General features: G+C 47.1%; 9 protein-coding genes, 1 non-coding gene and 2 pseudogenes across 21 annotated transcripts; 4 read left to right on the forward strand and 8 right to left on the reverse strand.

Annotated features, from left to right (window-relative positions):
• Positions 1–5,485: 5,485 nt before the first annotated feature.
• LOC133078969 (uncharacterized) lies at positions 5,486–8,295 on the reverse strand. Its single transcript, XM_061174201.1, has 2 exons — positions 8,211–8,295; positions 5,486–6,384 (listed from the first exon to the last, which is right to left on the reverse strand). The coding sequence occupies exon 2, from the start codon at positions 6,200–6,202 to the stop codon at positions 5,546–5,548; it is 657 nt and encodes a 218-aa protein (XP_061030184.1). The 5' UTR covers positions 6,203–6,384; positions 8,211–8,295; the 3' UTR covers positions 5,486–5,545.
• Positions 8,296–38,274: 29,979 nt separating this feature from the next.
• LOC133078937 (beta-1,4-galactosyltransferase 4-like) lies at positions 38,275–39,413 on the forward strand. Its single transcript, XM_061174160.1, is given in 2 exon segments — positions 38,275–39,136; positions 39,138–39,413. Coding segments are annotated over 2 exon segments (942 nt in total). The 5' UTR covers positions 38,275–38,435; the 3' UTR covers positions 39,379–39,413.
• A 23,088-nt stretch (positions 39,414–62,501) lies between these two features.
• LOC133078981 (ATP synthase subunit f, mitochondrial-like) lies at positions 62,502–64,095 on the forward strand. Of its 2 annotated transcripts, XM_061174214.1 has the most exons (3): positions 62,502–62,614; positions 63,233–63,351; positions 64,067–64,095. In XM_061174214.1, exons 1-3 carry the CDS (start codon positions 62,502–62,504, stop codon positions 64,093–64,095), a joined length of 261 nt encoding a protein of 86 aa, XP_061030197.1. The 2 variants fall into 2 exon arrangements, with proteins under 2 accessions (XP_061030197.1, XP_061030198.1); XM_061174215.1 differs by lacking the exon at positions 63,233–63,351 and having other exon boundaries at positions 64,065–64,095.
• A 13,606-nt stretch (positions 64,096–77,701) lies between these two features.
• On the reverse strand, positions 77,702–78,059 carry LOC133078963 (small ribosomal subunit protein uS10-like; annotated as a pseudogene).
• A 799-nt stretch (positions 78,060–78,858) lies between these two features.
• Positions 78,859–122,744, forward strand: LOC133077676 (zinc finger protein 420-like). Its single transcript, XM_061172458.1, is given in 7 exon segments — positions 78,859–78,867; positions 79,091–79,217; positions 89,528–90,572; positions 103,189–103,306; positions 110,569–110,695; positions 111,979–112,074; positions 121,258–122,744. Coding segments are annotated over 7 exon segments (3,009 nt in total).
• Positions 122,745–132,196: 9,452 nt separating this feature from the next.
• Positions 132,197–137,009, reverse strand: LOC133077677 (WD repeat-containing protein 87-like). The gene is given in 3 exon segments (XM_061172459.1): positions 132,197–132,928; positions 133,187–133,896; positions 136,877–137,009. Coding segments are annotated over 3 exon segments (1,575 nt in total).
• Positions 137,010–155,159: 18,150 nt separating this feature from the next.
• Positions 155,160–166,426, reverse strand: LOC133077678 (WD repeat-containing protein 87-like). Its single transcript, XM_061172460.1, has 7 exons — positions 166,352–166,426; positions 165,092–165,262; positions 161,843–164,721; positions 161,101–161,372; positions 158,793–160,708; positions 158,443–158,702; positions 155,160–158,319 (listed from the first exon to the last, which is right to left on the reverse strand). Exons 1-7 carry the CDS (start codon positions 166,424–166,426, stop codon positions 155,160–155,162), a joined length of 8,733 nt encoding a protein of 2,910 aa, XP_061028443.1.
• Positions 166,427–171,445: 5,019 nt separating this feature from the next.
• On the forward strand, positions 171,446–408,248 carry SIPA1L3 (signal induced proliferation associated 1 like 3). 8 transcript variants are annotated; one of them, XM_061174283.1, is made up of 22 exons: positions 171,447–171,953; positions 268,755–268,821; positions 311,930–313,758; positions 317,631–317,761; positions 325,928–326,116; positions 327,398–327,572; positions 329,430–329,533; positions 332,336–332,493; positions 338,305–338,881; positions 345,266–345,540; positions 352,908–353,159; positions 353,998–354,135; positions 362,703–362,830; positions 368,075–368,193; positions 370,768–371,195; positions 383,511–383,732; positions 393,643–393,808; positions 394,669–394,912; positions 399,646–399,789; positions 402,759–402,894; positions 404,616–404,697; positions 405,812–405,965. In XM_061174283.1, exons 3-22 carry the CDS (start codon positions 312,237–312,239, stop codon positions 405,878–405,880), a joined length of 5,259 nt encoding a protein of 1,752 aa, XP_061030266.1. In that variant the 5' UTR covers positions 171,447–171,953; positions 268,755–268,821; positions 311,930–312,236; the 3' UTR covers positions 405,881–405,965. The 8 variants fall into 8 exon arrangements, with proteins under 8 accessions (XP_061030267.1, XP_061030266.1, XP_061030259.1 ...); XM_061174276.1 differs by lacking the exon at positions 405,812–405,965 and adding an exon at positions 405,972–408,248 and having other exon boundaries at positions 171,448–171,953; XM_061174282.1 differs by lacking the exon at positions 405,812–405,965 and adding an exon at positions 405,972–408,248 and having other exon boundaries at positions 171,448–171,953; positions 394,672–394,912.
• Positions 284,768–284,840, reverse strand: TRNAR-UCU (transfer RNA arginine (anticodon UCU)). The gene has a single exon. It is a non-coding gene; the product is annotated as a tRNA-Arg (tRNA).
• A 3,535-nt stretch (positions 408,249–411,783) lies between the features above and the next one.
• On the reverse strand, positions 411,784–423,627 carry DPF1 (double PHD fingers 1). 4 transcript variants are annotated; one of them, XM_061172813.1, is made up of 12 exons: positions 423,596–423,627; positions 417,885–418,045; positions 417,703–417,810; positions 416,164–416,291; positions 415,799–415,888; positions 415,326–415,404; positions 414,999–415,130; positions 414,049–414,099; positions 413,837–413,956; positions 412,623–412,735; positions 411,990–412,071; positions 411,784–411,854 (listed from the first exon to the last, which is right to left on the reverse strand). In XM_061172813.1, the coding sequence occupies exons 1-12, from the start codon at positions 423,625–423,627 to the stop codon at positions 411,784–411,786; spliced, it is 1,167 nt and encodes a 388-aa protein (XP_061028796.1). The 4 variants fall into 4 exon arrangements, with proteins under 4 accessions (XP_061028796.1, XP_061028794.1, XP_061028795.1 ...); XM_061172811.1 differs by lacking the exon at positions 423,596–423,627 and adding an exon at positions 419,456–419,502 and having other exon boundaries at positions 411,990–412,101; XM_061172812.1 differs by lacking the exon at positions 423,596–423,627 and adding an exon at positions 419,456–419,484.
• Positions 423,628–429,315: 5,688 nt separating this feature from the next.
• On the reverse strand, positions 429,316–435,218 carry LOC133077679 (atypical kinase COQ8A, mitochondrial-like; annotated as a pseudogene).
• Positions 435,219–446,546: 11,328 nt separating this feature from the next.
• Positions 446,547–451,041, reverse strand: PPP1R14A (protein phosphatase 1 regulatory inhibitor subunit 14A). Its single transcript, XM_061173411.1, has 4 exons — positions 450,598–451,041; positions 448,322–448,402; positions 447,673–447,705; positions 446,547–446,764 (listed from the first exon to the last, which is right to left on the reverse strand). The coding sequence occupies exons 1-4, from the start codon at positions 450,796–450,798 to the stop codon at positions 446,636–446,638; spliced, it is 444 nt and encodes a 147-aa protein (XP_061029394.1). The 5' UTR covers positions 450,799–451,041; the 3' UTR covers positions 446,547–446,635.
• Positions 451,042–453,909: the final 2,868 nt, after the last annotated feature.

Here is a 453,909-nt window from a genome sequence, read left to right on the forward strand (position 1 = left end):
ACGAGAAAGCCTTTGAAAAAACGGAGAATGAAAATCACTGGGGCCTGGAAAAAATGGCTGTCGTTCCACTGTGGTTCTTTTGAGAAGAGCTAGAGCCCTGTCGTGATGATCACCACGATGGGGGTGGCAATGGACTGACACGGAGATTTGCAGTGAGTGCCCGCCTCCCTCCCTCACCCCACCCATGCCCACCGGGGTATGTGCCTGGGTTGGGACTCAAACACAGCTGCCGTCAAGGTCCAGACCCCAGGTACCCCACCCCCAAGTTCTCCTGGCCCTTTGCCCTAAGACACACACCGACACACAGACACAGAGACAGACAGACAGACAGACAGACACACACACACACACACACACACACACACACACACACACAGGGCGCCTTGCCCAGAATCAAACTCGGACAGGCATACCTGCCAACACACCTGGCTCTTACTACACTGTTAGAAGCCTGTCTCTTCTAGCTTCTCTAACATCTGCTAGCTGCCACAAGTGTGGTCTCAAAAGTTCCCCTCTTGCACCTCTGTAGTCATTTTGGACCCCAACCAAGCCTTGCTTCACAAGCACCCTTACTTTGGAGCAGTTCCAATCCGAATTCTTGACGCACAACTCATGGAACTAACTATGGCCTGGGAGGTTTTGCCTTCAGAACCTTCCTCCGTTTTGTAGTGCAGCAGAACATCATTCAAGTGCCTCCTGAATCTGCGTCTCCCAGGCTAGGCTGCGGTCCTAAGAAGCCCCAGTGGAATGCCTCTGCCTCAATCGGGTCTTCTTCTCTGTACCTCTGTTTCACCGTAGGCTTTGCCTGGTTTCTTCAAGAGAGGCACACAGGGGACAGAAATCTGTCAGCGGAGCCCCTACTGAGGAAAGGGCACTGGGTCCTGGGACGCCTCTGAGATGCATTCCTGATCGCCCCTGTTGCAGGAGGAAGGTGTCAGGCAACCGGTGTGCCTGAAAGAGAGCTAGGGTCCTTGGGGAGGGAGCACCCTCCTCAGCCTAGCCCAGGTACTTGAGGGAGGGTGGTGGTTTGGGGGGGGGTGGTGGTGGTGGTGGTCGTGGTGGTGGGGTGTGTGTGTGGAAGAGATGGGTTAGGGGTGCTGGGGAGCGGAAACGGCAGGGAGAAGGGGCTTCCGACACATTCCTGGAGAGCCCTGGAAGAGGCAGGGGCCCCGCCTAGTGCAGGCCCAGGGCATGGGCCTCCTCTGCCCAAGTCTAAGGGAGGGACCACCCTCAGGGGCCAGTGGATTTTTGGCAACAGACCATCCCTTGGAGCGGGACTCGGGGATCTTCATCGCGCCCCACCTCGCCGCATTTCACTCTGCACCCCTCTCTCACTGGCTGCAATTTCCACTCACCCCGAACCAGATCTGGGTCCACAGACGTCCCCGCTGTATCTATCTGCGCCTCACCACCAGGTCCAGCTGCTGCTGCCGAGAACGCGACATAGGCCCAGATATCTGGGCTGTGGGTAACCTAAGGAAAGAGGGTGCTGGCGCACCCTCCCTACTGTCCCCCAGGTGGTTGCCCCAGAACAATACCCCGGCCCGTCCCTCCAAGGGAAACCACCTGCCCCAGCCTTCAGTTGCAGAACCAAACCTCAGAAGGAGAGAACCCAAGAGAAATATCAACATGTGACTGGAATTGATGAAATCACCCTCTTGACCTCTCCTGAACCCGAGCCTCATTATACGCTCACTGGACTCCAGTTAGCCTGATGGGAAACACCTGACCACAGGGAAGGAAGGAAAAGAAGAAGATGGGACCACGGTTCCAGGGAGAAGAACCCCGCCTCTTCCCAGAAAACCAATACCCATGCCTCCGCCTCACGAACGAACCCTACCTTTAAACTTCCTGCCTTGTGAGCCCCCAGAGGAGAAGTTGATTGGTGAGCCAAGCCCTCGACTCGGGCGTGTGCTGTTAGTATCTCAGCCTGCGTTTCCTTGATGGCAGTGGGAATCCAACAGGGAAAGAAACTTCCCCGCTGAGGCAGGGAGCTTCGGTTGGGCTGGGACCTAAGGGGAGGCGTCCATACGACCAACTCGGGAAGGCCGCCTCTCACCGTGGCCGCTCGGCCCTCCTGTCGTCCTTCTGGCTGGTGGAGCTGAAGCCGGTCCTCCAGGCGCGCATGCGCAGGCGACCAGGCCGCGAGGCCTGGCTGCGCCTCGGGCACGGTTGCTAAGCGACTTGTCTCTGAGGGGTGGGCGACACGTTGGCTGGCTGGCTGGCTGGCGGGCTGGCGGGCGGGCGCAGGCGCGGGCCGTGTCCGGTGCTCTAGGAAGGGCCTGGGGCCTAGGTCTTCCAGTGGTCCGGCAGACCGACAGACGGAAGGAAGGGTGGGCGGATCCACGGCTCGATGGAAGGTTGGAGGAATATACGGACGGACTGTTGGGGCCCCGCAGAGTGGAGGAAAGCCCTGCCGAGGGGCGGCAAGCGGAGGGGAGGGGAGGGTAGGGGCGGTGAAGGGCGGGGAGGGGAGGGGAGAAGGAGGTGGGGAGAGGTTGCGAGCCTAGCGTGGAAGAATGGCGGAAAGAAGGGGTTTTCCACAGTTTCCTGCAAAGCAATGGAAGCGGCAGAGAACCCGCCCAGTGTGACGCCAGGGCACGGGCGGCCTCTGCCCATGTCTAGGGGAGGTACCGCTCTCTCTCCGGGTCAGTGGGTTTCTCGGCGACGTGACCGTCATTTTGAGCGGGGACATGGGGACCTTCATGCCGCTCGCCGCCTCACCAGGCACCAGATTCCAAACCACGCCCCCTTTCTCCATACAGTGGACTCCATCACCTCCCACCTAGATCCGGATTTGGGTCCACTTGGCGTCTCGCCACCAGTTCCAGCCATCAGTGTGGGGGCAGTGGTTCGAAGATGTCGACAGACACAGACTCTGAGATCCGGGACGTCAGTAACGTGAGGAGAGGAAGGCTGGCGCACCCTCCGTACTTCCCGCCATCTCCCTCTGTTCTCTCTCTCCTTCCCCGTCCCTACCCAGCTCACTCACCGGAGTTGAAGCCAGCCCTCCAACTGCGTGAGCGTGAGCGCGCGGGGCACGGGCTGGGGGTGGGGTTGGGGGGGTGGAGTGGGAGGCTGACCTCACAATGACTAGCAGGTTTGCTAAGGGTTGGGTCTGTTAGGCTCTAGGGATCCGGAGCGCCCTTTGTCGCTTGGCAGGTACAGGTGAAAGCTGTGTCCGGTGCTCTCTGAAGGGCCTGGGGCCTGTGACTTCCAGTGGTCCAGTGGATGGATGGATGGATGGATGGATGCATGCACGGAAGGATGGATGGATGGGATGAAAGCAGTGTTCCCATGTTGGGGTACAGGGAAGTCATGCTGGCTCTCACATGATTTCTATGCTAACTACAACAGCCTGTTTTGTGGCCTCTTAAACATACATTGTACATGTGCTTTCATCGTTACAGAAAAGCGTGCACTGTCCAGAAATAAAGACGTCCTTTTTCAAGATACACATAAAATGCCTCCCTTACCTGGACGCCAGTGCTACTAGTCGTCCGATGAGAAGGCTCCTTTGGCAGGCGCCAAGGCCATGCTGATTCGCGGTCTATGTGCTCATCTGTCTCTTTTGGAAACAAGAAGACAAGGAATGGACCCCTGACGCGATAGAGGTTCTCTGCCCTCACATATAAAACTAGGCTGAAAGTCATGCTTCTCCAGAGCAGTTCCTCCGAGCCCTGTGAGAGGCTGTCTCCCGCGCTCGAGTCCTCCGTTTGGCTCCAATAACTCTTTTCTTTTCCTATTATGGATTCTTTGTTGATGACTATCCTCATCAGATGGATGTATGGTTCAAAAAGCAAGAAGGACTGACGGATGAGTAGATGGACGGATTGTTGGGGCTCCCAAGAGTGGAGGAAAGGCCGGCCCGGGCCAGCCCAGGCTTACCAAGCAGGATGGAGTGGGAGGGGGGGCGGGTGAGGGGTGGGGGGAGAAGTTGGGGGCTAGTTGGGAAGAACTGCGCGGAGTAGGGCCTTGCAATCACATCCCTGCGAGGCACTGGGAGAGGCAGAGGCAGGGACCCCCGTCTCACCCGCCACCCGAAACCAGTGTGGCACCAGGGCATGGGCCTCCTCTGCCCACGTCTAGGGGAGCTACCACTTTCGGGGTCAGTGGATTTTCTGGTGACACGACCACAGTTCACAGTTCGAGCCGGGACTCTGCGATGTTCCTCGCCCCCGCCTCACCAGATGGCATCCCACACCCTCCTCCCATTTGACACCATTCCCACCCATGCCGATCCAGATTTGGATCCACAGAGGTACCCGGCGTGCCTTGGTCTGGCCACCAGCTTCGGCAGCCACTGGCGGAGACGGTGGCACAGACCCAGAGATCTAGGATGTCCAGAACCTGGGGACCGGAGGGCTGGCGCACCCTCCCTACATCCCTCGCTGCCCTCCGTCCTCCTCTCTCCCCTCCCTGGGCTCTGACAGCCAGCCTTCTACTGGTGGAAGCCTGCCCTCCGACCAGGCGGGCGCGGACAATCGCCTTGGTTGCCCCGGGTTTCCCGTTTGTTGCCCTGGCGGGTTACTCAGCAAACGGGGGCGGGGCTCTCCGTGACGCGGGCGCGCCCTCTGGCGGCTGGCCGGGCTAGGGGCAGGCGCCGCCGGCGGCCCCCGTGCCTTTGGAAGAAGCCCGGGCCCCCATCCTCCAGTGCGTCCAGCACATGGATGGAAGCAAGGATAAATGAGCGGATGGAAGGACGCAAGGAAGGGAGGGAGGAAGAAAGGGAGGGAAGAAGGAAGAAGGAAGGCTACATAAATGGATAGTTGCGGAGTGCAGAGTGGAATAAGGCCAGGCCGGGCCAGGCTGACCAAGCAGGATCAGGAGCCTAGTGGTGGTATCCCTTGCTCAGGTCAATCCTCAGTGTGTGCCTGGGACTGTCCCGGAAGGGGGACTGCCCTGTGAGCTGGACAGGGGACTGACTGTGGGCTTCTGGGGGGCTTTGCTCCCTCGTGGGCTTCAGCGCCTGCAGCCAGAGCCAGAGCCAGAGCCAGAGCCAGAGCCAGAGCCAGAGCCAGAGCCAGAGCCCGAGCCCGAGCCAGAGCCCGAGCCTTAGCCCAGGCCCAAGGAACTGCCGTGCCCGTGGAGGGATGGGGCTTGTCTGAGGAGCCCGGGACTCCCTGCAGTCCCCATTTCCCCCCCACTCACCACCACCCCACCCCACCCCACCCCCTCCGTGACAAGGTGGCTCCGTGGCTCTGTCTGGCTGTGTGGCTCAGTGGGATTCTTGTTTCCTTCCTTATCGCTTTTCCTGGCTTTTCTTCAAATGTGCCTGACTTGCCATGTCCTGGGAACAGCACGTGGAAGGAAGCCCCTCTGCATCCTGAGAGGCACCCTTCCACACCCAAAAACACAAGGAATCTCTATGAGGAACTCATGATACACTTGCAGGAAAGATGCCGAAAGTCATGCTCATGATGCGAATGCCCCAAATCCCACCCCCACCCGAGCCCCTTTCCCCCAGCGCTCAACTCACCTAACCCGACCACAGCGCCATGATCTGGAAGAGGAAAGTCCCTTGGGCAAGGCATGATCCACTCGACTACAACCTTCTGGAAAATTCACCACCACCGATCCACTTCCAGTTGAGCTGTGTGTTTTGGCCTACCAGCACTTCATTTGCTAGCTTCCAGTCTTCTTGCTGGGATGTAGGGACCCCGGGATGGGATGGGGGCGGTGGGGCTATCCTCTGCTGTTGGAAAGTGCTCTCTCTGGGTGTTTGGGGTCGGCTCACCCTGACTGCAAGCTTCTGAGAGCATGGGTTGGGGCTCAGCACATCTCCTCCTGTGGTCCTGGATAGGAACTTCTTCATCGTGACCCCCCCTGGGGGTTCTCCCTGTGGTCCAAAGCACGGCTTGGGGTCATTATCAGCCCTGAAATCTCCAAACACCGCCTCAGAGGTGCACCCTCTGCCTCCCTCCTTCCTGGCCGCATCCCGATTCCACACCTGTCTGACTCGCTCTCTCTCTTCTCTGTGCTTGTGTGTGCTCTTCCGTCTTCTCCATGATTCTCTCCTCCTCCTCCTCTGCAGTACACGCGTTCCATGGCACTGGGTTCGCTTTTCCTTCTTAAACCCCTTTTGGCTCCGGTCAGTGCTTCTGTTCTTGGGAAGTCTTGGCCATCCCCTATTTCCATTGCTTTGCTTTGTTCTGTTTTTCACCTCATCAAGGACCTTCCATTCCCGGTCCGGACTGGGCATTTCCCTTCTGTGTCTTTCACCTAGGATGGAACGTCTGTTCCTATTTCTTTCAGCATGATCTGCATCCCAGGAAATGCACCACACTCCCCTTTGTTTTCTGATGAGTTTTGGCAGACTCGCCTGGAACTGGGTTGCTGCCACCACCAGAACCTTGAGCGCTGGAGGGCGCGGAACGAGAAAGCCTTTGAAAAAACGGAGAATGAAAATCACTGGGGCCTGGAAAAAATGGCTGTCGTTCCACTGTGGTTCTTTTGAGAAGAGCTAGAGCCCTGTCGTGATGATCACCACGATGGGGGTGGCAATGGACTGACACGGAGATTTGCAGTGAGTGCCCGCCTCCCTCCCTCACCCCACCCATGCCCACCGGGGTATGTGCCTGGGTTGGGACTCAAACACAGCTGCCGTCAAGGTCCAGACCCCAGGTACCCCACCCCCAAGTTCTCCTGGCCCTTTGCCCTAAGACACACACCGACACACAGACACAGAGACAGACAGACAGACAGACACACACACACACACACACACACACACACACACACACACAGGGCGCCTTGCCCAGAATCAAACTCGGACAGGCATACCTGCCAACACACCTGGCTCTTACTACACTGTTAGAAGCCTGTCTCTTCTAGCTTCTCTAACATCTGCTAGCTGCCACAAGTGTGGTCTCAAAAGTTCCCCTCTTGCACCTCTGTAGTCATTTTGGACCCCAACCAAGCCTTGCTTCACAAGCACCCTTACTTTGGAGCAGTTCCAATCCGAATTCTTGACGCACAACTCATGGAACTAACTATGGCCTGGGAGGTTTTGCCTTCAGAACCTTCCTCCGTTTTGTAGTGCAGCAGAACATCATTCAAGTGCCTCCTGAATCTGCGTCTCCCAGGCTAGGCTGCGGTCCTAAGAAGCCCCAGTGGAATGCCTCTGCCTCAATCGGGTCTTCTTCTCTGTACCTCTGTTTCACCGTAGGCTTTGCCTGGTTTCTTCAAGAGAGGCACACAGGGGACAGAAATCTGTCAGCGGAGCCCCTACTGAGGAAAGGGCACTGGGTCCTGGGACGCCTCTGAGATGCATTCCTGATCGCCCCTGTTGCAGGAGGAAGGTGTCAGGCAACCGGTGTGCCTGAAAGAGAGCTAGGGTCCTTGGGGAGGGAGCACCCTCCTCAGCCTAGCCCAGGTACTTGAGGGAGGGTGGTGGTTTGGGGGGGGGTGGTGGTGGTGGTGGTCGTGGTGGTGGGGTGTGTGTGTGGAAGAGATGGGTTAGGGGTGCTGGGGAGCGGAAACGGCAGGGAGAAGGGGCTTCCGACACATTCCTGGAGAGCCCTGGAAGAGGCAGGGGCCCCGCCTAGTGCAGGCCCAGGGCATGGGCCTCCTCTGCCCAAGTCTAAGGGAGGGACCACCCTCAGGGGCCAGTGGATTTTTGGCAACAGACCATCCCTTGGAGCGGGACTCGGGGATCTTCATCGCGCCCCACCTCGCCGCATTTCACTCTGCACCCCTCTCTCACTGGCTGCAATTTCCACTCACCCCGAACCAGATCTGGGTCCACAGACGTCCCCGCTGTATCTATCTGCGCCTCACCACCAGGTCCAGCTGCTGCTGCCGAGAACGCGACATAGGCCCAGATATCTGGGCTGTGGGTAACCTAAGGAAAGAGGGTGCTGGCGCACCCTCCCTACTGTCCCCCAGGTGGTTGCCCCAGAACAATACCCCGGCCCGTCCCTCCAAGGGAAACCACCTGCCCCAGCCTTCAGTTGCAGAACCAAACCTCAGAAGGAGAGAACCCAAGAGAAATATCAACATGTGACTGGAATTGATGAAATCACCCTCTTGACCTCTCCTGAACCCGAGCCTCATTATACGCTCACTGGACTCCAGTTAGCCTGATGGGAAACACCTGACCACAGGGAAGGAAGGAAAAGAAGAAGATGGGACCACGGTTCCAGGGAGAAGAACCCCGCCTCTTCCCAGAAAACCAATACCCATGCCTCCGCCTCACGAACGAACCCTACCTTTAAACTTCCTGCCTTGTGAGCCCCCAGAGGAGAAGTTGATTGGTGAGCCAAGCCCTCGACTCGGGCGTGTGCTGTTAGTATCTCAGCCTGCGTTTCCTTGATGGCAGTGGGAATCCAACAGGGAAAGAAACTTCCCCGCTGAGGCCGGGAGCTTCGGTTGGGCTGGGACCTAAGGGGAGGCGTCCATACGACCAACTCGGGAAGGCCGCCTCTCACCGTGGCCGCTCGGCCCTCCTGTCGTCCTTCTGGCTGGTGGAGCTGAAGCCGGTCCTCCAGGCGCGCATGCGCAGGCGACCAGGCCGCGAGGCCTGGCTGCGCCTCGGGCACGGTTGCTAAGCGACTTGTCTCTGAGGGGTGGGCGACACGTTGGCTGGCTGGCGGGCTGGCGGGCGGGCGGGCGGGCGGGCGCAGGCGCGGGCCGTGTCTGGTGCTCTAGGAAGGGCCTGGGGCCTAGGTCTTCCAGTGGTCCGGCAGACCGACAGACGGAAGGAAGGGTGGGCGGATCCACGGCTCGATGGAAGGTTGGAGGAATATACGGACGGACTGTTGGGGCCCCGCAGAGTGGAGGAAAGCCCTGCCGAGGGGCGGCAAGCGGAGGGGAGGGGAGGGTAGGGGCGGTGAAGGGCGGGGAGGGGAGGGGAGAAGGAGGTGGGGAGAGGTTGCGAGCCTAGCGTGGAAGAATGGCGGAAAGAAGGGGTTTTCCACAGTTTCCTGCAAAGCAATGGAAGCGGCAGAGAACCCGCCCAGTGTGACGCCAGGGCACGGGCGGCCTCTGCCCATGTCTAGGGGAGGTACCGCTCTCTCTCCGGGTCAGTGGGTTTCTCGGCGACGTGACCGTCATTTTGAGCGGAGACATGGGGACCTTCATGCCGCTCGCCGCCTCACCAGGCACCAGATTCCAAACCACGCCCCCTTTCTCCATACAGTGGACTCCATCACCTCCCACCTAGATCCGGATTTGGGTCCACTTGGCGTCTCGCCACCAGTTCCAGCCATCAGTGTGGGGGCAGTGGTTCGAAGATGTCGACAGACACAGACTCTGAGATCCGGGACGTCAGTAACGTGAGGAGAGGAAGGCTGGCGCACCCTCCGTACTTCCCGCCATCTCCCTCTGTTCTCTCTCTCCTTCCCCGTCCCTACCCAGCTCACTCACCGGAGTTGAAGCCAGCCCTCCAACTGCGTGAGCGTGAGCGCGCGGGGCACGGGCTGGGGGTGGGGTTGGGGGGGTGGAGTGGGAGGCTGACCTCACAATGACTAGCAGGTTTGCTAAGGGTTGGGTCTGTTAGGCTCTAGGGATCCGGAGCGCCCTTTGTCGCTTGGCAGGTACAGGTGAAAGCTGTGTCCGGTGCTCTCTGAAGGGCCTGGGGCCTGTGACTTCCAGTGGTCCAGTGGATGGATGGATGGATGGATGGATGCATGCACGGAAGGACGGATGGATGGGATGAAAGCAGTGTTCCCATGTTGGGGTACAGGGAAGTCATGCTGGCTCTCACATGATTTCTATGCTAACTACAACAGCCTGTTTTGTGGCCTCTTAAACATACATTGTACATGTGCTTTCATCGTTACAGAAAAGCGTGCACTGTCCAGAAATAAAGACGTCCTTTTTCAAGATACACATAAAATGCCTCCCTTACCTGGACGCCAGTGCTACTAGTCGTCCGATGAGAAGGCTCCTTTGGCAGGCGCCAAGGCCATGCTGATTCGCGGTCTATGTGCTCATCTGTCTCTTTTGGAAACAAGAAGACAAGGAATGGACCCCTGACGCGATAGAGGTTCTCTGCCCTCACATATAAAACTAGGCTGAAAGTCATGCTTCTCCAGAGCAGTTCCTCCGAGCCCTGTGAGAGGCTGTCTCCCGCGCTCGAGTCCTCCGTTTGGCTCCAATAACTCTTTTCTTTTCCTATTATGGATTCTTTGTTGATGACTATCCTCATCAGATGGATGTATGGTTCAAAAAGCAAGAAGGACTGACGGATGAGTAGATGGACGGATTGTTGGGGCTCCCAAGAGTGGAGGAAAGGCCGGCCCGGGCCAGCCCAGGCTTACCAAGCAGGATGGAGTGGGAGGGGGGGCGGGTGAGGGGTGGGGGGAGAAGTTGGGGGCTAGTTGGGAAGAACTGCGCGGAGTAGGGCCTTGCAATCACATCCCTGCGAGGCACTGGGAGAGGCAGAGGCAGGGACCCCCGTCTCACCCGCCACCCGAAACCAGTGTGGCACCAGGGCATGGGCCTCCTCTGCCCACGTCTAGGGGAGCTACCACTTTCGGGGTCAGTGGATTTTCTGGTGACACGACCACAGTTCACAGTTCGAGCCGGGACTCTGCGATGTTCCTCGCCCCCGCCTCACCAGATGGCATCCCACACCCTCCTCCCATTTGACACCATTCCCACCCATGCCGATCCAGATTTGGATCCACAGAGGTACCCGGCGTGCCTTGGTCTGGCCACCAGCTTCGGCAGCCACTGGCGGAGACGGTGGCACAGACCCAGAGATCTAGGATGTCCAGAACCTGGGGACCGGAGGGCTGGCGCACCCTCCCTACATCCCTCGCTGCCCTCCGTCCTCCTCTCTCCCCTCCCTGGGCTCTGACAGCCAGCCTTCTACTGGTGGAAGCCTGCCCTCCGACCAGGCGGGCGCGGACAATCGCCTTGGTTGCCCCGGGTTTCCCGTTTGTTGCCCTGGCGGGTTACTCAGCAAACGGGGGCGGGGCTCTCCGTGACGCGGGCGCGCCCTCTGGCGGCTGGCCGGGCTAGGGGCAGGCGCCGCCGGCGGCCCCCGTGCCTTTGGAAGAAGCCCGGGCCCCCATCCTCCAGTGCGTCCAGCACATGGATGGAAGCAAGGATAAATGAGCGGATGGAAGGACGCAAGGAAGGGAGGGAGGAAGAAAGGGAGGGAGGAAGGAAGAAGGAAGGCTACATAAATGGATAGTTGCGGAGTGCAGAGTGGAATAAGGCCAGGCCGGGCCAGGCTGACCAAGCAGGATCAGGAGCCTAGTGGTGGTATCCCTTGCTCAGGTCAATCCTCAGTGTGTGCCTGGGACTGTCCCGGAAGGGGGACTGCCCTGTGAGCTGGACAGGGGACTGACTGTGGGCTTCTGGGGGGCTTTGCTCCCTCGTGGGCTTCAGCGCCTGCAGCCAGAGCCAGAGCCAGAGCCAGAGCCAGAGCCAGAGCCCGAGCCAGAGCCCGAGCCTTAGCCCAGGCCCAAGGAACTGCCGTGCCCGTGGAGGGATGGGGCTTGTCTGAGGAGCCCGGGACTCCCTGCAGTCCCCATTTCCCCCCCACTCACCACCACCCCACCCCACCCCACCCCCTCCGTGACAAGGTGGCTCCGTGGCTCTGTCTGGCTGTGTGGCTCAGTGGGATTCTTGTTTCCTTCCTTATCGCTTTTCCTGGCTTTTCTTCAAATGTGCCTGACTTGCCATGTCCTGGGAACAGCACGTGGAAGGAAGCCCCTCTGCATCCTGAGAGGCACCCTTCCACACCCAAAAACACAAGGAATCTCTATGAGGAACTCATGATACACTTGCAGGAAAGATGCCGAAAGTCATGCTCATGATGCGAATGCCCCAAATCCCACCCCCACCCGAGCCCCTTTCCCCCAGCGCTCAACTCACCTAACCCGACCACAGCGCCATGATCTGGAAGAGGAAAGTCCCTTGGGCAAGGCATGATCCACTCGACTACAACCTTCTGGAAAATTCACCACCACCGATCCACTTCCAGTTGAGCTGTGTGTTTTGGCCTACCAGCACTTCATTTGCTAGCTTCCAGTCTTCTTGCTGGGATGTAGGGACCCCGGGATGGGATGGGGGCGGTGGGGCTATCCTCTGCTGTTGGAAAGTGCTCTCTCTGGGTGTTTGGGGTCGGCTCACCCTGACTGCAAGCTTCTGAGAGCATGGGTTGGGGCTCAGCACATCTCCTCCTGTGGTCCTGGATAGGAACTTCTTCATCGTGACCCCCCCTGGGGGTTCTCCCTGTGGTCCAAAGCACGGCTTGGGGTCATTATCAGCCCTGAAATCTCCAAACACCGCCTCAGAGGTGCACCCTCTGCCTCCCTCCTTCCTGGCCGCATCCCGATTCCACACCTGTCTGACTCGCTCTCTCTCTTCTCTGTGCTTGTGTGTGCTCTTCCGTCTTCTCCATGATTCTCTCCTCCTCCTCCTCTGCAGTACACGCGTTCCATGGCACTGGGTTCGCTTTTCCTTCTTAAACCCCTTTTGGCTCCGGTCAGTGCTTCTGTTCTTGGGAAGTCTTGGCCATCCCCTATTTCCATTGCTTTGCTTTGTTCTGTTTTTCACCTCATCAAGGACCTTCCATTCCCGGTCCGGACTGGGCATTTCCCTTCTGTGTCTTTCACCTAGGATGGAACGTCTGTTCCTATTTCTTTCAGCATGATCTGCATCCCAGGAAATGCACCACACTCCCCTTTGTTTTCTGATGAGTTTTGGCAGACTCGCCTGGAACTGGGTTGCTGCCACCACCAGAACCTTGAGCGCTGGAGGGCGCGGAACGAGAAAGCCTTTGAAAAAACGGAGAATGAAAATCACTGGGGCCTGGAAAAAATGGCTGTCGTTCCACTGTGGTTCTTTTGAGAAGAGCTAGAGCCCTGTCGTGATGATCACCACGATGGGGGTGGCAATGGACTGACACGGAGATTTGCAGTGAGTGCCCGCCTCCCTCCCTCACCCCACCCATGCCCACCGGGGTATGTGCCTGGGTTGGGACTCAAACACAGCTGCCGTCAAGGTCCAGACCCCAGGTACCCCACCCCCAAGTTCTCCTGGCCCTTTGCCCTAAGACACACACCGACACACAGACACAGAGACAGACAGACAGACAGACACACACACACACACACACACACACACACACACACAGGGCGCCTTGCCCAGAATCAAACTCGGACAGGCATACCTGCCAACACACCTGGCTCTTACTACACTGTTAGAAGCCTGTCTCTTCTAGCTTCTCTAACATCTGCTAGCTGCCACAAGTGTGGTCTCAAAAGTTCCCCTCTTGCACCTCTGTAGTCATTTTGGACCCCAACCAAGCCTTGCTTCACAAGCACCCTTACTTTGGAGCAGTTCCAATCCGAATTCTTGACGCACAACTCATGGAACTAACTATGGCCTGGGAGGTTTTGCCTTCAGAACCTTCCTCCGTTTTGTAGTGCAGCAGAACATCATTCAAGTGCCTCCTGAATCTGCGTCTCCCAGGCTAGGCTGCGGTCCTAAGAAGCCCCAGTGGAATGCCTCTGCCTCAATCGGGTCTTCTTCTCTGTACCTCTGTTTCACCGTAGGCTTTGCCTGGTTTCTTCAAGAGAGGCACACAGGGGACAGAAATCTGTCAGCGGAGCCCCTACTGAGGAAAGGGCACTGGGTCCTGGGACGCCTCTGAGATGCATTCCTGATCGCCCCTGTTGCAGGAGGAAGGTGTCAGGCAACCGGTGTGCCTGAAAGAGAGCTAGGGTCCTTGGGGAGGGAGCACCCTCCTCAGCCTAGCCCAGGTACTTGAGGGAGGGTGGTGGTTTGGGGGGGGGTGGTGGTGGTGGTGGTCGTGGTGGTGGGGTGTGTGTGTGGAAGAGATGGGTTAGGGGTGCTGGGGAGCGGAAACGGCAGGGAGAAGGGGCTTCCGACACATTCCTGGAGAGCCCTGGAAGAGGCAGGGGCCCCGCCTAGTGCAGGCCCAGGGCATGGGCCTCCTCTGCCCAAGTCTAAGGGAGGGACCACCCTCAGGGGCCAGTGGATTTTTGGCAACAGACCATCCCTTGGAGCGGGACTCGGGGATCTTCATCGCGCCCCACCTCGCCGCATTTCACTCTGCACCCCTCTCTCACTGGCTGCAATTTCCACTCACCCCGAACCAGATCTGGGTCCACAGACGTCCCCGCTGTATCTATCTGCGCCTCACCACCAGGTCCAGCTGCTGCTGCCGAGAACGCGACATAGGCCCAGATATCTGGGCTGTGGGTAACCTAAGGAAAGAGGGTGCTGGCGCACCCTCCCTACTGTCCCCCAGGTGGTTGCCCCAGAACAATACCCCGGCCCGTCCCTCCAAGGGAAACCACCTGCCCCAGCCTTCAGTTGCAGAACCAAACCTCAGAAGGAGAGAACCCAAGAGAAATATCAACATGTGACTGGAATTGATGAAATCACCCTCTTGACCTCTCCTGAACCCGAGCCTCATTATACGCTCACTGGACTCCAGTTAGCCTGATGGGAAACACCTGACCACAGGGAAGGAAGGAAAAGAAGAAGATGGGACCACGGTTCCAGGGAGAAGAACCCCGCCTCTTCCCAGAAAACCAATACCCATGCCTCCGCCTCACGAACGAACCCTACCTTTAAACTTCCTGCCTTGTGAGCCCCCAGAGGAGAAGTTGATTGGTGAGCCAAGCCCTCGACTCGGGCGTGTGCTGTTAGTATCTCAGCCTGCGTTTCCTTGATGGCAGTGGGAATCCAACAGGGAAAGAAACTTCCCCGCTGAGGCCGGGAGCTTCGGTTGGGCTGGGACCTAAGGGGAGGCGTCCATACGACCAGCTCGGGAAGGCCGCCTCTCACCGTGGCCGCTCGGCCCTCCTGTCGTCCTTCTGGCTGGTGGAGCTGTAGCCGGTCCTCCAGGCGCGCATGCGCAGGCGACCAGGCCGCGAGGCCTGGCTGCGCCTCGGGCACGGTTGCTAAGCGACTTGTCTCTGAGGGGTGGGCGACACGTTGGCTGGCTGGCTGGCTGGCGGGCTGGCGGGCTGGCGGGCGGGCGGGCGCAGGCGCGGGCCGTGTCCGGTGCTCTAGGAAGGGCCTGGGGCCTAGGTCTCCCAGTGGTCCGGCAGACCGACAGACGGAAGGAAGGGTGGGCGGATCCACGGCTCGATGGAAGGTTGGAGGAATATACGGACGGACTGTTGGGGCCCCGCAGAGTGGAGGAAAGCCCTGCCGAGGGGCGGCAAGCGGAGGGGAGGGGAGGGGCGGTGAAGGGCGGGGAGGGGAGGGGAGAAGGAGGCGGGGAGAGGTTGCGAGCCTAGCGTGGAAGAATGGCGGAAAGAAGGGGTTTTCCACAGTTTCCTGCAAAGCAATGGAAGCGGCAGAGAACCCGCCCAGTGTGACGCCAGGGCACGGGCGGCCTCTGCCCATGTCTAGGGGAGGTACCGCTCTCTCTCCGGGTCAGTGGGTTTCTCGGCGACGTGACCGTCATTTTGAGCGGGGACATGGGGACCTTCATGCCGCTCGCCGCCTCACCAGGCACCAGATTCCAAACCACGCCCCCTTTCTCCATACAGTGGACTCCATCACCTCCCACCTAGATCCGGATTTGGGTCCACTTGGCGTCTCGCCACCAGTTCCAGCCATCAGTGTGGGGGCAGTGGTTCGAAGATGTCGACAGACACAGACTCTGAGATCCGGGACGTCAGTAACGTGAGAAGAGGAAGGCTGGCGCACCCTCCGTACTTCCCGCCATCTCCCTCTGTTCTCTCTGTCCTTCCCCGTCCCTACCCAGCTCACTCACCGGAGTTGAAGCCAGCCCTCCAACTGCGTGAGCGTGAGCGCGCGGGGCACGGGCTGGGGGTGGGGTTGGGGGGGTGGAGTGGGAGGCTGACCTCACAATGACTAGCAGGTTTGCTAAGGGTTGGGTCTGTTAGGCTCTAGGGATCCGGAGCGCCCTTTGTCGCTTGGCAGGTACAGGTGAAAGCTGTGTCCGGTGCTCTCTGAAGGGCCTGGGGCCTGTGACTTCCAGTGGTCCAGTGGATGGATGGATGGATGGATGGATGCATGCACGGAAGGACGGATGGATGGGATGAAAGCAGTGTTCCCATGTTGGGGTACAGGGAAGTCATGCTGGCTCTCACATGATTTCTATGCTAACTACAACAGCCTGTTTTGTGGCCTCTTAAACATACATTGTACATGTGCTTTCATCGTTACAGAAAAGCGTGCACTGTCCAGAAATAAAGACGTCCTTTTTCAAGATACACATAAAATGCCTCCCTTACCTGGACGCCAGTGCTACTAGTCGTCCGATGAGAAGGCTCCTTTGGCAGGCGCCAAGGCCATGCTGATTCGCGGTCTATGTGCTCATCTGTCTCTTTTGGAAACAAGAAGACAAGGAATGGACCCCTGACGCGATAGAGGTTCTCTGCCCTCACATATAAAACTAGGCTGAAAGTCATGCTTCTCCAGAGCAGTTCCTCCGAGCCCTGTGAGAGGCTGTCTCCCGCGCTCGAGTCCTCCGTTTGGCTCCAATAACTCTTTTCTTTTCCTATTATGGATTCTTTGTTGATGACTATCCTCATCAGATGGATGTATGGTTCAAAAAGCAAGAAGGACTGACGGATGAGTAGATGGACGGATTGTTGGGGCTCCCAAGAGTGGAGGAAAGGCCGGCCCGGGCCAGCCCAGGCTTACCAAGCAGGATGGAGTGGGAGGGGGGGCGGGTGAGGGGTGGGGGGAGAAGTTGGGGGCTAGTTGGGAAGAACTGCGCGGAGTAGGGCCTTGCAATCACATCCCTGCGAGGCACTGGGAGAGGCAGAGGCAGGGACCCCCGTCTCACCCGCCACCCGAAACCAGTGTGGCACCAGGGCATGGGCCTCCTCTGCCCACGTCTAGGGGAGCTACCACTTTCGGGGTCAGTGGATTTTCTGGTGACACGACCACAGTTCACAGTTCGAGCCGGGACTCTGCGATGTTCCTCGCCCCCGCCTCACCAGATGGCATCCCACACCCTCCTCCCATTTGACACCATTCCCACCCATGCCGATCCAGATTTGGATCCACAGAGGTACCCGGCGTGCCTTGGTCTGGCCACCAGCTTCGGCAGCCACTGGCGGAGACGGTGGCACAGACCCAGAGATCTAGGATGTCCAGAACCTGGGGACCGGAGGGCTGGCGCACCCTCCCTACATCCCTCGCTGCCCTCCGTCCTCCTCTCTCCCCTCCCTGGGCTCTGACAGCCAGCCTTCTACTGGTGGAAGCCTGCCCTCCGACCAGGCGGGCGCGGACAATCGCCTTGGTTGCCCCGGGTTTCCCGTTTGTTGCCCTGGCGGGTTACTCAGCAAACGGGGGCGGGGCTCTCCGTGACGCGGGCGCGCCCTCTGGCGGCTGGCCGGGCTAGGGGCAGGCGCCGCCGGCGGCCCCCGTGCCTTTGGAAGAAGCCCGGGCCCCCATCCTCCAGTGCGTCCAGCACATGGATGGAAGCAAGGATAAATGAGCGGATGGAAGGACGCAAGGAAGGGAGGGAGGAAGGAAGAAGGAAGGCTACATAAATGGATAGTTGCGGAGTGCAGAGTGGAATAAGGCCAGGCCGGGCCAGGCTGACCAAGCAGGATCAGGAGCCTAGTGGTGGTATCCCTTGCTCAGGTCAATCCTCAGTGTGTGCCTGGGACTGTCCCGGAAGGGGGACTGCCCTGTGAGCTGGACAGGGGACTGACTGTGGGCTTCTGGGGGGCTTTGCTCCCTCGTGGGCTTCAGCGCCTGCAGCCAGAGCCAGAGCCAGAGCCAGAGCCAGAGCCAGAGCCCGAGCCAGAGCCCGAGCCTGAGCCCAGGCCCAAGGAACTGCCGTGCCCGTGAAGGGATGGGGCTTGTCTGAGGAGCCCGGGACTCCCTGCAGTCCCCATTTCCCCCCCACTCACCACCACCCCACCCCACCCCACCCCCTCCGTGACAAGGTGGCTCCGTGGCTCTGTCTGGCTGTGTGGCTCAGTGGGATTCTTGTTTCCTTCCTTATCGCTTTTCCTGGCTTTTCTTCAAATGTGCCTGACTTGCCATGTCCTGGGAACAGCACGTGGAAGGAAGCCCCTCTGCATCCTGAGAGGCACCCTTCCACACCCAAAAACACAAGGAATCTCTATGAGGAACTCATGATACACTTGCAGGAAAGATGCCGAAAGTCATGCTCATGATGCGAATGCCCCAAATCCCACCCCCACCCGAGCCCCTTTCCCCCAGCGCTCAACTCACCTAACCCGACCACAGCGCCATGATCTGGAAGAGGAAAGTCCCTTGGGCAAGGCATGATCCACTCGACTACAACCTTCTGGAAAATTCACCACCACCGATCCACTTCCAGTTGAGCTGTGTGTTTTGGCCTACCAGCACTTCATTTGCTAGCTTCCAGTCTTCTTGCTGGGATGTAGGGACCCCGGGATGGGATGGGGGCGGTGGGGCTATCCTCTGCTGTTGGAAAGTGCTCTCTCTGGGTGTTTGGGGTCGGCTCACCCTGACTGCAAGCTTCTGAGAGCATGGGTTGGGGCTCAGCACATCTCCTCCTGTGGTCCTGGATAGGAACTTCTTCATCGTGACCCCCCCTGGGGGTTCTCCCTGTGGTCCAAAGCACGGCTTGGGGTCATTATCAGCCCTGAAATCTCCAAACACCGCCTCAGAGGTGCACCCTCTGCCTCCCTCCTTCCTGGCCGCATCCCGATTCCACACCTGTCTGACTCGCTCTCTCTCTTCTCTGTGCTTGTGTGTGCTCTTCCGTCTTCTCCATGATTCTCTCCTCCTCCTCCTCTGCAGTACACGCGTTCCATGGCACTGGGTTCGCTTTTCCTTCTTAAACCCCTTTTGGCTCCGGTCAGTGCTTCTGTTCTTGGGAAGTCTTGGCCATCCCCTATTTCCATTGCTTTGCTTTGTTCTGTTTTTCACCTCATCAAGGACCTTCCATTCCCGGTCCGGACTGGGCATTTCCCTTCTGTGTCTTTCACCTAGGATGGAACGTCTGTTCCTATTTCTTTCAGCATGATCTGCATCCCAGGAAATGCACCACACTCCCCTTTGTTTTCTGATGAGTTTTGGCAGACTCGCCTGGAACTGGGTTGCTGCCACCACCAGAACCTTGAGCGCTGGAGGGCGCGGAACGAGAAAGCCTTTGAAAAAACGGAGAATGAAAATCACTGGGGCCTGGAAAAAATGGCTGTCGTTCCACTGTGGTTCTTTTGAGAAGAGCTAGAGCCCTGTCGTGATGATCACCACGATGGGGGTGGCAATGGACTGACACGGAGATTTGCAGTGAGTGCCCGCCTCCCTCCCTCACCCCACCCATGCCCACCGGGGTATGTGCCTGGGTTGGGACTCAAACACAGCTGCCGTCAAGGTCCAGACCCCAGGTACCCCACCCCCAAGTTCTCCTGGCCCTTTGCCCTAAGACACACACCGACACACAGACACAGAGACAGACAGACAGACAGACACACACACACACACACACACACACACACACACACACACACACAGGGCGCCTTGCCCAGAATCAAACTCGGACAGGCATACCTGCCAACACACCTGGCTCTTACTACACTGTTAGAAGCCTGTCTCTTCTAGCTTCTCTAACATCTGCTAGCTGCCACAAGTGTGGTCTCAAAAGTTCCCCTCTTGCACCTCTGTAGTCATTTTGGACCCCAACCAAGCCTTGCTTCACAAGCACCCTTACTTTGGAGCAGTTCCAATCCGAATTCTTGACGCACAACTCATGGAACTAACTATGGCCTGGGAGGTTTTGCCTTCAGAACCTTCCTCCGTTTTGTAGTGCAGCAGAACATCATTCAAGTGCCTCCTGAATCTGCGTCTCCCAGGCTAGGCTGCGGTCCTAAGAAGCCCCAGTGGAATGCCTCTGCCTCAATCGGGTCTTCTTCTCTGTACCTCTGTTTCACCGTAGGCTTTGCCTGGTTTCTTCAAGAGAGGCACACAGGGGACAGAAATCTGTCAGCGGAGCCCCTACTGAGGAAAGGGCACTGGGTCCTGGGACGCCTCTGAGATGCATTCCTGATCGCCCCTGTTGCAGGAGGAAGGTGTCAGGCAACCGGTGTGCCTGAAAGAGAGCTAGGGTCCTTGGGGAGGGAGCACCCTCCTCAGCCTAGCCCAGGTACTTGAGGGAGGGTGGTGGTTTGGGGGGGGGTGGTGGTGGTGGTGGTCGTGGTGGTGGGGTGTGTGTGTGGAAGAGATGGGTTAGGGGTGCTGGGGAGCGGAAACGGCAGGGAGAAGGGGCTTCCGACACATTCCTGGAGAGCCCTGGAAGAGGCAGGGGCCCCGCCTAGTGCAGGCCCAGGGCATGGGCCTCCTCTGCCCAAGTCTAAGGGAGGGACCACCCTCAGGGGCCAGTGGATTTTTGGCAACAGACCATCCCTTGGAGCGGGACTCGGGGATCTTCATCGCGCCCCACCTCGCCGCATTTCACTCTGCACCCCTCTCTCACTGGCTGCAATTTCCACTCACCCCGAACCAGATCTGGGTCCACAGACGTCCCCGCTGTATCTATCTGCGCCTCACCACCAGGTCCAGCTGCTGCTGCCGAGAACGCGACATAGGCCCAGATATCTGGGCTGTGGGTAACCTAAGGAAAGAGGGTGCTGGCGCACCCTCCCTACTGTCCCCCAGGTGGTTGCCCCAGAACAATACCCCGGCCCGTCCCTCCAAGGGAAACCACCTGCCCCAGCCTTCAGTTGCAGAACCAAACCTCAGAAGGAGAGAACCCAAGAGAAATATCAACATGTGACTGGAATTGATGAAATCACCCTCTTGACCTCTCCTGAACCCGAGCCTCATTATACGCTCACTGGACTCCAGTTAGCCTGATGGGAAACACCTGACCACAGGGAAGGAAGGAAAAGAAGAAGATGGGACCACGGTTCCAGGGAGAAGAACCCCGCCTCTTCCCAGAAAACCAATACCCATGCCTCCGCCTCACGAACGAACCCTACCTTTAAACTTCCTGCCTTGTGAGCCCCCAGAGGAGAAGTTGATTGGTGAGCCAAGCCCTCGACTCGGGCGTGTGCTGTTAGTATCTCAGCCTGCGTTTCCTTGATGGCAGTGGGAATCCAACAGGGAAAGAAACTTCCCCGCTGAGGCCGGGAGCTTCGGTTGGGCTGGGACCTAAGGGGAGGCGTCCATACGACCAGCTCGGGAAGGCCGCCTCTCACCGTGGCCGCTCGGCCCTCCTGTCGTCCTTCTGGCTGGTGGAGCTGTAGCCGGTCCTCCAGGCGCGCATGCGCAGGCGACCAGGCCGCGAGGCCTGGCTGCGCCTCGGGCACGGTTGCTAAGCGACTTGTCTCTGAGGGGTGGGCGACACGTTGGCTGGCTGGCTGGCTGGCGGGCTGGCGGGCTGGCGGGCGGGCGGGCGCAGGCGCGGGCCGTGTCCGGTGCTCTAGGAAGGGCCTGGGGCCTAGGTCTCCCAGTGGTCCGGCAGACCGACAGACGGAAGGAAGGGTGGGCGGATCCACGGCTCGATGGAAGGTTGGAGGAATATACGGACGGACTGTTAGGGCCCCGCAGAGTGGAGGAAAGCCCTGCCGAGGGGCGGCAAGCGGAGGGGAGGGGAGGGGCGGTGAAGGGCGGGGAGGGGAGGGGAGAAGGAGGCGGGGAGAGGTTGCGAGCCTAGCGTGGAAGAATGGCGGAAAGAAGGGGTTTTCCACAGTTTCCTGCAAAGCAATGGAAGCGGCAGAGAACCCGCCCAGTGTGACGCCAGGGCACGGGCGGCCTCTGCCCATGTCTAGGGGAGGTACCGCTCTCTCTCCGGGTCAGTGGGTTTCTCGGCGACGTGACCGTCATTTTGAGCGGGGACATGGGGACCTTCATGCCGCTCGCCGCCTCACCAGGCACCAGATTCCAAACCACGCCCCCTTTCTCCATACAGTGGACTCCATCACCTCCCACCTAGATCCGGATTTGGGTCCACTTGGCGTCTCGCCACCAGTTCCAGCCATCAGTGTGGGGGCAGTGGTTCGAAGATGTCGACAGACACAGACTCTGAGATCCGGGACGTCAGTAACGTGAGAAGAGGAAGGCTGGCGCACCCTCCGTACTTCCCGCCATCTCCCTCTGTTCTCTCTGTCCTTCCCCGTCCCTACCCAGCTCACTCACCGGAGTTGAAGCCAGCCCTCCAACTGCGTGAGCGTGAGCGCGCGGGGCACGGGCTGGGGGTGGGGTTGGGGGGGTGGAGTGGGAGGCTGACCTCACAATGACTAGCAGGTTTGCTAAGGGTTGGGTCTGTTAGGCTCTAGGGATCCGGAGCGCCCTTTGTCGCTTGGCAGGTACAGGTGAAAGCTGTGTCCGGTGCTCTCTGAAGGGCCTGGGGCCTGTGACTTCCAGTGGTCCAGTGGATGGATGGATGGATGGATGGATGCATGCACGGAAGGACGGATGGATGGGATGAAAGCAGTGTTCCCATGTTGGGGTACAGGGAAGTCATGCTGGCTCTCACATGATTTCTATGCTAACTACAACAGCCTGTTTTGTGGCCTCTTAAACATACATTGTACATGTGCTTTCATCGTTACAGAAAAGCGTGCACTGTCCAGAAATAAAGACGTCCTTTTTCAAGATACACATAAAATGCCTCCCTTACCTGGACGCCAGTGCTACTAGTCGTCCGATGAGAAGGCTCCTTTGGCAGGCGCCAAGGCCATGCTGATTCGCGGTCTATGTGCTCATCTGTCTCTTTTGGAAACAAGAAGACAAGGAATGGACCCCTGACGCGATAGAGGTTCTCTGCCCTCACATATAAAACTAGGCTGAAAGTCATGCTTCTCCAGAGCAGTTCCTCCGAGCCCTGTGAGAGGCTGTCTCCCGCGCTCGAGTCCTCCGTTTGGCTCCAATAACTCTTTTCTTTTCCTATTATGGATTCTTTGTTGATGACTATCCTCATCAGATGGATGTATGGTTCAAAAAGCAAGAAGGACTGACGGATGAGTAGATGGACGGATTGTTGGGGCTCCCAAGAGTGGAGGAAAGGCCGGCCCGGGCCAGCCCAGGCTTACCAAGCAGGATGGAGTGGGAGGGGGGGCGGGTGAGGGGTGGGGGGAGAAGTTGGGGGCTAGTTGGGAAGAACTGCGCGGAGTAGGGCCTTGCAATCACATCCCTGCGAGGCACTGGGAGAGGCAGAGGCAGGGACCCCCGTCTCACCCGCCACCCGAAACCAGTGTGGCACCAGGGCATGGGCCTCCTCTGCCCACGTCTAGGGGAGCTACCACTTTCGGGGTCAGTGGATTTTCTGGTGACACGACCACAGTTCACAGTTCGAGCCGGGACTCTGCGATGTTCCTCGCCCCCGCCTCACCAGATGGCATCCCACACCCTCCTCCCATTTGACACCATTCCCACCCATGCCGATCCAGATTTGGATCCACAGAGGTACCCGGCGTGCCTTGGTCTGGCCACCAGCTTCGGCAGCCACTGGCGGAGACGGTGGCACAGACCCAGAGATCTAGGATGTCCAGAACCTGGGGACCGGAGGGCTGGCGCACCCTCCCTACATCCCTCGCTGCCCTCCGTCCTCCTCTCTCCCCTCCCTGGGCTCTGACAGCCAGCCTTCTACTGGTGGAAGCCTGCCCTCCGACCAGGCGGGCGCGGACAATCGCCTTGGTTGCCCCGGGTTTCCCGTTTGTTGCCCTGGCGGGTTACTCAGCAAACGGGGGCGGGGCTCTCCGTGACGCGGGCGCGCCCTCTGGCGGCTGGCCGGGCTAGGGGCAGGCGCCGCCGGCGGCCCCCGTGCCTTTGGAAGAAGCCCGGGCCCCCATCCTCCAGTGCGTCCAGCACATGGATGGAAGCAAGGATAAATGAGCGGATGGAAGGACGCAAGGAAGGGAGGGAGGAAGAAAGGGAGGGAGGAAGGAAGAAGGAAGGCTACATAAATGGATAGTTGCGGAGTGCAGAGTGGAATAAGGCCAGGCCGGGCCAGGCTGACCAAGCAGGATCAGGAGCCTAGTGGTGGTATCCCTTGCTCAGGTCAATCCTCAGTGTGTGCCTGGGACTGTCCCGGAAGGGGGACTGCCCTGTGAGCTGGACAGGGGACTGACTGTGGGCTTCTGGGGGGCTTTGCTCCCTCGTGGGCTTCAGCGCCTGCAGCCAGAGCCAGAGCCAGAGCCAGAGCCAGAGCCAGAGCCAGAGCCAGAGCCCGAGCCAGAGCCCGAGCCTGAGCCCAGGCCCAAGGAACTGCCGTGCCCGTGAAGGGATGGGGCTTGTCTGAGGAGCCCGGGACTCCCTGCAGTCCCCATTTCCCCCCCACTCACCACCACCCCACCCCACCCCACCCCCTCCGTGACAAGGTGGCTCCGTGGCTCTGTCTGGCTGTGTGGCTCAGTGGGATTCTTGTTTCCTTCCTTATCGCTTTTCCTGGCTTTTCTTCAAATGTGCCTGACTTGCCATGTCCTGGGAACAGCACGTGGAAGGAAGCCCCTCTGCATCCTGAGAGGCACCCTTCCACACCCAAAAACACAAGGAATCTCTATGAGGAACTCATGATACACTTGCAGGAAAGATGCCGAAAGTCATGCTCATGATGCGAATGCCCCAAATCCCACCCCCACCCGAGCCCCTTTCCCCCAGCGCTCAACTCACCTAACCCGACCACAGCGCCATGATCTGGAAGAGGAAAGTCCCTTGGGCAAGGCATGATCCACTCGACTACAACCTTCTGGAAAATTCACCACCACCGATCCACTTCCAGTTGAGCTGTGTGTTTTGGCCTACCAGCACTTCATTTGCTAGCTTCCAGTCTTCTTGCTGGGATGTAGGGACCCCGGGATGGGATGGGGGCGGTGGGGCTATCCTCTGCTGTTGGAAAGTGCTCTCTCTGGGTGTTTGGGGTCGGCTCACCCTGACTGCAAGCTTCTGAGAGCATGGGTTGGGGCTCAGCACATCTCCTCCTGTGGTCCTGGATAGGAACTTCTTCATCGTGACCCCCCCTGGGGGTTCTCCCTGTGGTCCAAAGCACGGCTTGGGGTCATTATCAGCCCTGAAATCTCCAAACACCGCCTCAGAGGTGCACCCTCTGCCTCCCTCCTTCCTGGCCGCATCCCGATTCCACACCTGTCTGACTCGCTCTCTCTCTTCTCTGTGCTTGTGTGTGCTCTTCCGTCTTCTCCATGATTCTCTCCTCCTCCTCCTCTGCAGTACACGCGTTCCATGGCACTGGGTTCGCTTTTCCTTCTTAAACCCCTTTTGGCTCCGGTCAGTGCTTCTGTTCTTGGGAAGTCTTGGCCATCCCCTATTTCCATTGCTTTGCTTTGTTCTGTTTTTCACCTCATCAAGGACCTTCCATTCCCGGTCCGGACTGGGCATTTCCCTTCTGTGTCTTTCACCTAGGATGGAACGTCTGTTCCTATTTCTTTCAGCATGATCTGCATCCCAGGAAATGCACCACACTCCCCTTTGTTTTCTGATGAGTTTTGGCAGACTCGCCTGGAACTGGGTTGCTGCCACCACCAGAACCTTGAGCGCTGGAGGGCGCGGAACGAGAAAGCCTTTGAAAAAACGGAGAATGAAAATCACTGGGGCCTGGAAAAAATGGCTGTCGTTCCACTGTGGTTCTTTTGAGAAGAGCTAGAGCCCTGTCGTGATGATCACCACGATGGGGGTGGCAATGGACTGACACGGAGATTTGCAGTGAGTGCCCGCCTCCCTCCCTCACCCCACCCATGCCCACCGGGGTATGTGCCTGGGTTGGGACTCAAACACAGCTGCCGTCAAGGTCCAGACCCCAGGTACCCCACCCCCAAGTTCTCCTGGCCCTTTGCCCTAAGACACACACCGACACACAGACACAGAGACAGACAGACAGACAGACACACACACACACACACACACACACACACACACACACACACAGGGCGCCTTGCCCAGAATCAAACTCGGACAGGCATACCTGCCAACACACCTGGCTCTTACTACACTGTTAGAAGCCTGTCTCTTCTAGCTTCTCTAACATCTGCTAGCTGCCACAAGTGTGGTCTCAAAAGTTCCCCTCTTGCACCTCTGTAGTCATTTTGGACCCCAACCAAGCCTTGCTTCACAAGCACCCTTACTTTGGAGCAGTTCCAATCCGAATTCTTGACGCACAACTCATGGAACTAACTATGGCCTGGGAGGTTTTGCCTTCAGAACCTTCCTCCGTTTTGTAGTGCAGCAGAACATCATTCAAGTGCCTCCTGAATCTGCGTCTCCCAGGCTAGGCTGCGGTCCTAAGAAGCCCCAGTGGAATGCCTCTGCCTCAATCGGGTCTTCTTCTCTGTACCTCTGTTTCACCGTAGGCTTTGCCTGGTTTCTTCAAGAGAGGCACACAGGGGACAGAAATCTGTCAGCGGAGCCCCTACTGAGGAAAGGGCACTGGGTCCTGGGACGCCTCTGAGATGCATTCCTGATCGCCCCTGTTGCAGGAGGAAGGTGTCAGGCAACCGGTGTGCCTGAAAGAGAGCTAGGGTCCTTGGGGAGGGAGCACCCTCCTCAGCCTAGCCCAGGTACTTGAGGGAGGGTGGTGGTTTGGGGGGGGGTGGTGGTGGTGGTGGTCGTGGTGGTGGGGTGTGTGTGTGGAAGAGATGGGTTAGGGGTGCTGGGGAGCGGAAACGGCAGGGAGAAGGGGCTTCCGACACATTCCTGGAGAGCCCTGGAAGAGGCAGGGGCCCCGCCTAGTGCAGGCCCAGGGCATGGGCCTCCTCTGCCCAAGTCTAAGGGAGGGACCACCCTCAGGGGCCAGTGGATTTTTGGCAACAGACCATCCCTTGGAGCGGGACTCGGGGATCTTCATCGCGCCCCACCTCGCCGCATTTCACTCTGCACCCCTCTCTCACTGGCTGCAATTTCCACTCACCCCGAACCAGATCTGGGTCCACAGACGTCCCCGCTGTATCTATCTGCGCCTCACCACCAGGTCCAGCTGCTGCTGCCGAGAACGCGACATAGGCCCAGATATCTGGGCTGTGGGTAACCTAAGGAAAGAGGGTGCTGGCGCACCCTCCCTACTGTCCCCCAGGTGGTTGCCCCAGAACAATACCCCGGCCCGTCCCTCCAAGGGAAACCACCTGCCCCAGCCTTCAGTTGCAGAACCAAACCTCAGAAGGAGAGAACCCAAGAGAAATATCAACATGTGACTGGAATTGATGAAATCACCCTCTTGACCTCTCCTGAACCCGAGCCTCATTATACGCTCACTGGACTCCAGTTAGCCTGATGGGAAACACCTGACCACAGGGAAGGAAGGAAAAGAAGAAGATGGGACCACGGTTCCAGGGAGAAGAACCCCGCCTCTTCCCAGAAAACCAATACCCATGCCTCCGCCTCACGAACGAACCCTACCTTTAAACTTCCTGCCTTGTGAGCCCCCAGAGGAGAAGTTGATTGGTGAGCCAAGCCCTCGACTCGGGCGTGTGCTGTTAGTATCTCAGCCTGCGTTTCCTTGATGGCAGTGGGAATCCAACAGGGAAAGAAACTTCCCCGCTGAGGCCGGGAGCTTCGGTTGGGCTGGGACCTAAGGGGAGGCGTCCATACGACCAGCTCGGGAAGGCCGCCTCTCACCGTGGCCGCTCGGCCCTCCTGTCGTCCTTCTGGCTGGTGGAGCTGTAGCCGGTCCTCCAGGCGCGCATGCGCAGGCGACCAGGCCGCGAGGCCTGGCTGCGCCTCGGGCACGGTTGCTAAGCGACTTGTCTCTGAGGGGTGGGCGACACGTTGGCTGGCTGGCGGGCTGGCGGGCTGGCGGGCGGGCGGGCGCAGGCGCGGGCCGTGTCCGGTGCTCTAGGAAGGGCCTGGGGCCTAGGTCTTCCAGTGGTCCGGCAGACCGACAGACGGAAGGAAGGGTGGGCGGATCCACGGCTCGATGGAAGGTTGGAGGAATATACGGACGGACTGTTAGGGCCCCGCAGAGTGGAGGAAAGCCCTGCCGAGGGGCGGCAAGCGGAGGGGAGGGGAGGGGCGGTGAAGGGCGGGGAGGGGAGGGGAGAAGGAGGCGGGGAGAGGTTGCGAGCCTAGCGTGGAAGAATGGCGGAAAGAAGGGGTTTTCCACAGTTTCCTGCAAAGCAATGGAAGCGGCAGAGAACCCGCCCAGTGTGACGCCAGGGCACGGGCGGCCTCTGCCCATGTCTAGGGGAGGTACCGCTCTCTCTCCGGGTCAGTGGGTTTCTCGGCGACGTGACCGTCATTTTGAGCGGGGACATGGGGACCTTCATGCCGCTCGCCGCCTCACCAGGCACCAGATTCCAAACCACGCCCCCTTTCTCCATACAGTGGACTCCATCACCTCCCACCTAGATCCGGATTTGGGTCCACTTGGCGTCTCGCCACCAGTTCCAGCCATCAGTGTGGGGGCAGTGGTTCGAAGATGTCGACAGACACAGACTCTGAGATCCGGGACGTCAGTAACGTGAGAAGAGGAAGGCTGGCGCACCCTCCGTACTTCCCGCCATCTCCCTCTGTTCTCTCTCTCCTTCCCCGTCCCTACCCAGCTCACTCACCGGAGTTGAAGCCAGCCCTCCAACTGCGTGAGCGTGAGCGCGCGGGGCACGGGCTGGGGGTGGGGTTGGGGGGGTGGAGTGGGAGGCTGACCTCACAATGACTAGCAGGTTTGCTAAGGGTTGGGTCTGTTAGGCTCTAGGGATCCGGAGCGCCCTTTGTCGCTTGGCAGGTACAGGTGAAAGCTGTGTCCGGTGCTCTCTGAAGGGCCTGGGGCCTGTGACTTCCAGTGGTCCAGTGGATGGATGGATGGATGGATGGATGCATGCATGCACGGAAGGACGGATGGATGGGATGAAAGCAGTGTTCCCATGTTGGGGTACAGGGAAGTCATGCTGGCTCTCACATGATTTCTATGCTAACTACAACAGCCTGTTTTGTGGCCTCTTAAACATACATTGTACATGTGCTTTCATCGTTACAGAAAAGCGTGCACTGTCCAGAAATAAAGACGTCCTTTTTCAAGATACACATAAAATGCCTCCCTTACCTGGACGCCAGTGCTACTAGTCGTCCGATGAGAAGGCTCCTTTGGCAGGCGCCAAGGCCATGCTGATTCGCGGTCTATGTGCTCATCTGTCTCTTTTGGAAACAAGAAGACAAGGAATGGACCCCTGACGCGATAGAGGTTCTCTGCCCTCACATATAAAACTAGGCTGAAAGTCATGCTTCTCCAGAGCAGTTCCTCCGAGCCCTGTGAGAGGCTGTCTCCCGCGCTCGAGTCCTCCGTTTGGCTCCAATAACTCTTTTCTTTTCCTATTATGGATTCTTTGTTGATGACTATCCTCATCAGATGGATGTATGGTTCAAAAAGCAAGAAGGACTGACGGATGAGTAGATGGACGGATTGTTGGGGCTCCCAAGAGTGGAGGAAAGGCCGGCCCGGGCCAGCCCAGGCTTACCAAGCAGGATGGAGTGGGAGGGGGGGCGGGTGAGGGGTGGGGGGAGAAGTTGGGGGCTAGTTGGGAAGAACTGCGCGGAGTAGGGCCTTGCAATCACATCCCTGCGAGGCACTGGGAGAGGCAGAGGCAGGGACCCCCGTCTCACCCGCCACCCGAAACCAGTGTGGCACCAGGGCATGGGCCTCCTCTGCCCACGTCTAGGGGAGCTACCACTTTCGGGGTCAGTGGATTTTCTGGTGACACGACCACAGTTCACAGTTCGAGCCGGGACTCTGCGATGTTCCTCGCCCCCGCCTCACCAGATGGCATCCCACACCCTCCTCCCATTTGACACCATTCCCACCCATGCCGATCCAGATTTGGATCCACAGAGGTACCCGGCGTGCCTTGGTCTGGCCACCAGCTTCGGCAGCCACTGGCGGAGACGGTGGCACAGACCCAGAGATCTAGGATGTCCAGAACCTGGGGACCGGAGGGCTGGCGCACCCTCCCTACATCCCTCGCTGCCCTCCGTCCTCCTCTCTCCCCTCCCTGGGCTCTGACAGCCAGCCTTCTACTGGTGGAAGCCTGCCCTCCGACCAGGCGGGCGCGGACAATCGCCTTGGTTGCCCCGGGTTTCCCGTTTGTTGCCCTGGCGGGTTACTCAGCAAACGGGGGCGGGGCTCTCCGTGACGCGGGCGCGCCCTCTGGCGGCTGGCCGGGCTAGGGGCAGGCGCCGCCGGCGGCCCCCGTGCCTTTGGAAGAAGCCCGGGCCCCCATCCTCCAGTGCGTCCAGCACATGGATGGAAGCAAGGATAAATGAGCGGATGGAAGGACGCAAGGAAGGGAGGGAGGAAGAAAGGGAGGGAGGAAGGAAGAAGGAAGGCTACATAAATGGATAGTTGCGGAGTGCAGAGTGGAATAAGGCCAGGCCGGGCCAGGCTGACCAAGCAGGATCAGGAGCCTAGTGGTGGTATCCCTTGCTCAGGTCAATCCTCAGTGTGTGCCTGGGACTGTCCCGGAAGGGGGACTGCCCTGTGAGCTGGACAGGGGACTGACTGTGGGCTTCTGGGGGGCTTTGCTCCCTCGTGGGCTTCAGCGCCTGCAGCCAGAGCCAGAGCCAGAGCCCGAGCCCGAGCCCAGGCCCAAGGAACTGCCGTGCCCGTGGAGGGATGGGGCTTGTCTGAGGAGCCCAGGACTCCCTGCAGTCCCCATTTCCCCCCCACTCACCACCACCCCACCCCACCCCACCCCCTCCGTGACAAGGTGGCTCCGTGGCTCTGTCTGGCTGTGTGGCTCAGTGGGATTCTTGTTTCCTTCCTTATCGCTTTTCCTGGCTTTTCTTCAAATGTGCCTGACTTGCCATGTCCTGGGAACAGCACGTGGAAGGAAGCCCCTCTGCATCCTGAGAGGCACCCTTCCACACACAAAAACACAAGGAATCTCTATGAGGAACTCATGATACACTTGCAGGAAAGATGCCAGAAGTCGTGCTCATGATGCGAATGCCCCAAATCCCACCCCCACCCGAGCCCCTTTCCCCCAGCGCTCAACTCACCTAACCCGACCACAGCGCCATGATCTGGAAGAGGAAAGTCCCTTGGGCAAGGCATGATCCACTCGACTACAACCTTCTGGAAAATTCACCACCACCGATCCACTTCCAGTTGAGCTGTGTGTTTTGGCCTACCAGCACTTCATTTGCTAGCTTCCAGTCTTCTTGCTGGGATGTAGGGACCCCGGGATGGGATGGGGGCGGTGGGGCTATCCTCTGCTGTTGGAAGGTGCTCTCTCTGGGTGTTTGGGGTCTGCTCACCCTGTCTGCAAGCTTCTGAGAGCATGGGTTGGGGCTCAGCACATCTCCTCCTGTGGTCCTGGATAGGAACTTCTTCATCGTGACCCCCCCTGGGGGTTCTCCCTGTGGTCCAAAGCACGGCTTGGGGTCATTATCAGCCCTGAAATCTCCAAACACCGCCTCAGAGGTGCACCCTCTGCCTCCCTCCTTCCTGGCCGCATCCCGATTCCACACCTGTCTGACTCGCTCTCTCTCTTCTCTGTGCTTGTGTGTGCTCTTCGTCTTCTCCATGATTCTCTCCTCCTCCTCCTCTGCAGTACACGCGTTCCATGGCACTGGGTTCGCTTTTCCTTCTTAAACCCCTTTTGGCTCCGGTCAGTGCTTCTGTTCTTGGGAAGTCTTGGCCATCCCCTATTTCCATTGCTTCGCTTTGTTTTGTTTTTCACCTCATGAAGGACATTCCATTTCCAGTCCAGACTGGGCATTTCCCTTCTGTGTCTTTCACCTGAGCCTACGCTCAGTAGTTGTGTCTTAGTTGCTCCGCAGCATGTTGGATCTTCCCAACCAGGGCCGAACCCATGTGCGCTGCATTGGCAGGCGGATTCTTTACCACTGTGCCACGAGGGAAGTCCTCTATTTATATTTTTAATGGAATGTAGGATTTCTAAGTATTCAGTCATATCTGTAGATAAAAATTAATTTTTCTTTTCACATACGTATTCTTTACTTAAAATAAATATGGTAATACTGAATATTTGTAACATTATTACTATTTACTAGTAAGCGCCAGAAGCTCATCCGTTACCCAGTTTAATGGAAATTTGTACAATATTTTGCCATTAAATTGATATTTGCTTTGTTATATTCCAAGTAGTTAGGACTAAATTTTAATTTTCTTCAAATGCCATTGTGCATATTTTGCTGTGTTCATGTATTATTCTCCTTTAATATATTAATATAATTTACACTGATTTCTGACTTTTAACCATTTTTGTAATATAACGTGCTTGGTCTTGGCATATTATTCTTTTGATAAGCCACTCCGTTTTTTTTGAACATTTTCTTCAGAAAATTGATATTGATATTATATATTAATAATCAAAATTAAGAATATGATATTTGAAATTTTTTGTTATTGACATTATATGTTCATTAAAAGTTAGAACTTGGCTTTATGCCCATATGGTGGGACTTTCTTGTCGGTCCAGTGGTTAAGACTTTGCCTTTCAATGCAGGTGGTGCGGGTTCGATCCCTGGTCGGGGAGCTAAGATCACACATGCCTCGCGGCCAAAAAACCAAAACATAAAGCAGAAGAAATATTGCAACAAATCAATAAAGACTTTAAAAATGGTCCACATCAAAAAAATTGTTTAAAAAAAAAGCTCATATGGCCATGTTTTTTATTTTTATTCTTCTGTTTTTAATATTAGATTTTTCACCCCTTTTCTAAGTTCATCTGGTACTCTTCATTTCAATTTCTATGCTGTTTGAACCAAACAGATTATCTGACTACCTGCCCCGGCACAATTCCTTTGAGCACTTCACATTTTGGTAGTACCACTGGGTCCCATATAAAATGAGCATCCCTAAATGGGTCCCTCAATGAAAATCAAGTAAAATGTGTTCTTGACCATACTCTGCTGGAGCTCAGGCCTTTTCTACAAGAGTATAAAATGCCATTTGGCTGCTTAGACACATTTGGATACTTACCAGCAATCTTAACAACAGTGTAGGTTTTTAAATGGGTGAAAGGTTTTAATGCAGGGTGAGAGATATCCACCAGTAGTTTCACTTTGTTTAATGTATCATGCTTAACATTATAATTTGTCAAATAACTATCATTTCATTAAACAGTGAACATTCCTCTATCTCTGCACTGTACGGTACAATAGCCACTAGCTACTTGTGGCTATTTAAATTTTAAATTAATTTAAATTGAATACAATTAAAAATTGAATTCATCACTGGTACTAGCCATAATCAAGTGTTCTATAGCCATGTGTACTGGGCTTTACAGATAAAGAAGTTTTCCATTATCAAAAAGCTTTCAATTAGATAGGAATGTTTTGAATATCTACATTCTATTCACATAAATAAAGAGGACCTTATGGCTTTAACAAATTAAATATTGCCAAGTACTTAATCATCACTTGCAAAATTAATCAAGCCCTATAAAGCATATATTAAAAATCATATTTATCAGATATTTGATGCATCTTAAACCTTTTTTTAAAAAATATTTATTTGGCTGGGCCAGTTCTTAGTTGCAGCATGCGGGATCTTCATTGCCACGTGCGGGATCTTCATTGCGGCGTGTGGGATCTTTAGTTGTGGCCTGCATGCGCGATCTAGTTCCCTGACCAGGGATTGAACCCGGGCCCCCTGCGTTGGGAGCAAGGAGTTTTTTTGGTTTCTTTTTGTTTTTGTTTTGGCTGCGTTGGGTCTTCGTTGCTGTGTGCAGGCTTTCTCCAGTTGCAGTGAGCAGGGGCTACTCTTCGTTGTGGTGTGAGGGCTTCTCATTGCAGTGGCTTCTCTTGCTGCAGAGCACGGGCTCTAGGCACGCGGGCTTCAGTAGTTGCGGCGCATGGGCTCAGTAGTTGTGGCTCGCAGGTTCTAGAGTGCAGGCTCGGTAGTTGTGGCACATGGGCTTAGTTGCTCCACGGCATGTGTGATCTTCCTGGACCAGGGATTAAAACCGTGTCCCCTGAATCGGCAGGTGGATTCTTAACCACTGCGCCACCAAAGTCTTAACCACAGAGCACAGAGTCTTAACTGCTGGACCATCAGGGGAGTCCCTTAAATCTTTTAAAGTGAAGCAATATGCAAAAAATATTCTAATATTTTTTTAAATAGTAAATCGGAAAAATGTATCCATTTATACTTTGTTTCTTACTACTGTTTCTCTATTTATACTTAATCATATTCTTATTTCTTACCATTTCCCCTTATAATTATTGTAATTGGACAATTTTAGAAAATTCCTGCAGTTTTCATGTTTTTACCTGAGACACACACATGCAAATACAGTAATCACAAAAACTGAATGCTTTAGGACCAGATTATCAACCAGATACATTAAGATACAGTTTTATATTTTTGTTTCTTCCTAAGATAGAATAACAGGGATAGGATGTATCCTTTCAACTTAAACACTTTAAAAATAGGGAAAAAATGCATGAAATGACAGTTTTCAAACATTGGACAACTGTTCAAGACCATGTTCCTTATCACATAAACAACCAAGGTGAGCCCTATTATGTCTGCCAACTTAATATATGGAGAGTTTCCAGGCCAAAGCACAGGCAGGGTTAACAGAGGCAGAGCCCAGTGTTCTTTATGAATTGAGACACAAGGTTGGTGGTTTGGGGAAGCCAAGGTATGTGAAACAGTACTAGGCAGGAAATAACTGGAGAGCTCGAGAGCTCAGGAGCTCTGTACAACTGGGAGGGAGTGCCTAGAATCTTCAGCTGAGTACTGATCAGTTCACATGTGTGAAGAAAACACCATGAAGCTGTGGAAAGAACCACTTGAAATGAGTAAAGAGAATAATCCTTACAGCTCAAGTAGGTCCAGGAATAGCTGATGTTACCAATAGTCAAAGTGGAAAAACCTTGTAATACAGGACATTGGGTAGAATACTCAAAAGGGGACTGCGTTAAGAAAGAGGAAAAATTAGCCCTGGACATTAAAAAAACAAACAAAAACACTAGACTTTTTAAAAGCTGTTCTGGTTCTGCCTAACAAAGCTTTAAAATGAGTAAAATGAGGGAATTCCCTGGTGACCATCAGTGGCTAGGACTCCATGCTTTCCCTGTGGAGGGAGCAGATTCAATCCCTGGTTGGGGAACTAAGACCCTGCAAGCTGTGCAACCAAAAAAATTAAAAATGAGTAAAATGAGCCTTGAAAGGATCAAACTATTTCCAAGTTACAAGAGATGCAAAGAAGCAGGAAAATGAGAAACACACAATGAGAAAAATCAATATTCAAAACTGACTCAGACATTTGAATTAGTAGGCAGGTTATCAAAACAGTCATAACTATATTTTACGTGTTGACAAAAGTAGAGCAAAATATGAGCAGAGAGAGAGTCATGGGAGATGTTTTTAAAAACTGAATTCAAAATACATAAATGAAAACTACAATGTCTGAGATATAAGATACACTGGGACAGAAGGAGCTGATTAGACAACTGATTAGACATTACAGAAGAAAGGATTAATGAACTTGAAGGTACAGTCATCCAAAAAGAAACAATTAACATAGTGAACATTTATCAGTGAGCTGTGGGACAACTTTAAGTTGCCTAATATTGTTATTAAAGTTCCCAAATGAATGTAGAAAGAGGAAGGGACAGAAAAATTATTTGAAGAATGAATGATAAATAATATTCCAAATTTGATGAAAATTATAGACCTGCAAATTCAAACTCAGTGAACTCTAATCATAAAAAATGTAGACCAAGAGTGGTCATAATCCAATTATTTTATTTTTTTAAACTTTCATGTTATTTCAATTTTTATTTTTATTTTTTAAATTTTTATTGGAGTATAGCTGATTTACAATGTTGTGTTAGTTTCTGCTGTACAGCAAAGTGAATCAGTTATACATATACATATAGCCACCCCTTTTTAGATTCTTTTCCCATATAGGTCATGAATAAAATCAGACTTCTTGTTGGAAACAGGAAACCAGAAGGCATTTGAGCAAAATCCTTATACAGTGCTGAAAAGAAAAAAATTTCCAGGACTTCCCTAGTGGTCCAGGGAAGGTGGTTAAAAATCCGCCTTCCAATGCAGGGGACGCGGGTTCGATCCCTGGTCAGGGAGCTAAGATCCCACATGCCGCGGGGCAACTAAGACCCCGCGGGGCAACTAAGACCGCACGCAGCAACTACTGAGCAGGCATGCCACAACCAGAGAGCCCGCGTGCTGCAACTACTGAGCCCATGTGCCGCAACTACTGAGCCTGCACACCACAACTAGAGAGAAGCCTGCACGCCCCAATGAAAGATCCTGCATGCTGCAACTAAGAACCAACACAGCCAAATAAATAAATAAATAAATAATTTTTTTTTAAAAAAGAAAAATATTTCCTTGCATTCTATGCAAAGTAAACAATCTTTGTAAAAAAGTGAAAATTTGTGTATAGTTGATTTTCTCAGACATATAAAACATGAAAGAATTGATTAACAGTATTCCGGCATTATAAGAAATGATAAAGTCCTCCAGACAGCTAGAAAAGGATATCAGATGGAAGTTTGGATCTACACAGGACATGGTAAACATGTGTGTAAGCATAATTTTTTCTTAGTTTTGAAATTAATAAAATGATACATGAGTGGGACTTCCAGAATGGTGTAGTGAGGAGCTTGGCAAATATCCCCAAAAAACAATCATAGAATGATAAAATTATCAAAACAACCATTTTTGCACTATGGAAATTGAGCAGACACATACAGCGAATCAAGAAGCATTCATTCAAGCAAAACTACTGAACCCCAGGAAAGAGCAATGGAGTCTGTGGGGTTTTAGCCTTGGGATACCCCTAGTTCCCTCTAGCCCTGTTTTACCAGGGCAGCACGAGTTATGAAAACCACCAGCTTTGCTGCTCTAGGAGTCCCATTTGAGTTGGAGTGGAGTGTGGAAAAGTCCCATGCCTAGGGGTGTTGTGCAAAAACAATGTCAACCTCAGTGCAGACAACTGGGGAAGGAGAGCAACACAGATAGTCTGAAGTACCAATACCATCAGACTAACCAAAAGTTAATCAAAGAGAGTGAGATAGCTGGAGAAGCTCTTAATATGATCTCATATATTCCTGGTGGTCTGGAAGGCTGGATTATGCACAGTCGTGAGAACCCTAGCCAACTATTCATCTCTGACCACAGAGGTGACATGAGAAGAGTGGTTAGGACTTTGCATGTTCTCTGCTATGGGCCCGGGTTCAATCCCTGGTCAGGGAACTAAGATCCCATAAGCTGCATGACGGGGCAAAAACAAACAAACAAACAAACAAACCCCGCAGAAAGTAAAAGCCAGGGCTTTTAATGAAACAATGCACAGATCAACTGGCAAGTGTTGGAAGGCTCACCTACTCAAGGTACTTAAGCACATCTGACCATTCATTGGCTGACCACTAAGCTATGCTAACTCAGAAGTGACTCTAGGAAGTCAGACTTAAATTCTTTAAACAATAATTTAAAATATAACAATAAACTGAGCAGAGACAGCAGCATCTCCATACTGAAAAGGAGACATATTACAGAATAATTAAGTCAGTAAACAAAAGCAAGAACATCAATTCCTGGGGGAACAGGACATCAGAATTCAGACTTGCTACAATATATTATTTTAAATGTCCAGGTGTCAACAACAACAACAACAACAACAACAAAAGAGAACTACAAAGAAATGGAAAATGTGACCCATAAATAGCAAAAAAACTCAATAAAACTCTGTGAGGGGGCCAAGATGTTGGACTCAGCAGAAAAAGACTGAAAAGCAGCTATTATAAATATGTTCAAATGACAATTACTCATCAAGTAGAGACTGTCAATACAGAGATAAAAATTATTTTTAAAAAAGAACTTAGTAGAATTTCTAGCTTTGAAATGTTTAATATCTGAAATGAAAATTTTCCAAGAGAAGCTCAACAGCCGACTGAGCTGGCAGAATGAAGGATCTGTGAACCTGATGATAAATCATTAGAGATTATCTGTCTGAGAAAAAGAATCATAGGGGACTTCCCTGGTGGTCCAGCAGTTAAGACTCCACACTGCCAATGCAGGGGGCCTGGGTTCGATCCCTGGTCAGGGAACTAGATCCTGCATGCTGCAATGAAGATCCCACATGCTGCAACTAAGACCTGGCACAGCTGAATAAATAAATAAATAAAATATTTTAAAAAAAGAATCATAAAATGAAAAAAAAATAAAAGGAGCAATGTCAGAGACTTGGACAACAATCAAGCATACCAAGCATACACATAAAAGGATTTCCAGGAGTATAACAGCTACTTTGAAGGAGAGTGGAGAAAGGGGCAGAAAAATTCTTTGAAGAAATAATGGCCCAAGATTTTCCAACTATGATGAAAAAAAAAATCTACAAATCAAGGAAGCTCAACAAACTTCAAGTAAGATAAGCAAAAAGAAATTCACATCTAAATACAGTCAGGGCGGGACTCGTTGAGGCTGCGTCTGGGGGATTGCTGGAGCGGAACTACCAAGCAGAAGCAGGCGTTGCACTGTCAGTTGTCATCAGGTTTGCAATCAGATTGGAAAAGCTGAACTTGAAGCTTCCTGCCTGCAGTGAGGCCGAGAGATACCTATTGCTCACATAATAAAAGACATGAGCTTCAACGTGACTTTCCACCTTTCCTACAAATTCCGATTACTGTTGCTTTTTACTTTATGCCTGACGGTGGTTGGGTGGGCCACCAGTAACTACTCTGTGGGTGCTATTCAAGAGATTCCTAAAGCAAAGGATCTCATGGCTAGTTTGAACAAGGGTGTAGTTTTGGGGAAGAAAGGAACTGTGATAGAGGAAGCCTCTGTGAAAAAAGCAAACCTTGACAAATGCCCTTCTGTGTCTCCACACCTCAATCTCACTCTGGAAGAAGTACAGGCAGAAAACCCCAAGGTGCACAGAGGCCGGTATCATCCTGAGGAATGCAGGGCTTTGCAGCGGGTCGCCAGCCTCATCCTTCACTGGCACAGAGAGAAGCACCTGCTGTACCTGCTAGAACACCTTCACCCCTTCATGCAGAGGCAGCAGCTGGCGTATGGCATCTACGTCATCCACCAGGCCGGAAGTAAAAAGTTTAATCACGCCAAACTCCTGAATGTAGGCTATCTAGAAGCTCTCAAGGATGAAAGTTGGGACTGCTTCATATTCCATGATGTGGACCTGGTGCCTGAGAACGATTTGAACCTTTACAAGTGTGAGGATCAGCCCAGGCATCTGGTGGTTGGCAGGAACAGCACTGGGTGCAGGTTACGTTACAATGGATATTTTGTGGGTGTTACTGCCTTAAGCCAAGAGCAATTTTTCAAGGGTTGAGCTTCCTAGAATGAAAATAACCCAGCCACTGCCTGAAGTGGGTAAATATACTGTGATCTTCCACAAGAGAGACCAAGGCAATGAGGTGAATATAGAACGGATGAAACTCTTACATCAGGTGTCATGTGTCTGGAGAACAGATGGGTTGAGCAGTTGTGATTATAAATTACTCTCCGTGGATTATAATCCTTTATATGTCAACATCACAGTGGATTTCTGGTCTGGCCCATAACCCTGGCTCTTCTGGTGACATTTGGAGGAACTGAATATTTGATCGCAATAATTTTGGCCTAGAGACTTCCCCTAGTAGCACACATTAAGAACTTGTTGCAGGCAATTATTGAGCAGATTCTCCCTCTTTCATATTTTCTTAGCAGAACTCCTGGTGATATGGAATGTAAAACAATTGTAACAAGACAGCTTTCTTAGTTGTTTTGATCATGAGGGTTAAATATTGTAATGTAGATACTTGAAGGACTAAGTATAAAAGGACCACTCAAGAGACACCATGAAGGCTATTTGAGAACTCTGATTGAAGGAGATTTATTAAAGTTTGAAGTGACACATATTTTCTGGGATAAAAAAGGCCACAGGAGATAAGATTGCTGAATGTCCCAGGAACCAGAATTCTTCTTGTCCAAGTAGGAAAGGGTTGAAGATATATTTCTGTTACTCATTTATCCTGCATGGTCATCTGTGAAGAGGCGGGTCCCAGGTGAGAAGAAGGCCGAAGAAGAGGGGAGAAAGGTGAAGAATCAAGATGCCTCAAACTTGGGACCAAAGAGGTGGCAGAAGGACCACATCAGGCGGAGAGCAGCTGCGGTGGTTGTACTGTTGCTATGGCTGTTGCCTGCGGCAGGTGTCACCTGCCCAGATACACCTTCCCGTAACAGCCCAGCAGAGAACACATTTTATCTACTAGTTTTTAGAACATTTTTGTAAAATGATTTTGTACATGTAGGATATGAAGTAGCAGTTTACAAATTACATATTAACTATCAATATATCAGAAGTACCTCTGTAGTAAAATATGAAAAAGCTTTGGGGGGGGGTTCAAAAAATAAATAAATAAATAAATAAATACACACAGTCAAGCTACCAAAAGCCAAAGATATGTAGAAAATCTTGAAAGAAGAAGGAGAACAATTCATTATGTACAAGGGAACCACAATTAGATTAACAGCTGACTTCTCTTCAGAAACAATGGAGGACAGATTGTAGTCAGGTGACTTTCAAAATGTGTTTTATTCTTTCTCTTAACTGACTCAAAAGATAATTACACAAGACAATTATAAAACTGCATTGTTGAACTTATAAAAAGATGTGATATATATGATAACTGCAAAAGAGGAAGGGGACAGAATGGAGCTATATTGAAGCAACTTCTATATTTTGTATGTAAATTATATTAATCTGAATAATTTTATATTTAGATGCATATTGTCTTCTCTAGAGCAACCACTGAGAAAATAATTCAATATATTAAGAAAACCAATAAAACTAAAATGTTACACTAGAAAAAATATATGTAACATTTAAAAAAGCAGTAAAGGGACTTTCCTGGTGGTACAGCAGTTAAGACTCCATGCTCCCAATGCAGGGGGTCCAGGAGCAATCCCTGGTCAGGGCTGCAACTAAAATATCCCATATGCCGCAACGAAGATCCCTCATGTCTCAATTAAGACCCGGCACAGCCAAATAAATAAATAAATAAATATTTAAAAAAATAAAAAAGCAGTAAAGGGGAAGATACAAAAACACACAAGACACATGAAACAAATGGCCAAATGGGAAATGTAAATTCAACAATATCAATAGTTACATTAATTTGAAATGTATTAAAAACTCCAATCAAAAGCAGATATTTTCAGTCTCTAAATAAAACAATATTCAGCTATATGCTATTTACAAGAGAAACACTTTAGATTCAGATACACGAATAGGTTCGAAGTAAAATGATAGGAAAGTATACCATGCAAATAATAGCATGATAGCTGGAGTGGCTATACCATATTAGGCAGAGTAGTCTTTGATACAACAAAAAAGTCACTAGAGACAAAAGGGAACATTTTATAATGATGAAAGTGTCAATGTATATAAATATGTAACAATTGTAAACATTGACAGTGAGCAACAAAATAAATGAAGCAAGACTAGTAGAATTGAAGGAAGAAGTAGACAAATCAACAATAGCTGGAGTCTTCAATACGCCATTATCAGTTTGAGTCCAATCAGGAGGGAGACACCACACAGTAATTTGAACAGGGAATGTTTAATATAAATAAGTATTAACTATTACAGGGAATTAGAATAATGAGCAAGTAAGTAAAGCAAACTTTATGAGATATAAGAGCATTAAATCTCACAAACCTAGAGTTGAGATTGAGAACCCAAGGAAGATCCACCTTACAGGACAGAGATCCAGACATTGTCAGAGAGGACATGGCCATTAACTCACTGAAAAGACATTGCTACTATGCTGTGCTGATGAAATTTGCTGGAAATCTGCTCTCTAGGGTGCTTGGGACCCTTGCTGGAAATCTGCTGTCTAGGGTGCTTGGGTGCTGTTCATGGGAAATTATCTCACCGGAGATATTAACTACAAAACTGCTCAAGGAAGGATACTAGGGGAGACTGTTATTACTGGGTGCTGCTAGAGCCAGGCACTGGAGAAGCTGTGAGTGATTCAGGAGCTGAGGTACTCTGCCACAAAAGTATCTGAGGATGGGCATAAGATTTAATGGGCAAAGATGTATTTTCATAGAGTAGTCAGAACAAATGAATTTATAGCCAAGAGTCAATAAATCTGTGTGTCAAACACCACTCATAATAACAGAGAGAACAGCTAGGTGAAAAATCAACAAGAATACGAACAATGCTGCCAATTTGACCTAAGTGACGTGCATAGAATAGATACATAGACCAGATGCATATCTTTCATGTCTCTTTCTCTCGCTCTCTCATGTGGAGTATTTATTTTGGGACAAAACCAGCTGCCATACTGAGGACACACAAGCAGCAAACAGAGAGGCCAATGTGGAGAAAAATGAACAGTATCAACTTAGTAGGCACATAAAGAGGACCATCCAGCTCCAGTCGAGCCTTGAGAAAACTGCAGCCTCATGGGAAACCCCAAGCCAGAATTGCGCAGCCACCTATTCCCAAAATTCTGACCTATAAAAATGATGAGAGATAATAAATGTTACCGGTGTTGCTCAGGAGTAGATATTACAGAAGGTGTTAATTAAATGAAAATATCCAACAGATCTCATGGTGTGAATGTTGCAGGCATAAACAAGCAAGAATCCCTATCTTTTGTGAATTTATCTCTATTTCAAATTGTCTGATATTCGATTAATACATGAGTGACAACTGGAAGCTCTTTTATGTTGAGTAGATTATATTATCAATTCTTTGATATGAGAAAATTTGGAGTATTTGCTAAGAGAAGAGTTGGAATATTTGCTGAAGGCCTATCAATATAATTCATAATCAGAAATTTCTCAGTAGTAGGAATTATCTGATGCTGAGCAGAGATTGGCCATGCCTAAAGGAATTCCTATATTCCTTATATTCTAATCGTTTCAGACCAATATGAGTAACGTGATGTGCTTTAAGGGCTGAACCATCTCTAATGGCCAACCCACATTTCTTTCACGTATAGGGTTTTTCACTGATATGAATTTCTCATGTTGAACGAGATATGAAACATGATGAAAGGGCTTCATTCCTTACATTCATAGGGTTTCCCACCAGTATGACTTTTTTTTTTTTAATTAATTTATTAATTTATTCATGGCTGTGTTGGGTCTTCGTTTCTGTGTGAGGGCTTTCTCTAGTTGCGGCAAGTGGGGGCCACTCTTCATCGCGGTGCACGGGCCTCTCACTATCGCGGCCTCTCTTGTTGCGGAGCACAGGCTCCAGACACGCAGGCTCAGCAATTGTGGCTCACGGGCCTAGTCGCTCCGTGGCATGTGGGATCTTCCCAGACCAGGGCTCGAACCCGTGTCCCCTGCATTGGCAGGCAGATTCTCAACCACAGCGCCACCAGGGAAGCCCCAGTATGACTTTTTGATGTTAAGTAAGGCTCCCCTCTAAGCACCTTTCCACATTCCTTACATTCCTGGAATTTTACATAATTTTAATTCTCTTTTGTATAATAAGGGTTGAACTAAATGCAAAAATCTTCCCACATTCCTTGCATTCGAAGTATTTCAGACCAGTATGAATATTCTCATATTCAGGAACTTGACAGTCACTTATAAAAGCCTTTCTACATTTCTTAAATTTATAGGGTTTTCCACCAATATGAATTCACCTATGTCAAACAGGTTGAGAGGCGTATCTAATGCTTTCCTACATTCCTCATGTTTAGATTTTCACACCACTATGAATTTTTGTGTTGGGTAAGTTTTTCATGCATTCTGTATTTCTTTTCAAATTTCCTATATTCACAGGGTTTTATATCATCATGAATTATTTTATGTGCATTAAGGTTTGAACTAAGTTTAAAGGCCTTCTTGTGACTGGGCGCGCTCAGGGCGGCCGCCGCGAGCGTGGGGCGAACATGGACCACGGCGCGGCGGTGCGACTCCTTCCCCGGCCCTCCTCCCCGCCCCAGGCGAGGGCACCGTGTGGCGGCGGCGGCGGGGCCAGCGAGGCTGGAGGAGGCGGCCGTGCCCGGGCATGGTGGTCTGGGGCAACGCGGAAGCCGTGTAGATGAAAGGCTCTTGGTGCTCCAGCCAGGCATCAGGGCTGTGCCTCTGAGGTGGGAGAGCCAACTTCAGGACACTGGTCCACAAGAGACCTCCCAGCTCCACGTACTACCAAACGGCAAAAATCTTTCAGAGATCTCCATCTCAACATCAAGACCCAGCTTCACTCAACGACCAGCAAGCTACAGTGCTGGACACCCTATGCCAAACAACTAGCAAGACAGGAACACAGCCCCATCCATTAGCAGAGAGGCTGCCTAAAATCATAAGGCCACAGACACCCCAAAACACACCAGCAGACGTGGACGTGCCCACCAGAAAGACAAGATCCAGCCTCATCCACCAGAACACAGGAACTAGTTCCCTCCACCAGGAAGCCTACACAACCCACTGAACCAACCTTAGCCACTGGGGACAGATACCAAAAACAACGGGAACTACGAACCTGCAGCCTGTGAAAAGGAGACCCCAAACACAGTAAGATAAGCAAAATGAGAAGACAGAAAAACACACAGCAGATGAAGGAGCAGGGTCAAAACACACCAGACCTAACAAATGAAAAGGAAATAGGTAGTCTACCTGAAAAAGAATTCAGAATAATGATAGTAAGGATGATCCAAAATCTTGGAAATAGAATAGACAAAATGCAAGAAACATTTAACAAGGACGTAGAAGAACTAAAGAGGAACCAAGCAATGATGAAAAACACAATAAATGAAATTAAAAATACTCTAGATGGGATCAATAGCAGAATAACTGAGGCAGAAGAACGGATAAGTGACCTGGAAGATAAAATGGTGGAATAACTACTGCAGAGCAGAATAAAGAAAAGAGAATGAAAAGAACTGAGGACAGTCTCAGAGACCTCTGGGACAACATTAAACGCACCAACATTCGAATTATAGGGGTCCCAGAAGAAGAAGAGAAAAAGAAAGGGACTGAGAAAATATTTGAAGAGATTATAGTTGAAAACTTCCCTAATATGGGAAAGGAAATAGTTAATCAAGTCCTGGAAGCACAGAGAGTCCCATACAGGATAAATCCAAGGAGAAACACGCCAGGACACATATTAATCAAACTATCCAAAATTAAATATAAAGAAAACATATTGAAAGCAGCAAGGGAAAAACAACAAATAACACACAAGGGAATCCCCATAAGGTTAACAGCTGATCTTTCAGCAGAAACTCTGCAAGCCAGAAGGGAGTGGCAGGATATACTTAAAGTGATGAAGGAGAAAAACCTACAACCAAGATTACTCTACCCAGCAAGGATCTCATTCAGATTTGATGGAGAAATTAAAACCTTTACAGACAAGCAAAAGCTGAGAGAGTTCAGCACCACCAAACCAGCTTTACAACAAATGCTAAAGAAACTTCTCTAGGCAAGAAACACAAGAGAAGGAAAACACCTACAATAACAAACCCAAAACATTTAAGAAAATGGGAATAGGAACATACATATCGATAATTACCTTAAATGTAAATGGATTAAATGCTCCCACCAAAAGACACAGACTGGCTGAATGGATACAAAAACAAGACCCATATATATGCTGTCTACAAGAGACCCACTTCAGACCTAGAGACACATACAGACTGAAAGTGAGGGGATGGAAAAAGATATTCCATGCAAATGGAAATCAAAAGAAAGCTGGAGTAGCAATTCTCATATCAGACAAAATAGACTTTAAAATAAAGACTATTACAAGAGACAAAGAAGGACACTATATAATGATCAAGGGATCGATCCAAGAGGAAGGTATAACAATTGTAAATATTTATGCACCCAACATAGGAGCACCTCAATACATAAGGCAAATATTAACAGCCATAACAGGGGAAATCGACAGCAACACAATCATAGTAGGGGACTTTAACACCCCACTTTCACCAATGGACAGATCATCCAAAATGAAAATAAATAAGGAAACACGAGCTTTAAATGATACATTAAACAAGATGGACTTAATTGATATTTATAGGACATTCCACCCAAAAACAACAGAATACACATTTTTCTCAAGTGCTCATGGAACATTCTCCAGGATAGATCATATCTTGGGTCACAAATCAAGCCTTGGTAAATTTAAGAAAATTGAAATCGTATCAAGTATCTTTTCCGACCACAAGGCTATGAGACTAGATATCAATTACAGGAAAAGATCTGTAAAAAATACAAACACATGGAGGCTACACAATACACTACTTAATAACGAAGTGATCACTGAAGAAATCAAAGGGGAAATCAAAAAATACCTAGAAACAAATGACAATGGAGACACGACGACCCAAAACCTATGGGATGCAGCAAAAGCAGTGCTAAGAGGGAAGTTTATAGCAATACAAGCCTACCTCAAGAAACAGGAAACATCTCGAATAAACAACCTAACCTTGCACCTAAAGCAATTAGAGAAAGAAGAACAAAAAAACCCCAAAGTTAGCAGAAGGAAAGAAATCATAAAGATCAGATCAGAAATAAATGAAAAAGAAATGAAGGAAACAATAGCAAAAATCAATGAAACTAAAAGCTGGTTCTTTGAGAAGATAAACTAAATTGATAAACCATTAGCCAGACTCATCAAGAGAAAAAGGGAGAAGACTCAAATCAATAGAATTAGAAATGAAAAAGGAGAAGTAACCACTGACACTGCAGAAATACAAACGATCATGAGAGATTACTACAAGCAACTCTATGCCAATAAAATGGACAACCTGGAAGAAATAGACAGATTCTTAGAAATGCACAACCTGCCGAGACTGAACCAGGAAGAAATAGAAAATATGAACAGACCAATCACAAGCACTGAAATTGAGACTGTGATTAAAAATCTTCCAACAAACAAAAGCCCAGGACCAGATGGCTTCACAGGCGAATTCTATCAAACATTTAGAGAAGAGCTAACACCTATCCTTCTCAAACTCTTCCAAAATATTGCAGAGGGAGGAACACTCCCAAACTCATTCTACGAGGCCACCATCACCCTGATACCAAAACCAGACAAAGATGTCACAAAGAAAGAAAACTACAGGCCAATATCACTGATGAACATAGATGCAAAAATCCTCAACAAAATACTAGCAAACAGAATCCAACAGCACATTAAAAGGATCATACACCATGACCAAGTGGGGTTTATTCCAGGAATGCAAGGATTCTTCAATATACCAAATCAATCAACGTGATACATCATATTAACAAACTGAAGGATAAAAACCATATGATCATCTCAATAGATGCAGAGAAAGCTTTTGACAAAATTCAACACTCATTTATGATAAAAGCCCTGCAGAAAGTAGGCATAGAGGGAACTTTCCTCAACATAATAAAGGCCATATATGACAAACCCACAGCCAACATTGTCCTCAATGGTGAAAAACTGAAACCATTTCCACTAAGATCAGGAACAAGACAAGGTTGCCCACTCTCACCACTATTATTCAACATAGTTTTGGAAGTGTTAGCCACAGCAATCAGAGAAGAAAAAGAAATAAAAGGAATCCAAATCGGAAAAGAAGAAGTAAAGCTGTCACTGTTTGCAGATGACATGATACTATACATAGAGAATCCTAAAGATGCTACCAGAAAACTACTAGAGCTAATCAATGAATTTGGTAAAGTAGCAGGATACAAAATTAATGCACAGAAATCTCTTGCATTCCTATATACTAATGATGAAAAATCTGAAAGTGAAATTAAGAAAACACTCCCATTTACCACTGCAACAAAAAGAATAAAATATCTAGGAATAAACCTACCTAAGGAGACAAAAGACCTGTACGCAGAAAATTATAGGACACTGATGAAAGAAATTAAAGATGATACAAATAGATGGAGAGATATACCATGTTCTTGGATTGGAAGAATCAACATTGTGAAAATGACTCTACTACCCAAAGCAATCTACAGATTCAGTGCAATCCCTATCAAACTACCACTGGCATTTTTCACAGAACTAGAACAAAAAATTTCACAATTTGTATGGAAACACAAAAGACCCCGAATAGCCAAAGCAATCTTGAGAACGAAAAATGGAGCTGGAGGAATCAGGCTCCCTGACTTCAGACTATATTACAAAGCTACAGTAATCAAGACAGTTTGGTACTGGCACAAAAACAGAAATATAGATCAATGGAACAGGATAGAAAGCCCAGAGATAAACCCACGCACATATGGTCACCTTATCTTTGATAAAGGAGGCAAGCATATACAGTGGAGAAAAGACAGCCTCTTCAATAAGTGGTGCTGGGAAAATTGGACAGGTACGTGTAAAAGTATGAAATTAGAACACTCCCTGACACCATACACAAAAATAAACTCAAAATGGATTAAAGACCTAAGTGTAAGGCCAGACACTATCAAACTCTTAGAGGAAAACATAGGCAGAACACTCTATGACATAAATCACAGCAAGATCCTTTTTGACCCAGCTCCTAGAGAAATGGAAATAAAAACACAAATAAACAAATGGGACCTAATGAAACTTAAAAGCTTTTGCACAGCAAAGGAAACCATAAACAAGACCAAAAGACAACCCTCGGAATGGGAGAAAATATTTGCAAATGAAGCAACGGACAAAGGATTAATCTCCAAGATTTACAAGCAGCTCATGCAGCTCAATAACAAAAAAACAAACAACCCAATCCAAAAATGGGCAGAAGACCTAAATAGACATTTCTCCAAAGAAGATATACAGATTGCCAACAGACACGTGAAAGAATGCTCAACATCATTAATCATTAGAGAAATGCAAATCAAAACTACAATGAGGTATCATCTCACACCGGTCAGAATGGCCATCATCAAAAAATCTAGAAACAATAAATGCTGGAGAGGGTGTGGAGAAAAGGGAACCCTCTTGCACTGTTGGTGGGAATGTAAATTGATACAGCCACTATGGAGAACAGTATGGAGGTTCCTTAAAAAACTAAAAATAGAACTACCATACGACCCAGCAATCCCACTACTGGGCATATACCCTGAGAAAACTATAATTCAAAAAGAGTCATGTACCAAAATGTTCATTGCAGCTCTATTTACAATAGCCAGGACATGGAAGCAACCTAAGTGTCCATCATCAGATGAATGGATAAAGAAGATGTGGCACATATATACAATGGAATATTACTCAGCCATAAAAAGAAATGAAATGGAGGTATTTGTAATGAGGTGGATGGAGTTAGAGTCTGTCATACAGAGTGAAGTAAGTCAGAAAGAGAAAAACAAATACAGTATGCTAACACATATATATGGAATCTAAGGGAAAAAAAAAAGGTCATGAAGAACCTAGTGGCAAGACGGGAATAAAGACACAGACCTACTAGAGAATGGACTTGAGGATAGGGGGAGGGGTGAGATGTGACAGGGTGAGAGAGTGTCATGGACATATATACACTACCAAATGTAAAATAGATAGCTAGTGGGAAGCAGCCGCATAGCACAGGGAGATCAGCTCGGTGCTTTGTGACCACCTAGAGGGGTGGGATAGGGAGGGTGGGAGGGAGGGAGATGCAAGAGGGAAGAGATATGGGAACATATGTATATGTATAACTGATTCACTTTGTTATAAAGCAGAAACTAACACACCATTGTAAAGCAATTATACTTCAATAAAGATGTTTAAAAAAAAAAAAAGGCCTTCTTGTGCTCCTAAGGATCATTTCTCACCAGGAAATATTTTTCCATGCTTCAATAAGAAATTAACCCTTACAAAGGCCTTCCCACAGAGTGTTTCTTTTTTGTTTAATAGCTTCTTTTTGTTCCTTTAATTTTATTATTTTTTAAATTTTTGGCTGTGTTGGGTCTTTGTTGCTGTGCGTGAGCTTTCTCTAGTTGTGGCAAGGTGGGGCTACTCTTCGTTGCAGTGTGCAGGCTTCTCACTGCGGTGGCTTCTCTTGTTGCAGAGCACAGGCTCTAGGCGCATGGGCTTCAGTAGTTGTGGCTGGCGGGCTCTAGAGCGCAGGCTCAGTAGTTGTGGCACACAGGCTTAGTTGCTCCACGGCATGTGGGATCTTCCCAGACCAGGGCTTGAACCCGTGTCCCCTGCATTGGCAGGTGGATTCTTAACTACTGCACCACCAGGGTAGACCATCATTAACTTTGAAAAAAGATTTCAACATTTGTATTTGATGTGAAATCTCAAGGGGAGTTAAGTAAATAAAAACTCAGTATCTCATTTGAAAAGAACACATGGCTGTGCATAAGAGGGAGTGAACCACAGTGGGGGAGACATTTGTAATTTTTAGTGGCATTGTAATTACAGAATCACCAGGCATAGATAGTCACCTTTTATTATTTATACATTTGTATACACCTACATTTTATATGGGAGTGGTGTGTTAGAGCTGGGCAGTAATGTCATGCCAGGGCCAACCATGCACATCTCTCCCTAACTCTATGTTCAATGAATTATATCAATACATTGCTATTGGCCATGGTAGGAGTATTTACACTGTGAACACTGGTAAACACTACAAAACAGGGGTGTCTCTCTGTGTGTGTGTAGAGTTGGTTGTTAAATACTTAACAGCACTTCACTTCATAAAATCATGGTTTTTTGAGCTCTCCTTTCAGTATTTCAAATTTTATAACTGTTCTCTGACCCATCTCTACTGGGGAAGATTTTGAAATTTCTATTAATTGTACTATAGAACATTTCCTTTTTCTTGCCATGGAATGGTAATATTTTTTTCTCATTTAGTTTAGATTTGGATTCAAGTTATATAATAATCAGCCATAGAAAAACGTTTATATATGGAAAACATTCATCTCTTTTTCTGTATCAGATAATTCATAGTGGTGAGAAGCCCTATGAAGATGAAGAATGTGGGAAGGCCTTTAGTTGTGCCTCAAACCTTACTCAACACGGAAGAGTTCATATTGGTGAGAAATCCTGTGTATGTAAGGAATGTGATAAGGCCTTTAGTGATGCTCCAATTCTTAGATTACACCATAGAATTCATAGTGGTGCGAAACCTTTTGAATGTGACAAATGTGGGAAGTCTTAAGTACTTCAAACCTTAAAGCACACCTGAGAATTCATACTGGTGAGACAACCCTATGAATGTAAGGAATGTGGGAAGGCCTTTAGTGTATATGGACTTACTCGGCATCATGGTATTTGTACTGATGAGAAACCCTATGAATGTAACACGTGTGGGAAGTTCTTTAGTGCAAGTTCAACCCTTAAAATATATCAGAGGATTCATACTGGTGAGAAACCCTATGACCATAAGAAATGTGGGAAGGTCTTTAGAAGGTGTGAAGGACTTATTCGACATTAGTGTTCATACTGGTGAGAAACCCTATAAATGTAACAAGTGTGGGAAGTCCTTTAGTGCCAGTTCAACCCTTAAAGTACCTCAGAGGATTCATACTTGTGAGAAACCTTATGAATGTAAGGAATGTGGGAAGGCCTTTCACACTGCCTCATACCTTGTTATATATGAGAGAATTCATACTGGTGAAAAAACTTTTGTGTGTCAGGAGTGTTGGAAAGCTTTTAGTTACAGCTATCAACTTACTATACATTATGGAGTTCATAGTGGTGAGAAATCTTATGAATGTAAGGAATGTGGGAAGACCTTTGGTCTGTGTGGAAGACTCACCAGGCATCAAACTACTCATAGTTGTAAGAAACGTTTTGAATGTAACAAATGCGGGAAGGCTTTTACATGCATTGCAAGCCTTAAAAAACATCAGAGTATTCACACTGGTGAGAAACACTATGAATGTAAGGAATGTGGAAAAAGCTTTCATCTAGCCTCAACCCTTGTAACACATGACAGAATTCATACTGGTAAAAAGTCTTATCAGCGTACAGAATGTGGAGAGGCTTTTGGTGAGACATCTTGTGAATCATGAGAGAATTCATACTGGTGATAAACCCTACGAATGTAAAGAAATGTTGGAAAGCCTTTCATTGTGTTTCATATCTTCTTACACATGAGAAGATTCATACTGGTGAGAAACCCTATGTATGTCAAGAGTGTGGGCAAGTTTTTAGTAATAGCCATCAACTTACTGTACATAATAGACTTCATACTGGTGTGAAACCCTTTCAATGTAACATATGCAAAATGTCCTTCAGGCTTAGTTCAATTCTTGAAGTACATCAGAGAATTCATAGTGGATAGAGACTTTATGGTATATATATGCACACTAGATGATGTACTGTACATGGATAGATTTATATAACTGAGAAACAGTTTGAATGAAGACAATAGAAGGCTTTTAGATAGGGTTCCATTCCTATAAGGTACCAATTTATACTTGTATGAACAGCTTGGAATGTAAATAATGCTTGATTTTTAAATTTTTTATTTTATTTTATTTTATTTTAAATTTATTTATTTTATTTATTTAGTTTTGGCTGCATTGGGTCTTCATTGCTGCACGTGGGCTTCCTCTAGTTGCAGTGAGCAGGGGCTGCTCTTTGTTGCGGTGTGCAGGCTTCTCATTGCGGTGGCTTCTCGTTGCAGAGCACGGGCTATAGGCGCGCGGGCTTCAGTAGTTGTGGCATGTGGGCTCAGTAGTTGTGGCTCGTGGGCTCTAGAGCTCAGGCTCAGTAGTTGTGGCACATGGGCTTAGTTGCTCCACGGCATGTGGGATCTTCCCAGACCAGGGCTCAAACCCATTTCCCCTGCATTGGCAGGCGGATTCTTAACCACTGCACCACCAGGGAAGTCCATGCTTGATTTTTTTGTTTGTTTGTTTTGACCCATATGTTGCTCAATTCAGAGTACTTATAGTGTATATATCATAAGAAAGTCTTTTTTGACATTCCCCTATTTATGAGTTATCGGACTATTCATACTGAGGAAAATTTAGTGTCTGTAGGAAACCCTTTTTCTTTACTCTTTACGTACAAAACTTTTCTAGCACCAAGAATTAAATTTGGGAAAAGTTGTAATACACAAAACATCTATTAATGTAAGAGATGTGGGAAAGTCTTTAGCCATTGTACCTATCTTAATGATCACAATTGCTTTTGTGCTTCTTACAAACTGTGTGACATTCAGTAAGGTGTACTTCTCCGTTTTGGGCTTTTTTTTTTTTTGTCTGCAGCAAGGCTTGTGGGATCTTAGTTCCCCAACCAGGGATTGAACCCAGGCCCTCAGCAGTGAAAGCGTGGAGCTCTAACCACTGGACCACCAGGGAATTTTCCCTTTGGCCTCATTTTTAAATGATGATGGTAGTACCTCCAGTATACTGCTGTTCTTAGAATTACATGAAGAAGTACATGTAAAAAACTTGGGAAAATATTTGGTATATACTTTATATTAAAAAAAATAAGGCACTATTTCTAATGTAATCATTATATTATTCTTAGTGACTTCTTTGAGATAAAGACCCAGAGGTTTAATGAATTAAGAAAAGCTCTATGTAACTACTTATCCCTTATTGAATTTTAATTCATTCTGGATAAAGTTAAAGTGTGATTAAAAAAACACTAGAGGATCTTCATTCAGGTCTCTTAACGTGCATCAAACATTTAATCTTGGAATGAAATTCAGATATATAGGTTTAGAAAATGTGGAATATTGAAAATAGACAGGAATTTACATTCCTTTTACACAAATCAAAATTGATTAGAAATTAACAAAAGGATATCCATTTTGTAATCATCTCTATCTTTTAATTATGGATAATTTTAAACATATAAACATTTTTATAAGAACACTGCAGCAAATGTATTTTAATGCATTGCTTCATTTTCTTTCCTATATGTTGGCTGAATAATTTCAGTGTTATGAACGTTATGATGTTTCATCACTAAATATATCAGTGCATCCCGTAAAAATCCAATTTCCTTACTCAAATCCCCATATAATCAATCACACATAAGAAAATAATAATTTTCTCTTCCAGTATTTAATCCATATTCAAATTTTAAAAATTTTACCAGGTATGTCTTTTATAAGTAATTTCCAAAATTATATTCAGTCTAGGTTTATTAGATTATTGTGACTATTTGCTTTTATTTTAGAACAGTGGATGACAAACCACATCCCACAGAGCAGATGAAACCTCACACTCTTTTTTGTAATGTTTTATTGCAACACTGCTACCCTCATTTGTTTATGTTTTCTTTTTTAATTAATTAATTAATTTTTGACTGCATTGGGTCTTTGTGGCTGCGCACAGGCTTTCTCTAGTTGCAGCGAGTGGGGGCTACTCTTCATTGCAGTGCACGGGCTTCTCCTTGCAGTGGCTTCTCTTGTGGAGCACGGGCTCTAGGCACACGGGCTTCAGTAGTTGTGGCACATGGGCTCAGTAGTTGTAGCTCACGGGATCTAGAGTGCAGGCTCAGTAGTTGTGGCGCACGGGCTTAGTTACTCTGCGGCACGTGGGATCTTCCCAGACCAGGGCTCAAACCTGTGTCCCCTGCATTGGCAGGCGGATTCTTAACCACTGCTCCACCAGGGAAGTCCCTGTTTATGTTTTCTACAGCTGCTTTCTTGCTCCTATAACAAAGTTGAGGAGCTGGGACACATAAGTATGGCCAAAAAAACCTACAGTATTTACTATGACATGTCATGAAAGAGTTTGCCAACTCGCCATTTACCACGTGTCTACTGTTTTTCATGACTGGCTTCTTTTAAGTTGTCTCCTTCCTTTTCTTCAATTTTGAAAAAATTTGGTAAAATACCAAATAGAATACAATTTACTGTCTTCACTAGTTTTAAGTGGTTCAGTTCAGTGGCATTAAGTACATTAATATTATGTGTAGCCATCACCACTATCTGTGCCCAGAACTTTTTTCATCTTATAAAACTGAAACTCAGTACACATTACACAATAAATCACCATTCATTCCCCTTTCCCCCTGGTTCCTGGCAACAATCATTCTACTTTCCATCTTGATGATTTTGACATCTCTGAAGTACATCATATAAATGGAATCCTACAGTATTTGTCCTTTTGTGACTGGCTTATTTCCCTTAGCATAATTTCCTCAAGGTTCATCCATGTAGTGTATGTCAGAGTTTCCCTCTTTTGAAGGGTGAATAATAATAGACCATTCTATGTGTATACCACATTTTGCTTATCCATTCATTCATCTATTGACACTTGTGTTGCTTCCATATTTTAGCTACTGTGAAAAAAGCTGCTGTGTACATGGACATACAAATATCTCTTCAAGAGCCTTCTTTCAAGTATTTTGCGTATATAACGAGAAGTAGAATTGCTGGATCATATGTTAGTCTATCTTTAATATTTTTGAGGAACCACATTTCCTCTTTTGAAGAAAACCATGCTGTTTTCCATAGGAGCTGTACCTTCTTTCACTCCCGCCAACAGTGCAGATGGGTTATGGTTTCTCCACATCTTCCTCAATACTTGTTATTCTGTTTTTGTTTTGTTTTAATAGTAGCCATCCTAGTGGGTATGAGATGATACCTCATAGTTTTGATTTACACTTTTCTAATGATTTTTGATGTTAAACAGCTTTTTATGTACTTACTGGCCATATCTATCCAAAGTCCTTTGTCCATTTATTCATTAAATAGATTTTTAAATTTTAATTGTTGCCTTTTTTGGATTTCTATATATATCCTTGATAGTAATCCCTTTGATAAACATTTATAAATGTAAATACTTGCAATTATTTCTACCATTTTGTAGATTGCCATTTTAGTGTGTTGATATTGTTTTTATGTACAAAATTTCTTAATGTTCATGAAGTCCCATTTGTCTGTTTTCTTTTGTTTCGTTTTTGTGTCTTTTATGTCATCGCCAAGAAATCATTGCCAAATTCAATGTGGTGAATCTTCTGCCCCATGTTCTCTCCTAAGATGTTTTTAGCTTTACATCTTCCATGAAGGTCATGGATCCATTTGATTTAATTTTTTTCTTATTTTCCCGCTTTGTAGAGACATAAACTGACATGACATTGTGTAAGCTTAAGGAGTATACTCTTACATTTTGCAAAATGATTACCACAGTAGGGTTAGTTAACACCTTCATCACCTGTCATAATTACTGTTTCTTTTCTGTGGTGAGAACATTTTAGACCTACTCTCTTTGCAACTTTCATGTGTATAAGTCCATTGTACATTACATCCCCAAAACTCATTCAACTTAAAACTGGAGCTTTGTACCCTTTGATTGACATCTGTTTCCCCATTCCCCATCCAATGGCAACCACTCTTCTCTCTGTTTCTATGAGTTTGGCTTTTTTGGATCATGCAGCATTTGTCTTTCTGTCCGACCTAATTCACTTAGCATAATGCCCTCAAGGTACATCTCTGTTGTCATAATGCTTTGGGTATAACATCTTCTTCCTCTTCCTCAACTTTTTAATTTTTTCTTTCTCCACTTTGATGAGTTCCTCATTGGAAAGCTCTTCAGCCTCAATGAGAACCATCTCAGGAATATCCTCTTCATCAATCTCATTCCACTTTCTTCCCAAGCACTAATATCTTGTTACTTAACTGTTTCATCGACAGCAGAATCTTTGTTAGAGCCTTTGAATGTGTTCACATGTATTCTAAGCTTTCTTCCAAATGCTGTTCATGCACGCATTGCTGTGTGACTTATTCCCATGTTAAAACCTTTCCAAAACTCTTGGAGCTTTCAGCCACATTTCTAGTCACTTCAATAGCATGGGCAATGTTTGATGTACAGTATGGTTTGAACATAGCTACTGCAACTTAGTCCATTGGTTGAATGAGTGCAGTTGTGTTTGGCAGCAAATACACAACCTTTACATCAGGATACATGTCGCAGAAGATGCTTTGGATGCCCTGGCAAACTGTCTAAGATCAGAAGACTCTTCAATAGGATCTTGTTTTGCCTGCAGTATTCTCTTGCCTGTGGAATAAAACAGTTAAAAAGCCAGTCTTCAGACAATGCCAATGTCATCCAGCCTTTCTTGTTATGGCAATAATAAATGGGAAGCTTACACTTGCTCATATTCTTGAATGCTCTGGTGTTCTCCAAGAGGTAGGTTAGGAAAGGCTTTAATTGGAACCCTGCAACATTTCCACCCCAAAGCATCATTACACAGTCTTCGATTGCCTTTGGTTTTGGCATTGTTTTGGAGTCTTGATGAATTTGTTTACACTCCAGCATCCACTTCCAGGACAAGCTTGTTTCATTGACATTAAGTATTTGTTCTGGTATAAAATAGATAACTAATGAGAACCTGCTGTATAGCACAGGGAACTCTACTTCACTTCGCTGTACAGTAGAAACTAACACAACATTGTAATACAACTATACCCCAATTTTAAAAAAAAGTATTTGTTCTGGCGAATATTTTCATCCACAGTTATCCTAAGCAGCACTTCCTGTAAAACTTTAGCACCTTCAGTATTGGCCCTTTCTGCCTCATCACTGACTTTCACATTATGAAAATTATGATGCTTTTTGAAGAGTTGGAAGAACCCATGACTTGCTATAAACATTTTTTTTCTTATATCTTTATTGGAGTATAGTTGGTTTACAATGCTGTGTTAGTTTCTGTTATATAACAAAGTGAATCAGCTATACATATACATATATCTCCATATCCCCTCCCTCTTATGTCTCCCTCCCACCCCTATCCCACCCCTCTAGGTGGTCACAAAGCACGGAGCTGATCTCCCTGTGCTATGCAGCTGCTTCCCACTAGCTATCTATTTTACATTTGGTAGTACCTTCCCCCTCCCTGTGTCCTCAAGTCCATTCTCTACATCTGCGTCTTTATTCCTGTCCTGCCCCTAGGTTCGTGAGAACCTTTTTTTTTTTTTTTTAGATTCCATATATATGTGTTAGCATATGGTATTTGTTTTTCTCTTTCTGACTTACTTCACTCTGTATGACAGACTCCAGGTCCATCCACCTCACTACAAATAACTCAATTTCATTTCTTTTTATGGCTGAGTAATATTCCATTGTATATATGTGCCACATCTTCTTTATGCAAATGTTTATAGCATCTTCTTTGTCCATCGACAGATGAATGGATAAAGAAGATGCTATAAACATTTGCATACATGTAGGTAGGATCATTGGCACTATCTTTTAGCATATGGAAAAGACTGCTTGCCTTAGCCTGGATCATCAGTAGGCTACCTGGTATGCACTTCTGTTTCCTGGTCCTCCATCCATATGAGAAGTAATTTTTCCATACCATGAATCAGCCCGCTCTTTTCTTCGTGATGTTGGTGAATTCAACCAAAGCTGACAATTTCACTGCATCACTTAGCGCTTCTTATTTTTTAAGGTGGTCAAGATTGTTGATTGTGAAAGTTTCAACTCATGGGCATTTGCCGTTACTGGCTTTCCCCCTTCATGGTGGGTTTCATCTCAAGAGTAATTGCCTCCTCCTCCTCAACAGGAGCAAGAGACACAGATGGGAATTCGAAAACCCAAAACACAACAACCAAACAAAGCTGGTAACACTGTACACTGACTGTAGAGTATGAATTGTTTACCTTTGTGATCTCCTGGCTGGCTGAGAGCTGCAACTTCTGATTGCATATCACTTTTGCACCACCTGAAAGTCAAAAAAAAAAATAGTCCCACTTGTTCATTTTTGCCTTTGTTGCTTTTGCTTTTGGTGTCACAGTCAAAAAATCATTGCCAACATGTATGTCAATGGGCTTAATGCCTATGCTTTCTTCCCGGGATGGTTATCTCTAGTGATGCTGGTGTCCTCCACGTCCAGAGGAGGTCACTGTGCCAAGAAGACTGAGAAGGGCAATCCAGAAGTCGGGGCTTCACCAAGCCTCAAGCATGTGCATGGGGAGATTCACAGTAGGGTCACTGGGGTAGCTGAGGGGGCAAGACTGGGTGTGATCTCCTGACAGCGGGGACTCCAGGCTAGTGTCCCCTAAGGTAGCTGTGACCTAGTGGTAATATATGGGAAAAGTAACTTTTACCACTGGGAATGGGCTGGTTTATTCAGTAAATTGTATTGGCTACATTTAATAACTGTAGTAGTGAAGTAATATTAATACTTCACATTAAGATATGTTCGACACACAGTGAATAAATGTAAAAATGGTCTGGTGAAAATTTTGTATATATTTTGTAATACCGATTTAGGGATTGATTTCCCAAGCATAACCAGAGAGAGAAATGCCTTTAAAAATTGTGATTTGATATAGTATATTAACATATATATGTGGAATCTGAAAAAATTGGTATAGACGATCTTATTTACAAAGCAGAAATAGAGACACAGATGTAGAGAACAAATGTATGGATACCAATGGGGAAACGGGCGGGTGGGGGTGGGATGAACTGGGAGATTGATATCAACATATATACACTATTGATACCATGTATAAAATAGATACCTAATGAGAACCTACTGTATAGCACAGGGAACTCTACTCAATGCTCTGTGGTGACCTAAATGAGAAGGAAATCCAAAAAAGAGGGGATATATGTATACATATAGCTGATTTACTTTGCTGTACAGTATAAGCTAACACAATAATGTAAAGCAACTTTACTCCAATAAAAAATAAATAAAATAAAAATTGTGATTTGACCTAAAGTAAATGTTAGACAAAATTTGATACTTATTTTTAACAATTAAAATGAACACACAGATAATTTTAATTTTTTTTCATTCAATAAGATAATGGTGAATAGTCTAAGGATAGGGAATGAGGATAAGTTCACTATTTAAAACACTAGAAATACAAATTATCAAGGTATATATCAGTGTCAAAACTAACCATTTAGGTTCATTCTGCTCTCCATAATGAGTAACTTGTAAAATGTTGATGACTTCTTTTTCCTCAACTCACTTCATGCTCCTGAATCAATAGATGAATTTTCATGTTCCATTTTTTTTAGCATTTTATAAATTTATTTATTTATTCTTGGCTGCATTGGGTCTTCGTTGCTGTGCGTGGGCTTTCTCTAGTTGCAGTGAGTGGGGGCTACTCTTCATTGCAATGCGTGGGCTTCTCACTGTGGTGGCTTCTCTTGTTGCGGAGCACGGGCTCTAGGCATGTGGGCTTCAGTAATTGTGGCACGCAAGCTCCGTAGTTGTGGCTCACAGGCTCTAGAGCTCAGGCTCAGTAGTTGTGGCGCAGGGGCTTAGTTGCTCCACGGCATGTGGGATCTTCCCGGACCAGGGCTCGAACCCATGTCCCCTGCATTGGCAGGTGGATTCTTAACCACTGCGCCACCAGGGAAGTCCCCCATTGTTTTTCATAATTACTTTCTGTAGCTTCTTTCTCCTCAGCTGAGACATTGCCTACATTCTCTATACTTTTTAATAAGTCACGCAGTCTCCTCATTAGCATCTTAAGTGAATTCCATATGTGTGATGACAGTAAAAGGATAAATTATCAATGAAGTTTCCCTTCAGTTCTTCCCATTAATGAAGAAACTCCTGCACTTAGCAACAGTCCAGGAGGTATCCATTACACTTTAGTCAGGTTAAACAAAAAAGAAAACAAAATCTGAACTCTTCCTTTCAGTTTTCAAATGTAATGCGCATGGAGTCACAACGATAAGTTGGAAATACCTGACGTATGGTTAGGCAGAGTGAGGACTTTGTGCTCTCTCACAAGAAGATGAGGTTGTTCAGTCATATTGAGGAAAGAGCATATCTCAAATGGAAGTAAGAGGGTTAGGTTGTGAGGTCTTGAGAAGTGGATCCGAGCCCTGACCATACCAGTGGCCTCAAGTACTATGAGTAGAGTAAGTTGTTGGAATTGAGAGGCAGCATCCTACCCTTCCACATTCACAAATCCTGACATGGGGCATTCTTAGGGAATTAAAACAAAAGGAGAACCTGGGCAAATTAATACCTCAATCATCACCACACACACCAGAGGCTAATTTTAAAATTTGACAGTATTAACTGTTAAAAGAAAGTGATGTTTTGTGAATTATGATACATTTTGGGACTGTGAATAGTTCATTTACTTTGGGGGAAATAGAGCAACATCTAGTGAAGCTGAAGATAGTAACCAGGATACATACACGAGAATGTTCACAGCACTGTTTTTTTGGTAAGTTCCAAAAATGGGAACCACATTCATTATTAATCTTTTTTTATTTTGCATAATTTTATTTTTTAAAAGCAGTTTAAGTTTTAGAACAAATTTGAGAGGGAGGTACAGAGATTTCCCATATAGTCACTGCCCCCACACATGCATGGCTTCCCACATTATCAATATCATTCACCAGAGCGGTACATTTTTTACCAAGGATGAACACATCATAATCACCTAAAGTCCATAGCTTATCTTAGGGATCACTCTTGGTGTTTCACATTCTATGGATTTGAATAAATGCATAACGATATACATACATTATACATACATACATTATAATACCAAAGTTTAACGTGTGTGTGTGTGTGTACATACACACACAAATACAATATACAGAGAATAGTCACTGCCTTCTAAATCCTTTGTGATGGGACTTCCCTGGTGGTGCAGTGGTTAAGAATCTGCCTGCCAATGCAGGGGACATGGGTTCAATCCCTGGTCCAGGAAGATCCCACATGCTGCGGAGCAACTAAGCCTGTGTGCCACAACTACTGAGCCTGCGCTCTAGAGTCTGCGAGCTACAACTACTGAGCCCGCGAGCCACAACTACTGAAGCCCACATGCCTAGAGCCTGCGCACTGCAACAAGAGAAGCCACCACAATGAGAAGCTCGTGCACCACAACGAAGAGTAGCCCCTGCTCGCCGCAACTAGAGAAAGCCCGTGCATAGCAACGAAGACCCAACGCAGCCAAAAATAAATAAATAAATAAATTTATTAAGAAACAAAATCCTTTGTGCTTTCCCTATTCATCTGTCTCCTCTTTTGGCAACCACTAATCTTTTTATTGTGCCCTCTTCCAGAATATCTCATAGTTGGAATCATAGCAGTATATGGCTTTTAAAACTTGGATTCTTTGACTTAGCAATATGCCTTTAAGGTTCCTCCATGTCTTTTTATGGTGTGATAGATAATTTCTACTTAGTGCTGAATAATATTCCATTATCTGGATGTTTCACAATGTATTTATCCATTCACTTACTGAAGGACATCTTGGTTTCTTCCAAGTTTGAGCAATTATGATTAAAGCTGGTATAATCATTCGTGTGCAGGTTTTTGTGTTGACATAGTTTTCAGCTACTTTGGGTAAGTACCAAGGAGTGCAATTGCTGGACTGTGTGCGAAGAGTATGTTTAGTTTTGTAAGAAACTTCAAACTGTCTTCCAAAGTGGTTGTAGCATTTTCCATTCCCATTAGCAGTGGATGAGAGTTCCTGGTAATCCACCTCCTCACCAGTTTTTGGTGTTGTCAGTATTTTGGAATTTGACCGTTCTAATAAGTATGTGGTGGTATTTCCATGTTTTAATTTGTAATTCCCTAATGACATATGATGGTGAATATCTTAACATATGCTTATTTGGCATCTGTATATCTTTGGTAAGGTTTCCAGGTGTTTTGCCCATTTTTAAATCCATTTGTTTTCTTTTTCTTTTTTTATAACTGAGATAGAATTAACATGTAACACTATATTGGTTTCAAGTGTACAGCATAATGATTCTTGTATACATTGTGAAACAATCAACACCATAAGTCTAGTTAACGTGGGTCTTCGTTCATAGTTACAATTTTTTTTTCTTGTGATGAGAACTTTTAAGATCTCTCTTAGGAGCAGACAGCCATGACTCCAAGATGGCATCAGTTGTGCCACTGAAGAAGCTCCTGGATATCAAATTAAGGGAGCTGCCAAGCTGGATACTAATGTGGGATTTCATCCCTAAAGGCATTGCTGGAGCATTCAAAGAGGCCAGAGCCTTATGGGCATGTGTAAATAAAAGCAAATCTCTGGGTCTTTCATGTCTCTTTTTGCCCTGAATTAATTTGGCCAGTAAAGGCCTTCTCAGACCATTAAGTTATGTAGAGAAGGACAGGGCGAGATTGTTAGCTCTTGAATTTCCATGTGTGATGGGTCCTATCAAAGGCTGGCTCTGAGGTATTTCAGACAAGGAAATGTTTTCTATTGCTTGGAATCGGTACCACTGCCTCCGTCCATCTTAAAGAAATGTCATAAGACTTGAGGAAAATGAGTTTGAAACATAAGGGGACATCATTCTATCTCCCGGCCAGACAAAACTGAGACGAATATTTGAAATGGTCTATCCTTCAGCTCTGTGCATTTTAAAGTGCAAGACTAGTCAGATCAGTCCTGTGGAACCCATGTCATCATCTTTTAGGGGCCTGCGTGGTCGCCAGCCTCCTCAGGGGCCCCCCTCCTTCTGTGTTTTTCTTTATAATTTTGGTCACCCTGTGGCTCTCTTTTGCGTACTGTTTCCTCCTTCCCTGAGGCCTTTCCTCAGCTTTGCCCTCTCATATTAGAATGTGTAGAGTGTGCCCTCAGAGAAGTGACTTCCTCTCCTGTTTGCAGGTTATTACTGGTATTACAACAAGTATTTCAACATGAAGAAAGGGAGCGTTGCTGGGCTTTCTATGGTGCTGGCAGCTTATGTGCTTTTCAACTACTGCCGTTCTTACAAGGAACTTAGTGAGTCTCTTGGGTTGCTTTGCCTTTGGTGGGGTTTCCCTTGACAAGGTGGTATTGGTTCCCTGTCAAATTTAGAAGTCCTTCATTCTACTGACAACTGAAGAATTGGAAGGACTTATCAGAATACAGCATATTTTAAGTGAGAAAATTGTGGCAAAGACAAAGATAGGAAAAATAAGATGAAGCTGGGATAAAGGTAATACTTAGGAAGCATTCTATAAGATACTGTAGGCTCTACCAAAGGTTGGTGGAAAACTTGGCTTTATCTCCCTAGCAGCCAGTGTGAAGAGGGAAATAGTTGAGTGCTATAGTCCGGTGTCTGTGTAGTGCTCTGGAAAAGCGTGGCTATTCCTGGTTCTGAGACCTGAGGGGAGTTTGTCCGGTGGGAGATGCTGGGAACAGTTTCAGTGGTGGCCACTGGCTGGGTTTTATGGGCCCTTTCTGACAGCATTCAGCCCCTTGTTAGTCTGTCGCATCCAGAGCAATGAAAGATGGGCTCTTGGGTGCTGTTTTTCTGAGTTGGGTGTTCCTTCAGGGAAGGAAGAAGCTGGCCAGGTGGCAGATCAGCTCCTAATTCCTCAAGCGGGTTCTGGGTCATCTCCTGAAAGGAATTCTCAGGATGGCTTCATAAGATCTTAGCCTGTTGCCCTCCCCGTCATCCTGTGCTTTCACCATACCTTTGAAGAAACTTACCGTTTTGCCTTTCTAACTTCAGAACATGAGCAGCCAAGGGAGTACCACTGAAGAGGGCGCACTCTGCATTCCTGACCATGACCTTTGCCGGGCACCCCTGAATCCTTTCATATCCTAATGGATAACTAACACCCAATAAAAGATGACTGGTGAAAAAAAAAAAAAAGATCTCTCTTAGCAACTTTCAAGTATGTAATACAGTATTATTAACTATAATCACCATTCTGTATATTACATCCCCATGACTTATTTTATAATTGGAAGTCTGTAGCTTTTGACCACCTTCACCCATTTCCCCCCCTGCCTCTGGCAACCATCAATCTGTTCTCTGTATCTATGGCTTTGGTTTCATTTTTTTGTTTTTGATTTTTTTTTTAGATTTCACATATAAATGAGGTCATACAGGATTGGTATTTGTCTTTGTCTGACTTCACTTAGTACAATGCCCTCAAGATCCATCCATGTTGTCACAAATTGCAGGATTTCCTTCTTTTTATGATTGAATAATACTCGATTGTATCTATGCCACATTTTTTAAAAATCCATTCATCCCTTGATGAACTCTTGTTGTTTCCATATCTTGGCTATTGTAAATAATGCTGCATTGAACATCGGAGTGCAGATATATTTTCAAGATAGTGATTTTGTTTCCTTTGGTTAAATACCAAGAAGTGGAACTGCTGGGTTATATGGTAGTTCTAATTTTTTTGAGGAATCTCCATACTGTTTTCCATAGTAGCTGCACTAATTTACATTCCCTCCAGCAGTACATAAGGGTTCCCTTTTCTCCACATTCTTGCCAACACTTATTTCTTGTCTTTTTGGTAATAGACATTCTTACAGGTGTGAGGTGATATTTTTATTGTAGTTTTGATTTGCATTTCCCTGATGATTAGTGATGTTGAGCACCTTTTCCTGTACCTGTTGGCCATTTGTATGTCTTCTTTAGAAAAATGTCTATTCAGAATCTCTCCCCATTTTTTAATTGGGTTGTTTGTTTGCCTTTCTATTAAGTTGTATAAGTTTTTTAAAAATATATTGTGGATTGTAAATCAACTATACTCCAATATAAAATAAAAATTAAAAAAATATATTGTAGAAATTGTTTTATTATGATACTTAGTGCCAAAAGCAGGAGATATTATATACTAAGTAGCAGTGCATTAAAATGTACATCAAAAAAATCCTTGTAACAAACATTTTGAAATGTTCACACTGGTTTTTATACAAGAACTGTATTATGCATGATTTGATTCTCCTTTATGTTTTTTTCCAAAATTTCTTAGATAATTTTATTAATTTTTGTAATGAAATCACAGGAGAGCAAACATTCCACGTGCTTCCCTCCTTCTCTTATATTGCAAGGCCTAAAATTTCATGTGCTGTCTTAATAGCTTTGAACCTCACAGGGCCCATAAGCCTAACCATGAGTTCCCCTCTTCTCACCAGACATGCCCACCAAGCAGTGGGAAAAAAGCTAACCACACTGTTAGTTCCCGTATCAGCCAAACCATCTCCCTGTCAGCCACAAATTAATCAAAGAAGCCAATCACATCCTTCCACAGCAACCAGGGGGCACCTCATCCTCTTGTTAGTAGAAATCCTGCTCCCAAGTGACACCACCCTGTGACATGTTGTGTCCTTCTCCTGTAGGATTTGAGGATACTCGACTCAGACTGCTGTCAATCTCATCTGTCTAGTATCTAGGTGTGTGTTAGGATATCTTCAGAACCCTAGGGCAGGACTCTCTCCATCACCGCTAGCTGAAAAAACACCTGCCTACTCATTTTTACTGCTATTCCATGAGTTTTCAGTATCTACACTGAGAAAGATTTTTATAAAGCCCAATTAACCTTCAAATAGGAACGCTAGATCATGTTGTCAACCTATATGTTTGTGATTGAAATTTTATTTTGCTGAGCCTACAAACTAATATTACACTTTTGCCCTATTTGTAAGACAGATAAGGCTAAAATTATAGGTATTATAGGTAAGGATCCCTCATTAAGCTTGGACTCAAATGGAAAAGGAGTCTTTTAGATTATTTCTTCAGGTTGTGTGAAAGTGGAGCTTTAGAATAAGAAGTGAGAGTTAAAGGGGGAGAGGGGGAAAAAAAGAACTGAGCGTTAAAATGGGAAAATGTTGGTAGCAGAAACAGATATTCTTACACTGCTGTGAATATGTAAAATGGTATAATCACAGTGAGAAATTTGTCAGTATCACAAGTTAATGTGCAAAAAGCAAGACCACTTTCAAGAAGTTAACTTACATATAAGCCTACATAGGTGCAAACTGAAGTTTATGGAGGGATATTAATTGAGCATTGTTTGTGAGAAAAAAATAGGAAAATCCATAATATTTATTTGTAGAGTTTTGTTTCTTAGAGAAAGGTTTCAGCTACACATACTGTGGCCTATTTTGCAGTTGTTGAAAATGATGACACTCCTTAAGTACTGATATGGAAATACCTTTGTGTGAAGAAAAAGAAATACATACTTTCATATGCATATAGCATACATAGTATTTGAAATTACATATACATTTTGTATTCATATGTGTGTGTGTAACACTGTATATTTTATTTTAAAATAACTTATCTGGGAGCTTCCCTGGTGGCGCAGTGGTTAAGAATCCGACTGCCAATGCAGGGGACACGGGTTCGAGCCCTAGTCCGGGAAGATCCCCCATGCCGTGGAGCAACTAACCCTGTCAGCCACAACTACTGAGCCTGCGCTCTAGAGCCTATGCTCCGCAACAAGAGAAGCCCGCGCACCGCAACGAAGAGTAGCCCCCGCTCGCCGCAACTAGAGAAAGTCCGCCCACAGCAACGAAGACCCAATGCAGCCAAAAATAAATAAATAAAATAAATAAATTAAAAAAAAAACTAAACTAAAATAAAATAACTTATCTGAAATAACAAGGTCCTACTATATAGCACAGGGAACTATATTCAATATCCTGTGATTAAACCATAACGGAAAATAATATGAAAAAGTATATATATATGTATAACTGAGTCACTTTGCTGTACAGAAATTAACACAACATTGTAAATCAATTGTACTTCAATAATATTTTTTAAAATGTCTAATTATTTTTATGAGAAAAAGTAAAATAACGTCTGGAAGGCTATATACACTAAAATCAAAATGCTGTGCATGCTAAGGTTAGCTACTGTATGCCTGAAATATATGGCAGAAGAGGTTGATCGCATTTTTAGTTAAACTTTATATCCTTTTTAAATGTTAATCTATGCATGGATTGCATATTTTAAATATGTTGTAATGCTGATAACTGAAATATGGGCATCCTTTGATGAGAACTTTACATTTCCCATTTGCTGAACTTACTCATGAATCTAAATATATATATGTGTAATGCAACCTTAATTCTTCTGATAGCCCAGAAGAATCTTCCTCCTTTCAGATTTTGAGCCTGATTTATCTTCACTGCCCAAACAACTGAGAAGCGAAGTATTTTTCAATGAGATGTCATGACCAGGCATTACGAATTTAAAGATGTTTCTCAACCTGTGGGCTTTTAAATGCAGTCAAGCTCGCCACTTCACAATAGAGCAGAGAGGGATGAAAAGAATCGCTTAACAACAGTCAATTTCTGGTGGACATAATATTGTAAAATGTAAATAAGGTATTGCTTTTTGTTCTAGTTTTCAGAGAACTGCAATCAGTATTCTTGAAAAAGGGACCAAAACTCATTCTCCCTTTTTCTACAATGAGAATATATTATAAAGTCTCACTTTATCCAGGTTTTCTCACCTGGAAACACGTCTTTGCTAATCAACAGTATAATGTTATACACCTTATGTAAACTCAGAGGCTTCAGCTCTAAAACCGGAGTAGTCAGCACCTGTGGCACTGCGAGTGGAATGAGCGTTTCAGGGAAGGGATACATTCACCTGCACACTCATAACACACGACACAAACACGCACAGAGTTTGGTTGGATCATGAACCCACCTCAAGAGCTCGCACTGGATGGCCCTCGGGGTCATATTACTGATTCAACTGGGCAGACCCTTCACACGCAGGCCTGAAGCCTCGGAAAGGAAGAGCTCCGCAGGCGCCTCCTCACAATTCTCTGGTCCGGCCCCACCCTCACTCGCCGCCTCCAGGCCCTGGGAACCACTGAACCCACCTTCCGCCTCAGGTTGGGCCTCCGGGCGTTGGGAGACCAGCGCTGCGCAGGCGCAGTCTGGCGGTCACTCCCAGAAGTCTCCGGGCCCGGCCCGGCGGTTGCTTTGATTCAGGACTTTAACGACCTAGAATCTCACGTCCCACAGACGGCGAGGTGACTTTGACCTCCGGTTCTTTTTCCGTGTCCCGTGTTGCGAACTGCGCGTGAGTGGCACCCGTCCGAGGAAGAATCCGGCTTGGGTCGCCGCGAAGACGACAGCGCAGACGTAGCTGGAGCCCACGAGGGACAGCCAGTGGCGGTGAGACTGGGATTGCGGGAGGCGCTCAAAGCGTGGACGGTCGGAGCGCAGCCACGCGAGTCCGCCCGCCCCCTCGGGGCTGTGGGCGCTTGAGCAGCGGGGAGGGTAATTTTATCTCTTAGAGTGAGTGCGATTGTGAGACTGAGAGAGGTGTGTGTTCGTCCTTGTGTGACGGAGACAGAACGTGCATGTCCTTTTTGTGAATGTGGATTGCAGTGGCTCTGTGGTGTCATGTGACACATAGCTCTTTTTCCCCTTCGCTGCTTCTAGGCTTCTCTCAAACATGTACTTCTCCCAAAGAATGTGGGCGCAGTTGGGAAATCTGGTTTTGAGTCCTGCAGACACCTTCCAGCAAGAAAGTACATACCAGCTGCTGAGATCGGAATTTTAAATCAAGAATTGCCCCTGAGACAGGCTCCTAGGAACGTATGGATAAAAAGACTCCCAAGATTAGGATTCCTTCCTCGGATTACCCTCCCTGGCAGTTCTCTGGGGCTCATTTATGTATTTGAGTATGAAAGCATTTGAGTATGAAACTATGAGCTCTGACGGGAGAAACCTGTGAGCCCTGATACAGATCGCACAATCCTACTTAATTCTGGTTATAGGTATGAGGTTTAGTAGGTTTAGTAGTCATGAAGGGTGGCACACAATAAATGCTCAACATTGTCTTTATTCTGTGTCATTTACCCTTCAGATTCTATAAATCAGTGATGAAAATATGATGTTAATGTGTTGAGTGCTTGCATGTCAAAGGGCTACGTGGACGCTAGTTTTCCAGAACAAGTGTTCTGATCCAGGGGTCCTTTGTATTTTGGGGCCTACAGGGGACCACAAATGCCTTGTGCTTGTATAGCATTACTGCATATATTTGGAAAAATGCATTTTTCAAAGGTGTGATAACCCAAAAGATCAGACCTGGGTAATTGATATACAATCAAAGACTGTTATACCTTGGGATGATTTTGCACAAAATTAATGATTATACTAATGGAATGGTTAAGAAAATCACACGATATCCATGAGATAGAATATTATGTAGATAATAAAGTTCCTGTTTATAAGAATTAGCCGTTACAAGAAAAAAAATGGCTATGATCTAATGTTAAGCAATCTTAATTTGTAGATAATAGTAGTCAAGAAAATTTGAAATTATATATGCAGCTCATTTTAAAAAGAGAATTTTGTAAAAACTTTTGCAAGGATTATATCCAAAATGATAGTTTAATTGGTTTTTCAGAGAAGAATGAAAATGTTTAGCCACATTTATTGAGCATTTTCTGTGTACCCAGAACTTTTCTACCTATTTGGTACACATATTCACATTAATTTGCAAAGGCAATTTCCTTTTCCATTGATGTTAGAGTGTTTATAGGGAAATGTCTCTAATTATATCAGTACAGTACAGCTAAAGGATATTCAAGAAGTGAATATACTTAAGTGGTATTTATTTTATTTATTTATTTTTATTGGAGTATAGTTGCTTTACACTGCTGTGTCAGTTTCTGCTGTACAGCAAAGTGAATCAGCCATACGTATACATACATCCCCTCTTTTTTGGATTTCCTTCCCATTTAGGTCACCACAGAGCACGGAGTAGAGTTCCCTGTGCTATGTGGTTGGTTCTCATTAGTTATCTATTTTATACATAGTAGTGTATATATGTCAATTCCAATCTCCCAGTTCATCTCACTCTCCCTCCCCCTTGGTATCCATACGTTTGTTCTCTATGTCTGAGCCTCTATTTCTGCTTTGCAAATAAGATCCTCTTTACCATTTTTCTAGATTCCACATATATGCGTTAATACACGATATTTGTTTTTCTGACCTACTTCACTCTGTATGACAGTCTCTAGGTCCATCCATGTCTCTGCAAATGACACAATTTCATTCCTTTCTATGGCTGAGTAATATTCCATTGTATATGTACCACATCTTCTTTGTCCATTCCTCTGTTGATGGACGTTTAGGTTGCTTCCATGTCCTGGCTATTGTAAATAGTGCTGCAATGAACATTGGAGTGCATGTATCTTTTTGATTATGGTTTTCTCCTGGTATATGCCCAGTAGTGGGATTGCTGGGTCATATGGTAGTTCTATTTTTAGTTTTTTTAAAATAAACTTTATTTATTTATTTATTTTATTTGTTTATTTATTTTGGGCTGTGTTGGGTCTTTGTTGCTGTGCGTGCGCTTTCTCTAGTTGCGGCGTGAGGGGGCTACTCTTCTTTGTGGTGCACGGGCTTCTCATCGCAGTGGCTTCTCTTGTTGCGGAGCACGGGCTCTAGGCACGTGGGCTTCAGTAGTTGTGGCACGCAGGCTCAGTAGTTGTGGCTCATGGGCTCTAGAGCACAGGCTAAGTAGTTGTGGTGCACGGGCTTAGTTGCTCCGCGGCAGGTGGGATCTTCCTGGACCAGGGATTGAACCCGTGTCCCCTGCATTGGCAGTCGGATTCTTAACCACTGCGCCACCAGGGAAGTCCCCTATTTTTAGTTTTTTAAGGAACCTCCATACTGTTCTCCATAGTGGCTGTATCAATTTACATTCCCACCAACAGTGTAAGAAGGTTCCCTTTTCTCCACACCCTCTCCGGCATTTATTGTTTGTAGATTTTTTGATGATGGCCATTCTGACCGGTGTGAGGTGATACCTCACTGTAGTTTTGATTTACATTTCTCTAATAATTAGTGATGTTAAGCATCTTTTCCTGTGTCTGTTGGCCATCTGTATGTCTTCTTTGGAGAAATGTCTATTTAGGTCTTCTGCCCATTTTTTGATTGGGTTGTTTGTGTTTTTGGTATTGAGCTGCATGAGCTGTTTGTATATATTGGAGATTAATCCTTTGTCAGTTGCTTCACTTGCAAATATTTTCTCCCATTGTCGTTTCATCTTGTTTATGGTTTGCTGTGCAAAAGCTTTTAAGTTTAATTGGGTCCCATTTGTTTATTTTTGTTTTTATTTTCATTACTCTAGGAGGTGGGTCAAAAAAGATCTTTCTGCAATTTATGTCAAAGAGTGTTCTGCCTATGTTTTCCTCTAAGAGTTTTATAGTGTCTGGCCTTACATTTAGGTCTTTAATCCATTTTGAGTTTATTTTTGTGTATGGTGTTAGGGACTGTTCTAATTTCATTCTTTTACATGTAGCTGTCCAGTTTTCCCAGCACCACTTATTGAAGAGGCTGTCTTTTCTCCATTGTGTAGTCTTGTCTCCTTTGTCATAGATTAGATGACCATAGGTGCATGGGTTTATCTCTGGGCTTTCCATCGTGTTCCATTGATCTATATTTCTGTTTTTGTGCTAGTACACTACTATGCGGGATTTTAGTTCCCTGACTAGGGATCAAACCCGGGCCCTCTGCAGTGGAAGCATGGGGTCCTAACCACTGGACCACCAGGGAATTCCCTTAAGTGGTATTTATTTTAATCACATTGATTTTTTTTTCATTGTCATATTAACAGATTTTTTAAATGAGGAATATATGGCCTCTTCCCAAAGTGATGTCTATAAATATTTTAATACTTTGAAATATCTTTATATTTTATTTAGGATGATGGAATTAATACAGGCTTATTGCAAAAAATTTTCATTTCTTTAGGGAATTTACTGAGAAGAAAGCAAGGATAACCCATGATCTCCCTACTTAGAGATAATCACTTTAACATTTTGGTGTATATTTTTCCAATTTTGTGTGGTTTTGTTTTGGCAGAATAAAATTGATCAAATAAAGAAGACAAAGTCCAACTCATAGTTCAAAAAAGAAATCTAATCCAATGATAGTTTTCTTTATACCCCTGTACATGTAGGGAGAAGAGGGAAGGGCAGAGAATCTTGTGTGAAAAGCATTACAAGTAGTTTAACCTTTTAGTTATTACAAATGTTATTTAAAACTTAATTACCAGGGCACCATATTACTAAGTAAGATATGCTTTCAGAGTTAATAATTTAGAGATTTAAGCTTATTTTTAGAAAAAATAACACTAATCTCTGATTTCCAGGTGTCTTACAAGTACAAACAATATTTCCATAGTTGTTATACCAGAAAATAAAGATTATATTTATAAATATTTACATAAATCTCTATATTGTGCGAAGAATAAGATTCATTCTCCAGTTAGTTTTCCCAGTTTTATCATGATGTTCTTTGAACAAGTTTATGATTCTGAACAGTTTTTCTTGCTCTCTATAGCTGCTGGGGACTGAGGAAGGGGACATTTTCTCTTTTCTTGTCTGATAATCTCTCTCTCTCTCTTTTTAATTAATGATTTTATTAAGCAGAAATCTGTTTTCTCAAACGTACCTCCTAAAATTTTAAATACCAGAACTAGAAGAAAGAGGACACCCAAGAAGCACAAGTTTTAATATAATAAAACCAGGAAGCACCAGAATTAGCTTCCTTTTATAATAAAAGATTAAGGAACATGGAATGATTTTCTTCTTCAATAATGATAGATAATTTACGTTAGTCATCATGATATACAATTTAGTGTGTATTTGAATTATTTTGCCTAGTCTTCAAACTAGTCATATATCATATGTGATATTTTTATCCCTACTTTGCTGATGAGGAAATCGGCATTGAAATATTTTTCTTAATTTCAACGGGATGCCACCTCTTAAATTATGCATAATTTTTTAGACCTGCCTTTTTCACCGAGCAATTCTTTTAATATTGTTTTCCATCAATTATATGGTTTAATATCATTCTTATTAAGAATGGCATAGGGGGACTTCCCTGGTGGCGCAGTGGTTAAGAATCCACCTGCCAATGCAGGGGAAACGGGTTCAAGCCCTGGTCCGGGAAGATCCCACCTGCTGCAGAAGAACTAAGTCCACAAGCCACAACTACTGAGCCTGCGTTCTAGAGCCCACGAGCCACAACTAGTTAGACCTTTTGCCACAACTACTGAAGCCCGCGCGCCTAGAGCCCGTGCTCAGCAACAAGAGAAGCCACCGCAGTGAGAAGCACGCGTACTGCAACGAAGAGCAGCCCCCGCTCGCGGCAACTAGAGAAAGCCCACGTGCAGCAACAAAGACCCAATGCAGCCAAAAATAAATTTAAAAAAAAAAGAATGGCATAGTATGTCAAAATATAGCAGACTATAATATAGTTAACCTGTTTGCCTGCTGTGAGATTTTTATGTTTTTAATTTTGGACTATCAAAAATTATTCTCTGATGAACATTCTTGTGCATATACCTTGTGAACTTCTATAAGTTATTTCCTTTAAAATTTTTCTAAAAGTGGTATTTTGTAGTCAAAAATCATACTTCTTTTGTTTAAAATATGCCAGACCTGGAAAGTATAATATTTGAAGTAATACAGTCACTAAAAAGACATAATTACTTCCTTCAGAGTACTTATAATCTGTGAAGGAAGTTAAAATCTGAATAGGAATAACTGAAAGGTAGTGTATGATAAAGGCCACTGGTGAGAGTTAGGTGACCTGCCTAAAGGAGACATCAGTGTGACTATAGTGACAGTAAGCATATAAACAAATAATACTGAACACATGGGATCTGTATGGCAATAAGTGGATTTTTTTACTATAACCTTTATATTTTGTAGATTTCATTCTAATGATACTAGATGTATAGCAAAATTAATAGGTAAGATAATTCAGCAGCTATCTGGAGGATATCATGACAAAACTGACAGGTTCAGAAACAAGATAAATTCTTCTGTTGAAAAGATCTGAAATAAAGCTGTATTGAGACTGTCATCACTTCGCAAAAGAGATTACTCAGGGACTGTTCCCAAGTTTTTTGTGGCCAGAATTCCAACATAACTGAGAAGAAATTATAAAATGAGATATTGGGATCCAAAGGAAACAAAATATAAGCCATATAGTAAAATGATCTGAATTTATTTATTTAAAAAAATTTTTTTAAAGTTTTTTGATGTGGACCATTTTTAAAGTCTTTATTGAGTTTGTTACAATATTGCTTCTTGGTTTTTTGGCCCCAAGGCATGTGGGATCTTAGCTCCCCAACCAGGGATCGAACCCGCACCCCCTGCATTGGAAGGCGAAGTCTGTTTGTTTATTTTTTTAATATTTATTTATTTATTTGGTTACACTGGTCTTACTTGTGGCAGGAGGGCTCCTTAGTTGTGGCTTGCCAGCTCCTTAGTTGCGGCTTGCAGGCTCCTTAATTGTGGCATGTGAACTCTTAGTTGCGGCATGCATGTGGGATCTAGTTCCCTGACCAGGGATAGAACGTGGGCCCCCTGCTTTGGGAGCATGGAGTCTTATCCAATGTGCCACCAGGGAAGTCCCTGGAAGGTGAAGTCTTAACCACTGGACTGCCAGAGACGTCCCAAAGATCTGAATTTAAAGAACAAAGAACTTTGTGGACGTCTTCACCTTAACAAATTAAAAAAAACATATTTTGGACTTCCCTGGTGGCACAGTGGTTAAGAATCCACCTGCCAATGCAGGGGACACGGGTTCGAGCCCTGGTTGGGGAAGATCCCACATGCTGCGGAGCAACTAAGCCCATGCATCACAGATACTGAGCCTGCCCTCTAGAGCCTGTGCACTGCAACAAGAGAAGCCACTGCAATGAGAAGCCTGTGCACTGCAACGAAAAGTAGCCCCCGCTCGCCGCAACTAGAGAAAGCCCGTGTGCAGCAACAAATAAATTAAAAAAAAAAAAATTTCAAGTTCCTATGTCAATTGTTATAATGATTATGAAGTAACCTTAAAAAAAAAAAAAAAAACTCAAGATCTAAGCAAAAAGATAGGGATTGCCGATGTCAAATTCTGATCATGGCAAAGGTATAATTTATGCCTTCACTAGTTTTATTTGATTGTTTCATGTATGAACTAAAAACAACTGAATACCCAGTGATTCATTTCTAAAAACACCCCCTAAAAAACAAAACAATAAAAACATAACCAAAAATATAATAGCTGTTAATATATGGCCATATAAATTTCCAGACTTTTCTATTTTCTGTTTTATGATTGTCATTCTTTTCTCTGTATTGATTAATATGCTCTTATATTTTATAAATAGAAATATATTAGTCAACCTTACTTTTCTATTGACATTATATATGGAACATTTTCCATGTCCTTAAATATTCTTCCCAATTTAACTTTTAATGACTATTTGTATATTCTAGTATAATATTGGTCTGTCATGTATTTAACTAATAAGCTTTGCTGGACTCAGGATGCTGAACATTCCTTGTCCATCTCTAATATTTTGATCAGCTGCACCCACTTTCAAGGCCACGAAAGAGGTTCTGATTTGGATTATGTGGCCTCTTTTCTCTCTTGAAGTTGGGAATGGAAAGAGGAATATCTGCTCAGAGCAAGACAGAGCTGCCCAATCTTAGGTTCACGTCAACCTGATAACAATGGTACATTGGCCAGAAAATTTTCTACTGAAGTATCTGGGTCTGGTTTCAATGCAGAAATGACTCTGCAGCTGAGACCCCTAGGAATTGAGTGAGGAAATGGATTTGTCCAGAATCCTAACTTACCCAAGTTGTGTGTGATATGAAGTAATTTGGAATCTGGAATGGAAGAGCATAAATGGTAACATTAACTTAAGCCCAGTGAGGAAACACTAAAGTACAACTGGTCTCAAGGTCTTTCTCTTCTCCCAGGTCTGGGTTTTCTGGACTCTGCTTTTCTGGTAGAGGAGCCCAGAGGACTGATCAGCTCTTGCAGGTCTAAAACCATGGCCCATGTAAGTTGATGTTTCTCTCCTTGTTGAAATATGTGTATATTTTTTTTTTGGTCATGTAAGTATTTTCATTAATTTTCCTGATGTTTCCTAATAGAAAGTTCCCTCAAATAACCTGTTTCCTAGCTATTGTTCCAGAGAAATATGTGGCCACATTACCTGGCACTGTCTCTGTTTGGCCCATTCAAAACTAACTAGTGTTCATGTAATTATTGTCCAAAATTTTCAATATGTTTTTAGTGCCCATTCTTCAATTAAGGGCAGTGATGGAATAGTGGGGTTAAGTTCTTTGAAGTAGAAATTTATGCTATGCAGGTCAGATCTGTAGTTTGGAGATGGAGACAATGGTTCTGTTTAACTATCCATGGTAAGACTTTGAAGTTTTCCACAGATCCGAGATTTCCAGGTAGATGAGGTGGAATTTATCATTGAATGACCTGAGTCTTAATATGGTATGAAATTCCTGCTTTGTATGGATGAGTATATGATTGGGGCTTTGAACATGGAGGTCATGGATTTGGTAGGAAAGCCATGAGACATAAATACTAAGGCTATTTTGTTGTTGAATGAGACATGCTAAGTTTGTGTAACATCTGTATAATTGACCAGCCTTCTTCAGTATCATTTAAATCAATGAATTATCTTTTAGTGCATAATTAGTTAGTCTGAAACATAGCATCTTAAAGCAGCAAACATTTATCTCACAGTTTCAGTGAGTTAGGTATCTGGATGTTGCTTAGCTTGGCTCTCCTGCTCTGGGTCCCTTACAGGGTTATAATGTGTTGGTCAGGGTTGCAGTCATTTTAAAGCTCAACTTTGAGTGGATCTGCATCCGAACTCATTGAAGTGGTTCTTGACTTGATCCAGTTCTTCATGGCTGTTGGATTGAGGGCCTCACTTCCTCAGTAGCTGTTGGCTGGCGACTGCTCTTGGTTTATTGTTTTTTTTGTTTGTTTTGTTTTGTTTTTTTGTCTATAAAATTTATTAACAAAGTTTCAAAAACATTTTGAAATTTGCCAAGTTTAAAAGGAGTTATGACAAACTGGCAGAGCCAGGGCTGGAATTTAAGATCTATTTTCCCTGAGTTACTTGCCCTCTAGTACATTAGGTTCTTAACCATGGCTGTACACATTAGAATCACCCCAGAAACTTTTGATAGTACCCCATATCAATTAAATCGGATTTTCCAGAGTAGAACCCAGACACATGTTCTCTGGAAAAGCTCCAATAGGCAGCCAGAACTGTATATATTCATCATCAACACAAGGTCTCACATGTTATTTAGCTAATACAATTCAGTTTTCAAATAATATCAAGTGTAAACTAATTTAGTGGCCCCTGGAACATATAATGAAAAAGAGTAAAACATAGGCTACCCATCTAATTTTAATTATTCTACTTAAAAGGTGGAATGAATTCCATAGCACAACTCTATTCCTAAGACCTGTCAGTATTATGAATAAAAGTCAACAATATTTAACAACTGATTATCAATTTATTAAAAACGTTGATTTAAGCATCTGCAGTGGTGACTTCAGCCTCGACTCCTGGCTCAATACTGATGGAAGTGATCTGCTTGACAATCTCAGAAGGACTGTGCAGGTCAGTGAGTCGCTTGTGGATCCTCATCTGGAAACGATCCCAAGTCTTAGAACCTTCACCACAAGGAGTTTTCCTTGTAGTTATTCTCAGTCTTGGTAGGCATCCGAACCGGTCCTTTCACTTTGAGATTCTTTTCCTTCGCGCCTCTGATCAGATCAGCACATACCTTCTTCAAAGATTTCACGTTGCGGCTGGTGAGGGTGATTCTAATCTGGTGAATCGCCACCTCGGGCTCCACGGGAGTCTTTCCGGTATCTTTAAAAACCATAGCTGCGGCGCGGCTTCCTAAACAACTTGTTCCTCTGCGAGAGCGAACTGCAGTGAGTCAGGAGCAGGAGCGGGCGGCCCGAGGCTCCGCTGCAGCGGCGACCGCGTCTTCCTCCAAAAGGGCTTTATTATGTGGGGCTCTCCTTAGGGCAGCTCACACGTGGTAGCTGGCTTCATCAGAGTGACCAAGTTAGATAGCAAGAGAGAATAAGCAATGTGGGAATCATAGTTTTTTATAAGCTAATGTTGGACGTGACATTCCATCACTTTTCTATATTCTATTTGTTAGAAATAATTCTCTCTCACTGGGTTCAGACCACATTCAAAGGGAGAGGATTACATGAGGACATAAATACCAGGAAATGGAGATCATTGGTAATCAATGAGGTTACCTACTACACTCAGAATAAGGAAAGTGTTCAGTGAGAAATGGTAGATGGCAACAAAAATGCATATCATTATATGTAGTTGGTGAAAATAGAACCTTACAGTTGTGGAAAACCTTCCAAATGTTGTGCATCTAATTGTATAAATTATTAAATCTGATTTATTTATAAAATACAATGTCATATGCCAAAATAATAAATGGATTTATTGAATCAAGCAAAAATGCTTATGGCAAGATCTAACTTAATAGTACTTGATACTTGAAGAAAATCATATTAATTTTATGCAACCCAGTTTTTAAAATTTGGAGAAATATTTATTTATTGAGAATTTTTGAGGCAGATACCATTTGGACATTATTCTTGTATACGCTTTTTAATTTAGGAGGGAAACATTATTTCGTCCATTTCCAAATGGTTCAGGTATTTAGAAGTATCCCAGAATACGGAAGACATTTGACCTGTGTTGGCAGGCTTCTTAAAAAATATGTATACCTTGTGCTTAAGTCTCCTTCTACATCATAGATTGCCAGCCTACATGCTTTCATTTTCTCTTTTCCTACGGAGAAGTCCATCAACTCCTCTGCTTCTGCTTTCAAAGTATTTTCTTTAATTTGCCCAGTGATACATGTGTTTACTGTTTCAGGGATCACTGACATTCAGTGATGTGGCCATAGGCTTCTCTCAGCAGGAGTGGGAATGTCTTGACCTCATTCAGAAGACTTTGTACCGGGATGTGATGATGGAGAACTATGGTAACTTGGTCTCACTGGGTATGTTCATCTGCTTCAAATAATTTAGATTAATTTAGAATCTGCTCTATAGGCTGTGTATTTTTTCTACTGTAATTTTCAGGGCTGCCTTTCAAGAAACTAGTTAAATTTGTTTTTCCTCTTCCCAAAAAAGTGGTCTGAGCTTTGTCAGGTTAGAAATGGCAGCTCCATTAAACACCTTCATCTTCCCTATCCTTCAATCATATTCATATCTCCATGTGTTCTTTTTTTATATTTGCATCTCTTCCGTAATGACCAAGCAGCTAAATTAGATATTTGTGGCATATACTGTATAACCATGGTCAGAGGATCCAAGTTTTTTATTCATTTGTGCTCCAGATTGCTCTAATACTCCATTTTAAGATCTGAAACAGTTTCAGGGATATCAGCTTGACAGAGGGTCCTGAATTGCTCTCAGTATCAAAAGAGCCTCTACAATTTATATGGTGATGGATTGCATAATTGGAATTTATTTAAAACTGTACCAAAAGCAGTTCATTTCTTAAAACAAAGTTCATCTGATTTGTGGTTGAAAGTTGTAATCCATGAAAATTACATTCAAAATGGAATGAATATCTTATAGCTCTCTTTTCTTGTATCCTCTAGTGACATTAGAGCATAAGAATAATGTTAATAGCTAACATTTTGATTACTGTGTAGTAGTCATTATTCTAAGCGCATTATGTGATTTAGCTGATTAAAATAATTGAGAGTATTAACTGATTTAATTCCCCCAACAGTACTATTATTATCCCCATTTTATAAATGAGAATACTGAGGTATAGTGGGTTTAAGTGAATTCGAGGTTATACCCAGCTGGAAGGTAGCAAAGGCAGGAATTGATCCCAGGCTTCAGAATATGTTTTTAACCACATTATGTTTGCTCTCTAGAGTTAGAGGACATATGAGTTTGAATTTTAAATACAGCAAAACAAAAACTTTACCTTACCTAACTGACCTCTTATTCTTTAATTTTCTCATTCTTCTCTAAAATAGTCAATATCATTATGATCTTTTATTATCATAATTATAATTTTACCTTGACTAGTTACAATTTATTTCTCCAACCTGTGGCATTCTTTTTTCTTTAAAGCAGGCCATTCCATTTCTAAGCCAAATTTAATTACCTTACTGGAGCAAGGAAAAGAACCCTGGATGGTTATGAGAGAAGAAACAAGAAGTTGGTGTACAGGTAAGTAAGAGCAGGTCAGGCAGAAGTCACTTGTGTAAGTGATAGCCCAGGTGGTAAATACACTTGGTAAACACATCCTTGAAACATTAGTTGGAAAGCTCCCTTCTCAGTGAAGGAAAGTCTTGTAATGTGAAGAGGAAGTATCTCAACTTCATCTTAACCGCATTAGTCATTCACCATGTTATTTTTCTCATATTCCCCTCCCAATTTCATGCTAGTCACTTTCCTTCCACGGTGTAGCCATTTACCTGTATTTTGGACCAGATTCTTTCCAGATCCTCTTTTTCAATGTGACTCTTGTCTAAAAATACATTCATTCCTGTATCTGGAAAATATTTGAATAGTCTGAGCTGGCACTGTGCTTGGCACAATCAACCCAGTAATACTGAATAGGGCAGATAATGTTCTTGCAGTAATGGAGATTATACCATGTTAAGGGAGAAATTAACATGAAATAAATAGATAAATAATATAAGGTAGTGAAATATGTTATGAAGGGCACTAACAAAGAACACAGCAAATTTAGGTAAGGTAGCATCATCAAGAACCCTTTTCTAACATTTGTGCAGAGACATGAAGTAAGGTCACAGGCTTTTTGACTGTACGAGAGCGCATCCAAGGAGAGTGAACGACACATGCAAAGGCCCTCAAGGGGGATGAGGTTTGCGTATTTGAGGAGTAGCATCTAGATCAGTTAGTGAATGGTGACTAACAGGACATGAAGCTAGTATGTTAGGAAGGAAAAGATCCTATTAGATTTTGTGGATCCTTATGAAGAATTAGTAGAATTGTTTTCTAAGAGTAGTTAGGATCCCTAATCTGATTCAGGTTTTTTGTCTTTGTTTTTTAAATATGATTTTCACCTTTTCTTTAATCATAAGACTTACACAGAAGCCTAGATAAAACAACTATAGGTTAAATTGTAATTCATTTTCATATCCTTTTCAAATATTTCTTTATTCTTATTTGTGTTAACATTGATCTGTTGGATTTATTCTCATATTCTTTCTAGGTTGGTATTCTTTCATTATTTTTCATTTATTTGAAATTTACTTGTGAGCTCTATCACCCAATTCTGAGTTTTTCTAATTCTCATTTATGATTTTTCATATCTAAAAGTTTTTTCTTGTCTTTTAGCATGTTATTGAATAGTATGGTATAGTTTTTTCCCTGTTTTCAGGGCATTTGCTTTAGATGTATATATATTGTCTCTATAACTGTCATTAACTTTAGTCATATAATTTCTTGTATAGAAGTTGACCTTGGGCCTTTTTGCGGGGGCGGGGGGTCATTTATATATGAGATTAGTTTTCCTCAATTTTGAGAAAGGAGTCAAGATTCTGGATGCCTTTTCTAAATTTGTGATTTTAAGAGCTCCCTCTTCTGTTTATTTTTTTTAAGCATTTAAATTATCATGGCTTGGGGAATGAATGGAACTATTCAGGAGCATAGTTTTTTATAATATTATAATTAAGATGGTATTGATCAGATTTAAATTGTTACAGATTAAGATGTTAATTGTAATTCCCAGGAAAACCATTAAGAAAATAACTAAAAAATATATAGCAAAAGAAACAATAAAGGAAATCAAATGGCATCCTAGAACATACGTATTTAACGCAAAAGAAGGTAATAATTAAGAGACAGAAGGGGAAGAAAGGCCTAAGACACATAGAAAATATGTAACAAATTTTAACCATAAATTCTATCAGTAATTATATTAAAGGTAAATTGAGTGTACACTCCGTTTAAATGACCAACGTAGGCAGAATGGATTAAAAATAAAAAACATGATCCAACTGTAAGAAATACATTTTAGAGTCAGAAACACAAATAGGTTAAAATAAAGGTCCAGCCACATGGGGAAGCAGCTGGTCACTTTCTTAAAATGTTAAACTTGGAGTTACCATCCGGTCAATAGGGTGCACTCCCTTATAGTCTTTAGATCTTTGCCCAAATATCATGCTTTTAGTGGGGTTTTGCAGTGAGCCTTTCCCCTGATCCTAGCCATCCTGAGTCTTCTTTCCAATTTCATTTTCTTCTTTAGCAATTTCCATCTTCTGGCATGCCATGTGACTTACTTGTTTTGCAAGCTAATGAAGGCCATGCTTTTCTTCTCATCTCTTTCCTTCATAGCTAGCTACATACTCTAGAAAATTGGAAATGTACATCTCACAAAAGCCTGTACATGGTTGCTCATAGCAGCATTGTGTATTAATGGTCAGAAAGTGTAAACAACCCAGATTTCCCACTATAATCAAGATACACAACATTTACAGTACATGAAAGGTTTCCATTGTTTCCCTTCCCAATTAATTTCCACGCCCAATGCCCACTCCCATTCAAACTACCACTGATCAACTTTCTGTCAGTGTACATTAGATTAGCCTTTTAAAATAATTTTATAAATATGGAATCATACATTATATATTCTGTTATGTTTTGCTTCCATTGGTCAGTATAATGACTTTGAGGTATGTCTATATTGTTGCGTGTATCACTACTTTGTTCATTTTTTTGTTAAGTAGTATTCTGTTGTATGGATAGACCACAATTTATGTTTCTGTTCACCTACTGATGGACTTTTGTGTTGTTTCCGGTTTGGGACTAGTTATGAGTAGAACTGTTATGAATATTTGTGTACATGTATTTTTATAGGGTGAATACCTAAGAGTGGAATTGTTGAGTAGTAACTGCATGTTTAACAATTTTAGAAATTTTGCACTGCTCCATTCCACTTACTCCATTTCCTTTCCAACACTTGTTATTGTCAGTCCTTTAAATTCTAGACATTATAGTTGGTATGTAGTGGTATCTTTTTGCATTTCCATGATGACTAATGATCTTGAGTTTCTTTTATTTACTGATCATTCATATTTTTTGGAGTGTTTATCCAAATCTTTAGCCATTTGAAATCATTATTTTCTTATATTTGAGGGGTAACTGTTCTTTATTTTGGAACAAAAGGAAGTCCTTTTGGAACATTAAAAACTTTTCCCCACAATGTGACTTACCTATTAATTTTATTAACAATATCTTACAAGGAGTTTTTAAATTGTTATGAATTCCAATTTATCAAATTTCTCTTTAATGATTTTTTTTGGGGTATACTATCCAAGAAATCTTTGCCTACCCCAAGGTGGCAAAGTTTTTTCCCTGCTTTTTCTTGACCTTTTATAATTTTTGCTTTTTAGTTCTATTATATATCCATTTTGAGTTAATTTTTTATTACGGTGTGAGTAGGGTTCAGGACTCATGTTTTCCATATGGATACCCAGTTATTCCAGCACCATTTAAAAAAAAAAGAATCTCCTTTCCCTGTTGGATTGCTTTGGCACCTTTGTCAGAAGTGAAATCACTGTATGTATCTGTGTCTGTTTCTGGTCTCTACTGTGTTTTTCATGTTGGCATAGAAAGTGAAAGTCTTAAGAAAAAAAGAAAGTCTTGTGAAAAGATCATTTGTGACCTTTGTTGAATTGAGGTAGTTTTCTTTTGTTCCTAGTTTGCTGATTTTTTTTTTAACTATGAATGGGTGTTCAATTTTGTCAAATGCTTTATCTGAATCTATTAAAATGATTTTTTTTCAAAACTTTGCATTTCTTGTCCCTTCATAATCTTCCTCCTCTGTCTTCCTCCAACTTCCTTAGGTATGCAATGATCTACTTTCTACTTTCTGTCACAATAGAGTTGATTGCATTTTCTGTAGTTTTATACAAACAGAATGATAGTGTGAAGTTTTTCATCTTCCTTCAGTCAGCATAATTAGGTTGAAGTTCATCCATGTTGTTATGTGTATTTTACTCAGTACTATACCAGTATTTGGTTATAACACAATTTGTTTACTCATTATCTGCTGATGGACATTTTTGGTTTTTAGCAATAACAAATTAAGATGCTGTAGACATTTGTTTATAAGTCTTTGAATGAATATATGCTTTCATTTCTTTTGGCCAAATACTGAGCAGTTGAATGCCTGGATTGTATGGTTAAATTTGTAAGATTTTAAATTTAGATTTAGATAAATAAGATTATAAATTTAAATTTGTAAGAAACTATTTTACAGTGTTTCTATACCATTTCACATTTCCACCAGCTGTAAGAGAGGTCTGGATCCTCCATATCTTATGAACAATTGGTATGGCCAATCTTTTTAATTCTGGCCTTTCAAGTAAGTATATAGTGGCATTTTGTTGTGGTTTTAATCTGTTTCTCCATAATAACTAATGACGTTGAGTATCTTATTTGCTGTCTTCTTTAGTGCAGTATCTTTTAAAATCTTTTGTCTGTTTTATTAGGTTGTTTGTTTTCTTATTGAACTTGTAAGTTATTTTTCATATTCTACATTAAAAGATATCCTTTTTGAATATTCTCTTGTTTACTGTGATTTTTCCTTTCATTCTTGTAGCAGTGTGCTTGGGAGAACAGAAGTTTTGAACTTTGACAAAATCAAGTTTATCCATTTATTCTTTATGAATCTTGGTTTTTGGTGTTATATCTAAGAATTCTTTGTCTAGCCCAAGGTCACACATTTTTTCCGGTTTTCTTCCAAAAGTTTTACAGTTTTATGTTTTACATTCAGGTCTGTGATCCATTTTTTAGTTCATTTTTGTTTATCAAAGTATGGATTCTTTTTTGGCATATGGATATCCCAATTGTTCCTGCATCATTTCTTGAAAAGACTATTCTTTCTTCACTCTATTGCCTTTGAAATGATGAAAGTAAGTTTTTCATATATGTATAGATCTATTTCTGATCATCTGTTCCATTAATTGACGTGTCTTGACACATCAACTTGCTGATTAGTGTATCTTCATAAATCTTATAATTAAGTAGTGTTATTTAGTCCTCGTACTGTGGTCTTTTCAAAGTTGTTTTGATTATTCTAGGTCCTTTGCATTTCCCTATAAATTTTAGGATCAGCTTGTCAATTTCATCATAGACCACAAAAAAGTCTGCTGGGATTTTTACTGGAATTACATTGAATCTATAAATCAATTCAGCAATAATTATTGACATCTTAACAGTATCAAGTTTTACATTCCATAAACATGATATGTCTCTCCGTTTATTTATATCTTTAACTTTTCTCAGCAGTGTTTTATAGTTTATAGTGTACAGGTCTTACATATCTTTTGTGAGATATATCCCTCACTATGTCCTATTTTTGATACTACTTTAAATTGTATTTTTAAAAACTGAATCCCTGAGTGTTCGCTCATATTTACATATTGGTTGTATATACTTCAGCCTTGCTAAACTCAATTATTATTTTCTAGTAGCTGTTTTATAGCTTACATTTGACTTTCTACACATATGATTAAGTAATCTATGATTAAGGACATTTTTGTATCTTAATTTTTCTCCTGCATGCCTTTACTTATTTTTTGATTTATTGCACTGCCTGGAACCTCTAGTCCAATGTTGAGTAGAAGTGGTGAGGGCATAACTTTTTATTGTTCTGATCGTATGTGGTAGGCATAATTCTCTCACCATTGGATATGGTGTTAGCTGTGGGTTTTTTGCAGATGATCTTTATTAGGATAAGTTCTTTTTATGAGGGATGGATGTGGCTTTTATTAAATGCTTTTTTAAAAAAAATTTTTAGACATCCATATGGGTTTTTTAAATTTTATTTTGTTAATATAGTGAATTATATTGATGAAATTTTCAAATATTAAACCAATCTTGTATTCCTGGGATTGATCATCGCTACCGTCTGAATGTTTCTACCCCCCAGTATTATACTGAAATCCGAACCCCCAAAGATGATGGCATTAGGAGGGAAAGCCTTTGGGAGATGCTTAGGTCATGAAGGTGGAGCACTCATGAGTGGAATTAGTGTTCTTATTAAGAGTTACCACAGAGATTCCTCACCCCTTACACCATATGAGGATGCATTGAGAAGGCACTGGCTATGAACCAGGAAGAAGGCCTTCACCAGAATATGACCATACTGGTCCCTTGATCTTGGACTTCTCAGCCTCTGGAACTGTGAGAAATAAATTTCTGTTGTTTATAAGCTACCCAGTCTTTATTTTTTGTTATAGTAGCCCAAAAGGACTAAGACAGGCATTACGTATTACCTTTTTTATGTATTGATGGATTCTGTTAGTTAAGATAGTGTTTAGTATTTTGCATATATGTTTACAAGGTTTTATAGTGTGTAATTTTCACTTCTTATACTGTTTTTCTCCTGTTTGGTATCAGAGTAACTAGCTGCATAGACTGATTCACTCCTCAATCTTCTGGAATTGTTTGTTTAGAACTGGTAGTACTTCTTCACTAAGTATTTGAAATAATTCACCAGTGAAACTGCCTGTGCTTGGAATTTTCTTTGTGGGAAGGTTTGCAGATTGTTTACTATGTATAGTGTTGCCGCACTGATTTATATCCTTCTCATGCATGTGCTGTTGTTGGTAAGAGTGAATGTTGTACTGATCTATACCCAAATACCAAATTAGGAAATCTTCTCTGGCTGTTTTTGTCCCAGCATTCCCCGCTTGCTTTCCAGTTTGGCAGTGCTCCCTCTCATTGTTCTTATAGCCAGAAACATTGTGGAGTTTCTGTTGGAATTTTTGTAGCCCACGCTTACCCCACAATAACTGGGACCTGCCCTTGAAGCAAGGACATGAGAGTGAGTTAAGCAAGAAACTCAGCTCAGTCTGGGTTGCTTTGTAAAGTCTGACTCCTTTCCAAAGCCCTCCTGCTTTTATTTACAGCCCTTAGGTAGTTAATTTTTGTATTTTGTCAAGTGTTAATAGTTGAAATCAGAGAGGGGGCAGGCTGTAGGAACTTCATGCTACCATACTGGAACTAGAACTTCTTCAATTAAGGAGTTATTTAATGATGAGAAATAATTTTTTTCTCTTGTATCATTGCTGATTCATTGCTTTTTATTGCATGGATTATTATCTGTCACAATCATTTTTATGCTACTGTCTTTTTAGTTTTGGCCAATCAAAACTCTCCAAGCCTTTCAATTCTTCCTCTCTTTTTGGCATAAGATTTCTAGGGTTATGCCTGCTGGCTTCCTAAATTTTCCCTTTGTCCAATTATGCTGTATCCATATTTTAGATCTAGATATTGAGAAATTACAATATAGGTGTTGAAATATGCTTATGACACGTCTTAATTTTTTCCTGGCAGCTTTTTTTCTGTTTATTCTGTAGCATCTGGTTGGTTTAGGCTTTCTTTTCTGTGTTCAATTTTAATAAATTTTCCTAGAAAGTTATCCATACTTTCAAAAGTATTCACATAGTACCCTTGTAATTTAAATAAATTCCTCTGTGGTTTTTTTTTTTTTTTTTTTAGATTAATTATTTATTTATTTTTGGCTGTGTTGGGTCTTAGTTGTGGCATGTAGGATCTTCCGTTGCAGCGCACAGGTTCTTTGTTGAGGCATGCAGGGTTCTCTCTAGTTGTGGTGTGCAGGCTCCAGAGCGCATGGGCTCAGTAGTTGTGGCACATGGACTCAAGAGTGTGTGGGCTCTGTAGCTGTGGTGCACAGGCTCCACAGCGCATGGGCTCTGTAGTTGCAGCACACGGTCTCTCTAGTTGTGGCACGTGGGCTCAGTAGTTGCAGCGCGTGGGCTTAGTTGCCCCGCAGCACGTGGGATCTCAGTTCCCCGACAAGGGATCGAACCCTCATCCCCTGCATTGGAAGGCAGATTCTTAACCACTGGACCACCAGGGAAGTCCCCCTCTGTGGTTCTTGTTTTCCTCTTTTCTTATTTTTATTTAGCTGTCTTTAATTGGTTTATCTAATATTTCTTATAATGATTTTTTTAAAGTACCAGCTCTTTATTTGTTAATGTTACTGTTTTCTAACTCATTAGGTTCTGCTTTTATCTTTATCTTTATGCCTCCATTTTGTTGTTTATTTTCTACATGTTAGGCTTTGATTCTCAACTCACCTTTTTTTATAGAGATAATTATTTTAAGTTTTGAGTTCTCTGCGTGGTGAAATTGAATGCCCAAGATTCAGATTTGTGCTTATTTTCTGTGTAGTCCATTTACTAGAACTCTTATTTCAGTTTGTTCTTTCCATAGTGATCTAGCATTTTTGGAGAGGGCATTTCCATTTCCAGATGAAAGGGCTTTTGGTTTTCTAATATTTATTAATTTCTATTGTTACTCAATTTTGAAGAGTGTTGTTAATATTATTTCAACTTTTTGTACACATACCATACTCTAGGTACAAGAAGATGTTTTTTGCCCTCAACTTATAGCTCCCTCATTAAACGCTTTGGATTTCGCTCAAGATACTTCATACAGATTTTTATCATTCAGCCCACAACTGCCAATTCTTTTTAATATAATTCTTGGCATTCTTCTAGACTCTTCTATATAATTCAAGTTCCCTCTTTTGCCCAAAGTACCTAAATGTTCAAAATACCATACAACTGGTATACCTGGTATATGTCAGAGAATTGATGGACATACTTTTCTGGGGATGACCAGAATGGTTGGCCTTGGTTAAAAGGGAAAGCTAGAGAGGACCTGAGAAAAGATATGAAGGAATGAAACAGGTTGAACATATGTAAGGATAAATAATAAAGTGTCAGGGGAGGAATAACTAAGTAAAGACTCTCAATATCTTAATGTGTTATGAAGAACAAATAAAAGCACACGTGGCTATGCACAGGAGGGAAAGAGTCACAGTGGCAGAAATGTATATTTTTAGGGGAATTGTAATTGAAGAATGATCAGGTATAATTGCTTTTTTAAATTTTATTTATGTATATATATTTTAGATGGAAGTGGTATTTAGAGCTGGCTGATACTGGCTCTCTAGGGACAAGATTTTACTTATCATCCTAAGTCCAGGTTCAATTACATTACACTGATAGCTTGGAATTGCCTGTGGTGGGAGTATTTACACCATAGACATTGGCAAACACTACAAATCAGGGCTGGATGTGTTCTGTGCGTGTCTTTGTTTACCAGTGCTCTACTGCATAAACTTACTTTTTCTGAGCCCTCCTTTTAAGTTTTCAAGTTTTATAACTGTATTTTAGAGTTCTTTAAACCATCTCTAAGGGGTGAAATTTTCAATTTTCTCTTAATTCTATAAAATGTTTTGTGGTCAAAGAAACTTCTTTTTTCTTATTTGTTTTAGATTTGGACTCAAGATATGAAATAATCAGCAATGGAAAAACATACATTTATACAAAACGTTCATCTCTTACTCTACATCACAGAATTGATAATGGAGAGAAACCATATGAATGTAAGGAATGTGGGAAGGCCTTTAGTCGTCATACAGACCTAAGAGTACATCACATAATTCATACTGGTGAGAAACCATATGAATGTAAGGAATGTGGCAAGGCCTTTAGTCGTCATACAGACCTAAGAGTACATCAAATAATTCATACTGGTGAGAAACCGTATGAATGTAGGGAATGTGGCAAGGCCTTTAGTCGTCTTACAGACTTTAAAGTACATAAGAGAATTCATACTGGTGAGAAACCCTATGAATGTGAAGAATGTGGGAAGGCCTTTAGTCGTGCCTCAAACCTTGCTCAACATGGAAGAGTTCATACTGGTGAGAAATCCTATGGATGTAAGGAATGTGGGAAGGCCTTTAGTGACGTTGGAACACTTAGAATACATCAGAGAATTCATACTGGTGAGAAACCCTATGAATGTAAGGAATGTGGGAAGGCCTTTAGTCAAGCCTCAAACCTTATACAACATGACAGGATTCATACTGGTGAAAAACCCTATGAATGTAAAGATTGTGGGAAGGCTTTTAGTCATGCTTCACATCTTGTTAGACATGAGAGAATTCATACTGGTGAGAAACCCTATGAATGTAAGGAGTGTGGAAAGACTTTTAGGAGTAGCCATCAACTTACTATACACCACAGATTTCATACTGGTGAGAAACCCTATGAATGTAAGGCATGTGGGAAGGCGTTTAGTGTGTATGGACGCCTTACTCGACATCAGAGTATTCACAGTGGTGAGAAACCTTTTGAGTGTAACAAATGCGGGAAGTCCTTTAGGCTCAGTTCAAGCCTTAAAGTACATCAGAGTATTCATACTGGTGAAAAACCCTTTGAATGCCACAAATGCGGGAAGTCCTTTAGACTTAGTTCAATGCTTAAGGTACATCACAGAATTCATACTGGAGAGAGACTTTATGGGATATATGTATAGTAGACAATGGAATTATACCACTTGAGAAACAATTTAAATGAAGAGAATATGAGAAGGATTTTACATGGTTCAGTTCTTATAAAGCATCAGATAATTTAGGCTGGCAGGAACTCCTTGAAATTTAAACAGTGTTTTAAGTTTTTCAGTTATGATCCAAATACTGTTCACCTTCAGAGAATTTATACTGTACTTTATATTAGAAAGTCTTTTATGTCATTCCCCCTTTTTCAGTATTCACTGAGTGCCCAGGCTCTTTGGCCAAGGTTGCAAGGCAGATAAGTGCCACCAAGAAAAAGACCAGTGCATGATTTGAGGTCATGGAGAATAGTAAAAATACACCCCAGGATCAAGTAGAACAGTGTTTACTTATGGCAAAAGAGGAGATAGAATGCACAAGATCTAGTTCCTTGCAATGTGTCAGTAACCCATAGCCAGTCGATCAACTCCACATCTGACAACAGCAATATAGCTGCACACAGCCCACTTTGTTCTGCAGTGGCAGGACACAAACTCCTTCTCTGTGGGGTGTGACATCCAGAAAACTGGGGGCGTGCCTGAGTGCCGCTAATACCCATGATTAAGCAGAACAAAGGAGTATGCATTGAGTCTGACACAGAGATAGCTATTCATGGCAGTAAGCCCAGCAGAGGCTGTGAGGGTTCTGTATTTTTTGGTAAAGAAGTATGCAGCCCCAACAAGGCCCATCTTTTTTTCCCACCAGCTTTACTGAAGTATGATTGACAAAGAAAAGTAAATTTAAGGCATACAAGTGGTGCTAAAGGGGAATGTTTGGCTATAAATGCTTATATTAAAAAACAAGAGAGGTCTCAAATTAACAACCTAACTTTACAGCTTAAGGAACTAGAAAAAGAACAAACAACACAAAGCTAGCAGAAGGAGAAATAAAGAATAGAGCAGTGATATATGAAATAAGAGAACAGAATAACAACAGAGAAAATCTTGAAACCAGAAGTTCTTCAAAAAGATCAACAAAATTGGCAAACCTTTAGCTAAATGAGCTAAGAAAAAAGGGAGGAGACTCAAATTACTACAATCAAAAGTGAAAGTGGGTAAATTAACTATACTTGAATTAAAAAAAAGTTGTGATACAAAATTAAAAAATAAATTCACACACAAAAAAGTGTAAGTGGGGAGACATTACTACCAATTATACAGAAATAAAGGGATTATGAGAGTACTATGAACAATTGTATGCCAGAAGTTGGATAGCCTAGGTGAAATGGACAAATTCCTAGAAACGTAAAACCATGGAGTTAAACATGAATAAATAGAAAACCTGAATAGACTGGTAACTACTCTATAAGTAGTAAGGAAATTGACTTGGTCACACACAAAATCTCCCAACAGGGAGTTCACTGGTGGCCTAGTGGTTAGGATTCCGGGCTTTCACTGCCGTGGCCTGGGTTCAATCCCTGGTTGGAGAACTAAGATCCTGCAAGCCATGCAGCATGGCCAAAATAAAAAACCTCCCAACAAAGAAAAGTCCTGGATCTGGTGGCTTCACTGGTGAATTTAAACAAGAACTAATACTAATCTTTCTCAAACTTTTCAAAAAAGTTGAAGAGGAGGGAATACTTCCTAACTGATTCTGTGAGACCAGCACAACCCTGTTGCCAAAGCTACTCAAAAACACTGCAAGAAAGAAAACTACAGAACATTGTCTCTTATGATCATTGATTCAAAAATCCTCAACAGAGTACTAGCAAACGATTCAGCAGCATATTAAAAGAATTATACAAAATGACCAAATGGGATTTATTCCTGAAATGCAAGGATGGTTCATCATATGAAAGTTCACCAATGTAATATGTCACATCAACAAAACGAAGGAAGAAAACATGATCATCTCAATTAATGCAGAAAAAGCATTTGACAGAATTCAACACCCTTTTATGATAAAAACACTCAACAAAATAGGAACAGAAGGAAATCATCTCAATCATAACAAAAGCTATATATGAAACTATCTCTGCAAAATAAAAGCTATATGAAAGACCCACAGCAAACATAATACTTGATAAACATCAAGATTTTATCTAATATCAGGAAACAAGACAAGCATGCTTGCTTTCACCACTTCTATTCAACATAGTACTGGAAGTTCTCAGCAGATCAATTATGCAAGAAAAATAAAGGCATCCAAATTCAAAAGGAAAAAGTAAAATCATCTCTGTTTATAGGTGACACGATGTTATATGTAGAAAACCCTCAGGACTCCATAAGAAAGCTGTTAGATCTAATAAATGAATTCAGCAAAGTTTCAGGATGCAAAGTCAACATGTAAAAATCAATTGCATTTCTATACACTAACAATGAACAATATGAAAAGGAAATTTCAAAAACAAGTCCATTTACAATAGCATCAAAAAGAATGAAATAGTGGAATTAACCAAGGAAGTAAGATTTGTACAATGAAAGCTACAAAACATTGCTGAAAGAAACTATAAAAGACATAAATAAATGGAAACACATCCCGTGTTCATGGATTAGAAGACTTAATATTATTAAAATGCCAGTACTAACGAAAGCAATCTACAGATTCAATGCAATTCCTATCAAAATCCCAATGATGTTTTTGGCAGAAATACAAAAACCCACCCTAAAATTCATATGGAATCTCAAAGGACTGCCAATAGCCATAACAATCTTGAACAAATCTGGAGGACTCACACTTCCTGATTACAAAGCACCAGTAATCAAAACAGTGTGGTACTTGCATAAAGACAGACATATCAACAAATGGAATAGAACAGAGAGCGCACAAGTAATCCCTTACGTATATGGTCAAGTGATTTTTGACAAGGCTGCCAAGACCATTCAATGAGGAAAGCACTATTTTTCCACAAATGGAACTGGGAAAACTGGATATCTACATGCAAAAGAATGAAGCTGGACCCTTGCCTAACACCATGTACAAAAACTCTCAAAACAGATTGAGGACCTAAACATAAGACCTAAAACAGTAGAACTTTTAGAATAAAACAGGACAAAAGCTTCATGACATTGGATTTGCTGGCGTTTTCTTGGATATGACACCAAAGACACAGGTAGCAAAAGAAAATAAGACAAATTGGACTTGATGAAAATTTAAAATACTTTTGTATCAAAGGACATTATCCACTTCAAATAATATCATTAAAACTAATGGAATATCATTTTCAATAGATTAGTTTTGGAAATTACTTTTCTATAACTACACATCTTCATTAGATGAGAATGTGTAGGTCATTGTCACCTGAAGAAAAAAAAAAAAAAGACACTATCCACAGAGTAAAAAGGCAGTCTACAGAATGGGGGAAAATAGGGCTTCCCTGGTGGCACAGTGGTTAAGAATCCGCCTGCCAGTGCAGGGGACACAGGTTCGAGCCCTTGTCCAGGAAGATCCCACATGCTGCAGAGCAACTAAGCCCGTGTGCCACAACTACTGAGCCTGTGCTCTAGAGCCCGCGAGCCACAACTACTGAGCCTGCATGCTACAACTACTGAAGCCTGTGCGCCTAGAGCCCATGCTCTGCAGCAAGAGAAGCCACTGCAATGAGAAGCCCGTGCACCGCAACAAAGAGTAGCTCCCTCTTGCCGCAACTAGAGAAAGCTTGCGTGCAGCAACAAAGACTCAAAAAAAAATAAAATAAACTAAATAAATAAATTTATTTAAAAAAAATAGAATGGGGGAAAATATTTGCAAATCATATGTCTGTTAAGCAATTATATCTAAAACTGAACAACAACAACATAAAAACAAAAATGGGGGCTTCCCTGGTGGTGCAGTGGTTGAGAATCTGCCTGCCAATTCAGGGGACATGGGTTCGAGCCCTGGTCTGGGAAGATTCCACATGCTGTGGAGCAACTAGGCCCGTGAGCCACAATTACTGAGCCTGCGTGTCTGGAGCGTGTGCTTCACAACAAGAGAGGCCACGATAGTGAGAGGCCCGCGCACCGCAATGAAGAGTGGCCCCCGCTTGCTGCAACTAGAGAAAGCCCTCACACAGAAACGAAGACCCAACACAGCCAAAAATAAATTAATTAATTAATTTAAAAAAAAATGGGCAAAGGACTTGAACAGACATTTCTCCAAAGAAGATATATGAATGGGGAATAAACACATGAAAATATACTTAATATCAATAATCATTAAGGAAATGCAAATGAAAACTACAATGAGATACCACCTCACATCTATTAAGATGGCTACTATTGAAAAAAAAAAACCCACAGAAAAGAACAGTGTTGGAAAGGATGTAGAGAAATTGGAACCCTTCTCCACTATTGGTGGGAATGTAAAGTGGTATAACCGTTGTGGGAAACAGTATGTAGGTTTCTCAAAAGATTAAAAATAGAATTGTATATGATCCAGCAATTCCACTTGTGCATATACTTGAGGTCAGGGTCTTTAAGAGCTAGTTATACACTCATGTTCATAGCAGCATTGTTCACCTTAGCTGAAATGTGGAAGAAACCCAGGTGTCCATAAGACAAATGTGGTATATACATACAATGGAACGTTATTCAGCCTTTAAAAAGGAGGAAATTCAGTAATATGCTAAACAAAGATGAACCTTGAGGACATTCTGGTAAATGAAATAAATTGTCACAAAAGGCAAATATTGAATGATTCCACTTATGTGAGGTACTTAGTCAAAAATTATAGAACTTGTAATGATGGTTGCCAGTGACTGGGGGGAGGGGAGAGTGGGGAATTATTGATTAATAAGTATAGACTTTTAGTGTTACAAAATGAAGAGTTATGGGGTTCAGTGGTGGTGATAACTACACACAATGTCAATATATATAATACCACTGAAATGTATACTTAAAAATTAAGATGGGAAATTTTATGTTATGTGTATTTTAAAACAACACAACAACAAAAATTTACAGACTGGGTAGCTTATTTTTTCATAGTTCTGGAAACTGGAAAATCAAGATGTCATCAGGTTTGGTTTCTCCCAAGGCTTCTCTTCTTGGCTTGCAGATGGCTGCCTTCTCACTGTGTACTCACATGGCCTTTTCTCTGTGTGTGTGCATCTCTGGTATCTCTCTGTATGTCGTAATCTTGTTATAGGGACATTAGTAAGATTGGATTAGGGTCCACCCACATGGCCTCATTTTAATTTAATTACCTCTTTTCAGCTCTGTATCCAAACACAGTCGCATTCGGGTTAGGATTTCGATATGTGAATTTTGCGGGAGGCATATTTAAGTTCATAATGCTAGTCAAACTGATAAAGCAAGGCCTCAGGCATACAAAAAACTATTTGTAGGCAAGATATGCCAAGGGATCAGAGGTTATTTCCCAGAAGCTGTCAAGGTCAGTCCTTTCTTAGAATGTACAGGATTTGGGCAAACCAAGGCTGTGGTGTTAACCCTTTACTACAAGCCATGCAAGCACTAATCCAAAGAAAGCTGATTAAGAAAATAAGGATAACTCGAGATAAAGAGGGATAAAAAGGTGAGCTCATCAGAAATGTGCAACAATTTAAAATTTTGTGTAAACCTAATAACGTAACTTTAAAATATATGAAGTTAAAAATGACGACACAAAGGAGAAATAGAAAAATTGGCAATTATAGTGGAGGACGTTAATCCACCTCTCTTAATACAGAGAGAACACGTAAACAAAAAAGTCAGTAAAAAGAATATCTGAGTAACGTGATGAATGAACTTGACATATATAGAATACCACACCCAATAATGACTGAATACACAATATTTTCCTGTGCATATGAAACAATATAAAAATTGATCATGTGGTCGAGCCATAAGTTTCAAGGCATTTTAAAAGATTAGAATTGTTCAGATCATGTCCTCGGAGTAGAAAGGATCTTATATCTTAAAGGGTTTTATCTACAAAAAATTTTTCTTAATGTTGAAGTATTGAAAACTTTCCCCGAGATTTGACGTGAGACAGGCTATCCATAGTCACCATTACTACTCAACATTGTATTGGCGAGCTTAGCCAGTGCGAAGGGCAAGTAGAAAAGACTTAAAGGTTGGAAAGGAAAAAATAAAATTGTCATTACGTGTACATAGAGTATCTAAAAGAATTTCAGGCAGCTTAGAATGAATGTATGAAATTAGTAAGATTGCTGGCTATAATGTCAGTATTTTAAAAATTGTATATATGTACCAGCAACAAACACTTTTAAATGTTATTTTTAACTATAGTTTACAATAGTATTAAAAAAAATCAAATACCTAGCAATAAATCTAGCAAAAGACATGCAAAACTTCTACACAGAAAATTATGAACTGTATTGAGATGCAGCAATACCTAAATAAAGAATATATACTGTGTTTGTGGATTGGGAGACTCTTGAAATAATTTCAGTTCTCTGCAATCTGAGTTGTATATTTATTGTACACTATCCTCCCAAAATACCATCAGGCTCTGTGTGTTTTTTTGTGTGTAACTGACAAACTGATTCTAAAATATACTTGAAATTGCAAAGGACCAAGAACAGGTAAGACAAATTTCAAGAAGCAGGAGGAGGAAGAGGGGAGGAACAAGAGCAACAACAACAAAACTAAAGGACTTGTACTAGCAGGCATCAACTCCCACTATCCATTATAGCCTTGGAATTATCCATGTGGCCTTGGTTAAGGGTAGACAAATAGGTCAACAGATGTAGAGTCCAGAAACAGGCTCACACGTGTAAGACAAAGTTAACACTTTGTTATAAATTGGGAAAAGAATGTTTTTCATAAGTATTGCTGGGTGAATTGAATATATGTATGGAAAAAAATCATGATGCCTACTTTACACCTTCCCCACCCCTCATTCATATGAATTGAAGAGCTAAATCTGAGAGATTTAGGGGAAAAAACAATATGGAGTATTGGGAGTAGGTAGTAATTTCTTTTTTTTTTTTGTCAAGTAGTGATAGTTTTTATTTTTTTAATATTTATATAATTTTAGCAAAATATATATATATTGTTGGGAGGTTATCTTACTACATTATAAGGCAGTTTAAGGTAAAAACTATGTCATTTTAGTCTTTGTATCACCTCAAATACTATGATTGCAGGATCTGGCATGCTGTAGGTAATTAGTAAAGGTCTGATTATTTTATCCCAAATTCTACTTCTAGCAATCAAGTTAAGGAAATATCTACAGAGATTCATAACATGCAAGAGCATTCAACATATATTTTTGATAACCAAAAATTAAAAACAAAATTCTAACAGTAGGCAACAGGTTAATTAATTTGGCTCTGCAATATAAAGACAAATATACCATTGCGAATCATAATGATTTTGGCCTGGATTAGTTACTGAAGAATTAGTGAGTGAAGAAAGCAGGCTTAAAGTAAGTATACATAAGTTGGAGATGGTATCTTGTTGAAATTTAGAACATAGGGTCTGTTGTCAGATTTTTAAAATATGAAACTGTGTTCATAGTGTTCATGACATCTTAGTGCCTTGTTTTTTCATTGATAAATGTAGAATATCACCTACTAAATATGAACATCACCTACTAAATACGAGTATCATGGAGAAAGATACTCTATAAAACACTTAATAGTATTTTATCCTAGTATATTAATGTAACTTGGCTGGTTTTACTGATGTAAAGAATGTTACATGTCCCCAAATTAATTATAAAAAATCTTAATAGTGCTATTCCTGTTACTAAAATTTGTGTTTCTCATGCCTGCTATTTCTTATAGTGCTAACACCCCCCAGTCAAATTTAGTAGCGGAGTTTGAGAGTGCATTTATTTCTTATTATTAAAAAAAATTCTTGTTAATCAGCAAAAGAGTTTTGAAATACAAACCCAACCCACATTGCCTGAGACTATGGCCTTGGCTCAATTAGTAGAATCCGAAACTGTAAGAAGAAAAAGGGAAAAGAGGACTTTTAAAACTCAAATGGGTAAACTTAACTTATTCCAACTGTTATTTATAAACTAATAAGTTTTATATTGAAATACTTGATTCATGACTAGGTTTTAAAATGAAGCTATGAGATCTCTGATTCTATCTTTATGTAAAAATTAATTTGTAAATGAGCTCTATTTAATTGGCTTAAAGGAAAGTAAGTGCTTACAAATCAAACATTTCTAAATACAACAGAAATTAACCTAAAGTTTGAAAGGATCACATGATCCAGGACTGATTTTTAATGAGTGAAAACACGTTTAAGTTTGTTGGTTTAATTAATACAGACATGTTTTTAGAGTCATCAATATTAAGTATAATATGTTGAATGTACTAGGTTTACTGAAAGTTTGTAAATTCATAATATTTCTGTCACAAAATTTATCAGTAAGAAGCGTTAACTTGTTATGATAATATTTACATAAATAATAATAGAGATAAATGGAATAGAAGATTTTAGGTGAACTCTTAGAAATAAGTATGTTTTAGCTTTTCCAGATTTTTGGTAACAAAACTCTAGAAGATGTAATAGGTGTACAGAAAGGGATGCTTTGTGAGGCTTCAGTGTGAGCTCTGCACTTCAGATAACAGCAGGGAACTCAGCACACCAGGGGAAATGGCACCTGTGTAACTAGTATATTTTTTGTTTTGTTTTTCTTTGCTTTTATTGACATGAATCATTGTTTACTACTCATTTAAAAATTTCTAGAAGATCCAACTTTTTTTTTTTTTTTTGGCCGCGCCGTGCTGGCATGCTGGATCCTAGTTCCCCAACCAGGAATTGAATCTGCGTGCCCCCCTTACCCCCCATCTCCATCCCCACAGTGGAAGCTCGGAGACTTAACCACTGGATCGCCAGGGAAGTGCCCAATACAACTTTTTTTGATCAAAGAAAACTCCTGTATTTCTAGTAGATGTGGACACATTCACAAGTATCCCTGAAGCTTTGAACCTTGTTGAATTCTTTAAGGAGGTCTGGAGAAACAGTTTTCCTCAGCAAACTGCCTAAAATCTCCATTGTTAACTGCTTCTGCTTCCAGTCTACAGCTCCACATATCTGATTCTGGCTCCTCAAAAATAAGTAATAGGTTTTCAAAATGATTTAGGAGTATTAGGAATTTCTATGCTTAAGACATTATCCCTATGGTAGAAGCCTGTGTTGGGAAAAGATCTTGAAATCAACTTAATGCGTGTGTCTGTTGTCTTGTTCATTCCACTGCAGTTGAGATAGAAAATGTTATGAAACTTACCCAATATCCCCTTTTAGTCCCAGGTGGTTTTTTCCAATTCCAGAAATTACTGGGGCCCCTGAGTCTCAGATTATCTGGCTCTCAAGGAAGAAATAAATAAATCAACTAGCTGAATGTGATTTTGATGAGATCTAGTTCTCCTGATGTTTAACATGACCTGATGATGTATGCCCGTTCCAGAAAAGAGAATCACCATAGATGCAGCAGTTCTGTGAATATCTTGTGGGAGAAGAATATTATTTATTGTTGTTTTCTTTTCTTTTATATTTAAACTAGTAAAAAGGTAAAAGAAAAAGAATTGGCATAAAATAAGAAAGGAGTGGGCTTCTCTTTAGCTTTGAGTAGAGTTCTTGAAATCTATATACCCCAGGTGTTCTCTTCTGCAATGATTCCCATTGTGATTGCATTTCAAGACTAGAGCTCCAAAATTATTCTTAAAAAACAATAGTAATTAGTTATGGTAGCACAGCTGAACTCAGAATTTTTATAGTTCTGGTGGAAATTTTAATTAGGAGTCATTAAAAAATTATTATTTCTCTGGTCATTTTATCTTACCAATCTATCGTAAGAAAGTAGTCCAAAATATGCAGAAAAGTCTTCTGTATAAATATATATTAATATCAGCATTGTTTATAACCACATAATATTGCAAACAACTAAATGCCCCAAAGATTGGGATTGTTAAATAAATAATGAAACACCCCTAATATAATTATTCAGCCATTAAATGTTTGTTAATGTGCTTTTTTTAATGAGAAAGTTTTGTTTGTTTGTTTTTGTTTGCTTGGGTTTTTTTTGCTATGATACTAAGGGCCAAAGCAGGGGATATTACATACTAAGTACTAGTGCTTTAAAATGCACACCAAAAAATCCGTAGAACACACATACTAGAAAATTCTGGGAAGATGATACAGTAGAAACATCAGGAATCTGTCTCTCCACGTAGACAGCAATTGCACTGCAGAATCTGTCTGGATGTAATGATTTTGGAACTGGAGTCTATTAAAGGCATGCAACTTACAACTGAAGGCTTGGTTAATTTCAGGGATCTGTGCTCTAAAAATGGTTAAGATGGTAAATTTTATATGTGTATTTTATCACAATAAAAAATATTGGAAAACACATTAAAATATTTATTTTGGTCTTTATTGTACAGGTGTATTATGAATGATTAGTCTCTCCCTATGTTTTTTATGTCCACATTTTGAGATACAGTATTCCCCCCTTAAGAGTGGTGGCGCTTTCCATGGTCACATGCATTGTGAAATAATAAATGGAAATCTTCAGAAATAGACAATTCATGTCTTAAATTGTGTGCCATTCTGAGTAGCGTGATGAAATTTCACACCACCTGCTCTGACCTAGTCTGGATATGAATCATCCCTTTGTCCAGCGTACTTGGCCTGTTAGACACTTAGTAGCCATCTCAGATGGAATCATCCCTTTGTCCAGCATACCCTGCCTGTTAGACACTTAGTAGCCAACTCAGATGGAGAGTCACGTATCACAGTGCTTGTGTTCAAGTATTAAGTAACCTTTATTTTACTTAATAATGGCCCCAAAATGCAAGAGTAATAATGCTGGCAATTCAGATATACCACAAAGTGCTTCTTTTAAGTGAAAAGATGAAAATTCTCCACATAATGAGAGAAATAAAATCATATTCAGAGGTTGCTAAGATCTATAATAAGGACAAATTTTCCACGCATGAAACTGTGAAGAAGGAAAAAGAAATTCATGCTAGTTTTGTTGTTGCACCTCAAAGACAGAGACTGAACCAAAAGGAAAATGGAGACACCGACGCTGCAGACAGACAAACGTTACAGCAACAGTGCATGATAAGCACTTAGTTGAGATGGAAAAGGCATTAAACTTCTACAATAAGATATTTTGAGAGAGAGAGAAAGACCACATTTATATAACTTTTATTACAGTATATTCTTATAATTGCTCTATTTTATTGAGTTATTGCTGTTAATCTCTTACTGAGCTTAATTTATAAACTTTATCATAGATATTTATAGAAAAAAACATAGTATATATAGGGTTCAGTAGTGTTCATGGTTTCAGGCATCTACTGGGGGTCTTGGAACATCTCCCTGGAGGATAAGGGGGGACTACTGTAATATTAATTTTTATAATGAAATCACTAAAGAGCAAATATTTCATGTTACTTCCTTCTTTCTCCTGTATTGTAAGGCCTAAATTTTCATGTGTTGTCTTAATATATTTGAGCCTCACAGGGTCTCAAACCCCTAATCATTACATACATATATATAGAAAGTACATATTTGTATATGATAATAACTTCTCCAGAAGGATACACACCAAAATCAAATTTTTGTTGACTTTAAGGTGAGCTGATGTATGACTGGGATACATGTAAGGAAATGTTGCTTACCTTTTTATTTAAACATTTTTGTGCCTTTTGAATTGTTATGCATTACATATTTCAAATATATAATAGTGGTGACAACTAAAATATGGACATTCTTTGATGACTGACTTTATATTTCTCATTTGCTCAACTTCCTCATGAATCTAAATACATATGGATGTAACCTTGATTCTACTGATAACACCTTCTTCCCAAATTTTAAGTCTGTGTCCACAATTTATATTACTGTCACATGCCTAAGAAGCGAGATATTTTTCAATGGGATCTCATGACCAGGAATACAAATTAAAGACGTTTCTCCATCTATGGGCTTTTATGTAGTCAAGCCCACCCATGCATAAAACAACAGAGGGATGAAATTTTTTACTGTAACAAAAAGTTTCTGGTGGGCATAATATTGTGAAATGTGAAAAAGTATTTATTTTCCTAAATTTCTAAGATTTCCTACAGTCGGTGACCTTAAAAAGGACCCAAACTCACTCTCTCCTTTTCTACAATGAGAATACATTACACGGTAGAGTCTCACTTTATCCAGCTTATCCCAACCTGGAAACATGGCTTTGCCACTAAACAGTATAACTTTGTACCTGTTTTGATCTCAGAAGCGTCGACTCTGAAATGGAAATATAGTAAGCACCTGTGACATTTCAGGTGTAATGGGAATTTTAGGAAAGATACATACACCCCAACATGAATACACACACAAATACATACAGCATGGTTAGATTATAAACCTAAGTTCAGGCGCTCACCTGTCAAGCGCTCCATAACCCTGGGGGTCACATCACTGACTCAACAGGGTGAACACTCACACACAGGCCTGAGCCCTCGGAAAATAAGAGCTCCGCCGTCCCCTCCTCACAATTCGCTGGTGCGGTGCCACCAGGACTAGCCTCCCGCTGGCCGAGGGAACCAGTGAGCTCGCCCTCAGCCTGGGGTCGGGCCTCCAGTGGCCCGAGATGTGTGCTGCGCACGCGCAGTCCGGAAATCACTCCCAGAAGTCTCTCGGCCGGGCCGGGGCGGCAGCTTTGCTTTAGGAATTTTGCGACCCTGTACTGTACCTTCACAGTCGACGAGGTGTCTTCGACTTCGGGCCTCTTTTCCGTGTCCCTTGTTGCGCGCTGCGCGAGTGGCACCCGTCCGAGGAAGGAACCGGCGTGGGTCGCCGCGGAAACGACTGTGCAGACGTAGCCCGAGCCCGTGGGGGACGGTGAGTGGCGGTGAGGGTGGGATTGCGGGAGGCGCTCAAAGCGTGGACTTTGGGAGCGCAGCCGCGCGAGTTCGCCCGCCCCCTCGGGGCTGTGGGCGCTTGAGCAGCGGGGACGGTGGTTGCAGCCCTGGGAGAAAATCGGGAAGCGTGCGTGTTTGTGAGAGGCCGTGTTCCGTGCGAAGGGCCGCGGGGGTGGTGCCGGGTGGTGAGTGCCCGTAGTGAGACTGAGAGGTGCGTGGTTATCCTTGCGTGACGGGGACGTAAGATGCGTGTCCTTTATGTGAGCGTGGGTTGCGGTGGACTTGTGGGGAATGTCTCAGGGACCCATGGCCCTAGGTTCTCTGCTGCTTCCTCCACCCTTCTGTCAGGCACATACGACTGGCACAGAGAAATGACTCCAAGGGGGAAACCGCATGCTAAGCCCTCGATGAAGGTTTTTGGTAACAAGGTACAGACTGGCTTTTAGGATGGGAATTTTAGATTAGGGATTGCCCCTGAGTCAGGATTCTAGAAACGAATGTATAGAGAGACTCCAAGAATGGGATTCCTTCCTGGGATTGTTGTTCCTAGGAGTCCTCTGAAGTTCATCTGTATATTTGAGGATGACAGCGTTTCTTGAGCTCTGACGGCAGGAACCTACTGTGAACGACCTCTTCTTACTTCATTTTGGTTTTATGTATGAGGTCACAGCGGATGTAGCCATGGAGGGTGTATTTTAATACACGCTCAGCGTTGTGGTGACTCTGATTATTCCCCTGCAGGTTTCAGTAGTTAAGAAGCAACGAAAATGTGAGGTTAATTGTGACTTGTGCTTGCAAGTGAAGCGACTGAGCCAGAATTCGTGTCCAGAACAGGAGTTCTTAACCAGGGTTCCTTTGTCTGTATTTATGGGTGTAGAGGGGACCACAACCCCCGAAATTTTATAGATAATCGCTGTATATTTGTACATTTCCATTCTTCAAAGGTGTACACAATTCAAAAGATTTAGACCTGGGTTTTTATCTAGAATCAAAAATTGTTATACCTTGGGACAGTTTTGTACAAAATTAGTGGCCGAACAGCAGAAACTAACACAACATTGTAAAGCAATTATATGCCAATAAAAAAAAAGAAAAACAAAATTAGTGGCCAAGATAATGAGAATGATTAAGAAACCCACATGACATCCATGAGACAATATTATGTAGGTAATAAAATTTCTGTTTATAAAAATTAGTCATGATAAGGAAAAATGGCCATGATCTAATGTTAAATCATCTTCATAGTTGTAGATAATAGTACCCAAGAAAATTTAAAATTATATATGGCGTTCATTTTTGAAACAGAATTTTGTAAAACCATTTTGCAAGGATTGTATCTAAAATGATATTTTAATAGGTTATTCAGAAGAGAATAGAAAGTGCATAGTCATTTATTGAACACCTTCTGTGTATTCAAAACTTTTCTGCCCATTTTGCATACAACCCTAATCTGCAAAGGCCATTTCCCTTTCTAGTAGTGGAAAAATCTTTATAGTGACATGTGTCTGGTTATATCAGTGTGATACAGCTAAAGGATATTCAAGAATAGGTAAGTGGTAGTTGTTTCAGTCATAGCAATACTTCATGGCAGGCCTGCTATTTATAGACTTTTTAAAATGACAAAAATATAGCCTCTGCCATAATAATGACTTAAAATATGTTGAATACTTTGAAATATATTTATGTTTTATTTATGATGATGGAATTAATGCAGACTTATTACCAAAAATTTGATTTCCTAAGAAATTAGGAAGAAGAAATTAAGAATACCTCTTATTCCCACTGCCTGGAAATAATCACTTTTAATATTTTGGTGTATATGCTTTTTTGTTTGTTTGTTTGTTTGTTTTTTTGGCTGTGTTGGGTCTTCATTGCCGTGCGCGGGCTTTCTCGAGTTGTGGCGAGCGGGGGCTACTCTTTGTTGCGGTGCGTGGCGCGAGACTCGGAGCACTGGCTCTAGGCGCAGGGGCTTCAGTAGTTGCGGCACGTGGGCTAAGTAGTTGTGGCACACGGGCCCTAGAGTGCAGGCTCAGTAGTTGTGGCGCACGGACTTTGTTGCTCCGCAGCATGTGGGGTCTTCCCGGACCAGGGATGGAACCCGCATCCCCTGCATTGGCAGGTGGATTCTTAACCACTGTGCCACCAGAGAAGTCCCTGTTTCTAGCTTTTTATGTGTGAACATTTCCATGTGGTTTTGTTTTGGCAAAATAATTGATCAAATAAAGGAGACAGAGTCCTATTCTTAGTATGAAAAAAAAATCTAACCCAATCATGGATTTCCTTATACCTCTGCATTAGGGAAAAGGAAGTGCTGAGGATCTCCTTGTTTGAAAAACATTCTGTTTTCACATTTTAGAGATTAGGAATTTTATTTAAAATTTGATTATTCGTGGCACCAAATTACTAAATAAGACATCCTTTCAGAATTAATAATTTAGAGATTTAAAGTTACTTTCAGAGAAAATGGCACTAATTTCTTTCTTTCTTTTTTTTTAAATTTACTTATTTATTTATTTGGCTGCGCCAGGTCTTAGTTGCGGCACATGGGATCTTCATTGCGGCGTGTGGGATCTTTTAGTTGCGGCATGCAGGCTCTTAGTTGTTGCATGCAGGATCTAGTTCCCTGACCAGGGATCGAACCCAGGCGCCCTGCATTGGGAATGTGGAGCCTTAACCTCTGGACCACCAGGGAAGTCCCAGTGGCACTAATTTCTAATTCCAGGTATGATGCAAATACAAACAATATTTCCAAAGATAGTTATTATAACAGAAAATAAAGATTTTTAATATAAATCCCCATGTTATGCTGAAGAATAAGATTCATTCGTTAGATTCTGCATTTTTTCACATCCTAATTATATATATCTCTATCCCTCCTTCCTCAGCCCCAGCAACTACAGAGAATGAGAAAAACCCTGTTCAGCATTATAAACATATATTTAAACATCTATCTGCTGAGAACTGAGGAAGGGCACGTATTTTCTTTTCCTGTCTGATAATATCTGTCTCTCTCTCTCCCTCTCTCTCATTAATAATGATTTTATTAAGAAAAATTTTATTTTCCCAAAGAAAAAATTTTAAATTAAAGAGAAAGCTCAAGAAGCACAAATTTTCTGTCAGAAAAATATGATGCAGGGCTTCCCTGGTGGCGCAGTTGTTGAGAATCCGCCTGCCAATGCAGGGGACACGGGCTCGAGCCCTGGTCCGGGAAGATCCCACATGCCTCAGAGCAACTAAGCCCATGCGCCACAGCTGCTGATCCTGAGCTCTGGAGCCCGCGAGCCACAACTGCTGAGCCCGCGAGCCACAACTACTGAAGCCTGCGTGTCTAGAGCCCGTGCTCCTCAACGAGAGAAGCCACCGCAATGAGAGGCCCGCGCACCGCAACGGAGAGTAGCCCCTGCTCGCCGCAACTAGAGAAAGCCCGCACGCAGCAGCAAAGACCCAACGCAGCCAAAAATAAATAAATAAATAAATAAATAAATAATAAATGTAAAGTAATTACTAATTAGGAGGAATTTATTAGTTCCAAAATGGCCATTTTACCATTTGTTTTCTGTATGTCTTGTCTTTTTTGTTCCTTGATTCTTCCATTCCTGCCTTCTTTTTGATTGTAGTGTCCTGTTCGATTCCTTTCTCATTTCTTTTTCTCTGTATATTTTTTAGTTTTTTCTTAGTGGTTATCTTGAGGATTACAGTGAACATCTTAAACTTATAATAGCCTAGTTTGAATTAATATTAGCCTAGCTTTAATAGTATACAACAAATGTTTTCTTTCTTTTTTCTTTTTTTTTTTTAAGTACACTGTGGGTGTAGCTCAGTGGTAGAGCATTTGACTGCATACCTTTAAAACCTGCCTTGGTCTTCACTGAGTTAATATTGTTTTCCATCATTTCATATGGATTAATTATTAAGGAAGCCTTAGTATGTCACCATATTGCAGACTGTAATATGGTTAACCTGTTGCCTACTGGGAGATAGTTATTTTTAATTTTTGGCTATCAAAAATTATTCTCTGGTCAACATCCTCGTGCACATGCCTTGTGTACTTCTATAGTTATTTCCTTTTAAAAATTTCTAGAAATGGAATTTTGTGGTAAAAAAATCAGACTTTTATTAAATGCCTACAATAGGCTAGACCTAGAAATTATAGGACTTGGGGTAATACAATCACTAAAAAGGCGTAGTTGCTTCCTTTAAAATGCTTATTATCTAAAATGAGGTAAAATCTATTCAAGAGTAAGTGTAAGGTGGTGTGTGATGAGAGATTTAGGTGACCTACCTTGTGAATTCACAGGAAAGACACATCAGTCTGTCTGTAGCAATAGTCAGGATCTGAGCAAAATAGATGGATTCTGTGAAATGTCAGTGGTAATAAATGGATTTTGTGCTGTGACTTTTGTACTTTACAGTTTCCTTCTAATTTTGTTGGATGCAAAGTGAAGCTAGTAGGATATTATAATGCAGCAGCTATCTGGGAGACATCATGGCTTAGTTGACAGGTTTATAAACCACATAAACCTCTCTGTCAACAATTTTTTTAAAAATACACATTTATTTCAAGTTAACCTATGGTAATTGTTAAAATAATTATTAAATAAACTTTAAAAAGAAAAATCAAGATCAAAATTAGAAAGTAAGCACTATTATTCGATGGTCACATAACCTTCCAGACTTTCTTTTATCTACTGATTTCAGTGGTCTGTTTCTCTGGCACTGTTTCTCTATATTGACTGACGTATTCATATATTATTCAAAAGTATGTATATTGGTCAATCTAATTGTTCTCTTGACAGTGTATCTGGATTATTTCCCATATCCTTAAATATTTTCCCAACTTCACATTTGATATCTACTTTGATTTTTAGTACAGTGATGGTTTGTCATATATTTAACTAGTAAGCTTTGCTGAACTCAAAGTATTAAACACCGACTTTCTATCTTCAGTGTCTTAACCAACTTCATATAATTACAAAGCCACAAAAGAGGTTCTTATTAGGATAATGTGGGCTCTTTTCAGTCTTAGAAGGTGGGAGTAGAAGGAAGAGGATGTGCTCTGAGCAAGATTGCATTGCCCACTCTTAGGTCTACATCTCCCTCACCAAAATGACGTAGTGTCAGAAAACTTCCTGCTGACATATCTGGGTCTGGCTTCAATGCAGAAATGCCTCTGTTCTATGACTTCGTTCATCCTAGACACCTGGGTTGGCAAAAGAAATGGATTTATCTAGAATCCTAATCTACCCAAATTGTGTGTGATGGGAAATAGTTTGGAACCTGGAATGGAAGATCATAACGTTATTAACTTATGTTCTGTTGGGAACATTAAACTAGTCTCAAGGTCTTTCTCTTCTCCCAGCTCTAGCTTTCTGGATTTGTGCTTTTCTGTTAGAGGAACCTTGAGGACTGATCCAGTCTTGCAGGTCTAAAAGCATGGCTCATGTAAGTTGATGTTTCTCCCATCTTGGAATATGTGTATTTTTGTAGGTCATGTGAGTATTTTCATTAATTTTTCTAAAGTTTACTACCAAAAGAGGTTCCTCAAATAACCTGCTTCCCAGCTTTTGTTCTAGTGAAATGTGATGCAGAATTACCCAGCATCTTCTCTGTGTGTCCCGATCTAAACTAACTAGTGTTCATGTTATAACTGATAAATTATCCAACACGTCTTAAGTGCCCATTCTTCTATCACGGGCAGTGATGGAGCAGTGAAAGAGATAAATCCATTAAAGATTTATGTTATGTGAGTCAGGTCTGTATTTTGGTGAAATGGAGACAATGGTTGTATTTGACTGTCCAGGAGAAGACTTTGAAATTTTCCAGACTTAAGATTCCAGGTAGATAAGATAGAAATTTGGTATTGAATGACTTAAATCTCAGTGTATAGTAATATCTCATAGTTTATGTGAATTAGTGTATACATGATTGAGATTTGCAAACTTGGCAGGAAATCCCCGAGAGATAAATATCAAGACTATTCTGTTGTCGAATGGGACATACTAAATTTGGGTGACATAATTCAACATCCTTCCTCAGTATTCTTTAACTCTGCCTATTAGTTATCTATTGCTGCATAATGTATTACCCTGACACTTAGTAGCTTAAAGTAGTAAATGTTTGTCCCACGGCTTCACTGGTTCAGAAATCTGGACATGGCTTAGCTTGGCTCTCTTGCTCTCGGTCTCTTGCAAGGCTATTAAATTGTTGGTCAGAGCTGCAGTCATCTTAAGGCCAACTTTGCATGTATCTGCTTCCAAGCTCACCCAAATGGTTTTTGACAGGATCCAGTTACTCATGGGAGGATTGGAGGGCACTCTTGGTTGAGCAAGTGAGACATCTAAATAGGGCAAGCAACATGGAAATCATAGTCTGTAATCTACCATCACAAGTAACATTTCATCACTTTAGCCATATTCTATTTATTAAAAGGAAGTCACTCAGTTCAACTCATACACATGTGAAGGAGAGTACACAAGGGCATAAATACCAGAAGATGATCATTGGTAACCTAAGTAATCATTGCCTGTCACACTCAGCACAAGCCAGGTGTTCAATGACAGATAGTAGATGGCAGCAAAAAAAGTGTATCATCATAAATAGTAGGCGAATACAGAATCATAGGATTGGAGAAGACCTTACACATGTTGTGCATCCTAAATGTTGTGCATTTAAATCTGATATATCCATAAAATATAATGTCATGTGCCAAAAATTATGTGGATTTGTAAAAAAAAAAATACTATGATAAGATCTGACATAATGAAGCATTTAATACTTGAGGGAATTCTCAATTTTATATAAACCCTATTTTCTAAAATTGAGACTTTATACTACATTTTAAAAAAATAGCTGATTAAATTTTCTTTTCTCTAAAAAGCAGAAATTTTCCTTGACAGCTCACGCTTACTGAGAATTTATGTGACAGATACCAATCAGGCATTATGCTTGTGTTTACTATTTAATTTAATAACCAAATGTTATTATTTTATCTATTGTCAAATGGCTCAGATACTTAACAAGCCAGGAAATTTTGTTTATTCTAGCAGACTTCTTCAAAAATATGTATATGTTCTACTTCAGTTCCCTCCTGTATTATAGATTTTTAGCCTACGTACTTGCTATATTGCTCTCTTCCTACAGTATGATCCTTATCTTCTCTCCTTCTGTCTTCAAAATATTCCTTTAATTTCCCCATTAATACATAGGTTTGCCATTTCAGAGATCTGTGACATTCAGGGATGTGGCCATAGACTTCTCTCAGCAGGAGTGGGAATATCTTGACTCTGTTCAGAAGAACTTGTACCGATATGTGATGATGGAGAACTATGGTAACTTGGTCTCACTGGGTATGTTTATAAGCCTCAGGTGATTTAGAATAATTGAGAATCTGCTCTTTAAAATATGTATTTTTTTTCCACTCTGATTTTCAAGGCTGCTTTTAGGAAACTAGTTACACTTCCATGTTCTTTTTTCCCAAAGAAGTGGTTTGAGCTTTGTCAGGTTGGAAATCACATCTCCATTTAATATCTTTATCTTCCCTGTCCTTCAGTGACATTCATACCTCCTCTATTCTTACTTACAGTTGCCTCTCTTCCTTTATGAATAGGATCTAGTTTAGAATTCTCTGGCATTTATTACATAACCATTGTCAAAGAATCCAGGTTTCCTATTTATTTATGCTCAGAACTTTTATAGACACTCCATTTTGTTATCTGATCCACTTGCAGAGAGATCAGCCTGACACAGGGTCCTGAATTGCTCGAATTGCTCTAAAAGAGCCCCTACAATTTATATAACAATGGATTAGATAAATGGAATTCATTGAAAACTGAAGAATACACAGTCTATTTAAGAGAAAATTTTTCTGTTTTGTGGTTGAAAGTTATAATCAATGAACATTACATTTTAATTGCAATTAATATCCTACAGATAGCTCCTCTTGTATATTCGTAAAACAATATCGATAATAATGTTAATAGCTAACATTTTGCTTAGTATTTAATAGGCAATGCTCTAAGCACTTTATATACATAAATTATGTACATATACATACATAAATGTGTGTACATATACGTACATAAATGTATGTACATATACATATACATGCATAAATGCGTGTACATATACGTACATAAATGTATGTACATATACATATACATGCATAAATGTATGTACATATACATACATATATATGTCAACTTGTTTACTCCTTCTAACAGCCTTATTATTCCCATTTTATAAGTGAGAATACTGAGGCACAGTGGGTTTAAGTGACTTTCCCAAAGGTCAGACACAGCTGGAAGGTGGCAAACGCAGGAACTGAACTAAGGTTCCAGGATCTGTATTTTCAACTATGGCATTATACATGCTTTCAAGAAAAAAGAGGATATATGTGTATATATATATGTGTGTGTGTGTGTGTATTTTTTTTTTCTTTAAACTTACCCTACCTAACTGATTTCTTGTTCTTTCATTCCCTTACCCTCTCTTCTGGAAAATCTTATTCAATATTATTTTGACACCTTTAATTTATTATTATTATTATTATTATTATTATTATTATTATTATTTAAACTGAGCAATGTTTTCTTCTACATCGTGTGCTATTTTTTTTTTTCTTTGTAAACAGGACATTCCATTTCTAAGCCAGATGTGATTACATTATTGGAGCAAGGGAAAGAGCCGTGGATGGTTGTGAGAGAAGAAACAAGAAGATGATGTACAGGTAAGTATGAGCAAGTCAAATTATGGGAATACATCTGTGTAGGTGAAAGCCCAGTGGTCAAGGAGACATACACTTGAAATGTTGGCTGGAAAGGTTCATTCACATTGGATAAAATGTGCTCTAAAGTAGAAATAAATACTCTGGATGAGCTACCCAGTGACTTTTATCTTTACTTCATTAACCACTCCCTGTGTCATTCTTCTTATATTTTTCTCCCAGTTCAATGATGGGCACTGTCCTTCTTCCTTATGCACCTTTTAATTTGTATTTTGGACTCAAATGTTTTCCAGATCCTCTTGTGCACTTAGATTTATATATGTGGCTTCATTACCTAAAAATATATTCATTACTATATCTGGCTAATAAATGGAGTTTGTATTATATTAGGGAAGACATAAAATAAACATTTAAACAAATAAGTAGATAAATAACATCACATAGTGAATATAGTGTGAAGGAAACTACCAAGGATAAGGCAAATTTAGGTAATGAGGTAAGATGGTCAGGAACCCTTTTCTGAGGAAGTGATATTTGAGCTGAGACATGGAGGGTAAGGACTCAGGCCATTTGAGTATATGAGGAAGTGCATTCCAAGAAGAGTAAACAACAAATGGAAAGGCCTGAAAGTGAACATGAGTGTTGTGTGCTAAGGGATCAGAGCAGAGTTATTGAGGGGTAACTAACAAAACATGAATTCAGTATATTATGGGGGTTCAGGTCACATAAGATGTTACCAAGAATTAAAATTGTTTTCTAAGATTACTTATGAGCCATGATCTGATTAAATTTTTAATATATTTATATATTTTTTTATAAATATTTTCAAAAATTAAACATTATTATTTATGAGACTTAGAAGTCTAGATAAAATAAATATAAATTAATTAGTTATTCACTTTCTCTCATATACTTTTTACATATTTAAAATTTTTTATTAAAAAATTTTTGTCCTGGGACCTCCCTGGCAGTCCAGTAGTTAGAACTTTGCCTTCCAATGCAGGGGGTACAAGTCCGATCCCTGGTCGGAGAGCTAAGATCCCACATGCCTCGTGACCAAAAAACCAAAAACATAAAACAGAAGTAATATTGTAACAGATTCAATAAAGACTTTAAAAATGGGCCACATCAAAAAAAAATCTTCTAAAAATTTTTTGTCTTAATATTAATATATTGGAGTTTTTCTTATTTCTTTCTAGATTAATATTCTGAAATTATTTTTTCTTTTATCTCTACTATGTTCCTGAGGTCTGTGACTTCATTTCGGAGTTTTTCTAATTCTGATTTATGTTGTTCTTTCACTTCTTACGGCAAATTTAAAAGATTCAGAACACTTAATATTGTTAAGATGGCAATACTACCCCAGATCCCATTGGCTTATTGACATCTTGATCATGAATTTATGTGGATATGCAAGGGATCCAGACTAGCCAAAAAATCTTTTTTTTTTAATTAAATAAATTTATTTATTTATTTATTTTTATTTTTGGCTGCGTTGGGTCTTTGTTGCTGCACGTGGGCTTTCTCTAGTCATGGCAAGTGGGGGCTATTCTTCGTTGCGGTGCACGGGCTTCTCATTGTGGTGGCTTCTCTTGTGGAGCACAGGCTCTGGGCACGCAGGCTTCAGTAGTTGTGGCACGCGGGCTTAGTAGTTGTGGCTCGTGGGCTGTAGAGCACAGGCTCAGTAGTTGTGGCACACGGGCTTAGTTGCTCTGCGGCATGTAGGATCTTCCTGGACCAGGGCTCGAACCCGTGTCTCCTGCATTGGCAGGCAGATCCTTAACCACTGTGCCACCAGGGAAGTCCATCCCAAAAAATCTTGAAAGAGAAGAAAGTAGGATTTACACTTTCCAATTTCAAAACTTACTACATACCAAAACTCATAGGGTGCATGGAAAGCAGTGCTAAGAAGGAAGTTTATAGCTGTAAACACTTACATTAGAAAGAAAGATCTCAAATCAGCCTAACTTCATACTTCGAGGAACTGAAATAAGAATAATTAAGTCCAAAGAGAGGAAAAGGAAGAAAATAATAGAATAGAGCAGAAATAAACAAGTTAGAGAACAGAAAAACAATAGAGAAAAATCATTGAAACCAAGAGTGAGTTCTTCAAAAAGATTAACCAAAGTGAGAAAACTTCAGCTAGATGAAGAAAAAGTAGAGAAGACTCAACTAAAATCAGAAATGAAAGAGGGGTCTGTGAACAATTGTACACCAACAAATTGAGTAACCTAGGTGAAATCCTGAAAGCACACAATCTACAAATACTGAATCATAAAGAAATAGAAAATCTAAAGAGACATACTAGTAAAGAGATTGAATCAGTAATCATAAACCTACTGACAAAGAATAGCCTTGGATCCAGTTGCTTCACTGGTGAATTCTACTAAACATTTAAAGAAGAATTAACACCAATTCCCCTCAAACTCTTACCAAAAAATTGAAGAGGAAGGAACACTCCCAAACCTTTTCTATGAGGGCAGCATTACCCTGATACCAAAGCCAGACAAACAGTGCAAGAAGAGAAAACTAGATCAATATTTCTGATGCCTGTTGAGGCAAAAATCTTTAACAAAATAGTAGCAAACTGAATTCAACAGCTCATGCAAAGGATTATACACCATTACCAAATGGGATTTATTTCTGGAACGTAAGGATGGTACAACATGTAAAAATCAAGCAATGTAATGTGCCACATTAACAAAATAAAGAAAAAAAAAAACATGGCTGTCTCAATTGCTGCAGAAAAAACACATGACAATATTTATTACCCCTTCATGACAAAAACACTCAAGAAACTAGGAATAGAAGGAAACTACCTCAGCATAATAAAGGCCATATGAAAAGTCCACAGCTTCCATACTAAATTGTGAAAGACTGAAAGCACTAATTTTGCTACATTCCATAAGTCTTGGTATGTTCTTTTACTTCATTTGTCTTAAGATATTTTCTAATTTCCCTGTAATTTCTTCTTTGACTCATTGATTATTTAAGTGTATGTTGTTTAATTTGCATATGTTTGTGTATTTTCTAGTTTTCCTTCTGCTAATGATTTCTAATTTCATTCCTTTGTGATTGGAAAAGACACTCTCTATGATGTCAGTCATTTAAAATTTATTAATACTTGTCTTGTGATCTAATGTGGTCTGTCTTAGAGAATGTTCCGTGTGCACTTGAGAAGAATGTATATTCTGCTGTTGTTCTGTGAAGTGTTCTCTGTATGTCAGAGGGGTCTAATTTGTCTAGAGTGTCGTTCAAATCTTCTATTTCCTTATTGGTCTTCTGTCTGGTTGTTCTATCCATTATTGAAGGAAGGGTATTGAAGCCTCCCACTAAAATTATATTGCTGTCTATTTCTCCCTTCTGTCAATGTTTCCCTCATATATTTTGGAGGTCTGATGTTTGGTGTATAAATATGTATAATTGTTTATCTCCTGGTGAATTGACCATTTTATTATTATATAATGTCCTTTTTGTCTCGTGACAGTTTTTCACTTAAAGTCACCCCTACTTTCTTTTGGTTACTATTTGCATGGAATATCTTTTTCCATCCTTTCACTTTCAGTCTGTCTGTGTCCTTAGACCTAAAGTGAATCTCTTGTAAGCAGCAAGTCAGTGGATCATAATTTTTTATCCATTCAACCTATCTATGTCTATGTTATTGGAGAGTTTAATCTGTTTACATTTAAATTACTGATAGGAAAGTATTTATTATTGCCATTTTGTTACTGATATTCTGTATACTTTGTGGGGTTTTTGACCCTTGTTTCCTCTCTCTTACTGCCTTCCTTTGTGTTTCATTGATTTTTTTGTAGTGACATGCTTTGATTCCCTTCTAATTTCTTTTTGTGTATATTCTATAGATATTTTCTTTGTGGTTACCATTTTGATTACATAAAATATCTTAAAGTTATAACAGTCTTTTTAAAAATTTGTTTTATTTTTGGCTGCGTTGCGTCTTCATTGCTGCACGCGGGCTTTCTCTAGTTGTGGTGCGCGGGGCTACTCTTCGTTGCAGTGTGCAGGCTTCTCATTGCGGTGGCTTCTCTTGTTGCGGAGCACAGGCTCTAGGTGCGCAGGCTTCAGTAGTTGTGGCTCGTGGCTCTAGAGTGCAGGCTCAGTAGTTGTGGTGCACGGGGTTAGTTGCTCCGCAGCATGTGGGATCTTCCTGGACCAGGGCTCGAACCCGTGTCCCCTGCATTGGCAGGCGGATTCTTAACCACTGCGCCACCAGGGAAGCCCAACAATCTGTTTTAAACTGATAAAAACTTAACTTTAATCACATACAAAAACTCTACTTCTTTACAACTCTACCCTCACCCTTTACATTAGTTATGTCATAAATTACATCTTTCTATATTTTATACCTAGTAACATAGATTAGTGGGTTTTTTTAAATGATTTTGTCTTTTAGATTCTATACTAGAATTTAAAGTGGATTTATGTATCAAAATTACAGTAATATAGGATTCTATGTTTTGTTCATATATTTACCTTTATTGAAGAATATTATACTTTTATATGGGTTTGCGTGGCTTTTTGATGTTCTTTCGTTTTGACTTTAAGGACTCCCTTTAGCATTTCCTGTGGGACAAGTCTAGTGGTAATGAATTCCTTCAGCTTTTGTTTATCTGGGAAGGTATGGATTTCTCCTTCATTTTTTGTTTTTATTACGTACAAACATATATTTTTTTTAATTTTTAATTTATTTTTGGCTGCGTTGGGTATTCGTTGCTGTGTGTGGGCTTTCTCTAGTTGCAGTGAGCAGGGGCTACTCTTTTTTTTTTTTTTTTTTTTTTGGGGGGGCTACTCTTCGTTGCAGTGCGCAGGCTTCTCATTATGGTGGCTTCTCGTTGCAGAGCATAGGCTCTAGACGCGCAGCTTCAGTAGCTCTGCAGCATGTGGGATCTACCCGGACCAGGCTCGAACCCGTGTCCCCTGCATTGGCAGATGGATTCTTAACCACTGCTCCACCAGTGAAGTCCACTCCTTCATTTGTTTTTTTAAAAGTAATTAATTTATTTGCCTGCTTTGTGTCTTTGTTGCTGTGCACGGGCTTTCTCTAGTTGCGGTGAGCGGGGGCTACTCTTCGTTGTGCGTGGGCTTCTCAGGGCTTCTCATTGCAGTGGCTTCTCTTGTTGCAGAACATGGGCTCTAGGCACGTGGGCTTCAGTAGTTGTGGCACACAGGCTCAGTAGTTGTGGCGCACAGGCTTAGTTGCCCCGCGGCATGTGGGATCTTCCCGGACCAGGGCTCAAACCCGTGTCCCCTGCATTGGCAGGTGGATTCTTAACCACTGTGCCACCAGGGAAGTCTCACTTCTTCATTTTTGAAGGACAGGTTTTCCAGATACAGTATTCTTGGTTGATAGTTTTTTTTTTCTTTTCTTTCAGCACTTTGAATATATCATCCCATTTTCTTCTGATCTGCAAAGTTTCTGCTGAAGAATACAGTGATATTAAGGAAGCCCGCTTGCTTTTGATAAGTTTGTTTTCTCTTGCTTATTCATTTTCTTTCTTTGAATTTCAGCCGTTTTATATAATACACACTATAAATGTGTCTTGATGTGGGTCTCTTGAATTTTCCTAGTTGGAGTTCATTGAGCTTCTTAAATTTGTGTATCCATTTCTTTCCTTATATTTTGAAAATTTTCAGCCATTATTTCTCTAATAATCTCGCTGCCCCTTTGCTCTTCTCCTTCTGGGCCTCCTACAATGTGTATATTGGTCCTCTTGATATTCTCCTATAGTGCCCTAGGCACTCTTCATTCATTTTTCTTTTTTACTTGATGATTTCAAGTGACCTCTCTTCAAGTTTGCTGACTCTTTGTTTTGCCTGATGAAATCTGCTATTGAACCCCTCTAGTGAATTTCTCCATTTAGTTATTGTATTTCTCAGCTCCGGAATTTGTTTGGTTCTTTCTTACAATTTCTATCTCTTTGTTGATATTCTCATTGTCTTCATGCATTGTTTTGCTGAATTCATTTATTTGTCTATCTGTGATCTCTTTTAGTTTGTTAACATCTTCAAAACATCATTTTAAATTCTTTTTCAGGAACTTCACAGGTCTGCTTTTCTTTAGAGTTGGTTTCTGGAGCTTTGTTTTGATCCTTTGATTGGACTGTATTTCCCTGTTTCTCTGTATCCCTTGTGATTTTTCATTGAGATTTTGGCTTTGTAGAAACAGCCGCCTCTCCCACTCTTTACAGACTGGCTTACTACCTTCACCAGTAAGCCCAGCCAGGGGTTCTGGAACCTTTCAAACCTTTTCTTGGGATGCATCTTCTTTGGGGTTGTGTGTATGCTTTTATTTTAGTATAAATGGCTGCTTTTAACTATCTTAATTTCCTGTTTCTTCTGAGGACCTTTCAGTTTCTGTTGTATTCCTCTACCCTTAATATTTTGCTTCTCCTGGTGCCTGCCTCTGGAAATGTATATTCTCTGCTGCTTTAATACACTGCAGCACTCACCTGTGTTTTCAGTTGCCTCCAATCTGATATACAAACTATGCCACCATTCTCATCAGCAGTCCAAGCCAGATGAGACAGAAACCAGTCCCTTGGGCAGCCCCTAGAGAAGTCAGAATGTTGGACACAACTTTCACTTTTTTCCTATCCTGAGGAAGGATCCAGAAATTAGGAGTAGCTATTCTCCCTATCACACCTCATTACACTGGGTAGCAAGAGGGGCTAGGGCAAGCAAACTGTCACCAACTTGTAACCTTCTTGGCTGTCTCTTCTCTTGTTTATGTGCTTATCTGGGTGCTGGAGCCCCTTAACTAGTTTTTAGAGTTTTCACAAAAGTATTTTGGTACATATAATGCTGTTAATTCAGGGTCTCTTGGGGAGAACGAGGGGCTATATCTTCCTAGTGCACTATCTTCCTAATGTCCTACCTTCCTTTGTTTTAGGTTTTCTGTTTCCCATTTCCTGCCTTGTACTGGAGTATTTAAATACTTCTTTAGTATTCATTTTAGTTTTTCTGTTGGTATTTTGGCTATTTCTCTTTGAATATTTGTTTTAGTGTATGTTATAAGGGTTACAGTATACAATATACCTAAGCTTTCACAATCTTTTTACAAATATTGTAGCACTTCTTGTAAAATGAACAAACCTTGTATCTTCAATATGTTTATATTTACCTTTCCCTTTATAATTGCCATGTTTATCATATCTACACATACTGAAAACACCACCAGACTGTTATAAACTTTGCTTTCAAGAGTCAAATATATCTGAAATAACTTAATAGGGAAATAAATGATCTTATGTATTTACCTAGATATTTACCTTTCATGATGCCATCTTTCATTCCTGAAGATTCAGGGTTCTCTTTTGTATCATTTTCCATAAGCCTAAATAAATTCCTTTAGTAGTGTTGTTTTCTTCAATCAGACAATTTTTTGCCTCAGTCTGTCCCTTTCCTTTTCAGATTCTAATCACATTTTTAGATATATTACCACAAGTCCCTGAAGCTCTATTATAAAACTTTTAACCTGTACTGTTGATGAGTTTCAACTTGAATAACTTCTATACATCTATCATGTTTACCTTTTCCTCTGTCATTTCCATTCTGCTGTAAGCTCATCCAGCAATTTTAGAAATTATATATTTCAGTTCTACAATTTTAATTTTTTCGTTTTTGTGGTTTCTTTTTCTCTGGCTATATTTCTTATCAATAATTTCAATTGTGTGGTTTTTAAAAAATTTTTTAATCTCTTAGAGTATAGCTAAAATAACTGCTTTTATATCTTTGTCTGATAATTACAACATCTGGGTTGTCTCAGCATCTGCGGTTTATCTTTTACCTTCAGAGGGGATCACGTTTTTTTGTTCTTTTTACAATTAATAATTTTAAATTGTTTCATGGACATTGTGAGTGTGATGTGTTGATATGTTGATATTTTTACTTTAGCAAGGAATTGAAGCAATAAAATTTAGACTACACATTCTGTCCTGCTGTTCATGGGAAGTAGTGTAATCCTCTGGTTCTCTAACGCTTTGCTGTACTCGTTTGTGTCCTTCTCATGCATATGTGATTCATGTTTAGGCTAAGATTTGTACTTGTTTCCACCCAAAATTAGGGAATCTCCTTCTCTGAATGTTTCCTTTCTAGGGTTCCTCTCTCACTCTCCAGTTTGGTAGTGTTCCTTGCCATGATTCTTGTATCAGGAAATATGTTGGGGCTTTGACAGCTCATTTTTGCCCCAATATACCCATCTGGCAAGGCTATGAGTGGTAGAGAAGGTGGCAAGAAACTCAGCCTAGTGTAGGTCGTTTTTTAAGGTTTTCACTCCCCTCCACAAGCCCTTTTTTGTTTAATTTACGGACCTGAGGTGTTTGATTTTTTTTATTTTGTCAAGCATTTTTAATTGATATCAGAGAGGGAGATCGACTATAACAAGTTTACATCACCATGATGCTACTAGAACTTCTTCAGTTAAGGAGTTATTTGATGGTGAAGATGATTTTTTTCATTTATTTTCTCTTGTATCATTTTGGACTCATTGCTTTCCATTGTATTGTTACCATTTATCACAATCGTTTTTTTTTGCTGCTGTTTTCACAGTTTTGGCCAGTCACACCTCTGTAAGTCTTTGATGGAAACTGATGCAGGAAAGAGTATATTAAATCACTCTAGTAAAGTGTGATAAATGAGTTATGGAGAAAGTGTCAGTAACTGTTACAAACTGTATAGCTGATTTTAGAGTTGTCTAAAGTATTCATCTCTAATGAGTGATTTAAAAACATTTTTTAAACATTTTTTTATTTTGGCTGCTTTGGGTCTTTGTTCCTACGTGTGGGCTTTCTCTAGTTATGGCAAGTGGGGGCTACTCTTTGTTGCAGAGCGTGGGCTTCTCATTATGGTGGCTTTTCTTGTTGTGGAGCACAGGCCCTAGGGCACGTGGGCTTCAGTAGTTGCAGCGCATGGGCTCAGTAGTTGTGGTGCACAGGCTCTAGAGTGCAGGCTCAGTAGTTGTGGCGCATGGGCTTAGTTGCTCTGCAGCATGTGAGATCTTCCCGGACCAGGGCTCGAACCCATGTCCCCTGCATTGGCAGGCAGATTCTTAACCACTGCACCACCAGGGAAGTCCTAATGAGGATATTTTTAATTTAAAAGAATGTACTATAGAATATACACTGTTCTTTGTCAAGGAAAACAAAATGTTTTTTTCATTTCTTTTAGATTTGAAGTCAAGGTATGAAATAATCAGCTATAAAAATGTCCACATTTATAAAAAATATTCATCTCTTACTCTACATCAGAAAATTCATACTGGTGAGAAACCGTATGAATGTGACAAATGTGGGAAGGCCTTTAGTCAACACACAGACCTTACAGTACATCAGAGAATTCATACTGGTGAGAAGCCTTATGAATGTAAGCAGTGTGGAAAGGCCTTTAATCATGCATCCAACTTGCTGCGACATCAGAGAATTCATACTGGTGAAAAACCCTGTAAATGTGAGGAATGTGGAATGACTTTTAGTCATAGGATAGAACTTAGAGTTCATCAGAGAATTCATACTGGGGAGAAACCCTATGAATGTGAAGAATGTGGGAAGGCCTTTAGTTGTGCCTCACATCTTACTCAACATGGCAGAGTTCATACTGGTGAGAAATCCTATGTATGTAATGAATGTGGAAAGACCTTTAGTCAAGGTAGAAGAATTAGAATACATCAGAGAATTCATACTGGTGAGAAACCCTATGAATGTAAGGAATGTGGGAAGGCCTTTAGTCAAGCCTCTCATGTTGTGCAACATGGTAGAGTTCATACTGGTGAAAAACCTTATGAATGCCGTGAATGTGGGATGATCTTTAGTCGTGGTATAGATCTTAGAGTATATCATAGAATGCATACTGGCAAGAAACCCTTGTAACAAACAAGGGTTTGTTACAAGGGTTTCAAATGTAAGGAATGTGGGAAGGCCTTTAGTCATGCCTCAAATCTTGTTCAACATGAGAGAATTCATTCTGGGGAGAAGCCCTATAAATGTAAGGAATGTGGGATGACATTTAGTTCTGGCTATCAACTCATTCCACATCAGCGAATACATATTGTCATGAAACCCTATGAATGTAATGAATGTGGGAAGGCCTTTAGTCATGCTTCAGCACTTATTCAACATGAGAGAATTCATACTGGTGAGAAACCCTATAAGTGTAAAGAATGTGGGAAGGCCTTTATTCATGGTGGAAGCCTAAGAATGCATCAGAGAATTCATACTGGTGAGAAAACTTATGAATGTAAAGACTGTGGGAAGGCCTTTAGTCACACCTCAAACCTTGACAGGCATGAGAGAATTCACACTGGTGAGAAACCATGTGAGTGTAAAGAATGTTGGAAGGCCTTTAGTCATGTTGAAAGCCTTAAAATACATCATAGAATTCACACTGGTGAGAAACCGTATGAATGTAAGGCATGTGGGAAGGCCTTTAGTGTGTATGGATGACTTACTGGACATCAGAGTATTCACAGTGGTGAGAGACCTTTTGAATGTAACAAATGCGGTAAGTCTTTTAGGCTTAGTTCAAGCCTTAAAGTACATCAGAAAATTCATACTGGAGAGAAAACTTATGAATTTAAGGACTGTAGAAAAGCATATATATGCAGTAGAGAATGTATAGTACATCCATACATTTATAACGCTGGGAAAAATTTTGAATGAAAAGAACGTGGGAAAGCTTTTAGATATGGTTCGATTCTTATAAGGCATTAAATAATTTATACTGGTGAGAACCCCTCAGAATGTAAATAATGTTTCAGAGTTTTTAGTTATGACCCAAATGTTGTTCAGATTCAGAAATTTATGGTGTATTTTTATGTAACATAGGAAGGCCTTTACTAGCATTTCTCTATTTATGGATTATCAGAATATTCATAATGGAGGAAAATTCACAGAATGTGGAAATGCCCTTGTTTTTTTTTTTTTAATGATTTATTTATTTATTTATTTATTTATGGCTGTGTTGGGTCTTCGTTTCTGTGCGAGGGCTTTCTCTAGTTGCGTCAAGTGGGGGCCACTCTTCATCGCGGTGCGCGGGCCTCTCACTATCGCGGCCTCTCTTGTTGCGGAGCACAGGCTCCAGACGCGCAGGCTCAGTAATTGTGGCTCACGGGCCTAGTTGCTCCACGGCATGTGGGATCCTTCCAGACCAGGGCTCGAACCCGCATCCCCTGCATTGGCAGGCAGATTCTCAACCACTGCGCCACCAGGGAAGCCCTGCCCTTGTTTTTTATGCTCTATTTATAAAAGCTCTATAACCCTCGTCAGTTATTATTACATTTGAAAAAACTAATACCACAGAAAACCCCTGTTGACCTAACAAATGTGAAAAAACCATCATGATTGCCATTTGATTCTTTACAGCCTGCATTCAAGATATCTATCCCTGTGGGAGTCATTTGTAAATGATGATAATAATACCTACATTATAGTGCTGTTATTGGAATACAAAAAACTTGGAAAGCTATCTTAAACATAGTGTTTACTCAGTAAGTATTAGATACTATTTTTAGTATTATCATTGGTATTATTATTAGTGTATTATTATTGGTATTATTATTTGTATCATTATGAGATCAAGTCCATATGGATGTAATGAATTTAGCTTTGTGTAATTCCTTATGCCTTGTTGAGTTTTAAATAATTTTTTCTGGACAAACTCTAGTAAAATGTAAAAATCATGAGAGGATTTAAAACAGGAGTTTTATGAGAGCACTGACATGTTCATTCGTTTAAATACTGTCTGTGGTTGCTTTGGTATTTCTTTGGCAGAGCTGAATAGTTGCCATAGGCTGTATGACCCACAAAGCCTAAAATATTTATTGTCTGGTTCATTACAAAAAATTTGCCAATTCCTGTTTTAGAACAGCATCACCACCATGTTTTCCTTACTTTGGATTTTTGAAAAGTACAGGAAAGTTATCTTACAGAATGTCTCATGTTCTGGATTTTTAAAATTGCTTCATTGTAGGTCCATTTGTCCTGTTCTTCTATCTCTAATAGTTCCAGTAAATTTGAAGTTAAATGAAGAGGTTTAATTGAGTTTATGTTGTGTACATTAAGAAGCATTTTCCTACTATTAATGGTGCTAGATTGGTTATAGTGGAGACTGCTAGATCTCTCCATTGTAGAGATTCATTTTACAGTTATTAATCTACATATTTTATCACCTCCTTTTGCAAATTGATTATCTCATGTATAAGTCCTGAATCAATTAGAAAATTAAAATTGAAATTAGGGCTATTCAGAAAGGAACAATAATAAAATGCCTATATACCAGCTTTGGGATGTTGCCAAACCTCTACTCTTTGGAAATGTAATACTCTTCAATGCATGCATGAAATAAAAAATGAAGACCAGAACTTTCTGTTCACTGCTTTATCCCCAGAACTATTCAGTCCCTCACTTAGTAGGAGTTGATAAAACTGATAAAACAATGAATAAGAATTTGACCTACAAAGTTAGAAATATAACAACATAAATCCTAAGCCAATATAGGAAGCAATTAATACAAATAAAATTATTAGAGCTTATTGATTATTAACCAAAATGATACTCAGAGTTTTGGGTTTTTTCCCATGAAAAGCAATGAATTCATCTAGAATTACAGTTTTATAATTTAGAAATGAAATAGTAATCTTGAAACAGTGTTTTTTAACTTAAAAATTTTTCTATTATAAGTATATTAGCATCAAATAAAGGGGATTTAGCCGTAAATATGGAAGAAAAAAATATTTTAATTATAAGGCAATGCTTCAGTTTATTCCAGTATATTTAGAAATTGAAAGAATGTATTAGATTCCTGGGAAAAAATGTAATTTATCAAAATTAACCTAAGATGATATTGATTTTATTTTATAAAATTTAATTTAAATTTTATAAAATAAAATCAAAGGAAAACAACTTTTTTATTAAAAGCAGCACTATGACACATACTTGGGTAGACTTAAAGAAGGAAATTATTTCTAACAGTATTTCTAGCTCATTGATATATGGATTACATAATTATAACAAATCTCTATTAGAATAATAGGTCCTAAAAATCAAAAGCTAAATGAGGTTTCCTTATGAAACTAAGTATAGAAAATCTAAATGTATTACCCGCCAACTGAAACTGAGAATCTACCAAAAGAACTATGAAATTAGAAAGCAATTATCTAGCAGACCTACTAGAGAATGGACTTGAGGACACGGGGAGAGGGAAGGGTAAGCTGGGACAAAGTTAGAAAGTGGCATGGACATATATACACTACCAAATGTAAAACCGATAGCTAGTGGGAAGCAGCCGCATAGCACAGGGAGATCAGCTCGGTGCTTTGTGACCGCCTAGAGGAGTGGGATAGGGAGGGTGGGAGGGAGGGAGACGCAAGAGGGAAGAGATATGGGGATATATGTATATGTATAGCTGATTCACTTTGTTACAAAGCAGAAACTAACACACCATTGTAAAGCAATTATACTCCAATAAAGGTGTTAAAAAAAAAAAGCATTTATCTAGAATGTTCAAGACTTAACTATTCTTGTTTAATTATAAATCTTGAATGACAAAGCTGTTGATCCAAGTTTAGTACTTTCAATATTACAGGTTAGCAAACGATTGCCCTGTGGGCCAACCACCTGTTTTTCTAGGGTTTTATTGGAACACAGCTGTATTCATTCACCTACATATTACCTAAGGCTGCTTTCTGTCTTCAACAGCAGAGTTAGTTGTAACAGACACTGTATGCCTCGTAAACCTAAAAATATTTACTATCGGACCTTTAAGAACAAGTTTGCGAATCTGTGATCTAGATTCATTAGTTTTTCTAATCTTTATTTAAATTTATGAATGAGCTGAATTATAGATAACTGATTTCTTTAATACTAAAAGGAACCTCCCTCCCACCCCCCAACACATACTTGACCATTTTTGATACCTGTTGACATACTTGATACCTATTTTCAAACACTTCCATCCAGATAAATGTCAGAAATTAGTCATTTGAATTGCCTTCCCCTGTATTTTCTGTAAATGTCAAGAAAGTGCCAGCAGCAAATCATATTAGTTTTGATGAAATACTGTGTGTTTTTGCACAATTGGTATTTAGCCCTATAAAAGAATTCTTATCTTTCAAATAAGAATGATTCATGGAAATTACAAATTATGCATTGTCAACCAACCATCTATGATGTCAATGTGATTGTCCCTTATAACCTACACTTCTATGACCATTTGTCCCATATGTTTAAGTTTTAGAATAAAATATAACACAAGACAGAATAATTTGAGTTCCGTAATAAAATAAGCCTACAGTAGGTCAGCATGGTACTTCTCCAAGTTACTATATATATATGTTGAATGTACAGACATACCTTTATCCAACGTTTTTGAAATTATGCCCCAGGAATACTGTTGGTACTTGACAGTACTTTTTAAAATGTTTTTGGGCTTAAACAAGTTTACGAAGTACTGAATACTAAATCTCTACGTTTGAATGATGAAAAGCTCATATTGACCAAACAAATGGAGACCTGTGGTAAAGAACACTTTAAAATGTTACCAGGGAACCTCCATTTCTAATACCTATTAATCTCTCTGGGAAATGTTGCCAAATCCAAAGGGAGTGACTCTCAGATTGGAATTATGGGTCATTAATTCATGTTACTAGCGATAATTGGATGGCTAACAGCTCACATCCTGACCTGCAATTAGTGTCCTTTTTCTGAATGTAGGGTTGCTATTTTTCTACAAAATGAAATATCTTTTAGCCCAATCTTGATATAAATATACCTCAATAGATTTAAATCTTATCTATTGGCCATTATACAGTTGTTGACAGTTTTTCACTATTACAAAACCAGTGACTAGCTTTGCTCCTGTATACTAGTACACAGAGCAGTGGTGTCCAATTACTCAGGCATAGGTTGTATACATTTTCACCTTTGGTACATGTTGGTAACTTGTTTATTTTTGTGGACATCTGGCAACTCAGTCAAAAGGCGAAATAAATGTCCTGTATTTCTTCTTCTAGTGTGTGGTTTAGTTTTTAGTTTTTTAATTACTGGTGAGTTGAATATTTTCCATATATTTTTATTAGCCAATCATGTTACTTATTGTGATTTTCCTAGTCTCGTTTTTTGCCCATTTATTCATTTTTTTCCTTCTGATTTATAGGCGTTTTAAAAAATATTCAGTATCCAAATCCTTTGCTTGTTTCATATGTCCTTATTTTTTCCAAACTTATACTGATTTATGCTGTTTTTTACTATGTTCAGTACCCCTCATACAAATATTTTAAATTTCAGTATAGTAAGTTTTCAGTCGTACCAAATATTCTTATTATTTCTATTCACAATTTTATTAGACTATTTAGTTTTCTAAATAATCAAATTATCTGCAAGTCAAAAAGAAAATTCCTTTTAACGTATTTATATGGATTATTTCTTTTATTGAAATAACTTTGGCTGTATTGTACATTGGTGGTGATGATGTCAGTGGTATTATGTATTGGTAGCTATGATATCAGTGTGATTGTCCCTTACAACTTACACTTCTATGTCCATTTGTTTCAGGTGGAGAATCCAATATTTTATTCAGTCATTCACCATCTGATAGTTAACACCATTGTCCCATACAAGTTTAAGTTTTAGAATTAAATATAATGCAGGACGAAATAATTTGAGTCTCAGGCTTTCAGGTTTTCAGGCTTCTCCTCCAATTTAATGGAAATTATGTCAACATTTCATGGTTAATCTATTATTTCCTTTTGGTTATGTGCCCCAAATAATCTGTATTGTATTTAAGTAGTTTCCTACATTAGAAATGCCTCATTTTTTCCAAACTCCATTTCATTGTTTGTTGCTTTAGTCATTTACTATTCTTCTTTATTGATATATTGATTAATACTGATAGATTTGTTAGTTTTTAATCATCCCTGGAATAAACCCTAGTCAGCCATGGTATATTATTTTTTATACCTGCTCAGTTCCATTTGTTAACTTGATTTAGAATGTTTGCATCTGTATTTATATGTGAGATTGTATTCTGATTTCCTTTTGTATTGTATTTTTAATGTTTGATGTTGCACTCACCAGATTTTTTAAAGTTTAAAGAGCTTAAAAAGTTTAAAGGAAGATAGAACTTGTCTTTAAAAAGTTATGGAGCTTTTTATATCTGTTGATTTGATTTTTTTTTGTTTTTTTAAATTAATTATTTACTTATTTTTATTTTTGGCTGTGTTGGGTCTTTGCTGCTGCGCACAGGCTTTCTCTAGTTGTGGCGAGCGGGGGCTACTCTTCTCATTGTGGTGCGCAGGCTTCTCATTGCGGTGGCTTCTCTTGTTGCGGAGCACAGGCTCTAGGCACACGGGCTTCAGTAGTTGTGGCACACAGGCTCAGTAGTTGTGGCTTGCAGGCTCTAGAGCTCAGGCTCAGTAATTGCGGCACACAGGCTTAGGTGCTCCACAGCATGTGGGATCTTCCCGGACCAGGGCTCGAACCCGTGTCCCCTGCATTAGCAGGCGGATTCTTAACCACTGCACCACCAGGGAAGTCCCTATATATATCTTTTTGAATTAGTATTTTTATTTCCTTAGGATAAATACCCAGAAGTGAAATTGCTGGATCATATGGCAGTCCTATTTTTGATATTTTGAGGAACCTCTATACTGTTCTCCACAGGGGCTGTGCCAATTTACAGTCCCACCAACAATGCAGAAAGGCTCCCTTTTCTCCACGTCCCCACCAACACTTGTTATTTGTTGTCTTTTTGAGGATAGGGGTGTCTCTTCTTTTATGGGCACTATTCCCGCTATGAGGGCCCACCCTCATAACCTCATCTAACCCTAATTACCTCTCATAGGCTCCATCTCTAGATACTATCACATTGAGAGTAAGAGCTTTAGCATATGAGTTTGGGGGTGAGTGGCATAAACATTCTGTCCATAACACTAATACTTGAAAAATATAAGTATAGCATATTTGCAAAAGTAAAATCACTAATTCACCTGGCATGTCGCTTTTAAAATCCTGATAACTGATCATCCCTTAAGGTTCCTTTCTTGTGAGGTAAGAAATAGGGCAGAGCTTTGAGGCAGGTAGACATGAGATGCAGAAGTCCTTGGGAGCATACATATGTTCATCAAAAGTATTGAACTAAAGTGCCCATCAGCAGTAGAATGGGGATATTTTGGTATCTTTATACAGTAGAATAATATACAGCAATGAGAATGAATCATCTGAAACAACAGTCAGCAATATGTATGAATCCTCCAAGGAATGCTAAGCAAAAGAACCCAGGTACAGGGCTTCCCTGGTGGCACAGTGGTTAAGAATCCACCTGCCAATGCAGGGGACATGGGTTCGAGCCCTGGTCCGGGAAGATCTCACATGCCACGGAGCAACTAAGCCCGTGCGCCACAACTGCTGAGGCCTGCGCACCTAAAGCCCGTGCTCTGCAACAAGAGAAGCCACCACAATGAGAAGCCTGCGCACTGCAATGAAGAGTAGCCCCTGCTCGCCACAATTGGAGAAAGCCTGTGGGCAGCAACAAAGACCCAACTCAGCCAAAAATAAATAAATAAAATAAATAAAATAAAATTTGTAAAAAAAAGAAAAAAAAAAGAACTTGCTGTATAGCACAAGGAACTCTACTCCACTTCACTGTGCAATAGAAACTAACACAGCATTGTAAAACAACTATACCCCCCCAAAAAAAGAAAAGAAATTTTAAAAAATTCATGCATTAAAAAAAAAAGACAACCTACGGACTGGGAGAAAATATTTGCAAACAATGTGACCAACAAGGGCTTAATTTCCAGTATATACAGATAGCTCATACAACTCAATATCAAAAACAAACAAACAAACAAAAAACCCAGTCAAAAAATGGGCAGAAGACCTAAATAAACATTTCTCCAAAAATGACATACAGATAGATGGCCAACAGGCACATGAAAAGATGCTCAACATTGCTAATTATTAGAGAAATACAAATTAAAACTACAATGAGGTACTACCTCACACCAGTCAGAATGGCCATCATTAAAAAGTCTACAAATAATAAATGCTGGAGAGAGTGTGGAGAAAAGGGAACCCTCCTACACTGTTGGTGGGAATGTAGATTGGTGCAGCTACTATGGAAAACAGTATGGCCGTTCCTTAAAAAACTAAAAATAGAGTTACTATATGGTCCAGCCATCCCACTCCTGGACATATATCTGGAAAAGATGAAAACTCTTAATTCGAAAAGATACATGCACTCCAATGTTCATAGCAGCACTGTTCACAGTAGCCAAGACATGGGAGCAACCTCAGTGTCCATTAACAGATAAATGGATTAAGAAGATGTTCTGTATACACACGCACACACACACACAGACACACACAATGGAATATTGTTCAGCCATAAAAAAGAATGAAATATTGCCATTTGCAGCAACATGGATGGGACCTAGAGATTACCATATTAAGTGAAGTAAATCAGACAGAGAAAGACAAATATATTACTTATATGTGGAATCTAAAATACAAATGAACTTATTTACAAAACAGAAACAGACTCACAGACAGATAAGAAACTTATGGTTACCAAAGGGGAAAGGGGCAGGGATAAATTAGGAGTATGGGATTAACAGATACACACCACTGTACATAAAATAGATAAACAACAAGGATTTACTGTATAGCACAGGGAACTATATTCAATATAATAACCTATAATGGAAAAAAATCTGAAGCTGTACACGTGAAACAAACACAATGTTGTAAGTCAAGTATAGTTAAATAAAAGAGAGAGAGAGAAAAGTCTTGCTCACGGACTGCTGTGAAGTAGTAAGCTACCCAGGGTTAGCGTTCCCTTCCTGTAACACAACCCACTGTATGTGCCAGCATCCATCTAGGCTTACCTGCTCCATGCCTGTGGGACGTGGGGGCATAGAGAACCAACACAGACACGAGGCTTGTTTGGTGTGCCATGGGTAAAGTCCTTTGCTTTTGACCAGAAATCTCATGTCCTCTGCCAGCTTCCATGAAACAGTAATAGGCTAGCTTACTAGCTTGTACATAGGGTAAAATCTCAGCCTTTTCAGAAACCCTGACAGTGCCTACTGTAAAAGGTGTTTGTTTTTTTTTTTTTGAGGTCCCTGAGAGAATGGTCTTCACTTTTATCTCCCAAACTGACTTATTTGAAAAAGCTCCTCTATAATCCAAATATGTTGATCAGATCTGAACAACAGCGCTCCTTCCTTTAGCACCAGGGGTTCCAGGCTCCTTCTAGAGTGGAGACAAATTAGCCATCTTCTTTCCCTCATGCATGTGCCATATTCGCTCTCCCTCAAAATTTTCACAGAGAGGCTCACAGCTTTCCTTACCACAAGGAAAGATTCTGGGATTCCAACTCAGGACCGGGAATTTCTTGAACTTCCCTGAGCGGAGCTTAGTCTGACAGAACAAGAGACTGGATTTAATCCCTTGGTATTCCAAGTACAGTTGACCCTTGAACAACTCGGGGGTTAGGGGAGCTCAGCTGCTGCAGTCAAAAATCTGTGTATAGGGACTTCCCTGGTGGCGCAGTGGTTACGAATAAGTGGTTTATAAAGGGGCAAAATTATGGGTCTTCTTTGCTTCCTCTCATATTAATGCTAAAGAAACAGAAGTCCACCCGTGCCAGACACTGTCCCTCCAGGATCTTTTGAGGAAAAGAAATAGTAGCCAAAGAATTTGAGTGCCAGACAGGCTTTTCTATCAAAAGGTGATCAAACACTAGCCCTTACCCTCCAAAGGATGTAGCCTACTCAATGAAAGACAAGTTTATTTGTCTTATTGAAAGACAATAAGACAAAGTTTATTTGTTTTTTTTCTGGCTACTTTCTAGGGGATTCTAGGCTAGGGGGGCGGGGGAAGAGAAATAAGTCAGAATATTTGTTACGATTGAGAGATGTCATTTTATTCAGTACACAATAATAGGTTTCTGGAGCTGAATGAAAAGGAGTCCTTGTCTAGTCCCACCTTGAAGTGGGGAACAGGTAAGGAGGCTTAAAATCTGTGGCCCAGGCTTATTTTCCAGTAAGACCCCAGAGTCTTAATATTAGGCCAAATCAGAGAGTGGGAGTAGGGATGTTGGGCAGCCTCTCAATTCAATAAGGATTGACTTGTGGTAGCCTTTTCCAGGCAAGTTCTAAGAACCCATACTGGGCGATGCCCACAGGTTGGATAGTATGCACCCTATTCTGCCCAGGCAAGGGTACAACATTCTGGAACTCAAGGGGACCTGCAGGGGCATGAGAACTACCACAAAACAGGCCATAGAATAACCATTCACCAAGTACCAACTCCTTGGTTTTCAGGGCCTTTTTGTAGATGGTCTCTTGTGGTTGGAGTTTCTTTCTCTGCAGCAACTCTAGTAGCAGCCTCTGGATTCTGGGGGACTTAAGTTGGTACAGGTCCATGAGATGGTAGAACTGATCCATCCAAGCAGCACTGTCTTTAGCATATCGCTCCTGCAACATCCGCAAAACATGGTACAATGCCACAAATGTCTCCCACTGAGGCAGCTCTTCCTTTTCTTTAGAGATGGGCTGTGCCTTCTTCTCCAATTGGGGCAACTTGAGGGGCCTGCCTTTACCCTTAAAAGCCCTGAGATCCTTCTGAAACCTCAGTGCTAGAGTTTGTTTTTCCACAGAGGTATGGGCACCTGTGAAAATGTCTCTTGTGGCAGGATAAAAAGGTCTCACTTCCATCTCTTCAAGAACGTTGGATAACTGCTGTGCCCATGCACTCCTGTAAGGCTCTCCTAAAAGATGCCAAGTTATAGCCTTTGGGTCTTGAATTCTCTTGGTAGTTGATGGTAACACTGGTGCAGGGCTGGGCTGGGCTTTCTTCTTCGCCTTGTGAAATTTGGGGAGCTCACCCCTTCCCCTCAAGGCTCGGAAGTCCAAGGACAGGGATTCTTTATCCACAGAGGGGTAGACAGCTGTAGGAACATCCTTTCTGATTGGATAAAGGTGCTTTAACTCCTTGACAGCAGTAGATGACTGTTGTATCTGCTTCTTCCTATAGAACTCAGCTAAGAGATGCCAACTGAGAGCTTGTGGGGTTTGAGTCCTCTTAGTAGATGATGGTAACACGGGTTCAGGGATAGGGAATGGCTCTAGCCAGCTCTCCATTTCTTTTCTTCTAATTGGAGGGATCACTTTTAAGTCTACTGGACTCAAAACACCTTTATAGGGTTGTGATATATCTATGTGACCTATCTGTAGGTTCTGCTGGAGGTGTTTAGCAATGGCTTTAAGATTGTACAGATGCATCCATTTCAAATATCCCTTTGAAGTGAAGTGTCTGAGGAGTTGGCTCGGTCTATGGAAACTGTCCCTTGAAAGTTGTTCTCCTGCTTCCAGTCTTATTAAAGCATTACTAATCCAGTCCTCAACTGAGAATCTTACTTCTGAGTGGCAAGGCCTTTTAGCTGGCATAGAGGTAAGTGCTGGGGCTGGGGCTGGGGCTGGGGCAGGGGCCTGACCCTCAGTTTTGCCCATCAGAGAATCCTGATACTTCAAGAACCACTTCTACTTGCTGCCTTTGGGCCTACGTTCAGGTTTCTGTGGTTCCATGGTAATATCAGGTAAGTGGGACTTTGGCTTGTGGAGGCCTTCTGGGGTCTGGGTCTCTGTTTCCATGACTTGTAAAAACATGCCCCTGGCTTTCTCCAAGAGTACATCCTCTTGTGTTCCCCATGACATTGTCATGTGGTGTGCTCCAAGAAGTTGACTTTCCTGTCCTTCCAAATCCAAGTGATACCCTAACACTTTCAGGGGCATTCCCTTTTCTTTTTCCAGGGCTACAGGGAGTGGCCTTTTGAAGGGGCTCTTCATAATTGTTGGCCACATAGCCTTGTCCATAACTGTGGGACCTCCCTTTCCATAAAGCAATCTCTCTTTCTTAGGAGCCATTTCCCTTCCTGCTGTACCCTCCCTTTTCTCAGCACGAACCTCACCTTCTGTTGCTAGCTTCGATAAGTTCACTTCTTCCTTTGGGAGCTCTGTTTTCAGTACTCTCTCCTCTTCTGAGAGCATCGCCTCCATAAGTCCGCTCTCTTGTTCCTTCTCTCTACTCATGCTCTCCTCATCCTTCTGCCTTGCCTCCCTTTCCTCCTCCTCCTCTTTTTCCTCTGTCTTCTCCATTTCTTCCTCTTCCTCCTCTTCCTCACTCAGGCTCTCCTCCTCCTCCTCCATGCTCAGGTGCCCCCCCTCCTCATTGCTGAGGGGCTCCTTCTCTTCCTTATGTGGGCCCTCTTTTTTCTTCTTACTCAGCTTCTCTTTCTCCTGAGTCAGTTTCTTTTCCTTTTTCCTTATTTGGGTTGAACTCTTTTTCTTATGCTTCTTAGCCAACCTCTCCTCCAGTTCCTCTTCAGTCGTGCTTACTTTCTTTTTCTTCTTCTTAATCAGGTATTTCCTTTTCTCTTTCCTGGGCAGAATCTCCTCCTCCTCTCCTTCCTCAGTGAGGCTCTCCTCCTCCATCCTCTTCTTAGTTGAAGCTTCCATTTCCTTCTCAATCAAACTCTCAGATAAGCCTTCAAACAGTATGTCTCTGATACTCTCTAATAACCACTTTACCTGGGTCTTTTCTGGTTTATTTTCCTCAGTTATCTTCAGAAGCTTCTTCAGCTGCTTTTTTCCTAACAGATTTTGCTGCTGGACCTCCTTTAACATACTCTCTACCTGGGTTTTATCTAATAGTATCTTTTCCTGGACCTTCTCTAATAACCTTTGGTCCTCCTTCAAGCTCTCTTCATCAGTCAGTGTTCTCTCTTTGGTAGCCAGTCTGTCATCTTCTAGTTTTCTTTCTTTCTGAACCAGCTCCTTCTCTTCTTTGGTTATTTCCTTCTGTTCCTTAAAAAACTCCCACCTCTGGCCATCAATTTCACTCCTTCCCATAATGAATGATCGTTCTTCTTCAGGTATTCCTAGTTCTTTCAATGGCGCTGTACTCATTTCTCTAATTGTTTTAGCCAGGATCCTCACCAGGTGACTCTCTTTCTTCCTTGTATCTTTTTTTCTGGAACTAGCCTCTTTTTCTTCAGAACTAATCCCCGTTCCCATATCCAGTTTCCTCATTTCCTGTATACTCTCCTCTTGATTCTTTTCTTCCTTGGCAACACCCATCTCCTTGGTCCTTATGTCATAGGCCAATTTCCTGTCTTTATCAGACAAGGTACCTTCTTCTTCTTCCATAATTTCTTTCTCTTCTTGGGTTATTTTTTCCTTTCCCTTAGTTATGCCAGTTCCTTCCCTGGCTATTGCCTATTCCTTCTGGCAATATGCCTCTCTTCCTTGGCCAGTATACTGTCTTCCTGAGTCAGTCTTTTCTCCGATGCTCTTTCTTTTTTTTTTTTTTTTTAATGGGAATTAAAGGTGGCAGGGAAGAATCTTTTTTTTAAAAATTATTTAATTATTTATGGCTGTGTTGGGTCTTCGTCTCTGTGCGAGGGCTTTCTCCAGCCGCGGCAAGTGGGGGCCACTCTTCATCGCAGTGCACGGGCCTCTCATTATCGCGTCCTCTCCTGTTGCGGAGCACAGGCTCCAGACGCGCAGGCTCAGTAATTGTGGCTCACGGGCCTAGTCGCTCCGCGGCATGTGGGAACTTCCCAGACCAGGGCTCGAACCCGTGTCCCCTGCATTGGCAGGCAGATTCTCAACCACTGCGCCACTAGGGAAGCCTGCCCTTTCTTTTTGCTGGGATTTTTTCTTCATTTCACCAGCTTGTTTCTTCTAGGAACAATTTCTCTTTTTCCCAGGCCCATTGTTTTTTTCGATCACTCTCTTTCTCCTCTTTCTGACTCCATATTCTCTCTTTCTGGGCCTGTTTCTCCTCTTGTAGGGCTAGTTGTTCTTTTTCACGGGTCCATTGTTTTTTTTCCTCAATGGCTTTCCTATCTTTTCCAACACATTTCTCTTCTTTTATAGCTTTCTTCTTTTTTTCCATGACCTGTTTCTCTTCTTTTGGGGATACTTTCTCAATTTTCTCTATCTTTTTCTCCTCTTTTGAGGCCAGTTTCATTTTTTCTCTGGCTGTTTTTTTCCCTCAGCTTTTTCTACTTTTGGAGGCAATTTCTCCTTTTTCTGATCCCATCTCTTTCCTTCCCAGGCCTGTTTCTTTTCTTTCAGTGACTGTCTCTCCATTTCCCCAGCCTTTTCATTCTCTTCTAGGTCCACTTTTTTTCCTGAGGCCTGCTGTCTCTTTTTCTTGGTTATTTTCTCCTCTTTCTGGTCCCTTCTCTCCTTTCTCCAAGCTTTGCTTGCCTTTTTTTGTGGTCTGTCTAACTTCTTGTTGTGACAGTTTCTCCATTTCTCCAAACTTTTCCTTCTCATTTTGGCCCAGTTTCTTTCTTTTCTTGGCTAATTGTTTGTCCTTGACCTCTTTCTCCTCTTTCTTAGCCTGCCTTACCTTCTGATCCACTTTCTCTGTTTCTCAACTTGCTTTTTCTTTTCTTGGATTTATTTCTTTTTATGGGCCTCTTTTTTTCTCCATTACTAATGACTTCTTCTTTTCTCAGGTCAATTTGATCTCTTGCTCTGCTGAGCTGCCTCTTTGTAATGCCTATTTTCCCTCTTTCCTAGACAGTCCTTCCTCTTCTTTAGACAAATGTTCCTCTTCCTGAGCCAATTTCCCCCTTTCCCAGGCCTCTTCCTCAACATGTTCCTCTATACCCCAGATGTGTTTCTTCTTTTCATGATACTTCTTCATTATTTTTTCAATTTGTTTCTCTAGGTCCTGGATTAGTTCCTCCTTGTCCCAGGCCAGCTCCTCTTCTTCCTCACCCAGCTTCTCCTCTTCCTCACCCAGCTCGTCCTCTTCCTCACTCAGCTCTTCCTCTTCCTTGCCCAGCTCCTCCTCTTCATGGGACAACTTACTCTCTTCCCAGACAGGCAACCCCTCTTCCTGGGCCAGCATAGCCTTCTCCCAGTACCACTTCCTTCCCTCCGGGGTTACCTTCCCCTCTTTCCAGTTCACCCTCTTTCTTTTCCCCAGTAGTTTCTTTTCTCTTCCAGTCACCTTCTTTTCTCCTAGGACTAACTTCCACTCTTCCTTGGTTAATTTCTTTTGTGAGGAAGGCAGTATTTCTTCCTCCCAAGCTCCTTTTTCTTTTTGATGGGTCAGTTTCTCCTTTCCCTGAATTAATTTCTTCTCTTGCTTACTCAGTTTCCTTTCTTCCCTAGTTATTTTCCCTTTTTGTGTGGCTAGTTTCGTTACTTTTTAAATTTTCCTTTTCTCTAATACTAGGTCATCTTCTAAGAAACTAACTTTCTTTTTCTTGACTTTAGAAAACACCTTGCCTTTCTTTAACACTGTTTTACTTCCTTGTTCTCTCGATCCTACTGTCCCTTCTTCCTTGACAACCTCTTTAACCACTTCTTCTGTTAGTGGCACATAGCATCCGAGTCCAATTACGGCCGCAGCAGACCCGCCGCACCTGCTGGGGAGCAGAACCACAGACACTGAAGAGGCTATAAAAGTAGGGCAGGTGGTACAATGAGAAAGCGTAGTCAGTCTGGCAGAAAAAAGTGGTGTTATCAATAAACTGCGGTTTCTGCAGATCCATATCAATATCCAGCTGCCGCAGCAAGTTCCCAAAGGCAAGGTTCCACTCCTTCACTACACCTTCACTGCCTGCTGTTAGTAAGGTATGGGTCTCTGGCCGGCTTTGGACACATATCACTGGTGAGGAATGAGCCTGGAAGCTGTGGAGGAAGTTACCTCGGTCTAGACCCCAAGCATGGATTTCTCTGTCCTTGTTTCCAGCACAGAAATAGCTCTGAGAGACACAAGTGAAGGAGCAGGTGATGGTGGAGCCACTGGTGATGGGAGTGAACTTCTTTACCTCTTCCAGCTGGCCCTGACCCTGGTGGGTGAAGACTCTCACCTTATTCTCACAAAGAGCCAGGAGGGAGCCCTGGGGGCCATTCAGGGAAAAGCCCTGTACAAGCTCACCACCAGGCATAGGCACAGTTTGTGCCATTTGGAGACCCCTGCCGTTTGGCAAGATAAACCAGGCATTTGTTTTGAATATGGTTCCACCCAGCTTAAGGAGACAAAATAGTTGTCATCAATGGAGTAGAAGCAGATGAAAGGCTTGCTCTCAGGATAGTGAGGCTCTTGGTATAGAATCTCAGGCCAGTCCCTCAGTACAATCACATCATTCTCTGTTTTTTCATCAACCTGAGAGAGAAGAGTAGCCTGAGCTAAGAGGGCTGAGTCCCCACACACTCATTCATTCAGTGAATACTTATTGAGGGATTACTGGAAATTTGTTGTTCTTTAGCTAACCAACATTTATTCACCCTACTACTAGAAAGCACTGTTGGGGTGAGCACTCCCTCACCCTCAGAATACATCCTAATTCATCAAAGTACCTTCCAGCCTTTCTCAACCAAAGTTCCGTAAAGAGAAGTAAGCCCTAATATCCCAAAGTATCCATTCTACATAATAAATTAATTCTTCCCTGTGCATCTGGAATTCTTCCCTGTGCATCTTCCCTGCTACTAGTTATGTACCATCCTTAAGAGAACTGAGAAAATAGCCCCTCAAATCATTTTCTGTGTTCTATGGGTCAGATGAGGAACCACATTTGAGAAAGGCTGGTATGTTCTATGACAGACACTGGGGATACAATGCTGAGCAAAAGAGATATGGCCTAAGCTCTTAAAAGATAAAGAGTCCATGGGACTTCCCTGGTGGCGCGGTGGTTAAGACTCCGCCTGCCAATACAGGGGACACGGGTTCGAGCCCTGGGCCGGGAAGATCTCACATGCCGTGGAGCAACTAAGCCCATGCACCACAACTACTGAGCCCGCACTCTAGAACCCGCGAGCCACAACTACTGAGCCCGCGTGCCACAACTACTGAAGCCCGCGCGCCTAGAGCCCGTGTTCTGCAACAAGAGAAGCTACCGCACTGAGAAGCCCGCGCACCACAATGAAGAGTAGCCCCTGCTCGACGCAACTAGAGAAAGCCTGCGCGGAGCAACAAAGACCCAACGCAGCCAAAAATAAATTAAAAAAAAAAAAGAGTCCAGTGGAACAGACATTAGCCAACAATTAACAAATGACTATACAAAACAAAGTCTTCAAAAGAAAGAAATACAATCCTATGTGAGTGTGACAAAGGAACCCAACCTTGGCAAATATCTCTACCTGTCACAGTTGGACCAACACTTCAAAGTTCTTGCCTACACCAAAAGGACCACTCCTGTTATAACCACAGTCATGACATATAGCCTATGGGAAACTCATACTTCACAGACATGGAATGCCCACCATGTGTGACAACTAGACCCTGTAGCATGCACCCCCTTCATTATTCTCATGTGCATCCAAGGGAAACGTGTGCTATTCACAACACGGAGTTAGCTTTGCTTCAGCTCTAATATTCTGAATTCTGACCCAGTGGAGTTTGTGTGTGTGTGTGTGTGTGTGTGTGTGTGTGTGTGTGTATGTGTATCTGCATCTATGTTTCCTTTTAACATATTACACAGTAGAATGTGTACAATATACACTACCTTCTTGTGACTGTAGCATATCCCTAGGATATAAGTACATGAACTCTTCATTCTGACCAGCCAAAACTGAGGCTCGTGAACTCACGAGTCTAACTCTCCAAGTTTGTCTGCATTAGAATTTGTACTATGACCACCTAAGCTGGAAAGTGAAATACTCAATTAAACTGAAGTATTAATACTTCTTTGCACAAAATGTCCATTATGCCTGCTTCCTGCATCCACAAAGGGTTTGAGACTGTACTGAGGCCATTATCACAACTCAGAAGCTCTCTTCTCCCTATAGCTCTCATTTTCAGACCTTTGTGTGTTCTGAGAGAATACAAAATACAGAGAGTTGGAGAACTTCTAGCACCTGCTGTCATTGCTGATTCAGTGACAGCAGCAGAGTTGAGAGGATCCTGGTGTCTGAGCTCCTAATCGCCCTTCCCTCTTCACTGAACCAGAAAGTTTATTTACATACCCCTTATTCCATTAGTTAATCACCATTCCTCTCCTCCTTTCTAGACTTCGTGTACAAACAATTTATTCACTCATTCAGCATTATCAATGCTCGTCTACAGAGGACTCTAAAAGATAAGGATATCTTAAACCCAAGCAATGCATCTGTGCCTGGCACTACTGTTACCTACTCTATATCGATCCCCATTCCTTCCTCTTCCTCCTCCTTCCATCCCAATAAAACTTGGATCTTGTTTAGGGTGGTCATGGACCCTGAAATTCTGGCAATATAGAGTAGCACTGTGGTACTCCAAGGTTGGCACAGCTCTGTGCTCTCTGACCTTTGCTCTTCTGCCTACTTGCAATTTAAAGCTGACACCTGGAAGTGTAGCAACCATCTTGTAACTGTTGATAGTAAGCTAAATACCAAAGAGGCGGAAAAAGAGAGAAAAGGAACATGGTTCCTTGACACCATGTAAGATAAAGATGCCTCCAGCTTGTTTAATCCATTTAAGGCCATTTTATGTTGTTTGTTTGTTTTGTTTTTGTTTTTGTTTTTTGCAGAACATGTTCTAATTATAACTAATGTTATCTTAATCTAGAAGTGGGAGTTGTTTAGGGGTATGGGAGGACCCTTCCAAAATGGCTCACATGTTGCTCATGCCACAGGCTGCCTTGGCAGGGATAGATAATTAGTCCAAGCCCACCATGTGCATATCGCTCATACACATACCTTTATATCCTTCAGGGTATTATTTATGAGAAGTTTCAAGTCCTTCCACTCAGGAATAAGTCTGGGTGACGATGACATCCTTGTGATATTCCAGCACTTAAAAGACATCTTGGATTACAGAACCTGTGGAAGGCAAATATGCCTTAATCACAACATCTGATGTTAGATGGGAAATTAAGGGAATTGAGAGAGGGAAGAGCAACAGGGAAAGTTAGAAAAGGGGAGAAGCAAAAGTATTCCTTTAGAAATAGGAGAAATATTTCAAAAAGATAGGGGTTGGAATGAACTACTGATATTTGCAACAACATGGATGAATCTCAGAAACATTATAGTGAGTAGAAGCCAAACACCAAAGAGGATATGCTATTGATATTTGATTCCATTTTCTATATGAAATTCTAGAAAAGAGTAATCAAACCTATAGGGACACAGAGCAGATCAGTGGTTACCTGAGGCTAAGAGTTTGGGGGATTGCCTAGGCAGGGGTAAAAGGAAACATCTTGTAGTGGTGGGAATGTTCTATATCTTGACTTTGGTAGTTGTTACATGGGTATATAAATTTGTCAAAACTTATCGAAACATACACTTAAAATGGGTACACTTTAGTACATGTAAATTATACCTAAATAAATATGATTTTTAAAAAGAGGGTAGGAGGGACTTCCCTGGTGGTGCAGTGGTTAAGAATCCGCCTGCCAATGCAGGGGACACAGGTTCGAGCCCTGGGCCAGGAAGATCCCACATGCCGTGGAGCAACTAAGCCCGTGCATCACAACTACTGAGCCTGCGCTCTAGAGCCCGCGAGCCACAACTACTGAGCCCGCGTGCTGCAACTACTGAAGCCCACACGCCTAGAGCCTGTGCTCCACAACAAGAGAAGCCACCACAACGAGAAGCCTGTGCATCGCAACCAAGAGTAGCCCCTGCTCACCGCAACTAGAGAAAGCCCGTGTGCAGCAAGGAAGACCCAACACAGCCAAAAATAAATAAATAAATAAATACTAAAGAGGATAGGAGTGAAGTGGGAGTTTTATGAAGTCTAAAATAGGAAAAAGTGTAGAAAAAGTAAGCTGTTAGGTGAGCTTAGGTGAGTCAGTTGTAGCATAGCAAAAATAATACAGGAGCCTGGCTTTTCAGCCCTCCTATAACTCTCTTCACTGGAATGCTCATTTTTGAAGACATAATTTTGTAGACACAATTATGTCTATCCTCTTCACTACTGTATGCAAAAGTCACTCACCTGTTCAACACAGATTTACTCACTGTTCATTACATGCCAGGCTCTGTGCTGAGCGCTGTAGATAAAGCAGTGAACAAGAATGATTATCTGCCTGCATGGAGTTTACTATCTAATATGGAAGGCAGACACTGAACAAGTTAAAGTAGATGTCTAGTTCTGGCAAGATGCCAGACTAAAATAACCTAAAAGCCTCCCACTACAAACTCCTAGAAATTCTGGGTAAAATAACAAGTAGCTAAATTCCAGGAGCCAGAAATGAAGAAAGGTTGGGGGGAAAGACACAGCAATAAATGCAAACTGCTTCTGTGATCGTCCTGAAAAGGTGTAGTTATCAGAGCCTCAGACTGACCATAATGGCTAGGAGGTAGGGTAGTACTGCCTTGTCTAAGAAAGGAGAAAGGATTTGGACCATAAGAGATAGGGAGCTGGAACTGAGACTCCTCCATTACCTTGGAGAGACATACTTCCATAGACAAAGCTGGCTCATGACCAGCTTCCTGAAAGCTTATACATCTTTAAACATTTGTCCAGGCGTGAGTCGGGAACCTATACACCTCCAAATTCAGGGGATACCTGAATGGGTATCATCAAGCTCTCCAAATGATACTCTGACACATACCTCATAAGGAAGAGAGGCAAGATGGAAGGAGAAATAACCACAGAGCATACCAACAATTCTTCCTGAAGAAATCATTTAAAATCTACACCTGAGAGGGTAGTGAGCTGGGGCGGGGTGGTGGTGGGGTCACAAAAATCTCCTTCATAATCTCTTAGCATGCTCTGTGTGGGTTATCTGACATCTACTGTTCTCAAATTAAATTCCCAGAATATAGAAAGCCACATTTAATATTCTGTTATATGTGTATATTAAAAATTCTAAGGAAACCACCAAAAAGAAAGAAACAAATAGAATGTATGATTTAATCAGGGGAAAGGGGATAGGAAATAAAGGTAATACAAGTCAATCCAATAGAAGAAATATAAGACAAAACATAAGAAGGAAAAAAGAGGTAATGTAAATAGAAAGAAGTAAGGTGATAGAAACAAGTCTAAATATGTCATGATCGTGATAAGTACAGACTGAACTCATTAGATAACAGATTTTCAGATTAGATTTTTTAAAAATGAATAAAGTATAGTTGTATGCTGTTAGTAAGAGACAAATCTAAAATTCAAAAACATAGAAGCTTTAAAGTATCATTATTACCATGTTCTTCTGTTCTGAAAATCATCTAAAAGCAATAAAGAGAATGAAAAGATCTTTGCAAACTCCACATTCAGCAAAACCAGGAGATAAGTATATTTGGTAGATAATAACTTACATGTAAGGGCTGACAAAAGCAGCTGAAATCAGGGGCAATTATGAAATAGAAACTGGAAACAAGAAACTATAGAGAGAAATTTGAGTGTAAAGAGGGACAAATAGAGGCAGATCTAAAAAAAAAATGAGGAAAATTACATGTCCTAAAGGAGAGGTTTCCACCATCAGGAACCTCCTACTTGTAACTACAACTGCAAGAAACTGGGAAGCAGAAGCAGAGGAAGGAGGGCTATTCAATCCCTTATAAAAGCCTTATATGTGATGGAAGACAAGAAGTAAGCTTTAATGTTGTGAAAACCAGATGGCCGGGAACTTTACCCTGACCCCTTCAACACACCCAGGAACTTCTTACAAAGAACTAGTCCAAGAAAACCCAACTCAGACAATGATGTGTAAGAAGAAAGGAACAAGTACAACATTAATCCAAAGCTACAAAAAGAACTATGAAGGAACAAAGAAAGAAAGAAAGAAACAAACGAACAAACAAAACCATTCACTATAAAACTGCTACAATGGATCAGATAAAAATTTAACTAAATATTTTTCATGAATTTTTAAAAAATAATAATTCAATTGACTCTATGATGGAAGACCAAAAAGCAAAAATGTAAGAACTTAGGAAAGAGATGGTGAAACAAGAGAGTAAGATAAAAGGTGAGCAGGCAGAAATGGAAGAATAATCAAATATCACAAATGGACAAACCTTGAAGAAACACAAAGGAGAAAAACTCAGAAACAGAGAGAATAAAAATGGGAAAAACAAAAAGAAACAAAAATAGAATTACTTAGAAAATAATATATATTTTCAACAAATGGTACTGGGACAATTGACTACCCACATGCAAACGAATGAATTTGTACCCCTATCTCACACCATACACAAACATTAGCTCAACATGGATCGAATACCTAAATGTAAGAGCTAAAACTCTAAAACCTTTTAGAAGAAAACATAGGTATAAATCTTTCTGACCTTGGAGTAGACGATGGTTTCGTAGATATGATATCTAAACCACAAGCAACCAAAGGGGGAAAGAAAAGATAAACTGAACTTCATCAAAACCTGCTGTACATCAAAGGACACTATCAAAAAAGTAAAAAGACAACCCACAGAATGGGAGAAAATATTTGCAAATCATCTATCTGATGAGGGTATAATATCTAGAATATATAAAGGACTGTTACAACTGAATAAAAAGGCAAATAACCCAAATTAAAAATAGGCTAAGGATTTGAAAAGACATTTCTCAGAAGAAGAAATACAAATGGCCAATACCCACATGAAAAGATGCTCAACATCATTAGTCTTTAGGGAAATGTAAATCAAAACAATGAGATATCACCTAACATCCACTAGAATGGCTATAATTTTTTTTTAATGGAAAATAAGTGTTGACAAGGATGTGGAGAAATTGGAACCAAATTGTCAAAACTTGGAAGACATCCTTTGATAGATAAATGAATAAATAAACTGCAGTACCTCCAGACAATGGAATATTATTCCATTATACTTTGCCCAAACCTGTAGGATGCACACCAAGAGTGAACTCTAAGGCATGGACTTTGGATGATTATGATGTATCAATCTGTAGGTTCCTCCTTGATTAAAAATGTACCATTCTGGTGAGTGATGATACTGAGAGAGAGGTGGGGACAGGGAATATATGGGAAATCTCTGTACCTTCCTCTCAATTTTGTTATAAAACTGAAAGTGCTCTAAAAATTAGTTTTTAAAATATCTTCACTCAAAAACTTTTATATAAGTGTTCACAGTAGCATTATTCATAATGGCCCAAAAGTATAAACAATCTAAATGTCCATCAACTGATGAATGAATAAAAAAATTTTTTTATTCAGCCATAAAAAGGAGGGAGTACTGGTACATGCTACAACATGGATGAACCTTGAAAATATATTATGCTAAAATATTATGTCTGGATGAAAGCATCCAGACACTGAATAATTACACAAAAACTAATTACAATGAATTTCAAATGTGAAATTCGGAGCTGTGGGGTCATGAGTATTTGCTCTATTATTTATACTTTTCTGCAACTTCTCTAAATTGTAAACAGGGAATTCCCTGGTGGTCCAGTGGTTAGGACTTGGCATTTTCACTGCCGGGGCCCGGGTTCAATCCTTGGTCAGGGAACTAAGATCCCGCAAGCCGTGCAGTGCACGGCCAAGGACAACGAAAAAAGCTAATTCCAAAATAGTCAACAAATATTTGTTGAGATTCTACTTTATAAGATGTATTTCGCTATCCACTGGATATCCTAAGATCAAAAGCAGTCACTGTCCTCAAGGAACTTCAATTGTTAAAATTTGGTAATTGCTGTAATGGAGCACCTGAAGCTGCATGGGACAGACTCTAGGGAGGAAATGCAGGTACTCAGCATGGGAGAAGCATGAGGGGGCTGCCAGGCAGATAAGGCTTACTAAAGCATTCCAGCAGGAGAGAATGGCACAGACACTTAAAGTGTGATTTATGCCAAAAACTACAGAGGAGTTAAATATTCTTACAGCACAAAGTTCAAGAAGGTAGAGGAAGAAAAATGTCTAGATAGGTGGGAGTCAATATTAAGTGCCATACTAAGGAGTTCAATTTTTATCCTGAGTAGGTGTTAGAGAAACACCAAAAACAACTTTATATAATCTAATTTAGAGCAGTGGGAAAGGAAAAGCAAATTATGAGAGCAATATAAAATACTTAGGGGTTAGACTCTATGGGTCTTGAAGATTAGTTGGGGTGGAGAGTCAGGAAAAGAGAAGTCTGTAATGGTTCGTGGGTTTCTGAGCTAGGCTCTGAATGAAACTGGTGCATTCAGATGGGCTAAAGAGTAAGAGTAGGTATGGAGGAGAGAAGGTCAGTTTGATTTTGGATTTGTTGAGGTGGTTATGGAATATCTAAATGAAGACAACTGGATATGTGGGTCTGGAGATCAGGAAAAGGTCTGGGTTGGAAACAAATATGAAAATGATCAACCTATAGGGACAGCTGAAGCCAGGCACCTGGAGGAGTATGCCCACAGGGGAATACGCAGCATGAGAAGGAGACTTGATAACAAGATAATTATGGGGAAGCACTCTGAGAAAGAACAACTATAGAAAGATAGGATGTTCTCTCAGAAACCAGAGGAGAGTTTCATGAAGGTAAATCAACTGTAACAGAGAGGTCAAGTAAGATGAACCAAAGAGTGGATTTGGTAAATGGTACTGGTGTCTTTAATGAGAACAGGATCACAGAAGAGTGATTCTTGAAGTCAGATTGGAGGGAGCTGAGGACTAAATGAAAAGTAAGAAACTTAAGTCCAGCTCTTCAAAAGCTTGGGGATGATGGGGAGAGAGGGAGGAGGGGAGAAAATGAGAGAGAGGGAGAGAGGTAGAAGAGAATATAGGGTCAAGGAAAGTTTTTTTTAACTCCGGATTTTTCATTATTAAGTTCAATAGACATAAGATTACTCTGTCAAATTGTTATAAAAGTTACTAAATACTTTCTCTGAATTTCTGTACTTATCTTGTTGAGGACAGAGCAAACAGCTCTTGGATGGCACTAGAGTGCTAAGGAGGACTGCCTTAGGGATTCCTATTCCTAGCTGAACAATTCCAAGCATTTCTCTTCCACCTAGCAACAGTTACTACCTCACTTCAATTTCTACCACGAGTAAACTTTAAACTTTCCAAAATCTTGCATATGACTCTCAAGGACATGCATGGGAAGACCAAATGATTGGCCCCTGGAGAGAAGGATTGTTTTAAATGAGATAATTAAACATGTTTAAATGTCAGGAGGGAGAGTGCAAATACAGAAAAGAGAGGATGGGCTGCTACATCAAGCTGATGTGAAGAGAAATGAGGGTCTGATCCCACAATCTCAGAGACTCCCTAAAGTTTCCTCTGGTTATTTAAGACTTGGAGCTCTGGCTAGGGAAATGGAGTATGCCCGACACTTCTGTCTAAATCCTGGGCTGGGGAATTCCCTGGCAATCCAGTGGTTAGGACTCAGCTCTTTCACTGCCAGGGCTGGGTTCAATCCCTGGTGGGGGAACTAAGATCCCGCAAGCCTCGTGGCAAAAAAAAAAAAAAAAAAAATCCTGGGCTAACAGTACATTTCACCAGGTTTGCCGTGAGAGTCAGGCATTTCCCTTTAACCCCTCTTGGCCTCAGAGAGGAATGCCCCTCTCTTTTTCCCTATGAAAGCCTTTAAAAAGTAAAATGAGATAATGAAATTCAAGAGGTTTTATAATGAAAAAGTACAATATAAATTCAGGGTGCTATTATTGTGAGAGAAATGAAGGGGCATGCTGCAATTGATGGAGAATAGGAGAGATGAAAAACGACACTTGAGAATCAAATAGACTTACGTTTATAATCCTAGGTTCTGCCACTTGAATGTCTTCTTTTTTCCTTTAGACTTCTCAGACTGAACAAAGTCTTCTCTCACATATATGAGACATCTTAATGAGCTCAGTGGGAAGAATGCCACTCAGTATACATTCTCCAAGTTGGGAACCTGTTACTAACATCCCATAACATCAACGGCTTCCCATTCCCTCTATATTCTCTCCTAGCTCACACACCTTTATCTTCCTCAGAAGATAACATGCCCCCAGTTCTACAAGAGACGGACTCTAGTCACAACTTCCTGTGGAAAGAGTGTCACTAGCTCCAACATCATAATGGTTCAGGCCCCGCCCCCCCCACCCACTTGTGTCCAGTGATGCAGCACCAACATTACTAAGAACCTCAAAATCCTCCCATGAATGTGAGGAGCACTGGGAAGCAGGGAGAATCTGGCCCTTTGTGATGGTGGAGTGGGGTCACTATCATGCAGTCGGGTGGAGGGGGCATGTAAGCTGACCTTGCGTGACAGAGTGGCTTTCTGAGGGCTGGCCATTTCAGATAGTACAGCCAGATGACTAAAGACACTAATGTGTTGGGACGTGATGTGGAGTTTGGCCGTTTTATATAACCTTTATTGCATGTTTACACATGCCAGGCACTATTCTAAAGTCTGTTCATGCACTGCTCCAATAATGCCTTAAATCAGGGTTGCCAGATAAAATACAATTATATTTGAATTTGATTCCCAGTTAAAATTTGAACTTCAGATAAACAATATTTGGGACTTATGCTAAAAAATTTATCCGTCTTTTAACTGAAATTCAAACTTAACTGGAGGTCCCGCATTTCCCTACTTTAAGGTACTGTGATGCCTTCCTCCAGCCACACAGCTAGAACGTGGCAGGGCCACAGAGTCCGAGTCCAGGCATGTTCTTAGCTATTATGCCACTGTCACCGGATCTGCGGAGATGCGCGTGGGAGGCTCTGGCCTTTATGACAGAGGCCGTGCATCAGCGGCCTGCGTGCGCAGCTGCCCCTTTGTGGTTATAAAGGGGCTCCTCGAGCCTTGTACGACGCCAGTGCCCGAGCCCCACCAGGCCTGATGAAGCCACAAAGCAAAACCTTTTATAAAAACACCGGTGGGGGCTTCCCTCGTGGCACAGTGGTTGAGAATCTGCCTGCCAATGCAGGGGACACGGGTTCGAGCCCTGGTCTGGGAAGATCCCACATGCCACATAGCAACTGGGCCCGTGAGCCACAACTGCTGAGCCTGCGCGTCTGGAGCCTGTGCTCCGCAACAAGAGAGGCCGCGACAGTGAGAGGCCCGCGCACCGCGATGAAGAGTGGCCCCCGCTCGCCACAACTAGAGAAAGCCCTCGCACAGAAACGAAGACCCAGCACAGCCATAAATAAATAAATTAAAAAAAAAAAAAAAAAAACACCGGTGGTAGGAAACAGAGCAGACAGTACCCAAACATTTCTCTGGCTTCTTTCTGCACCACCCCTCACAGAGGCAAACAGGCAGGGCGGCCACTGGAAGGCGCTGAGACAGTGCGCCCCGGCCCCCTCCCTCTCGTCTCTGCCTTCGGTGTAGAGGACCTGAGGAAACCGATATCTGGGGCGGGTTGGTCTGGACGTACGTCTGAGTCGCAGCAATCGCTCCCTTCCGAGCCGCCCAGCCCTCTACGAGGGCCTCACTCCCACCCTACTTGGGCTCGGAAGCGCCACGACCGCATTTTGGCAGGAAAGCACGCGAGACCCACCGACTACGCGTGCGTGCGGGCACGGGGGCGGACTAGGAGTAGCGCGGAGACCAGGAGTGAGGAACGCGCGTGCCCGCGCCGGCGACAGCCGTCGCCGACCCAAGGGCCCTGCTCCACCCCACACTCCACTTCCCACACCCGAAGCCCCGCGAGGCTCGCTTCACCTCCTCCCGCTCGACGGCTTCCTTCCTTGGGCTTTCCTGATCTCTCAGGCACTCTTCTGCCTTCTTTCTCCACGAGTCTCGAGGATTTCCCCCTCTTCAGTTCGGAGACACAAGAAGCGAGGGACAGGGAGAACGGTGTGAAAGGGTGGCTAGTAATGCGCGATCTCCCTCAGGGCGGGAGACTTCGTCCCTCCGGGCAGGGGGCTCAGAACAACACCCACGACGGCAAATGGACTCCTAGTTTGGGCCGGAGAGGCGGGACTGCATTTCCCAGCGTCCGTGCAGCGCTTCCTAGGCTAGGCCTTTCTCCGTCTCCTGGGGACCAGGCGGCTAGAGGATTGGATTTTCCAGTGTGCAGCTCTGTCCGGCGCTGGGGAAACTGCAGTTTCCAATACCATCCGTCCCAGGTTCCGTAAGTTCCGCCTTTCCCTTCAGTCTAGCCTGTTCCCCAGCGTCCCCAGGCCATAGTAGAGGAGGGAGAGGCCGGGGGACTGAAGCTCCCAGTATGCCTCTCCTTGGAGACTACAATTCCCAGTATGCTCGCGGGGAAGCTCCTTGGACTTTACCTCCCCATCAGGCCAATGCACTTGCCCAGTGTTGGCCTGCAACAAGTATCAATAGATAGCGGTGGAGGCTGTGTTGGGAGTGGACGGGAACTATAGCCCCTAACATACGCGATGTTGGGAAACCAGTTCCCAGCGTGCTGTCTTCCGTAGTTCCTTGTGTTTTGTGGAAGTGGCGGGTGGATGTCAGCTCTCAGGAAATCCTGGGAGAGAGGGAGCTTTCCCAGCAGGCCCCACGTGGTCACTTCTCTCCCTAAGTAGCCCAACTGGACCCTGGCCCGAACCTCAAATCATTCTTAACGCTTCCCAGCAAACACTCTGTTTTTTATTTTTCTAAGTCCATTCACTTCCATACACAACTTTTCAAACACATACTCCCATTCCCTTTCCCTCTACTAACAAACCCTGCTTCTCACTTCACTGAGAAAATGGAAGTTGTCAGAAGAGAATCTACACAGACTCACCAACCTACCTACCAATCTACATCTTTGCCCATGTATGTACGCTCCTTTCACTCTCATCCCACAGCTGAACTAACTATATTTTTATCTAACTCTAGTCCCTCCACTTGGGCACTAGATCTCACCGTCTTTTGTTTATCAAGTTCTTTTTTTTTTTTTTTTTTTGGCTGTGTGGCTTGCGGGATCTTAGTTCCTCCACCAAGGATTGAACTGCGGCCAGCAATGCAAGTGCGGAGTCCTAACCACTGGACAGCCAGGGAATTCCCTATTTATCAAGTTCTTGACTCCAGCAATCCCCTCACCTTGAAAACAAACAACACTCACACAGCTTTTATTTATTTCCCTTCTCTCATCAACTACTGTCCCATTTCTAACAAAACTCCTAGAAAATATTATCTATATTTCCTGCTTCCAATTTCTTTTCTTGCGTTCTCTTCTGAAAGCAGTCTAATCAGACTTTTGCACCCATCACTTTACCAAAACTGCTCTGGTCAGGGTTACTAATAATCTTCATCTTGCTGCATCTAATGGTTGACTTTCAATTATTTTCTGCTTGACCTGTTAGCAGCACTTGACACAATTGATCATTCCCTCCTCCTTGGCATGCTTTCTTCACTTAGTTTCTGTGACACCATAGGTTTCTTGATTTTCCTTCTACCCATTAGTGCTCCTCAGTTTCCTATGCTGACCTCTCCCTGACCTCTTAATGTTAGAGCTTCTCATGCTACAATCCTTGTTCCTCTTTCTTATCCACATCCACTCCCTTGGTCATCTCATCCAGTCTCTTGGCTTTAAGTATCATGTATATACCAGTGATTGCCAAATTTATGACTCCAGTATGAACCTGTCTCCTGAACTCCAGACTTACATATCCAATTGCCTACTAGACATCTTCTCTTAAATGTTTAATAGGCACCTCAATCTCAATTTGTCCAAAACTGATCTCATGAACGCCTAATCTTCCTCCTAGTACCAACTCCCTTGTTAATCTTCCCCAACTAACTTGATGGTGCCTCCAGCTTTCCACCTGGTCAAGCCAAAAACCTTGGAGTTATCTTTGACTCCTTTCTGTCACATTCACATCCAATCTATCAGCAAACCCCGATGGCTTTACCTCCAAATAGGTCCAGAACTGCCCAATACTCCTCACTTCTACTGCCTCTGTTCTCCTCTCCTCTGTTCAAGTCCACTACCTTCTTTCCTCTGAATTATTGTAGTAACCTCCTCATTCATCTCCCTGCTTGCATTCCTGCCCCCAATCTCTGACTCCCTTACCACAGTCTATTCTCCACACAGCCATCAGGGTGCTTTTTGAATATGTAAATTAGGTTTTTTTTGGCCGAGCTGCACCAGGCTTGTGGGGTGTTAGTTTCCCGACCAGGGATCAAACCCACGCCCTCGGCAGTGAAAGTGCAGAGTCCTAACCACTGGACCGCCAGGGAATTCCCTGTAAATTAGATTTTTATCACTCATCTGCTCAGAACCCTCCTATGGTTTCCATCAAATGCAGAGTAAAAGTCAAAGGCTTTAAAATGGCCCCAAAGCCATTATAAGATATAAGAAAAATCTATATGGTACCCTAGAACTGAGAGAGAGTACCCAAAGAAGAACAAACTTGGAAGCATGCTTCCTCTCCAAGGCAGTGGGTGGGGGAATACCTAGCACATACGAACAATTCTTTTTATCTAATTTCAGGAGTTTCATACCCTTGAAGCACATCCAGATCTCATTTAGCAAAACTCTGCTCAATCAGAAAACTACATGGGAGAAATCTACAGGATAATTGATTCAGTGTCTTCAACAAAGAAACTGAATGAAAAAACTGTGAAAAACTGGAGAGAGGGGAGTATAAATATTTAAGATTAAAATAGTCTTAGGGGGACTTCCCTAGCGGTCCAGTGGTTAAGACTCCAAACTTCCACTGCAGGGGGTGTGGGTTCGATCCCTGGTCAGGGAATTAAGATCCCACGTGCCGCACGGTGCATCCAAAAAGAAAAAAAAAGAAAAAGAGTCTTAGGAAGCATAACAATAAAATCCAGTGTGTAGACCTTGTTTAAATTCTGTCAAACAAATTAAGCATAAAAGGACATTTTTGGGGACAACCAGGAAAATCTGCATAGAGCATTGGATAATATTAAGGAATTATTATTAATTTTGTTAGATGTGAAAATTATTATATAAGAAAATTTTATTTTTTAGAGATGAGTATCAAAGTATTTAGGGTTGGAATATCATGATGTCTGGGATTTATTTTAAAATACTTCAACAAAGGAAAAATTAGATGAAGCAATTTTTTAAAATTAAATTTATTTATTTATTTTTGGCTGCATTGGGTCTTTGTTGCTGCGCGCGGGCTCTCCCTAGTTGCGGCGAGCAGGGTCTGCTCTTCGTTGCGGTGCGCAGGCTTCTCGTTGCGGTGGCTTCTCTTGTTGCGGAGCATGAGCTCTAGGCGCATGGGCTTCAGTAGTTGTAGCATGTGGGCTCAGTAGTTGTGGCACGCGGGCTCTAGAGAGCAGGCTCAGTAGTTGTGGTGCACGGGCTTAGTTGCCCTGCAGCATGTGGGATCTTCCCAGACCAGGGATGGAACCTGTGTCCCCTGCATTGGCAGATGGATTCTTAACCACTGCACCACCAGGGAAGTCCCAGATGAAGCAATTTTTGCAAGATGTTTACAATTAAATGAAGGGGATCTGGGGATCTGGGGGTTCATTATAATACTCTCTTCTACTTTAGTGATTGAAATTTTTCATAATAAAGAGAAAATACAAACAAGCCCTAGTCTCTGCAATTCTGGCAAAGGCAAAAGAATATCTAGGTTGTTGTAGCTGGTACCTAGGTTTTGAGGCTCCCTGAAGAGCCATCCATAGACTTCCTGACCCTGGGACAACAGTTAAGACTATTTTTCGTCACTGTGTTTTGTTTGTTTGTTTGTTGACCAGAGGACCCACTGATATCCTGCAAAATGAATTTGTTGGTATTACTATTCCCTTTCTGGATCTTTCAAGGAATTTGTCCTTTTCATTTGTGTTGTCAAATTTATGGCCCTAGATTTGTTCATATTAGTCTTCATCCTTTTAATGTGTGTAGGGTCTGTAGTGATGTCCCCTCTGCCGTGCCTTATATTTGTAATATGTTCATTATCCTCTTTTTGACACAGACAAGTAAACAGAGGCCAAAAAGGAGAAATGATTCAGGTCAAGACTGCAGAGCCAGCTGGACCATCCTTACTTCTGCTGCCTTGCCTGGCTGCTGGGTCAATCATCCTTTTTGAGGCTCCCTGTCCCCAGCCCACAGCTTTCATATACTCCATGTGGCCTGATATGTAGTCTGACATGGAAGAGCCCAACTACACACTCAGGGCTATCATTACCCTTGGCCTTCAAGGTGAATCCAACTTCTCAAAATGTTCTCTTGCTCTCTATTCCTGGCTTCCCCACAAAAGCAAACTCAGGTGGAGGGAGTAGAATAATAAAGGAGAGGTTGGGATGGAGGGTGGCAAATGGCATAGATGGGCTACTTGCTAAAATCTGTTGGCTCAGCTTACCTGGAAAGAGGCAGTTTTGAAGTCTCTATAGTGGGGAGGGGAGATCGGGGAGGAACAGCATTACTGGCAGTGACAACTTCCTCCACTTTACTACCTCTTTCCCTTTAACTGTTGTCTCCTATATTGCTAGAGGGAACGATCATAAGTCCCTAGATAGTTGGGGGCCTATTTGAGCTTACACCTAATCTTTCAAATTCTCATTCTATCATCCTACCCAAAACCCATGTCCAGGTTGGCAAAGGAAGTGGAAGATATAGGCTTCCCTCCTTTTCTTCCTGCTTTAACCTCAAATGGCCTCATCTCTTAATGCCATCCAGTAATGAGGTCACCAGGTGGTACTGGCTAGAACTTGTTGAAGTTTTTCCTGTTCTCTGAGGATCTCCTCAACACCCACCATACCTGCTGTTTGGTACTCAAGTCATCAGCATGCAGAGCTATGGTCAGGGAAAGAGTCTGCCTCCACTGTGTACCCCCAAAAACCAAGGGGCAAAATACTGGGTCTTCTGATTCTAAAATCCATTTTATTTCCATTATATCAAGGCCTCTTATATTAATGCCAAAAGTACATTTTTGTGCCAGGTGCTTTCCTTCCTATGGTCTTTAGGGGAGAATGGTGAGGGGCAAGGAAGGAAGAGGACAAGGACAGACTCTTCTGCCTGAATGCCTCCAGAGGGTGAGTGAGCACCACTGGCTTTGGGGAAGTCTTCCCACTCTCAAGAGTATGTGAGTATCTGGTCTCCCTGGCTACCTTTCTGGAGAAGCAACATTTGAGGAAAAGGGAAACATCACAGTGCTTGTTATAAATGAGAATCTCCTCTTTATTCCACATATAAAAGCTGGTTTCTGGAACTGGATAGGGAAAGAACTTTGGCATGGCTGTACCTCTGTGTGGGCCCTAGGGATAAAGGTCTAGATTCTGGTGACAAGGCCTTTCTCCAGGTGGGAATGAAAAGTCCTGCCCCTTCAGTCCCAAATTAGGGGGTAGGAGCAACGATGTAGGGCAATTCCTTGGTGAGGTGTAAATCAGCTTGCGGCAGGCTCTTCCAGGCAAGTTCTAGGATCCCATACTGGGCAATGCCCATAGGGAGCATGGTACGTACATTGTTCTTCCCTGGGAGGGGAACCACCTCCTGGAACTCCAGAGGACCTTTAGGGGTGTGAGAGCCACCACAGAACAGGTGGTAGAACAACCGCTCCCCAGGAACTAGCTCCATGGCCTTTAGGGCCTCTTTGTAAATGATCTCTTGGGATTGAGGTTCCCCTCTCAGTAACAGTTCCTGTAGTAGCCTCTGGATTCGGGGGGACTTAAGTTGGTACAGGTCCATGAGACGGTAGAACTGTTCCATCCAAGCAGCACTGTCTTTCGCGTATCGCTCCTGCAACATCCGCAAAACATGGTACAATGCCACAAATGTCTCCCATAGAGGCACCTTGTCCTTTTTTTTAGAGATGGGCTGTGCCTTCTTTTCCAACTTGGGCAATTTGGCAAACCTGCCCTTATCCTTAAAAGCCCAGAAGTCCTTTTGAAACATCAGTGCTAGGGTTTGTTTTTCCACAGGGTCAAGGGCACCTGTGAAAATGTCTCTTGGTGGAGGATAATGGTGTTGCATCTCCATCTCCTTGCGAGCAGTGGATATCTGCTCTGCCCGCGCACTCTTGTAAGGCTCTCCTAGAAGATGCCAATTTATAGCCTTCAGGTCTGGAATCATTTTGGTAGCTAATGGGGACTTTGGTGTGGATACAGCCAAAGGTTTTAGCCAGCTTTCCTTTTCCTTTCCGTTTATAGGAGGGATCACTTTCAAGTATTTTGGACCCATGGGCTCCTTACTGGGTTTTGAGATACTTGTGCTTCGTGATTCCAGGTTCTGCTTGTGACGGTACACAATGGCTTCAAGTTTGGCCAGATGCATCCACTCTAAGTTTTCCTTTGCAGTGAGGTCTTTGAGAAGCTGGCACAATCTGTGGAAACTAGCCCTGGAAAGCTGTTCTCCTGCCTCCATCTGTTCTAGGACATGGTGGATCCACTCTACATCTGAGAGGCTGACGTCTGCATATATTTCCTCAGCCAGGATTTTGGACACAGGTAATTGTACCTCAGTCTGTCCCTTCAGAGATGGATGACGCTGCAGAAGCCACTGCCACTTGGCCCCTAGTTGTTTGCCTTGGAGTTTATGAGCTTCCATGGTCTTCTTCAATATGTGGGATAAATATGGGGTCTTTAAGTCAGGCTCTTGGGACTCCAAAACTGTATCCAAAACTTGTAGAGGTATGGGCTTATATTTCTTCAACAGTTCTTCTTGTTTATCCATAAACCCTATCCCTGGGAATACCCTGGACGTCTCAAGTACTGTGGCCTTATCTTCCCAGGATATTTGTTTAGTTGACGCTGGCACTGGTACCTTCTCTTCCCTCCCCAGAACTACTGAGATCAGTTGCTTGGAAGGGCTTTTCAGAACTTCAAGTTTTATAGCACTGCCTTTGACCTTGGGGATTCTTTTCTCAATAGAAGGGACTGCTTCTCTTCCTTTTAAGTCCTTTTTTCTTTCTCCTGGTAACTTAAATAGTTTTTCTTTTTTAAAGATCTCTTTCTTCTTGTCTACCTCTTCTTCCAATGAGCTTCTCTCCTCTTCCTCCCCCTCTTTCTCACTCAAATGTTCCATCTCTTCCTCACTCATGCTTTCCTCCTTCTCAAACACTTCCTCCTCCTCCTCTTCCTCCTCCTGCACCTTCTTCTCCTTTTTCTTTTTCTTCTTCTTCTCCTTCCCTTCCTCTTCCTCCTCCTCCTCCTCTTCCATTTCCTCCTCTTCCTCCTCCTCCTCCTCTTCTTCCTCCTCCTCAGACAAACTCTCTCGCTCTATTTCATCTAACAAGCTTTCCACTTCTTCAGAAAAGCTCTCTTCACTTTTCACACTTTTCACCTCATCCTCTTGACTGAGAAACTCTTCCTGTTGCAAATCAACTCTCTTTAGCTTTTTTCTCTTTCTTGACCTTTGTTTAAGGAATGGCTTTGCCTCTTCTTCTTCCGTTATTTCATCCTCCTCTTCTTCCTGTATGACTTCTCTCTGTTGCCTGGCCAATCTGCTTTCTTCCTCAGTCATCTTTTTCTCTTTCTTTATCAGTCTTCTCATTTCCTTGGCCAGTTTTCTCTGCCTCTTAGCCAGTTTCTTCTCACCTGTGGCAATTTCTGGTTGTTCCTCAGAAAAATCCCACTCCTTGGCATCAAGTTCGTTCTGTACCTTGTTCAATTCCTTTTCCTTAGTAAGGAATGACCTCTTTAACTTTGTCATCTCTATTTCTTGCTGGGTTAGTTTCCTTTCTTTTTTGATAAGGCCTTGAAGTCTCTTTAAGATTTTGCTGCTTACTTTTAATGGTTCCTTGGAAATGCCCTTGCTTTCTTTAGCCAACTTCCTTATTAATTTGGCTAGCTTCCTTTCTTCCTGGGCACATACTCTCCCTCCTCTAGTAAACTCCAGTTTTCCTTTGGTAATGTCTGTTTGCTCTGTGGCCAGTATCCTATCTTCATAGACCAGTATCTTTTCCTCTAGTGACAATTTCCTCTTAATTAGTTCTAGTTCATCCTTAGTTGGTCTTCCCTGTCTTGAAGTTTCTTGAGTCTCTTTTTTAAAGACAGTTTCCTTTCCCTCAGCCAGTCTCACCTTCTCCCAGGCCACTTTCTTTATTTCCATGCCCAATGCCTTTTCTTCCTTAGTAATAGACCAGTCACCTCTGAGCTGTTTCAGTCCTTGGAATATCATCCTCTTTTCCATAGCTAATTTCATTTTGTCCTGGGCTACTTGGTGCTGTTTCTCAGCCAGGCTTTCCTCTAATTGGGTCAGTTTTTCCTCTATAGCAGCCAATTTCTCCTTTCTCTGGAAAAGTTTCTCCTTTTCCTCCATCAGCTTCTTCTCTATCTGAACCAGTCTCTTCTTGTACATGTCCAGGTTCTCCTTTCCTTGGTCTGATTTCTTTCTCTTCTGGGTGAGGCTTTCTTTGAGCTGGATTAAGTTTTCTTTCCTCTGAGCCAGTTTCACCTTCTCCTGAGCTAGATTCTCCTCCTGAGCCAGAGTCTTCTGCCTCCAGGCTACTATCTCCTTGGTTTTGGGGAGTTCTTCCTTATTCTGGACCAATTTATTCCTTTCCTGGGCCAGTTTTTGCTTATTCTTTATCAGTTGCTCCCTTTTCTGGACAAGTCTTGCCTCCTCCCCAGGCAGTGTTTCCATGTCCTGGGTCAGTTTCTTCTCATCCTGGATCAGTAGCTCTTCTTCTTGGGCCAATTTCTGCTTATTCTCCATCAGTTGCTCCCTTTTCTGGCCAAGTCTTTCCTCTTCTTCAGGAAATTTTACATTGTCCTGGGCCAGTTTCTTCTCTTCCTGGATCAGCAGCTCTTCTTCCTGGGCCAACTTTTGCTTATTCTCCATCAATTGCTCCCTTTTCTGGACAAGTCTTTCCTTTTCCTCAGGCAGTTTTCCCTTGTCCTGGACCAGTTTCTCCTCTTCCTGGATCAGCAGTTCTTCTTCCTGGACCACTTCTTTCTCTTCCACATTCAGTTTCTCCTCTTGAGAGGCCAGTGTCGTCTCCTCCTGATCCAGTCTCTCCTCTTCATTGACCAGTTCCTCCTCTTCCTGATTCAGTTCCTCCTCTTCCCATGCCAGCTCCTCCGATTCCTGGGCTAGTTCCTTTTCTTGCCATGCTAGATCTTGCTCCTTCTGGGCCAGTTTTTCCAGTTTCTGGACCAATATCTTTTTTACCTCAGCTAGCTTCCCTCCTTTCTTTGCTATTTTCTCGTCTTCTTGAGCCAGTTTCTCCAATCTCATGGCCAGTTTCTTCCTTCGCTGGGCCAATTTCTCTGCTTCCTGGGTTAGCATCTCCTCTCTTTGGGCTAGTTTTTCCTCATTCTGGATAAACTTCCTCTCTGCCTGCACCATTTTCCTGTCCTTCTGGGCCAGTTTCTCATAGTCTCTGGCCATTTTTCTCTCTTCCTGAGCCAGTTTTCTCTCTTCCTGTGCTAGCTTCTCTACTTCTTGTGCCAGCTTCCTCTTTTCTTGGGCTCGTTTTATTTCAACTTGGGCCCGTTTCCTCTCAACCTGTGCCTGTTCATATTCTTGGTGGATCTGTCTCTGCTCTTCTGTCATCAGCTCTTCTCCTTCTTCTGCTGCTGCTGCTTCTTCTTCTCCTTCCCACTCCTGAGACAATTCTTCCTCCAGGGTCACTTCCTCCTCATCCTCCAACAATTGCTCCCTGGCCCTGGCTGCCATCTTTTCCCAGATCTGTGACCATTCATCCCACGTCTGCTTCCTCTTGTCCCTCTCCAGCTCTTCCTCATCTGGGAACAGCTTTTCTTCCTCCTCATGGAGCTTCTCCTCTTCCTGAAGATGCCTGCTTTCCCAGGCTTTCTTCCATTCATCCCAGGATATCCTCGTCTCACTGTAGGCCTGTTTCCACTGATCCCGGGACTTCTTCCACTCCTGCCAAGACAGCTTTGTCTCTTCCTTAACTGGTCTTCCTTCTTGCTCAACCACTTTCTCCTCTAATTTGGCCTTTTCCCCCACTTCCTGACTCACGTCCCTCTCCTCTTCTTTGGTTTTTTTCCTCTCTTTTTTATCCACTTTTATTTCCTGCTGGACTGCTTTCCCCTCCTGCTTAGAGGGCTTCTTAGAGGGTTTCTTCTCTTCTTTCTTTGATATTCGTTTTCCCTTGGTTACGTCTGGTTCTAAAAAAGCAACTTTCTCTTTCTTGCCTTTTTTGGGAATCACCTGGGTTTCCCGCAAGTCCTGCACATCCCTTTCTTTCTTTCGCTCTTGCTCCTCTTTTGTCTCCTCTTCCTTGTCTCTGATCACCATGTCCTCTCTAATTGCTCCTCCCTGAGGAAAAACTGGTTTCTCCTCTGGCCAGGCTACATCCCAGTCAAGGTCCTCAAGCAGTTCCTTACTTTCTTTCTTCAACAGGGGACAGATCTCCTGAAAGAGCTCCCAGCTGGGCTGTCGATCTGCCAGCACCTCCTGAGCCATGGTCACTAGCTCAGTGTTTAGAGCTTCTGACATTTTTGTCTGGGAACCAGATATCCTCAGGGTCATAAGACGACATAGATCGTCCCGCCATGATGAGCCATCTCCAGGGGTAGTACTGTGGCCAGGAGCTCCAGAGGCACCCCGCCCTCTGACTTTCACCAGCTTCACAACTGATTCTTTCCTTATAGGATATGGAGGGTCCTCAACTGTAACTTCAGCGTCTATTGTCTTCCTCTTGCGCCTCTTTTTGGGTTTCTGAAGTGTTGCTTTCCTGCCTCTTTTGTCACGTATCTTCCTCAGCATCTTCAGGGTCAATGCAACATGATCCTTTGAGGCATCTACCCCTGGAGGCTCTTGTTCATCATCTTTTGAAATCTTTAGTATACTGGAGGTTGAAGACCTACACTCCTCCCCCTCAGTTGGTGCAGCTTCACTCTGATCATCTTCACCCTCTAAGGGACCTGGCTCTGTGCCAGTCTCTTTCATCTTCTTGAGGCTCCGCAAAAATTTTCGGGCTATAGGGAGAATCAGGAGATGTAGATAAGGGAAGCATGGGAGGCTTAAATGAAGCCCTTCCCAAAATCTGGTATGAGCTAAGAGGAACTGCCATAACAGATGTAGCAACAGAGGGGGCTGAGGCCTTTTTTTAAAAAAAGGCATTCTCCTTGCTTTATTCCCAGTGCCTTCCCTCCTCCCTCCCCCCCACCCCCCACCTCTGTCAAGTCTTACAGAGATAGGTTTTGGAGTCTCTCTGAATTTGGGTGGATTCTTCCTAGGAAGGTTCTTTTCTGTGAAAGGATCTTTCCACTTACCTCTGTTCCTATCTGATACTTCTTGACCCACGTTATCCTTAACTACCCTGCCTCTTGGGGACCCTGAGGCATTAACCAGATCACCCCATACATACTATGCTTTCTGCCTCCTACTCGGCCCCGTCTTTGGCCTTTGCTGGGCTTGTAGGCAACTTCAGGTTCTTCAGGAGCTGTATCAAGTTGGTTGGAAAGGGCGGTAAGTTCAGAAGCCCCTGAGACATCTAAAGAAAAAGTAGGCTTTTCATCACCCAGTGATAGGATCAGGTTTTCATTCAATCGCTGCTCCACTTGGGAATGAAGGATTTGGAGATCTGTGGCCCGCATTCCCAGCAGCTGGTCCAGGGTTTCTTCCCCAATCATTTCCTGCCTATGAAAGTCAAAGGAGAGGAAGGACCATGCTGAATCAGGGACAAGAGGGAGAATGAGAAGGAAAGAACTGCTATGTAACAGGCAAGGGACTTGACAACATGACCAACAGAGACAGCGTACGTAGAGGTAAAGAATGGCGAAGAAGAAAGAAAAAGTCTAGGAAGCCAAGATGGTAATGCATGGCGTGACCTGTATGGGGCCTTCAAGGGTAGGAGAAGAGGGTGAAAAGGGGCACTTGAAGAGGTAGGGGACAAACAGGAATAGGAGAAGAAATGGAGAAAGGAGTGAGCAGTTAGGGGACCATCAGGATAGTCTAGGAATGGAAAAAGACTATGAACAAGGATAAAGGACAGGAAGAGCTAATGAACAGAGATGAAGAGACAGTGAAGACAGAGAAGGGAAAAATGGGAAAGGGGAAGAAGAAAATCAGAAGCTAGTAAAGAACTGAGGAAGGCACAAAGAACTTACTGCATCTCCCGGAAAGTATCTTGGTTGTGGATCAAGTTTAAGAGTGAGGTCTTAGAGTGGATTCCAGTCTCAGCCATGAGGCTCAGGGCCTTATTCCTCACTCTTTCATCTTTGTCCATTAGTCTTTGGGCCAGAGGCACGGCAAAGAGATGCGTAATCATTCCTAGACGCTTCAGCCCTTCCCAGGCTAGCTCTCGGATCAGTGGATTGTAATGTGTTGTATCATCCAACAGACGATGGGCTGTTTCAGTGCGCAGGAGTGGAGACACCTGGTAAGAGGCAAAGATTTGCCCTAGTGCACCAATACAGCACTGGTACTTCAGTGGAGAAGCATAGATCATAATACTGAGAATTGTCTCTATCAGGCTATTGATAGCTATTTCACTCATCTTTCTTCCCAGCCAACTGCAGTTTGCTGAGTCTGTAAGGACACTGTAAGTTATATCCTTTGACGCTCTTATTTCAAGGAAGTCTTCATCCTCCTTTTCACGTGCATATTCTCCTACATCACTTATAGCTCTTACCCTACCGTGCCAGAAGAAGAATTGTTGAGACTTGTCCCATTCCAGTTCCCGCATGGGTGAGTGCAGGTTGCACTGTAGGTATATCGGGCTGCCCTGTGGCCAAAGACGGGCACGAATCACTGAGTTAGGGATGTAGCAATCAGGAGCCAAGAGCCATTTCTGCCCATGACCAAAGTAGTATCGCAGTATCTGGTAAGGGTTGAGCCCATCCCAGGTAGTCAGCTGTAGCTGGGGAGGAAGCACATAATGGGAATGAGGAGGTTTTTTCACCTGCGTCCAATCAGCTTCCTTATACAAGGACTCGTGTCTGAAGGAAGACAGTAACACAGGGCTCCCTTGCTCATCTTCTTCTATGACGTGTGGCACATTATGATCAAAGGCGATGGCCCGATTATTGACAAGGTTCTCCAGACCCACTAATTGCTGTTGCCCTTGTCCAAAGTAGATATACTTGGGCACAAACATGGTCTCAAAGGAGAAGAAGAAGCTTGGTATGAAAGGCTTAGGAACTTCTAGCACTTCATCTGTCATACCCATAAGGGAAAGGTGAGCCAGCAGGGCTGAGGGAAGCAGTTTTAAACAGGACACCAGATAAAGACTCTGGTTGAAAGTGACAAGCAGGTCACCCCGGTCATTTGCAAAGCAGAGTGGGCCAAAGTGCAATGATGAGTCCAGCATGGCTATGAGTCTACCATGGAAGTTCCAGATCCGGACAGAGCCATCACTGCCACCCGTGACAAAAAGACTCAAGGATAGGCAGACATCAAAAGATGTGATGGTACACTGGTGCAGAGGCAACGTCTCTATGAACGTTGAGCCTTCCTGTGACCCAGAGGACAGAAAGTCATGGAACTTCCAGAGACGCAGGCAGTTAGTCTCCGTGATGGCACCCACAGACTTGGGCAAGAGTATCAAGTGTGTTAGCTGACAGCTGCTGAGAATGCTGGCGAGGGGCTGCAGCTGCACTCTCACCCCTTCAAGCACAGCTTCTGATAGGTGTACATAGTCATCCATTCCATAGGAACAGAGCAAAGAGTTTTCTCGGCAACCAGGAAGCCCTCCAGGCAGTGTAGAGAGTGCTAATACAGCCCCAAAGTGCATGAATTTCTCTATTTGGGCACAGCTGTGCTGGGAAAGCACTCTGATCACACCACTCTGGTGTCCAGAGAACATTAGTCCTTCTAGACCCCGACCCAGGTGGAAATGCCCATAAGCCAGGCATTGTACCATGTCCTGAGAATCTGGTGAGGTGCATATAAGATACTTGGCTGGGCAAGGGCAGCGGGTTGTGTCAAATACCAGCACATCTGAGCTGCCTGTTGCTACAAAGAGCTCCTCTTTATCTGGGTCATAGGCCCAATCCACAGCCTTGTCCAGGATTGAGAAGGGCCAGGTGATAACCAGAAGATTCCCTGTTAGTGGGGACACAAAGCGCAACAAGCCATCCTCAGTAGTGCACAGGATCCGGAACCAGTTATTGCCACAGCGGACCCGACGTATCTGCTGGGGAGCAGAGCCACAGACATTGAAGAGGTTATAGAAGCAGGGCAGACTGCGCAAGGAGAAAGAATGGGTAGTCTGGCAGAAGAAAGTAGTGCTATCAATAAACTGGAGTTGATACAGTTCCTCGCCAAGTTCTAGCTGCCGCAGTAGACTCCCTGAAGTCAGGTTCCACTCCTTGATTAAGCCTTCTTGGCCGGCTGTTAGCAGGGTGTGGGCTTCTGGCCGGCTGCGGATACATATCACCGATGAGAAATGGGCCTTGAAACTGTGGAGTGCGTGGCCCTGATTGAGGCTCCACACGTGGATTTCCCCAGTCTTGTTTCCAGCATAGAGAAAGCGCTGCTCAGAACAGGTGAAGCAGCAGGTGATTGAGGAGCCACTGGTGGTGGAAGGGAACCTCTTCACCTCTGCCAGCCGGCCGTGGCCCTGGCGCTCAAGGACCCTCACCACAGTCTCACACAGGGCTACAAGGGAGCCATTGGGGCCGTTCAACATGATGTTGTGGACTAGCTCATCACCAGGCATGGAAACCATGTGGGCTATTTGGAGACCCTTGCCACTCCGCTCCATGATCCAGGTGACCACTGCCCCCAGGATTCCCGACAGAAGCATCTTCATTTCTGGGTCATAGCAGAGGCAGTTGATGTTGAAGCGGCAGGGCACTATACCCAGGGGTTTGAATGACTGAAAGTGGTCCCCAAAGAGCCGCAGGAGCAGGTCACCACAGTAGACCACGAGGATATGAAAGGAACCTGTGTGAACCATGGACTGGATGGGCGGCAGTCGTTCGGTCATGGAGAATGTTCTCTTCTCCACCATGTCCTCAGTTTTGCTCTTCATCCATACCACAGCCTAGAAGGGAAAAAGATGGGAACTGCCTAGAAAAGATAGTAGAAGAAGAAAGGGCAGAATATTCAGCTATTTTTCTCTTGCTAAGGAGAAACTGGAAGACTCTAGAGTGATTTTACCCCCTGGTTTTGGGAGTTGGAAATATTGTAGAAGCAGGAAACCTAGGACTCTTTCCCTAACCTTGGCCTACTTTAGGAGAACCATAAAATCTGTCCAACACAGAGACTGTAATTGGAGAAAGGATGAACGGGGAATCCTGGATCCAGGTCACTTTCATTCAACGGGTATATCTTCCTGGGTTAATCTAGGGTCAGAACTTACGTGGGCATGGCCCCTGTAGAATGGGCTAAGAAGAAAGGCTGGGTAGTTTTACCTGTATTTCTTTTGTGCTTGTTGTCACCCACGAGAGGGAAGCAAAGAAGTGGGCATCACTGAAGTAATAGCATATAAGTGGCATATTTTGAGGATGGCGAGACTCTTTGAACAGGATCTGGGACCGGTCACTCAACACAACTACATCAGTCTTTGGGTCATCTAGAGTTTGCTGGGGAGAGGCATGGCATAAACTAAGAGACCAGGAACACATATGCACTAAATACATTCTCATGCAAGTCACAATTGAAGCAGTTCTCAAAGTTACGCCTCAGCCCCAAGGATCACTCCTGTGACTCCCACACATGAACAATTTATCACCTGTGGGACACTATACTTCACAAGCATGTAACAAAACCCCCAACACAAAAGCGAACCAAACCGCTATAGGGCCTATATGGGCAAATTTTATGGTGTGAGCACAGGGGAAAACTGATGTTCTTCCCAACATGTCCTCTAACATTCTCCCTCCTGTCTAAAAGGTACATATGTCATAAAAGACACATTTACCAGATTACAAAGGCAAGTGCACTGCCGTATGCCCACATGTAAAGTAACACAGTATCCCAAAAGTCAGTGCAGCTTTATTAAAGCCTAAAACTGCACTAAGTAAGACTTTTAGGACACCTTTCTGGCCTTTAAGTTTGACAGAGGAAGACTTTTTATGTGTGTGTACATATATATATACACACACACACACACACATATATATATATATATATATATGTGTGTGTGTGTGTGTGTATATATACACATACACACACACATATATATACACACATTTTATATATATACATTATATATATATATACACACATTTTATATATATATATATAGACACACACACACTATAAATATGTGTTTGTGTGTGTGTGTGTGTGTATTATCCCACTGTGATAGAGCATGTGCTATGAAACATGCACCTGGGATCCTTTTACACAGAGCCAGCCATAGCAAAACTGAGGTTGGCAGCTATTCTCTCTGGTGCCTTCTCCATTCTCTTTTAGAAAAATCTCTCTTCCCAGAGGGTTGGTTCTTCTGAAATGCTTCAAAGTGTTAACCTCTCACCATCAAAATGTCCTTGCAAGAGGTCTCTAGACTCATTTGGAAGTTGATGGCCCACTTTCTACTAAGGGGACAGTTGTCTTTATCATCTACCTTGCCTACTTCCTGCATAGAGGATCTATGCTCCTCTGAAGTGCTCATAACTCTTAAGATAGATAGAGGCCAATAATATGTTTATGTTCTACATATACATTACCTTGCTTTTATGTATCATGTCATTTATAAGGTATTTAAAATCCTTCCACAGGGGAATGAGTCTGGGGGAAGTCATCACCTTGATTATCCCCTGGTCCTCCTCAGGACCGTCGTTTAAAAACCTGTAGGAATACAAAAGAGGCCAGATTAGCCACTGATAGTTTTTGAGGAGCTAGAAATCGGAAGGCAAGATCCATGAACTCATGTTTATTGGACACTTTTTGAATGTCAGGAACTATGCATAAGATACCTTCTCATTTAATCCTCACTGCAGCCCAGTGAGGTAGGTATTACCTCATTTGAGAAAACTGAGGCTTGGAGAGGGTAAATAAAGGAGTTGGAGGTTGAATCTTAGCACTGGCTATCATCCAATAGGATATTATGGGGGAGGAAAGCAGAGAAACCTAAGAGGGGCTGGAAAGGAATACTGTCACAGGCAAATAATTGTTCTTTGCTGGTGATGGGCTGTCAAGAGATCTTTTTGCAAGAACTAGTAGTTCCCAAAGTGTGGACCCTGCACCTCCTGCACCGGGATTCCTGGGGGAGAGGTACATCTTAAAATGCAGATCCTTAGGTACTGAAGCAGAACCATGGTGGTGGGCCCCTGAGTCCTTCACTTGTAACAAGCTCCCTAGGTGATTCTGTGGACATTGAAGTCTGACTGCTGAAACAGGAAATCGAGATAAAGGGTGCCCAGGACAAAGAGTCAGCTCCATGTAGCCCAGCTGGAGAAAGGATCCAGCCATTCGGCCTTGCAGGCTTTCCCAGGCTTGTGGAATCAAGTAGCTCTCTTGCATGTGATACATCTGCTATTCATCCTCCTCCTCCCCATTCCCTTCTCTTTGGCCTTCATGAGGACAAACCTCTACTTTTCTTAGTTGGATGGTGAATAAATCCTACTTTTAACAAGTTCCCTCTGTCAGGGGGTCTGTCATTACTGATCTGACGATGGGCTTGTTTTCCTCATTTGTAAAATGAAAATGCCAGATCCTTGCAACTTCACAGGATTGTTGCAAGGATCAACTAAGATAATTCCTGTGAATACTTTTTAAAGTATACTCTGAAGCAACAAACAATTATGATTGCTGTTTTTAGGCTGGTTTGGTTCTCAGAGAAGTACTAGATATTTCCTTCCAACCTATACTTTGTACTTTTCAGTTGCTCTGGAAACATTACAGCTAAATTTAATAGTCTGGCCAGCAGAGGGCAGTGGAAGCCATCCTTGTGCCTGCCAGATGAAGGAAAACTGATGGACTTTCAGTTTAAAGAAGTGGTCCCCAAAGCGCGATCCTCAGGACAGCAGCATCAGCATCACCCGGGAACTTGTTAGAAATGCAAATTATCAGGCCCCACCCTAGACCTACTAAATCGGAAACTCCGCGCGTAGGGCCCCAAAATCCGAGTTTTAACAAGCTCTCCAGCTGGTCTTAAAGTCTGAGAAACACTGGTTTGGAGAGCTGTTGGAGTTCCAGATCATTTGGCCTGGGCCTCCTGAGGCAAGGTCAGCAGAACCCACCCTCTGGCATGGCTAAGCCTAGGCCCTGTGTTGCCACAGAGACTTGATGGCTGGATCTGCGGGGGGAAGCAACAGGCAAAACTTATCATCATCTCATGTGTGGGGTGGTTTAGTGCCCACAAAAAAAAAGCTTTCACAGGAACTTCCCTGGCGGTCCAGTGGTTAGGACTATGCGCTTCCACTCTATGGGGCGTGGGTTGGATCTGTGGTCAGGGAACTAAGATTCCGCATGCCTCACAGTGCAGCCAAAAAAAAAAAAAGCTTTCACATCAATCACTTCATTAGTTCTTGAAAGAATTCTGAGAGGCAGATACCATCGTCTCCATTGTACATATAAGGAATGTGAGTTCAGAGAGGAAAAGGGATGTGTTCAAAGCTACACAGGGCAGATTCAAGACTAAGATCTAACTCACAGTTCAAGATTCTTCTATCATTTGAGAGAAGTAAAAGGTTCTCCCAGCTAACGCTAAGTGAGCTCTCTTCCCCACAAACCCACTAATGGGAACTGGGGACTGGCTTTCAGACATTAGCATCCCCTATGTCTTTCCACTCTCCCCAAGGCTGCATGCTGCCCTCCTGCCATATCTTTTTCCATTCTATTCCCCTGTAACCCTGCACTTGCTGTTCTTTTGGACCACCTTTCAGGAGCCACTGTGATCTGCTGAAATGGATCGGTGGATGGCCCTACGGGCCAGGGCCCCACAGCTCAGATTTACCCAACCAGCTCCTTCTTGGGGCCCCAGAGCTGCTGAGAGAGTAGTCATTTGTAGTCAACAAATTTGCAGTCATTGCCATCAGTTTCCATTTTTCCTAATTATATCCTCTGGGTCCAACTTCTCTTGACCAGCCTATAAAAAGCAAGCGGTTGGGACCCTTTGGGGGCATATTCTTTGGAGGTTAAGTGAGAAGGAAGGCCTTCAACCCCATACCTATGTTTGTTGTTGTTGTTGCCACTCTCTTCCATCCCATATAGCAGTTTCCTTAGAGGAAACCTCTCCTAAAATGCCCCACATTTGATTCCCTAATCCCATTACCTGTCCTTACAAGCAAGTCCAGAGAGAGCACCAAATGCCTTAATCCCAATGGTCTTGACTTTTTAATATCTTGATAACCCAAAGATGATCTAAAGGGCGAATTCAAGTCCTGCAGCCAACTTAGAGGAGTCAGAATTTGGGAGCTGAGATATGGTATCTGACTGTAGCTGACTATAGAGACAAACCAGGTCTATGATTGGGCATTGATGCTGGCACCACATCCTTTTTCTTAGCTGCAGTCCATTCCAAGGTACTGTGTCGGTGGTGGTGGGATGGAAAGCCAGCATCCCATGAGCCCTGCCTTTGTAATACAGAGAATTGGCTCTAGGGGGTACTGCACTCCATGACACTATTGGGCCCCTGTTAAAGAAGGAAAAGAACGAAGTATTGTGAGTACATATAACAAGGAGACCTGACCACCCAAAAGAAGAGTGATGTGTGCTTCACACTTTGAGGTAAAGCCCTGCGTGGATCCTACAGCCTCGCAGGTGGCTCTCAGGTTTGGGGACAACGATGCAGAAAGCCCAGCTGGCATCAGTTGACTGTAAAGTCAGAGGGACTGTAAAGCCCGAGGGCAATCTTGGCTTACTCTGTTTTTTTGAATTACTGATAAGGAGCCCAAGTCTGTCCCCAGGCCTGGGACTGCTACTCTGGCCTTATAAGTGACTTCACAGCTAGGCTGGGACTGGAACGCACTTAACTTTACAGAAAGAAACAATTTTCCAGGCTGACAAACATATATTACTAGGGTGGGATAGTTTCTATTGAGTGAAGAATTATCCAGCATGGGAGTAGTGATAGCATCCAGAACTGATTAAGGTTGTAAAGTGGTAGCCAGGCATTTTACACACATTGTTTCGTTTAATTCTTATACAATGATTCTATGACTTAGCTATCATCCTCCATTAATTAAACAACTTTTAAAAATGGACATGGTAAAAATATTCAAAACATACCAAGGAACATATACTGAAAAGAAAGTCACCTGTTCTGTTTCCCCTTCAGAAAGGTAACCCTGGTTGTGTCTTTCTACAGGTGTTCTGTACACACACAAGCATGCATGTAAAAAATATTATTATTCTTATACAAATGGTAGTATGCTATATACACTTTTCTCACTTAATAATCTTAAAGATTAACTCATATTAAAACATACAGCTCTGTCTCATTTTTCAACAGTTGTCAGCTGCAGTGTATTCCACTGCGTGGCTGAACTACCATTTATTTATTTAAACTTCTATTAATGGAAATTGGGCAGTTTCCAACCTTTTGCTATAACCCATGCCACAAATGAATATCTTTGTTAATGCCTCAGAGTTTTAATTAACTTAAATTTTAAAATTGAAGCAATGTAAATCTTTTATTCATTAAGCATAACTTATTTTAGATATACCGGCTTAAATAAATTATTAAAATTAATTTCACCTGTTTCTTTTTAATGTAAATTTTAAAATTGCATATTTGGCTTGCATTATATTTGTATTAGATAGTACTGCTTTAAATTATCACCGTCTGGTGGTGGTGTGGACTTCGCTCCTTGAGAGTAGGAACCCAATCTATCTTGATTTCTCCCGTGTCCTCATAATCACCCAACCTGGTATGAAGTAGGTGTTTAATACATTTTTGTTGAATGAATGAGCAAATGAATGACCCTCTGCCCTCTCTCAGGAAGAAGAAATATATGCTTCCCAGCTCAAGTCTTACTGAGCATCTTCTTGGAAGGAAGATGAGGTGCGAAGGGTATTGACTGGGTTTTCTTGACCAGAGAACATTGCAATTCTAGCCAGTTCCCTCGGTAACCCCTAGTGGAGTAGGAGTGGCAACATCCATTTTTTGAAAAAAAGGGGTCGGATCCTTGATTATGCCAGCAGGTGGACTAAATTTGAACAAAATTTTCCAGGCCATAAGTACTCAACAAACACTGGTTACCCTAAGAATGTGCGATAAACGAATGAATGGTAGGTAACCGGGCCTCCAGGGCAACCCCCTGGGTGATGGTCATGAGACTCCCGTCGAAGGCAGAGCTCCGGAGCCGCCTAGTACGGGGAGAGGCGACCAGACCCGAATCCCAACACATTCGGTCGTCCCGGCTCTCCGGCCGGAGGGAAGAAGGGCGTGTCCGCCTCTTCAAAACCGGGGCCGCGCCTGTTACCTGCGACGACTGCACTCCCGACTGGGGACGGGCACGGCGTGTGTGGCGGCACTCAGAAGCTATGTGAAGGATCAGACCTAGAATAGGAGGGCCTAAGGAGCGACCTTGGGGATGCTGCGAGAGGACTCTACCAACAGGACGGTTAGCTCCCCAGCCCCGTGCCCGGCAGGCTGACCGAGGCGAGGGGAGTGAGCGCGCGTGCGCACTGGCACGCGCCCGGCAGGAAAAAGCCCAGCGCGAGACCCCGCGCGCGCGCGCGCGTTCGAAAGGAAAAAAAAAGTCCTCCCCGCGGGAGCCCGCGGCAATTTAGGCCGGAGTTGGCCGGCGAGCGCGCGTGCGCGAGCGCGCATAGACGCCCTTCTCCACGGCTCCCCTCGGTTGGGGGTCTAGCGCGCTGCTCCGCTATTCCCGCCTCTCCCGAGGCTCGCGCCCTCGGGGTAAGTATCTCGCGCTTTGCGGAGAGGGAGGAAGAGCGTCCACTGAAGGAAGGGAGGAGGCGGACAGGGCTTGGAAAAAGGGAAAAACCGCCCTCGCCGAGCGAGGAGCGCGGTCAACGGGCTGGAGTCTGCAGAAGGCACGCCTCCGTCCCTCACGCCCCTCGGGGCTGCGGAAGTACTCTGGAGACTCCAGAGGCACGGAGGCGACAGGTGGACTACCATTCCCAGAAGGCGGCGCGGCCCCGCGCCTACAGCTCCCGGCAGCACCTGCGCACCAGGCCTTTTTCAGCTTGCTGCCGCCTAGGACGAAACTACAGTTCCCAGGAGGCGTCGCGCGAAGCGGCTTGGAAGTGGGCAGCCTGGAAGTCACTCGGGCCACAGGAGCTGGCGGCGTCTCCAGCAAGCGGCGCGGATCTGGATACCGTGGTCGTGGGGCCCGCTGGGCGGGCAGCCGGGACGCCCAGGTATGTGGCTTCGGGTGCAGGGTCGGCCTCGCGCAAGGCTGGTGGGGAATCGGTGTCCCCTCGGACCCCGAGGGTCAGCGCGGGCGGGCGACTGGGCGGACGGCCGGGTGTGGGCACCGGTTGTTGGGGGCGGCGGCGGCGGCGGCGGGACTCTAGCCCTCCGGACCTGGCCGGTCTCTTGCCCGCATGCTTCAACTTTCCAGACGAGCTACCTGGCGCTGTTGCCGAAGAGCGTGGCATGGGAGTCGGGTAGCAGTGAGTTCGGGTCCTGGCTCTGCCACTCTGGAGGTGCGATATAGGGAAACCGCGCCGAACCTCAGTTTCCCCTTTCAGTCTAACCGGGGAAGAATAGTGTTTGTCTTTTGTTGGGAATTCTGTTGAAATGTTGAGATCTGGTGAATAAAGCATTTGGCACATAGAAGGCACTTATTACGTGTTTGCGTATTGTTAGCTCCCGAGAAATGGGGTGAAGGTATTATCGACCGAATGTGGTAAGTTGAGGGTGAGCCGAGTCCATAGTTAGCCCTCAATGCAGGGTGGCTGCTGTTAACTGAAATTATTTTGTTTAAGAGCTTTGGTTTGGGAGGCAGAGCCAAGTTCAACCATTAGGTTCTACCATTTACTAGCTGTGTGACCTTGAGCGACAGACTTCACTGCTCTGTGCCTTAGTTTCTCTGTCTATAAAATGGGATTTTAATAGCAGCCACCTCGTAGAGTCGTTTTGAGGATGCAATGAGAATACCATTTGTGAAGTGCTTAGAGCAGCAGCTGGCACATAGTCAGCATTTAATAAATGGTACCATTTATTCAGCATTTTTCCAGTTTCTCAGAGACCCCCTGAGGGTGGGGCTCTGGCTGTAGTGTTGTTCTTCCAGTGGGCCGAACTCAAAACTGGTCTGGTTGACTTCCTCTCCTGCAGCGTCAGGTTCCATCTATGTAAAATGGGGTAACAATATCAGCCTCAGAGGGTTGTAAGGATTTGCTGAGATTGTATTCCTAGTCCAGAGCCATCTCTCACTAAGTAGCAGCTCTTATATATTATAATTGTTCTTCTTCAGTGTTCTCCATCTGGCCCAGAGACTGCCTAACTGTGGTGGGATGTGACATGACAGCCCTGAGCTACCCCACATGTTCACTCCCAGCCTCAGTGCCCCATCTGTGAAATGGTAGTCATAGGACATTTGTGCTAGGGTTGCTTTGATGATCCCAGGAGATAATTCATATTTAGTGTTCAGCACAGGGCCAGGTGCATAGTAAGCACTTAATAAACATGTCTTGTTTTTCTTGATAGGCCTTTGCTGCTTATGTTTGTATTTACAGGGCAGAGCAGGGACAAGGTTAATGTCTCCCCCCCACACTGCCCTAATTTTTATTCACCAGAGGTTAAATTGTGGAACATACTGCAGTATAAGGGCCTGAGAAGAAATGGTAGTGACTTGCTATCAGCAGCCGCCTGCTCAGCTCTCACACACTCCTCCCCGCAAGCCAACACATTCACTCTAGTGCTTTATGTACTGTACCACTGCTGTCAGCACTTGACTCTGTCTCAAAGCCCTATTAGCACCCTGAGCTCCAGCTCCAGATGTGGAGCCCGTGTTCCGTGATGTCCTCTGGTGACTGTTCCCTTGGGTACCATGAACTCAAAATGTTCAACCTAAACTCCTTTTCCTCTCAGACCCAGTAGTCACCATCTTGGCAAATGGGCCAAGGCAGAAACTTCGGAGTTGCTCTTCTCCCCCAGGCTTCCCAGGTCTAATTGATTGGCAAGAAGGATGGAGCTGTCTTATTTCATAGCAACCATTTCATTGGCCCTTCTTGATCTCCCATCTTGTGGGCACTGAAATTCTCCCTTGGCCACTGAATATGGCCTTTTCCAACAAGGTTGAGTTGTTTCTTTCAAGTCACCGAGGATTGATGTATGTGAAACATTGTATTCGTAGGGTGTCGAGAAGGCACTATGGACTTGGCCAGATTGCAATGGCCACAAGTCGGGAGTAAAGCCCTGGCTTTCAGGGGGCCCATTTCTACAGTTTTAGCCTGGCAGAGCTCGGCTGAGTCGCTAAATTTCTTTCTGAAAAGTTACACCGTGTCAGCGGCTTAGAATATCCTATGTGGGAAGGGCCATCCTGAGCATTTTGGGAGGTAGCATACATACCAGGGAAGAGGCTGGGCAGGGAATTCATTAGCTCTCCGTTTAGGGTGAGTCTGTTGTCAGATCTTTCATTGTAATTGCACTTGGAGATGGGAACCGGTGGTCTCAAATTTGTGCTGACCACTAAATTTGCCTAAGTGCTTTTTAATTATTTATTTATTTATTGAGTTAATTAATTAATTAATCATTTATGGCCGCGCCGCAGGGCTTGCCAGGATCTTAGTTCCCCGACCAGGGATCGAACCAGGGCCTGGGCAGTGAAAGTGCCGAGTCCTAACCACTGGACTGCCAGGGAATTCCCCCTAAGTGCTTTTTTAAATCTGAGGAAATAAAGCAATGACTTAAAAAAATCTTGGTCTTAATTGTTAGTGACAACAGCATGTGGGTTTTTTAGCAGTCTGTGTGGAATGGTCAGAGTTAAACATGAGCCTGTTTTTCAGACATTGCAGTTGTTAGGTGGTAAATCAAAAATGGAATTTAGGATGTGCAGTGATTGGCGCCTTTTTTTCCCTGTAAAAGGTATTTTGCGGTTATATTTCAAACTTCCGTGTAAAAACATGACACAGGTTATGATAACAGATTAACCTTGTTATGTGTTTAATTCCCCAAATCTAAATTAAATGTCTGTATGTTTTAATAAAAGAATTGAACAGTCATTTCCTCTAAAGTAAAGGGTTTGTTTTTAGCCGTTAGAATGAGATGCTATTGGACCAGTTTGTGCATTTGTGCTTTCTTCAAGACTGACACTGCTGTTTCTTAGAACTGCTCTGGTCATGGCTTTAATTTGTGTGTGTGTGTGAATTGGTTGAACTTGGCTTTTAAAAAGTTATGCGGAGATATACATGCTCATAGTAACATGTCAATACAGAGATACATAAGGAAAACAATAGGTGCCACCCTCCACTCCAAAATCCCATCCCCCGAAGACAACCATTTATTCAGACAATGAGTATTTACTGAGTATCCAGTGTCAGGTTTTGGAGATGTCTGAGAGAACAAAGTAGATTCTCTGCCCTTGGAAATTCGGGTAGATGCTCTCACTTACCTCTTTCTATACTTATATGGATGTATGTATGCAAATATTGACTGTTTTCTTCCTTGTCCCTCACCACTCCCCAAAAAAGGAGGGATCAAGACACACATATTTGTAACTTGATTTTTTAAATATTTGATAGGGTATATCTCTTCAAGTCATTTACATACAGATCTGAATCATTCTTTTTAAAAAAAAAAAAAAATTTATTTATTTATTTATTTGGCTGCGCCGGGTCTTAGTTGCAGCATGCGGGATCTTTAGTTGCGGCGTGCGGGATCTTTTAGTTGCGGCATGAGAACTCTTAGTTGCAGCATGTGGGATCTAGTTCCCCAACCAGGGATCGAACCCAGGCCCCCTGCATTGGGAGTGCGGCGTCTAAGCCACTGGACTGCCAGGGAAGTCCCTGACTCACTCTTTTTAACGGCTAGACACGTATTCTTCAGTGTGGACAGACCATGCTCCACACCACCATCTCCCTATTGCTGGACATTTAAGTTGTTTCTGGGATTTCTTTTATATTCACAAACGCACATCCAGTAAGCATTCTGGTACATAGTCAGTATAGCATAGTGGCTAAAAGCATAAACTCTGGACAGTGAACAAGACAGACAAGATCCTTGCTCTCCTAGGGTTTACATTCTAGCTGAGGGGACACACAATAAACAAGGTAACTTCAGGTGGTTTTAATTTCAGATGGAGGAAATAACAGGGTGGGGGTGATGGAGAGAGGCGTTGGGGCAGACTGGCGGTGGGGAAGGGATTTTTTTTTTTTAATAAAGTATGCTTTCCTCTTCAAATTTTTTTTAATGTTTATATTTTATTTTATTTACTTATTTTTATGGCTGCATCTGGTCTTTGTTGCAGCACGCGGGCTCTTCATTGCGGCACATGGGCTTCTCTCTAGTTGCGGCACACGGACTCCCTAGTTGAGGCACGTGAGCTCAGTAGTTGCAGTGCGCAGGCTTAGTTGCCCCGCGGCATGTGGGATCTTAGTTCCCCGACCAGGGATCGAACCCGAGTCCCCTGCATTGGAAGGCAGATTCTTTACCACTGGACCACCAGGGAAGTCCCAGGGATGGTTACTTTAGCTTGTGTGGCCCGGAAAGGCCTTCCAGGCCTCTCTGAAGGGGAGTCACGTGAGCTGAGACCTGAATGAGCAAGAGACATCAGCTGTGCCAGGAGCTGGGCGGGAAGACTATTTCCAGGCAGAGGGAACAGCAAGTGCAAAGGCTCAGATGTGAGAATGAGTTTGCTACAAAAACAGTATCGTTGTGGCTGGAGAAGAGTGAATTCCCATTGTTCAAGTTCACACTACTTTAATTTTTGTAAAATAATAATAATGATGATAATAGCAGCTAACATTTCCTAGTACTTTACTCTGTACTTGGTACTCTTCTAAGCATTTCACATTTTTCCTCAGTTAATCCTCACAAGAGTCCGGGGAAGATAACTCACTTTACAGACGAGGAAGCCGACTCCAGGGTCCAGGCTCTTCACCCATATGCCAAACTCCTCTTCCCAGGTCCTCTTTAGTAGGCTGAGGCAAGTTTAAGAAGTGGATGCAGCATTTCCTTTCCATGTCGTTTGACATGCAAAGCACTGCGGACTATATTTAGTACCTCATTCATGTGGCAGCAGGAGTGGTCTGGGGATGTGGCATCGTTTCCACTGACCGTGAGACACGATGGGGTCAGTTTCTGTTGGGATGTTTAATTGGTTGTTTCAAAACTGAAGGCCTTTCAGCAGAACCTGTCCTCAAATAAAACAAGGTTGACTGTGTGGCTCCCACACCAGACGCAAGTTAGCAAGAACTGAGGTGTGGTGTCGAAGGAGCGTGAATAAGGCGGTGTCCCATTTGGGTGAGCTTTGCAAGAGGACTTGGGCCAGCCAGGGAAAGAGTGTTTCTAAGCACCAGACCAGCTTTATGGACTGTTAAAGTATTAAAATACAGTCCAGTAATTAAGGTGGTGATGCCTGGCCCTGCAGGGGCTCTGGGACCTGTTCCAGCCACCGTGACTGTGTCCATTTTGATCTGGTGTAGCTTTGACCTTAAGGGTTGTGCACTATTTTGAATGAAGGGCAGGCCTGGTTAGATGTGAGGATGGTAGTGATTGCTTTTAAGACCAGGAAAAGTATGGAGAGCATCTTTCATCCAGCCATCTATGAAACATTTTTTTCTACCCAGCCTATGTGCCAGGCACCATGCTAGACACTGACAGTATGAAGTCAAATAAGAAGACTCTGGTTCTCAAGGGTCTGCACCAGTACTGTCCATTAGAAATATAATGCGAGCCACCAATGTGAGCCATATACATAATTTAAGATTTTATGGGGAATCACATTTAAAAGAGTAAAAAGAAACAGGAAATTGATTTTAATAATATATTTTATTTAGTCCAAAATAGTATCATTTCGGACGTCCCTGGTGGTCCAGTGGTTAAGACTGTGCTTCCAGTGCAGAGGTCACGGGTTCGATACCTGGTCAGGGAACTAAGATCCGTGTGGCATGGCCAAAAAAAAAAAAAGAAATACACTGATGTGTATAAAATTGATGACTGATTAAAAAAAAGCATCATTTCAACATGTAGTCAGTATAAAAATTATTGAGATATTTTACATTCTTTTTTTTTCACATTAAGTCTTCAAAATACAATGTGTATTTTACAACTTCAGCATCTCCATTTGCACCGGCCGCATTTCAAGTGCTCAGTAGCCACGTGTATTGGACAGTGTGGACCTAGGGTATGAGACTCATATCCTAGGTGATAGGTCAAAGATGCCATCCCTGTTTTATCTTGGTGAATAAGGGCAGATGAGTGGTGAAAAGCATATTTATCACAGGCAGGGGTAGCTAAACTCACAGCTGTCATTCATCAAAGGCACCTTCTGGGCGTGGCAGTGTGCTTGGCGTGTGTGACCTGTGTACTGAGGTGGCAGGGACTCGGATCATCCCCGCTCTACAGGTGAAGAAGCTGAGATCTGGCAACGAGAGGCCACTTGCTCACGGTTAGGAAGTGATGGAGGCAGAATTTGAACTCAGGTGCATACTCTTAAATCTCTTCAATCTCTGTTGTATATGCTGTGTTCATGTTTGTTTGAGGGTTTGAGGGATGGGGTCTGAGCTTTGAGCCACAGAAACCATAGGAAGGACTCATCACACAAAATGCATTCCCGGAGTTTGTCAGCATCGATCCTCGAGTTTTATATTGGTGCTGGAGTGCTGGTTTAGACCTGCGTGACTGGCTGATCTCCTCCTTACGATGAGCTCGAGGTTTCCTGGGAACAGGTCTTTACTTCCCAGGAAGGAGAAGGGTCTTTGGGCCCTGAGGACGGTGGGCAGGGTGAGTGAAGGAAACGAGAAAAGGACGCAGCCTACTGAAAGCCCACTCTAAGCAAGCAGCTTATTTGGGTGTGAAGTCTCTCTTCTCTTTTGTCTGCCTCCTGTGGGAGCTGTGTGGCCTTTTCCTGTGAGCTCAGCGACGGCAGAGTTTACCCAGTGTGTGAATCTTGCCCTTGCTCTGATCCAGAGGCATTGCTGGGCTGGGGGATAGCGGGAAGGGGACTCTTTCATCTATGAGGGTCATTGTTCTAGACCTTTAATTACTCTCTTGGTTCAGGGTTCCCCATCTCAGGAGCAAGGAGTGCTTGTTTCTCCTACCCAGACAAGGCAGGTGCTGGAGATTCTGAGTCTGTTCATGTCCTCAGGTGGTTGACCTGGTGCCAGCCCCTGTTTCCAGGTGGTAATTCATGAGAGCTTTAACCTCGTAACCACTCTTACCTCCTACTGCTGGACAGTGCCTGGCATGTAAAAGATGCTCACTAAGTGTCTGTTGGCTGAATTATTGATACGATCCAGCGTTCATTGAGCTCTTACTGTGTGCAAGGCACTGCTCTGAGTGCTTTTCATGTAATAGCTCACTTAATCCTCATAACTACTCCATGGCGTAGGTACTGTTATTATTCACATTGCCTATGTAAAGAAACTCAGATCTTGAGAACTGCAAATCACAAAGTTGGTGAGTGTCAAAGTCAGGATTCAAATCCAAGCCAAGTCCAGGCTCTTAAACGCTCATTCTGCGGTCTCTCCGTGGACGACAGACAGCCGAATGGGGTGGTCAAGCAAGACCACACTGACTAGTTGTAGCCTCTCTATTCCACGTGTGGTCTCTGATCTCCTGGTCCAGGGTAGCCCTGCAGCAAGTCTCAGGCCCCTTTGGGCCTGGAGGCTTGACCATCACTCTGGGTGTGGGGTTTTTCTGTGATTTTGGAACCTGCACTTCCCCTTTCTTTATTTTTTTTATTTTTTTTATTAATTAATTAATTAATTAATTTATTTATTTATGGCTGTGTTGGGTCTTCGTCTCTGTGCGAGGGCCTTCTCCAGTTGCGGCAAGTGGGGGCCACTCTTCATCGCGGTGCGCGGGCCTCTCACTATCGCGGCCTCTCGTTGCGGAGCACAGGCTCCAGACGCGCAGGCTCAGCAGTTGTGGCTCACGGGCCCAGTTGCTCTGCGGCATGTGGGATCCTCCCAGACCAGGGCTCGAACCCGTGTCCCCTGCATTGGCAGGCAGACTCTCAACCACTGCGCCACCAGGGAAGCCCTCTTTATTTTTTTATTTTAAAATTTTTTTTGGCTGCGTTGCGTGACATGTGGGGTCTTAGTTCCCTGACCAGGGATTGAACCTGCACCCCCTGACTTGGAAGCGCAGAATCTTAACCCCTGGACTACAAGGGAAGTCACCCTTTTAAATAACAAAAACGCACTGGATATTTGACATTATTAAGAAATTCTTGTTAATTTTTTAGGTGTGATAATGATACTGTGGTTCTGCTTAAGAAAAAGTCCTTATCTTTAAGACTTATATTCTTTTTTTTATAAATTTATTTTATTTATTTTATTTTTGGCTGCTTTGGGTCTTCGTTGCTGCGTGCGGGCTTTCTCTAGTTGTGGCGAGCGGGGGCTACTCTTCGTTGCAGTGCACGGGCTTCTCACTGCGGTGGCTTCTCTTGTTGCGGAGCACGGGTTCTAGGTGCGAGGACTTCAGTAGTTGTGGTTCGCGGGCTCTAGAGTGCAGGCTCAGTAGTTGTGGTGCACGGGCTTAGTTGCTCTGCAGCATGTGGGATCTTCCCAGACCAGGGCTCAAACCCATGTCCCCTGCATTGGCAGGCGGATTCTTAACCACTGCGCCACCAGGGAAGCCAAGACTTATATTCTGAAATACCTATGAACTGTTAAGACATCTGAGATTTGCTTCAAGATAATATGGATGGGCAGGGAGTGGAGGGGGCCAAGTGTATGGACGAGTAAAGAGATAAAGGAAGATTGGACATGAGGTGATTCTGTTGAAGCTGGCTGGAGGAGGTTTATTACTCTTCTTTTTTTTTTTTTTAAATTAATTAATTAATTAATTAATTTATATTTTTTGGCTGTGTTGGGTCTTCGTTTCTGTGCGAGGGCTCTCTCTAGTTGTGGTGAGCGGGGGCCACTCTTCATCGCGGTGCACGGGCCTCTCACTATCGCGGCCTCTCTTGTTGCGGAGCACAGGCTCCAGACGCGCAGGCTCAGTAGTTGTGGCTCACAGACCCAGTTGCTCCGTGGCATGTGGGATCTTCCCAGACCAGGGCTCGAACCCGTGTCCCCTGCATTGGCAGGCAGATTCTCAACCAGTGCGCCACCAGGGAAGCCCTATACTCTTCTTTTCACCTTTGTGTGCTTGAAACATCTCACCATGAAAAGTTAGAAGCAAGTATAACAAATTTCACTCAGCGTTTGTGTGTTTCAAGCTCGAGTGTAGTATGGAGGAATTCCCTGCCTCTGCCCAGTTCACTTATATAGTAAAAAGGGTTTTTGTTTTTTCTTTTCATCAAACGAGTCAATACTTGGCTCAAAGCTCTGGAAACCCCTTTGGTAAAGCAGCATCCGGCCACAGCGAGGGCATCAGCGAGCCTGCAGAGGCCACACGCTTCCCCAGCTGCTCTGAGCACTGACCACGAGGGCGCTGGTTCTCTGAGTCAGTTTGCAGAAGTCCCTCTTCCCTGAGATCTGGTTCCCTCCAGCACCTGACCGTGGGGCGCCTCCCACATTTTTTCCAAAGACGTGTTCCAGCAGGAGGCCTCAGATCCTCCCCCCATCCTCCCCTCAGGACAGCCGTGCGCAGATCCTTCCTCTGATGTGTCTTTGTCAGGGCCCCACATGGAACCAGAATCCAGCATTTGGTTTGCCTGCAGCCCTGCAGCGGGAGGCAGGGAAAGTGCCCCCTTTCAGTTCTGACTTTTGACTTTTGACAACGCTGCAAGATGCAGCATGTGCCGGTGCCGCGGACCTGATGATATTTCTTGTCAAGCCAGCAGATAAAACTCCTTGACAACAAACGTTCACTCCGCCCCCCTTCACATCAAGCAGAGATTCCTGTTGCATTTGTTCTTTTGGGGTCTCTAACTGAACAGCAAGTCAGTGCGGGGCAGAAATCCTTGTGTGAAAGTGGCAGGAAAAGAGGGCACCCTCATTTGGGGGTTTCTGCTTGGGGTTTGCTTGCTAGATGGGTAGCAGTGGTTGATGTGAACAGGAGCTCGGCACTGATCCTGCCCGAGGCTGGCGGCATTTGTTCTGATGCTTAGCTCTTTATACCACGCTCTTGGTTTGCGGGAGGAAGGCGGGCGAAGTCCTGCAGCCCCTCTGGCTCCCTCAAGTATCTGCCTCCAGCACCCTCATCAGTTCTGCCTTTCCTTTTCCTTCACAGGCTCTGAGGTGCGTCCAGCATGGAGAGAACATTAGGATCACTGTCACCAGTTTAGGCGGCTTGGTTTTTCCAGGTTTCCCAGTATAGACCTGGCACATGTTGGATCTGAGGGTGGCAAACCCCAAACACTGACACTGATTCTGAGTTTTTATTTATTTATTTATTTATATTTTATTTTGGCTGTGCTGGGTCTTTGTCGCGGTGTGCAGGCTCTTCGTTGCGGTGCGTGGGCTCTAGAGCGCCGGGCTCAGTAGTTGCAGCGTGTGGGCTTAGTTGCCCCGCGGCATGTGGGATCTTAGTTCCCCGACCAGGGATCGAACCCATGTCCCCTGCATTGGAAAGCGGATTCTTAACCACTGGACCACCAGGGAAGTCCCTGACTTTTAAACTTACTCATTCAACAGGTATTCACCCAGCTGAATGCTCTTCTAGGTACCAGGTTTACAGCAGTGAGCAAGGCAGACAAGGCTTCTCCCCTTCCGGGGCTCTCATTCAAGTGGGGAATTCAGACAGTAAACAGATAAATAAGATGTATACTGTGTTAGATGGTAATAAATGCTAAGCAGAAGAAATTAAGAAAGGGGATGTGAGGTATCAGGGTGGAGGGTGTTGAAATTTTAGACAGGGTGGCCAGGGATGGCCTCCCTGGGAGGTGGGTTGAGTTCACACCTAAAGGAGGTGAGGCAATGTGAGCAGTGGAGGTTTCTGGGCAGAGGGAGCAGCCAGTGCAAAGGCCCTGAGACAGTGGCTAAGAGCAGAGTGGAGGAGGATAGAGTGGGAAGGCATGAGGGCAGAGAGGTGTCGGGTTTGCAGCTAGTGCAGCCTTGTCTTTTCTCTGAGATGGGCCATATTGCAGGGTTGATTGAGCTATTAAATTTCATTAAGCTTTTTTTTAAACTTTTTATTTTATATTGGAGTATAGTTGATTAACAATGTCGTGTTAGTTTCAGGTATACAGCACAGTGATTCAGTTATACATATACGTGTATCTATTCTTTTTCTAATTATTTTCCCATTTAGGTTGTAAAAGGATAAATTTCACTAAGTTTTGAATAGTGGACACACACACGGAACCAAAGGGACAAAAATAAAGCACTGAATTCCCTTCCCCAGAGGCCACCACCATCCCAAATTCTTGTTGACCTGTTCCTTGGCACTGCACTGAGTCAGTTTCCTGGCTTATATTAGGTTGAATCGAATGAAATTGCTTTTTTGTGGGTCAAGAATGGTTGAATATTGGCAGTTTTATGACGTTCAGCCTAATAGCTTCCTTTCCAGTGTCCAGGAACTTGACCCATCCTTTCTTGCCCCAGGGGTTGGTGGTCAGAGGTTGGGACCCCCTTTCTGCACCCACACATTTCTTTCATCGACTGGCCCAACAGTGTCAGCGACACCAGTGTGTGAAAAACCCCTGCCCCACCCATAGCCCCTGGCTGCTGTTAAGCCTGACAAGAAGCTGCCTCTTCCTACTGGAGCCTTATCTAGGGGTGGTATTAGTCATTCTTTGGCTTTCTGCATCTTGGTGCCACCAGTTTTGAAATCACAGATAGCTCCCAGAGGGAAGGGCACCCCTGGACTCTTGCCAGATGTTTGGCATGACTTACATGGCAGGGGTGCTCTCTGGGGCTGGGCAGAACTTGTGGCCATTCTGGATCAGTAACTGGGCAGAGTAGCTGGCAGAATACCCAACCTGGAGTGTCCAGGAGAAGCTGCTGGGACCGTGGAGGCTCAGGCTTTGGGAGGAGGTCTGAAGAGCGATGGTTTGGACTCGGGAGAAAGGCCTTCCGCCCCTCCTGTGTGTCACAACCCTGTGCTGACCAGAGAGTCACACAAACGGAGCCCCAGGGCGCTGGGCTGGGTCCTGGAGGTGAAAAGATTTATGGATCCAGCTTTGGGGGAGTTCAGTCAGAAAGTTGTGTCAGTTGGTATGCCTTTGGCTGCAAACAATAGTTAATAGCAACAACAGCAGCAGCAAATAGGTCATTTATACAATGTCTGCTGTATGCTAAGCACTGTGCTAGGCGCTTCCCACAAAGTGACTCATTTAAGCCTCCCAACAACGCTGTAAGTATGCTTATTATTCCCCTTTTGCAGATGAGGCAACTAAATTTAAATAACTTGCCCAACAGCTAGACAGTGGTGGTGACAGGATTTGGATTCTGGGAACCTGACTCCAGAGGCCACACTCTGAACATTTTATCACTTTGTGCTACTGCAGTGGTGCTCAAACCTGAGCAGGCTCCGGAGTCCCCTGGAGGGCTTGTTAAAACACATATTGCCGGGCCCCACCCAGCGCCTCTGATTCAGTAGGTCTGGCTTGAGAATTTGCATTTCTAACAAGTCCATAGATAGGCAGCACCAGGGTAGAATAATTAAGCAGTTCCACAATGCCTGTAAGAAGCCCAGCCCTCTCCACCATCCTTGGTGTGTCTTCTGTGTCCTCAGGATGTCCTTGTGGCCACAGGATGACTGTCACAGCTACGGTCATCACACCCTGACAAGGTTATATCCAGCAGCAGAAAGAGGGCATCTCTCACTGTGTCTCTCTTAGGAGCGTGGAAACCTTTCAAAGACGCCCCGCCTTCCAGATTCCCCTCATATCTCATTGGCCAGCATTGTGACACATGACCATGCTTGGGCAAATCACAGGCAAGGGCCAATCAGGATTTACTGTCGGCACTGGGGCTAAAAGCATCCTCACCTGAAGGACAGGACCGCCGGGAGGAGTGCCACTACAGGAATAAAATTGGAGTACTATTTAGGAAAAGACTAGGAGAGGGGGATGGATATTGGGTAGGCAAACAATTGGATCTGCTACAGAAGTTAGGGAAACAAAGTGGAAGCATAGTACCTATATGTTCTTGTGTCATTGTCCTTGCCAACTTCATTTTGTAATTACCTGATTCAGGACATAGCTTTTTGTTCTCTAATCATTTCCACCTTCAAGAATGTGTATATAGAGTCCCGGTATCATAGGAGTTCTCGGTCTTGTCAAGAAACAAAACATTTTATCTGGACATTCAGAGAAACCCAAGCTGGATGACGAGGCAGCAGTCTGAGGGGCAGTGTGCATGGTCCATGAGTGCACTCAGTCTGCTCAGAAACACTTGGATCTCCTCTCTCTGCTTCTGACCAGTTCCTATTCAAGGTACTCCTCAAAGAGGCTCAGTTTCCCCCTTTGAGGACTGCCTTGTACGATGGTTGTGAGGATGAAAGAATAGGATGCAGGAAGTTCCCTGGCAGTCCAGTGGTTAGGACTCAGCACTTTCACTGCTGGGGCCCGGGTTCAATCCCTGGTTGGGGTACTAAGATTCCACAAGCTGGCGCGGTGCCAAAAACAAAAAAAAAAGGATGCGGGTCAGGTGCTTACCCCCAGTAACTGGCTCACGGTGGTAAGTGCTCAAGAATGTGGCCCCTCTGGGCATATACCCAGAGAAAACCATAATTCAAAAAGACACATCTACCCCAATGTTCACTGCAGCACTATTTACAATAACCAGGTCATGGAAGCAACCTAAATGCCCATCAACAGACAAATGGATAAAGAAGATGTGGTACATATATACAATGGAATATTAGTCAGCCATAAAAAGGAACGAAATTGGGTCATTTGTAGAGACATGGATGGGCCTAGAGACTGTCATACAGAGTGAAGTAAGTCAGAAAGAGAAAAACAAATATCGTATATTAACGCATATATGTGGAATCTAGAAAAATGGTACAGATGAACCAGTTTGCAAGGCAGAAATAGAGACACAGATGTAGAGAACAAACGTATGGACACTAAGGGGGGAAAGTGGCAGTGGTGGTGGTGGTGGTGGGATGAATTGGGAGATTGGGATTGACATATATACACTAATATGTATAAAATAGATAACTAATAAGAACCTGCTGTATAAAAAAATAATAAAATAAAATTTTTAAAAATGGCAAAAAAAATTTTTTTTCTTGGAATTAAAAAAAAAAAAGAATGTGGCCCCTGCTATTAACATATTAAATGTGACATTAATTGAACAGTTATAATTTAATTATCCCACCCTCTCCTCCCAACAACACATGAAAGTGACCAGTCATTTTGCAGACTGACATTTCCTATGGGTGCCTGTTGCTACTGCTTATGGACCCAGTATAAAGCCGTTGCCCTGCAGGACTGCCGAGGGACTGAGGAATGAAGCGCAGGCTGTGGAGCCAGACTACTTGGGCATAAGTCCTGGTTCCATCTCAGGCTCCCGTGTGACCTTGGGCAAGCCACTAGCCTTGCAGTGCCTCAGTTTCCATATCTTTAAGGTGGTAATGGTACTGTCCTCCTAGGTTGTTGAGAGAGTTCAGTGCATTCAGGCACGTAAAGCATTTAGAGCACTGCAGCGCCTGGCCCACAGTGACCGCTCAGTACACATGCTGTGTCTTGTTCTTTCAATATTTTGTGCCAGTTTATTCACAGGGAACTGTAAGCTCCCTGAGGGCAGGGTTTATGTGGTTTTTGTTTATCACTGAGTCCTAGTGCAGGACTCAGAGTAGATGTTTTGTATATTTTTTCTGTGGATGAAAAGAAGGGCAGTAAGGGTCGTTCTTTTTTTTTTTTTTTCCTTCCCTTCAGCTGCCCAGAATTTAAACTCCGTGACTATAATTACCCCCTGTTTTGAAGATAAAAGCTGAACGTGATTGAATCTGAGGGCAGCGTGTGATAACTGCAACTGGTGTTTATTGAGCATTTTTGTGCGTTAGGGCTAAGCGCTCACTCTAAGCTCTCACTGACACCCCACACTCATCCCATTTTACGGATGAGGAAACTGAGGCCCAGTTGGGCGGACCTGTCTTTCCTCTTGAGAGGAGATGTAGTGCAGTGGTTAACAACTGGAAACCCAGAGTTGCTCTGCTTGGCTTAACCCTCTGCCCCACCACTTTCTTGCTGGGTGACCTTTAGCCTGTGACTTCTCTGTTCTTGAACTTTCTCTTATGTAAAATAGGAATGCTAATAGTGCTGACTTAGAGGGTGGCTGTGAGGGTTGGGGGAGGTAATTCACGTGAGGTGCTCAGAACAGTGTTTGTGCAGAGTGAGCGTGGTGGCAGGGTGCGGGGAGGGGGTTAGGGTTCTGGGGGCTGTTATTGTTAGGCAGAACCATTCCGTTGTGCTTCCCAAGCTGGCCGGAGGAGTCCAGCAGCAGTGCTTAATCATTAAGCGACGCTGCGCCTGCGAGCTAGCTCCCCCATCTGCATGGGGAAAGGAGCCCACCTTTGGTTTGTGCAGCTGTGAATGAAGCGGGCAAGCCCAGGGCAGGGGATGCTGTGGGCGCCGATCCAACCCCCGCTCTGTCAGCGAACAGGTGGCCTGTTCCTGGATCCAAGGTAACCGACCAGCTGCCTTTGTTACCTTGAGCTTTCACTTAAGCCCATTCAGGCTCCTCAGACCACGTGTCTGATGAGTAAGGAGTCCTTTTATTTCCCTCCCCCACAGGGACCCTTGGCAAAACAGCCCTCTTTGGGAACTCGCCTGTTCGCAGAGACCAGCCATCTCTCGGGGAACCCCGGTGGCTGGTGTGTTGTTCTTGCGGCTGTTGAGTAAGTCGCTGTTAGAAGCTGGCACGGCAGGTTCCTGCTTCCGCATTCCAGACACCCACAGCGGGCTGCGGGGGGGAGGCACCACCCACCCGACGGGGAGGGTGAGGGCGGGGCGGCCTGCTGAGCGCAGGCAGGTGGCCTTGGCCTGGAAGGGACTGGAGCCGAGAGCCTGGAGCTCCCCTCATAGTCACCTGCCTACTTTGTGGTCCAGGCTGTGCTCGGGACATCTTTCAGGTGAGTGGTGATTGTTAAGTTTGGTAGTGACTTGTAGAGGAAAGGAAGTTAATAGCGTGTTTTCTCTTTTCGGGAATTAGACCCGTGTTTTTTTTTGTTTTCTTTTTCCCTCCTCTCCCATGAAATGTTTACCTGTCTGCTGCTAACTGTGAAGAAAGGGTGGGCGGAGCGTTGAGGGAGTGAGAAGGAAATGGAGGATATTTCTCCCCGGAGAAGGCATTGTGAATGTTGAGCTCCCAGGGGATGCAAACTTCTGTACCAGTGGGGCATCCCAGCCTGGTACAGATGAGCTGTGTGGTCTCAGGCGAGTTCCTTTCCCTCTCTGGGCCTCAGTTTCCTCATCCGATGAAGTGAGAAATAGCAGTACCCACTCACCTTTCCAATGAATCACCTTTGTAAAGTGCTCACAGCCTGGGCACAGAGTGGTGCTCAGTGTCAGCTGTTCCCGCCCCCACCCCAACCCCCAGCCCCCCAAATTCCCTGTCTGACCTTGTCTCTGACTTCTCAGCTGCTGCTGGCTGTACTCCAGCTACACTGGCCTCCTGCTGTTCCTCCCTCAGGGCCTTTGCCCTGGCTGTTCCCTCTGCCTGGAACACTTCCCTGGTATCCCCAAAGCTCCCACCCGCTTCGGGTCTCTGCTCAAATGTCACCTTCTCAGTGAGGCCTCTCATTAAACAGCACCTTCTCCATCACACTCTGGCCCTTTACTCTGCTTTAGTTTTCTTCATGGCATGACCACTTGACATGTTTCTTATCCCCTCCTCCCCCACTGTAGGCTCCAGGAAAGCACAGGTACTTCTGTTTCTCCTTGTAGAACAGTTCCTGGCATGTGGTAGGTGTGGGATAAACTGTTTTATGAGTGAATTTATGATGGTGTCCGAGGAAGGGTGGCTGTTCCTATCTGGGTTTTGAGGAGAATGTCAACATATCCTCAGATCTGCAACTGAGGGTGGGGCGGTGGCGTGCACACACCCCACCTTGGTCACCCAGTGGTCCTCGGGCCTCCCTGCGGTGTCCGGCCCTCTGACTTCCCATCCCTCAGCCCCTCCCGTCTGTGCAGCCTGGGCCCTGGCAGTGGCGTGGGTGCATGTGGCATGGAACAGACGGCCTTGGCCCTAGTGAGTGCAGAGGATGTGTGCAGGTTAGTTCAGGTGAGGAAGGCTTTGTCAAAGACAACACACACACACACACACACACACACACACACACACACACACACACACACACACACACACACACACACACCCCGAATGTATATGGAAGGCCGACTTTATTATCAGGCCCTCTTGAGTGTTCCTGCAGTAGTGGGGGTCAGGGAATGCCTTGGAAATAAGAATTAACTGTCCAGGCAGAGTTTTTCGGTCTCCCCTGCTTTAATAGGCAATAATTCTTGTTCTGGGGCTGAACAGGTTTTAATTAAATGGTGAACCTCCAAGAGTCTGTGTAATAGCTGACACCTCCTCATCTGTTTCCTCCCAGTGTCAGCAATCGATTCTGTAAAAATATCTTGGGCAGGGCTTCCCAAAGCTCCACAGAGCGAGCTCAGCAGCCCTCTCTGGTTTCTCCCAACAGCATGAGGCACTGAGGGACTGAGGTGTGTACTGCCTTCACACACATCATCACACCTCAGTGCCTGCTGCTACTAGAAGAATGTGCAAAGTGTCAGAGGAGCAGCTCCTACGACATCTGACTGTGTCTTTTGAGCTCCAAGTGCAGTGGTTTTGGAGTTGTGTCGGGGACACTGTTGCACATAATGTTCAAGTCCCAGCACTGCCCGAGCTCTAGGCATAGCACTTATCTTCACTAAACCTCGGTTTCCTTATTTGGAAAATGGGAATAATTAATAGTACCTGCCTTAAATGAGAAGTTAAAAGTGAGATGGGGTGACCTAGTTAGCAGTGCGTCTAGTGCATTGAGCACTCACTAAATGGGGATAATAATTATTTTTATGAATTGGTTTCAAGCCCTTTAAAATTTTTTCCAGTCCCTTTTTTGTGGGCTCCTCTCTACCCCACCCCCATGTCAAGCATCCTCCCACAATCCTTCACCCATGGGAACAATCAAGTACTGTATGTATCTTTCCACATAATTTTCCATGGTTATATAATCCTATGGGGGAAATATTATCCTATAAGGGATAACATTGCTGTCAGATTCCCACATTTTGCTTTTCTTACATGGCAATACTGTGTGGAAATGCCTCCAGTTTCTCAGGGTAATGCTCGAATTTGCTCTTTTAAGGGCTGTGTAACACATGGAGGTGTGGGTGTACCATAATTTATTTGACCTGGCTGTTACTGATGTGCATTCCCTTTGTTTCTAGTTGATTTTTCCCTCCAAATTATTATTTTTATTGATAGCTTTTAAAAATTAGATTGCAGACATCCAGGCTGCTTAGCCACTTTGTTAAGCTCTAAGCCTTTGAGAATGAATAGGAAGTAACATTAGTATAATGAGGCCTCTTGCCCAGATAGGAGATGTATTTTCTGAGGGTTCTCACCAGGTCCAGCACAATGTTGAACCACGTACTTTATTTTTTTATTATTTATTTATTTAGTTGCATGGAGTCTTATTTGTGGCAGGCGGGCTCCTTAGTTGCGGCTCACCAGCTCCTTAGTTGTAGCATGTGGTCTACTTAGTTGCAGCCCCAGGGCTCCTTAGTTGTGGCTCGCTAGCTCCTTATTTGCAGCACATGGGCTCCTTTGTTGCAGCACATGGGCTCCTTAGTTGTGGCATGCGGGCTCCTTAGTTGTGGCATGTGAACTCTTAGTCACGGCATGCATGTGGGATCTAGTTCCCTGACCAGGGATCGAACCCGGACCCCCTGCGTTGGGAGTGCGGAGTCTTATCCACTGCGCCACCAGGGAAGTCCCTGAACCATCTACTTTAAATGCTTTTTAATTACAAAAGTGATTAATAGATTCCTCACGCTTAATACAGATTAGTTGTGCTTAATGAGTACTTATTGCCAAATAAGAGAGAGAAAACTTCAAGTTTTTTCCTATTAACAATCTTTGTTGGAAATAAGAACACGCGAGAGGAGTTTGTGATCTATTGGCAAGTTTCTTTTTTCGGTGGTACTTCAGTTAAGGAATATATTTGGCTTCCTGGAACTTGTGCAGTGGCGTACGCACTTAGAGGTCTGTTTCAGTTCTCTGCTGCTATATAACAAGCGACCCCAAACTTAATGCCTTAAAATGACAGCAGTTTATTATTTCTCATGAATCTCTGATTGACTGAGGCTCGATGGCTCTTCTGCTGGGTTTTTTTTTTTTTTCAGTATTTATTTATTTATTTGGCTGCCCCGGGTCTTAGTTGCGGCATGTGGGATCTTTAGTTGAGGCGTGCAGGCTTTTCACTTCCGGCATGCGGACTCTCTTAGTTGCGGCATGCATGCGGGATCTAGTTCCCCGACCAGGGATCGAACCTGGGCCCCCTGCATTGGGAGTGCGGAGTCTTAGCCACTGGACCACTGGGGAAGTCCCTCTTCTGCTGGTTTGGATTGGGGTCTCTCGTGTGGCTGGAGTCAGAAGATGGATGGGCTGGAATATGCTCAAGATGGTTTTACTCACATGGCACCTTGGAGATGGCTGGACCCCTCTCTCTAGTCTCAGAACCTCTCCTTCCACATGGTCTCGCCAGCCAGTAGCTGGATTTAGAACATGGCAGCCCAGGGCTTCCTATACCTTCTTATGGTGTAGGTCCAGAACTGACCCAGCATCAGCCCAGATTCAGTGTGGGAAGGAAGACGGAAGACTTGAATTCTGGAAGGTGGAGCCTATTGGGGCCCATCTTTGGAAACCACCACAGCCTTTGTTTTCTCACATAAGAAGTGCAGAGGTCATCAGGACCAGGTGGTGCTGCAGCTTAGCATCTCTAGTGCCCCAGGCTCCTGTTTATCTGCGTTGCTACCCTTAGCCTAGTAGCGAAAAGAAGGCCGCCCCGTCTCCAGCCCCACATCCTATTACAGGCAGAAAGAAGCAAAGTTCTGAGGAAGAGAAATAGCACCTCTGTCAGGAAACCAAAGCCCTCCCTGAAATCCTTAGCAGACTTTTGCTTCCGTCTCTTTGGCTAGAACTTTGTGACAAAACCACCCCTTGCCAAAAGGAAGTCTCGGAAATGCAATTTTTAAGCTGTGCTTATTACCACCCCTGACAGAGGGTCAGTTAAGGAAGCAGCGGGGAGAAAGGACATGCTGGGTAGGCATCTAGGAGTGGTGTGTTCAGACAGCCAAAGACACGATGGGTAAACTGAGGCAGCGTGCATTCATTTATCAACCGTTTAGTAAGTACCTGGAATGGGCGAGGCACTGTGCTTCTTACAGAGGCTACAAGGATCAGAGAAGTGGACACATTTGGGCCTAAAACTGACCAGGATCATTTGCTGGTCTGGACCAGATAATTGCTCAGCTCTTGTCTCCCATGTAGATGTTTGGAGTTAGACTAAAGATCATAATAATAGCCAATCTCATTAAGGGTTTAATTTGTGAAGAAGAACTATGAACCAACTCATTTAATCTAATGGCCCAGTGAAGTAGGCACTGTTATCATCACCCCCTTTTCAGAAGCAGAAACAGAGGTACAGAGAAATTAAATAACCTGCCATACGGCTAAGGAGTAGTAGAGTCGACATGCAGTCTCTGGTGATCAGGCTCAAGAGTCTGTGTACTGAACCACTGGGCTCTACTGCTTTAGTTTGTTTATTACAAGAAAGGATTCTTCTTGAAATGAATATGTAAGTGACAGCAGAACAAAACATGAGATAGAAACCATTTACTACTCCATCCCTCACTCCTGCTTCCTGCCTCATTGGTCTTATCTGTCAGTAAGCTGGTGTATGTTCTTTCTCACCTCTTTGTAAACGCATTCCGTTTTTTTTTTTTTTTTTTTTTTTTTATTAATTAATTTATTTATGGCTGTGTTGGGTCTTCGTTTCTGTGCGAGGGCTTTCTCCAGTTGCGGCGAGTGGGGGCCACTCTTCATCGCGGTGCGCAGGCCTCTCACTGTCGCGGCCTCTCTTGTTGCGGAGCACAGGCTCCAGATGCGCAGGCTCAGTAGTTGTGGCTCACGGGCTTAGTTGCTCCGCGGCATGTGGGATCTTCCCAGACCAGGGCTCGAACCCGTGTCCCCTGCATTGGCAGGCAGATTCTTAACCACTGCGCCACCAGGGAAGCCCCCGCATTCCGTTTTTTAAAGGCCTTTGGACGCACAGGATCAGATTAATCATAATCCTTGGTGCATGATACAATGGTGTTTTTAGTCTGTACAAAAATGTCTATTACAATGAATAGCCTTTAACCTGCTACCTGCCCAAGAACTAGAACATTACCTACCAATAACTTATATGAAACTGTGGTATTTCCCATTCAATCCCCAGTCTGCTCTCCCAGGGGTGACCACTATCTTGAATTTTTTGTTTATCATTCTTTGTCTTAAAATAATTATTTTTGAACTTTTACAAATGATATCATAGTCTTCTGGGACTTGCATTTTTCAGTTAATACTGTGATTGATCCAGACCATTTGGTATAGTGGTATTTCATTTTTTACTGCTATGTAATATCCCACGGCTGAATATACCACATTTTTGTTTAAGTCATTTCCATGACTGCATATTTCAATAGTTTCCAGATTTTTTTGCTATTCATGGGCTACTGTGAATGTCGTTACACACATTTCCTGATGTGCATGGACAAGAATTTCTTTGAGGTATGTACTAGGCACAAGATTGGTGGGTGTAGGATATGAGCATCTTTAACTTTGCCAAATATCATCAAACTGTTCTCTAAACATTCCCACCAAGGATGTATAAGAGTTCCTGTTGTTCTGTATCCTGTTACACTCGATTTTGTAAAAGCTTTTTTATTTTTGTCGGTCTGATGGATAAGAAATGAAATCTCATTGTGGTTTTAATTTGTATTCTTCTGAAGACTAGTAAGGCAGTCTTTTCATTTATGTTTCTTCTTTTGGATATAGCCTGTTCATGCTTTTTGCTTCTTTTTCTTTTTCTTATTGGTTTGTAGGTGTTCTTTATATAGCCTGGTTACTCATCCTGGGGCTGCAGCCTATTTAACCTAATGAAAGTTTTATGATTCTCATGTCCCCGTTTCCTTGGTTGTCTCCGCTTGTTCTCTCTCCCCAACTCCATGATACCTCTTTGTGTACCCCAGCTCACAGTGATTCTCTCTGGAACAGTTCTCAAATTATGGGCATTTTTATACATTTGTATGGATATATGACTATACTTGTTCCACCCACTGTAACATAGCTTTGTAATCCCAGGTGTATCAGGATTAGGTTCAACTGTATATAATAGAATTATTTATTTATTTCTCTCTCACATAAAGGAGCCCAGTGATAAGGAGGCCAGGGCTGCACTCTAATCAGGGACTCAGGTTCCTTCTCCCTTTTTGCTCTACCATCCTTGTGCTGTCACCTCATGGTTCAAGATGGCTGCTCAAGCTCCAGCCATTATATCTCAGCAAGCAAGAAAGAAAGGATGAAGATGGGCACCCCTACTTAATGGAAGTTGCACACAATAATTCTGCTTACAGACTCTTGCCCAGAACTTAGTCACAGTACCATATATAGTTATAAGGAAATCTGGGAAATGTATTTCACATGGCCTTGTTCTTAGTTAAAAATCAGACAATATTAATAAGTTAAAAGGGGAGACTAAATACTGGATTAGGCAACCAACAACTTTACTAGTTCTGAAATGTTCCCTAAAAATGGCTCTTAAAGGAGTTGCCAGACACCAGGATGGTACCTCTAGATGATGCACCCCCCTTTTTTTTTAAATTTATTATTTTTGGCTGCGTTGGGTCTTCGTTGCTGTGTGCAGGCTTTTTCTAGTTGTGGCGAGCAGGGCTACTGTTTGTTGTGGTGTGCGGGATTCTTATCGTGGTGGCTTCTCTTGTTGCGGAGCATGGGCTCTAGGTGTGCGGGCTTCAGTAGTTGCAGCACGTGGCTTCAGTAGTTGTGGTGCGTGAGCTCAGTAGTTGTGGTGTGTGGGCTCAGTAGTTGTGGCTCGTGGGCTCTGGAGCGCAGGCTCAGTAGTTGTGGCGCATGGGCTTAGTTGCTCCGCGGCATGTGGGATCTTCCCGGGCCAGGGATAGAACCCGTGTCCCCTGCATTGGCAGGTAGATTCTTAACCACTGCACCACCAGGGAAGTCCCATAAATATCTTTTTAGAATTGATTTGTTCCAATCAAGACCCAACAAGTTTCACTGTTGGATTTGGTTCACATGCCTATTAGGTGTTGTTTAATCTACAGGTTCCCCCTCCCTCCCTTTTTTTTTTTTTCTTTTATAATTTACTTGTTGAGAGAAGCCATGTCATTTGTCTTGTAGATTTTGTACAGTCTGTGTCTGGCTGATTGTATACCTGTGGTGATATTTAACGAGTTCTTCTGTCCCTGTGTTTCCTATGAATGGGTAGTTGGATTCCGAGACTGGATCAGATTCATATTTGAGATGTACACACACACACACGTGTGTGTGTTGCTGGTGTGTGTATATCCATTAGGGTATGTAAAGCTTGTTGTCTCTTTCTGTGATGTTCTGTAGAGTTAACGACTGTAAATGACCGTTTCCTAGACCCATGCTTTCACTTGGGGGTTGCAAAAGTTGCAAACCTCCTCTTCATTTATTAGCTGGAATATTCCTCTAGAGAGAAACCTCCCTCATCTATTATTCAGTTTTCCTGAGGGTACTGACTCTTTTGAACTTTTGTTTACATTAGAAATGAGTAGTGAACAATTGGGCTGGTGGTTTCTAATCGGCTGATTTTTCCTTCAGTGATTCCAATCTTCTGTCTTTGTTTTTGTGTTCATTCATTTGTGATATTTACTGGTTTCTGCTACTGCCCAGGTCCGTCATGGATTTGGGAACAAACAGATGAGCCACGGTCACAGTCATCTCATTGTGTAGGCATGGCTGCCTCAGGCCTTACCTTTGACCAGGTGGAGCCCTATGTGCTTGTCAGTGTAACCAGGGAGAGTTGACTCTAGACTGTTGACATTTTCATTTTTTTCCCCTCTCTTTCCTGGCCATGTATTTTCAAACCTACAGCCTCTGGAGAGTTCCTGCTCTGTGCCAGGGGATTAAACCGTTATGCTTAGCGCAAGAGGTTTTCGAGCATTTGAATTTATTCTGATCTGAAACTCCATTCCTAGACAAAAGAACAATAAAGGGCTGTGCTCCATTGGAAAGGCCAGTCCTTCTAGTAGCCTGGCCAGGGCGAGCTCTGACCCCAGCCACTGTTGTCTGGGTCATAAATTCTTAAGAGCGCAACACACTTGAAATCATTTGGATGCCTTGGGATCAGTTACACACTATATACCTGAGGATTTTCTTTCCTTCTGGAGATTACAACACATTTATTCCCTCTGGGTGGGGAGAGAAGATTTGATGTGGAATGATGCAGAATTCCTTCATTCATTCAGTCAGTGACTTGTTCATTTGGCAAATATTTATTGAGCTTCACGTGTTCCAAGTGCTGGGGTCAGAGCCTGCGAAGGCCCGTACTCTTGGAGTTTATGTTCACGTTGAAGGACACAGATGATAAAGTAGTAAACAAATTGATCAGATATTGTACTTTCAGATGGGGACGAATAATGCTCTGAAGTCACTGAAGTAGAATGTGAGAGGACACACCTGGTGGAAGGTGGAGGGGGGCTGTGGGAGGCTGGATAGCTGGGGTGCTTGGGGGAGAGCTTTGCCGGGGTAGTGGTACGTCAGCTGAGCCTGGGATGGTACAAAGGTGGCAGCCTTGTGAACGACCTGGGGGAAGAGGCTTCCTGACAGAAGGAGCAGCGAGTGAAGAGGTGGGAGAGAGCTTGGTGCGGCAGGGAACAGCGGAGGACACAGCATGGCTGGGGCGCAGGAGGATGGGGTTGGAGGATGGACAGGGATGAGAGCCTGGTGGAGAGTTTGGGTTTGATTCTGAGCGTCATGTCTCTCATTCCCTCTGGCTGCTGTGGGGAGCATAGATGGCAGAGGTGGGGGTGGAAGTGAGGTGATGAGGGTGGTGGAGTGAGCAGAGGGGTGTGGTGCCAGACCTGAATGGTCTCATTGGTGCTGGAGAGAAGCGCACAGCTGGACAGAACTTGCCAGGGGATTGGTCAGAGTGGGCGGTGAGTGGGGTGAAAGCTTTTGCAGGGGCTTTGGGCTTTGGTCTGCAGGTTTGGGTGGCAGTCATAACAGTCCCAGGCCCCCTTTAACGTGGGCTGAGGGTCCTACTCACACATGTCTCGTTTAACCATCATTGCAGTAGACTCTTATTCCCCATTTCACAGATGAGGACACTGAGGCCCAGGGAAGGGGAGCCCTTGATCCTTGTCACCCAGCTACTTGGGGCTGGGGTTGGGACCTGGCTAGCCAGACCCGCAGTCTGACCTTGCTCCCCTTTTCTCTCACTGCATCCATAGCTGTTAATTCATTATGTTGACATAGTCTGTGCCCAGGAGGAGCTGAATGTCAGTGTCCTACATTTATGAAATCGGGGTGGAAGAGATCAAGTCCACACTGGTGGCCCTTCCACCATCTTGCTAACCTGGATCCTGACACACCTTTTATTACAGTATTTATTACAGGGCAGAAAACAGGGACTTTCTGGTTGCTGACACAGATGTAACTTGACGTTTGTAACTTGACACTTGGGCCAGATAAGGTGTGTATAGGCCCCGGACTTTGAGCTCCCGAGCCTGCTTCACTGATGGGGCAGAAAGTCTCCCCAACCATCAGATCCTTTTTATCTCCTCCTCCAGCGCTCCACGTGTCGAGGGAGCTCACTCCCCACGAGGTGTGTCCTGTGTGATGCCTCAGCCAGACACATGGCTTTACTTGGTGTCTTCTAGGAGAGAGGTGTGACCCGCACCTCCCTCTGTGTCGTGGCTCCTGGGAAAGGTGGTGTGGAGTCTGGTCCTGCTCACCACCTACCCTTTAACGGCACGGATAGATGCTGATCAGCTGCTCCCACCTGCATTTAGGGCAGGTGGCAAAATTTTATATTGATCGGTTTTTAAAAATTCTATTTAAAAAAATCTTTGTTGATTTAAAACTTACAGAAGCCACACACTGGTTGTAAAACAGTTCACAGAGTAGAGCAGCATGTAAAGCGTGGAAGTTCCGCATTCCCATTGTGGCCCCGGCACCTGGCCTTCTCCTCGCCTCCCTCACCTGCCCAGAGGGACATGAAGTGCACCCTTCCTTGCTGTGTGTACTGTGGATTGTGTGTGGTAAGAGCCCGGGCTCTGGAGCCACAGTGCTTGGGTTCAAATCCCAGTTTTGCTGTGTGCTGACTTGGGCCTTGACTTAATCGCTCTGTGCCTCAGTTTCCCCATCTGTAAAATGGTGGTGATGGTTCTTGGCTAGTAAGGATTCATTGCATTGAGCATGTAACAGAGTGGCACCTTGCAAGTGACATGCACTTACACATTAGCTATTTTTATTACACACATATATGCATATATTGTTTTACACACATATTTTTTCTGGGTATATTGTTCTGCAGGTTGCACTTTCCTTTAATAGTCTATCTTGGAGAGCCTCCCGTGGCACTGGGTCAAGGTCAGCCACATTCTTTTTTCCCCCCCTTTTAAAAATTTATTTATTTATTTTAAAGAATTTATTTATTTATTATTTATTTTTGGCTGCGTTGGGTCTTTGTTGCTACGCATGGGTTTTCTCTAGTTGTGGCGAGCGGGGGCTACTCTTCGTTGTGGTGCGTGGGCTTCTCATTGTGGTGGCTTCTCTTGTTGCGGAGCACAGGCTCTAGGTGCGCAGGCTTCAGTAGTTACAGCCCGTGGGCTCAGTAGTTGTGGCTTGCGGGCCCTAGAGCTCAGGCTCAGTAGTTGTGGCTCACGGGCTTAGTTGCTCCGCGGTGTGTGGGGTCTTCACGGACCAGGGCTCGAACCTGTGTCCCCTGCATTGGCAGGTGGATTCTTAAGCACTACGCCACCAGGGAAGCCCTGCCACATTCTTTTTAAAGACTTCACAGTGTTCCATCCTGTCAATGCCCTGTTATCAAACACACTGTTTGTTTCCAACCTTTATTGTTATAACTCTGAACATCTCACACACAAAAACCTTTGTTTGCTTCTTAGATTTTTCTTAGAACAAAGTCCTGGGGTTGCAATTACTGCAACAAAGTGAATAAATATATTTAAAGACTTGTGATATCTATTGCGAACTTGTTTTCTGGGATCTGTTTATTAACCATATGTATTCCTTGTTCCTATTTTTCTAGGGTTTTTTTTTTCTTACAGATTTGTACGGGATCTTTACATTGTTGAAGGTAGAATCTTTTGTTATATGTTGCAAATTTAATTTTTTTTAATCAAAAAAAAATTTTTTTTTTAATTTTTTGGCCATGCCACGCGGCTTACGGGGTCTTAGCTCCCCAACCAGGGATTGAACCCAGGCCCGGCAGTGAAAGTGCTGAATCCTAACCACTGGACCACCAGAGGATTCCCTATGCTGCAAGTTTATATTCCTACTTAGTTTACTTTTTAATTTTTTTATGTTATTAAACATACTGAGACTTTTTTTTTTAAAGCTTTGGCCTTTAATTTTTTTTTTTTTTTAATTATTTATTTATTTTATTTATGGCTGTGTTGGGTCTTCGCCTCTGTGCCAGGGCCCTCTCCAGTTGTGGCAAGTGGGGGCCACTCTTCATCGCAGTGCGCGGGCCTCTCACCATCGCGGCCTCTCTCGTTGCGGAGCACAGACTCCAGACGCGCAGGCTCAGCAATTGTGGCTCACGGGCCCAGCCACTCCGCGGCACGTGGGATCTTCCGGGACCAGGGCTCGAACCCGTGTCCCCTGCATTGGCAGGCGGACTCTTAACCACTGCGCCACCAGGGAAGCCCCTGGCCTTTAATTTAAGATAAATATATTCCTAGTTATTTTATGGCTTCATTTTTTACATCCAATATCTGTAAAATTTTTTTTGGTGTTAGGTGTGGGATAAAGATCTTAAACCCCCCTTTCACCCACCCCCGACCAATAGTTAAGCAGTTATCCCCATCATATGGTCTGAATAATCCATCCTTTCCCACTAACTTGAAAATCTTATTAGCTAGGCCCCAGTCTAAGTGTTTGAACATTTACCTTTCAGTCCCCTGTCGTAACTCAGTGAAGCAGGTTGGTAATATCTCCATTCTCAGGGAGGAAACTGAAGCACAAAGAGGTGACCTTGCTTGCTTCATGTCTCACAACATGGATGAGGCAGAGTCTGGCTTGCAATATTGTGGATTTATTCAGTAATGAGCTTCCTTGTTTCTAATATATTTTCAGCAGCTTTTCCTGCAGTTTCTTGGCAAACCTTCCTTTCGTCCACTAGTAATAGGCATTTCAATTGCTCCTGTGCTCTTCTCTGCCTCGTTGCCCTGGCAAGGACTTCCGTGACAGTGTTAAATACCAGTGGGGGTTGCAGACAGGCATGGGTACCTCAAGATGTTTTATCCTGCAGGTCCCCCCTCCATGGGGGCCTAGTTAGGCAGGGACCAGAAAAGTGGCAATGTCAGTGCAATGAAGGACTCATCTGTCCCCATGGCTGGGCCAAACCAGGGAAGAAGCTGGCATCAAGGGTTATAACTTGAGTGCAAGCAGCAGTGGACAACATTCTGGGGCCTTGATTAATAGGAAGGGGGAAAAAAAAAAAGGTCCAGCAGCGAGGATGTGTGGAGCCCAGTGAGGAGCTAGCACAGTGAACCCAAACATGGAGAGGGCAGCCTCAGAGTTGGTTGCTGGCTCTGTGGAACTGGTTGCCCACCTGGATCTCATGAGGCCTGACATCAGACTGCCAGCTTCACACTGCACCCTTGCCTCTTCCAAGCGAGTGGCCTTGGACAAGCATCTTACCGTCTCTGTGCCTCAGCGTCACCTTCTGTAAAATGGAATAATTGGAGCTTTTACCTTAGGTTTTTGTGAGGATTAAATGGTCCATGTAAAGTGCTTAGAATTGTGGTTGGCACATAGTAAACACTCAAATAAATGTTAGTCATTATTTCTTCTCTGCTAAGAAGAAAATAGATCAGGGCAAAGGCTAGAGAGTGTCTGAGGCTACTATTTCAGCAGAGGTGATCAAGGCAGACCTCTGAATGTTTGGTCAAGACCTCAAAGATAAGGAGCCAGCTATGGAGACATTTGGGAAAGAGCATTCCAGACAGCGCAGCAAATGCAAAGGTCCTGAGGCAGGAGCTTGCAGAGCATGTTCTTAGAAGTACAGAGAGGCCACTGTGGCCAGAGGGCAGTGAGGGAAGGGAAGATAAAGGAGATGAGGTCAGAGAGGATGCCAGCTGGGAAGTTCTTAGCCTAGGTTCTTTTGGTTGAAAATAACAGAAACCCAGGTCAGATCCACTGAAGCCTAAAAGAATTCTGAAATGCCTCTTAAACCTAGACTGGTATCATCGGCTGGTGTCATGATCAGTAAATAGGCCCAGGACCCAGACAGTTTTCTCTCTTCCCTTCCCACCTTGCCTCTTCTTTCTCTCTGCTTCCTTCCCTCTCTGGGTTTCTCCAAGCATTTGGCTGTTCCATAGCTCCTTCCTTCTGTGGTCTCCAGTTCCCAGCCACCAGCAAAGACTCGATTGGCTATCTCCATCCCAGGAAGGGGGCCTGATTGGCCCAGCTTTGGTCAGATGGCTCCCTCTCATCCAGCGAGCTATGATGAGGCAATAAGCATGGCACACACACTTCTCATAAAATGAGGGCTTTCGGAAGCCCAGCAGACCCACTCCTTTGCTCTCTTGGCCTAGGGCATCATTGCTCTTCTTACATATGAAACATCATCATGCTGTTGAATATGGACCACATGGCCTGGACTCAAAGCTCAACCAGTTGCTAGTTCTGTGACCTTGTGTTTATCACTTCACCTCTCAGGGCCTCAGACTCCTTACCTGTAAAATATGGATGATAAAGACTTGTGCCTCAAGGGACGACTAAGAGTATTAAATAAACTTACGGAAAGTATTTATCAGTAGTTTGAGCCTGATGCACTGTAATCACTCAGGAAGTGCTCAGGAAGTATTAGTTGTCATCACCATCATTATCCTTATTTTTTCTTCCCAAGACTGGATAGCGTTCTCTTGTTCAGGCTGGGACTTGGGAATAAAGAATCAGGAATTGATGTCAGCTCCACCACCAACTAGCTCTGTGACCTTGGCCAAGTGAGTAACTTCTGAAGGAGCTTTGGGTTCTTCATCTGCAGAGTAGGGAGAATAACAAGCGGACAGGGCTCACTCCCTGGATGTACGTGTGTTGTCTGAGGTTTGGGGTGACGGTGGAAATGCAGGAGATCCCAGGTGTTTGGGCTCGGTGCAGCCCGGGCCGCTGATCATACACCCCGCGAATGTGAGCTGATGGCGAGGGTGGTGTTAGGACCTGCCTCGCCTCCTTCACGGAGGTTTGCGCAGGGCTCTTCTGCACATGGCGTGGCACCGTACCTGTTCCCTGGAAGCCCATCTGCTGCCCCCGGACTGTGAAAGGAGCACCCAGGTCTGACCCGTCCGTTCCCAGCTCCCTGGCATCAGTGCTGAGCGCGAATGCAGGACGCTCACCCTCTTCAGGCTTCTTCTCTGGTGAAAGACAGACCTGGAAAACAGAGTCTCAGGAAATGCTGTGTTTGTGTCTGTTCATACCCATTCCCCAGACGGTGGTGCTTCTGAAACCTGGCTGGGAATTCGCCTCACCTGGGGAATCTTATTAACAGTTGGGCTTATCTGGCTTCACTCCTGGAGCTCCTGTTTGGGCAGGTGTAGAAGATGACCGTCTGTTGGTTTGGCCGCCTGGCAACCATTCACCGTTCTTTTGAGGTTTTCCTCTGGGGAACTGCTTCTTCCATGATCCGGTCCATTCATTTACTGAGCCCTACTGTATGTACGACGCCACGTTACTCTAGCACCGGGGCTGGGGCAGTGAATCAGACACTGAAAGCCCTGCCCTTGAAAATGGAATGAGATGACAGTATCTTGTAAGTTATAAATTATCTTATAAGTTAAATATTAGGTAATTATACGTTAGATAACACTTTCTGATTTCAGTAATTGTACCATGATTGGGCGTTTTCTTTGGAAACAGCCACTGACTTCTGTAGGGGTTAAAGAGAACAAATTCTTAGAAAAAGGAAGGCAAACCAGTATTGGCTGAACAATCATAAAATTGACTAAAAATATTTATCTTTTTTCAGTTTGGGGGTATTGTCATGAACACTCAGCCATAGCAAAATGCTTTGTTGTACAGAATACGTTTCTATTGAAGAAATTAGTGCTCATATGCACAGTTTTGAGTTTAAAGGTTCTAAAAACATTAGTTGGTAGGAAGTTTATAGATTCTTTTCTTTCTTTATACGTCTATGTATTTTTCACATTTTCTAGAAGGAACTTCCGGAAATAGGAGTAAAAAACAGCTTTAAAAAAAAAAACCCCTCCTGCCTCGTGGACCGTTCTGGTCCTTGTGGTTTGGCTGTGGAACCACCTCAGGAGCAGGTGTGGGCCCTTCCCATCGGTCCGCCCCTCCCTGCCACAGTGATTGGCTCAGGAAAGGGCTCCCATTAGACCACTCAGAATTAACACGTGTCTTTTGCTGGAAAGCACCAGGAAAGAGGTGCTTTCTTTCTGCTCGGGTCCTAAGTTGTGGGGCAGAAAACTAATGCCGTTGGGGACCATTTTTCCCAAAGGGTCAGATAGAAGGGGCACGGAAATGATTGGTTTCTGATAAGCTCTCTGGGTAACTGGGGACTTCCATGATGGCGCAGTGGTTAAGAATCCTGCCTGCCAATGCAGGGGACGTGGGTGCGAGCCCTGGTCCAGGAAGATCCCACATACCACAGAGCAACTAAGCCCATGCGCCACAACTACTGAGCCTGCGCTCTAGAGCCCACGAGCCCCTACTGCTGAGCCCACGTGCCGCAACTACTGAAGCCCACGTGCTCTAGAGCCCGTGCTCCGCAACAAAGGAAGCCACCACAATGAGAAGCCTGCGCACCGCAACGAAGAGTAGCCCCCGCTCGCGGCAACTAGAGAAAGCCCACATGCAGCAACAAAGACCCAAAGCAGCCAAAAAATAAAAATAAATAAATTTTAAAAAACCCAAAAAACTCTGGGTAACTGGAAGTTGGAATAACCTCTGCACTTGTCAGTATGGTGAGCCAAAAAGTTGCTTTTTTTTTTTTTCCTCAAGCCAGTTTGAGTTGGGTCTTGGCCACTTGCAACCAAAAGAGCCCTGTAAGTAACACAGTAATCTTAGTGGGCCCTAGAATCTGTAGCTTAAAAATTTTCCACAAATGATTTGTATGAAGTTTGAGAACCACTTTGCTAGAGTTTTCTGAGTGGTAGTTCTCAGACTTAAGTGAGCAGCAGACTTGCCTGAGGGGTGGTCTCGTTAAAAATACGGAGTCTCAGCTCCAAACTGCTGGAGATTCTGATCTGGAGGCTGGGGCCAAGGGATCTGAGTTTCGAGCAACATCCTGGGTGATGGGATGCACATCAGAGTTTGAGAACCACTCTGATAAAGGGCAGGGATCATGCCCAGTCTAAGGCTTTACCCGTAGAGGGGGCCCAGGGTCTTTCTCAAATGAATGAAAGTAGAATTTGAGTTTAGATCTTCTTTGGAAAATCATTCCTTTCCTGCCTGTTACCCAGCCTTGCATGCTACGTCATGTTTTAAAAAATCTAACCAAAGGAACTGTGGTTAGATATGTGAGCTTTATTAATATAATGGTTTAACCAGCGTGGAACCCCTCAAGTAACTTAGAAACAGGTGGATATTGTGCCTGCTGAAATTGTTGCTGCAGATTCAGAACAAAGTCTGCTCTTGAAGAAAGATTTTGGTAGTAGCGGAAAATGTTCAAGAGGGTAATTACTTACTGACTTAGTCTGAGGTAATTTACGGTGAATGCTTCCCTCACGTGTGTGTGTGTGTGTGTGTGTGTGTGTGTGTGTGTGCGCGCGCGCGCATGCGTGCGTGTGTGTACATGTGTACCCATACTTACTTGGAGGTGAAGGAAGGGCCACAGCCCTTTTACTTGGGTGAAAGGGAATCTTTTGAGTTGACCCATTAGGCCAGAAAATCCCTTTTCAAATACTGTCTTGTAGCAGCTTTGCTTTTGAGACCCCAGAGAGCTGGGGGAAAGGGAGTGTGGAGCCTGAATGACATGCCCTGTTGGCCCTAACCCCAAGCACGTGTGACTTTGCCATTGTCTGAAGTCTTTTTTCCCCCAGGCCTTGTACCGCATGCTGAGTTCCTGTAGCTCAGCCATCAGGAATTAGGGTGTGGGTTGGCCAGGATTATGCAAATTTAAACTGATCATCTTCAAATATTTTTGCGTGTGTCCCCTCAAGAGAATTTTATAGTGTACCCCTCCGTGTACATTATAAAGCTAACATCTAAAATAATTTTATGGTAACTTAAGATTTTGATTATTTGTGGGAGAAAGAAAAGAGCGCATATTTTGTAAGGTGAGGTAAGATGAAGATTGACTGTAATTGAAATAAATATTCTAGGATATGATTAGATAAAGTAGGTTTTCACTACCTTATTAAATAAAGCACACAGAATCTGAAAGAAATCAATTTTTTCCCTGGGAATTTTTTCTGGTGGATTTCAAAAAGTTTGGTGGTCCTGCAGAACATTCCATTTAAATGAATTCCAAGGCCACTAACCTATACCGCTTTGACTGTTCTGAATTTAGGAGATCCCAGCATGGGCCAAAATATTATGTTTTTAAAGCCAAGTTTCATATTTAACAGAAATATGTATAAGTCGGGAAAAGACAGGCAAGTCTAGGAGCTTAAGGAGCTTTATTATTCATTAAAGACTACTTCCCTGAAACCAGTATTTTGATGCTTTCTGTTGTTTGGAGTCCTAGAGATTTTATACACCCCTGTGGGCAGTGCTTTTTGGGAAGAGGTGGGCGGTTGTGCAGTGGGGGATGGACAGCTGAGAAGGCTGGTTGGTTCACAGATCAGTTTCAGGAAAGGAAACTTGTGACAATGGAGGATCTCTTCCCTGAGAGACATTTGTCCTCTCGGATCCATTGAAAGTCTCTGTAAACCCCTGGGGATAAGCACTTACAAGCCTGAAGACTCAGCTGAAAGAATCTCACTGTTTCTTATCTCATAGAACAGGAAGTCCAGAGGTGGCTAGGTTACAGAGATGGTTGACTGGTTCACCACCACCACTACCATCATCATTGCAGATCCAGTTGATCTCATCTTCTGGCCCTACAGACTTCCTCCTCCTGTGTGCCGCCCCAGCGTGGTCCAGGGAGTACTTGCGGCCCAGCGTGGTCCAGGGAGTACTTGCGCAACCTTGGACATCCTGGCCAGATAGGATAGTGTGTAAAGGAGAAGGAAGCCGGCATCTGTCCCCAGAAACCCCAGCTGGTCTCTTCTTGCTTCTTGTTGGCCCAACTGGATTAGGCCAGCCCATCTCCTACAGATAAGTAACAGACTATCATGTTAGTATGTAAAAGTTCAGAACATCACTTCCTGATCACTAATCAATATGGTGGCTAAAAAACAGCTGTCACATGCCTTCACACCATTATTCCCCTCCAGTCAACAACGTCTAAATTTGCATCACCTATGTTTGTCTTGATCACCTGTTTCGTGTCCACACATGGTTCTGACCTTCTGATTGTATTTAAAATGTAACCCCTTGCGACTTTTCCTGCTCATCATTTTGTTAAAAATGTTGTAATGAGGGACTTCCCTGGTGGCGCAGTGGTTAAGAATCCGCCTGCCAATGCAGGGGACACGGGTTCCATCCCTGGTCTGGGACGGTCCCACACGCCGTGGAGCAGCTAAGCCCGTGAGCCACAACTACTGAGCCTGCACTCTAGAACCCGCGAGCCCCAACTACTGAGCCTGCGTGCCACAACTACTGAAGCCCCTGCGCACCTAGAGCCTGTGCTCCTCAACAAGAGAAGCCACCGCAATGAGAAGCCCGCGCACTGCAACGATGTGTAGCCCCCGCTCACCACAACTAGAGAAAGCCCGTGCATAGCAATGAAGACCCAATGCAGCCAAAAATAAATAATTAATTTAATTTTTAAAAAAAGTTGTAATGAGTTTTGAGAGCATAAATTTTTCCCACATAAAAATTAGGTGAGAACACATCAAGAACTATTTACACTCCATGAAGTTCAAGTATTAAAAACCAAAGAGGCATTTTACTGGGAAAAAAACGTTAACCTGGAAGACATTCTTTGCAGTGGTACCTGGCTCGTAATAAGCCCTCAATAAATGTTAGTTGTTAATTTTACTGGTAGGGTATTTGTTAAAATCTGTAATACCCTTCTTCCCCTAAACTAACAGTGTCTAATAAAGTAGCCATTCAGAAAATGTTTGTTGAGTGAATTAGGAGGAAGCACAGGGTAGTGATTGAATTGACAGCACTGGAATTAGACCTAAATTCGAATCCCACCTCTGCCATCTTTTAACTGTGTTTTTGAACAAATCATTTAACTTATCTGAGCCTTGGTTAATTTTCTAGTAAAAACAGGATTAACTCAAAGGGTACTGAATCAATAAAGATAGGCTAGTTTATGCTGCTAACAAATAACCCTAGTATCTCAGTGACTTAAAAGACAGGGATCGGGTTCTCATTACTACCACATGTTCCTCATGGATTGGTAGCATTTCCCCGTTCTACATCATCCTCATTCAGGCCCCCAGGTTTCACCATCTGGAACAGGTTCACTCATGGAAGAAGGGGAGGATAGGGGATTGTACATCAGCTCTCAGAGGATCCCACACGGAACCGACCCACATTGTTTCTACTCATATTTCACTGGCCAGTGCAAGTCTTCAGGGTGGTGGGGAATTGTAGTCCTACTCTGTGCCTGAAAGGTGAATCAGAACTAATACAATTGCTAATGATGTTTAAATAAGGTAAAATTGTGAAGCATCATATTTTAAGTAGGAAATGTAAGTGCTATTTTGTTATGGTTGACAATGATGATAGGAGAGTAAGTGGTTTTTACATTAATCCTGCAAATTGCAGTGAGGTCTGGTGGGTGAGCTTGGTGACTAAGGTGTTGGCTTGGGTTCCAAAGTCAATTCCCCTACTTGCTAATAACCCTGTCATTGAAGAGAGGTTATAGTAGTGAACTCCTGGGGACGTGGGGATTTGATGTTCATGCATGGAAGGGATCAGTCCAGAGCCTGCGTTAGACACAACCAAAAGTAGATTGTTACTGTTGTTGTCACCTCTTAGCTGGCCCTGAATTATCCTACATAGAGTAAATTTAAAATTATTTACCTTTTCTCTTCTGCTTCTTTCCCCCTATACCCCATTCGCTCCACCCATATCCTACAGGTTTTGATATGTCATTTCTCATGAATCATTCATTTCTAAATGATTAGCAATTTTTAATTACCTTTATTGAGGTACAACTTTTTATACCTGGCTTCTGTCACTTAGCAATATGTTTTTTAGGCTCTCCATGTTATAACATGTATCAGTTCACTCCTTTTTTTTTAAAAATTATTATTTATTTATTTATTTTTTGGCTGTGTTGGGTCTTCGTTTCTGTGCGAGGGCTTCCTCTAGTTGCGGCAAGCGGGGACCACTCTTCATCGCGGTGCGCGGGCCTCTCACCATCGCGGCCTCTCTTGTTGCGGAGCACAGGCTCCAGACGCGCAGGCTCAGTAGTTGTGGCTCACGGGCCCCGCCGCTCCGCGGCACGTGGGATCTTCCCAGACCAGGGCTCGAACCCGTGTCCCCTGCATTAGCAGGCAGACTCTCAACCACTGCGCCACCAGGGAAGCCCCAGTTCACTCCTTTTGTTGCTGAATAGTATCCTATTGTATGGGTGTACCACAGTTTGTTTATCCATTCACCAGTTGATAGATATTTGGATTGTTTCCAGTGTCGGGCTAGTATGAGTAATGCTGTTATGAACATTCATGTAGGAGTATCTGTGTGGACATATGTTTTCACTTCCACCTAGGAGTGGAATTGCTGGGTCATTTGGTAACTCTGTGTTTAACTTCTTAAGAAACTGCCAAATTGTTTTTCCAAAGTGACCACACCATTTTATAGTCCCACCAGCAATGTATTGAGGATTCCAGTTTTTCCATCTTCTCACCAGTACTTGTTATTATAGCCATCCTAGTGGATGTGCAGTGGTATCTCATTGTGGTTTTGATTCACATTTCCCTAATGTCTGAGGATGTTGATCATCTTTTTATGTGCTTGTTGGCCATGTTTATATCTTCTTCAGTGAAATGTCTCTTCGAATCTTTTACTCAGTCTTAATCTTGTCTTCTTATTGGGTTGTAAGACTTCTTTTACGTTGTGGATAACAGTCACTCATCAGATATATAATTTGCGAATAATTTCCCCCAGACTGGGATTTGTCTTTTCATTTTCTTAATGATGTCTTTTGAAGTGCAGAAGTTTTAAATTTTGGTAAATCAAGTTTATCAACTTGTTCTTTTATGGAACCTGCCTTTGTGTCATGTCTAAGAACTCTGCCTGATCCAGTGTCACAAAGATTTTTTTCTTATGTTTTCTCCTTGAAGTTTCAGACTTTTAGTGTAATCTTACCTAAAGCTCTGTAATCCATTTTGACATCGTTTTTGTGCATTATTTGAGGTAAGAGTCTAAATTTATCTTTTTGCATGTGACTATCCAGTTGTCCCAGCACCATTTGTTGAAAAAAGACCATATTACTCCCACTGAATTGTGCTGTTGGCACTTTTGTTGAAAATAAGTTGACTATTCATATAAAGGTATGTTTCTGGACTCTCAGTTTTTTTGTTGTTGTTGCTTTTTTTTTTTTTTGGTTGTGCCTCGTGGCTTGTGGGATCTTAATTCCCTGACCAGGGATTGAACCTGGGCCACCACCACAGTGAAAGTGCCGAGTCCTAACCACTGGACTGCCAGGGAATTCCCTGGACTCTCAGTTCTGATCCATTGATCTAAATTTGTGTTTACAGATGTTAAATCAACTTTGCATTCCTGGGATAAATCCCTCTTGGTCATGTTGCTGGATTCAGTTGCTAATATTTGTTGAGGATTTTGGTGTGTATATTCATGAATCATATTGGTATGTAGTTGGTTTGTTTGGTTTTTTATGATTTTATCTGACTTTGGTAGCAGGGTAACACTGGTTCCACAGCACGAATTGGAAGTATCCCCTCCTCCTATATATTTTTTAGAAATTTGTGAAGGATTGGTATTATATCTTCTGTACTCCTTTCATAGAGTTAACCAGTGAAGGCATCTGGGCTGAGCTTTTCTTTGTGGGAAGATTTTAAGTTACTAACTCATTTTCTTGTTAGGTCTACTCAGATTCTTTTCTTTCTTTTTCTTTTTTTTTTTTTTTAATGTAAGTTTTGGTAATTTGCGTCCTTCTAGGAATTTGTCCACTTCATCTAAGTTGACTAATTTCTTGGCATAAAAGTTGTTCATAGTATTCCCTTATATTCCTTTTAATTTCTGTAAGGTTGGGATATTTTTTCATTCCTCATATTTTCTATCTTTTCTCTCTCTTTTTTCTTTTTGGTTAGTCTAGCTAAAGATTTGTTCATTTTGTTGATCTTTTCAGCAAGAACCAACTTTTAGTTTAATTGACTTTTCTGTTTTGTCAGTCTTTAATTTTATTGATTTATTTTTTTATTGAAGTATATTGACATATAACATTATATTAGTTTCAGGTTTCAAATCATTACAATATAATGTTTTGATATTTGTATGTATTGTGAAGTGATGACCACAGTAAGTCTAGTTACATCCGTTATCATACATAGTTACAAAAATTTTTTCTTTTGATAAGAACTTTTAAGATTTACTCTTAGCAACTTTCAAATATACAATATAGTATTATTAACTATATTCACCATACTGTATGTTACATCCCCATGACTTATTTATTTTATAAGTGGAAGTTTGTACCTTTTGACCAACTTCATCCATTCTGCCATCCCCACTCCCCACCTCTGGCAACTCCCAGTTTGTTTTCTGTATCTGTGAAATTGTTTTCTGTTTGTTTAGGTTCCACGTGTAAGTGAGATCATACGGTATTTGTCTTTTTCTGACTTATTTCACTTAGCATAATGCCTTCAGGGACCATCTGTGTTGTCACCAATGGCAAGATTTTATTCTTTTTACGGCTGAGAAGTATTCCATTGTATATATACCACATTTTCTTTATGCATTCATCCATTGAAGGAAACTTATGTTTCCATATCTTGGCTATTGTAAATAATGTCTGCAGTGAACACGGGGGTGCATATATCTTTTTGAATTAGTATTTTTGGTTTTTTTGGATAAACACTCAGAAGTGGAATTGCTTCCAGTTCTGAGTGGAACTCAGAAGTTCCATTTTTAATTTTTTGAGGAACTGCCATACTGTCAATTTCATTGATCTCTATCCTTTAATATTTTCTTGTTTCTGCTTGCTTTGAGTTTAGTTTATCTATTTCTAGTTTCTCCAGGTGAAAGCTTAAATTATCATTTTTTAAAAATTTATTTATTTATTTATTTTTGCCTGCATTGGGTCTTCGTTGCTGCGCGCAGGCTTTCTCTAGTTGTGGCGAGCGGGGGCTACTCTTTGTTGCGGTGCTCAGGCTTCTCATTGAGGTGGCTTCTCTTGTTGCGGAGCACGGGCTCTAGGCACGCAGGCTTCAGTAGTTGGGGCACGTGGGCTCAGTAGTTGTGGCTCTCAGGCTCTAGAGCGCAGGCTCAGTAGTTGCGGCACACAGGCTTAGTTGCTCCACGGCATGTGGGATCTTCCCGGAGCACGGATCAAAGCCGTGTCCGCTGCATTGGCGGGAGGATTCTTAACCACTGCGCCACCAGGGAAGTCCGAAAGCTTAAATTATTGATTTGAACTCTTTCTTCTTTTCTAATGTAGGTATTTAAAGCTATAAATTTCCTTCTAAATACTGCTTTAACTTATATTCCATAAATGTTGATGTGTTGTGTTTTTATTTTATTCAGTTTAAAATATTTTCTAATTTCCCTTGTGATTTCTTCTTTGACTCCTGAGTTATTTAAAAGCATCTTGTTTAATCCAAATATTTGGAGGTTTATCAAATTTCTTTCTGTTGCTGATTTTCAATTTAATTCCATTGTGATGGAATACCATTCTTTGTATCATTTCAATCCTTTCAAAAAATTATTTTACTTAAAAAAATTTTTAAGTCTCACAAGAAAATATAAAAATACCACAGGTGGAACAAATGGTTATCTACATGCCAAAGAATGAAGTTAGATCCTTACCTCACTCCATATACAGAATTACCTCAAAATAGATCATAGACCTAAATGTAAGAACTAAAACTATAAAACTCCTAGAAGAGAACATAGGAGTATGTCTTCATGACCTTGGGATAGGTAGTGGTTTCTTGGTTTTTATTTATTTATTTATTTTTAAAAAAATATTTATTTATGTATGTATTTATTTTGGCTGCTCCAGGTCTTAGTTGCGGCACGTGAGGTCTTTGTTGTGACATGCGAACTCCTTAGTTGTGGCATATGAACTCTTAGTTGTGGCATGCATGCAGGATCTAGTTCCCTGACCAAGGATCAAACCCGGGCCCCCTGCATTGGGAGCTCAGAGTCTTACCCACTGGCCCACCAGGGAAGTCCCAGGTAGTGGTTTCTTAGATATGACACTAAAAGTACAAGCAACAAAAGAAAAAAAATAGATATATTGGACTTCAACAAAATAAAAATTTTTTATGTGATTCAAAGGACACATCAGGAATGTAAAAACACAAACCATAGAATGGGAGAAGATATTTGCAAATCATATGTCTCATAAGGGATTTGTGTCCAGAATTTACAAAGAACTCTTGCAGCTTGACAATATAAAAACAAATAACCCAATTTAAAAATGGACAAAGGATTTGAATGGATATTTCTCCCCTAAAGACATATAAATGGCCTATAAGCACATGAAAAGATGCTCAATACCATTAGTCATTAGGGTAATTCTAATCAAAACCACAATGAGATTCCACTTCACTAGAATGGCTGTAACAAAAAAGATGGACAATAATAAGTGTTGCCAAGGAGGTGGGGAAACTGGAATCCTTATATATGGCCAGTGGGATTGTAAAATGGTGTAGTCACTTTGGAAAATAGTTTGACAGTTCCTTAAAAAGTTACACCAAATTACCATATGACCCAACAATTCCACTCCTAGGTATATACCCAAGAGAAATACAAACATATGTCCACACAAAAACCTTTACACAAATGTTCATAGCAGCATTATTCATAATAGCCCAGAAGTAGAAACAACCCAAATGTTCATTAACTGGTGACAGGATAAACAAAATGTGGCATGTACACACAACAGTATATTATTCTACCATTGAAAGGAATGAAGTACTGATATATACCACAACATGGATGAACCTTGAAAACATTATGGCAGATGAAGGAAACCAGACACAAAAGACCACATATTATATGATTCCATTTATATGAAATGTTCAGAGTAAGCAAATCCATAGACAGAAAGTAGATTAGTGTTTGACTAAGCTGGGAATGAATGGTGTGAGGGGGGAATGAGAAGTGATTGCTTTTATCAGTTTATTTTTGGGGTGATGAAAATGTTCTAAGCTTAGGTTATGGTGATGGTTGCACAACTTTGAATATACTAAAAAGCAGTGAATGAGTGAATTTCATTCATTCACATTTGATGTAATTATGGATATGTTTGGATTAACATGTCTTTTTGCTTTTTGTTTTCTGTATGTCTCATGTCTTTCTTTTTCCCTCTGTTCCTCCTTTACTGCCTTCTTTCCAATAAGTACATATTTCCTAGTGTTTTAGTTTAATTCCTTTGGGTTTTTAAAAACTCTTGTTATTTCCTTAGTGGGTCTCTAGGGATTACAATATGCATCTTAATTTATCACAGTCTACTTCAGATTAATATTAAAGCTTAGAGTTAGGGCTTCCCTGGTGGCACAGTGGTTGAGAATCCACCTGCCAATGCAGGGGACACGGGTTCAAGCCCTGGTCCGGGAAGATCCCACAGGCTGCGGAGCAGCTAAGCCCGTGCACCACAACTACTGAGCGTGCGCTCTAGAGCCCACAAGCCACAACTACTGAAGCCCGTGTGCCTAGAGCCCATGCTCCGCAACAAGAGAAGCCACCGCAATGAGAAGCCCATGCACCGCAACAAAGAGTAGCTTCCACTCGCCACAACTAGAGATAGCCCACGTGCAGCAATGAAGACCCAAAGCAGCCAAAAATAAATAAATAAATTTATAAGGAAAAAAAAAACTTAGAGTCAAATATAGAAACTTTGCTCTGATATAGCACCATTTCCTCTTCCCTCTTTTGTGTTATTATTGTCATGTATATTTTTATATGTTATAAGCTTCACGGTAGAGTTTTATAATTGTTTTATGAAATATTACATCTTTTAAATCAGTCAAGAAAAGAAAAGAAAAAATAGTCATGCAGTCCTTTCTATTTACTACCTATTTACCCTTTCTGGTATTCTTTATTTCTTCTTGTCAGTTTGGAGTTACCATATGGTGTCTTTTTCTTTCACCCTAAAGAACTTCCAGTAGTATTTCTTGCAAATCAAATCTGGTAGCAGTGAATTCTCCGTCTTTGTTTGTTTGGGAGTGCGTTTATTGTGCCTTGATTTTTTGAAGGATAGTTTTGCTGGATATAGAATTTTTGTTTGATAGGATTTTCTTTTTTTCAGCATTTTGAATATGTTATCCTGATGCCTTTTGGCCTTTATTATTTTTGGTGGGAAACGAGCTATTGATTGATTGCACTGATGCTCCCTGTGCATGATAACCTGTTTCTCTCTTCCTACTTTAAAGATTTTCTCCTTCTTTGTCTTTCAACAACTTATGTGTGTCTAGATGTGGCTGTCTTTTTAGTTATCCTATGTGGAGTTTGTTGGACTTCTTGGACATGTAGACTAATGTTTTTCATTAAATCTGAGACGTTTTGGCCATTACTTATTCAGATTTTTTTCCTGCCCTTTTCTCTTTCCTCCTCTTCTGGGGCTTCCGTTATTCCTATGTTAATGTCCTTGATAGTATCCCACATGTCTCTGAGATTCTGTTTATTTTGATTCATTTTCCCCCCTTTTTTGTTGCTGTTTCAGATTGGATAAGTTTTGTTGATCCATCTTTCAGCTCACTGGTTATTTCTTCTGCCATTTGAAATCTCCTGTTGAGCCCCTCAAGTGAATTTTTCATTGCAGTTATTATAATATTCAACTTTAGAAGTTCCTTTTTTTTAAAAAAAACAATATGAACAATGGTTTCTTATTATTTTTATTATTTCACTTAATGTTGTACAGCGCTGCCATTTTTTTTTAAAACTCATTTGCGTTTTTTTTTAAATTAATTAATTAATTTATTTATTTTTGGCTGTGTTGGGTCTTCGTTTCTGTGCGAGGGTGTTGCGGCAAGCGGGGGCCACTCTTCATCGCGGTGCACAGGCCTCTCACTATCGTGGCCTCTCTTGTTGTGGAGCACAGGCTCCAGATGCGCAGGCTCAGTAGTTGTGGCTCACGGGCCTAGTTGCTCCGCGGCATGTGGGATCTTCCCAGACCAGGGCTCGAACCCGTGTCGCCTGCATTAGCAGGCAGATTCTCAACTACTGCGCCACCAGGGAAGCCCTAGAAGTTCCTTTTTTTAAAAATTTATATTTCTTCATTTCTCTACTTTTAATTCTTTTTTTTTTTTAATATTTAGTTAGTTAGTTAGTTAGTTATTGGCTGTGTTGGGTCTTCGTTGCTGCACACGGGCTTTCTCTAGTTACGGCGAGCGGGGGCTACTCTTAATTGCAGTGCGTGGGCTTCTCATTGCTGTGGCTTCTCTTGTTGTGGAGCACGGACTCTAGGTGCACGGACTTCAGTAGTTGTGGCACGTGGGCCCTAGAGTGCATGGGCTTCAGTAGTTGTGGTGCATGGGCTCAGTAGTTGTGGCACGCAGGCTCTAGGGCACGTGGGCTTCAGTAGTGGTGCACAGGCTCAGTAGTTGTGGCTCATGGGCTCTAGAGCACAGGCTCAGTAGTTGTGGTGCACGGGCTTAGTTGCTCTGCGGCATGTGGGATCTTCCCAGACCAGGGATCGAACCTGTGTCCCCTGCATGGGCAGTTGGATTCTTAACCACTGTGCCACCAGGGAAGTCTTCTACTTTTAATTCTTTAAACATGATTTCCTTTAGTTTGTTAACATATTTGTAGTAGATATTTGAACTCTGTTTGCTAAGTCTAACTTCTGAACCTTCTCAAAGACAGTTTGTATTACCTGCTGCTTTTCCTGAGTATGGGTCACACCTTACTATTTCTGTGTGTCTGTCACAATTTTATTTTTGTTGAGAACTGCACATTTCAGATCATATATTGTAGCAATTCTGGATTCTGATCCCTCCTTCCACAGGCCATTGTTGTTGTTATTTTTTTAAGTTGTTTTGTTCTTTTTGTTCATTTAATGACTTTCATGGGCTAATTCTTGGTGTCTCTTTCTCTCTTCCATGGTACCGAGACTGATGCCTATGCTCTTAAAAAAAAAAAAAAAGTCTTACCTTAATTTTAATCTGTAGTTACTAGGGGTTGCCCTTGGTTCAGTATGATTTAGTGGTCAGCTAATGCTTGATCATAGGTTGTGCTGAAAAACCTTGAGCCAGTGGATCTCTGTGTGGGTTGGGGAATATTTTCAAAGTTCAAGCAGTCTATGAATTTGCCCCAGTTACTGCTTTATGCCTGACCATCTGGTGTCTTCTTTGCATACTCTGAAGGGCTCATGTTCAGCCACGCATATATGGATAGCTAAGGCCCTCTCTAGTCTCTTTGGAGATTGCATACAGCCTTGTATATATGTACATTCTTCCAGACCAGTAGGGATACACAGGAGCTTACCAAGGCCCAGTATGACTGTCTCATTCTCTGGATCTTCCTGTGAAATTTCTGGTTAGTCTGCAGGTCTGTTGCTTGCTCCAACCAGATTGTAACCACAGTCCAGCTGTGATGGTAGTGTTTCCCATCTGTTTGGCACTGAGACTGCTGCTGTTTCAACAATGCCCAGGGGTGTGGGGTTTTGCCTTGCCCCGCTCCAATTCAGTCAGCCTCTCCAGCAGTGAAGTTTTCATAGCTTGCTCCGCTTTGGTTAAACTATAGCACAGATGGAGCATGTGATGGAAGTAACCTAAGTTAAATATCACATACTCCCACTGTTCTTACTCAGAGTTCAGCAGTTTTTCTTGAATAAATGCTGCTCAGGTTGTTGTATGCCTATGGGTGATTTCTAGTTTCCTCAAATATTGTATTTAATAGTTTTATCCATTTTTTTCACTGGTTTTTGGAAAAAAAGAATTTTCTGAGCTCCTCATTTCACCACTCCAGAAGTTTGGTTGGCTCTTTTGACTTTTGATTTCCTCTTTAACTTAAGACATACCCACAAGTATTTACAAATTTACAGATTTCAATTACGTAACCCTGGCTATACATTTTGATCCATTGGAGAACTTTTAAAATTGTTTTTGGTTTTTTACATTTTACTTTCTATTATGAACAATTGCAAACATGTAGAAGTACAGCACATGTAATCTAATCATGACCGATCTTATTAATATTCTGATTTTGCCTGCTCCCCCGCCCATTATTTTGAAACAAGTGTTATACATCATATCCAAACCACAAATATTTCAGTATGTAGTTCTACAAAGAGAAGGGTCACTTTTTAAAAACATAACCACAGGGCTTCCCCAGTGGCGCAGTGGTTAAGACTCCTCCTGCCAATGCAGGAGACACGGGTTCGAGCCCTGGTCCGGGAAGATCCCACATGCCACGGAGCAACTAAGCCCGTGTGCCACAACTACTGAGCCTGTGCTCTAGAGCCCGCGAGCCACAACTACTGAGCCCATGTGCCACAGCTACTGAAGGCCGCGCGCCTAGAGCCCGTGCTCCGCAACAAGAGAAGCCACCGCAGTGAGAAGCCCGCGCACCACAAGGAAGAGTGGCCCCCGCTCACCACAACTAGAGAAAGCCCGCGCACAGCAACGAAGACCCAATACAGACAAAAATAAATAAATTAAAAAAAAAAAAAACCATAACCACAATACCATTATTACAACTAAAACAATTAATAGCAATTGCTTAATATCATCAAATAGATTTGGGGAACTTTGAAAAATAAGGTGCCCAGTCCAATGAAATCAGACTCTCTGTGGATGAGCATCAGGATATAGTATTAAGCTCCCCAGATAATTGTGACATGCCACTGAGGTTGAGAACCATTAAGTTAGATTTCTCTTTATCCTTTTCCAAAATTGTGTTCATTTCTAGTTTAAATGCATTAGGGTCAGTGTATTGTGATAGGAAAAATTCTCTTTGGGGGGAATTTGAGAATTTTCTTAACATAGGATCAGTTTTTATGAATATTCAGTGGGTATTTTATAAAGAATGAATCTCATCTGCTTTCTGGTAAAGAGTTTTATATCAGCCTTTGAAACCAAGGTGCTACCAACAAGGACCTACTGTACAGCACAGGGAACTCCGCGCAATATTCTGCAGTAACCTAAATGGGAAAAGAATTTAAAAAGAATAGATACATGTGTATGTATAACTGAATCACTTTGCTGTACACCTGAAACTAACACAGCATTGTTAATCAACTATAATCCAATAGAAAAAAAAAAAAAAACCATGTTGCTGATTTGTGTTATTCATATTCTCTCCAGCCTTATTTTTGGTCGATTTATCTATTGTCACTCTCCTGAAGCATGTGTGTATTTCCCACAGTGGTCATGATTCTGTCAGTTCTTATATTTCTAATGGCTTCTGTTTTGAACAGTTAGATTCACATTTCCCTCATAACTTTTTGCCACAAAAAGTTGAGGCAAACAACAGCAGACTGTCTCCTACCCAGCCCCCAGTTCCTTCATTTCCAAATCCTTAATTGTAGTTGGAATGTCCTCTGATGTCGGTGTCATCAAATGTGTTGGGTGACATCAAATGCCATTTCAGTCCTTTTGTAATAGGCCCTGTCAATCCAAGGTTCATCTTAGGGTCCCGGCCTTTGACTGTGCCTCAGTATGTCTGGACGTTGCCACCTCCTGCCCACCTCAAAAGCACCTGCCGCATTTCTGATCTTTGTGCATGGTGGGCTCTTTGGGGAAATGTGCACATTAGAAGCAGCAAGCTGTGATTTAACACCTGATTTTGCGTGGCTCGGGTGTGTGCTGGGCTAGCTCCCCACCCGCTCTGTTGTTACCATTTGGTCCAGACACAGAGTCGTCGTCCCCCCACCCCACTCCCCTGCTGTGTGATCCACGCTCACTGTTTTTCCCGAAATAAGTGCTAAATTCCACTTGGAGTTTAAAAACTGCCCACTTCAGCCTTGTCCAGAAACACTGATCTGTTTGAAGAAATGCTCTTCAGGAGGAGGAATCAGCATTGCGGGGAGCTGGCAGCCTCTGCCCTTCCCAGCTTGCCACGGTGGCCATGGGCCTCTGCCCGCCACATGTGCCACCTGCTTAGGCTCAGCAAGGGATGTTTTGCAGAGACTTGCTCACAATGGCGAGGACAGGTTTGGACAGAGCTCCTTTTCCTCCATGTGTGGAGAGTGACCGGGCCTTGGTTGGTAGGCGCTGGAGGAATGTCATTCGACCAGCTTGGGGTGGTGGGTCGTGGACTCCTGATCTGGGATCCAGGAGCGTTCCTGTGTCTTCTGGAAAGCTCCTGCAAGAGGCTCACCTCCCTCCACGTCCCCCATCTGGGGCCGGCTCTGTTCTCCGGTCTGCCGCGGAAGAGCCTGGATCGTGCCGTGCCAGCCATCTGCGGTGGGGAGGTGATTTTGATCCGCCTCCACCCTCCTCTCTAGTGTTTACTTCTGTGCAGAATACTGTCCAGGATTGCCCCGCTTCTGTGCTGTCTCCAGAGGCCTGCACCTCTGCAGCTGTTCTTTCATTCTTCTCATTCATCCAGGCTTTGGGGGGGCGGGGAGGCAGATGTCAGTCGTGCAGATGGAGAACAGGGGCACGTGGAGGGCCCGGGGCTTTTCTAGACACCAGGGTGGGGGATGGAGCAGTTCCCACAGGCGGGAGGATCAGTGCAGTGGTTGGAAACATGGCCTCCCAAGGTAGAAGACCCAGCACCTCCACCGCTGGCTGGGGAGTTTGGTGCAGGTGACCATACCCCTCTGGGCCTCAGGTTCCTCTTCACAGTATTAGTTTGCTCGAGCTGCCATGACCAAGTACCATGAACTGGGTGACTTAAACAACTAAAATGTATCATCTCACAGTTCTAGAGGCTAGAAGTCCAGGATTGAGGTGTTGGCAGGGTTAATTCTTTCTGAGGACCATGGGGAAGAGTGTTCCATGCCTCACTGCTAGCTCCTGGGGCTTTGCTGGCAGTATTTGGTGCTCCCTGGCTTCTGGTGCATCGCTTTGATCTGTCTTCATCTTCACGTGGTGTTCTCCCTGAATGTATGTGTGTGTCCAAATTTCTCCTTCTTCTAAGGACACCAGTCATACTGGATTAGGGGCCCACCCTATTCCAGTATAACTTTATTCTAACTTAACCAGTTACATCTACAACAACTCTATCTCCAAATAAGGTCACATTCTGAGGTACTGAAGATTAGGACTTCAGCACATGAATTTTGGAGGGACACAGTTCAACCCATACCAGAAAAAAGCAGCATTAATAATACTACTCATGCACTAGGGTTGTTAGGTTATAAATTAAAGCACTGACTTCCTGTTACATAGTAAGTGCTCAGTAAGTGTTAGTCTTATTAATGGGCTCTGGTGACCTCATCTCTCAGACTATTAAAGTAGCCTCCTAATTGGCTCACTGCTTCTATTCTTGCTTTCTTGATTCATTCTCCAAATATAGAAATAAAGTCACGTTATACCCCATATGTAAACCCTTCAGTGGTTTCCCATTTCTAGTAGTCAGGAAATCAGGGTCGCAAGTAACAGAAAACCCAATCCAAACTGGCTTAGGGAAATTTAGAAATCATTGGCATGACATAATTGAAGTCCAAGGGTAATCTGCTTTAGGTGCAACTTGATGCAGAGCTCAAATAATGCTATTACCAATACTGAGTTTTTCTCCTTGATCTCTCAGTTGGTTCCTCTGGGCTGTTTTTACTCATAACAATTCTGACACCAAACATGTGGGTGTTTCCCTCAAACCAACCAATTCTCCAGCTCTCTGGACACTAACTGGGTGTCCAACAATTCAATCCAGTTCTGAAAATAGCTTCCCCGGGGTTGGTGCAGACCCCACAGGTGAAGGGCTCAGTTCCACATGGCTGCCCTCACTTCAGATGCCAGGTGCAAGTCCCAGGTTGCCACCCGTCCTGCTGACCAACCGGCTATAAATTGGGGCTTCCAGTGACCCTTTCCTCAGGTTTGATAATTTGCTAGAACAGCTCACAGAAGTCAGGAAAACACTGTGCTTATATTTTACCCATTTATTATAAAGAATACAACACAGGAAGAGCCAAATGGAAGGGATGCACAGGCCAGCACGTGGGAGGAGGAGCACAGAGCTTCCATGACTTCTTGGCACCACACTCCCAGCGCCTCCACCTGTTCACCAGCCTGGAAGCTCTCCAGACCCGTTGTTTAGGGTTTTATGGTGCGCTTAGCATGTAGGTGCGGTTGATTAAATCATTGGCCTTTGGTGATTATCTCAACCTCCAGCCCCTCTCCCTTCCTGTAGGTCAAGGGGTGAGGCTGACAGTTCCAACCCTTTGATCGGTGCCTTGGTCTTTCTAATGACTGACCCCCCTCCTGAAGCTCTCCAGGGGCCTCTCTCTCATTCAAGAGTCACTTTATTAGCGTCAACTCACATATAGTTACACATAGCACAAGATGTGTTCCTATCACCCCTGTCATTCAGGAAATTCCAAGGGTTTTAGAAGCTCTGTGTCAGCAACTGGGGACAAAGACCAAATATATATTTATCACAGTTCCAGTCTTAAATTGGTTGTTCTCTGATAGTTATGACTGCAAGAACTCTAGCCTCAAATTATGAGGCTCAAGTCCAGCAGTAAAAGAGCTTTCTTGAGCCTTTTTTTTTTTTTTGGTGTGTGGGAATTTCTACAAAAGTTCTGAAGTTCACTATGAGCCAGCGTAGGTCATGTGAGCAAGTATTACCAGTGCTATAACCAGGGGAAGTTGGGGCACCTTGATGGGCTTAGTCCTGGGTCAGGGCTAGAGCCCCACTGACATCTCCTGGCCTGAAAGTGGGGGCCATCTGGGCTCCAAGTGCAAATAAGGTGCTTTGTGGGAAAAGCGACAGTGGCTTCCAGTGGGGAACAAAGAACAGTTACCTACTAATTTACTCCTGTACTTAAAATAATTTTCAGAAATCCTTATCATGGCCGGGACTTACCTGGCGGTCCAATGGTTAAGACTCCGTGCTTCCACTGCAGGGGCACGGGTTCAGTCCCTGGTCGGGGAACTAATATCCTGCATGCCACGTGGTGTGGCAAAAAAAAAAAAAAAAATCCTTATCATGGCCTACAAGGTGCCCCACGATGTAGCCCCTGCTGGCCTCACTGCATACCAGCCAGTTTTTCATTTAGTTTCTCAAACAAGCCAAGCTTTTCTGACCTCAGAGCCTTTGTATGTGCTCTTCCTTGTCCTTGAAATGCTTTTCCTGATGGCTTTTCTCCTACCCTTCTTTTTCATCCCTTAGATTGCAGCCTAAATGGCAAGGCTTCTAAGAGGCCCTCCCTAGACCATCCTGAATCTAAACCAGGTCCCCTGTTATCCTCGCCTGGCAAACCTTCAGAGCAGTTATCATAATATTTAATTATACGTTATGTTTGCCTTCACATGTTTAATGTCTGTCTTCTCCACTGGGCTGTAAGTCCCAGCAGGTCAAGCCCAGGCCCGTTTTTATTTCCGCCCATTGCATCCCCAGTACGTACTAGGTGCTTCAAAAAAACTCTTTATTAAATGAGTATGGTTGAAGTGGAAAGGTTTACTCATTTAAAATTATGATTAACCTGTTATTGAACTGAGTTCAATAACAATGAACTGACAGGAACAGGAAACAATGACTGACCGGAAGTTTTTAAAAGCCTGGCAGTGAAATTTCAAAGTGAAAGTTTTACTAGTAGATTAAATGAAATGCCTGCTTCAGCCATATTTTTTATAGGCCTCTTGGTATTAATGATGCCCAAAGTGACCTTCCTTTTGGGGTCTTGGGGCCAGTTGAGGTGATATATCTCCTAACAATAAAAGCTTCACCACATTAACTAGAGAAGGATGATTAACACACATTTTTAATTAGCCTGTTAGTCATCTTGTATCTAAGGAGGCCAGGGAGTGGGAAGCTAAGGTCAGGCGTCTTAACACTTGGTTATTCAAATACCTTCAAGGAACTATCCCATGCTGCTGACACTGACACCATCCTGAATCTCTGCAGGCCATCAGGGCTCCTGCAGTCAGAAGCCTTTTTCCAGGTGGCTCTGTTCTCTCCTAAAGCCACAGTCAGCCTCTCAGTGCAGAGTGGAGAGGTCACCAAACTGGCATGACAGCCAAGGTGGCTGAACCCTCCTTTCCTGTAGGAGGCAGGGGTGGGGACACTTGAGGTTGGGGGGGGGTGCATCTCATGGAAGAGTTAGCTTTGGCTAAGAGAGTTAGTCATCGGGTAAAAGCAAAAGTGCTGTAGAGTCAGATCACCTTGGACTTTCTCTTAAGATATTGGGTATTACTGGACAAAACTATAATTCAAAAAGATACATGCACTCCTATGTTCATAGCAGCACTGTTCACAATAGCCAAAACATGGAAACAATCTAAATGTCCCTCACAGATGAATGGATAAAGAAGATGTGGTACATACATACAATGGAATTCTACTCAGCCATAAAAGAGAACAAAATAATGCCATTTGCAGCAACATGGATGCAACTAGAGATTATCATACTAAGTGAAATAAGTCAGAAAGAGAATGACAAATACCATATGATATCACTTATGTATGGGATCTAAAATATGGCGCAAATGAACCTGTCTACAAAACAGAAACAGACTCACAGACATAGAGAACAGACTTGTGGTTGCCGAGGGGGGAGAGGGATGCACTGGGAGTTTGGGGTTGGTAGATGCAAACTATTACATTTAGAATGGATAAACAACAAGGACCTAATGTATAGCACAGGGAACTATATTCAATATCCTGTGATAAACCATAATGGAAAAGAAAATTTAAAAAAGAATGTATGTATGTGTATCACTGAGTCACTTTGCTGTACAGCAGAGATTGGTACAACATGGTAAATCAACCCTACTTCAATTAAAAACAAAAAAAAAAGGTGTCGGGTATTAGTTGAATATAGGTTTGGCTGCTGTAACAGACCCAGAATAGCAGTGGCATCAATGAGAGAGCAATTGATTTCTCTCTCCTGAAACGTTTGACAGTGAGCAGCCCAGGGCCAACAAGGCAGCTCCATAGTCTTGGGGATCCAGGCTCCTGCCATCTTCTTGCTCCCCATTCCTGGGATTTTGCCCTCATCTTCATGGTCCAGAATGACTCTCCACCATCACCATGTGTGCCTTCCAGCCCATGAGAAGGGAGGATGTAAGAGAAGAGGGTGCCTCCCCTTCTTTTTAAAGCAGGAGTTACTTCTGTTTTGAGAGAGAATTCACGTACCATAAAAGTTACCCTTTTAAAATGTACAGTTCAGTGGTTTTTAGTGTATTCACAAGGTTGTGCAGTTATCTAATCTGGTTGCACAACATTTTCATCACCCCAAAGAAGAAACTCTGAACCCGTTTACTCCCCATTTCCCCCTCCTCTCAGCCCCTGGCAACCACTAATCTACTTTGTGTGTCTGTGGATTTACCTTTTCTGAACATTTCATGTAAACTTAATAATGCAATATATGGCCTTCTGTGTCTGGCTTCTCACTTAGCATAATGTTTTCAAGTTTCATCCATGTTGTAGCATGTATCAATACTTCATTCCTTTCTATGCCTGAATAGTATTCCATTGTACAGCTACACCATGTTCTGTTTATCCATTCACCAGTTGATGGATATTTGGGTTGTTTTCACTTTTTGGTTTTTATGAATAAGTAATGCTGCTGTGAATGTTTGTGTGCAAGTTTTTGCATGAGCATATTTTTCAGTTTTCTTGGATATGTACCTAAGAGTGGAATTGCTGGGTCATGTAGTAACTATGTTTAACTTTTTGAAGAACAGGGCAGAGATTCTTAACATTTGTGTGCCATGGACTCTGGGACATCTACTTCTCACAGTCATGTTTTTAAATTCATAAAATATGTGGGATTACAAAGTAAACCAATTGTGTTGAAATATAATTTTCAAAATAGGAAGATAACAAATTTGTGTTACAGTATGGCAAAACCCAGTGACAGGCCTAATAACTACATGATTTCAAAGTACTAAAGGGCACCGATACTATTTTGAGATGTTTGTAAGTACTGTAGTGTGATTTAAAAGAAAACCCTGTGATTTCTATTGTTGGTGACAAATTCACAGGTGTGAAAACTACTATGGTTTGCCTATGTTAATAATGGAAGGAAATGATGAATTTCAGTTAGAAGCTAGTGAAAATAAAGAGGTAATTTCACCCCTCTAAATTAATGGAGCTCCTGAATTCTATCACACTTCCAAGGGTTGATCCAGAAGTCGAATACACCTCTTCCACTCTGTCCTGTTGGGCTGAACTTAGTCACATGACCACACCTAGCTGCAAGGGAGGCAGGGAAATGCAGTCTTCATTCACATCAGCCACGTGTCTGGCTAAAGTGTAGGAGTTCAGTTATTAAATTAAAAAAGGAGAACGTGTATTGAGGGACAACAAAAAATATTACACTACACTCCCTACAGCCAGTTTCTTGCCCCGGTTCGGAACATGCATTCTTCTTTCTGACGAGCACCTGCCAGAGGAGTTGGTTTGCCTTTAGAGGCCATGTTGTATGAAAAGTGTGCATCTGGAATGCTGCTCAGAGTGGTGAGCTGCTCCATAAGGAAGAGCTGAGCCTGCCTGAGGGGATAGCATATGCTTGACTCCCATCTCACATTCACACCAGAGCAAATGCTCGTGAAGTGGAAGGCTGGACATCTGTTCCATCTTAATGATTTGTCCTTTGAAGGGGAGGAGGGGTCACTTGCATCATTAAGTATGTGTGAGGTAAACATTTGATGCAACCTCTTGGTACCTCTTGACTGTGCCATAAGATGTGCAGTTGGCTTCTCAAATGGCTGGAAGTTGATGTTATATTGGAACGCTTGATTTTAGGTGTCAGAACTCGTCTTGGATCACCCAGGGCAGAAGAGGGACTAATTTGTTGGCTCTGAATCCAAGAAGGTCAGCAACAGAGAGTGTGGACAGTTTAGGCATCAAAGGTAGGAAATCACAGGACACGTATGGCCCATTGGCAAGGTGACCTCCCCATTATCTCGGTCGTAGGGGTGAAGAGCAGTGATGCTGATCATGATAATGGTAACAGGTAGTCTTTACTGAGCGCTTACTGTGTGCCTAGCAGTGTTCATGGGTGAACTAATTTTACAACAACCTTATGAGCTGGATCCTGCTGTATCCCCATTTTCCTGATGCACAGGGGTTAATTGGCCCGCGCAAGATCATATAGTTATTTATTCATGGCAGAGATGGGATTTGAACATAGAAGGTGTGGTTCTGGCCTGTGCTCTTAATTAACCCTATCGTCATGAGGACAGAAGGTGAAATGCAGGAGTAGAAAGCTTGAAATTCTGGATGGAGGAGCGTGTTTACTTTCATGCCTTTGTTTCCCCAGTATTTATTTACTTTTATGCTGACTTTTGAGTTTCCTTGATGGTGCCATCACAGACTCCCTTCCCTCTGTTCCAGCACCCAGTGGTGCATCCCCACTTCCTCAGCTCCACCACTGAAATGTTCAAGTGACTCTGTTGATCTCTTTGTCTCCCTCAATTCTAGGCCAGCCCTTCACCCTGGTTTCAGTTTTAAGAGCCAGTGTTTTGCTGTCCTAGTTTTAAATGTGAATTTTTAAAAAGTGGTTGATTTGTTACTCAGCTAGTATTTCCAGGGGCCAGATCTGGGCCACCAGACACAGGTGCATCATTAAGCAAGTCCCTGCCTTCATGGAATTGACAGTCTAGAGGGGAGGCAAAAGACTCAGGCCCTCAACAGATAACTTCACTAGCACTGATTGCTGCTGTGACAAATGCCATTAAGGAAAAATACACGGAGCTCGGAGGGCATATGAACGTGTGGAACGCAGGTCCTGGGTCGGGGGAGGGCAATAGGAGGGCTTCCTGAGGAGGCGCACGTCTGTCTTTGCCGAGGCCTAAAGCTGATTGGTGGTGAGTGGGCAGCATCCAGGCAGAGGAGAAGCAGACCACCTGCTGGGCGAACTGGAAAGCCCTGGACACTGGTCATAACCCTGGTCCCACTGGACTCTGAGGAGACTGCCTCCAAGCAAGGCCCCCCCACCTACGAGCAAGTCCTGCAGCCTATCCAGGCTCGGTTTCCTCATCTGTAAGATGGCAGTGACCTTGGTCATGGTGCCCACTTCATTGGTGGCTGTGAGGGTTAAATGAGTTGCTAGATGTAAGACGTTTAGAACAGCTCCTGGCATGTAGCAGGGGCTCTCTCCTTGTTAACAAGTAATGAAAACTTGTGTGTTGTGGGACTTAAAGCAGCTAATAGAAAATCAGAGAACCCAGCCTAAGGCCAGAATCCAAGTTAGGAAAGAGCTGGACAGGGGCTACCAGACCGGGGACTTGGTGTGGGGCTCAGGGCTGCAGCCATTGGAAACCATTCCCAGGAGGCATTCAGAAGTGTGTGGGGTGGTTTTGTTCTCACAGTGAAGTGGCAGCGACACCACAGGAGTTTAGGACCTGGGGACCAAGGATGCTAAATGTCCTACAATGCAGAGGATTGGTCTAGTAACAAAGGATTGTTCCACCCCAAATGCCAGCAGCAGTCCCTTGGGGAGAGCTCTCCCCTAATGTATCTCCTTGATTCTCCCCTTGCTCTCTGTTTCCTGTTGGGTTCTCCCCCTCCCTTCCCCCCCTTTCTCCCCACTGTGGAAAGAGGCTGCTCTTGCAGCTGCAGGCTGCCCCCAAATGCCCTGACCACCAGCCTCACCTCCTAAAATGTTTATAAGCTGCCCCTGCCCTGTAGCACTTGGAAGCATTTTCTGCCCGTCTGGCAGAAAGTGTGAAACCAATTCCTGGTTTATCAATCAGGGTCCTTGGGTTGCAAGCAACAGAAACCAGCTTGGGCCACCTGCAGTAAAAGAGAAACCGGGGTCAAGCAGCTCTGGGGCACCTCGAGGTGGGTGTTCAGGGCCAGCCCAGGGGTAGAGGAGCCAGTGGAGGGTAGCAGTGAAAAGCTCTGACTCTGTAGCTGGCCTCCTGGGCATGAATCCCAACCTCACTACTAATTCATAAGTTACCCAACCTTTCTGTGCCTCAGTTTGTCAGTTGTAAGATGGGGATAAGAATAGAAGGGGCGGGCTTCCCTGGTGGCGCAGTGGTTAAGAATCCGCCTGCCAATGCAGGGGACACGGGTTTGATCCCTGGTCTGGGAAGATCCCACATGCCGCGGAGCAGCTAAGCCCGTGCAGCACAACTACTGAAGCCCGCGTGCCTAGAGCCTGTGCTCTGCAACAAGCGAAGCCACCGCAATGAGAAGCCCGCGCACCGCAACGAAGAGTAGCCCCTGCTCACTGCAACTAGAGAAAGCTGCACGCAGCAACGAAGACCTAATGCAGCCAAAAAAAAAAAAAAAAGAATAGGGTCGCTGAGAGGATATAAGTTGAAACTTGAGGCAGGTTTAGAGTAGTGCATAGTATAGACTATGTGGCTAGAGAAATACTAGCTGCTATTTTTATTTTATTGCCGTTATTACTGTTATCACTGTTTTTATTGAAATCCAAATTCTTGAGCAAGAGCAGCTGACTGGGGGCTTCCCTGACGGTCCAGTGGTTAAGACTTCGCCTTCCAGCGCAGGGGGTGCGGGATCGATCCCTGGTCGGGGAGCTACAATCCCACGTCTTGCGGCCAAAAAACCAAAACGTAAAGCAGAAGCAATATTGTAACAAATTCAATAAAGACTTTAAAAAATCCACATCAGGACTTCCCTGGTGGCGCAGTGGTTAAGAATCTGCCTGCCCATGCAAGGGACAAGGGTTCTATCCTTGGTCCGGGAAGATCCCACATGCCACGGAGCAACTAAGCCCGTGTGCCACAACTACTGAGCCTGCGTTCTAGAGCCCGTGAGCCACAACTACTGAGCCCTCGTGCCACAACTACAGAAGCCCACGCACCTAGAGCCCATGCTCCGCAACAAGAGAAGCCACCACAATGAGAAGCCCATGCACCACATCGAAGAGTAGCCCCAGTCGCTGCAACTAGAGAAAGCCCACACGCAGCAACAAAGACCCAGCACAACCAAAAATAAATTAAAAAAATAAAATAAAATTTCCATCCTGTTGGGAAGAAGTCTCTTGATTTTCCCCTTAGCTTTAAAAAAAAAAAAAAAAAAAAAAAACAGCTGATTGGCCTAAGCTTGTATTGTGTGGGTGGGTGGAGTCCCATGATTGGCAGCCCTCTCCTCCCCAAGCTAGGAGGAATTGGGGAGGAACTGTTGTCCTAGGAAAAGTGGGCTGCTGTCACCCGAAGTTGGGGCACAGATACCAAGTAGGCCCAGACCCCAGACGTCCTCCATGCTCAGTAATTTGACCCAGCAAATGTTATTTGCCTGCTTTGTACCATGGCCTGTGCTAAGCACAGAGGACAGAGAAGGGACAATGATGTGCCAGATGTTTTCCTGACAGGTCTCAAAGTTCAGAGGGAAACAGCTGAAAAATGAGGGTCCTGGTTAAGACCGAGTGCTTAGAACAATGCCTGGGTCTTAGGAGGTCAGTATATATTTGTTGAATGAATAAACATACAGGGAAATGCAAGAGGTTTGCAGGAGCGCACAACCAATGAGTCTACCCTCCCTCTGGTCTCATCAGTTGTTTTAAAAGAAGCCCATGTTTGCACCTGCAGCCTCCAGGGCAGGGTGCAGAGGGGTGTCTACCTGCATATCCTGGCACACTGTAGGCGTTTAATAAATGGGCACTGAGTGATCTCATGGGTGCACGGCCCTGCAGTCCACCCAGTGTGATAGTCAGGGACAGACCCTGGGTTGGGAAGCTGTCTGCTTTCTCTGCTGAACAGGATGTGCAGACGTGGCTCCAGGATGCATCTTTGTGGAATGTGGTTGCTAATACAAATGAGCTTCCTCACGTCACAAGGCATCCATTATGTGGACAGTTGGATGACTCGCTGTGGGACTGGGCGGCTCTTGAGGGGAATTTTATAGCCGCAGTCGTGTTTCAGGCTTCCCTTTGGAGAAGGGCTTTTCCCCATGAATGACTGTTAATGAGAAAGATAATAATAGCCAGCACTTTCCAGGTGCCTGAAACTGTGCAGAAGGCTTAACCCATGGAATCTCCCAACAGCCCATGAAGCCAATGCTAATATTATCCCCGTGTGCTGAGGCTCAGAGAGGGAAAATAACTTGCCTGTTGGGTTCACAGCAAGTGAGGAAAAGTTTGGGATTCTTATTGCAGAGCGTGGGCTCTTAACCCCATACACAGCCTCCTTTCTCGTTTAAGTACTAACTTTATTTTATTTATTTATTTATTTTTGGCTGCATCGGGTCTTAGTTGCAGCATGCAGGATCTTTGGTTGCAGCAGGCGGGCTCTTCGTTGCAGCGTGCAGGCTTCTCTCTAGCTGTGGCGTGTGGGCTCAATAGTTGTGGCATGTGGGCTTAGTTGCCCCGCGGCATGTGGGATCTTAGTTCCCCGACCAGGGATTGAACCCCCGTCCTCTGCATTGGAAGGCAGATTCTTAACCACTGGACCACCAGCAAGTCCCAGTACTAACTTTAAAGCAATATTTCGTTAACTTGTACGTGGTACATTATTTAAGAATAAAAAAGTGAGCTTCCTTCCCATCTCTGAAGCCTCCATAAAATTAGCCATTGTGACCTATCTCCTTCCAGAAATTCTCTGTGTATATACAACAAACATAAACATGGTAGCTGTTCTCTACACCAAGGGCAGCAGACTGCAGTCTATCGGCCATTCGGCCCACCTCCTGTTTTGTTTTGTTTTTATTTTTTTATTTTATATTGGAGCATAGTTGATTAACAGTGTTGTGTTAGTTTCAGGTATAGCAAAGTGATTCAGTTATGCATATACATATATCCTTTTTCAAATTCTTTTCCCATTTAGGTTATTACAGAACATTGAGCAGAGTTCCCTGTGCTACACAATAGGTCCTTGTTGGTTATCTATTTCAAATACAGCAGTGTGTACATGTCAGTCCCAAACTCCCAATCTATCCCCCCCACCCGCCCTCCACTGCCTGTTTTTGTACGACCCAGGAGCTAAGAATGGTTTTTACATTTTTTAATGGTTAAAAAAAAAAAAATCAAAAGAATATTTTGTGACATGTAAAATTAGATGAACTTGGGGTTTCAGTGCCCATGAATAAAGTCGTGTTGGAACACAGCCGTGCTCATATTGCCAGGGCTGCTGTCACACTGCAGGGTAGAGTTGCGTACTTGAAACAGAACCATGTGGTCCCCCAAAACTTAAAATATTTACTCTCTGGCCATTTACAGGAAAAGGTTTCTGATCCCGGCACGAGGCAGTGTGTCTTCGAGCTCTTTTCTTGTGCAGTAACTGTGTTCCCGTCCCCCTCACCCATTAATGTATTTCACGGAAACGGGCAAGCAGTGGGCTAAGCCCAGGTGTGTGGCTAGAGGTGGGTTGGATGGTGTGTCCACTCCCACTCACTCTGAGCATTTCTCGGGCACCAGCTGCATGGGAGGCCCCTGACTGGCAGCCGGAGCATGTCCAGGCTTGACCTCAGGAATCCGCAGGCCACTGGGGGAGTCAGTCATTATCAAGCAGTCCCACAGATGGATGTATTCAGGTCTGCGGTCACAGACCACCTCTGACCCTCTGCCCATCACTCCTGCCTTGTTTTTATTTGTGACACTTTTAAAAAAGTAGGTCATACGTCTGTATGCTTCAAAAGTTAATTCTGTGTGCATGCCTGTGTGTGTGAGTGCGCATGTGTAGATGTACACACTGAGCGCTCTCTCCTACCCCTTTCCCTGCCCACCTTGTTCTCCACCGCTTAAGTAATCATTTGTATTAGTCTCTTGCATATCCTTTTAAGGTTTCCTTATGCAAATACGAATGTCTATTTTTATCTTCCCCTCCTTTCTTATACAAAATGCACCCTACTCCACACCCTGTCCTGCACTTTGCTTTTTTTTTTTTAACTTACCAGCACATCCTGAGATCTCTCGTTATCCAGCCCAGTGGCTAAACACTGAAGGATGGGTAGGAGTTAATTAAGGGAGAGAGGAAGATGTGTACCGGGGCAAGAGGGTCATGAGGAAGAGCATTCTAGGCCAGGAGAACAGTGTGTGTCGAGGTCCTGGGGAGTGTGGCTTCCTCCAGAGCAGAGACGAGGCCTGTGAGGCTACAGCAAGAGGGGAGGGGCCTACTCTAGCTGCAAGGGCCTGATGGTCAAGGGAGGGACTGTGGCCTTGATTCGAGGAGCACCTGGGTGTGGGGTTCTGCTCTGCTTCCTTCCATGCCTTGCTTTTCTCTGGGGCCAAGTACACGTGGCCTTTATCACACATGGCCAAGGAGAGGCCAAGAATGTCCTTGAGAACAGGTTACGAGTGTGGTTAATAATGAAAGAAAATGTCTCCTGCTAGCTATTTCCAAGAGGCGTGATCTGGTGTCTAGGGGTTTACAGGCCTGTACCTCCGACCTCCATGGTCCTTACCAATTATGTGACAGAGGTCAAGTCCAATCACCTCTCAGCTTTTCAGTGGACACGGTCACGGTGCCGAGCACAGGGGGTGTTTGGAGGGTAACACACACTGGGCTTGGTTCTAAGGTTGCCACATAGTAGTAAGTGCTCAGTATGTGGTAGCGATAGCTTCGATTATTTTTACAGGGCTGCCTCAGGCTCAAACTTTGTTAGTGTAGCTCACAGTGAAGACTTTTGATTAGGAAGCCTGGTCACCTGGGTTCTCATAGCCCCTCTACACTTACTATCTATGTTGGGCAGGTTACTTAAACTCTTTGTACTTGATTTTGGTCATCTGTAAATGAAGATGGTAATACCTGCTTTTTGGTCCTGTGCTAAGGATGAAATGAGGTAACATTTGTATTGCACTTAAAATAGTGCACAGCAAGTAGTGACATCAGGGGATGCCAGCTATTATTATCACATTACTGTACACCCTCTGCTTTCCATCCGGAGGTCTGTACACTGTATACTCAGGGGAACTTGATGTCAGTGATGGCAGTACCACCACCATTTCAGGAGAGCAGTTCCCTTCATTTGCAGTAACATCTTTTCCAAAGAACATCTGCAAATACCTGGAGAAAAGGATTGTCTGTTTAGTCAGGAATGATAATTCCACCAGACTTCCCTTTATGTTATTGGCCATATAAAGTCATGTGACCACTCTTAACTGCAAGGAGGGCTGGGAAATAGTTTCCTAATTGTCTTTCCCAGTAGAATACAAATAACATGATCACAGACATGCTCAGTAAATATTTGCAAGCATATAAACTCATTTACCAATCTAGCCATCATGAGGCATCCCAGCATTTTACACATGTCCGTGTTGTGGTCATTTTGCAGAAAGTGACCCGTGGAATGTGGCAAAACAGCTGGCCCCCAACCTAAAGTGCTGGAAGGAAGCTTGTGAGGGACACAGTTTTAAAGCCTCTTGAGTTGTATCTATCTAATCAGGGAAATAATTATACCTCCTAGACCAAAGTCGAGGGGCAGGCTCTGGGAACTGGGCCCAGAGCAGCCAGAGAAAGGCTGCAGAACCGGTTTCTTAAATTTATGGTTGCCAAGGGGGGAAAGGGGGGGAGGGACAAATTGGGAGATTGGGATTGACATATACACGCTACTGTATATAAAATAGATAACTAATAAGGACCTACTGTATAGCACAGGGAACCCTAGATACTCTGAATTTAAAAGAATCTAAAAAAGACTGATATATGTATAACTGATTCACTTTGCTGTACAGCAGAAACTAACACAACATTGTAAATCAACTATACTCCAATTAAAAAAAAAAAAAAGAACTGGTTTCTTGGGGCAGGTCTGTTTACCTGCTTGTCTGATTGCTAGTGAACAATCCCATTGGCTCCCAGAGGCCTCCCAGATAGTCTCTTCCCTTGGGCTGGGCCTCTCTTTGCAGATGGCTAAGCCCCCTGGGGCCACGGAGTGCCTACTGTGTGTCTGGTGCTGTCCTGTCCGAAGTGCTGGAGATAAAATAATAGGTAACATTTATTGGGTGCTCACCATATGCCAGGCATTGCAGGTGCTTGGGTTAGCTCATTTAATCTTATCAGTAGCCCCATGAGGTGGGTCTTGTGTTAGGCCCATTACAGATGTGTAAAAAATAAAGTTTTTTTTGTTTGTTTTTTCCTTTATTAAAGTATAGTTGATTTATGGTATTGTGTTAGTTTCAGGTGTACAACAAAGTGATTCAGTTATTTCAGATTCTTTTCCCTTATAGATTATTACAAGATATTGAGTATAGTTTTCTGTGCTATACAGTGGGTCCTTGTTGGTTATCTATTTTACCTATAGTAGTATGTATATGTTAATCCCAAACTTCTAATTTATCTCTGTACCCCCTTTCCCCCTTAGGTAACCATAAATTTGTTTTTTATGTCTGTGAGTCTACTTGTGTTTTATAAATAAGTTCATTCCTATCATTTTTTTAGATTAAGTTTGGGGTTTTTAAATTGAGGTATAGTTGATATAACATTATATTAGTTTCAGGTGTACAATGTAGTGATTTGATATTTGTGTATATTGCAAAATGATCCTAAAGTCTTTATTAAAAAACCCTTATTTTACATAATGCTCAATATTTTAAAATTATATTTGTTATCTCACAATAACATAAGCCTTTCATTGATGGCTTATTTTGTTAGATTGATTTTTTTTTAAATAAACTTTTAATTTTTAAAATTAATTAATTAATTTTTGGCTGCTGGGTCTTTGTTGCTTCACGCGGGCTTTCTCTAGTTGCGGCGAGCAGGGGCTACTCTTCATTGCGGTGCGCGGGCTTCTCATTGCGGTGGCTTCTCATTGCAGAGCACGGGCTCTAGGCACGCGGGCTTCAGTAGTTGTGGCATGTGGGCTCAGTATTTGTGGCTCGCAGGCTCTAGAGCACAGGCTCAGTAGTTGTGGTGCACAGGCTTAGTTGCTCCACAGCATGTGGGATCTTCCCGGGCCAGGGTTCGTACCCATGTCCCCTGCATGGGCAGGTAGATTCTTAACCGCTGTGCCTCCAGGGAAGGCCCTCTCCTATGTTATCTTCTAAGAGTTTCATAGTTTTTCATTTTACATTTAGGTCTGTGATCCATTTTGAGTTTACTTTTGTGAAAGGTGTAAGCTCTGTGCCTAGATTTTTTTTTTTTTTTTGCATGTGGATGTCCAGCTATTCTAACACCATTTGTTGAAAAGATTATCTTTGCTCCATTGTATTGCCTTTGGTCCTTTATCAAAGATCAGTTGACTGTATTTATGTGGGTCTATTTCTGGGCTTTCCATTCTGTTCTGTTAATCTATTTATCTATTCTTCAGCCAATACCACACTGTCTTGACTATTGTAGCTTTGTAGGGAGTCTTGAAGTCAGTTAGTGTCAGTCTTCACACTTTGTTCTTCTCCTTCAATATTGTGTTGGCTCTCCTGGGTCTTTTGCCTCTCCATATAAACTTTAGAATCAGTTTGTCAATATCCACAAAATAATTTGCTGAGGTTATGTAGAATCTATAAATCAAGCTAGGAAGGACTGATATCTTGACTATATTGAAGCTTACTGTTTATGAACATGGAATATCTCTCTCTTTATTTAGTTCTTTGATATCTTTCATCAGAATTTTGTAGTTTTCCTCATATAGCACTCTTTTTTTTTTAAAATAAATTTATTTATTTATTTTTGACTGCGTTGGGTCTTCGTTGCTTCACGTGGGCTTTCTCTAGTTGAGGCGAGCAGGGGCTAATCTTGGTTGTGGTGTGTGGGCTTCTCATTGCGGTGGCTTATCTTGTTGCAGAGCACGGGCTCTAGGCACGTGGACTTCAGTAGTTGTGATGCGTGGGCTCAGTAGTTGTGGCTCACAGGCTCTAGAGTGCAGGCTCAGTAGTTGTGGCGCACGGGCTTAGTTGCTCCACGGCATGTGGGATCTTCCCGGACTGGGTATCGAACCAGTGTCCCCTGCATTGGCAGGCAGACCACTGCACCACCAGGGAAGTCCCGATAATTGTGTTTTTAATTTCAGATTCCACTTGTCCGTTGCTGGTATATAGGAAAGCAATTGACCTTTTTTTTTTTTCTTTTAAAGGATACATTGGAAAGACAGAAATTGCTACCTTACAAAGTTCTTTTTTTTTTTTTTTTAATTATTATTTATTTATTTATTTATTTATTTTTGGCTGTGTTGGGTCTTCGTTTCTGTGCGAGGGCTTCCTCTAGCTGCGGCAAGTGGGGGCCACTCTTCATCGCGGTGTGCGGGCCTCACTATCGTGGCCTCTCGTTGCGGAGCACAGGCTCCAGACGCGCAGGCTCAGTAGTTGTGACTCACGGGCCTAGTTGCTCTGCGGCATGTGGGATCTTCCCAGACCAGGGCTCGAACCCGTGTCCCCAGCATTAGCAGGCAGACTCTCAACCACTGCGCCACCAGGGAAGCCTGCAATTGACTTTTTTATATTAACCTTATATCCTACAACTTTACTATAATTCCTTCCAGGAGGTCTTTTTTCCCCCCTCAATTCTTTAGGATTTTTGACATATGATCATGTCATCTGCAAACAAAGGCAGTTTTGCTTCTTCCTTCCTAATCTGTATTTTTAAAATTTCCTTTTCTTGTCTTATTACACTAGCTAGGACTGCCAATACAATGTTGAAAAGCAGTGGTGAGAAGGGACATCCTTGTCTTGTTCCTGATCTTAGTGGCAAAGCTTTGAGTTTCTCATTATTAAGTATGATGTTAAGAAATTGACTTTTCTCTCATTTGTCCCCCTAAGCCAAACATTTGGAGGGTGGGGGCATTGCATCTACTTCCCTTAGCCCAATCCTGACCATGTAATCGGTTTTAAAAACATGTCAATGAATGAGTGAATAAATGACTCTAGTGGTACAACAAACAGCTAAACAGAACTTACTTGCAGTATTTTCTGGGCAGATGTCAAATCAGGGTTAGATAGGCAGTGGAGGATAGTGATTGTCAATAGAGTTTGGAGCCATGGGCTGGTGTTCAAATCTGTAGTTGTGAGGTTTAAATAAATTGGAATTTTAAAGTGTCTGGAAAACAGGCACATGTGTGAGAGTTATCTACTGCTATTAGGTGTTATGTGGTAGTTTTGACTGTGAAGAGTAGTTGAGTCTTAGCTTCAAGTGTGTAGAGAGACAAGCTCAATTCCAGGGGAAATGAAGTTCAACCCATGAGCCTGAGAACAAGTGATTTCAGCCAAAAATGGCTGCTTGGCACTGATGTGGAATTGTAAATCCAGCCCTGATCAATATGCTTGCTTAGTACAGGTATGATTAGAGTTGGAACTTTTGGAGTTGTGTTCTTTGTGGGAGAAGTTGGGAGAAAGACACAGCCTGGCTCAATCTCCTGAGAACAGTGAGTCAGTTTCCCAGATGCCCTGTCGTTCCAGTCTTAGGGAGCACTGCCATACACCCTGTGCGGCATGGGGCAGGGCAGTGGTTAAGGGCTCTGCACTGTATTCAGTCCTTGCTAATGTGTGACCTTGGGCAAGTGACATAGCCTTTCCAAGCTTCGATGTCTGTCTCTGCAAAACAACGAGAAAAACAAGATACTACATCTCAAGCCTATTAATGAACTTTGAACTAGTAAAGCACCTTGCACAGTTTCTGACACATAGTAAGTGCACATTAAATGTTAGCCGCAATACTGTTATTATAATTGTAATTGTTACTATCGTGCTTTAAATTGCTGTGGAATATGGCTGGTCTGCTATTCCACAAATATCTCCTATGCAGGCCACTCTGTAGCAAACCAGAGCATCGTGGTCTTGGTGAACCCTCAAGAAGATAATAGTTATTTATTTCATTAACCTGAATAGAAATAAAGATTCATGTATTCATTCAACAAATATATATATATACACACACACACACACACACATACATATGCCTTCTACTCTGCGCCAAGCACTGTTGTAAGGTTGTAAGCCCCAAGTACACAGTGGACAAGACAGACCCAATCCCTGCTCTCCTGGAGTGCAAGTTCCAGTGGGGGAGACAGACTAGAAATAAACAGTGTATATCAGAGGTGATTGGTAGTGCTAAACTAAACTAAAGCAGGATACTGAGATGTGAGTGGTGGTAGGAGGGCTACCTTGGTGAGTGGGGTCAGGAAGATGTCATTTGATCTGAGACTTGAAGATTAAAAAGGTGCCAGCCATGCAAAGAGGTGAAGAAAGAAGGTGCCTGCAGAAAGAACAGCAAATGCAAAGGCCCTGAGGTGGGAATGAGCTTGGCAAGTTGCAGGAAAAGAAAGGAGGCTGTTCTGGCTTCAGTTAGGTGAACAAGGGTGAGAATGTGTGGGAGGGATTTGTAGGCCCTGAGTTTGCTCCCTGAAGCCTGCGCTTTCTTCCATCCCTGGGAGTGTTTAAAGAGAAGGGCTGTGGAGGGCTGACTTCAGCACCTAGAAGGAGGCATGGGGGGACCAGAGGCCTGGCCCCTGCCTCACTCTTACAGACGTTCTCAAAGCCCTAACCCAGGGATTTCAGGCCACGAGGAAGAGACCCTTCGCCCCACAACTGAGTTCTCTGACTTCCCAGCCAAGAATGTGGTTTGCATTTTTTTTTTGTCTCAAAGGTGGCCTAGCCGTGCTGTTATGTACAGCAAAGCCTCAGTGCTCTGTGCCGGAAGCCCACTTTCTTCCGCAAAGGAGGACAGCTGAAAGCTAGCTGCCCTGGAGAAGTGCCAGGAAGCAACCTGGCCAAACCGAGCCTGCTTCTTGGGGATGTGGGAGATTCTTTGTACTGAAGGTGAGGAAGGTATTAAAGCCCCAGGTCTTGGTGAGAGAGACCAGAGCAGCAGTGAGGAGCCTAGACTCTGGGTTTCGGCTCTGGCTTCACCACCTACCAGCTGTGTGACCTTGGGCAAGTAACTTACCTGTACCTTGCCTTAGCTTTCTCATCTGTAGAACAGGGAAAATAGCTCCGATGCTTAGAAACGTGCACACGGGAAGTGCTCGCTATTATTATCATTACCTTCCGATTTGAAGTCACAGTGACATAAGTTCCTCTTTCTTCTAGTTTCTTGTGAACAGTTAAGACGCTTGGATTTACTCCTGTTTCTCCACATAGACCTAGTTCTTGCCCAGGAGTTTGGTGTCTGGCAGACAGCCAGGGTCTGGGTGCCAAAAGCACCGCTGCTTCTGGGGGACAGGTTATTCAATGCCAGGAAGCTGAGAGTTGATAGGGTATTTGTCACCAGAGGTCAGGGATTGTGTGGAGCCTCTACATGGTGACTGCTCCTACCTGCCAGGGAGAAAAGACTGCTTCCTCCAGGGCAGTGCTTCTGTGCTTCTCAGCCCTGAGATTGAATTGTTATTGAATTGGGAGGGTGGAGCTGGACTATTAAAACCTTACCCCCGCCCCCCCCAAAAAAAACAACAAAACTTCCCCAGGCCTTCCCCCGCCCTCCCCCCCCATGTAAATGGCCTGAGGCCCAAGCAGGGAGAATTTTTTCAGTGCTCCCTAATGCGCCGCCAGGATTTCCAATCACTGAATGTACCTGGGAATCTTGTTAAAATGCAGATTCTGATTCAGCAGGTCTGGGGAGGGGCGAGCGTCTGCAGTTCTGAGGCGCTCCCAGGTGTTATCGATGCCGCTGCTCCCTGGACCACAGCTTTGAGGTTCAAGGGTCTAGAAGTTGGCGTCACAGACTGCAGAATCGCAGACCCCCACACTGAATCCCAGTCTGCATTTTCACCGACTCCCTTGGTGATTCAACCTCCTTTACAGTTTGAGAGCCTAGACCCAGGGTTGCTCAGCTTCGACACTGTCGACCGTTGGGGGCAGATCGTTCTCTGTTGTGGGGCTGTCCTGTGCAGCGTGGGACAGTTAGCAGCGTCCCTGGCCACTACCCATGAGACGCCAGTAGCAGCCCCCCACTGCCAGCCATGATATTCAAAAATGCGACTGTCCCTGGGGTAGGGGTGGCGAAATTGCCCTCAGAAGCGAACCAGTGGCCTAAAGCCCTCAAGCTTAGCCATGCCTGGGAATCTCTGGGCCAGGTGGGCACACAGGTGTCCAGGCCCCGCAGCAGAGGTCATGGCTGCTTTAGTTCTGGGTGGGGTCGGAATTCATACGAAGAATAAACACACAAACCTCCTAACAAGCCAAATAATTATAAGTGGACCATAATTACTGCTGTCTCATAGCTGGTCAGCAGGAACCAAGAACCCTACCCCAACTCTAGGCTACTGTGCCCTTTGCCACCAGCAGGCCAGTGGACTCCTTTGAGAGAGTCTGCTTTTTTAAAAAATACGTAGCTGGTGGGTAATCACAGGGTCTTAGAGGCCGGGTGGAAATCTCTGCCCTCCCAGTGGGTGTGAATGTGCTTAACTGGGCCACTCTTAACTACAGTAGCAAACACTTATGTAGCTCTTAGCACCAGGCCCTATTCTAAGTGTTTTTAAATCCCCACCACAACCCATGACGTTGGTACCATCATTATCCCCTTTTTCCAGGTGAGGAACTAAGACACAGAGAGGGGAGATAACTTGTCTGAGGTCCCACAGCTAGTAAGTGGCAAAGTTGGGATTTGAACCCAGGCCATCTGGTTTCAGAGTCCTCGCTCTTAAGCACCCTGTGGACATATCGGGAGGTTGGACAGGACTAAGGTTGCTCACTGCTTGATCTCTCTGGGGATGTGAGGAAGGCCCTGCCAGTGCAGAAAGGAGCAGTCCCAATTCCAGACCCCACGTCCCCAGAACAAAGGCCATGGAGTATACCTGAAACTAGCACAACATTGTTAATCAACTATACTCCAATATAAAATAAAAATTAAAAAAAAAAGAAAATTAATAGGAAAAAGTCAGGCAAGATTATTCATTAAAAAAGAGAGAAGGCTTAAAGAAAATTAAAAAGCAAAAAATAACACAATTATAGATGCTGCAGAGATTAAACATATATTGTGAATAACTTTATGCCAATCAAGCTCAGAATTCACAGGAAACAGATCCACTCCTAGAGATAGAAAACTTACCAAAAATTACTCTGTAGAAATAACAAACTGAATAGTACTAAAAGAATTACCAAAAATTAATTAGACGTTGATGGTTGTACAACATTGTGAATGTGGTTAATGCCACTGAATTGTATGTTTAAAAATCGTTACATTGCAAATTATATGTTATATATATTTTACTACAATTTAAAAAAATGTAAAAAAATAAAACCCTCAATCTAGAAGACAAAAAAAAAAAAAAAAAAGGCCATGGAGAAAACTTAAGGGCAGGGCTGGGGAGAGAGCATTGTCACTGGCCAGTCATCATCATCCTGGAAAGCCCTAGCCTGGCTCCTGGACCCCACCTGCACCTGAGTTCAGGGGGCTCATTACTGAGAAGGGGGAACAGTGCAGAGCAGCAGTTACCGGGCGGTGTGCAGCTGCCGAGCTGTATCCTGCCTTTGGAATTGACCAGGGCTCCCTGACACTGTGATGCCCTGTAGCAGAGATGACAGTCCACCATGATTTCTTGGAATTAGAGACCGATTTCTCTCAGGGGGCTTGTTGGAAACAGGGTGGAGATTTGGGACATTTGGAATTTGGGTGTGAGGCTGCAGAGGCTTTCAGCTAATGGCTTTGGAGTCACACTGTAGGCACCTGTGTCCTGGTCTATCCTGTAGACCTGTATCCTGGTCTAGCTGTGTGACCTTGGACAGGTGACTTCACTTCTCTGAACTTCAGGCTCTTTGTTTTTATTTATTTTTATTTTATTATTATTATTTTTAAAATTTTATTTATTTATTTATTTATTTATTTATTTATTTATTTATTTATTTAGCTAGCTGTGCCAGGTCTTAGTTGCAGCTTCAGCCTCTATGGAGCCGCATTTGTTCATCCTAAAACAAGGATAATGCTAGTCCCTACCTCATAATGATGCTGTGAGCATTCGGTGAGCCAGAACCTGTGAGGCGGTTAGCACAGGGCCTGGTGCTCATAGCCCCACAAGCATTAGCTATCATGATTTAATTATCAATTAAGAATGAGCCTGAGTCCTAGCAACCAGGTGAGGAGAAAACCTTGCACAGAATAATGTTATGAATGTGCCGGTTTTAGAAAACTCCACTTTGGTCAGCCAGCTTCCCTTTAGGCACAAGAGACAGTGACATGAGGCTCTGTCTGGTTGTGTCAGGGACTCTTTTCCTCCTTTGAGAGGAGAGTTGGCCTCTTGGGGCTGAATAACGTGAGCTAAAAGGGGACTTGAGGAAGCCAGGGAGTGGAGGTGCACCAGGGCCTCAGGCCCGAGTTCCACTCCGGTTCCCTTATGTGCTGGCTGCGTGGGCAGTTATGCAGGGCGAGAGTGAGCGTGGGGATTGGCCAGCCTGGATTCCAGCTCCCAGCTGCATGACTTTAGGCAAATTCCTCAATGTCAGTGTTCAGTCGGCACAGAGCTTGGTCAGCGCTGGCTGTTCTGGGGGCAGCAGGGTAGTGAGGAGGTTAGGAGGGTGGGCCCCTGGGTTAGTCACCTGGATTCAACCCTGGCTGTGTCACATCCACGCTGTGGGACCTTGAGCAAGTGACTTAATCCCTTCTGAGCCTCAGTTTCCTCATCTGTGAAATGAGGGTGATACTGCTTTACATGGGGCCATGTGAGGATCATGAGTTTTTCTATATAAAGTCCTTAAAGCAGTACCTAGTGCAGGGAAAGTCTTTAGTGCACATTGGCTATTATTATTATTATTATAAAACCATCCTGGAAGACAATGTAAGTGAAAAGTATGAACCATGGATCTATTCCAGGGGGACAGAGCCCTAATGAGGGAGTTTGGGAGAGATCTCAGCCTCCAGAGGGGTTGTTTAGAGCTAGCATTCGAGCTTTTGTGTTTCTAGAATGTAAGTGAAAGAATGTGTAAAGGAAAGGGGAGCGGGGTAGGAGCGTGCTGACTAGCAATGATGTCTTATTGCCATAGGGACAGGTTTCCCAAAGTCAGATCATTCCACTAGATAACTTGAGGTGGTGGTATGAATAAACACCTTACACATTTTAATAGTTGTACTTTTATTTTCATGTGTAACAGGAAAAGAATTTCAATAGCTCGTCAAACCCAGTATCCCATGGCTGTTTCTGCTTTGGGTGAGGCTAATGATGGTATGCAAGTGAGTGCAGTTAAAGAAAAATGCAAAGTAAGTCATATTACAGGTGGTCTGAGGATATGGCAGAAATGGTGCCAGTGCATACAGATTCTGGCAGTCGGGACACACGCATTAGGAGAAACGGGTCTGAGCTGGGTTTTAACCTTGTTTTTCAGCCTTGGAAAGCCTGAGCCTCCCTCGGGAGGCTGCTGAGCTTTTAGGCCCCCTTTGCCTCTCTTCTCCTTGGCTCTTTCATGCCACTGAAGGAGGGGTTGTAGCTGCCTCAGAGTAGGGCAGCAGCCCTGGTAACTGTAGTTCCCTCTGTCAGAGGCAGCAGGGCGGGTGCTGAAATGTACCAGGTGTCTGCAGCTGGCACCTGCTGTCTCTGCCATGGGATGTGGAAGCTGTGGTATGGCCTCGAGCAGCTCATTGTGATAATGGTAATGATCTTTAACCAACATTGACTGAGCGCCAACAACATACTAAGCACTTTACATGCATGATGGCATTGAAACCCCGCTCTGTGAGGTGATATGTCAGTGAGGACACATGGGGCTGCAAGAAACAAGGTGCCTGGTGAATCTTGGCTGAGCGGTAGAGCCAAGTGATTCTCTCATTGCAAAGTGTGGTTGGCTCCACAGTGGGTACAGAGGTTCAGTGACACCTCCGAGAACTGGGTGCTTTCTCTCCTTCTGTTTCACAGCCCTCTGTGTACATGTGTTTCATCCTGATGTTGCATGGTCATGGGATGGCCACCCCAGCCCTATGATCACATCCTTACACACAGTATCCCAAGCGGGGAGAAGAGGCAGGGGGAAAGGCTTTCTCTTCCTGTGCCTTTCCTTTCTAAAGGGAATATGTGCCCATAGACACCCCTACCCCCGGCAGACGTCTGTGACTCTCATTGGTTGTAAAGGAGTCACTGGCTGCCCCTAGCTGCAAGGGAGGCTGGGAGAGTGGATGCCCATACAGTGGGAGGCAGCAGGAGAAGTGGGAGTTGGGAATGGCCATAAGCTATACCACCAAGTGTCTGCTGCAGGTGCGTTCTCTTACTACCCCTTCGGGAGATGAGAAAAATCAAGGATCAGAGAGGTGAGAAGATGACTTGCTTGCCCAGGATCTCATAGCGCTTGTGGTGGCAGAGCAGGATTTGAACCCACGTCTTTCCTTCTCCGGAGCCTGCGGTCTTAACCTCTGTATGGTACTGCCTTGCCAGCAGGGGACACCCAGATGGTCGTAATGCAGGGTGTTGAGTGGTGAACCCCAGGTGCTGGGAGAACTCAGAGGAAAGAGAAATTCTGCTTGGGTATGGTCAGGGAGAGCGAGCTGTAGAGAAGAGAGAAGAGTGTGTAGAGAATCATGGCCAGTGATTGGGCTGGCCTTTGAAAGGTGTGTTGGGATTCTGCCAGGTGCACAGGGATAATGGCATGAGGAGGGTGGGCCCCAGGCAGAGGGTACAGCATAAATAAAAGTGAGGGGATGGGACAGTGCATGCTGGGTGGGTTAATCAAGGCTCTTTTGATTGTAAGATGAATTTGTCTTATGTCACTGGGAAGTCTGGAGGGCGGAGCTTCACACCTAGCCGGATAAGGGGGCTCTGTCGCTTTTCCTTGCTCTGCTTGGCTTCACTGTACAGACTGGCTGGGTTCAGGTACAAATTCTCCTGCTTTATCAACCCAGTGAAAAGAGGCTTTCTTGTCCTCAGGTTCTTTAAATCGGCTCTAACAAAAATACCATAGACTAGGTAACTTACAAACAACAGAAATTTCTTTTTTCACAATTCTAGAACCTGCGAAGTCCAAGGTCAAGGTGCCGCAGATTCGGTGTCTGGTGAGGATCCACCTCCTGGTTCACAGATGACCATCTTTTTGCCATGTCCTCACATGGAAGAAGGGGCAAGCGAACTCCCTGGTTCCTCCTTTATAAGGATGCTAATCCCATTCATGAGGGCTGTGCCCTCAAGGCCTAATTACTTCCCAACGGCCCCACCTCTTAATACCATCACATTGGAGATTAGGTTTCAACGTATGAAGTTGGAGGGGGACACAAAACATGCAGTTTATAGCAGTAGTTCATGTGCCCGTCTCTGAAGGTGGTGTCTAAAGCAGGGTTGAAGGATGAGCACAGTGAGCCACAGCCTTGCCAGGATAGAGGAGTGTGACCTTCAGCCTCTGTACTCAGTTTCCTCATCTGAAAAATGGGACTAATATAATTATCCCTACCTCATACGTAGGGTCTGGGGTAGATTCCACATAGAGAGTGTTCACCAGTGCAGGTAGGAAGTGCTCTGTGGAACCTAGAGCAATGGCCTCCCAAGTGGAAGGCCCTGAATGCTACCTTGCCAGGACCCGGTGTTGTCATTTAAACCTTGATTGCTCGCATACGACTATCAGCTCTGGCACGTAAGAACTGTGTAACCCTGAGCAAATGACTTTGCCTCTCTGTGCCTCAGTTTCCACATCTGTACCAGGGAGAAAAATGCTTAGGACACTGCCAGGCACATGGTAGACATCAGTAATTTTTTTTTTTTTTTTTTGGTCTTTTGGTTTGGCCGCACTGCGCGGCATGTGGGATCTTAGTTCCCCAACCAGGGATCGAACCTGTGCCCCCTGCAGTGGCAGCACAGAGTCTTAACCACTGGACTGCCAGGGAAGTCCCAGTAAATATTTTTTTTGATGAGTACATGAATAGAAGAGCTGAGTCAGAAGATACATGCAGGTTGTTAAACCTTTTTGGATCCCTATTGCCAAGAGGCCCTGCAGAAAGGCATTACTCCATCATAGAAGCTGAGATGACCCATTTCCCTACTCCTTAGTCAACACTAGGTCTTACCTTCTAGGAAAAAATTCATTGTTATTTTGGTCAGTAAAGAAACCAGCTTAATATTGTGGACACATAAGAACGTGTCTGTATATTTCAGACCTGCAAACTGAAACATGTAAAGGTGAGATGACCTAATGTCTAGGATTTACTTTTTTTAAAAAATATTTATTTATTTGTTTGTTTATTTGTTTAGCTGCGACACACAGAATCTTCGTTGTCGCGTGCGAGATCTTTGTTGCAGCATGTGGGATATTTTAGTTGCGGCATGTGGGCTTTTGGTTGTGGCATGCATGCAGGGTCTAGTTCCCCGACTGGGGATGGAACCCAGGCCCCCTGCATTGGCAGTGAGGAGTCTTAACCACTGGACCACAAGGGAAGTTCCTAGGGTTTACTTTAAAGTACTTCAGGCAGAAGAAAAAGGGAGGAAAAGGAATGGATAGGGAATAGATGAAGCTAATAGGGCAGACTTTTTGGTAACTACTGAATCTTCGTTTGAGTACATTGGGAGTTCATTGTACCTTTCTCTCTCTACTTTTTTAGAATGTTGACAAAATTGAAAAAACCAGCACCCCCAACACACACATACACACACACACACACACATATACACACACACAGAGGGAAAGCCTAAAGATTGAACAGTTGTGAAACATTACTGAGCCCCCGCTGTACGCAGGCACTAAGAAGTACCCCGGGGCCCAGGTGGTGTTGGAAAAATGACAGCCTTATAGCCCTCTGTTCCCCCAGCCTTTCTCTGCATGGATCCCCTTTGTGGGGAGACCCTTTTGGCTCAGCACCTGGAAGGATAGTAGCTCTCAGACCCCAAGGTGCAACTTCTCATCTCCTTCCCTGAACCAGGCATTCAAGGACCTTTTCCTGAAATGGAGGTTTTCCCTTCCTAGCCTGAAGGGAAGACAGACTCCCTAGCGATTACCTCCTGGGAAAACCCTTCTTGGTTGTGGGTCTGGTTTTGCCGTGGGGTAGAGGGAGTCAGGAGCTGCTTTTCTCCAAAGATCTATGTGATGATGGCAAAATCATAACTGGCTGATCCTCCACAGTGACTAAATATTGACTCTAGCCCTACTAAGCCTCTGAACATGCAAGAGCAGTCCTTGCCCATCCCTGTCAAATAGCTGTGGTCCCCAGCCCTTTCTCCAGATTCACATGTAAACAGGTGGTAGTCGGTGAGTTTTCCGGGCTGTTCTCTATCCCACTGCGAGGTGAAGTTAGGGTGGGGCTTTCACAACCCATCTGGCACTGGGTGGGGTCTCAGTCAGTGGAGGGTGATCCACCCAGTAACTGACCCCTGGTCCCCTCCAGAAAGGTCATCATTTAAGAATGTTTCTTAGGCAGCTCAGCGGAGACCCACGTGTACATGTGGTCAGCTGCAGCTTCCGGCTGTCTCACTTCTGCTGAATTTCAGCAATTTCTCATTTCCTTTAGGAAACAAAATGAGTCTGGAGAGAAGTATGAATAATCATGATGACAAACTTGGCAATAGGGACGTTGGGAACCTTGCCCTGAAGCTCATAGTCGGTGTCATTGTTGCCAGGTTCTTGAGCAGTTGGACCAGGGGAAAGAGGGCACCTGGGGCCAGATGGCCTGGGTTCAAATCCCAGCACCACCACTTAACGGCCATGTGACCTTGGGAAAGTCACTTAACCTCTCTGCCTCAGTTTCCTCATCTATAAAATGATAATAGTACCTGCCTTATAGGATTGTAAAGATTAAATTAAATACTCTGTAAAATGTTTAAAATGGCGTCTTCTAAAGTAGTTGCTCAGTTAATGGTGGTGGCGATTATTGTATCCTACTGTTATGGTCATGCAGAGTTAGGATTGAGAACCACTGGTCTGTAATAGTGGTTCAGATGGAAACAGAAGTTGGAGGATCAGAAGAGGGGAGCGTTCTTCCTTCCCAAGTCTGTAGTTTGGGGACATAGACTTAATTTCGCCATTTAAAAATATTTTTCATTTGATGTTTAAAATCTAGAAAAGAACAGGTGAAAGACTTAAAGGGGAAAAATCTCTTCACTTCTCTATACACGTACCACACACACCAGAAAAAAAAGACCAGAAGGAAATGAGCTAACGTCTTTACAGTGGTCGTTCTTTGGTGGGGAGATTATGCGTAACTTTATAGTCTTCTTTGCATATTTATTTTCCAGGTTTTTTATATGTATATATAAGCATATACCACTTTCATAAGCAAGAAGAATATTTAAAAAGGTAAGGAATCATGTGAGCTGTGGCTTTTGGGAAGTTGGGTGGAATTCTCCCACAGTGGAGCTGCCTGTTTAATGTTTGAGAAGCTTGTGTTCCAGCCTTCCTTGACGAGATGTTCTCCGGCCCTAGAAAATTTCTACTCAGGAAATTCTTGATATCAAAGCCAGTTCCTCAACATCCATCCCTCCACCTGCCCAGCCTTGCTGTAGGTATTCACGCTCTCTCCCATTCTTCTCTTGAGATTAAAGAACTCCAGTTTTTTTGTGGCTCTGACCTTGAGGAGGAGGCTCATCTTTTAAACAGGCCTGACAGTAGTTAAGTACCTCATGCATGAGGTGTCGTGCATCTCAGCTCACTGCCCTGTGGATACAGGTGCTTGCATGTTAGCTGAAGTTATGAATAGCTATAAAATTGGGAACAAAGCAGTTGATTTATTTATTCAGTGAACGTTAGTTGAAGACTAGGTACCAGTGAGCAAGGCAGACACAGTCTCCCCCATCACAGAGGGGGAGGACGCAAGAAACACTTGGCCACACTGCTAAGCCCCAGGTTCTGAACATTCAGAAGAAGGATAAGACTTTTTGAGCCATAGTACAGCGGTTTCCCAGAGGCTCTCCAAGGAAGTAAAGTTTAAGTAACATAATCCGGGTGCAAATGGAAAAAATGAACTTGGTGTACATCTCTAGATAAGCTCGCTTCCGAATGTTTCCAGCTGTGGGCAGGGATCTCCAGATGGGCGTTGCTTTGGAAGCATCTTCCAGTTCTCACTTCCTGACTGAGTTTATTTCCGACTTTCCTGTGCCCATGCCAGTTCCCAGCTGTAGATACAGACGTGGCAGGGTCCAGTCTTCCCGCTGCCTCATAGCTGTGCGGACAACGGATGTGGCTGGAAGCCAGCCAGGAGCCTCCTCCCGACCGAGTTAGTTGTGGAACCTGCCATGTCGTGGTTTCACTTGCATCCGGGCTCTTTCCTTTGTCCTCTCGTGGGACTGTGCCAGCATGTTCCAGCCTGTGTTTTGAAACTTTAGACCCCAGCTTGTATTTGATGGAGAAATGAGCTCACGAGGGCTTCCTCCGCCACCAGCTACAGGAGAAGTTGAGTCAAATCTCTTTCATTCAGATCCCCCACTGAGGCTAGATTTGCCACCCTCCTGACAGAAACTGGGCTGGCTGTTTGTTCTTTGGGACTGTTTGTGAATAAATGACTTGATGACCTAAACAAAGGAATAGCAAACAAGATGGGGGAGGGCTGTAGCTAATTGCTTTCTGGGCTTGAGACCTTTCAGCTACCCTTCAATGCTTTAGAGTCATCATTGCTAACTTGTTGAGAATTTACAATGTGCTAGGTATTCTTTAAATCATTTGTAATCCTCTTAACCCAATGAAGTGTTTATTATTATTATCCCCATTTTACAGCTGGGTAAACTGTGGCAGGAAACAAGTTATGTTGTTGGCCAAATTGCTATATTGCTCTCTTAGAGCTCCTTAAGGCCTGCCATTTTAGCAGCTTAGGCAAAACAGGAGGATTTAACTAGAGGGTGCTGGGATGGCCCAGAGAACCAAAGCAAGACCTCAGGAAGGACTGCGTACCAGTTACTTGGTTACAAGTAACAGAAACACCATCTCAAATGGGCATAAACCCTAGGGGAAAGGATTGACTCGCAACCAGAACGCCCAGAGGTGGGGCAAGCTTTGGCAAGGGCATCACTAGCGACCCACTTTCTTTCTGTCCTTCCATTCTTCCCTCTGCTGTCCACGTCATCCTCAAACCTGGCTCCCTTGGAAGTAGCAGACTGGCTGCCAGCACTGGTCCAGGCTTTTGTCTTCTCATCCTTGGCCTGAGAGATAGAGAGGGTGTCTTGTCCTGCAGCCATAGTGCAAAGCTTCAGAGCTCCTATCTAGTTGGAATAGCACAGGTCGTGTGACCCTCCCTGAACCAATCCCTGTGGCAAAGGGGTGGGGAATAGTACCAGGCTGGTTGCTCCCACCCAAAACCACTCATGGGGAAGGGTGGAATGGGTGCTGGGAAGCAAACAACCTGTGGATTGGAACCAGAACACAAATGCCACTAGCAGGATTCTCTTCCTTGTTACTGCCCCGACTCCTTGTCTGCTTTATTCATTCTTTCATATCCATAGTCTCTCTTTCTGCCTTTCCCTCTGCTGGGTGACGACCATCCACAGACTAAGCTGTACACCTTGCAGTACAGGCTCAAAGAGCCCAAAACAACCCAAGGAAAGGAAACTGTCTCCCTTTGGACTCATTAACCAGGGCCAGGGAAGGGGTTCTTGAGACAGGCCAGTTGAGGTCAGGTGCTCTTTCTGGGCCAATCAGCTGTAGGCAGGGTTGGGGGTCATTGTTCCCTCTGTCCAACCCCGCCCCCCCTCCCCCCTTCCCCCTACCTACTGTATCCTTTTCCCAGGACCTCTGAGCTGGGAGTCATTTAAGCAGGACCCCTGAGGATACCAGTTGGGCTGCACTTCCTGACTGTAGTGACACTAAAACCTCATTTTATTCCCAAGCTGTTGGAGGATGAGGGGTGTCCCTTGTGTTTTCCACATTCCCAGAGCAGTTCCCTGCGGAAAGGCCAACTCTTCAACATAGCCCAGCAGGCCGAGCATGCTATGGCCCCTGCCGGCTGCCGGCCCCCAGCCTCATCCTGCAGCTCACTCCACACTCTGCCCTCCAGCCACCTGGCCATGCTTTGGGTTCCTTCAACGCATGGCATTTGTTCCCTATCTCTGGAGTGCTTCCTCTTCTCCCCTGTCTTGCTCCCCACACCCCACCCCCATTCTGGCCTACCCGTGCCACTCCTCTTTCAGGTCTCCCCTGAGACATCTCTGCAGGGGGCCTGCCCGGACCGCACACCCCACTCTTCTGCCCTGAACTACTCAGCTTGCATACTCAGGGCCTTTCATCCTCTCAGTGATATCATCTCCATAAAGGCAGGGATCAAATCTGTTTGGTTAAAGGTGTAACCCTTTCCATCAAGGATATGCCTTACTAAGTTTTGCTGAGGGACTGAATGAGGCGATAATAGTAACATAATTAACAGTAGCTGGCTTTTGAGTGGCTGCTTCCTAATAGGCACTGTACTAAGCTCTTTTACCTACAAAACCTTTAAATGGTTACTCCCATTTAACAGAACATAATGATGATGATAGTCATTGATTGAGCCATGTCAACCATTGTCCCGAGTCCCTTACCTGTGTCATCTCACTGAATCCTGACAACAGCGCCCTGAGGCCAGTATTGCCATCATCCCGACTTCACAGTTGAGGAAATGGTGCACAGTGACCTTGCCCGGATCACTCAGCTAGGAAGCGGCAAAGCTGGGATGCCAGCCCAGACCGTGTAACCGCTATCCTGTCTCCCTGCACTGATGGTGACAGAGTCCTAGAGAGCTCTAGTCATTTGACCAAGGCCACACAGGTAGGAGGTGGTAAGAGCCCATCATTTACCCATCAGCCATTTTTGGTGAGATCGAGTCACACACCAGCTTGCTGTGTATATGTGTAAGGGAAAGACACACTTCTGTGTGTCCTTGACTCACACACTATTGCAGCACTACTTCATTTCTGACACCAAAGGGGTGGGGTTTCCACATCAAGCAACTAACTCGATTCTGACACTCTCTATAACATCGGACCCCACAGGCTAAGGGCTCAGCCCTACAAGGTGTCCCCCCACCCCCAATCTCCCCACCTGTGCTTCTGACCCACCACCTGTACATCGGAGGTTCCCACAACCCCCTCCTTTGGGTTCAGTTAATTTGCTTCAGCGGCTAGCCACAGAACTCAGGAGAACATTCACTTACTAGATGGCGGGTTTGTTAAAAAGGACGTAATTCAGGAACAGCCAGGAGAAGATGCACAGGGCGAGTTATGGGAAGGGGTGTGGAGCTTCGGGACCCTCTCGAGGGTGCCACTCTCCCTGCACCTCCATGGGTCTGCCAGCCTGGAAGCTCTCCCAACTACATCCTTTCGGTTTTTTTCTCCAGGCTTCATTACAGAGACATGATTGATTATGGCAGTTGAACTCAATCTCCAGTCCGTGTCCCGTCCTCACAGGTCGAGGGATGGGGCTGAAAGTTCCAACCCACTAACCCAGGTTGGTCCTCCTGGCAGCCAGGCGCCACCCCACACGCCCCCATCCTTAGGTTACCCTAGGGACCTTTCCATTAATCAACCCCTTAACAAACTCTGGTGTGGTTGGAAGGGGCTTGTTCTGAATTAACTGGACACTCCTTTCACCTTTATCACTCTGAAGCTACTTTAGGAATTAAGGACAAAAGACCAAATAATGCAGGACAAAAGACCAAATAATGCAAAACAAAAGATTCCCTTTGCTCTTATCACTTAGGAAATTACCAGGGTTTTAGGAACTCTGTGCCAGAAACAAAGACCAACTCTGTTTCTTACTATAAATCACAATACCACAATATGTATTTCTATACATTCTATGTGTGTAGTCTATATATATTCAACATGGTATATAATAAGAGAAATGCCAATTAAAGTCATGCTGAGATAATAGTTTTCACTTCTCCGAAGGGCAGGAGCAGCAGGTGAGCCTCTGGCAGTGGTGTGGGGAAGCAGGCAGGCTTGTCCAGTGCCGGGGGGTGGAAGCAGGACCCTCACTTTGGAGGGACTTGGGCAATGTCAGCATGACCTTTGCACACCCCTCCCTTTGCCCCAGCGCTCCCACTTTGAGGAATTCTTGCCTCCAGATATTCCTGAGTGTGAGACGTGATGTGTGTCCAGGGTAGTTCACTGCAGCACCGTTTGGCAGAGCAGAAGCTGGGAACTGTCCTACGTGTCCAGCACTACGAGGGGACTGGATGCATCGGTGAGGTCCATCTGTACAGTGGAGCACTGTGCAGCTTTGCAGGGGGGTGGGGTCCTGACCGGGAGCGCCTTCTGTGTCTGTGGTTCACCGCCAAGTATGAAAAAGGGAAGGAAAAGGAACAGCTTTTACAAGTAATCCTCAGTTGGGAAAGGCATATTGGAACCTGGGGGAAGAGTGTAGGTTTTATGAAGATTCCAATCCCAGACAGCCTAGAGCATGCATCATTATCAAACTAGATACCTTAGGTTTCCATAGCAGGGGCTGTGTTCTTGGCTCTATGCATGTGTGTATATTATACATACAGACAGACAGCCATATCCAAGATTATGTATATGTATGGGTATGTGTGTACATATAATTTTACTATTTTATTCAGGTCTCAGCTTGAATGGCTGAGACCCTACCTCAGAGAGGCCTTCCTGAGCACCCCGTCTAAAACGGTCCCTGCTTTATTTTCTTTCATAGCACTTGTCACCTTCTGCTGTTATATGTTTGTTTGCTTTCTGCACCATCCTCCTCAGCTCTGAGGGCAGCGATCACGGTTTCATTCCTTGCTGTATCTCAGCATTTAGAGCGGTGTCTGGCCCATAGTAGTTGCTTAATAAGTATGTGCTGAATGAATGTGAACGAGCGTATAGTGAAAATTATCCCCATGTTAGATGTAGACCTGAGGCCCCAGAGGCCTTGCCCTCCTTGCATGGAACAAGCTGAGGGCCCACTGCTCTTCTGACTGGGGGAAGAGGCAAGAAGTTGCCCTAGACTGCCTTTTATGTGGCTAAAATTCTCCCTTTACTTACATTTCCTTTTCAGAGTCACCTTGAGAGACACGGATGCAGGCCAGGGTCTCTTCAGGGGGGCAGGGGGACACTGCCTGTGAAGCACTGAAAAACGTGCCTATACTGTTCTCATTTGATGCCCGCTTCCCCGACTCTTTGGGGCCCGTCTCTCCTCTCTGGCTTGCATGATGCTTGTTCCGGGCAGTGATGCCATGGAGAGTAGGTAGAGGGAGAGAGAAACTTCCGACCTGATGGCCTCTCTCCTCTGGAGGACCCTTCACTTCAGCCCTATGCTCGATATTATCAGAGTCCAGTTTGGCCAAGGGATGTCATCAGACTTATTATTTCTTCAGTGTTTCAGTTATAACAGCTTTGCTGACATCTTTTAGGACTCCCTCTGTGCCAGGCATTTTTCCAGTCCCTTGATCCCTGTTACCTCATTTAACCCTCCCAACAGGCCTGTTCAGGGGTGGAAATTACCCTCCCCCCCCCTTTACTGATAAGCAAGCTTGGACTCAGAAAGGTCTAGTAATGAGTAATGGGTCACCCAGCTGCTAAGAGCCAGAGCTGGGATTTGATTCTGTCTCTAGCTGACCACCATGAAGGCATTCTCACAGCCATGTGGCCTACTGCTTCCCCATGTGCTTTTGGGATTCTCCCAGTGGCCAGTGGAAGAGGGTCTGATTTCCTACAATGTGATATGGATTGTTAATCATGTTGCAAAGCCCTGCTGGCCAGCATGAGGCCTTGATGGGCTGGAGGAAGTGGGTGGAGAGCCTTCTGCTTGTTTATTTCTCACAGACATTTGCCACACAAATGACCAAACTTCTGTTTCTCTTCGAGATTGGTTTCCATGTTGGGCAGGGGAGAGGGTTAGATAGCATCCAGAGGAACCCTGTTACCACCCAATCAGATCTGTCCCTCCTCTCCTGGGAACCCTCCATGGCTCCCTGTTACCCAGAGTAAAAGCCAAAGTCCTCACCGTCCCCAACCAGACCCCACGCGATCTGCCCCCATTACCTCCCACTCCTCTCCTCACTAGCTCTGCTCCTTACATGGCACCAGGGTATGTGCCTGCCCCAGGACCCTTGCACTGGCTCTTCCTGCTACTAGGAAGGCTCTTCTCTCATACCCACGTGGTTCACTCCCTTACATCCTTCACACCTTTGTTCATACATTGTCTTCTCAGGGAAGTCCCTATCTCCCTTCTCTGTTTTTCTCTATAGCACTTACCTAACATGTTATATCTTTTAGTTATTTTGTTTATTGTTCAGCTTCCCTACTAGAATTATCAGCTCCAGTGTCCTGTTCACCTGAAACCCTGGTGCCTAGCACAGTGCCTGGCACCAAATAGACACTCAGTAAACATTTCTTGAAAGAGTGAATGGTTGGATCCTGTCATTATGGTGCTGGGCAGGGGGGGGTGGGGAGGGGATGGGAAGGGGGGTTGGTTTTGCTCATCAAGCCTCAGTGAGACCCTCCCATGTGCCAGGCTGCAGCTCTGGGTTCCAGACACCAAGGTGAATAAGCCCTGGTTCTGCAGGCAAATTTAAGCCGTGGAGGAAGGGTGCATCTGCTGAGGAGAGCCCAGATCCTGCGCCCATGGCCCGGCTGCAAGGAAAGCAGTAAGAGTCAGTTCCCAGCCTTCATAATATTTTACCTTGAGAGGCAGGCCCGGCCTCCTACAAAGGATCATAGGTGGGAAATTCCCAAATCATAGGAAAGATTATGGGCTGCCAAAATGCTTTAATTCTTTAAACTTTTTATTAAACTCTAATATAGATCCAGAAAAAGACAAGGGCACGTATTAAAAGTGTATGTAGCTAGAAGAACTTTAACAAACAACACACTCATGTAACCAGCTCTAAAAGCAATATTTCCAGACCCCAGAAGTCCCTTTCCTACTCTCTCCGGGTCACTCCTACCTTCCAAGCAAAACCAATTTGAACTTTGTGTAAATGCAATCATACTTTATGTAGATGCTCCTTTGTGTCTGGCCTTTCTGTTCAGCATTACATCTGTGAGATGTCCATGTCGTTGCATGTAGTTATCTTTCATGTCTACTCATTACTGTCTACAGTCACAGGGAGACCTGACTGGCAGATCTGGAGAATAGCTAGGGCAAAATGTGCAAAGCCCCTGGGGTAGGAATAAGCTTAGAAGGCAAAAAAGGCCAGTGTGATGGGGAGCATTTGGGTGAGGGATAAAGTAGAAGGGGACGAGCTCCTAGAGGTGTTGAAGAATTTTAAGTAGGAAGGCGATCTGATGTGATCCCTGTTTTATTTGATCCCTCTGTCTGTGTGTGGAGAGTAGAACCTAGGAAGGCAAGAGTGGACTCAGGGAGACCAGTGGGGGATGTCATGGAGTTGTGCAGGTGAAAGATGGTGCTGGCAGCTTGGCCTACGAAGAAGGAGAAAGGGAATGGATTCAGGATCTGTTTTGGAGGTAGTGGCAGCAGAACTTGCTCATAGACTTGTCACAGAGGATGAGGGAAGGAGAGACGTAAAGGATTCCATTGTGTGTTTGCATCACACTTTGTTGGCCCTTCCCTGCTGATGGTCACTCAGGTCATCTCTCATTCTCCCTGCTCACAGAGGCCTCTCCAGCCAGCACTCATATGCACACATCCTTGATGAGCTGAGTCTCGAAGGATCAAGGGCAAGAGCATTCCAGGTAGTGGGAACCATTAGAGCTAAGGCTGGGGCCTCCCCAACACCTGGCTCAGCTTGTGCCAGAGTGTAGGCTGCAGAATGGTAGCACACGGCCTCAATCCACCACCTGAATCGTGTGGACCCGCTGCCGATTTTGAGATGTTTTTTCATGCTCTCCCATCCCGCACCTTCCCCGAGTTGCTTTCTCCTCTGGCCACGTCCAGTCCCCTCCCCCCAGAAGGTTAGTCCAGAGCTCCAGCCAGCATTGCCGCAGCAGGTGTGTTCAGTTGGCGTTGCTGCCATGCTCGGGGGCCCTGCCTGTCTGCACTGGCTCAGCTTTGTCGTCCTGTTGCGTGAGCCACAGTGGGGCTTAAAAACAGTGGCCAGTGAGGCCTTTGGCTCTGGGCCAGCCCTGGAGGCTGACAGGCCTGTAGGAAGTGAACAAGAAGACCTCTTGTTTGTCTGAGCTGGATTTTTCCATGTTCTTCATCCCCCGTTCCCTCCTGTTTCTCATCTCTGGCCTTGTTCTTGAGAATGCAGGGCCTACGGGCAGCAGCTGCTCCTGCCGGCCTCCTTTGCCCTTTCTCAGAGGCTTTGGGCGTTTGGGGGCTCTAGGCCCACTCAGCTCATGAGGCGGCTCAGCCAGCAGGAGTTTAAAACAGCGTGACCTGCAAGCACTTGAGGAGAGAGCGCCCTGCTTCTGTTTCTGCCATTGGTTCCCTTGGGTCCCTGAAGACCGGCTCCCACCCTGGCTTGGGTTTCTCTCTTGTGCTGTTGGGAGGTGCCAGCCAGGCTGACTTGTCAAAATTAATATCTCTGGCAGTTTGCTTTCTGCCTGCCCAAGGGTTGTAGAATTGGAGGCATTGTGGCTATCATGAGCAGGTGAAATTTGATGTTTGAGCTTGCAGTAGGTCAAAAAAACAGGGGGTGGGGGGACAACCTTGAAGGAGAAAATATAGGGCATTAATGAGCTCAACTGAGTATTCTCCCAAGTTGCTGGAGGACATGTGACTCATCGCAACCTTTTTAGAAGACAGCCTAAAAAAGCTTATTTATTTTTGAATGAGCAGTCCATGCACGTGATAAAGCAGTCAAATGACACAAAAAACCATGTACAGTGAAAATTAAGTCTCCCTCCCCTGTCCATTGTCACCCAGTTCCCCTCCCGTGAGGACACCCATTTCCGGTGTATTCTTCCAGAGATACTCAATACCGAAGCAAGCACATATTATACATACGCTTCTACCCTTTGATCTTGGAAACCATTCTCTAACATAACTATGTAATACTCCATAAGTAGCCTTTGATGCAGAACCACCACGCCTGAGAACCTACCCTACAGAAAAAATGGCCCCAGTACAAAAGGTTATTTACCACAGCATTATTTGCAGTGGCCAAACAAAAAACAAAGCGAAACCCTGGAAGTAAAATGAATGCCCATTTTTCAGGGAATGATTGGTAAAATATGGCACCTCCACACTATGGAATATCAGCTGCTGAAAAGAGTGGGTAAGAGCACTAGTTGATTTGGAGGCATTTCTGTGATGCAGCTGAGGGAAAGCAAGATTCCAAGAAGTCAATATGATGTGACCCTGATTATGTAAAATGCATGGGCAAGAGTCTGTGAATCGTGTTGGAGTGGTGGGCATAGTACTCATGCTGTTCCGCATCACACGGCCCAGCACTCTGTCTGGGAGACTTTGCAGTGTCCTCAGTTGTGGTCAAAACAAACTTCACATGTTGGACCACACTAGAGGCCCCCTTGGGAGGGTATCTGGCCCACGGGTGGAGAGCCCGTGACGTCGGTGTTGGGAAAGGCTCCCCTGGACCTCTGTCAGCCTAGGAGGGGCTAATGTGGTGCGTAGTGAGAAGTCGCTTCTCACTGACTAGGACAGGCTATTTTGACCTACTTCCCAGGCATTTGGTAGAATGAAATAAGGACAGAGTTTGGTCAGCTGTGTGAAGCATGCAGCGCCACCAAGTCTGCCCCTTGTGAGAATAAGGCAGAGGAATTATAGAAACGCTGAAGTCAAGGCATCAGATCAGGTCCCTGGCTGTGATCCCGATGAAGCTGCACAGGGCAGGCGGCACAGGTGACAACTTACCTCATGTCCACCCGCAGCCCACCACACAGAGCCACCCAGTGGGATGCTTCTCACGCCCCGCTCCTAAAACGGACGAGCCCTATTGCTGGGGAGAGTGGACCTGGAAGGAAGGTGTTGGGTGGACACTCACCCACAGGACCACTGCGTCTCGCCACTCCTGGGGCTCTGTTTGCGCTGTGGTCTGTCATCGTGGTGGCCCTGGAGTTGTTCTCTGTGAAGCTCGGCTTCCCTTCCCCTTTCCTGCTCCTAGACCCCGGATAAGGATGCATTCCTCCAGGGTTCTGGCGTTCCCCTCAGTATGGATGTGGCTGTCAGTGGGGTAGGGGCTCATGACCCCTTTGAGTCATAACTTGTCTCCTGCTGGGCTTCATTTGCAGTGGCTGTTCTCAAACTGAGGCTTCCCCCCTTGACTAGACCACGTTTATTCACAGTGCTCTCTCCCCACTCTTGACCATGTTCCTTACCCTTTCACCACCACCGAAAAGAAAGAACACTTCCTATCTCTGGAGCAGCATCTCTTCCTCTGTTTCCTCTCCTACTGGTCGTTCATCAGAAGTGAGAGCTCAGTTCTCACTGGCTAATCTATTCCTCTGACCCCCTCAGAGAAGGAAGGACCTGGTTGTTACTGACTCCAAGGCTTTATCTTGCTTGGTGTGTGTGTGTGTGTGTGTGTGTGTGTATATATGTATGAATATTCTCAGGTTTCTGGTTTGGGTAGTTGATGGTGTCTAGTGGACCACTATCTACCTGTGGATGGGAGAGAAACAGGTACAATTAAGGATATTACATGGAGAGAGAGAGGGAGAATATATATGTGTGTGTGTGTGTGTATATGCACACATACACACATGGAGAGAGAGAATTCGTATCTTTATTGAAAATACAAAAATATGCCCTACAAAAAATTAGGCAGTGACTGGTCATTTATTGAAATTCATTTAACAGGCATTTGCTGATCTGCTCTTATTGTGCTGTGTACAGTTTGAATCTGGCAGAAAACCACTTTGGGAAAACTCATAAGACCGTGTGAAGATCACTCTCAGATCTCCCTTTTCTGCCTCACTCCCGACGGCCAATCCATCAGCAAGGCTTGTTTGTCCTTGACCTGAAACAGATCTTCACCAGCCTCCTCCTTTCCATTCCGCTGCCCTCCCCCCGCTCCCAGCCACCACCATCTCTCCTTGGGTGTCACAGCAGCCACTTCACTGTTCTCCCTGCTGCTTTTCAACCCCGACAGTCTCTGTGCAACAGCCAGAGGGGTCTTTCAGAAATGTCAGCCGGAACACATCATTCTCCTCCTCCCCGTCATACTTAGAATAAAGAGCATATGGCCGACTGTGGCTCACACGGCCCGCAAGCTTCTGCCACATCTCCTAGCACCCCTCCCTCCCTCTCCACAGCCATCTAGGCAGGAGGGCCTCCTATGAGCTTCTTTAACAGATTCCTCCATCCTCCTCCATCTCCTGGAATATTCTTTTTTTTTTTTTTAACTTTCATTAGAGACTTTATTACCAATCCAGTAATTCAGTCTGGGTAGCCCTTTGAGTGTCTTTTAATTGAGAAATAATTCACATACCATAAAATTCACCCTTTTAAAGTCTACATTTCACTGGTTTTTAGTGTTTTCATAAGATTGTGCAGCCATCACCAGTATCTAATTCCAGTACATTTTCATCAACCCAGAAAGACACCGTGTACCCACTAGCAGTTACTCTCCTTCTGTGTCCCCCTCCTCCCAGCCCCTGGCAACCACTACTCTACTTTCTGTCTCTCTGGATTTGCCTATTCTAGACATTTCATATAAATGGAATCCTATAATATGTGGTCTTTTGTGACTGGCCTCTTTCACTCAGCATGATGTTTTCAGTGTTCATCCATGTTGTACACAAATCAGTACTTCATTCTTTTTATAGTTGAATAATATTCCACTGTATGGATGGGCTGTGTGTTGTTTATCCATTCTTCATTTGGTGGACATTCTGGGATATTCTTACTTCCGTTCTCCACATGGCTTCCTTCTCCTTCCTCTTCAGTTCTGTGCTGAAACTCACTCTGGTTTCCTGCATACTATTTCTTACCATTTGTACTTATGAATATATTTGTTTCCCTGTTTGTTTATCTTCTGTCCCCTGTTCTGGACTGTGCATTTTGTAAGGGCGTGGACTCTGTCTGCTTTTGTTCACTGTGTCTACCGCCCTGCCTTGCACAGTGCCGGCTACTGCTTAATAGTTGCTGGAGGAATGACTCAGTGTATCTCATCTTGTTCTCATTTTACCTCCTCCTAAGGCAAAATGATTGTAACCCTGTTCTGTGGGAAATTCTGTATCTAGCTTTCTACTTGCTGTATCTAGCTCTCTACTTTAAATAGTGGCAGGTTGCTGGAAGGATTTCTGTGGTGTAAAACACTGCTCCGTTGGTCATCTGCTGTGTAAGTCCACGGTATCATTTGAAAGTGCATGTGGCTGCCAGTAGGAGAGGTCAGAAGTAACAATGGTGTAAACTCAATGGAAGGTGGTTTCTCTTGTGAGTAAAATGTCCTGAGATCTGCAGTCTGTGGCTGGGCTGGCAGCTCCACAGTCCTCAGGTAAAGCAAGATCCTTCTATCTTTCTGCTTAACCATGGCTAGCACAAAGCTTTCATCCTTAAGGTGGCTTCATGGTCCACTGTGACTGCCGGAGTCCAGCCAGTGAGTCTGTAGTCCAGGTGGGAATCGGGGTAGGGAATGGGCACAAAAGTGTAGTCCAGCTCTTTGTTCTTGGTGAAGGAATTTTCCTTGAAGTCCCACAACAATGTCTGCCTACCTCTTGTTGACCATCCCTAGCTGCAGGGGAGTTTGGGAGATGTAGTCTTAGCTGAGCATCCCGAGAAGAAGGGGGAGAATGGCTACTGGCTGGGCAGCTAGCACCAGCAGGTCTGTTTCCTGCCCCTGGTACCCTGGGCCATGGCAGCCAGCTTCTGCCCATTGGCCTGGGCCTTCAAGCCTCCTCCTTCCCTAAGTGGCCAGAATCAGAGCAGTGCCTTTTTCTGTCAGGTTGACCAGAGGGTGAGATTTTGAAGCCCCTCAAGGGCCTTCAGTCGAAAAAACTGACCATGTCACCAGCAATAAGAATGATGAACCCTTACTACATGATAAGTCCTGCTCTAAACATTTTTCATGGAGTCATTTACTTCATCCTCATCTCCATTTTACAGATGAGGAAACTGAGGCACAGAGGGGTTAAGTAACCCTAGACATTCTCGCTGTTAATAATGTTGTTTTTGTTCATTCTTCCCTTTCAATATATATAATGAATAAGAGGATTAAAAATAAAGCCTGACCTATTTTGGTAGATTGACCAGCGTTCTGTCTCCCATCTGATGAGCTGAGGTCTAGAGAGTGCTTTGTGGAAAGGCACTCGGCAGTTGAAGCCACATTGACAGACTGGTTTTATAGGAGTGCAGGAAGGGGCTTAACTCTTGGCACATCCAGCAAATGCCTGGTGACAGGAGGAAAAAGGATCCACAAGCTATGCAGGATTTCCACGGCCCCTGAGCCTGCGGCTAGCAGACCACAAAGCAGTTGTGCCAGTGGGCTGGGCTTGGCCTTTAAAATCATGGTCTACCTGACTGCTCTTAGAGGTCTGTGGGGAGAAAGAAAGCTGTCTCCAATTCAGGTCCTCTGAGAATTAATTCAGGCACCAAGTCATCTTTCTGGATGCCTCTGATCAGCCATGCTTGGTGGAAATTTTTGATTCCCAAAATTGACCTCTGAGTTGAGTCTTTTTGAGACACCTTCAGGTCCCTGTTAATGGCTGTTTGCAGACTCTCCGGGGTGATGGCACAGCATGTGGCTGCTGGAGTCTGGATGTAGCAGGTGTTTCGGTTAGGAGTGCATTTGGCTGCAAGTATCAGACTACACAGGTGGCATTGTCACTTTAACACATTGGAGGTTGTTTGTGTCTTATAACATCTGGAGGGAGATAATATGGCTCAGTGGCTTGGCAGAGTGAATGCCAGCGCTGCTCTGACTCTCTTGCCCCCTCATGGCCACAAGACGGCTGCTGCACCCCCCTTCCCCAGTGGGCCGGGGGACCCTGAGAGTTCAGCCCTTCTATTCTGAGTAGTGTTCTGGGGACAAGAGGGACCCTCTCAAATCCAGGTGTCATGTCCACACTCCAAGCTGGAAAAAGGCAGACTGGCGAAGAGGCAGAGGACTGTGTGGATGAGTCTGACCCTCTTTGTGAAGAGAACAAACACTTTCCCAGATTTCCTGAATGAGAAACCTTCGCTTACCCCAATGTGAAGATATGCTTCTGCATTATCTAGATACACTCGTATTTTCCTTTTGCATTTAGGTCTTGGATCCATCTGAAAACAACGTCTGAATGTAGAATGAGATTGGGTTCAAGGCTGAGCCTTTCCTCTTAACTCTGTGTTTGGAAAGTGGCATTGTTGGTAGTTCTGGAGCCAGACGCACTGAGTTCGAATCCTTCCTGGCTGTGCCACCTACTTGGCTGTGTGATCTTGGGTAGGCTGCCCCACTCTGTGCAACAGTTTTCTGGTCTGTTAAAAGTGGGGAATGCTGGTAGACCCGACTACACAGGGTTGTTACGATGGTTAAATGAGTTGATAGTTAACTTGAAAACAGTGCCTGGAATGTAGCAAAATCAAAGCAAAATCTCATGCTTCAAGCCAGAATGAGAATTTGCAAGGCCACGTGGGTCTGGGAACTTGGCAGGGAATCCCAGACCCCAGTCATTTGGGAAGGCGAAGCATGTCACTGAGGTCACCATCTCTTTCTCTTTACGAGAAATTGCCAAACTGTTATGAAAATGTCTGTTCCAATGTACACTCCCACCTGCAGTGACTTCTCCTTATTCCACAACTTCAGTACGTTTGGCAGTGTCACACTCTGATGTTTTGACCAATCTGCTGTGCATGAGATGGTCATGCATTGATGCTTTTCCTGAGCAGTTCCTCTGCAGGGGTCTGTCGTGTGCCACTGTACCGCAGAGTTACTTGGGCTAGGCTGGAGGCAGGGCAGCCATTAGACCCTCCGGCACAGTGAAGTCCTCAGAGCCCCATGTTCAGAGCCCAATACCATGGCGCTTCCCTTGTGGGAGGGGAGGGGCTGGGGAGAGGACAGAAGATGAGGATGTAAGACCCTCGTAGTCAGCAACACAGCCTTAGTCCCATTTGTGGACTGAATCAATCAGTGAAAGAACCAGTGCTGAATCGTTAGTGTATTTTAGTAATAGAATATAGGTCATAAGAGAAAACATGATTAATTACAAGATGATCCCAGCGGCTGTCATACAGGATAGTGATTGAGGGCTTAGATTTTCCCAAGGCAAAGTCCTTTCTTCGCAAAGCAACTTTTCTTTGTTGGCAGGTGGGTAGAGGCAGTTAAATGAATGGAGATTTTCCTAAGTCACTGTTTCAAAGACAGGATGGGGATGGGTATAATGGGAATCTTCTCTAAATGAAGGACGACTGAACCACTTTATTAGTAGGTGAGTAGGTCCCTGATGCCCCAATGTGAAGCTCTGGTAAAGTCTAAAAAGGAGAATGCAACTTGTAGCAGAAGGCCCCTGTGGGCTTGGTTCTCCTTCAGCTCAAATCTAAATGCCTAGATCAGCCACTTATACACCTGGCCGCCCCCATCACCGCTTGGTCAGGAGGAGTGCATGTGGCCAGGCACTCTTAGAGGTTGGGTGCCCAGGGTGTGTGTCCTGTTCCGAGACAGAAAGCAGAAGAGAAAGCTGCCGTCTCTGGGCGCAGGGAGAGAAAAGAGCTAGTAGCCCTGGTCCCAGTCTTTGGGGCTGTTAATTCTGTGCACTGGAAAAGCGGGTGCCAGCAACAGTCACAGGCTCTGACCAGTCAGATTAGCCACCCCTTCTTCCTTCCTTGGTCTTCGTGGAGAGGTGCGAATGGATGATCTTTTCCACATGAGTTGAGATGAAATATGAGGGAAGAAGTGCAGGAACAGGAAGGCCCAGGTGCACAGGCTGAGGCTGCCTTGGGGTCAGGAGAGCAGCGCCCTGGCTGGCTGGCCCTGCAGAGGCACCTCGCCCGGAGCCATGGCATGCAATAATGCCGGCTTCACAGGATTTCAGCGAGGCTGGAAACCAAGGTCATTAACATGTAAGTACTTTGAAATGTGATATAAGTGATTGGTTTTCAGGATGTTGATTGTGGAGTAATGGAACTTTTGTCAGACACTTCCCTGAAAGCCCATTTTTAAAAACAGAAAAAAGTGGAGCTGCTGTAGGTGAATGGGGGTGCAGAGGCCTGGAGCCTCGCCCGGTGCCCCCCTTACCCTCTGCTGTCTCCCCAAGGACCATACTCAGGGGAGTTCAAGGTGAAACCTCCTGGAGGCCTGGCTCTGCCTCCAGCTGGCCCTGGGCCCCAAGCAAGTCATCTCAGCATTCTGAACCTCAGTCTTCTTATCTATCAAGTGGGCAGATCAGACTAGATTGAAGAGTTCTTCACCCAGTTCCTATGAACAGAGGCTTGAGATCTTTGACATCCTTGAAATAGTTGTGTGTGTGTGTGTGTGTGTGTGTGTGTGTGTGTGTGTTTCCTGGAGAGACATGACATAGTTTTGTTTTGTCAGCTCCTCAGAAGGATTGCATGCACTGGAACATGAAGGAACACTGTATTGATTTCTGAGGTCCCTTCCAGTTCTATCAGTCAGTTATTTCTGTTGTAAATGACAGAATCTCCCCAACTCAAACTGTCTTAAACTGCAAAGGGAAGTTAATGGCTCTGGGACCTGAAAATCTCAGAGCTAGCCTGACTGGAGTCTGCACTCAGGTATTCTTGTCAGGAATACACCCTTCGCCACTTCTGGATTCTGCCTCTTTCACCTTTGACTTTATTTTTAGGTGTCCATCCCCTCCCTCAGCTGGCAAAGAAGCCTTCAACAGCCCCTGCCTTACACCCATTTCTTTCCCCCAGTAATCCAGCAAAATTTCCAGGGCCAACTCTGATTGGCCTTGCTTGGATCATGTGTCTCTCCCAGAGCCAATCACTGTGGCTGAGGGGAGGAACCATCAGGCTAGGAGTCAGGCCTGGACACCCTCTCACTCCCAGGTCCTCTCATCTTGGCTTCTATTTCTTGGTATACACCGTGGGAAGCGAGGTGTGCAGCCCTGTGACTGTGACTTATGTGACAGATGAGCCGGGGCTGTTGCTCTGGTGGGTGCCGGAGTTGCTGAGGAAATTCCAAGGGCATCTTCCCTTCCCAGGTGGTGTAAGAGGGGCTCTGGGATGTCTGGGGTCCTGGCTGAATTCCTGGCGCTGTAGCCTGCCTTTGCTGCCATTTCCACAACCCTTCAGCATCTGCTGCGGCCCCTCCTGTGTATCAGGGACCTCAAACTGATGGACATCACAGCTTCCTCCACTTGACAGGGAGTAGATTCTCAGCTCAGAGGGACGTGGCAGCACTGCACGTCACTGCTAATGTGCCTTTAAAGAGCCATGAACATCACTCTAGAGAAAGAAAGGGGGGAAAATGAGTGGCAGAAAAGCAATTTCTGATGCAATTTAAAAGGCAGCGATTACAATTTTACAGGAGCTTTATTGCAGGGGCTTCCTGATCATCCCAGGAATATTTTTAATGGGAAGTCTGGTGATAAAGGAAAATGTTCTGGGTGCTTCTGGTTCCCTCCTGGCCTGCCAAGCATCTTGAAAATCAAAATTGTTAGTGTTTCATAGACCAGCTTTAGGGATAGCAACTACCCAAGAGGCTATTTCAGATCTTTCAAAGAGTGTGTGTTTTTCTGTATTTGCTGATTCTATGTACAGTAACTGTTTCTAATTTTATTTTATGCTTTCCTAAGTGGCTTGGTAGTAAGCTGTGCGAATTGTCAAGAACCGTACTCACTTCTTCCCTTCTATGTTAGTTGAGAGTCATTCAGTTGTGTCAACAAATAGAAATTCAGGTCAGCCTGCGTAAGTATAAAAGGAAATGTTTGAACTCACAGCCTGGAACATTCTATGTGTAATGGCTTCAGGGTTGCCAGGACCCTGTTTCCTTCCATCTCCTGGCTGCAGTCCTCTGTTGGTTTTATGGTCAGACAGGCTCTGAGGCAGCTCCACATATATATCCAACCAACTTAGCAGCCCCAGAGATTTCCCCGTAATCCCAGCACATGTCCTGAGACTGTTTAGTGGACCTGATCAGCCTGGCTTTGGTTCCAGGGCCACCCTGGGCCATCTCTGAGGCCAGGGGCGGGGAAGAGGGGATGCAGTGGCTTTATTGGCCAGGCCTGGGTTTTGTGACACCACTCCCTTCCCTACCAACACATGGATTGGGTCATTCCCACAGGAATTCCATGGGCTGAGTGAGAAAGATGAGGTCTGGAGGGCCGACCTGGAAAGGGAAATGGATGCAGGATGAACCAAAACCACCAATGCTCAGGACCCCTTCCCATACAAAACTCACGAGGATCTGAATCTGCCGCATACCCCCTAGTTGTCACCTTCCCTGGGCACACACTCCACCTTTACCCTATCTCAGGGCTAGCGTAGAGGTTCTTAATCGCAGGTCCATGGACCCTTGAAGGGTCCTTGGATGGAATTTAGAGGATTGTGAAGTTGGCTGGGAAAAAAATTACATCTTTATTTTCTCTACCATCTAACTGAAATTTAGCATTTCCATTCCTTCTGAACAAGGGCCACAAACCACATTGTATCAGCAACGCCTGTGACTTTGTCGCTGCTAGAGATCAAAACGTTTTCCATGTCACATTACAGTTGTTGTAGATATTACAAGGTACTGTTTACACTCATCTCTTTCTAAATTACTATAGTTATTGGACCCACCACTAAGATCTCATAATTTAAAGCATTCACAAAGAAACACAAATATTACTGTATCTCAGGTTAGGTTTTGTTTTACAGATATTTTGATATCTGAATATAATCGATTTCCCTTGTAATCTTGTGTATTGTATTTTGTACATTTGAACACATGATTCTGAGAAGGAGCCCAAACCCTTCTTCACCAGGCTGCCAACAGGGGTCCCTGGCCTGAGAAAGGTAAAGAACTAAGAACCCCTTCTGGCTTCTCCAGAGCCCCTAAGGGCAAGATTATTGAAGCTATCCTGATTCCTGGACTCTGGAAAGTAGGCCAGCTGCTTGCTAGGTTTCCTTCCTCTGAGGCCCTCTGGAGGAGCTGGCTGGCATTTGAGGTCGGCCTTGGCATGTGGATGGCATGTGGACATGGCAGCATTGGGGAAGGATGGGGAGAGGCCTTGCCAGCCTGCAGTTAGCCCTGTCTTCATTGACCGCCATGACCGTGTGGCCTGGCCAAGTGGTCGGGAGCAGGCTCTGGTGCCAGGTTGCCTGGGTTCGTCCCACCTATGGTGTACTTTCGACTGGCTGGGCAGCCTCTAGGGTTACTGGGGGAGTGAAATGAGTCGGCACATCCTGCTAGGATGGAGCCTGGCACATAGGGAGTGAGAGTCATCGTTTAGCATATAGGAAGGTTCTAGGTTGTCCTCTCAGATCTCATCTCCCTGGCTTAGTAAGTGCCTGGCCTAAACCAAAATGTGATGGTGAGCAATGCAGACAGTGGCTTCTTGGCCTGGAGACATTCATTCATCCATGAAATACCCACTCAAATATGCACAACCATACTAAATATTCAAAAACATAAATTAATAATACAGAGTTACAAGCCAGTGCTTTTTCTCTGCCACTCCTCTGCTCACAGTTGTCTGAAGGACATGTCTTTATAATGGCCTTCCAGCTGCCCCGTCACCTCCCTGCCCTCGTGTCCCGCACTCACCCTGCGCCAGGCACACGGGCCTCCTGCTGCTCCTGAACACCCCCCCCCCGCCCCTCTCCCTCTCCCTCCTGCCTCAGGTCCTGTGCAGTGGCCGTTCCTGTGCCTGGAAGGCTCTCTCCCAGATAGTCACCCAGTTCGTGGTCTCCTGTATTCAGGTCTCTGTCCTCAGGCCTCCTCTGACGTCTCTGTGAAGCGGCAGCCCGTTGCTCTCCTCAGCCTACTTAGTCTCCATCAAGGCGCCGCCGCTCCCTGGCTGAGGACTGTGTTTGTTCAGTGTCTCCCTCCCCTGCTGGAGTGTCTCCTCCCTGAGGACAGCGACTTTGTCTTGGTCACTGGTGTACCCTCGGTGCCTGGCACGCAGCAGGCGTTCAATAAATACTTGTTGAGGGAGTGACTTCGTGAATGACAGGTGGGTACTACAGCAGGAAGGCTCATGCTGGCCAAAGATGTAACCTCATTTTTTTTCTCTCCGTAGATGCACAGTCTTTGACCTCGGCTCTCCTGGGACCCTCAAGGAGCACTAGTGTCCAGAACATACTAAGGTTGAGTACTGAGATTTGTGTGACTTTCGTTTGCTTAAGTTTTACGGCTCATACATATAAGCCTCTTTATTGTTTAAAAAAAAATTTTATTTGAAAGAGTACCAAGGAAAAGATGTATGACTCCTTCCCCGTCCCTCCCAACACCCACAGTCTGACATCTTCCCTCCGAGGTCATTGCAGTCAGTAGTTGGGTGGGTGTCTGGCTGGACCTCTCTTCCTGCTCATGAACATTCCTCCTTATCCAAATACACCCTCATTATTTTAATTTCTTACATGGAGAAAAAAGAAGCCGTGCTAGATGACACTTCTGCAGCATGTTTCCCACTGTCCCCAGTGGTAGTGTGTCTTGAAGATCTTTGTTCATAGCATCCATCAGTGTATCACAGTCTTTTTTTTTTTTAACTTTTCAATTTCCATTTTAAAATTTACACAGAGTGAAATTCACTTTTTGGTGTGTGGTTCTTTGAGTTTAGGCAAATGCATGCCGTTGTGTGACTGCCACCACAGTTAAGGTACAGAATGGCCCCATCACCCCATGTGTGGATGTGCTGTTTATCTATAGGCTAAAAGTATAGTGCAGGTAGTTACACGAAATTAAAATATGTACACATGGTAAGTACTTACCTGTAATATAAAGATTTTGAATGTGTTATAATTAGGTTTCTGGGTTTTTTGCTAGTGAGCACCCTCTTTGGTTTCTTTGGCCCAGACCAAGTAAAGGAGGGGGCCTCAGGGTGTGGGGCAGTCCAGGTGGTAGTGGGGCATTCCTAAACGAGGATGTCAACCTTTGTTGGCAGGATGCCACTAGGGGCTTGGGAGAGGGGGTGCTGTCTGATCTTTGAATCACCAAGAGACCCCAATAGCGTGGAAAGTGGGAGAACAGAAGATTCTGGCATCCAGACTCTGGACGCAGATAGTGGTGTTGGCTGAGTTGCAGGGACCAGTCAGTCGAGTTTGGGAACTGAGGGCATCTAGACAGGGGGACTTCCCCGGCGGTCCAGTGGTTAGGACTCCGCACGCTCACTGCTGAGGGCCCGGGTTCGATCCCTGGTTGGGGAACTAAGATCCCGTAAGCCGTGTGGCGTGGCCAAAAAAAAAAAGTTTTAAAAAAAAAATCTAGACAGTATCTTCTCCCTTGGCTGTTTCTTGGGTCTCTTCATATTCCTTCATCCTGGCCTAAGGCTCTGCCCGGGTACCTGGAGCTTGTTTGTGGGACAGTCTCTTGGGGCCAGATTTCCATTAAGGGATGTTTCTTGGCACAATTCTGTTTTTTTTTAACATCTTTATTGGAGTATAATTGCTTTACAATGGTGTGTTAGTTTCTGCTTTATAACAAAGTGAGTCATCTATACATATACATATATCCCCATATCTCCTCCCTCTTGGGTCTCCCTCCCACCCTCCCTATCCCACCCCTCTAGGTGGTCATAAATCACTGAGCTGATCTCCCTGTGCTATGCGGCTGCTTCCCACTAGCTATCTATTTTACATTTGGTAGTGTATATATGTCCATGCCACTCTCTCACTTCGTCCCAGCTTACCCTTCCCCCTTCCCGTATCCTCAAGTCCATTCTCTACATCTGCATCTTTATTACTGTCCTGCCCCTAGGTTCATCAGAACCTTTTTTTTTTTTTTTAAGATTCCATATATATGTGTTAGCATACGGTATTTATTTTTCTCTTTCTGACTTACTTCACTCTGTATGACAGTCTCTAGGTCCATCCACCTCACTACAAATAACTCAATTTCATTTCTTTTTATGGCTGAGTAATATTCCATTGTATATATGTGCCACATCTTCTTTATCCATTCATCTGTCGATGGACACTTAGGTTGCTTCCATGTCCTGGCTATTGTAAATAGAGCTGCAGTGAACATTGTGGTACATGACTCTTTTTGAATTACGGTTTTCTCAGGGTATATGCCCAGTAGTGGGATTGCTGGGTCATACGGCAGCTCTATTTTTAGTTTCTTAAGGAACCTCCATACTGTTCTCCATAGTGGCTGTATCAATTTACATTCCCACCAACAGTGCAAGAGGGTTCCCTTTTCTCCACACCCTCTCCAGCATTTATTGTTTGGAGACTTTTTGATGATGGCCATACAATTTTGTATTAACTTTTTTATTTTAAAGGAATTTTAGACTTACAAAAAAGTGACAAAAATAGTACAGAGAGTTCACATTATCTACCCTTCACCCAGCATCCCCAAATGCTACCATCTTATACAACTGTAGCACAACTATTAAAACTAGGAAATGAACACTGGTCTAGTACTATGAACTAAGTTACAGACTTCAGTCATATTTCACTAGTTTTTCTACTGATGTCCTTTCTCTCTTCCAAGACCCTATCCAGGATCCTTACTGCATTTAGTTGTCATGTCTCTTTAATCCTCCTCCAATCCGCATCGGTTCCTCAGTATTTCCTTGTCTTTTATGACCATGACACTCTGGAAGAGAGCTGTCCTGTTATTTTGTAGATTGTCTCAGTTTGGCTTTGTCTGATGTTTCCTCATGACAGGGTTGAGCTTATGCATTATTTGGCAGAGGTGAGGTGCCCGCCTCGGTGCATGGCACCAGCGGGTCCACGTGTCTCGTCGCTGGTGATGTTAACCTGGATCACTTCATCATGGTGCTGTCTGCTGGGTTTCTCCACTGTCCGGTAACTGTTTTTTCCCTTTGCAATTGATAGTTATCTTGGGGGAGGTGCTTTGAGACTACACTTGTTTCTCCTTGAACTTGCACCTGCTCATTTTGGCATGCGTTGGTAGGGTGAATCTTGCCTGCAACAGTTATCACTGTGGTATTTCCCTAATGGTGATTTTTGTACGTCCCTCATTTCTTCTACATTTATGAATTGTCCACATAATTTGTTCTGTTAAGGGAGACCTGTCCCTTCTCCCTCATTTATTTCAGTTATTCGGTTATTAACATATATCTGTATGGCGTCATAGATACTCACTGTAATCTAGCTCATCCCTTTTGAATGTGGTAAAAGGTTCCAGTTTCTGAGTGAATTCCTAGTATTGCCTCTTAAACCGCAGGAGGACCGGCATCATTCCTACATGGTAACGAGCGCCTTAGGGACTGGAAAGCAGGAGACAGGGTTTCATTTGTTCCTTCATTCGTTTCTTTCCTTCACTCAACAAATAGGCCTTTGAGCACCTGCTGTTATGGTCCAGGTACTGGGGATTCAGGAATGAACAAAACAAACAAAATCCTTTCCCTACAGGAACTGACATCCTACTGGAGGATAAAACAATAAGCAGACAAACGAGTAAATGTGGGGATAAGTGCTACAGGGATCAGTAAAGCAGGAAAGAGGACTGACTGGGAGCAACAGTGATTTTATTTTATTTTATTTTTATTTTTTTATTTTTTGGCCGCACCGTGCGGCATGTGGGATCTTAGTTCCCAGACCAGGGATCGAACCTATGCCCCCTGCATTGGGAGCATGGAGTCTTAACCACTGGACCGCCAGGGAAGTCCAAGGGGGTGATTTTAGACCAGATGATCCAGGAAGGCCTCTCTGAGGAGGCCCTGAAGGGAAGGAACAAGGCAGGTCCCCGACCTAATTCTTCCGTCTGCCAGCCAGGAGAGCTAAACGAATTCTCTCACTTCTGAACAGGGTTTCAGGAATTGTGGCCAACAGGAAAACGTGTTACCTCTCTGAGGGGCAGCCCCTACTGAGCTCTAGCCCATTTGTTGCCCTGGGGAAATGCCAAGTCTTGCCAGATCTGCTGATATTTTTTCCCCAATAGAAGACAGAAATGAGGAATTCTTGCTTGTCCATCAAACCCAAATTATGCTACATCAGCTAACTTTCAGGGATATGTGGATGAATATCTTTTGTTCATTTTCATTGTATTTATTTATTTACTTATTTATCTATTTATTTATTTAAAATATTTATTTATTGGGCTGTGCCAGATCTTAGTTGCGGCATGCATGACCTAATTCCCCGACCAGGGATCGAACCCAGGCCCCCTGCATTGGAAGCGCGGAGTCTTAGCCACTGGACCACCAGGGAATTCCCTCATTGTATTTATTCATTGTTACCTTTGGAACAAAAGATACCAGTTTTTCATTTTGGTAGGAATGTAGATTTTGTTTTAAATATATGTATATATATTCAAGTTTAAAAGTGAGTTGATTTAAAGGAACTATTAAGTAAGTAATTGTACAGCTGGGACATAGATGCAGTTGAAAAGGAAGGGTGAAACACAGCTAGTGAGGTTTGGTAAACGCTGTCCTGTCTTGACGTTCCACTCTTTCTCCTCTGGATCAGGGGTTCTCAGCCGGGGACCTGAACTGAGGCTGGCAAACGATGACCATGGACATGTGCCCTGAGCCCTTTGTGTCATGGTGGGTGTATCAGCCAGGAATGCTTTCAGCGGCAAGAACAGAAAACCCAGCTCACAGCAGCTTAAACAAATGAGGCTCAATTTCTCTCCCATAACAACAAACCCAGAGGTACTTGGCTGCCGATGTCAGTTCAGAGGCTGAGGGATGTCTGGGCTGGGGCCTCCTTGATTCCCTTGGCTTTTCCCTCATGGTTGCAAGGTTGCTGCTTGCAGCTCCAACCGGAACAAGGAAGGGGGAGAGTCAACTCCAAGCAGTGTGGTTTTTTTTCAGTTCTGAACCACTTCAGCAATCCCAGAATCCCCCTCCCCAGAAGATTCCACTTACATCTCATTGGCCAGAAATGGGTCACATAGCCTCCCCCTATTTCAAGGAAGGTGAGAAATGTTGTTTGGCTTTTCAGCCTCTCCTGAGGAGGAAGCCAGAGAAAAAGGGAACTGAGAGTGTCAGTTGGGTTATCCAGCCAACAGTGTCTGGCTCCACGGGAGAACAAAAACAATAATAATGAACATTAATGGGTGCAGAGTCTACGCCGCGCCCTGCTGTAAGCACTTTACGTGCATGATCTCATTCAGTCCTTCCACCCACCCTATGATGTCGCTGCTGTGGTCTCCCCATATAGTAATGACTTGGAAACTGAGGCAGAGAGTGGTGACGCCCTTTATCAAGCAGAGGAGCCAGGGTGGGAACCTTTGCAATGTCTCCAGAGCCCTCGCTCTTGGCCACTACACTTTGTCGCTTCATAAGAGGTCCTGGGGTCCCAGACTGCTAGCTATCTGACCTCAGTTTAAATTCTTCTAGGAAGGGAGGAACAGGGCAGCATATTTTGCTTTAGGGAAGTTTTGGTCATTAAAAAGCTTCCTCGTGAATCACATCCGTTCTGTGTAACTGCCTCTCACTGGTCCTGGTCCAGTCCTGATGAAGGGCACCAGCCACACATCTTCCTCCTGGCAGCCCTTTGTGGCTTGCAGATGGCAGAGTCTTCTCCTGGCCTCCTTTCCCAAACACGCTGTACCTGTGCTTTTAACTCTTCTTCCCAGAATGATGCTTCCAGCCTTCTTTCCTTTCTTGGGGTTCTGCTGGTTGATTCAACACACATTTAATATGCGCCTCCTCGGTGCCCATCCCTGTAGTGTAGTGGTGTGGGTGAGACGGCCTCATGGCTGAGTGGGCCCTGTACTCAGGGGGCTCCTCGTCCAGGGAGGGAGGCAGGCCCTCAGACAGTGACAGCCCAGGGTGGTCAGGGCTGTATGGGGGAACCCCAGGGGCTGATGAGAGCCCACAGGAGGTGCCCAGGCAAGCCTGGGGGTCAGGGAGGTCTCCTGGAAGCAGCTTTGGGCTTTGAAGGAAGAATAGAGATTTGTCAATGAGCAATTTCCCCCCTCTTCTCCACCTCCCCTTTCTTCAGTGAAACTCTTTCACTGCAGCTCTCCTTGCTGAATCTCCACCCCCTTCCTCTGTAAGATGTAGGGTTTGGACTTGGGCTTCCATCCTTCCATCCAGCAGACATATCCCACGTGAGCACTAGGCTTACAGGGATACCCTCTTGGGTAGAGAGTATTTGGGGAAAGCTCTGTAGGTAAACAGCCCGGAGTCATGAGAGCCCTCAGGGGGAAAGCCACAGGGCATGGGAACTCTGAGGAGACACCTGACACTGACTTGGGGCTTCAGGGCCAGCTTCTTGAAGGCTGCGAAATCAATCACAATGGGCTGACACAGTGGCCGAGAGCACAGGCTCCAAAGTCCAGCTAACCTGGGGTCTAGTCTTAGCTTGATCACTGACGAGCCCCAAGTAGGGAGCCTAACTCTGGGAGCTTCTGTTTTCTCCTAAGGTTGTTTTGGGAATCACAACGTGACTGTGAATCTCAAGTACTTAGTGCCTGGCTGAAGTAGTCACATAATAGATGAGATGGCGATGGTGGCCACTTAGATTCATTAGCCTTTACTGCATGGCAGAAGTTAGGCAGCCTAGTCACCAGCCTGGAAGAGAATAATAAGCATTCACTGCTGCTGTTAGGATTATTTATTCAGCAACTATGAGTGTTTACCTTGTGCCCAGCCCTGAGCTAGCATGGTGCCTGGATATAGCTGGACTGTGCGCTGCAAACAGGGCTTGTACAGCTGAGGCCTGGGCCAGACATTTTACGGGAGAAGAGACGAGTTTCCTTGGTGGGTATTGGAAACCCATAGCTTTCGGTCTCCCAGTCCCCTTTCCAATTAGTCCCCAGGCCTTTCAGCATTGGCCTCTAGCGTGTGGGCTGCCCTTGACCTCTGTGGCCAGAACGCATGGATGCTCTCTCTGCTCAACCCGTCAGCCGAGTCCCAAATTAGACCTGACAGTGTGATTTATTCTCTGGGATGGAGCTGGGAGGGCAGAGCCCCAGTGGGTGATTCTGAGGGAAGGTTGTCAGCCTGAATTAGCCCAGGCCCTTCATGTGGCCTTGCTGTTTCAGCTTCCCCTAACTAATAGGGTTTTCCCAGGGTGTTGCTGGCTTCTGAGCAGCCTCTTCCCAATTCCCAGGGGCTGAGACTTGGCTGTGATCCCTAAGGAGCTGTGTTTGATGAGGGCCCCGAGGCCTCAGGCTCTGTCTGATGGGAGTGCGGGCTCTGGGTCCTTTCATCTGCCTCATCAGGCATTGAAAGTGGCGATTCCCCAGGGAGTAGTTATGCAGTCTGCCCCTCTCATCCTGAGTTCAGTACTGGCAGCTGAAGGCCACTGCCTTGCTCCTCACCTCCCGGTCTGTAATCACAGCTGTCTCTGCCTTTAGCTGCCTTCATTCATTCACACAGAGTGCCAGTGAGAGGCAAGATTCTGCTGCAGAAGCAAATTAACCCTGAAATCCTAGAGGTTGAACACAGCAAATGTCTACTTCTTACTCATGACCCAAGTCAGGTCAGCTGGGGGCTTTGCCTTGAACCTCAGGGACCCAGGATGGGGCTCCCCTGTCTTGTAGCATCACAACTGGAACACACAGTCTCCAGGGTCACCACGGCAGGACAAGGGAACTAGAGGGTCACACCACAGCACTTAGATGCCAAGGCCAGAGTGACGCAGTCCACCTCTGCTCACACCCAGAACTAGCCACGTGGCCTTGCCTAACTAACTGCAAGGGGCCGGGATGTGGGAGCATGTGGGTGTTCAGTGAGCAGTAAATATCCTGGCCACAAGAAGCAAGCGTGGTATTTATTAAGCACGTACTGTGTGCCGGGTTTTCTAAGAGGGCTCTGGAAGTACAAAGGGGCCTCTGTCTTCCTGGAGCTCATGGTTCGGTGGAGGAAACAGAACCTCAGTAAGAATTCATAGAAGCAGCTGTGTCATTACATCTGCACTAAGTGCCCTGATGGAGGAGCCATGACAGCCTATCCGGGGGGACCTGACATGTTTCGAGAGGTCAGGAGATGTCTCTAATAAGGACTGCCATTTGAGGGGAGGCCTGAAGGATGTGTAGACCTTAATGGATGGGGGGAGCATTCCCAATAGAGGGAACAGCATCAGCGGAGTTCTGGAGGTGGGAAGGAGCTTGATTCTGGGAAGGAACTGGAAGGTGGCCAGCAAAACTGTAGGATACTGAGTCGGGGAGAGGAAGCTGGGGGCAGACCATGCAGGGTCTGTGTGGCTGTGAGGAGGAGTTTGGTATTTGTTAACACCTACCTTTTGGAGCTGTTGAAAGAATCAAATGAGCTCAATCATTTTTTCAGCAAATGCTGAGTTTCAACTCTTTGGCAGACAGTGTTTCAGGTCCGAGGGACGTAACTATGAACAAGATGGACAAATGTCCCTGCTCTCATGGAGCTGGCATTCTTGAAGGGGAGACAGATAAGAAACCAGAAAAGAAACAAATAATATAATTTTACTTCGTGAAAAAACTTCTGACCAATGAAATAGGGTAATTTAATAGAGAGCATTTAGTTTGGATTCTTTTGGCTATAAGTAACAGAAAACCCCATTTGTGCCGACTTAAACTGTCAGGAAATGTGAGGGCTCCCCAACCCCAAGTCCAAGTGTTTTTGGGGCTGCCTTCTGGGCTGGTAACTTGGCAGCTCAACATGGATGGCGTGGAGAACCCAGGTTCATTCTGCAGCAGCTGGGCTGTCCATGATGCACTTTTACCTTAAGACAGGTCCCTCCCATGATCATTGGGTGGCAGTTGGGACATTGCAGGGAGTCTCAGGGGTGGGAACAGAAGCTTTTTCAAACTCTGTGTGCTCCAAGGATCTCTGTAGTCCACCTTTGTAGGCAGTGAATTATAGGGCCAGTGGGAGAGCAGGGGGGAGGCTTCTGCCATAGTCCAGACGGGAGACGATGGAGGACAGAACCAGGATGGGAGGGAGTGGAGGGGGGCAGGTTAGGAGGTAGAATGGCCGGGGCTTGCTAACGACATGGCTGCTGGAAAGAAAGGATGCTGAGCACATGTGCGCGCGCACACACACACACACACAGATATCTATCCGCCTTGTACTGTGTCCTCCTCTTGTAAAAGTCTTGGTACACATTTGCATAGTACAGGCTCTGAGAAATCTTGCAGGGAAGAAACCTGCTTCTTTGACTATGGAACCTTTTTATTTTCTGAAAGGCACTTAGTAACATGTTCTGCGGAAAAATTTGAAAATTTTTGCTTTAATAATAATTCTCATCTTTGTGGCATATTAGAGTCACGTGGGGAGCTTTAAGAAACCCCAAGGCCTGGGCCCCACCCCAGAACATTTCACTAGAGTCACCAAGGGTAGGACCAGGCGTGGGATGGGGTTTTTTTTTAAAGCTCCCCAGATGTTTCCAGGGCGCGGCTGAGGGTGGGAACTATTGCTTTATTGTGGCCTTTGGTGAGCTTCACGTTATAAAGCTGTGTTGTTTATATGCATGTCTGATTGTCAAAGTAATACTTGCTTGTTGTTTAAAAAAAAGAAATCAAAGGACCCAGACTCTGCCAAGATAATCACTTTTTCAAGCCTGGAGGGTTCCTTCCAAATTAAAAAAAAAATGCACTAAAAAAAAAAATACTGTATGTATCCCAAAACAAGATGATTCCCCATCTTTCCAAAGAGAAAATTTTTTTTAAAGTTTTGGGGTCTACTTGAAATGTTTAGGGATATTGATGATGTAATCAGCTGCCTATATTTTTCAGTTTATTAATTTTGTGACACATTTAGAATCATGACATCAAAAATGTTGAATTCAAAATGTGGCTTAGGTCCTCTCACATCATAAAATGTTACACTCTTCACAGGCCTCCTTATCATCATTAGAGCCCCCTTTTTGAGTCATCGACCCATATTTCCAGAGTACATCATTTCCACCTCCATCTGAAGTGCTTGTGATGTGGAACTTCTTGAATCTGTGTATTAAGTTGTTGCTGGAAATTGTATCCCAAGTAGTCATATATCATTAGACAATTTTTTTTTAATTCCCCTTTTAGTTGTATATTGGTGATCTCTAAAGTATAGCCAATAACTTTTACTATGTTACATTAAGGAAAAAAAAACACTTTGATTTTTTTTTTAAAGACAGTTACTGAAAATGAATAAATGAAAAAATGTGAACATATAAAAGCAGTTACATAAGCACTCATTTTTGAGTCAATCAGACTAATGATTCCGATATGAATAATAAATGACAGTTTAGGAAAATTCAGTTTCATCCCACACAGCAGCACTTTGCCTCAAGATAGTTTTCAGTCTTACTTTACACAGCCTTTTTTCAGTTTTCAAAATTCTAGTTAATTAAATGAATGTTGCTTACAATTATTTGTCCCTATCTTGCTCTCTATCTTTAAAGGGCCTCTTTAAGTGACTTATAACACTTGGAATCGTGAGGTCAAGCCCTCGGGAACAGTTCCTGAGTCTATTATAATATATGCCTCCTTTTTCATTGTTGCCAAAACTAGCATCACTGAAATCTTTAGATGCTAATGTGGCTTTTCCCAAGTTGCACTTTGTTCAAAATAAAATAATATGAAAACTTTGAAACACAACTCTTATTGCTGAGGATCATTTTTCAGGGGGGAAATCTTGCTTTATATTTGGGTAGGTCTTGTATTCAAACTAAATTAAGTAGGTTAAACACATACAGTTAGCTCAGTGGTATTTGATCTTCCTGCCGTGAGCAATAACTTCTTGGAAAGCCTGAGTTCTCTAACGTGCCCAGCTTAATCTCATTCATACATTCAGTATTGATTAATTTCCTGTCAGCTACCCTAAGAACCAGTAAAGAGGACGGTAGTACAAAAGGCCCATGTTGGAATCCCAGCCTTCCACTTCTACCTGTGCAAGTGTGGCCAAGGCAGTTAACCTTCCCATGCCTCAGTTTCCCCATCTATAAACTAGAGATGATAACACTGCCTTCCTCGCAAAGTGGTTGTGGGGATTCAGGGGTTTAATACAGATCCACAATCCCAGGTGGAATGTTACCCAAATAGACAGATTATCATCACTGCAGAAATATCGATGTGATGCATGCTTCCCTAGACCCTCCTGGGTATAAGCTCTCCATTGCTTTTCTAAAATCCAGATCATCCAGAATCCCAAAACTCGTTTGGCCTAAGAGGTTTGGAAAGGGCAGCTGTATATATAAAACACTTAGCATAGTGCCTGGCACATAATAAGGTCTGTGTAAATGGTAACCATTTGTTATTGTTATTATTATTTAAACTACCTACCTCACCATCCTTAATCATCATCATGGAAATGCAAGTGATAACCACAATGAGATGCCATTACACACCCACCTCAATAGGTGAAATAAAGACAACATGGGAGGAGATGAGGTCAGAGAGTTACATGTGAGGCCTTACAGGGACTGAGGCTTTTTCCTGAATGTGTAGTGGGAGGGTTCTGAGCAGAGGAGGGATATGATCTGACTCAAGTTAGCAGAGTCCCTCTGGTTGTGTGTGGGACCAGGGGAGGGAGCTCCTGCTACAGTTCATGGTCCAGGCTGGCGGGGGTGGGAGGTGCAGCAGGGAGAAGCGCGCAGGTCCTAACCATGATTTGAAGGTGGAGCCAATACTAACTATGAATGGACTGAATGTGGGGTTGAGAGAAGGAGAGGGGTGGAGGCTGGCACTGAGGTTTTGGCCTGAGCACCAGGTGACTAGTGAAGGCGTTGAGTTGAGAGCCAGCAGAGTGGCGATTTGCAAGGAGAAGGTGAAGATGGTGGGAGAATCAAGGATAGAGCTGATGGGAGTGGATTCAAGAGAAACACAGCTTTGCTTCTTTTTTTTTTTTTTTAAGAGCAGTTTTAAAAGGTGTACAGAAGATTGATCATGAAATACAGAGAGTTCCCATGAACTCCCTCTCTCCCCACTCTAATAAAAGTTTCCCCTTTTATTTACATTCGTATTAGTGTGGTACATTTTTTTAAAAAACTGATGAACCAATACTGATACATCGTTGTTAACTAAAGTACATAGTTTACAGTTAGGGTTCATGCTTTGTGTTCTACATGATATGGGTTTTGACACGTGTGATATGTATCCACTGTTACAGTATCATTCAGGGTAGCTTCACAGCTCTGCCTATTTGTTTGCACCCTTCCACCCCCTGCCCCCCCCACACACAAAAACCACTGATCTGTTTACTGCAGAACAACAGGACTTTGTATCCATCTCCCTGGCAGACATGAGCCTGTGAAGGTGTCGTCCGTCATCGCCCCCACCCCCACCCCGCCGTGTGTTTTGTTTGTTGCTGTGTCTCTAGTGCTTTGGCCACACCTGACACACAGTAGCTGCACGATAAAAATGTGCTCAGTGTCTTCTTGGATTGGGGAGGGATTAGAATCAGAAGGAGCCCTTGGAATCAGAGGCTGTCATGCCAGAGTGTGACAGTAGTGTGTTCTGTGGACCTGGGCTTCCCAGTGGGCTCCCCTCCACACACCATGGGTATTAGGCGGAAGGAATAATTGGAAGTGTAACCCAGACGTCTGTGTGCCCTCCCCCAAGCTAAACATTTACTGAGTGCCTGGCCCTGTGGACAGGACTGACATGTCTTCCCCATCTGTAAATTAGGATAATGAGAGTATTGACCTCATAGAGCTATTGTAAGGGGTCAGTGGGATAATGCTGTAAGACACCTGTAGGTGTTTCATAAACGTGATGAGCTATTAGTCTGACTTCATGGCATTCCCCATCTACTGGGGGGAGATAGATATCAAATAATCACTCAGATAACCACATAATTTAACTGGTAATTAAACTCTAAAAGAAAAGTCCAGAATGCCTTTGAAAGAGAGTAACAGGGCTGGAGGTGGGGTCTTATTCAAGGCTGGAGTGGGGTTGGGAGTGTCTGAGAAGAAGTGACCTGTAAGCCTAGACCTGAAGGATAAGTGGGAACTTGCCCAGGGGCAGGCTGGAGGCTGGTGTTTGGGGGCAGGAAGCAGAGCCTGTGCAAAGGCCCTGAGGTGTGCTGGAGGAACAGAGGCTGGTGTGCCCTGAGCAGAGGGATGGGGGGACAGGTCAGCAGCCTGGGTCATACTGGGCCTGGCGAACCATCCGTCATGATTTGGACTTCTTCCCATGGCCCCTGAAGGGTTTTAGGAGACCCATGATGCTGGTTTGGTTTGGTTTAGCTTTTTAACTCCTGTGTGCACTTTCAAGGCCTGGTGTCCTGACTCCCTCCTCCCCCAGAACAGTTTGTACCAACTGCTGCAAGCCAGGGTCAGGGTCAGAGACTCCAGCCCTCCCCCGTCACCTTGAAGTGCCGTGCTGCCTTCTGGCCGTCAGTCCGCAGGTCTGGAAGGAGCTTTACATAAGGAGAAGGTGCCCTGGTTCCAGACTCATGAATCCTTAGGAAAGAAGCAGCTTGCTGACCCATCCCAGGCCGCTGGGAGGCCCGCAGAACAGGTCACTGCAGCATCGCCTCTTCCTCAGAAAGGCTCGGGGCCTCACTGACTCATGATCCCATCCTCTCAGAGAAGGGACCCCAGCCTGCCCCGCTCAAAGATGGCCTTGTTTCCTCCTGGGCCTGGAGCTGCCAATAGCTCCACCCCCACCCATTTCTCTATTTCTTTTGTAAGATGCCTACCAATATGCTTCTCTCAGTTCCCTCTTGTGGGCCAGGCCCTGGAGAGAGGTGGGACAGGGTGGGGAGGAGAGTTTCCAGGTTACCTTTGTCTCCTCAGCTCTGCACAGGAAATGGCTATTTTGTGGGCCAGGAGTTTGGGGAGGCCCTGTGCCCCAGCCCCTCAGCAAGGGCTCAGATGAGTCCTCCAGCCTGGGAATGGTGTCAGATTCCCAGGGTATATGGAGTGGCCCAGGTACCCTGAGCGGCTCCTCCGATCCTGCCCTGGCGTCTCCTCTGCTGGAGTGGCCTCTGCCAGTTGCTGGGTAAGTGGAGGGCCTTGCTGTCCCTTCTTCTGTCGTGTCCATGGCCGCCCATTCCCAGAGCTCCCAGAGCGGGGCTCTGACCCTTGCGGGGTGAGGGGGGAGGTTTCCCTTCTGAGCACTTGGGTGCATCCTGTCTCGGGAAACCCACAAAACTTTTAAGTGTGGCTTCTCAGCAATGTGGTAGTTCAGAGGCTCTTATAGAGACTTTTAAACTGATGGAGTCCACATCCAGACCTGAGTGGCTGGCCCGTGGCACTCAGGATCTTGCTCAGTCCTCCCAACAACCCTAGGAGGTAGGTATTCATAGGAAACAGATGAGGAAACCAGGGCACAGATAGGTCAGGTCACTTGCCTAAGCCCCACAGCTGGGAAGTGGTGGAGTCAGGATTTGAACCCAGGCTGTTTGGCTTCATAATCACTGTGCTGTGCTGCCTGCGTGCCCACTCTCCTTATCACATCACTGTTTATTTTCTTCTTAGTACTTACTCAGTTTGTTGACTTGTGTACTGCCTATCTACACCCTTTAGGAGGTAAGCTCCTATTTGATAATATGAATTATGTGTCTTGTTTGGTGGTGTAAACCCAACATCTAGTACCTGGCACACCGGAGCTGCTCAATAAATATCTGTTGAATGAATGATCCAAAGTTGCCAGTGACAAGGATGTGGAGGAACTGGATCGCTCATATTTTGCTGGTGGGAATGTCAAATGGTACAGCCACTCTGGAAAACAGATTGGCACTGTCTTAAAAACTAAGTGTGCAACTGTCATATGACCCAGCCATTGCACTCTTTTTTTTTTTTTTTAAATTCATTTATTTATTTTTGGCTGCGTTGGGTCTTCGTTGCTGCACGCGGGCTTTCTCTAGTTGAGGTAAGCGGAGGCTACTCTTCGTTGCGATGCGTGGGCCTCTCATTGCGGTGGCTTCTCTTGTTGCGGAGAACGGGCTTCAGTAGTGTGGCACGTGGGCTCAGTAGTTGCGGCTTGCCGGCTCTAGAGTGCAAGCTCAGTAGTTGTGGCGCATGGGCTTAGTTGCTCTGCAGCATGTGGGATCTTCCCAGACCAGGGCTCGAACCCGTGTACCCTGCATTGACAGGCAGAGTCTCAACCACTGCACCACCAGGGAAGCCCCTATACAACATTTTTAAATGGCAAAATCATACAAATGGAGAACATATTGGTGGTTGTCAGGGGTTAGGGATAGTGGGTTATGAAGGAGTGGGTGTGATTATAAAAGGTAACATGAGGGATCTATCTTTGTGATAATGAAACTGCTCATATCTTGGTTGTGATAGTGGATACATAGACATACACAAGTGATGAAGTGGTATAGAACAGAAGACACACACGCAAATGAATACAGGAAATCTGAATAAAATCAGTAGATTGTTTCAATGTCCATTTCCTGGTTATGATATTGTACTTCATTTTTGCAAAAAGTTACCATTTGCCAAACTGGGTAAAGTGTATATAGTATCTCTCTGTATCATATCTTACAAGTGTACTTGAGTTTACAATTACCTCAGTAAAAATGGCTATTAAAAAAAGTTGCCAGTGCGATGGGAAGAGAGAGAAAGGGGGAAGTGGAGGATGGATCTGTCTGCAGAGGTGAGGGAGATGGGCAGGGCAGGGCAGAGCATAGGGCCTGTAGGCCATGGGAGGGGTTTAGGGTTTACCCTGAGGTCAGCCCCCGGAAGGGTTTCAGGCAGGAGAGGGACCTGGTCAGATCTGCATTTTTAAGTGATAACTGTGGCTGCAACACTGAGAGATTGGGGTCAGGGAAACTGGAGGACAGAGCCTACAGCAAGTGGGCCTGAATGCAGAGGAAAACGAACTGGCCAGAGAGCCTTGTAGGTCTTCAACAGACCAGTCTTTGAAGGAGAGGGTCAGAGATGACTCCTGGAGCAAGGCGCTCAGTTAATGTGTGTGGTCGGCAGCTTCTGTGTCTTGTTTGGGGTGTGAGTTACACAGGTGTAGACATGTGTGAAAATTCATCAAACTGTGCACTTAAAACAGGTACATGTTACTGTATGTAATTATACTTTATTAGATAGATACCATGAAATCATAATGATAATAAAATAGCTCACACTTCTTAAAGCTTTTACTCTGTGCCAGGCTCCATGCTAAGCACTTTGCACGTGTTAGTTCATTTTATCCATACAACAGTTTTGTGAGATGGGTACTTCTGTTGTTATTTTATTTTTTTTTAAATTTTTTCATTAAAAAAATATTTTCTTTTTGGCCGCACTGCATGGCATGCGGAACTTCCCCAACCAGGGATCGAACCTGTGTCCCCTGCAGTAGAAGCGCAGAGTCTTAACCACTGGACCACCAGGGAAGTCCCTGTTCTTGTTTTATAGATGAGGCAGCTCAAATGAAATCACTTGTCCAGGGTCACAATGGCAGAGCGGCCATTGGCACCAGGGCAGGCCAGCTCCAGAGGGCAGGTCTCCTTGACTCCCCTTTCATCTCATTTGGGCCTTTCCCTTGATTCCGATGTAGTGGTGAGGCACCGCAACTGGTGGGGTCTCCTCACTGAAGTCCTGAGGCCGTGTGCTATGTCAGAGAGCCCAGCTGTAGTCAGATCTCAGGGTACCTACATCCAGAAGTCCAACCTTTGATTCAGGAACAGAGTCGCTGCAGGAGAGCCAGGCTGGGCTCCTTGTCCTGTCTCTCATCCTCAGCTCCAGCCAGCTGGGGATTAACCCCCTGCCGTTTTCAGGAGAAATAGAACATAAGAAACTGGCTGCAACTGGGTTCTTGTGAAGAATGAAGGAAACGAAGTAACCCACTGCTGAAGGTTTCCAGACCCCTTGTGTGCCAGGGACAGCGCCACTGCCTGTTTCTGCGGAATCACATGTGTGGTGCTGACCCAACAGGCAGGGGACGTGCAACTTGAGACTTGTAAATGTTCTCTGTATGTTGGGATTCAGCATCCCTTCCCGTTGGTGTCTCAGATGCCCCATTTCCCTCTTGCAGGGATTTTCCTCTGTTTAACAGTCGAAAAATGGCTGCCTCGTTTGTGGTTCTCGGTTAGGATGCTTTTAGTTGCAAGTAACAAAAACACTGACATCATCTGGCCAACGGTAAAGACATTTAATATGTCTTGGAAGTCTAGAAGTGCGTGGGGTGCAGGCGAGGTAGGGTCAGCAGCTCAGATGTCTGCCATCAAGGTTCTCAGTGTTAGCTTCATCCTAGAGCTTTCTCTCTATATATACATATGTGCCTCTTGGTCCCAAGCTGGCTGCCAGTGACAGGGCCACCTGCTTTCTTGTCCACAGACATCAGGAGAGAGAGAGGAAAAAAAGAGCCCAGTCCCTCGTGGGTTATAAATACTTCCCTTTAGTCTAGGATTGGTCCAGCTGAGGTCATGTGCTCTCCTTACCAGGCCAGTCAACTCCGCAGAGGAATGCCATGTCCTGATCGCCTTTGACCAGTTGGGGTCTATCTTCCAGGGGAAGAGGGGAGTGGGTATTGAGTAGACAACCAGATGCCTGCCACAGCTGGGAAAGGCCTCCAGACTTGGTCCCTGACCGAGGCAAAGTTAACAAATTGTGTCAGGCCCAACAGATCGTGGCATTTGAGAGCAAAGATTTTCTTTTGAAGAAGTGGAGTGATTTGTGTCCAGTTTCTGCCTTCTGCCTCTTCTTCCACCCTCACGTAACCCCAGAAATGGAGGGCAAGTCAAGTCCTGCTCCCACAGACTACTTGTCTGTTGGCGGAAACAATGTGTGTGTTGCCTCCCGTGTCACTGGGTAAATTTTTGTTGTTATTTTTTCCTTCTTCATCCTCTAGCCCTCCTTCCATCCCCTCCCTGACTCTGGGGTGATTGTGGTGTGTCTGTAGCTAGGTACGTATCCTTGCAAAATATATACTGAGGTTTGAGGAAAGAGTCTGCTTCCAGAAATGGTTTTGGGCTCCATATCTTATTCTTATTCTTCCTTTTTCTTCTGGTTTTCACCAAATGCCGTGTTTTTGAGGTCTCGTTGCTCTGTGTGCTCCAGTGCATTACGTCCGCCTGCTGAACAGTCGTATGTGATGTGCATCCACCACCCTCACATTTCTAGTCCCCTGGTGTTCAAGTCACCCCCAGCTCCACACCACCACGGCCAGTACTTCAGTGAGCACCCACATACCTGTGTCCTTCTGAACCCCTGGGGTTTATGTCCAGGGGTCACATTGTGGCTGGAGATGGGCATTCTCTCTTCCCCCAGGGATGGCCAGGGTTGCTCTCCATGCTGCTGCTCTGGCCCATGCTCCCCCCAGTGGGCAGGAGGGTCCAGCCTTCCCATTGGCTCCTCACCACTTGCTGTCATTATCCTGCTTCCTAATCTGTGTCACCCCAATGAAGTGGGGTCTCGGGTTTTAATGCTCTGATTACTGGTCTGGCTGAATGCCTCTTCGTGCCTCTTCCTGCACCTGTTACCCTGAGTCAGGCTTCCCTTTCTATGAGTGGCCCCTTCAGAGCTGAGGCGAGGCAGGAGAGCATGGTCATGAGAGGCAAATTCTGGAGCCAGATGGCCTAGGTTCGAATCCTGACCCTGCCATTTAACCCAGCGAGTTAACCTCTCTGAGCCTCAGAATTTCCTTAAATACAAAACAGGAATGGTAATAGGATCTATATCCTAAAATATTTTGAGGACTTAACAGATAATATATATAAAGCACTTAGGACAGGGACTTCCCTGGTGGCGCAGTGGTTAAGAATCCGCCTGCCAGTGCAGGGGACATGGGTTCGAGCCCTGGTCCGGGAAGATCCCACATGCCACGGAGCAACTAAGCCCACGTGCCGCAACTACTGAGCCCACGTGCCACAACTCCTGAAGCCCGCGTGCCTAGAGGCCATGGTCTGCAACAAGAGAAGCCACTGCAATGAGAAGCCCACGCACCGCAATGAAGAATAGCCCCCGCTCGCCGCAACTAGAGAAAGCCCACGCGCAGCAACGAAGACCCAACGCAGCCAAAAATTTTTTAAAAAGCACTTAGGACAGTATCTAGCATACATATGATATGAAAATATCAGCAATTATTATTATCACTATCATCATCATTATTGGGTGTTTCAAAGTTTCTAGGGGAATTCCATGGCGGCTCAGTGGTCAGGACACGGGCTTTCACTGCCATGGATCCAGGTTCGATTCCTGGTCGGGGAGCTAAGATCCCACAAGCTGCGCGGTGTGGCCAAAAAAAAAAAAAAAAAGGTTTCTAAAGATTCAAATATTTTATCCTTTCTTCTTTTCATTCACATCAGAATGTCTGCCTGTGCAGGCACTTCCGGCTTCTCTCTGGTGGCTCCTTAGGAACCATGAGAGATAGTGAAACTTGTAAAAGACAGATCAGGTCTAGATATACTCCTTTCTCCCACATTTGAGTTGGGTGGTATATGTTCATTTCCATGTAAGTGGTTTTTAATTTTTAAAAATATGATATATTTTAAGAAATTATAAAACATTATAAAAGCCTATGAAGTAAAAATCCGAAGTCTCACTCCTCCTTTCCCTGTACCTCACCCCCACTCTCACTTTCTGGAGATAAAACAACCATTGTAAAGGGTTTGCTGTGTCGGCCGTGTTGTTAAGGGTATGGGCTCTGGAGCCCTGCCGGCCCGGGCTCAAATCCCGGTTCCAGCACCGACTGGCTGTGTGACCTAGTTATATTAGTTTGCTATTGCTGCCATAACAAAAAAAACGCAGACTGGGTGGTTTAAACAACAGTTTTTTTTTCCAGTTCTGGAGGCTAGAAGTCCAGGATCAAGGTGCCAGCAGAGTTGGTTTCCTCCAAGGCCTCTCTCCTCGGCTTGCTGGTAGCCGCCCTGTTGCTGTCTCTCCACATGGTCGTGTCTCTGTGTGTGTAATTACCTCTTTGGCTTTATCTCCAAATACAGTCACATTCTGAGGTACTGGGGGTTAGGACTTCAACATGTATCTTTGACAATTCTGTGCCTCAGTTTCCTTATCTGTGAAACGGAGACAGTAATTGTATCTACCTTTATAGGGTTTTCTGAACATGTGATATGTAACATACATATATATATATATACACACACACACACACACATATATAAAGTGCTGGCACATGGTAAATGCTAGATTCATATTTGTAGATATTATTATTATTACTATTTATCAGACTTTTTCCTCCAGATATCACATACTTTTATATATATGTATGTATGTATATATGTATGTGTGTATATATGTGATAATACTGTTTCTCCACGGCTTGGTTTGTCCCTTATCGGTGTCTCTTGGGCATTTTACCCTATCAGCATGTTAGATGTGCCCTCATTCTTTTTAATGGCTGCCTGGGGTTGTATTATATGGATTTATCAAAATGCATTTAATCAGTTCTTTAGTGAGGGACTTTCAGGTTGCCTTCATTTTCTTCTGTCTCAAGCAGCTGGGGGGCCTTGTCCAGGCAGCTTTGTGTTCTTGGGCCAGCATTTCTCTTGGTTTTGGAATCACTGGATCCACAGACATGCATGGTTTTAATCTAATTGACAAATTGCCTTCAAAAAAGGTTCTACCAGTTTGTACCCCCAACAACAGAATAGGGACCGGTTTTCCCTTTCGTGTTGGGTTTTGTTTTTTTTTTTAATAAATTTATTTTATTTATTTTTGGCTGCATTGGGTCTTCGTTGCCGTGCGCGGGCTTTCTCTAGTTGTGGCGAGCGGGGGCTACTCTTCATTGCGGTGGGCGGGCTTCTCATTGCGGTGTCTTCTCTTGTTGCGGAGCACGGGCTCTAGGCGCGCAGGCTTCAGTAGTTGTGGCATACGAGCTCAGCAGTTGTGGCTCGCGGGCTCTAGAGCTCAGGCTCAGTAGTTGTGGCCCATGGGCTTAATTGCTCCGCGGCCTGTGGGATCTTCCCGGACCAGGGCTCGAACCCGTGTCCCCTGCATTGGCAGGCGGACTCTTAACCACTGCACCACCAGGGAAGCCCGTACGTGTTGGTTTTGATTAATGGAAAATTTCAAACATATACAGCGGTAGTAAGAAGAGTGTACAGAGCCTGTCTCCAAATCCCACAGTTTTCATCACACAGTCAAGCTCGCTTCATCCATCCCCCTGTCTCTGGATTATTTTGAAGCAAATCTCAAACATTGTATCATTTCATTTGGGGCATTTTAAACTCCACACCCTCAACGCGCCTGGGCTATGGAAGAGAGGAAGGCGTTTCCATAAGATAATCCTTGCTTTGTGTGGTACTCTTCACTTTCCAGTGTATCTTCTCCTTTCATTATCAGGTGCTCCTAAAATGTAGTCAAGGCAGGTGTATCTGTCCGGGAAAACAAAATCCACTCTAGGTGTTTCAGGCAGAGGGAATTCAACATAGAGAATTTGGTTAAATTAGTGATGGAGGAGCAGAGAAGCCAAACAGGGGCAGAGGGGCAAGCAACCAGAGCTGGAGGGATGCAAGAGGGAGGGGTTATTACCAGCGCCCAGGGCTTTGAGGGGAGTGGGGAGGCATGTCCTACCCAAGATGCTGTCCAAGGTGGAGGGACAAGAGGGAGAACCATCCTGGCTTCTCGCCTCCTCCACCAGCCAGGTTTCTGCCATTGACCCCCATTGGTGGAACCTAGCCAGAATCCTGGGAAATGTAGTTCCCTGTGATCCGGAGCAGGTCAGGCAATGGGTCAATCAGGGAAGTTTATCCCATTTTATTTATTTATTTATTTATTGGCCACGCGTGTGACATGCGGGATCTTAGTTTCCCGACCAGGGATCGAACCTGAGTCCCCTGGAGTGGTAGCATGGAGTCTTAACCACTAGACAACCAGGGAAGTCCCTGACCCCATTTTATAGATGAGAAAGCCAGAGGGTCTAAATGACCTGGTCAGGGGCACGTTGCTTAGGGATAAGCACCATCTCAGACACTGTGGTCCCTTGGTTGCCAGGGAAAGCTGCGGCAGCTCTGCGGTCATTGCCTGCTGGTCACTGCTGCCTGGGACAGGCCTCCCTTGGGAGGCTCCAGGCTGTTTGCCCATGGTTACGGGTTCTTCCTTTGCTGGAGGAATCCTCTCCAAGCTTCCCCATCCCACGCTCAGAGCAGACACTTCCTTTTATTCCGGGTCAGAGGATTGTGTGCCCTAACATAAGGAAGGCCCTCCTGAGGACACTCTGTGCCCGCAGGCAGAGTGGCTCCTCTTGATGGGAGAGTTATGGATGGTGTGGTGTTCTCAGGGAGCCCCTGCATGAGGCGCCTGTGTCCTGGGCCAGGAGAGAGGCCAGAGGAGTGTCATACCACTGAGCAACGCCAGCGGACATTTAGCGGGCAGCTGCGCACCCAGCTGGGCACTGGGCTTGTGGGAGGGGCAGGGTGTGCCGTGCGCCCTCCTGGAGCTGATGGTTTCCTGGAGGTGGGGAGCCTTGGGTGGGAGGGGTCACGCCAGATCTGCAGACAAGGAAGTTAAACAGCAATGTGAAGGTTAAATGCAAGTGTAGGAGGTCAGTCACACAAGAGAGCCCCCAGTCAGAAATGATGAGGATCGCTAACATTCACTGGGCCCTTCTTATAAAGCAGGCCTGGTTTCAAGTACGTGACACTTCACATGGATTAACTTATTTAATTCTCATAATAATCCTATGAAGGAGGTATTACTAGTAGCCCCGTCTTAGGAGAAAGGCAGAGGGTTAAGTAACTTGCCCAAGGTCATACATCTAGGAAGTGGTGTACCAGGAATCCATATACCAGTAGTGGTAATAGCAGCTAACACTTCTTGGTGGTTACCTGTGCCAGGCACTGCCCTCAGAGCTTTATATATTAACTCGCTTAATCTTCACGTCAACCCCGTGAGAGAAGTACTTTTGTTATTTCCATTTTACAGATGAGATAACTGAGGCACAAAGAGGTTAAGTGACTTGCCCAAGGTCACACGGCAGAGCTGGGATTCAAACCCAGGCAGCCTGAGTTCAGAATCTGTGCTCTTAACTGCCACACTGCACTAAGTCAAAGATGAGAATTAACATTTGCTTGCAGGACGCTTTATGCTGTACTTTTTCAGATTTTATCTCATTAGAGCAGAGACAGATCACAGTAGCCATTTGCCAGGCAAGGAAACTGAGAGGATAAAAGAGGCTGATAGAAGCTACCATGCATCCCTGGCATCACACCAGGTCCTGTGCTAAGTGCTCCACACGTATGGATATTAATGTTTCCTCCGGAAGCCTCACAGATGAGGAAACTAAAGCTCAGAGAGATGAAGTGCCCTGTTTGGTGCTGAAAGGTAGTGTAGTTGGCACTCAGACTGTAGCGCCTGTGCTCCCAACACAGTATACGTTCTCCAGAGACATCATTCAGGATCATTCACCAAATGTTGCCTGTGTGCCTGCTGTGCCAGGCACTGTGCTGGTGCTGAGACACAACAGTGCACAACATTGGCATTGATCCCAACCCTCAAGGAGCTCCCATTCAAGTAATCAGATACAAGCAAGGCTGATGTTCACCAGCCACCACCTGTTCTGATTGCCTGTTGCCTGTGCCTGTGCCATATGGGGTTCTAAATATTTTATATCTCAACCTGGTATATAAGTAACACAAACTCAACTCACAGTGGCTTATTCAGCTAGAAAGTCCAGAGAAAAGGCAGTTCTGGGATTGGTTCCACAGCTGCACATGTCAGGGCCCCAAGTGCATGCTCCTGAAATCATCTTGACCTTTCCTCATGGTTGCAAGATGGTTGCTGGGGCTCCAGGTAACACATCCTCTCACAGCCATGAGGCAGAAAGCAGGGAGCCAGCTAGGACCATGGTACTGCTCTTTTATGAGGAAGCATTCGTACCTTCTAGCAGACTTCTCAGCTAGAAAAGTGAGTGTCTGGCTTTTCAGCCTCAATATTGGCAGGTTAGCAAAGAAGAAGGAGGTTGGAATGTGGCGAGACTAGTTGAGAGTGTTTGTTCTGGCTTAGGGGGAAAATAGTGAGCTTTGCCTTCCACTCAAGCCTGGCCCCAGGCGGCTCTCTTCATGCCGTGGACATTTGTACATTTATTCATACAACGAGGGAAGAGAGCCTAGAGGTTAAGAGCGTGGACTCTGGAGTCAGTCTGCAGGATTTGAACCCAGCTTTGCCATTAACCAACAGTGTGACCTTGGGCAAGTTACCTCACTCTATGCCTCAATTTCCTCATGTGTAAAGTAGGGTTGATAATAGTACCTCTCTCAAAGGATTGTTGTGCCAGGACTTACCTGGTGGTCCCGTGGGTAAGACTCCGTGCTCCCAGTGCAGGGGGCCCGGCTTCAATCCGTGGTCGGGGAGCTAGATCCCGCATGCATGCCGCAATTAAGAGTCTGCATGCCACAACTAAGACCCGGCGCAGCCAAAATGAATTAAATAAGTAAATAAATAAATATTAAAAAAAAAAAAAAGGATTGTTGTGCCGATCAAATGAGCTAATACACATAAAGTGCTTAGAACAATGCCGGGCACATAATAGGCCCCATATAAACATTAGGCAGCGTGATTATTCATTCTCCTGTTCATTAGATGGACTTGAACATGTCCTCAAGGTGCCAGCACTCCTGGGAGAGTCGATACAGACCCCAAGACCACAGGAACTGCTCTTATGGGGGGCTGATGCATGTACATACAGCACCCAACAGGCGTGCCAGGCAGTCGGCCTTTCCAGACACCACATCAGGCAGCGGATGGGCCAGACGGGGCCCCAGTAGCTTTCCTGAGGGGCAGTGCCAAATGGGCTGGGGAAATCAGAGAAGGCCTCACCCAGGAGGTGGCTTGGGAACTGGCCAAAGGAAGAGGAAGGATTGGTGTACACAGCAGTTACTGCAAGCAGAATACAAGGCCAAGGCCAAGGCTGGGAGGTGAGGAGGCTGGTCTGGTTACAGAGCAGTTGGGAATTCGTGGGGAATCCTGGGGATATTTGGCCTGTGAGTTATAGCTAGTTTGCGTAGAGAAAGCATTTTTGCATCCAAGTTTTAAAAAAGAATCCTCTAGAGATGATGAACCCTTTTGGTCATGAGGAGAGGTCTTTGGAAGAGGAGATCCACATTATACCCCTGTGATGGTGATAGTGGAACCAGTTATTGGGCACTAACTGGACACCATGCCCTGTGCTTTCCATTCATCCCTCATTGAACCCTCACAGCCTCCTGTGAAGCCAGTGGTGGCATTCCCATTTTCCAGAAGAGTCACTTGTACTGGAAGAGTCACTCCATCTTGCCATGCATTCGGTCATTGCTCTTTTGGGGGGGGGGGGGCGTGGGGTTTGAGCACCGCCACCAGCCCAGCGCTGTTCTAGGTGGCAGAGAGCAAGCAGAGCGAAGGGAGCGCATGCTTCCGGTGAGGGGGAGATGGGCAAACAAACTACTAAATGGAGAAGTGAATTGAAGCCAAGTTTTCTCCAAAGCTAGTATTCTTCAATAAGATTCAAGGAGCTACTATGAAGTGGTTAGGAATACAGGCTCACATTCCAGCCTCATCTCTTCCGGGCTCTATGTGACCTTGGGCTAGTGACGCTCCCTCCCAGAGCTTCCATTTCCTTATCTGTAAAATGAGGATCTGGGTAGGACCTCTATCAGTCAAGATTGTACTCTGCTACAAGTAACAGAAAGCCAGGGAGCAGTGACATAAATAAGGCAACTAGTCTCTGTTGCACATGAGAAGGAAAAGGGAGTGTGGGTGAACCAGGGCAGAGGCACTGGCTGGGAGAGTGGGCTCCTTCTGAATCCTTGTGCTGCCGTCCTCAGTTTGTGGCTTTCAGCCTCACAATTACAGGATGGCTGCCACACCTCCAGATATGGTATCCACATTCCAGGAAGGAGAATGATGCAAAGGGTGTGCTTCTTTTTATTGGAAAGCAGTAGCTTTACCAGAAGGCCCCTTCGCCCATCCCCAGCGGACTTCTGCTTAACCTCTTGTTGGCCAGAATGGGACACATATTTAGCCATAGCTGCAAGGGAACCTGCAAAAGCAAGCTTTTTGGATGGGCATCCTGCTGCTCCAAACAAATTCAGACTTCTCTCAAGGAAGAAGAGGAGAGTGGGTTTGGATTTGACAACCAGCAGTGATGTCCATGCAGCCATGAGTGTGAAGCATTCAGTGTCGTGCTTAACACGGGAGCAGGCCCGGGTAGAGGGTCACAGTACTCTCACACTGAAGGTCTGAGTTCTTGTTCTTGTTATCAAGAAGCACAACCACTTTGTGCCCAGTTTCCTCATCTGCCCATTGGGAGTGATGCTCCTTGCCTTAGGGTCGACTGAGCAGCACTTGTGGAAGCCTGGCTGGGAAGGATTTTGAAATACATCCCACCTAGTAAGAGGGCGGGATGTATTTTGTTTGGAAAACTGTCAGATTTCTTAAAGCTGAATCCAGCCCTACCAGGTGACTGTCAGCCCAAACATATTGCCCTGTAATGGCTCATTTGTTCATCTCTGTTCCCCTCTGGTCTGAACAGTGTGGGTGTGAGAGCAGGAGTGGTGACCTGCATCTCTCTGACCCGGTCTGGCCTGTACCCACCTGGTACTCCGTTTAGGATTGAATGCCCTGGAGCTCCTCTTCAATGTGAGGAAGCAACCAAGTCTTCTCCAGTCTACCTGCTTCTCTATGTCAGCACCACCCCTGTTCTGGGCCAGGCCACTCCTGCGCTTCACAGGGATGGCTCCCCCAGCTCCCAGCGGGACTAGACTCTGCTGCTCACCGGGTTAATCATCTACGTGGCAGGCAGATCGGGTCACTGCCTCCTAAACCTGCAGTGGAGGGCAACTCCAGACTCCTAAACACTCCAGGGTCTTTGCCCTTGCTGTTCATCTGTACCCCTCACCTGCTACCACCCCTTTCCCTGGTCAACTTCGAATCCTTCAGCGCTTAAACACCACTGCTTCTGAGAAGCCTTCCTTGACCAACCACGCCCTGTTCCTGTCCTCCGTCAGTTTATCCTTTCTTTGCATCGTTTATGCTGACATGCATATTTGGTAAGGGCACTTAATTCATACGCGTCTCCCCCTCCAGCCATAGGGCAGAGAGGGGCTACGTCATTCACTGCTTTATTACATGGTCAGATTTCAGGAAACATTCATCTAATGAATGGAAATCAGTTAAATGAATGAAAACTTACTGCTTTTTTCCCCTGATTTTGAAAACATGTTCATTAAAGGTAATTTGGGAAAATATAGGAAGGTATAAAGAACATGTTTTCAAAAATCACTGGTAGTCCCAGCAGCAAAACGTAACCCCAGTGAACATTTCAGAGTTTTTATCCAATCTTTTGTCTATGACTGCATCTGCGTATATATATTTTTAATGTCATAAGGATATGCGGTAATTTATTTAACCATTCTCCTGTTGTTGGATGTTGAGGTTGGACCTTTTTTTCCCCCCCGTTTATAACCAATGCCGTGAATTTCTTTGGGATCAATTTCCAGAAGTAGCACTTCTGGTTCAGAGGGTAAGAACATTTTTAAAAGCTGTTGCCAGATTGCCTCTAAAAGGTTTCCACCAACTGTGACCATTTAAAAAAAAAAAAATGTTTGTTGTCCTGGAAGTGAGTTGCTGATTTCCTAGTGTCCTGGCTTCCTTTGAGCTCCCAGAGAGCCCCCGCCCTAGTCTCCTGAGGGCCCGGTGCCCGCTTCCAGCCTGTCTTCCTCTGCATTGGCCTTGGTCTGAGTACCCATCCTGCGTGCAGTCCTGGGGCAGGATGTTTGATCAAAGTGTTGTTCAAACAGAGCTGCAGGCCCTCGCCAACTGTCAGCCAGTCCATGGGCCCGAGAGGAGGCTGGGTACCCAGTCTAGGGTCAGGAGCCCTTCTAGTGCTCACTGGTATCACTGCAGGGGCAGGGCTGGGATGCATGCTCCTTACAGCAGCCTGGCCCCATAGCCTTATGCCCTGGAAGCCCTCCTGTATTTCTCAGGTGGGCGCCAGTCCCTCCTACTCTGTCCCCTGCTGTCACTTGGTGAGTTGTCCAGAAACTGCTGCTACGAGATAACCCTGCCCTCCCTGCCTCCCCCGTGCCCCCACCTCGGGGCTAGGAGGAAGTACACGTTCCCTCAGCCTGCCCAAGATGTTTGTGTTCATACAGGCTATGTGGCCCTGCAGGTTCTGGGAAGTGGAAACCTTTTATAGCAGAGAAAGTGAACCAGGAGAGTGAGAGTGACTGGGGTGGCTGTGTGTGTGTGTGTGTGTGTGTCTGTTTGTATGCACTGCACACAAAGGCATGAAACTGATTCTCAGGTGTTCACAGTGGGTCTGCAAAGATCAAACAACTGAGACTTTAAAATGTATTTACCTGTTTTTTAAAATTACATATATAATACAAGAGTACGATCTCATTTTAAAAACGAATTCATACAACGCAAAAGACGTTTAAAAACTTTGTTACTGGGAAATGTAACACATGCACAGAGAAGTACATCAGATGTAAATATACAGTTTAGCAAACAATTACAAGGCAAGCACTCCTGTAACCCCCAGATCAAGAAGAGAATCTTGCCAGAACCCCCGGAAGCCTCTCCCTCCCCCAGAAGCCACTACTCTCAGGACTTCCGTTCGCCATTTCTTGCTTTCGAAGTTGGGTCACCTGTGTGAACAACCCTGCATAACATGGTTCCATTTTGCCTGTTTTTGAACTTTATAGAAATGGAATCATAACCCATATTATGTTCTGCGTCTGGCTTTTTTTTTTGCTTAGGATCATGTCTGGGAGCTGCATCCTGGTTTTGATATCAGTGCATTTCTGGTATTAAAGCTCGTTTTCACTGATGTACAGACGAGCCTTACCAATTCTCGTGTTTGTGCATTTTGTTTGATGAGTGTTAGAAAAAAATAATGACTCCAACACTGATATTATTAAGGCTTTAATAAACAAGTTGGTTGAAAGGACCGTCTTAAGTAAATAATAGTACAGGTGGTCTGCGATTGTGTCAGTGGAGGTATGTGACTTCGGGAAGTTTGGGAGCTTCAGGGTCTAGGACAGGATGATCATGTGTACACACACGCCACTCCCCTCCCTGGGGTAACTGCTTACAGCTGGAGCTCAGCCTTCCAGATTTTCGCTCTGTGTTGACCTAGGTGGCTATATAGATATAAAATAGGTAGCTGGGGATTTTTTTTTAATACTAATTTTTTTGTTTGTTTTTTGTAAGAGGGTGTGCCATTCTTCTAAATTACTTCTTGAGATTTCTGAGTTTGCTCTCTGATTAAAGCAGCTAGTTTCCTTATAAGATTGTATACTTAAGGATGGGGGTGAGACTGGATATATATACATATATATGGTCTTGGCCTGCAGATGTTGGGAACTTGGAATCTGGAAGGGAGTTAACAGAGGGACCAGGCAGAGGCTGCCAGCCTGGAGCACATGCCCAGTGGTGAGTTAACATGGGATTGTGACTCAGGGGCCTGAAATGTGCATGGCTGTGGTGTGGCCGTCTGTGCGTGCACATTTGTGAGAGAGACACACAGAGGAACAAGATCAGGGACATGGAGAGACGGGAACAGGGACACAGAGAGGTAGAGCAGAGACACAGAAACATGGGACCAGTTGGCTTGCTGGGTGGCTGGTTGGTTAGTCGGCCATCTGGCTTGGTGGCTGACTGGTTGCCTGGTTGGTTTTGGTTTGGGGTTGTTTTTTTTTTTAATGGACTCAGGAAATCCAGGACTCCCTGGACTATGGAAGACTTCCCCTGATCTCGGCAGTGCTGTGAACCTAGGGATAGAGAGGTTAACAGTGGCTGCAGGCATTTGGGTGTCTGATCACCCCTCCCGCCGTGAAGGTACTTTGAGAGCAGCTGCTTTGTCTTCATTATTATTGTGTGGTTTTTTTGGTTTGTTTTTTTTTGGTTTTTTCTTTAATCTTGGATGAGGATGTATGAGTGCTTATTATTGTGCCGTTACTGTGGGGAGCGGGGCCTTACGGGGATCATCTTGGGCTCCTCCAGCAGTCCAGTGAGGTGCCACTGTTATCCTCTCTGGGCTGCGTTGGGGCTGGGATTTAATCCCAGGAGATCTGACTCCAGAGCAGAAGCCTAATTTCTGCCATAAAAGTACCCAGGGACAGAGGGCAGGCATTTATCAAAGACCCACCATGTTCACGGCTCTATCCCTGCTTTTTAGAGATGACAATAGTTACGATGGCCTGGAGTCACCCACCTGGGTTCGAGCCCCACCTCTGCCTTTTCCCTCACTGGGTGATCTCAAACAGGTAACTTGCCGCTCTGAGCCTCAGTGTTCCTTTTTGCAATGTGGGGCAGAATGGTAGAGCCTTCCCCCTGGGAGGCTGCATGGGTTGAGTTAGGGCCAGGTGTGAGGCCAGTGCTTCTTAGCGGGGCTGCTGTTAAGTGTAGCTGAGGGAACTGGACCATGGGAGCAGGCCTCCAGCCTGGGCTCCTGGCTCCGTAAGTGCCAGATTTTGCTCTCACTTTTGACAACTTGGACTCACGTCCATGAGTGGTCTCAGGACAGACTCTGGAGTGAGTCAGAGTTCAGAGTTCTGAGACCGAGGTTCAGACCCCCGCTCCTCCGACCTTGGGCAAGTAATGTCGCCTCTCAGAACCTTGCTTTCCTCATTCTGAAATGGAGGTGATGAGAACACTGCCTCCATGGGTCACTAGAAAACTTGAATTTTGTGGCAGGTACTCTGCAGGGGGGCCTGGCGCTCCAGATGGGGGAGGGGGGCAGTTAGGATGATTACTGTTGGCAGCTGGGTGCCACCCAGGATAACAAGGCCCAGCTATGTGTGTCCCCCTCACCCCCCTCCCCTCCCACCACGGGGAGCCTTCCTGGCCGCGGTGTTCCTGGTGGGCTCCACTGCTCCCCTGCCCCCCACCCCAGAGTCGTCCTCAGGTGAGGACAAGCAGAGCCCCAGACACCTCCGGCCTGGCCCCCCAAGAGCAGGATGGAAAGAACAGGGCTTTAACAGATGTTCTTTGACAAGGATTCCCTGGCTCTGTTTAATCAAGATTGTCAAATATTGATTTAATCTCTAGACCCAACAGATGTGATCTTAGCAGGTTTCAGTGGCAATTAGCTGGGATTAGTTAGCAAGTCAGGCTCCAAGCTGACAAGACAACCATCTTCTAAAGGAAGTTAGGCCTGGCCACAGGAGTGAGCCCTGCAGGGGAACGTACTGCATATTTAACCACCAGTCCGACCTGGGCACCAGCTGCCATGAGAGCAGCCTCAGAAGCGGGGTCCTGGAAGCCTCTGTGGGCCCAGCGTTGCCCCACACAGTGATAGCGGGAACACTCGGGGTTCGAGGCAGCAGCCGTAGACTGAAAAGCTTCACTATCAAAATAAACAGCACGGCCATACCAGTGCGTGTGGCTTGACATTGGGCCTGGCTAGAGCCAGGAGATCCCTCAAGGGATGTCCAGCTCCCTGGAGCAGGGGTTGTGCCCCTGATTAAGTCTTCCCAGAAGGGGCTCCCCTGACCACAGAGGCCCATAGCCCAGCTCTGTCACTGTATCCCCACTCCACGAGCATGGCTGCAGCTCCTGGGTGGGCCTGGTGCACGTGCCGGTACTCCAGGAAGCATCCTTTTTTAATTCTGGATTTCAAAGTCTCATTTGAAGTGAGTGGGACTGTGCCCAGGATTGGAGCAAGACGCTCAGTCCACATGTGCTTCACGGGAGGTAGTGACACCCTCACCCACCCACCCAGCCCCACAGGGACTCAGCAGCGGTGCCTCCCCTGGCCCTGGCTCTGGGGCCACCAGGAAGGAGGGGCTTGCCCTTCCTCTTGTTCGAGGTTGGCCAGCGTGGGTTACCTGGCTCCTGAGCCCAGAGGAGCCAGGGTTCATTCCAAGGCCACCTTTGGTCCTAGTTGTTTGCTTAAGATATTACTATTATTATTATTACCTAAGTGAAAATGATAATACTTATATATCACTGTGTGCCAGGGGTATTCTAAGTCTCTACGTTCATTAATTCATAACATTCCTACGAGTTAAGCCCTATTATTATCTCCATTTTACAGATGGGAAAAGTGAGGTATAGGGAGGCTAAGTCACCTGCCCAAGGTCTGAGTGGCAGAGGTGGGCATTGAACCTGGGTGGTCTTTGCTTCTAACCACTACTCTACAGCTGTCACATCAGGAAGCATCTTCAAGATCTGGTAATAAGTAAGAAAAGCAACTATGGAGGTATTAACTCATTTATTTAAAAAAAAAATTCTTTTCTGTATATAAGCATTTATTGCAGTTTAAGCATTTTGGGTAAGCACTGCTTCTGTTTCACTGAGGACACATGAACATGAGATGGGGTGCCCCTTCCTTCCCGCAGTGGGGCTGGGGGCGAGCATCTTGCTAGGCCACAGAGGAATCTCCACTTGGAAAGATGCGTATTTTTCAGACTCCATGGCCCTAGAGGCGAGGTTGAGGTGGGGACTTGTGCTCTACCTGGGGGGTGGGGCAGCTCTTCCATTCTAACTGCATCCATCAGGGCTTTTTGGGGCGTGGCTTTCACTCCACTCATGTTTCCCTTCACATGCTCACTTTTAAAACTGAAAACTTAACCCCAGCCTGAGGCGCCCCTCCCCTGTGCAATTGTGAGCATTTCCTTATAGACTCACAGAGAAAGGTCTGGAAGAAGACATGCAAAACCTATTCACAGGGCTTCTCGCCAGGATTTGGATTTGGGGCAGAGCCTCATAGGGGTCTTGAAGAGGGCCTTAAACTTACATACTTGTAAAAATTCATACACAGACATGGAGAATTTTTTTTTTTTTAAGTTTTCCTTTATCTCCATTCCATTTTACTCCTTAGAAGTAACCACTTTTAATGGTTTGGTGGATGTCTTCCTAGACCCTTTCTTGGACGTTTTATAGAATTTATGTACATGCACACTCACACTAACAAAATCTGTCCCCCTCTTGTTTAAACCAAATGGGGTCATGCTACACAAACTATTCCACAACTTGCTGCTTTCCCTTCCCAAGTGGCAGCATAGAGTAAAAGAGTATAAGGTAGGAAGCTGGATAGCCTCGGTTCAGATCCCAGCGCTACTGGATTCTAGCTGAGTGACCTGGGGCAAGTTACTCAGCCTCTCTGGACTGAGTTGCATTGGCTTTAAATGAGCATGGTCCCTCAGGTAGTCCCTCCCTCACAGGCTTGTCATGAAGATTAAATGGGTGAATGTGTGTAAGCATTTCACCTGGTGCACAGTAAGCACTCAGTAAGTATGAGCCCTGCTCATTCCCTTCAGGCCGTGTGGACGATCTGCATGCACGACACATGGCGCTACCTCACTGTTTATCACAGCTGCGGCACCTTCCCTGGAATAGAGGCACCCAGATTCACTTAACCCATCCTCTGCTCGTGGGCATTGGGGCTGTTCCCAGCGCTTCCATGTTACAGCAGCGCGGCAGTGTGAGCACCCCTGCGGTTGAACCACCTTGAGTCTGTCTTTCAAGGTGCACTGGGGTGAATATCTGAGGAAGAGATTCCTAGAAGGGGAATTGCTAGGTACAAATAAAACAATATGCACACCTACATTTTCAATGCATAATTCCAGTTCATTCTTCCTATTTCCCCAAGGGAGAAAAACCGATACCGATTTAACTCTGACTTGTGTGGGACCCTCACCTGTTTTGAGCGTAATAGCTGTACATGGCTACTCTTGCCCCTGTGGGGACTGCCCTTGACTCCTAGGTAGGAATGTGGAGCTCTCCTGGATGCCTGGGAAAGTTTAAATTAGAAACACCCATCCGCTGGGCTCTGACATTAAATATGAAAGTGCAGGTTCTCACAGCGTGATACTTTGATATAATAAGAAAAATATTTTGGTCTTCATTCAGGTTCCTGGCACAAGAGCTTCTAAAACCCTTGGAATTTCCTGAGAGATATGGGTGATACCGTCTTTTGTTATTCAAAATAAGCTCCTTTGAACCGTACCTGAGTTTATGCTAAAGAGGTGACTCTTGGTGGACCCCTAAATATCTTCAGGATGGGGCTGGTTGCCAGAGGAACCAACCACGTGATTAGAGGCTTGGGACTTTCAGCTCCACCCCCCTGACCTTTGGGAAGGGAGAGGGGCTGCAGATTAAATCACCAATAGCCAGTGATTTAATCCATCAGGCCTTCATAACAGAACCTCCATGAAGCCCTAAACAACACGGTTCAGAGAGCTGCTAGGTTGGTGAACGCAGGCACATGCTGGGAGGGCGGCACACCCCAAACTCCACAGGAACAGAAGCTTCTGCACTCAGGACCCTTCTAGACCTCATCCTGTGTATCTCTTCATCTGTATCCTTTATAATAAACCAGGAGTAGTAAGTAGTGTTTCCTGAGTTATGTGAGCTGTTATAGCTAATTATTGAACTTGAGGAGGGGGTCGTGGGAACCTCTGATTTGCAGCCAAGTCGGACAGAAGTGTGGGTAACCTAGACCCCCACTGCTTGCAGTTGGGGTCTGAAGTGGGGACAGTCTTAGGGGACTGAGCCCTTTACCTGTGGGGTTTATGCTCACTCCGGGTAGCTAGTGTCAGGATTGAGTTAAATTGTGGGACACCCAGCCCTAAGAGAATTGCTTGGTATGGAAAACCCACACATTTGGTGTCAGAATTGTTGAGCATGCAAAACAGATCACAGTAGTATATGGCCATGGTCAAGGCCCTGCTCATTGTTCTTTGGGCTGATGGAGCAGAGTCTCTGCCATGATACTTTCTAATGAGATTTCTGAGATTTCCATCCATCTTGTTTCCTGGGGGAGCTCTAAAGTGGTCCTGTGTATGCTCAGATTTCCAATAAAGTGGGGAAAGATATAGTGGGGAGAAAACAGGTTCTTAATCTGAAATCTGCTGAGGTGTTGCTGACATTCCAGAGCTCTGTCCTTATGAATTGATTTCAAAGATCCTTGCGTCATTCATGTATTCACACAACACACCCATTGGACCTGCTGTATCTTTTATTTAGAGCATAGGTGTGGGAGCCAGACTGTCGAGGTTTGAATCCCAGCTGTGTGACTTGGCCGTGTTACCCTTGCCTCATCTGTAACACGGGCATGCTAGGGTCCCTACTTAATAGGGTTATTGTAACACACAAGTTAATACACCCCACGAGGGTAGCCCCGCACCTGGCCCATCAGGAGAGCTCATAAGTATTAGCCTTATTTTTATAAGCATCACCACCATATCATTCCTCCCCTCTACCCAACCCATGCGGCAAGAACACAAACGTCAGACCCCAGACCACCACAAACTTGGAGCTGTTCAAGGTCTAAGGAGAACAAAAGATACTCAGAGGCTTAAAAATCCTGTGGGCTAACTCTTGTAGTCGAGAGTGTGTGCAGCCCAGAGCCCTGGGAGCTCAGGGAGTGGAGGACAAAGCCTGGGGTGTGGAGGGGCTGGCGGGAGGAAGTCACCGCGCGCTGGCCAGCAGCACCGGGGGCGAGGGGCGTGGACAAGGCTCCCTGGAGCGGCAGGCCCCGGAAATACCTCCTGCAGTGGTCACGGTGCCCTTCAGACCGGTAATTGTCACCAAAGGTGACCCTCTCAGCAGCATCCAGCCTGTGAACCACCTGGTCCTCCCCAGACCACACCCCCCCTCCAGGGCCTCTCGCACACCTGCCCTCCTGCCCCTCTGCCTGGGCCCGCTGTGGCCAGTGTGCTCACTCCCTCTGACTTCTGCGGCCTCTCGAGGCTTGGTGTCAGACCCTCCTCTCTTTGCTCTCTCCATTTCTTCCTCTCTCCTCAGCCCTGGCTGCATATTGGAATCAGCTGCAGAGCTTTTAAAAGACACTCAGGCCTGGGCCCCACCCCAAACCAGCTGATTCAGACTCTCTGCGGGTGGGGTGTGAACACCTGTATTTTTACTAAGCTCCCCGGTGCCTCTAATGGACAGCTGGGGGAGAGAGCCATCGCCTCAGACAACTCCAGAGAGCCTTGTATATGGGCCGCTCCCAGCTTTCCTGCCCCTGCACGTCAGCCTCGCTCATCAGCACACCTGGGGCACGGCAGGCGCCCTCTCCTGATGCAGACCCCAGGTCAGAGGGCACCCCCTCTCTGAGCCATCAGGGTGGGACCTCCTCCCAACCTATCACAGCGTTACATTTTATTCCTTTATATGGCTGACTACCCTTTGAAGTTCCCTTGTTTTCTGTCTTTGTTTACTTATTTCTCTGGCTTCCTTCTGCTAGAGGTAAGTTCTTAAGGAGTGGGGAGCGTGGTCTGTCCTGCTCAGGGCTATATCTTCAGCTCCTATAACAGCACATAGTAGATGCTTTAAGAAATTTATTGAATAAATTAATGGATTTTAAGTGCTTAGTGTTTGTGGAATAAATGAGTTATACATGCCTAGTAAATGTTGAATAAGTGAATAAGTTTTTAGTGCTTTTTTTGACTGAATGAATTTTTTGGACTGAATGATTTGTAAGAACGTGGTAGGTGTGGGAATTCCTTGGCGGTCCAGCGGTTAGGGCTCCGCACTTTCACTGCCAAGGGCCCAGGTTCCATCCCTGGTCGGGCAACTAAGATCCCACAAGCCCCGCAGTGCGGCCAAAAAAAAAAAAAGAATGTGGTAGGTGTTTGTTGTATGAGTGAGTGAATGAATGAATGAGTTTTAAGGATTAACTAGTTCTTTTTTTTTTTTTAATTTATTATTTTTGGCTGCATTGGGTCTTTGTTGCTGCTCGCAGGCTTTCTCTAGTTGTGGCGAGCGGGGGCTACTCTTTGTTGCGGTGCGTGAGCTTCTTACTGCAGTGGCTTCTCTTGTTGCAGAGCACAGGCTTTAGGCGCGCAGGCTTCCGTAGTTGTGGCGCGCAGGCTTCAGTAGTTGTGGTTCGCGGGCTCTAGAGTGCAGGCTTACTAGTTGTAGCGCACTGGCCTAGTTGCTCCGCGGCGTGTGGGTTCTTCCCGGACCAGGGCTCGAACCCGTGTCCCCTGCATTAGAAGGCGGATTCTTAACCCTGGACCACCAGGGAGGTCTCTACTTACATATACTGATGCAGGTACCACCAAAGGGAAATGCAGAGAGCTCAGGTTGGGGATTGAACAGGTTGGTGAGAAACGAAGCTTAGGTGGAGAAAGTGTCATTTGCCCTGAGTCTTGAGAAAGAATTACCTAGGTAAAGGAAGGGGAGCAGGAATGGCATGTACAAAGGTCCTGAGACAGCAGGGAAGATGGGTGTGAGGGGAACTGAAAGAGGGACATTGTGGCCTGGGCTCCAAGAGCAAGGGGAAGAGGAAAGGGAGCCTGGAGGACTGAGAGGAAGGTTTTGAATTTTATTGTGTGGAAAAGGGCCCTTAGGAGAGCAGGAACAGAAGCAGAGACACCAGTGAGGCTGTGGTGTAGTGAACCAGTGAAAGTCACAGCAGCTCAGACCAGAGGGCTGGTGGGAGAGAAAGATGGACTCGGATACGCTGTGGGGAGAGTCAACAGGACGTGGGGTGGTGAATTGGACGTGTGGAGTGAGGGAGAGGAAGTGTGAAGGATGACATTGACGTTTCCAGTTTGAGCCCTTGGGTGGAAGTAAGTGCCTTTTGCTGAGATGCAGAGGAAGCAGATGGCCAGTTGCATTCCTGTTCTGACAGATATTCTGGTGTACCACCCTATTGACATCTCTTGTCTTGATTTGGCCAATAAAATGTAGTTTGCAGAAGTGACACGTGTCATTCCTGAGCAGGAACTTTAAGGGCCATTGCATGGTTCAACCATGTCTTTTCCCTCTGCGATTGGCAGGGTATCAGGTGAAGGGCTACTCCCTCAACTGGGAACAAAGCTGGCATGAGCGGGGCCCTTGGCCAATCCATGACGGACATGCAGTATGAACTAGAAACAAACCCTTGTTGTGTAAGCCTCTGAGCACTTGGGGTCCTTTGTTAGTGTAGCGTAGCTCAGCCCATCCTGACTATCCTGAGAAGGAGCAAGTTTTGTGGTTGGGAGGGATCAAAAGGTCAGGTTGGGAATGTTCAGTTTGCAGTGCATATGAGATACAGACATGGTGGTGTCAAGTAAGCAGGTAAATACCTGAGTTTGGAACTCAGAAGAGCAATTGGATCTGGAGATAATTTATTGTGTGTCACCAATGAAGAAAATGAGAATCACGAGGTGCAGGAGTCTGCCTGTGATCACTGGGAGGGCTGGTGCTTGAGCTCAGGACTGCCTTACTTCAGGAATGAAACAGCTGGGGTCAGTCCCAACTCTGCCACCTCATAGTCATATGGTCTAGGACACATTACTTCCTTCCTGTTTCTTCATGTGTAAGCTGGAGATAATAATGATATCTACCCCATGGAGCTGTTGTGAGGATTAAGAGAAATAACAAATGTCAGGTGCTTAGACAAGGACCTGGACCATAGAAGGGTCCTATGTGGTAGCTGTTGTTATAGATGTTGTTTTGTTGTTGTTTTGTCATGTAACTAAAATGTCCAGAGGTGGGAAGTGGAATCGGGTTAGCTTCAGGTCCAGGCTTGATGTAGAGACTCAAATGATGACTACAGCCCCCAGATTGTCTGTAACTCTCAGCCCCTTTCACAGATGGTTCTCCCCTCATGGTCGCAAGATGGCTACAGTGATTCCATCTTTCACATCCTCTCCAGCTCGGGGTAGAAGGGAAAAGCACAGTCTTCAGCCCCAGCACTTCTTGCAAAGACATCACTAGGTCTCTGGTTTTGATTGGGTTGTGTGATTTGTTCCTGACCTTGAGAAGGAGCCCTCCTCTAGCCCACTGGGTGGAGGTTAGAGCGGGCAGGTTCTCAAAGGGAAATCTGGGCTGTTGTTGGAAAAAGAAGTCATGGAGGCTGGGGGAGCAAACTACAAATGTCTAACACTGGAAGGCTTGTGTTTTTCCCTTTTCCTCTGCTCTGTGAGGTTCCGGCAGATATTGTGGCCCCACAGAGCAGGGCCCTTCAGAGCCAGGACACTGGGGCCATGGTGCTTGCCTGTCCGTCTGCTGTTCTAGCCTCCAGGCTTTGGGGGCCTGATAAGGAAGCATCCTCTCAGCTCAGCGTTCCCCAGCTTCTTCACAAATGACAGTCTGGGAGCACTTACACAGATACACCATTAGCTGCCTGCTCTTCTAACAGACCCTGATGTTTTCTGGGAACCAGTGTGGCCAGCCCCAGGGATGAGTCCTCAGTGGCCCAAGGGCAATCAGGATGATCATAGACTCTGGCTTCACCAGCTTCTCTGGCAACTGGAGTGGCCATAAGGGACCACATCCTGGCCAATGAGACATAAAAGAATGTCTGTGGAGGTAGGGGCAATGTTCTGGCAATGTTCTCCTTCCTGATTAGGGTCAGATCGGTAAGAACACTCTTACATCATCCCTTTCTTTACCCCTCGCCAGTAGTTCAGTGAGAGGCATGGCTGTGGCTGCCAGCTTGTGACCACGGGGCCACAAGCCAAAGATGTAAGCCAGCAGCACACTGCGGGACGGCAGTGGGGGGAGAAAGAGAAAACACCTGACGTCATTTCCCTGTACCAAGCGTGGAGCTGCCATATCTGGCCTCCTTGTTACATGAGATAATGAAATGTCTTCATTGCCCAAGACACCACTGGATGGTATTGTTACTTGCAGCCAAATGCCTCCCACCTGCCTCACCCACTGTCGCTTGCTTCTCATTGTGCCACTGCCTTGGCCCCATTTGTTCCCCTCCACCATCCGCAGCTGCCTTCTTTGCACACAGCACCATGTCTTAGTCAAGGGCCTCAGATGCCAGCAGCAAAAGCCTTGCTTGACAGTCTTGGGCAGAGGCAGATTTATTAGTGGCTTACAGAATCAACAGGAGGCCAGAGGAGCAATTGTAGAAAACAGGCAGGAGCCAAGCAACACTGGAAGAAAGGAACGCCAGGGTCCCTAGCAAGTGACATGTAGGAAAAGTCAGATCCACATCCCCCGCTACTGCAGGACACCCTCCAGCCTTTTATGCTCTGCTGAGGTCCTGTGCCCACCCCCGGCTGTGCTTCTGTAATTGCGGGGAGGGGGAAGAACTCCTGCCAAAGGTATGCGAAGGAACGGTGATAATAGCAGGAACCATGAGGTAGATGGTATTATCCCCATTTTACGGATTGAAATTGAGTCACAGTTTCAGTAACCAGTCCATGGCACACCAGTATCTGAACCCAGGCAGTCTGGCTCTCATAACAAGAGGTTCCCCATCAGGAAGATCAGAGTGCTTTTAGGAAGAGGGAGTTGGACAGAGACAGCTAGAAAGGGACCAGTGTGCACCGGTCCCTGAATCCCAGAGAGGCTGTGGGTATCATACACTCAGTCTGTGAACGTCACAAGCAGACTCAGCTGCACCTGCTCGGGGAAGGGATTTGTGCAAAGAGACCAGGGCCTCAAGAACATCTGTGTGTTTTCATAGAAGGGAGCAAAGCGAATTGGGGTTTCCGACTGAGCTGGAAACAAAATGCCATCAGCAAAGCCCATCTGTCAGAGGTTTTTGCATAAGCAAGTCAGGGTCGCATCGGGGCCACTGCGTTTCCCAACCAGCCCAAACGTGACCTCAAAGGACTAATCCTCTGAACTCTGCCAGGCTGACCCAAGGGCACAGCTGGGCTGCCAAGCGGAGCCAACAGTGCCCTCAGCTGGTCGGGATACCCCAGCCTGGCCTGCGATCCAGGGCCCAGCAGAGTTTGGGACTGCCCTCAGGCCCTCATCTCTGGCGAAGCTGAAGACCAGTCACCGAAAGTCACAAACCAGCAGCCCCTGCTCAAATCAGGCCCGCATACTTACTTTGTTGGCCCTCATTGTGGTGTGTGTTGGTAATTCATCTGTTGACTAAGAATACATGTAAGTATTGCAAATGGTAGCCAGTGGTGTGCAATAAAAAGTAAGGCTCCCTACTAGACTGAATGTCAATATTATGACATAGTATGAGTGTGTTTCATGTTTGGTAATTGCAATCATTGTTGCTTTTGTTGTGGTCATCCATGTACAATGCTTGGTGTCAGTCTATTTATCTCTTGTAAAAATAAAATACAGTGTGTGTGTGTGTGTGTGTGAAAAAATAAAAATAAAAAAAATAAAAAAAATAAAAAAAAAGTAAGGCTCCTTTCTGCCCCTTCTTCCCAAACACAGATCCTGGGGATACACAGTAGGTCACATTCTTATGGGGAGGGAGGCCAGGAATAAATCAGAGACGTAAGTGAGTATAAGTACTAAAGAAAATAAATGAAGCAGGGATGGGGCTGGGAGTGGAGAGGAAAGATACCCAGTTTCCCTCCTCAGGGGCAACCACCATGAGCAGTTTCTTGAAAATCCTTTTAGAGGTCATCTCTGCATGTTAGTTTGTTGCTGTCATAGCTGTTGTTTTTGTTTTTCAGATTGGGAGATGTTGCATACAGTTCTAGATTTCTGTTTCTCTTGAAAAATCCCATGATCAGGCATCCACATGCCTGCAAGGCTCAGTTGCAGGAGCTGAGGCCCAGCTGCCTCTTTAGAGGACGCCTCTGCTGTCCAGGTCACTGCAGCTTCACCTGGCCTCCATCTCCCTTAACTAGCCCAACCCTGGGGACTCTCCACTTTCCTGCCCCTTCTCTGCCACCTCCCCTGTATGCCTCCCTGTGGTATCTGCAGGAATGCTCAGGAATCCCCACCCCCACCTCTCCCCTCACCTGGTTCTCACTTTCTCAGAGGCTATAGGCTCCCCTTCTTTTTTGCTCCATGAATCTGCTTCATGCTTCCCCGGCGGTGCCTCTCTGCCAGCTAACTCCATACCTCTAGGCATGAGTTGTGAAATGCCTCCTACACGTGTACACGTGCACGCGCACACATGCTCACACAGGAGGCCTTCCACTTACTCAAAACACCAACACTCACTGACTCACATGAGTCAGTCACATCACTCACAATGGCCATGTCCACTTCTACATTCCAAGGGAAAGTAATTGTTAGTCACCTTGAGTCAGATGCCCAGGCCGACCCAGCACTCTGCTGCCCTGAATAAAATCAGTTCTGTTGGCAGGAGAAAGGGGCACAGCTGCTGGGACAAGCAGCAGGTTCTGCCACAGGCCATGATCTACTTTCCCCTTCCTTCCCCACTGAGGGTTTCATCTTCCAGAAGCTCAGGGTAGAGACAAAGGGAAGTGATCCTCCAGAGTACTTTATGTTGCCAGGCAGAAGAAGAATGAACTCCCTTCCCCAGAGGTCTGCAAGTCAGGATGCACTAAACACATCAGGTCAGGTAGAGGCTGTCTGTTCGCTAATTCATACACTAGTGAACGAGTGTCCTGGACACTATTCCAGGAGCTGGGGCTACATCAGTGAACAACACAGATAGCCCTGCTGTTCTGGAACTGATAATTTAGTGATGGAGATAATCAGTAAATAGCAAACTAATTTCAATTAGTGGTAACCTCTAAGGAAAAAGAAGAAAGCAGAGTGACAGAGAAAGGCTCCTAGAGTGGTTTGGGAAGGCTTCATTAAAGAATGAATATCAAGTTAGGGAACCAGCCTGGTGAAGGACCGAGGAAGGATACCCACATATCCTGGATGGGGCCTGATATGTCAGAAGAACAGAAGGCCAGTGTGATGGGAGAGGCACATCCCTTAGTTGGGGCTGGGGAGAGGCATCAGGGAGACTGGTCAGTCCTGTGGGGCTCATGAGCCAGCAGAAGGAATTTGGATTTTATTCTAATGCAGTAAGAAGCCACTGGGGACATGTCAGCAAAGAAGCAAAAGATCTGCCAGCTCTCATAGTATCAATATTTATTAATCACACAGATTTCTAGAGACATTCCTCCCCCAAATCCACCAGTGCTCATGGTGATTCCTCCATCTTTTCCACTTCCTTTCTGGCGGGGTGGCTGGTCAGGTGGACTACAAAACAAATGGACAACCGTGCAGCCTCTGTGTACAACCACCAGTAGACCGGACTCATGGGGGGCAGAGGAACATGTTCAGTGACACCACAGGGAACAGTCAGCCAGATCCTGAAAGTGGGAAGCTCCACAGGACAAGTGACCTCATTCCTTCCATAAGTAAATAGCATCAAGATGGGGGAGGGGGGATTGTAGAGTAGTGGAGACTTAAGAAATATATATGCCAAAGCAGAGTACAGATCTTGTTTGGATCCTGATTTGAACAAGTCAACTTTCAAAAGACATCTTTGAGACAATGCGGGGAAATGTAATGCAGTTGGGGTATTACATGACATTAAAGAATTCTTATTTAGATGGGTACGATAAAGGTATTGTGGTTTTTATTTTTATTTTTTGAAGGCCTTATATGCTAGAGATACAAGCTAAATTATTTATAGGTAAAATGGCCTGATGTCTGGGATTTATTCTAAAATATTCTGCCAAAAACAAAGTGGAGGAGTAGGGGAACAGATGAAACAGGAATGGCAAATAGTTAATAGTGTTGAAGCTGGTGGGGTGGCTTATCGTGTTCTTCTCTCTGCTTTTGGGTATGTTTGAAATTTTCCATAATAAAACGGTTTTTTTGTTTTTGTTTGTTTTTAAATGAGTAAAGCTGTCAAAAACAAAAGGTCATTCTCTGGGAGCAGTAACATCATATCTCACCTTTGCCTTTTCTCCCTTTTCAGCATGGCAGGGAAGGCACCCCTGCAGCCTGCCAGCCCTCGTGCACACCTGCTGCTTGCTCTGCCCCGCTGAGCCACTCAGTCTGGAGGCCCCGGGACAGCGCCTGCCTCGTGAGGTTGTCCTGGCTCAGTTGTCCACAGCGATGGTGGAGAACTGGACTCCACAGGCTCACAACCTTCCCGACAGGCTTCAGGGGCCAGAATCCTTCATCCTGGGACTGGTGGCCCTGAACAATGGCTGAGGGCCAGGGGACCCCATAAAGTTCGTCTGCAGCTTTCAGGGGCCAGTAGCACCCCACTGCCCGGGAATATGACCACCTATCGGCCCATTCCCAATGATGCTGTGGACCTGGCGGTCAGCTGTGGGACCAGGGCAGCCGATGTCCTCCCCGGCCCGCACACAGGGGACTACGCTCCCATGGGATTCTGGGTCCAGAACGGCAGCATGCCCCAGCCTGTGGGTGAGAGCCCAGCCAGTGCCACCACCCGCCCCAGTCCCACCACCCCCGCGGTGCCCAAGATGGGCGTGCGGGCAAGAGTGGCCGACTGGCCGCCCAAGCGGGAGGCCCTGAGAGAACAGAACAACCCCAGCCCCTCACAGGACACAGATGGCACAAAGGCCACAAAGGTGGCCCATTCCATGAGAAGCGTACAGAACGGACAGCCTCCCACCAGCATCCCGGCTTCCTCAGGGTCCAAAGCCTTGCACCGACTCTCCAGGAGAAGGTCTAAGGATGTGGAGTTCCAGGACGGGTGGCCCCGGTCCCCTGGCAGGGCCTTCCTCCCGCTGCGGCACCGCAGCAGCAGCGAGATCACCCTCAGCGAGTGCGACCTGGAGGACGCGGTGGAGCCCCGTGGCGCCCGGCACACGGGGGCACTGCCGCTCTTCCGCGAGTATGGGAGTACGTCCTCCATCGACGTGCAGGGCGTGCCCGAGCAGAGCTTCTTCGACATCCTCAATGAGTTCCGCAGCGAGCAGCCCGAGGCCCGGGGTGCCCCGAGCCTCACTGAGCTCCTGCGGGCCGATCCCGGCCCACAGGTCGCGGGGGGCGGCGGTGGAGCCAAGGGGGATGCCCGCAACGGGCAGCCCGCCAAGGACGGCCTGCTGCCACTGCAGCCCATGAAGGAGAAGGAGAAGGCCCGGAAGAAGCCCGCGCGGGGCCTGGGCGGCGGGGACGCGGTGGACTCGTCCATCTTCCGGAAGCTGCGGAGCAGTAAAGCCGAGGGCGAAGCGGCCCGGTGCCCCGGGGAGGCCGAGGACGGCCGGAGCCCCCCGGAGGCCAGCAGGCCGTGGGTCTGCCAGAAGAGCTTTGCCCATTTCGACGTGCAGAGCATGCTGTTCGACCTCAACGAGGCGGCCGCCAACCGGGCGTCCACGGCCCAGCGGCGGAACACGACCACCGGGGCCTCGGCCGCCTCGGCCATGGCGTCCCTCACGGCGTCGCGGGCCCACAGCCTCGGCGGCCTGGACCCCGCCTTCACCAGCACGGAAGACTTGAACTGCAAGGAGAACCTGGAGCAGGACCTCGGCGACGACAACAGCAACGACCTGCTGCTCAGCTGCCCGCACTTCCGCAACGAGATCGGCGGTGAGTGCGAGCGCAACGTGAGCTTCTCCCGGGCGGCCGCGGGCTCCACGGGCGGCAGCGGTGGGGGCGGCGGAGAGGGCCGCCCGCCGGAGCCCGCCCTGAGCGCCTACCGCACCAACGCCAGCATCTCGGTGCTGGAGGTGCCCAAGGAACAGCAGAGGACGCAGAGTCGCCCGCGGCAGTACAGCATCGAGCACGTGGACCTGGGCGCCCGCTACTACCAGGACTACTTCGTGGGCAAAGGTGAGGTGGGGGCGGACAGGCGGGCAGCACCTGGTCTGTGAGATTGTCACTGCTCATTCATTCCCTGTCTGCCAGGCCCTGCCCTGGGCACCGAGGATGCAGAAAGACACAAGACCTCCCTCAGAGAGGGGCTGTGAGGATGCAGGGAGTCCAGCCTCATGACATATGGGTAGAACTTCAAAACCCTGAGCTACATGAAACAGTAGATATGCATTAGCTTAGCAAATATGTGCTTGGGTCAGCTATGCGCCAGGGCACTTTCTAGAGCTGGGGGATACAGTATTGACCAGCTTGAAACAAAAACCTTGTCTTCCTAATGTCTTAGTGGGGTAAGACAAACAATAAAAGTAGATAAATATGTAAGCTATCTAAGGTGTGATGGGTGGCAAGGGCGGTGGAGAAAAGTAAAGCAGGGAAGAGGGAAACAGTGTCAGTGCCAGGGGTTGCATTTTCAGTAGGGAATGGTCAGGGAGGGCCTCCTAGGTGGGTGCCCTTTGAGTACTGAGGTGAAGGAGGTGAGGGAGGGAGCCTTGTGGAGATCAAGGACAGTGTTCCTGACACGGGAAACAAGTACAGTAGTCCTGGAACACTGGAGGAATAGGACGGAGGCCAGTGTTGCTGGGACAGAGTGACTGAGGGAGAGTGGAAGGAGTTGAGACAGGTGACAGGGGCAGATCATGTGGGACTCTGTGAGCCACAGTGAGGACTCTCACTTTTACCCTGAGTGAGATGGGGCCGCAGGAAAGTTCTGAGCAGGAGAGGGCCTTGATCTGACTCAGGTATTCTCAGCCTCCCTCTAGGGAACAGGCTGTGGGGACAGGGGGAGCTGGGAGACCAAGGAGGAGGCTGCTGCAATGGTCCAGGCAGGAGATGATGATGGGCAGGTCTAGGGGAGCCTAGGAGAGGGGAAGAAGCTGGCAGGTTCTGGATTCCCTTTGACGGCGGAGCTGTTGATGTTTGGAGGGTGTTAACACAGGCATCACACATGGTTAAGTTCATTGGTGCTGATGAGGCAATCCTAGGAGGCAGCAGAGCATAGTGCAGAGACCACAAACCCAGGCAGCCTCAGGGACCAGGCAGGAGACAATAGAGGGAAGCAAACCAGGCAGGGGCTGCACAAAGGGCAGCTCCTGCTCAGCTCCAGCTCACTGTTGTCATCAGGAAGTAGAGACAAGCCCAGTGTTGCCAGCCTTTCCAATTTTTCTAGATTCTCCTGAAATTCAGATATTTTTAATATGGATTCTCCTGTATCAATTCAGAATTGAATTGATATAGTAACAGGCTTAAACAACATAGAAGTTTATTTCTCTCACATAAAAAGGTCTGGAGATGTGCAGCCCAGGACTGGTATGGTTACTCCTCAGAAACAATGGAATGCCACCCTTAGTGCATGGCCTCCAAGCCCTCAGGGTGGTGTCCTGGTCCAAGATGGCTGCTGGAGTTCCAGCCATCACATCCATGTTTCCAGGCAAAAAAAGGAGGAAAGGATTCGGGCGAAATGTCAAGTCAGCACCCCTACCTTTTTTTTTTCAAGTCAGCCCCTTTTAAAGAACATTCTCAGAAGTCCCAGCCAACTGCTTCTGGTTATTGGCCACACCTGTCTGCAAGGCAGGCTGGGAAATGTTAGTTTTTAGGTAGACATAGCCCCTCTCTTTTCTTCCTCCAAGAACAGAGGGTTTCTCTTAAAATGAAAGAAGGGAAGAATAGGTAATGGATAGGCAGCCAGTACTCCACAGCAACTAGTTTAAAAAATTTTTTAAAGCAGTATCCTAGTCAAATACAACAAATGTCAACTAGATCGTCCAGAGTACAGTCTCTGGAGGTCCACCAGTGTTGGAGTCCGACAGCCCTGGGTTTGGGATGTCTTTTTCATAGCTTATTAGCTACGTGACACATTTTACCCCTTGGACTCCGTGTCCTCATGTGAGGAGCAGAGATGATTGTAGCAGCATCACATGCCCAGAAACAAAATGACACAGAGACTGAAAATTAAGGGATGAAAAAAGAAGTTCAGACAGTCACTAACAAAGAGAAAACTGGTGAGGTGACATCAGTATCACACAAAATAGATTTCAAGGCTAAAAGCATTTGTTAGAAGAACCAAAAGGGCCATTTCTTATTGACTTCTTAAAAATTTACCAAGAAACTGTAATAGTTGTGAACCTTTGTATACCTGGCAACCTGTTTGAGGGGTATATAAATAAAAAACTAATACAGCGACAGGGAGACATGAACAAATCCACAACCCATGGGAGAAGTTGACAGGGTCGCTCTTTGAAATTGACGAATCTAGTAGCCAGAAAGTAAGGCTGAGAGGATTTGAAACCTGGTTTTGCATTTATATTATATTAATTTTCTACCTAACCAACAGAGAACACGTTCTTTTTAACTTGCACGTAGGAATACCTACACGGAAGGACTGTGGTAAGGATCAAATAAGATTGTACATCCAAACAGTTCTTCATCAGACAGATAGTGAGTACTTATCATGGAGCGTTGAAAAGAAGCTGTTTTCTTTCAAAAAATGATTTCTTTGTAGCCGTGGAAACTCATAAATAAGTTAGTCATTGGTCAGTGTTTATTGATTGCCTATTCTATGCTAAGACCGCAAGGTACTGCGTATGCATTGGCGGAAAACAAAACAAAACAGATCCTGCAGCTGTTTCAGGAATGAACTGATATCTGTGGAGCACACTTATTCTGTTCTCTGACCAGCTGGGGAGATGGTTTAACCCACTGCAGGTGCTGTTCTGATTGGGACCATTAATTAACACACATTTGAGCCTTAGGTAAGCCTTTGATTCACCAAGAGCATCTCATGAGAATAGGAACCATCAGTTAAATATTGAGAGCACTGGGGTGGGAAGGAATTTCTGGCAGTGCGTAGCTGCTGACTTCATGGACTTAAGACAGACTGCTGGTGGGCATCCACCACAAGCAGGAGATACTTGGGTTATATATCAGAACTGTTTGCCTGGAAGGATTATAAGACAGCAGCATGTTTTTTTAAAAAGGGGAGACAGCTGTCATTTTGGGGAGAGAACAGGAGACTTCCTCCGTGACTTGTTAAAGACTCTGTCACCATAAGGAAAAACAGAGTAGTGTTTAAGTTTTTTACGTCTATAGAAATATGGTTAGATAAAGGTGACGCTTGGGGACTGGAATCATGGTCCTTTTCTGTGACAAACATCATGCCCTGGGGGTAGTACTAGCCAACACATCTCATGTGCTTACTCTGTGCCCGGCCCTGTGCCGAGTGCTCCATGCTTATTAACCTATTTAGTCCTTACAACCAGCTGAGAGGGGGGACTCCATCCTTCCTGATACCATTGTACTGATGAGAATGCCATCAAGCGACTTGGGCCACACATCTAATGAGTCCAGGGCCCGGATTTCAGCCGGGCAGAAGCCTCTCTAGACTAGAATCTAACCACTTCATGAGGGCTAATTGGCAGCTAAGCTGCTGAACATTTGCAAATATGGGATAATCACAGCGAAGCTAGGTTTGTAACATGGCATGCACTGCACTAAGCGTTTTTTGTTCGTAGCCTCATTTCATTCTCACATCGGCCCTATGAATCATGGGTAGCATGAGGGCCCCCCATTTCCCAGATGAGAGCACTGAGACTCAGGAAATTTCTGTGACTGGCAAGGGGGTATAGTAAGGTGGGCTTTAACCTCTTACGGTCTCTCCATTGAGTGTGGTTGTGACCAACCGTGAGGTTTGTGTGACCAGGATCCCAAGAGCCTGCGCAAGAGCTCACGGGTTGCACAAGAGCCTTCCCCGGCTGTCCTCTCAGCAGGCCTGCCATGGGACGTCACCCCTCCTTCCCAGAGAGCTGACTCTGAGCTCACCTGCTCTTCCCTCTCAGAGCATGCCAATTACTTTGGCGTGGACGAGAAGCTGGGACCAGTGGCCGTGAGCATCAAGCGGGAGAAGCTGGAGGACCACAAGGACCACGGGCCTCAGTACCAGTACAGGATCATCTTCCGGACCCGCGAGGTAGGTCCCATCGCTATTGTTATTATTACATAAATCACAGCCGCTCACATCTATGAGCCCTTACTCTGTGCCAGGTTCTGTGGGCAAGTGCTTCCCCTGTTTCAACTCGTAATCCTTCCAACAGCCTCAGGAGCGCAATCCTGTCAGTCTCCCCATTTTACAGAAGGGAAGACTGAGACTCAGAAACATGTTTGAAATCAGTGACTAAGTGGCCAGGATTGGAATCCAGTGTGTCTTACTGCAGAGCCCAGGATTCTGGCATTTGCAAAAGATTAACTGTGATGAGCATAAAAAATAAAGGGAGAGATATAGGGGATGCTTTCAGGATTGTGAGATGCCCTGCAGAGTGGAAAGGAGAATTAAGGCAGCAAGTCTCGGGCAGGGCAGGAATTGGGGAATCTCAGCAGCAGGCACTGCTGTTGATGTTGATCAGCTCAAAACACTCCCAGCCTGCCTACTTTCATTCAGAATAGAGGATCCCATTGTCCTGGCTTGGTCAGAGGTCTTCCCTTGGAATAAATGTCTGCTGTGGCTAAGGAACAAGGCCCGTTGGGGGCATCCTGCTCGATTAGGACTCTTAAGTTGTAAGTGGCAGAAATCTACTTCTATTTGGTTTAAGACAGAAATAGAATTCATTGGTTCATGTAACTGCAAATCCAGGGGTAGGAATGGCTTCAGGCATAGCTGGACCCAGGCACTCAAATGATGTCACCAGAACTCTGCCTCCTTATCTCTCCCGCTCAGCTGGCTCTGCTGCTTTTTGCATTGTGAATGTCATCCTCTTCTGCTACCAACAGGCTCTCTCCATGTCATGGGAAAATGGGGACCGGCTGCTCAAATCTTTTCCGTCTTTATACTTTCTTCTCCACGTTCTTATCTGCTGAATCTCTGGGAAGGACTCTGATTGGCCCTGCTTGGATCACAAGCCTGGGCCAGTCACTGTTGTCAGGGATGATAGAGGACTCTGTCTAGATCTAAGACATGTGCTCCACCCTGGGTCCAGGGGCCGGGCCGGGCACTGTGATTGACAGTTCTGTCAGAGCCACCCACAGGTGGTGGTAGGGGGGCGGTTACTCAGCAAAAGGTGGGGAGCTAGGCCAGTAGAAATGATAGAGACTTCCAAAAAACCTCAAAGGAAGACCTTTTCAGAAAAGGAGCAATCATCAGCTGGGCAGGCCCCCAAAATGGATCTCCCTCACCCCTGCATTACGCCATGCCCCTTGGGCCTGGCCTTTTGCGCCAACATGGGAGCCCAACAGGCAGGCACTGCCAGGGAGTTTGGATGTGGGGCGGGCCGATCCTGGACCTCATCCAGACCAGCAGATGCTGCACCGAGGGCCGTAGCCCCATCCCCTCGCAAAGACCTTCCCGCTGAGGGGGAATGAGATGACACAGATGGCAGCGTAGGGGAGGCAGCCCCAAAAACTTTGTGCCCCAGATCACAGGTGGTCACCGGCCCCTGAGTCTCCCCAGCACCCTCCTCCTTCCCTCTCCTCACCTTTCTGGCTAGATGAGCACCAGGGCAGAATGTGAGGTGACAGCTCACACTGTATCCAAGTGTTGTATGACATGTGGGGAGCTGCCAGGTGAAATGACAACGGCAATCATATACTAATCGATAATATTACAGCTGCTGTTATACTGCAGATTTACTCAACACTGTGTGTCAAGGCATTTTCTACACCGATTATGTGTATTCACTCACTTAAACGTCGTGACAGTTCTATGATGAAGGCACTATAGTCCTCATTTACAAATGATGAAACAGGCGCAGAAAGGTTAAGGGACCTCAGTGAGTGACGGGACGAAGTGTCGGCCCATGCGCCAGCCACCGCTCGGCCGCCTCTGGGATTCCACTGACTTGGCTCAGATTGCATATCAGACCCATTCAAGAGTTATGAACTCAACTTAATGCCAGCATTTTATGTTATTGGTTTTGTTGTTGTTGTTGTTGTTTTAAATGAAAACAAAATATGTAGAATGATTTTTTTTTTTTTAATACCAGACTTTGTTGTAGGTACTGAGAGTCGTGAGACTCTAGTGTGGAGATGCTAGGTCAGGGGATAATGTTTTGCGGTGGTTCCTATTCAGTAGGTTGGAAACTGGCTTGGTGCCATTCCTGGCTCGTTCCTGCTTCCGTTCACTTCCCACCCCCAGCGCCCACAAACTAGCCTCTGATCCACCCCAGGCTGGGCACAGGGCCTTCACAGCTCAGGGGCACAGGCCTGGGGTTCATCCACTCCACGGAGATTCACTCAGCACCACTACCAGCCAGCCCTGTGCTGGACACTGAGGAAACAGTGTAAACAAGGCAGCAGAGATGCTCATGGGACTGCATTTTTGCTGGGGAGGCAGACAATACATAGATACTCTTGTAAATTATACTACGTGGTACGTGATGACAAGGTGGAAAGTAAAGCAAGGAAGAGAGATAAGTGTGGGGGTGGTAAGATTTTTAGACAGGATGGTCAAGGGGGGTGTCACTCGGAAGGGAACATTTGAGTAAAAGACCTGAAGAAGATGAGAGGAGCCTTGTGGACATCTGGAAGAGTGTTCCAGACACAGGGAACATCCAGTGCAAAGGTCCTGAGGCAGGAACAGGCCTGGCACAGTCACTCAGCAGCTATGAAACCTTGGGCACGTGGCTTCTTCTCTCAGAGCCTCTGTTTCCCCCAAGGGAATCCCACTCTCACAGGACCATAGTGTGGGCTTGGTGAGGTTGCCCAAATAAAATAGGCAGTGCTGGGCCTGGCACTTGGGGAGAGCCCAGTGAGGATAGCCGTTGGGAGAGGTCTCAGTTCCCTGTCCCCTTGTCACATTCCAGTCAGCCCTGTGACTTTTGGCCCACCGTGAGGTTCACAGCCACAAGCAGGCCTTTCTCTGCCCTCACACACGTGCAGGCCACACGTGTACTCAGTCCTGGCCCCAGCCCCTTGCAGAGCTGCCTATTGGGCACTAAGGCCTGAGGACCTCGTCATCCTGTCATCTGGAGGGAGGGGCAGTGGCCAACAAGGTTTGCCTTGCCCCTTCCTAAGGCCCTTCCTGCCATGGAGGCAGAGAGTCACATAACCCAAAAGTAGTAATGACAGTAATAATAAGAATAGCTAACACTTTTAGCACATATTCCTGCCAGGCACTCTTCCAAGTGTTTTATATGCATTGACCCTTCAGATTCTCTCAGTAGTCCCATGATGTGGGTCCCATTCCTCCCATTCTACAGATGAGGACTCTTGAGGCTTAGGGCTGTCACTCGTCAGGGTCCCCCAGTGGCAGAGCCAGGATATGAACCCAGACTGCCTGTGTCCCCAGCCCGTGCTCTTAACCACTCACCACTCCCTGTGGGGTTGAGTTTGTATTCTGGCTCTGGGAACAGACAGCTTGGGGTTCGGTTGGGCTCTGCCACTCTCTAGCCTTGTGAGCTTAGGCAGATGGCTTTACCCCGGATGCCTCAGTTTCTTCATCTGTAAAATAGACTTTGTACTGTTTGTTCCCTGTGTCCGGGAAAGGCGGGAGCGTTCTCCTGGACTGACACGCACCAGGTGGGATAGCACAAGGCTGCAGGGTAGTGAGTGCTCCGAGCGGCAGATACTGTGATGACGCTGCCATCGTGCTGTCGCTCTTTCCCGAAAGGTCAGAGGGCTTTTCTGGGGAGGGAAGGTTCAGCTTATGCTCAGAGTTCTGCCCTTCTCCTGTCTACACACACGTCTCGGGCTCCGGTTAACCAAGGCATGGGGGCCAGAGTGAAGGGCCCAGGCTGTTTTCCAAGCCAGCTGGCTGGCCTGCCCCAGATGGCCGCCCCCGGCCGCCAAGCAGACCGAGTGGGCTCACATCTCCCAGCAGATGGGATGGGAGTGTTGGCAGCTCTGAGCCTCCTGCTGGGGCGGGAACAGACTGGAGCTGGGCTTCAGGACCACACGCCGAAACATCAGCCCCACCCACCCTGAGCCTGGATAGGACAAGCTGCAGGCCAGGGCTGCCCTGTCCTGAGCCCCTTGCTGGCAGAACACAAGGGATGCCAAGTAGCCAGGGACTCTTTGGCCCAGCAGGCTTGGTGGGTTCCCTTTGGCCCCAAGTATGAGTTTTTGACAGCCTTAGTTTTGTTAGGGTTAGAGGTTTAGATTTTTTTTTTTCTTTATTGAAAAAGTAACAGTCACTCATTAAGAATTTAAACAGTATATATGTATACAAAGTAGAAAAGGAAGAATCTTGTATTAAGTGAAAAAAGCAAGTGTAGTAGTGAACCTCATTTGGGACCTCATTTGTGTTCAGTAGGCACCAATGATTGTGTGATGTAATCTCCAAAGCATACTGTTAAGTGGGGGGAAAAACAAACTGTAGCTTCCTATTAAGGTTAAATTTTCTTTAAATTTTTAACTACACATATGGCTTTGTGTAAAAACATTCGACGTGTGTAATGTGATAATGGCTAACACATATATTGAGTGCTCACTGTATGCCAGATACAGTGGTAAAAAAGCACTGTACATGGATTGTCTTACTGAATCTTTATAACCCTTTGCGACAGGCACTGTTATGCCCCATTTTATAGATAAGGGAACAGGCACAGAGAAATTCAGCAGCTTTCCCAGAGTCACACAGCTAGAGAAGGGGTAGAGCCGGGATTTGAACCGAGGCAGACTGACTCCCAAGTGACCTCCCAGGAAGAGCTCTTGGAGGGTGGACGCAGCACAGAGGATGGCAGGGGTGCATCTGAGTCGGGAGCTGGTGGAGAACAACCTGTGCCGATGGGAACCTCCTTGCTGATGTGGCCCTGAATCCCTTTCACAGCTCAGTGAGATGATGCCAGATGTCATCAAGGGTCAGAGCACACAGGGTCTCGCAGCCTGAGCAGCGAGTGTAGTTTTGTTTTGTTTGGTTTTAAGGCAAGGGGTTTTTTTTTGAATTTTTCTTTTGGCTGTGTCTGGTTTTAGTTGCAGCACGCGGGATGTTCGTTGAGGCATGCAGGATCTTTCATTGCGGCGTGCGGGCTTTTCTCTTCTCTAGTTGTGTGTGGGTTCTAGGGCACGTGGGCTCTGTAGTTGTGGCGCACAGGCTCCAGAGCACGTGGGCTCTGTAGTTTGCGGCAGGCGGGCTCTCTCGTTGAGGCATGCAAGCTCAGTAGTTGCGGCGTGTGGGCTTAGTTGCCCCGTGGCATGTGGGATCTTAGTTCCCTGACCAGGGATCGAACCCGCGTCCCCTGCATTGTAAGGCGGATTCTTTACCACTGGACCACCAGGGAAGTCCCGCGAGTGTAGATTTTATTGGGAGAGAGATGGAACGCTGTCAGCAGGTTCTGCACAGAGGAGAGACACGATCTGACTCAAGCTGCTGCAGGAAGAATGGACTGGAGTGGGGTGGTGGCCGGGCAGGTGCAGGGAGACCGGGAAAAGGCTGCTGTCACAGTCCAGGTAGGACGTGACAGGGGACAGGACCAGGTGGAGGGCAGAGGGGGCCACAGGTTGCAGCCTGCCAGTGCCCTACTTATTATCGCCAGCAGAGAAGGAAAAGCTGGGAGCTTTCCAAGTAGTGGCTTTTGGTCAAGTCTTCAGAGCCAAAAATGTGACGGTAGGCCGCCTGTCTCTAGTGTGGAAGAGAATGAGGATTTCTGGTCCACGCTGTCTCTTGGCCCCAGCAGAGGGCGCTGTGGGGCAGTGTCAGCAGGATAGAAAGGCGCTGATCCTGTTGGTGCCTTAATCGAAATTCACAATCCCAGGGCCACCCAGATTGGCAGGGCAGAGCATCCATATCACAGTTTTTCGTGATGTATTTCAAGACTGTCCTGCTTATCCTAAGAGAGATTTGTTTATTAATTACCAAAGCCAGAACTGGGAACTCCCAACCATGAGATCATTCATTCCTAACACGCATGCCTCTTGCCCAGGTCCTGTTTGGCAGGGTTAGGCTGTATGCTTAGAGGCAGTGTCATGACACGTCATTTTTGCCATCTCTTGCATCTGTTGACTTGGGGTGACTGTGTTTTTCCAGTTAACGCTGATCCTCCCTCGTCTTTAACCCGTAGCCCCAAGTGTATTTTGGGCGCTGACAGCAATCCCCTTGGGGGAGGATTTTTTTCCCTGTCCTGCTGCAGACTAGGGAGTCTTCTTGCTGTGGTGCAGGAGCTGCTGTGCCTCACCCAGAGCACAGCATAGCCTGGCGGCCAGCAGCACAGCGTAGATGGAAGCCTGAGCTAGTGATAGTGACGACGGGAAGCAGCAGGGGCTCTCAGACAGGGCTGGCGGCGTGTAAATTGGTACAACCACTTGGAAAACGATTTGGCAGTTCAGTAAAATTGAAGATTAACATGCCTGGTGACTCAGCAATTTCTCTCCTAGGTATAAACCCAGACGAAAATGTGTTCATGTGCACTAGGAGGTGCTTCCGTGAGTGTTCCTAACAGCACTGTTCACAGTTGTCAAACGCTGGAAGCAGTTTCCGTGCTCATCAGCAGTAGGATGGATTAAATCCATTGTGGTAAAAACGTCAGCCTCTTACTGCAACGTGGTCGTATCTCACATCCATAGCATTGAGAGAAAGAAGCCAGATAGAAAGGAATACAAACGACATGAAGCTCAGAAGCAGGCAGAAATAAATTATGGTGTGAAAAGTCAGGATAGGGTTGCCATTAGGGAGGTGGGAAAGGGCACGAAAGAGTTTCCAGAGGCTAGTAATGTATTTCTTGGTCTGGGTGGTGATACCTAGGTATTCACTCTGTGATAATTCCTTGAGCTGTACTTATATGTGTTGTATCCTTTTCTGTATATGGATTATATTTCACAGTTAAAAAAAAATTTCAAAGAGAAAAATCATGAGCTTTGGAGACGTCAGACCTGGGTTGGAATCCTGGTTCAGCCACTTAGCTGTGGTGACCGTGGCTAAGGCACCTAGTAGCCTCTTAGAGCTTCAGTTTTCTTATCTGTAAAATGGAGATAGTAAAATCTCCCCTGAACAGACCTATACCTAGATAACTGCTGTCATTCCTGGAATACAGTGCAGTGAACTGTGCCTTCATAAATGTGACTCGTTATTAAGATGTATCTGTTAGAAATTGCTTTGTCTGCAAAGTAACAGAAAACATGACTATAGCTAAAACAAATACGGGGTTATTTTAATTATCTAACAGAAGTCTGGGGGTAGGAAGTGGCAGGAAATGACTTCTGTGTGATTTTTTTTGTTGTTGTTTCTTTACTTATGATCACAAGATGGCCTCCACAGCTCCAAACATCTTATCCTTATACCAGTGTCCTTAGAAAAAATGGGCAGGTGGAAAGGGGCTTTCCTTTTACCAGGGAAGAAAATCTGCCCTAGATGTCCTCCCCAAGCTGAATTCCATCCCATCTCATTGCCTGGAACTAGTCATGTAGCCAACTATAGGAAAAACTTGGAAAGCAGCATCTGCGAAAGGGGAATGAGATGGCCATGATTGGCTTGACTCAAGGTTTTCAACCCTGGCTGCACATCAGAATCACCTGAGTAGTATTAAAAGAGACAGAGAGAGAGAGAGTGTGTGTGTGTAAGTATACAAATATACAAATATGTAAGTGTGTGTATACATACATACGTGCGTGTATACATACATGTCTGGGCCCCACCACAGACCAGCCGAATCAGAACCATTGGTGGTGATTTTATCAGGAAACCAGGTTGAAAACCAGTGTCACAATTCAAGATCCAAGATGGTACCGGTGTCCAGGGCAGGCAGGTGTTTTACATAAGAGCTTATGGTAATAAGTGTACACATAATATTATTGTGATAATGACAGTAAGAGTGTTTGTTTGAGTGTCTACATTGTGGAGCTTGTTTTATTCATTATACCTCTTATTACCTGACATAATCCATCTCCTCACCCGCACGTCAGCTCCAGGAAGACAGGGGTCTTTCTTTTTTCATCATTCGTTGAACAAATGAAGGATGTTCCATCCACTGTCTCATTTAGTTCTCCCAACAGTCCTTGAAAGCTGAGGCTCACAGATAGGCAGTCACTTGGTCAAGATCACACAGCCAGGAGGCAGCAAGTTCAAGTTGGTCCAGACCTAGTGCTTTCTGGCCCAAGAGCCCAGGCTACTAACCATCCCACATGTCGCTTTGAGAACAGGACACCCTCATGTGCTCTCATCCCTTCCCGAGTCCTGAGAGCCTCCTAACGTTCCCTCCTCTCCCTCGAGCAGCTCACCACCCTGCGTGGCTCCATCCTGGAGGACGCCACACCCACAGCTATGAAGCATGGGACAGGGCGGGGCCTGCCCCTGAAGGACGCCCTGGAGTATGTCATCCCCGAGCTCAACATCCACTGCCTGCGGCTGGCTCTCAACACTCCCAAGGTGACGGAGCAGCTGCTGAAGCTCGACGAGCAAGGGGTGAGCCGGGGGCCAGGGAGGGGGATGGGGGGGCACTGGGGCAGCAGCCTGCAGCCCCACTCCCGGTACCTCCTTCTGTCTTGGTCACTTGTTTTTTTCTCCAAAGAACAGAAACCCACTCAGGTTAGTTCCAGTAAAAGGAGGGGTCTCTTATCAAATTCTAGGGGTGCCAAGAGCCGGAATGTGACTGGGTCTTAGGAGGGAAATAGTCTAGGAACAAAACAGCCACCAGGTTCCCGTGTGTGTGTGTGTGTGTGTGTGTGCGCGCGCGCGTGTGTGCGCACGGGAGCATGTGTGTGCTCCCTCTCCCTCACTGCACACTGCCTCCCTCTGCTTCTCTGGCCCTCCCACAGCTCACAGAATTACTGTTAGGATTATAGGCACACACAGGCCCCAGCTAGCTGGCTCTCAGTCCCAGGAGAGCCTCTGACTGGCCCACACTTAGGTCACATGACTGTCGATGGTCCAATCACCAGTGAACAGAGGAATCAGGGATACATAAAACAAACATGGAGGACTTCCCTGGTGGCGCAATGATAAGAATCTGCCTGCCAACGCAGGGGACACGGGTTCGAGCCCTGGTCCGGGAGGATCCCACATGCCGCGGAGCAACTAAGCCCGTGCACCACAACTACTGAGCCTGCGCTCTAGAGCCCGTGAGCCACAACTACTGAGCCCGCGAGCCACAACTACTGAAGCCCACGTGCCTAGAACCTGTGCTCTGCAACGAGAGAAGCCACCGCAATGAGAAGCCTGCGCACCGCAACGAAGAGTAGCCCCCGCTCGCCACAACTAGGGAAAACCCGCACGCAGCAACAAAGACCCAACGCACCAAAAATAAATAAATAAAATTAATTAATTAATTAAAAAAAACAACAACATGGTTATCAAGGGCTCACCCCCTAAAAAACAATGTCGACTAGACTGAGTCCTCCAGAATTTCCTTTTGCAGAACCTTAGCCAGGTCCAGTCCACCTACTGTGGGAAGCCAGCCAAGGTCTTTCCCTTGAGAAGATGGTGTCGCCAGCTGCCCTCCGCCCTCATGTAGAAAGCACGAGAATGGCGGCACCAGCGCCTTGTTGTGCCTCTCTGGAATGGCAGGGTGGGGGAGGGACAACTGGGACGTGCCCCCATGCTTTTTTTCTTCTCTAGCTGTGGCACTGAATTCCTGTGTGACCCCGGCAGCTCCCCGGGCTCCGCGCCCGAGAGAGCCTGCTTTGTTCCATGCCCCCCTCCCTCTCTGCCTGGCCTGCCTCCCTGACGCCACTCTCGCCTCTGCAGCTCTGCCGGAAACACAAAGTGGGCATCCTCTACTGCAAGGCCGGCCAGAGCTCGGAGGAGGAGATGTACAACAACGAGGAGGCCGGGCCGGCCTTTGAGGAGTTCCTCTCCCTCATCGGAGAGAAGGTCTGCCTGAAGGGCTTCACCAAGTACGCCGCCCAGCTGGACGTCAAGAGTAAGTGGCAGTGGCGAGTGGCCTTGCGGGGGGAGCAGGGTGAGTCCCAACAGCACACTCATCCTGTGAGCTAAGGTCCAAAGGCCTGGTGATACCCAGGTGGGGACTCCGGGCAGCGGGAGCTCGAGGACTTCGTTGGTGAGAGTGCGGGCAGTGCAGCCACTCTGGACAGCAGTACCTCATACTCTAGTAAAGTCTGAAGACTCACTTGCCCTGTGTGTCAGCCCTTGCGCTCCTAGACACGTCCTCTGAGATCCTGTGCACATGTGCGCTGGGAGATGTCCTGAGGGGTCATAGCCACAGACACCTGCATGGTGCCCAGTGTGCACAAGGCCCCCGGGGAATACAGTGCTCCTGGCCAGTGTCCCCAACTAACAGGCAGGGCTGCCCTGGCCTCACAGCCACCTGGAGGTCACCTGGCTCTGGCACTGGCCAACCAAGGCTTCAGTGACCTCACCTGTCACAGCTTCTCCCCTAGAATGGAAGCCCACAAGGATAGGGATTCCTCGGTCTGTTTTACTGCTGTTTCCCGTGCACCTACAGTTAAATAAAGCTGGTGGACCACAGTGCTCAAAAAGGCCAAGGAGTAGGCTTCCAGGGTGAGTGTGGCACCGTGGAGTTACTTGCAGTGCGGTTTGTGGGTTCACTCACGCATCCAGCAAAAACAACCTCCTGGCTGTCCTCCCTGGGCAGGAAGGAGCAGTTCAAGATGATACGAGCAAATATGGGGAACCCAACCTCATGTGGGGGCTGGGCCTCAAGAACATGGCACGTGACCCGAGAGGGATGAGTTGGAATAAAATAGGCCAAGAGGGAGCAGGAAGTGCGTTCCAGGGAGAAAGAACAGCACGTGCAAAAGCCCTGAGATCTAAAGGCTGTTGTTCAGGGAATTAATGTGAAGGAGGAAGTGAGGGAGGCCGGCGGGGGCCTCACCATGCAGGACCTTTAGGGCTAAAGATTAGGGATTTGGGTCTGTTTCCTATGAGAATTTTGAAACTCATGAGAGGCAGCATTGACTACTGTTAAGGAAACACTCTGGAGTCAGACAGCCTGAGTTCCAGTCCGGACGCCACCACTCGCTGAAGCGTGCGTGACCTTGGGCAAGTCACTCCCTCCCTGTGCCTCAAGTTTCCCCCATGGAGCCCCTAATCAGGTGTTTCTCCCTGGTCATAACGCCCTCCCATTAGAGATGAACAGTATTCTGATTCTTAAGATTATCATTTCCTTCTTTTCTTCATAGTTTTGCCATCTTCATATGCATCTCTAAATAATGTAATTCGTTTTGCCTGTTTGACAACGTAATGTGAATGGCATCATACGGTTTGTGCTCCTTTGTGTCTGGCCATTGTATTCGTCGGATTTGCCCATGTGGTGGCTGTGACTCATTTCTTTTCACGGCCGTGTACTTTTCCACAGTATGAACTGTTTATCTATTCCTTGGACTAACATTTGGAGGATACTTGTACCCATATTCCGGAGCATCTGTGTACAATTTCTCTAGGCTGTGATCCTAGGAGATGAAGTGCTGGGTCATCAATTAAGCCTGTCTTCAGGTTCAGTCGATCTTACTAAAGAGTTTTCCAAAGTGTTTGTACCAATTTACACACCTGACCAGCCACACAGAGGGTTCCAGTTGCTCCACATCCCCACCAACCCTTGGCACTGTCAGACTCTTCAATGTATACCAGCCTGGTGGGTGCTTAATGTACGGTTTCCTTTTTATCTTAAATTTACTGAATTTTAGAGGGTGGAGTTAAGTGAAAACATCGAGGTAAAAACTAACACAGATGGCATGTGGGATATGGCAGGAGCCCAGGGGTTTTGGAGACGTGGTGCTAACTGGTGTTTCTGTTTCAGCTGACTCCACGGGAACCCACTCCCTCTACACGACGTACCAGGACTATGAGATCATGTTCCACGTCTCCACCCTGCTCCCTTATACCCCCAACAACAGGCAGCAGGTCAGTGGGGCCCAGGGTGGGGGGCCCAAGTGACTTCCGGTGGGTGCACAGCTGAACCCACGGCACTCTCCCTCCCCACAGCTGTTAGCTGGCTGCCTGCCCGGCACTGGCTCCCCTGGCACCATCCTGTGCAGCACGTGGAGGCCTTTGGCCCTGGAGACCCTCTGCATCACGGTCTCATCACCTGGGGGTTGGAGACTAGGTCAGGTGTCATTCACCGTCAGTTTTTTTCTAACGGTTGCCTTGGCCATCCTGCTACCCCAACTCCCCTCAAGAGTCTCTTGAGTCATCAGGGATCCTGTGGGAAAAAAAAAAAGTGAATCAGTCAACATTATTTCGACTGCAAGTGACAGAAGCACAAATCAAACTGGCAAAAGCAAAAAATGGGATTTACTGGGTTAGGTAATTCTCACGTACTGGGAGAGGGCTGGCTTTAGGTATGGCTGGATCTAGGAGCTCAAACAGTGTTAGGAAGTCTTTGCATTTCTCGCCTCTGCTTTTCTTCGTAGTGGCCTTATTCACAGATCTTCCCAAGTAGTGCAGAGTCGCCCCCCAGCCGCCCTCGCCTTACATCCCACCAGCTTTGCTACCACGGGAGAAAGAGAGCTGTGTCTTGCGGAAGTCCCAGAAACGTTTCAGGAATGAATCTCATTGGACCACTCACTTGCCAGGCCCAGGGCAGGGATGGAATGGGCTGATTGGCCAAGCCTGAAGGACATGCCCACCCCTAGAGAGGGCGAGTGAGGTCAGCTCAGCTTGAACCGTTGACAGAGATCAGGGAGGTGCTTTCCCAAGCGGGATGGAAATGGCTGCCAGAAGGAGGAGGAGGAGGTGCTGGGTGGGTACAACAGCTGACGCCCACCGCCAGGGGCCTCCTCTCCTGGACACGCCATGCATGCTCAGTCCGGGAGCAGTTTCTAATGAACAGAAACCCCACAGACTTATGGTTTAGTGTATATATTTTTTTCCATTGGTACAGGTGATGTTGTAGATTTCACTGGCCGAAAATGGTCAAATATCAGTGATTTCAGAAGGTTCACCTAATAGCAGCTGTAAGAGCATTGCTGTCATTAGGCCTGGGTTGGAGTTCTTTCTCTGCCACTTCCTAGCTGTGTAATCTCACCTCCCTGAGCCTCAGATCCCTCCTCTGTAAAATGGGCGGAATGGTAGCACCCATGTCTCGGGGTCATTGGGAAAGGACCCTGCACTCACGCGTGAAACTGGGGCTCGAGTCAGGGCGCGACACGGGAGGCGCACAGGAAGCAGACAGAAACCTACTCCTGGACGTCTGGGAGGCATGGTGAGGAAAGCTTGGGTTGTGGAGTCAAGCAGAAGTGGGTTCAAATCCTGGCTGTTTCCCTCCATGACTGTGTGACTTAGGGCAAGACGTTTAACCCCCAGGAACCTAACTTTTCCCATCGGTAAAAGGAGGTAGGATGAGTTAACGCCTCACAGCCTTGTTGTAATGATGAAACGAGGACTTCCCTGGTGGCGCGGTGGTTAAGAATCCGCCTGCCAATGCAGGGGACACGGGTTTGATCCCTGGTCCGGGAAGATCCCACATGCTGCGGAGCAACTAAGCCCGTGAGCCACAACTACTGAGCCTTCACTCTAGAGCCCATGAGCCACAACTAATGAGCCCGCACACCCTAGAGCCCACACGCAGCAAAGAAGACCCAGTGCAGCCCCAAAATAAATAAATAAATAAAAATTTAAAAAAAAAAAAGATGAAACGAGGTTGCAGCTTTCAGATGTGGATGTAAAATGCCTAGTACAGGGCCGGCCACAGTAATGGGTACTTTATCTAGCAATTTAATTTAATCCAGTGTAAAACACACATAAAGAGCTAACAGTTCAACAGTGTGAGTTGTGCCACTCAGTGTGACTGGATTTCACACCGCGGGCCGCCTCATGTAGAGCTACATGTGTCTCCCATCTGCGGACCTCACGTGGCCAATGGGAATTCCTAACAGTTACATGAAGACTAAACTTGTACAAATAAGAACAATGTAATTTCAGCAAACAAGTAAAATGCCGTGAGTACATGATCGCCTACAAAGATGACAGAGTTTTTCTCAGAGACCGTGACAGGCGGGGGAGTAAGGACAGGGCTCCTGTGGGCTGGTCTGAAGCCGCTGCCCCAACCTTCTCAACTCAGGTGTCCGGGGAAGGGGCGGCAGCAGGGATGGGCCCTGCCAGCGGTCTCGGGTCTGACTCTGCCATCATCTGTGAGCATGGCCTTGAGCAAGTCGAAAGCTACCAGCCCATGCTCTTCTCCAAGAGATGTTTCTGGAGCAGCTGCTGTGTGCCAGGCTCTGCTCTAGGCACTGAGGATACAGCAGTGGGCAGCGAACAAAGCAGACAAAAACCCTTGTTCTCATGGAGCTGACACTGTAGTGGGAAAAGACAGACAAGAAACAAAAGGAAGAGGGGAAGCCGCTGTACGCTAAGTGTCAACAAGTGTTAAGTAATAAAGGCAGAAAAGCAGAGGGGGTGACATCATGGATAAGACAGTCAGCGAAGGCCTCGTGGTAGGGTGACGTTTCAGACAAGACCTGAAGGAGGGAGGGCGGGAGCGAGCCATGTGGGCATCTGGGGGAAGAATGTTCCAGGCAGCGGGAAGAGTCAGGGCAGGGGCCTTGAGGAGGAAATGTCTCTGGAGTGTTTGAGGGGCAGCAGGAGGCCAGTGTGGCTGGAGCAGAGTGAGCGAGGGGGGCACTGAAGGAGCCGGCAGAGAGGTGACGGGGCGGATCGTGAGCCTTGAGCCGACCATGACGTTTTCCTCTCCCCGCCGTTTACCAGCTACTAAGGAAGAGGCACATAGGAAACGACATCGTGACGATCATCTTCCAGGAGCCCGGGGCGCTGCCTTTCACCCCCAAAAACATCCGCTCCCACTTCCAGCACGTCTTCATCATCGTCCGGGTCCACAAGCCCTGCACTGACAGCGTCTGCTACAGGTACGCGCCCACGCCCCGCCCCTGCGTGCACCGGAGACCACCAAAGCTGGTTTCCAGCATCCGGGCAGCGCGCGGCAGAGAGAGAGAGGGGACAGCTGGCCCAGGTGGGCTGCCTCCTGCGTTTCTTGTTTGTGCTTCAGTAGGGGAGCGCTGTTCACACCTTCCCACACCCTCTGAGAGAGTGATTCTTAACCAGAAAAGGGGCATGTCACCCCAGTTTCGATAAGCAAACCATCAGGGATTTGTATTTGCCTGGAATCTTTTGGTTGCAAGGGACAGAAAACCCACCTCAAAAAGGCAGTTATATACGTTGGTTCTCATAAATGACACGTTCAGGCCTAGCCGCATGTGCTCCACTTCCCTGTCTGTCGCTTCGTTTGCTGGCAGCTCCAAGCTTAACATCTTCCCAGCTGCAAATCCAGCAAAAAGAGAGCTTTCCTTTCCCAGGAAAAGAAGCCCCAGGATTGAGGCTCATTGACCTGTTTGGGGTCACGTACCCATCCTAGAGTAAGACCACCAGCTATGCCTGGGCACAGGGCGCATGGGCTGAGAGTCACAGGAAAATCGGAATATGGAAGGATGGAGACAGGGCAGGCAGGGGCCCCCGTCGGGAGGCAGAGCTGAGGGTTCTCTTAGTTCGCAGATCAAGAAGTGACACAAGCCTCAGACCCATTCAGCGTCCTCCCCAAGCACCAGTTCTCACCCGGGGGCGTGGCCGGCCCCCAAAGGACAAATGGAAAGCTCTCTGGCCTCTTACCTCTGACCCCCAACCACCTAGTTGCCTGTCACAGAGGCAACTACTATTAGCTATTTCTCATGTATCCTGATACCTTCGGGCCATACAGGCAAATGCTTACAAGTATTCCTTTTCCACCTTTTTAACACACATGGTACCATATCCCACACACTGTTCCGCATTCTGTATTTCTTCGCTCAACAGCCTTTGAGAACTTTGCACACCAGTCCGTAAAGTGCCTCTTCCTTCTTTATGACTGTGTATTAGTCCATCACATGGATGCCTGAGAATCTCCCCCCATCCCTTATCGATGGGTGTTTGGGTTGTTTCCTGTCGCCTGCTGTTACACTCCCCCCTGCAGTGCATAACCTAGTTTTGTGGGGGGTTTTTTTGTTTTTTGTTTTTGTGTTTTGGCCGTGCTGTGCTGCTTGTGGGATCTTAGTTCCCCAACCAGGGATTGAACCCGGGCCCTCAGCAGTGAAAGCACTGAGTCCTAACCACTGGACTGTCAGGGAAGTCCCCATAACCTAGTTTAGACTGTCATTGCACACGTGTCCAAGTACACAACTGGGATAGATAAAGTCCCAAGCATGGAGTTACTGGGCCAAAGGGTACGTGCGTAGGTACACTGGGTGGTCTCAGTGGAATTGCCAGAATCTCCCAGTTTCTTCTTGGCCAAATGTGTGAGAGAAGAGAGGTGGATTCCAATATGCAGGACGTGCTGTTTGACCACCAGGCTGGATGTGTTGCCCAGTGGCCGCTGGGAGCCAGTACACTGCATGGCAGGGCCTTCACACGGCACAGGCCCAGGCCTGCAGCCCCCCTCCCTCACCCCCACCCATTTGTTCCCGGGACAGAGCAGCAGCTACGAGGGCCTGCACCTCCAGGCTTCATGTGGGCCTGAGGTTACTTAGATGCTGTCGATGTTCCTCGGCAGCTCAAAGGTAGCCCTGGTGAGCAAAGATGGAGTTGTTCTCGAGCTCACACACACATACACACAGACACAGAAGGAGACAGCCCTCCTGTAGCACATCAGAAGCAGGGGGCTGCTGGGTGGGCCCTTCTCCCCGTTCTCCTAACTGTGAGCTCCCCTCTCCTACCTGGGTTATCGCAGGAGCCTGCGGCTGACCTCCTGCCTTTCCAGGCCGGCCTTCACATGGTTTCCAGAACGATCTCTTTTTTTCTGACACACAAAGGTTTCTTGTTTTTTTTGCAATTCAATTTAAAATATTTTTATTATGCAATGTTTTAAACGTTCTGAAAAGTACAGAGGATAATATAACAGACACCCATGTGCCTACCACCAAATCTAACAGATGTTAACATTTTGCCATATTTGCTTCAGCTCTCCCTTTATTTCTGAAGAAAGAAAATGTTAGAGATACAACCAAAGCTGCCCCTCCCGCAACCCCTTTCCTCCCCTTCTCTCCTTCCCCACACGCAGCTGCTCTCTGGACAGACCTTCCCCTGTCCCCACCCACCCCCCCGGTGTCCCCAAACACGTTTCTGTCTCAGCACTCATCACTCTGTAGGAACAAACTGTCGATGTGACTCTCGCCTCCCTCGAGGGTAAGCCCACGTCATACTCACCTTCATACATCTGTGCTGGCCCGGCGCTTGCCATGTAGAGGACCCCAAAGACGCCTTTGCCAACTAGACACGTGCCTGGCCCAAACATTGTAGGCCTTGAGAAGATAGTTGTTGAATAAATAGTTGTGAGTGTTCTAGAAATACTGTAGCTACAGCTACAGCTACAGGTGACCTGGTGGTCGCACCATCTCCTGGCTGCATAAGGAGGTGCCGCCCTTTCCCGCTCGCTTCAAGTGCGTACTTTCTGCATAGCGCACCAGCATCCCTGCAGCCTGTGGGCTGGGGAAACCCCATCCCTCCTGCTGGGGAAGTGAGGGACCAGCTGTTCTGATTGTCCAGAAACCTTCGGCAGCTTGCAGTTTCATAATTCTTAAAATCATGAATCAGGACTATGGGAAGAGCCCAAATCTGTCACTCTAAGCAGCCACGTCCTGAGTGAAGAAGCTGCAGAGCCATTCACATCTGTAAAGCACAGTCTGAACACGGCTTTAATTAGAGTAGAGAGACTGGCGAGGTTGTCTTATCCATCCCCCTGCCTGGAGGCAAGGCCACGCCCACAGGCTTTCCCACAGAAGAAAAGCTGCCTGGTTTGTGTGGCCTTTGAAGAACCTCTCCACCGGGAAATGCCTTTTTCTGTCCAACCTACACATTGGTAGGAATCTGTTTCTTCTTGGTCTGTCTGTTCAAGTTTAAATCATTACTTTAATCAGTATTGAACACCTGTGCCGGCTCTGGGGCATCAGCTGAGCCCAGGTGGGTGGCACCTGCCCACACACATTCCCGGGATGTAGAGAAGGTTTCACTGGCCAGTGAACTGTGGAGGTGGAGAGCAAGGGGTCTGGCCTGACCCACCTGGGTCTGCAGTAGCTCTCTCCGTGGTCTCCTGCACATTCTCTGGTCCCGTCCATCCCTTTCTTCGTGGGGCAGCCACGGTGATCCTTGCAGATTGTCAGCCTGGCACATGCATTCATCAGGGACCCGCAAGAAGCAGGTGCCCCCCACTCTGGGTTTTAACTGAGGGATTAATGAACAGACTAATAGGTGTGGGTATGTTAAAGGAACCAATACAGGAAAGTGAGACATCCAGGGACCAGCAACAGCAGGGAGCCATTACCCCACCCCCAGGGATGAGGTCAGAAGGAGATGGGAGAAGTTTCTGGAAACTAGGGAGAACTATGGCTTTGGGAGAGGGGCTGCGCAGCAGGAGCTGTGGCTGTTGAGTAAAGGGCCCAGGACTACAGCCACTGCCACCATCCGAGCCCAGCAGGGAGGCAGTGAGGAGAAATAAGTACTCCACCCTCTCTCCTCTCCCCTTCCCGTAGCCTGGCCAGGGGAACCCAGCGAAGGTCGCACAGCCTGTAGAAACCCACCTTCCAGGACAGGAAATGGTAGAGACTGCATCTGGGGGCACAGGCGGTGAATAGCCAGCCCAGATGGTAAAATGGTTGCTTGTTTCAAGGTGAAAAGCGCCAACTCACCATCAAGGCATGGCCTAGCCTGGTCCCTGGTGACCTCATCAGCCTTCCACCCTTCACTGCCTGGGCTCTGGGCACCCCGGCCTCACCTCGCCCTGCGCGTGCTGTTTCCTGTCGGGCCTTGTTCCTCCCATGCCCACTGCCTGCACGGCCCTCCCCTCAGCTCTTCCTCTGTCTCCTACTCAGCTGCAGATCCCAGCATAATTTCTCTTCCTCACAGCGGCCCTCCCAGAACACTAAATCCCCAGGGCCCAAGAGGGGGGGCGTCCCAGAAGCGCTGGTCAAACAAATGCATGAATGTCACCCTGTCCCCGTGTCAAGTTGGGTGGGGGCTTGGGAGTCGAAACCTGAACAAGCCTTTCATTGTGGTTGGGTTTCACAAAACAGGTTTTAATGAAGAATCTCATTATTTTAAAAATTGTCTTACGGTATGAAATCTCTCCCAACACCGTAATCACAAGCTGACATTTTTATAGAAAGTGAATGCAGTACTCTCTAAGAAAAACCTCATTTTCAGCACCTCATACTGTTTTTTAATCGTCATTATGTAAACAGCATAACTCATGGTGTCTCTGGAGCCCCTTTAAATGTCTTTCCGTGAGAGTTGTCTTCCCCTGCCCCCTGGGTGTTCACTCTGGCAGGTGCTATAGCCTTTCTGCCTGATACTAGAAATCGTCGAACTTGTAGCCACTGAGTCTCGATTTGGTCATTAGAATGTCACAAACAAGGTTCATCAAGTCTAAACTTGACTTATCAGCAAATCTCCTGCCTCCCAGCTCAGGATTGCCTCTGCCTAGGAACCTCGGTGGCTGGGGAGTCTGTTTTTCCGCCTTGCACTTCCCCTCCCCCAGGCCTGCTCACTGCCAGTTTCTGACCTGTCCAGGGTTGGAGCACAAGGAGAAAACGGGAGACAGGGAAGTGTCACTGGGGCTCTGGTCACAGCTGGCTGCGTGCTCTCTGGGCTCTGCGGGGGCTCCCTGCCCACCTTCTACATCTCCCAGGCAGGAGCAGACCCAGGTCTCCTCCCAAATATAAGGGTCACCTAGGACGGCCCCTATTCATGGGGCCACTTTCTCCAAAGATTTTCCGCCCAATGAGATCCTCCCTCTCTAATTTGCATAGTGGGTGAGAAGGTTATTTGGGGGAACAGGTTTTAGATCATTTCCTTTTTACTTTCTCACTCAGTTGCTATCTGATTTCTATCATAATAGCATCTCAGTCAAAACTGAAGTAGGAAGAGCCCCATCCTAACTTCCCCATACAATGAATTTTCAGAACACCCTTTGTAGAGATGATTTACAAAGCGTGTTAGTCTTACACAAGTGTCTGAAAGAAGTAAATAACAGAATGTTCCATATCAGTCAGGTGTTCCTACAATAATGCTGCTTAACAAACCACCCTGAAGCTCAGTGGCTCACAAACATATCATTTTTTCTTGGCTCACACATCTGCAGGTCAGCTGAGGTCTGGCTGGCCCTGGCTGCAGGTCTGCTCCAGGTGTCCTCATCCTCCTGGACCAGTAGGCCCCAGGGCATGTTCACCTCATGGCGAGGGCAGGTGCATAGGAGGCAAGCCTGGCCCGCACACACATTTGTGCCTTTGCTCAAAAGCCATTGGCCAAATCAAGTCACATGACCAGGCTCAGGATCAATGGGGTGGGGATGTACCTGCCCACAAAGGTAGAGAAGGAGGGGTGAATTTTTGCCAAACTATAATTTACCGCAAGCCTGTATGTATGTAAAACAAGATTAACTTAAATTGAACAATACTAGGAAAATTATCCTTTGAATATCAGTGGATGTTCTAACATCTGTTGTATAGGAAGTAAAAATGCATGCATGTGCCCTAAGACTTTCTCCAGTTTCCATTCTAGTTGGCTGGCAACTTACTAGTTAGACGTAGACTTCCGTTCTTAGAAAGGAAACTCCTCCTTCTGGTCATGTATTGTCTTTCTAAAGGAACTCTCAAGTGCCTATCTTTCTACCATCTAAATAATTTCTCCCTCCTCAGTATGGCTGTGACCCGATCCAAAGACGCTCCTCCTTTCGGACCCCCCATCCCCAGTGGAACCACATTCCGCAAATCTGATGTCTTCAGAGACTTCTTGCTGGCCAAGGTGATTAATGCTGAGAATGCCGCGCATAAGTCCGACAAGTTCCACACCATGGCCACCAGGACCCGCCAGGAGTACCTCAAGGACCTGGCTGAAAACTGTGTCTCCAACACACCCATTGACTCCACCGGCAAATTCAACCTCATCTCCCTGACGTCCAAGAAGAAGGAGAAGACAAAAGCCCGGGCAGGCGCTGAGCAGCACAGCGCCGGGGCCATCGCCTGGAGGGTGGCGGCTGAGGACTTCGCCCAGGGGGTAGAAATCGACTGCATTTTGGGAATTTCCAACGAGTTTGTGGTGCTCCTGGATCTACGCACCAAGGAGGTGGTGTTCAACTGCTACTGCGGGGATGTCATCGGCTGGACCCCAGACTCCTCGACGCTCAAAATCTTCTACGGGCGAGGGGACCACATCTTCCTAAAGGCCTCTGAGGGTTCTGTGGAGGACATAAGGGAAATTGTCCAGAGGCTGAAGGTAAGGGAGAGAGCTTCTCAAGGGTGCAGCAGTTCTGTGGTCTGGCAGAGGCCTTAGGAACCACTAAAATGCCTCCCTGAGCCCAGTCAGTTAGGCCAGGACACTCATCGGCCCCAAGAGAATCAGAATTGTCACTTACACACCAGGGGTCTAGTGGGTCCCACAGCCTGGGTTCTTTCTGGGGAAGGTGTCTGAGGCTCTCCGTGCCATCACCTTGGGAGGACAAAAGGCATATTTACTCACTCAAGATGTTGATAGGAAAGATAAGTTTAAACTCATGTTAAAAATGTAAGGATACTTTCCAGAAGAATTAAAACAGAATGAAAGGCTTCCAGACCATTAAAATATAGGACAGAAACAGGATGTTGCGGTGGGGAGTATACAAAAGCATAATAAAAGAAACAAAACAAACAGAAAATTGTATGGCAGGAATAATTCCACATTAGTAATCACAATAAACGTGAGTGGTTTAACATCTCCTGTTAAAAAACAAAGACTCACAGTCTGGATAAAAATCTTAACCCTAAGCTCTCGGTAGCTCAGGCTCGGACTGTTGCCAAACCAAGGATAGCAGATTGGTTTCAAGTCAGCTGACAGCTTAGTTGGTAATGGCTGTTTGAAGCATTGGGCTAAGAAGTACTAAGGCCACATCTGAGCCCTGTGTGAAGGAATGCTGTGGTCGGTGATTGGCTCTCAGTGGGTTTAGCAGAATGGCATGTCATGCGTGGAATAGAGAAGGCAGTGTATCACGGGAGTTAACAACACAGGTTCTTGAATCGGAGGGCCTGGTTTCAACTCCCGGCACTGCCACTTACCAGCTGTGTAACCTCACCCTGTTACTTAACCGCTGGGTGACTCAGTTTCCCCATCTGAAAAATGGGAACAGTAATCATCCTACATCATGTAAAAGTTTTAAGGATTGGATGAGTTATGTGGCCCAGGCAAGCTGGCCTGACTTGGGAGGCCGTGACCTCCAGAGGCCACTGTGACAGCTGGCTGTCCTCACCCTTCTAGGTCTTTGCACTTGCTCTTTGAGTTCAGTTGGATTGGTAAAGCCCTGCTCTCAGCTTCCCTGACTCCAAAATTCATGCCCCGCCTTAGACTACCACACTGTGGTAGCTTGTATGTAGATTTCCCATTAGGATGGGAGGTCCGTGAATGAGGGCCTCTGACTGTTTTGCTCACTTGCTTATCTCATATGCACAGATCAGAGGTGGCACATAGTAGGTGGTCAGTAAATGCTGATTAGTTGGTTAGTTGAATGAGATGACTGAACCCTGACTCTGTGCTAATGAGCCATTTATGTGCATGACCTCACAGTTCTTCACCCACCCCGTGGAATGTAGGCACTGTTTTTATCCCCACTTGACAGATGAGAAATGCAAGGTTCAGAGAGGTATAGATACTCACAGAAGGTCATACAGTAGGTGGCAGACTGGGATCTGAATCCAGATTTTTCTGACTCCAAAACCTGTTTGTGCCTAGACTTGAGGCTGATAACTAACTGCTTACTTGGCATCTCCACTTGACCTTGAAACTTAACATGTCTAAGAGCAAGCTCCTAGTTTCCTTCCCCATGCCTCCCAGGGTTCTCCTGTCTCAGCAGAGGACAAGCCCAAATGAGTGCATTTGTGGGATCAGAGGCCTCGCCATCAGCCTCACTCCCCTTTCTCTCACACCCACATCCAATCTGTCAGCTCCGTCTCCAATAGGCAGGCTACCCTACTTCTCCCCCTTCCATAGCCCCTCCTGGCCTATCCGGTAGCCTCCTCGCTGGTCTCCTTTGCGTCAACACTTGCTTCCCTGTGGTCTCTTCTCAGTAAGGTCATCAGAGGGATCCGATCATGTCACTGCTCTGCTCAAACCCCTCAGCTCACTCTGGGTAAAAGCCCAATTCCTTACAGTGGCCCATGAGGCCCTGCATGGCCTCTCTGTCAGCCTCTCTGATCTTGTCCCCCCTTGCTCTCCCTGCTCCAGGCACAGACCTCTGCTGTTTCCAGAGTGTGCTCATCAGGCATCCAGCCTCAGAGCCTTTGCACTGCCTGTGCGCTCTTGCTGGAACACTTTCCCTCATCCCCACATGGCTCCCTCCCCTTCTATATGCCTTTAGTCAGATGTCATCTGTCAGTGAGGCCTCATTATCCAAAATTGCAAACTCCCCTCCCCAACTTGGCCCTGAGCTTGTTCCACCCACTTTCCCTGCTTTAATTTTCTCGATAGCACCTACCACCATCTGACGTGTATTTTTACGAATTTGTTGTTTGCCGCTGTATCCTCAGCACCTAGGCCAGCGTCTGGTGTGCAGTAGGCACTCAGTGACTGTGGACTGAATGCTCGCATGCGTGCTACCCTGTAGTAATAGCAAAAGTGGCCATTCATGGGGGGCTGACTGTCTGACTGCCTGCAGCCTTGCACAACCTTGCATTTCTTCTTCCCAAAAGCCCAGTGAGGGAGACACTGTTATCACCCCCGATTCACAGATGAGGAAGCTGAGGCCCAGAGAGGTAAAGCGACTTGCCCAGGGCCCAGAGTGAGTTAAGGGTTCTTAAACATGAGAGGTCTTCCTCCCAAAATCCTGACAGCAGCTTGCATTTCTTGAGCAGTGACCGTGCCAGGCACTGTGCCAGGCTACATGTTTTACCCACATCCTCTCTGTCCCACGCCCACCCCCGTGCCTACTGTTGGTGCAGTGCTTTTAGAGCACATTTCCACAGCTCCCCTCACAATCTCAATGCCCCAAAGCCCGCTGAGAAACCGGGCAGCCAGGAAGTGATGACATAAGCCATCTTCTGTGAAGGGACAGGCCCATCTTAAATGGCTCCCAAGGTGTGTCTTCTTTGTGAAGTCCTCCAGGGTGAGGGGTCCACACCCTCCCCCAGCACAGCTGGGATTCAGACATCCTTTGTTTGTTAAGTCGACAGGTTTTATTATGTGCCGGGCGCTGGGCCGGGCAGTGCTGGGACTCAGCAGTGACCTTGGTGGGCCCAGGCTCCCGTCTGAGGCAGACACTGAACAGGAATCACAAGTGCCAAGATGCTAAAAGGCAGAGTGTTGAGGATGCCAGGGGAACGTATCATGGTGGGCGGTCTCAAACCCACAGATGGGATGCAGCCCCCAGACATATTTAATTAGTTACCAATGCTTAACATTCCGAAGATTTCATATGAACCTAGCTTTCTGGCTTCTCTTGAAAAACTGGGGGATCTGGCTATCCAGGGCCTATGTTTATACTGGTCAGGGGTCAGCTGAAGCAGGGTGTTGGGTGCCCCCTTTACACAGGGCATGAGTGCACCGTTTGACCATGGTTCTCACCAGCCTGCATCTCCCATTACCCACCAAGCACCCCAGCTTGTGAGCCTTGGCCCGGGGTGGAGCGAGGCTTCCCTGAGGAAATGACTTAAACTGAGACTAGAGCAGTAAGTAGGAATCATCCTGGTGAAGAATGAGGGGGAAAATAAATAAAAGAGAGAAAAAAAAAAGGCAGGGGAAGCAGCATAGCAGCAGGGAAAACAGCACAGGGGCTAAAAGATAGAGTTAAGGAGTCAGATCTGCTTTATGACCTTGGGCAACTGACATGCCTCAGATTCCCCAGCTGTAAAACAAGCAAATTATTGTATGTACGTCATAAGTGAGATATTAGAGAAATTGGGCATTGAAAGGACTTGTGTGTCCAATGCCTGGCACACAAATATCGGTCCCCAAGAAAATTAGCTTTAAAGGGGGTAGGGTGGCCGCATGACACAGCAGAGGTTCCTCTGAACTGATTGTTTGGTCTCATAAGGTGTTCCGTGTGCCATGGAGCCTTTCTGGAACCTTGTGAACATCAGGAATGGTGTTCTTCTTTGGGTGGGGCTGCCTTCGGGTTGTTAACAAAAGCAAATGGCACAGAAGTTTCAGGACACTAAGCCAGAGCAGCCCGAGTTCCCCTACTGGCTCTCTCTCCCCCACCCAAAATGAGCCAAAGCAGCCATACTGGGTCGTTACAGGCTGAGCTGCTAAAAGAAAGAGAGAGAGAGACTGAGAAATCCAGTGGCTGAAATAAGATGGGAGTTTATTTCTTTTGTAGTTAGCGCTCAGGCTGCTCAAAGCTGGCAGAGACAGCTCAGGGACTCACGTCCCTTCCTCCTGTGGCTCCTTCTTTCCCTTCGATATTGTACTTTTCAGCATGGTCAACGTGGAGTCACTCCATATCCATGTTCCTGTCTGCAGGAAGGGAGAAAGCGTGAGCGTGGAGGACAAACAATTTTATTTTTAAAAACACCGTTCCATCACTGTTGCCCAAAACCAAGTCATGTCCACACCCAGCTGCAAGGGAAGCTGAGAAATGTGGTCCCCAACCAGTTGGCCATGCACCCATCAAAACTCTTGATTTGCGGTGGGCAGGGGAGTCTCATTACTCAAAGGAAGAAGGGGAGGATGGAGAGTGGAAGGCACTTAGCAGTCCTGCACAGCAGTGCCTGAGCCGTCGGGGCCTCTGCGGGGGGTGGCTCTCGGAACAGCCCGGGACTCCCAGGGCTGGTGCTGCCTAATCGGGCACAGGCACGGACACACAGGACTCTCCTGTGAATCACCCACAGCCAAATTCTTCAGACACAAGGGTGACGGCTTCAAAGGGAAGAAGAATTTTGACTCCCAAAGCAGAAGTAGTGGTCTAGGATGGAGCCACTCACAACTTTCTCTTTTGAGGCATTGAACAGTAGACTTTCCTTTCCAACCAACTTTTTTATACTTGTTAATCGTGGAAATTTTCAAACATACAGAAAAGTAAAGAGACTCACATAGTGAACTTGTAGCTCCATCACCAGTTTCCATAGTTATCAGCCCGTGGCCCGTCTTGTTTTTCCCTTCCCTCCCTTCTCTTCCCCTGATTATTTTGAAACAAATCCTAGACATCCTATCATTTCATCGGTAAACATCTCAATATTTATCTCTAAAACATATGGACTCTGTAAAAATAACTATTTTGTCATTATCATACATAAAAAATTAACAGTAACTCCTTGTTGTCATGTAAACAAGTTGGGTTATGAAATCAATTACTGGGTCTCAATCAACAATTCTCAAAGATAGGGTAGAAAAGATTGAAACGTACCCAAGTGGATCCCAGTGGGGAAGGACTTGGTTTCATGGAGCTTTGTTCCAGTTTTACATGTTTCCTCACTTCCCAAATTCGCACTGTCCAGACCAGGAACAAGTGTGTTTACATTTTCAGGTAAGTCCTTTGCCATCCAAACTCATTTCTCGCTACCCACACTCGGGAATGTCAGTGTGGATTGCAAGGAATATTTTTGTGTATATGGATACGTGTGTAAATGTGTGAATGCATAGCGTGGCTTGTGACATAAAATTCTTTCTTACTGTGCTGCTCTAATAGGTACATCGGGTAGCCTTCTAGCCAGGGAATGACTTCTCACAGGAAATGTGAACCATTACACGAACTCTTTCCTTAATGCAGTTTTAGGATAGGGCAGACAAATCTTGATGTAACGTGTTTAATAGCTATGGCTTGTTAAGTTAATCTTTTTGTCCCAGGAAGAGGAGGGAATCCCTAAGGACATGCTGAAGAACCAGGGGTTCTGTTCAGTGGCTTCTCATATCTATGGTAATCATGACGAAAGTCTCATACAAATGAAGCAGGGAGTAAATTGGAGGCAAGGCCCTGTGTGGTCTGGTCAGCTCCAGGATGGGAGACGGTCTGGGAAGGAGATTGGGAAGGGGTTTGTACCTCTAAGAATGATGTCATGAAGTAAAAAATATGGCCCGAGCCCCCAACCTAGAAAAGGTCGCAGGATCTCTGGTCTGTTGCCTCTCTGGCTTTTACTCTGGTCACAGTCACCATATCGGTCAGGATGCATTATTAGTGGCTTCAAATAACAAAGGTTTATGTCACTCCCACCACGTATCCATCTTAGGTTCAGCTGGTGTCTGTGCTCCACATTATTCTAACTTCGGGACCCTAGCTGACCAAACAGCCACTCTCCGGAATAATCCTAGAGGCTGTGGCTGAGGGGAAAGGCCTGCAAAGGGTCTTGAATTGGCAGTGAAATGCCCCAGCCCAGACAGTATGCCGGTTCCATTCACACTTCATTGGCCAGAACAAATCCCAGACACCACCAACAGCGGGGCAGGGGTTGTGGGGGGTGCATTTGGAGATCACAGCTCATGACCGCCACCTCTGTGTGAGGTATCCATGTTTCTCCAGAAGTCAGGAACCCCGGACTGGGACTAGGTGGGTGTTTGCGCTCCCGTACCCTGACATCACCTGGGAGGGTAGACGGGGGTCAGCAGGGTCTTTGGCCTCAAAGGGCAGAATCTGACCAGGAGCCTCCCACAAGAGCTGACCCCGAGCAGCTTGTGAGGCTAGACCCCACGTGTTGCCTGCAGGTGATGACCAATGGCTGGGAGACGGTGGACATGACCCTGCGGCGGAACGGGCTCGGGCAGCTGGGCTTCCACGTGAAGTACGACGGGACCGTGGCTGAGGTGGAGGACTACGGGTTTGCCTGGCAGGCTGGCCTCCGGCAGGGCAGCCGCCTGGTGGAGATCTGCAAGGTGGCCGTGGTCACGCTGACCCATGACCAGATGATCGACCTGCTGCGCACCTCCGTCACCGTCAAGGTGGTCATCATCCCGCCTTTCGACGACGGCACGCCCCGGAGGTAAGTCTGTCCACCCTGAAAGGTCGGCAGCTCCCCAGGTGCTAGCACTTGAAGCCCTCCCTCAGTGGGAAAAGTGATAGTGGTGACAGGGTCAGAGCTAATATCTGTGGAACCTCTCCTGCAAGCCAGTCGCAGTCTAAGCTCTCCACGTGCGTGCTGTCCCATCCAGCCTCCACAACAGCCCTGTGAGACGGGCGACCTCCTTAGTCGCACACAGCGTTAAAAGTCCTTGCCTGAGGGCACATGGCACTTCACTCACTTGTTCAGCACATATGTATTGAGCCCCTACTGTGTGCACGCTCCATTTGAAGTGCTCAGGATACAGCCCGGGACTCCCAGGGCTGGTGCTGCCTAATCGGGCACAGGTGAACAAAATAAAGCGCCTGTTCCCTTGGAGTTTGTGTCCTGAGGGAAGGACAGGCAATCATCAAATAGATGTATAATACAGGACCTGGCAGTGATGAGGTCTGAGAAGAGAAAGTGGGGTCATTGAAGGGTTTGCAGCGTGGCGGGAGAGCGGCTTACGGGGTGGTCAGGGAAGGCTCCCGGGTGGAGGCCACCATGTAGTTTTCCGGGCTAGCGGGTCCGAGACAGGAACAAGCCAGGACAGGGTCTCCAAAGTGTCAGTGTGTGTGGTGCGTTCCTGCAGCACAGGGAGGCTGGTGTGGCTGGAGCACAGAGAGCAAGGCTGCGAGATGGGAGAGACGGACAGACTGGGGGGCCTTTCTGGACATGGTGATGAGCTTGGGTTTTGTTCACTAGGAAGCCAGTGCAGTGTTTGTTTCTTTTCATTTTGTTTTCTTTTGTTTTGTTTTAATGGAACATTTCAAACATATGAAAAGTATGCTGAGCCCCTTGTTTCAACATTTATTAACATGTGGCCAGTTCTTGTTTTGTTTTTTGTTTGTTTTTAATTATTTATTTATTTATTTGGTTACGCTGGGTGTTAGTTGCAGCAGGTGGGCTCCTTAGTTGCAGCTCATCGGCTCCTTAGTTGCAGCACATGGGCTCTTTAGTTGTGGTTTGCCAGCTCCTCACTTGTGGCATGCAAACTCTTAGTTACAGCATGCATGTGGGATCTAGTTCCCTGACCAGGGATCGAATCTGGGCCCCCTGCATTGGGAGCATGGAGTCGTATCCACTGTGCCACCAGGGAAGTCCCAGTTTTTGTTTTTTTTTAATTCCATACCTCCCCACCTTGGATTATTTGAAGCAATCCCAACTCCTTGGAATGTATCTCTACCCAGTCAGGACCTTTAAAAAATTATTATTACACTTAAAAATTTTAGCAGAAAGTCAGCATCAACTGCCCAGTCTATCTTTAACTTCTTTTGTATCAGAGAGATATTTTTTAAAAACAGTGGCATTTGGTTGATGTGCCTCTTCAGGCTCTTCTCATCTGTGAGTTTCCCCTCCCTCTTATTTTTTTCTTACAACTTACTTTGGGAGGAAACCAGCTCACTTGTCCTTTAGAATTTCCCGTGTCCTGGATTTAGCTGCTTGGACACCACCCCTCTGGTGTCCTTTAACCTGTTTTTCTAGCATGTGTATTTCCTATAAACTGAAGTTCGGCATAGAAGCTTGATCAGATTCTGATTGAATTTCTTTTGGTAACGGCACTTCCCAGGTGTGCATCCATTAGGAGGCATCAAATGTCCGGTTGTCCCTGTGTGAGTGATACTAAGGGCGCTCAGAGGGTTCAGATGGTGGCAACCTGACCCTTGACCATACGTTTCCCTTCAGCTGTCAGCAGCCATTCGTGATCATTGCCTGGATCCCCTATGTCATTAGGAGGCATCAAATGTCTGGTTGTCCCTGTGTGAGTGATACTAAGGGCGCTCAGAGGGTTCAGATGGTGGCAACCTGACCTGTGACCATACGTTTCCCTTCAGCTCTCAGCAGCCATTCGTGATCATTGCCTGGATCCGCTATGTCATTACAGGGCACATTGAAGTGATGTCCTCATTTCTGTCATTCCTGTGTTATTTATTGGCTGGAATTCTTCCCTTTTTTTTTTTTAATTTTTATTTTATTTTTTGGCCGTCCTGCAATATGCGGGATCTTAGTTCCCCGACCACGGATCGAACCTGTGCCCCCTGCGTTGGAAGCCCAGAGTCTTAACCACTGGACTGCCAGGGACATCCCTGGAATTCTTCTAAAAAGAACTATCCTTCAGCAACTATATGATTCTTCTGAGGTATAATTTGTACAGGGAAGGCAGGATAGATGCAGTTCTTAGGATAATGAGTTGGTACCCTCGCAACCTCCAGAGGGGTCTGGAGACAGTGATTCTCTCTAGAATCACTATATTCCAAGTGCCGGAAACATAGCTGCACAGAGGACAGTCAAGGCCTGGGCCCTCACAACCCTGCTGAATGGATCGGGGGAGACAAACAATAAACAAGTAAGCAAGTAAGATGGTTCATATAGCCAAAGGGGGAGGCAGCTGAGCATAGTAGGAAGGCAGGCTCTGCAGGGAGCTTGCCTACGTTTGAATCCAAGCTCCTCCTCTTATTAACTGTGACCCTGGGCAGGTGGCCTCACCACTCTCTGCCTGTTTCCTCATTTGTAAAATAGGGACAAGAATAGATCTTTCACTAGAGGTGGTTGTGAGTTCGGGGGAGGTAAGGCCTGCAGAGCACATGGAACAGGACTTGGCCTGTAGGAGGCGCTCTGAAGACACCAGCTATGAGATCCTGGGTGTGAGGCGCATGAAGGGCGTGACCCGACATTGGATGAGGGGGTCAGGGAAGGCCTGAAGACGAGAAGGAGCCAGGAGAGGGGCCTTGCGGGCAGGGAGTAGCCATCACAAAGGTGAGGACAGAGGCCCTTGGCTTGTTGATGGGCCAGAAAGAGGGTCATGTGGCTGGAGCTGAGTGAGCCACGAGAAAGGCACGAGATGAGGTGACACTGAGTGCTTATATACATGACCTCGCAGGGCTGGTGTGATCCCCGCTTTACCAGTGAGAAAACTGACGCCCAGAGTGGCCCAGTGTCTTGTGCAGAGCTGTACGGCTACTGAGTGGCGAGCAAAACTCAGTCCAGCTTCCGTGTCCAGGTCCTCAGCTGCCTCTGAAAGCGGTTGCGAGCTGTGGGCGTGTGCGTTCTGGTTGCACCAGCCCCACCTTCTTGAGTCTTGTTGCTCTGACCTTGGTCGGGGGTGGTCTGGGCAGGCTTAAACCCTGCTGCAACCAAGGGCTTAGCCACCCGCACCCCAGCCCCTCAGCCTCGGGACTTCGGCCAGGCCCCAGGCATCCCCTCTTCCCAGCCCTCTTCCGGGGCCGCCTCCACCCCTGCACGGAGCCGAGGCCTGGCCACACCTGCTCCGCGCTCTGCAGGGGCAAGTCAAGCTGAGGTAACCCCACAGGCGAGCACACACACACACACGCACACACACACACACACACACACACACGCACGAGATACCCTGCCTTCAAAACTTGCGAGCGCCAGAGGCTGCAAAGGCGTCCTTGGACCCACAGGTAGGGACCAGCTGAAGCAAAAGGAAATGTCTGCAGGCTCCCTTCTCCAACTCTGGGGAGATGGGGCCGGGAGGGTGTGGCCAGACGGGTTCCGCTCCCTGCCCTATTTAGGAGAAAAACTATCATCCTGCTCCCTTTACAAGGCGGCCACCGAAACAGGATCTCCTGCTTACAGGGGCGGGTGTGGGTTGGGACTTGCGTGGTTTTTGTTGTTCTTCAAATGCAGAGGCGTCTGGCTGGCCTCATTTGCAGAGCTGATAACCCCAGCGCTGGGGTCCCTCCAGCCTCTTGCTGCAGCCCTGGCCTCCAGGCTCAAATGTCACGATAAGCTCTGAGGGGAAACACACCAGGAGGAGCAGAGGGTTCTCCCTGCCTCCAGCCAGGCTCTGTATGGCGTGTGTCTGGACCCCATGTTCTTCAGACACTGAACAGAATACAGGGGATCATCCTCACATCCCCCAGGCCGCAAGGCTGGGGTTCTCAAGTGAGCCCTGCCCTGCTGGGCCATTGCCAGCCTGGGCCAGGTAGCCGGGAGGGCATTCCGGAGCCCCCAGTGAGGTGTGTCGTCGTGACCTTGGGTGCTTGCACAGGCTCAAGAGGGATGTTCTCATCTTGCTGTCTCTCGCTGCCTGATGGGGAAGGCGACCTGGGCTGCTTTTGTCCTCGTCAGTTGTACTTAAGACGTCTGAAGGGGGAGGGGGTAGAAACTCCTGCTTGAGAAGGGAAATTGAAACCCCACAAGTGAGTGAGTAGTAGAGATAAGAAAGGAATCCCCATGGCCCCCAGAAACTAGGCTGTCAGGAATCAAGGACAAGGAGGCAGAGAGGAAAAGTGGTCTGCAAACCAGGGGCATCCGCTCTCAGATGTCTCCCGCACGTAGCTGAGGGCAGCGTTGTTGGGCAAGCAAAAGACTAGAAGAAACCTCAATATCCAGCCGCAGGGGATTGGCTGAGTAGATCCCAGGTCATCCACGTGATGGAATAGTAATGGATTGTTTATAAAGAAAATGCAGTGAGTCTCTTTGTGCTGAGAGGGCCTGGTGAGAAATGTCGTTAATTGGGAAGAATAAAAAAAAGCAAGATGGGATCTGGAGTTAAGTGTAATATTCTTTTTATTTCTGTTTTAAATCATGTTTACGTATGTGCATAGGCTATTTCTGTAAGAATATGTAAAAACCTGGCAGCTGTGGGTGCTTCTGGTGGGTGTGACTGGGGGACGGAGACGGGGAAAGGGATGCCCTTTTATACCACTTTAATTTTTAAAAACAATTCAAAGACTAAATCAGTGAAATGGGCTTCGTAAACTTTTTCTCATGTCAGCATCATCCCTGGCAGCTTGGTAAAATGCAGCTTCCTGGGCCCCACCTCAAAGAGGACTCTGATTCAGAGGGGCTGAGATGGGGCCCAGGAATCTGTGTTCCTTTACTGAGCGCTCAGGGTAATTTAGATGCTGACGGATCTCAGATCACTGGGAAGGAATTTGTTCCAGAGCCCCCAGGTGGGTGTGGTTGGACTTCAGAAGGCGGAAGGGAGACTTTCGCTTCTGAGCATGTGGGAATGACAGGTAGACAGTCCACAGAATCGGCTGGAGAAGGCGACAACGGCAAGAGCTCCTGTTTGTTAAGCAGTTGGCACGCGCCAGACTTTCTGCTAATGCTCGCAGCCATCTTACAGATTAGGAAACTGAAGCTCTGAGAAGGAAAATCCCTCACCCAAGGCCACACAGGCCATAAGTGGCAGAGCTGGGATCTGAACCAGCCGTCTGGCCTCAGAGCCCTGGCTCTCCATCACTCTGTGCTGCCTTCAAGATGACTGTTTCCCTCTTTGACGTCATGCCCAGGGACTCTTGACCAAAGATGAAGCTGTCAGTAACTGGGGCAGAAGGGACCCAAAAAATCTACTCACTGGTTCCCAAACCACTGTTCAGTGGGCCAGTGTATATGGTGGTTAAAGCTGTGGGCTTTCAAGTCAGCTTACTATCCAGTTTCCGGGAATTCCCTTGCAGTCCAGTGGTTAGGACAACGCACTTTCACTGCCAAGAGTGTGGGTTCTATCCCTGGTTGGGGAACTAAGATACCACAAGCCGTGTGGCATGGCCAAAAAAAGAAAAAAGAATAGATAGATAGATACATACATACATACATACATGGGTACCTACATAGGTACATAGATACATAGATAAATCCAGTTTCCACCTCTTACTGGCTGTGTGACCTTGGATAGGTTACTTAACTTCTCTGTGCCTCGATTTACTTCTCTCTTCAGTGTATCTACTGATTAGAATTCTGGTTACCAGCAACAGAGGTGAAGCAAAAGAGAGACTTTACTAGCGAATGCACCTGATAAGACTAGGAGATGGGGCAAGATTTAAGTGTGGCTTTATGCAGGGACATCTTCATCAGGAATCTTTATCACCTGTCTCCTTTGGTGCGTTGCTGTCATTCTCAAGCCATCTCCCACTTCACGGGGACAAAGATGACCTCTCCCTCCTCACAGCTCCAGCTTAGGTCTCCCCAGCTCAGCAGCCCAGGGAAATAGATCTCTCCCCCGGTAGTTCCAGAGCTGATGCTCACTGCCTCTGATTGGCTCAGCTTGGGGCACATGACAATCCTGTGCCTGTCATTGTGTCCAGAGAGAGAAGAGTTTCTGCCCAGCAGGCCTGGGTCACATGCTCATACCTGGAGCCAAGAAGTGGGGTCAGCCCCACCTAGAGCACACAGACCTGTTCTCAGGAGAAGGGGTGTAGAAGCTGAGCAGGCAGGAGTAGCAGGTGTGCACTGCCTGGGGCCATGATGGTACCCCCTCCACCTCTGCTCAGGCCTGGCGTATCTGTGGGTTCTGGTAGACATTTGTATGCTGTCATTCCTCACCTGGTACCTTGTGAGGCATGGGCACCTGCTAATCCAGAGAGGCTGCTGGAAGGAGCTGCTGAACGTCAGCTCAGCTCCGACTCTAGTGCTACTGAGCGGCGCTGTGTGTCTGGCCCAGGTGCCAGAGCACATCTTCAGGTCACCTTTTAATGACTCCTTAGCAGACATGACCTGGGCCCACAGGCTCCCAGCCACCAAGTCCACCAGATCTTTTGCTGGATGCCCTGAAAGTTCCCCAGGCTCCAGGGGACTCAGGAGAACCACAGAGGATCGGCTCAGTGTGGGCAGGAGAACTTCTAGGCCAAGGGCTCCTCTGAGTTCAGCTCCCACAGCTGCTAGGAGGTGGATTTTGTGAGCACGGCCCCCTCCTCGGGCTCAGAGCCCCCTCCCGTGCTGCACTGCAGCAGTGGTGAAGATGCCAACCCAGCCTGTGGATCTCCCTACCTAGAGCCAGGAACGCTGCGGTGCATGTGTGGCAGCCTGGTCTGGGGGAATTCACGGGCCGTTCTGCATCTATTTCAAGGTTCTGGATTTCGTGGCTTTTTTTTTTTTTTTTTTAACCACCTTGCAAAGTAGGTCACCTGCTCCTCTTCCAGCTGCCTTTGAGCTTCTTTGGAACAAGGCAGATACTGTCCTTTGATTCTGAGGGCATCCGCCTTCCTGGCCCCAAGAACCACCAAGGGGGGGCCGAGCCAGCCCATAGAGGACACTGGCTGACCCAAGGCCTGGGTCAGGGAGAAGGGAGAGGAAGGGAGACGAGGAGAGAGGAAGAGGAGGGGAGAGGAGATGAGGCAGAGAGCGCCAAGCGTTGGAGCCACATTGTTGGGCCCTGTCCCAGTTGAGGCCTCCAAGCTGCTACATGTCAGACCAGTTTAAAGGGTACCTACTGGGCCTTTAAAATAGGCCGTGTCCGTTCAGATTGGGTGGGAAAGCCCAGCCCGTGCTGCTGCGATGCTCAGCAGGTGTGCGCGCTGGTGGGCCGGGGCCTGTCTGAGTAACGCAGTTTTTCTTCCCAGGGGGTGGCCAGAGACCTATGACATGAATACCTCGGAGCCCAAGACGGAGCTGGAGAGCCTGGTCGCGGGGGGCCGGCCCCCTTATCGCAGCAATGCTCCCTGGCAGTGGAGCGGGCCCGCGTCCCACAACTCTCTCCCAGCCTCCAAGTGGGCTGCTCCTGCCACCCCCGGGCACGCCCAGTCCCTGAGCCGGCCCCCGAAGCAGACCCCCATGGTCCCCTTCCGGGAGTCCCAGCCCCTGCACAGCAAGAGGTAAGGACTTCCCCCACCCCCCACACCCCACCCAGGGCACCAGCCCAGCCCGCACCTCCCTCCTGTCTGCAACCGCCCTTTGCCCTTTTCTCTCTCCTTCCCCTGCTGTCCAGTCTCTTCCTCTCCTCAGTCTTTCTCCTTTTCTTCTTGTGCTTATATGCCCCCCCCCCCCACCGCTTCCTCCTTCCCTTAAACTTGCCTTATGAGCCTCTTGTGTGAGGGCCCAGGGCTGGGGAGCTCAGGGTCTGAGGTTGGAAATCCACCCTACTGTATATGATTAAAACTATATATTTTTTTAAAAGGTCAAAGGACTGATAAGCACAAAATTTAGGACAGTGATTCCTTCTGGCAGGGAAGTGGGAAGGGGAGGAGCCCACCAGTGGACAGGTATTGCCGCCACTCTAGCTCTTGGGTTGGGTGGTAGCTTCAGGGAGTTTGTTTTATTATGATGGCATATACCTTAAAGATAAATGCTTTTGAATATATTATATATTAAAAGATAAAGAAAATTTTCCAAGTAATGAAGGAATCCACCTTGCAGAGGAGCGTCTTGTCCCAGGCGTGGGCGAGAACGGTCTTCGTGGCCCCATCAGAGCCCCATCAGGCCACAGAAGCTGGGGGGCAGGCTCAGCTGCAGTGGGAAGGCAGGCAAGGGGTGCCCTGGCTTCCTGCTGCCCTTTGCTCAGCAGCCCTCTCTCTGTGCCCATGGGAGGATAGCAGGTGAATCAGATGGGATGTGGTTGGGCCTGAGGGAGAGGTCTGGCTGTCCCTCCTCGGAGGGCAGGGGTATCCTCCTCGCTCACCCCCACCACTTTCCTCCCTCCTGTCTCTGTTCCAGGCCCGTCAGCTTCCCAGAAACCCCTTACACAGCATCACCAGCAGGGGTCGACAAAGTCCCTCCCTACCGACAGCCTTCTGGGAGCTTCTCCACCCCCGGCTCGGCCACCTACGCAAGATACAAGCCATCCCCAGAAAGGTCAGAGTCTCTTCACTCTTTTCAGTGAAGGAATCTGGTGAAAGCCAGAATCCTTCTTCCTCAGGAAATGCACTTACCCCACAAGTTTATTCGCCATTTTATGGGGCTTATGGATCCCTGAAGGTCATCAGAGGACCTCCAGGAGGGTGGGCTGTGTGTGTTAAGATGTAGGGCCAAGCCGGCCTGGGCAGGACTTGCCGTGCCTGTCCTTGCAGCAGCATTTCGGTTGCCGTTCTCCTGACACCTGAATCACTTGTCTGCGCAAGAGCAGGCGCCTTCCAGAACAACCATTCACCTCACTCCAGCCTGTGCTCCCCAGGACCAGGCCACCAGCATTACCCAGTTGTCATGGCCTGTCGGGCTTCAGTCCTGTCCCCTTCTCCAGTCTGGCAGCCTGAGGGATCTTCCCAACTCCTCCCTGGCTCCCCAGCGCCCTTGGGGTAAACCCAAGCTCTCTAGCTTGCTCTCCAGCAGCCTTCAGCCCTGGTGCCCTATAACCTTCCTCCTCCAGGGTCCCTGTCTGAGGGGCAGCCCCACCACTCCCCTGTCTTCAGGCCAGAGCTGTGCACCTCATCCTGGATGTCTCCCTTCCCCCCCTCCCCTCTACCGTGGTCCATCCCTTCAACCTCCTGAGCATCTCCGCCCCCTCCTCCTTTCCCCAGTGCCCCACCCTGGCCACCTCCCTGAGCCCCCAGCCTCTGTGCCACCTCCTCTGGTCCACCCACCACTCAGTAACTGGGGAGTCTTTGCATATATGGCCATGTCTGTCCCCTGCTCCAAACCCTCCTTGTGTCCCAGAGCCCTCAGGACACAGCCTCCATGCCTCACGCTGGCCACTGGGACGCACCCACCTCTCCAGCCTTGTGCAGTGCCCTGCACGTCAGCTGCCCTGGCCACTTCTGATTTCCTAGGCAGGCTGTGTGCATTTCAGAATCCTCCCCATGGAAATTCTTCATGATCTTCACCCCCACCCACTCCACAGACACCATTCCTCCAATGTGAGTGCTGAAGCTCCTCCTCCAGGAAGGCTTCCCTGTACCTCCCCCTGCACTAGGTGACGTGCTGCCCCTGTGCCCTTCGCTTCATGTGTATTTCCTGACCATGGCCTTGAGCACTCTCCATTCTGTTAGCCCAGTTAAGCGTGTGTGCACACACACATGTGCATGCATACTCATGCATGTGTGCACGAACAAGCCTGCTCTCCAAGATACGATACCTTTCCAGGTTGTTTTGTATAATATTATTACCATCACACAGCACAGGGTCTGGCACATGGTAGATCCTTGGTATATATTTGATGAAAGATGGATTGAGTGAGTGAGTTTGTTTAAATAGTGAGCTTCAGAATCACCCGGAGGGAGGGCTTGTTAAAGTACAGATTACTGGTCTGACCCCTGAGTTTCCAGCTTGGTAGGACTGGGGTAGAGCATGCGATACCAAGGCTGCTGGTCCAGGGAACACACTTCGAGAGCCACCACACTAAACATTGTTTGATTCTAAGCCTCTGTTGTAAAACTGGGGGAAACATACTCAGTCTTTCGTCTTCTAGTGGCCACCATTCAGCTTTCATCAGCAAAGGATCCCCAGAGCCTTCCATGTGCCAGGTGCCAGGAGAAATATTTGAGATACTCACTCACAGGGGTTCCTGTTTTCAGTGCTGCTGTGGTGGAGAGAGAGTCTTAGAAGGGATGCGCACTCTGATGAGAGCTCTAACAGACTCAGGCCTCAGAGGAGGGAGCTCAGCCCAGCGTCAGGTCTAGGCTGGCTGCCAGGAGGAAGCGGCATTTGAATAAGGCTTTGAGAGATTAGTAGGAGTTTGCCGCGGAGAAGAGGGAGAAGGTCATTCCAGACAGAGCAAAGGCTACAGATGTGAGTAAGCAGAATGGTGTGAAATGCAGGAGGAAAAAAAAAGTTGAACTCAAAGAAACAGAGTAGAATGGTGGTTGCCTGGGGGTGGGGGAAATGGAGCGATGTTGGTCAAAGGGCACAAACTTTGGGTTATGAGATGAATAAGTTCTGAGGATTTAATGTGTAGCATGGTGGCTGTAGTTAATAATTCTGTATTGTACACTTAAAATCTGCTAAGAGAGTAGATCTTAAGCATTCTCACCCAAAAAAAGATAAGTATGTGAGATGATAGATGTGTTAATTAACTCAATTGTGGTACTCATTTCACAATGTATACATAAATCATTACGTTGTACACTTTAAATATATTACAGTTTTATTTGTCAGTTACACCTCAGTAAAGCTCCGGGGCGTGGGGGAGAGATGTTTCTAAGAGTGCTATTTACTCAAGGAGTTGAGAACATTGTTATTTCTGTGAAGGGATATGCTGACCATTCTGTATTACGTGTAGAGAAGTGTTTAGGAAGAAAAGAGAATACAATTGCTTACTTTGCGGTAAGTCCATTTTTAGTTTTAAAAAGAGCTGCCAAACTATTTTCCAGAGTGGTTGTACCATTGTCCATTACCACTGGCAAGGTATGAGTCATCCGGTTTCTCCACATCCTTGTCGCTCTCTGGTGTCATCACCGTTTTTCGTTTCAGCTATTCTCATAGGTGTGTGATGATATCTCATTGTGGGGTTTTGTTTGTTTGTTTGTTTGTTTTGTTTTTGGCTGCGACGGGTCTTCATTGCTGCGCATGGGCTTTCTGTAGTTGCAGTGAGCGGGGGCTACTCTTCGTTGCAGTGCGCGGGCTTCTCATTGCAGTGGCTTCTCTTGTTGTGGAGCACGGGCTCTAGGCACGCAGGCTTCAGTAGTTGTGGCACACGGGCTCAGCAGTTGTGGCTCGCGGGCTCTAGAGCGCAGGCTCAGTAGTTGTGGTGCACGGACTTAGTTGCTCCGCAGCACATGGCATCTTCCCGGACCAGGGCTCAAACCCGTGTCCCCTGCATTGGCAGGCAGATTCTTAACCACTGGGCCACCTGGGAAACCCTCATTGTGGTTTTAATTTGCATTTCTCTAACGGCTAATGATGTTGAACATCTCTGTTTTTCAATGTTTATATATTCTAGATACAAGTCCTTTTTAGCTTTGTGGTTTGCAAATATTTTCTCCCAGTCATTAGTTTGTCTTTTCATCTTCATAACAGGGTCTTTCACAAAAGTTTTTAATTTTGATGAGCTCCAAATTATCATTGTTTTCCTTTTATGGATCATGCTTCTGGTGTTAAATCTTAGAGCTCTGCCTAGTCCTGAGTCCTGAAGATTTTTTTTTTCCCAGAAGTTTTTCCCTTTTTTTTTTTTTTTTGCCACGCTGTGCAGCACGCGGGATCCTAGTTCCCCGACCAGGGATCAAACCCGTGCCCCTTGCAGTGGAAGCACAGAATCCCAACCACTAGACCGCCAGGGAATTCCCTTCCTAGAAGTTTTAATTGTTTTCTATTTTACATTTAAGTCCATGATCCACTTTGAGTTTTTCAAAGCTACTTTTTGCCTAAGGTGAAAGGTTTAGGTTGAGGTTCCTTTTTTTGCCTGCCGATGTCCAGCACCATTTATGGAAAAGGCTCTCCCTCCTCCAGTGTATTGCTTTTGCTTCTTAAAGCAAAAATTCATTGGAAGGGGAAATTAATTGGGCACATTTGTGTGGGTCTATTTCTGTAATCTCTAGACTGTTCCATTGAGCTATATGCATGATCTCAATGAGTGCTTCCAGCAATTCCATGAAGTGGGTAGCGTGTCCCATTTTACAGAGGGAGAGGGAAAACTGAGGCTCAACAAGGTGAATCCACTTGGCCAAGATCACTTTTCCAGGAACCCAGGCCTATGTGATTCCAAGGGACCGACTCTGACCCAGAGCTGTCCTGCCTGCCCACGAGACTCTGAGCGCATCCTCCAAATCAGGGTGACATGCGTGGTCCCTACTGGAGTCCCCACCCCACAGTGACACTTGATGGCTGTGATTTTGTGTTTCAGGCTTTCTGGCATTGGCAAGTGAAAAACTCTCACTTTTCCCTTGGATTCCAGCTCTTCCCAGCCCACCCCTCTCTCCCCAGGGCTCCAGTGGAGCCTGACTCGGCTCTCTGTGGCCTAGGTCTCAGCAATTTTTATCTCTGTCAACAGCTAGGTTCCACATTTTGCCAACCATTCCTAGCACACCTCAGCCCCTAAACTCGCAAAAGTGTGTCTCATGGCCAGTCACCAGCCGGCGATAAGAGGCCCGGGAACAAGTCAGGCTGCCCCAGTGGCCTTTGGCCTCAGCTCCTTTCCCCTTTTCCTGCCGCACAGTTGACATCCTGGAGCCTGTGTGACCCAAGCGAGACATTCCAGCCCAGCCACGGACATTCCCCCCTCAGGACTCCTGTGTCTCCTGCTGTCTTCTCCAGCGGGCCTGCAACTTGCCAAATTCATCAAGCTTTTAGGAGCTCGAAGGCCCTCATAGACAGAACCTATCCCATGGCCCATTTTAGATTTGCTGAGACAGGAGGGCAAGATGGCCTGCACCTCATCAGCCATGTGAGAGTGGGCTTCACCTCTCTGCCCCTGTTTGCTCACATGTGAAACGTCTGCCCTTGGTAATTCCCTGGCGGTCCAATGGTTAGGGCTCTGCACTTCCACTGCAGGGGGCACAAGTTCCATCCCTGGTCAGGGAACTAGGATCCCTCATGCTACACAGCAAGGCCCAAAAAAAAGAAAAGAAAAAAAAAAAATTAGCTGTTAAAAAAAAAAGTCTGCCTCTGAGCAGTGTTGAGAACATTCTAGGAGGGAATCTCTCTTGAGCACTTAGGACTGAGCCCGGCACACAGTAAGTGCTCTGTGAGGGTTCTGACTGTTACTGCTGCCTGCAGGGCTGTGCCGGCAGCTGCAGATGCGGTCCCCGTCCTCAGGAGTTTGCCACTCTGGTGTGCAACATGAGCAAACCTCCAAACTCAGTACAGAGCGCTAGGACAGAATTGTGTACCCAGCTCAGCACCCTGCAGGGCTGGCGTGGACCCCAGACATTTGCTCATTAGGCCACTTGGCTGGCTTTTTTTTTTTTTTTTTTCCTTTGTTTTTCTCTGCCAGTTCCATGAGGAGTGGTACATCAGTTAGGAGGCATTTGACTTCAGACAGAAAACCTAACTCAAGAAGGCATGAGCGTCAGGGGGATTTATCATCATCACGTAATAAGTCCAGAGGTGGGGTGGCTCTAGGGCTGGTTAATTGTACAGGGTCATCCTTAGGGACCTGGCTCCATTCATGACCCATGAGGGCTACTGTGGCCCCAAGCAAAACCGGTGCCCTGCAGAAAAAGAAGGAAGAGCTTCTCTTTGTTTCCTACAGTAAAGGAACTCGGTCACTTGCCCACCCCTGAACTAACCCCTGGCAAGGTCACATTGGACCCCCATGACTGTCTTAAACCATCAGGACTTACACAAGTCATGTGGCAGAGGGATGGCCGCCAGAGCAGCATCTGGACTCCACCAGCAGAGGCAAAGAAGATGATGCCGACTGGGGTGGCAGCCAACAATGGCTGCATCGTCCGTCCACCCTTTACCCAGTCCTCCTGTAATGCACCCGTCATCCACTGTTCCATCCAGGCCTGGAGCCCTGCCCTCAGGAGTTCAATTCTGTCTTGGTACTTTCCTATATGGCAGAATGGGAAGTTGAAAGCCAAGATCCTGGCAGCCCAAACCTGCTTCTGGGAAGTTTTGCCCAGAGCTATGCATGGTGAGATTCTGGAATGTTCCAGTTTCCAATCAGCTTGACCAGGATGTGGTAATGATAGAAATGGCCCCAAATAGGACATATTCAGCACCGAAAGAATGGTCAACATAGGTCAGTCAGTTTGCATTGGGATAATAAGAAGGCTTTTTAGTGAGAGAATTACATAAATGGACAAAGTACAGGTTGTCTTGATTGAGGACAGTTAGCTGAGAGATTAAGCTGGTAACATATATCCAGCTAAAGACAGTCCATCAGGGGAATTCTCCGGCGGTCCAGTGGTTAGGATGCGGCGCTTTCACTGCCAGGGCCCAGGTTCAATCCCTGGTCGGGGAGCTAAGATCCCGTAAGCCACTCAGTGCAGCCAAAAAAAAAAAAAAGTTGGGATTAGGTTTGTCTGCTCCTCCTCGCCGATGTTCTGCCACCCTTGGCCTGTGGCCTACTGGTCTTAAGGTGGCTGCTCAGCCTTAAGGAGATAATGAGGTAAAGGCACCCACCGCACATTTCCAGAGAGTGCCTGGGAGTCACGTGCAGTACTCTTATCTCATTGGCCAGGACTGCAGGGGAGCCTGGGAAATGTAGTTTGTTAACCAATCACATTACTGCCCCCAGTACAGTTGGGATTCCGTTACCAAGGTGGAAGCAGAGAGTAGACATTGAGGGAGCAGCCTGCAGCATCTGACACTTGGACCTTCCGCTTTCCTTTGGCTGATCCCAGCTACTGCCGTCTTCCTTTAGTACTCAGAATTCAATACGGACATTTTGAGAAAATGGAATAAACACATCAACACTTCAGTTTCCAGCTGTGCTGGAGCCACATTTTACCAGGAGGTTGGCTGGCTGCTAAGTCAGCCAATAAGATGAAGACTGCCTATGCTTTTTTTTATTGTTTTGACTCTTTTTTTCCTGGAGGCATTAGAGTTCAAGGTCTGGAGAAGCGGGGATAATATGTATTTTCTTGGCGGTTGAGTAAAGATGAGTTATCAGGAAGTCCAGTGCACCTCTGCAGCACCCCTCTGCTGCCCTGGAGGCGTTGAAGCCAGGGGTTTAGAGTTGGTCTCTACAGAGACAGCCTTGGCTTGGGGCTGGCAGGGTGACCCTGGAGAAGTCAGTTAACTCCTCTTTTGGATTTTGGGGGGGTCCTGGTTTATCATCCTCTCAAGGTGCAAGTATAGGCACAGGAGCCAAATGGGGAATCACAATATCAGCTTGATTAATGGAGGCTCAGTGACTCCTGCAAAGTCCAGGGCTTATGTCAATGGAATGTTTCTGGTGACAAGTAGCCAAAACTTGGCTGACTCAAATGCTGTTGGAATGTGTTATCTCACAGCAAAGAAGGTTCAGAGGCAGAGCAGGCTCCAGGGAGGGTTAATCCAGCATCTCGACAACATCATCAAGGGCCCGGTGCCTACTCTCTTCCACGCTCAGCATTGGCCTTGTTCTCAGGCTGCTTGGAAGAGGGTGACAGCGGCTCATGGTGTTATGTCTGAACCCAGCAACACCTGGTGAAGAAGAGAGGCCATCTTTCCTTGTCAGCTCCCTTCGGAGCAAGGAGACTTTTCCCCAAAGCTCCTCAGCAGACTTCCCCCATTTCAGTCAGGTTATTCTGGGTAAAAGATGCCTGAAAATTGCAGTGACCAAAGTCAGCGAAGGTTTATTTTGCACCCACACTGCAGGTCCACCACTGGTTGGACCTCTCAGGATGCAGGCTGCCTCACAGCTCACTGGCGAGAACTAGTCACACAGTCCCAGCCAGCCTGTCTCAAGGGGCTAGGAAGTGTGGTCCTGCCGTGTGCTTGCCAGGTGAAGAGCCAGAAATATTTCATGGGAGTCTTAATGACTCACATCCTCTCACATCTCATGTGCCTGTCCCTAAGCAACCCCAGGCAAGGAGAAGGTTTCCGCCATGACTGGCTCTGATCTGAGGTGGAATGGACGTTGGGAGGCGCCCACAGGATTCACTCCGGGTTCATAGAGAATGTCTGTGGGACCTGAGGCCACAGAGAACCTTTTGCCAATCCCTCTGTTAAATCTCATCCCTTGCCTGCGGGTGTGCAGGGCCAGCACACCAGGGATTCCAGGAGAATCTCTGTCTAGGAGACAACTTTGTTATTTCATTCCTTCACAACCCTGTGAAGCAGAAAATGTCATTTTTCAGACAGGAAAACTGCAGCTCAAACTGATGAGCACTTGCCCGACCAAGGTCACGCAGCTAGTAAGGGATGGAGCTGGGGTTGAGCCCAGACCTGCCTTGTTCTGAAGCCTGAGCCCACAGCTTCTCCTCTGCAGCTCTTTCCTCCACCAGAGAGACATACACACTTCCAGCCTGTCAGCCTCAGGCTAAGCTCTGGACACACAGGATGACATTCAGTCCTGCAAGGAAGGACCTACTGCAGTTGCCTCTTGACAACTAGGGAAACTGAGGCTCAGGGCAAGGAAGTGACTGTACCTGGCTGGGCGAGAGGCCGAGGGGAGGTTTGATCCCCAGGCCACTGGGTTCCAGGCCTCCTGTACCTACAAACGCTGCCTTATCCTGCTCTCCTCCACCAGAGAGAAAGGGAGCCCAAGACAGGCCTGGGGGCGGGGGGCTGCTGATGACAGCTCACCCCGCTCCGCAGCCAAGAAACGGGACCCCGGAGGAGCCTCTGGGTAGGGCTGTTGCCCAGGTGGCTTCTGCCCCCTCCTTCCTTGAGGACCCCACCTGGCCCCACACGCCCTGCCACCACCGGCTCCCTGGCATGCTTCCCGCGCAGAACTCACTCCTGACCCTCAGTTAATAGCACGTTTCCAGGCTTCCTCACCTAGCCTCCCCTCCGCGCGGAGCCTCTCGTGTATTTAAAACCCTACATCGAGGAAGTCTCAGGTGGTTTTTGGCACACCAGCCCTTCACCCTGTGTTTGCTCCTCTCGCCCTGCTGCAGGTACACAGCTGCCCCACACCCACTGCTGTCTTTTGATCCCCACTTCAGCCACGATGGGACGTCCAGCGGCGAGTCCTCCTCAGGCGGCCTGACCAGCCAGGAGAGCACCATGGAGCGCCAGAAGCCAGGTAAGGTCTCCCCAGGCCAGCTGTGCCCCTGGCCTCGCCCTGCACGACCTCTTAGTTACAGCGTGACAGGTGACACCCCTCCTCCTGTCAGTGATGGATAAAACACAAAAGAAAGCTGTAAGTGCCACACGTAAGATTAGAGAGGTCACCCGGGAGAGCGGCAGGGACCAGTGAGCCAGATCCATCTCCACCCAGGCAGGGCATCAGCAGACGGGGTCTGCCAACACTGTCGGTCAGGAGCCAGGGCACAGATGTGCGTGCGACTTGGAGGTGGGGACCACCAGGGGAAGTCATTGAAAAGGACTGAAAGTGGTGCTCTCAGGGGAGCGGGGCCGGCAGTGTTCTGAGGCTGCTCATTACGTAAAGCTTCCAGTGTTGCTTCTCGACTGCTGTGCTGAGAAACGATGCTCCAAATCTGGAGCATCTAGTGTGATAACATGTCACAAAGTGAGCACGCCCATGTTCCACACCCAGGGCAAGAGACAGACGTGGCCAGCCTCCTGGAAGGCCCCAGCCCCTCCCAATCAGTATCCCCCAAGGCCACCCCTGTCTTGCTTCCCACGACCAGACTTAATCTTGCCTGGTTTTGAACTTCACGCATATGGAATGTAGACTCCCACTGGATGCACTGTGTGTGTGTGTGTGTGTGTGTGTGTGTGTGTGTGTGTGTGGCTTCTGTTGCTCAGTATTGTGTTGGGAAGGGTCGGCCACGTGGTTGTGTGTAGCCACGCCATTTCTGAGTAGCATATCCATTGTCTGAATGACCCACAATTTCTTACTCGAGTCTCACGTTGAAGGACATTTGGATTGTTTCCAGTTTGGGGCTGGTTAGAATAGTGCTGCCAGGAGTATCCTCATACCTGCCTTTTGATGAACACATACTCACATTTCTGCAGGGAATATACCTAGGAGTGGAATTGCTGGGTCATGCGTTTAACTTTACAAAAGACTGCCAAACCATTTACCACTCCCACCAACGACAGAGAGAGTTCTCTTTGCTCCGGTCCTCACCAACCTTTTCATTTCAGCCTTCCTAGTGGGCACATAGTAGTATCATGTTGTGTTTTTAATTTGCATTTTTCTGATGCCTGATGAGACTGAGCATCTTCTCATCTGTTTATTCTTCTGTGTATAAGTATTAATCATAGGCATGTACTACTTAGATGAATATCTTAAACATGATTCCTCATAACAAAGTTGTAGCCCCTTTGAAGTGTGAGAACCAGCAGATGATGGGTGGGTTCAAAAGAACGAAAATCAATGAAGTGTCAGAGAGCGCTGACATCAGAGGGGCAGGAGATGGAGGTGTCCACGCAGCGGGTGTTCGAGAGTATCCAGGCAGCTCTCGGCGGGGAGGACCCTGGCAGCACATCACCGGCTCCCCCGGCCACTGTGGGGCAGGGGAGAGGTTGCCTGCCCCAGGATTAGCGGCCTGGAGAATTCCTCAGCACCCCCGCCCCATGGTTCTCTTAAACCAGGGACAACGGTTGGACTGCAGGCAAGCAGATCGCGTCGCCCCGACCCCCAACTGTCCCCCACTGCTGCTGCCTCCGGGGCCTGTAGACACGGGTTCGCTCCTCTCCTCAGCACGCTTGATCGTGCCCGCAGTCTGTGATCTTTGCTCCAGCACAGGCAGATTCGCATCCTTTTCCCCCCACCCCACCCAGTTGAGAAGAAGAGAAACGCGTTGCTTGGCGATGTCATTACACCAAAGTGTAAAATAAGAAGGAAATTTTTCCAGCATTCACCATGGACCCCAAATAAGGAGTCACAGAAGCTCACCGTGGTCCCTCCTTTCTTTCCTCTTCTGTCCCCTAGAGCTCGTCTCCCCTCTCACTTCCTTGAGACCTTGTTATAAGTTGACTAACCCCTCCCGGCACACATAGAAATCAGGGCAGTCTGTGTCTACGAGTCGTCATAAAGTTTAGAATGTATTCAAGACCAGGGTGGGGGAATCAGGTGCCACGATGGATGTGGGGATGTGCCCAGCCCTGGTCAGATGACCATGATTGCAGTGACAGCAGTACGGTTTCCGGTGCTGTACACTCCCTCCTGTTTAATCATCTCAGGAACACGACAGATTGGGTGCCGTGACTGCCCTGTTTTAGAAACGAGGAAGATGAGGCACAGAAAGGTTGTCCCTTGTCAGAGGTCCCTGCTGGTGAGTAGCATCATTGAGATTTGGACCAAGGCCTATTGGCTCTAGAACCCTCCTTAACCCTCATCACCCACAGACACCACCACGGTCCCTCACCCACAGAGTGAGCGTTTCTCAAGCCTCAGCGCACCCAGGTTAGGAAGGTGGCCCCAGAGCCACCAGCTGCCCCAGGCCCGTGCCTGGCCGTGTTTTCAACACATCTCTCACAGCCACGTCCATGTCTGTCACCCACCCAGTGTGTCAAGGGTGAAGCAGGAGCGCCAGAAGGTCACTGGGGCCCAGTTCAGAGCGCCAGTGAAGGGCCCAGGATCAGGGCCTGCTAAGGGCAGGGCTAGGGGCAAAGGGGACACTGGGGCAGCCAAGGAGGGGCAGGAACCTAGCCCTTCATCCCTCCATTCATTCGACACATCACCAATGATACGTGCCAGGCTGGGCACCAGGGATACAGTGTGAGCCAGACAGGCGTGTCCCCTGCCTTCTTGGAGCTGACAGTTTGTGGGAGAGACGGACAATAGCAGGAGCACCGAGTAATAAATACTCACTGATAATGCTGAGTATTAAGTGGAAACAAACACAGTGCCTAGAGAGAGCTTGGTGGGGTCTGGGGATGAGGGTGTCTCTGAGCAAATCACATTTCAGGCGAGGCTAGAAGAATGCAGAGGAGCCAACTGGGAGGAGAACATTCCAGGGAAAGGGAGCTGGTTGAAGACCCTGAGGTAGCAGGGGGTATGGTGTTGGTTGAACAGGAAAGAGGCCGAGTGGCTGGAGAAGTGGGAGATGAGGCCAGGGAGGTGACGGGGACAGCATGGTGGGGACTCTGTCCTTCAGTCAGAACCACGGGGCTCAATTCTTATGAGCACAGGAGGGATGGGATCTGACTCGGGTGTTCACAGGGTCCCTCTAGCTACAGATTCTTGCAGGGTGGGGCCAGTGGAGGGGGAGAGATGGGCAGGTTCTGGATACGGTCCTTTGGAGGTAAAGTTAGAATTTCCTGATGCTCAAGGATGAAAACCAATTTCTGACCCGAGCAGCTAAAAGGATGGAGATGATGAGAGATGCAGTTTTGGGGGAAGGTAAAGAGTTGGCTTTGGCCGTGTCCAGTGGGAGGTGCCCAGTAGACAGCCGGTGGAGGCGTGTGAGGGAGCCATATATACAAGTCTGAAGTCATGGGGAGAGGTCCAGCCAGAGACAGAAGTGTGGGAGCCACTGGTGTCATAGGTGGTAGAGAAGGCTGGGTGTGACTGCCACGGGCTTGGCTCTCTGCAGAAATGTGGTCTCCTGGCATGGTCTGCCCACTTCCCAGGGGACCAGAGCCTCCTGGGCGTGTCGGATGCTTCCAAGGAGGAAAAGGCATCTGTGGAGGTAAAGTAGGTGGACAAAGTGGCCAGCCTGCCTGCTCTGATGACCATGATTCCCAAATGAAAGCCACGTGGGCAGTGACACCCTCGGCAATGTCCAGCCAGGCTGCTTTCTGCCATGTCCCTGAGTGCCGTGCCTGGCCCTACAGGCCCACCTTCCCCAGCAGGAACATGGGCCCAGAGCCCTCTGGGGCTGCACTGGGGGCAGCAGTGTGTATGGTTGTGAGCTCAGCCTCCGATGGGCCTGATGAGAAGTTCTGAGTCAGCTGTGTGACCTTGGCGGTGACCTCATCTCTCCCAGCCTCAGGTCCCTCTGCTGCGGCAGACACCCTAAGTGTCTTTCCTTGCAGGGTGGTTTCGGGGTCCAGTGAGATCACACCTGCCCAGCCCTCGGCACAGGACCCAGCCCATCATGAAGGGAACGATGACTTCTGCTTCTCGAGCACTCACTCTGCACTGTCGCTGGCGTTGTCATTGTTGGGAAAGCACAGAGAGGGTACAGGGGTTGAGAGCACAGGTCTGAAGCTCTTTCTGACTTTGTGACCTTGGACCAGTTACTTAACCTCTCTGAGTCTTGATGTTCTCCTTCATCTATTAAACTGGTACTAATGTCCACCTCACAGTATCACTGGGAGGATGTAGCAAGGTAATGCGTGCAAAGCACTTATAGTAGTACCTGATACAGACGTGTGCTTAATAATAATTATTGTTATTATTTTAAATACAGCACTGATCAAAATTGTGGGCTCTGGTGTTAGACCGCCTGGGTTTGGGTCCTCTGTTAGTGCGTTTGCAAGTTTGATAGATATTAACTAGCCCTCCACTGACGTTGTGTGTTTTTTTAAGATCCCATGCTCCATTCAGGCACATTGGCTAGCCTTGGGAATTTAGACTAATTTACACCCACACCAGCCATCATGATTTTAAACCTATTTCACCTTTGAGCCAGCCATTCCACTTGTAGAATTCTGTCCCAAACATAATTCCACACTTGCTCAAAGTTGGGTGTAGAGGGAAGGCCACCAGAATGTTAAGAAAAATGGAAAATAACCTGAATGTCCATCAGCGGGAAACTGGTTAAATAATTGATGTCCATTCACATGATGGAATACTGTACAGCTATTAAAAATAAGATAACTTCATGTTCAGTTAACTTATGTGAAGATGTATGATGAAGATACAGAGCAAAAAGCAAGTGTAAGTATTATTTATTTGTAAAGTAAGAAATCAAGTTGTGAGACAGTGCTTATTATGATTCCACTTTCATGTAACCAAAAAAAGCTACACACGTTTAAGCAACAAAGGAATGCGACCTTGATTATATAAAGAATCTTATTCACCAAAAGACAGTCAATCCCGTAGAAAAATGGGTAAAGGATATGAACAAGTAATTTACAAAATAGAAAATCCAAATGGCCAGTAAGGATGAAAACGTGCTCAAGCTCCTTTGTGGATGGAGGACTGTTGGAAGGCTTCGCGAAGTTAACGCATGTTAAGCACTAGAATGGTGCCTGGCACACAGTAAGTGCTCAGTAAATATTCTGTTACTGAGTGTTGTTAGACCCCAACACATGAGTTGATGGGGGTCGTGGCCGTGTGTGAGCTGAGCAGACAAGCTGGCAGAGGGGTGGGACCATCCAACCACATTTAGGACCAGATTCTTTGGGTGAACTTGGGCCAGAGCCTGAGTCACCTCTGACCACTGGTGTGTCTCCCGTCTTAATGCAGAGCCTTTGTGGCATGTGCCCGCCCAGGCCCGGCTCTCGGCCATGGCTGGAAGCAGCGGGAGCAAGCACGCCTCCAGGCAGGACACAGCAGGCAAAGATTCCCCCAACAGGCATTCCAAGGTGAGTCTGGGCCCCGCCTGCCAACCCCGGGGAGCCAGGGCTGTGGGAGCTGGCCGCCTTACCCGCCCTGACTGCCGAGGGCTGGGCGGCTTCACCCGTGTGGGCCTCTGAGCACCACAAGTGAGCACATGCTCCACCTCTGCCCCCTTCCGCTCCAGCAGAGGGGCAAGATGCCTGGTCTGGAGTTAGACCCAGCCAGGTGCACATCCTGGCTCCAGCCCCCACCATCCACGTCATCTTGAGCGAATACCTTCACCCCCCTGAAGCCACAGTTTCCTCATTACCTCAGTTGTGGTAGGTGTCTTCACCAGCTCGGGCTGCTGTAAGAAAAGTACCACAGACTGGGTGGCTGATAAACAACAGAAATTTATTTCTTACAGTTCTGGAGGCTGGGAAGTCCAAGATCAAGGTGCAGGGAGATTCAGTGTCTGGTGAGAACCTGCCTCCTGGTTCACAGACAGCCTTCCCTCCACCTCATGTGTGAAGGGAGCTCTCTGTGGTCTCTTCTATAAGGATATAAATACACATATGGATTTTATAACCCCATTCATGAGGAATATATAAACATATGTAGGATAAATATGTGAAAATATATAGCAGTTTTATAATCCCATTCATGAGGGCTCTACCCTCATAACCTAATCACTTCCCAAAGGCCCTCCCTCCTAATACCTTCCCATTGGAGATTAGGATTCAGCGTATGAATGTTGGGGGAACACAGACTATTCAATCTATAGCAATAGGTTAACTGCTGTAACAGACAGCCCCCAAATCTCAGTGACCTCACACAATAGAAGTTTATTCCCCTTTCATGTAACAATTCAGTGTGGGTACTCAGTGAGCAGCTTTCCACATGGTGATTCAGGAACCCAGGCTCCCTCCCTCTTGTAGCTGTCCCTCAGGGCCTCAGAGCCCTCCCCTGGGTCCCTGCCTCTTTGCAGCAGATGAGAGTAGGAGGGAGAGGGAAGGTTTTTGTGGCTCAGACCTGGAAATGGCATAAATCACTTTTTTTTTTGGCTGTGTGGGGTCTTCGTTGCTGCGCGCAGGCTTCTCATTCATTGAGGTGGATTCTCTTGTTGCAGAACTCAGGCTCTAGGCACACGGGTTCAGTAGTTGTGGCACATGGGCTTAGTTGCTCCGCGGCATGTGGGATCTTCCCGGACCAGGGCTCGAACCCGTGTCCCCTGCATTGGCAGGCAGATTCTTAACCACTGTGCCACCAGGGAAGCCCCGGCAAAAATCACTTTTACCTATATTGCATTGTCCAGGACTCTTATCACGTGGCCACAGGTCACTGCAGGAGGAACTGGGAAATGTCCTGTGTGCCCAGGAGAAGGAGATAGTTTTGGTGAGCACTTGGGAGTCTCTTCACATCTGTTCACTCAGTGGGTGTTTGATGAGCACATGCAACATGCCAGGCATTGGGACCACAGTGATGAAGAGGGCAGTTGCACCCCTGTGCTCACAAAGCTGGCGTCCCAGTGGGGGCAACAAGCAGTAAGCAAAGAAACAGATTTCATTATATAATGGTAAGAACCAATTCTTGCTGTGAAAGAAAAACAAAGTACAGTTAAGGGAAAAGAGTGTCAAGCACAGCTACTTTAGGATGAGGTGGTCAGAGAAGGCCTTTGAGGAGGTAACCTTTAAGCAAAATCTTGAATGAAGTAAGGAGCAACCCATGAAAATATCTGAGGGAAGAGCATTGTAGGCAGAGGGAACAGCAAGTACAAAGGCCCTGAGGGGGCAGTGTGCCTGGCATACTCAGAGAACAGCGAGAAGGCCAGTGTGGCTGGAGCAGAGTGATCAAGAGGGAGGCGGGAGATAAAGTTAGAGACCAGAACCTGGAACCAGATCACACAGGGCCTCAGAGGCCATGGTGAGGACTCTTGCTTTTCCCCTGAGTGAGCAGGGAAAGGACATGAACTGACGCAAGTGTTCACAGCCTGTCTCTGGCTGCGTGTAGGGAACAAATTGGGGGCCGGGGTGAGGGGAGACAGGGACAGGGAGTTGGGAGACCAGGGAGGAGGCTCCTGCCATGGTCCAGCAGGAGGCAGTGGTGGACAGGACCAGGGTGGAGCCACAGAGGGAGGAGAAGTGGCAGGTTTGGATCTGTTTCGAAGATTCAGGCGACAGGAGTTGCCGTTGGACTAGATACGGGTGTGAGAGCAAAAGCAGCGTCGAGTGACTCCACGGCTCTTGGGTGGAGCAGCTGAAAGGACGGAGGTGCCATTATGAGACAGGGAAGAGGCGAATTCAGGAGGGAAGGCCAGGAGCTCCGTTTCAGATGTGTTCAGCTTAAGCTGTGGGCAACATGTTACATATGTGCTGTAATTTATCCCTCTGATCAACCTCATGGGGCAGGGTTATTATCAACCCATTTTACAGATGTGGAAACTGAGGCACGGGGAAGTTCAATCAATTGCCCAAGATAAGGCCAGTAAGTGGGGGAGCCAGAGTTTGAAGCTGTCTGGCTCCAGGGTTCACACTTAGGTGTGGGGAGGACCCAGAGAAGGAAGTTTGCCCCCCGCCCCCCCATCCAGAGTCTAGGAATGACACACTTCTCCTGCCTTCCAGGGAGAGCCTCAGTACTCCAGTCATTCCAGCAGCAATACGCTCTCCAGCAACGCGTCCAGCAGCCACAGCGATGATCGCTGGTTCGACCCCCTGGACCCACTGGAGCCAGAGCAAGACCCTCTCTCCAAGGGAGGCTCCAGTGACAGTGGCATTGACACCACCCTCTACACCTCTAGCCCCAGCTGCTTGTCCCTGGCCAAGACATCTCGGCCGGCCAAGCCACACAAGCCCCCGGGAAGTATGGGCCTCTGTGGGGGCGGGCGCGAGGCTGCCGGGCGGTCCCACCATACAGACCGGCGTCGGGAGGTCTCGCCCGCCCCTGGGGTCACTGGCCAGAACAAGGGCTACCGACCGAAGCTGTACTCCTCAGGCTCCAGCACCCCTACAGGCCTGGCTGGGGGCAGCCGCGACCCACCGAGGCAGTCCAGGTAAGACACTGAATCTAGTCCAAGTCATTCAGGGGCCCTGACCACCTTCTGCATCCCCCACAGTCCTGACACTGGTGTTTCCCTCCCCAGAAACATGCTCACAGGTGGGAATGCTCGCACCTTAGTTTGCTTACAGAGTTGGGAGACTCGTGGATCTCCCCCTGCTGCCATCCATTGGCCTTTAAGAATCCCAGTAGAGGGAGGTAAATCCCTGGCTGTCTGTCTCATCTGTCTCTGGTTCACTCTGACCCTCAGTCTCTTTCCTTTTCTCTCTCCTGAGACTAGTAGTTTTTACATTTTCTGGGAACCACAGACTGTTTCTGTTAGGAGTGCATTTGTCTGGAGGTAATAGGAAACGTGACCCACAGTGGCTTAAACAAGTAGAGGTTTAATAGTCCCCTTTTGGGAAGTCCAGAGAGGGCAGAGCTGGGCTGGTGCAGCAGCGGCTCAGGGAGGGCCTCAAGGCCTAGCACCCTGTGTCTTCCTGCTCCATCACCCTCCTCATGCTGGCTGTGACTTCCTGGTCTCCAGATGGCTGTGGTGCCCCTGGGGGACATGGGGACAGAGAACAGAGGAAAGATGGCAGCGTCTGTGTAGCTCCCTGTCTGTGGAGAAAGCAAAAGCTTTCCCAGAACCCCCTTCAGCAGGCAGTGTCACATGGCCATCTCAGCTACAAGGAAGTCTGGGAGATCACGGGTTAGCCTTCCAGCCTTCATAGTGAAGGGCAATGTGGTCTCCAGACAGTCCACTGGAGGGCTGTTCAACACAGATTCCCCTGCCCTATGGGGTGGGGCCTGAGAGTATGCATTTTTACAAAGTTCCGTGTAGATGCCAATGTTGCTGGTCCCGGGACCACGCTTTGAGAACCACTGGTAGAGAGGCAGACAGGGTAATAAGTGAGAACGAACAGGCATTGACTAACCAACAACCTGGAGTCTGGACCACACACACTTTGCGAATGTGATGAAAGCCACGAACTGCCTCCTGGAAAAGTCGTTCTGCCGTCACAGGACTCAGCCCGGTCCAGGGGCCCCCTCAGAGGTCTGCGGCCCCAGGCAGGGATTACTGTGCTGCAGTCCCCAGTGTACACCCCTGAGGCCACCACCTCCTTTCTCTTCCCTGACCACACCTGAGCAGGGGCCAGCGCATGTCCAGGACCCCTATTAGGGGTCTTCATCTCCCTTGGCTTCCTGACACCTTGGCCCGTCCCCAGACCTGAGCCTCTCTCCACACAGGACACGTGCACCCAGGCAGTGGCCTCAGACCTCCTTGACCACAACCCACAGTGGACCTGGGTCTTTGACTATACAGAAATATCTATATTTTTTAAAAGGTGAAGCAAAAATCTCCCTAGCAGTTCTTAGCCTGACCGTGCGAAGCCCTTTAATCCAGTCTACTCTGTTTAGAATGTTTGAACGCTGCTCACTACCTCCTTAAAGGATCTCATGACCTAGCAGCGGTTCTGTTGTTACCAAACTCAGGTTCTGCTGCTTGACACTCGAAAGCCAATATTGGACAAACAGGTGTTGATTGGAAAGGAAAATATGCAGAAGCGTAAGGAAGTTTAGCTGTTGTAGAAGTTAAAGTATAACTAGATTCTAAGACCAAGGGGCTGCTTACACTCTGACAGACTTGGAAACCACGGTATTTGAGAGTGTCCGTCTGTCAGTGCTTTCCCTCACTGTGGCCCTGGTTCCCCTGGAGTCAGGAGCCAGGAGAAGGGTGAGGGTGGAGAGAAAGGGTGCCCCAGGGAGTTAAGTCTCTGTCTGAGCCAGCCTCCCTAGACAGATAGATGTTAATCATTTGAACTCACGGACTCTTTTGAACAGCTCCTTCATTCATTTATTTATCCATTCATTTCATTCACAAATATTTCTCAGGGATTTGTTGTGTCCCAGGGACTATGCTGAGAGCTAAGGAGAAGTAACGAGCAAATTCAGACGAGGCCCCCAGCCCTCACCTCACCCACCATCTATTGAGGGAGGCAGACTAGAATCAGGTCATCACTGAGACAGATGTCAAAGTGCGCCCACCAAGAGGGCCTGGGTGCCATGGGGGTCCCAGGTCCCGGCTGTGGTAGCCCCTGTGTTGGGCACAGGCCCGTGTTAGTAAAGCTCAGTAGCTATAGGGTTTTGGAGTCTGTGATATAAAGGCAGCGGTGCTGGGGAGTAGACTGTGTCTGAGGCAGGGGGGTGGGTATAAAATTACTCTGTGTCTGAGAGAAGGATTTGCTGAACCCAGAAATGAAGGGAATAAAATGGGAGAGGAACCTGCTACAAAAGAGGGCCCTGCGGTTGGGAGCTTTAATTTGCATACAGACAATTGATGCTAATTGCAAATCATTCTTATCTACTCATTAAAGCTGCTTCCTGAAGTTTTCTCCTAGGCAACCAGGCTTTAGTGTGAAGCAGCATTTCCCAAAATGGGGTGCTTGAGGTGATATGGGTGGTGTGGGGCGGAAAGTGTTTTATTTTAAATGGATATTAGGAAAAGTGTTATCAACCCATCCCCTGATTTTACAGATATTGCCTTGGACAAATTAAGGAAAATTAAATGAGTTGATTTCAAGAAACAAACGTGTTCATGGTAGATGAGAGCGTGGACTCCAGAGTCAGCCCACTGGGGTTTGAGTGCCACCGCACACCGCCTTGTCTTGGCTGTGTGGCCTTGGGCAAATTACTGAACCTCTCTGGGCCTCAGTTTCCTCATCTGTGAAATGGGGGCCCTGTCACTGTCCCTAACTAAGGCCATGTCGATGTCCCTAGCTAAGGCCCTGACACTGTCCCTAACAGCCTGAGCTGTCCCTAACTAAAACTCTGCCGCTGTCGGTAAGAAAGACCCTGATGCTCTTTCCAACTAAGGCCCTGACGCTGTCCCTAACTAAGGGCCTGAGCTGTTTCTAACTAACGGCCTGAGCTGTCCCTAACTAAAGCTTGACCCTGTCACTAATGCCCTGACGCTGTCCCTAACTAAGGGCCTGATGCTTTTCCCAACCGAGGCCCTGAATCTGTCCCTAACTAAGACCCTGAATCTGTCCCTAACTAAGGCCATGATACTGTCCCTAACTAAAAGCCTGACTCTGTCTTACTTAAGAACCTGAGCATCAACACTTTATTTAGGGACAGCGCCAGGGCCTTAGTGAGGGCTCAGAGTCAATGGGGGAGACATATCCATCCCCAGACAGTGACAGCCCATAGTGGTCAGGACCAGGGTGAGGGAAGTGTTCAGGGTGTGGGAGCCCAAAGGAGGGGCCTGACCCAGTATGGGAGGTGCTTTCCTGAAGGAAGGAGGCTAAGCTACTGGGAACTAGGAGGGCAGAGTGTTCTAGGCAGAGAAGATGTGCAAGTCCCACCTCACCCTGCCAGTCCTCCCACAATCTTCCCATCTCAGTAGGTACAAGTTCCCAGCAGATCGCTGAGCACCTGTGCTCGAGGGGCCCACACGTGCCTCTGCCTGCCACTAGCCACACTGCCCCTTGCTCGGGGCAGCCCAGCAGCCCTGTGCATCTGCTGTCATCCATCCATTCCCTGGGGCCGAGCCGGAATGACAACCTGCTGCCCAGCCTTGGCTCCCCGAAGAGAGGCACAAGCGCTCCATAGCCGCCCTTGTGTCTACTTCCAGGCCCTTTGTAGCCCAACACTTTGCATTCATTCATACAGCAGGCACCTACTGTATGCTCAGCCCTCTGCCGCAGAGGGCCCCGGCTGTCCTGGCACTGATAGGGTGCCAGGGGAGACAGCAAGCAAATAATTACAAAAGCAATGAATCAATTATGCTAGGGGAAAACCTTCAAGGGAGACCTCCTGGGATCTGAGAGTGGATGTGATGCAGGGGCTGGAGGGGGTGTCTAATCTAGGCGGGGAGTTGGGGGGCAGGGATAATTTCCCTGAGAAGGCGTCATTTCTGCCAAAGATGGGAGGGAGCAGGTGAAATGGTTTCAGGGGGACTGATGATATACTCTTGATGCAGTTATGTGGGTGTTTGCTTTGTAAGTGTTTGTTAAATTGTACATACATGTTTTGTACACTTTGTTCTATGTGGGCTATTTTACAATTTTTTTTTTAAAAGAGAAAAAGGAAAGATGATGTGTGGAGAAGGCATCCCTATGAGAGGGAGTAGCGTGTGCAGAGGCCCTAGGGTGGGGAGGAGGGTGGGTGCCATCAGGTCAGTGAACACAGGCCCCTTGGCTCAAGTATAGAAATTGAGGGGGGCAGCTGATGGGAGGTTGGCAGGGGCCAGATCACGCAAGGCGCTGTCAGCCACATTACAGAGTTTGGATTTGATCCTAAGAGCTGTGGCCAGCAAGGAAAGGCTTCAGCAGAAAGGATAATGCAGGCAGATAGATGTTTTGAAAAATGGTGCTGGAGGCGCAACTGCAGAAGTCTCAGGGATGGGTCTGAGGCCGAGATATGAGTGAGAAGGAAGGGGACCTTGACTAGAGGACAGAGCAACTGTAGATGTGTCGGCAGGTGGCACCACCAGGACCTAAGGAGGGAGGGAGGCAAAGGTCCAGGACGGTGCCGGTGACTGCTCAGTGTCGGGAGTCTGCGGCAGATGGGGAATGTTGAGATTCTTGAGAGAGAAGAGGAGAGCAGGGCTGGGCAGGCCTGAGAGGAATGTTATTCTCACATTCACTGACACCAAAGCACCCACTGTGTGCCGGGTACCGTTCCAAACATGGCGATACAGCAGGGGACAAAGTGGAGCCCTCTTTTGTGGAGCTGATGTTCTCCTGGAGAGAGTGAGGCAGACAGACAACTGAGCAACCGTGTAATATTAATATGCCAGGTGGAGATAAGGTCTGGGGAGAAAACCAAACCGGGCAGAGGTCCCAGAAGGCCTCTAGGAGGAGGTGATATTTTGCAGGAAGCGTGGAAGTGATCCAGGCAGGGAAAATAGCAAATGCTGAGGCCCTGAAGGTAAACTCATTTGCAGTGCTCTAGAAATGCTCTGGTGGCCAGACAGGCCAAAGGAAGGCAAGAGGTCTGATTTGCAAGGTGGGCAGGGGCCCAGCTCTGGCAGGCTTACCGACCACGGTCAGATGCTGGGATTTGATTCTGAGGGATGTGGGAGCCACGGGAGCACATAATCTGACTTACGTTTTAAGTAGATCACTCTGGGCTACTTGGGGGAAAGTGGACTGTTTCAGGGGTTGGGGGGATTGAGTTCACCAGCATAATGTGAGGACTGCCAGGAAAGGGATGGGCCCTGCCATGCCCAAACCCCCTACCCACTCCCTCCCTGCGCTCCAGCCCTCTCCGTAGAAGCCGCCCGCAGCCTGTAGCAGCTTGTGCCTGTGGATGATTCCAGTGACTTCACAGACTCTCCCCCGAGACGTTCGTCATGGGAGCCCGGCTTCCAGGCACAGTGCCAGGCGCCAGTGCCTGCTGTGGGCATCGCGGTGGGCTGAGTGATCCCAGGCAGGCAGCCACCTGCCCCCCCCCCCGCCCCACCCTCTCTCGAGGCAGCATACACTCCAAAACTTCCTGGGCTTCCTGAGCAATTTGTCAAGAGCTGTTTAGAGGCAGTGAGAGGCTCTCCGCTACATGTGGAGCTGACATCGCCGGGTGTTCCCAGGCAGGCAGGAAGCACGTGGCCTTGCTTCCGCGGGTGGGGCTGCGGTCTCCGGGATACCCTTCTGGGCGCACAGCCCTGAAAGGTGATGTGAGGGCCTTGGCATCCACTGGGGCCCACCCCACCTGTGTTGGCTAGGAAGCCAGCGTCACACAGCAGAGACCTACTCAGAGAGTCGCAGTCAGCTTGGGAAGAGGAACGCAGGCCATCTCCAGGAACTCAAGGGAAGGAGGGAACCTTGCAGAGATCTTGGGGCTGGGGCAGGGAGGAGTGCAAAGGCCCTGAGGTGGGAATGTTTCTGGTGTGTTTGGGGAACAGCTTCCATGTGGCCAGAGCAGAGTGAGCGAGAGGGAGAGTGGGAGGATCTGAGGGCAGAGAGGGGTCGGCCCAGATGGTGTGGGGCCTTGTGGACTCGGGGAGAGCTCTGCCTCACCCTGAGCAGAGGAGGGCGGTGGTTGCACTCGGGCGTTCACAGCCTCCCCCTGGCTGTGTCTGGGGGCGAGGGCAGGAGGAGGCCGCTGTGATGATACAGGTGCACGGTGGTTGGTGGAGGTGGCCAGTGGTGGTTGGATTCCGCATTGATTTTGTGCCAATGAGTTTTTCTCCCATGTCGTCTCTGCTTCCACCTCCTGAAGACCTACTGTTTTTGCTCACAGGCCGCAGGGCAGAATGTTGCTGCATATGGCTCCTACACTGAGCCTGATAATTCCAGCCACGTGCAGGGACTGATTCAACTCTCAAGCCCCTGCCAGACACCTAGGAGAGAGGGCGAGATCAGTCCAGCAGTTAAGGCCCCACAGGGGCCCACCTGGGGGTACCTGGGTGAACAGTGTTATTTCCCAGGCTCTGGCCTCTGGCTGCCTGTGTCCAGGTCACAGCTCCACCACTCACCAACTGTGTGATCTCCACCAGGCTCCTTAATTCCTCTGAGGCTCAGTTTCCTCATCTGTAAATTGGGGGTGAAGGTGGGCTCTGTGGTCCAAGGCTGCGAGGATGAACCTACACCATGTGTTTAAGGTAGTTAGCACAGGGCCTGAGACGTAGCTGGTCCAAATATATCAGCTGTTGCTTGGTTTTATTTTCATGTATTATGTATTTATCATGTCTACCGTTGCCATTGAAAGTACAGGTTGGTGGTTAAACACAGTGTCTCTTGAGCCACACTGCCTGGCTTTGTATCCTGGCTCTACCCCTGACCAGCTATGTTATTTGGGGCAAGTTATTTAATCTCTCTGGGCCTCGGTTTCCCCACGTGGAACTTGCGGGAGGTGGTAGTTCCTGCCTCGTGGGGTTGCTGGGGCAACTAGATGAAGTGATGCCTATGAAATGCTTAGAACAGGGCCTGGCCGTGTTCACAGGCTCGGCGCGGTCACCACCATCACTACCACCTGCTCCGTCACTGCTCTTCCTCCTAAAGGCAAGGGCACAGCTCCCTTTGTGCCTGTTGCCAACCCTGGGCCACCCATCAGCGCCCACGGGGGTGAATAGACCAAAGCATCGCACATGCCCAGGCAGCTGTGCAATTTCTCCATCCAGCCTACAGTTTTTCAGCTTTTTTTTGTAAGCCGCAGAACCTTTTACTCCAACAAAATCTTAACTGCTCCCCTGAGATACAACACAGATAAACGCACAGCCTCTCTGGGTGAGGGTGGGGTGGGAGCAGGATGCCCCCCGCCCCCGCCAGTCCTGGCTGAGCCCAGAGCCCAGGCTTTCAGCCTCTGGACGCACGACGTCCCTGTATATTTGCCGCTCGGGGAGCACACCCCGGTGCCCGGGCCTGTGCTGAGCACTGTGCACATATGATCGTGTGAGGCAGGTGCTGTCGTTGCCTCAATTCTCAGAGGAGGAAACTGAGGCTCACTGAGGGGAAAGGGCTCGAGCAAAGAGCGCAGTGTCAGGGGAGCAGCATGGCCCATGTTCCCATCCACCACAAGGTGCTGCTTCGTTTTTCAAGCTGAGGCCTGGGGAGGGCACCTGGCCTCACCAGTGCTTCAGGAGGAAAGTGATTGGCAGGTGGGGTAAGAACTCCACCCTGTACGTGGCACCTGACACAACTCGTGGTCCAAGGGATGTGTGAGAAGGGGTGCTCTCCCCAAAGGGCCGGGTCAAGATGCACAACATATTCAGGAGAATAGTTTTTTGTTGCCCTACTGTGTGGGGGGCACCATCCATCCCTGAGGCTGGTAGAGGTTGAAAACAGGGACAGTCGTGGGAATGCCTTTGGCTCCAAGCAACAAGAAACCCCAGCTCAATTGGGGGAAGTCTGTTATCTCTCAGAACGTGAAGGCACAAGGTGGGAAGGGCCCCACGACTGGGTAATTTATTGACTCGAGGACCCAGGTTCTTTCCCTTTCTTTGTTCTGCCTCCATCAGCCTATAGACTGGCTCCCCTCACAGTCTCAAAGTGGCTGTCATTCAACCAGATAGTCACAGTGTCCAGTGGAAGAACACGTGATATTTGCTGCAAGTGGTCTGTGTTAGTTTTCTAGTGAAGAAATCTTCCCCAGAAGTCCCCTAGCACACAGTCCACACTCACACACCTGATGTCTCACTGGCCAGAAGTAGATCGCAGACCTACCCCAGACCCATTGCAGACAAGTGGCATCAGCCATTCAGGATTTGTGCCCTGGGCTGGGTGCCAGCCAGGTCACCTTCCTTGAGGATGAGTACAGTCAGCCTTCATTTACAGGGTAACGGGGATTAGCATGACACCCAGTGCCTGCCACAGGCCTGAGGAGGGGGCGAACCCCTCCCAAAAGAGGCAATGGCTGGAGCCAGCTGGCAGACACAGAGGCAAAGGGTGTTCATCTTATTCCCTTCCTTTTTTTTTCAATCATCTCTTGTTTCTTTCAGCTCGTAAAAGCTGAACATGCCTGATGACAAGGTAGAGAAATATGTACTGTAGAAAGTAAAAGTTAGGGTTAAAATCAATTAGGATATATTCATAGAGTGGACCCTCTGCAGCTGTTGAAGGGAGAGGGGCTTGTGTGGACTGACACGGAGAAGTCTCCAGAGCACCATGTTAAGGTTAAAGCCAGGTGCAGAACAAGCTCATGATAGGCTGCCATTTATGTTGCAAAGGAAGATTGTGCTTGTGTGTACTAGGCTCTCTGTTGAAGAAAGGGGGGGGGGCAGGGTTGCCTCGAAGGAGACTGAGGTGTCACATGGCACTTCTTTCTACCCTGCGCCTTTTATATGGTTTCATTTCCCCCATCATTACTATCTCCAGAGGTAATCAGTTAGTGTACACTCCCCCAGAGATTTTTCCCCAAACCTGTACCAGCCCAGATCTTTCACACATTTTTGACCATTAACCAAAACAGGAAAAGCATTTTATATTACAATCCAGCGTGGACATCCAGAATAAGGTTTCACAAAACCACTTACCCTTACCTCACAAGAGGTACACTGAGGTTTTTCATTCTAGTCTATTTTTTTTCATTTTCCTCTTAATAACAGTCAAGATCCACTAAGTTGATTTCATGACCCACAGTTGGGGAAAAAAGTGTGCATTTCCTTTTCATAAAAAGATCCCCCCAAAAAAGCCCAGTAATCATATAGTATACATACATTTTTTTTTAAATAAATAAATTTATTTATTTATTTATTTTTGGCTGCATTGGGTCTTCGTTGCTGCGCACGGGCTTTCTCTAGTTGAGGCTAGCGGGGGGCTACTCTTCGTTGCCGTGCGCGGGCTACTCTTCGTTGCCGTGCGCGGGCTTCTCACTGCAGTGGCTTCTCTTGTTGCGGAGCACGGGCTCTAGGCACGCGGGCTTCAGTAGTTGTGGCACTCGGGCCCAGTAGTGTGGCACACAGGCTTAGTTGCTCCGTGACACGTGGGATCTTCCTGGACCAGGGCTCAAACCCATGTCCCCTACATTGGCAGGCGGATTCTTAACCACTGCGCCACCAGGGAAGCCCCCTATAGATACATTTTAAGAAAAGAAAAAGCATGCTTTACACAATGCCTTTTTTCCACTTACTGTAGCTCAGACATCTGTCCTCACCCATAAACAGAAATTGACCTCATTCTTTGCACTGGCTGCATAGATTTTGATCATATGGATGTGCTTGGAACAATCTATTCATCCCCAGTTAAAAGACATTCAGTCCATGTCCATGTTTTCTTGATTACACACAGCATTGCAGTGACCATCCTTGTATGTGCCTGCATGTACTTGTGTAGGCTTTTCTGTGGTGTGGATTTCTGGGAGGTCAGATCTGTTAGACTAAGGCTGTATCTCCTTCAGTTCTCAGCTCAGACACCGTTGCCTCGTTGGGGAAGCCCCTGACCACCCCAGACCAAGTCCAATCCCGATGTTACATGCTCCATGGCTCCCTGGACATCCCCCCACCAATGTGCAACCTTGGGCCTGTTAGTAGATGTTGCTGAATTATAGAAAGTATATATAAGTCAGCCAGAGCTTGCTTTTTTTAATCCAGTCTGACAATCTGCCTCAGAATTGGGGTGTTTCAGCATTCACGTTTAATGAAGTTACTGATAATGATTTGATTTATATTTGCCGTTTTTCTCTTTGTTGTCTATATGTTTACTGGTTTTCTTGCTCCTCTTTTCTTCCTTTACTGCTGCCTTTTGTGTTAAATAAATGCATTTTAGTACACCATTTGGATTCCTCTTGATTTTTTGGACTATTTTTTTTTAGTTGTTATAGTATGTGCCTTTTCAGTGTAATTCAGATTAATACTAACTTAATTCCAATAAAATATGGAGACTTTTTTCCAATATAGCCCCATTCCATTTCCCCTCCTTTGTGCTATTTTTGTCATCTATACTATTACATCCATACCTGTTATTAACCCAACAGTATAGTGTTGTTATTATTGCCTTATACAGTCTTATGTTTAAGGAAGTTAGAGAAGAAATAAGGAAACATAAATCTATAGAGTTTTTAATTCTAATCCACAAATTTACCATCTTGGATCCTTCATTTCTCCGAATGGATTCAGGTCACCATCTGCAGTCATTTCCTTTCGGCCCAAGGACTTATTTTATTATTTATTAGGCAGATGTGCTAGCAATGAATTCTCTGAGTCTCTGTTTATCTGGGGACAGCTTTATTTTGCCTTCATTTGTGAAGGATACTTTTGCTGGACATAAAAGTCTTGGTTGACAGTTTTTTCTCTCAGCACTTTGAAAATATCATTCCCTTCCATTGTTTCAAATGACAAGTCAGCAGTTAATTGTATTGTGCTCCTCTGTATGTGATGAATCCTTTTCTCTTGGTGCTTTCAGGGGTTTTGTCTTAATGTTTGACTTTCACCTGTTTTTCTGGATGATGTCTTTATATTTATCCTGGTGGGGATTTGTTGAGTTTCTTAGATGTGTAGATGAATGTTTTTTGTCCAGTTTGAGAAGTTTTCAGCCATTATTTCTTCAAACCTTTCTTCTGCCCCTTTCTCTCTTCTCCTTCTGAAACTCTCAATGAGCATGTGTTGATATGCTTGATGCAGCCCCAGAGGTTCCACTGTGGCAGAACCTGCCTGTTCACTGAGCTGGGCAGTGGGATGGGAGAGAGCCCCCAGGCCACAATGTCAGATTCCCCCTGTTCTTACCTGAAGTTCAGTTTTTCAAGCATAAACGATACTTGGATTCTTGCATGCCCTTGGTCAGTTTCCAGAGTGCTGAAATGATTGTTTTTGTCGATTTTGTGCTTTGGGGCAAAGAATTTGCCAATCTCCTCATTTTGCCATAGTCAGAAATCCCACCCCCCAATATTGCTAAATTGACTTTCAATAAGGATTTATTGACTTGCACTCCAAGGACATTAATTTTCCCATTAAAGACCTCTTACTTGAAGTGGAATTGGAATTTTATTTAAAAGTTTTAAAAGCTGATTCGCCTCAATGGGATCAGCAGTTGGGTCCCCAAGAGTTGGGTCCTAGTTAACAGCGTGAGGTTCATTGTAGCATTAACTTCACAGGAATCCAGCATTTGGGATATCGAGCTGTGGTTTTAGATTAGGTCAGCTGGAGTCGTGTCCGTTGTGTAGTAGTGCTCAAAAAATATTTGAATGAAGAGGCGTGGCAAGGTATAAGTTAAAAAAAAAGAAACCCGTAAGTTACAGAGCAAGTTATTAGCACAATCCCAGTTATATATAAAAACAATTCTCCCACCCCTCAAAAAAAGCTCCTGTTTTCTGATTATATGCACTTTTTTGTTTTTTTGTTTGTTTTTTTGTTTATTTGTTTTTGGCTGCAACATGCAGCTCGTGGGATCTTAGTTCCCCGACCAGGGATCGAACCCAGGACCCCCGGCGGTGAAAGTGCTGCGTCCTAACCATTGGACCACCGGGGAATTCCCAACACATGTGTTTTTAATCATAAGAAAGGGTTAAGAAGGAAATAGAGCAAGCTGTAAACCACGGTCACCTCCAGAGACAGGCAGGTGGGACCCCCACCTTCAGCTGTGTAGGTTGTGCCTAGGAGACAGGGAATCTCTGGGGCGGGGTGGGAGCATCCACCCACAGGGGGTGACTTTTTAGATTCCCATAGAGGTACCAGCTGTGCTAGAAGGGCATCCCTGGGGTGGGATTGGGACTATGAAGGCAGCTTTACGTTTTCTCCACATAGACATCTATGTATTGGAATTTTCCACAGCAGTAAAGTACTTGTATCTCTCCTCGGTGAATGAAGTTTTGTTTCCCAAGAGGAAACTTAAACAGATCGGTTTTTCAAAACGTGGGATGGAATTGGCTTATTTCTCTCATTTTCACATTGCAGCGACATGAGCTCGAGGGCCGGCTACCCTACTCAGGTTCACAAGACGGCCAGCGCAGAGACCCCGCGGCCCTCACAGCTGGCCCAGCCCAGCGCCTTCCAGCTCTCCGCCTCCGTCCCCAAGTCCTTCTTCTCCAAGCAGCCCATGCGCAACAAGCACCCAACGGGGTGGAAGAGAACGGACGAGCCCCCGCCACGGCCGCTCCCCTTCACTGACCCAAAGAAGTAAGTGCCTGGACGCCCGGTGAGGCACTGCCGGAGCTGAGCTCGGGCGTCTCGGGCTGGGGAGGAGGGTGACACCTCGCTGCCTCATTCATCAGGACACCGTGCCAGTCTACACACTGGGAACACAGCTGTGAACAGGCGGGCAGGGGTCCCTGTCAGCTCGGGGAGCTGACAATGCCTGTTGGGGAGGCAGACAGCAAATAGGGTAACTAAGAAAAGCATGCAGCAGGTCAGGTGGTGATTAGCACTGTGTGGCATGTAAATGAAGGCTGTTCCAGGCAGAGGGAACAGCAGCTGCACAGACCCGGAGGCAGGAGCATGCTCGGTCTGCTGGAGGAAGGCCAGTGTGGCTGGGATCACGTGAGCACGTGAGGTCAGAGAGGCGATGGACACAGACCAGGAGGGTCTTGTGGGCCCCACATAAGGGCCTGGGCGTCTGCTGTGAGTGAGGGGGAGCCGCGGGAGGATCTGGAACAGAGGAGGGACATGACCTAAATTGGGTGTCCACAGGGTCCCTGTGGCTGCGTGTGGAGCACGGCCTGCGAGGGGCAGGGAGACCAGCGGGGCGCTGCTGCAATGGTCCAGGCAGGAGACGAGGGGCCTGGAGCAGGATGGAGGCCAGGGAGGGTCAAGGGGGCAGTTTCGGGATAGATTCTCTGACGTGGGAGCAGGCAGGCTTTGCGGGCAGATTGGCTGTGGTGTGAGAGAGGACGAGGTTGAACATGGTCCCAGGTCTCGCAGCCTGAAGGATGGATGGACTCTCCTCGGGCTGAGATGGGGACTGAGTGGGGGAGAGGAGGAGGCAGTCGGGTAAGGAGTCTGGAGCTCGGGGGAGAGGTCAGGCTGGAGAGAGAAATTTGGGCGTTGTCAGCATAAAGGCACGAGGCTGGAGAGGAAGGGAGGTGTAGGACTCAGCCTGAGACCCCTCAGTGTTCATACGAGGAGGAGCCCGGGGTGACAACTGTGAGCCATCAGCGGGACGAGCCCGGGAACTGAGCGTCGGTTGAGCCTCACGGAGGTGACTGGAGGATCAGAGAAGGGAGAGAAGGGCAGGGCAGAACAGGAGGCAGCTGGTTTGGGGCATTTTGCTGCAAAGCAAGAGAGAGAGGAGAGGAGTCATCAGTTAAGAAAGGGTTTTTGTGTTTCTAAGTTAGAACATGATGATGATACCAAACATTTATCGAGCACTCACTGTGTGCCAGTCTCAGTTCCGAGCTCTCGTCCGTGAATTTATTCACCGAATCCTCCTCAACAACAGCTCCGTGAGGTGGACCTGTTATTCTTCCAGTTTTACTGATGAGGCACCTGAGGCCCAGAGGCTCAGAGCTGGGAAGGGATGGAGCTTGGATCAGAGCCTAGGAAGCTCGGTCCAAGGCTCCTCTTCAGTTGGGTTTGGGGGGGGTCTGCCCTTCTCCATCCTGTTCTCGGTGATGTCCTCTTTCATGACCTGGTTGGGGCCGTTCAGATGTGTGCTGACACAGAGCTCCTAAGGAGAGAGGTGTCAGGAGACAGAAACGGGATCCCTGGAGATGTGGGCAGGGAAGCAAGCTGAGAATCCAGTTCACGCACCTCACTAACAGCTGGGGGCACCCGGAAAACTAGATTTGGATCCTTCGCTCCCCTGATTAAAACCTCCAGTGTCTTGCCCCGCTCCCAGGATTAATGATAAAGGCTCACATTTACAGAGCACATATATCGTACCAGGCACTAGGGCAGCGTGTGCTTTGCCCAAAATCCCACCTGGACCCTGCATGACCAGCCCTGTCACCCCTCTGCCCTCATCCCCTCCCACTCTCGCCTGCACTCACTCCACTCCAGCCACCTGGCCTCTTCCCACTCCTCAGACTTGCCAAGTACAGGCTGACCTCAGGGCCATTGCACTGGCTCTCTCCGGTCCCTGGAATGCTCTTCCCCCACATCTTGTGGCTGTCTCGGGGAGGAGAGGGGTTTGGTCCAATGCCACCTCCTCAGACGGGCCTTCCCAGCCTTCTGTAGCCCCTGCTGTCATTCTATCACTGGTCTCTGTTCCACTGCTCATTTCTCCCACTGGAAAGAAGGTGACTCTGTCTTGACTTGTAGCCACCTGGCACTGTGTGGGTGCTCCGTCAGTGAATGGAAGGTATGAGCCTCACATCTCACTTCATTCTCACTATAACCCCCAAAATACAGTAAGGCTCCCACTTTTCAGGGTGGCCAGAGGGTCAGGCCCTGTTGACCCCACTGTGCTCCATGAGGGCAGCTGCTCTGGCCTTCCCCGGCGTGTGTGCTGTTCCTCCTGCCCGGGTCCCCCCCAGCCCACCTGGCTCACTGCTGCCCATCTGTAGTTTGCTAGGGCTGCCATAACAAAGTACCGCAGACCAAGTGGCTCAACAGCAGAAATGTATTTTCTCAGAGTTCTGGAGGCTGGAAGTCGGAGTCAGGGTGTCAGCAGGGTTGGTTCCCTCTGCGGGCTGTGAGGAAGGCTCTGTTCCACGCCTCTCTCCCAGCTTCTGGTTGACTTGCTGGCAATCTGTGGGATTCCTAGGCGTGTAGGTGCATCACCCCAACCCCTGCCTTCATCTTCACATGGCCTTCTCCCTGTGCGTGTCTCTGTGTTCACATTTCCTCTTTTTATAAGGACACCAGTCATTAGATTAGGGTCGATCCTAATTGCCTCATTTCACCTTGATGACCTCTGTAAAGACCCTATTTCCAAATCAGGTCACCTTCTGAGACACTAGGGGTTAGGACTTCAACATCTCTTTGCTTGGGGGACCCGTAACACCACCCCTCAGGTCTCAACACAGACACGCCGTCCTCGGAGAAGCTCTCCCATCCCCCACACCAGGCTTATCCCTCCCACTGACCCCACGCTTCTTCCCTTCCTCAGCCTCTGTCCCAGGGCACATCAGGCATTCGTTTCCTAGAGACTTGCTTCCTCCCTGTCGGCCCACTGGACTGAGGGTTCTGGGAGAGCAGAGACACCCGAGCCCCATCCAGGGCCCAGCACATACATAGTAGGCACTCAGAAAACATACCTGGATATGTGACAACCGTAAACAAACAGCAGCCCCCCTTTTCCCAACGTAAAATCCAAAGAAGGCTTTTTACATATGTATTACGTGTGTTGTGTAAACATGTAAACTAAATATATAAAATACTGGGGGACACAAAATAGTTTCATGGTTTCTTATGTTTATTAATTTAGTTACAGATACATTTTTAAAATCACATGCATAAAATAACATGTTAATTTAGAATTCATGCTTTTGTCCACACACTCCCATTTCGGAAAGCTGTTTTATTCAAACTCTCCCTGAGCATTTTGGAGACAATATCTTTGTCATTTAAAGACACTTCTGAGTCACCTAATCTAGTTTTCCAGGAAACATTGTCTTTACTTCCAGCTAAATTATTTGAGGCTAAAATGTTTTTTTTTTTTAATCTGTAATTCTGTTGCTGAAATTTTATCCCAAGGCACAAGAACTCATTTGCATAACTTATTTACTTGCATTTACTGATACCTCCCCTGCCAAGTACTATCATAAGCCGTGTACCTACTTTAACTCATTTAATCTTCACTACAGAACAATGAGGTATAGGTACTTTGTATCCCATTTTCCAGATAAGAAAAATCGAGGTACAGAACGGTTAAGTCACTTGCCCAAATTCACTGTTAGTTAAGGTCAACAACTGCAAATATTATGGTTGTTGGTTTTGTAATTTGTCCCCACAGGTCACCACATATTATGAGATTATCCCCAAAGGAGTAATTACCAAATCTGCCTCCTTTCTCATTGATTCTGGTCAGGGACCTCTAATGCATCCCCAGAGGAATGATAAATGGCTGCGGCCGACACAGGGGGCGCTGCCTTTCAGCCAGGCTGCTGGCTAGGGCTGTACCAACCTGGCCCCATTGATCCTGCCGGCGACTTCCAGAGGAAGAGACCGAGGCACAGCCAGAAGTGCGTAGCCCAGGTCACCCAGCTGCAAGTGGCAGAACCAGGATTCACGCCCAGAAAGATAACTAACAGAGCATCTCGTCTTGGGAGAGACTCAGGGAAGACGTGCATCCAAGGCAGTGACGCACATTTTCTGAGGACTGACTTCTTGGATTTGGGCGCGTGGTCTGTTAAACGAAAGACAGAGTGAGCTGGTGAAGGACAGAGGGGACACTGAGGGGACCGAGAGCACCTGCCACGGAAGGTCCCTCACCTCGGCCCCTCTGCTGCAGGCCCCGGTCAACTCTGTGGGACGGGCCAGCAGCTCTGCCTTGGGAGATGGCCGGACAGCCCCGTTTTGACCGCTTTGTCCCAAGACGCTGAATTTACTGGACTGCCTTCTCCCGACCAGTAGAGGAGCAGAACAGCATGGGGGTCGGGGTGGGACTCCCTCATCGGCTGCTTACCCCCTCCTTAACCCCTCAGTTTCCCTCTCTTTAAACTGGCCTGACGGTCCTCCCTACCTCCCAGTTGTGAGGATTTCCTGAGTTAATCCATGTGAGGACCCCAGCACCGAGGTTGAGCTGCACAGGGCTTAGCGGTGAGGGACGACTAGGCCGATGGGTTGCCAGGCTGGAGCCCGCGGAGCAGGAGGCAGAACCAGCGGCCCTGCGTCCTCAGCCGTCCTGGGCACCTCCTCCCCGCCAGGCTGGTCTCAGCCCAACTGAAAGGCTGGCGTGTTGCTGCCCTGCTGGCCCCCGTCCCTGCTGGCAGGCCCAGTGAGGAGGGGCAGGCCCTAGGAAACAGCCTGTTTGTTGCCTTAAGGTGGAGTGGTGGTTGGGAGGCTAAGCCCCCAGGTCACGCCTGAGGACCCAGGCCCCAAACGTCCTCATCCTTAAGAAGGGCAGCCCTGGGACTTCCCTGATGACACAGTGGTTAAGAATCCACCTGCCAGTGCAGGGGACACGGGTTCGATCTCTGGTCCGGGAAGATCCCACATGCCGCGGAGCAGCTAAGCCCGTGCGCCACAACTACTGAGCCCGCGTGCCACAACTCCTGAAGCCTGCACGCCTAGAGGCCATGCTCTGCAACAAGAGAAGCCACCGCAATGAGAAGCCCGCACACTGCAGCAAAGAGTAGCCCCCGCTGGCCACAACTAGAGAAAGCCCGTGCGCAGCAACGAAGACCCAACACAGCCAAAAATAAATAAATTAATTAATTAATTAATTAATTTAAAAAAAAAAAAGAAGGGCAGCCCTGCGTCATGTAGGGCCACTGAGGGGATGAGATGAAGTAATGTGTGTGAAGGGCAGCCTGGGGCCTGGGAGAGAGTGAGCGCTCGGGAGGTGAGCTTTGCTGCTGCTGCAGTTACCACCGCTGCAGTCACGAGCAGTCCGCCGAGTCAAGCCCCCAATCCGACTCCGCTGTCACCATTTCAGAACGGTGCTCTCGGAGCATCAGTGCTCCACCAGTAGAGCGAGGTGATGGAGGTGATGGCCGTGAGAAAGGAATGTAGCCCCGTGGGACACACCGGCCCCAGGGTGAGGGCCCGCATCCCCCAGAGCCGCCGTCACCGCGTTCCATGCACACTCGGCGCTGTGTTCGTCGTGAGCAAATCTCGGGCGGCTCAGCGCGTCTGGCAGGTGTGGGTTCTGAGTGTCCTCAGCTCACTGCGCCTCGGTCCCCCAGCCTCGAAAGGGGAAGACAGGAGTGCCTGCCTCCCAGAGGTGGCGTGAGGAGGCAGTGAGGCATGGGGAAGTGCCCGGTCAGCGTTGGCTGGGCTGACAGGCACTGGCATCTAGTGGTTGACACCTGGCTTTCGGGCTCCCTCCTTCCTCGCGTTAAGGGGCCCTGGGGAAGTGCACGCCCGTGCACCACAACTACTGAGCCTGTGCTCTAGAGCCTGCAAGCCTGAGCCAGCACGCCACAACTACTGAAGCCCACATGCCCTAGAGCCCGCGTGCCACAACTACTGAGCCCACATGCTGCAACTACTGAAGCCTGTGTGCTCTGGGGCCTGCGCACCACAACGAAGAGTAGCCCCCATTCGCCACAGCTAGAGAAAGCCTGTGCGCAGCAACAAAGACCCAACGTAGCCAAAAATAAATTAAAAAAAAAAAAAGAAAATACATTGGAAAATTCTTTCAGAAGAAAGCGAGTAAGGGCAAAAATGATCAGTTTGACTCTCCAAACTGAATTTCATCATACTTTTTCTCTTTAGACATGTCCCAGCAGCCCACTAACAGTGTCAGCCATGTGGAACTTGCAGTGGATAGATAGGTGTGGAGTTGAGGGTCGGGGGGAAGGTTCTAGCAGGATTTCTTCCAGTGAACCAGCCTTCCGCTGTAGAATTAGGAGTCCTGGAGGTCCTGGGAGCTGGGAAGGCAATTTAGCAAATGAACCCAAACAGAGCAGGGAAGGAATAGTTGTGTCCTTTTGGCTTGACTTTTTAAAGTATAGAGAGTAAAGTATCTCTATACTTTTTCCTGTTTTATAAAAGTCATTTAAGCTTGTTGGAAAAAGAAAGGAGAGAGTAAGGAAGGTTGGAAGGAAGGAAGAAGATGGGTAGGGAGGTTGGCTGGTTGGTTGGAAGGAAGGTTGGTTGCATGTGATACACATTTAACAACTAATTTGGAGTGCCTGCAATGTGGCAGGTCTTGTTCCCAACGCTGGACATAGAATACAGAAGGCTCTGAGTCAGGTGGGAGGAGTGGAACCACAAACACAAGCACACAGGACAAATCATCATGAGATGGAGACAGTGAAGAAGTAGCACAGGATTGCGTGTTGGAACTCACCTGGGCTGGGAGGGAGCACCAGAAGGTCAAGTGGCCAGGGGAGGTGAGAAGGTGACAGTTGAGCCAAGCTGGATGGATGAGAAGCTGCCATTCACGGGGAATGCTGGGGAGGGCGCTCTAGGCAGACAGAACAGCCAGTGCAAAGGCCCTGAGGCAGGAACATGCCTGGCATGTTTAAGGAACCTTGGGAAGCCTGTGTGGGAGAAGATGAGGGCTGAGACCGGGCAGGACAGATTGTTTCGGACCTCGTGGGCTGTGGTGAGGAACATTTTTAGAAAGTGAATCCCCACATATCCACCTTTGGAGCTGAGACTTTGGTAAACTTCAGTATACCAAGCTAAGCAGTGTGTGAGTTTTGTTTTCTAAAAATGATTTCGCACCATAAGTACCACTTCTTTATTCCCATGACGCATATCTGGGCGAACCTCTTCCCATGTCATGTGGACCAACTGCTCTTCAGCAGCTAGATAGTATTATTCTGTGATGCCACTGTCCCTCCCTGTGGGGCCTCGCCCTTCCCCTGCTGGCCAATTCTGTTTGCTCCATAGACAGGATCCCATGAAGTGTCCCCGCACACCTGGCACACATGGGTCCCCGTACACCTGGCACATTAAAGGACACACTCCCAGATGGAGAACTCCCAGGGTAGAGAAAGTGCACATTTTAAAGTTTTCAGCAGGTCATTTTACACCCCTTGCAGAGGGGAGCCTCGGGGACGGCGCCACTTTATTGCGGTGGATGAGCTGGAGGCCCGGCCTGTTCCCTCACCAGGTTGATGGGCTCAGGCGTGCCCTGCGCTGAGTCACATACTCCCCTTGTGCAGAGGATTCTGGGAAATGGCAAAATCAAAAGGGAAGAGGGAGGGGTGAATCCCCTTCCAGCTCCCAAGGGAGCAACATGTACTCTGGGCTGCATACGTCTCTTTCTCTCTTTGTGTCTCTATTTCTCTCTTTTGGATAGAACGCTTTTCCTTTGCCCAAAGAGCATACTTCCCTAATAATGACAGAGCCAGAATTACCCTAGACCTGGAATTCTCATTTGAGAAGGAATACGACCTAACAAGAAAAAACTTACTACCTTTTCTTCCTTCCTTTGTTAAAATCCCAAGGCTGGCAGCTGAGAAAATGAGAAAAAACGTAGACTTCAATACCCTCAAGAGCCCAAGATATCTTATTTCTTCCTGGGTTCAAGGATTCTTTTTCTTTCTTGAGTTACAAAATGATGAAGTCTAGGTGTCAGCTCTAGTTTTTATATTATTATTGTTATAACACATGATTATAGCAAAATAAATTCAGACAGTTCAGAAGGGTGTTGTATCAGATGAAAAGTAAAAATCTCATTTTTCCACCGCCTAATAAGACTCCTACTTCCCAGAGGTAATTGTTCATAATTGCTTCCAGAATTTTTTTTCAGCATATAAAAGCATATTATTAAACCAAATGTGATTATGTTCCACATACTGTACAGCTTTCATATGCCATCTCTATGGTACAAACGTGACAGCCAAGCGTGATCGTGACACCATGGGCTCTGAGGCCTGGTGGCCTTGGCTGGCATCCTGGCTCCTCCATTCATAGGCTGTGTGACTTTGGACAGTTACTTTATCTCTCTGTGCCTCAGTTTCCCACCTGTAAAATGGAGATGCTAGTAATAGTGGCTCCCAGGGAGGGCTGCTGTGCAGATTTCACAGATTCGCACACATGGAGCCCTCGGGCTGGTGGATCATGCCTGGTGCTGTGCTCCTCTTAGCTGTCGTTATTTCTTTCCTGGGGAGTGGCAGCACCTCAGGTGAGGGGTCTAGTTTTCACAGGGGAAGTAAAACCTGATCCCAAAGGCTGGGCCGGAATCAGAAGGCAAGAGGAGATCTCTAGGGAAGTCCCAGGAGTGGAGGACACAGAGCCCCCAGGAGCCAGCCTTGGCCAGGAGAGGGCCTGGGAGCCGGGGATGACGGCCTGCGGAGCCAGCGGAGGGGATTAGGAGCGGCAGGAGAGGACCATGTGCAGCTCAGGGCGCCGGGCAGCCTCAGGTGAACAGTTACAAGAGCAGCTCTCATTTCCCCATTGTCTGTTCTGTGAGGTGCTCGCCAAGCGCTTTGCAGCAAACCCCAAAATGCTGTGAGGTCAGCGTATTTTCCAGATGAGCAAACCAAGGATCAGAGAGGTGGTGTGACTTGCCCAGGGTCCCACAGCAGGAACAGGTGCAGGTACCTCATGTCTGGATCCTCCCAGCCACCCCGTGACGCGTGAGCTGTCTTACCCCATGTGGTGGATGAGGAAACCAAAGTTAGGGAGATCTGGTGCCAGGCCCTGGAGCACTCAGGCCAGGGGTCTGCTGCCTTTGGCCCTGTACTTGCCCAAAGGGACTGATCCCTTTGGGGGATTCTCCCTCTGTGGGACCCCATCCCTCTTCTGTGGTTGGAACCCCTGGTCCAGGCCACCCCAGTCTCCCACCTGAACAACTGCCTCCCTTCCTCACTGTCTCCCTGCTTCCATGAGGGTCACTTTTCTGTCTGAGACCCTTCTAAAATGCACATCAGGACCTAGCACTCAACAGATCAGAGGCTCCCTAGATGCAACCCCAAGTCCCCTCTGTGGCTCATAAGTTCCAGAACATCTGCCCCAGCGCCTCCCAGGCCTCACCTCCTCCCCCTCAGCTACTCATCCCCGCCACTCCGCAGACTCACCGAGCCTGTTCCCACCTCACAGCCCAACACTTGCTGTTCCCTCTGCCCTGTGTCCTCTTCTACAATACCAGGTGGATTCCTGCCTTCCTCTCTCCAAGTTTCCTCTCCGATGTCATCCCCTCAGAAAAGCCAGCCTCCATCCCCAGCGATCCCTATCCATTTGCTCTTCAGAATACCTCTCTCTACCTCACATTATGGGGTCTCTGTCTTTGTTCATTTATTCATTGTCAGTCTCTCTGACTGGAGTCAGCTTCACATTCACCGCTGTATCCCCCCCTCCCCCCGCCGAGAACACGCATGGCACAGGGTGGGTTCCCAGGCAACATCTGTGGGATGAGCGAGGGGAGAGAATAAACCAAGTCTCTCCTCTGTCCCACTTTCACCAGATGTTGTGGAGAAGCTGCGGTCACTCGCCCAGTGGCGGCCAGCCTTCCTGGGTCAGGACAACCTTGAGAAGCAGCTTGAGCCTCCCGAGACCCCTCTGACCTTGACCATGACCCTCATTCCAGGCAGGTGGACAGCAACACCAAAAACGTCTTTGGGCAGCCGCGGTTGAGGGCCTCCCTCCGAGACCTCCGCTCTCCCCGGAAGAACTACAAGTCCACCATCGAGGACGACCTGAAGAAACTCATCATCATGGACAACCTGGCACCCGAGCAGGAGAGAGACGCCAGAGTACGTAGAGGCTGCCCCGCCCCTGCCCCCCCCCACACACACACACACACAATCAGACAGGCTGGTGGGGGGAGGAGGACTGCCTCTGCCTGCCCACCGCCTCTGCCCGCGGCACCTGCCGGCCTGTTTGGGTGTGTGGCTCCGCAGCCAGGAGTCAGGACGTCGAGCTGGTCAGGCAGGATCACAGCGTGAGCCAGCCTGGCAGGCTTGCAGGGGATTTATCCCCACCGTAGCTCAGGCGACTGGACCGGGATGCTCTTACTGGCTCTCACGTCCTTCTCGTGGAGCCCAGGGTGGAAGCAGCCCCCACCACCCCCGGACCACAGGACCAGGAGTGCAGGAGCGGGGCCCAGGGGGCATTTAGGCTCTTGTGACCCAGGGGTGGGGGGAGGCCAAAACAGCAGGCGTCCTCAGTCCCTTCACACATCCCCTGCTTCTTTTCCCTCTTGTCCCTGCCTCCCTCTTGTTGGCTGCGAGCTCTCTTGTGGGGACCTGGGTGGCAGCAGTCTCTCCAGGGTTCTCTCCCACCAGCCTGAGCTCTGGGGGAAGCCAGCACTCTGTCCCGCGTGGTCCCCACCAATGACTGGCTCTCAAGCTCCAGCTTGGGTCACTCTGCCTTCCCTGACCTCACCTGGAGCTGGAGGGTGGGGTCGGCCCTCCAGAATAAGGTGGGTTGCAGAGGGGGGAGGAGGAATCCCCAGGAGAAAATTGGAGTACGTTGACCAAAAAGGGAGCAGAAATGGATGCTGGTTGGGTGAAGACCGCAGACGTCCAGGACGGGAAGAAGCCTCTGAGGACGGCGACCCTGGGCCTGGCCGTGACCACGCCTGGCGTCCCGCCTCCCATCCCTGTCTTGGCAGCAGTCGCCACAGAAGAGCCTGCAGCGGACGCTGTCGGACGAGAGCCTGTGCAGCGGGCGTCGGGAGCCCAGCTTTGCCAACCCTGCCGGCCTGGAGCCGGGCCTGCCCAGCGACGTGCTCTTCACCAGCACCTGCGCCTTCCCCTCCAGCACGCTGCCCGCCCGCCGCCAGCACCAGCACGCCCACCCGCCCGGCGGCCCCAGCACCATCCCTGCCACCGGCAACGGCTTCCCGGAGAAGAAATGTGAGCCCGGGCACCCAGGAGCTGGTTGGGGGTGAAGGGGTGGGAAGCAGGGGGCACGAGCACGCAGATCACTTAGAGGTCAAAGACTGGGGGTCATCAGTGTCAGAGTCAGCTGACGGAGGGAACCGAAGTGCACGGGAGCTTCAGGGGGCCCTGATGATTGAGCACCGGGTGTCACCCACAGAGCAAGGGGTTGTTGCCCAAGCATCAGGGGTCTCCTGGGGGTCACCTAGGAATGGGGGCACCCAAGGATTGGGGTCATCTGAGACCAGAGAGAGGGCGTTAGTCTCTCTAGGTGTCTCCAGACTGGAGAGCTCATCCCTAGGGTCCTGAGGATCGAGGGTTTCTATTAGCTGCCCCCCTTCCCCAGCTCCGTGTTCCAGCACCAAGCAAATCGCCTCGTGAATATTTATTTATGTAAGTGACATAAATAAATATCCCCCAGGCCTGCCACCTCTTGAAGGGAAGGGGGTACAGGGGTGTGACCAGCATCAGCAAATAATTAGTGAAGGGGGCGCTGTGCACACGGCCCCCATCAAAAAGCTGTGCACTGGCTGGGGTTGGCCGTGCCTTCAGCCCACCCTGTAATCCCTTATCCACAACCCCAAAGGCTCTGAAACTGAAAGGCAAAGCAGAAGTTTGGGCCAAGCTCACTGGGCAGCAGTGCTCGACCTGCATGGATGTGAGGCTGTTTATGGTCCTTCTTTACCCCACTTGGTGTGAACGATCAGTTGCTTCGTTGAGGAGTGCTAGTGTGTTGAATAGGGGTACTGCTGACCTTTCTGGGTGTGTATGTATTTATAGCGCATCGTGCTTTATCAAATCCCAACAAATCTTGACTTCAGAGATGTGTCCACCCCAAGGGTTTCAGCTGAGGGCCTGTGCCCTGTAGCATCTAGATGGAACCCTTTTGTACATTGCAGGGGATGGGTTGGAGGAGGCTCTGGGACTTTTTTGAGGGGTTCTATCTCCCCCCTTAAAATTCTTCCATGGCTCCCCATTAACCTAGTATCTGGGTCCATACTCCTTGCCCTGGTGTTTTTGGGCTCCCACCATGGGGCCCCACCTCAGTCCCTCCACTTCACAGTACCCTCCCTTGGATCCTTCTGTCCCCCACTCTCTCGCCTCAGGGCATTCCACATGGCTGGTCCCTCTGCTGGCCATGCTCTTCCCCTAACCCGGTTCTTGATACCTAACTCCTGCTTCTCCTTTAGGACTTTGCTCAGTTATTGCTCTGGAGGCCTCCCTTAAGCTCCAGCCTGGGTCATCCCTCCTGTCTTAAACTCCAGAGCACCCGGCCTGCCCCTCCATTGCCTTCGTTCCACAGATGTTTCTTGAACACCTCCTCTGGGCGGGGCTCTGCTCTAGGCACTAGGCACACAGCGGGAGCACGTCAGAGCAGCCCTGCCCTTGTGGGGCTGAGCTTCATGGCAGTTCCTCTTGCTTCCCTCAGCTTCACTCTGTGTCTCCTTCATTTGCATCTTGCCTATACTGCCCTGTCTGTGCTGAAGGCAGGGCCTGGCACATAGTAGGCATTTGACACGTCGTGAGGAGAAGGCGAGAGAGGGGCCAGGGCAGGGGTAATATGCACAGAGATCACAGACCCACACAAGGCAGACAGAATGCCCCTGACTAGCTCTGCCTCATCCTTTCAGTCTCAACTAAGATGCCGCTGCCAGGACTTCCCTGGAAGTCCAGTGATTAAGACTTCCCCTTCTAGTGCAGGGGGTGCGGGTTCGATCCCTGGTCGGGGAGCTAAAATCCCACATGCCTTTGGGCCAAAAAAAACAAAGAAATAAAACAGAGGCAATATTGTGACAAATTCAACAAAGACTTTAAAAATGGTCCGCATCAGGGACTTCCCTGGTAGCACAGTGATTAAGAATCCACCTGCCAGTGCAGGGAACACGGGTTCAACCCCTGGTCCAGGAAGATCCCACATGCCACGGAGCAACTAAGCCTGTGCGTCACAACTACTGAGTCTGCGCTCTAGAGCCCGCGAGCCACAACTACTGAGCCTGCGTGCCAAAACTACTGAAGCCCATGTGCCTAGAGCCTGTGCTTCGCAACAAGAGAAGCCACCGCAATGAGAAACCCGTGCGCCGCAACGAAGAGTAGCCCCCGCTCGCCGCAACTAGAGAAAGCCTGTGTGCAGCAACAAAGACCCAACGCAGCCAAAAATTAATTAATTAATTTTTAAAAAAATGGCCCGCATCAAAAAAAAAAAAAAGATGCCGCTGCCTCCAGGAAATCCTCCTTCCCCAACCAGGCTGCCAGGGTGAGTCAGATGCCTCCTCTGGGCCCCACAGCCCCCTGGCCTGCTCGCATCCCATCCTGCTCGCTCTGCCTTACGTTCCCATCACAGCCCCACTCACTCCGGGCTGTCACTGTGTGGGAATGAGTCTGTCTCCCCTGTTGGACTGGGGGCTCCCTAAGAGCTGGGTCCAGGGTTGTCTGGGTCCCTGTGGGGACCACAGCCCAGGGCCTTCTGTCTCATGAAGCACACACATATACCTCTCTTTGCCCGTCTGACTCCCCTGTCCCCCTGAACCACAGAGAGTCCCATATCTGGCCTCAGTGTGGCCGGGGGCCCTGGGCCTGTTCACCTCTCCACGCCTGCTCAAGAGCCCTTCCCAAGCCACGTCGGGGCTGAAGAGATGCCGTCAGCCCAGGCCTGGGTTTCACGGATGAAGGGCTCTCCATGCCAAGGAGCCTCTCACAGCAGCGCCCGCTGATAGCTTGCTTGGCTGTGGCAGCTGCTTCCGCAACCCTCACCCGCTCAGTAGTGAGATGCTAGGAGGCTGGAGATGGAGAGCATGGAGGTCAAGGTCTCGGCATCCTTCCTGCCCTCATTCATTCCCCTGTGCTTTCATTCACTGGGCAACACTTACTAGCACCACACGTCCTGAGAGCTGGATGGCTCAAGTTTGTAGCCCAGGTCCTGAAGTCACAGCTGTAACCTCTCTGTGCCTGTAAAAACAGCAAAAATAGTGCCCACTTCACTGGGTTAATCCGAGAATCAAACAAGTTCTTCATGGAAAACACTAAGCTCAATGCCTGATATGCAGTAAGCGCTGAAAAAAAACCACTAGCTGTTCATGTATTTTTCTGTTAGTGTGCTGTCACCAGGAGCGAGCGTTCTAATGTGTCATCAGTCAGGTTTGTGCCTCTGGACTAGAGAGCAGGGTTAAAATAAGATATTGACAGGGACCCTCTGAACACCAGAGCCGTGTGGGGTTGGGCTTAGAGCAGGGTCAGTGTCAAACCCCACGTGTCACACCCAAGTGCCACTACCGGCGAGCGTGAGTCTACACGCAAGGGAGCTTCCCGCTCTGAGTGTAGGCTGCCCCCTCCGCCTCACGGGGTCATAGCAGCACCTCCCTCCCGGCTAATCGGAGGTGGGACTCTGAGATGATCCCTGTAACACCCAGCATGGTGCCCGGAGAGAGGACACGCTCGTTGGGGGGGACATGGCTTTTCCTGCCTGAGTCACCTCTTGACCTCTATGCTTCACTGTCATCCTCTGTCCCCTTCCCTTTAGGGGCTGTGAGGCCTCGGTGAGCTGAGGCCGAGGGCCTAAGCCCAGCACGGGGGTCTCGCTCTATCTCTGCAGCAAATGCAGCTGTTGGCGCAGTGCTTGTGCCATCTGTCACTTCCAACACCCTGAGACTCTTTCTCTGCCCGACGTGTCATACCTGAACCGACCAGGTCTCCCCACGGTGACCCTGCCACGTCTAAACATCATCCATACGCTGAAGCGCCCCACATTGTATCTGCAGCCTGGCACTCTCTCCTCCACTCCAAAACTCACGTGGCCAGCGCCCCACAGGTGTCTGAGGCATCTCACACTCATGCCCCCAGAAACTAACTTTTGATCCCACCCCCAGCCTTCCCCATCTTGGTGCCAGCTCCAAGATCTTGAAGTCATCCTGGACCCTTCTCTGTCTCATGCCCACATCTACTCTCAGGAAAAACTATTGACTCCACCTACAAAATAGACCCAGGATCCGTCCACTTGTCCCTGCAGCCCCACCTGGTCCTGTCCGCCCTCATCTCACTCCTGGACCGTCGCCGGAGCCTCCCCACTGCCTCCCTGCTCCCTGCTCCCCCCGCCCACCGTCTGTCCCCCACACGAAGCCAGAGGGACCCTCTGGACACCTGTGACAGGTCACACTCCTTCCTGCTCAGAGCCCACCTGTGGCTCCCTGTCACCCAGGGGAAGAGAGAAAGTCCTCATCATGGCCCACAGGGCCCCACACAGCCCAGCACTGTCACCTGTGACTTCACCTCCCACTGCCCTCTGCCTCTCCTTCTGTCCCAGCCACGCGGGCCCCCTCAATGTTTCTTAAACCTCGAGGCACGTTCCTGCCTCAGGGCTTTGTCACTGGCTGTTTCAGCTGCCCAGAATGCTCTTCCCCCAGGTGCCCCCTCCCCGCCCCGCCTCCCTTCCTTCAGAGCTTTGTGCAAAGGCCATCTTCTCAGCGAGGCCTCCCCAAGCAGCCTAAAATCGTACCTACGTAAACATCCAACGCTCCTACCCCCTTACTCTGCTGGATGTTTTCCCTGGCATTTATTATCTAATAAATATAATGTACTCGTTTAATTATATGTAACAGGTATAACAGTTACATAATGTTACATAATTGTGTATGAAGTGTAACATAACGTGTTAATTTCTTTGTTTCTCCCACATCGTCACTCACCCATCTCCCCTCTCCGCTCTCCCCACCCAGCCACCATCTCAGCCTCTGAGCTCTCACTGGCCGATGGGCGGGACCGGCCCCTGCGGCGCCTGGACCCAGGGATGATGCCGCTGCCCGACACGGCTGCTGGCCTTGAGTGGTCCAGCCTCGTAAACGCAGCCAAGGCATACGAAGGTAGGCACCTTCCACCCAGCCCCGCCAGACCCCTACTCCCTTCTCTGTTCTGGAAGGATCCACGGAGGGTCTTGGGGCTTTGAAGGGGGACGCACTCGGGTTCCAGAATGAGGGGGAGCAGGGTTCACATCCTGCCCTGTCCCTTGGTCACTGTGCAGTCCTGGGCAAATGTCTTCATCTGTCTGACTCCCCCAGTTACCTTGTCTACAAAGCTGGGATGAGACTGTACCCACTGCCCGGAGCCGCGGGGGGAGCCTGTGGGTAAAACGTGTCAGGCACGGAACACGCGCTCAGCAGACAGGACTTTCTGTTATTATTACCGTGCAGAATTGCCATAATCCAAATTGTGCTTAGACATACTTTGGCTGCAAGTGGCAGAAAATCCAAATTAACAATGACTTAAACAAGGTTTTATGCAGTAAAAATTCCTGGGGTGGGCAGTCTGGGGCTGGTGTGGCGTTTCCACAAACGTATTACAGCTCAAGCCCCTTCCGCGCCTGCTCTGCCATTCCTGGGGGGCCTCACCCTCACAGTCAGGCCACTAGAGCTCTGGCCATCATGTCCAGCTCTGACCAGCGGGGGAGACATCCCCTCCCTTTGAGGACATTTCCCAAAGCCTTATACTCCTCCTACACTTGCTTCCCATTGGTCAGAGTGTCACGGCCACACCTTGTTCCGGGGCAAGCTGGGGTGTGAGGCCACGTGCGAGGCTGAAATTTGTGATGTGTTATTACCAAGAAGGGGAAAGAAAAACCATGAGGGACAGCTGGCAGTCTCTGCCACTTCTCTCCCGTGTGACCTTGGGCAAGTGGCTTTACCTTTCTAAGCCTCAGTTCCCTCATCTGTGGAACCCTGACAGACAAGAACATATTCTTCTGGCTCATTTTTCATCTTTTAGGCCACAGCTTTGCTGTCCCTCCTCCAGGAAGCCTTCCCTGATATCCCTTAGTCTGGATCAGGCACCTCCTCTGGGCTCCTATAGCCCTGACCCCTCTGCCTGTGCCCTGGCTTTCTAATGATGGCAAGACCCGGGGCTGTCTCAGTCACCACTGGGTGCCCAGCATGGGTCTGGCACAGAGCAGGATCTGTTAAACCAGACCCATACGATACACATCCTTCTTATTTTCATGTGTGAGCCAGCCCACATCTGACAGGTGGCCCTGGAGGAAGCTCCTCCCTCTTTGCTTCCATTCATTGCTTCCATCCTGTCCTGCAGCCTCTCCCCAAGCCACGGGATGAAGGCAGTCAGGCCTCTGGGGTGGGGAGGGCATGGTAGGAGGGAGAGCGACAGAGAATACAAGGCCCGGCCTCAGGGATACCCCAGCCTTACGCTCCAGAACCAGTGGGGAGTGGCTGCCAGGCAGTGGCCCAGCGCTGCTGTCCAGAGGCCTGATGAGCTCGGGGGTGGGGGGCACTTCCTGAAGGAGGTAACTCTGCAGCCACAGTGACGTTACGGAGCGTCTCCTCAGCCAGCACGTTACCACTTTACAAACATCATCTCTTCCGCTCTTCAGTCTGAGGGATGTATTCAGATCCCGTTTACGGATGAGGCGACTGAGGCTCGGCTGCCACAGTCACCGGGCCAGGTTGTACACCTTTCAGCATGCAGTGGGTCGTATGTTGGTTAAACCACGATAAGCTGTTTTTAGAAAGTAATGGAGAGGAGTGATCAGGGGAATAAAAAACCAAAGAGAGTGCAAGGGAGGGAACCAGAGTATGTTGAAAAGTGTTGAAACTGGCGACGGGTTCATGAGGACCCGTGATGCTCTTTTCTCTGCTTTGGGGCCTGTTTGAAACTGTTTATAGAAAAATATTTTCGAAGAGAAGAAATGTTGTATCCAAGATAGAAAACCACAGCTATAAAGGATGTTATTTAGAGAACTGGAGCAATTTCAAGATGACTATCTATTAGACAGTAATACCATATAAATGTTAAATTTCCTGAGTACGATGTTGTTTCATGATTATATAGGAGCATGTCTTTACTTTCTGGAGATGGGTAGTAAAGTACACAGAGATGAAGTACCAGGATGTTGGCAATTTACACTCACATGGTTAGGGAATAAAATACACACACACACACACACACAGAAAATAAGTGTGGCAAACCGTTAACAGTGGGTGGGTCTTGGGGAAGGGTATTTGGGTTTTCACTGCGCTGTTCTTTGAGCACAGAGATATAAAGAGCACAGAGATGTAGAGGAGCCCGCCTTTGCCAGGTAGCGGTGCCCTCTCCCCACAGGGCAACACGCAGCCCCACGTCTGGTTGTTCACTCCCCGCACATTCCATTGTCTGGCTGTCCTAGGGCTCACTCAGCCAGCTGCTTTTTGGATGCATCAGGACTGTCGCCAGTTCTTGCCATTGTAGAAGGATCACCTAATGGTCCCATCTGAAAATGCAGGCGCTCGGGCCCCTCCCCCAGAGCCAGTCACGTGTCTGGGGTGGGACCCGGGAATCTTTGCTTTAATGGGCAGCCCCCTGAGATTTTTTTCTCTCTTACGTATACATGATATTCTCTGTTAAGCTTTCCTTTTTGCTTTTGAAGTTTCACATTCTCAGAACTAGGATGATGAATCCCCACGTCCTCATCACCCGGCGTCAACCCCATCCACTTCTGGCCATTTTTCCCCCTACCATTTATTTATTGACGAAACCAGGTCACTTCTGCCCAGTTTGGGTGGTCACTTCCCCACGCCGCAACTTAATTTCTTTCTCTATCCCTTGTATTTTGTATAAACTGGTCATCGGGTCTGGCGGCTTGCTCAGAATCAGGACGGGTTATTGTTGTTTGTGTCCTGATTTGGTTTGGTATTTTGGCAAGAATCCATCCTAAGTGCCTGGGTGATCTCACCGGGGTGTGATTGGCAATGTCCTGGAGTTTCCAGGGAGGGGTTGGTCATTGGGGGGAGGGGGTGGTGTAAGGAGAAGCCGGGAGCCCTGCCGACCACCGCCCCCCTCTCCCCGGCAGTGCAAAGAGCCGTCTCGCTCTTCTCTCTCAACGACCCAGCTCTGAGCCCGGACATCCCGCCAGCGCACAGTCCTGTCCACAGCCACCTGAGCCTGGAGAGGGGGCCCCCGACCCCCAGGACTACCCCTACCATGAGGTGAGGTTCCCTTCCCCCACGCTGGGTGAGAGGCCCCCTTGGCAGTAGCTGGGGGAGCAACCGCCCCTCTCACCTGACAGACTTTGGACTAATCCACGTGCTGGGGCCCAGCAGGGACCAAGTCGGGGTCAGCCCTGTGATCAGCCCTCAGGATTGTTTCACTGCCAACTTGGAAAATCGCTAAGTAGTGCCCCCCAGTCTCCCCCCCGCCCCCGGGCCTCTCGTCTGCCCCCTCTGTCTGCCCGCTCCCGGCCTTCAGCCTCCCGTCTGTCTGCTCCCGGGTCTCCTCCTCTGCAGGTTCCTAAATTACGCACGTGTTCCCCTGACATTTACCTCTCACTCTTCCCCGGCAGGCCCCGTGCTGGGCTGTCTGGGGACACAGTGGTGATGGAGGCCCAAGCCCTGCCCTCACGAGGCTTCCGGGGGAGGGAGGAGGACGGGGAGGCAGGCATCTCACGTGTGTCATCTCACATGTAGTGCAGCAGATTCAACTGCACCAGCTTGGCAGAAAATAGAACTACAAAGAGGGGGAGAGGATGGAAATGGCATGTTTGCATGTCCGTGGATTTCAGTAGTGCATTTCACACTCATCTGCACACCTCACCGTGCAGGGTTCTGTATACAACAGTCGTGCACTGTACTTTATGGGCAGTTCAAGCGATTTTCGAGGGTGGTTTTGACTCTCCTTGTTTTTTGCTTCACACAGTGGCTTTAGAACTCAACCTCCACCAAAGATTGGCCCCACTATAATAGCAGAGCTGGGTGGTTACAGATGGGGCACCGCGGCAGGGGTAGGAGCAGGGTGGGTGTGGAAATGGCGGGACCTCTGGGCATGCTCCCGGACGCCTTTTGCCCTGAACTGATGACCTCCCTCCACCTGCCTCCTGTCTCCCCTTGTGGCTGCAGCTCCCCAAGATGCAGCACCAGCAGGGAGGAAAGGGTGGGAGAGGCGGGAGGGCCGAGTCCTCTCCCCTTCTTGGGCGGAGACCCCCCCCCCCGTCTCCCTCTCGTCTGCTGCAGCCCACGCGCCCCCCCCCCGACCCCGGCACCCCTACCGGGTGTGTGCGTTCCCACAGCGCCCAGTGGAGCCTTCTCGGCTGCCCGCCCTCCTCTGCAGGGGCCAGGCGGGCCCAGGCCTGGGGAATCTGCACAGAGGGGGAGCCACAGGCTGGGGTCCTGGGTGCAGAGTCCCCGCCTGAGCCTGGGTTTCCCCTCTGTCCAGTGGGGAAACCACCGTCCGCCCTGTTAGGTGAGACCTCACGCAGTACAGGGTGGGCTCTCGGTAACGGGGGGCTGTTACTGTCCGTATCGTTACTGGTCCTGTCCACCAGGCAGGCTCTCCCGTCCGTTTGCCCACTTACATGCCCCGTGTGCCGGAGCGATGCTCGGGCCTGCCGGGGGCTCGGTGGATGGGCGTGGGGGGGTGTTCTTTGTACCGTGCCGCCTGAGGTGGTCATACGTGGGGGGAGTCTCTCCCAAAAGCACACGCATGGTCCATCCTCGGGAGGAATGCACACACGGCAGGCCTGGTGCTCCCACGACCCACATCCACATCCACAGACGTGCCCTCGCCAGGTGGAGCGTGGCCTTCTCCTCCAGGCATCCCTTGGGACTCCAGCAAGAAAAGGACTCCCCAGAGCCTCAGGGACAAGAGGGAGCCTGTATCCCGGGCTCCTCCCAGCTGTGGGCCAAGAGCCTGACCCTGCCCCCTGTCTTTCCAGTGAGGAGCCACCCCTGGATCTGACGGGCAAGGTGTACCAACTGGAAGTGATGCTGAAACAGCTGCACACGGACCTCCAGAAGGTAAGGCTGCCAAGCAGCCGCTTCACGTGGCACGCACCTCCCCATTGCACTTCCCGGCCCCCCGGAGGGTGGCGGGGGACAGCGAGGCTGAGGCACCCGTCCCCACCCACACCCCATCTATTCTAGGGGAGGCCACCCAGCTTTGAATGTAGTCATGAGTGAAGAGTAGAAAGTGACAGTAGAGAAGGCTGGTAAAGCACACAGAGAAACCCTCATACCCTCTTGGAGGGAGAATAAATTGGCCCAGCCTTTTTGGAGGGCAATCGGACAATATTTGTCAAAACTGTAATTGCGTACCTTGTCGACCCAGCAGTTTCACTGTGGGAACTTGTCCAACAGAATTTCAGACACGGGCACAAAGAAACCCATGAGCAAGGATGTTCGCTGCTGCACCGCTGGTGATAAAAAATTGGAGCCAGTGCAGCTGTCCGTCAACAGGAGAATGGTTATGTAAATGACAGGACACCCGTGCAGCGAAATGTTCTGCAGCCAATTAAAGCAGTAACAGAAATCTATATATTTACTAACATACGAAAGAAGTCCGGTCACTCAAGCAGAAAATTAGGCAAGTTGCAAAACCGTTTCCTAGAACACCGTCATGCTTCAAAACGTTTAACGGCTGTGGGTCAGAGGGGTATCTAGAAGGCGACATTCCAGATTGTTCCTTGTACTTATCTCCAGGGTGTGGAAGAGTGAGGGGAAATAAGAGTGGAAGAGACTTTCACTTGTCGTTTTATATATGTTTGGGTAAAAAGCCAAAAGGTGGCCGAGTAGAACATGGGAGTCTCAAGCACAGGAGTCATAGGGGCCCAGGGTCAAATCCCACCCCACCACTTAATGCTGTGTGACCTTCCACAAGTCACTCCTGAGCATGTTACACTGTCCTGGAAGGGCAGCCCTGCATCCACATCCCAGCCCCCTACTTGCTGTGTGAGGTCTGGTCTCCTCTTCCAGGAAAATGGGGGTAACAACAGTCCCCAACCCTTGGGTGGCTGTGAGGGTGGAATGAGGTGCTCCTAATTACAGTGACGTTTGTCAGTTACTGCACGTCAGGCTGTGTTCTAAGAGCTCAACATATGTGACCTCAGGGAGACCTCTCAACTGCCCCTTTCAGAGCGGAGGAAACGGGGGCCCAGACTTGCCCGAGGTTGCTCAGCTGTTGAGAAGCAGAGCTGGGATCTGAACCCTGGCTCTAAACCATGGCCTAGCAGGGCTCGCAGGCCCCGGGGAGCCGTTCAAGGTGCGCCCGCTGATGGCAGCCCCCGCCCCCGCAGGAGAAGCAGGACAAGGCCGTGCTGCAGTCGGAGGTGGCCAGCCTGAGGCAGAACAACCAGCGGTTGCAGGAGGAGTCCCAGGCCGCCAGCGAGCAGCTACGCAAGTTCGCCGAGATCTTCTGCAGGGAAAAGAAGGAACTCTGAGGTGGAGAGGCTGCCACCTCCACCCCTCCGCCTGGGCAGACCTGGGGCTCCTGCTCTCCTCTCCTTCAGCCCGGCTTCTGGTTGCAGGTGGACCGAGCTATGCAGCCAGGGCCCCACCGCCCTCCCGTGGACACGGACACTCGGGGTGGCAGTGGGACCTGAGGGAGGCCTCACCGGGCTGTGAGCTGGGGTCCGCTCCTGGCCCTCGAGCCCCAGAGGGTGACGTGGTCTCCGGCCTCCCTCTGAGCCACCATCTGAGGTTCCTGGGGGCTGGGCCACGCCCACACTGCCCCCAGGGTCCCATCCTGCCATCCGCATCCAGCCTCTTCCTAGGACCAAGCCATTGGAAGCTGTAGGAAGGGGGTGGAGGGCAGGAGTGAGTCTCCAAACCCCACAGCTCCAGGAATCCCCAAACCGGGTTTCTTCACCACGTACAGCAGCGTCTGGGCTTATGGGGCCAAGACCCCTGCCTGAGAAATCACGGTGGGAAACCAGCACGCTCTCCCTCACGCCCGGAGAGGTGCGGGCGGCATGGAAGCGGGCCAGGGCTCTTGGTTCCTGGTGCACTGGCTCCAGAAAGCATGGACATTGCCCCCTCCCTACCCTATCCTCCAAAAAGCAACCAGGAGCACTTTCTTAGAGTTTCACTTATTTTCTTGGGGGGGTCCCAGGGTGGAGCGAGGAAACCCCAGCATCCAGAGTTAACTTCTTTGAGGGGGAAGGTATTTGCACGCTCGGGACCATTTCTCCAGTCTTTGTCTACCAGTCCCTTGACTGCCAGAGGCCACGGCACCTGGGCCCCTCCGCCTGTGAGCTGCTGACCCGGCCAGGCCCAGCGGCGGAGCCGGCACGGCCCACCCCTCCTCCTCCCTGGTTCCGTCAGCCCCGGCCCCTCCCGGGCACCAGGAGGGGCTCCACGGAGCCGTCAGGTCCGGGCCGGAGGGAGGCAGCCTCCCTCTCCTCTCCGCTTTTGTTTCCCTTTGCAAAGACCCTCGGCCCATCTCGTAGGCCCCGCAGTAGCAGCAGCAACGTCGGACACCGTCACTGTGCTCCCCGGGGAGCGCCTTGCTGTGCGAACCCCACAAGACGCTGGTTCTCTCAAGGCAATAAGGGGCAGCTTGCCAGGCAGCCAAGCCAGTGTGGTACTACGCTGTTCACCCAGGAAACAGTTTCTTTTTTTCCTTTAAAAACAAACAAACAAACAAAGAAATATATATATATATATTTATTTTTTCATGTGGAGTTGCGCCAGAACAAGTCTGTACGGCCACAGTCTGTGGATTCCCCCAACCTCAAGCTGAGGATCGAGGCGCGTCCCCCGTGGGCTGGGGACGAAGGCAGGGTGGGCAGACAGGCCGGGGGGCCCAGCTTAGAGCAGCACGCTCCGGCCGGGGGCCAGCACCCGGAGGTCCAGCCCCATCCGGAGACCCCGCCGCCTCCTCTCTGGGGCCAGAAACCTCAGGGAAGGAGGCTCTGGGGACTGACCACACAGGACACAGACGTTGAAGGAGCAAGAGAAAAGGACCCTCGTCGTGCCTCCCTGCCATCAACTTCTGGCCGCTCGGCAGCACTGCAGTCCCGCGAGAAAGGCCCTCAGGTCTGCCATCTCCTCTCCCTCACCTGTGGTTTGCGAGGGGGGCCTGCCGGGTCCTCAGCCCTGGCCAACTACTGTGATGTCTCTGCCCCTCTTCCCGGGTCCCTTTTGGGAAGGGTTCTCCAGGACCACTTACCACCCCACCCTTTCCTCAGACCTTAACCTGGGGCTCACCCCTCCCCCACCCATTTTTGTTTGTTTGTTTTTTTAAGTTGTCTCCTCATATCTTCAGATCATTTGAATCATTTTGGGGACCTAATCATGTACATCGACAAGTGTAAATTATGATTTTGAGTTTTGTTGTCTGTTATTTCTAAAGGATCTCTGCAAAGCACATCTATTTAATTTCAGTTTGGTGTTCTATCTGACGGCTGAAGATAGCAGCAGGGTTTTTTTCTTTTTTTTTTTTCATATGTTGATTTGTTTCATTTGGATTTTTTTATTCTTTATTATCTCCCCCCACCCCCCAGCCCCATCCCCGTCTTGAGATTTTCTGGCATGTTTCTGGAGGTTTTAAAGGAAATAAATGTTTCATAGAAGTGGCCTGTGTGTTCGCTAGCTGAGCAGCTGCCTGGACTCCCTGAGAAGCAGGTGTGATCCAGCGTCAGCCCCCTCCCCCTGTCCCCCTTGTCCCAAACGCCGTCACCCCCGGTGCACGCACACACCCCTGAGAACCAGGGGGCACCATTCTCTTTTTCTTGAAACCCAAGTGACAGAAATCCAACACTCAGAACGTAAGAAATTTAGTGAGAGCACGGAGTCCTAACCACTGGACCGCCGGGGAGTTCCCCCGGATGTAAGAAATTCTTAAGTTAAAAAGAGGGAGGTTTTACCTCAGAATTCATATACTTGAGGCCTAAAAGCCAGACCCGGCCCATGGAGTTGTGTTGGTTTTAAAATTAATGGTCAACTTTTTAAAATCTGGAGATGGTACAGAAAGAAAGCTGGATTTCGAGCTTCCGTAACTCTGTCCTCTGCAGCAAGACTTCGAACTGAGGGGCCCCTGCCTCCTTGAGCCGGGCTGTCACCCCAGGCCACACCCTGCCGGTGCTGGCTTATTGGCACCACACCCGCGCTTGGTGGGGGTAGGCCTCCCTCTGCCAGTCAGCTAGTCGGTGGTTTGGAGTGGAGAGCAGCCCCTGCTTCCAGGCCCCGGGGGGCTCGGGGAGAGGTGGAGGTGTCTTGGAAAGATACCGACACAGCCAGGGACCTCAGCCCCGGGCCTAGGGGCTCTTCTAGCTGGGAGCGGTCTTAAACTCCTGGCCCCTGATCTGCAGCTGCCACGGCGAAACGCTTTTCGCAGTTTGACCCGGGGATCAGGGTCAAACTTATTTTCCAAATCTCGAAATTTCATGCGAGAATCCCAAGGTCCGGCCTCTGGTGGGAAGTCTAGGTCCAGCTCCACCTGGATCTGAGAAGCAGCCCCTCCTCTTGACAGGGCTGGCCCCACGGCTGGGGCTTTCTGGCCCACCTAGCCGTTTACCTGTCATGGAGTTTACTGTTTCCGAGCTCAAACCTGATGCTTCTGTAACCTAGACTCTCCCGCACACACACACCCGCCCCACACACACAAAAAATCTTTTTCCAAAATGGGTATATATCCTTTTTCCAGAGGAGGTGGACCAGCTATTTCCACATCTCCTAAAAATTCTAGAGTGTTCCAGACACTCTCCCTGTCTCCGCCCTCCCTGAGGCCCCATCCTCAACCCGTGCTGCCCTCCCCCCTCCAGCACGGAAACGGCGGAACAAGCTGTTCTCACATCCTCTCCTGGCGCCTGTGACACACACCAACTTCCAACACCCCACAACTCGCACACGCCAGCCTGCGCTCTCGCCTGAACTGTGCCCTGCTCGTCCCTTCCCCATCTTGCCCCAGTTTCCCACTTGCTCTGCCTGTCGCCCTCTCGCTGGCCCGGGCGCCCTCCTCGACCCTCCCCCAGTCTCCTCTGCCTCCCACCCCGCCTCTGGCTCTCCCCTCACCCAGGCTCTGAATCCCTTCCTGCTTTTGGCTCTCTCCAGATTTTTCTATTGTCTCCCTAAATTCTTTGTGTCCTCTCCCCTGAAATCTCATCTCTGTGTCATTGTCCTAGGACTTCGCCTGTGCTGGGTCCTAACTTCATCTCTCTCCCCAAATGTGCCTCCCCCCTCTTATTCTCTCTTCCGCTCTCCTATTTTACGTGCCCTGGTTCCCTGCCTCCCCACATGGAATCTCTTCTGCTTCTCTCTCCAGATCCCTGTACTTCCTCCTCTGTCTCTCCCCATGTGTCTGCTGTTTTTTATTACTACTATTGCCTCTCTCCCACTAAATCATCTCCTCTGTCCTCTTCCGCCATAATTCCTCTGGCCTTCTTCATCTACATCTCTCTCCAGGTCTACGTCTTCCCTCTCCTGCTCTTTTTCTCATTTTCTATAAATGTGTGACTCCTATCTGTCTCTCTCCTGACTGTTCTTGTGTCCTGGTTCTCACTCCTCACCTCACCTCACCCAAATCTGTCTTCCTCCTAATGTCCCTGGATCTATATCCCATTTCCCATTCCCCTCTGTTCTTTGCCCCACATCGGGATAGGGAGCTCCAGGTGATGTCTGGGTGTAGGATGAGGTGCCCCTGGCACCCCTGATCCCTACCACAGCCCCGAGGGGAGGGGCCCGCCCCGGGAGGGGCCCGCCCCCGGTCTTCATCTTTCCATCCCTTCCCTTCCCCCAGTCCCCAGCTTCCCGCCTCCCTCCTCACTGCTTCCCCGTTGCAGCTGCAGCAGTCCGTTGCCAGGGCAACCACAGCTGGCTGGGTGGGAGCCCCCTCCACCCCATCCCCCCCCTTCTCCTTTCCAGCGAGGCAGGGAGGAGCTGGGACAAAGCCAGAGAAAGGCGGGGTGCAGAGGGGAGCTGGAGGGAGATGGACGTAGGGCCAGCTCCAGCTGTTAACCTCGGTTGCTTCTCCCCCAGTGAGGCCCCATCTCCCCTTCTTGGTGACGCCCCAAACCAGCCTGGAGAATGAGGCAGACGACGTGGGCAGAGGGGTCAGGCCCAGTTTAATACACGGAACAAGTTAATTCACAGCAGAGGCAGGCAATAAAGGAGACTCGTTTACAAGGGGGGACACGCCTGGATTGGGGGAGACCCCCCAAACCCACCACCTCCCCCACTTGCAGCCTCAATTTCCCTTTTTTTTTAAACCCGAACAACAAACACACACAACCACAAGAAACAACCACGCCCCCTTGCGACCCGAAAATGGCCAGCGAGGGTGGCAGGGGGCAGCCCGGCCTGGCCGGTAGGGAACCTGGCTGGTAGGGAATCGGGGCGGGGGGAAGAGGAAAATCTAGTCCGTTGCAGAGTCTGTGCTTCTCATTCCAGCAGGCGCTGGGCAGGGGCCCGCCTTGCCAAGGCAGGCACGGAGTGGGCTCGGGGCGGGGCTCTCGGCGAGGGAGCAGGAACGGAGTTCAAAACCGTGGTTCACATCATGCAGTATCCACAGTGGGCACCAAGAGAGGGCGGGGGGTGGACACCACACCCACCTGCCCTGGGCACAAGGGGGGAATGGTACCCACCTTGGGTGGGGAGGTGGGAGAGCTGCAACTCCAGGGACTGGGGGGGAGGAGCCGCCAGGCAGGAAACTGGCGGAGACTGGTGCCCAGTAGATGCGCTCAGCAGTGCCCCCTCCACCCAGCCAGACCTTATAGGACTCTTTGTTATATATTAATTTCTTTTTTTTTTTAACTTTTTGACTTTTTCTTTAGAAAAAGGCTTTGTCCGTGCCCCCAGCTGGCATCCACCACCCCTCGTGCCCGCCCAGAGGCGGGGTATGGCTTTGAGGGGAGCAGAAGCCCCTGGTGCCCATTTGCGAAGGGGTGAGGAAGGAGGGAGGAAGGGAGAGGACCCTGCTGGGCCCACCAACCCACAGGGCAAACATTCCACTTGCACAGAGGGGAGGGGGTGGCCCATCCCCCTCTCAGGCTCCCCCCGCCCCCCGGCCCCTTCCACTGTGGGGCATTAAGGATGGGGAGAGACTGGAGGAGCTCCAAGAAGCAGGTAGGCAAGCATCACCCCAGAGGTCCAGGTGAGCCAGAGCCAGGCCTAGGTGAGGGTGATGTAGGCAGAGGCCTTCTCTTTCAGGTGCCGAAGACAGAGGTGACAACTCCAGCTCCCTGTGGCGAGGCCGGAGGACAGGGAGTTAGGCCCAGGTCTGGGCAGGGCTGCCCCGACCCCCTCCCACCCAGCGGACAGCAGGAAGACCACTGTCCAACACCGCACCCCCGTGTCAGGCCCTCCTCTTCTCTCACCTTCCGGGGGCTCCGCCATGGGGGGACTCAGGCAGTACATGTGGTAACCCCGATCGCAGTCATCACAAAACAGCAGCTGGTCCTGGGAGGTGAGACCCGCCCAGCTGGCACCCTGGGGGCACGGGCACCAGAAACCGGGGTGGGGGGCGGGGGCAGGGGCCAGGTCAAAGGGGCTGGAGGAGGTGGTCCCTTGCAAGACAAAGGGCTCTGAGAAGGTCATCTTTGCAAAACCCTGCTGGGCGACGAGCAAAACACCCCTGAGGACTGTCAGTTCGCAGTTTGTAGTTTAGGTTTTATAGGATTCTGTGGAACACTTAAAATGACACGGAGATGGTCTGGAAGCCATGGACGTGGGTTCAGGTCCCAGCCGTACCATTTTCCTGGCTGGGTGACCTTGGGCAAGTCTAGTCCCCTCTCTGAGCTCGGTTTCTTCTCTGTGAAGTGGGAACAAGATCACCTACCTCAGGGCAGTTGGAAGGAGTCAGAGAGTGAAGAGTATTAAGTGCCGGGCTCAATTAATGGACACTAACGATAGTCATAATACAGGTTACTGGTGTTCACAAGGGAGGGGGCTCCAGGGAAAGGAGGCCGCCTGGGGGCACGTCCCGGGGAAGGGGGCGCCTGGGCACTCACGTCGTTCTCCGAGGTGCCACACAGGCTGCAGGACTTGCACTCGATGCACTGCCAGCGGTAGGTCCGCACAGCTGCCGTCATGTTCACCGTGAACTGTAAACACGAGGGGTGTCCTGGGGGCCAAGGGGCAGGGATGCGGTTAGGGGTCATCGTGCCCCTGGTGGCTGCTGACCCCCGGGGAAGCAATGGCTCAGCCCCCATCCCTAGCTCACAAGGCCCACAGCCCGACCCCACCCAGCCCACGGTGCCCAGAGCCTGTCCCGCAGGCAACGCTGCCCTGGCCACCAGTCTCCTACCCAGCCACCATGGCAACCACACTCTGCTCCCCAGGACACCATGGCAACCGCATTCCATTACCCACGGTGCTGTGGCAACCACTTTCTACCACCCACAGCACCGGGGCAGCCACATTCTGTTAACCACCGTGCTGAGGCAGCCACATTCCATTACCCACAGCAGAATGGCCAACCGGTTCCATTAACCGCAGTACGTGGCAACCACAGTCTCCCAGCCACAATGCCATGGCAACTGCCTTCCACAGAGGGGTCCCCACACCCTGGTTCCCTGCAACCCAAGCCCATTACACACGATGCCCCAGCAACCACACTGTTACCAACATGACTGTGCAGGGTGCTAACCCACTGGTCAACCCACCACCCCAGCACAGATGTGCAGCCACTACCCCAGGCCACAACAACCACCTTCCACTACACCCAATCGCCATGACAACCATATTTCACTACCCATAATACCATGACAACCACAATTCATTAGCCACCGTGCTGAGGCAACCACCGTCTATTACCCACAAGTCCACCTTGGGAAACCACAGTCTATTAACCACAACTCCATGGCAATGGCAAGTGCCCTCTGTGATCCACAGCACCCAGGCAGTGGCAATCCATTACTCGCTATCACAGCCCACTTCCCACGATGTTTTGGCAACCATCTTTCACTGTTCCCCACGCCAGATAAGCACATGCCGGTACCCACAATGCCGTGACAACCACATCCCATTGTTCCCAGAGCCTCCCTGACCCCACTCAGTTTCCCACAGTCCTCAGCAGTTGAGTCGGCTGTTTATCCTCAGTGCCCCTGGGATGCTCTGCATCCCCCCCACCAGTCCTCTCACTCCTCTGCCTTCTCTCCTCCAGATCTGGACTCCTGGAGTCCTCTCCACCGCGGCCCCCAGAAACCTCAGGTGGGGGCATCACCTGATCGCCCACAGTCGGCACAGGAGATGAGGTCCTCGGGACACCCCGTCTTCTTGGAGCCACCCAGGCAGAAGTCACAGTAGCCGTTGGGGATGACAGTGCCATCAGGCGCCTTCTTGGCTGAAAGAGAGCAGGCAAGGGTTGGCATGGGCAGGCAGGGACACTCAGTCAAAGGCTGCTGCAGAAGTAGGGGCAGAGGGAGGCGTCCCTACCTGTGTGTTTCCTCTGTGCCTCAGGGACCCAGGCCAATTCTTTGTAAAACTCTGGGGATGGGGAGACAGAAAGAGGGGCTCTCACCATAGGCAAGGCTCCACCCTGCCCCCAGCCTCAGCCCCAGGGGTGGACCCCTTCTCCAGGCATGGAGGAGGTGGGGAGAGGGAGCAGCTACCCCAAGCTGTGGCCAGTAGCAAAAGAGAGTTGGGGGAGCCCAAATAATTCTCATCAGGACCCCCCCAACTCTTTGAGGACAACTGATACGTCCTCTTTATTAGGTAAAAACTTGGCAGATGCAGCTTTAGGAAGAGCCCCCTGCTTCCCCGCCCATACACACTTCTACCAGACAGCCCCCCCCAACTAAGCCCCGACTAAATAAAAATTAGGTGGACACCACTGGCTGAGATCTGGTATGGAAACAGACATTCAGAAGGAAAATTCTGAACACAGAGGTGCCTCGGTGCGTGGTGGGGATGGGATGAAGAGACTGCCCTCTCCCGCTGAGGGGTGGGTGGAAAGATGGTTTTTCCACTGGCAGAGCCTCCCCTCAAGCCTTCCCCCATCCCTCAGCTGTCAGGGTTGGCACCGGATTGGCATGGGCGGTCGCCAAGGGTTCCCAGGCCACGGACCCTGCCCCTCGGCCAAAGCTTAGCAGAGAAGGGAGAAAGGGAGGCAGGGAGGGAGGGGAGTCATTTATCACCCCCCCTCCCCAAGCTCTAATTGAAACAATAAATCAGACCCAGAAATATTACGCCCGGCCAGGAGCGAGGGAGAGAGATGGTTGGTTGCCATGGCAACCTCAGAGCCAGCATCCCCCATGGTTGGTGGGGGGAGGGGACCGCTGAGCTGGAGATTTTCCAGAAATGTCTAATGTGCCCCCTCCCTCCCAGGCTCCTTAGCCCCCACTCCCAGGGCCCCTCACCACCCCACGCCCTGCCCGCCTGCTCACGTTTATGGTTGTTTTTCCGGTGGAAGGGCAGGGCGTGGCGTTCGGCGTTCTCCTCCCCCTCCTCCTCAGCCAGGTGGGTGTGGGTGTAGTGGTAGCTGAGCCCTGGCCGGTTCTTATACCGTTTCCCACAGACTGGAGAGTGAGCAGGAAGGGCCGGTCAGCCCTCCCAGCCCGCCTCTGCCCTGGCCTCCAGGATCACACCTCCACCCTCTGCCAGAGGCCTGAGCATCCCCCAACCAGGGTCCAGAACAGAAGGGAGGGGGCCAGGAAGGGAGAGGTCTCTGGGCCCCACTCTCTCTCTCTTCCCCCCTCTTCAGAAAGACTCACTATCACAGACATACGGCTTGTCTCGGTCCTCCAGGGAAGCGGTGTCCTGGCGTTTCCGGAGACCCCCGATGCCATATGCCTAGGGGAAAAGTCATGAGTGAGGGGCCAAGAAAGGGAGGGAACTAAAAGAATTTTCATCATTTGGGCCTGAAAGTCAAATCACAGCTCTGCCACTTCCTAGCTGTGGGCCTTGAGTAACTCCCTTGATCTCTCCAAGGTTCAGTTTCCTCATCCGTGACACAGGTATGAAGCTAGTTCTAACCCACTGTACAATCTCTGTTTTGCAAATGGTTTAATAGACCCAAGCCTCAATTTCCTCATCTGTAAAATAGGTATAAAAATCCCCTATCCCTTCAGACTGCTCTGGGGATTAAATGAGGCCAAACTGGGGCAGGGTCTGAACATTGTACATACTCAATAAATGGGATCTGCATTGAGCGGAGGAGTGATGGAGAGAAACTTTGGAGTGATACCTTTCCTTTGGCCCTGTTCTTCCTCCTGGGAATGTCATCCTCCAAATCTTCCACTTCAAGATCATGTGGAAACTCCAGCAGCTGCTGTTTCTGGGCACCAGGAGAAGGGAGATTGGGGTTAAGAAAATGGGGTATTGTTCTGCTTTGTGGGTGGGGCGGCTCTGGGCGGACTGGAGACTGGGGGTGTCAGGGCAAGTCAGGAGGTCTTCCAAAAAGAGATGACGTGTGGAAGAATAGAGACTTAGGATGCCCAAAGGCCCTAGGGAGCCAGGGGAGATTTCAGAGCAGGAACAGGATGGGCCGGGGCAGGAGACAGGGGTGAGAGGGCAGCTGTGGCCCCTGGCGGGGGGTTGGGGGGATCCTACCTGGCAGTCCATAATGGTCTCCTCCTCCTTCAGCTCTATCTTCTTCTCCCCTGTCTCAGCACACAGTAGAGCCTCAAGGACCGGCCCTTCTGGGAGGCCGCCCTCCTTCTTCAATGGCGCCTCACAGTCTGGGGACAAGGGAGGAGGGTGTCAAGTGGAGAACGTGTCCCTGGAGGACTCCTCAAACTGCCCAGATTGGAGAATCATGCTCTTTGCTAGAGGGAAGAGGCTTTCCCACACTCAACCAGCAACAGACTCAAAGATTCAACCATACACCCTTCCAACAATACTTCCATACATCCTTTCCAAGGATGCCCAGACCCTGGGGAAGACACAGCCGGACCCTCAGAGCCACTTGGACACACTCAAGGGGAGACATGGCCAGACCCTCCTATATAACTACATACATACATGTAGGAGACCCCACCCAGACCCTCACACCTGGAGAGAACAGACACTCAAACAGGACACACATGGACATACACAGGGGAGATACATACAGGTCATCTGAGACAGCCAGACACACAAAGGAAGAGATACACCCAGACACTCAGATATACCCAGACACAAGGAGAAGACATATCCAGACCCTTGGGTATACTGGCACACCCAGCAACACTCCAAAACAGAACATTAGACCACCAGATATACCCAGACCACATGGGGAAGACACGGCCAGACCCTACCAAACACCTGAACATACTTAGGGGAGATAGACACACCTAGAGAGAGTCACTCAGGTGGATACACATACACACAGGAGATAGAGACAGTCCCTCCAATACACCTGGACCCACACAGATCCTTGGATATGCCTGGACAGGGGAAGAGAGACAGCCAGTGACTCTAATAGTACTGGACACATTCAAGAGAAGTGATAAAACCAGACACTCAGAGCAGCACACACGTGCAGAAATACATCTAATACACCAGACAGACACTCAGGGAAGAGATTCTCCCAGACATTCCAAAGCATCTGGCGCTCAAAGGAAGAGAGAGCCGGACCCCCTGATACACCCACATCGGGAACCGCTGGACACTCTGATAGACCAGCCACACACAAGAGGAAACAAACCTTCTAATACACTTGGAAACACCTGAAGAAAGACACAGACACTGAGATACACTCTATTACAAAGGGAAAGAGTTACAACCTGACACTCTGATACATCCAGACACACTCAGACATCCACAGGAAGCAATACAGTCAGATACTCTGATACATCCCAGCTCACAAGGGAAGAGATACAAAGACTGGATACACCTGGACACACATAACAGATACCACTCTGTCCTGAAATACGCCTGGGCCCAAGTAGGATAAGATACAGTCCAAAGCTCAGTCACTCAGCGAAAACTGGAGAATCTCCGGACGACACCCAGACACACAACGGCAGACACAGCCAGCCACTCAGACACTGGCTAGGAGGGAAATAAAGGCAAATGCTCAGACGCACACCGGCATCACCACACACTTATCAGCGTGTGCTGTGGGCACCCATGGGGGCCACCGAAGGCACAGGACGGAGCTCCACCCACCAATCTTGTACTCGCAGGGCCGAAGTCTGGGGTCTTCCAGGATGTTGAGTCTCCGTTTCTTTCTCCAACAGCGGGCGGGGTACGTGTAGATCTGTCCCGGGGCCAAACCTGGAGTGAGAAGGGCGGTAAGAACGCGGCCGCGAAGCCACCGCCCCGCCCCACCCCCAACCTCCCAGCCGTACCCGGGCCGCGGTGGGTCTTCTCCATCCAGATGTAGCAGTTGTTCTGGGCCACGCCGGTCTGCGAGTCGAGGAACGGCAGGCGCAGGCTGCGCTCGGCGCACAGGCGTGCGTTGTAGCTGCGGCAGTGCTCGATGGCTTCTCGGTAGAAGTCCTCGCCTAGGCTGCGAGGGGCGGGTAGGCGGGCGGGCGGCTGTCAGCAAGGGCAGGCGCACCGGGTCGCCCGGCACCCCTCCCCCAGCCCGCCCGTGGGGAATGGGTGGGCCGACTCCTCCAACCTCACCTCTCCCCCGCTGTCGTCGCTCCTGGACCCAGGAGCCCCCAACCCGGGACTCAAGCAGGCCTTGAGCCAAGGAGTGGATACACACAGTATAGAAACAGATAAAAATACACCGGGACCCATCCATACAGGCACATATCCAAATACACAACACAAACAAATCGCACATAGTCACTCAGGATTCACACACAAAGAGAGACATATCCCAAGACTCACAAAGGAGAAACAGACACATCTCACATATGTGCTCACACAAACATCTACTGAAAAACACAAGTATCTCAAGTCCCATAGTGTAGAAGCAGACAGATCACACACATATACATGCACAAATATATATCACATATCCAAAGACACACAACATAAACAATCACCCACACAAAGACACACAACATGCAAACAGATGACACACCACACACAGACACATCCACTTACTCATGCATCCAAAGACACACACAGATACACAAATGTTAAAAAAGAAAAAATGTTAAAAACAAACTACCCACATATGCACTTACACACATATCCAAAGACACAACACAAACAAATCACACACACACACACACAATCCAGATACACTATACAAAGAAATCACACAGATTCACACAGGATACACACACACATTCACGAAGATACACAATATAGAAACCAACATCTAAAATACCACACACTCACACAAAGATACACACATACACAACATAGAAACAGACAAATCCACCCATAGTCACACAAAAATTTGCACATAAATACATGCATACCTACATATCCAAAGACACAGAACATAAATGATGCACAGTTTCAAAGGATATGTACACACACTCAAAGACCAAAATATCCAAAGACACCTAGTGTAGAATGTGAAAGAAATTAAATACATATCCACACACATATCCAAAAAAAAACCAGAACCCGAACAAGTGACACACACTCCACAACCCAAGACAAAGGTAGTGTGGGCTTCACTCAAGTTTACCAAGGCCCCCGGGCCCCCAGGCCATTTCACCCTCTCCCCAACCCCGGGGGTCGCAGGGCAGGACATGACCCCCTTTCCCGAAGAGGGCGCCAATAGGGCTCCGAGTTCCCCATACTCCGCGCTCCTCCAGGAGCAGCGCGTCGGACACGGTTCTTGCCAGAGACCCACATTCACACACATTCGCAACCCCGCGCAGCCCGGCCCACGGTGACAGCCCCCCAGACACCCCATCGGCCCCACCCCCAGCCGCCACACACACACACACACGCCCGCGCAGACCCGCTCGCGCGCCCTCCCCTGCCTCCCGCCGGCCCGCAGCACCTCAGGGGGCCGGGGATGACCGTGGCCATCTTGCTCCCAGGGTCCTGCCCCCAGCAGGTCCCCGCCGGGCCGGTCCTCCCAGCGCTCGGGCGGGCGCTGAGGCCGCCCATCCATTCATTCCCGGGGGGCGGGAGCACCGGGACCGCAGCCAATCAGGGTGGCGGGGTGGGCCCACCCGGGCCATGCCGGGAGTGGTAGTTCCCCGCCCGGGGCTGGCGGGACCCCGCAGAGAAGCGGGTCAGAGGTGGGGCCGGAGGCACGCACAGCCACTCACGCGCGCTCACTCATGCACACCTCTTGAGTCTCACACATGGGCCTACACTCACCCATGCACACCTGGACTCGCACACACCCACACGCGGCAGCTTACACACACATTCACACGTGTACTCACAGCGTCCCACGCAGACTCACGCACACTCCCTCTCCCACACCTTCGCACAGACTCACATACATTTACACTCACACAAACACTTCAGTGCCAGGAGACTTAGAGACACCTTACAGGTGCCCACACGAACGTCCCACCAACGCGTGGCTCACTGACACCGCCCCCTCCCACTAGTCCCTCCTAGCTCGGGAGAACCCTCTCCGGTCCCCCTCGGAGCTGTCTCTCTCACAGGGACCCCGCCCTACTCAACCCCTTCCCAGGCCTGACAGCAGCTGTGCTAGTTAGGAGATATAGCCACACCTCCTGGGTTCAAATCCTGGCTATGCCACTTGGTGGCCATGTGACCTTGGGCAAATGACTTAACCTTTCTGGCCTCAGTTTCCTCATCTGTAAAATGCAGATGATGGCTCATTGGATTATTGTGAGGATTAAATGAGTAAGCATGGGTAAAGTGTTTTAAAAGGTACCTGGCAAGTAGTAGGTGTTCAATAAATTCATTCATTCCACAAAGAGGACCTGATATGTACTAAGATGTAAAATGGTGATAGCTAAACATTATTAGAAAGAATAATGCTGGGCACATAATAGATGCTTAATAAATATTTGTTGAATAGCAATATACTGAGTAGCCACCATGTGCCAGGCACAGTTCTTTAACAGAGATTAACTCACTTGATCCTCATCCTGACCCTCTGGGGTGATATTATCATTACCCCCATTTTCCAGATGAGGAGGTGAAGTCACATGCCCTCAGCTCCTGGTGGCTGTTTGAAGGTGGGACTAAGAGAAGGATTCACTCACCCAGATGTCTGTACCCAATTGGTCACCTCCTTTCTCCCACTGTCACCCACACTGACTCTACCCTAAGGGATGCCCAGAGAGGGAGCTGACCTACCAAGTCACAACAATCACCAAGTCCCACGCACACACACCTGGAACACACACCCCCACCCCCACCCCATCCAAAGTTCGTGTTCAAGTTTGAGCCCTTGCATGGATGAAAATGCCCACCAATGTCCTTGTCCACCAGGGGGCTCTCCAGCAGATAGAAGAGGCATAAGAGCCTTCACCTCCTCTTTTGTCACTTGACACCCCCACCTCACCCTGGTGAGAGAGAGCCCCTCAGGGTCTTCCACACTCATGGTCACTTCTGGACACACACACACACACACACACACACACACACCTCTAGTCTTAGACCCCTTCTACAGGCTCTTCCCCATCTCCCCCAGGTAAGGCCTTGACCTCCTCCTTCCCGAGCCCAAACAGCAGGGAGTGGGTCTCTACTTCACATCTGGCCTAGAGCAGATGGCAAGGGGAGTAAGTCCTCACACTCACTCTGGCCTCCAGGTCCCTACAGTGGCCACCCCATATCTCAGCCACGGTAAGCCCTGCCCCGCTCCTCCCAACCGGCCAGCTCAGCTCAGAGTGCCCTTGCCACCTTCCTCTCTCACCTTCCACCACCCTTACAGATCTTCCAATATGCCCTTACACTTTCTCCCCACACCTCTAGCCTCAGACACCCCGCTCACTTCTGCCCCACCCCAGAACCTTTGCATCAGTTTTGGTCAGCTTGGAGCCTGAGTGTAGAACACTCCATCACTTCCCTGGATGCCCTTGTCCACCAGCACAATTTGACCCACAGCTGACATTTGGAGAGGGGTCTCCCTTCCCTTCCTTACCCCTAGTCACCTTCAGAGACCCCTCTCCCACACTTGAGCTCCCCTGCCCAAACAATCCTCCTATCCCCATCCCCCAGCGCCCTGTGTGGAAACTGGACCACAAATGAAATCAATAGTGATACTACCAATAATAATCACTACATTCAGTCAGTGTCAGGCTCAGTACCAAGCGCTTTACAAACATCACAGCAGCACCATGAGGTAATAAGAGCTGTTATGATTCCCCAATTCACAGGTGGTAACACTGAGGCTTGGGGCCGGGGGGTGGGGGGGGCGGGGGGGGCAGGAAATTAGTGCTCAAGATGGGGTTTGAATGATGCAGGCAGTCAGAACTGAGAGCTGCACCCGCCACCTCCCAATCCCAAGGGGATTTGACTGGCATTCTCTCAGGAGCCAGTCCCTGCCCTCACCCCTGCAGACCCCTAGGAAGGTGAGAGCAAAGAAGGGTGCTGGCACTCCCACCTTCAAGCTTACTCTGGCCTTCAGGTCCCTGCAATGGCTGCCCCATACCTCTTCCAAGAGGTCTGGGCCAGGGTCAGAATGAGGATGTCTGGATACCTATAGATCCACCAACCTGCACAGGAACCCCGTCCCAGCCACTTTGAGGGTGTCCCTCATAGGGGAGACAAGTCTGTGTGGAAGACTTAGAGTGAGAGGGAAGCAGAAGTGTTGTCACCGTTACACACCATTTCACGCTGACCCCAGCCCCGTACACGCCCTCCAAGCGCTCTTTGCCCACCGCAAAGCCACACGTGTAGGCGCGTGCCTGTAAGGTCCGGCCCCCTCCTCTCCCAACTCCCCCCCACCAGAAACCAGAAGCCACTGGGCGCCTTCGGTCCGGCCACCTGGCACAGCCTTTCTGGAGGGCGGGGGCGGGGGATGGGGGTTGCCCCCGGGCCCCTCTCCCCACCTCCACCCCACAGCACAAGTTGCTCAAGGTCAAGGTGGCGGGTGCCAGGGGTTGGGGGAAGGGTGGGGGAGGTCGCCCAGGCCCCTTTGTGCAGCGCCGCGGGCGTTCGCCCTCCGCCTCCTCCCCACCAGGCCGGGGAGGAGGGGGAGGGGAGTGCCGCGCACGCCAACCCGGGAGGGAGAGCGGGAGCGGCCGCGCGCCTGTCACTCCCAGCCCGCTGTCACCGCCTGGGGAAGGGGGGTGGGGAGCGCTGGGACCCAGGAGTTCGGGATCCCGAGGGGGGAGCGAGAGAGATGGAAAGAGAGGGAAGAAGAGAGGTGGAGAGAGCGAGGGATGTCTAGGAGAGGTGAGGGCTGGAAGAGAGCTAGCTTTGAACCCAGGCGTCCAGGATCCCAGCCACTGGGCCCGGGAGGAAGCTAACACTCGGAGGAGGGACGCGGACAGGGAGAAAGGGAGGGAATCCCCGGAGGCTGAGGGCGCTCCCAGCACCCTCTCCCGAGGCATCTAGTCCCCAAGGGGATGAGAGATGCTCTCGTTAGATGTGTACGGGAGGAGAGAGGGAGGGATCCCACGGTCTAAGCTGAACGGGGCGTCGGGGCTTTAGGTCCTGAAGACCCGGGAAGGAAAACAGCAGGGATCTAATCGGGGACCCCCGACGTCTCAGCTCCCACCCTGCGGCCGCGCGGACCGAGGTCCCCGAGATAGAGGGGGGGAAAGAGAGAAAGATGCTTTGATGAGGGGAAAGGGTGGTGGAGACCCCGGAGACTGAGGTCTGCACTTAGGCGTACGTACTCCCAGCCCCAGGCAGGGGCAGGCCCGGCGCCCCCAGATACTCGGAGGAGGAGAGAGGGAGGAGGAGGAGAGGGAAGCCCCTACCCCCACTCTGGGTGGGGAAACGGCCTCCGCCACCCCCCAGCTCGCGCCACATTCCTTCACTGACAGCGACAAAGAAGAGGCGCCCCCGCGACCCCCGAGGGGCTCCCGCCCCCAGCCCCAGGGGGCGACAGGGGGTGGCGGGCCCCCCCAGGGGAGGGGGGGCAAGCTGGGGGCCCACATTCAACTGCCATCCGCCCACTGCGTCCCCCTCCCCAGCGAGGGCGGGGGAAGGGTTCGGGTAGGGGGCAGGATGGAGGGACGTGGACGGCGGGGACACTCACGACTTGAGCGGGTTCTGAATGGCGGTGGCCATGGCCCGCTCGGCTGGACCGCCTCCGGCCCGGGGCGCCGCTGCCGCCGCGCGCGGGCCCAGCCCGGCCTGCGCCGCCCGCTCTGCCGCCCAGCGCGCTACGATTTCATTCATTCTTGGGGCTGCGGCGCGAGCGGAGCGGGGCGGGCAGGGGGCGGGGCTCGGCCAATCCCCTCACCTCCCGGCGCACGACGGGACGTGGAGTCTAGGGGCGCTCGGCGGCGCCCGAGGGCGCCCCTGTCCGGACTACACGTCCCAGGGGGCGTCGGGAGGACCGCACGCCCATTGGCTACTGGGGATACAGGGCGGGGCTGGGATCGCCCCAAAGCATCCTTTCCCCTCCCTGGGGGTGCTCCATCCCCAGCTCGGGCTCTCCATCCTCCAGGCACCGCAGGCTCGCAGGAGAAGGTGGTCCCTGGCTTCTGGGTCTCCCCTGGGTATGTGGATGACCCCAGGGTCTGTCGTGTATTCTTGCCTTTGCCTACTTGTCTGGGTGTCTCTTCTGTGTAAGCCAGTCTGTAAACAAGCACAGGGGTTAATCAATGCCTTTGTTCATTTATTAAGTGCCTGCTATGTGCCAGGCACTCTTCTAGACACTAGGGATACAGCGTGACAAACAGGCAAAGTTGCTGCCCTCAAGGAGCTGACCTTTTAGTGGAGGAAAAAAGGTGATAAACAAACAAATAAACTGATCATTTTAGAGAGTGATAAGCATTATAAAGAAAGTGGCTGCTCTGAGGAGGTGACATCTGAGCTGAGACCTGAGAAGCTGCCACCATGCAATGGGAGGAGAAGGAGGAAAAGCTTGGCAAGTTCAAAGATCAGTGGGAAAGCTAGTGTAACGAGCAGAGTGTGTGGGGGGAGGCGGGGAGGGAGACAATGTTAGGGAGACAGCAAGGATCCAGATCATGTAGGGCCTTGTAGGCCATTATAAAGAAAATGGACTTTGTTCTAAGTGCAATCAGTCATCCTTGACTCTTCATTTTCACACACACCCCAAACCCATCAGCAAATGCTGTTATCTCCACATTCACAAAATAGATCCAGGATCCACCCACTCTTCTCCCTTCACAGCCTCCATCCTGGTACTGCTCCCCTTTTGCTCCCCCCTGGACAGTCCATTTCTATTCTCTCCAGGGCAGCCAGAGTGAGCTGCTTAAAACAGCTGGCATCACACATGCGCTCTGGCTCAAAACCTCCAGTGGCTTCTTTCACACTTTTTAAAAAAATATTTATTTATTTATTTGGTTGCTCCAGTTCTTAGTTGCAGCAGGCGGGCTGCTTAGTTGCAGCTCGAGGACTCTTTAGTGGTGACATGAGAATTCTTAGTTGCGGCATGCATGGGGGATCTAGTTCCCTGACCAGGGATCAAACCCAGGTCCCCTGCATTGGGAGCACAGAGTCTTAACCACTGCACCACCAGGGAAGTCCCTTCGTTCACACTTAGAATAAAATTTGAAGTCCTCACTATGCCTTCTAGGCCCTACTCAAACCCATTCCCAACCCCCATCACACTTCTGATCTCATTGCCCTTCTTCCTTCCCTTGGCTAACTTTGCTCCAGCCGCACTGGCCTCCTCCCTGTTCCTGGAACGTTCCAGTCCCACTTCAGCCACAGGACCTTTGCACTTGCTGTTCTCACTGCCTAGAATGCTCCTCCCCCAGACACCTGCATGGCTCCAACTCTCACTTTATTCAGGTTTCTGAATGTCACCTTCTCAGAGACAACCTCAGCTAAAATGGCATCCCCCAGAATCTCTCTTTCCTCTTAAAAGCTTTCTCCTTCTCCCAACACTTACCATAACTTGTCATCATGTTGTAGGCCTATTTAGTTACTTGATTGAGTGTCTGTCTCCACTCCTTTGACTACCAGCTCTATGAGGCAGGGATTGTTGTTCATTCCACTGCTGTCTCCCCAGTGCCTAGAACAGGGCCTGAAAAATAGCAGGTGCTCAACAATTATTTGTTGAATAAATAAATGAATCAATTAGTCATTATCCTCCATGTCTCTCCCCATTGTCTGGCTCTGCAGAGTGCAAGCAGCAGGGAGAGAGAGTCATGTGGGCTCCAGGCTGTGCCCTCCCACACACTTGGACCATCTGAAGGGGAGTTGGCGGAGGGTGGGGGGGGTGTGTTGTATTAAGGAAACCTTCCGAGCAGAGGGTCTGGAGCTAAAGCTTCAAGGCAAAGAGAAGGGAGAGGTTAAGAGGCATATTCACTCATTTCTATAGAGTATCATTGTCCCCAGCCCTGTGTGGGCATGCTGGGGACACAGCAATGATGCGTCTGATGGCTCTGCCCCAGGCAGAGCCGTAAGCTCACAGTCAGTGGGGTAACAGACCCACCACCACACGATGACAGCCAAGAGTGGGGGAAGCCAGGGCAGATGGCAGGGCTGGGATAGAGGAGGTACACGGGGCTATGGGAGCCCAGAGGAGGCTCCTAACCCAGCCTGGGGGTCAGGGAGGGCTCCTTGAAGGAAGTTCCAGGGGAGTCTTTTCAAGTCCTGACCCCCTGACCTCTCCAGACACAGGGCGAGTCCCTGTTCTGACCTCTTGGGGCTCTGACGTCTGATCTACCTGTCACCCAAGTCTTGGGAACAAACAAATCCCAACATTTGTTCTCGTCTCCTAGCCTGGAACGCAAAGGTTTGGCCACCAGAGGGCACTGTGGCCTCAGTCTTTGTCCAGACAGACTGTTCGTGAAGCCTCGGGTCCTGGAGGGACATTGTGGGGCCAGTGGGACCAGCCAGTGGAGACACTGGTCCCCCCACTATGAGCCTCAGACCCTGCCCAGGACCTGGTCACCACGGTCGGAGCCCCTCCCCCCAGAGGCTCCTGTGGAATCAGTAGGAGACCCTCTCTGTCCCAGACCCCTGAGGGCCCAGCTTGGGCCTCCGAGGGAGACACTTGCTAAGCCCCCATGATCCCTCTCTTCCCTGCTATTCTTCAGAGGATACAGCCCTCCCCTAAGCTGCCCTTGGGGTGTTCAGACATGGCCCTCAGAAGTCTCCTACCCAGATGAGGATGCTGAGGTACAGAGGACGTGAGGCTGGGGGGGTGGGGGGGTGGCCACACAATACCAGGGCAACAACAATAACAACTAATAATAATAGCAACAATACATAAGGTCCCATTGACTTAGCTCCTCCTGTGTGTCAAGACGGCTCCTGAGCTTTTTACAGGTCTTATGTTACTATCATGCAGACCGCACTTAGGAAGCAGGACTCTTCACTTCAGAGTCAGACAAGGCAACTTGGGCTCATATAGACAATACCCTCGCCAAAAGTCCCCACCTATCATGGCGGGGAGAGCTGGGATTTGAACCCCGGTCTCACTCAGAAGCTAAACTACAGGCCACCTCCCTGTGCTACTCCGAGGGGGGTTACTGACTTCCTGTGTCAGAATCTGCTCAGGCCCTCCATGAAAATGCCATCCCTACCCACCCTCCCGCCCCCCAGTCCCAGGGATCCAGGGTCCCTGAAGGCAGATCCCAGAATCCCAGGTCTCAGAAGGCAGCCCCCAAGTCTTTCTAATGACTGCAAAGCCCTGAGAATCATGGTTTGTGTTTGGGCACAAAGGCAGAAAGAAGAAACAAAATGCAATTGAAGGGATGGTTCTCAAGCTCTCAGGTGGGGAGGGGTGAGGATATGGGTTTGCAACAGAGGCCTTAGAGTCGGTGGTGGAGTGTGGGCTCTGCAGACCAACTTCCTGTTTCCCCAGTAGCTCTGCTGGAACTTTTTGGTACTTTGGTTTTCTCATCTGCAAAATGGGAGTAATGGTTCCAACCTCACAGGTTCGTGGTGAGGATGCTTTGGGTCCATGTAGAGCTCTTAGTGCTTGGCACACTTTAGCACACAATACTAGAACACCTACTGTGTGCTACGCCCAGGCGGAGGGTTTTACATACATAATCTCAACAGCCCAGAGAGGTGTGGTCCCTGCCTGGAGATCACAAAGAAATCATGAAGTCTGGACTTGGTCTCAGGTTTGCTGACCCAAAGCACCCTCTGTGCTGCCCTGATGGGCACTCTTACCTCTGCTGGGCACTGCGCTAACGTGTACACTCACGTGACCCTCGCAACAATCCTGAGACCGGTGATAAGGTGAGACCATGTCAGGTAGGACCATAAAACCTAGGGTAAGGAGTTTGGGTTTGATTCTGCGGGTAGGGGGGAGACAGTGGATTGTTTTCAGCATGATCTCCTTCAGTTTTTTTTTTTAATATTTATTTATTTATTTATTTGGCTGTGTTGGGTCTTAGTTGCAACACACGGGATCTTCATTGCGGCATGTGGCGCGCAGGCTTCTCTCTAGTTGTGGCACGTGGGCTTAGTTGTCCCGTGGCATGTGGGACCAGGGATCGAACCTGCGTCCCCTGCATTGGAAGGCAGATTCTTAACCACTGAACCACCAGGGAAGTCCCCATCTCCTTCTGTTTTAGAAAGATCCTCATGGCTGCAAGTGTGGACCAGACTGTGGGGACAAGGTAGGAGGCGGGAGACCTGGGAGGGGGCTGAGATGGCTGGGGTGGGAGGATGGGGCCAGGGTTGGGGCAAGAAGGTGATGAGAGGCAACAGAATGCAGCTGCTGTAACAAATGACCATGAACTTGTCAGCTTAAAGCAACAGAAATTCGACAGAGGCATGGATAAAGAAGATGTGGTACATATATACAATGAAATATTACTCAGCCATAAAAAAGAACGAAATAATGTCATTTGCAGCAACGTGGATGGACCTAGAGATTGCCATACTGAGTGAAGTCAGAGAGAGAAAAACAAATATCATATGATATCACTTATATGTGGAATTAAAAAAAAATGGTACAAATGAACAAATTTACAAAACAGAAATAGAGTCACAGATGTAGAAAACAAACTTATGTTTAGCAGGGGGGAAAGGGAGGAGGGAAAAATTGGGAGATTGGGATTGACATATACACACTACTATGTATAAAATAGATAACTAGTAAGGACCTACTGTATAGCACAGGGAACTCTATTCAATACTCTTAATGGCCTATATGGGAAAAGAATCTAAAAAGGAGTAGATACATATGTATGTATAACTGATTCACTTTGCTGTACAGTAGAAACTAACACAACATTTTAAATCAATGATACTTCAATAAAAATTTAAAAACAGAACAAAACAAAAAGCCCCCAGAAATTTATGCTCTCACAGTTCTGGAGGCCAGAAGTCAGAAATCAGTATCACTGAGTTGAAAGCAAGGTGTCAGCAGGGCCGCACTCCTTCTGGAGGCTGTAAGGGAATATCCATTCTTTGCCTCTTCCAGCTTCTGGCGGCTGTTGATGCTCCTTGGCTTGTGGCCTCATCACTCCAATCTTCAAGGTTCCATCCTCACATCACCTCCTCCTCTGTGTGTGTGCTTCTCTCCCTCTGCTTTTGTCCTATAAGGATACTTATAAGTGATGGTATTTAGGGCCCACCTGGATAATCCAAGATATTCTTCCCATCTCAAGATCCTTAACTTCATCACATCTGCAAAGACTCTTTTCCCTATGCGGGATTAGAACCGGTAGCTTTGAGGTGCCATTATTCTGCCTACTACAGCAGAGTGGGCAGAATTTGCAGATGGATAATTTATGGAGCACGAGGGAAAGAGTCTGTGGAATGTCAAGGAGAACTCGAAGGCCCGTGGCCTGAGCAGCTGGAGGGATGGAGGTGCCATCACCGAGATGGGGCGGCAGCCAGAGGGGCAGGTTTGGGAGAGCCCAGGAGCTCAGCTTCAGAAGCAGAAGCCTTGAGTTTGAGATGTACGTCAGGCATCCAAGGGGGGCTGCTGGGTAAGTCCGGAGGTTGGGTTAAAGAGAGAAATTTGGGTGCATAAAGTGAGACTGGATGAGCTCTCCAGGGAGAGAAGAGGACCAAGGTGGAGACCTAGAGGTGACCATCAGTACCAGATCCAGAAGGTAAGGAGGAACCGGGGGGGCACTGAGAGGGAGCCAGCAGGGAGGCTAGAGAAGACCAGGAGAGGATGGCCGGTGTCTCAGGAGCAAAGGAGACAGGGAACGATGAGGGCTGACGGGTCAAGTAAGACGACAACTGAAATGTGACTTAGATTAGGACCAGGGGGACCCTGACAAGAGCACTTCCATGGAGCAGGGGGTGGAGGAGGAGTAGAATGTGAACATTTGATTGGAAAGAGTGTAGAAGAGAACTGGAGACATCTCTGGTGAGAAATTTTGCTGTAAAGGGGAACCAAGAAACAGGGCTGTGGCTGGAGAAGGTCAAAGAGTTTTGTCTTCTGTTTTGTTTTAAGATGGAAGGAGTTACAATACATCTGTATGCCAGTGGGAATGATGAGCAGGAAGGTGACGATGCAGGGGAGAGGGGAGCATTGCTGGAGCAGTGATGGAGACAAGAGGAAACAAGCGAGTCCCCAAGTGGGGGTCAGCCTTAGTGAGGCTTGATCTGTATCAGGAGGAGGAGGAGACATGCGGAGCAGACGCCAGGAGGTGGGAGATTGAGGACATTCTCTCCTATGGCTTCAGTGAAATGAGCTGGGAGCAGAGATGGGGGAAAAGAGAGAGGATGCACTGAAGACCCCTTGAGGGGCCGGTCAGGAACTCAAAGTTTTGAGCTCTTGGAAGAGGACAGAGGCATAGAGTAGAGGCCAAGTTTGATTTAGCCAGATTGGGGGGTTTCCCAAGTGAGAATAATAAAGAGAGGGAGTTGGGGGGGGTGGGATCCAAGGGAGCCACTTTGGTGAGTGACCACAGACTTGCAGGGCTGAAGGACAGTGAAAGGGGAGGGGCATCGATGGGGCCGTAGGTCCTGGCAGGGTTGGGGGATTGGAGCGAGGGAGCTGGGAGAGAGGAGAAGGCGGATAGAGAGCGAGAAGCATGAAACTGAGATTGGAGGGGCTGTGTTTATCGGGCATGGGCATGACGAGGGCCAAGGTCGCTGGAGGGGCCGGGGTTGGGCAGAGGACCAGATCCCTGGCAGAGAGGCGGTGGGGGCATGGGGAGGCTGGGGGAGGTCGAAGGAGCATCTACCTGGATGTGAGGACTCTGTTAGGAGTGAGTGGTGAGCCAGGTGGAAAACGAAAGAGACCGTGATCCCCACGGCCATAGTGACCCCAGCACCCACCCTGTCCCCTCTCAGGAGGCATCCCTAACTGGAAAAGGGGGCTTGGGTTCTACTGAATGGGCGGTCAGCTCTGGGAACGACATCTGCCGCTCCAGCTCCATCAAAGACCCACATGTGAAAGGTAAATCTATAAAGTTAATAGAAGAAAGTGTGGGTGACTTCCCTGGTGGTGCAGTGGTTAAGAATCCGCCTGCCAGTGCAGGGGACACGGGTTCGATCCCTGGCCCGGGAAGATCCCACATGCCCCAGAGCAACTAAGCCCGTGCGCCACAACTACTGAACCCATGCACCACAACTACTGAAGCCTGTGCTCCTAGAGCCCGTGCTCTGCGACAAGAGAAGCCACCACAATGAGAAGCCCACCCACTACAACAAAGAGTAGACCCTGCTCGCCGCAACTAGAGAAAGCCCACGCGCAGCAATGAAGACCCAAACGCAGCCCAAAATAAATTAATTAATTAACTTTTTTTCAAAATTGGGGTTGCATGACCTGGGTTTTTCAACAAATAATTGGCTTTAAAGACAAAGGGGCTGCTAGCGAGTGTTGTTTTAAGCTTTTGCCTGCCGGAGACCTGTATGTGCCTGAGCATCTAGCAAAGCCCATGGGGCCCTTTTCAGAATCAAGTTTATAAAAGCATAAAATCCAGAGGGTTACAGAGGAAACTCATTGCATTAATATACAGTTAGTAAAAAAAAATAATAATTGTGATATAGTAATATATGTGCTTCTTTATTAATACATTAAAGAATAAGACCTGGCTGCAGATTCAGTAACTACCATAATTTCTAAGCGGTGATGAGTAAAACCAATGTTTCAAGAGATCTGCAACAACTGTAATGTGCTATAAAACATCTGTGATTTATTTGGGTGACAAGGTCATAGGTTCTGGCAATAGTATTGTGATTTGTTGCCAAAATTCATAATTGACAAAAATATCAAATGTCATTAGAGGTTAGTGAAAACATAGATGTCAGTTTTTTCCCACCAATGGTGATAGACGCCAAGAACTCTGGACCAGTTGGAGGCCCCAGGACCCCAGGTTGAGAATCCCTGTAGATTAAAAACACAACATGTGGATCTTGTATAGATCCTGATTTGAACAAACTAACTTAAAAAGACATTTCTGAGATAACTGGGATATTTGAACATAGGGTGTGTATTATAAGATATTAAGGAAATATTGTTCTTTTTATTTTAGCATTTTTTTAAAAATTGAAACAAGTAAATCAGACAATTACAAGAACTGTATGAAGATTAACAGAGCCTGAAATGACCCCTTGGGTGCAACCAGGTGACAAGTGCATATCATTTCCTTCCACAAGGGCCCAGGGGCCTGGAGTGGGAGGAAGGGCCCCACACACACCAGTCTTGGAGCCCAGAGACAGAGCATGTGGCTTTCTCTCCCCTTCTGCGTCTCCTGCCCTTCCCCACAGGAGGCAGCAGTTCTCTGGAAACCTCTGGTTGTCAAAAAACCTCTAGGAGGGCTTCCCTGGTGGCGCAGTGGTTAAGAATCCGCCTGCCACTGCAGGGGACACGGGTTCGAGCCCTGCTCCGGGAAGATCCCACATGCCGCGGAGCAATTAAGCGTGTGCCACAACTATGGAGCCTGGGCCCTAGAGCCCGCGAGCCACAACTACTGAGCCCGCGAGCCACAACTACTGAGCCCACGCACCACAACTACTGAAGCCCGCGAGCCTAGAGCCCATGCTCTGCAACAAGAGAAGCCACCGCAATGAGAACCCCATGCACAACAACGAAGAGTAGCCCCCGCTCACCGCAACTAGAGAAAGCCCGTGAGCAGCAACGAAGACCCAATGCAGCCAAACATAAAAAAAAAAATAAAAAAGTAAAAAATAAAAAAACCTCTAGGACTAGCCAGAGAGCAAGTGTGGGTGGGTCTCTCCTGGTGAAGTAGTACTTTTTGGCAATGCTCAGATCAGCACTTCAAGCTCCAGATCCAGGCCAGACAGGAAAAGGTGGAAAACACAAATCTCCTTCTAGAAACACACACACACAAACCTTATATTACATGCTCAGTAAAATCCAAAAAGGCTTTTCTGGTCTTTTTGTTTGTTTGTTTTTGTTTTGTTTGCTTTTGGTGGCAGGGATTCAAAGGGAGAACTCTCATCTTCTGGTTAACCTTCACATTAGCAAAAACCCCTGTTACAAGAAGGAAAAGGACATAGCATCGTCTTTTTATCGAGAGTCACTTCAGAGGATGAATAAACAATAAGCAGATTCTGACAGACGGCAGTGGGGTTGCATTTTCATTCTTGCGCTTCTCACCCCATACCCACTTAGCAATAAAAATTGTGCATAAGGGACTTCCCTGGTGGCGCAGGGGTTAAGAATCCGCCTGCCAATGCAGGGGACACGGGTTCAAGCCCTGGTCCGGGAAGATCCCACATGCCGCGGAGCAACTAAGCCCGTACGTCACAACGACTGAGACTGCGCTCTAGAGCCTGCGAGCCACAACTACTGAGCCCACGTGCCGCAGCTACTAAAGCCCGCGTGCCTAGAGCCCGTGCTCTGCAACAAGAGAAGCCACCGCAGTGAGAAGCCCGCGCACCGCAACAAAGAGTAGCCCCCGCTCGCTGCAACTACGGAAAGCCCGTGCACAGCAAAGAAGACCCAATGCAGCCAAAAATAAATACATAAAATAAATAAATTTTAAAAAAAAAAGAAAAACAACTGTGCATAAGCGCTGGCGACAGGCTCTGAGTGGCCACCCCTCTCGCACCGTACGAAGTTTAAATGGAGCAGGGGCACCACCTGCTTCCTACTAGTTTTAGCGGCACGGGACGGAGGGTCCGGCCGAGCGGCCGGCCCATGGCTATGCTGCGCGGCTTGCCTCCTGCGGTAGTTGCTGTAGGCCTCCTCGAACATGGCCTTGCAGGGGAACCGGGCCTTCAGCTTGGAGAACATGAAGAAGGAGCCCCCCAGCTTCCTGTGCAGGGAGTAGGTCTCCTCAGTGCTTCAGCATGGTGGGGATCGGGTGGTGGATCTTCGCGGTGGTGCTCTGGGCGCCAAAGTCAAAGGGCTCCTCCGAGGCAAAGGCCTCCCCCAGGATGAGGATGGCGTCCAAGTGGGTATCTTCCATGGCCTTGACCTCATAGCCGGTGAGGAACTTCATCTCTATGAATTTCTTCAGCACGGCCTCCCTGTCCTTGTCAGCAGCAGCCCTGATGATCTGGATGTAGAGGTCCGTGAAGGACCCATCGTATTCCTGAGTTGCCCCGAAGTCCAGAATAGCCACCCTGTGCTGCTGAGCGTCATAAAAGAAGTTGGCCCAGTTGGGGTCTGTCTGCATGAAGCAGAACTGGAACAGCTCCTGCAGGCACAGGACCAGGATATGGTAGCAGATCTCGTTCCAGATCTCCTGGCTCAGCCCCTCGGCCTGGTCCAAGGGGGAAGCCAGACACCAGCTCCGTGGTCAGCGCGTGGGGGCTTCAGAGCTCCTCCACAGTCTCAGGCGTGTAGAAGAAGGGGTGGTCCTTCAGCAGCTCCCTGAACCTGCCCGCACAGGCGGCCTCCTACTGGCAGTCGCACTCGAGGGCCAGCTCCTGCCTCAGCACGTCGAGCAGGTGCTCACGGAACAGGCCTTCCGGAAGCATGTTGCTCATGTTCAGCACGGCCATGAGCTTGTTGACGTCACAATTGATGCTCTGGGCCACACGGGGCTACTGGACCTTTTTTTTTTTTTAAATAAATTTATTTATTTTATTTGTTTCTTATTTTTGGCTGTGTTGGGTCTTCGTTACTGCATGTGGACTTTCTCTAGTTGCGGTGAGCAGGGGCTACTCTTTGTTGCAGTGCGCAGGCTTCTCATAGCGGTGGCTTCTCTTGTTGCGGAGCTCGGGCTCTAGGCGCGCAGGCTTCAGTAGTTGTGGCTCGCAGGCTCTAGAGCGCAGGCTCAGTAGTTGTGGCGCACTGGCTTAGTTGCTCCGCGGCATGTGGGATCTTCCTGGACCAGGGCTCGAACCCGTGTCTCCTGCATTGGCAGGCGGATTCTTAACCACTGCGCCACCAGGGAAGCCCCGGGCTACTGGATTTTCATGGCCACCTCGCGGACGCCTTTCACGCGGGCCAGATGCACCTGCCCGATGGAGGCTTGTCCCAGCAGTTGCGGCCCAGGTCGTTGTTGAGAGTTTTCATCACCTGTTTCAGTGTCATGATGAAGTCCACGCTCTGCCTGACCCGCTCGAAGATCTTGGCCAGATGGGGTTTGATGAAGGCGTCGTCCTGGAAGCTCAGCATCTGGCCCAGCTTGAGCGCCGCCCCCGCTCACCTTGCAGAGCGTGCGCACGATGCGCTCCCTGTCGGCCTCCGACAGGAAGGGGCTGGAATCCAGCACGGCCTTCTTCCCTGAAGGATCCTCGGGGCGGAGGCTCTTCTTGGCAACCTTGGCCAGGGCCCCAAAGCCCAGACCCACAGCCAGACCTGCCAGAACCCACAGGCATGTTGACCGAACAAGCTCCATGGAGGTTCTCTACAGCAACAAGGGGCAAATCGGAGCATAAAACAGCTTCATTCACACAGCACCTCGTTCATCTTTTTTATTCTTATATTTAAAAAAAATTTTTGGCCGCACCGCGGGGCATGTGAAATCTTAGTTCCCCGACCAGGGATCGAACCCGCGGTCCCAGCATTGGAAGCATGGAGTCCTAACCACTGGACCACCAGGGAAGTCCTTCGTTTTTTGTTTTTTTGTGTTTTTTTTGGATGTGATAATGGCATTGTGGTTATGATTTTTGTAAAGTCATTACTTGTTTGAGATAGATCATGAAATATTTGAGATAGATAATTATAGCTAGGTTTGGTTTGTTTTTTGTGGCTTAAAAATTAGGGTTTGTTTAAGTATTACAGCTAAAGTGAAGTAAGGGAATTTTCTTGGATGATAGTGATGTCCTATTTCTTTTCGTGTGTGTGTGTTCTATTTCTTAACAAAGATTGGGATTACACAGTTATAAGCATTTGTCAAAACCCATCGAATAGCATACTTAAGATTTTGCATTTCTTTGTGTACAAATTTTACCTTAAAAAAAGTAAATAGGGCTTCCCTGGTGGCGCAGTGGTTAAGAGTCCTCCTGCCAATACAGGGGACACGGGTTCGATCCCTGGTCTGGGAAGATCCCACGAGCCGTGGAGCGACTGGGCCTGTGCTCCACAACTGCTGAGCCCGTGCACCGCAACTGCTGAGGCCCATGTGCCTGGGGCCTGTGCTCCACAACAAGAGAAGCCACCGCAATAAGAAGCCCGCGCACCACAAGGAAGAGTAGCCCCCGCTCGCTGCAACTAGAGAGGGCCCACATGCAGCAACGAAGACCCAATGCAGCCAAAAATAAATAAATAAATTAATTAATTAATTAATTAATTAATTAATTAAATAAATCTTGAACTCTAGGTAACGGTATGTGTATTAGTTTCCTAGGGCTGCCATAACAAAGTACCACAAACTGGGTGGCTTAAAACAACAGAAATTTATTCTCTCATGATTCTGGAGGCCAGAAGTCTGAAATCAAGGTGTCTGCCTGACCATGCTCTCTTGAAACTTCCAGGAGAGGATCCTTCCTTGCCTCTTTCAAGTTTCTGGTAGTCCCAGGAGTTCCTTGGCTTGTGGCTGCATCACTCCAATCTCTGCCTCTGTCTTCACATGGCCTCTTAGTGTGTCTCTGTGTCTTCACGTGGCTGTCTTATAAGGACACCAGTCATTTTGAGTTAAGCGCTTCTAGCATGACTTCCTCTTAACTAATTATACCTGCATCTTTTTTTTTTTTTTTGGCCACACCTCACGGCGTGTGGGATCCTAGCTCCCTGACCAGGGATCGGGGATCGAACCCATGCCCTCTGCAGTGGAAGCACGGAGTCTTAACCGCTGGACCACCAGGGAAGTCCCTATATCTGCATCTTATTATTTGGAAATAAGGTCACATTCTAAAGTGCGAGGAGTTAGAACTTCAACACATCTTTTTGGGGGGGACACAATTCAACTCATACTAATACACTTGCTGAAATGTTTAGTGGAAGAGTGTGGAACTTACTTTGAAATGCATTAAAAAAATGTGATGGGTAGGTGGTGGGATGGATAGAGAGAAAAGTGAGTGATAAAGCCAGTAGATTAAAATGCTAATGGTAGAGTCCTGCTGATGGGTATATGGGTGTTCACTGAACAATTACTTCAACTTTTCTGTATGTTTGAAATTTTGAAAAAGAAAGTGTTGCATCTCAAAAAAAAATAAAAGGTTAAGGAGGATAATTGAAATAAGAATAACCATGCACTGATAATTGTTGGAGCTGGGTGATGACTAAGTGGGAGATCATTATACTAGTCTCTCTACTTTCTGTATGCTTGGAAATCTCCAAAATAAATTTCCAAGGATTCTGTTTAATGAAGGAACTATGAACAAAACTAATAGACAGGTAAATGAAAGGTACCACGTCTGAAACTGACAAAGGATTAATAATAAGAATATTCAAAGAACCCTTAAAAATGAACACAACAGGGACTTTCCTGGTGGTCCAGTGGTTAAGACTCCATGCTCCCAATGCAGAGGGCCCGGGTTTGATCCCTGATCAGGGAACTAGATCCCACATGCATGCTGCAACTAAAGATTCCACATGCCACAACGAAGATCCCACATGCCGCAACTAAAAGATCTGCATGCTGCAACTAAAGGTTCCACGTGCTGCAACTAAGACCTGGCGCAGACAAATAAATAAAAAAAATTTTTTTAAAGAAAAAGCAAAAGGGACTTCCCTGGTGGCATAGTGGTTAAGAGTCCGCCTGCCAAAGCAGGGGACACGGGTTCGAGCCTTGGTCCGGGAAGATACCACATGCCGCAGAGCAACTAAGCCCACGTGCCACAACAACTGAAGCCTGCGCGCCTAGAGCCCGTGCTCCGCAAGAGGAGAAGCCGCTGCAATGAGAAGCCCGCGCACCGTGACAAAGAGTAGCCCCCGCTCACCGCAAGTAGAGAAAGCCCACGCGCAGCAACGAAGACCCAACGCAGCCAAATAAATAAATAAATTTATATTTATAAAAAAGAACACTACAACCACCTCCTCGACACCCCCCAAAAAATAGGGTGAGCAAAGGATGTGAGCACTTAAATGTCAGAAGACCTAAAAAACTGTCAAGCATAAGAAAGTGAGTTCAAAATCATTAGTACTCTGAAGAATGGAAGTAAAAAACAACCAGAATATGAGTGTTCGTGGCAAAATTCCTTTCAGATTTTCTATACATGTGAAATTTTTCATAATAAAAAGTGGGGAAAAAACAATGAGCAGTCACTTAGCACCTAGTAGACACACAAAAATTAGAAAGCTGTATCATGTCAAGTGGTGGAGGGGATGTAGAGACCCAGGAACTCTCATGCACTGGGGGTAGGAGTGGCCTGGGAGGCCATTCTGGAGGGCGATATGCACCTCCCTCCTTCCCAGAAATCATGCTCCTAAGTGGCATCCCCTAGAAATTCTCACATGGGTCCGTAAGGGGTGGTGCCTAAGGATGTCCACTGAGCATTACTTGTGGTGGTTGGTGCTGGGGGCAGCCTGGCTGCCCTGGGTTTCACCTTGGGGGCGTGGGCAGTTAAACTTCAAGGGACACACACCAGGGAGTCCTGTAGGCAATGAGAAGATGGGATGAAATATGCACAGAGCAACGTGGATAGAGCTTTACCTTACAGTATTGAGGGACACGTAGAGTAGGATACATAATAAAATTGCAATTACATAGATTAGAAACATATGCACACATCAATACACTTTCTTTTTTCTTTTTTTGGCTGTGCCGCTGCTTTTAGTTCCCTGACCAGGGATTGAACCCAGGCCCTCGGCAGTGAAAGTACAGAGTCCTAACCACCGGACGGCTGGGGAATTCCCCATCAATACACATTTCGCAAGCACACATATAAAAAAAAGATAACGTGGAGTGAGGTAGACAAGCAGGTTTGTCCAGTGAACACTCTTGGAACCCCAGGAGCAAGGGCTCCCCCTGCCCAAATCCAGCCTCCCAGAAGAGCAGTGCCTTTGGCAATGAAATGCTGCCACGTGGGCCACCCCTTAGGGTTTTGGACTGAGGGACTTGCCCCACTGCTGACAGGTATGCCTCTTTTAAGAGGTAATTATTAGCCTGCTATTGGCCACTAGTGGGGAAAGATGGTCTCATGAGGGGACATTGGAATCTCGGAGTTGACATTCCTTCAGTAGCCTTCTTATGGGGCAAGACAACTAAATTTCCATTATTAAAAACAGGGTATGGGACTTCCCTGGTGGCGCAGTGGTTAAGAATCCACCTGCCAATGCAGGGGACATGGGTTTCAGCCCTGGTGCAGGATGATCCCACATGCCGCGGAGCAAATAAGCCCTTGCGCCACAACTACTGAGCCTGCGCTCTAGAGACCGCGAGCCACAACTACTGAGCCCACGTGCCACAACTATGGAGCCCGCGTGCCACAACTACTGAGCTCGCGTGCCACAACTACTGAGTTCACGCGCCTCAACTAGAGCCCACGTGCCACAAACTACAGAGGCCACATGCCCTGGAACCTGAGTGCCACAACTAGAGAAGAGAAAACCCGCACGCCACAACTAGAGAGAAGCCCGCACGCCACAATTAAAGATCCCACATGCCTCAACAAAGATCCCACGTGCTACAACTAAGACCTGACACAGCCAAAAATAAATAAATAAATAATAAATCTTTTTTTAAAAAAAAAAGCTCACTGGGTATTCAAAGAAGCAGGAAAACACAATGCAATTAATCAGGAAGTCTGAAATGGGTCTCACGGGGCTAAAAATCAAGGTGTCAGTGGAGCTGTGTTCCTGGTGGAGGCTCTAGGGAAGAGTCTGTTTCCTTACCTTTTCCAGCTTCTAGAATCCACCTTCACTCCTTGGCTCATGGACCCTCCTCCGTCTTCAAAGCCCATCACTCAACCTCTGCTTCCATCGTCCCATCTCGCTCACTCTGACCCTCTTGCTTCCTCCTTGAATGATCCTTGTGATTACACTGGGCCCACGTGAATAATCCAGAATAATCCTCTCAGTTCAAGATCCTTAATTTAATCCTATCCGCAAAGGCCCTTCTGCCATGTAAGGTAACATATTCACAGGTTCTGGGTTTTAGGATGTGAACAGTTTGGGGGGCCATTTTTCTATCTACCAACTACCCTATTGAAAATTGCAATCTTCCCTAGCCCAGCGCTTCCAATCTCTTTACTCTGTTTAATTTTTTCTCTTTTTTTCCCGTATAATGTTTTCCATAATTCTTATCACCTTCTAACATATTATATAATCCACTTGCTTATGATATTGCTTATTATCTGTTTTGCCCTGCTAGAATATAAACTCCTGATATAAACTGGTACCCAGAATAGTGCCAGGCACATAATAGGTGCTCAAAAATATCTGTGAATGAGGCTCTGCATGATCTGGCTCCAGGCCACCTCTCCTATCTCATTCCCTTTCGCTCTCATGCTTGCTCACTGCCTTTCACCAACACTGGCCTCGCTGCCCCTTTAACATGACAAGCACGTTCTTGTCTTAGACCTTTGCACCTGCTGTTTCTTAAGTGTCCCTCTTCCCATGTCCTTGCATGGGTCTCTTCTCTCTCCCTTGCACAGAGAAGATGCACAAAAGATGGATACTTATTGAATTAATGAATGGATAGAGTTCTAAAACATCAATAAAACAGAATACTCTGAAACTGTTAGAAAAAAGTGAGGTAGGGCGTCTCCACATGAGGGCAAGACCCACCTTGCCTGCCCTCTAAACCCCAGAGAGCTGCCAAGGTCCCAGCCAGCCAGTCTTCACTCCGCTCTGGTTGGCATTTAATAAAACTGAAGTCAAAATAAGGAAGAAGGATGTTTTTAAAACTAGAAAATATGTTGAAACTACGTTTTTTTCCAAGACACTCCCACTCCAAATAAATTAATTAATTAAATGGTGAAACAAAAAAAAAAAAGAAAGAAAGAAAAGAAAAGAATGAGGTCGAATGTGATAATATGGAATGACTTCTAAGATATAATGTAATGGAAAAAAGTAAGAAAAATATACAGTAAATTGTATGTAACAGGCTTCCATTTGCATAAAAATGATGTATTTCTGGAAGTTTACATAAGAAATTGATAACATCACTTGACTCCCCAAGAGGGAGACTTATTTTCACTGTATATCCTTTTGTAATACTTAATTTTAAAAATCATATTCATGATAAAATTGTTTCTTCAATAAAAACTAGTAATTAAAAAAATTAGTAGTGAACTAGAGAAAAGAAAATATTTAATAAACCTAGGGCAGTAATTGCTATAATTTTGTAACATCTAAAAAAATTTGTGAATGAATGAATGGGTTACTCTCTACAAGCCGGGACCATGATTCACAGCCAAGCATTTATCCTGCTCTCTCACTGTGTTTCCACATACTGCTTGCATGCTTTCTGGTCTGTTCTCTTGGTCAGTGCCACTGCTATTCCTGCCAACACTTGGTATTATCCAGATTTCTAAATTTTGCCCAATAAATAGATGTTAAATGACATCTCATTGTTGTTTTAATTTGCATTTTCAGATTACTATCCATTTTGAGCATTTCCTAATGTGCTGGTGAATAGTTTGGGCTTCCTGTCCTCACAGTCGTAGGTTTGTGTCCCTTGTGTATTTTTCTATCAGGGTTGTTGTCTTTCTGTGTTGATTTGCAGGAGTTCCTAGTGGTTTCTGAATTGTAATCACTCATCAGTTTTAAATGCTGCAAATATCTTCTCTCATTCTTCCCATTAAATACTAACTTTGTCTATGATGTCTTTCCTTGAAAAGAGACAATTTTAATATGAGCAAATTCATCAATTTTTTTGCCTTATGGTTTATACTTTTGAAGTTTTGTTTTAGAAGTCTTTCCCCACTCCTAATTCACTGCTCCTGTTATCACTGGATGCATAACAAACTGTGCTAAACTTAGTGGTTTAAAATAGCAAGCATTTATTACATTTATCTCTCATGGTTCTGGGAGTGACTGGGCTCAGCTGAGCGGTTCTTACTTGGGTCTCTCATGCCATTGAAGCCAGATGGTGTCTAGGGCCGGAGTTATCTCATTCCAGGCTTTCTCACTCGTGTGTCTGGCAATTGATGCTGGCTGTCGGCTAGAACACAAAACCTCTTCATATGCCTTGGGCTTCCTTACAACATGGCAACTGGATTCCAAGAAAAAGCATCCCAAGACAGCCAAGTCTTTTATGACCTAGCCTCAGAAGTCACTGTTATACACTGATTTTTTGTATCTCACCAAAATTTAGATATTGAAGCCCTCACCTCCAGTATGATGGTATTTGGAGATGGGGCCTTTGGGAGGTAATTAGGGTTAGATGAGGTCATGAAGGCAGGGCCCTGGTCTGATGGGAATTGTGCCCTTATAAGAATAGACACCAGTGGACTTTTCCTGGTGGCACAGTGGTTAAGAATCTGCCTGCCAATGCAGGGGACACAGGTTCGAGCCCTGGTCCGGGAAGATCCCACATGCCATGGAGCAACTAAGCCCGTGTGCCACAACTACTGAGCCTGCGCTCTAGAGCCCACGCTCCACAACTACTGAAGCCCACATGCCTAGAGCCCGTGCCCCACAGCACAGCAAGAGAGGCCACCGCAGTGAGAAGACCGCGCACCACAACAAAGAGTAGCCCCCGCTCGCCACAGCTAGAAAAAGCCCGCGCGCAGCAACGAAAACCCAATGCGCCAAAAAAAAAAAAAAAAAAAAAAAAAGAATAGACACCAGAGAACTTGTTCTCTCTCTTTCTGCCATGTGAGGACTCAGTGGAAAGTCAGCGGTCCGCAAGCTAGGAAGACAGCCCTCACCAGAACCCAACCATGCCGGCACCCTGATCTCGGACTTCCCAGCCTCCAAAACTGTGAGAGAACGAATTTCTGATGTTTAAACCACCTAGTCTATAGTATTTCATTAGGGCAGCCTGAGCAGACGAATACACTCAGCACCACTTCCATCACATTTTGTTTGTGAGAAGTGAATCCCTGAGGCTGGTCTGTTTTCAAGACAAGGGGAATGAGACTCCACCTTTTGATGGGAAGTATAGCAAAAAATTTGTGGGCATGTCACAGTGATATTATTCTTCATTTTCTTGTATTAACTCCATCGTTTTATTCTTTACATTTAGGTCTTTATTTCATTTGGAGTCTGCCTGTGAGTCTGTTCGGTTCCTTTGCTGTATTCATCTGTTCTTCATCAACACCACAGTTTTTATTTCTATGGCTTGATATTTGGTAGAGCAAGCCTTCCTCACTTTCTTTTTTCATGTTGACTTGGTTATTTGTACATATTATGTACAACTGTTGTTATTCCTCCATACAAATTTTAGAATAGACTTTATCAAGTATCTCAAAAAATCCACCCAGAATTCTGATTGAGATTGCTTTGAATTTATTGGCTAATTTGGAGAGAACTTACATGTGGATAATATTAAGATATCTTATGCAAAGGCATGGATGGTCTCATTTTTCCAAATTATCTTCTATATCCTTTATTGGCATATTAATGTTTTTTCAATCAAGGCCTTATATATCTTTGATTAAGTTGTTAGATAAACTATAGTTTTTTTTTTTGTCTGTTTTGTTTTCTGTTTTTGTTTTTTGGTGCTGAAGCCTGGGAACAAGCTTTTAAGATTATGTTTTAATTGGTTATTACAGTATTAGTGAAATGATATGGATTCTCGTAGGCTTATATCAACCATGATACACCCTTCGTGAAGAGCCTTCCTGCCCTCTTTATTATGAAGTATTTCTAAAACGTTTTAGCCAATTGTGAATACCAATCATATCATCAATGCGACACCATTTCTAATGTTTATCATTCTGATTAGCAGAGTCTCTGGTGTTGATCTAAGATGGGCGAGTGCTTTGCTGTAGCTACTTCTGGAGCCAGCTCTTAATTAAATGCCAGCCGACCAGCCCTGGAGTAGCTGACCGTTGGGGTGTAGTTTAAAACAACCCGCATAGCCACGAGGGGGCGCTAGGGCTTCACTTCTAGTCGAAGAGGGTTACTGTGCTCTGTGTGCTAGGCGCTGCTCCGGACGTTAGGCATACAGCCGTGCCTAAGGACCTAATATTCTGAAGGTGGGGGGAGGGTAGACAGACAATAAAGCAAACTAATGCATAATTTCAGGGTGTAATAAATTCGTGGAGAAAATTAATTATTGTGACAGGATAGTGACAGAGAGCGGCTCCTTACATAAGGGGCTCAAGGACACCTGTCTGGAATTACATCTAAATGATGATCCCTCACTTGGGCAGAGTACTCCGGGCAGACAAACATCCGAGGGTCCAGGAGGGGAAGAGTCTCGTGGGAGTGAGGGGGGTTAGGGGGGGAGTGCAGGTGAGGGAGAGGAGAGGGATGAAGGATGACAGGTGGGGGGGGGTGTGGAGCGTGTAGGGGGAGACTTTGGTTTCTCATCTGAAGCCAGAAGAAGCCCATGGAGGGAGCAGGGTGGATGGAGACAAAAGTGAGAGGGCCTTCCCTGGCGGTCTAGTGGTGAGTACTCTGCGCTTTCACTGCAGGGGCCGTGGGTTCGACCCCTGGTTGGGGGAACTAAGATCCTGCAAGCCGTGCAGCACAGCCAAAAAATAAATAAATAAAAAATAAAGTGAGAGAGAAAAAGCATTATTTGGCTGCTAAGTGGGAAACAAGATCACAGGCCCCGGGAGGCAGCATGAGGAGGTGAGTGTGGCAATTACGCAAAGGTGGTGGGTCAGGTACACTGTGTCCTTTGTGGCTTTTCCTTAACAGAGTGCCTGTGATTCAGTGTTCCTAAGGGACATCTTGCTGGTCAGGGATGGTGGCTGTAAGGAGCTAATGGTCCAGCCCCTCCCTACAATGATAAGGTTGATGATAATGCTTATTATGTACCTGGCGCTAGTCTACAAATCTATGCATTTAAACCTCACAACCTGCCTGGGAAGTAGGTACAATTGTAATCATTTTCCAGATGTGGAAACTTGAGGCACAGAGAGGTTAAGTGACTTGCTCAAGACCACACAGCTAGGAAGTAGGACAGATGGCATTTGAATCCAAGCACTAACCCTGGAGTCCATGCTCTTACCCACCATGGTATGCTGCTTCCCGATCCTTTTGTTGTAGCCTTGTTCTCAGTCAAATTGTATTGCCCTTTAGACAGGCTATCTCAGAGAGCTGTCAGCAGTCACTAACACCTTAGTATGAATTAGTCCACCTCTTCTTGCCACTGAAGAATTGCAATCTATGCTAAAGCTATGGCTTATAGGGGCACTGTAGTGTAGAAATATTTGGGTTCTGGAGTCATAATGCCTGTGATTAAAACCCACTGCCACTTCCCAGCTGAGTGATTTAGGGCAAGTGTCATCACTAATCTGGGCCTCAGTTTCATCATCTGTGAAGTCCCCATTTTTCAGATGAGGAAACTGAGAGGCTCAACACATGGCACACCCAAGACTTTGCTTGGATGCAAGGAGGAGGGATTCCTCCATTACACTCTCTATCCAGTTGTGTGGAGGGGAGGGGGCACTGGAAGCCTGAGGTCTGTCTGCACAGGGACAGCAAGGTCACCTGAAGGGCTGGACAGACCAGGTGCTCCTTGATACCCCTCTTCTTCAGGGTCGGCTTCTCTTCCTGCCAGACTAGATCTGAGACCCCTGGGATGGGTGTCTGATCCTGGCAGGGCTGCTGGGCGGCACTGGATGGGCATCGGGGTCGGGGCCCCAATTTTAGGCAGTAGAAGTGAGATGGGAGATGTGCTATGCCCTTGGGGGAAGATTCCCCAGTTCTGGCCTGGCCCCAGTCCTAAGCAAAGCCACAATCCCACCCCATCTCCTGACTGTACACAGCTGGGACTGCTATCGTTAAAATAATGAAACACTTCCACAGTCTTTGGTAAATAACCACTACCCACTTCTGATACCCTTGCCCTTCCCCTGAGACCCTTCAGGGCCCTCCCTTCCCCAGCATGAGCATGCCCCAGCCCAGGGGGCTTCCCTGATCCAGCTCTGGGGCACTTGCCCATCCTGACTGGTAGATGGGCCTGCCAATATTTGGTATCTTCCCTGGCTCAGCCCCAATATCAATCCCTCCTCCCACCAGTTCAGAGTCCTCTGATATGGGTACCCATTTCACACGAACTCCTATGCATCCTTCAAAGCCCTGCCTAAATGTCACTTTCTTCAAGAAGCACTCCTAGATTTCTTCACCACCCCAAGAGTGAACAGCTCCTCCCACTCCGTGGGCTCCCAAGTATCTTGGACCATGCAGCACACTTTGCTCTAATCCCCTGCCCACAGGCCCTTCTTCCCCACCACTGTGTGAGCACCTTGATGCCAGAGACATCTTCTGCCATCTTTGTGGCCTCAATACTAATGGCCAGGGTAAGCATACAATAGGTGCCCAATAAAATCTATGGCGAGGTGCCCAATAAAATCTATGGAGAGGTTTGTTCCCAGTGCACTGTGGTCACATCAGGCACATTCAGTCCTGTGCATCTCCTGGGGCCCAGGGACCACAGGTGGTCCTCCCTACAGGAGCCCCCCTGTGCCACCCACTCACTGAGGCCCTGCTGGCTGGGACTGGGCCAAGGCTGGGGGAGGTGAGGAGAGGATGTGAGTCCCAGGGGTGCAAGGTCAGCAGGGCCTGTTCTCATGCTCCCTGGCTGAGGAGTGATTCTCCATCTGCCTGGGCCAGCTGCGGGTGCTGGGACATGAGGCGACGCAGCAGGAGAGAGGGAGGTGCGGGGAGGAGCTAAGGGAAGCCCACAGTAACCAGGGAGAAGAAAAACAGGCACGCAGTGTTATTGTTACAGAACCATTAAATACAACTTATAAACAAGCCAGGATGGCGTTGGGGGGAGATGGAGGGGGTCACAGAGGCCAGAGAGGGTCAGGGCCGCGCGGTCCGGGCTCGGTCCTGGAGGGGGCTCAGGCTGCAGTCACCGGAGGGGCTGGGCTGGCGGAGGCCTGGCTGCTTGTGGAGGCCTCTCAGCTTCACCAGCAGCTCCTGGACGAAGTCCTGAGGACAAGGCGAGGGTGCTGATAACACGGGAGGGGTGGGGGCACCCCCTGCCCAGCCCTGCCCTTCTGACCTGGGCCCCTCTATTTCCTGCTTCCTGGTCAGTGAGAGGGGATGGAGGTGGAGTTAAGGAGGGGTAGAGGCTACAGATGGAGAAGACCATGCGGGGGTGGGGGGAACAGGGAGAGAGAGATGGAGAGAGACAGAGACCCATAGACAGAAACCAAGACATAGATGCAGAGACAGAGAGAGATGCAGAGACAGAGAGAGATGCAGAGATAGAGACAGAGGGAGAAACGAAGGGACAGAGAAAGAAACAGAGCCACAGAGAGACATGGAGATATTTCTGGAGCCAAGAGATTATCAGGAGGGTCCCCAGGGACAGAGGCCTAAGCTGGCTCCAGGGCAGACAGACACACAATGACGTTTGTCGCTCAGGCAGCCCAGAGCTGGTTAGAGAAACATGAATATTTTTCCCTTTTAAAGCAGGGAAGGAAGTGGGAGGAGCTAGGCCGCTCAGGGCCTGGAAGGATGGCGGGGGCCCCTGAGAGGTGGGGAAGGGAGCCCCAGGGCGTGGAGGCAGTAACAAGGGAGAGAGGCGGAGGGAGGCGAGCGGGCAGACAGAGAGCAGCAGTGGCAGAAATAGGAGACAGATGGGGCAGCATGTCAGCAGGGAGGCGATAATGGAGCCCCAGGGGCAGATGGGAAGAGAGGGGACAGGAGTGAGGAAGACAAAAGACGCCACTGGAGATGAGAAAACGGCCATGGGAGAGGCAGGGCTCCCAGAGTTCCCTCTGCTGGTCCTGGGCACAGCCAGCTTCTTCCCTCCTCCCCAGAGACCGCCCCCCAGCCCCCAGTCAAGGTGCAGGGGGTACAACAGGGTCTGGAATGGGGGATGGAAAACTCACCTCTGTGGGGTTTGTGCACGACTTTAGGAGTCCCTAAACAACCCCCCACAAAAAAAAAAAAGAAAAGAAAATAGTAAATGACTAAAACATATGCCCCGCCAGCCCCTTCCATTTCCCAACAAAGCCCCAAGGCAGCAAGACAAATAGCAGTCAGACTCCAGGTGGACTTCCCATGTGGCTTCAAGGGAGGAACAAGGCCTGAGCGTCTTATAGAGCAACTGGGGGCAGGGTTGAGTCAAGAAACTCAGCACCGAGACCAGCGCTAGATCCAGAGAGGGCCAGAAGGGCACACAGCATTTCCTGCCTCTAGGAGAGCACAGGCCGGAAGAGCAAGGACACTGCGTCCAGGCTGCCTGGCTCTGACTCCCAGCTATGTGCCTTCTGAGCTATGTGACCCTGGGCAAGTGATTAGATCTCACTGGGCCTCATTTTCCTCAAGTGGAAAGCAGAGATAATAATAGTGATAATAGTGAAATGGAGATAATAAACCCTTCAGAGGGTTTTGTGAAGATTAAATGAGTTACTAAGTGTAAAGCAATTGAAACAGTGCCTGGCACTTAGGAAGTGCTCAAGAAACACGTTAACTATTGATATGATTTGTAGGGAGGTGCAGGGTAGGGGGCTGGGGGCGGCTTTCCCTTCCAGCTACCTGGATTTTCCGGCTTCTCTCCTCTTCACTCTCTAATTCCAACAATTCATCGATGTTGACCTCATCGGGCATGTCTGCCTCCTAAAAGGTGGAGAGGGAGGGGTGTCAGGGTCCCTTTCCCCTCCCTCCCCCGCCTTTGTCCAGGTCCCTGGAGGAGCCCTGGTGGCCCCGGGACCCAGCTGGCGGGTTCTGGAGCAATAATGTGGCAGTCAGGGACAGCACCACCAAGGCGGGACATCTGGGTGTTGGGGGGAGGGGTGACAGATGGGTTGACAGAGGCCCGGGAGCCTGTACCAGCTCGGATGCTGGCCCCTGGGCCTCGGGAGTCTTGGGCCTGGCACGGGTCTCTCGCCTTGGCGCCTATTCCCACAGCGGGAAACAGGCCTGGTGGAGTCTTGGAATGTCAGATTCTGGGATTCAGGAGAGGGGCTGGCTCTGCCCTTTCAAGGAGAAGTTTAAGCGCTAGGTGCAGGGGAGGGAAGCTGGCAGGCTAGAGCCTGCGGGGGGTGGCCCTGTGCCCCAGGGCACAGGGAGGGCGGGGAGGGCTTGGGTCAGCCCCCAGGGCCAAAGCGCAACCCTCGAGTCCAGGAAGCCCCCCAAGGTGGGTGGGAGAGATAAGCCACAAGCCCCTTTGAGCAGCCAAGAGGGGGACCCTTGGATGGCCTCTCGGGGCAAAGGGCAAATGCAGGCTGGCTCAGTAACCCTGTGGGGGACAGAACCCAGCTGTCTGAGCAAAGAGATCCCAGAGGCTACAGAGTTTTGCCTCCCCTACGCAAAGTCTTGCTGACTCCATTGTGGGCTTCAGGCCTGAGTGGTCAGGGGATTGTGTGTGGCATGGAGTGTCTGTAAGTGTGTTACCTGCCTGTGTGAGTTTCTGTGTGTGAGCCAGAGCCTGATGCCAAGGCGCCAGGGCCGGCACGAGGGCGCAGAGGTGTGTGACATCGCGCGCGGCCTGTGCAGGGGCCTATGGTCCTACGGGTGGGCAGTGGGCGACTCTGGCTTAGCTGTTTTTGTCTCACCGTCATGCGTCACTGTAGCATATGCTGATCAGTAGGTGACCACAGCTTGTGTCCCTGAGAGTCTAGCTAGCTGTAGTGCCCACTGTCGGAGGACGACCTCAGAGGATGCCACCTACCACCAGCAACTGTCCACCTGTGTGAGCCCACATGTGTCTGAGAACAGAGGGCCCTCGTGTCACTGCGAGGGGCCATGGCTTCTCCCACCTTCGCACTGTGCTGCGGAGTATCTGTCGTCCTGTGTGTCTGTGTACCTGTGACCATGCTCCACAGCACGAGTGTGTTGTACAAAATGTGACTTCAGGCAGAGACCCGAGTGAGATGTCATGTCTGTCTGTAGCCCATGAGACAGCATAGGAGGCCATAGCTTGTGCCCTGTGTGTCCACTGGCAGCTGCAGTTTCTGCCATTGTATGTCTGGAGGTGCCCATAGCTTACGTGGTTTTCTGTCTGGGTGTAGCTATAATTTCTGTTATTTTATGTCTGCACGTGGCTGCAGCATCTATCATTGCGTTTGCATGTGATTATCGATTTTTGCCTTTAGGAGATAATGGATGGTTGGTACTTGAATCACTGGGTGTCCGGGGGTAGCTGTTGTAACTTGTACCGTCTGCGAGCCGCTACAGCCTGTGCTGTGTGTATCTATGAAGAGTTGTAACTGGAGTCCTTTTGTGTGGGTGTAGTTGTTGTGTTCTGTCTGCATATGGCTGTGGCCTGTGCTGTTGTGACTGTGAGAGCCTGCGGCTGTAGCATAGGTTGATGCGTAAGCGACCCCAGCTTGTGTCCTTGAGAGTCTGTGCATGGCTGTTGCTTCTGTCACTGCGTCTGCGAGTGGCCGTAGCTCGTCACTGTGCACGTCTGTGAATGCTGATGCTTCCTTTGCTGTGCAGCTCCGTGTGGTTGTATCTCCCCTGCCACCATGTATATGTTTGGCTTTAAGACATCCCCCTCCCCCCACCCTTTCTCCAGATATGGCCACTCCAGCTCCCCAAGTTTGCCTCCTCACCTCCCATACGCTAAACCCCTGGTGCTCCCCTGGTGTTTGGACCCAAGTGTCTGTCTGTGTGCACAAGCAGAGTGCCATGGAGGGTGGACGGCGAGGCCCATGAGTCCAGGAGCGTGCGTCCTAACGTGTGAACGAGGCTGCACCAGCGCGCACCAGCGAGCACAAGCAACCAGAGACCCTCAAGGCGTAGGGAGTCCGGGCTCGGGGTCTATCGGTCCGGGACTCCCCCTGCAACCCCACCTCTCCCCGTCTCACCCTGCCGCAATACAGCTCCTCCAAGCGCCCGTCGATCCACTTCTCCACGTCTAGCCGCCGCTGCAGCTCCCGCCGGTCATACTTGACGGTGACACGCGCGTGTCGCTTCTGCAGCCCCCCGGGGCTGCCTCCCGGTCCCCGGGCCCGCGATGGAGCCTGTAGCTTGCTCAGCACCCGCTTGCCCAGCCGCTGAGCTGCCATCGCGGTCCTGGCCCCGGCCCCGCGCTGTGAGCTTTCGCCTGCCGGCCAGGGGGCCTCTTACGGGCCGGGGCGGGGCCGATCGGGGGCGGGGGCTCGGACTCGCAGGCGGGCCGGCCCCGCCCCGGCTGCCCCGGGCCTCAGTTTCCCTGCCTGCAAAGCGAGGACTGGCCGCTGCGCCGGCGTGAAGCCCGCGGCCGTGCCTGGCTCAGGTATGGGCGGGATCCGGGAGCCCCAGACCCGATCGGGCGACAGGGGCTCCCGGGGCCTGGATCCGGGGGGGCGGGTCCGGGATGGGCTCTAGGGGACCCGGCCTGTCTGCGCCCTCTGGCGGTTGCCAGGGACAGTGCACGAGCCCCTGTGCTACCTACTCTCTTTGAAAGGGAAGGTCAAGCCATAGTACTCAACGGTACATCATTTGTTCCTTCTTTCATTTATTCACTCATCCATGCATTCATTCGTTCATATTCACTCACTCTACTCAACAAATATTCATTTGACATCATGACATCTGGGCTGTAACCCCACCCACCCACCCAAATCAGACTCCTCATGCCAGATAGCATCCAGGGGTTCTCTGTCCCTCTGGTCATCACCAGGCTCCCCCTCCTGAACTTCCCTAGGCACTGGAGATAGAGCAGTGAACCAACAGACAAGTCCAGTCCTCATGGAGTTGGCATTCTTGCGGTGGAGGCAGGCAGTGACATAATAAGTAAGTACAGTATATTATACAGTTTATTAGAATATAATTAGTTCTATGGAGAAATATGAAGCAGAAAATGAGAAATGGAGTGAGGGTGGGGTTGCAGTTTTAGCCAAGGTAACCAGAGAAATCTCTTACCTCACAAGTCTTCCCACTTTAATTGAAAACAGCAAGAATAACACTTCAAAACTTAAATGAAACTTAAATTTGGCCATGTCCCTCCCCTGCTTAAGACTATCCATAACTAGGCAATGGTTTCTTAAATATGACATCAAAAACAAAGCAACAAAAGAAAAAAAAATAGGAAAATTGGACATCATCAAAATTTAAAACTTTCATTTTAAAGAACATCATCAAGAAAGTGAAGAGACAACCTACAGAATGAGAGAAAAAAATTTACTCGTTTTATTTACCGTCTGTTTTCCAACTAGTAGTGTACCAAAGGGAGGGCAATAGGAGTGGTCCACCTTGGGTACAGGAAAAAAGGGGTGCACTGTCTGTGGAGAATTTAAAAATAATAATAAAACTGATCAAATTTGACCAAGCTTTTATTATGCCATGTGACAAATTCTAAACAGTATCAGTGATAAAATAATCCTTCCACCCCCAGGAAAAAATTGTTTGGTGGTCTACTGACTGAATTGATGCAATACTGTTGAGTTTTAATAATATATATGTAAGCTTCAAATTAGATATTTTTATTACTCTATCGTTTAGTAAACATTGTATTTGTATTAGTTTTTTATTGCTGTGTAATAAATTAGCACAAACTTAGCACCTAAAACAGCACATGTTTATTATCTCATAGTTTCTGTGGATCCAGTCCAGTCATGGCTTAGCTGGGCCCTCTGCTCCAGGGTCTCACCAGGCTGCAATCCATGGGTCAGCCAGGGCTGCTGTCTCATCAGAGACTCGACTGAGAAAAGATCTGCTTTCATCTGCTTGAGGCTGTGGGGATGAGGTCTTCATTTTCTTGCTGGCTATCAGTGGGGTTTGCTCCTGGCTCCTAGAGGCCACCTACATTTCCTTGCCATGTGGCCTTCTCCATAGATCTTCTCACAATGTGGCAACTTATAACTTTCAAAGCTAGCAATGGAGAATCTCTTTCTTCTCAGTCCACGAAGACAGAGTCTTACATAATATAATGTAAACCTCCTTTGCCATATTTAATTGGTTAGAAGCAAATCCCAGGTCGTGCTCACACTTGAGAGGATTATACAGGTCATGAACATGGGGGCTGTCCAACATCTGTTTGCCACAATATTCTACAGTGGCGGTTCCCAACTTTTTTGGCACCAGGGACCGGTTTCATGGAAGACAATTTTTCCACAGACCAGGGGGCAGGGGGGGGATGGTTTCGGGATGATTCAAGCACATTACATTTATTGTGCACTTTATTTCTATTATTATTACATTGTAATATATAATGAAATAATTATACAACTCACCATAATGCTGACAGGAGGCAGAGCTCAGGGCTCAGGTGGTAATGTTAGTGATGGGGAACGGCTGTACATACAGATGAAGCTTCACTTGCTCGCCCGCCCTCCGCTCACCTCCTGCTGTGTGGCATGGTTCCTAACAGACCACGGACCAGTACCAGTCCGTGGCCCAGGGGCTGGGGACCCCTGTTCTATAGGGAAGTCAATATAGAGAACTGTCAGGTATACAGTTGACCTCTGACATATGAAGACTCAGCTCTGTGTGTTCATTTTGAAAATAAGTTCCTAACAATTTGGAATCATTTGGGCTTGTTTCAGGCACTTCTGTGATTCTACATATTCTTGCATTTAAATAATAGGTTAGAAATTTAAATGATAGCACACTGATTGTAAAGATGAAGAAACTATTCTGTCATTCTACACATCCTTTTGGAGTTTTTGTGTTTAAAAATTTAAAAGATTGAATCAGGGTATGAACTGTGAGGCATAATATTTTTATTTGGTAAGTACAAATTTTCATTCACACATGAAATATTTTACTGAATTTGAGTAATATCTTTAAAATGGAAATTTATTCATTTTCAATTATTAATTTTAAAATTAAAGAACAAATAAAATAATGATTCTTACATGATTATTATCAAAAATAATTTCCTGGTAGAGAGGAGGTATAAAAAAATTATCCACCCCAGGTGTTGTTACAGAACTGAATGTGGGTTTGCTCGCCTGCCACACAGCAAAGCCAATTTACTGACACTGGGTTGTGGTAAAGGAAAGTACAGCATTTATTTGCAGGATGCCAAACAAGGAGAAGGGGCAGCTCGTGCTCAAAAGATGGGATCTCCCCGATGGCTTTCAGGGAAGGGGTTTTAAAAGCAACATTTGGGGTGAGGGTTGTAGCTCGTGGACTTTCTTCTGATTGGTTGGTGGTGAGGTAACAGGGTGATGTTTTGGGAATCTTAATCATCA

Source organism: Eubalaena glacialis, chromosome 18 (genome assembly GCF_028564815.1).
Source record: "Eubalaena glacialis isolate mEubGla1 chromosome 18, mEubGla1.1.hap2.+ XY, whole genome shotgun sequence".
NCBI lineage: Eukaryota > Metazoa > Chordata > Mammalia > Artiodactyla > Balaenidae > Eubalaena > Eubalaena glacialis.

Excerpts from the sequence above, each read along its gene's own strand:
- DPF1 (XM_061172811.1), bottom strand. The coding sequence starts at position 419,484 with ATGGCCACGGTCATCCCCGGCCCCCTGAG. Across the intron at positions 412,102-412,622 it reads GTGGCACCTCGGAGAACGAC|GGTGCCAGCTGGGCGGGTCT; the intron begins GTGAGTGCCCAG and ends CCGTGCCCCCAG. Across the intron at positions 411,855-411,989 it reads CATGGCGGAGCCCCCGGAAG|GGAGCTGGAGTTGTCACCTC; the intron begins GTGAGAGAAGAG and ends GCCTCGCCACAG.
- LOC133077678 (XM_061172460.1), bottom strand. The coding sequence starts at position 166,426 with ATGACTTCCCCCAGACTCATTCCCCTGTGGAAGGATTTTAAATACCTT. Across the intron at positions 164,722-165,091 it reads CAAGCACAAAAGAAATACAG|GCTGTGGTATGGATGAAGAG; the intron begins GTAAAACTACCC and ends TTTCCCTTCTAG. Across the intron at positions 160,709-161,100 it reads AGTAGGAGGCAGAAAGCATA|CCCGAAAATTTTTGCGGAGC; the intron begins GTATGTATGGGG and ends TTCTCCCTATAG.
- PPP1R14A (XM_061173411.1), bottom strand. The coding sequence starts at position 450,798 with ATGGCAGCTCAGCGGCTGGGCAAGCGGGTGCTGAGCAAGCTACAGGCT. Across the intron at positions 448,403-450,597 it reads AGGAGCTGTATTGCGGCAGG|GAGGCAGACATGCCCGATGA; the intron begins GTGAGACGGGGA and ends TCCACCTTTTAG. Across the intron at positions 447,706-448,321 it reads AGAGAAGCCGGAAAATCCAG|GGACTCCTAAAGTCGTGCAC; the intron begins GTAGCTGGAAGG and ends GGGGTTGTTTAG.
- LOC133078969 (XM_061174201.1), bottom strand. The coding sequence starts at position 6,202 with ATGCCCAGTCCGGACCGGGAATGGAAGGTCCTTGATGAGGTGAAAAAC.
- SIPA1L3 (XM_061174276.1), top strand. The coding sequence starts at position 312,237 with ATGACCACCTATCGGCCCATTCCCAATGATGCTGTGGACCTGGCGGTC. Across the intron at positions 362,831-368,074 it reads CATGGAGCGCCAGAAGCCAG|AGCCTTTGTGGCATGTGCCC; the intron begins GTAAGGTCTCCC and ends GTCTTAATGCAG. Across the intron at positions 371,196-383,510 it reads GACCCACCGAGGCAGTCCAG|CGACATGAGCTCGAGGGCCG; the intron begins GTAAGACACTGA and ends TTCACATTGCAG.
- LOC133078981 (XM_061174214.1), top strand. The coding sequence starts at position 62,502 with ATGGCATCAGTTGTGCCACTGAAGAAGCTCCTGGATATCAAATTAAGG. Across the intron at positions 62,615-63,232 it reads ATTGCTGGAGCATTCAAAGA|AGGTTATTACTGGTATTACA; the intron begins GGCCAGAGCCTT and ends TCTCCTGTTTGC. Across the intron at positions 63,352-64,066 it reads CCGTTCTTACAAGGAACTTA|AACATGAGCAGCCAAGGGAG; the intron begins GTGAGTCTCTTG and ends TTCTAACTTCAG.